The sequence below is a fragment of the Barbus barbus genome (assembly GCF_936440315.1).
Source record: "Barbus barbus genome assembly, chromosome: 44".
In the NCBI taxonomy this organism is placed as follows: Eukaryota; Metazoa; Chordata; class Actinopteri; order Cypriniformes; family Cyprinidae; genus Barbus; species Barbus barbus.
In genome coordinates, this window is record NC_136722.1 from 9798773 (window position 1) to 10370650 (window position 571878).

General features: G+C 37.4%; 16 protein-coding genes and 1 long non-coding RNA gene across 36 annotated transcripts in view; 6 read left to right on the forward strand and 11 right to left on the reverse strand.

The window, feature by feature from the left end:
• Positions 1 to 36885, reverse strand: part of LOC306863575 (POU domain, class 6, transcription factor 2-like) — a 94477-nt gene extending 57592 nt beyond the window's left edge. The window contains exons 1-3 of the mRNA XM_079406996.1: positions 36572 to 36885; positions 17268 to 17365; positions 11853 to 12075 (exon numbers count right to left, since the gene is read on the reverse strand). Coding sequence (XP_079263122.1) covers positions 11853 to 12075; positions 17268 to 17365; positions 36572 to 36731 — 481 coding nt within the window. The 5' untranslated portion in view covers positions 36732 to 36885. The remainder of the gene's footprint in view (positions 1 to 11852; positions 12076 to 17267; positions 17366 to 36571) is intronic.
• Positions 36886 to 68523: 31638 nt separating this feature from the next.
• LOC306863630 (vacuolar protein sorting-associated protein 41 homolog) lies at positions 68524 to 90331 on the forward strand. The gene is made up of 29 exons (XM_079407103.1): positions 68524 to 68724; positions 69270 to 69308; positions 72046 to 72153; positions 74661 to 74738; positions 74842 to 74916; positions 77200 to 77262; positions 77724 to 77789; positions 80900 to 81019; positions 81108 to 81254; positions 81368 to 81434; positions 81585 to 81682; positions 82578 to 82707; positions 82859 to 82974; positions 83066 to 83122; positions 83241 to 83302; positions 83408 to 83489; positions 84286 to 84378; positions 84529 to 84656; positions 85074 to 85218; positions 85381 to 85422; positions 85511 to 85561; positions 85664 to 85801; positions 86632 to 86686; positions 86804 to 86944; positions 87037 to 87173; positions 87311 to 87410; positions 87508 to 87552; positions 89542 to 89621; positions 89985 to 90331. Exons 1-29 carry the CDS (start codon positions 68704 to 68706, stop codon positions 90063 to 90065), a joined length of 2565 nt encoding a protein of 854 aa, XP_079263229.1. The 5' UTR covers positions 68524 to 68703; the 3' UTR covers positions 90066 to 90331.
• LOC306863631 (protein CDV3 homolog) lies at positions 90152 to 97884 on the reverse strand. Of its 4 annotated transcripts, none has more exons than XM_079407105.1 (6): positions 97842 to 97884; positions 97479 to 97701; positions 94555 to 94631; positions 94147 to 94274; positions 93890 to 94055; positions 90163 to 92097 (listed from the first exon to the last, which is right to left on the reverse strand). In XM_079407105.1, exons 2-6 carry the CDS (start codon positions 97671 to 97673, stop codon positions 91971 to 91973), a joined length of 693 nt encoding a protein of 230 aa, XP_079263231.1. In that variant the 5' UTR covers positions 97674 to 97701; positions 97842 to 97884; the 3' UTR covers positions 90163 to 91970. The 4 variants fall into 4 exon arrangements, with proteins under 4 accessions (XP_079263230.1, XP_079263231.1, XP_079263232.1 ...); XM_079407106.1 differs by having other exon boundaries at positions 97479 to 97710; XM_079407104.1 differs by having other exon boundaries at positions 90152 to 92097; positions 97479 to 97884.
• Positions 97885 to 100716: 2832 nt separating this feature from the next.
• LOC306863654 (uncharacterized protein) lies at positions 100717 to 158566 on the reverse strand. Of its 2 annotated transcripts, XM_079407148.1 has the most exons (6): positions 158504 to 158566; positions 157272 to 157347; positions 124386 to 124469; positions 102484 to 103647; positions 102102 to 102253; positions 100717 to 100861 (listed from the first exon to the last, which is right to left on the reverse strand). In XM_079407148.1, the coding sequence occupies exons 3-6, from the start codon at positions 124423 to 124425 to the stop codon at positions 100745 to 100747; spliced, it is 1473 nt and encodes a 490-aa protein (XP_079263274.1). In that variant the 5' UTR covers positions 124426 to 124469; positions 157272 to 157347; positions 158504 to 158566; the 3' UTR covers positions 100717 to 100744. The 2 variants fall into 2 exon arrangements, with proteins under 2 accessions (XP_079263274.1, XP_079263275.1); XM_079407149.1 differs by lacking the exon at positions 158504 to 158566 and having other exon boundaries at positions 157272 to 157411.
• An 872-nt stretch (positions 158567 to 159438) lies between these two features.
• LOC306863124 (DNA topoisomerase 2-binding protein 1-A-like) lies at positions 159439 to 193345 on the reverse strand. 4 transcript variants are annotated; one of them, XM_079406317.1, is made up of 28 exons: positions 192965 to 193345; positions 192613 to 192712; positions 192352 to 192486; positions 190384 to 190527; positions 190043 to 190224; positions 189588 to 189781; positions 189309 to 189500; positions 187828 to 187991; positions 187482 to 187645; positions 180585 to 180835; positions 180202 to 180506; positions 179935 to 180107; positions 177876 to 178087; positions 177369 to 177691; positions 176940 to 177104; positions 176746 to 176861; positions 176503 to 176626; positions 175336 to 175500; positions 175141 to 175234; positions 174820 to 175015; positions 171558 to 171781; positions 171019 to 171158; positions 170508 to 170607; positions 165329 to 165492; positions 165127 to 165252; positions 164964 to 165053; positions 164642 to 164803; positions 159439 to 161489 (listed from the first exon to the last, which is right to left on the reverse strand). In XM_079406317.1, exons 2-28 carry the CDS (start codon positions 192697 to 192699, stop codon positions 161352 to 161354), a joined length of 4530 nt encoding a protein of 1509 aa, XP_079262443.1. In that variant the 5' UTR covers positions 192700 to 192712; positions 192965 to 193345; the 3' UTR covers positions 159439 to 161351. The 4 variants fall into 4 exon arrangements, with proteins under 4 accessions (XP_079262443.1, XP_079262444.1, XP_079262442.1 ...); XM_079406318.1 differs by having other exon boundaries at positions 175141 to 175192; positions 176940 to 177125; positions 192965 to 193341; XM_079406316.1 differs by having other exon boundaries at positions 176940 to 177125; positions 192965 to 193341.
• Positions 193346 to 193890: 545 nt separating this feature from the next.
• Positions 193891 to 203257, forward strand: LOC306863602 (ubiquitin-like modifier-activating enzyme 5). 3 transcript variants are annotated; one of them, XM_079407034.1, is made up of 12 exons: positions 193891 to 194164; positions 194251 to 194296; positions 194377 to 194461; positions 194709 to 194818; positions 195469 to 195555; positions 195649 to 195733; positions 195919 to 196023; positions 196206 to 196333; positions 200481 to 200616; positions 200999 to 201077; positions 201169 to 201275; positions 201891 to 203057. In XM_079407034.1, exons 3-12 carry the CDS (start codon positions 194390 to 194392, stop codon positions 201966 to 201968), a joined length of 987 nt encoding a protein of 328 aa, XP_079263160.1. In that variant the 5' UTR covers positions 193891 to 194164; positions 194251 to 194296; positions 194377 to 194389; the 3' UTR covers positions 201969 to 203057. The 3 variants fall into 3 exon arrangements, with proteins under 3 accessions (XP_079263160.1, XP_079263159.1, XP_079263158.1); XM_079407033.1 differs by having other exon boundaries at positions 193896 to 194164; positions 194377 to 194466; positions 201891 to 203257; XM_079407032.1 differs by having other exon boundaries at positions 193903 to 194164; positions 194359 to 194466; positions 201891 to 203028.
• Positions 202598 to 236149, reverse strand: LOC306863601 (nephrocystin-3-like). Its single transcript, XM_079407031.1, has 28 exons — positions 235874 to 236149; positions 233865 to 234265; positions 232783 to 232908; positions 232466 to 232616; positions 229175 to 229327; positions 228970 to 229103; positions 228727 to 228887; positions 228458 to 228635; positions 227704 to 227778; positions 225714 to 225869; positions 225379 to 225482; positions 225170 to 225284; positions 224027 to 224170; positions 223245 to 223342; positions 223046 to 223148; positions 222884 to 222966; positions 220188 to 220326; positions 219927 to 220091; positions 219645 to 219739; positions 218880 to 219002; positions 218604 to 218793; positions 218284 to 218525; positions 217755 to 217830; positions 217542 to 217669; positions 205705 to 205945; positions 205405 to 205530; positions 205191 to 205306; positions 202598 to 204692 (listed from the first exon to the last, which is right to left on the reverse strand). The coding sequence occupies exons 2-28, from the start codon at positions 234186 to 234188 to the stop codon at positions 204527 to 204529; spliced, it is 3912 nt and encodes a 1303-aa protein (XP_079263157.1). The 5' UTR covers positions 234189 to 234265; positions 235874 to 236149; the 3' UTR covers positions 202598 to 204526.
• A 3701-nt stretch (positions 236150 to 239850) lies between these two features.
• LOC306863007 (uracil nucleotide/cysteinyl leukotriene receptor-like) lies at positions 239851 to 240795 on the reverse strand (the record flags this gene model as incomplete). Its single annotated transcript, XM_079406141.1, has 1 exon — positions 239851 to 240795. One exon carries the CDS (start codon positions 240793 to 240795, stop codon positions 239851 to 239853), a length of 945 nt encoding a protein of 314 aa, XP_079262267.1.
• Positions 240796 to 246334: 5539 nt separating this feature from the next.
• On the reverse strand, positions 246335 to 309018 carry LOC306863030 (sickle tail protein homolog). 4 transcript variants are annotated; one of them, XM_079406182.1, is made up of 20 exons: positions 308776 to 309018; positions 289024 to 289228; positions 280922 to 281120; positions 277108 to 277201; positions 264820 to 265571; positions 262549 to 262653; positions 262194 to 262243; positions 260428 to 260594; positions 259893 to 260068; positions 258679 to 258815; positions 257147 to 257294; positions 255231 to 255663; positions 254929 to 255145; positions 254560 to 254858; positions 253718 to 253870; positions 253036 to 253140; positions 251614 to 251688; positions 251209 to 251307; positions 248982 to 249119; positions 246335 to 247999 (listed from the first exon to the last, which is right to left on the reverse strand). In XM_079406182.1, exons 1-20 carry the CDS (start codon positions 308887 to 308889, stop codon positions 247505 to 247507), a joined length of 4161 nt encoding a protein of 1386 aa, XP_079262308.1. In that variant the 5' UTR covers positions 308890 to 309018; the 3' UTR covers positions 246335 to 247504. The 4 variants fall into 4 exon arrangements, with proteins under 4 accessions (XP_079262308.1, XP_079262305.1, XP_079262307.1 ...); XM_079406179.1 differs by having other exon boundaries at positions 249670 to 251307; XM_079406181.1 differs by having other exon boundaries at positions 254554 to 254858.
• LOC306863031 lies at positions 253603 to 258503 on the forward strand. The gene is made up of 3 exons (XR_013783636.1): positions 253603 to 253665; positions 253762 to 253881; positions 257140 to 258503. It is a non-coding gene; the product is annotated as an uncharacterized lncRNA (long non-coding RNA).
• An 81368-nt stretch (positions 309019 to 390386) lies between the features above and the next one.
• Positions 390387 to 392541, reverse strand: LOC306863484 (uncharacterized protein). The gene has a single exon (XM_079406833.1). It carries the CDS (start codon positions 392202 to 392204, stop codon positions 390918 to 390920), a length of 1287 nt encoding a protein of 428 aa, XP_079262959.1. The 5' UTR covers positions 392205 to 392541; the 3' UTR covers positions 390387 to 390917.
• Positions 392542 to 394039: 1498 nt separating this feature from the next.
• LOC306863377 (homeobox protein TGIF1-like) lies at positions 394040 to 402265 on the forward strand. 2 transcript variants are annotated; one of them, XM_079406679.1, is made up of 3 exons: positions 394040 to 394107; positions 397952 to 398181; positions 400660 to 402264. In XM_079406679.1, exons 2-3 carry the CDS (start codon positions 397963 to 397965, stop codon positions 401233 to 401235), a joined length of 795 nt encoding a protein of 264 aa, XP_079262805.1. In that variant the 5' UTR covers positions 394040 to 394107; positions 397952 to 397962; the 3' UTR covers positions 401236 to 402264. The 2 variants fall into 2 exon arrangements, with proteins under 2 accessions (XP_079262805.1, XP_079262804.1); XM_079406678.1 differs by lacking the exon at positions 394040 to 394107 and adding an exon at positions 395581 to 396016 and having other exon boundaries at positions 400660 to 402265.
• A 5671-nt stretch (positions 402266 to 407936) lies between these two features.
• On the reverse strand, positions 407937 to 456089 carry LOC306862950 (disks large-associated protein 1-like; the record flags this gene model as incomplete). 3 transcript variants are annotated; one of them, XM_079406063.1, is made up of 10 exons in its annotated part: positions 407937 to 408149; positions 409477 to 409629; positions 409791 to 409882; positions 411619 to 412034; positions 417033 to 417115; positions 418021 to 418409; positions 440683 to 440923; positions 444774 to 444954; positions 449695 to 449909; positions 455166 to 456089. In XM_079406063.1, the coding sequence occupies 10 exons, from the start codon at positions 456087 to 456089 to the stop codon at positions 407937 to 407939; spliced, it is 2907 nt and encodes a 968-aa protein (XP_079262189.1). The 3 variants fall into 3 exon arrangements, with proteins under 3 accessions (XP_079262189.1, XP_079262188.1, XP_079262187.1); XM_079406062.1 differs by having other exon boundaries at positions 409483 to 409629; positions 455007 to 456089; XM_079406061.1 differs by having other exon boundaries at positions 455007 to 456089.
• A 62389-nt stretch (positions 456090 to 518478) lies between these two features.
• On the forward strand, positions 518479 to 522901 carry LOC306863032 (uncharacterized protein). The gene is made up of 13 exons (XM_079406183.1): positions 518479 to 518889; positions 519324 to 519349; positions 519676 to 519760; positions 519853 to 519943; positions 520412 to 520500; positions 520601 to 520728; positions 521442 to 521493; positions 521599 to 521696; positions 521793 to 521929; positions 522018 to 522083; positions 522197 to 522243; positions 522320 to 522468; positions 522547 to 522901. Exons 1-13 carry the CDS (start codon positions 518867 to 518869, stop codon positions 522822 to 522824), a joined length of 1269 nt encoding a protein of 422 aa, XP_079262309.1. The 5' UTR covers positions 518479 to 518866; the 3' UTR covers positions 522825 to 522901.
• On the reverse strand, positions 522075 to 528168 carry LOC306863033 (serine/threonine-protein kinase D-like). Of its 2 annotated transcripts, XM_079406185.1 has the most exons (8): positions 526760 to 528168; positions 526640 to 526675; positions 526483 to 526514; positions 524894 to 525037; positions 524570 to 524762; positions 524219 to 524351; positions 523812 to 523919; positions 522075 to 523538 (listed from the first exon to the last, which is right to left on the reverse strand). In XM_079406185.1, the coding sequence occupies exons 1-4, from the start codon at positions 527055 to 527057 to the stop codon at positions 524972 to 524974; spliced, it is 432 nt and encodes a 143-aa protein (XP_079262311.1). In that variant the 5' UTR covers positions 527058 to 528168; the 3' UTR covers positions 522075 to 523538; positions 523812 to 523919; positions 524219 to 524351; positions 524570 to 524762; positions 524894 to 524971. The 2 variants fall into 2 exon arrangements, with proteins under 2 accessions (XP_079262311.1, XP_079262310.1); XM_079406184.1 differs by lacking the exons at positions 526483 to 526514; positions 526640 to 526675; positions 526760 to 528168 and adding an exon at positions 525270 to 525557.
• Positions 528169 to 534769: 6601 nt separating this feature from the next.
• LOC306863036 (programmed cell death protein 6-like) lies at positions 534770 to 555585 on the reverse strand. Of its 3 annotated transcripts, XM_079406191.1 has the most exons (7): positions 555407 to 555579; positions 554633 to 554664; positions 552756 to 552817; positions 541524 to 541568; positions 540752 to 540910; positions 540426 to 540535; positions 535240 to 536224 (listed from the first exon to the last, which is right to left on the reverse strand). In XM_079406191.1, exons 1-7 carry the CDS (start codon positions 555422 to 555424, stop codon positions 536126 to 536128), a joined length of 525 nt encoding a protein of 174 aa, XP_079262317.1. In that variant the 5' UTR covers positions 555425 to 555579; the 3' UTR covers positions 535240 to 536125. The 3 variants fall into 3 exon arrangements, with proteins under 3 accessions (XP_079262316.1, XP_079262317.1, XP_079262318.1); XM_079406190.1 differs by lacking the exon at positions 554633 to 554664 and having other exon boundaries at positions 534770 to 536224; positions 555407 to 555585; XM_079406192.1 differs by lacking the exons at positions 552756 to 552817; positions 554633 to 554664 and having other exon boundaries at positions 535246 to 536224; positions 555407 to 555577.
• LOC306863035 (meiotic recombination protein REC8 homolog) lies at positions 551102 to 567494 on the forward strand. Of its 2 annotated transcripts, none has more exons than XM_079406189.1 (18): positions 551102 to 551227; positions 556708 to 556776; positions 556920 to 557062; positions 559049 to 559124; positions 559284 to 559404; positions 559627 to 559681; positions 559771 to 559838; positions 560149 to 560230; positions 561098 to 561179; positions 562054 to 562210; positions 562404 to 562544; positions 563700 to 563772; positions 564106 to 564263; positions 566011 to 566059; positions 566261 to 566336; positions 566509 to 566625; positions 566732 to 566838; positions 566927 to 567494. In XM_079406189.1, the coding sequence occupies exons 3-18, from the start codon at positions 556942 to 556944 to the stop codon at positions 567001 to 567003; spliced, it is 1560 nt and encodes a 519-aa protein (XP_079262315.1). In that variant the 5' UTR covers positions 551102 to 551227; positions 556708 to 556776; positions 556920 to 556941; the 3' UTR covers positions 567004 to 567494. The 2 variants fall into 2 exon arrangements, with proteins under 2 accessions (XP_079262315.1, XP_079262314.1); XM_079406188.1 differs by lacking the exon at positions 551102 to 551227 and adding an exon at positions 556171 to 556388.
• The last annotated feature ends 4384 nt before the right edge of the window (positions 567495 to 571878 follow it).

The following is a 571878-nucleotide window of genomic DNA, read 5'->3' on the forward strand; positions in this document are numbered from 1 at the left end:
TCATGGCAGTGACTTTCACACAGAAACACATCTTAATCCAAATCTATAAATCTAGTTTTGACAACTTCTTTGGATTATGAAACATTCACAATAATCTTTTTTTTCTTACAATTTCTCATTCCATTATTTCCAAAACCTACCTCCTCCACTTCCTTCCATCATTACTTTTATAGCTTTTTTTTTAAATCCCATGTCTAGTGTGTCCTGAGCAGTTTGCAGGATGTATGTATATCCCTTACTCCAACAGCCTCCTACCCTTTCATTACATATCTGAGTGAGCATGGGCGCAGGGCTGGACTCTGCCAGCACAAACATGTGGCTTTGGTTCAGATGTTCTACCTCCAGAGAGCTGTAGTCTCAGCGGTTTGGGGGGGAGGGGGGGGGGGGGGAGGGGGGGTTAGGAGGATGCGCGGTGAACGCGCTCTAAACGATAGCTTTAATTTAATGCCAGTTTGAGAGGCTTAAGTTATTTCAGGCCTCCGTGCACCAGTTCTTCATCGGGAGAGAAAACTGCCAGTTTACTTTAAAAAACATTACTGGCACTTCCCAATTATTTGTAGACTGATGCAATTACCATAAAATATGTATCGAACATGGATGAGTGGAGGGAGGCTAAATCCCAGCAGAATCACAGAGGCATACTGTATATGTGGGCCGCTCTGCATCCCGGGTCTCGGCTTGTGTGTCTCTTTCGGTTTTACCACAGGAGGGCCGAAGCAATGTGGCCTCCTCAATCGAAACGGACAAAGCCATATCCGATTACCATTATTATTGTCTTTTCCAATCTTCCTTCACACCCCCCTCCATTTCTCTTCCTCGCTCTCTTTCTGTGAGGATGGGGATTTTTCCTCTTTTCTCAGGTTAAACAGAGTGACAATGCCACCAGTCATGCAGGACACAACAGTATGTGGCAGGACAGGCAGCTGGTGAAGCCATTTCAAGATGACAAACGCTACCAATATGTCAAACATTAACAGCTCGATTTTACTTGACAACCAAAGGACACTCCGTGCCCTTAACGTTTCACACGCACAACTGACGCAGTTAAGTCTTATTTTGTTTTGTAGGACTAAAGTTAATAATTGTATTCAGTGTGACGGACAACAAAATGTTGATAACATTCAAAAATCAGCTGATTAAAACATAGTAAAATCTTCCGTTTGGATGGCTAAATGTGAAGAAACATGATGTGCCACTTATATATATATTATTTTAAATATTAAAATAATACAATCCTGGTTTCTTTTAGGATAAAGGTCATTGCACACCGAGTGCAATTTTCATCCGATATTTTCTCACGATAAAAAATAAATAAGACCTCACGTAGTGTCAATCACGTTTACACACTGCCTCTGAAACTTTCGTCCATCATAAAAGAAATTGTATCAGGTTCAATTTTCTGCGTTTTCGCATCCGTAGCAAGCTTTTGAAAGGAAAGGATGACGAATACGAAAAAACGACTGAGTGTGCAATGACCTTAACTCTCTTCATTCACTCAAATGGGAATGCAACGACTAACATGACTCACACAATTTTCATATAAAAATTTTTTTTCTTCTAACATTCATAGATTTCATAAATACTTAAAAACTAAATAACTAAATGTGTACATACAGTATATACACTGTATATACTGTATGTACACCAAGCCTCTGTGACTCTCTGTGGTCATTAAAAATCCCAGGATGTCCTTCGAAAAAGAGTAGGGGTGTAACCCCGGCATCCTGGCCAAATTTCCCCATTGGCCTCTGACCGTCATGGCCTCCTAATCATCCCCATACACTAATTGGCTTCATCTCCCTGTCTCCTCTCCACCAATAAGCTGGTGTGTGGTGGGGCGTTCTGGCGCAATATGGCTGCCGTCGCATCATCCAGGTGGATGCTGCACATTGGCGGTGGTTGAGGAGATTCCCCCCTTCTATGTAAAGCACTTTGAGTACCCAGAAAAGCGCTATACAAATGTAACAAATTGTTAATTATTAAGCCAAGGTTGCATTTATTTGATCAAAAATACAGTAAAATAGCAATAATATTACAATTCAAAACAACTGTTTTCGATTTGAACATTTTAAACTGTAATATATTCCTGTGATGGCAAAGCTGAATTTTTAGTAGTCATTAAATTATTTATTCAGTGTCACAGATTTCTAAAGGATCATATCTAAAATGCTGATTTGGTGTTCAAAATGTTTCTTCTTATCATTAATGTTGATAACAGTTGTGCTGCTTAACTATGATACTTATTTTTTTTTTTTTGATGAGAAAGTTTAAATAAAGTGCTAAATGACATGTTTTATGTGCATCATTCTGGCAGAAAAAAGAACCTGCAAAAGCACACGCTGTAACACGATAACACTTCTAGTGTGTGCACATGCTTCATTTGAGTGTGATGTGGTAAAATGTATTTGTACTTTGTGCAATGATGTCTAACGTTTGTGACGTGAGGTGCTTTCTGTTTGAGCGCTTGGATGTGTGTGGGCCAACCTCACTGCGTATGTGTACATTACGATTTGTGTTATTTTTGTGGCTAAGCCACTGTCATATGCAGTCGCCTGGCATCACACTCAGTGGGAAAGAAAACTGAAAAATATCCAAAGCGAGCAGCAGATGAGAATCTTTGTCTCTTCCTGGAGAACATGTGGTGTAACCCCCCTAAAACACACACACACACACTCACACCACCACCTCTCACTCTCAATTATTTGGCTGCTGTCACAACAAATCAATCAAATTACCACAGCAAGTCTGTGTGCAGGTGCTGCTAGTGCATTGCTAGTCACATTAGCTTTGAAATGTATGAGGGCGCCAGCAATTTTATCACTCTTCTTTATTTAATGACTTTCTCCGTATGAATCGTCTTACAACTGCCTCAAACTTGAAGCATTAAAGGACAATGTGGAAGGCATGCTGGGAATACAGCACTTTAAGTTAAACCAAGAGAAAGAGAAAGAGAAAGAAAGAAATGTCCATTTTTATAACAAAGGGTTTAAAACAAGTTAAGCACCATGGACAGCATCAGTGGCATGCTTTTGATTACCACAGACAATCATTTTGACTTGATTTTTGCTTGTTTTACAGACTGAAGAATGTTTACAGCAATGCACTTATAATGGGGCAGGATATTCAAGAGGATCTAAAAGCAAAAATGTGCAGCTCATATATTTGTTAAAAAGTTCATCATACGAAAATGTTATTTGAGATGTAACGATGTAAATAGTCTTTTAGTGGCTGGATTACTGTTCTAAATAGATGAACGTGCTATGCTATGGATGTATCTGTCTCTGTATAAACAGCTACACTAATGTAAGTTTGGGGTCAATATGTTTTTTTGTTGTTTTTTTAAGAAATTAATACTTTACTTAAGGATGGATGTATTAAATTGATGAAAAGTGACAGTGAAGTTTTTTATAATGTTAGAAAATATTTCAGTTTCAAATAAATCCTGTTAAACTTTCTATTCATCAAAACCCGGAAAAGAATGCATGTTTAACACTGATAAAAATAATAAATAAATGTTCCTTGAACATCAAAACAGCATATTGGAAGGATTTCTGAAGGATAATGAGCAGTTAAGACTAGAGTAATGGCTGCAGAAAAATCAGCTTTTCCATCACAGCTTTCACATTTTGAAATATATTAAAACAGGAAACATTATTTTAGATTGTAATCATATTTCACAACATTACAGTTTTTACTGTAATTTTTTGATCAAATAAATGTAGCCTTGGTGAGCATAAACAAAAAAAAAAAAACGTTACAAATTTTACCAACCGCAAACTTTTTAATTAGTAATGGCAGAACATTAAAACACAAATATAGGTTACACGAACCCTCTTTCTTTGTTTGTTTTCATTTCTATCTAAAGAATACCCCTGAAGTTCAGCACCACGGACAGTTCACTCAACAAGCAGTTAATAGAGCTACTGTCTTGAAGTGTCCTCAAGGGTCATAAAACAACAACTTTTGAAATGTTAACTAACAGATATACGTTACACTTAAAAGTTTTAAAAATGTAATTTAATTTCTCTAGTTGAAGCAAAGTTTTTATCATCTTGTCAGAGTTGTAAACCCACATTCTCTAGAGGGGTATCATTTGCTGTAGCAGATAACTTTCCTTCAGCAAGTATTGACTCGACATCTAAACAAAAGTCTTCAAATTAACTTTCACCTGCAGTATTTTTTTTAATACAACAAGACTAACAGTTCTTGTTACTTTAGTTACAAACACATCGCAAGCAAATTATGAGCTTTCTATTGTCTTTTTCCCGTGTGCAACTTTATCACCCTTAAGGCTTCGAGTTTGCCTTTGACTTGGCTACTTTTAGTTAAACTAAGTGAGTTAGCAGCTTCAAGTTCCCCATCTGTGTCAGTACTCAGTCTAAAGCGATGCCCCGGTCTGACAGGAGAGGGATTCCTATGAGACTACAACTGCTCTTTCATTGAGACAGAGGAGCAGTATTGTGATTAGAGCCAACATGGTTCCTCATTAGCCTACGAGTGCGGAGAGACTCAGGCAATTACTCCTCATCCCTGAGTGCCGTTTTATGTTTCCTGCAAAGGGAACGCGCACTCTTGCGCACTATTCCTTCCCCCGTACACGCGACTCTGCAGGTTCTGATGTGCTCCGATCAGGCAGCTTACAATATGAATATGAAAGAGGCCGAGTATACATTTGTTCTGCATTAACTCAAAGTAGGCTGACAATGTAGCACTGATCTTTCATTTGCCTTACATCTCTTTAGGGAAAATATGGCGTATTAAAAGGATGTTTCCAAAAAGCCTTTTCATAGGTCATGAAAAGACAGTTATTTCATGATCTGAAGGTTACCCTTATGTTTTTTGCGAGGGGCCTGTTTTGAGGCTTTCTGAGAGGATGAGCAACAACGTAGATGTTATTTTCGTTCTTCAGCTTATTGAAAGATGCTTTGATGTAAGGAGAAGCACATTCTGTCATTTGGTTTGTTATGAGACAGAATATGGTAGGAACGTACAACAGAGGGATTTGTAATTTTCAAAGCAGCGAAATCATATCATTAAGTCTCATATCAAGTCAAATGAAATCAAACAATGTTATTTGTGGCATAAAGAAATGTCACAGTGTCAAGGAAACACTTTCATATTGCTATGTTTTTTTGAAACACCACCTTATCTCATATATATTCATATTATAATTTACAAACCAATCTTTTTCCTAAATATACACCATTTCTAAATATATATATATGATTAATTCCACTCCTAACACCATGTTTACAGTCTGATGGACAAACAAACATGAGGCTGATTCTTATTCTATTCAAGTTACAGCTGGAATCGTACACATAGTGTTCAAGAGGGAATTCACTTTCTTTACTTGACATGTCCAGACATTAATCTTCCTGACAAAATAACAAGCTACAGCGGCGCCAGGGTTTAAAATGAGCGTGGAGTAACGCAAGCGCAGGCTTTTATTTAGACGACCGTGCCGAACTTCATGAAGCTGCCCCATCGCTGTGACGACCATTCATCAGTGCAGAGACGCAGTGGCGGGTTTGCACACGCACCACTTAGCCTTCTGCTCGGCACACTCACGTGGACGGTCTCAGCGAGGCAGACGTCTCCTAATTTGGAAAAGGTGAGCTATGATGTTATAAAGGGCTCTAGCAGCAATATAAGTACTTTTGTTTTAAAAGTGATGTAATTCTTTTTCATATTAAAGGGTTGGTTCACCCAAAAATGAAAATTCTGGCATAATTTACACTCATGTCATTCAAAACCTGTATGACTTCTGCAGAACACACAAAAAAAGATGACTTCCACTGTATAGATAAAAAAATACGAGGCATTTTTCAAAATATCTTATTTTACGTTGCACATAAATCACACATGTTTGTAGATTCTGCTATAATAAATATTTGGCAACTAAAAAATAAATTATTCATATATTAATACCAACAAAAAGTGGGCAGAGCTGTAGGTTCGCCTGACCGATGGCAGACTGGAAGAGTGTTCAAGATGTCAATAGGTTTGCAACAGAAATGAGATCTTATTCAGAACATATTCGTGTTTTTTTCTTTTTTTTTTTTTTAAACCGTAACAAATGCCCCTAATGAGTTCTCTTTAATGACTTGAAAGCACATTTTTGTTACACATTTATGCATTTGGCAGACATTTTATCACTTCTTGCTTTCCCTGGGAATCAAACCCATGACCTTGGCGTTGCTAGTGATACAGGAAGGATCAACTAGTGTAGTCTGACTAGTGTAGTGTACATATAAAGACAACTAGTGTAGTCAGACTAGTGTAGTGTACATATAAAGACAACTAGTGTAGTCTGACTAGTGTAGTGTACATATAAAGACAACTAGTGTAGTCCGAATCATGAATAAATAACTCTGAGTTGGTTCTTTCAGTGAATCAAAAACACTGTAATTCTAAAGTAGTATTTTATCAAATTGAACAAATATGTTCAGTATTATTATTTGATTAGTTAAGGCCAATTATTATCACCTCTCAAAAGTGTGTTTTTGCAATAATTGTTTAAATTGGAATGTATGTGTGTATATATAAAAAAATATTATTGTACGAATATCAATAGTTGCTTTAGAAGAACTTTTCATTGTCAGTTCATCTTAACTCGTGTAGTTAATTAATGTTGACAAACAGAACCTTATGTTACAATTCTTTACAACTCCCATCCATATTCAGGAATATATAACTGCATGCGTATTCATCAGGACTCTATTGTCTTTGTTTAATTTATGCAATAATACCCAAATAATTGATATCTTACTCTGATAGTGGGTCAAGAGGTGGAATGGAATAACACAATACATTCACAAGACTATGATGTAATAAATGACTTTTTGTTTTTTACTTCACATATTTTAATTGAATTCTCACCGACACAAGCTATAATATCTTATTTGTTCCTCATTAGTGTGGCTTCTCTATTAAAACTTATGAAAGTGGCCCGTCGCCTTCACTTTCCTTGAACAGAGAAGTGTTTGATCTGGAGTTAATTAGAGCATGCTACACGAACACACTGATCTGTGTGTCTTTTTTGGTGCTTGAGGTGGAGATTTCTGCAGGTTGTGATTAATCAGGCCTGCGGGGCTGAGCTCACCGCTCACCTAAGACTGTGTGGCAGAAGTGCTGTGCCAGCAGCTCACCATCAATGGGGGGATGATGGGATAGGATTGGGGGGATTGTGGGACTGTGGGGAGAGCAGACACAGTCAAATCATTTAATGTCACATGGCACCCATGACACTACACCCTTAGAGAATCGCAGGTTCTGAGTCTAAAACTGAGAGGCCTAGTGAGAATAGGTCACACTAGTTTATCACTGGGGTATTTTTTTTTTAGGACAAGCACTTTTCTGTTTGTATTTGCACCAGAGATAAACACAATGTCAATGTTCACAATTTGAGTGCAAGAAGAAAATAAAGAGACAGTTCACCCAAAAATTAACTCACTGTCATGTCGTTCCAAACCCGTATTACTTTAAAAGAAGAATGCTGAGATCCAAACAACATTGGACCCTAATGACTTTACCTGCATGGTGGTAAAAATTAAAAATAATAAAACGCTGAAACTTTTTTCAAAATGTTTCACCGAAGAAAGTCATAGAAGTTTGGAACAACATGAATCATTTGTTGGTGAATTATTCCTTTAAAAGCTCAGGACAGAGTGGTTGAAATGTCATTTTATTTTATTTTATTTTACTTTTTTATGTTAACGACAAATTGACAATGTCAGAATGTCCTAGTATTCGGTTTGTCCTCCTTTTGTGCAAAATTATAAATATTCAATTTTAGTAAACAATCATTTTTATTAATATTATTTTGTCATTGCATTTTTTTAAATTATTTTTTTTACATGTATTTTATAGCAATGCAACGTGACAAAATAAAAATGTAAAGAACTTTTTTTTTTTTTTTGTAAAACATACTAATACCAGGTTTAAATTAGATTCGTAATCCAAGATTTTCTATATAGTCTCAAAAAAACTAATTCAGATGAAAAAAAGACTGTTGCCAGACAAGCATAAAAGTAAATGTCCAGCTAAACCCCTAAAAGTTTAAGACAGACAATTAATGGAGCATTCAAACTTACTTCAATGTAGAACGTCTAGGCTCTAGGGTACATTTTAGAGAGTCTTCTAAATGTGAGGCCGGGCCCACAGGCACATTATCGTGACTGAGGGAATTCTGGGAATTTTTAGATATTTATTTAGCCCATGTGAGTGTTTATTAAAAGCCTAGACGTGCTTTGACGCGTGTTGTTATTTATGCATGTTTGTGTCCATTAGAGACTTCTTCTCCATCCCACTATTTTAGCCATCCATCCATCCATCTCTTCGGGACAACCTGTTTCCTGCCGTGCATTATTTTAATCTTCGGCCTCCTCAGACGAAAAAGGAAAACTTGCTATTTTACATGCACTCAAATTTATAACCTATCATTTTTTAGTCAGGCATTAGAGAAGGCACCTCATCTAAGATTTATGACTGACGGTTTCCCCCTTCCACCCCTCAATCTAATGGTATAAAAGAGACAATGTTTTAAACATTAAAATGAAAACCATTTACAACTATGATCAAAAGAGAACATTCGTGCATTAAAGTTTAAAAGGCGAGGAGAAGTATGGACGCGCGGACGGAAGGAAAGAGGAGGGGGAGAGATAGAGGTAAAGAGGAGAAGACACAAGCATGCTAGTGAATACTCCTACTGAAAGAAGAAAGAGCCTTAAAGTGCTTTTGCGCTTCGTTGCAAAACGCTGACCTGTAATGAATGTGAACTACTTTCCCCACCTCTATCGCTCTGATCCTCCTGTACTTGGCCTTCCTGAGCACTTTCTTAAACGCATGCTGTTTGGATGGGGTGATGTCACCATTTTTATGAGTCTCAAAAACACAAACTTAAAGACTGAATGTTGTAAAATAAAGTATGCTTTGAGGATATCTCCTTGTTGAATTTGACTTTACAGGTTCTGATGGTGCTTTGAACACAATTATATAACAACTTTATTATGAGCATTGATTTAGTTTTAATTTTAGTTTGAGCATTGATTTAGTTGTTATTTAGTTTTAGCATTATTTCATATAGATCTCATAAAAAACAATGATAGTAATGTGTACATACTGTACAATGTGATCCAAGATTCAAACTATGGACAGAAATTTAAGTTAAAGTAAGGAGACCAAAGACAAGCCCATATCAATATTATTTATAGAATTGTTTTTTTGTTGTTAACAACTGTTTATTGAATTTTAACTGTTTTTTAAAAATGTATCATATCTAACATGAGGGGGCCTAAATCTGACCAAAAAGTAGTATACAATTTGATTGGAATGCCATCTATGCCTGAGTTCGGACCTAAACCACCATGATTTTACTGAGTGTATTGTCTGAGAAACAACGCTGATTATCTCTAAGGAGGAAAGAGGCATTTGAAATTGATTTATTCCTTATAAACCCTTTAACTGCATTCCAAAGTGTTCGAGGATCATCCACTGAACCTTGGTTAATTTCAATAAACTCAGCAAATTTATTTCTGAATTGACTGCAAAAGTTTTTATCCTGTAACAATTTAGGGTTAAATCGCCATCTAGTGGCACGAGATGGCCGAGAGATCAAAGATAATCTGCACAAGTTTCCATCATGATCTGACCGAGATAAGGAACAGATATCGGCATCACGAACAGCTGAAATGAAAATATAATCAATTCGCGAATAGGATTTATGAGTAGCAGAAAAGAAAGTGAAAGGGTTTAATAAACGCCGACTGTCCACCAACGAGGATGAGGTTTGCCGAAGTTTGTCAGAACACAAAGCTTGAGAGCGTGATTCATTTGGTCCAGAGCTATCTAGGATATGCGACATTACAGAATTCATATCTGCACCCAATACAATTTCAAAATCTGAAAACTTCAAGAGATAGGCTGACAAAACAGAGAAAAAAGTAGGGTCAGGAGTACAAGGGGCATAAACTGAGAGAAATACAATATTCCTATTCTCCACTATTGTTTTTATATGTGTTATTCTACCATCTGTATCACAACCTTTATCTAAAATAGTAATATTTAAAGTCCTCCACACCAATATAAAGACACCCTTGGTTTTAGTATCCAAAGATGAGTGAGATACCACTTCATAAAACTTATTATTACACCTGCTTTTATCCTCCTCTTTCAAATGGGATTCTTGAACTAACACTATATCAATCTTTCTTCTTCACAAAAAATCCAGAAAACCTGTACGTTTGTGAGGGCCATTTAGACCATTAATATTACAACTCAGAATATTAAGGTCAGTCATAGGTATCAAATAGAATTACTGCATAATAAGACAAAAAACAAGTTTGAAAATAAAACCAGTTGAATCTACCATTAAACACCCCCACCTCCCACCCTCCCTCTCTCCGTTACCATTCAAAAAAACATAAACACATTCACATGAACTATGGCAGATCAAACCAAGAACAAACCTTGATCTGCCAGCACCCCTTAATATGGTCCGTGGCGTCAACAAAAACCTGCACATTACTGTAGCACCAACATTTGGCCCATAGTCACATATTGACTAAGTAGTATTTAAAAAAGAAAAGAAAATAGAGATAAAGAATACAACTAAAACAAATAAAATATCATAATCAGTAAGCGATACTGTATGCACAATGAACTATGAATTCAGAAGTGAACATTAAAGTGAACAGTGAAAGACACAGTCACCTAACCATTTAGAGCATCTCTTCTCCGATTAGACAGCAAATGACCAGCTGGAGTTCACTGAGAGTTGGTGGATGAATGGAATCTGAGAAAAACTCTTGCTTCTTCTGGGGAGTATAGCATTTTAGGTTCATCTTGATTGAGAATGACCTTCAACATTGCAGGATAAAGGAGAAAATTCTGGATGCCAGCGTCTCTCATCTCCTTCCTAATTGGCGCAAATGCACTTATTTTTTTGCGGTGACTGGAGAAAAATCTGGAAAGACCGCACTACTCGCCTATCATGATCTGCGACAACTTTCTTTTGTTCTCTCATCTCCCCTGTAAGAAGATCCAGTTTAGAGCATAGCTACTGAACAACTGACATGAGAAGCGAACTCATTCCGCATCGCCGTCAACTCGGTTCTTAGAATGTCCTCGAAGTGTGTAACAGTGTTCGCCATCATGTCCATCATATCGCTCGCAGTCGGTGGCTTGGATTTCGTCTTAATTGGAGAAGCCGATGGAGACAACTCCTGCTGTTTACGACTGTATGCCATCAGGTAAAGCACCACCAATGAATAAAACTTAAAACAAAACAAAAAAATCAGCAAAAAAAGGCCAAACGTACGGAGCTCTACTCGAGTGCGACTAGGTTCATGAGCACGTCACGTGACTCACTATTTATAGAAATCTCAAAATCAAATTATAAATAGGGTGACCATACATCCTTTTTTTTTTTTCCTGGACCTGTCCTGGATGGGATTTCTAAATTGCCTATAATGTCCAGGTCTTGGCTTTGTCTTCATTATATTCACGCATATTTACATTGCTTTGATGAGAAGTCAGAAGTCAGAATTAGAAAAAGACCATAACCTAGACAAGACCATGTAAACATACTTAATACATCTTGCTGATCTTTTGATGAAAAAAAACACACCCATAAATAAATGTACAGAGTAAATTAGTATTTACGTTCTCTAAAATACCTTTCAGAAACTTGATACTGACACAATGCACTGCAAATTTAATTGTAAGTGATACAAAGATTACTGAAGTGTGTTTTACAAGAAAATACTATTTCAATTTTGTTTTTTACATCAAAATTTGTTAAAATTGCTTCTACACCAATTCTTTTTAATTGGATCAGTATGGAGTCATACCTTGCAGATTCTGTAGGGGGAGCGTCATGATGCCACCAGCAGCAGCGGCTGCCACCAAGCCCTGTATGTTGGCAGCAGTGGGCAGAGACAGAACCAGGCCCTGCTGCCCACCGAGATGCCCGCCAGCGTTAAAGGGGATCAGAATGGGCTGATTGAGACCCGGTGCTCCACCGGACATCACTCCACTAACCGCTGATGCCAGCTGCTGAGCGACCAACAGAGACTGAAAGAGAGAACAAACAGGAAGTTAATGAAGTCTTTTAAGTATGATGCAAAGCATCACAGTGGTGTTCTTTTTTTTATAATTTTATGTTTTATTTAAAATTGTTTTCCATATTTATATGTATATAATGAATTTGTATCTTCCAGTTTGAAATGCAAATAAAAATCACCTTTGCAATCTTCAAATTTAACACAAAATATGTAAAAACACTGATGCCAAAACACTTATGGTTGAGAATTGGACAATATTTGCTAAAAGTGCTGTGTGCAAGCAGAACCCACTGCTGTGTCTGACAAATCAAATGCTTTTCCTGCAGGAGACCAGAGAACTTTTCTTTTCAGCTCACCCAAGCACTGTTTTACACCTCTATACTGTACAAAAAGCCTGTCTGTGATTCAGCTTACAGCCACAAAGCCTGCTCCTTCCTACGAGTCAGCAATTTCTCACTCTCTCTCTCACTTATAAACACAGGCTACGTTATCATCAGCCCCATTAGCATTTATCACTGCTTCTTTGCCTTAATTTTGTGTTTCTTCAATGATGAATTTGTACACTGTCAATAGTGTGAAGCAGTGTCTCTAGCTCTTTAGTTGTATAGAAAAGACTCAAGAGCAACATGTGGTTGAGGTTGGGACCTTTAATGTTAAGCAGAATAAAACATTCTTGGTTGAAGCGGTTTCATAATTTCTGGCATGCTGCACTGTTGCTAATTTATGAAAGGAGAGAAAAAATGCATGGAATTGAATGACAAAATATATAAAGTGCAATTATTCAAGCAGTATTTATAATTTTTTTTCAGAATGGGAAATTCTAGAGAAAACTTTCAGACTGTAAGTGGTTCACTGGTGCATTTGATTTCTGTATGATAAGACAAAGCTTTACTCATTGCTTTAACATTTCATTTACAACAAACATTTGGAATCAAATGATAATCAGCATAAAATAACACTATTAAATATTCTTTCTTCATCTAAATGGAAAAACCAACAGACAAAAGGAATTAGTCAAAAAGACCAAAACCCTTCTTATAGAACATACCGAGAGCTGTCATTTGTCATTTCTTTCACTTTAAACACTGACATTAAAAGAATGCAAAAACAAAATAAAAAATCAATTAACCACTCAAAGGATGACAACAAAGACTCTTCTGACAAAGCTGTGTGACATATGCTTAATCTTGCTGTTTTAAGTGTGTGTTTGTGATGTCGGTTACTTGAGGCACAAAATCAAAGACTGTCTGCCAGCTTCTCATCTCAATCTCAAAGTGAATGCCATTGCCTGGTTTGCATCTGTGTTTTAAGTGTTTGTAATATACTGTACGGGTCAAAAGTTTGGGGTGAGTATGAATGCATTTTTGGTTGAAAAATACAATAAAACTTAACATTAAATAATATAAAATTATTGTTAAATATTGTTCAAATTAAAATAACTATTTTCTTTCTATTTGAATCTGTTTTAAAATATAATTTATTATATATAACCATATTACTTGTGGAAACTATTTGTTTATTCTTTTATGAATAGAATGTTCGAAAGAAGAGCATTTATTTGAAATAAAAATTTAATGCAATATTATAAGTGTCTTTACTCTCACTAATCAGTAATAAAATTAGTCATATTTACATTTTAGCTCACAGAAAAAAAGCAGGCTGTGTGAATACCACAAAACATAAATTTAGAGAATATGGGGGGGGGGGGGGGGGGCACAAGACTGCACCCAATGATCAGATTAATAGCTCCTTGATATAAATCTTTTATTATTTTATCCAATATTAATTAATTTGAACAGATTTTATTCAATTATTACATTTTAAAAAGTCAGATCACAGTAAAATGATAAGATACTGTTTAAATTGTATTTGAAGACTTTCTGGTCATCAAACGTTAAGGGGAAACATTAGTTGTGAATCACACCTGTGGTTACTACTCAGACACCTGTGAGAACTGGCATCCACAATGCATCCACAAAAACACCTATATACAAGGAATCTAACTGTGATAAAATACAACTTCAATTGTCATCATTTTCATGGGCTTTTTCCAGGAAGTACAAACTACTATGCTGTGTCCAGCAGAATGTCAGGAATCATGGGAGGACCATATACTCCTTGACTCAGCATGAAAACCCGTTCTTTTCTCTTTCTTTTTTCATGTTAGATTCACTAATAGCTCACACCGTTTTCCCATCAGCCCTCTCTCTAAGTGACAAGGCAACTGACAAACTGATCTGAACCCCAGCGTGTCTGTGAAATGGGATCCCCCAGGATCATAACACACTTTAAAATGGCTGAACAACTCCTCACTCAAAATACCCTTGGGATGTTTAAGTCACGTTACCACCTCACTGTTCCTAAATGTCCATTTACATACACCAGTTTTCAAAGATATTGTGGCATATTTGTCATAAATACACTAATAGTTTTCAAGACTGTTTTTTAAATATATATACACTCAAATTCGCAAACAGCTTTTTATATGGAGAAAAAGGTAAAAAATGAAAAAAAAAAATGATCATGACTTCAATATGATAACATTGAAATATAAAATCATACAGAATGATGACTGTATGGTGCTTCAATACAATACCATGGAAAAACTTGGAAAAATAGTCTGTGAAATGCAATTATTTTTAATTATTATTATATATAAAGTTTTTTAAATTATAAAATTACCATTTTAAAGGCATTTAGGGCCAGTAAAATGAACTGTGTCCATGCCTTTTCACTTTTCAGTGCTAATTCTTCACTGCGCATCTTTAGTGTATCCCAACAGTACAATTTTAATGCCAAAAGACGGTTTGCGCTGGCGCAAGCTATTAGTAAATCTGACCCCTAAAATGGTATTATGGTATTAAACTAGGTTTTAATTCAGAAAATGGGACTTGATCTTATCAGGGTTAAACTGAATCATGAAATATGGCTCAAAAAGAAAAATCATTTCAGAGGTAGAGCAAGTCAGTTTTTGAATTTTGCGCAACAAGACAAACGTGTTAATAGTCAAGCATCTAAGGCATGATTGAAAGAGACAAATCATTAAAAAAATATATTTTTATCAGAATCAATACTGAACATATTTGTCCCCAAGACCCTTTGGCCCATAAGCAACACTATACCTTCTTGATCTGGCTTTTGGGATTAAATTACGCTTTTCTTTTCCTAACCCAGCCCCTATCCCATTCTTCTTTCTAATAAGAAGAACGGAGGGAGCGGCCCAGTGGAGGAAACACTGAAAGATTACTCGTAATCAGACTGATGGCAGTGTGCGCGAATGAAGCCAAAGGCACAGGAAAGAGTTGGACCCATGTAGGGTTAACTGCCCTCTTACTGATCCAGTTCCGTAATGGCAGTGCACACAATATCCGTCTCTAGAGTGAGAATCCATCAAAACATATTGATCCAGAAACAAGGGAATTGGCCGTGGCACAAGGAGAGAGCAGTGTGGCTGAAAAGTGTTTGTTTCTGTGGGACTGTCCTGACAGGGTTCATCTATTAAGGCAGCGCTCAGGGGAACGAGAAGACAAGGGCTTGGACATCGCTGCGGCATGTTGAGCTGGATATGGCAACAGACAATGATCATTCTCCATCTCTTGAAAGAGCTTGTTTGCTCTACACATCCTAAAAAAAGACCACAGTTGATTTTCTAAAAGTATGTGCATTGGTTAGGTGTTGAGTTGGATGGTATGCTCCTTAAAGTCATCGCAAAGTCATCAAAATTGATCTTTTATTACTTTTTGAAAAAGAACAGTTGAACCCGCATGTAGAACTTTATTCTGTATACAGTTTTTCCTATAGAGTTTTCCTTAATGGGAATGAGATGTTCAAGTATTTTCAAGACTCATGCACCATACAGTTTATGTTCATGTTTTTAGAAGCCGTAGATATGCACAAGAAGCTAACTAAAAGTTAAGATGTTATATATTGAACACTACTTAGCATGTTCATCAGAAAAAGATTAACGTCTGATTTGTGAACAAATCATTCCTTTTAATGAATTGATTGGATTCTGATTCATAAATCTGCCATTTGTCTTTCTATTACTAGAAAGGCAAATGCTACTTTTTCACTCAATGCTTACTGTCTTTAAGTGTTCTGCATAATAATTTATTACTCAAAGACAGTAAACTAATGAAAACAGAGAATGGGAGCTCTTGTGCGTCTGTGCTCAGGCACTGCAATGCGTTCTTGGTACTGTCAAAATAAAAGTTCAGTTTAGCCAAAACTGAAGTCCAACTTTTGACTTATCGAGCAGAGCGATAAATAAAAAATGACAAATATTAGCCGATATATTGGCTTTGGTGGTATATATCGGTCGAGCCATTCATTTCAGGTTGTCACATTACTTATGCTACCTTTCGTCTGTCTACTTTTTCTGCATTTTTTTTATTGCTGTACAGCATTTTAATTTATTCTGTATTTTGCATTCTGCATTTTGTTTATTCTTTATCTTTTCTATATCTGCTCTCTTTATTAGCAGTGTTATATTTTACTTTATTACCTTAATTTTGATGTACGCCTGCACTGTGTCTGTACTTTTTCTACAAGCTCCTGTTACCAGGACAAATTCCTTGCTTTGTGTAAACAAAGTTGGAAATAAAGTTATTTCTGATTTCAGATTTTGTCAAAAGTACACTGTAACTACACTAGCTTTTATTCTGAAAATAGCTGAGCTACTGTTACTCAACTGAAAAAAACATTTAAGTAGCAATGCTAGTTATAGTCTGTTGGGCAGGTAGGTGTTGGAGAGTAAAGGTCATTGCACACACCATGCGTTTTTCCATTTTTTCCTCATCCTTTCCTATCAAAATGCATGCTACGGATGCGAAAACGCATAAAATCAAACCTGATCCCAAATATTTTTTATGACAGACGAAAGTTTCGGAGGCAGTGTGTAAACGGGATTGACACAACGTGAGGTCATATTTATTTTTTAACGTGTGAAAATTTCGGACTCAGTGTGACCTTAACTCTTGGGTAATGTTAGACAAATTTTGCCAACTTACACTCAGTCTGATTCCATTCTAGTATGTAATACTCACGTTTTATGATCCTATCAGTTACTACTTGATAAAATCAAGCCCTACACTAATTTTTCACTCAGAAATATGTCACATTTCAAATGTAAAATGGGTTGTGCATGACATTTCATGTTCACGTTAATGAAATTGTGTAAGGGGAAAAGATGTGCGTTCTCACCTGTGGTCCAACAGGGTACGTGGGGTGAGATTGACCCATATGACCATGTTCTGTAGGACTGCTGCTGGCATCAGACTGAACTGAACCAACTCGACCACCTGAGAGAGAGAGAGAGAGAGAGAGAGAGAGAGAAAGAGCGAGCAGAAGATAGATTTATTTTGTCCATTCTTAAAGAATAAAAAATCCTTTTTAATAAATTCTTCCATTTCCCCTTCACATAACCACATACACAAACACTCAGAGACGGTGTCATGCTGTGACGGAAGTGAGCCCTCAGTAGGGTGCTCTGTAACTACTGTAGTAAAAAGTTTTCCCAATAAAAGAGTCTGCACATGTATTCTCTGCTAAACACAAATCAGCACTGTTACATGCACGTCACAGCATCTCCATAATTCAGCAACTCAAACCACACATCAGTTTACATGCCGGAGTTCTCCACTGATCTGTCAACATACACACATTTAAATTTAAAGACACACACAAACATGTACACAGAGCTGACATGAGATACTGCGCTTCAACACAAATACACACCTTCCCAGCACACACAGTATACACTGAACTAGAAGAGCCAGACATAAAAAGGAAACCTTCATTTTTTTGATACTTTAATTTAGAAAGGATAAATAAAATAAATGGAGTTGTTTTGAACTTTCTATTCATCAAATAATCCTGAAAAAAAATCATGAATAAAAGAATAAAGTACATGTACTTTAATGTATTAAAATAGAAAACATTTTAATTGCATAAAAATAGTACATTAAAGCACATATTAGCAATATATGAAATATTATTGATTAATTTGAAACCAGAGTATCAGGTCTCATTCGTTAACCATGATATAACCCAGAATATTGGGTCTCATTCACTAACCATGATATATATATATATATATATGTGTGTGTGTGTGTGTGCGTGTGCGTGTGTGTGTGTGTGTGTGTGTGTGTGTGTGTGTATACACACATATACACATACAGTATATTTCCAGTGGCTTTAGAAAAAAAGTAATTTGTTAAGCTATTTATTTTAAACATTTATTGTTAGAAATGGAATAAATAGGCTCTACACAAGTATTTTTGTAAATTATTAATTTCTCTAATTGTGAGTTGTCAAGACCTATAAGAGTTTAAATTAGTTTTGAGAATGGCGTACTTTTCTTTACATGCTCTGGACTATAAGTTCATCACTATCACTTTATTTTTTTCTAAAGAAAGTATTTCATCTTTTTATTTATTTATTTATTTACATACAAAACTCATAAAAATCGAGCTAGTTGATCCTCTTTAAGCGATGTAAAAGAGTTGACATTAGGCTGGCATCAGAGTTGGAAGTTCATCACTTGAATACAGCATCATTCAAATCTGTTATTGCATATAATTAACTCATAACAGCTCATTCCATTAATAGCTATTTAACCAGTCAGAAAAGGATCAGGCAAGGTCTCAGCTGGTTAATGATGCTTTGAAAGGCATGTCTACTATAGCTAGTCATCTGTTTTTGTGGCGTACTGCCTTTGGTTCATGGTCACGGACAGATTCTACTCAAATCCAACCAACTGCTTTTTCCGCTCATATACAGTACTTTTTCCCCCTTTCTTTCCTTCTATCATCAACTGCATTACGAAACACTCGATAGATTAAAACATAACTAGCTTGCAGTACTGAGTCTGTTCCGCATTGTTTCCACACTTCCACACAGTTCTTGTACATTTAAAAACTAGGAACAGGAAGGCAGTGAAGGCGAAAGAGAAACAAAGCAACTGATTTTAAATAGTTCTTCACACTGACAGAGGCTTCTCTGAGAATCACCATGGTAACATATCCTCATTATTCCAGAGATCACTGGAGGGTAAAGACCTGTCTCCCTGGCCCTAATCTTCCACACACACACTGATCAAACCTAATAAAAGAGTTTGTAATCAAGCTCCCCAGCACACTTACGAGGAACATCTGCTGATGGCCGCTCACCTGAGGAACTGTTGTTTGGTTAGCGGTCAGCTGTTCTGATGTGTGTTTTTAAACACCACAAGCTTATGATTAGTAAGTTCTGGTTTCCTCCGAATGCCTGCACAAACATAAATCTTGCCCGAGAGGAAAATTGAGCCAGAGAAGTAAAGTCAATAAGAAATGTGTCATAACTCAAAAATGAAATAATGTAGTTTGGACAATTTCTGAGAGAGTAACAGTGTTGTATAATGAGTGAGACTGAGAGTTATGACTTTAAATGTTAAGCTGCATAAATAAATATTAAAATAAAAAATACAGAAAAATTTAATTATATTAAATTAGCTATATTACTTAAAATAAATGTAAAATATTTTTAAATAAAATTAATAAATACATTTTATTTAAAAAAATTATAATTTAATTAAATTCATTAAATACATTTTATTTAAAATAAAATGTATTTAATTAAATTCATTTTTAATTAAAAATCAGAAAATACATGAACTTGTTTAATAATGTCTCTATGGTTCATATTTGATTTCATGCTATCATGCTTTCATACTAATTCATACGTACACGGTCTTAAGAAAAATACAGTGTGAAAAGTCTGTGTGAATTAATAATTACAATTTAAAATAAATGTACTCTATTTTAATATATTTTAAATGATAATTTACTCCTGTGCTGGCAAAGCTGAATCTTCAACAGCCATTATTTCAGTCTTCAGTGTCACATGATCCTTCAGAAATCATTCTAATATGCCGAATTGGTGCGCCATAAACATTTATTATTATTATTCGTGTTGAAAACAGATATTTCAAATAATAAATTATTATTATTTAATAATAATAATAATAATAATAATAATGTTATTATTTAATAATAATAATAATACTATTAAACTAAATTAAATTAAATGTTTATTTTAATAAATAAATAAATCGTACTCACCTTTAAGCCCTGTGCACAATAATATCAGATTTATACATAATAATCATACCTGAATTTGGAGGTATTGCATTGTCTAGTCTGCGTAATGGCCATCAAATCAGAGATTAATAAGGCAAAAAGGTGACACAAGCAAAGTTTTGTATTATCACCAGTGTTTTTGTAATTGTGGGATGATCACATATTATCACAGGGCTCTTTTGTCCCGTTTTGATGTTCCAGATGAGCGACAGCACTAATGATGCTGCGACGAAGTGTTCGTCTCAAACTTTGGCAAATGACAAACATCAGAGGAAAATCTCCCGTGTCAGACTCCATTATCATATGTTCACGAGGCTCAATATCAAAAATGAAAAACAAAGCCGATCCCACGTCTAATCAAAGGAGTCGCTGCGCTGTATAATTGATGAGGAGCATCACATTGACAGAGCACATGACAATATCATATATAAATAATGCTTCCGTTATGCATTGATGCTTCTGGTGTAACTTGGAAAGTTGTGAATAATATATCACGTCTATAAGTAAAGCAGCAAAGCGTTGTCTATCGAACCGGCGTCTTTCATTGGTTGAGTGGGGAACGCTTGATCCCTTTGCAAATAATAGTAAAGTTAACACATTTTAGTTGAACGGGTGGCGAAAAAGTGGAATCAATAATGAATAAACGTACAGGCCCCTCGTCTCAAGAGGGTTTCACTGTGTTTTTTTCCCTCCATGCAACAAAATTAAAAAGCCGAAGTGAGGGGCTGTCTGGGGATTATCAACAGCGATTCACTCCCATTACCCAATCCCATTGTTCTTATGACCTGTTTATTAAAACAGCCAGGGCTTTAAGTGGATTACCCTTCGAACGCTGCAGATATCATACGTCTAAAGTACTGATGCACATTCAACCCAAGGAGAATTTTTCCTGGGATGCATTGCATTTGCTCAACCTAACTAAATGCCATGTACTAGCAGCCGAACTGCTAGTACTAGTTACTGCTTGGGTTTAAAAGCCTGAGGGTGTTTCGATAAACTCGCAGACAACGAGTCCAAAAGAATACGTATGCACGCTTCTCAAGGTTGACAGACTTGCAGGACACAGCATCCCAAAGAAACCACTTATCAAACCGCCGAGGTCCATTATGGATACTCAGTCTCACTCGCTAATTTATAAAGGTATTGATAATTGAGCATATTTTGAAACATTGGTCCATCCCCCCGCACAGCAGGTGGCGGACGCTAACAGCCCGTGTTTCTCTGCACTGGTCAGACAGTGTCTCATTTGTAATCTCCTCATTGTGGCCCCTATCTATAGTAGGTTAAACACAACAGAGACCCAGACTGATAGCAAGAGGGAGAGAACCTCACATACTGAGTCTGGATGTGCCCACTCTGATAAAGTGGCTAAGACACAAAGAGGTCAGAGTTCAACTTTTTGCACGTTGAAAAATAAATACGAGCTCACGTTGTGTCAATCACGTTTACACGCTGCCTCCAAAACTTTCGTCCGTCATAAAAAAATTAGTATCAGGTTCGATTTACATAGATTACTTTTTTCAAGTAACTAATAAAGTAACGCAATACTTTTTTATTTCAAATAAGTAACGCCAATTACTATTTTCCCCATTTATTGACTGACAGCTCTTCTGTCCCCATGTTGAGAGAAATCTGGAGTAAGATCTTAATGTAGTTCAAGAATAAATGTGAACATGCATAATTAATCTCACTCGCATTCAGTATTCCTCAAAATTAATCAAATCAGCGAAATGCAACTCAGAATGTGATCCAAGCATGCAATAATTAAATGTTAAATAACACAAATATCCTTTATGTATTTAATCCCATTTTATTAAGCAATGTCTTTGCTGCTGACCTCTGATGATCCAATTCAACCATACTAATAAGCAAAAATTACTCTAGATAAACATTTGTGCTTCTTTTTTATTGCTGAAGTGTGTTGAACTTTCTTCTTCTGTGTTCTATTGTACAGATGTACGTTTTTACTTTCTCTTCAGCCTTAGGTGTATTCATTTCACTTTTAGTGTGAAAGGGCTTTTACGTTTGCCAAAAAAATAGAACCTTTTTTATATTAAAAACAAGCAAGCAAGCCCTGCCCAGATTGAAAAAGTAACGCAACGCATTACTTTCCATAAAAAGTAACTAAGTAACGCAATTAGTTACTTTTTTAGGCCGTTAACGCAATATTGTAATGCATTACTTTTAAAAGGTAACTTTCCCCAACACCGCTGACGACAAGCATCAGGTCTAAGCAAATACTCAAATAATAATAGAAAATAATAATATTGATCACAAATAGAGCTAAAAGCAGCAATATTGCTGAATATTATTACAATTGAAAATAATTGTTTTCTATTGTAATACATTTTAAATAGCAAAAGCTGGCAAAGCTGATTTGTTTTTTTGGGGGGGGGGGGGGGTCAGTCATTACTTCAGTCTTCAGTGTCACATGATCCTTCGGAAATCATGCTAATATCTTGAGTTAATGCTCAAGAAATACAGAAATATAGAAATCTTTTTTTTTTTTGGTGTCAGTAACAATTCTTACTGACACCAAACTTTTAAACAGTAGCATAAATATGAAAGTTATAATAAACATAGCATACAAACAATTCAATCAATGAAACACCTTCAGTTCCATTGATCACTTGAGTGGTAAATATGTACCAATTGAGTGGTAAATAGCACGATGGGTCTGCCAGGCCCTGAATTGGCATTAATTGATCTCATGTATGTTGCATTTCAATGCCAATTGTCCCCCCTCCATCTGCAAAATTACCCAGACCAATGTTTTTGTTGTCATCTCGTTTAGTGCTGAATTGCTCGCAGATGGAAACACTAAATCGACACGGCTGAATTAAACAGTCATTGTCAAGGGCTCAGTTAGAGGTTGGCATTCGCCCCCGCAGACATTTATAATCAATTTTTCGTTCCATAAAAGAGTGGCTTTAACACTTTCAAAAGGAAATACATTATGCCATAACATCAGTGATGGTGAGAGATGCTCTTTCAGGCTATTCAGAATCGACAGACCCCCAAACCTGATCTTAAACAACCCCGCACGTGTGTGTCCGCTTTGTGAGCTTTCATCTATCTATCATCTCATTCACTACCATGCAGTTCATCCAATTTGAATTACAAAGAACACGGTAAGTGTGCCATTTGCTTTTGTGCCATCTAAAAGCCAAGATGAACTGAAACGGGCCATAATGTGTTGAGTTATAACAAAATAGAGTACATGATTTTATCTGCATCATCCATTGATCCAACCAATCCAACTGAAAGGCGTGTTTAGTGGTGTATTGATCTTTCCCATTCTGATCTAAAAAAGACTTAGATTGAAGCCACTGTAAATATAAATCATTAAGCCTGATGCAGTGACCTCTTTGAAACACATTTAACTGTATTGGCACAGAGCGTATGATTTGATTCATAATTTTGCTTAGGGCACATAACACACTTTTCATTTTTAAGTACCGCAGATGTATTGTTGACAACAGGATCAATCAAAGTTAAAGCCCATGGATGACAGTAGATTGCATTGGTGCTACAGAGAGTTTAAAGTTTAAAGTCCTGACCGCATGACTGACAGGTCACATTTAACACAATCCTAAATCCTGTCAGTAATCAATTAATTGTATTCGAATTGTTGGGTTATTGGTTTTGTTAATATGGCAGTTGAACCCAGGGAAACAGACACAGGCAATGTTTGGAATGGAATACTAATCTAATGCTTACTGCATATTGCAAGGTAATACATTTAAATCATGTAAATAAGTATTATGCAATTAAATATTTCAAACAGTAGCCTGCATGGCTTGAATTTACTGAGTGAGTGGAATATATATGGAGTGGAATATATACAGTAGGCTATATATAAAAATCAGGGATGCACCAACTCGGTAATAAAGGCTGATATTATGTAGTTGTATCAGCCACTGTATCATATTTAATTGCATATGCTCAGATCCCCTATTTTTACATTAAAATTACATTTACCATGATATTCACTTAAAGTTAATCTTTAAAAAGCAATTATTTTAATTTAATAATTTATTTGAAAAAATGTAACCGTTCAAGATAATCTCACAATGAATATCAATTTCTTAAACTGTGTACATTCTAACGCTTCGGAGCCTAAATTGACTTGTCTTGTAGCATTTTGAAATAATTTATTTCAGTGTTTTATTTTTCATTTCTATAGATAAAATTTGATTATCAGCCATTTATTGGTTATCGGCCACTTCATGACAATAATTATTAGCTTATCTGTATTGGTCATAACTGTAATTTCCAAGCATCCCTTTAAAAAAAAACACACACACACACACACACACACACACGGAGGATCAACTCAAGTGCACTGCATTTGGGATACATTATAGTACACTAATATTACATGTATTATTTACTGCAAAAATAATGCAATTAGGTATTTAGACACATTAATTGTGATGCATTTGACAGCTGACATTCGAAGATATAATGAGATTAACATAAAAGCATTGTCGTTATCTTCCAGTTGCAAGGAAATCCTAATGTGTTTCTATAAGATATAAATAGATCCGGTGTCAATAACTAGTACTAAAAATTGGGTTCATGTAAAGCCATATAAATCTGTACGACACAGCTTCTTATTTTAAACCTCCCATGTGAACAAAGACTTTAAAAGATGCTAAACTCTTAATGAAGCAGGAAGGTGCTCTTTCACCAAAAGCTCAATAAAAACAAGCTTTGGAATCCCAGCAGCAGAGAAGTTCGTTCAGAATCAAATCAAATATAAAATATACACACATTGGGATGGATCAATGTAGCTGAGAACGCTAGAGGGGGGAGAAACCAAGGTGAAGACAAAAAGTAGAGAAAAGGGAGAAAAGAAGAAAACAGAATTAAAGCAGGGGGCAGAGGAAAGGGCATTTATGTTATTAAAAGACTGATAGAAACTAAAAGGACGGATAAAAAAGGCAAAGGAAAGGACTGAAAAAAAGGACAGGGTGTTGATTTTGCTTGATCTGAACATTAACACACAAACGGACACATCTGTTGAAGAAGCCTTTCCTCTCTCTCATCCTCAGGCAATGTCAACTCGATTACCGCAGGGTTGAAAGAGACAAAGATCCATCCACATGACTCCTCATCCTTTTAGGCCCATCTGCAAAGCCAGGATCTGAGGCCAACCCTGCCTGAAGAAAATCAAACCCTTTTAGAGCGAAGACAGAAAAATGCCAGGGTTGCCATGCTTTTCACTGACGCCGAGCTCTTCCTAAATTACCTTAAGCATATTTGTGGCAAATAGGATTCCGCCTCCTGACCTCCAACATTGTCTGTCTTCAGCGAAAGGTCTCTCCTTATTTTGCCGTTTTTGTGAGGCGTCTCTCTGAGTGTACCCCGGTTTCTTTTTCTATACGTGTTCTGTTCGGCTCTCATGTGGTGATTTAACAAGCGCTCTCTGACTTTTTGTGAATAAGAATATTAACAGCTATTTGCTCACAATCAGGGCAAGAAAATGAGGGACATATTTTTCATTATGTTTAACTTGCCACAGTAAAATCCTTCACGCTGTAAAGCTGTAAAAGTCTTTGTACTTGGAAGTAAAAGCTTATTCATCTTGTAATCTTGAGTGTAGTCTGTATTCTTACAGCATGTTCGCCTTTCTCTATAGTGCAAAAGTCACAGCTTGCGGACTAGCAAAGCAGAAGCAAAAAACGGCTACTACTGTATAATAAAAAATGTATATTTGCTTCATCTTGTTTGGTTTTCTAAAATAAAAAGGTAGCAAAAATATTCTACTTCTCATTACAGTCCGAATCTATTTTTCCACACTGTTCCTTTTAAAAATGCATAATTATGCATGCAACCTCAAAATGTCTGCATCCCCATACTCCTTAGGTCAGTGCAAATATTAGTTTTCCATGTTTGTCGTTTCTTGCACATGAAAACGTGTCATTTCTGTCAGTGTTTATAACGTGTGTAGAAATGCAAGTTTAGACGACCCTGTGGGGTGACAGCAAGAGCTCTGTGGATGGTGTTAGCAACACGCCAGATGCCCACATGCCATGGCCAGAACATCGCCCACTGACCCTAAGGCCGTACAGCCACACTTGTGTGTCTATCCCTCCCCCTAACGCAGACGTCCCTCACTGCACAAATACGACACATTTATGTAAAAAAGAATATGTGACATGTCATACAGATTTACAATAAAGACGTTACCAAAAGATATCTATTTCAAATAATATTCTGTTCTTTTGGACTTATAGAATAAATAATCCTCATAGAATCCTGAAAAACATCCATCCCTTTTTCCACAAAAATAATAAAATTGTTTTAAACATCGATAATAAGAAGAAATGTTTATTTTAAAAACCAAATCAGCATGTTATGATTTCTGAAAGCTGAAGTAATGGCTGATGAAAGTTCAGTTTTGCCATAACAGGAATAAAAAATAAATAAATAAATAGTTTAAAATTGTAATAATAATATTTCACAATTTTACTGTTTTTACTGTATTTTGATCAAACTGAAGTTGACACGATTAATTTGCCTGAAAATGGGTAATTTCAGCCCGATCTCATGGCAATTCGTACTTATTTTACGAGGTGGCTAATTCATACGAATTCATACGACCTCACTCGTACAAATTAATACGTTTTTTGCTAAATCGTATGTATTTTACGAGTTGCCAATTCTTATGAACTTGTATGAATGACCTACATTTAACCCCGCCCTTAAACCTATCCGTCACTGGGGTTTAGACAAATCGTACAAAATCGTAAGAGTGACAAATTCGTATGAATTAGCCACCTCGTACAATACGTACAAATTGGTTGTGAGGTACCGTTGGTAATGTACTCAATCCCATGTCATTGCAAAATTTGTTGAATAACACTTGAAAACATTTTTGGTTACCACTGACTTTCACTGTATGGACAAAAAACACAGGCATTTCTCAAAATATCTTCTTTTTTTTTGTCTTCTACGGACAAACGAAAGAATGACACGAGGGTGAGTAAATAACAATGGAATTTTCATTTTTGGGTGAACCGTCTCTTAAAATCACTATACCTTGAAAATCTTGCTCACAATTTACTGGAAAAGAGCAGCATGAACACCCTTCTAAACATATCCTTTGGTGTCCTACAGAGGAAAGTAAGTCATGCAGGTTTCGAAAGACATGAAAGTGAGTAATTTTCCTTTCTGGTTGAACTAATCCTGTAAAATACACAAGAGAGTGAGGCGGTGAATTTCTTTATCTGAATGGAACATCGAAATAAATATAAATTTTCAATAAGATTATGAAAAAAATATATATATTGTAAACCTCAATTGCCTTTTACAATCTCGAACTTCCTCCCCTCACGTTTATTTCGGAGTCTCTCATCTCGTTCCTCATCTCATCCTAAGCAGTCATCTCATTCTCTCCCAGGTCACTCGGCAGCATCAATAGACATCATCATAAACACAAGCAATCAGAGCGAGAGCGTGGCGAATCTCTCCAACTCCCCCATACGCAAGGTCATCCTCCAACCTGTCTTCGCACAAAATGAAGGTTGCGGGGAAAGTCTGAAGCTTTGAAGCTCTAGAACTCCATTCTGTTAGAAGAGCAACACCCTGAGTTGCTGTTCCACATCTTTAAATATAACAGGAAGGATGTCTTGGAAAAAAAAAAAAAATCACATTATAACTTCTGTGGATTGCCGGACGCAAACACTCGCATTCCTCAACCCCCTCGTATACACACACATTATGTTCTGGCTCTCATCTCCTCAATCTTTGGTTTCAAAGGGATGGTATAAGGCAGAAGGACAGGGGGTTATGCATTAGTACTGGTCAGTGCTCAAAGAGACTCCATCATAAATAATAAAGGGTCTGTGAAGGACATCCAGACTCTAGTTACCGGCTACGCACTGCGCCTCGCACCAGACAAACACAAGATTGTCATTTTTCATCCAGCGATGACCACCGTCTCTACCCGTATGATTAGTTGACGGCTTCAATTACCCCACGTGATGGAAGCAACATGCAGAGTGACTGTGGAGAATTTGTTTCGCGAATGTTTGTGAGCGAACATTCATCCATTTCTCAGTGGAGAACAGGTCTTGTTCTACTGTTTGTAAATACTGCATTCTTTTTCAGAATAATAAAGGAAATGGTATTTTCTATGAATAATGTATTTTTCCTGGTTGTTTTGGTCAAGAAGCAATGGTAAATGTTAGAGCACAAACACAATTTTGATGAAATATGAATTTACACTCAGTTTGGGGTCTGTAAGGTTTTTTAAGAAATTCACACTTTTATTAGAGCATGAATTAAATTGATCAAAATTGACAATAAAGATAAACATGGTAACACACGACACTTAAATAATGCAATAAACATTCATTAAACAACAGAAGATGTAACATAAAAACCAAATGTGCATAACTGTGCATAACTAAGAAACATAATTAATTGTGTTTTAACATAGTTAAAACACAATACTTTTGGAGTGTGACACAGGGAATTCTGGGTGTATCAGTTTTTAATGTAAATTATACGTTGATTTGGTTGGTTGACCAAAGGAGGATTGGTTATGCTACTTGTACCATCATCTTACACTGGAGACCAACATCCAATCTCTGACGTAAATCATTTCTAAATAGCATGTGCATTTTCACAAAACATGATCGAAGGGGATAATTTCAGCTTTAAGTGACAAAGTTTAGCATTATAAGGTTAGGGTTAGGATCAGAAACTGTCTTTATAAGATGCTGCAAAGCAGTTTGGAGATTAACTCGTAACGACAAGAAACATTCACTTCAATCAGAGAATACTTGTGGAACAACCCAAAATATCTTCAATAACACCCTTCTGTCCTATTGAGCAGAAAATACCTTCCTCCATCCATTACAAACTTGAGATGGAAGTGCCAATTCATTTCCCCTGTCCTCGCTGACCCTACCAGCAGCATGTTTCTAAAACAAAAGCGGACCCAGGACCGCTCCTGCCCAAACCCTGCAACCTCCCCTTCCCTGCTTGAATAGCATCTTATCTGTAGCCGCTGGCGGTACAGACGCATTAGCGAGTGGATTACACATGCTTGGTAGGCATGCATTAGGGAGATGGGTGCAGATCCCAGCTCAAAGCAGCCAACTAAAGGCCTGAGCCTGCCCTATAATGAGATCTAACTCCTGAGGAGAGGCACTCGGGGCTAGTGCGCTCTATTTAAAGAGGGCCAGCCTCATTTAAAAGACTGTGTCTGTGTCATTTTATTACTTAACCTGAGTGAGGCACATCAAGGCCCTTTTGCATTAGCACCGAACCCCCTCCTCCCTATTTTCAGCTAAGCTGATTACACAAACATAAAGTATGTGTGTTTTTGTATTTGGGGGGCCTTAGAGGGAGCAAAAGAAGCTAATGTGTATGCGTGCGCGCACAAACGAGGCCGAAAAAGGACCAGAACAAGCAACTAATGGGTTTTGCTTGTGGCTAGCCATTAAAACACTATTGTCTTCTGGAGAGATGCCTTATAGCTGAATCAAATTTGTTTCATAATTGATGAATTTTGCAACTTCTACACTGTTATTGAACTGAATTGAATCAACGCTGAACTGACTAGAGCTGAATAATGACACTATTGCATTCTGTAGAGCTGCTTACAGCTGAATTGAGCTCGTTTCATAATTGAATACCTTTACACAGTTATTGAACTGAACTGAATTAACACTGAACTAACTAGAGCTGAATAATTTGGTTTTGTATCTTTGATTTTCCTGTTTATTTCTGTAAAGCTGCTTTGAAAAATCGGTTTTGTATAAAGCTCTAGAAATAAAGGTGACTTAAAACACACTAATTCAGGGTTGATTTTTAGATGCTCTACATTACTTTGAATGACAATTGGTGCATCTTCTCAGCTCAAAATACAATTTCCAGACTCAAAAAGTTGCACGTTCCACTTGAACGGTACGTTCTCCTCTTAAAGAACAGTGCATTGAGTCATAAACCTTCTCCCTCTTCTCTTGTCTACAACAGATACATTTTCCTCTCAAACTCCCCCTCAATTACACAAATCAATACACATTTCTTTTATCTTTTCGTGCCTTTTTTCCCCTCGCGTTCTCTTGGCTGAAGGTGACCCCTGGGCTGGAACGTGTCCTCCATTTCGGCAGAATCGGTATAAGTGCTGGCCATTTGGCGTGGACGTTAAGTGTATGAAATGAGTGGCCCTGTCTCTCTCTGGTCCTCTCCTCCTGACAGGCTGATGATAGAAGCATCACATCCTGGGCCCGAATAAAATGCAAACTGACAAAAGACGAGGCTTTGGTGGCTGAATATAATGCCGGATTGTGCCGCCGAGTGCCTTATTATCTTGTCTTGGGATGCTGGAGAGGAGGCGGGTCTCTTAGAAAAGAGTAGACAGCCACTGTAAACACACACACAAGCCATCTCCTATTTTGCGAGTAAGAGTGAAAAAACAGGAGTTTGGCCTCCTAACCACTGCTTTTGCAGCTAATGTACCTGACAATAAATAGGCACGTTGTTGGGGATGTTTGCGTGGGATAGCTGGAGTGAAACCTGGAGAAATTAGCTTTTTAAGAGGCGGGAGAAAAACATCGGGAGTTGAAAGTGAGAGGAAGATGAAGGAGAAAGATGTTATTCTGAAGTGGACGGACTTAAATTTAGTCATAATCTTGTTCCGAATGACACAAAAAAGGTTTAAAGCAGACAGTATAAAAACGTGGTTGTAAACTAATCAGCCTTTTTTATCACAAACACCACCCGAGCAGGCCTGATGAATCGGTCAAGGATGTTTTAGTGCTTTTTGAATAAAAGCAGCTAGGTCTTAAACATTTTCTAACCATTTAAAACGCATTTTACTTTTTTATACATTGAGTGAGTAGACAATGTTTCAATGTAAAACAAAATATGAGATTTGGATTACTAAAACAATTTTCTTTTATCAGCACCCTTTAAAAGTTTAAAACAAAGTGTACTTTCGAGGAAATTGAGTGGCATTCAGTTCAAATCTAGTTCACCACATTACAAAAAAAAGTTCAATCATCTTTATATTTCACTCTCTCTATTGTCCTCGCAACAAACTCTCATCATGCTTTCTTTGGGAGCTTCGACGGAGAGTTAACATCTTTCCCTAAAGATTGACAAAATCCACAAAATGTTCTATCCATGTCGCACAAAGAGAGGCCCATCATATTCTCCATCTTCTCTCTCTGTGGCCCTTCATACTCCTGTAGAATCCCCCCCGCCCCCCTTCAACTTTTGAAAGCAAATGTCAAGGCCGGTCTTTTGTCTGCTCTTACACGTATGCATTTGTGCGGAAATTAGAATGCACATTTGTCCATACATGCACAAGTGATGTGGCCTTTTATGCAGAATTTTCCATTGAAAAACATTTAGGTGACGTTCTTGTTATCATCCCCTACACTCAATCAGTGTTGAAAATCAACCTAGGAAAGAGATGAAAAGAAGTCTTTTAATTTCCTAATTCTCTTGGTCAGATCTTTTCAAACAGAGGATGCAAAAGCTCACTCAATGCCGCGTATCAATTTGTCGAGCATCAATTAACTCGCTAGACATATGTATTGCACTTCTGTGACCTTTAAACGTACAGAACCTCCTTTGAGCGCAGCAGAAGATGATTTAATCAAGCAATGTCTAGCCGTAGAAAAGAAATCACTTTAGTATAAATCCTCTTATGCAGCTGATGGGAAATGTTCAATATGAAGCTTTAAATTCAGATTATAAGCATTTAGAATATAGACGCAGATCATATAAATCCACCAAGTTTAAACTAAATGGTCCAAGTAAATGTATCAAGTTTAGTGCATTTTAACTTACACAATATTGTTCAGATTAATTCTACTTATCTGATTTATTTTTAAATTGTTTATTTATTTCAAATGTGGTTTCTTTGTTTTCATAATATATATTAAAATAATGGCATTTGATGTCAAAAAAAGTGTTGCATTTTTCACAAATAATTGATTCTAATAATTAATTATTTTAATGTACATGTACATTACAATGTACACATACATATTTTACATATTTAACAAATTAAGCATATACATACATACATGCATACATACATATATACACACACACATATATACATACATATATATATATATATATATATATACACACACACACATACATATATATATATATGTGTGTGTGTGTGTGTGTGTGTGTGTGTGTGTGTGTGTGTGTGTGTGTGTGTGTGTGTGTGTGACCCTGGGCCACAAAACCAGTCTTAAGTGTCAATTTTTTTTAAATTGAGATTTATACATCATCTGAAAGCTCCATTGATGTATGGTTTGTTAGGATCGGACAATATTTGGCTGAGATACAACTATTTAAAAATCTGGAATCCGAGGGTGCAATAAAATCAAAATATTGAGAAAATTGCCTTTAAAGTTGTCTAAATGAAGCTCTTATCAATGCATATTACCAATCAAAAATTAAGTTTTGATCTATTTACAGTAAGACATTTACAAAATATCTTCATGGAACATGATCTTTACTTAATATCCTAATGATTTTTGGCATAAAAGAAAAATCTATCATTTTGACCCATACAATGTATTTTTGGCTATTGCTACAAATATACCCCAGCGACTTAAGACTGGTTTTGTGGTCCAGGGTCACACATATATATATATATATATATATATATACATACATACATACATACATACATACATATGGCAATATTTAACAAGAAACATTTAACAAATCAAAAAGTTAAATAAGTAAAACAATAAAAAAAAAAATATCATAACCTGCACTTCTTTTTCCTATTATTTCACATCTTTTTTTCCTATTATTTCACATCTTTTTTTTCCTGTTATTTCACATCTTTCAATCTCTATTCTTTCTGTAGCCAAAGTACAGTGACCTTTCAGACATTTCTCTGATAGGCAACAGTGCCCAAGGACAGATTCAGCCGTGCCCATTTGCCCTGAGCAGCCCCTTGGCACTGCCCATGGCCCGTACCTGGTGTATCTCTCATAGGGCAAGAAAAGAGCAGGGATGCTCCATTTGGTGGCCTTAAAGGCCAATCTTTTTAATAATGTTAAACCTAGTCTGACCACATGCAAAAAAATTAGAAATGTATTGATTCAACAAAAAAAAGGTCTGAAAAGAATGCGCCTACATCAAAACTGTGTGTGCGCGCGGATATGTGTTTGTGTAAGCGTGCAAAAAAAGTGAGATTTTACAAAAAGAATAGATTGACAGATAGACAATGAGCTGTAAAGCTGAGAGTAAAGAGAAAAAGCAACAAGCAAACAAAAGCAGGTTTGATGCTTATTAAAGAAAATTGTAACACTGGCATTATAAAACAGTAACTGGGCTTTTCTTGCCTTGGGATATTCTAAAAAATTCATCAGACTGACAGCGGGAACCACAAGACTGATCAGGGCCTGACAGAGAGGTTCGGACGGGGATCAGACACAAACCCCCCCAACCCAACTCCCAAAATCAAATCAGTAAAAAGACCCGACGTGGTGACACACCATCACCGTGGTGACAGCCTACACTGCGCCCGCCCGCAGTCCCGCTCCCAAATCCATTCTCTCCAAAAATTCAGTCTACCGCATTCTAAACTATGCGCCCCTCGCATACACACACATACACTCTTGTTATGTGCGTTTGCTGCACATAAGGGGGTAGCTGATGTTTGATGTATAATTCATCTCAAAACACCAAGCAATACACTTTATTCTATTCTTTTAATGTCTAATGTAAGCCGGACTGTAATGAGGACTGAGTACCTGAGTCAGTTCATCAAAAGCAAGGTTATTATAAAACAATGTGAATTCAGCAATAATGCTTCATAATTCATCATTATGACCTCAAAAAAATTAATAATTTAAACCTCTTAATTATTTTTTAAACCAATAATGAAACGAAAAGTAAAATTAGATACTTCTGTATTAATATACACAGAGGAGATTTTCTAAAACGTGGTGAATAAAAGCATGTATATTTCATACGTTTCTAAAAAATTAATTGTTCGGGTTTTATTGTAAATATAAAAAGTCCTCTGACAGCATTAAATGTTTATTATGATCAGGTAAGTGGCAGGGGATCAGAATCTATTATCATTAATGTAATGCTGTTAGTTCTAACATAGAGAGCAATAGAAAAGCTCCCTACGGGCATCAGTCAGTCTAACTATGAACACAGACAAGAGGAAGATGCAGTCACAGCTACTGAATATCAAACCTGAAGCACAGAATCCAGTCTGACTTTACACCGTATGAACTGAAATAATAAGCCTTAGAAATATTTATGAGATAAATTGCTTGTAATTACAGGAATGAATGCAAATAGCAGCAGACACGTTCGAGGCAGAGTGCAAACACTTCTAAAGCATTTAAGTGTTCTGAGGAGGTTCTGGATTCTTCACTCCTTTTTATGCATGTGCTCTTTTAAATTTATTTGAGATATTGTACTGCATCTCTGAGAGCATGCTGGCTCTCTTTTATTAATGTAATTTTCTAATAAAAAGCATATTACAAATTTGTCAGAGGTGGTGTGTTGTGTGCATGTGCTTCTTTGTTCTGTCATAAAACTGAATTCCTCAATAAGAATAAATTGTTCTGAATTCAGTATTATGCACATAAAATTAAATATATAAGCAAAACAGCAAGTAAGATTTTTTTTGTAAGGTAGAAGATTATAAAGCAGAAAATGACATGCGAGAAAAACAAAAAGTTATAAAAATCCTATGTGCTGTGTGACACTATAGAACATAAATCACAGGTGAAAAATAAATGTAAAAGTGATGTTTGGAGTCTATAAACTCAATAGCAGGAATTTGAGCTGAGAAAATTGCAGGTTGATTCTGAAACATGGCTTATGTGTTTCTGACTTCTATTCAAATTGAAAAATGAAATTCTGTCAAAGAAGCCAGCGACAAAGTTTCACAAGTCTTAAAGTATATCATTAATGTTGCAAATTTAACAACCACAGCAAACAGTCCGTCAATGTATACTGAATCCAAATGGTTTGAAACTTGTCTTTTCACACACTACTGTATATCACTGCTGAGCAGTTTAAAGATGTCTAGGCTTTTTTCCATTAAACAAGATCAGAGCAATCATTCTGACTGCAAGGGACATCACATTTGAACATAACACAGAAGAACACACTATTTTAGGATGTTAATTAAATCCAACATATTAAGATTTTTAAATATATTTTGTCAGTGCTCATAAAATATGCCAAAAGTCGATAAAGTATGCTCTGTACTCACAAAGATAAAGCATAATTAAAGAGCCTGTTTAATGATCAAAATAATTTTTAAATATTTTTAAATTAAACTTCATCTAGCATTCTGGAATATTAACAATATTAAACTTGAAATCTCTGATAGTGCTACACTGAAACAGAACTTTTTATAATTATAATAATCAACATTAATATAAAATTCTCTCTCTCTCTCGAATATATATATATATATATATATATATATATACACACACACACAATATAACTTTTAAAAGTGCTGTTATTTTAGAAAGTAAAAAAATGATATTAATTAGAAATTAGAATAGAAATAAAGAATAATAGAAATAAATAATGATAATAATAATATTGACTGTTGTTTTATTATTACAACAACAACATCAAGTGTCTTTTAAAGTGATTCAGGGTATATGCTGCTCCTCATCAAGAATATACAATTCAGTCTGCTTAGATCTGAACTCCTCATGAGGCCGTGGAGCCACAACAATCACATTTCTCTCCCTCAGGCCTCTTCACTTTCTCTCATTTTATCTTCAGCCTAAGCCGAGGAGATCTCAAATGTGAAGAAATGTCACCCTGTATGACAGATGAGTGTGTGTGCGAGTGTGTGTGTGCGTGTACATTATATGTCTCCTGTTGCCTATTTGCCCCAGATTCTGTCACATTTTTCTGCTTTATGAACACCAACAAAAAAAACTGGTCCCCACATACCGCATGGCTGCACCCCACCAAGCGTCACAGGAAAAGGACACTTCCTCCACAAGCTTTCCACAGTGGAAATTTGATAGATTAGCAGCAAAAATGCATTTTGAAATGCGCAGGGTAAACTTAGAGAAGAACTTTTACAGTCTATAAAAAGCCAACTTAAATCTAAGGAATATATATGAATATATAGCATTCACAAAGACATAATTTGAGCTCACTCAGCATTTAAAACTAGTAAGAGAAACAAATATATCAACCATCTCCAATCTTATGACCTCAGATCCACCTACAACGGAACCACAACTTTTACCTGCTCTGCTCCAGCACTTTCTACCACAGCATCTCGCAAACACAAACAAACAAACACACTCTCACCGGTGTTAAGTTCCCCCGCGCATGACCCCAGGTGGCATGCACAATAACGAGGAGGATGAAGGCTGGACTTACCATACATCTTCTCCTCCGAGTCTGTGTCAGCTGACAGCAGCAAGGGCTCCTCGTTGAGCTCACTGTCCGGGCTGGCCGCTTTGTCGTCATCCCGCAGCTCGCAGGCGTCCATATCGGCACGCAGAGGGAGCAGCGGTTTGCTCAGCTGCCCTGTGATCATCGGATCCTTGAGGCGAGCGGAGGAAGGACCAGGTCGAGAGGACAATGAGGTCGGGGGGGCAAAAGAAGTGATGTTAGCTTTGGTGCACACTGGTTCACTCACAGTGGGTCTCAAGAGCACACATGCCTGCTCATTTCCTCGCTTTCTCTCGCTCTCTCTCTTTGCTTTCTGAAACTCACCACCTCTTCTAACACTCTCTATGGTAGCGCTTGCTCTCTCTCTCTCTCTCTCTCTCTCTCTCTGTCTCTCTCTTTTCTGATGGCTGTTGCTGCTGGTTGTAGTGCTGAAGAGCTCTTGTGGATGGCAGAAATTTGAAAAGATTTTGGTTAAAAATGCTCCACTTGTCAAATGACTCATTTTCATGAGTATCACCAAGGGCCATCAGCACTAAAATAAAACACTTAAATTACATATAAAAGTGTCACATTTGTCAAGCAAAAACTGTTTTGTTTTAATTAAAAACAAGTTTTTGCATTTAACAGTAAGAATGCAAATGAGAATTAAAATGTTGGTTTTTCAACCCTGGTTGTCAAGATGATATATATATGTATTAATACTTTAAATACTGGCCTTTGGGTCATCACATCTGATTGGATGAGAACGTACAGTGTGAGTATTGAGAGAAAATGTAAATCAAAGTTGAATGAAGTGGGCCATTACATTCTCAATGAAGTGCAGCTGATACTTTCTCTCTCTATATATATACTCTAGAATGAATGCTTTAAATAAAATGATAAGAGACAGAATCAGCAGCATGATAACAATTAGCATGATTGTTTTATTTTAAAGTATTAATTTTAGAGTTCTTCTGAAGAATTATTACATATACACTTTCTATATGATTTAAATACAATAAAGCAAACTAAATTAGTAAACAAATGAAGAAATTAGTTCAATAAATAAATAAGAACAAATAGTTTTTTAAATAAATTCAATAACATAAACGGAAGCAAGAAAAAGTTATATAACAAGAAACTTACCAGAAGTGTGCTTCCAGATTAAAGAGAAAAATGTCTGAATTTTTATGCTCCAAAAATCTAACTTTGCTAAAATCCACAAGCAGTTAGAGCATGCCAGAGAGTTATGTGAGATCAGTCAGTGCATGCTTGTCGCAAAGCCCAAAAACCAGTGTGGATAACGCAGATACATCAAGTGAGCACTGCTGGTGCGAGCCTGGGATTGCCTCTGGAGACTTGCTCGAGATGTCACCTCCACTCTCTCTCTCTCTCTCTCTCTTTCTCTCGAGCACTTCAGAAGTACCTCCCCCACCCCTTCTGATGGTGAGACACACAAACAAATGTGTAGAGATAGGGAGGGCAAAAAAGCTGCTTTTCTCTTTTTATGCTCTCTTATTTATAGAGTTGTTTCTGCCCAAATGAGTTTGAGATGGGGGCCAGGTGATCCGTTTGGATCAAGCGCCGTCACGAGGCATCTGCCCCCCTTGATTCCGCCCCACCTCTCCTGATCCTCGTGGTGGTCGATGAACGGCAGCCCATGGGGCCTCTGTTAATGTGCTCATCAGATTGAGTGCATGCGAGTTTGATATGACACATGATAATCTATGAAAATGTTAATCAATAGGAATAGTTTAAGCTGTCATTCGCGGTGCGGCCCGCTTGGTCAATACTCTACGCTTTGCAACAATGTCTCTTGTCATCGCTTCACTGGAGTTTTTCTCAATGCACTTATGCACAAGCGACTCACTGATGCACCCCTCTATTTCAGAATGGCGCTGAACGAGGGAGCTTCTAACGCTGCATTCATTTAAGGCACAACATCCATCCATCCCTCCTCCCGTTCCTTCTCTCCCCTTTGAGCTGCCTGATAGGTCCAGTGGAGGGCAAAATTAATACCTAATTGAATTGTGAAGTCATCAAAATAATCAATACTTTTTTATTATTTATTCTTTACAGTCTGTTGACTGAACGAGAGCTGTGAGAGGCCGAGGGAGAGTGAGAGAGAGCGAGAGAGAGAGAGAGAAAGAGGGGGGACAGGCCTAAGAGGATGCAATACAATGTAATTTTCACCACGGGCTGCTGGAGAAGAGAGGGCACAATAAAACAGAAGGAAAAATTACAAGAAAATGAATGAGGGAAGAGAGAATGGGAATTTTTCCACAAGTTATAACCAGATTTAGACATTTTCTGAAGAAAGCGTTTGTTTTCACCACAAATCTACTGGTGGATGCCAGGGTGTTGCTATTTAGCTGTATGTAAGGTCTGAAAGGTTGGTAGTTGCTAAGTTGTTGCTCATTTTTTAATTTTCTAATAATTTCAAAAACACACTACCGTTCAAAAGAAAGATTCCTTAAAAGAAATTATTACTTTTATTTAGCAAGGACACACAAATTGTTCCTGTGAACTTTGTATTCATGAAAGTATTAAGCAGTACAACTGTTTTCAACATTGATAATAATACGAAATGCTTCTTTTAAAAACCAAATCAGCATATTAGAATGATTTCTGAAGGACCATGGGACACTGGAGCCTGCAGTAAATGCTTTACCATCACAGAATTTTTAAATATATTAAAATACAAAACCGTTATTTGGAATAGTATTTCACAATTTAACAGTTTTTACTTTATTTTTGAAATAAATAAAGCCATGGTGAGCAAACGAGACTTATTTCAAAAACAATAAAAAAATCTTACCAAACTTTTGATTTTAGATTTAATCTTTTACTTTTATATTTTTATTTTGAACATTTGTTATTGTTTTTGTCCACATTTGCTGGTGCCAGTACAAATCAATTAAACAGTGATACTCTTTAGTTATTTTTTTCTCAAAAAGAAAATAATATCATAATAGAAGCCACGTAAAGTCCCACCTTCTCTCGCTCTCTCTTTTCTCCTCACTCTCTCACAGTTAATTACACTAATGAAACAGGGACTCCCAGGGCAGTTCTTCATGCCAAAGAGCATATGTGAAGGGACCTGGGGAGTGTGTGCGCGTGTCAATGTGTGTGTACCGTATGCATGTGTGTCTGGGATCGCCTTACTCCCTCTTGGCCACACAGGAGGAGAAACAAGAAAAAGCACTCGAGCCCCTCTCCCTCCCTTTCTCCTTTTGCCTACTCTGTGGGTCATTTCTGAACCTTTTTCCTCATAAGATATCCATGCTAATTGCTAATGGCCTTAGCTGCCATGGTCTCTGTGGTCCCCTGGGGCCACAAAAAGGGTCTCAGAATGGTCCATAGTCTTCTGATCACACATCCCAATTTTGCCATATATACAGTGCCCTCCATAAGTATTGGAACAGTAATGACAAAATTGCTCTGTTGGCTGTGGAATCAAGACATTTGCAAATATGATTAAAAGATTAATATGAGATAAAACTACAGAATGTCACATTTTATTATTAGCCATTTTAACACATATATGTTTTACCAAATAAAAAGAACAACACTTTTAAAGTTCATCCCCCTCATTGATGTGAGCATAAGTATTGGGACAATTGAACATAAGGCAGATATAAAAGATTAAAAGCTATTATTTTGTTGCAGATCCCTTGCGCACAATCGCAGCAGTGAGTCTGTGACCCATAGACATCACCAGACTCTTGGTCTCATCCTTTGAAATGCTTTTCCCAGCCTTTAATGCAGCCAATTCCAATTGTTGCTTGTTTTGGAGAGTTTCTGCCTTTACTCTCCTCTTCAGCTGGTGAAATTCATGTTCAATCGGATTTAAATCTGGAGATTGGCAATCTAAGACTTTCCATTTCTTTGCCCTTATAAATTCCTTGACTGAACTGGCAGGGTGTTTTGGGTCATTGTCCTGATGCAATATGAAGCACTTCCCAATGAATCTGGTGGCATTTTCTTGAATATTGGTAGGCAAGATGGTTCTGTACCCTTCCAAATTCATTCTGCTACTGTCATCATACATTAAGTCATCAGTAAAGTTGAGAGGGCCTGTTCCAGAGGCAGCTATGCATGCCCATGCCATGACACCACCTCCACCATGCTTTACAGATGAGGCTGTATGCTTGGGATCATTGCAGTTCCCTTTTTTTCTCCACCTTTTTGCTTTCCCATCACTTAGATAAAGGTTCATCTTTGTCTCATTGGTCCATAAACACAGTTCCAAAACTCTTCTGGCTCACCTTTGTGCTTTTTTGCAAACTCTAATCTTGCCTTTCTATTTTTGGTGCTGGTCAGAGGTTTGTATCTTGCTGTGTAGCATCTGTAATTCTGTGTCAAAGTCTCCTGAGGACAGTAAATTGTCAGAGCATCACCCCAGCTTTCTGGAAGTTGTTGGTGATTTTACAGACACGTCTGTTAGGATTCATTTTCACAGCTTTTATGATTTGTCTGTCATCAACTACTGTTGTTTTCTCAGCCGATCAGGTCGTTGTTGGTTGCTGGTGTTGCTGGTGGTTTCCAAATTCTTGATTTCTCCATGCCCTTTGTTTTTGCTATAGCTCTAACTGACTTCCTCTTTTCTTTTACATCCAAATTGCTTGCTTTTCTCTCAAAGTCAGCTCCCTCGTCTTCACCTGGTTTGTGTGTGTCATCATCGAATGCAAGATTCAGAATGCAGAAGTAATGGATATAACGGATACGACACATCCCCTGCTTTTAATATCTGAAGAATGAATGCAACAGGACACAGCTGATCACTTAGAAAGACCTGTGAGGCAACTGTTCCAATACTTATGCTCACATCAGATAGAGGGATGAAACTCTAAAAGTGCTGAACTTCTTAGCTGGTAAAACATCTGTGTTGAATCACCCAATAATAAAATGTGACATTCTGTAGTTTTGTCTCATATTCATCTTTTAATCATATTTGTAAATGTCTTGACTCCACAGCCAACAGAGCGATTTTGTCTTTACTGTTCCAATACTTTTGGAGGGCACTGTATAATATATATATATATACAATATATGACATCAAAAGATGAATATGAGAATCTCCTCAGGAAGAAAGAAACCACTGGTGTACTAAGTAACACACCTCAAACGGGTAGATCAAGGAAAGCATCTGCAGTTGATGACAGAGACATTGTGACAGCTGTAAAGAAAGACCATAAAACAACTGTTAGTGACATCAGCAACAACCTCCAGAGGACAGGAGTGAAGGTATCACAATCTACTGTTCGCAGAAGACTTCATGAACAAAAATACAGATGCTACACCAGAAGATGCAAACCACTAGAAGAATAGGAGACGAGCCTCAAAAATTCTGGGACAAGGTTTTATGGACTGATTTTATGGACCAAAGTGATGGAAAGGCTAAAGTTTGGAGAAAGAAAGGATCTGCTCATGATCCCAAACATACAAGCTCATCTGAAACACAGTGTACACAGGTGTACATTATAGTACACATTACACAAGTAATGTAATGGCTTGGGCTTTCATCGCTTCTTCTGGGACAGGCTCATTAATCTTCATTAATGATGTAACACATGATGGCAGCAGCAAAATTAACTCAGAAGTCTACAGAAATATTTTGTCTGACAATTTACAGAAAGATGCTACCAAACTGATTGGGAGATCCTTCATCATGCAGCAAGATAATGACCCAAAACATAGTGCCAAAACAACAAAGGAGTTCATCAGGGGCAAGAAGTGGAAGGTTTTAGACTGGCCAAGTTAATCTCCACACTTAAACCCTGTAGAGTATGCATTTTACCTGCTAAAGAAGAGATTGAAGGGAGTAACCCCCCAAAACTGAAAGAGGCTGCGGTGAAAGCCTGGAAAAGCATCACAAAAGAAGAATGCAAACGTTTGGTGATGTCAATGGGTCACAGGCTTGATGCAGTTATTGAAAGCAAAGGATTTGTAACAATATATTAAGTTTTTTTCACTTTAATCTATGTTAATTCTATCTGTATATACAGCGCCCTACAAAAGTATTGGAACAGTCAGGCCAATTCCTTTATTTTTGCTGTAGACTGAAAATATTTGGGTTTGATATCAAAATATGATTATGAGATGAGAGATTAACATTTCAGCTTTTATTTCTGGATCTGTGATTAATTGCAATTAATCGTTAGACAACACCTATATATATATATATATATATATATAATAATCAGCAATAATCACCATAAAAATCATGTCTAACTATTAAATTCAATTTGATACATGAGCCATGTACGACTTATGACAGATTTTTGTTTAGAGTGAGTTTAAGAGGAATCTGTGTAAGCAGCTGTAAATCCTCTGAGTGACATTTGAGTTCTGTTTAAACTCAGAGCAGTTTCCTTCAGAACCGGCTCTTGCTTTTGAGTTAAAGCTCTGTCTCCCCCATAGGGCTAGAAAAATATCACCTCTGCCTGGAAGCTAAAAGGATCCTTCAGGGACAGTCTCAAGGAGTCTAAAATCTTTTTCTCAAATATAGCCAACATTATACATACACAGTTGCATTGCTTAATCATTACTCTAAAAGTACACAAGGTGTTTTCAGATTTTTTTTTTAAATATATGTTTCCCATAAAACAGTAATTATGTACAGTATGATTACCTTAGGGCTGCAACAACTAACTGATAAAATTATTAATAATTAATAATGGAAATAATCAACACACAATTTTGATTAATGATTAATCGTGTCTATTAATCGACTGATCACACACTATATGCACAGAAAACATTTGCCAGTCACATCACATTACAGCAGTGAATAAAGCATTTCTATAGACCAAACGCATTTGGAAAACAGCAGAGTGAGCTGCTCTGTGCCAGATCTAAGCTGTCCTAAACACAAAAATGCTTAATATCAAGCGTTTAAAAAAAAAGCATGTATTGTAGTTAAAAGTGACTTTCCATTTGCTTTAACAGATAAGAGTGCTCTTTAATGCATTTGAGACACATTTTCATCAGGGTATAACACCAACCCGTGCATGTGCGTCATACAGATGGAGTACAGTAATTCTGTCTACAATACACATTTGTTGTGTTAGACATTTAATCTATGTTTAAAATTCTACATGTAATAAATATTAGTATTTTTATGAGAGCAGAATGAATTATAAATGTAATGTAATTACATTTAGATGAGTGAATGTTTCTGTTGTTTCCTTGTACGAGTTAACATTTAGTGTTTTTAAAAAAAAATCTGTTAATTACAATTTTTAATTTAGTGATTTTAAATGTTTTAAATGGTAAGCAAACTGCTGTTTTTTGGTTTAGAATGTTTATGTTTTAAACTATTTTTGCATAATGCATAGCACAGCTTACTGTACACAGATTTATTCAATATAGCTTTCAAATTACACATATTGGAAAAACAACATGTTGAATAGTTAAAAAAAAAAAGGTTTACAATTAACTGATTTTATTAAAATCATAAATTTCTAATAATAATAATAATAATACGTAATTTATTTCCATTCAATTAATCAAAGAAATAATCAACGGATTCATTTATTATTATTATCTTCATTTGCAGCCATAGATTAATATTAAATCATTAATTTATAATAAAGTTACTTTCCTGATTTTAACAATACAAATTGGCACATTTTAATAATCTACATCATTATTATTTTCGTTACTTCCATACCAGTTAAGGATGAATTATAGAGCTTTTCAAGTAAGAGACGGATATGCATAATGGAAAAGATGATTAAGTCCTTGTATTCCCCAATCTATACTTTACATAATATTTAAAATCAATTAATTTGCATAAGTGCACTCAATCTCATTATGTCCGTACAATTGAAATATTTATGTAGAATGATCCCTAATTGATTTTTATTTCCAGGAAAATTGATGCATGGCTGAATTCATGGTGCATTTGTCAAAGCAACAGCCGGTCTCTCTGTGATGCTGCTCAGATGAATCTACTTAATTGACTGGGATCAGAGAACAGTGAGAAAATGTGTCATAACCTATCAAAGATGAGTGCTGGAGAAAGCTGTGATGCTTCAGACACTATCAGGACCCCCTCAGATAAATATAAAGAGCCATTGATTGTTCAGGAGAGTGAGTTTGTGTGCATGTTTTTTTTTTTTTTTTTGCTACATCGATCTCAGAGCTGACCTTATGGTGCATCAAAGCCTTCAGGAGCTAATCTGGCCTCTGTATTATGACCTGAGCACAGAAAGATAGCGTTCAAGACAGAAGGGGGTGAAAGAGACAGAAAATACAGAGAAACCTGCGAGAGGAAGTGGTATTCACATGTGTTCGCAAGAGAGATTAAAAAGAGGAAGTCCAAATACTCACATAAGAAGTATGTACTCAAAGGTCTTCATCAGCATGCTTCCATGATCAGTAACTGACTGAAACATTATCTGGACTCTCATTGGCTGCTAGGCAGTGCAGGTCTCAGAGCCTGTCTGTTGTCTGACACTGACAAATAGTTTTTAATACCTTGAATTTCCAGCATCTTCTGCCTAGCATATATAGTGGACAACAGATATCAGAGTGTATGAGTAGACTACACACAGTTGCACATACAAACATTATCAATTAAAGTCTGCTGTCTTGGTAACTATGCAAAGGTCAGAAAGCAACACTAATTATTCATTAGGGCTGAGTTTTGCCACAGACTTCACAAATCATTTAAAATGTTTCATTACTGTTGATTCGTTTGGATATCTCATAACTAAATCCTATATGTAAACTATTCAGTGAACCCTGTAAGTTTATTTGTTTATTTTGTTGCTATTTATTTTTATATATATAAACTGAGTTGTATAAAAACATTTAAATTGCGCATAATGCAGTTTAATAGCAATGATATAATCATGTGTCTACTCCAATTCGTTGTTTAAATATATAAACTGTGGCTGTCACACAAACATGTTTTCACAGATTTATTGAAATATGTAGGCTAATGAGATATCACTAACAGGCTACCCTAAAATATAATATAATGAATATGTAGTGCATATATTTAGCAAAATGTTCCTCTGTATGTTTTCTAACTAACTAACGAGCTAGTAAGAGATTTAATGCGTTTCCTGAGGAAAACATAACGTAAGTGACATTGTTTACAGGCTTATTGTTTATTGACGTCTTTACGGGGTTAAAACAGCTTTCAGATACATGAGATGTCATATATTTCGGTAAGCTGTACTGTTTCTTTCAACATACCTTTCTGATGTTCATTCATGCTTATTTTATGTAAAGAAGAAGAGATGATCAGTTTGCATGTGAGACTGAGGCGGCTACATCGGTCTGTCACATGATGTGATAGTAAAGCATGTCAAAATCATAGGTATTTATGGTCAAAACCACGGATCTATAATAGACGATTTTTACAACTCATAAACTCATAACGTCTCGGGTTACGTATGTAACCCTGGTTCCCTGAAGGGAACGAGACGCTGCGTCGAACGCTACGGGGAACGCCCTCAGCGTGACCGCGCTCTGAACCAGAGTGTAAAATGTCCAATGAAAGGGCGAGACGTCATAGGCGGTGACGTCACTGACCGGAAAGCATATAAGCACGTGCGGTGGAGCCGGCGTTTGCTTCCAGGAATGAAGCAACCGCTCGCAGGGATACAGGAAGTATGGCCTAGAGACGCAGCGTCTCGTTCCCTTCAGGGAACCAGGGTTACATACGTAACCCGAGACGTTCCCTTCCAGGAACTCGAGCTGCGTCGAACGCTACGGGGAACGAGATGCCAACGCCACCAGACTTCCAAATACCTGCCCTGTGTGTATCACTGGGAGCACAGCGAGGGCGAGAAGAAGAGCCGGGAGTGGCCATACGATCAAGGTGATAGAACCGAACAAAGGTGAGGGGCGTGGACCAACCCGCAGCATTGCAGATATCCTGCATAGAAACCCCTGCCAGAAAGGCCTTGGAGGCCGCCATACTCCTAGTTGAATGGGCCTTAAGCCCCAGAGGCGAAGGGATGCCTGAAGATTCATAGGCCAAGGAAATAGTATCCACAATCCACCTGCTAAGGGTCTGCCTAGAAGCAGGCAGACCCCGCTTAGGAGGACCGAAGCAAACTAGCAATTGGTCCGTCCTTCTCCACAGGGCAGCTCTGTGGACGTATGCGTCCAGTGCTCGCACTGGACACACACAGTTATGCTTTCGCTGGTCAGGCTCCCGAAAGGGAGGAGGACTGAGGGCCTGCAGCACGACAGGCCGTGGTATAGAAGAGGGGATCTAGGAAATAACCCGCTCGAGGGTAGAAAAACGTTTGGCCAGACCAGGGGCAAAGACGAGATAAGAAGGGGCCATGAAAGGCCTACAAATCCCCACTCTCTTAAGAGACCACAGCAAGGTCCCCGTAGGGACACGTCGTACAGGAGGCCTCAGCCTCAGCGCACCGTGGAGGAAACCTGTAACCAGGGGGTGTCGACCCACTGTAAGGCCACCGAGAAGGGCATGGTAGGCCGATAAAGCCGCCACGTAAACCTTCAGGGTGGAGTGAGTTACCCCTGCGGAGAAACGGGCCTGCAGGACCTGCAGCACTGTACCAAACGGGCAGTTAACTGGGTCAAGGTGGCGGTCTCCGCACCAAGAAGTGAAATATTTTCACTTCAGGGCATACAGTTTCCTTGTAGAGGGAGCTCTGGATTGGAAGATGGTCTCAGCAACCTCGGTTGAGAGACCGGAAGCTATGAGCTGCGCCCCCTCAGAGGCCAGAACTTCCACACGTAATGCGCGCGTCGCCTCGGCAACGTGCGCTGCAACAGCGAGCACTCACTCAGAGGGGGAAGAACCGCACACGCGGGCTTCCACGAACGAGAGCGCTAGATCTGGGGAATGCAGGAGGAGATAGGGCGAACCCGTCTCCAACCTGTTCACCAGATCCCTGTTGCCATCCAGAACTCCCGGGAGCAGAGCGATCGGGGAAAAACCGTACAGACGAAGCCTCGGCCAGGTCTGTACCAAGCGTCCAGTCCAAAGGAGCTGGAGGAACTAGAGGGGCATAGCGCTGACTCTCGAGTCGCACAGCCAAAAACCTCCATATCTGCTTCACCACCTCGGGGTGAAGCATCCATTCCCCGGGCCTCAGCCCCTGCCTCGACAGGATGTCTGCTCCCACATTGAGATACCCAGGGATATCGATGGCTCTGAGCGAGCGAAGTTTGCCCTGGGACCACACAAGGATCTGGTGCGCCAGCTTGTACAAGGGGCGCGAACGCAGACCTCCCTGGTGGTTGATGTAAGAGACCACCGCTGTGCTGTCGGTGCGCACCAACACATGGTGATCTCTTAGGTCCGGGAGAAAGTGCTTGAGTGCACGAAACACGGCCAACATTTCCAAACAATTGATATGCCACGTTAGATGGCGACCGCTCCACAGACCGCGGGCAGGGTGGCCACTCATGACCGCTCCCCAACCGGTGAGGGATGCGTCCGTCACTAGCATTACGCGGCGACAAGAGGCTCCCAGCACCGGGCCCTGAGACAAGAACCAAGCTTGGCTCCACATGTCTAAGGCACGTAGGCATCGCCGCGTGACCTTGATCATGCGAAGCGGGTTTCCCCTCGGGGAGAACCCCTTGGTCTTGAGCCACCCCTGTAGGGGTCTCATGTACAGCAGGCCAAAAGTAATCACGTTGGACGCAGCTGCCATGAGCCCCAGCAGTTTCTGAAACTGCCTGACAGTGAGTGACTGGCCCTCTTTCACTCTCTTGACTGAGGTGAGGATCGACTCGCTCCGAGCAGGAGACATACGTGCCTGCATCGTGGTCGAATCCCACACCACGCCTAGATAAGTGGTTCTCGTTACTGGAGAAAATCACACTTTCTTGACGTTCAGTCTCAACCCCTTCATGTGCGCGAGATCGACATCTCGATGCCGAGTCGCCACCTGCTCTGATCGAGCCAGAATCAACCAATCGTTGATGTAAAATGCGGGGTACGAGTGCAGGGCCAACGAGAAGAACCCAATATCGGTAAGCTTTGCCCCTAAAAGCAAACCTGAGGGACTTCCCGTGAGAGGGAAGGATGGAGACGTGAAATATGCGTCCTTAGATCCATCGTGACAAACCAGTCCTCGGACTTGGTCTGAGACACGACTGATGAGTGTAAGCACCCTGAACTTCAGTGACATGACTGAGCGGTTCAACTGACGCAGATCTACCATCCTTCCTTGGAACAATGAAGTACCAGCTGTAGAACCCAGACTCTCTTCCGTGAGGAGGGACCACCTCGATGGCCTCCTTCCCCAAGAGAGTGTCTACTTCCTGTTCCATGATCAGAGCCTGCTGGGGGACCACGCACGTGGGAATCACCCCATTGAAAGGCGGTGGCGGAGCGCCGAACTGAATACAAAAGGCCTTTCTCTACAGTACGCAGGACCCAATGAGATCCAATTGGCAGTAGTTTCCACGCTGCCTAAATGGTCTACTAAGGGAACCAGTCTCTCGAGACTGGCCTCTGATGTACCCAGAGCTGCTGGCACGGTGCCCTGAAGCGGAGGACCGGCAGGGGACGGCCGAACCAGGAGCTCTAGGGACCCCCGCAGGGGTGGCGAGCTTCTCAGCTCCGCTACACTTCGGGGCGGAAGAAACTGAGAACACCGCTCGCTGGAGCCAGCTGCGCCCTGGAACTCTGGCAGGGTTGGCAGACTGCTCTCCCGAGGGCACTGGGGGAGACGGACACCCGATCTGCCCCAGAGGGGTCTGCCCTCGTAAGTCCTAGGCACAGCACCAGGACTGCCTCAGCCTCAGCCCCCTAATGAATGACGGTCCTCAGACCCGCGTCATTCCTAGGAAGACCAAGCTGAAGAACCAGACCCTGCAAGGCAGGACCCAAAGAGACACATCGGCAGTAGTTCCCACGCTGCCTGATGGTCTCCTAAGGGAACCAGTCTCTCGAGACTGGCCTCTGGCGTGCCTAGAGCTGCTGGCTCGGTGCCCTGAAGCGGAGGACCGGCAGGAGACGGCCGAACCAGGAGCTCTAGGGACCCCCGCAGGGGTGGCGAGCTTCCCAGCTCCGCTACACTTCGGGGCGGAAGAACTGAGAACATTGCTCGCTGGAGCCAGCTGCGCCCTGGAACTCTGGCAGGGTTGGCAGACTGATCTCCCACGCCCGTAGGCTTCTTGGCCGAGAACCCCCTTAGACTTAAGAACGGTCCGCAGATCCGGCTTAGCCTTAGAGGTCCCCGACCCAGAGCGTTAGCTGCCACGGCCCCACCTCGGTGGGGTGTGAGTAGCCACGCTCTGTTTTGCGCCTCTCTAAAGAGGGGCTGGCACGCGGCGAGGGCTGCTCCCGCCTAGCAGCCCCCTGAGCTGGAGAAAGGCGAGGGAGAAACCGCTGAAACGCTGCCGCTTGTCTACGAGCCTCCTGGTACCTGTCGACGACGTAATTGACGTAGTCGCCGAACAGGCCAGAAGGCGCAAGCGGGGCGTCCATGAGGAAAACCCTATCTTCTCCTTCATGTCAGATAGGGTCGACCACAGACAGCGTTTCTAGGGAGCTCAGAGACCAACTTATAATTCAATCAAGTTGAGCCCAATCCCTCATCCAGCTCTCTAAGCAGGTACGTCAGCTTGGTGCACCTGCAACACTCTCTCTTTTTTTTTTTTTTCGGTGTGCAGACACGCACCAGCCTGACCTGCAGCCGCGAGCCTTCAGAGACAACGCCACGCAAGGGGACAGATAGCTCGCGAGCGTCTGTTCCACCCGGGGCATCGCTCTGATATGAATGAGAATAACGCACGCGTCGCCTCGGCAACGCGCGCTGCGATCCCCGCACTCACACTCGCCGCCGTGCCTCAGCAGCGGCGGGAATGTGAGATGTACAGCGGAGAGAAACACAACCAGCCCCCCCTTTTTTTTTTTTTTTTAGAGCTGACTGCGCGCCGTTCTCATTCATAATATGCTTGTGCAAGCACTGTTTCATTGACGCGTCCACCTCCTCGGAGGAAGACAGGTCTAGGAAAGGAAGAAGACACGGGCTCGCCCGTCTTCATTCAAGGCTAGTGAAACTCACTCCTCTCTTTTTCTTTTTCAAAGAGAGCCTTCAGAGAGCAGGCGTAAGAAATGAAAAAGCTCACAAACGGGCAGTCAGCTCCCTCGAGAGCTGAATATGCGCGCTCTGCTCTGAAGCAGACCACACACAGACTGCGTGCATCCCAAGCAGTGATATAATGTTGTGTAGGGAGGAACACACAGCCCAGAATGCGATCTGCTATCGCCCCAGTGCTTGCACATATTGCTGGAGCCTACTTAAGTGATTGTGCAGGACAAACAACACTAAATAAGACTCACAACATGCAAAGACAATACACACAGACAGAGAAGCGGTTGCTGAATGACAAAAAGCAAACGCCGGCTCCACCGCACGTGCTTATATGCTTTCCGGTCAGTGACGTCACCGCCTATGACGTCTCGCCCTTTCATTGGACATTTTACACTCTGGTTCAGAGCGCGGTCACGCTGAGGGCGTTCCCCGTAGCGTTCGACGCAGCTCGAGTTCCTGGAAGGGAACCATAGTCACCCACCCACACCATAAAAGGTCCAAAATTTAATTTTTTTTTTTTTTTTTTAAACTAACACAACATGCACAGAAGAAAATATACCGTGATAAAAAGGCAGTTACCTGTCGATACTCCTCCACTCATACTGCGTCTTGTTAAAGACCCTATGGGAAAAAGCCTTTTTTCTCCTGAACTGAAGTCTTATTCAATCACCAGTGAAACTGCACAACTATTGGTTCGTGCAGTGTATAAAAACAAACCAATGGGTCGGCAGCAGAGCTGCACGAGCCTATGGCGACGGAGCCCGCCAGATCCAGCCAGAATGGGCTGGGCTATCTGACTATATAAGCGGCCTTTCACCATAGGATCCTCAGATTTCTTCTCCCTCAGCGACGACGACTTCGTCTTCGCTGATCCCAGAAGCCTGCTAGCCGTCGACACACCTCGCAGCTGTTACTCAAGCCACATTACTCACGCTTTTTAAAAGAGCAAATCAGACGTTGTTTCAAATGCCTCGCCGTTATTGCGGTTCGTGCAGGTCTCCCCTGCACGGCAATGACGGCCACAGTGAGTGCGTTTCCTGCTTGGGGAAATCCCATGCGGATGCCGCGCTCGCTGGCTCTGATTGTTCTCACTGTGAGAACATCAGTCTCGCCTCTCTGCGCTCGCGGATCTCTTTCTTTTTAGAGAGCGACTCCGCCCCTCGCACCATCCCGTTTTCTTCCTCCCAGGGACCTGTGAGGAAAAAGCGAGCTCACGTCGGCTCAGATCCCTTGTGCCTCGCTCTCGCCACAAAGAGAGGTTTCTCCCGTACTTTTTTCCCAACCTGACCAGCGTCCCTCTGCAAGCGCGAGCGATCTGGTCTCGTTCGGGGGAAGTGACAAAGAGCTGGCCGATGACAGCATATCATTGGCAGCTTTGGACGCTGAGGAGCTGTCGGGCTCAGTTGCTGACTCCACACCCCCGCATCCGTCCGCGCCCAGCGCCGCCAAACCCGGGACAGGCGGCTTCGGCCCTTCATTCTATGGCAGTTTTACAGGTCTATCAGGCCACACCTATCAGGCCACACTCCTCTCTGCCATGGACGAGTCTGAACCTGATCCTGCGACTCTCAGGGACCTGAGAAGTGCAACAGACCTGGCTCTGCGCGCTACCAAGACCACCGCCCAGGCGATAGGAAGGTCCATGGCCAGCCTAGTGGTGCTTGAGCGCCTCCTGTGGCTCACGCTGACGGAAATCAAGGATGCAGACAAGGTCCCCTTCCTTGATGCTCCAATTTCCCCCAACGGTCTCTTTGGACCTGCGGTGGAAGAATTCGCTGAGCGCTTCACAGAGGCGCAGAAGGTGTCGCAGGCCATGCGACACTACCTGCCCAAGCGCTCAAGCTCCGCTGCTGCTACTAGTCGCCCTAAACCTGCGCTGACTCAGCAGCCTGCGGAGCCTACACCTACCGTTTCCGCTCCTCAACCTGCCAAGACTCATCAGACGCGAGGATGCTCGGACCCGCTCGAACCCTGTGACTCCAGCGTCTTCCTGATCTGCAGGACAGGAAGAGGAGAGGGCCAAGTCCCGCCACGGCCAGACCGCCCACCAAACAGCCTCTCTTAAGCCTCTTCTCACCCCGTTCATTGACGGGTGCAGAGGAAATTGTGTCTTTTGCAAATACAGGGCCCGTACAAGCGCCCAAGCAACCATCCGCTGTGATAGTGGAAAAAATAAAAGACAAACATTCTCAAAAACAGAGCAGATTTCCTCTTCCTTCCCTCACGAGCGCCCTGCCTCCGTGCAGTCGGTCACTCGAGTTTATCCAACCCCTTGCCACACGGGCCAAGGCCTGGCAGGCCATCCCAGGAGTGTCAGAATGGGTTATGGGGATAATAAAACGAGGTTATTCACTCCAATTCGCTCAAAGACCCCCGCGTTTCAGCGGTGTGGTCTCCACCTCTGTGCAGGGTGAGAACGCTTGCGTTCTACGCTCAGAGGTCATGACGCTGTTGGAAAAAGGAGCTTTAGAAAGGGTTCCTCCAGCTCAGAGCGAGTCAGGCTTTTACAGCCATTACTTCCTCGTTCCCAAAAAGGAGGGCGGCCTCCGGCCCATCCTCGATCTCAGACGCCTGAATCACGCCCTCATGAGGAGGCCGTTCAGAACAGGGGACTGGTTCTGTTCTCTGGACCTGAAAGACGCATACTTTCACATTCAGATAGCCTCCCATCACAGATGATTCTTGAGATTCGCCTTCGAGGGAGTGGCTTATCAGTATACGGTCCTTCCCTTTGGACTGTCTCTGGCCCCCCGCACTTTTACGAAGTGCATGGACGCAGCTCTTTCCCCTCTAAGGCAGATGGGAATCCGCATTCTCAACTACCTCGATGACTGGCTCATTCTGGCCCAGTCAGAGGTGCAGCTACTTTCACACAGGACCCTCCTCCTCAGCCACTTAGAGCGCCTGGGGCTCAGGGTCAATTTTGCCAAGAGTGTACTGTCCCCCAGCCAACGGGTATTGTGTTGTCATGTGTGACATTGGTGTAAATGGTGCTGGCTCCTTTAAGAGTTATGATGATGTCATGGATGGGGGCAGCCTGTTATTGTGGTTCATTTCATCTTAAGTCTACTCTGCTACATTTCTTGTCTTTCGGAAGTATCGTTGGTATGTAAGTTTATGTTAAAGAGTAATTCAACTATATTTGATAGTATTTTCTGTTAAGTGCAACTTTCATGTGAATCTTTATACAGGTGTGTGTCACCATGTGTTATTTGTGTTATACTCAGATGTGTAGCCTATGTAGCAGTTACATATCATGAATAATTTACTTTGGTGCAATATGATGCAATTCATTCAGTATACAGTTTGGAATGTAGAAGATTTCAGGTGTTACAGTACTTTATTTCATATACATGAATGCAAACTTATGCACTGTTATTTCATACGTGCTTATGTTACACTAGTGATGCATATGTAAAATATTCCTTTTCAATGTACTTACATTTAATTTGTTCTTTTCAGTTTTACCCTACTTCCAGTCATCCATTAAACGAAGTGAACTGAGTATCTGCTTCAGCGTGGTGATTGGTAGAGGAGCTATCTGTCTGTCAACGTATGCAAGGCGCATTAGGGTGGCAGAACAGGTATCGTTTCTGGGAACGTTCTGGACTCAGCTCAGATGAGAGCTGTGGTAGCGCCAGAACGCACTCTGGCCATTCAGAAGCTCGCGGCCTCCTTCGAGAGTGGCACCGCTCGCCCCCTCAGAGCGTTTCAGAGAATGCTGGGCCTCATGGCTGCAGCATCACCAGTGCTACAGCTGGGCCTGCTTCGCATGCGGCCCCTTCAGCGCTGGTTGAAACCACGGGTTCCACCCCACGCATGGCGGCACAGACACCAGCATATCAGGGTAAGCCAGGCCTGTGTGACAGCCCTGGCCCCCTGGAATAACCCACAATGGATGGAGAAGGGGCGTGGCCATGGGAATGGTCTGCAACAGGAAAGTTGTCATGACAGATGCCTCCAACATGGGTTGGGGGGCACTTTGCGAAGGCAAACCGAACTTTGGCCTTTGGTTGAAGGCGGAGAAAGACTTCCACATCAACTGCTTGGAGATGCTAGCAGTATGTCGAGCCTGCCAGTTTTTCCTGCCAGAGCTAATAGGATGCTATGTGCTGATTCGCTCAGACAACATGTCCGTGGTGTCCTATATAAATCACCAGGGAGGTCTCTCCTCGAAGCGCCTCTTCATTCTGGTAGAGTGGGCTCAGCTCAACCTTCGCTCGCTGAGAGCAGCACACTTGCCAGGCAGATTGAGCAAAGGAGCGGATATGTTATCTCGGAGCAATGTCCCCTCGGAGGAGTGGATGCTCCATCCGCAGACGATTCGGATGATTTGGAAGATCTTTGGCAAGGCCGAATTAGACCTTTTCGCCTCCAAAGACAACTCTCACTGCCCAACTTATTATTCAAAGGTCAGGGACGCGTTGGCCCACGACTGGCCCAACCTCCTCCTTTATGCATTCCCTCCGATCGCCCTGATTCCACAGGTCATCAGGCAAATCAGGGAACAAGGACACAAGGTTTTATTGGTGGCCCCCTTGTGGGAAAACCAACCTTGGTTGTCAGAGCTGACTCAGCTGCTGACTGCAGCCCCCTGGCCTGTGCCCCTGAGATGAGATGTACTCTCTCAGTCAAACAGAACAATATGGCACCCCCGTCCCACCCTTCATCTTTGGCCGCTCGACGGGAGCCTACCAGCCTCCCAGCGCAAGTGCTAAACACCATTTCTGAGGCTAGAGCCCCGTCTACGAGACGCCTATATGCCCTTAAGTGGTCGGTTTTCTCCGCTTGGTGCCTAGACTCTGAGGAGGACCGGGAGTTATCCTTGTTATGCCCTGTCAGAGCTTTGAGGATCTACTTTGAGCGTTCCGCCTCCTTTAACAGCTCTTTGTTAGCTTCGGTAACCGCGCCAAAGGGCATCCGGTCACGAAACAGAGACTCTCTAAGTGGATTGTGGATGCTGTTATGCTGGCGTACTCTTCCTTGGGCCTACAATGCCCCATTGGAGTACGAGCCCATTCTACTAGAGGCATCGCCTCGTCATGTGTCCATTACAGAGATTTTGTGCGGCAGCCGGACGGGCCTCGCCGTACAAATTTGCTAGGTTTTATAACCTGGACGTACCGGCCTTACAGGCCAGGGTCCTCTCTGCTTAGATGAGCGTAAATTTATACATTGTGGGAACAATCCTGACAGAGAATTCTTGACCGCGAGGCGCTCAAGCTCGGAATATAATATTGCACTTCCCTATGAGCCTTAAATGCTTATGGAGGTATATTAGGCAGTCGTTCCTCTACCTTAGCATGGCGTGATTGAATTGTGTTCCCATAGCGTCTTTAACAAGACGCAGTACGAGTGGAGTATCGACAGGGAACGTTCTCGGTTACTATCTTAACCTCGGTTCCCTGAGATACGGAACGAGTACTGCGTACTTTGCCGTGCCAGGTAGCTGCACGACTCAGTCGAAGTAACCTGAGGATCCTATGGCGAAACGGCCACTTATATAGCCAGATAGCCCAGCCCATTTCACATTCTCAGGGACCTTTTTTGCACACTGCACGAACCAATAGTCGTGCAGTTTCACTGCGTGATTGAATAAGACTTCAGTTCAGGAGAAAAAAGGCTTTTTCCCATAGCAGTACTCGTTCCGTATCTCAGGGAACCGAGGTTACGACAGTAAACGAGAACGTTTTTACATTTAGAATAACATATGACATAAGCAAAATGACACCAAGAAAGTTCCTTTCCTCCCCTGAAAACCAGTATGATTGCAAACTTGACATTCTTTTTATGCAAGAGTTCAAACAGTATATTAAGTGCTCTTCACAATATTGGCAATGGTGACCATTTTTTGCTTGATTTGGTTTACAAAAAATAGTTCCAAACACAGATCATAGCAGTCCCGCCTCTCAGAGCAACACAGGTTACTGAATGAACAGGTTTTGAATGAACTGGGTGAGTAAATTCTTCAATAACCCATTCATAAGGACAGGCTTGCTTCAGTCTTGAATGAATTAGCCAACTGAATAAATCCTTTGAATGAATGACTCAATGACTCACTCATAAAGACAGTCACTTGCTGCCACCTACTGGCAGTAAGTTTACTTTCATATTTAAAATTAGCTTATTGTTTCATAAGCTATTAAATGTCATATTGGTATTTAAAAAAACATTTTAAAGCACATAACATTGTTTATGCGGTTGTAATTTTGAAGTGTAAATGCATTCATGCAACACTTAAGTGTCATTAAACTGTCTGTGTAAGTGCATCTAAATGCCATTGACTTCTGCTGCTTCCATTTCTTCTGCAGTGGAAAGATCAATTTTTGTTGATGCTTATTTCATTTGATTCGTAAGAGCCCTGTAGTGTATTATTATATTACCTGAAATGATTAATAAAATGTACGAATTTGATATGAAATATACGTTGATGACACATAGGTTAATAAGGTTAAGAAAAACTGCCCTTTATATGCAAACCTCACCTGGAAATCAATTTAAGTAAATTTTAGTATGTACCAACTTTAATCATATAAATTTAATTTCCCAGCAACAAAGTTGTGCCCAGTGAAAAGTTATGTGTGTGTAATATTTTCGGTGCATTAAAAAGTGTGCTCATTAAGATACCAGCAGACATACAAAATACAAAATGGGGGTGGGGGGGGGGGCTGCAAAAAGGTCCACTTTTTGGAAAAAAAGACATTATACAGACATTATAGCTTAAGTCATGTGGTACAGTATGTGTGATACTTTTGTGAGCAATAGCTTTATCATTATCTATCTGCTTCTTATAATCACCTTATGGTTTATTAAGAACAGAAAAGCACACATACAGTGCCCTCCAAAAGTATTGGAACAGTAAGGCCAATTCCATTATTTTTGCTGTAGACTGTAAACATTTTGGTTTGACATCAAAATATGAATATGAGATGAGAGATTAACATTTCAGCTTTTATTTACAGGTATTTACATCTGGATCTGATACACAACTTAGAAGATAGCACCTTTTGTTTGAACCCACCCATTTTCCATGTTACCAAAAGTATTGGAACATGTGAGTGACAGGTGTGTTTTGTTGCCCTGGTGTGTCCTATTAATTGATTATTCAAATTCAATAAATAGCACTGAATGCCTGCACTCAGTTTCAGAGCCGTGCAGACTGCATTTATAGTTAGTTAGACGTGTAACCAACATGAAAACCAGAGAGGTGTCTATGGGTGAAAAACGAGCAATTGTGAAGCTGAGAGAAGATGAAACATCAATGAAACATTGCACAAACACTGGCAATAGCAAGTACAACCATTTGGAATCTCCTGAGGAAGAAAGAAACCACTGATGTACTAAGTAACACATCTCAAACGGGTAGATCAAGGAAAACATCTGCAGTTGATGACAGAAACATTGTGACAGCTGTAAAGAAAGACCCTAAAACAACTGTTAGTTACATCAGCAACAACCTCCAGAGGGCAGGAGTGAAGGTATCACAATCTACTGCTCGTAGAAGACTTCATGAACAAAAGTACAGAGACCACACCAGAAGATGCAAACCACTCATTAGCTAGAAGAATAGGAGACGAGCCTCAAAAATTCTGGGACAAGGTTTTATGGACTGATTTTATGGACCAAAGTGATGGAAAGGCTAAAGTTTGGAGAAAGAAAGGATCTGCTCATGATCCCAAACATACAAGCTCATCTGAAACACAGTGTACACAGGTGTACATTATAGTACACATTACACAAGTAATGTAATGGCTTGGGCTTTCAGCGCTTCTTCTGGGATAGGCTCATTAATCTTCATTAATGATGTAACACATGATGGCAGCAGCAAAATTAACTCAGAAGTCTACAGAAATATTTTGTCTGACAATTTACAGAAAGATGCAACCAAACTGATTAGGAGATCCTTCATAATGCAGCAAGATAATGACCCAAAACATAGTGCCAAAACAACAAAGGAGTTAATCAGGGGCAAGAAGTGGAAGGTTTTAAACTGGCCAAGTTAATCTCCACACTTAAACCCTGAAGGGAGTAACCCCCCAAAACTGAAAGAGGCTGTGGTGAAAGCCTGGAAAAGCATCACAAAAGAAGAATGCAAAAGTTTGGTGATGTCAATGGGTCACAGGCTTGATGCAGTTATTGAAAGCAAAGGATTTGCAACTAAATATTAAGTCTTTTTCACTTTAATCTATGTTAATTCTAGTTGTTCCAATATTTTTGGTAACATGAAAAATGGGTGGGTTCAAACAAAAGGTGCTATCTTCTAAGTTGTGTATCAGATCCAGATGAAAATACCTCTAAATAAAAGCTGAAATGTTAATCTCTCATATTCATCTTTTGATGTCAAACCAAAATGTTTTCAGTCTACAGCAAAAATAAAGGAATTGGCCTTACTGTTCCAATACTTTTGGAGGGCACTGTAGTTAAGAGGGGCATAAGTCTTACCTAGACTCCAGAGTATCATGATCTGGGTTAGTAGCAACCACCCTAAGAGCAGTAACTAAAACGCATTCAGAAAACTGTAGCAACTATGGCCACCTATAGCATCATCTATTGGGTTGTGGGGGGGGGGCATCGATTCGCAAAGCCAATTTCAGTTTGTATCTACAAACTCCTGTTGAGCGATCCTGCCATGATGCAAACTTTGCAGATGAATCCATGCCTGCATACCAACCTGAGAAACATTTCCTCAACAATATTCAGCAATCCTCTCACATGCACATTTGTTTGTTTTTGAATGAATGAGTCTTTTGAATCTGTCCTTTTTAATTTGTCAAGTTTATTTCACTCTGTAAAACAGAAAAAGAGTACAAAAAGATCACTAGATTATGCAAACATTTACCTACAAACAACTGAAACAACATTTAAAAGTGTCCTTGTCAGGGTTGGGTGCAGGGATAGAACGAGGACTCAAATGCAGGAGGAAAAATAGGGCTTTAATAATTATAAACCAAAATAAACAAACAAAACTTCCCCGTAGGGGAAAACAGGCTGGCTAGGCAGGGACAGGACAGGACAGGACAGGACAGGACAGGACAGGACAGGACAGGACAGGACAGGACAGGACAGGACAGGACAGGACAGGACAGGACAGGACAGGACAGGACAGGACAGGACAGGACAGGACAGGACAGGACAGGACTTCACACCGGGTAAAATTGACAACGAACTGGCGCAGGACTGCAAACACAAGGAGATTATAAAGGGAGCAAATGAGGAGGGTAACGAGTAAACACAGGTGGGGCAAATTAACCAATAATTAGGAAACAAGGTGGGTGGGGTGAAGACAATTGACATGAGCACATGGCACATAGAACCAAACAAGACAAGCCATGTGCTCACACAAAACAAAAACACAAGCACATGGCCAGCAAAACAAATCACTAGCCATGTGCAAGACAGGACACGAACACGCAGCTAACGAGGAGACTCATAAGCTGCATGTTCACAAAACATGACAAACATGAAAGCACAGATCAAAACAAAACAAGAAAAAGCGAAACCGAACCGCGTGCCGAACAAAACACACACACACAGACAGAGGACAGAGGAGCACACGACCAGAGCAAACTCGAAATCGCACGCTCCCCAGGAAGAACAAACCTGGAGCGTGAGTGTCCGAACCCCGACACGAAACCAGAACAGAGTCTGAACAAGACAGGAGTGCCGGGATCCGAACACCACGCCCCAACATGGAACAGAGCACGCAGACAAGAGAGAAAACAAGACAAGAAGGGAGAAAACAAGACAAGAAGGGAGTGTCAGGGCTCCGTCACAAAACCATGAATAAACTAGACCGAAGTGACAGAACCCTGACAGTCCTAGTGATAATTGCATTTAAAATTCAGCTGCCAGTTATTAACATTAAGCAATCAGAAAAATACACTGGATGTATTGTGTTTTATGCTGTATTTCTTCCAAATATACGTGACCCTGGACCACATAAGAGTCATAAGAGTCAAATTTTTCATTGATGTATGGTTTGTTATGATAGGACAATATGTGAAAGAAAGTGACGTGACATACGGCCAAGTATGGTGACCCATACTCGGAATTTGTGCTCTGCATTTAACCCATCCAAAGTGGATACACACAGCAGTGAACACACACACACCGTGAACACACACCCAGAGCAGTGGGCAGCCATTTATGCTGCGGCGCCTGGGGAGCAGTTGGGGGTTTGGTGCCTTGCTCAAGGGCACCTCAGTCGTGGTATTAAGGATGGAGAAAGCACTGTACATTCACTCCCCCCACCTACAATCCCTGCCGGACCTTTGGGTTACGAGTCCGACTCTCTAACCATTAGGCCACGACTTCCCCATAAACTGAATATTTGGCTGAGATACAACTATTTGAAAATCTGGAATCTGAGGGAGCAAAAAAAAATCTAAATATTGAGAAAATCGTCTGTCCAAATTAAGTTCTTAGCAATGCATATTACTGATCAAAAATTAAGTTTTGATATATTTACAGTAGGGAATTTACAAAATATCTTCATGGATATAATTCATCTTTACTTAATGTCCTAATGATAATTTTGACCCATACAATGTATTTTTGGCTATTGCTACAAATATACCCCAGCGACTTAAGACTGGTTTTGTGGTCCAGGGTCACATATAGTAAATTCAGACAATCAAGTAATTTAGTGTAAAAAAAAAAATGCAGTATTATATTGATAAATTGTTTAAAAAATTGTATTTACCTCTATCTACAGTAATTATATAACTAATTATCATACAGTAACTGGCTGGCAACCCTGCTGCCAGCATTTTACTGTAAACTTACTGTTTTTTTTCTGTTTTTTTTTCTTGCAATGTACTTTCATTATAAGATTGTTTTTTAAAGATGTTCCTGAGCAAAGTCTTTGGTTGTAGCCTATTGCACTGTAACAGGTAACTTTAATATAAATACTGCTCAATAGTACTAAATAAAATTGTAAAATGTTGATAAATTGTGCAGGACTGGCTCTCAACCAAAAGCACCCAGTGAATTTCTATTCACAAAGTCAACCCCCATCCAGGTTCACACACACAAGAGGTGAGAAAATGTGATTTTCCAAAAGGCCTGCTAATTCAGTATGAAGGAAGAGGCCACAATCAATAAATCATTGCTAAGTAGATTGTAAAGAAAAAAAAAATATCCTAAGCTTGGTGACAGTGCATTAGTGAATCACAGGAAAAAAGACAGAGAAGGGTTCAATTTCAATAAATGAAAACCCCTTCACCACCTTTGACTAATTACAGGCAACTCATTTGTACAATTTTATGTCAATTTGTTTGCATTTGCCTGTTTAGAAAGCAATAAAAAAGGAAAAGAAAAAGAATGTGTTTGTTATTACAGTAAAAGTGATAGGGACGATGAGAAAAATAAAGTGGGATTGTTAATATTAGCCCATTTGATTAGATTTTTTTCTTTGTGCATTCATGAGATGCTTGGACATTAATTCAGTCGTGACACAGGTAGGGCACTTTGGCAAATAGCTACTCCCCGACATTTAGCAGCAAGCCACTGAGTGCCGCTGACAGCTCTAAATTTACCACTTCACTGAGTTTTACATGTCATGGTCATTAACTGTGTAATAAATACTAATTGCCACTGAGGGCATTGGGCCAGCTCTGATGCAGGGGTGCATCCTAATTATAGGGAATTGCTCTGTAAGTGAAATAAGACATTGTCTTTCTCCGTTGGGAGATAATTATGCGGTTCAGGCCCAATTCCCACATTAAATGAGAATTATGTACCATATTAGTCCTCTTTTTGTGGAAAATTAGTATCCCTTTGGTGCCACAGATGTAACGAAGAGGCTTGTTTGTGATTTATGCTTTGGTCATGAATATAAAATAGCTTGCTTAATCAAAAAGTAAGCATGCAATTTAACATGAGGCATAAGATAAAGGGTGTTCATTACTTAGAGGCAAGCACTTTGTAAACTTGATTAAGGAATAAATATAGTATGTCCAATTAATAGGAAAATATGAGTTTGAACTAAATAGGCCAAATGATATATGATATCAGAATGAAATGGACTAACAAACAATTCTGGGTACAGAATAAAAAATGCTGAGGTGTTTAGGGAAACTCTGTTCCACAAATGTACTTGAATCTATAAGATTCAAGTGGGTCAGCGACAAATTAGAGTGCCCCAAAAAAAAACATTTTATGTGGTTTTGAAAAACTTGTATGCACTTTTAAAAAAAAATCTTTCAATTTTGATGACTTAAATATTTAAATGAAAATATTGTATAAAATAATGTATTTTCCTTACAACTTTATACACATCTTTATGCAGCTTAATCATTATTTTCAAGAAAGTCTTTCAATGTATTTTCCAAGATATTTTAATTGTTTTTTTTAAATACTGTGAATTTGTATTAACTATTCATAATTTTTTTTTCGTGACAATTAACTTTGCCTTTTCATTATAAAAATAATTTATTTTAAGAGACTTGTTGAGTTATTCTGTGATATAATAATTTGAAGAGTTCATTTGCAAAAATAGAAACGGAGACGTCACGTTGGTGACCGACGAATTGGGATCTCGTTTAGAGAGACCAATCCACTTTGAGTGTAATTAAACGAGCCAATGCACATTGGCATGCGATTATTGCCTCCGAATTGGAGCCGAGCAGGTGACCCGGCCGCTCAGCGGTGGTACAGCAGCCGTGGCGACAGGACGTGACGTCTCTGTTCCTCCTTCAGGGAACGAGGGTTACATACGTAACCGAGATGTACCAGTCATGTCGGTGACCGACGAATTGGGATCCCTACCAAAGGGCCACGGATACTGCCCCTTCCAGTGTCCTGTGGAAGCCTCCTGCTCCCCTACTTTTTGGCGCAGGGCAGGGCTTACCACAAGAAGTCCAGTTACTATTGCTATGGCACTACCCACTCAGTAAGACTGGATAACACTGGGAAACGTACCCGTTCACATGGACCCGGAAACGCTGCAGAAGCCCACCCTTCCCGAAGGAGGTTCAGAAGCACTTACGCATATGAACAACCGTTTAGGTGCATATGTAAGATCAGAGGTGATTGTAGCCTCTTGGATAATGGCAGAATGTCTGCCGGGGAAATACGGGCTCTGAGGCTATACCATGGACTTTACACATATGGGATCCAATTAGGGGAGTAGTGGGAGCCTTGGGTACATAGCCAGGACGGGGCCTCAGGATTACCTGGGAGTCAACCGGCCCAAACTCTAGGCACGAATCGTCGACCGAAAATGCATGCAGGTCCCTTACCATCACTGACTACAAGCCCCCGCCACAGGCCTGTGATGATGACACATCCCTCCCCGATGCACTCAACCACTTTTATTCACGGTTTGAAATGCAGAATGACACACATGCACAAAAACTGCTCACACCTCCCAACGACCAGGCGCTCTGTCTGTCTCCAGCCAACGTAAGGAAGGCCCTATCTAGGATTAACCCACGCAAGGCTGCGGGTCCTGACAACATATCTGGCCGTGTTCTGAGAGACTGTGCTGCACAGCTGACAGATGTGCTTACAGATATCTTCAACACCTCGCTGAGCCAGGCAGTTGTCCCCCATGTCTCAAATCCACAACAATCATACCGGTACCAAAGAAATCACCTGTGTCCTGTCTAAATGACTACCGTCCCATAGCACTGACTCCAATCATGATGAAGTGCTTTGAGAGGCTAGTCATGCACAACATCAAAACCAGCCTCCCCAACACACTCGACCCGGTCCAGTTTGCATACCGTCCAAACCGCTCTACGGACGATGCAATTTCCTCCACCTGGCTCTTACCCACCTAGAAAATAAAGACTCCTATGTTAGAATGCTGTTCATTGACTTCAGCTCGGCATTCAACACAATAATCCCACAACAGCTCATAAATAAACTAAACCTGCTGGACCTTAACAATTCAGTTTGTAATTGGATCCTGGACTTTCTAACCGGAAGACCTCAGTCAGTCCGTGTCGGCCACAACACCTCGAGCACTACCACACTGAGCACTTGCCCCACAAGGCTGTGTGCTCAGCCTGCTGCTCTTCACACTGCTGACCCACGACTGCACTGCCAGGTTCAGCTCCAACCACATCATCAAGTTTGCTGATGACACAACAGTGGTAGGTCTCATCAGCAACAACGATGAAACGCACTACAGAGAGGAAGTGGCACAGCTGGCTGAATGGTGTGGCACTAACAATCTGTCCCTCAATGTGGAGAAGACAAAGGAGGTAGTGATGGACTTCAGGAGAAACTCCATTGACCACCCCCCACTGACCATCGACAGCTCGACTGTGGAGAGAGTCAGCAGCACTAAATTCCTGGGGGTGCACATCACAGAGGATCTCACCTGGACCACCAACACCATGTCACTCTCCAAAAAAGGCACAACAGCGCCTACACTTTCTCCGCCGGCTGAAAAGAGCAAGTCTCCCTCCACCCATCCTCACCACATTCTACAGAGGCACCATTGAGAGTGTGCTGACCAGCTGCATCACTGTCTGGTACTGGAACTGCAGTGCTGCTGACCGCAAGACCCTCCAGCGGACAGTGAACACAGCAGCAAAGATCATTGGTGCCCCTCTCCCCTCCATCCTGGACATTTTCCTTACACGATGCTCCAGCAAAACCAACAGCATCGTGAAGGACTCCACCCATCCCTCCCACAGTCTCTTCCAGCTCCTACCATCAGGAAGATGGTACCGGAGCATCAGAGCCCGCTCCGCCAGACTGCTCAATAGCTTTTTCCCCCAGGCTGTGAGAGCCCTGAACTCAAATCACCCCGCCCCCCTCTGAAACCCCATGCAAACCCCTACCTCCTGAAACATGGACTTTTGTAGGCCAAACCCTTGAAATGGTTAGCATTTTAGGCTAACCATTTTTGAGTTTTCTCAACTTGTTGTTTTAAGTTTATACAACAAAAAGTTCAGAGAACTCAAAAATCTGCTGAAGCTGGTTGCTTTAAAATTTGGCTCAACTTTTTTTCTTTTTTTTTTTTACAGTGTGGTTCCATCATCCTGAATTCATTGGGTTTTTGGTCGAAAAACAAGGGTTTTGGTTCATTAAGAACAAAACATTGTTTTGTAAAGATCCATTTGCCAGTAGGAAAATCCTACTGTGTTTTTGTCGAGGGAACCAGGGAGATGCTAATTTACAGGCCTACAAAACATGTAATAAACACAGTACTCTATATGCATCAATTGCATGGTAATTGCAGTAAATTCTACAAGTATCTTGATTCTCAGATAACTACAACAACAACAACAACAACAAAAAAATCATGGATTATGGAGTCAGTTGAATTGGCTAAGATCTAAGGTAGAATGTGTTGATTGTATTCCCAGTAGGGCTTTCTTCTCCGGCCTCAGTGGGGGATAGAGTGGGTGATGTGGGTGAGAGGAAGGGCCAGCACTCCCCACTCACCCCCCTTCCCACGTCAGACTGCACCAGCATGCCAAGATCGATCTGGGGGGAGAGAAGAGGAGATGGGGGGCAGGTTAGATATTGTGTAGAGACTGAGAGACTTTAAGAAAGAAAGAGAGAGGGGGAAGTGGTTTACAGAGGGCAAGACAAGATAGAGTGAGAGAGACAGGCCTACACTTGTCCCGTTGAGATCGCTTTCTCACCTCATGTCCCCTCGCTGACCATGGCAAAGGTCTGGAGAAAGTGAATCACAATCTCACAGTCCGTGGAAAACGTGGCAGAATCAAAGCCGGAAGGAGACCTTTACCCGTCAATCTTTGTGCAGTAGAATCACTTCAAACAAAAACCATACAGTATAATGACTTGCCTCTCATTGTAAACTTTTACTGGAAAACAATGGAAAAATTATCTATTGTAAACTTTTACTGGGAAACAATGGAAAAATTCTCTATTGCAAACTTTTACTGGGAAACAACAGGCAACATGTGACTTCTTTATTTGCTTCTCAAAAGACAATGTAACATATGTTTGTGCCATAGAACATTAGAAGAAACCAAAGCATTCAGAAGACAGGTCAAAATCAGGCATACAACAACAGAGATATTAATAAATAATGTGCTGTGATGGCATTGTGTCGAAAGCAGGTTCAGGAGGCTGAAAGACTCAAGCCGGGGGTGAGGGGCTGAGATAGGTGTGTGTGAGTGAGTGCGTGTGGATCTGAGTGTGTCAGATGAGACACCACAATGACCTCCGCACCAAATGGAACTTAAAGGTCACTCTTCCTAGGAGAACGGCTCTCACTTTCAACTTGAGGAAGATAATTTTTTTGCTCAGGAAGGATGAGTGCAGTAATATAAGAGGAGATGGGCCGCACATTGTGTTATTAGGACACATATTGAAGAAGTGTGATGTACAGAGTGTATATATATATATATATATATATATATATATATATATATATATATATATATATATATATATATAAAATATTATATAAAAGAAATAAATATTAAAGATTTTATTATATTATTATTTTTAATTATTATTTTATTTTATTTTATTTTTGTTCCCCAAAAATATTTAATAAATATGTACTATTGATTTAATAAAATAAAAAAAAAAATTTTTTTTTGTTTGTACAATTTCTTTTACCCAAAAATATTTATTAAATATGTGCTATTTTATTTTATTTTTAAATTTCAGTTTATTCTGTACAATTTCTGACCTCAAAAATAATTAGGCCTACTATGATGTACAGTATGCTATTTTCATTTTCGTTTTTTTTTTTTTTTTTTTTCATTTTATTTTATTTTATTTTTTGTTCATAGGCATGGTAAATAATTATGTTTTTATATTATGATAAATATTTTTTTTAAAGCTAGAACTAAATAATTTCCAACAATTAAGAATGTAACTGTTTTAACGTTTAATTAAGAATGTAACTATTTTGTTAAAGAGAGAGAGAGAGAGGAAAAAAAACAATTCTCTTCAATATGACCTGTTAATAGAGAGAATGAGCAAACAACAGCCAAAGCACTGCAAATCATAAGATGTGTAAAAAGCATGTAGTAAAAAAAAAAAATGGATAGGACATTATCAGTGAATAATTTAAAAACAGCCTGAAGCATTATAAGGCTTGAGCCAATAAAGCAATAAGCAGAGGCGCAGTGGGTCATTTCTCATAAATTATTAGAACGTGAACCTACACATGTGGCAGAGATGCAATGACCCCAGCTGTTCAACTATTTAAAGAGCTTTTACCCACTGCAGAGGGCATTAGAGATAAATTGTGCAATGAAATTAGATCATATTTAACTTATGCTTTGATGTTTAGGAGGTGAAAAAGATTTCACTGCTGCAAGCTATGCTAAATATCTTTTCCACTTTTTCTCATTAAGTCCTCATTATTGATGCAGTGTTGGTTTTGATCTAATTGTATATGACCAACATTTATTATGCAAACATTAAAATACTGTTCTATGGATATTTGATGTGCATAGGCTAATTTGCATATTTTTGCCCAACAAATTTTAATAATTGCTGAATAAGCTCCAAACGTAAGTGAATGGAGCTGATATCCCTACTCATTACCTGCATATAGTAAGAACAAAGCTCGTCCTCCAGCCATATCAGCATAAACATATGAGACACATTGACAGCCTGTCTCAGATGATCCTGTCCTATAGTTACAAATCTACCAATGTCAAATTACATCTCATCACACGTCCTCTTCTTGACTGACGTATTAGAACAAGCAAACAGATTAAGGTAGATAACCGTGGTTCTGTAGGGTCAGCTGATTTATATGCTATAGATAAAATATATTTGCACGTGCCATTCAAATCTGTTGCCCCATGCAGATGTTGAATTATTATTGGATTTAATAAAATATGAGGGTCGACGAAAATGCGTTTGCTACTATAACGAAAGTAAATTAAAACACAAAAAGAAAAATTATTTCCCTTGCACTTAAACTACAACTCCCATGATGCTCTAGTAGTGTTTCCTGTTTTTGTCATGTGACCAAGTGCCCATAAAAATGAAGATCGCATGACTAGCTGCGCTGGTTCATATTGTGCAAAATAACTGATTTAAGGGTACATAAATATTATTGACGTTATTGATAGACCCTAAATTAGTAGACTACGACTAAATCTGCCTTATCCCACATTTGGAGCCTCTATCATGGCGGAAGTGGAGGAGCAGGTAGGTTTCTAAATCAGAAGCCTGTGATTATGCATATAATATTTCTGTATGTTTCATTTTTAATGCGTGTTGGCTATTCGAGGTTGCAGTTGTCGTGTTATTGAAGCTATCAGACTCGCTCGATAGTTTAGCACTTGCCAATATCACTACTTAACACTGCCAATGTTATTATTCTTAATAAAAAGAAATAAATTAAAAGCTTAAACTCGTTTCCTGGTTTTAGCTGCTCTCCCATACTGGTCTGTTTACTGGCTTTTGGACATTTGTCAGCTGGGCAGGCTGGGAGACCATCTTAAACCAGACTATTTTAGACCTTATACCAGCTTATTCGGCAGGGATGACAGCAAGTATTCTGGCAAAATGAAAAACTATAAATATATGACTTCTGTATAATTACATATTATTGGGTGTAGAACAGTGCTTTGTCATTGCATGTATATTTGAAGGGAGTTTAAGAAATAATAAGCCTTGTTCATAGTTTGTTGTTGTTTTCATCATTAATGCATTGCTTTTGCTTTTTTAAAACATCTTTTTTTTCTTTCTAGGGAAGAAAACTAAGTGAAGAATCCACAGATGAGTCAGAGGTAAAACAGAACTGTTTAATTTCCTAATTTACAGTAATTTAAGCAGAATCCATTGTGATTTGAAAATAATGCATTTGGTAAAAAAAATATTTACTGTAAGTGACATTTATTTGAAAGAATGAGTGCACAAGCTTACTTTTAAAGCAAAAAAGTTGTGTGTGACAGGACAGTGCTACTGTAAGTTTTTATGATCCCACTTATTTTGTTGAAATTATTATCTTGCAATCTGCAAGGGGTATGTAAACTTATGAGCAGAGCTGTATAACCTGGCTGTAACATATTCTGTGTACAGTGCCACTGTAAAAGGTCATATTACATTGTGTCCATTTTCATGAGTGCTGTTTCAAGAAGAGACTTTTGAAAAAAGGATAGTTTGTCTTTAAGTGATGCAGTGAATGAAATGTCAAGTAGACATTCTAGTCCTCAATTCAAAATGAAAACAGAAAGAAGGAAACAACAGCCTTGCCCTCCTCGTAAATGAAATCTCAGTCCGTGGAGCAATCTCTCCTATCTCCTGTCCACTCCTGTCTTCTGTATGCACCCAGGCACCGTGGAGAGCATGATTGTATTTTCCTTTAGATTCACTGTGAACCACAGTTTGTTTTGTTCATAATTGTAGAGCTCTGACTTATGGAAGCTTATTTCCGCCGTGGAAAAGAAAGAAAGAAAGAAAAATTATTAAAAAAGGTAACGTGACTTTTTATCTCTTGCAATTCTGAGCTCACAATTCTTCTTTTTCTTTTTTTTTTTAGAATCTTGAGATACAAACTTCAAATTTTGAAATATATCCTTACAATTCTGAGAAAAATCTACTTCTCAACTGTGCGATATAAACCTGCATTTCTGATAAGAAAAGTCCGAATTGTGAGATTGAGGTATAGTCTATACTCAGAATTGCAAGAAAGTTTCAATTACCTTTTTCTTTTTTATGTCATGCTGAAAATAATCTTCCATACAGTCTCTATCCCCTCGTCTATCTCTCCCTAACACTTCCTGATGTGACCATGGATGTGTTGAAGGCTGTGTGGAAATGTGCTCTCAGATGGACCACACCTTCCGAGACCTCTGAGCTCATACTGTATAACATTTTTGGAGCTTGACAGCATTCATGACACCCCATGTAAAGCCCTTCTATCCTCATGAAAGAAGAATGCACATCTCATGGCTTAAAGAAAACATGCCACAGCCTCTAAACATGATGTCACGCAGTGAGAGGAAATGAGAAAAGATGCTGGTGGGGTTTGACATTAATCTGTGGTTTTGAGGCCCAATGCTTCACTATAGCATTCCAGTAAAGTTTGCAACTAGAAAGACAGAGACAGAATGAGGGATGAGTGAAAGAGGAGAGTGGATGGTCACACCACTCCAGAAAAGGGGCAATTAAAGACCGACTTCCCTTCATCCTCTGCTCCCCAAGGCACCAATTAGGAGCGGCAGGGAATGAGGCACAACACTCATCCACCACATCGGCGTGGCGATGGCAAACACTAACAAGAGGAAGAAATTATGGGATATGAAACAGGAGAGATATTATCCACCCCTCCCCACTGTAGAAAGTTTGTCAGGTTTTTTTCCTGCCTCTCTCTGTCTCTCCGTCCCTGTCTGTAATGGCTTTGTAGACCATGACAAATGCTCAGGCATTAGAAATTTCACATCTGGACACAACAGGAAATGGACAATGGAGGTGTTGGTGATGAGAAGAAAAAAAATGTTTGATAAAATGAAACACTACCCAAACCGCCAGTCTGCCTGTGATCTTATCTTATTTGTAGTTCTGCTAGCTACTTGTTTGCATTGGAGTGCCTGGAATTTTTGGCCCAAAATACGCTTCTACTATTCAAAGGTTTGGGGGTTAGATTATTTAATGCTTTTGAAAGAAGTCTTTTAAGCTTCCTGCATTTATTTGATCTAAAATATAGTTACAAAAGTGTGTATGGCTATAATTTAAAATAACTGTTTTCTATTTAAATATATGTTAAAATGTAATTTATTTCTGTGATGACAGCCATTACTCCAGATTTCTTCTGAAATCATTCTAATATGCCGATTTGGTTCTCGGGAAACATTTCTTATTATTAAAAATGTTGATGACTTGTGCTTTTTGTAGAAACCGAGCTTCTTTTTTTAAGATTCTTTTGTAGCATTAAAACATCTTCACGGTGACTTTTGATTAATTTAATGCATTCTAACTTAAATTTGTAATGTATTAAATCAAAACTTAATAAATTTAATTAATATTGTACTGCACACGTGTTATTACATTTGGTCAGATTTGAAATGCAACACTCAAATTTGGTACATACTATAGCAGGAGTTGGAAAATTAATGATTAATGAAATCATTAAAATTTAAATATATAGTTATAAAAACTAACAAAATAGAGCACTTACTAATAAAATATATTTTGAAATATTTTATTTGTCTACCTGCATGTGACCATTAACCAAAATTAGAGAACCGTGAATGTTGTCAAATTATTGAAATATTCTCTGAATAAATCTCAAGGGATACCCTTCCCTAATGTTACTGTAGCATGAAACATTGCTATATCATGCTTAATTATTACAGGATATCACTATTCTTTCAAGACTAAGGAATTACACCATAATAAAAGTAACAGAATAAAATGCTAAATTGATTTTTATTAACATATACACTAATTATTATATGTGATAATTATTATATTCTGGTGCCTAATGAACTAATGAAGAATGGGTGTGTTTGGGTTTTTGTACAGGAGGAGGACACAGAGGAGGAGCCTAAACTGAAGTACGAGAGGCTGACCAATGGTGTGACAGAGATCTTGCAGAAGGATGCGGCCAGCTGCATGACAGTGCATGACAAGGTGTTTAAAAGCTATTTAGCATGTTTTTAAGAAAAAAAAGTGTAGGACATGATGTGCATATACAGTACGGGGTTTTATTTTTATGTATTCATTATTGTACAGAAATGTAAATGATTTAAATAGAAGCTGTTTTTTAATTGTAAAATTCTAAAATCATGTATTTTTAAAATTCTTAAATGCAGATATTTCTGGGAGCAGTTGATTATTATTATTATTAGACTCTTGTATAGTACTGAATATAATATTTTTGACTTGTCTCCTCCACACCAAACATTTCTTAGAGAATTGCTTACGCACAAACGCTCACAGGCCACCAGTCTTTCGCTGATTTCCTGTTTATTTCCTCTACGTTTAGATTTCTATATCTTTTTTGCCTGTCTTCTTTCCATTTTTTCCCGGGCTTGATATTTTTGTTGGTGGAACATTCTACGCGGGCTGGTTAATTGTCATGGCAGCCGGTTCACTCATGCACGGACGCTGTGGAGGAATCGTCATACCTAGTTATGTCTCCTCACCTGATGTTTTATTAACCGATATTGATTTTTATTCTTTTTCCCCCCTCTTTTCCTGCTTTTCCCTGGGGACTTCTTCCCCCCTCCCTCGTCTTCCATCTCTCCAAAAAAGGCAAGCTTGCAAGAAGGGGAGATGTTGAAAAGCTGAATTTCCAATGAGAGTCCCCCCTTTTTTCGTTCTTTCACCTTCTCTCGTTTTGTCTATCTCTATCTTTCCCTCTTTCTGTCTCTTTCCCGTTAGTCTTTTATGCATGCGCTCCGATGTGCATTCCACCACCTAGACACACAAGAACACGCTCGCACCAGTGACCCACCTGCCTAATGTTGCCTCATATTTTAAGTGCCAGGAATCCGAATTTCATTTCAGCAATTCCATTTTGATAAATCCCTTTAAGAGCCACTGAGGCTGGTGAGGCCACCACTTTTATTTATTTATTTTGGCTGATTTTATTTGGGGAGATTGCGGGGGGTTCTGTTGGACATGCTCGACTGTGCCTGTAAATATAAGCATTTCATTATAGACTGCAGTGAAGCATGGGTTTGCTGCGACAGGGAAAGGTCTGTGCACGTGTAAGCAGGTGTGTGTGTGTGTATATGTGTTTAGATGCAGGGTAACCTCAGTTTCAGAGCTGGACTCATTCTGTGTGTGTGTGTTTTATAGTGTGTCTGGATGCTTTTGTAAAGCTGGGTCCAATTTGCAGATGGCAGAGCAATAGACCCTAATTTGCCGGGGTGTCAAACTAATTTTAGGTTGGCGGTCAGACTGGACTGAATGTGGCCTGATTTCATTTTATTTGTTTAACCTTTTAGTGACACAATGCAGAGTGCATGCACAACAGATGCTCTAATAAAATCCAAAATCAACTTTATGCTTCTTTTTATAACTAATATTTATGTAATAAAAAGGAGCACATGGAATTGACTAATTTCATTCACCAGGCCCCTATGGAATTGGTCAAATAATAAAAATAGTATTGATGAGAAAAAGAGAGCCTGCTGCTCTTGGTTGGAAAACTTAATTACTTAACTATAATAATGCAAATTAGTGAACAGTAACACAAAGTAAGGCCTAAAATTAACATTTATTAGAATTAATGTTATGATAAAGTGAAAATAAAGTGTTTCCATGTTCTGCCATTTGAAGATGTAGTTAATATTCAGAGCACTACAACTGAGTGAGTTTTTGAAATAAACATTAAAAATGTATCATATTTCTTAGAACACATTCCCACTCTCATTATATCATTATATTATCTCATTTATCAGCACGTGTTATTCCAAAGGGGAAAAATGGTTTGCAATCTTTAATGAAAGTACAATACTGTAACTTGCTCTGACTCTGAAACAACTTTTCTTTTCTGCTGACATCACCTAGACCTCTTTATAAGCCCCTCCCCTCCAGCCACCTTTCATAGAACTCTTTGGGTAACACTTTATTTTAAAGTGTTACAATACAGAGTAATTACAAAATTAAGTACTTAGTAGTAGCCATGGTACTCCTAGACTGTTAAAACTGAAAAAATAGAAAAGTAAACTTAAGTTTAATTTATCTAATTAATTTAGTTTTTTAATGAAATAAATTTTGAATTGATTGGTGGCAATTCACATGAGATAATAGCTTACGTTTTCGTCCGTTAAACTCTGAAATGTAATTGCATTAGTCTGACAGGCAGAGTGTTTGTGTGGAGGGCAGAGATGTGTGACCTGTGGCGCATATATTATGTTGAAGCATTTTGATACGTCGGGGAAAAAAACGCTATTTCACACTGGGCCGCTCTGATAAATAGGCTTTCCTGTCCTCCAGCAATTTCACACTTTTTGCCCTCGAAGGGTCCAGCCGAAACCACACACACTCTCACATACACGCACAAACACTGAGGCCTCACAAACTCATTTTTAATACCTCCTCCACAGCTTTGAACTCTGTATAAGTGTAGGATGTCCCGTGGTTTTGACTTGTGTGTCTGACATGTTTGTGTCTCCTGTTGCTTTCAGTTCCTGGCTCTCGGGACACACTTTGGAAAGGTTTACCTTCTGGATATTCAAGGAAATGTTACACAGAAGTTTGAAATTGTAAGTCTGAAATGTGATATGTCCATGTTTGAGCTAGGTTATGTCTGATTATAACATGGTTATGTTACATTTCTCCTTCATCTTTTTTCTTCTATGCTCATAGAGTCTAGTGAAAATAAACCAGATCAGTTTGGATGAGAGCGGTGATCATGTTGGCATCTGCTCTGAAGATGGAAAGGTGAGAATTCCCTTCATTCACTTCAGCTCCCATCCGAACCCTCAATTTATTCCTAAAATCTGAGAGCAATGATTTATCAATTAGTACAATTCCTGTCCCTTCTTCTAAAATCCAAGGCAAAAAAATATTTATCCAGAAACAAGTCCTACTTCTATAAATCATGTTAAGCATCAGTCTGGTCTAAGAGATTTCTCAGAAATAAACTGCTCTATTAGGATTTTGACCAACAACTAGTTTTTAAACCAACTTTTTATAAAATAATAGGCTAGTTCAAATTTTTTGAACTGGTTTTGAAATCAGAATCAATAATTAACATATAATAATTATAATAATTAACAATTTTATTTATATTTATCTGTATTTAGATTTCACAGAGAATGGTAATTCAAAGTGCTTTAAATAAATAGAAATAGTACTCATAAAAAATAAATAAATAAATGCATAAGAAATAAAAATAATACAAACAATTGAAGAAATTAATGAATTCATTAAAATGATAAAAGGTATAATTAAACGGACCATACATAAAAAAAAACTAGTGAACTATTGACAATTTAAAGAGCATATTCAGGTGTCTGTTTCACAATGGAGTGATTTTATACAGTTCCAGCAAAGTATGTAAGGTTGCTGTAGTCTGCTGCGTCTTCCACAGCCCAGCACTCATAACTGGCCTGCAAAATATGGATTTGCATCATGCAAAACACATTCAGCACTAATTCTAATTATGCCATTACGTGATGTGCAGGTTTATTTAGTGAATCGGTTGCAAAATCCACAGCATGCGCAAATAAACAACGCCATCAGCATTGCATAATTCATTCTTAGTGAATTTCCCCATGAGAGTCTAAGGAGTTGTTTACTTGAGTTTTCATATCTTTCTCTGTTTGCAAGATATGATGCAGTGCCTGTCTTCCCACTCAATACCGGCTCTGTCAACTCTGACACCTGCAGAAACAGCATGTGCGCATTTGGTCCATTTTAAAACATGTTTAAGAAAAGAACTCCTGTCCTACTCGCTGCTTCTGTGATTTCTATCGCTCCTCTCCATCTATCTGCTCATTGATCATGAGCTGGCTGTTATCAGTCCATGGAAGCTAATCATCAGCACTGTGTGGCTTTCTCAGGCTGATCTGTGGTATGATAGACCATGTCTATCCCTGTTACTATGGCAGAGGTGAGAACTTGTCGCACCTACACCAATTAAAATCGATTTAGAGGCCATTGTTCGCTCCTCTGCACCGTTAATCTCAATTTACAGAATGCGTTGCTACCGTTGTTTGGCAAAATGTGACGTACAATTTTTTTGAAGGGTTATTTTTTCATTATTAGGTTTTTCGAAAAAGTAGAAACTGTACTTTATACATTACATAAACAATAAACTATTTAAAATCAGTAGTTACCAAGATAAGACATTTCATAATGTCTTTAGTCAATAAATGCAATATTTAGGATTAGGTAGCCTTCAGCAAACTTGTGATAAATTGGTGTGCTTCATAATTAATAAATATTTATTTAATATATTTTTTTTGCTCCTAGACTGTCTAAACTGTATCACTAGAAAAGTATACTTGAGTTTATTTAAATTACATAAATGTTGAATTGGTTGATTGTGATATTGACAATTCATAAGTAATAATAGCAAACTTTTACGTATGTTAAACTGTTAAATGATCAAACTATTATTAATTATTAAATGTTAAACTATTTGATTAAAATCAATATGGAGACCTTTGTTTACTGTTAATCTCAACACATACCAGCTGCTTTGCTATTGATGTTATATAATATATGACACAGGAAGGGCCCCCCCCCCAAAAAAAAGTAGAAACCTGCACTTTAAAATAGACTATTTTCAAAATAGCTAAGCTTGTTGCCTGACCAGAAAAACATGAACAATTTGAAGTCAGTAGTTTCCCTCCCCCACCATCATCTTAAATGCAAGAGGATGTTTTACTTTTCAATGGAGTTGTGCTTTTTTTGAGACCTCGCACTCATTTTTTCTTCTTGTTTTATACAGACAGGTGTAGGTGAATGTTGTGTTAACGCTTGTTTGTAGCCATCGGGGACTGCAGCACCGCTAGTGATTAAGTCAGTAGCATAAAGGCGTGCGAGGGCAGAAAGAGTTGACCTCTCCACTAATTGGGAGTCTGGCAGATGGTTAACTAGCCCACTGGATGGTCTGATGCTTCGCCCAAGTCAACTGTTATCGTCTCTGGACCACAGTGATTTTACCTTAAAAAGACATCTCTGTGTCTCTTCATTTCTCGCTCTCATCTTTTCCAGGTGCAAGTGTTCGGGCTGTACACTAGGGAGGGCTTCCATGAAAACTTTGACTGTCCCATCAAGGTAACTTATTGCCGTTAATGCAAGTCGTCAGTCCCCCGGCAATGTTTTTGCTGCCTGATGGGAAATAGCCCTTTGACTTCGATTTCCCGTCACAGCAAACATTGATAATTCTGGAAAACAATGTAATTTCAGCTTGCTACTAGTCTTAATTGATTTCTCTGGGGCATTTCATATCATGCATGAGCCGCCTGTTTGTTGAGCATGAGTGATGTCACCTATGGCACACATTAAAGAGAGCCGGTGCTGTCATCTTCTTGTATTGATACTTTTGTTTATTGGACTGTGAGGATAAATCCTTCAACTTTTCCTGGGTTAAAAAGCATTTTATTGAACATGTTTCAGACTGGCTGTAGTCTTAACCCCCTCTGAGGCACTATATGGCTTTAGAAATACTGGCGTGGACATTGATATTAACTCAGGTGTTGCCGTAAACTGAACTGAAGTCTCTTGTTCAATTCCAGGTCGTGGCGCTACACCCTCAGTTCAGCAAATCCAACAATAAACAGTTTGTGACTGGAGGAAATAAAGTAAGTACAGTTTCACAATCACCTGGGACTCAAAACTCACACTGTGAGTGTTAAAGGCGCAGTTTCAAAACTTGTCTAGAGATCTGTTATCTCATTGCACTCATTGTCCAATTAGTTCCTCTCTACTTTTAACAAAAAAATGCATTTGTTTGGCAACTCTCATATTTTGAGAGGAGTAAGGTCACTCAGAAGATGCTAAAAGCTGGTATCAGGTCTGCATTGGGTCCCAATCCCATGTTTAGTGGTTAGAACAAGTGCTCTAGAAATGTTGAGCCTTGATGCTCACGTGGGAGATGCAGGTTCAAATCCAGTTAGAATCATGGTCTGATTACATTTTTTCTCTCCTTCTTCACAAAAATGTCCTGTCTCCTCTTTTACTGCCATTATTTACTAGCACAAAAGTCATTTTTTTTTTTTTAGAAAGACAAATACTTTTATTCAGCAAGGATGCATTAAATTGATCAAAAGTAACAGTAAAGGCATTTATAATGTTACAAAAGATTTCTTTTTCAAATAAGTGCTGTTATTTAGAATTTATCAAACAATCCTTGAAAAAATCATCATGGTTTCTGCAGCAATATAAAGCAGCACAACAGTTTTCAATTCAACATTAATAATAATTCAAATTCTTTTTTGAACATCAAATCAGCTTATGGTGATTTCTCATCATGTGACAAGACTACTACTGAAAATTAAGCTTTGCCATCACTAGTATAGATTGCATTTTAAAAAATACTGTATTTTGATCAAATAAATGCGGCCTTGGTGAGATTTCTCTTAAAAACATAAAATCTTAACAGCCCTTTCAGATTGGTTGCAGGCTTTTTGCAAAAATATAACAATTGTTTATTGAAAAAAAAATAAAAAAACACCTTCATCAACCACTGAATTTAAAAAAAGAAGTATCTCTGTTAATGTGTTTCGAATGCCTTAAAATAAAAACAAAAGCCACATTCATACCTGAAGTCTAAACATATATTATGTGGTCTCTATCACTTGATGCTCTTGAGGTTTCGACACTGAGGGTTAAGTTAAATTATTAGAATGGAATCATTTTTTGTCACGTTGAGTGCCGTGTATTATGGTTACTCAAACTGAAGCTGTTTGGCATGAAACGCTCTTACCGTCTTGGCCTTAGACTCAGGTCAACATCAGGGAGAGAGAGAGAGAGAGTGGTCCATTTTCTCCAAAGTGTTGTTCACTAGAGAGATGTTGTCTCTTCTTGCGCAATAAATAACTGTCATTACATAGAGTGCCATAGTGTTTGCAACATGTAGAACACTCTTTGGCTTATGGACTAAACAAATACGCTCATTTTTCAAAGGACACAATGCTACCAACTGAAGATGCCACAGTCCGATACAGTCCAGACTCCTTACATCTATAGAAATGAAAACAGGGTTTGTGTCTGTCGTAAAAGCACTCAGAAGAAGTTGATCTGTTTGCATGCACTGATCAGAAATCTTGTGGCTGGAAAAAAAAAAACTTCAATTGTGAAGTGAATTTGAATAAATGCCACTGGTTCTTTGTAAAGTGGACTGGTCGAGATTTTGTTGAGACATACAAATCTTGAACCACTCAAATAGATTCTTCTCAATTTCTGTAAATCCTAGATTTTTATACTCTGTGCCACAATTGATTCTCATAAAATGGCTTCACACTGTAACTGCATTGTGCTTATAAGAAGCAATTAATGGCGTCCATTGTGTGCCATGGTGGCCAAGTCCTCTGCATTTTCCTCCCGCTTCTGCTTGTTTCCTTCTCTCTCCCTGGCTTAAGGTCCTCATAATGCAGCCCTGCCATGAAAATCAATACGGCTTCCACTGAAGGCGCATCTTGTCAAAGGCAATTCAATTCTGTCTGCTCGGCTCTTGGAGTGTCATCTCCTATTGCTGCGCTGTGATCTGTTAACATAGCCAAAAGTGTAGAACTGAAGCGACATTGAACCGTCTTTCCTTTCAGTCACTTTCTCTGCAGTCAGGTCAGGTTGGCTGTGTGGTGATTGTGTGTGGCATTTTTGACACTTTCGATTCAAGGTTATCCACCAAGTGCGTTGCCGCTTTCTGTGCGTGATTATTATCGTACGAACCCCTCAGAAAATGTAGATTTTCACCAGATAATATCCGACTTACCAGAGTAAACCAAAGCATTAAATACCTTTTCAAAGAAATTCTGTTGTATGAGTCTCTTCATGAGATGTCAATACAGTATCTTCTTCTCTAATGTGATTTTCAATTGTGTTGTACTGCGTATACCTGCGTAAGTGACTTTATAAATGTCCCATTATCTAAAGGTTGAACCAAATGTTGCCTTTTTCTAAAATGGATTTTGATATTGTTGGTAAAATGATTTTTATTGAATTTCCACCTGAATGTGACCGAAACACCATGACAAGGCCAATAAATCTTCCTAACACACTGATCCAATCCAATATTTAGTGCAATATTAGCAACAACAAAAAAAGTACCATATTAGACAAAAAAAAAAAAAAGCCACTGGGGCAACCAAACAAACTGGGGCTTTGTACTGAATTTAACCCTAAAGGGTGGTGCATATTAGTAGGTTTAGGGCCAGTAGGATTCTTTCTTTCTTTCTTTCTTTCTTTTAAGAAATTAATAGTTTTATTCAGCAAAGGTGCATTAAATTCATCAAAAGTGGCAGAAAAAACATATATGATGTTACAGAAAACTTCTATTTCAAATAAACAATGCAAAAAATCAGTTTCCACATAAATATTAAGCACCACAGCTGTTTTCAACATTTCTGATTATTATCAAACATTTCTTGAACGCCACATCAGCATTCTGAAAAAATTAAATTGTCATAATTTTAATGGTTTTTACCCAAAAAAATACAGCTGTGGTGAAGAGACATTACATTTTGTAAAAAAAAGTTTGAGCGGTTGTATATATTATAACTTTTAAAAGGGTACCACTCCAGTGACAGTTGTTCTATTTATTTATTTTTTGTTGTGTTGTACCTATTTCTGCTCTGTGTTCTACTGCCCTCTGGTGTTGTAATGCAAACACTGTGGCCTATTCTGTTTTGTGTTGGTGAATATCTGTCAGCAAATGCTCACTAATGTTAAATTAATGAAATATGTCCTACAGCTTTCGCTTTATGAGAGGAACTGGCTGAACCGTTGGAAGACCTCTGTTCTGCATGAAGGAGAGGGAAACATCACCAGTGTGAAATGGAGAGCCAACCTCATTGCCTGGGCAAACAATCTGGTACAATCAGATTTAGACACACTGGACATGTTAATTAAGATGCCTTACTAATAATGATTTTATCTAAACTGTAGCTGATGTATTTTAGGGTGTGAAAATTTATGACATCAGCAGTAAACAACGCATCACTAACGTGTTGCGGGACAACACCAATCTTAGGCCGGATATGTACCCCTGCACTCTGTGCTGGAAAGACAACACCACGCTGATCATCGGCTGGGGCTCTTCTGTTAAGGTGTGTGTTCAGTACAACTGCAAATCAAGTGTTGTAATAACTAGGAAAGCTCATTTCTAAAAAAAAATATGTATTCTCATTTTAGTAACGTTTGGTTCATTTGTTTTCCTCAGATTTGTGTTGTTAAAGAGCGTGACCCAACAGAAATGAGAGATCTACCCTGTCGCTACGTTGAGATTGGTACTGAACCAATTACAGTCAGACACATAATGAGAGCATTACATAATTCAATTTAAATGGACAGTTCACCCAAAAATGAAAACCTTATCTTTTATTATCTCTTAAGATGTACAAAGCATAACTTTTTTGGGATTTGCTCATTTCTTTCAGTGTCAGCATTTGAGACCGAGTTCTTTATTAGTGGACTGGCACCTTTGGCAGATCAGCTGGTGACTTTGTACTATGTCAAGGACAACTCTGAGCACATGGTAGTGGTACACACTCTCACCAGAGCTAATATCAGGGGCCTCATGAAATACATTCAAATGAGACAAAGCAAACTTTAAAATCAAGATACACGCTGACAACATGTTAATTTGAATTCATTTCCTCACAACTGGCAGTTTAAGAACCAGGATTCTCATGGTCTTGGAAAACCTGGATATATAACAGAAAAATAATCAAATCTTAAAAAGTAATAGAAAATTCAAGTCATGGAAATCTTTTATAGTGTGTATAAATGTACGTATACACAACTTTTTTAGAAATGTAATTATTTGTTATAAAGGTATGTCAAATATTTTATTGGGTAGAAATTAGTGTTTGTGAATACAAAATCCCAGTGATCACAAACTTCTATAAAAGTCACATAAGTATATGGAATTATTGGGTAACACTTTACTTAAAACCTTTATGCATAATGCATTATAAAAGTACTTTTAATGCATTAATTATGCCTTGTAATGCACCTTAAAATGCATTGTAAAATCTCATGAATAATTGTAACCACAGTTAATACATTATAACTCTTATCAATCATTGTTACACTATGCATTTTCAATTCGGTTGTATTTATTTACAACAAGATATAATGTATTGCAATGCACATTATGAATAATTATAATGCATTATAATCCCTTTAATAACCCTTTATAATGCAATATACATAAAGGCTTTAAGTGTTACGAATTATTGAATTCGATTTTATTTTATGATTTATAAATATTTTAATGTAAAAAAAGTTTGAAAAAAAAAAAATCAGCTGTCACTGCATCAGAAGTACCTGATATATCAAAAAAGTCTTTGGCAAAAGAGAGCCTCAGAGACTAAAATGTTGAGAATCGCAAAAACAAAGTATCTTATTAGAAACTCTGTTTGCCACAGGAGGAGGAGTTCAGAACACGGCCTCGTTTAGACATCATCCAGCCGTTACCTGAGGGCTGTGAGGAGATCTCATCAGACGCTCTCACTGTACGCAACTTCCAGGAGAACCAGTGCAGGGACTACAGGCTCGGTATGATGAAGACAGAATGAATGAATGAACAGCTGGAATACCATAATAAAAAAAGAGGGATACAAATCACACAAAATCCTCAGTTTAATCAGTTAAATTCCTATTTTGATGATACTATTAAATCTTTGAATCATCTTTGTTGTCATTCCAGAACACTCTGAGGGAGAGTCTCTATTCTACATCATCAGCCCTAAAGACATTGTAGTGGCTAAAGAAAGAGACCAGGATGACCACATCGATTGGCTTCTGGAGAAGAAGAAATATGAAGTAAGTGTTTAGCAGTGCATGGACGCGTTTATATCATACCATTTAAAAATTGGAGCTGTACTTAATGATTTGATTTGGATGTTTGTCACAGGAAGCACTGATGGCTGCAGAGATCAGCTTCAAAAACATTAAACGGCATGATGTACAGGTGAAAACAAATGAATGATGTGATTTGATGATGTGCAGAAAGCTAGTCTTAGTTATAACGCTCTCAGATAATAACCTGGAATCACAGTGTGACTGCTTCCTGTGTGCTCTGTGAATAGAAAATTGGAATGGCGTACATCAATCATCTGGTGGAGAGAAGAGATTATGATGCAGCTGCCAGGTACAGGACATCAACCTTCTGATTTATTGAACTGTTAACCGTTTAAAATATGAATGGATGCCTTAATAGATGTCCCATTTTTCGCTCTGTATTCCTTATTGACAGAAAGTGTCAAAAAGTGCTTGGAAAGAACATGGATCTCTGGGAGAATGAAGTGTACAGATTCAAAACCATTGGACAGTTGAAAGTGAGTCTGCACAATTTGTATTTTTTTGTAATAATTATTTGCCACCCTTCAGGACCTGTACAGTAAATAATATTATAGTAATAGTATAATATTAATGAGGATACTTGTTATTATTATTATTATTAAGAATAATTGTTATTAATAATAAATGTATATATATTAGTGCTGTCAAAAGATTAATCGCATCCAAAATAAAAGTTTTTGTTTACATAATGTGTCTGTACTGTGTATATTTATTCCATATGTATAAATAGACACACATGCATGTATATATTTAAGAAAAATGTCATGTTTATATATTAAATAATTTATAAATAATATAAATTATATTACTATAAATATATACATGTAAATACATGTAAATATTTTCTAAATATATACTGAATTTGTGTGTATTTATATATGCATAATAAGTATGCACAGTACGCACACACATATTATGTAAAAATTATAATAAAAATCATAAAATGATTTTATTAGCAAAATATGTTTATATGAAATATATGAATAATATATTAAAACAGAACTTTAAAAATACTATGTAAATTTTGAACTTTTTGTCAAGAATTTTAGTGTGGTATTTATTATGATTATGTTGTAATATGTAATAATAATGTTTATAATATCAAGCTATTATTGTTAATTATCACTTTTTACAGTTTTTTTTTTTTTTTAAATACTAATATTTTAAAGAAATAAAAATGCATAAAAAATATCTGTTTAACCTAAAATCTTTCATTTTAGCATTGTACAAATGCTATTTGTTAACTAGCCACTCCATTCCACTTCCTCCCAGGCCATCAGTCAGTACTTACCAAGAGGAGACCTTCGTCTTCGACCAGCAATTTATGAGATGATACTTCATGAGTTCCTCAAGACTGACTATGAGGTATATGTTTTCCATTAAACAGTTTTTTCAATTGCATGAACAAGATGGTAACCTGTTATAAAGACATAATATTAAGGTTTCAAAATGTGAATGAATCACAACGACATCCTTTACAGAAGAAGGCAATTCCTTCTGTTGTTCTTCGCACAGGGTTTTGCCACACTGATTCGTGAGTGGCCAGGAGAGCTGTACAACAACATGGCTATAGTTCAAGCAGTAAATGAACACCTGAAGAAGGACCCCACCAACAGCATGCTTCTCACCACACTGGCCGAACTGTGAGTGAATGCTGCCAAATAAATGAAAAGCATGTAACATAATTTTAAAAGCGGCTCTGCACAAGTTAGACTGATCTTATATGTGGGGAAGTCGTGGCCTAATGGTTAGAGAGTCGGACTCGTAATCCAAAGGTTGCGAGTCTCAGGTCCGGAAGGGATTGTAGGTGGGGGGAGTGAATGTCCAGCGCTCTCTCCACCCTCAATACCACGACTGAGGTGCCCTTGAGCAATGCACCGAACCCACAACTGCTCCCCGGGCGCCGCAGCATAAATGACTGCCCACTGCTCCGGGTGTGTGTTCACGGTGTGTGTGTGCACTTTGAATGGGTTAAATGCAGAGCACGAATTCTGAGTATGGGTCACCATACTTGGCCGTATGTCACTTCACTTCACTTCACTTCATATGTGTGTATGCAGCTACACATATGATCAGCGTTATGATCGTGCTCTGGAGATCTACCTGAAACTGAGACACAAAGATGTTTACCAACTCATTCACAAACACAACCTATTCTCCGCCATCAAGGACAAGATTGTCCTGCTCATGGATTTCGACAAAGAGGTAGACCTTTGTTTTAGAATTTAATTCAAGAAACTTGTCAAGTGCATAAGTTCAGGAAGTTATGTTTTTTTTTTTGCTGATGATAGATATTATAGATGACTTTGGAACAATGTGATTTATAGTGAGAGAAATGTGTCTGCCTCTTTGTTCTCTTTTTTTTAGAAAGCTGTTGACATGCTGCTGGATAATGATGATAAAATATCGGTGAGTTCAGTGCAGTGGCCTCAGTCTTCTGATTAAGCCCTTCCACACTCTCTGTACAGATGAACATCTGTGTGTTTCTCTCCCTCAGATGGACAAAGTGGTGGAGGAATTAAAAGACAGACCTGAGCTGTTACATGTGGTGTGTTGAATATGAGCTGTTTAAATCATGCAGATGTGTCTGAGGGATCCATCTGTAGTTAACATTGGATGTGCTACTTAAATGTTGCCTGTTTCTCTTCAGTATTTGCATAAGCTGTTTAAGCGGGACCATCATAAGGGGCAGAAGTACCATGAGAGGCAGATCAGCTTGTATGCTGAGTATGACCGACCCAACCTCTTGCCCTTCCTCAGAGAGAGCATGCACTGCCCACTAGAGAAGGTTTGTATAAAATGTGTCACTAAACAGGAAATAACACATTAATGGGGTACAATTTTTAAGTTGACTTAATCATCATACATTACTGATCTAAAGTTTGGGCTCAGTAAGAATTAAAATAAATAATTAAGAAATGAAGGTGCATTAAATTGATCAAAAGTGACAGTAAATACATAATGTTACATTCAATTTCTATTTCAAATAAATGTTGTTCTTTTGAGCATTCTATCATTACATAATCCTGAGAAAATATGGTTTCCACAAAAATTGAGAATAAGAAATGTTAAGCAAATCAGCATATTAGAATGATTTCTGAAGGATCATGTGACACTAAAGACTGGAGTAATGATGCTGAACATTCAGGTTTGCCGTCACAGGAATAAATTACATTTTAAAATATAATAAATTATAAAACAGTTATTTTAATTTGGAATAATATTTCACAATATTACAGTTTTTACTGTATTTTGATCAAATAAATGCCGCCTAGTGAGCATAAGAGAAATAATTTTAAAAAATATAATTATCCCAAACTTTGGTTTTGCTAAACTGTTATACAATATGAGCATTTTTATCAGGACCCTATGTTTATGTTCAGTTATTTCACTTAAATGGTAATGAAAAGAACCTATTCAGGTGAGATAGATAGATAGATAGATAGATAGATAGATAGATAGATAGATAGATCATCGAATTAAACAATTTTATGTATTAAAGGCATTGTATTTGATTTTATTTAAATAAATTAACAAGAGCATCATTGCCGCTGCCCTGAATACATTTGTTTTGGTGAAGTCTTTACAGTTTTTGAACAGTTGCTTTGTGTCTTTCAGGCTCTGGAAATCTGTCAGCAGAGGCACTTTGTAGAAGAGACAGTCTTCCTGCTCAGTGAGTTCTGAATCATTGATCTGTGCATTTCTGTCATCAAAACTGAATGCATGTTCAAATTTGCAACTGGCTGTAGCCTCTAGTGCTTCTGATGTATGTTTTTTTTTTTCCTGTCAGGTCGTATGGGAAACTGCAGACGTGCCTTGCAAATGATCATGGAGGAGCTGGTGGATGTGGACAAGGCCATTGAGTTTGCTAAAGAGCAGGATGACAGAGAACTCTGGGACGATCTCATCTCTTATTCTATAGACAAACCACGTATGAGACCTGACTCTACAGCAGCTCTTTCTGCTAAAACAAATGTAAATTACACTATTAGTAATGCTTCTCGTTTGTTTTCTTCACTCTAGCGTTTATCACAGGCCTCTTGAATAACATTGGAACCCATGTGGACCCCATCCTGCTCATTCACCGCATTAAAGAAGGGATGGAGATTCCTAACCTTAGAGACTCGCTGGTTAAGATCCTACAGGACTACAATCTACAGGTGTGATCACTGCCGGTTAAACCAGCATTACATTCAGGCTAGAGTACTAATATAATTAGATGCTTGTAAAGATACATTTGCTTGATCATTTTGTGCTCATGGAAAGTGTTCAGAACATCTTGATGTTTGTGCTGTAGATCTTACTGAGAGAGGGCTGTAAGAAGATCCTGGTGGCAGATTCACTGTCTCTTCTACAGAGGATGCACAGGACACAGAAGAGAGGAGTGTGGGTGGATGGTAAACAAATGTTTAGGACAAAATTACTCAAATATTAGGGCAGCTGTTTTGTTCTCTAGAAATGCTACGAAAATTCTCTTGCTTTTATTTCTCATAGAAGAAAACATCTGTGAATCCTGCCACACTCCTATTCTACCATCAGGTACAGCTTGATTAGTTTTAATGTTTGTTTGTATACATGAACACACACCCACACATAAAATATATGGAGAAATATAAAGAAATAAAAAAAAAATACAATATAGGAAAAAGGTCTAAAACTGTCTTAAAACTGTTAAAAACATTTTTGAAAACGAATACACATTATTTTACAGGTTGTGTGCGTGTGTGTATATATACAATGCTGATTTAAAGTTTGTGAACCCTTTAGAATTTTCTGTTCCTGCAAAAATATGACCCAAAACGTCATAAGATTTTCTCACAAGTCCTGGAAGTAGACAAACAGAACCCATTTAAACAAATTCAATTCAGTTCAATTCAAGTGTATTTGTATGGTGCTTTTCACGATGCAAATTGTTGCAAAGCAGCTTTACAGAAATGGAAGTTTCTACATTATATTTGGTAATAGACCAATTTCATGTAAGTGTTACAGTTACGTCACTCGCAGCTGCATAGTGGTGGCAGAAACACACGGTAACAAGCGGAGTGAAACGGGAAAAATCCACTCAATTTCTCTTGTGAATCAGTTCTCGGACAGATGTCCTGACATTTTCCTTTAGAATGTGCAGTAACGCTTTATTTTGATGGTCCCTTTTGAGCATTCTTTTGACAATAAGTTTCTTATTAAAGCAGGGATAGGCAAATTCGGTCCTGGAGGGCCGATGTCCTGCAGAGTTTATCTCCAACCCTAATCAAACACACCTGCCTGTAACTTTCTAGTGATCTTGAAGACATTGATTAGCTTCTTCAGGTGTGTTTGATTAGGGTTGGAGATAAACTTTGCAGGCCCTCCAGGAGCAAAGTTGCCAATCCCTGTATTAAAGTGTTAGTAGACTGTCTGCTTCATATTGACTAACTCTTTATTGTGATGGTCTCCCAACAGATATTCTACAGACTATAAGTAACTTTGCAAGTAATTTACTCTAACCCTAATCCTACCAGTCTACTAATACTCTACTAACACTCTTGTGAGATTTAGTAGATAATGTAGGTGCAGTGTTTCTTAAAGTCAACAGAATGTGTTAAAAGGACCATCAAAATAAAGTGAAACTGAATTTGCTGGTATAATTCAGAATATTTTTTTCCTGGCCCAGATGCAACAAAACAGGCCCAAACCAAGACACTACCACCATGTTTCACATATGGTATGCAGTTCTTATGCTGGAATGCAGTATGTTTTTTTTAAACATAACGCTTCTCATTTAAACCAAAAAGTTCTATTTTGGTCTCATCCATCCATTAAACATTTCTCCAATATCCCTCTGGATTGTTCACATGATCTTTAGCAAGCTGTAAACAGGCAGCAATTTTCAATTTGGAGAGCAGTGGCTTTCTTCTTGCAACTCTGCCATGCATCCCATGGTTGCTTCATGTACTCCTGATGGTGGATTCATGAATATTAGCATTAGCCAATGTGAGAAAGGCCTTTAGTTGCTTAGAAGTTACTCTATAGGGTCATGTCCTGCTTTGTTGGTCGACCACTTCTCGGGAAAGTAAGTGGTCTTGAATTTCCTCCATTTGTACACAATCTGTTGATTTGTGGAGTCCAAACTCTTTAGAGATGGTTTTTGTAACCTTTTCTAGCATGATGAGCAACATAAAACTCGTCCGTAATCTCGTGCCATGATTCACTTCCACAAACATGACTTTGATAGATCTCTGTTCTTTGAATAAAGCAGGGCATGTACTGACACCTGATAGTCATTGCACTGATTGAAAACACCTCTGAACAGATGGACTCTAATTTCACCTTCAAATCAACTGTTACTTCTAGAGATTCACATACTTTTGCCACTCACAGATATGAAATATTGGATCATTTTCCTGAATAAATAAATGACAAAGAAAAATTCTCTCGTTTGTTTAATTGGGTTTCTTGTGTGAAAATCGATTATGTTTTGGGTTATATTTATGCATTTTCTACATACAATATCTTGTAATTCTTAATTTTTCACTTAATTCAAACTCTAAGACACGGCTCAAGCATTCGGTGTGGTGGTGTTTCACTGCAGACACATGTTCCACAAGGAGTGTCTGCCGTCCCCTGGGAACGTAAGTCTTCTGTAATCATTATATATATATATATATATATATATATATATATATATATATATATATCTGCTTTTTCTTTAAAGGTGAAGTATTTTTTGTAATCCAACTTAATATGCAGAAGCAATTAGAACATGTTTGTATTTTGTATTTCTAAGACAAGTTGCATTATTCGGACATTGTGCTAGCATTCTGACCAGTGATAACGGCTCAACCAATGGCATTTATAGATGCAGAAATGACACGCTTCACATTTGAACCAGCCTGCTGCATTCAAACTTTGACCTTTTATTTTAGAAAAGGATAAATGTTTATTTTGAGAAATGTTTATATTATTAACGTTTTGCATTTGATGTCCTTTGACAGGGCCCAGGAATACAGTATTGCAACATCTGCAGTGCAAAGCGGAGAGGACCAGGCAGTGGCATACTGGAGATGAAGAAATAATCATTCTTACTAGTATAATAACAGTTATACAATTACCACTCACTCATTAGAACTTATTACAAATGAAATGATCATAAAATAATTTTCCTTTAATAACAGTATTTATTAATGCAAGCTTGTGATTGCTAGATTGTTTCATAAAAGCACTCATATAATCTGTTGAAGTCTGTTACTACAATGTTCCAAACAAAATGTAGAATGCAGTGCATTGTCACTTTTTTTCCTCAAATCTTTCTTTTCATTAAAGAAATTGATTACTAATTGTTATATTTTTGAAAGGTTTGTATGAACAGACACCATCTGGAAAATGTTTCAGTGTCATTCAGGTGAATGCAAAATGTATATCAGTTTTTGTAAGGCTAAACTTAACTGAGAAGTCATATTCTGCAATCATACGGCAAAATTCAGCTAAACGTATTTCCACAAAACCATAGTTTAGTACACCACCCTCAACTGCTCGAAGAAGACCATAAACAAACAGCCCAGCAGTTTTTGTTCAGTCAAAAAAAAAACAGTGAGTCTTGAGTTTTATAGTACAAACAGAATAGCTAGATTGTTATTTGCTAACTAAATGTGTAAAGTTTAACATTGTAAACAAAATCTCATCTACATAAGCTGGAACTCATTGGCCATGGCCAACTATTCAAAATGACTGCAGCACCTTCTACAGGCCGCAGCTACAAAAATACACATCAAACCACAAACATGATATGAGATTAGAAAGGTTAAGCTTTAATAATGGTTTGTCAATTATGGAATCAAATAAAATGAGAGGAACATGGATGAAAGGGTTAAAGGGACATTGTTAGAGAAAATCCATTATTCGCAATATGTTGACAAACTAGCGCAGAACTACATTCTCACAGAGGGTTACAGAGGTGGTTTTTACTCCTCAGAGTGGTAAGAATCTAATCAAGCAGGCTTTACCTGCAAAACGACCAGGAAGTGCCTTCCAGAATGCTATTTTAACACTTTCTCTAAATATATATTTCTCTCCCATCACTTTCATATTTTTTTCCCCACAGTAAGGCCACTTTAAAATAAATTTGAAGACTTAATGCCTCTGTTGACAGATCTTGCAAAATGGGGAGGGAAGAAAATAGAATTTTCAAGTTTACATTTAAAATGTTGAGCTGCTCCTCTTTGGCCGGACTAGTGTTAATTCCTGCAGCCAATCAGAGCCCAGGACCTGGTCGACATTGTAACCACAGATATGTAACTGAGGTAGTCTCCACTCTCTAGTGCCCAAACCAAAAACTCCCAGCTTTCTGTCATCACGATGTAAGGAAAAAAAAATCCAATGGTTTGGGAGCTATATTGATGTAGCAAAGAAAAAAAAAAAACCCTCAGCAGTGTTTTTTTTTTTTTTTTTTTTTTTTTTTTAATTCTCACCCAATGTCTTGAACTCCATTCTCAAAGTGGCTTTTCTCATTTTCTCAGGGTTGGCCGATGTCCAGTGGCTCTGCCGGCCAACCAACCCCATGAGGAAATCCACCGTAATAAACATTTGGCGCCTTGTTCGTTTGATGCAGTGCCATTCATCTTGGTGAACGGTGTCGTATAAAGCAGAATTTGAAATTTCAGTCAGTTCCTGTTGCTGCAGCCCGTTTGAATGCAGTTGATAAGGGAGGGCCTTTACCAGCCGTGTCCGTGTGTGTATATGAGAGGATTTTGATGGCTAAATGTGTCAAAATATGTTCAATTCTGGGTGTTGCTTGACAGGGGTCTAATGGGATGTTTGCGTATCATTGTGTGCAAGAGTGAGTGTGTGTGTGTGTGTGTGTGTAAATGGGCACAGACATCTCCAGCTCGGTCAGGACTGCATCAGACAGCTGCAGGACATTTTCCCCCTACATGTCTTACTGTACCATTGGCGGTAGGCTTGGGGGGGAGGGGGGATGGCTTTTATTTGTCCCCCAGGATGGCATACTGATTATCTAACTGAAGTTGCTGCATAGAGCCCGGGCCTTCCCCTTCTCTGACCCGGCTCTTGTGCTTGACCACCTCGAAGGTCTTCTCCATCTCTCTGTCCCTACAACAAAAAATGCACCGGTATGCAGGATTGGTTAAACTCAAAATGGAATACTAGCAACTGTATAGTATGTATATATTTTAAACCAGGGGTCTTCAATTAAAATTGCATGAGGTCCAGTAATGAACCCTCCTCACCAGCTGAGGTCTGGACAATTATATACCTAAAAACATGAATTGATGGTTTTTACCAGACCAGGGTATCGGCAGGATATTAAATCTTAGATTTAAGACTTTAAGACCTTTTTTAATACCTGCACAAATAAAATAAAAATGACTGCAAAAAGCATGATTAAGAGTTCAGATACAAGATTTCACAAAAACAAAGTTCTATAAAATGATAAACTTTACATTTCAGTCTTTAAACCATTTTTTAAGAGTCAAACGTATTATTTCTATTAAATTCATATAATTCTTTGATAATTGTTTAAATAACAAATATATCTTACGGTCTTAATTGTTTAAATTTTTATAATGCATTATCTTCTTGACGATCCACTAGCTCACATTTACAACTCACATTGGTTGATTTTCACATTGGTCGGTCTGAACAAAAACAGCAGGGCTTAATGAAAATGTAAATTCAAACACTGCCAGCAGGTGGCGCTTTTGGAACGGCAGAAATATAGAGTTTTCCCCGGTAAGGACAGTATACAAAGCAGAAGCTAAATTTGAAACGTGTAGCGTTCATATATTATTCAATGAAATAATAGCCATTTGAAGTTTAATCGTTACATTCAGTCCCCAAATTGAGGACCTCCTGAAATCATAACTAAGAATATCTTGTACCATTTAAGATTTTAAGGACCCGTAAACTTCACTAATTTTTGAGAATCCAATTGTTTTTCATTGAGCGTGCAGCTCTCTGCTCTCTTCACTGCACGCACAACTGCACCTAAACGGCTCTACTGAGCTGACCTTGATGTGCTTGATATAAATTTGATTTTATTAGAAATTAGCATTTGACATTTATTTCATTATGTCAAAACCTTCACGGTCTGCATGGATGCATCTTAAACAAGTATTTCAAATAGAATGCAAAAATAAGTGTTTCAAATGGTAGGTTACTCGCAGACAATGTGTGAATAAATTTGGAATTAGTTTCTCTGCTTCGTGTTATCTTCCTTATGAAAACTAGATAAACTTTTATTCATTTTATTAATTACAATTAAATCTAACATAACTGGGGAAACTAAAACTACACCAACATACATTTTTTACTAAATACACATTTTAAAGACTCAAAATCTAAATATAATTTTACATTTTGAAAAATGGCATATTAAACAATATTTTACTTTTTTCACTCCTGTATTAAACGCATAACACTAAAATGGCTCATCCAATCAGAAATTTCAGAACTATCAATTTTATAATGCACATTTTGGCAGTTTGGTTATTTAGTATTATGTGTGTACTATTATAGTACTTATTATTTTGAATCAGCTTTTTTGTTTAGGTTTTAATAATTTTGTCATTTATATTAGGTTTTTTATGTTTTTATTTCAGTTAGCTGTCAAGGCAACATTTTTACATTACATTTAAGTTTTTCTCCTTTCATATTTACGCTTAATTTCTATTCACAAAATTCATTTTTAATTATTTTAGTAAACAAAACACTATTCCATGCACAGAGACAATCTGCACAGTTAAACTACTGCGGAAATCGCAGCACATCCGTATGGCATTTCTAACATACTCTGTGTATGAGGAAAAACGAGGAAGGAAGCTAAAGGTACATCTGATTAAGCAATGAACAGAATACAGACTTTTAGAAGAGCTCAGTCACTTACTTGCGAGTCTCCACGTGTCTGGCGGTGGAGAGGAGAGAGGGGAACTGGGTGTCGTTGAAGATTTCTGGAGGCCCTTGAGTTGGGCCTTTCTTAGTAGAGGTTAACCGGGCCCCTGGGGGACGATACACGCCAGGTGCTTTGGGCTCAGGAACCTCAACTTCCTCTACTAACAGGAAATGAGGCAGATTAGTGTTTAAAAACTAATCTCAACTAATACTACCATTAGTTGGCTATTTATACTAACACTGCCGACTCACCCGGAGCAGCTGAAGGGGGGGCGCTTGATTTATTCCAGGGTCCAGAGACTTTATCACCAGTGACCAGGATAATCTCACCATCCTCACCCACTTCCTCCTTCTCGTACTCTTCCTCCTCCTTCTCATCACTGTCAGACAAACATAAAATTGAGTACTTCAAGAGATGCGCTGTAACGTGCATGAAAACAAATACATTTAAAGTGCTATGACAAGCCAGTTAAATGGCATAAAAGTTCTAATATGAATAAAATTTGTAACCCTTTTAAGACAGCAGCTTCGAAAAACCTAACAATCCTGGATAATGTCAAATCGTTAACAATAAAATCCAGTTAACTGGGTAATCCACGTACGAAAAACAGACCCCAGTAGCATCAAATTCATTAGACGCCAACTGTTTGTGTTTCACACCTCATCTGCATGGCCTGGAGTCGGAGTCCGGTGTAGTCCACCTCCTTCTGCTCAAAGTCCTTCCATTCCTCATCCTCCTGGAGTGACAGTTTAAGAACAGAGGTGACGCTTATATAGAGTTCAATTAACTAATTTTTAGAGAATTTCAGACAGTACAAGAAGCAAGTTAATGTCTATACTATATATTAACTACATATTTCTGGAACTACAGTGGAGTCAGTCACAGCATTTGGTTCCTAAGCGTAGATTATAAATGTAATTTATAAAAGAACTTGTGTAATGCAAGATGTAAAAGAAACCTCCATAATGTACAGCAGGGGAGGTTAAAAGCATTTTACTTTCTGGGGGAAAAAAAGACTAAATATGAAAGGACAAAACTAACAAATAAAAAAATCACTAGGACTCATTTCTCAATATTTAGGTCTTTTTTTTTTTACATTTCACACAGTAACCAACTTTCAGAAACAGCACAGCAGTTAGTTTCACATCTAAAACAAACACTTAATACATGTCTCAAATCAAGTCTTTTTCCCCTTTTGTGAACAAGAACAACAGAACAACAACTGCGTAGGTTTTCAGCTCCATCTAAATATTTTCATAGAACTTCATTTTCTAGATTAGTTAGGAATACATTTCAACATTGTATTACTATAGAAATCTAACTTGCTAACTAATACAGTTTTGTATTGTTTTTTTGTACAAGTTTAATCATATTGAAAACAGTAGGTAAATGTCTGTAAATTGGCCTGTAGGCACATAATTTTAGTGGAGGCTGTGTCTCAAGTAATGAATTAAATCACATCTGAATATATAAGAGTGTGCATTAAGCTACATGAAGGAACATATTGTTGTTTATTACATTTTATGTATGTTGAAGCCATGATTCAGTTCTTAAAAACATGTTAATGTTAAATGTTAAACAACACTAATATTTTTAACATTTACCATTCTGTTTATCTTTCCCTCCATAAGCCACATCTTATGTAAACTCAAATGCTCTCAAATCAGCTCATTCAACAGTCCTGTTTGTGAGCTGGTTTGTGTAAAATAACACAGTGCCGTGTTTCACTCTGAAGCATGCAGTGAATTGAATTAAACAACAGCATTTGTGATTCAATAACTGCAATAAGCCATATTGTGATTTTGGTTTTATTTCGATTAATTGTCTAACCATCATTTCTGGTGCAGATCAATGCTAACATTGTCTATAACCCATTGTGCTTTAGAGCAGGATTTAGTTCAGAATTAATTTAGCTACAGAATTATAAAAAAAAAAAAAAGGTGGATATGTGAGACCGACAGTTAAGTAGAGATGTTTAGAGTGATTAATGATCAATATCGATGAATATATTTGATGAAAAATATTTATATAATACAAATACTTTTATAAAGACATATTTGGACATTAATGCATCATTATGCAAAAACATTAGCGCATGAAAACCCATTACTGATCAGCAGCTTTTTTCTTTCCAATATGGTACAAAATATTAAGTTGCTTAAAGTAAATAAACTGAAATGTGTAGTGTGTGTATGAGGATGTTAAAGGTGCAGTAAAAGATTTCTGAGAAACACTGTTTATATATGAAATCAGCGAAACAAAACCTAGCCCTATCTTGATAGCTCCGCCCCTAAATTCATAAACATGCTATGCAACATAGGCACCGCCCACATCAGGAGTGGACACGCCCCTTAATAGTGATAGGCTTTTTTGCACCTTATCTGTAACAATATGATTAATGCGCTATTTTAAGGTTACAGGATGCATGTAATTAAGCGACCATGCAGTTTGTTAAAGTCGCAAAAAAGTATTCCTGAATGAAACGTTATCAAAGAAAACATGTAGGGCTTAGTTCTGTCGATCAGTTGCTGATTTCATTTGGAGGCAGATGAACATGAGCTTGCAGGGACACGGTGTCCTATAAAAGGACTAGGCCTAAATGACTGGCGAAGTCTTGCATACTTTATCATATAAGTCTGGGGCCAGTTGCATAACCATAACCACTGCTATGTTAAACCGGTCTCTAAAAAACTAGTTTGACCAAACTAGCGGTTTGCCAAAAGATAATCTGATTCAAATTAGACTAATCTATCTTTGTAACTGACTTTTCAGACAAGTCTAAGCATTATATGCAATTCGGCTCCTTTTTATCGGTGCATCCAAAACACTGAGGTTTTTTTTTTCAGCATAATTAGGCGAACTGATTCAACGAGCAGGACCTGATGTGACTGTAAAAGTACATTCATCATACAAAACTTGCATTCATTAGCACATTACGACTGTACTGTCTGTCTCACAAGAGAAACAAGCATATGGTGGAGGTGCAGGACACAGTTATAAAACCCCTGCTGGAAGTAAGGAATGCCAGTATGATGTCCCATCACCCAACATGTGTCACGACCAAATGCTACTTCTATTTAATGCATGGTTCACACAAAAATTACAATTCTGTCATCGTTTACACACACTTATGTTGCTCCATTGCCATATGAAATGCAAAATTCACTGCTCACTTTAAGTGTATGGGGGGGGGGATACAAGTAAACAAAGACATAGGTCTGTCAATATCTAATGTTCTGCCAATTTTCAATGATTTTCTAGAGGAAAGAAAGTCAGGCAGGGCGAGTAACGTTAACGTTACATTATGACCATTTGATTTTAAAAATACCTATCAATTTAAGTAACGTAGCAGCTGTCAGAAACAAACAGATGATTGCTACATCACAATATATTTATGAAGATAATTTAACCTTTTATTAGTGTTGTTATTTGCTTGTATCACAAAACCGAGTGAACTGCCTGCTTAGACCACGTTGCGCATTTAGAACGTCCACGCGCCCTTGGCGCCTACAAACGCTGTCTAGATAGTCAGCTCGCTAGGTTTTGTGACACAGCCCGAGTGCGTTGTTTGACTGTGCATTACCTTTTCCATCTGCGCGTCCTGATTCTCACTCTTCGTCGACTTCTCCTTCTCCCTTTTCGTCTTTTTCACTACCATTGCGGCTCCTCCGGTCACCTGCTCCTTTCCCTTTCCCTTCTCCTTCTTTTTCTTCTTGTCGCGCTTCGCGAAGAAGTCATCCAGACTCTTCTCCACGCCGGCCGGAGCCACATCCGCCATCTTATCCACAAATTTCCTCCACTAAACACTAAAAAAACTTAGAAATGATCAGATCAGTGTATGAGGCGACAGCAAACGAGCTCTTGCGTGCGTGTCTGACAAGTAACCCGTATGTTTCATGTGTATCCGCAGGTTAAAGGTGTGCTGAGAGCAGCATGACAGACTCACCAGCTGAAAGTGTGACACACACTCGCCCAATGCACCGGATAGTGTTGCTTCCGATCTGACCCGGATGCTAAAGCGACTTTGTGATTGACAGTTCTGCTATCCAATCGCTGAGCGACAATGTTAGTTTTCGACCAATCGCTGAGCGACAATGTTAGTTTTCGACCAATCGCTGAGCGACAATGTTAGTTTTCGACCAATCGCTGAGCGATAATGTTAGTTTTCGACCAATCGCTGAGCGACAATGTTAGTTTTCGACCAATCCCATCGCAGGGTGTGGATTCTGCAGAGTGATTTTGCCAGATTGTGCAATTTTGTTCTGCAATTCGTTGTTAGTAGTTATACCACACGTGTGGAGTTATTTAGCCAACAAATGAAAGAAAACTTATTTCTACTGATAAATTTAGATATGCAGCTGTGCTGAAAACCGCAAAGAGGCAGAGTTGCAGGAATAATGTTAATAATTATTGTTTTAAACGACATTTTACATATAGAAACAATAGAAATATAAATAAAAACATGATATAAAGTACTTGTCTGGTCATTAACACAAAATAGCAAATATTGTATGTAATATTTTATATAATTTTTCAAGAATCTGCCATTAAATAACTCAATATTAAGGGTAGTAGTAGGCCCCTCAGTGCCCTGATTAGGGCCCTTTATAAGAAAAAGGGACTGAAAAGGATGTTGTTAAGATGAAATACAATTGGAAAGATAATGTTTTGCTGTGTAGCATAGGATTTAATTTTAATTTAATTTTTTTATTTTTAAGGTGGAGCACACACAGACAGCATAACATTTTATAGGCCTAAAATTGTATTATAGTATTGTTTTAGTAGGCCTATCTCTCAAATAACTCACACTATAAACAAACACTAGAACACCTAACTGCATATAGCATGCAGCAATGTGATTGAGAGGGTTTATAAAAAGACCACAAACATCTGTTGCCTTTTGAGAGGTGGTGAATGAATGAACGTCCCAGTTGTGTGTCACATCGAACAGCTTTTGAATAGAAAAGCTTCATTCAGCATACAGAGCAAACAGGGAAGATTCCAGAAACCTTTGACCCATTTAAATCAGGGGGAAACATTGGCATTTGTGCTCCACTTTGCTTTTTTTTTAACAGGCTTTGCTTTAAATATTGACAAAAATCAACTACAGACTGAAGAAGTCTTCAAAGCGGTTTTATTTGTATTGCTCAGCAGTAAAAAGTACAGTTTATGTGCTACAAAAGATCAGACATGATTCATAATATGCAAGAGTGATGTTTTTTTCTGTCAGCTGAGCAATTACCTCCCTCTCCTTACCTATCTAAAACTCATGCCAGCACAAAATAAATGGACGGAAACATTGAAAAAAGAATAAAAGGAAAACATCAATCTACAAATTCATTTAAAACAATATTTATACAAAATCTGCTAAGCATACTGGGAAAAAAAAATGATGATATGGTCTTAAAATGTTACCAACCTCAGTGACGTGTTCAAAGAAAGTATAAAATAAAATAGGTTCTCTGTATGTATTTATATCTAACAATTACACTCTATTACATCCAGTGATATCATTGACATCCATCTAAAAAACTGTACAATACAGCAGTAAGCACTGAGAATCAAAGAGAAATTAATTTTGGTCTCATTTATTCTCGTCAATGTTCACACAAGGGACAGAGATAGACATACAAGCACATTCATTCACCCTTCACTAAGAAAAACATGTCTTCTAACCAAAAAAAATAAAAATAATAATAATATATATAGATAGATCTAGCCAATCTGTTAAGCAATAATAGTGCCATTTTCATCAGAGCATGTCATAGCGAATAAACAAATATAGAGGTTTAATAAAAAAACAACTTAAAAAAACAGAATGCATTTCCACTATACAGTATAATGCTTAGCCCTGCTTATGGAAGTTGAACACAAACACGTACAACATGAACAGATATGAAGTGAAATGTGGAGCACAGTAACATTACCATACAAAGGGCTTTGTATGAGGCATTTCATTGGCATTTAAGCATTTTTCTACTTGCTTGTGCAACTGTGTCAACGCAAATGGAATTTTAGGGTGTTTTTAACAACGAAATCTTGATAGAAACCAAATCCTGTTTGGCATCTAGTCTACAGACACACATACACCTCAAATCAGAAAAGATGCATGCAACAAGACATATACGCACATGAAAACATCTCGAACATCTAAGGAATGGGACAATTGTCGTTTTGTCTTTTGGCTGGTGACTCAACTGGGGACAAACCATCTCAGAAAGTCATGATTCATCCTCCATCAAATGCAAACAGGCAATCAACTCAAGTTCCTCCACGAGGGAAGCGAGGGTTGCTGCAGTACCCACTGGACCCATTCCAGAAGCGTTCCAGAATCAATGCCCTTTACCCCTGCATCCCCTTACATACAGAATTCAAGTGCGGCAGGCTTTTTTAAGTAATCATATTAAGTGTTTTGGGTAACGTCACACAAGCATCCTTACACCACGCGCCATGTTTCTCAGCACTCTGCATCACCAAAGCCACTGGAACATAAGAGCAACCACACGTATTGTTTTTATTCAAAAAAGACATAAAAACCCTTATCACAATGAAGCGTCTGTAGAAAATCCACATCAGAAAAATATGCAGGGGCTCCCCCTCATAGTAAATATCATTTGTTCTGTTTTGTAATATTCTTTCAGCTCCTTGAAACCAGTTTCATATATAAACCGCAGTCTCTGAAGGTTCACCACATATATGTATATATATTTATATATATATATATATATATATATATATATATATATATATATATATATATATATATATATATATATTCTTAAAAAATGCGAGCAAATAAGAGGGACTGGAAAATCCTCAAAGATTTTGTCTCCTTTTAATATAGTGTGTTTAGATATCAGAAGCCTTGTCTCTGTTGATAAAGAGAGTCTCTTGGCAAAAGGGGTTAACCAGAACCACCCCACTGTCACTGTAGTCACCATTAGGGGGCAGACACGTCTCTTGTTCCTGAAACGCAAAGAAACATAAGAACATTAGCACATTTACTTGCTTTCATACTAACTAAAGGCTAATCACTTAAGGGTGTCAGATCCTACAAAACTAAATACAGTTAAGGTGAAAGGAACAGGTATTCTTCTCAGGATCTATGTTCTTATAGAACAAATGTGCATTTCTGTGGTGTAGTGATTGAGCTCCATCACCATGGAGACTGGTGTATGAAATGAATGGGAGGAAATGAAGGAAGAAGCAGGGTAAATTGCACCTGTGCAGGAAGACAACTAATTATAAGGCTCTAGATTCTAAAAGATGTTTTGTGTTTGGTAACACATATTAAATGGGAATTCTTGTTCAGACATCAAAATGAATCCATCTGTCCGACTTTCCAGACATCTATCTATCTAAAAACTTGTACACTACAAAAAAAAGAAAGTGTTAGCAAGAGAAAATAGTCAACTGAAAACAATTACAAGGATGAAAACTGAGGATAAATAAAGGAAGGGAATGTGTTGTCTCTCTTGCTTCTCTAAAAGGGTGATTTGAAGACCTGTGGGTCACCGGCATCCCAAACATGATTCCTCTTCTTCGTCATCGTCATCATCATCATAATCACACTCCTGTCAGAAATGGTCAGCAAGAAAGAAGAAAAATGTGGGAAAAAGAAGCATGCAGAGGTTGAAATGGAAAATGTCAATGAATGGTTGATGTTAACTGAAAAGACTAGAAGACTAGTGAGAAAGAGAGAAGTATGGTCTCTGAGCACCGGGTGGCGATATATAATGTGAATGGTACCATTAAGTGATTTTTGTCAAGCACATTGTCTTAATTGCAACAATTACTGTTCATTTCATAATGATACCCCAGCAATGAAAAAGCTATGTATATCTATATTTGTGCCATTCGGCCAGATATCTTATTCAGTTAACGATTCGTAGAGTAAATCATATGAACAGCAAAGCCTTTTCTGTTCATAAAAGCATCAAAGTAGTTAATTACTATGAATTGTGAAGAATATAACTCAAAACTGCTAAAAAAAATCTCTAACAAACATTTTTCAGCTATTGTTGTCCTTCTCTGCACATTTAAAGGGTAGAATGGTGGAGAAAAGAGGGAGAATCAAGGATCAAAAAATGTTACGAGCTGGCTTCGAACTAATTTCAACCACTTGAAGCAACATGGCTCAGCAGGTTGGAGCACACAGAAATGTAGGAAACATTATGGAGAGTGGCTTCCAGGTCTCTGACAATACCTCAGTCTCCAGTGATTGTATCTCGCGTGGGAGCTCCACAGCATAGCGGGTGAAGTAATCCATGGTGATGGCATCATTCCAGTAGCTCAAGTTGTTCTCCTGAGTTGCAGACTTCTTCTTTTTCCTCATACAGCATACGGTAAGCAGCACGGCTGAAGAAAAGAAGACATATTAATATTCTATATCTAACTCTTCTTCATTTTAGCCTTAAGACCACATTCATCTGAATTTTGTATGATGAATTTCAGAAAGTTGTAAGCAAAAGCCACTAAGCCACAAAGGGAATATTATGTTATCTTGTGTCTTTGGAAAAGTTCCTGTCAGTGCTGATGACAAAGTACAAGTTTCGAAAGCTGGAGGAAGTGTGATATTGGTTACTCACAGCATGAGGAGACAGGCACGCTAATGGCAAGAACCAACCACACAATGTCCATTTTGTCCAGGCAGATGGTGTTTTTTTCGTGAGGAGGACCCAGTGCAGGACCCGACTGGTTCCCAGACCGCCATGGGCCTTGCGTGGTGGCTGGGACCTGCCTGTTCATGAAGCTCCCACTAGCTGTGGAGGGTGCCTCTGAGATGTTTGAATCATTCGCTGCAGGCCATGAGGCGTCAGTGCTGTTGATAACATCTGTGGCATTATTTAAAGAGACAAGAGAATCATTGGTCATATTGGTTGTTCCACCACCTTGGATTTCCATAAAGGTTCCGCTCTCTGCTAAAGAAGTGGGATTGGATGTTGTAACATGGTTAGAAGGCAGGGCTAGAGCTGGGGGAGGAGACTGGATGCCAGTTTGTGCCGAAGCTCTTCCCACCGTTTCCAGTGGGAGAGTGGGTTTCTCCATTGAAGACACGTCGCGCAATGTAATGGTGTGGTGTGACGCCTCCTTATCCGTGCTCTGCCCTTTGTGAGTTTTGAAGTTTGAAGACAATGAAGGTGATGGTGGATGTTGAATGGGCTCCTTCCCTTTCATCTCTCCAGTGTCTGTGGTCCCCGAAAGGTCCTTGGCACCAGGGGCCACATCACTTTCAGTCCCTGAGAGAAAAGAATGACCCGAGCCAGAATTTGTGGCTTGGTTCACTGGCTTTCTACTGATTGTACTCGGCTTGTCGGTATTAGTACTAAAGTTCTGGTCTTGTGTTTTAGTGGTGAAGAACCCAGAGTTTGTTCTATTGACCATACTTCTAGAGGTCAGTTGGGATGCTTCTGCTTCTGGAAGAGGGACTCTAGGTAGTGCCCGATCCCTGGAACCAAAAGGATGCACCCCTACTGTTGTTGTTTGAATTATGGCAGATAGTACAGTGTTCTTCGGTGTCTGGAATGAGTGGACAGTAGTGGGTCTACTGATGGCTTCTAGAGAGGCCAGTGACTGGATGTGCAGATCCCCAGTCCTGGAACCCTCCTGCCAGCTCAAGGGCCCCGGTGAGAGGGTGGTGAGAGTGCTGCTGCTCGTTGACATCGAGACAAAATCCCGAGGGGTTTGGCTGGGTTGAAGCTCCTCTGTGGAGAACACCAGCCCAACTGGCACAGACAGAATCAGCAGAACACCTGAGAATGAAAAACAGGCCATGAGAAGAATGCAGACATAATGCATTTATTTAAAATGTCTCACCGCACATACAGCACCAAGGAAACTTTTACTTCAAGCTTTATTTAGTCTATAATGAGTTTCTTACAGAACCATTCAGAGATCTGTCAAGTAACAAGCTTGATTGGAGTCTGATGAGATTTAATGAATGCTGGTAATGTTACTACTGCATCTTAATGACATCAAATGTGGACGGGCCCTGTCTTATGGTTCAAAATGGTGCACCACTTAATACACAAAAAACATACAACTACCTTCTAAGACACCTGATGATCAGAGTGAGGTCATTGTTTCATATGCATGCCATTTTAGTTGCTATAGAAACCAAGATTCAGCTCTTAGAAGGCGAAAGGCGGTGAGAGATGAGAGAACATCATCACAAACAGTATCAAGACATGGAGAGATCTGAGTCAGTTCTGTAGGCTACCAGCTACTGAGCAATTATCATTGTTGTAGCTGTTCAAAATTTGACAATGGTTATGTGAAATTTTTCACGCTTTATGCACTGAACCTTAATGTTTTATCCAGTAATACGAATTTAAATGAGATCAACACTAATCACTCTGAAGCCACACTGAAAGAAAAACGACACCACTGCTGTACATTTACAGTGCACAACTGTGCATTTGTTGCTGCCGTAAAGCCCTTTTTTACCGCCAATTTTGCAGAATTTCGTACCTGCTAAACTGCCATGTGCATGTGCAGAAACGTCACGCCCCTCACCTCACAATGCGCTCCAGTGTTGTATTGTAAACAATGGCGTTATCAATATTGCTTATCAGTTTGATCCTGATTGAGACCCAGAGAATATTAGTGAAAAGGATCGTGCAGAACCTGTGCCAGCACAGCTCTTACAGGACGTTTCAGAATGGTATGTTTTGTTTGTTGTCTCATACATTTAGATATGCTGTTATTTGTAAATGCTACTGCTTAGCTTCTAATATACAGTTGTATCCTGATTAAGGCTTTAATACAGCATAATACATGATTGCATTGTAGCAAAGTAATTGTTTACTTTGTAACAGTAAGAAGTGTTTGGCAGAAATTATTGCGCGCTACCACGGAAACCGTGGTAGAACATTGATTCTGAAACTTGTGAATCCATTAGAATCCTTAGAAGACAGAATCGCGATTCATATATGAACAGATTTTTCGTGCACCCCTAGTTTTGACAGCATGGCAATAACTCTTCCTCTTCTCTAAAGCAGCAAATATGGCCTTGCCCCCTTTTGTTGCTGTATTCAATGAACGTATGGACGTATCGTTACGAAACTCGGTATGCATCTTCAACACCATGCCCTGATGGTCCTCAAAACCTTTGGGGCAGCACCACCTTGTGGTCAAAATGTATAATGACATTTCTAAAAACTTTTGTTTACATTAGCCTATTGTAATGAGACTTGTGTTGCTATTTTCCTTGGACCATGCCAAGAACATAGATACCAATTATGCCATAATTGGATGAACTTCCTGTCCGCCATTTTGATTTATGTTGAAAACCTACTTTTTCGAACTCCTACTAGACCGTTGGTCCGATTTTCACCAAATTTGACTCAGATCTTCAGAATATGCTGACCAAAAGTTATGGATATACGGAACGGTTTTCGTTTTAACGCATCAACGAATTTGCTTGCAAGGTGCCAAACTGCATCTCTGCAAAACTTTGACAAAATGACACCAAACCTTGTGTGTGCCTTGTTGATAATAGCGCCACCTGTTGGTCAAAAGTGATAAGTCAGTTAATCAAATTACTAGTGGTTGTATTTATGATTTTTCAGCCATTATGACTTAAATTATCTTAAAATGTTTTAATTACACATTGCTGTAGGTGGTCTGATGCTTGCTTCTTTAGTGCTTGTCCCCGTAATTACTACTTGCAGCTATATTTATTATTATTATTATTACTATTCTGCTACTACTAATATTAGTAGTATTTTTTGTAATATTAATACAAAAAAATCTATATACAGTATATCACACACAAGGTGTACAGCACCTTCTAGCAGGGGCTTACTTGACAATGCTAACTAGCAAAATGAAAATTTTGCATATACTTATGAGCAAAAGGCTATACAATGAGTTTAACAATTGAAACAAACTTCTCTTATACAATTTCCCTGCTGCATTGATCAACAAGAAGACAGCACATTTTTTGAGTAAATGTTTAGTGAATGATAAGTTTCCTACCTATCAAAAGTTGCCCATGCTGAGTAAGCAGTGAAGAGAGATAAACAGTGCTTCATTCAAGTGCTAATGCTAATTCCAGATTACCATATCAAATACGAATATGCCCATGCTAGAAATCTACATGGCTAAGATGACAATATGACCATGCTGATTTCAACATTCACTACTGCAGTCCATAAGCGTTGACAGTATTTGCCGTGTCCTGTTTTTATTGGAATCAAAAGGAATTACATCTAACATCCGGCCTCACCAATCCAACACAGCATTAATAAATCACCACCCTGTAAATAAAACATGAATCGTTGCTTATTTCACAACAAAGTGCCGCGTTTAGATCAGACACAGGCTCTTAGCTCTCTCCCCTCAGCACACATCCTCAACAGACTCCCAGAGCGTTTAACAAGCCATGGATCTGAAGGTTCACACAGCCACTGAATTCGTCTGAACATGAGCGCCCTGTTCCAATGTAAACACACTGCTGTCCTATTAGCACAGTCATGTTTTAGAATTTATCATATCAAAAATATTAAAAGTGTGGAAATGGCTTTTATGTCCCATCAGGAAACATCCCCTAGTAATTTGTATTGAGTTTTTGGTGTCTTGGTATTTTAATGTCTCCCTCTGGTTTTGTACTATGTTAATGAATTAATTATTTAGATGATGACTACCCTGTTGATAACGCAGCATATGCCGGTAAGGTATGTTATGAAGCATGGCAGCTTGTTTGAGCTGGTTTAAGCTAGTTGTGTGCTGGTCCTAAGCAACTAGTTCCATCTTAAACCAGCTCATGACCAACTAAGGACCAGCTTAAACCAGCTCCCATGCTTCAAAACATACCTTACCAGCATATGATGTTTTTAGTAGAATATAGCATAAGCCTATGTAGCATATTAGCATTCTACTCTTATTATTTCTGTGTATACTATGGAATAGTATAACATAACATCATGAATACGGTGTTGCATACTACTCTCACTATTTCTACTATATGGAATAGTATAGCATATACATATAGCAAAACATAGCATATGTACTACCATATGCAGCATACAAGCATGCTAATTTTACTATTTCTGCCATATGGAATATCATTCTAGCATAGCATATATCATACTACAATGCTATTCTTTCTATTTCTGCAACATGGAATTGCATAGGCTACTAGCATACTAGCCTGTATTTCATAGGATTATACAGAATTTCTATCTATCCAAAAGTAATAATTATTTGACTGATAACCATTTGACTGATATAAATATAAATGTTTGCTCTATACCTTCAAAGATTTGGTAGACTACTACTAAGGCAGTCTTTTTAAGTACACAGACTCCCATAAATGGAGTTACAACATCCAGTCAGACTGTACAATTTCAGGCTGTTCTTGCATTTTTTGTTGGCAATATACATCAGGCCTTCAGTGAACAGCCTGTGGGTGGTCTGTGGGTGTTCTGTCTGAGTCTTAGATTAGGACTATTGTTAAGTACAAAACCAAAAAAGGATGATCCAGGAACATGTCCAACTTGAGTAAATCACGTTAATCCACGAGTGACGTACAGTATGTGTGTGGTTGTACGTGTGTTTGAATGGAAGTGAGAAAGAAAGACAAAGAATTTGTCATACTACTATTTTTTATTTTTTTTGCTTTGAAAAACACTGGCCTTACCAAGGTTACCTCCAATCTATCAGTGAATGACTCACTCTCTAGTGACATTTATGCTAGCACACAAAGACAGACTCACACTCCTGTGACTCACAGTAAATAGTGAGGGGGAGGCAGAGGAGAACAGCACATAATACATCACAGCACTGGGTGAAAACACACAATGGATACTTTGCAAGTTGAGCACTGGACCATAAGGGGCATGTGGGTGTTACTTCAACTACAGGCACTTCTGTCTCAGAGGTTGATTTTTATTCAAACTATATTAACTATTGCCATTACTCCAGTCTTTAGTTTCACATGATCCTGCAGAAATCATTATATGCTGATTTGTTAAGACACATTTCTTATTATATCAATGTTGAAAATGGCTGTGCTGCTTTTTCATGATATACAGTTCAGAAGTACAGTATTAATTTATTTAAAAAATGTATAGACCCAAAACATTTGAATAGTGTAAATATGTTACTTTTTAACTTTGTCCTAGATTTTCAATCTTAAACTATCAAAAATCATCATAAAATAAAAATCCATATATAGCATTTTGAAAACTATAATAATCTGAACAAACACTCAAATGTTCGTAAACCATTTAAATATTTATTGCAAAAATTATTTTATATTATAAATGTTGACATAAAATACAACTGTCCTTCAGGTGCCATTTGTGTCATTTACAATAAATAACAAAATTGTGTTGACAAAATTTAGTTAATTTTTTCAACAATTATTATTATTATAATGTATTTATTTTTAGAGATTATTTACAATCACAACGTAATTTAGTAGAAAAGTAGAAAAAATATTTGATTGTGTGTATTTAGGATGCACAGATGAAACTAGTTAAAATTGATGAACTAATGCTGCCTTCACGTGCTATCGGAAATGTCTTATTTCCCACTTATGAAGTCGTGATTACAAGCTTGCCATATTCAAGTGATTTAATGTGGAAAGAATAAAATGTAGCATCCCATTGGTTGACAATCATAAACATTCACCGCGCTATACATGCAGTTTGCTGACAATTCTGGAATTTCGGTCAAATACATGCTTATTTCGCTGCATATAAAACATACAATATGCTTCGAATGATCGTTTATATCTATCCTATAAATACACTACTTTAGCGACAAGACAAAGCAATGTAGTTGTTGTGAGAACAGCATTGACAACAGCAATGGTTGTCCCCTCCACCGTGTTTAAAGTTTATGAGAGTGACAGGGACACAAGGACTGCATAAAAAGACTGAGAACATGAATAAACGAAGAATGTAAAATGGAAAAGGCATATGCAAAAGTTCTTTGCTATTCTGCAGCAGATAAATTAGTTTGACAAGCTAGGGCTTGCACATGGAATGATTAACCTTGCAATAATTGCTTCCTCTGTTTCAGTGCTAAAAAATGACTTTCATTACAAAATTACATGCGCTGCCATCTGCTGATTTAAAACATAACATTCAGAGATGGATGGCTGGTGGAGTTCTTCTTTGACACAGAAGTACATAGTTTTTGTTTGGGTTCTTTCATATTTTGGAACATTTTATAAAGTGAAAAAAATAAAAAATATATAAAACATTATATATATATATATATATATATATATATATATATATATATATATATATATATATATATATATATATATATACACAGTGCCCTCCACTAATATTGGCACCCTTGATAAATATGAGCAAAGGTGGCTGTGAAAATAAATCTGCATTGTTTATCCTTTTTATCTTTCACTCAAAAAATTCACAAAATTCTAACCTATCATTGAAGGAAAACAATTAAAAAGTGGGGAGAAAATCTCATTATGAAATAAATGTTTTTCTCCAATGAATGTTGGCCACAATTATTTGCACCCCTAGAAATTCTTATGAGTAAAATATCTCTGAAGTATATTCCCATTCATATTTACAATTTTGAGCACTCCAGGGGGATGATGAACATGAAATTATCCAGCCATAGGAGGGAAAACAAAGTGCAAATTCCCTTAATCATCCATCACAATGAGAAAAACCAAATAATTTATTTCTGATGTGCAGAATTTCCAATCAACAGAAAATGTTATGAATCTGCATGGAAGAGGACATGTGTCTATATCGTCCTAATGCACGGTGAGGAGGAGAATTTGAGTGGCCAAAGACTCTTCAAGGACCACAGCTGGAGAATTGTAGAGAAAGGTTGAGTTTTGGGGTCAGAAAACCTTTAAAAAAATTGTCAAACAGCCCCTATATCAACACCTATTGTTAGGGAGGGCTTAAAGAATAATTCTCCTCACTCATCCAAAAACAATCTCCTGCATATTCAGTTGTCAGACACTACATTTATGGTAAGATGAAAAAAAAAAAAAAACTTTTTAGCAGCAAACACTCAAGATGGGTTTGGTGGACACAGGGATAAAAAAGTACCCCATGTGTACAATGAAATATACTGCTGTATTTTTTATGTTGTGGGCCTTTATTTCTTCTGGAGGTCCTGGACATCTTGTTTAGACACATGGCATCATAGATTCTATCAAATACCAACAGAAAAAAAAAATCTACAAGTGACTGACTCTGTTAGAAGTCTTAATGGACCATGTTTGGATCTTCCAACCGGACAATAATCCAAACACAAACCTCAAAAGCAACACAAAAATGGGTCACTGGGCACAAAACCAAGCTTCTGCTATGCCCATTCCAGTCCTCTGACCTGAACCCTGTAGAAAATGAGTGAGGTGAACTGAAGAGAAGAAGCACCGTCATGGAGCTGGGAATCTGAAGGATCTGGAGAGATTCTGGATGAAGGAATGGTCTCTGATCTCTTGTCAGGTGTTCTCTAACCTCATCAGGCATTATAGGAGAAAATTTAGAGCTGTTAAACTGACAAATGGAGGATTCAAAAAGTATTGAATAAAAGGGTGCCGTTAATTGTGGCCAATGTGTATTAGATAAAAACATTTCTTTCATAATGATATTTCCCCCCATTTTAAATTATTATTATCCAATGAAAGGTTAGATTTTTGTGAATTTGTTAAATAAAAGATCAAAAGGGATAACAATGCAGATTGATTTTCACAGCCTTCTTTGATCATATTTACCAAGGGTGCCAATAATTCTGACCACAACTGTATTTAAAGCGGAGCAAGGTGAAAAGTATGTGTAGGGCAGGACTGGGGAAAAGTTGTAGGGGTTGCTAGGTATTAGGATGTATTATCACTCTTAAATTACTTTATGATTTATGATGAAGCTGACCTCTATTCATTAGCTCATTGAGAAATTGATGGTGGAAGTGGAATTTATGCGGTAAACATTCTAAATTAAAAGTCATTGGAATGTTTAAGCAGCCTACATAGCTGTGACACTAATAAATCACAAGGAAAGATCCATCCTGCCCACTGTGATCCTTGAACTGCCTGCAAGTCTCTCACATTAGAGCTGCAGATACTGAGATCTCAAATGGCCTCGACAGATTGCATGGGTTTACAGCTTATCTTCCCATCCATCATTCAATATTACAAATAACCTCACCTCTGGAGACAACGAGCCAAGATGGCATCTGCAGTTTGAGGCTGCAATAGTGTCGACTGCCACAAGTGAAACAAATTGGAGAAGATGCTATAGTTTCGTAGCTGATCCCATCCCAATGCACCAAGTTTTAACATGTGCAAATGACACAAAGCTAATCTACGACTTGCATTATAGTGCTCAACATTTATATTACACAAGTCATATGAACTACTTTGTACATTTATGTTGCTTTTTGTTCTTTATGAAGCTTAACAGGCCAAGACAGCCTGAACATTCTGCAAATCATCTCTCAATTTGCTTTTATTTATAATAGGGATAATATAAATCGTATTGGGTTATTACTTAACACTGACAGGACTGAAAAGAATGTCATTTTTTTGTATATATATATATATATATATATATATTTGTGTGTGTCTCATTTTGAATCTTTGTATAAAGTATATTTCTATACATTTATATTGTTACATGTTGCCCTTTATTAGTTACTAGGCCAGGTTAATAAGGAAAAAAGAAAACACCTTGGAAGATAATCATGGGGAAACAATCATAAAACTACAAATGACCACAAAACTAATACAGGAAAAAAAAAATAAACAAGAATTTCAACATAAAAGTCCCAACAAAACAGGAAACATGTAACGTATTTAATATTGTCCATCAATCCTCCACATCAGTTAACCTCTGTAAGGTTAAAATACTCTGTAAAAGTATATTAAATTATATAAAATATTATAAATGTGTGTTTTAGTGTATTTGTTTATAAAACTTTTCTCAACTAAGCATTCAAGTCGGCATTCAAGTCGGTGCCGATAGCCTTGTGGGCAGCGTGCCAACATATAGCACTGTTGCACTTCAGGCGCCCCCTCTCTATCCCACCTGGCTTCCTGTCTACCAACTATCCTATTGAAATAAAAGCAAAAACGGCAAAAAATAAATAAAAATAAGCATCCAAAAAGTCCTAATAAATCAAACCAGGATGTCTCTTGGTGGAGCACAGATTTGTGGATGTTTTTCAGGATGGCAAAAGTAATCAATCCTACAAAAACACTCTATTACTTGCTGGTTTTGGCCATCTAATCTTTTGTGGTGCTTTAAACAGCCATATGACGCTCTACAGTACAGAGAAGAATGGAAATCTGCATGTGTGGCAGAAGCTTTAAATGAGTTCCAGTTCACTACTGCACACAAGGCCCATTCCAATCTAAGGAACATCCGAAAATAGGACACAACAGCAGACATCAGCATTAATGCTTTGCTGGGTACACACATGCAGCAGAGCAGAGACATGTCCATTCAACATGAGGAGCACCCAGTGGAAAATTGAACAAGCTTCCCTAGCGAGAACCACATACTAAACACTGGTTCACGGTGATAAACTAGGCACTGAGTCAAGCAGAAAATGCAGAAGGAAGGTGCAGGGAAAGGGGCTATTCTGGGTGTTTAGCCAAAGCATTGATTAGCACAGTGCTTTGCTGAGATACTCAATAACTGGCAAGTCTGGCGGTTTCCCAAAAGAACAGATGTAAACACTGTTCTTTTGGTAATGAACCTTTAAATCCTCCCTTGACCCCTCAGTCTTCCATAAATGGTGTTTAATCTCTGTCACATTAATTGGTAACCCCAGCTAAAATTAGTATTCTCAACGCCTTTTAGCCTTGAGACAAGATGCAGAAACCTTCTGAGGCAAGTTTACACTTGCCGTTGACATCCGTATAAGGGAAGAGTAAAAACTTTAAATACAAAAAAAAAAAGTTTATTCAGCAAGGAGGCATTAAATTGATTTAAAAATAAAGTAAATACATTTATAATGCTACAAAAGATTTCAATTTCGAATAGATGCGGTTCTTTTGAACTTTATATTTATCAAACAATTCTAAAAATAAAATCAAACAATACTATTAACAATAGTTTTCAACACTGAAAAGCTTCCTGAGCACCAAATCAACATATTAGAATGATTTCTGGAGCATGTAGCAGTGAAGACCGGAGTAATGGCTGAGGAAAATTCAACTTTGCCATTACAGGAATAAATTACATTTTAAAATATATTAAGAATAGCAATAATATTTCAGAATATAATTTTTACTGTACTTTTTATTAAATAATTGCAGCCTTGGTGAGCATCAGAGACTTCAAAACATTCATTTTGTGAACGGTAGTGATTTGTTTAAAGTACTCTTTAACAAATAACATGCATTATTTTTTCAGAAATACCATTAAACTTTAGGGTTTATTTTAAGGTGTCCTTGTTACATTGCATTATACATTTAAGTAATGAGTAATATTAATTAACTACATGTACTTATTATAGGGTAAGCGCCTAAGCGGTCAAGGAACGAATGTTCCAACTATAGACCAATTACACTATAGACCCTTTTTCTGTTAGTAAACATTGTGATGCTTTTCTGTGGGCGGAGCTTAGGTGGAGGCAGAAAGATTCCACTGACGCTAGCAATGAAGTTTGTTAGCTTGTTTTTTTAACAATTAGTGGAGAAAATTTTACCTGCATATGTAAGATCACTCACTGTGCAGGACCATGATTGTCATTTAAATAAGTTAACTTTAACGGACGAAACCAGATTGGCCGACCTGTACTCACTCCAAGGATGGACGATCTGACAGGATTAATGTTACCTCCGGTTGAGTGACTCACATCTATAGAGAAACCTAACGTGTAGTAAAGAGAAATTCACCTATGTCTATCTAGTCATGAAGATATTTCAATTTCAGCAGGCAACTATTTTTACAAATACATGAGAGTGAACTGGGCCAAAATACAAAAAGTATGTTAAACATTCAATGTGATGATATATTATTTTAAGATGTATGTATCATGTAATGGCCAAATAGTTATTTTAAAGTACATCCTGTAAATGATGCAAGTTAAGTATACGGTGACATTACAGTACCTTTACAATACTTTACATACAGTACATTTAAAGTAAATTAATATTTTCAAGAAATAAAAATTCCAGAAACTAATTTTGAACGTTGATTATTCTTTCTTACCAAGTTCTTAGAAATTCCAGCCACTATCAATCACAACAATGTATATTACATAATTGTCATTTTTACAAACAAAATCGTTGTTTTACACACAGACATTTCATACACGACATAGTCGTGAGATGCATAAGAAATTTTTAGACACAAACCATAATCCATAACAAGAAAAGACAATACTTTATTTAACCTTTCCTGATAAGAAGAGTGCGATGCAAACGCGAGCATTTTTGGCGATCGTTTCTGTCCAGTCTGCTCATTTTATTGCGTTTAACCACAGCTGTCATCGGTTTTTTTGTCAGGCAGTGACAGCAGGTATGCGATAAAATTTAAAATTGGAGCCTGTACTACGTCGATTCTGGCACCCAACATCACAAAAAGATGATATTTTAAACTCTTTATGTAGCCAAATCTGTGCTGGTTTGAATGGGCCGCCTCCAGTTTTCCCTTTGTTTTGCCTCCAGCTAGCGCTGTGACGTAATCAAGACGTCGGCACAAAAAGGGTCTATTGTCAGATCCAGGAAAGGTATTTGCTCACGTTTTGTTAGCAAGGATTCAACCCCTCCTTGTGTTTCGACGGCGTCCTCAACAATCAGTTTTCACCCCAGGCAGATCTACAACAGATGCCATTCTCGCACTTAGGCTTTTATCAGAAATACATTGTGAGTTTAATCGTCCACTCATAGTAGCCTATGTCGATCTTTAGGCAACGTTTGACTCTGTGGATCGTCAAGCACTGTGGAGTGCACTGCAGGGCATTGGTATACAAAATCTCCTGCTAAATCTCATTAAGGACCTTCATTCAGGTACTACCGCCAAAGTGAGGGTTAACGGGTCACTCTCTGAGGTGCTTACAACTACCTCCGGAGTTAGACAGGGCTGTGTTCTGGCCCCAGCACTTTTCTGCAGAGCCATGGATTGGATCATCGAGCGAATAGCATCACAGAATGGCGTTAAACTGCCAGAACATGATTTCACTGACCTAGACTATGCAGGTGATGTTGTGTTGCTAGATGAACCTGCATCATCTCTTGTAACACCTGGTAACATCTCTTGAGCATTTTAAGCGAGAGGCTTCCCACCTGGGCCTACACGTATCATGGCAAAAAAACTAATTGCAGAGTATGGGCGGTGGATCCAATATCAGGAATATTACTGTCATGGGTCAGGAGGTGGAAAATGTCACATAGTTCACACATCTGGTGAGTGTACAAAACTCAGATGGAAGGTGCACGGCTGATATTGCACGCCGAATTGTTCTGGCTGCTTCAGCAATGAGGTCCTTTCAGAACCTTTGGCGTCAACAGAGGACCCAGCTTAGCACACAACTCCGGTTCTATTCCTCCAGCGTGTTGCCAATCCTTCTGTACGGTTCCGAGACCTGGACTCTTCAATCGCAAACAAACGCCTAATAACAAACGCGGCCATCAACCTACGCACTGGTCTGTCAACAATCACAGACATAATTACTCATCGGCGCACGTCTTTGTTCGGACATGTGGCCCGGCTTGCAAGTCATACTCCTGCCTATGATGCCTTAGCCTGCGCCGTTGCCCGCCGCTCTGAAAGACATGCTCCCACCGCAGTGGCGTAACTTTGCTTTGAAAAGTGGTGGGGACACCGCACAAAACGTTTTGCTATTTGTTTATTTAATAACCGAATTTACTTGGGGACTGAGTTCAGAGTTGGAAATGCACTTAATTTCCACACATGCATCACATTCACAAATATGTCTATAAAAATCCAAATAAGAAAAACGTAACATTCACAATGTGGAACAACTTGCTAAAAGGACAACTTGCTAAAAGTAGGTGATCAATGCACGCGCTGAACGAAGAATCAACATTACCTCAAGAGTCAAGACAAGCCCACAAAATGTTTCCTCATCCAATCAAATAATTTAACCAATCCTGAACTACGCAAAACCTTGTGTAAAACATGAATGAGAGTTAATTTGTGTTTGAAATAGTTAAACTACCTTTATTAATTAAATAAATGAAATTGTTTTGACGAATCTTTTTTTTATGACGTTTTTATAAAAGCTCTATTTTTTCCTCCCCCACCCCACATGTAAAGGCTAGTTAACGGTAAATGTTGCTACCTATAGCATACATGTTAAAACATTAACAAAATGTCCAAAAGAAAGCGTGGAAGTGATACAAGAAGCTTTTTAGTGAAGCAGCCACGCACAGTAAAGGCCATTGCACACTGAGTCCGAATTTTTCGTCCGAAATTTTCGCACGTTGAAAAATAAATACGACCTCACGTTGTCAATCACGTTTGCACACTGCCTCCGAAATTGTCGTCCGTCAAAAAAAATCGGATCGGGTTCGATTTTTTTGCGTTTCTCGCATCCGTATAAAGCATTTTGAGATGCTTTGAGAAGGTGTTTTGACCATTCAGAGCCACCGTACAAGCGAAAGCCAAAATCCAAAATGGTGTCAGACAAATTAATACACTTCGTCTTGCAGCACAGAGCACTTTATGACAAACAAATTGCGGAATACAAAGATACAGAATATAAAGAACTGCTGTTGCCTATTTTTTATGCCTGGCGCGCACCTTTCCGATGCCGCAGTTCGGGGTATGTGTGTGTGTGTGTGTGTGTGTGTCTGTGGGTGTATCCATACCTCAGACAGTCTCTGTTCAGGATAAATTGGTTCACGGAAATTGGTGGTCTTCTTTTTAATATGTGGATTCAGTATCGCTAGCAAAGTATCAAACTGAGGCACTGACATCCTGAAATAAACTTTGAATCTCTCGGGATAATCCCGCAGCTCTTTGATAAGGAGGTGGAACTCTCCTTCCTCTCTGCGCAATCTAAGGATTGGATGGACCCAATATTTCCTTTTTCTTTTTTTAAAAAGAGAGAGGCCAACAAAATCATCCTCACTGCTTGAAGACATTTTGTATAGTTTTGCGAATTCTTTCGCAACGGATTAATTAAAACGCATTGGACTCAGTGACAATACTTGACGTACTTGACAATACGTCACGATTTACTTACAGTGTGCAAGGTCTCTGTGCGTGACGAATTTTTAAGATTGCGAATGCGAAAAAACGCATGCGAAAATTTCGGACTCAGTGTGCAGAGACCTTAAGACTAAAATACAGTATTAACATTGTAGACTACAAATAAATTTTAAAAGAGGTACAGGATCTGTAGACTAATTAATTATAGGGAAAGGAAACTACATATCCCATGACGCATATCGTATTGAAAAACTTCTGACCGGCGGAAAAATTTGTTAAATGAATGAATTAGATTATGAAGAGTGCCGATTTGTAGATGGTGCTTTTCCTTTAATACATACCTTACGCAATCTATTTTTCAGTTACTTTTTAAAAGTGGTGGGGACAATATCGAGCCTGGTAAAAAGTGGTGGGGACATGTCCCACCCGTCCCACCCGTAAATTACGCCTATGTCCCACCGGCTGGATTGGGGATGGCTCCATCTCTTCCCTCCTCCATGAATGGAACCTTGCCATCGGCCGCGGCCATTCACTCCGCATGACGAGATTGGCGCTACGAGCCACTGCAGCTCAGGCGACTTGATGATGATGATGACTTATTACAGGGTTAGGATTAGGGTTTTTCTTAGGGTTACTTGCATGTAATTATGTATAATGTATTGTTATTATAACAGTAAGTACGTTACATGTGTAACAAGGACACCTTAAAATAAAGTGTTACCCCATTATGCATATCAATATGAATAAATATGACATTTTACAAACTGAACAAACTGTGCCTTGCGAAATGAACTGATATTTTACGAGATGTACTGATTTTGACACACATGAGTGTCTGCTGGGGACCTCTCTATGATGTCACTTCCTGTTTCAAAACAAACATAAACTGCTTCACTGCATTTTTCCTAGTAAATAATGATAAAAGATGTTTTTAAAAAAATCTCCCCAGAATTGTAGCCTTTTAATGAGGTTTTGATATTATAATATTAGAATCTGTACTAAGCTGATATATTGACAGAACACATTTGAGACGCATGTAAATACCAGGTGTACTGTAAATGGCAATCTTCCTCTGTTGACCACTTGTGATCCGATCAGGTTTAACTGGAATACCCGGTTTAAACAGAGACAAAATGATCTAAAACTACAAAATCTCTCAGACTAAGAAAAAAAAAATCTGCCAAAGTCTCCTCTGTTTTTCAAACTATAGCTGTTGACATGCAAACAGTGTGAGACGCTAAATAAAATCTCTCTTTGACAGTCACACAAAGGATTATTTTAAGCTTTAAATGTGAACAAAACTAAAACAATGAATCCAACCAATGAACAAATTCCACTGGTTTCTCTTTGGGAGCCGCGGTCTTTAAAGTTAGGGATCGTTGCGCCCAGAGGATTGTGGGCCGCTTTGGGCACTTCCTGTGTTGAGGGAGGGGCAGGGTGGTGCAGATGTGAGCTCATAGATAAGGCGGGAACCATAACACCCTCTGATAATGGCTTCCTGTTTGTGTGATTTAGGTTGCGTTGGTCCTCTGTAATGCCTCTGAACTTTCACATGTTTATCCAATCAGAAGGGCAGACGAGCGAGATGCACTTGGCACTGAAGGAATCAATTTGTTTACTGAATACATCAAGTCTGTCATTTACTGGGGCACTAACCAATTATTTTTGTTGCACAGGAAGTAAACACTTTAAACAGGAAATTCTTAGCACATAAGTAATGTCACTGGGCTACGGCTGCTCAAAATAGTTGTGACAATGAAATAGTAGCCGTTGCAGTGAAACATTCTTCCTTTGGGACTCTTGAAGGAGCATTCCTTTTGAATTCCAATTTAGGATGTTATTTGGCAAAAGCCATTTTATTCAAATAGCCTCACAATGCCATCTGCACTTCAGGGAGAGCAGCAATCACACCATAACTGCATGAGAAAGCCATCAGCTAAATTTAGTTTACTTTAAACAAATGGTGCCATCCCAACAGATGAGCTGATGAACAGATACACAAAAGACACAAACAAACTGACAGTGAAACAAAGAAAATTGCTCTTGTTATCAGTACTAGTATTTAGTTCCAAAACTAACTATGACTCATAACGCCTCGTTGCACACTTCGTGGGCAAAAGCAAGTGGACATCCCCTACTAATTGGCAGGATTGGCAAGGTCCTTATTCATTTCTGTGGCAAGTTGCTTTGGTAGAAAACTGCCAACTTAAATGCAATGTGTATAAGGGGTTAAAGTAGCTTGTAACTAAAACTGCATATATAAACCCCACACATGCTGATTTTTGAACTATCATGCATTGTGCCCTCGATCAAAGCACTTAACCTCAGGCCACGCCAGAAGGTAAACAGAATACAAATTGCATTTAATTATGATATTTTTGGGGTAGCAGCCGAACTAATTGCACAACAAAATTCAGAAGAATGTTTAAGTTTACAAAATATTATCAACCTACCAGTAAAACTTTGGCATTCCAGCCTGATCTAATTAGTTTTCATGCGTATTTATATGTAACATTTATACAGTGAAAAAAAAAAATATTTGATCCCCTGCTGATTTTGTACGTTTGCCCACTGACAAAGAAATGATCAGTCTATAATTTTAATGGTAGGTTTATTTGAACAGTGAGAGACAGAATAACAAAAAAAAAAAATCCAGAAAAACGCATTTCAAAAAAGTTATAAATGGATTAGCATTTTAATGAGTGAAATAAGTATTTGACCCCTTCGCAAAACATGACTTAGTACTTGGTGGCAAAACCCTTGTTGGCAATCACAGAGGTCAGACGTTTCTTGTAGTTAGCCACCAGGTTTGTACACATCTCAGGAGGGATTTTGTCCCACTACTCTTTGCAGATCCTCTCCAAGTCATTAAGGTTACGAGGCTGACCTTTGGCAACTCGAACCTTCAGCTCCCTCCACAGATTCTCTATGGGATTAAGGTCTGGAGACTGGCTAGGCTACTCCAGGACCTTAATGTGCTTCTTGAGCCATTCATTTGTTGCCTTGGCCGTGTGTTTTGGGTCATTGTCATGCTGGAATACCCATCCACGACCCATTTTCAATGACCTGGCAGGCTTCAATGCCCTGGCCCTGACGGTACATGGCCCTGTCCATAATCGCTTTGCAGAGGTGTAAAAAGTATTCAAAAATTTTACTCAAGTGAAAGTAAAGATACTCAGTGACAATTTTACTCAATTAAAAGTACAAGTATCTGGCCAAAAACATACTTAAGTAAAAAAGTACAACTTTAAATTGTACTCAAGTATTAAAAAAGTAGAAGTACTTTTTTTCTGACAGACATACAGAAGTTTTGTTAAAGGGAGAAAAATACAGGTTTTTCAATTCAAATTTATTTGTATAGCGCTTTTCACGATACAAATCGTTGCAGAGCAGCTTTACAGAAAATTTAAGTTTCTACATTATATTTAGGAGTATGTTATTGGTGGTACAGTAAAAATCATGCAGTTAGTTAAATTATATATATATATATATATATATATATATATATGACTTTCATTTATCAGATGAACACAAACTAAGATCTAAATCATCTAAACTAAATCATCTTTTTTCATATAACAAGTATGGGACGTCCAAAAATGACACTTCAAAAACTACACAAAGTGAATATGACAGTAACTCATACAACCCCTGTTAACAAATCAGTGTCTTCTTAAGTGAAACGATGAAAATTACAAATACTAATATTTTAAACTTGACCGTCATGTTCACTTTGTGTGGTTTCTGAAGTGGTTCTGTCCCCTTGCATTATCTGGACTAAAAGTCTTTGCTTGTGTTCATCTGAAGAAAGTAAGTCCTAAACATCTGGGATGGCATGAGAATCTTAATTTTTGGGTGAAATATCACTTTTAATAACAATGTGATGCAGAGGTTAGAAACATATTCCAGACAGAATGCAAGAATGGGTTGAATTAACGAGGAGAGTCATAGAATTAAAACATACAACGTTGACGTTTTGAAAGGCCACTTTTCTAAAAGGCTCACTGGTCTAAAAGGATCATTCATCTTTTAATTGTTTATTTGGGGCATTTTTTGTGGGTGCTTTTTCTCAACATATATTGCTACATAATTATTTGCGACTAATTATACGAATTAATGGGCAAATCATGTAATTATTAAGATTATTAAGAAAAATATTAATCGAGAGTCCAAATTCCTACTCAACGCGTCATATAATGACATATTATTAATACAACTTATCCACTACCTGGTAAGAACATCACTAAACATGAATTAAAATTAAGTAAATATACAATGTTCATTTAAACACTTTTTTGGAGATTTGTAACATTTAATTAAAAAAATAATAACTCCCACAAAAATATTAAAATTTTTATCACTGATTTTATTTGCACTCAATCGTGTGCATTCAGCCAATATATTACACAGCTAATGGCTCTATTAAAACAAAGAATAATGAATAAACTTTTTTGGTTTTTGGGGGGAAAACTTAATTTTGCTACCTCAACATGCTTCCTCAGATTTGATGGTGAACTTTTGAACCCAGACATTTACCTAATGAAAGTCATAACTGAAGTAGAAATGTGTGAAAACAATGATCATTGGTTCTCACAGTAGGCACGCACGTTTGAGCCTCCATTTACCATATTTAATGTGTATAAGATCAAATAAAAATGTAATGTACTTTTTAAGTTGAAATAAAATTGTAAGGAGTAAAAAGTACAGTTTTTTCTTCAGAAATGTAATCAAGTAAAAGTACAAGTAGTCAGTTTAAATTGTACTTGAATAAAGTGAAAATCCCCCAAAATAATACTTAAGTCAAGTAATCAAGTAAAATTACTCAAGTATTTTACACCTCTGTCGCTTTGATGCGGTGCAGTTGTCCTGTCCCCTAAGCAGAAAAACACCCCCAAAGCATAATGTTTCTACCTCCACGTTTGACGATGGGGATGGTGTTCTTGGGGTCATAGGCAGCATTCCTCCTCCTCAAAACACGGCGAGTTGAGTTGATGCCAAATAGTTCGATTTTGGTCTCATCTGACCACAACACTTTCACCCAGTTCTCCTCTGAATCACTGGCAAACTTCAGACGTGCTTTCTTGAGCAGGGGGACCTTGCGGGCGCTGCAGGATTTCAGTGCTTCACGGTATAGTGTGCTACCAATTGTTTTCTTGGTGACTATGGTCCCAGCTACCTTGAGATCATTGACAAGATCCTCCTGTGTAGTTCTGTGCTGATTCCTCACCGTTCTCATGATCACTGAAACTCCACGAGGTGAGATCTTGCATGGAAACCCAGACCGAGGGAGACTGACAGTTATTTTGTGTTTCTTCCATTTGTGAATAATCGCACCAACTGTTGTCACCTTCTCACCAAGCTGCTTGGCGATGGTCTTGTAGCCCATTCCAGCCTTGTGTAGGTCTATAATCTTGTCCCTGACATCCTTGGACAGCTCTTTGGTCTTGGCCATGGTGGAGAGTTTGGAATCTGATTGATTGATTGCTTCTGTGGACAGGTGTCTATTCTACAGGTAACAAATTGAGATTAGGAGCACTCCCTTTAAGAAAGTGCTCCTAATCTCAGCTCCTTACCTGTATAAAAGACACCTGGGAGCTAGAAATCTTGCGGATTGATAGGGGATCAAATACTTATTTCACTCATTAAAATGCAAATCAATTTATAACTTTTTTTAAATGCATTTTTATAGATGTTTTTGTTGTTATTCTGTCTCTCAGAATGATAAATTCCTTTGTCAGTGGGCAAACATACAAAATTAGCAGGGATCAAATAATTTATTTCCCCACTGTACATTTATGCTGAAACGTACAATTTGAATGTATATTTACATATGAACAGCTTTAAAACAAACTTTATATTTTAAAATGTAATTTATTCCTGTGATAGCAAAGCTGAATGTTCCTAGCCATTACTCTTCAGTAACACATGATTCTTCATAAATCATTCTAATATGCTGTGCTCAAGAAACAGGCTTATGTTTTAGATGCTGTCAATGCATATTTCGGTGCCTGTGCAGATGTACCATAATGTACGTACAGGTATTTACAATTTACATTCTTTTACATCTTACAATTACTAAACACTTCACATACAGTATATGGACTTATTTTAAAGCCACCTACAGAGACACCAGAACCACAGTGTCCTTACAGCACAGGGCTCAGCTGGGAAACACTCTGAACATTCACATAGAAAAATGCCCTGAATCTTTCCAAGAACTGAAAACACTATTTTTCCTAGACAATTTTTTTCTCCATTGACATCAGTTTGAACGAATGGCTAAAATATATCTGAGCCTGAAAAATATAGTTCACTGAAACTTTTTGACTGAGGTTTTGTTAACACTCGTGTTGGATTTTTCTGAGCATGACATCTAACAGAATATGCTGTGATGAAATCTCTTTTTAAAGTTGTTCTACAATGGAGGAAGCCTTCTCCATCCGACCTCATGTTCCTGATACATTTCACACTTTAATGTTGGATCTCAGCCAGACTGATATCAAGAGTGTGTCGCCAATACTAATATTCTGCAAGTGTTCTGAGTAAAGAGCCAAAATAAAAGACCAAGCCAGCATAGCTGGGATGGGCAGAAGGTGTGCTTGTGTCCCAACAAGGGTTTTAAACTGGTCTAATTAGCAAGATTTTCTTGGTTAATCAACTTAACCGAAAACCATGCTGACCGACCCACAGAGGCTACAACGGCTGTTATGTACAGTATGCTTTTTTAATACTGTGTAAGAAAAAGAAGTAATGTTAGCTGTATACTGTAAGTCTAAAAACAAACCAGTCACTTCAGTGAAAATGTGTTAAATCTTTGTTTCCACAATAAATGTGAGTCTTTATAATGCAGAATGTCTCTATAATATTGCAACTAAAACTAAAACCGTAAACACATTTTTTACTTGAAAATGTTAACTTAAAATTAAATATAAAAACTTACATTTAGTTTTATTTCAGCCATGCAGCTGCCAAGGTATCATTTCTCATTTTCATTTAATTTAACTTAAAGTACTAAAATAACTCAAACTAAATCTAATTAATACAAATTTATAAAAACTATCCATACATAAAATAAAATTGACAAAAATACATCACAAAATAATCAAAAGTTCAATTTAAATTCAAGTAAAAAAAAAAATAATAATATAATAAAACATAATATTCTAATAATAGTAAATCAATGATACTAAAATAACACTGGTTAACATGTTAACTTTTACAGCCCTAAAATGTTTTCTAATTATATTATTAATATCACATGGGTCAGTAGGGTCGGAGGGTCCTTTGTCAACCACCATGACTTTAAATAACACTATAAATGGCTTATCGGTATTAAAAGGCTTTATTAACGTAAGACTTACTCAGCAGCTGGTGGGGCAGGACCTGCAGGCTTCTCTTCATGGTATCATGTGGTCCGGCTCCTCCTCCACAGTGCTCATGGTTCTCTACAGGACAAAGGATAGTCGGAGGTTAATCATAATCTGATTATCATGCTATTACATTCCTGAACTTTTAATGAACTTTAATAACATAATGAACTTGGGTATTTTTAATTAAATAGGGTCATGATTTTTACATGTGAGGGAACCGGCCCAACACAGCAACATTAGCTCAGCCATTTCTGTTGAATGTCTGTTTTCCCAACCAATAAAAGTCCATTTCTGAACACAAAATGAAAATGAATCACTCAGAATCACCCCGAATCAGCTCTGAAAATAATATATCACACAGGCTGAAATTTACATGACCTGTCATTAAAATTCCAGTGTTATTCCCCTGTGTTCGGGCATCTGACATGAGCCGACACTTTCACAGTCTCAGGAAACTGTCACACTACTAAATGCAAATGGACACGGACACATTTCTCTCAAGAGATAAGTGTCTATGAATGTGTGTGTGCTTTTCTGTGTGTGATTGTCAAGGAGTCAAAATTGTCACTCTCTCATCTTGTCCTTGGGGTACTGTGATGGAACCCCATCCCACCGCACAAAACATATTGAGTCGATAAAGTATGTGAAATGAGATTTGTGCCCCCTTGGGTGAGGGGAAGTCTGAATCACATGCTAATCTAAGTCTCGCCAACACAACCACATTGGCCGTGATACACTGAGCAGCATTGATCCCTTTCCATAATCTTTTCATTAAGAGCTGACTGTCTTTCATATAAGCACCGGATCAAATCCAGCCGTTTCTCAAGTAGAAACCAAACCACATCAAAATAGCTTTTGATCAATGCTTTTTAACTTGTCAGTACTGTAGGCTGCAGGAATAGGTCTAAGCAAATATTATATCTAGATTTATATGACAAGCTGCTAAGTAAAAAAAAAAAAACAGCACTGAGTACCCACGGGAAAAATTTGAGATATTCTCCATTCACCATTGTATCTGGTGAAGAAGTTCCGGCAAGCAATATCCAGTGAATATTTGTGATTGCGCTCTGGAGAACAACAAAAGGTTTCTATTTACATTGTGTTTTTGCAGAGTTGAGCAATGTAGCCAATAACAGACATATCTGTTGATTTCTTGAATGCAATTGCAAATCAGAGGTGTTTAAGCTAGAATCCACTCACCTCTCAAAACACCGGAGTTTTTGTCCATAATAAACTAAGAGACAGCTTTTTACGGATTATAAAGGGAGTGCTCTTTGTGTACTTTCTAGGCTATATATAATCAATTCAGAATTTGTAGAAATTTTTTGTTTTATACAATAAAACTGTGTTTGAGCTGTGTTTCATTATCAGTATCTCATATTTAGGCGATCGCACAGCACTTTGAAAGATGGCTCTAAAATAAAAATAAAAAAGATATTGGCAAAAGGGCAAATTCACTAAACACCTTTTTGCTTACACCATAGCAACCCTAAAATAGTTTTTTAAAAATTGTACTTTTTGATACTTAGAATGGAAATATACTTCAAAAAATATTGCGAACTGAATGTAAAGTTTTGAAACACTTAACTGCATGTTAATTGCAATGAAATTAAAATATAGTTTAAATCTGCATTAAAGTGGTCTGTATTATGTTTTTTTTTTTAATTTTTGAATTTTAGTCAGTGTAGTGTGTATGTTTGGGCATAAAAAGTCCACTCCAAAGGGAGATATTTCGTTTTCACCAGAAACACACGCTATCTATAATGCTTACAAGAATAGGCTACATCCTAAATTATAATTAGAAGTACAATTAGCATCAAGCTACACTTGAAAACGTATGTAATTATTAATGTATTTGCTTACCCACCATCATCGAGTGATGGTAATGACTTCCAATTGTGATTTATAGTTGATTTTGATTCTATAATAAGCAGACACATGCACTCTTTGTATGTTTAATAACGCTACACTGCTAATATTAGTCATAAACATCCTTTATTTCTATAAAAAAATAAAATGAGCTGCATACAAAACACATACAGATGATATATCGTCATAATCATGTCTATTTGCTTTCATATTTCATGTGTAGAAAAATGTTTCACTCAATTTTTTATTTTATTTCTTTATTTTAATATGGAAGATCTAGACTAACACGTGGAAGAAAACGGACGGTGCTCTATATCACATGATTCAGTGGATAATTATTAGAAATGTTATTCTGTATGAAGAACATGTGAGAATAAATCTGTTCTGAAATACCAACGATAACAAGAGCTCAGTATCCACTCTCTTATCTAAGATACTCTTCTTCTGTGTTTGTTTACACTGGTTTTCGAAACAGCGCCACCATTCTCACCCTTTTGTGCAACAGCAGCTGCTCCGGTCACGTGATCCTTGCTCAAATCTTATTGGACACTTTACGAAACTGAAAAGATTCGTCGGACTGGACGAAAAAAAAAAGTTAGCATTTTCAATGGGCGAATGTTCGCGATCTATGTGGAAGCATCCATAGGAAGCTGTTGTTTTATTCCAACGTGTCATCGCGTCCGGAATTCGTTTCGCTTTTTCGCTTTCCACACTGAGCGCGATGCGAAAAAGCGAGGCGAATCGCCCGCGAACGTTGCTTTCACACCGAGCGCGAAACGAATGTTCGCCTTCTGCTAATTCACGCCAGCACGCTAGGGAGCGCCGACCACCAATGCACTTTTTCTTCATGTAGCGTATGTGTCTCGTGTGGTTTACATCGTCCGCAAATTTACAGGGATTTTTTGACTGACTTAAGTGGGACGCAAGAACATCTCATGTAATTCATAATTACTTCTATTGAAATATAATAGTGCTGTCAAACGATTAATCGCATCCAAAATAAACGTTTTTGTTTACATAATATATGTATGTGTACTGTGTTTATTTATTATGTATATATAAATACACACTCATACAGTATATATTTTGAAAATATTTACAAGTATATACATTTATATATTTATATTTTATATAAATATATTTAATATATAAACATAACATTTTTTCTTAAATATATACATGCATGTGTTTGTATTTATATATACATAAATATACACAGTCAGTGTTGGGGAAAGTTACTTTAAAAGTAATGCATTACAATATTGCGTTACTCCCTAAAAAAGTAACTAATTACGTTACTTTTTAAATATGAGCAGGGCTTGATTGTTTGCTTTTAATATAAGAAGTTCTATTTATAGCAAATGTAAAAGCCCTTTCACACCAAAAAGTGTAATGAATAAACCTCAGGCTGAAGGAAGAGTAAATTCACGTCTGTAAAGTAGAACGCAGGAGAAGAAGGTTCAACACTCTTCAGCAATAAAAAACAATGAAGCACAATTGTTATCAAAGATCATCAAAGGTCAACAGTAAAGACATTGGTTAATAAAATGGGTTTAGATACATTTGTGTTGTTTAACGTATTTAATTATTGCAGGTTTTGAGTTTGCATTTCATGGTTTTAATTCATTTTGATGAATACTAAATCAGTTTTTTTGCGACTGAGATGAATTAATGCACATTCACATTAGAACTAACATCATGTTTACACAGCGCACACAAAGTCTTTGTACTTCCAATTTCTCCCAACATGGGGACAGGAGACTTGTGTCAATAAATGGGAAAACAAAGTAACTGGAGTTACTTTTTTGAAAAATTAAAAAGTAATGCGTTACTTTACTAGTTACTTGAAAAAAAGTAATCTGATTACGTAACTTGTAATGCGTTACCCCCAAAACTGTACACAGTACACACTCATATATTATGTAAACAAAAATGTTTATTTTGGATGCGATTAATCGTTTGACAGCACTAAAATATAGTTAACGTGTATTTCCGAATGTGCAGAGAAACATTTATGCTAAATCATTTATGGTAAATGTAATATCAAATAACACACTATAGTGTGTTTTACTTTAAAGTATGACAAAAGATAGAACAGTAATTCAAAATGTAAAATTTTATTTTTGGTTATTATTAGAGTGCACTGGTTGTCAGTCAAGAAATTTTAATCTTTTTAAGTATACTTACAGTAAATGGCATTTTACTTCATTAGGGGGGTAGTCGTGGCCTAATGGATAGAGTCGGACTTGTAACCCGAAGGTCGCAAGTTCGAGTCTCAGGTCCAGCAGGGATTGTAGGTGGGGGGAGTGAATGTACAGCGCTCTCTCCACCCGCAATACCACGACTGAGGTGAGACCCTTGAGCAAGGCACCGAACCCACAACTGCTCCCTGGGCGCCACTCACTGCTGTGTGTGTACACACCCACTTGGATGGGTTAAGTTGGGTCACTTGGCCACACATCACTTCACTCACTCACTAATATGACCTTATCTGCAAGTACATTTTGAAGTAGTGCACATTCAGTATAATCATTATTATTTGATAAATTTCTCCTATCAAACTGCATCACTTCTGAATGCAATTCACAACCGGGGGAAATTATTATCCATCTATTATATCAGCCTGTACAATACACGAGAGGTTACAAACCTGTTTCTCATTATGTTCATCTCATTACTGTTCAACACAGCCAGCCGAAAAAATTCAACCGCTGAGCTTCCGGACTTCTCAATCAATACAGATCATGACGTCTCAATCAATAGACCCAAACAGCTTTTTGTGCTTTAGTGTGAGTAGCACCTGTGAGAATTTCTGTGATTCAAGACACGCTTTTCCAGTAAATGTAACTGTATGTGTGAGTTTGTGTAGGAAGAAAGTCCATTTGTGAGTCATGCCCACCTGTGCCAGGAGGACAAGAGATGCAAGGCCTTTTTTAACAACAGAGATGAGGTCAGTAGAGTAAAAACTACAAGCACAAGACAAATCGAGAGGCCATGAAATGAACGTGTGGGCCAAACGAGTAAATCCTGAAAACAGGAGGCAAACTGACCGAGATGCAGCTCTGTGTAAATTTTAGATGCATGCAGTGGCGTTTGTACTTCTTTTCTAACAAACCACTGCATGGCAACTGGCACACGCAGAGACCCTGCTTCAGTCACCATAGCAACCCTAACAGAAAATTATATTCAAATCTCGTCACAACTGTGAGAACAATAGAGAGAAAATCAAACTTGATGGGGAAATATTAGCCACGTGTGCTTTGAGCCCTTGAGCCAATAGACTGAGAAAACAGCCCCTCCTTTCCCAAGCCGATGTTTGGTTTACATAATGATGACGGTTTGCTGACGTCCCGGGTCAGTTTTGAGACAGCACCTCTAAATTGTCTAACAAGGGCTTTGAGATGAGCCAAGGTCGGCTGAGATGGTGTAGTGAAATAAAGCTGTCAAAGGATCCTCTCAGGCCACCGCCGACAGGAATAAGAACGCTTCTACCTTTATGTTTGTCTCTGTTTTACAGTTAGACTCCCAAAGCTGGAGGCGGACAAATTGGCACGTCATCAATTCTGAAGCTTAAATAAAGGTTTGACCAAAATACACCTGACGAAGAAGTTACATATTCACTTTCCAGGGAATGCATGGAGTGATAAAATGTATGCCTTCAATGCAATTTTAGTCGCGTTGATTTAAGCATCTGCATAAATGTAAATTTTCCAGGTAATAAGGTCTTTACAGGCAACATGAACATAATTTGCTACAAATGAAGTCAAATGAAGCATTCGTTACAGATTTCACTTATTATCCAGGAGGAAATTAAATAAATCATCCTTATCATTGTATATTTAATTGGATCTGGAAAATTAGATTTTGAATTTGGAAGTTAATATTATATTTCCTTGCCTACACATCAGTACAAAAGTGGTTTCCGTGGTGGGAAAGTTATATTTCCAAGAAATATTATGAAAAATATATTTTGTTCTTAATAACATGCACTAGTGACGAGCATAATGACATAATTGAGAAAATAAGAGGGTCAAGTTTGATTAACAGTTAATTAAACTGTACAGCACAGTACATGAAGTCATGAGAGCATTTGCAAACTCGATTACTGTACACGTGCTTGTTCTCTGTGAGGTCAGAGCGACTCTCTCATGATATCTTGTTCACTATAGTCAAGTTGATTGACTGGGAATATTGACTGCACTCACTCACTAATTCGTTTACAAGGACTCATTAATCCAATTAAACCTGGACCACTCTCACATTCACCATGTATTGACATCATTTCCTCTGGGCTTCTGCAGAAGCTAACAAGGTCCTGTGTCTCTAAGATAAGACTGTTCAACATGCGTTGCTACTTTAAGAAAAGACACAGGAGCAATTCACAGATTTGCATTTTATCTGAGCTCCTAAACATGCTGTTTGGAAATACTGGAAATAAAACAATTACAGGCATAATTCATAGCTGGTGTTCATTTTTTTCTGTTAAAGAAAATATTAATAGCCTGTTTGAAATCACTATTATAATTCAAATTGAGTGAATAAAGGCTAAATATGCCAGTTTAGCCCAAAACACAGGTTACCTTACACAAGTACTGTATGTAACGCTAATTCTTCAAGCTATAAATAATCAAACAGAGCAAATTCATCTTGAAAACATTGTTATAAATAAACTAACTTAACTTCAAGTATCCCAGGAAAGGTTAAAAAGATGCCTGATGAGGGAGATTTAGTCCTTTGGTTTGTAGTTTTGATGATTGTTTCCGTGTGTGTTTGAGAAGCCCATCATGGCAGCAATCAAGCATGTGGAAATACCACACAAGCTCCAGTATCTCCGATAACCCGGCAGTGACCTCTCAGAACATATTCAAACAGATGTTTGGCATTTCATGCTGCCATCATGTCATATCCGAGCTCTAACGCCATGAGAAAAGGCCATGAGAAATGACTGAATTACCTTCCTAATGCAAGAGAATCTATTACCAATAACAAGGAGGCAAAATACTTCTGAAATAATTTATCATATTCTTCAGTAAAAACCAATAATGTGAAATATATAACAATTTAAAAGTTTTTTCTTTTTCTTTATTTTAAAATGTAATATATTCCTGTGCCAACTCCAGTTGAGAAATCCTTGAGAAATCGTTCTAATGTGAGTTGGTGCTCAAGAATTTTTTTTCTTATCAAATATTGAATACAATTTTGCTGCTTGATATTTTTGTGGAAGTTGTAATATTTGTTTTACTGAGTTTTTGAGAAAGTTCAAAAACGCAGTAACAAAAACATGAAAAAAAGTATATTGTAACATTATACATGTCTTTACTGTCCCTTTTAATCAACTGAATGCATCCTTGCTGAATAAAAGTACTGACCTCAAACTTTTGAATGGCAATGTGTTTATATTCACGTTACAATAATATTATGACCTCATAATTCACATCTGATCATGTCTCCATGTCATAAGGACGTGCAGTTTGATGAGCATTAGGTATGAAACAATGAGTAAAGCTACATATGACCACATAATACTCTTCTGCAACATCAGTATTCAGTGTCTTTGCTGACCCGATTCAATAAAAGCGTCATGTTCCTATCCATGTCCTGAGATTAAAAATTAATATATGTAAAAATGAATCATCAGCAGGCTAGACAATAACACCTCCCCTACGAGCAGCACTGTGTGGATACCAGTGCGGTGTTCTGCTGAATCACGACTGTTCTCCAGCGGATGAATTGCAGCTGCTGCGTCACTCTCCCCGGCCCCCGGGAGACATGTAATCAATCAGAGCCGCAGCTACATGGGCCGTCACAGCTGCAGGGCTCTGCACCAGGCCATTAAAAGTGTATTACCTTCCCAGCATGCCTTTCACGTCTCCCACGAGGAAGGCGGCAAAACCCGTCACCACTTCCTCTGGTTCAGAGTCAGAGTCTCTAACAGCACACAAAGCCAAAGGGCCTCTTAAAATGATGTCCCTTCATAAAACACAGCACAACAGCACATTTAGCTCAGTGATTAAGCGCTAAATGAATCGTAAAAAAAAGATGCTTTATGTCAGTTCACTTTTGAAAAATAAACTTTAAGTCAAGCTGATCAGCTTAGGGTAAGACTGAGCACTCACTTATATCACAAAAAAATTAAATACAACAATGTAACAGTTATTTTTGACTGAAATTTAACAGATAACATTATTGTTGTTTGAAAAACTTTAAAAAGAAAACAAATATATATATTTGTTTTTTAAATGCTCATGAAGGTCTTTGATCAATGTGTGGGTCTTTATCAAAATAAAAGTATTTTAATGTGTTTTATTATATTATATATTATGATATATATCAAATGAATGTAGAAACAACAAAGACAGTATATTTGTAATATTGGTTTGAGGACATCTTTTTTATGACTGAAGGCGAGTATCATTGACACCAAAATACTGATGTCCCTAGGAAATTGTTCTTTCTTTCCTAATATTTAAACATTGACTATAGCCGTTCAACACTACAGTATAACTGAGAGCTATCCATTTTTACATTAGACTTTAAAAAATGACAACTTCTGAGTGAACAAATCAATCTTAACACAAACCCAAATATTTTTAACACCGTTAAATTTGAAAAATGAATTGCTTACATTAACGCACTAATTTTGACAGCACTAATATTGTTAGTTTGGCCAATATTAGTTATTGGAAAATATATTTTTTCATATTATTTTTTTTTTTTTTTAATTGGTAAAGACCCAATATTGTTAATTTAATTGTATGTCAAAGTTCATCTTTAAAAACAAAAATTTATAATACTGTTAAATGTCTTTAGCAAATCTCAAAATAAATATCCATTTTAATACTGTACAGTATGATGTTGCTTAGGTTATTTCTTCTTATTTTTTTTTGACAGAATTCTATAGAATTGCAATATCGTCCAAAACATGAAAATAAATGGTTTATCGGTATCAGCCAAAATATAAATATTGGTGCATCTCTAAAACTAATATTACAGATAGTTCAGATTCTACATTCTTTGAATAAGCAACAGACACACAGCTGTGATCAGACATCAGCAGAATTCTGTTGCTCAACACAAACAACTACCACCTAGTCTAGGTGGGGAACATTGAATCAGCTTTTAATAGCAAGTGGAGAGCTCTTGGGCAAATAATTTGCATCTAAAATTTAAGGCCTTAGAAATGGAAGGTTTGAGCAGTGTGTGTGTCACGAAGCATGGCACATAAAAAGGTACATGTGTAGGTGTATGAATGAGTGTGGGTTCTTTTCTCTATGAGTATGAGTGTAGATGATGGATGTGCCATCAGAGACTAACACAAAAGTCATTCTGGAGGATCAGAGAACTCGTGGGTTTGATACTGTGTGGATGAAACAGCTCAGATGCTTCACTAAGAGAGAAATGGGTCGAATAAGTCTCCAATGGCTGATCCATTCACTCAAAATATAATAAACTTGTATAAAAAAAATAGGGTGAATTAAAATAGATTTAATAGAAAATTCCTTGTTTTTTTGAAAACAGGCAGAGATTTCAGCCAATCATAACATCAGCTATTTGAATGCTAGAAATATATGACCAGTGGTCGACTTATAAAATGCTATAATACTTTACTCTGCATTGAACTCTTTTAACTCTTTTAATATCTAATAATATTTAATATCACACAGGCTTGCTTACACAGATCTTATTGTGAAAAATTCGTCCATGTATGACTCCTTTTTATTCATTTATTTTATTCAAAAAGTCATAACTGGATCTTTTGGTGAAACAACAGACTTCTCTGCCGTGATGTATGCCAGACCAATCATTTAGCACAAACCTCACCCCTCCACAGTCGAGTATAATTGAGTGCAATGCCCACATCTCAAATTCCAATCAACAACTGATGGACTGAACATTTATCCTTTGCAATAATCTCTGTCACTTGAATATACTTCACAGTATGGAAGAAAATATACCTGGATACTTCCATTATGTTGCAACTTTAAGGTAAACTACATGTGCCACCCATGTGTCCTACACAGACACACATTGAACATTTAAAGTCATTTCAGTTTTAGCATGATGCTGCTAGGCTACCTAGCTCCACAAGTACCCTTGCACAACTATCTGTAGCTGTAGGAAAGAAACCACACAATTCAATTAACTATCCCAATACTAACAAGGGACTTCAGGGAAAATAAAATAAAATAAAATCTGGTGAATGACGTCGCTGTTCGGCTCATGTGCTTCACATCCATCATGCACAGACACATACGACATCTAAACTTATTCTAGTTAGCAAATGTTTGGAATGACTTCATGGATCTTGGGTCTTGCCACAAATGTTTTAGCCTTGCTGTAACTGTAGGAAAGAAAATCTAAAGTCATACTGTCGATTTTGAAAATCATTTGAAACAAATACTGCATAAATAAGTGTTTATTCAAGTGTTATGAAGCTACTAGAATACCTTTTGTGTACGAAGAAAACAAAAATAATGATTTTATTAAACAATTTCATGTCAGTCTTTCCCACGCATTCACAAGCAGGTGCACCAATATGTTTTCTAGGCCCCCTGAACATCATATTGACTTAGGGGTTGGGGGTTTTTGCACACAAAAATATTCTTGTAGCTTCATAACATTACGGTTGAACCACTGATGTCACATGGACTATTTTAATGATGTCCTTACTACTTTTCTGGACCTTGAACGTAGTAGTTGCGTTGCTCTCTATGCAGAGACAGAAAGGTCTCGGATTTCATCAAAAATATCTTAATTTGTGTTCTGAAGATGAACAAAGGTCTTACGGGTTTGGTACATGATGTGAGTAATCAATGACAGAATTTTCAATTTTGGGTGAACTATCCCTTTAATGGCTAAATGTGTGGTCACATTTATCATTGCTCAGAGAATTCCAGTAATTTTAATAGGAATCCATGCAATCGAGTCCATGCAAATGTTGGTTTAAAATGGACTTCTGCATGAGCGGTGCTTTAAACATCGCTACACTGACAATAAACAATAGACCGTTTTTTACCAAAATTTCACTAATGTGACCTTATCTTAGTTAGGAAAGAAAAATACAAAATGTAGTAGTCATCAAGTCAAGTCAAGTCACCTTTATTTATATAGTGCTTTTAACAATGCAAATTGTGTCAAAGCAACTGCACAATATGAAAGTAAGAAAATAGTGTCAATAATGTAAAATGACAAGATTAAACACTCAATTTTCAGTTAAAGGCAGATCAACGATATCGCTGGAAATGAAGTGTCCCCAACTAAGCAAGCCAGAGGCGACAGCGGTAAGGAACTAAAACTCCATCGGTCACAGAATGGAGAAACCAGGCTCAGTCGGGGGACCAGTTCTCCTCTTGCCAAACGAACCAAAATCACATTGTAAGGGCTCAACTGGTTCATCAGAATGTATTGCACTTCCAAAAGGTTTTGCACCAAGTTTTTTTATATAGACTTAAAAACCAATTAGTATAAAAGTACCACCACCAAATACGGAAAGTCCCTTTGGATCACATGAGGGACTTCTTCTAAATCTACAGTGTGGCTAACAGTGGTGTTATTCATGATCCACTTTAATCACAGATGGGATTGCTTATAGAAGATGGCCTCTAAAGAGCCCACAGGCACATTAAAAATAAACAAGTGCAATAAAGGAAGATAAGATAAAGGGACGCTTTGGAAAGATGAACCAACCACCCCAAGAGGGATGGAGGCGGATCCTTTACAATGCAGAGTAGTTTTTCAGTCCTCTGTGTCCAAACTTGCAGAATATAATTCAAACACCCAAGATGCAACCATTCAAAGATTTAATAATTATGCATTCTGAAAAGAATAAGCACCCAAAGGAAAAAAAAACATCACAAATGAGCTTTAATATTTCAGTTTCTACTAAACAATAAAATTGAGACTTTTTGTCAACATCTCCTGTTTCTCATGTCTCATCTAGAGTTTCTGGTTTACTGTGCTTAGATTTGTCAATATATCAAAGTCTGCAATCACAAGACAATGACATTTCTTATCAAATTTCAGGTCATCGGTGTTATGCTGTATTATTTATATAGTTCTATAAAGCCTTATTTACCTCTATAACATATATGAGCAACCACTGAGCAATAACATCTGGGTATAAGGTTAGGAACAGAATGTTTAAAAGATCAAGACACAAACTAAGAAATCCATAAAGCGGTGCAATCTTGTTTATCTCTACTGCGATTGATCTGTGGTCAGTGTTTTGGGCACAGAGACCTCAACAGATCAATTCCTATTTGTGGGGTGTTTATGACTACATTTAAACAGAACAAATGTATCCCACATCCAAAAGCTACCTTTCAAACCTTAATAAAGAAGTCAGCCAGCGTCCTATCAATATTTTACATGAATAAGGGGTTCAACATATGATGTATTATGTAATTGTTTTATAAATTATATAAATATTATATAAATTATAAATAACCCATTATCACTGGTAGTTTTTCTTACATATTTATAAGAAATACGTAACATTCTTACGATAGTTCTGGCCCTAAATGCAATGCTTAACCAGTGCAAAACATTGATTATTGAAGATTGTCCTCTGATAACACTAATAAGGGTTATATATATACCTATTTTGGGCTTTATAGGATTTTTTTGGGCACCAATAGGAGCACAAATGTTGTTCTTTGGCGTGATGCCTGAGGTGTATTTTGTTATATTTGCTGATTTAAGCATCCATAAATCGCCTCAAAAAACTACATATTTCAAAGGGACTTTATGTGCACTCTTCAAAGCTTCTCAAAACATAGTTTCTAAAAACTTCTCACATCCAACTTGATTTTGTAGCTTATGTAGCGTTTGCCTATACCACACCTTCTTGAATCGCTGTTGTCCTTTATCAAAACACTTCATATCCTCTTTCATCATCACTTGAGAAGGCTGTCACACTTTGCCCACTTTTTTCTCTGTCTATCACAGGATCCCTAAGAGAATTAGGGTATGTTCCACACATTCAGTATGTGTGTGTGTCTGTCTACTGACTGAATGACTGTATTAAAAAACATCTTTCATAGCTCTTTGGTTTTAACGATCACAATTAATTAATTGCACAATCACAATTAATTGCATATATGTGACCATGGACCACAAAACCAGTCATAAGTGTAAATTTTTCAAAATTTAGATTTATACATCATCTGAATAAATAAGCTTTCCATTGATGTATGGTTTGTTAGGATCGGACAATATTATAAAAAAATCTAAATACTGAGAAAAATCGCCTTCAAAGTTGTCCAAATTAAGTTCTTAGCAATGCATATTACTAATCAAAAATTAAGTTTTAATATATTTACGGTAGGGAATTTACAAAATATCTTCATGGAACATAATCTTTACTTAATATCCTAATGATTTTTGGCATAAAAGAAAAATGGATACTTTTGACCCATACAATGTATTTTTGGCTATTGCTACAAATATACCCCAGCGACTTAAGACTGGTTTTGTGGTCCAGGGTCACATATGAATATTTGGATAACACTTTACAATAAAGATCCATTAGTTAACACTAACGATGAACACCACATTTGTTACATAATTTATTAATCCTTGTTTTTAATGCAAGTTAATAAAAATACAACTGCTCATTGTTCACAATTCTTGTTAGCACAGGCCCATAATATTAATAGATACTACGGTCACACTTTAGAATAGGTAACACTTGTTAACTATTAACTACGACTTTTCCCTCAATAAATTCTTAATTTGCTACTTATTAATAGTAAGGTAGTTGTTAAGTTTAGGTATTGGGTAGGATTAGGGATGTAGAATAAGGCATTAATATGTGCTTAATTAGCACTAATACATGGCTAATATTCTAGTAATATGCATGCTTATAAGCAACTAATAGATGTAACCGTAAAATAAAGTGTTACCGATACTACTTAGCATCACCGGATGTATATAAGGAGTGGAAAATCAAGAGTTAATTTTGGTCAATCTATTTTGGTAGAGGCAGTATTAAAGAATTGGAGGTCTTTCTATTATAAACAAAAACTCATGCTGTGCTTAAGCCAGTGTTTGTGCTGTATGGATATATTTTACAATTACAGTCTAATTGAGCTGAGCAAACCTAGAACTAAATCCAAATCAGCTCCACCGTCCCTAGAAGCGTGAGACATTCCAGCAAGGAGGCAATATTTCATCCAATAATAGTTCAGCATCTGGCCTGAGCTCTGTTGCAATTGGCTGCTGGACCAAAGCAGATGTACTCGTAGCTCCAGATACACACAGTAGCTAGGTTCTATGGCATTCTGGGTAAATGGAGATAAACAGTGTGGTGATGTCTGGTGTGGCGGCCTGACACAGCACTGTGAAGCTAACAGCAGGGGAGCTGTCAACATATTATTCCTCCCACATCCCAGCAAGAGACACACCAACACAGAGAAACATCCCTCTGAGCGCATTTCTACCTGCCAGACAGTCAAATACAGAAACACTGTCACACAACATTTTTGTGTGTGTGTGTGGGGGGGGGTTGTTATTGCAATTTACTGTTTAATAAGCAGTGTGTCTGCTAAGGTAAACCTCCTTCATAATATTGCTTAGTGGGTTTTTCAAATCCCTAACTCTAAATATGAAACTTTGCCACATGAATTGTCCTGCAATGTTTGTGCTACGAATATGACTTATATCTCAAATTGTGCAACCTAATGAGTAGAGGTGTTCATTTACTTAATTTACTGTGAAAACAAACTAATGAGTCTTACTTGAAAGATCATAAAATATGTGGGGAAAAAAACCTACAGTATGGATTTGCCATATGGAGGATTCCAAGCCATGTCAAATGTAAGACACCACCTAGCAACAACCCAGAACAGCCTAGAAACCACATAGAAACTACAGAGAACATCTTAGTAACCACCCAGAAGACCCCAGCAACCACCTAGAAACCAAAGAGAACACCCAATCAACTACAAGAACACCCAGCAACCACAGAAAACCACCCAGAATAACCTAGCAACCATCCTAGCAAACACACAAAACACACCAGCTACCACCTAGAAGCCACTTAGAAAACAACGGCAACTACCCAGAAACCCCCAGAACACTAAGCAACCACCTAGTGACAACACAGAAGACCCTAGCAACCACCCAGAATACCATAGCAATCACCAAAAAACAAACATCCAGGACACCCTAGCAACCACCCAGATTACCCCAGCAACAACATAGAAACCAAACAGAACACCCAGTCAACTATCTAGAATCCAAGAACACCAAGCAACCACCTAAAAAACACCCACAATAACCTAGCAACCAGCTAGCAACCAACCAGAACACCCTAGCAACCAAAGAGAACACCCAATCAGCTACCTAGAAACCAAGAACACCAAGCAACCAACTACAAACCACCCAGAACACCCTAGCAACTATGTGATAACATGCAAAGAACTATACAGAACACCTTAGCAACCGCATAACTGCAATAAATTCCAATCTGAACTAAAACAGTCACACATTCATTTTCAAAACGATACATTGAGATATTGCTATTAGCACTATGGTCTTTAATTAAATCCACTCATTTTTCATACAGATTTTTTAAATGAAATACATCGATTTTAAGTCTTTTGGAAACCCTGAAGTAAGCATTTCAACATTTGGCTGAACATACTGTTTACTAGACAAACGTCTCGCCATCGATGTCTCGAGGGAAAACAAGCGTCTGGATCTGCTGTCCTGTGTCAAAGGGTTAACTGGTCCTGCAAAATGCAATAAACCCTTAACGACCTGTTGGCGTTCACAAGCTCACCCCCATAACAGACATTAAAAGGGTTCAATTCCCAAGGGTGAATCTGATTATGCGAGTTTACCACCTCTTATGAATGATTAATATTTTATGATAATAAGCCGAAAGCATTTGGTGTTGCACTCAGGCCATATAAATATATGCAGCAGATTATCAGTGATATCTTGTCCCCTGTGGGCTGAAATATGCCAGTCCAGGAGGCGATTTCGGACTGTAAAAGAAAAAATGTCTGTTTCTGGATGAGAATGATTAAGAAAGAATCATTTGAACACTGGCAGCTACATTTCTATGGCTTTTAACCCAGTGGGAGATATTATTTTCTTTCCTGAAATTAGCAGTGTTTTATTATTAGATTCTTCTACTAATGATTTACATAATCTATTTATAATTATATCTAATATGTATTTACGTAATCTGTTTAGCCATGGAACAACATAACAGAATATCAAATGAAACAATTATGTGCAAGACTAAATAAAAATGGCTCACTTGATACTGTAAAAACATTAATCCATGAAAAGTTGATTAATAACTACAATCAGCTAGCACTATGCAAACAAGAGACAGCAACTAATAATGAATGCATCTCAACTTGTCAGACTTATCGTAATTATGAGAAGACAACACAGAAAATCTACTCTGAGCTGTTTAAATTCTCATCATTTTCTATGGCTATATTCATAATGCCATAATTGATCCATGTGATGTTTTTTTGTTGTTGTTGTTGATAAAGGGGAAAATGTCATTGCTACATTAATTCACCTTAAAGGTCTTTTAAAATATTTAAGAAAGAGTCAGTAAATATATCATCTATAAAAATACAATTAAAATATATAAAAATACAGAAAGATTAGCTATAATAAAACTACATCTTAAGGTATTTTACTACATTGGTGAGGCTGGTGCCATTTGTTCTTTTTAGGTCATGTCATGATAGTCATGACCAATCGTGAGATAACACATGGCAAGAAAGAATGTGAAAAATGTGGAAAGAATGTGAAAAATGTGGAAAGAATGTGAAAAATGTGGAAAGAATGTAAAAAATGTGGAAAAAAAACACATACTGATCCAAGTAAGTTGCTGACTGTTTTTTATAATTTATGAACAATATGGACACAAAAAAAATATGGATAGTTTACCGAAAAAGAAAAATTTTGCAATCATTTACTCTCTCTCTCGTCATTCCAAACCTGATGTTCTTTCTTCTCTAGAATATAAAAGAAGATTTTTTTAGGGACCAAAGATGTCCAGGCTCAGAACAAACACAAAAGCACCTTAAAAATATTATAAAACTGGTCCATGGTACTTGTAATTCCCATTTGTGACCAAGTCACCTTTATTTATATAGCGCTTTTAACAATACAAATTGTGTCAAAGCAACTGCACAATATCAAAATAGGAAAATAGTTAAAAATATTTTCCGGTTAAATTATATTTTTAGGTTTAACTGTTAGTGTAATTACACAAATAAATACTGAGCAATAATTTACAAAATGTACTTAAAGGGTTAGGGCTTTCAATGCATAATCTGGTGACACTATTTTAAGGTATCCTTCTTACACGTTACATGCTGCTACTATTATAATTAAGTAACCCTAAGCCTAACCCTAATCCTAACCATATAGTAAGTATATTTAGTTAATTAATATTACTCAGAACTTAAATGTATAATTACACTGTAACAAGGACACCTTAAAATAAAGTGCAACCCATAATTTACTATATACAGTATCTCACAGTATCAAAAATGTGAGGGGTGTACTCACTTCTGAGATACTGTAGAAAATACATGTAACATGAATAAACAAGGGCACTAAAATAAAGTGTTATCAATTTTCCAACAAGCACTTGCACTTACTGAATCTTCAGAGCAACAGCATCACTCAAGAGCAGACGCAGAAGGTACAAGCGAGTATATCGCAGGAAAGGTCACTCATTACAGCTTGCTAATTTTACCTCATGACGCACATTCTTGACATGCTGACAATAGCAGGAACGGAGGCTGCCGAAGGAAGGATGTGTTGTGGTGTATTTTGTGCATTGTGAGGGGCTTCCTAACGCTTTACGTTAAGAAGCCGAAGGACGCAGCTGCAGAAATAAGAGTGTGTGTGCTGAAAAAGACGAGGGCACTGAGGAATAACCACAAAAGATAAATTAAACAAATCGGAAAGAGAAAGAAAAAAGTAGTGTTAAGGGTAACACTTTATTTTACGGTTACATCTATTAGTTGCTTATAAGCATGCATATTACTAGAATATTAGCCATGTATTAGTGTTAATTAAGCACATATTAATGCCTTATTCTACATCCCTAATCCTACCCAATACCTAAACTTAACAACTACCTTACTATTAATAAGCAGCAAATTAAGAATTTATTGAGGGAAAAGTCGTAGTTAATAGTTAACAAGTGTTACCTATTCTAAAGTGTGACCGTGTTAAGTACTGTAGAGGAGAAAACGGTTTAAAGTTTACAAAACCAATAGAATTTTGCTGTGCCATCTATTATGATACTCTATCCTCCAGTAACCCAAAGCTAATGCAATACTGTAAAACATCACAATATATGTGTGCATGTCACTGTCCCTGCTGCCAATCGTGACCTTTCCCTGTACAAACAGTGGTAGATACATTATGGCCATGACATTTCAATGTAGAGCATACTGGGCAACTTTATTAGATAAGAGCACTGGACTCTACAGCCACGGCAGCTGCTGAATCAGGTCCTCAGGGGATGGGGTAAAATTTACCCCTGCTAGACATAATAAAAGGTCACATGTGATTCATATCGATGCTTATTACTGTGTGTGTGTGTGTGTAGAGAGAGACAGGTAACTGCTTGTGTCATTGAGGAGTTTATGAATTGTTGTTATTTAGAGTGATGATTAAAGCTATAGGGCCGGATCCGTGGGGAGTTTCAGCTTTGTGACTGATCTTAAGTGTTATTTAGTCAGCTATAACAGAGCATTTAGAGAGGGGATTTATTTATTTATTTATTTTTAAAGTGAGACATAAATAAACAAAGCTTGTGATCAAGCTGGATGTGCAATTTCTCTGTCAGTCATATACCCCCCCCCCCCTCCATTAAAACATAACTGTGGCTTATCACACCTGAGTTCAGTTTCTCTAGCCACACCCAGGCCTGATTAATGCCACACCTGTTCGCAATCAAGAAATCACTTAAATAGGACTTAAGCGAATTAAACCAAAAGATCCTCAAAAGCTACACATCATGTTGAGATCCAAAGAAATTCAGGAACAAACGAGAAAGAAAGTAACTGCGATCTATCAGTCTGGAAAAGGTTATAAAGCCATTTCTAAAGCTTTGGGACTCCAGTGAACCACAGTGAGAGACATTATTCACAAATGGTGAAAACATGGAAGAGTGGTGAACCTTCCCAGGAGTGGCTGGCCGACCAAAATTACCCCAAGAGCACAGCGATGACTCATCCAAGAGATCACAAAAGACCCCACAACAACATCTAAAGGCCTCATTTGCCTCAGTTAAGGTCAGTGTTCATGACTCCACCATAAGAAAGAGACTAGGCAAAAATGTTCCAAGATGAAAACCGCTGCTGAGCAAAAAGAACACAAAGGCTCGTCTCAGTTTTGCCAGAAAACATCTTGATGATCCCCAAGACTTTTGGGAAAATACTCTGTGGACTGACGAGACAAACGTTGAACTTTTTAGAAGGTGTGTGTCCCATTACATCTGGCGTAAATGTAACACAGCATTTCAGAAAAGAACATCATACCAACAGTAAAATATGGTGGTGGTAGTGTGATGGTCTGGGGCTGTTTTGCTGCTTCAGGACCTGGAAGACTTGTGATAAATGGATCCATGAATTCACGTACAATTCTGTCTACCAAAAAATCCTGAAGGACAATGTTCGGCCATCTGTTCGTGACCTCAAGCTGAAGCGAACTTGGGTTCTGCAGCAGGACAATGATCCAAAACACACCTGCAAATCCACCTCTGAATGGCTGAAGAAAAACAAAATGAAGACTTTGGAGTGGCCTAGTCAAAGTCCTGACCTGAATCCTATTGAGATGCTGTGGCATGACCTTAAAAAGGCGGTTCATGCTCGAAAACCCTCCAATGTGGCTGAATTACAACAATTCCGCCAAGATGAGTGGGCCAAAATTCCTCCACAGCGCTGTAACAGACTCATTGCAAGTTATCGTAAACACTTGATTGTAGTTGTTGCTGCTAAGGGTGGCCCAACCAGTTATTAGGTTTAGGGGGCAAGCACTTTTTCACACAGGGCCATGTGGGTTTGGATTTTGTTTTCCCTTCATAATAAAAAACTTCATTCAAAAACTGCATGTTGTGTTTACTTGTGTTACCTTTGATTAATATTTAAATTTGTTTGATGATCTGAAACATTAAAGTGTGACAATCATGCAAAAAAAATTAATCAGGAAAGGGGCCAACACTTTTTCACACCACTGTATGTGTGTGTGTGTACATATATCTATATTATTTTTAAAAGACATCTCTTAGTTAGCTAGCTACCTTGTATGCTGACAAAGGCTTCATTTATTTGATCAAAAATGCAGTAAAAATAGCAATATTATGAAATATTATTAGAATGTAAACACTGTATATGTTTTTACTGTCACTTTTGATCAGTTTAATGCAACCTTGTGAATAATAAAGTACTAATTTAAAAAAAAATAAAAGTACTTACCCCAAGCTTTTTAATGGTTTATTGAGACTAACTAAACTGTGATGTCCAAAGGCCAAACCCAACACTTGTCTGTCAGAAAGTCCATGACTTTTGCCAGCAAATATTATTTTCTGCAAATGATTAACATGAATGTGATTATTTTAACAATAGCCAGAAGAAATGGACTGTGATTGACAGAAAAAAAAAAAGTAGGACATTTCCTAACTAAATTAAACAGAAGACACTATTGAACGCAAAACAAATGAGTTAACTTCAAAATGAAATAAAATTAAAGTGAATTAAAAATAGATTCCGTAATTAACTGAAACTTCCTTAGAGCTTCAGCTCTGGGATTCCAATTAACAGATCAGGTTCAGTCAGTGCGCTCATTTCAGAAGAACAACTTTCTGTATTGTTTGTAGCAAGACTTGCTGGTTAACTCACATTAACCCCAGCATAACTCTCAAATTCCCATCCTCAACAAAACATAAATCATGAGCAGTGTCTGTACTGCCTTAAAATCCCAAAGCAAACCGTTAATGATCAGTTAATTCTTTGTTATTTGGCTAAATGATGAAAGAAAGAAAATCACAACCCAGGACTTGAGGGTCCACACCCTCATTATGACATCATCACGTCTGGGTCCTAAAACAAAGCAACACTTTAAAGACCCTGACCCTGTGTAAAGGCCCTGATTTGTGTCTTCTATCCTGACTGCTGTTATTAAACAGCTTTAGCATGGATTAATGTCAAATCCACAACATCAATCTGACACCTCCGCCAGATGCTTATCTCGCGAATAATGATGCAATCAACACGACCACTCAGCCCGTTAATTATCCGATGCTAGCCTGGTCACTGGGGATGCTCTATAGCCAAAATGTATGGTGGGGGAGGGGGTATGTTTATGTGTTTTCATGTGTATGCGTACAGGCTTCAGTGAAGACAGATGTTTAATTACACAAAAGGCGGAGGGCTCTGGCAAGCCCCCATCAGTCACAAATGAATTAATGAATAGGTAAACAGTGACAGAACATGGAGTGGCACGCTACGCTAACGTAGCTTTAGCTCATGCGTGATCACACCATAGAATCACTGTTTATAAATGGGATTGAACTAACCAAAGATACTAACAGTGTGGAAGCCACAGGGATTATAATATCAACAATGTAGCATCAGGCTAAATACACTTAATAGCCCCAAGAGATAGAGGTCTTTAACTGTTTTTAATTGCCTGAAATATTTGCTATGTAAAAATGTAACATTTTTAGAATATAATGTTTGAATGTTCCATTACTGTATACAGTTTATTAGCCATAAGGCAAAATAATTGCTTCTTGTATGTTTTGTGGCACTTTCAAAGGGAAATGCTCCAAAATGGTGTTTAATGTTATCCAAAACAGGTGAATGTGAATTGCTGTAAGACGAGAATGCGGCAATTCTGAAACTAATGCACCACCTACATTAAACCCTAAACCTCACCAATAGTGTTAACAATAGTCAATTAAAGCACATTTGCTGATGCAACCATGCCATTTTAGCTCGTATCTACAAGCTTTTAAGCTATTGTGACTCATGATTTGTGTTTCATAAGATTTGTAATTCTCAAGTGCAGTGCTGTACCAGGTGAGCTACCAAGCAAGTTTACTATTTCAGAATAGCAATACAAATGAAACGGATGCAAAAAATAAAAAATGTATCAGTTGCAAAAATGTTTTAAAGTTACGACATAATATTGTGCAAGGACCAAGTGAAATTAAGTCTTTAAAGAACTGATACTCTGCTAATCAAAATTTGTGAATTTAAAAAAAGAATTTGGTGCCACTAGTGTTTATTTCACCCAGAAACTGCCGTAAATAATACAGTATGTATTATTTTTGTTTTAATGGTTTAATATCAACTTTACACAGCTGCAACTTTAACAATTAGAATAGTTTCACCAAAACAAATCTTCGCTTATGACTTTTGCTGGGAAATTTCTAAAGTGAATTACAGCCTGTTACATAGAGGAAGAATGTGTTGTCCGATATGACAGATTTCAGCAGAGTGGGGCGAGCAGAGCAAAATCAGCCAGAGAAAAACTCTGCCAGACAGAATGAATGTCAATGGCTTCGTCTGCTCTGTTTATGGCTGGTCTAGTTAAATGTCAAAAGCTTTACCCAAGAGAGCCTGACCTCTCTCCAGACTGATACTGAATTTGTAGGCACCTCACTTTCTCCTCTCTCTGTCTCGGTTTTATAACCGATGTTTCACATCCCATCCAATTTCTGAGCTTCTCAGTATACATCTACCCTGTGCTATTATTTCTTAAGTCTTAAGTACTTTAGTTTCAAATAAGCTCCCAACAGTTCTCTTCATGGTCAACCATATTCAGCTATTATACATTCATTTCTCAGTCTCATATACATTTTTCTTTTTCAGGGTACTTGCATGGTTACGGGAATTAAATGTATATGATATTTTAGTTCTTTCAAATTTAATACAAATAATCCAGTTTTAAAATTTCTTCTATAAGATGAAGAACAGGAGTTTTTTAGGTATAGTTTACATTTATTAGACTAGCTAAAGTTGAGCTTACAGAAATGGCTTTGAAAGATCCATACAAGCACAGAGCTCAATAACTAAATGTTTTAAAAATGTCTTGACAGTCAAATTCAGCACATTAGCAACAAATGACTCAATTCCACCTAAAATATACATCGATTCAGCCGTTTGTGGCCCTTATTGATGGTCCCTTATCTGCAGTGTGTTGGCACTGACAAAGCAAATTCCGCAAACACTTTAAGCGGTTTTATGACTCTTCCCAAACCAAAAGGAAATGCTAAGTCATCTCTTTTCTTTTGAGGGAGTCACCATTCAAGAGAGCAGAGGTGTTAGCATAGGCTGAGCTCCAAAATTAATGAACCGAGGGAAACGTAACAAGGGAAATGTATCCTAAACTCATATTTATAATTCATGTAGCAGAAAGATCCTGAGGTACTCCAAACAGGATCTTTGAACATGGATCCCAAGGCTCAATGAAATCATTAGTTGCATACTTGTGTAAGGTCGTGAAACATTGAAAAACATATGGGCGCCAATCATAAATCAGTGTGAATCAGTGTGTGTCTCATTACATTTACATTTATTCATTTAGCTGACGCTTTTATCCAAAGCGACTTACAATTGCTATATATGTCAGAGGTCGCATGCCTCTGGAGCAACTAGGGGTTAAGTGTCTTGCTCAGGGACACATTGGTGTCTCACAGTGGATTCGAACTCGGGTCTCTCACACCAAAGGCAAGTGTCTTATCCACTGCGCCATCACCACCCCAACCAAAGCCTTACACTGTCACCTGCACCTCTCGATTTGAATAGCACTATGAAATAATACATATGTGTACTAATTCAAAACAGCTGTGATTCAAACCATTGAAAATCCAGCATGCTTTAAAGCTCATCATAAGTGCTTCACTGTATCCATGGTGATGCAGTTAGTACAGACAGATCTGCTCACACAGGAACGTACACAGTTTCTCATTGCCGGTGTGGAAGTGTTATTTATTATAGTCAGCAGCTCTGCATATGGAAATTCATTTTCTCGCCTGACGTTCCTCTCTCTATCTTATTCAATATTAATGTCATCTCACATTACCAGCCAGGTTTACCTTATCCGATAATGAGAAAGCTTTCTTAGGTGCATACTCCCATAATCATGCAGCTGCATACTCACAAACAGAATGAAGTGTGAAGGATGAGAAGAGAGAAAGAGAGAACAAGCAAACGGGAACAAAAGAAAAAATTTAGAACAGATTTTAGAGGAAAATAGTGTAGCCTAGCAGTTAAAGATTTGGGCTGGTTACTTAAAAATTGTAGGTTTAAATCCTTGTTTTGTGGATGGTTGCCAGATTGATAAGTGGGTTGTGGTTTTAAGCATGTAAAATAAAATAAAATGCAATAAAAAAATAAAAGCATAACATAAGATAACATAACACAACACGAAGTAAAATAAAATAAAAGAGTAACACACCAAAGTTTAATATTGAGGAGTTTTGAGTTTTTTCAAATTGCTAAACAATAGTATAGTGTAATACTAATAGTAATAATATAGTGATAATGATGTCTTATAAAGCACCACTAATAAGAAGAATAGAATAATAATAGGGGATGAGCACACAAAACAGAATTACAATTTCATAAACCTTTACCTCTTTAGGTCTCACACATTAACAACAGAACACATGCTTTTGGTATAACTCAAAAATAAGCCCCGACTCAAGAGAGGTTGTATGAATTGATTAGATCTTCTCTTTGCACAAGCTGCAAAAACAGCAGCACACTGACATAAAACAAAGCTTTTATCTTAAGCAAGCTCTCATTTACAGCAGAGTCAGATATGGAATAAATCACAGTTTGCAGTGAGATTGCACTAAAAGAGATTTGGGATGCAAATCCAAAGGTGTCAAAACTAAATCCCAAGACAAAAATATCTGCACTGAGACAAAACCACAGATTTATTGTAGGCTGCTTACACCTCGCATTTACTAAACTGAAGGTGTCTGGATATGAGTTCAAATAAAATAACGAAAATTTTAATAAAAAACGTGCACAACCAGCACAAAAAAATATATAAATAAAAAAATAATAGCTTTAGTTATGGTATTCAACAAAGGTCAAAATATGACCTTTCATATGAGGCTTTGTTGATTACTGACTACCTAGGAAAGTGTGACAAAAGAGAAATAAAAAACAAAGACAGGAAGACAGCTTGAAAGGGGACCTGTGATGACCTGTAATTTGAACCTAGTGTTCGGACTAGTTTACCCGACACCAATGTAAACGGCTCTCTCTCTTTTCCTTACTTGCGTTTTCCTTTCTTATCTGTTAGCTAAAATAAACATTTAAGATCAAAATGTTCAAAACCATGCCCAACATGAATTCATTTTTTTGCTTTTGCTACATAACAGCTAGATTGAAGACTAGGGTCAGTCTCAGGTGAGTTTACTAACCAGATACATAATGTGCACAAAAAAGGCTGAAATCACCAGCTCCAATCTGATTGGCTGGCTTCGAGGCAGTTATTAGCAAGTATGCTGGATGCACACAAATATCATGTGGTATCGTGGATTTCCAATTTAACTGCCCTTAAATATCACGTACAAACAATCGTGTGGTTGGTGTTGACATGTTTACATGTTCTAGACCAGAATGCAAACATCTGGCTCTTCCAGAATAATTCAAAATTGACATAATAAAACAAGACCATATTAAGCCAGTTTTATGAAAACAGATTTCTGAAAGCTTAAGCCACAAATTACAGTAGTGGAGTATTTCTGTACAAGCAAAACCCCCACTGCTGAGGTACATCAGGACTATTAGCTTTTCTGTCTTTGACATTAAACTCTAGATCTAACAAGACAAAATGATCAAAAAGTCTAATGTGTTCAATGATGCTCGTTATTAGGATGAAGCAGAATTTGCAAAGATGGAGGACAGGGAGAACAATGTTTGTTTTTTCTTAAAGTACTTAATGTGAGCGTCCAATTTAATGGTGTCTTAATAGGCTTAAGTTAGTGATCAAGTTGGTGTTGATACTTGAAATAAAGTCTTAATACAAAGCCCTTAAGAGCGTATTAGGATCTGTTTTAAGAATTTAAAGAAGCCTCCAAACTAATTTTCTTTAGTAGAAATTAATACATTTTTGTTTTTCAGCAAGGGTGCATCAAATTGATCTAAAGTCACAATAAAAACATTCATAATGTTACAAAAAACTTTCTATTAACAGTCCTGAAAAAGTCACGGTTCCCACATAATAGTAAGCAGCTCAATTATTTTCAACACTAGTAAGAGGAAATGTTTCTTAAGCACCAAACCAGCATATTCAAATGATTTCTGAAGCATCACTGTGCCACACTATTACCACAGTACAGATTATGACCTCTTAAAATACATTTTTCACCAAGAAAAAGCGATCTCATTCTTTCGGTCACTACCCACAGCTCGTGACCATAGGTTCTTCAGTCTGGATACAGATTTTTTTTTAAAAAGGAAAGAAAGAATGGGTTTATGTAATCCCGTTTTATGGAACTAAACAAAACTGGTGTTCAAGAATAAATCAAATGGTTGTGTTATATTACCAGAACATCATTGTTCTAAATCAATTTATGGATCGCATGAGCATAAAGCTTATAAATCTTGTCAAGCAACATTCATTACAAAATCAAAAGATGCATCATAATGCAAATAAACATTTATATCATGGCAACATTTTATCTAGTGAATTTAATTTATGCTAATAATAATAATAATACTAAAAATAATAATATAGAGAGAGAGAATTGTGTTTTTTGTAAATGTATATTTTTTGAGAATTTGTACTTAATTTTCAAGAACGCCAGCACAATTTTATTTACAAAATTTACTTTATTTTATTTAATCTTGTTTACTTCTATTTATTTCTTATTTACAATTTGGGATGAAACATGACTAACATTTTGTGAGATTCAACCATGAAGAAAAACATTTGAGTGAAAACCACTGATGTAATTCACTAGAAATCTTCAAATCAGCCATTACAAATAACCAAAATCAGCAAACCAAACCATTTCTTTAGTCATTTTTATTTAATTGTTTTATTTACAACTAAAATGAAAGATAATTGGTATGGAAACATGCTAGCTGACATCACTGAGGTATTGTCAAGCCTAATAGCACCTTCACCAACATTTCAGTAGCAATTTCTAAGGTAGATTGTTAGCGAGGGGTCTGACCTGTTTATAATTAAGTCATGTATAATCCTGTAGCTTGGGTGGACCTTGCTGGGTTTGGTCACTTCTAAAGGTCTAATCAGTGCTAGACACCTGCCAGAATCATGTGACTGCTCTGGGTGGGCTACTGAGCAACAGGAGGTAAAGGCGGGATGTCCTCCACCTTCCCAAACTCCCTCGCCCCCTTTCCAGTCAGAATAAATCCTATTAGCCTTGTTCATCTAGCCCACATAACTACAATGCTAAAGAATCCTCCTGGGTACAAACTTGTATGTTTCTCTCTGATCATCTGTATTTTTTACTATTCTCTTTAAGATTCAAAAATCAATCCACTTTTCTGGTTTCATTTGCTGCTAATATGAGGCACTTTGCATTCGATTTTAATGAGTCTTATGAAGTTTAATGTTTCAGTCTGAGTACTTCAGCACTTTGAAGGAACATTTGTTGTATGATATATTACAGGAGACTCTGCAAAGGAGGTTTCATAAGTGATTTGAACTCTCCTTCAGAGCATAAAATCTCCTTTAGAGGGATTTTAAAATCTTAAATTAGGTAAGGGAGTAAGAAAATTAAGCAGAGCCAAACCTGGGGATCAAGACTTAAGAAAAATTTCAGGGTGGATTTTGTCAAGTAACCTATGCTGAACAAACCTCAAGATTGGAATATCATAGCCAGGTAATTAAAAATGCATGTTTAAAAAAATGCCAAAAAGCATACCGAAAATGTTCCAGACACTGTTCCTAATGACTACATTTATTAATTAATTCATTTGAATTAGACATTGGAAATGATCATTTTGCATCTGTCTTTAGTGGCTCTAAATATTTAAGCATTTTGGGCAGCCAAGTCACACTTAAAAATTAATGATGTTGTTGCAACAAAAATATATAATGATACAGAATATTAGCCAAACCAAATGGCAAATAGCATTCAAGCTTATCTCAGAACTAACTTCTGAGTCATTTTTTTGCAATAACCATCTGGTGTCAAAGTGATTTCTAGCAGAATAGTATGTCAACTCACACTCCTCTGACAGATATGGACAAACAGCAACGGACATGTTCGTTGGGTTTTGTCGGATCAGTGTGTTACCCTGTCATTTGATCAGCACTTGTTTTCACCAAATGAACATGTTGAATCACCATTTGTTGGGTCTTGGAATGTCTAAGAAGTGACATACAGTAATCTTAAGACTGTTGGTGTTGTTTTGCATCTGTCAGTTCATTGTGAACTGGCTTCATGAAATCAGATCCCCTCAAGTTTACACAGTGTTCATCACCTTGGGAACATCTGACAACTAGAAAGTGTTCATTTTAGTCTTAACCAAACACTTTATTTTAAGGTGACGTTATTACAGTCTAAGTACACAAATAAGCAGTGAGTAAGATGTATTTAATATAGGACTAAATTTGGGTTTAAGGTTTGGTTTACTGTTATTACTATAGTAAGTGCATGCAATGTGTAATTACGTCAACTTAAAACAACCAAAAAAAAATTTACCTTGAAAAGTGTGGTTGTGGTATATTTCTTGAAAATAAATGCCTCTTGATTATTATTATTAAAAAATATATATTTTGTTCTACAATGCAAATATACAGTACATTTTGTACAGTATGTGCCCAAGCACTTTTCTGAGCAACTACAAGCATTATTGCATTGGGTACATTTCATACTGATGAATAGAACTACCATGCCCATTATTGCATTATTAAATCCTTGTTTGAAGTGGCTGTTCAGTCTGGAATAAGCAGTGCCAAATAAAGCCGAGGACCTTTGATCAGAGGCAAGCCAAGCAACTCACTCTGACAGCCTGAAGCCATCAATTGATAAAGCCCTTGCTGTAAAGCCAAACAGAAGCTACATGACTTTAAAAAAGGGACAGTCCAGAACATTCTTTTGCGTTAGCGTCCTAGTATAATTGGAAACATGAAAATATCTAAGTGTGTGTCCAAAGGTGCGGCGTATCAGCATCAGGAAACAGCATCCAAAGCGGAGTGGCGGCAGTCATGGAATTCCAGGAATTCCCCCTACACACTTCATGCTCCATCAGTCCTCGCCTCCTCCCACTCCCCCTTTCCCTCTTATCTTCCTCATCCATCCCTAGCTCACTCTCTAATCGCCGTAATGGCTGTATCCACGGCTGTCCTGTCCCCCGCTGCCCTTCCTGGCAACAGGGACACAGGAAGACCTGTTGTTGCTTTCAGCACAGCCCTGTGGGTAATTTAAGACACCTGCTATGTCAGTACATCGAGAAATCCAAGTAGGCAGGCGCTACTTTGTGCATTCTAAACAGTGTGTTCAATATTTCAGAGTATCAAATTCGCTTGAGATACTAGAGTTGCAAAGCAGTTCAAAACACTATCAAGTCAGGTCAAGTCAAGTCAATAATATTTATATAGCGCTTTTAACAATGCAAATTGTGTCAAAGCAGCTTTACATCAGCTTGATATAAAGCTGGGTGGCTTTGGATTGATCTGATTGGCTATTTCACAGTGTGGCTCACAAAGCAGGAAGGAAACATAGGGAAAATATATATTTCAATACTTTCTTGCGCAGTTATATCGTTGGGTAATTATACTGTAAATAAAATGCAGGCATTAGGGAGCTGCTATTAATATGCTGGGCATTGAAACTGCTTTCGAATGCACGATCGCTTTTTACTTTCACTTTCGAGATTCACGATCACACTTACTCTGTTTATACTATGGAGCGGCAGTACTTACCACACATTTTACAAGATCAAATGCTTGTCAGTGGTGCTCAGGATGTGTAAATCATTCGCCATCATCCTCAGTCATCTCTCCTTACTCTGTTTATGTGGTAAGAGAAATCTTATGTACAGTAATGTAACAGACTACTGGTAGCAAGGAGCTAATCATGTCCTTTTAGTGGCTCGCGTTATTTGTTTTCCGTGCCTTTCTGAATACAGACACCAACCCATCCCTGCACAGCCTGGAACATTACATTTATTTCCATGATCTGCCATTTTCGCTGTTGTGCTCACTTGGTTCTTCACAATACCTGCAGAACCTTGAACATGGGCGGGTAAATGCAAATGCTTGGGGCGTAACTATTAGTGATCCAGACGGTAACATCACAGTCGGTGTTATGTTCTGACTCGCCTATTTTTCAGTGGTCTTTTGCATTCACAAGATTTACATAAGGAGGAAACAATGGTGTGCTCACTGTATTGTCATTTCCATGTACAGAACTGTTTTTATTCAACTATGCCAAGGTAAATACAGTTTTCCATTCTATGGCACCTTTAAGCACATAAATATGTAAATGTAACTGTAGTATACTTAGCATAAAATAAATGTATTTCAAATATATTTATTTTTCACTAGGGTACTAAAGTGTGTCGTTTTGCAGAAAAGAATGAACAGAATTTTATATTCTGGGTAAACTATCCCTTTAAAAACTGAATTGAGTTAGGAGAACTTTACCGTCTCCTTCCATTTGCTATTCCTGTTAATGTTCAGCTCGACTAACCGAAACTGAACCTCTCAGGCTGATAGAATCATCAGTGTCTTACAGGAAATGGGAGGAAATGTCCAACATCAGACAGTGACGAATATCTCAACTACCCCTTTATAACCTCTGTTCTGTTCTGGCTTCGAAGAAACACATTTCTGAAGCCGCTAATGTAATGTGGCATTTGTAGGAGAGCATGCCACTCTCCAGGAAAAGAACACTGGTTGTTTTCCTTCCGTTGCGCCTGTGTGTCGGGGTTTTCCTGTCTACTGGGTTCTATGAGCATGGAAGTGCTGAGTTCATTCACAACACCTACTGTTCTCGAGTACTTAGACATGAGACACATTCCATATCACACTGTGCCATTCTCCCATGGGTCATATGGGACTGTAACTGAGACTGGGAATGGTTAAAAGAGGAAGCGAGAGAATAGAGAATGGAAACATTGTCCTTTCTTTCTGGATACTCTCTGATAAGATTGTAAGGCTTCAAGCTTGACCTTGAATTTTTTCCAGATGTTGATTGTTTTTAATTGGGATGGTGTTTTCCTTTTTTACGTAACTCTATAAGATTTCAGGAAGCCTGGTGGCAGATTGCTATGACGATAAGTGTTCCATTGACACATGAGTGATGTTTGGTGTGGCCAGAGGTGACACCACAGGACAGTTGATACGTTGTTGTCCTCGTCTGGTTAATGTCACTCTGAAATGACCCCGATTCAAGACGATAATGGAGGATCATCCATAATCACCCCCCGCAAACAAGAGATTAAAATGGCTTCTTTGAAAATTTAATACAAATATAATATTTAAATCTAGTTAAACAAACAATCTATGTAAATTATATAAACTACCATTGAAATGTTTGGGGTCACAATTATTATTATTTTTTTTATATTTTGACAAAAGTCTCTTATTCATCAATTATACATTCTTTTGATCACAAATATAGTAAAAACAGTAATATTAGTTTAATATAATAGTTTTATATTTTAATATATTTTAAAGTATTTTTCAGTGTCGCATAATCTTTCAGAAATAATCATTTCTTTCAACGTGGAAAACAGTTGTGCTGGTTAATATATTTTTGTGGATTTTTTCAGGATTCTTTGATGAACTGAAAGTTATATATATTAAATGAATTAAATATATTTAATATAAAGAAAGAATATATAAATAATGCAATATAATTCAATTTCTATAAGCAAAATTCAAGAAGGTTTGGTGATTTTCTTAACACAAAAGAAGAAAAAATGGCTTTTTACCCTTGTCTGTAACCACCGAAATCCCATGCAAACTAAACAAAAATAAACAAGGCTGTCTTTTTTCACAGACACTTGGGTAATTTTTAAAGAATGCCATGTTTAGAGAAAGACAAACACAGATAAAGATACTGCCCTGCAGCAAGTTAACCAATGGATGGTAAAAGGTGATGCCCTTTGCCCCCAATGAATCAAAGGTCCTCCTCTACTTTTCACAAGACACTCACTGCTTGGCAGCCCCATCCCAGGTGACCCTTTCTGGACAACTTGTCAGCTACATATGTCTGTGTCTCACCACTTGACCCGAGACCCTGCTCCCTCCCTCTCCCTCCCCATTGGACAAACCAGTGGGGAATTGTCCTGTAGAACAAAGCCTATAGTTGGGGGTGCTCTATTAAGGACTTTGACTAACATTCCATTCACAATGCTCTCTAGCGACCAACTTTTAATGACCCTGCACTTCTAAACATTTACTGTTTTGTGGGTCCGCCAACACGCACAAAAGGAGGAACGTTCAGCACTCACAAATGGAGCATCTTTATGGAGAGAACCCCTTCTAACGGCCTCAAGCTTTAAGAGAGTTGCCTCATTATTTAGAACTGAATATTAATGAATGAGACCCAGCGTAAAGTAAACAATCACTCTATGTAGCCTTTCTACAGGTGTTCCACATGGTCAATGCCGAGGTCATAGGTTGGATTCCCAGGGAAAACACGTCACATACAGTAGACCTATCGATAAGATTTATGCACTAGCTTGAATTCAAATAATTTAGAATTAATTTAAATAGTTATGATGATCAAATGAATGTAATGTAAGCTATGTTCCTAGACCACTGAGGTACCTGAGAATACAGAATGGACTTTTTGCATTTAGGATTCTGAAATGAGGGTGTTTGAAATCAACCATTAGTGTTTAACAAAAATAATATTTATCTCTAGTTTATCAGCTCAATGTGTGAAACTAAATCAAAATGTACCATCCTACCATGTCTTTCCCCAAAATCACAGTCTGTGTGCAGGTGCAGCCATGTGAGTTACCAAGGCAAATATTCCAGAGAAGCTCTGATGTCTCTTACCTTATAATATGATGGAAAACGATCAAAGACGCCTGTAGCATAACATGATGTTTATCTGCGTTATATCCTCAGAATCCTGACAACGAAAAACACACAATCAATGATCTTTCACGGCTGGTAATAGCGTTAAGCGTCCCCAACTCTCCTTCAGAGGCAGCTCACATTAAATAAAGGCTGATAGCCCGAGAGAGAGTATGTGTGTGAACAGAGAGAGAGAGAGAGAGAGAGTGTATGAACAGAGAGAGAGAGATAGAGAGAGAGAGAGAGAGAGAGTGTATGTGTGTGAACAGAGAGAGAGAGAGAGAGAGAGAGAATTTGGACTGATGAGCTATTGAAATGTTAGTTTATGAGTGAGACATTATACTCTATAACAGCGGCTGAATGAATCTTGTGAATACGTATTTTTAGTGTATTAAAATAAATGCATTACTAATTAATAATCTGTGTAGTGCGAGTCTCATGATTCAGCGAATGACTCATGATCTTTCACTGAATTAATGACATTTATGAATCAGTCGGAGCGATTACTGAATTAATACCGCAAGTTATTATTTCCCTTCCTGTGTTAAAATGCAGGCTACTTAGGACTTAAACCAATGTCAGGCTGCTGACTAGTTATGACAACGGGTATAGTTGTAGGCAACACATTTTGAGTTTTGTTTTCATAAAATCATCAAATTATGAATGAAATATGCTACCACATTTTGTTTAGTAGTTTAATTATTATATCATGATGCGTTTTTAAAGAAGTGCATAAAAATGGCATTTTCTTAGGTTTCTGTGAACATTTTGAAATGTTACAAATTGTAGAAAATTAATTTGTGATAGTTTTTACGGAATCTAAAAATGTCCCATCCTTTGAGACAAAATAAAATACGAATCCCATTTTCTCTAAATATTTCTCTGTCAACATTACTAAAGAATCGTTCATGGAACCCGAATCGATTCCGTATGATTCGCATCCCTGTCCATGATTCTGTAGAACATCGAGACGCGGAACAGTCCGATTACAGCATCTTTCATGGGAGTGTAATGCCGGCTGGGGAAAGCCCAAAAATCATTCCAAAATAATGCCATATTCACAAAAGGTTTTAAGAGACTTGTGTCATCGGAGCTCCAAAATCGTGTAAGTTACAGTACCAGTGCGTAATAACCGATGTCACATGTACGCAAGACAATAACCTACAGAGACAAGCAGTAAATAACCTGGAGAAGGTGGTGTTTAGGTTTACCTATATGGGGATTAGTCCGAAACCTCTTCCTTCCAGCAGAACCGGCTCAGCAAAGCCGCCGCGTCACCGGTCCAAGTGAAACGCGCAAAGTGCACATGCTTCCCGCACAGTATCAGACTCACATGAGCGGTCAGTTCAACCCTCCCCTGAATCCAGTCCAACACCGCCCCAGCTCCCCAAACACACGGGATAGCCTGTTTAGATCATTGACTGGTCATCTGAAGGCAACGAGAGCAGGTGGAGGTCGAGTTATATCACAGTTAATGATGGTGCGTGTCGGTCACCCCGGCTCTTTAAGACTGGATACGGCTTCAGAATAATAATGAGCACATATTGCTGCAACAGCGAGCGAGCATTTGGGGATCTGGGCTGAGTGTCTCCTGTGTTTTAAGTTGAATTATCCTGCAATAGGATGACAGGTTCGCCCCGCAGGACCACAACAACAAACAGAAACATAGATCAGGGACTAGAAATAGGAATGAAATTAGAAACGTTTTTATAATAGAAACGTATAAGGAATAGACACTTTTCATTTTTAAAATCAAATAGGTGAACTGCTGTGCGCCACATGAAAAATTAGGCATAAAATAACCTCACAGATGTCAGTGAAATATTAAAAATGACAACTACCCCGATTATCTCAATGACAGCTTTATGTTATTTTATATTATAGATCTATAATAAGATTATGTAAGATGTTTAGGAATATTTTTAATCAACAATTTCAATGGGATATTCACGACTCACTAGAGATTTAAGTTATTAACATTTTTAATAATAAAAATAAAAATGCAACAAACACTAATTTGTGAATCAAGATACAAGATGTAAAACAGAATCATTGACTCTGGTTTTGAACTTGCTCATTAAAATGGACTGTCCAAATGAATAGATTAACAGAAACCTGAAAAAAGAAAATTTAACGGCCTCTGATTACCAATTTGCCATTTTATTGAACGAGTAAAGGAGCAGCTTTTAAACATTGTCTTGAGCAACAATAGACTGTCCTGATTTTAGACCGGAACAAAGGGACATTCTGTTCAACTTCTATACAATTGCTGTGGCATAACCCCTATTCATACATTACAGAAATATGGAAATGTTCCACGGCCTGCATTGGTCCTAACCCTCACAAGATGCTACCTCTCCTCTTATTACCACAGCAGCACCATGGCATTTCTATCAGATTAGGGTCCTGGTGGGGTGGCTTATTCTCATTAGGTTGTACTTGTCCCAGTATCAGTCTTGCAGACAAGTGAGGAGCAAAGAGGCCTTATCTGCACCAGTAGTTACAGTGCTGTATAGCTTAGGCAAAAAAAGTTGTAAATTTACTGCATTTAATTACTCATTCAGGACCGAAGCAAAGAAACAGAAAGGCAGAAACAGAGTGCCGTGACATCAAAGGTGATGTGAGATTTGTGTTCGGAACATTCAGAACAGCCCTTTTCCCTTCCCCCTACACTATCACCTCCCTCCCTCTGTGACAAATGGGGGATCCAACTTTGTAATCCGGAGGCTTTGAGACTGTGGTTTAACCCCCCCACTCTCAGTAGTCGGCTGGTGGCAGGCTTAGCCATGACCAGGGTAAATCACTTACATGCCCATATAGGCCACCAGACTTCTCAGGCAAATCCAGTTACGGCACAAAGTGAATGGGTGCGACAGGCATCAAGGGATTCTATGCATACTTCAATCTAAAAAATGTAGTAACCTGTTATTTAGAGTGAAAAAAGGGGGACAAAGACTAGCAGAGGGCAGCGAGTTTAAACACTAAAAATGACCAATTAAAATGAGCTTAATTGTGTAGGAAGAGATGGCACTTCAAAAAAAAAAAGGTTGGTTAAAAAATTGTTTATAATGTTACTATAGGAAGAGTACTGAAGGAGTTTAATCAAGTGATGTGTATTTGACCAAGTAATAACAATAAGAATTGGTTCTATGACATATACCAGACAGCAGCAGCATTAAAAAACAATCTGTGCACTTGTTGCCATTAGTAAGGGAACGGTTGCTGTCGACACATACACTCTTAAATATAAAGGTGCTTCACGATGCCATAGAAGAACCTTTGTCTAAATGGTTCCATAAAGAACCTTTAACATCTGAAGAACCTTACGGTTTCACAAAAGGTTCTTTGTGGTGAAAGAAGGTTTTTCAGATTATAAAAATGTAAGGAAGAGATGGTTCTTTAAAGAACCTTTGACTGAATGGTTCTTTGTGGTACCAAAAATAGTTCTTCTATGGCATCGCTTGAAGAACCTTTTGAAGCACCTTTATTTTTAAGAGTGTATGATTCTGATGTCTTTCGTAAAGAGACTTTACACCGGGGGTCAAACAGGAAATGTTTAATTTGTGTCCCGAAGATGAATGAAGGTCTTGCAGGTTTGGAACGACATGAAGGTGAGTAATTCAATTCATTTTTGGGTGAACTATCCCTTTAAGCCTCTTTCTAATTATATTTCTATAAAAACGTGTCCATCCATTTGAGAGCAGTTTGGAGGATAAAAATAAATACAACTTTTTTTGTATGTAATAGTAATGCATAGTCATTTCCAGTAAGTCTGTCCACCCTTCTATTATGTGAAAAACACTCCCTCTGCAGGGCACAAAGTGGTAGCACAGAGTCTAGAGATGTAACAAATGCAAGCTTGTGTAATTCTGGCTTTTGTAATTCATGTTGAAGAATGCACCTTTTTTTTATTTTTTATGTTCAATAGGTTTCTTGGGCTGTGCTTCACATTATGAATTAATTTTTTATTGACAAGACAGACAAATATTATATCTACAATGTAATAACTGAATAAAAGCACTTAAATACATATTACATTAGCATTTGAAATTGGATGTTTCATCTCACACGACTCTTCTTCAATGTGGACATTTCCCCAGAGGCTTTCCGTTTGCGTGAAGATGTATCTTGAACTTTTTCTAGATCATCCGTAGCTGCACCAGGAAGATAGTAAGCGTTCATTGAAGGTGAAGGCTCCTGAAAAAAAATGAAGATATTTATATATCTATTAAATCATACTTGTTGCTTCAACAACCATTTCAGATCTGAACAGAACAAGCCATTACGGTGATGGATTTTCCACATTATTGCTTTAACGTACTTTAATGTGAGGTGTAGGGCTGCACGATTAATCAACATCAAACTGAAATCACTCACGACTTCGCAAACATATTGCATGTTTCAGGGTAAAGTGTGGCACTGTTCTTTTACATGTAAGAAGCTCATCCAAATGTTTTCTCTGAGATTGGGTTGCTTACAAAGTACATTTGGGAAAGCAACATATGCGAACCTTCATAAACCATTCATTCATTGTAATAAGAATAAATCATTCATTGTAATAAGAAGCGCTTTTCAACAAAAAGAGCATGTCAGCAAAAGAAAAGCTTGATGGTGTAACTTTTGAAAATGAAGACAGTTGTACTGTAAAAAATTATATTTTTCTTCATATTTTATTACAAAATATTTTTACAGATTAATTTTTTTCAGTGAAATGTTACAACAGCCATATTTTTCATTTTGTTAAATATTTTAATTTAGTAATATCAATAAAATTGTATTATAACTTTTTATATTATGATTATTTTTCTGAAATACTTTCTAGTACAGCCGTTTTTCCAGATTTAATTTAGTGAAATATAACAACAGTAATATTTAGGGGTCTAAGAACAATGATTTTCTTATTGTTTTCTGCACTAAAACTGTCTGGGCATCAGAGACTGTAAGTCGTAGAAAAGTTCCAAATTTGGTGGGATGGTATTTCTAAATACCAAAAAACACAGTGCTTAATTTGTAAATTTCGAGGTCCCGGAACAAAGCGGGGTGATGGATCCGGCATGTGATTAGAGGAGGGAGAGGTAACAGAGCATTCAGCTGATCACATTGGTGGACAAGTTTAAGTGATTAACAGCGTGCATCAGTTGATTTTATTAGGGTTTAGCACATGAAAAACCAGAAAAAGCCATGAAATTTTGAAACAGCAATTTCCTATATAGGCTACTAAAAAATAATGGAATTTCACAAATCTCTGTAACAGAGTTATAATTAATCCTGTCTAGAATTTCGTGGGGGATTGTGTGTATATCAGTTTTACTCATCCCCGCAGCTTTCAAGTTTATAATGAGGGAAATTCCTGCAAACATATATTCAATATAGCAAGTATGGCAGGGCTCTAGACTGCGACCATTTTTTGAGAATGTGCGAGCTAAAATTTTACGGTCGCACTTGCACGAGTGCATGGTCTGCGCTGCTCCAAAGCGTCTGCTTCATACAACGTGCGCTGCAGAGCCAAGGCGCATTGTAGGAATCAGATTTCACTGATCACATGAAGAGGGGCGCTTTCAGCACGAGCGCTCCAGGTATAGAGCCTGCAAAGGTGCGCGCAGCGGACTGAGCGCAATGGAGAATTTGGTTTTCAAACTAAAGTAAAAGACCGCTTCTTAAACCAGAGAAGGTTAACATGTTGATATTCTTGTAGAGAAAAAAAAAACATGTAAGTCCGGTCAGTGACAGCCAGTTTAGTTTTACTTTTCTTTTCGTTTTGAAAAGCTTGTTATCTTTGCTGTTTACCTCACATTATGCTATAGAGGCTTTCCTTATTCCTTTTTGTTAATAAATGTTATGTAAGCTAGTTTGTCATTGTAACCTACTGTTCTATTGTTGTTGTGCTTTTTAATTAAGAATAACAATGAATCCATCTTTTGTTTTAGTCTTAAAAAGTGAAAGGTGTATAGATACAAGCAAAACAGACAATTATCTTTTCTTGTAAAACGTGACATCAAGATCGCGAATTTGAAAGTGAAACTGAAAGCGCATGAAAAAAGGAATTCCTGTTCACAAAATTTAAATCACAAATAATATAGGATACTGATGAAAAAGAAAGGGTTGAATGTTGAACACTTTCGTTACCATATAACTATAATATAAACTATGATAAAAGTTCATCAGCATGCATTGATTAATCAAATGATTAAACAAAAAAACAAACTGAGAAAGTTAGTCGCAAAAGTGCGACCAGTGGGAAGAATGAGTCTAAAGACCTGTATGGGTAAATAAATCCACACAAACTAGTAAATTAAATAAAACATTTGAAAACAGCGTGAGTGATTCAGCTGGAGCGCGTCTTCTCTCTTTCACTCTCTCAAAGCGGCTTCACATCAGCGCATCTCGTCTGCAATACGAGCTGCTGCACGCTGTCGCTGATCCAAGACTTGCACTCACATTTCAGGACAGATGTCAAAATTGGGTTACACTTTATTTCGATAGTCCACTTTAGACATTCTACTAACTATAAGTAACTTTGTAACTATATGTCAACAACATGTCAACTAATTCTCATTAATTTGTAACTACATGTCTACTAACTCTCAGTAGGGTAGGTTTAGGGTTAGTAGAGTAAGTTGACATATACTTGCAAAGTTTCTTATAGTCAGTATGTTGTATGTTGTGGACCCATCAAAATAAAGTGTTAGAAGATATTAAGCAGACCGTCTACTAATACTCTAATGACTGCTAGTTGACATGTAGTTGCAAAGTTACCTACTGTTAGTAGAATGTCTAAAGTGGACTATCGAAATAAAGTGTTACCCAAAATTGTCACTTGCTTAATAGGGTCATTGTTGCATCGTCACAAAAATGTGTAATTTGCACGCTCCAGAGGCTGTTTCAAGGCTGAGCGCTCACAGTCACATCCAAAGCCGCCTAGCGAGTATCATATTGAGTTATTTTTCGTAGTTTGTTGTTGAGTTTAAGTGACCAAATACACACAAAATTACGCAAAAATGGCCGTCCTGGCCAGTATCCAGGTTTTTTCTCAAGTAAATGTGAACAGCTGAGAAAGAAAACGCATACGTATAGGCTATGGATCCTGCATTATCTTGTGAGAGCAGAGCAGTTCACATGTCGCGTGTTTTGCATGCTCAGGTTCTTTATTTCAAATGTAGATGTGCTGCAAGAGCGGTCATTATAGATGATTTTTCATATTATGCACATTATAGGTCAGCACAAACGTCTTTCATTGGCGCGTGAGGGGGATCCGACAAAATGAGGTGCCGGATCGGATTTCGGAGGTGCCGGATCCGGCTTGTTCCGGTACAAATTAAGCCCTGAAAAAACATGCTATCATCTCTCACCTGCATGAGGTAATCAGCAATGTACTCTGGTTTTAGACATCTGACCCCCTGAGCTGTGGCCTCACTGACATCCACTCTAACGTCACCTGGTTTTAACCGACTAAAATCCACAAACAGGTGAGAGGTCTCTTTAAACAGCGAAGGAGAAAGGTCTGGCAACACCTATACAGGAGGAGAGATGGTTAATACAAGATAATACAAGTAACAAAGTAACCAGAGGAGGGGGAAACGGAAATCACTGCCTGTAAGGTCACAGGAATCCAATGATATTTATGGATTCAGTGTGGAATCAAAAGAGAAGAGAAGATCAAAGACAACAGACCTTGGCTCCCCCAGACTGCAGCAGCCGTCTGAATCCAGCCTCTCTGGCCTGGTCAATATTCAGCATCACAGTCCAGCCGCCAAATGCACCCTGCATGTCAACAGGATTAGGTGCTGCCCCATATCCTTGCATGCTCATCCAAGCAAAACATATATGTGTGTACCTCCTTGTTTGAGCTGCCTTGTTTTTTCCTCCATCGCATGGCTGCCAGTGCCAGTCTCTTCTGCTGAGAGTTGATGGATGGCAGAGCGTCCAGGATAGAGCTGCTGCCCCACTCGTACTGCTCCTCCTAATAGACATACAGGATATGAACAACATCATCTTTTATCACTGAAAGACACTAATCACAAATGCAGACAACATACCTCTATGAAGTGTCCTTCTGCACGACAGGCCTCCAGATACGAGCGGTGAAGAATCCACTTGCCCGCTGCCATAGCGGCCAGATACTTCTCATTCCTCAGAGGATAACCAACAATCACATGAGTGCAGCTGGGATCAAAACTCTGCTTCTCCAGCACAACACCACCTGCACATGTACACATTCATGACGCATCAAATAGAGAACAATTAGGTATGGAATACAACAACTGAATATAGTAAAAATATGGATTAAGTCCCGGTTTACACTATTACGTTTTCGTTTTAAGACGGCGTTTTAAAATTAAAATGATCCTCGTCTACACTGGCGTTTTCACCGCGTTTCAGAAACTATCTCCGCCCACACTACACAACCGAAAAAGCACGTCACATTATCATTCATGCAGGTACAACCATAGATATGTATACTGCCCTACAAAGGCAAAAAAACTAAACTCGCTTGAGTGCGAAAATGAGAAAAATGACAGCCAAATTAATTATAAGGTAGGACACTGGAAATTTGGCAATTAGATGTTTTAGTAATGAAAATGATCTACATTGAAAAATTGTGAGCTCAAACTCGATTTTTACCCCTATTTTGAAGTTAATGTACTCTGCCCTTGCAATGTCTGCAAAAAGTGAGAAGTCACACCAAAGGCAAAAGACAGTAACTTCCACATTATCAATATTTTGTAGCAGATCACCATTTACAAAATCGTTATAGTAACACCTGTATAAAATCTAGTGATCATGGGCTAGCTCATATAGGCTATTGCATATAGTAATGTGACAGTATTAATTTATTTTTATTTTTTTTGGACCGTAACAAGCAGTTAAAAAGTTAAACATGTGAGTGGATACCGTTTTGCAACCAATTTATTTGCTATGCTTAGTAACGTAAAAGAATAGACATAACATAATTGCTTATATTGACTTGAATGAAATGGCCTAACCTAAAAGAACGACTTGTGGATTTATGTGAACGCCAGTAAGCAGACATGCTCAAAAATGCATGTGGATTAAACATCTCCGACGACGTTCAGCGCCATGGATTGATTTTATCAGGTTACAAGAAAAGGTAGGATATGGATTTAATTGCAAACTGTTAGGTTACTGATTTTATGATTGATCATGCTACAGGCTACGGCATTCAAGTAGCCTACACAAGCATCCAACTAGAAGTGACAGCCTGGTGAATGATCTGCATTACAAAAAAAAGTAAAAAAAAAAAAATTTAAAGCAAGGTTATTCACGATTATGTATTGCTGCCAAGGTGTCTAGTCTTTACAGTGCTTTGTTATATGGAGCTGTTTGGTAGATCGCGATCTAATTTGTTTGTCTACACCGTAATTAAAATGCGGCAGACTTGAGTAGACAGTAAAAAAAGGCAGAACACCGTATAACTCCAAGCCGGCACCGTAACTTCATTTTGACGCGCAGTTAAACAAAGGCAGAACAACAAGGCGTAACTCAATTTGAGCGTTCCAAACAAAGCGAAAGAGCCGTTACTGGTGTTATACGGTGTTCTGCCTTGGTTTCTCTGGAGCTTTTTGAAGTTACGGTTGAGACCACCTATTATTTTCTTGGAAAAACAACAAAATTGACTCAAGATACTTATGTACATGATAAAGGATGTCTTGAATGTCCCAAAAATATCAATAACTCATTTTCGACAAAAATCGAAGTTACGGTCTTTTGCCTTTGCACGGCAGTATAGGTAGATGCTCTATTTATAACTACTTTACTTCCAAGATCGATACTATCAGAGATAAAATTGTAATCATGCAGTAGTCAGCTACAGTATCGCATCAGATGCACTATAGATCCCCTGAGGAACAATTCCACTCATTCTCTATTATAGGAGAGGAAGAATTGTATAAACTTGTTAAATTACCTAAACCAACAACATGTATATTAGACCCTATTCCATCTAAACTACTAAAAGGGCTGCTTCCAGAAGTCATAGATCCTCTTTTGGCTATTATTAATTCATCACTGTCATTAGGATATGTCCCCAAAACCTTCAAATTGGCTGTAATTAAGCCTCTCATTAAAAAAACACAACTTGACCCCAAAGATCTAGTTAATTACAGACCGATCTCAAATCTCCCTTTTCTGTCAAAGATACTAGAAAAGGTACTGGTAGTATCCTCACAATTATATTCCTTCTTAGAGAAAAATGGTATCTGTGAGGAATTCCAGTCAGGATTTAGATTATCATAGTACTGAGACTGCTCTCATTAGAGTTACAAATGACCTGCTTCTATCATCTGATCGTGGTTTTATCTCTTTATTAGTTCTACTGGATCTTAGCGCTGCATTCGACACTATCGACCACAACATTCTTTTGAATAGACTAGAACACTTCGTTGGCATTAGTGGAAGTACCTTAGCATGGTTCAAATCGTACTCATCTGACCGCCATCAATTCGTAGCAGTGAATGAAGAGGTATCATATCGGTCACAAGTGCAGTATGGAGTACCTCAAGGCACAGTACTAGGGCCGTTACTTTTCACGCTTTACATGTTACTCTTGGGAGATATTATCAGGAGACATGGTGTTAGCTTTCACTGTTATGCTGATGATACTCAGCTCTATATTTCTTTGCGGCCCGGTGAAACACACCAAATTGAGAAACTAACGGAATGCATAGTCGATATAAAAAAAATAAAAATTTGACCAGTAACTTCTTACTGCTAAATTCTGAAAAAACAGAGGTGTTAATTATCGGACCTAAAAACCCCACATGTAATAACCTAGAGAACTATCTAACACTTGACGGCTGCTCTGTCATTTCTTCTTCATCAGTTAGGAACCTAGGTGTGCTGTTTGATAGCAATCTTTCATTTGAAAGCCATGTTTCTAGCATTTGTAAAACTGCATTTTTCCATCTTAAAAATATATCTAAATTGCGACCTATGGTCTCAACGTCAAATGCAGAAATGCTAATTTATGCGTTTATGACCTCAAGGTTAGACTATTGTAATGTTTTATTGGGTGGTTGTTCTGCACGCTTGATCAACAAACTACAGCTGGTCCAAAATGCAGCAGCTAGAGTTCTTACTAGAACCAGGAAGTATGACCATATTAGCCCAGTTCTGTCAACACTGCACTGGTTCCCTTTCAAACATCGCATAGATTTTAAAATATTGTTAACTACTTATAAAGCCCTGAATGGCTTAGCTCCTCAGTACCTGAGCGAGCTCTTAAAACTCTGGCCATTTGATAATCCTTTTCAGCACCCAAACTCTGGAACAATCTACCTAACACTGTTCGGGAGGCAGACACACTCTGTCAGTTTAAATCTAGAATAAAGACCCATCTCTTTAACCTGGCTTACACATAACACACTAATATGCTTCTATTATTCAAATCCATTAAAGAATTGTTAGGTTGCATTAATTAGATCAACCGGAACCGGGAACACTCCCCATAATACACGATGTACTCTTAACATCGTAAGAAGAATGGCATCTACGCTAATATTTGCATGTTTCTTTCTTATTCTGTTTCTCAGTCTGTGTCCGGATCAGATGGTGGATCGGCGCCAGGAGATGATGTGACACTGAAGACTGAAGTAATGATGCTGAAAATTCAGCTTTGATCACAGAAATAAATTATATTTTAAAACAGAAAACTGTTATTTTAAATTGCAATAATATTTCACAAAATAATTATTTTTCTATATTTTTGATCAAATAGATACAGCCTTGATGAGCAGAAGAAACTTCTTTAAAAAAACGTACTGATTAAAAAATCTTACTGATCCCAAACTTTTGAGCGGCACTGTATATTATTGATTGTGTATGTGACATGTATACGTGAAGATGATGTTGTTTAAGTCAGTCTCTTCTAGTTGTGCGTAAGTGTGTGTGTGTTAGGTTGAGATTAGGACAGGGGTACCCCTTTCTGTGAATTTGTTCTTTAAATGCTTTCTTGGAAACCAAAGCACATTAAGGTCTTCAGATGTGTATTTATTTTTGATCCAGACACTGTCTAGCATGTCTGGGGTCTATAAAACGGTGTTAAACCCACAAAGCTTTTGTATGCTTTGCAGTGTATTAGAGATGTGCAGGATTACTAATGTCTTTATAATACCCTATGCATGGCTAAACATGACTAAGCATAAGTGCAGGGGGGCTTATCCTCCGCTTATCTGATCACTGAAAGGTATAAGAATGTATGGACTTCCTGACTTTTCCTATACTTTCACACTTCTCTTCCATTCTACTTATCTTTCTCCTTTTCTTCTCTCGCATTAACTATTAGCAGCCTATCTATCCTATTGATTGTTTGTATTTCAAAGGTAGACTTATATTACTCAAATTTGGTAACTCAGATTGGTAAATCTATAGATTGATAGTTAAGTCAAGATGTAATGAAACTTTTCTTCATTACATCTGACTCGGATCTGATTTGCATCACAGTAATACTATAAATTATTACAACAATTTAAAATAATTGTTTTATATTTTAATATATTTTCAAATGTAATTTATTCCTCTGACAGCAAAACTTAATTTTTTTCCATTACTCCAGCCAAATTTTTATCCATTACTCCAGTCTTGTAATGCTTCTGAAATCATTCTAATATGCTGATCTGCTACATTACTTATTATTCAATTTTGAAAAAAATGTTGATTAGTAAATTTGCAAAAACTTATTTTTTTTGTCAGGTTTCTTTGATGAACAAAGTTCAAAGTTCTTCATTTTAAACTTTTAGCACAGAGCTTTAATTAGCAAGCTAATGAGGGCTTTCACGGTAAGATGGTGAGAAATAATTTAAATTTAAGATGACTGTCTTTGACCATTGTGCTGTTTTGTGCAGTTTTTTAGGCTTCCTCAAAAGCTAACTTTTAAAAACGGTCAATCTTTTAATCTCAGGACCCATGCATTTTGTTTTATTCCATTATATTCTGCTATTTGCTATTGCTCTATACTATTATGCTATGTAGCTCTTTTTGAACAAGCATTATGTGAAAGCTCAAAACAACATGTCTAACTGGAATCTGACAACATGCCTAACTTTATAAATGGTCCATGAGACCAATTAGCTAATTAGTTGATTTTGAAAATATGTACTTTTACACATCCCTAAATTAAATTCAGTGCAATCAGATATACTGACGGATACCATAAAAAGTACAAGAAATGGGAGGCACTAGGTTGCTTTGTGTACTAACCTAGCTCTTCTATGAGATGACTGTAGTCAATGCGTTCCTGTGGGTTCAATGAAGACAGCAAGAATCGTGGAGGATCCTTGACCTCCTCCTTTTCTTCAATCTGTTTAGGATGGATCCAGTTAGATCAAATTTGAATAAAATGAATTATAACTGCTGTTGATGTAAAGTTCAATTAATTGCAACACTTTGTTTCGTTCGTGAATGAATTAGCATTTTTAACATTAGTTGAATGAATGGTTTAATGGCTCATAAAGGTAGCCACTTGCATAATGTAACTTGCATTAACTAACAGCCTGTTTACAACATGAAGAGACCCAGTGCTGATACTGGTGAAATATAAGCACTCTTGGAAAGCCACATGTCCAGTCAGATTTTAGAATCGGAGTTATATGTATCAATAAAACCACACAAGCTTAATTATATAGCAAAAAATATATGGTTATCATAATCACAATATTGAGCCACTCAAAATCAGCCAATCCTTCAGCGAGAGAGCCCTAGGTATGTGTACCTGTGGAAGGGAAGGAACTGCAGGTTTAGAGGTGGGGAAAGCAAGAGTAGGTGCTTCAGGTGTTTCAGGGTTCTGTAGCGTGTCGGCTGGAGGTGGGGTCACCTTTGGTTTCAGCTGTGCATCGATGACTTCAAATGCAGCTGGGAAGGGTCAGAAGGGTTGAATCAGAACATTTATAATGCAATTTCACTTCTTTACACAAGGGTTCAAAAGTTTGAGGTCAGTCTTTTTTAATTAATACTGTTATTCAGAAAGAATGCATTTAGGGATGAAACGATGTATGATAAACCATGATAAAAAAAGTTCCGATGGTTAGTATTACCATTTCATATTTAATTATCATTAAAACAATTTTTTATGTTTTAATATTTATGAAAACAAAAAGTGCACAGTACTGCTAATTTTATTTGTCATATATTGGAAAAATCAGCTTTACCCTTACAACTATAAATTACATTTGAAACTATTTTTAAGTTGAATAGAAGTGTATCTGCAAAACTATGACAATTTTCTAAAAATGTAAAGCATTTTTCTCATACCCATTTCCACAAGTTCTGAGTCAGTCATAGAGTCCCTGGCTGTGTGGTCAGAGAGGGGCGGTGGGACGATGGCGAGGGTTTCAGAGTGCTGGGAGGGGCTACCAGGCCACTGCAGGTTATCAGCAAGTTTAGCTCTCTCCTCTCGTGCTGTGGGGTCATCCCACACGATCTGCTCACTCTGAGACGGCTCTGTGTTCAGGTCCACAGCTACTTGACGTGACATTCTGCCAAAATGATCACGCAATCTTAAAAACGCAACTTTCTTAATGGGAAAAAGTTATGCAAGAGGGTTAGTTCACCCAAAAATGAAAATTCTTTCATTAATTACTCACCCTCATGTCTTTCCAAACCCATAAGACCTTTGTTAATTTTCGCAACACAAATTAAGATATTTTTTATGAAATCTGAGAGCTCTCTGACCCGCCATAGACAGCGATGTAATTGCAATTTTCCCAGGTACAGAAACATAGCAAGGACATCAGTAAAATAGTCAGGGGTTCAACCGTAATTTTACGAAAGCTATGAGAATACCTTTTGTGCGCAAAGAAAACAAAATAATTTAACAATTCTTCTCTCAGAGTTACCGTCTTCTGTCATTTTGGTGAGTACCCCAGAACGTAATCAGCGTTGTTTACATTCAGCATGTGCGCGCTTCACCCTGAACGTAAACAACGCTGATTACGTTATGGGGTACTCTCCAAAATGACAGAAGACGGTAACTCGGGTAGAAGAATGGTCACATGGACTATTTTACCGATGTCCTTGCTATGTTTCTGGATCTGAGAACATTGCAGTCTATGGAGGGTCAGAGAGTTCTCAGATTTCATCAAACATATCTTAATTTGTGTTCCGAAAATGAACAAAGGTCTTATGGGTTTGGAACGACATGAGGGTGAGTAATTAATAGGGATGCACCGATACCAATTTTTCCAGTACTCGCCCGATATTGATACTTTTATTTTTGATACTTGCCGATACCAAGTACCGATACTGATATTTTCATTGCATTTGTACATTTTTTTAAATATTGGGTACAGAAACCAAAAGAGTATGTATAATGTTAATTGGTTAACTTCATTTATCAAATAAATACAGTCAAAACCAAAATTTATTCAAACACCTTTAAAATTTCTCACATTATCACAGTTTATTAGCTATAGTTTAGAATATGGTAATAAAATATGACAAGAATTCAGAGTAAAACTGCCTGAACAAATTCAGCTTGATAATGTCAGATAACTTTGATAGAAAGGTACATAATGGATTACAATCAACCAAAAATTATTCAGACAGCTGTTAGCATGACAATATTTACACAACTATCAATACTCTGTCGGGCCACCCTTAGCCTTAATGACAGCCTGTAGTCTCCTGGGCATGCTGTAAACCAGGTTCATGCAAACCTGAACTTCAGTTTTTTCCCCAGACTCGGTCTCAATTTTTTGTCCCAAACTTGTATCAATTTTACTGGTAGTCCACTGTATGAAGAATTTTTGGTTATAATGTGTCACAGTTTACTTTATTTTGATTTGACTGTATAATATCTTCGGTTATTTTCACACTTAATTATGCCCATTAAAATTAAAATTTTATAAGTTTTTGTTACTTTCACTGTTCATTTTTTTGCTCTATGGTACATCATCTTTAATTTAATAGCATTAAAGCTGCTCCATTGCAGCGGTTCAGTACTGTAATTACGCGTTTTGCTGTAATAATGCAGGGAACCACTGGTTATAGTGTGCTACACACAGGTGAGTGCACTAGACACTTTACACACACTGCTGCGTGTACACAATCCCACAAAATATTTAGCAATATATGTATGTTTACATGCTCATGCACTACAAATCATCCTGCACTGTTCCCCAACCAGCTGCTTGACTCAAAATGTTTCTCTTTGCACATGTACAGTATTTATGTGAAGCATTCGTATAGTTTGTATTTTTTCATCTTTTATTTTTTTAGTTTGTATAGGGTAAATATTTATATATAGTATACTTATAGTTAAAATCTGTCAGTAGGTTAGTTGTGTATAGGTTTATAGTGTTTTTTTACTTCATTGTTGTATGTCTGTATTTATGTAGCACCGTGGTCCTGCGAGGCATGACATTTCGTTCCACTGTATATCCCCACATGTAGCGGAATGACAATAAAGCACAACTTGACTTGACCTTATAAATCTCCTAACTGTGATATTTTCAGAAATAAAAGTAGCTTTTTTTCATCTGAAACGTGCTGCAATTTATATTCCAAAGCCACTCATGTAATGCATAATCAATCATGAAGCAAGCAAAACACGCGCAACGTGCGCGCGTATTTGTACTGGTGCAGAATGAGGGGGACAAATACAGAACATAGCGCATAGGCTGTTAGTTTCACTTTCGCCAGAATGTCGTGTATGCTTAAGGTTGAAAATAAATAATGTCGTGTATGCTTAAGGTTGAAAATAAATAATGTCGTGTATGCTTAAGGTTGAAAATAAATAATGTTTTATAGTGAACACCCCTATAATCTTATATTTACAATTTAGTTTTAAGCCAAATGATGCGTGTGCCAAGTGAGCGAACATCAATAAAGATCACACAACAGAAGCGCGCGCACGCACGCTCTCTCTCTCCCTCCCTCCCTACCGTTAAGTAACTCGTGTATTGTTTTACTTACTTGTTTTTGACATATCCGACCGAACTACAAACTATCCAGTGATGTCTGTGAGAAAGGGATATTCACTCGACCAGCTCGCGCATCTGCGCCACCGCGCGCTCAATCCACTCAGCGTGCTTTGCTTAGCCCATCAGCTCGCGCACATCAGCTATACAGGCGTCAATACTGAATGTTTAACATTAATTTCATTGCATGCATATACTTCGTAGACATCCTTAATCTCTAATAACTCCATTCTGCTGTCTGTTGTTCTGTTGTCTGAATATGGCACTTATCACATGCTGTGTGGTATCGGCGTTTGGTATCGGGGCATTTTAACGAGTACGAGTACAGGAGCTCAGTATCGGGCCCGATACCAGTATCGGTGCATCCCTAGTAATTAATCAAAAAATTTTAATTTTTGGGTGAACTAACCCTTTAAAATGTTAACCAGTGTATGATGCACATGAGTAAGACGCATCAGAAAAAGCAGCAAGAACACATGCTGTGTCTACATTCCCTAGTAAACAACTATAAAATGTGCTGTATTCTCTCAAATCCTACAAGCTTTGAGAGAGTGATGGGGTCAGAGAGAGTACTCTAGCTAGTCTTGTTTTTATACCGTAGGGCCTCCAAAGTACGGCTGCGTCTTCCCATTCGCCCCAGGCTATCCGGGGTGTGGGGTGAGTCTAGTCCCCCTGAGCCTGTTCTGGCCAACCGCGAGGAGCCTCGACGACCGCTGGTCAGTTTAGTAGCAGACATGATCTCCTGAAGTTGCCTTTGAAGACTCTCTCTCATCTCAAGTGTTTCTGTGAGATCTGAGGGAGGGAGAAGATAAGAAAAAGGAATGAAGAGAGAAAATGAGATGGAAAATTAGATCAGTTAGAGACAAATATAGAGATTTAATACATGAATCAAAGACACATGTTTAAAGATGACTCACTTCTTTCAGTGTTGACAGTCTGATCTTTCTCAGGCTCTCCCACACTGACACGCTGAGGGGTTGAGATGTCTGTGATGCTGTCAACAGGACTAAGCTTTTTTTTTTTTTTTAATTAAGTTACAGCATATAAAAAAAAGCTCAATATGCTAGGAATAAAGTGTATGGGTAGTGCAGTGCAAGGTATAAATCTCTCACCATGGTTTCCTCATTCTCTGTAAATGCCCTGAGTCTGGTTCGGGGGGTGGGAGGAGGAGGTGACCTCTGAGTGCTATCTGCCACCTGACTCATGGTGAGGCTCATTTTGGGGTTGAATGTAAAAGGGTAGAGTGACTCGGACACATGCTTCTGCTCATCTGCACACTGAAAATAGAATGTACAAATGGAATTTAAACCCCCAATTTTTTACTATGCTTTGAGATAATTATGTACTAATAAAACAGTTCACATCTTTGTTGCATGTTCAGATAATAAATATAATATGAACTACAATTTATTTTTTTAAACTTGATTGATTAAAAGTAGCTGTGATTCTATTACAGAAATGACAGCATTTGCATTAACCGATGTTATGCGACTAAAACTTAATCTTTTTTTTCCTTTCACGATAAGTCATGGTGACTGATTTTGTTAGGTTTATGTACAGTATATTGCATCCACTGTAGCTTTCCTGAGCTGATAAAATGTAAATGTAAATGTAACTTGAATGCAATGTAAGTCCCTTTGGATAAAAGCGTCTGCTAAATGCATAAATGTCATAAATGTCAAATGTCACTGCACTAGCCATTATATCTAATAGAAGCCGCTTCTGGGATGCTTCTGAAACGTGCCGTGGCTGATATAAACACAAGCATCGACTAGAGTGGCCGCGATCAGCTCTGGCATCGTGTTGGAGCCGTAACGCGCTGTAGATGTGTGCAGCGTAAATTGTATTGCCATTAATTGTCTAAGCATTAATGGCAAGGTAAGCCCCTAGAGCGGCCACGTATGAAGTGTTTCTTGGAGGTTATAGTCCATTGAAGAATGATCATATGACTTTAAGTACGCCGTGTGACCAGTAAATGAGAAAAAGAAAAGAAAAAAAGTTTCCTATTCCTTTTTCGAACTGCTTGCAAAACCACCTTATGCAAGCATAAAAAAGCAATATATGGGCATTTTTGCGAAATTGTCGCATTTCCATTAAGCGTATTTACAATTCGCAGTTTTAATTTGCGCAATTTGAAAAGTAAAGGAAACTCAGCTAGTGATAGTAAAGACATTGTTACAAAAGATTTGTTTTTCAAATAAATGCGTATTAATCAAAGAATCCTGAATAACTGCATGACAGAATCCTCATGTGAGACAAATATTTAGATGTGTACATACAGCCTGTAGCCAGTGTTGTGACACTATATGCAGTCCTCTCTCTTTGACAGCTTTGTATTCTTTACTGTTGTCTCCCACTTTACCCTGGTAGATGTAGTGAGTGACAGAGTCATCACACGACCACCTATAAGAGAGAAAATGCATTAAACTCCACCACTTTGGCTAAAAACAAATCTGTACATCTCAGATGGCATTATTACTTTTAGGCTGACTCACTGAAAATGAGAGCGATTTGGCATTTACCTGAAGTCTGCGCCTAGTGAGGCGGCCACTGCATTGAGTTCACTCTGTTTCTTGCTTAATTTCTTGCTTACACACACCACCACCCCACTAAGAGGAACTGCAGCCTTCTGCTCCACCTGCAAGACACAGACACACCTTTATATATCTTTATACACATAGAGGTTGTGTGTGTATGAGTGTGTGCGTGTTTGTACCTCAGGTTCAGGCTCTTTTCCCAGTTGTGGACTGGCAGTCATGGCTGTGAGGCTTGTGACATGACTGCGGTTGCTGTTGGCAACTGCAGCTTTAAGGTTCCTCTCAATGACCTCTGACAGAGGAGTCTCAGCCCCCTGACCTTGCTGAGGATTATTACCAGGAGTCTGCAAATGGTCAAACACATCCTACAACACATACATACCACCATATTACAAAACTTGATGTAGTTTTATCTTAATCATTGTGCACTTCTCTCTGACCATTAGAGGAAATATAATACTGAACAGACAATGATTTGTAAATGGGATAATGCTTCTGACAATGTCAATGTCTTCTACAATCAGTCTATTTACTAACTTTTTAACCCTAAACAAAGCAAAATATTTTTTCTGAACTTATAATTACATTTCTTCCCATGTCAAGCTCACCTTTGTGTTAAAGGAGGGTCCGAAGAGTTTGTCTCTGCTCAGGAACCGAGAGGGAGTGTCTAGTTGGAGGGAAGAGTCTTTCTGCAGTGATCCTTTGGCCTCCTCCTGTCCTGGGGTGGTAACATCCGCCTGCTCCTCCTCTCCCTGTCTCAACTTACTGACTGCTGAGCGGACAGTGCGGCTCTGAAAGCGAGACGTGTCCAGAGGGGTGATGGCAGCACTATTTTGTGGGCCTAGTAGTGGTAGCTCTGGAGACCGCTGAAGGAGGCGCAGTGGTAGCGGGTCTTTCTGAGATGCTCCAACAAAACTGTCCTCAGTTCTCTCTATGTAAAATCACAAAGAAAGAGTGGTATTTGGTGTCCAAGTGGTATATTATACTGGTTTATGACCGTTCTTAAATTGTATTAAGTCAGTCAATATTGAACTTCAGGCTTAAAATCAGAACTCCATCATGGCAGGTTGTTATTAGTCACAAACAAATTCGTTATAATTCTACTTCTGACTGACCTGGAGAAAGAGGCAGGTCAACCAGGTATCGTCCCTCATCAGCACGCTTCCCTGTTCTGGCAGACTCTAAAACCCAGCGGATTGTGACTGCAGGTAGACCCCATTTCTGAGCCGCCTGGTACTTTGTGCCCTCAGGAGTCTGGAGTACCAAATGAGTGCTGGCCAGCATTCCCTTTCTCTGATTAGCAGTCCGCACAAAGTAATCCTGAACACTGCAGACAGATGTGTAGGGGGAGAGAAATAAGAAAACGGATTAACTCTGAGAAAAGGTAATGGTTATTAAAAAAAAATTAGAAATGCTTACAATTCTTAATAGTAAAATTGCAGTTGTGCTTTAAAATGCTATTAAAAAACTCTTTGGTTTAATGTAAGGCAGGGATTCTGCAAATTCAATTTCAAGACTTTAAGACAAAGTAAAGAAAATCTATAAATGGAAAGGGACACACAGAAATCCATCAGAATGAAATTAATTTAACAAATCTCTGCCAGTGGGGTTAGAAAAATTACATTTTCAAAGGAAAAACAAGCGTATTTTTCTGATCATACTGGCTAATATTCGTTCTTGTTTTAAAGAGGTCATGAACTGCCTTTTTTATTATTTTATACTGTTCTCTTAGGTCCCCTTATAATGTTATAAAAACTTTTACATCAAAAATAACAATTTAGAAGTAATAGGCTATTTTCTGTCCTGTTTTTCGATATAACCGGCACAGCATTGCCTTTAGTTTTAATCTTTCTGAAAATCCCGCATTGAATTGTTCCTTGTTTGTTAATGAATCCATGGTAAAATGAAGTGAACAAAGGACCAAGTTCTTACTGCCGCAGTCTGGCAATTCATTAAAAATAAAGTTCATCCACTCTTTCCTAACGTTGGGATCAGAAGGATGGCAATGCAAAGACTGTGTTTTTCCACAACTTGGCACTGCACAGTGTCTTGTATTCTGAGTGATATTTATCGTTTGGTTTCACATAGACCTGTGTTTGCCTCTCGTTATTTACACTGTGAATGAATCGGTGGGTGGGGCTAAACAGGCAGTGATGTAGAAGTAAGTGTTGATATTCTTCTGCAGAGGAGTTTAGCCACACTACTACGTCATAAAGTGGCACATTCCACCAGGGCTTGAAAACGTAAAAAAAAAGTCAATCGGTTCACGCCGAGCAGAATTCGATATTTTAACGTTTCCGTTCCTGCGTTCCTCTGTATTATTACCGTTCCGAAACCGGTTTGAGTAGAAAAAATAACGTAAATTTTATTTTAATAATAAAATTGTCTTTGCCTATATTATTAATAATAATAACAATAAAGTATAGTGTTTTCTTTACACACAAAAAAAGAAAAAAATACAGAAAGAGATGGTATAGTCACAGCGCTTAGTCACAGCCAATACAGCATCATCTTTTTTAGATTTTAACATTTCTAAAATGTAGACTACTAAACTAAAGAAAATTATTGAGAAATTATGTAGGCTAAAATGCCGGTAAATCAAAAATGTTTACAAACATTATAAACACAGTTATTAGTTTATCTCCACAACAAATCCTCTAAACTTAAGGATATAGCCTATAGGCTATAAAAACGCCATTCCAAAAACAAATTAAAGGTGAAACTGATGCCTACCTCTCTCACTCGGCACGAATCCAAATGTTTCCATATTCTCGATGTATACTAAAATATTATTTATTGGCTTTTACTTTCATTGACGTAAAACATCATCTTTCACATCAGCAATAACAGCACAGTGAGGCGGTGGTCACGCTGAACGCAACAGATTGGACAACGGAGCACGGTAACTTTTTACACGTTCCTTTAACTGTATTTTATTTTGATAATAAACTGGCTGCAATGTAGCAAAAATATGCGTCTTTGCGCACGTGAGGCGCCAGCGCGATATGGCCATACAGATGCAAGACATCATTCAAAACTGTCAAGTTATTGCAAAACAAATAAAACTGTAAAGCTTTTGCAAAATAAAGAAAACTACTTTCTGTCGTCTCGTTTTCCTTTCCGAGAACGTTGGAATGCGTCACAATGAACCATAGGCCTTAAAGGCCCTTTTACCTCGCTCCCAGGTGTTTGGCAAGCTGAATGAGAGACTCTCTCTCAGCTCCAGTGAACTGACTGACGGACAGCACACAGTCTTTCAGAGGAGAGAAGCCGTCTCTCACTGCTAATGGAGTGAACAGAGGATGAGAGGGTAGTGGCAAAACACACTGCTGCTCCACACACATGGCCTGAACAAATACACACAAACACAGTCCATTAGCAATAAATAAACAACACAAAGAGTGTCTTTCCTGCACATAGACTCAAACATATCTTTCTTACCAGCCAGGTATCTGTCGCGACCTCATCTACTGTGGCCTCCACATCACAGCCCAGCAATGGCACGATGGCATAATGCGCCACAGCTCTTGAGCGGCCTACCAAGATCTTCCCAGAGTTTTCCATGACTAGCTCTGAGAGCTGCGCTTCAGCCTCAGCTCCAAAACCAACCAAGATAAAACGCTTCCCTGCAAAAAGGCCACCCTCTGAGGTTTCAACCAATGTGGAGTCCTTCACTGCAGGTGGAGGTTCTGGAAGCAAAATGCTCTGCCTGCTGCTGGTACTATTAGTGGCCCGAGGCAGCTCCACTACGGGAAAGAGGCAGGGAAGAATAAGGGAGACAGACAGGTGTAGACAGAGGAGGGTTTAAATATTTATCAACTCACCCACAGTCTGATCATTCTCCATGTACTGTGATAGCAGGTCTTCCTCTGCTCTGACTTGTCGGCCTGGACTAGGGGCAGGAGGGGGAGCTACAGAGGGTCTGGAGGCACGGGGGGCAGCTTTATGAGGAGCAGGCATATCAACAGCGGCTGGGGCAGGGGGCAGAAAGGAGGGGTGAAAGTAGCCATCCTCTAGGAGCAAGGAACCACGGGAGAAACTGTCCAGCAACCACTGCACGGTCACTATATGGGGTCTGAGGAGAAGAATAAATGTCTTAGAAGCACATTTGAATAGTATAAACTGCACCTTATTCTGGCCAAGGAAGCCAAATTAGATAGGAAGGGTCCACCTGAATGACGTATACCATGAACCTTGCGCAAGGGGTGTACGATATTGACAAAAAATATAATCTCAATATTTTCTGGGATTTTATTAATAATGATAATTAGACAATATTTTGTCTGTTTTTGTGCTGGTATCTTTAACTCCTAAAGTTATTGATATCACAAAGTTATTGATATCTTCATATTCTGTGTGGTGGTCAGTTCATACTGATAGAAATGAATATTTTTTCAATAAGTTTAAATTGATTTTTACCTTTTATGGGCATTTTTACCTTTATAAAGCCTTTTGCTTCTAAAAGTGTGCATTGTTTTTTGTTTGTAAAATTCTTACATTTAATCAGTGAATTAGAATAAGACGACATTTGGGGTGTTACCAAGCAAATGAAATTTGTATCAACAAACAATTAGTCTGCAACAATTAGTCAACATTATCGACAATAAAAAAATGGTCGACAAATATTTTTGTGGTCGAGAAGTGGTTTGATCTCATGCGACCTAATGTAAGAGCCTGCAATACTGCGGTTTGACCAGTCTGTAGAGCAAAACTAATTCAGTCCTCCTGGATGCGATTCAAGAGAAGACACACACAGGGCTTCAGAGAAAATGCATCCGAACCTGAGCGGCGTTTGGATGAATATGTAAATATATATTGCACGCTTTCAGTAACGAAATAAACACAACAAAAACTGACAGCAGCAGTGTGAAAGCAGCAGTTAAAAATGCATCTGATCACAACGATGTGGTTGTTTGCATGAGCTCTGCAGTTCAGTAACGTAACGTTACTCCAGTAAAGTCCGGTCACATCATGTTTATTTATATAACGTTAGTTTTTATGCAATAGACAAACTTAATTTAAGCAGCTTTACGGTATTAAACATGAAAAAGCAGAGTCAGTGTCGCTTTCAGTTAGAATTACAACTTGATTTTCTGTTATAAAGCAGTTCTCCAGTGTGGAGCTAGCTAATGATAAAATATTTTTATTAGGGGGAAAAAATAATTTCATTAAAGTGACAGTTTGGTTTACAGATATCAAAGCTTGATCTAGCTAAGGACTGTTTTGGTTATCATAAACCTATAAGGTATTTTACGACATTATGTTGTGAATAAAATAGTTTATCCAAAGTGTCTTGTCACTTACCTTTATTTTGTTTCTCATCTATATGACTTACAAAAGGAGATGTTAGGCAGAATGTGCAAGATGTGTCATTCACTTTCTTTTTCATGTAGCTAATTAAATCGTGAGAGAGTGTCTCTGCCTGTCATCTCATTTTGTGTGCCAAATACATCTATTTGTATAATGAATTGGTAACACTTTACAGTAAGGTATCATTTGTTAACAGTAGTTAATGCAGCGGTTCTCAATTCCAGTCCTCACGCCCCCTCCCGCTCTGCATATTTCGTTCCCATTGACATGATCCCAATTAAGTGAGTGTGCTCACTTGTGTGTGCGCGTATGTTTGTGTATGTGTGTGTGTGTGTGTGTGCGCACATGCGTATCGGGGCGGAACTCCGCTGTGCGCGATACAGAGAGCGTGACTATGTAACGTAGACACCGAAATGACATGCCATCATGGAAATAAGATAAAATAACGTTTGTTTAATACAAGAACAAGGTATTGACCTGTTCTATAGGATATGTAACTTTAAATGACTTCTGTTGTGATCTGGCGCTGTACAGAAAATAAAGTTAAAGAAAATTAACTTGGCTTTCAAGGCGGACGGGGGGTGCCATTGGGGGGGCGGGCTGCCCCCCCTAAGATAATGGTAGAGGAAACACTGGTGAATTCTTTTGGCCACAATAACCGTGGTGTGAAAAATCTAATATCATGACAGCCCTAAATCAGTATATATAAAATGATTTAATTTAAATGTCATGTTTGTGAATTTAAAAAAAATAAATTTTGTTCATGCAAGCTATAGACCCTTTAGGGCCGACGTCACAATTACGTCACAGCGCTAGCTGGAGGCAAAACAAAGCGAGAACTGGAGGCGGCCCATTCAAACCAGCGCAGATTTGACTACATAAGGAGCTTAAAATATCATCATCTTGTGATGTTGGGTGCCAGAATCGATGTAGTAGAGGCTTCAATTTGAAATTTTAACATACCCGATGCCACTGCCAGACAAAAAAGCAACGACAGCTGTGGTGAAACGAGATAAAACGAGCAGACTGGACAGAAAAGATAGTCAAAAATGCTCGCGTTTGCAGCGCACTCTTCTTATCAGAAAAGGTTAAATAAAGTATTGTCTTTTGTTGTTATGGGCACGTCTAAAGATTTATTATGCATCTCACCATGCTGTGTATGAAATAATATCTGTGTGCATGTGTGTAAAACAACAAACTGACGATTTATATGCTTAATCCTCTGTAATTGTGTATACATTGTATATTGTTGTGATTAATTGTGGCTGGAATATAATGTTGCTGTAAAAATAGTTACCTGCTGACATTGAAATATATATGTACATCTTCATGACTAGACAGACATGGTGAGTTTGTCTTAACTATAATTATTAGATGTGAGTCACTCAACCGGAGGGAATCCTGTCAGACAGACCATCCTTTGAGTAAAAGCGTCTGCGGGTCGGCCAATCTAGTTTCGTCCATTAAAGTTAACTTTTTCAAATAACAATCGCGGTCCCGGACAGTGAGTGACCTTAGATATGCAGGTAAAATTCTCTAGTTATTGTTAAAAAAAAAAAAAACAATCTAACAAACTTCATAGCTAGCGTTAGTGAAGCGGTCAGTGGAATCTTTCTGCCTCCACCTATGCTCCGCCCACAGAAAAACGTCACAATGTTTACTAACAGAAAAAGGGTCTACAGCTTCTGACCTTTAAATAAAAACACACTCATGATTTTATGGCATCAATTATTGCTTTACTTAATCAGAAAAACAGTCTAAATATTATGTGTGTATTTTGCTTTCATTTTATTAGAAGTAGCCCAACAGCGCCCCCTACGGAATTAATACTCCTTACTGAGCTGGTGTTAGGACCCGGGAGAGGCTGCCGCTGCCCGTGCTATTACTGTTTCCTCTATCATACACCGAACGCTTCATTCTGTATGTGCATTCTCAGTTTAAATGCAGCAATCCAAAACAGTCAATCCAATCACCATTCAGGCAAAACTTTGCTTCAAGAACGAGCTACAATGCTGACGTGATCTAAACCCCTATCTGAAAGTGCACTGTGTATAAAAGTTATTCTCTCTCAAAAAACCCCCCAAAAAAACAGTCGACTCTGAATCATTGAAACAAGTCATTTTTAAGACTAATCCCAAGCAGTTTCATGCTGACGTCAACATGAAGAAAATGCAAATTCATTCTTTGCCACTAGATAAGTTTCCCCTGTAACACTGTACACTAGTGTTGACAAAAATATCGATATTTCGATAAATATCGATACTGAAATATCTGAAAGGTACCAATATTCATTTCGAGAAGTATCGATACACCGATACTAGCCGAGCTGTCACTTTCACTTCTCTCCAAAGGCGCGTGGACAAGCACCACACCTGACCGCACTCGTCTCCTTCGCTCTGGTTAAATAGCAAAAGTGAAGTGAATAGAAAGATGACTGCTCTGGTTGTTAAAGAACACAGAAGGAGCGCTATCTGTAGGATCTATGATCTCCGCGATGCAGAGAACGCGCACGGAATCCAGTCATAAACACGGAATTTACAGTTTAACGCGGAATGTCACGGAATTTGTCAAAGTTTGGATGAATTAATCAAAAGTAGGTCATTACACTTAAATCAAATCGCGATATGGACTAGTATCTGTAAATATTAAGCTGCAAAAGTCGATTTAAATATGAATCCTGCATGTTCTGCGCGCCTCTGTGTGAATGTGCTGCACGTGTGGTTTTGTTTACTAATGTGGCGCTCGCGGTGATTTCAGCGTCCGCCGTCTCAATGAGGACATAAATACATCAACAATATCTCCAGAACTGATCTGAAAGGCCCTTTACGAGCATTTTACCATTTAATTTGAGTAAAACTAGCATCATATCATACACACACAGAACTTTAAAAGTATTCACGGCAACCCGTCAAAATAAATGTTCCGTTTAACTTAGCCTATTAAAGACCGTGTGCCAGAAATAGGCTATATTACTATTATTTAGTAGAATGTACATAATACTACTACTGTTAATTTTTTTTAAAGAAATAATCACAAAATATTTTAATTTTAATAGTAAATCCCCTTCATTTGCCAAAAATTTTAATGTTTAATTTTCATTAATTCAAATATAAATTAATTAAAATTGTTTTATGCCTTCATCTGATATCCAGTAAAATTTAAATACACAACACAGAATGTCTGAGGGGGAAAACACATTTCATAAGGCTACTGTAAGAATAAATAAAAATTGTTTGTATGCATTCAAATTATAGACATGCTAAAACACAGAATTTGGTAACAATAAACATAAGGTGAGAAAAAAATAAAACATTTCATACCACCCTAAATGTGTCATTTTTGTTACACTTATAATAATTTAATAATAAATTAAATCTTAAATTGTATAATTTTCATGATTTTAATGAATTAGACATGCTTTTAGATTAATAGCATTTAATTTGACCATTAAAAAAAAAAGTCCAGAAAAATTAAAACGGAGAAAAACGGAGAAAAACGGAATCCAGAAAAATAAAAAATTGAATGTAGAAAAAAATAAAACGGAATTTGGGGAAAAATAAAACTGATTTCATAGGGCCCTATATCTGGAAATATTTTGGTTATGAAGCAAATGAGAATATCAACAAATAGAACTTTGGATTTTAATTAGTACATGTATTAGTAAATGTTAGTTTCAATTAACATTTAACTAAGATTAATAAATAAAGCAACAAATGCAGTACCTCAAGACATTTTTTTGTTATCTTTTAATAACAAAATTGTTATTAAAGTTGTATCTTTAAATCGTGACAACACTACTGTACACAAAGCAGCACTGCGCTCACGAACGCTGCTTTATCAGGCATTAAAGGCATGATGAAATAAAAATGAGGTGGGACCAATCACTGCAGATTAGTGTCAGGCAAAAGGGTTTGGAAAAATGAATCGTTGAGCGACTCGTTTGGGATTCGTTGAGCAAGTTAGGTAAAAATAAATGCATATTATAAGACAATGAAAGTGTTTTATGACCTTGCATGCATTTCAACGTGTTGTTGGGGACTCCCAAAACCAAAATATGAACCTTTCATAACCCATAATAGGGGCACTTTAATAGGTAATTGTGTATATTTACTTCAACCAGTAATACAGTTTTTATGAGCACTGTAAAATATGGTCTATTTAGGTAATTTACTATTTTTAGTCCTGCTCCCGCCCACTCCCGCAAGGTTATAGCCGCATCCAGCCACTCCAGCTATATATGCACTCTTTGTTCACCCGCTGTCCACTTAGAATAATTTTCTTCCCGACCTGACCGTTCCCGCTAAATTTAGATCTACCTGTTCTGTCTGAGGGTCGCATATTTACCACCGGAAGGCTACAGCATGCTCTGAGCATCGTTATGCACATGCTGCAGCTGCGCACAAACCTCACAAATAAAATAAGTGATGCAGAAAGCACTGGTTCATGCGTGCAGCGCATGCATAACAGTCCTGAGTGCAGGCTGTACCGGTGGTCATTAAGAATGTCACGGAGATATGCTGTTCTGAAAGGACTTCGGGAACAGGATATTTTTAGACTGCTCGCTCCCATTCAAATTACACCAGTTACCGACCGCTACCGCATTTTATTCAGGAATTTAATCCCACGTCGCAAGAAATCTGGTCGGGTCCCACGGTTTCTGTGGGAATGCAGACCTCTACCTGCCCCTGATATACACACTGTTCAGTGTAGGACGTGAATGCATTTAACCTGCAGTTACAAATGCATAAATAATATTTTGATCTATTAAACAAAACGTTGAATACTGATATTTGAAATTATTGAAATAATAAAAAGATTCTTTAAATGTGAAATTAAAACCGCCAGTAGGTGGCAGCAAGTCACTGTAAATAAGTGAGTCATTGTGATTGAATCCAATCATTCAAATGGATGATTCATTCATGAAACAAAATGCCATCAATTGCGCAGACATGCAAAACAGTGCTGTGGCTGCGAAATAGAGGAAAAACAGACAATATGGTGTCTAAAACGTAAGTCTCTTAATTAACTTCTTGTTTATTGAACTATTGTAAAAAATTATTAATTTTTTTTTTTAAATCAATATCACATTTGTAATTATGGTAAATTTTGAAAAAAAAAAAAACAGCACTCTTGGTATACACATATATATTTTCTGCCCCCATATCTTGAATTTGTGATCATCATTCTAAAAGTATTTTAGTAGACTGAATGCGCACATGCACTAGTCTAGACTTCACGTAATGTATGCGTGCACTCTGTAGGAGTGTTTTGAATGGTTTTTCAAAATATTGATAAAGTCAAATCGCACATCGTTAAAACAACAATTACGCTATTATTGCAGAAGATATACATCACACACCCCTACATTGCACATTCTGCAACTAGATACCCTGACATGGATTTAGACTGACCTGTGAGTGGCTTTGTCAAGGAATACTTTGACCCCCTGGTCTGGTTCACCCATCACTATGTGTGTCAGCTCTTGGCTTGGCTGGTTGAAGCGCAGCCCTCCAGCAGAGTTCACCATCCGCCGCAGTTTCTCCAGTTTCTTTCCTGATAAGCCACATAGATATAACTGCAAGACAAAAAGAAAGTGAAAAAGGGTCAATGATTACATTTTTTTTCCTTCAAGATGGAACGTTTAAATTCACACGAATGCAAAAGGATATCACTTAGGATTAATCCTTAGAATATCACTAAACAATGTCCCAAATGCATCACTTAAAAATGTTCAGGAAATGTTTAAGACAAACTAACCTTACAGCCATCCAACAGGTCATCAACTCGACAAACAGTGATGTCAAATGACTCAACTGGATCAGGAGTCTCTATGTGGCTGATTCCTGCTGTGGTGAGGGCTGTTTCATTGACATTCATAGTGATATTGGAAATATGGCTCAATCCCAGAAGTGAGGAACCTTCTGCACAAACAAATGACAAAGAAATATACACCTGTAAACTTAATAAGTCAGACACTGGAATTGGTCATAATTAATTATTCAAGTGATGTGTTTTATGAAAAATATAAAAATTATAACTAACTTGTATACAGTCAATATACACACTAGCTTTCTAAAGTTTGGGGTTGGGTAAGATTAAAAAAAAAATCTTTGAAATGTGTCTCTTATGATCTACAAGGTTGCATTTATTTGATAAAAAAAAAAAAAAAAAAAAAAAAAACAGTAAAATTGTGAAATATTTTTACGATTAAAAAAAATATTTAATTCCTATGATAGAAAAAAAATAAATTTTAGCAGTCATTACTCCTTCAGTGTCACACGATCCTACACAAAACATTTCTCATTATTATCATTTATATTGATATATAAATAATAATAAATAAGTTGTATATTTATGTTTAAAAAATCATTGTGCTGCTTAATATTTTAGTGGAAATTCCAATTATTTTTTAAGATTCCTTTAATAAAAGTGAAAAAAAACAACAACATTTGTAACAATATTTATTAACAATATATCAATTTAATGCATCCTTGTGTTAATTTCTTTCAAAAAAAAGTTTTGTGTCAGTACGACGTAAAACAGGGGTCTCCAACCGTTTTTACACCACGGATTGGGGGTGGGGGGTAATATACGGTGATTAGGTGCATAATATTTTCGGATAAGCAAGAAACAAGAGAAGAAATATAAGACAATGCTGTGAAGGGTTTTTGTTATAATTTTATGTTTATGTCTCTTAAATGCAGGGAGACGTGAAAGAAGAATTATTCGCACACTGTCTGAAACACGTCTCTATGCTTGTGCGTGCTTTGCGTGTGTGCAAGAACAGCGAGTGAGAAACAAAGTTCTTTTTTGTTTCGTTTAGTTTCTTGTGGTTTAAAATTACTTGAACGTGTAAATTGGCAAATTAATCTGCGAATCAGATGCGTGCCGAATGGTTGGGTCTGGTCTGCAATAATCATGCATCAACTGTGCTCTGTTTAACCACTAATAGCCTATATGACAGATCAAAATCTTTCATTTACTAATTTAACATGAAATCGTCAAATTGCTACTCCATATCAATCGCATACAACGAAAATACATAATAATTAGAACAATCATTAAAGTACAATAAATAATATAGTGTCCTATCTATACACATTTTCCCAAAACGTTCTTGCAACCCGGTAGCAATTCTTCCACAGCCCGGTAGTGGGTCACGGCCCAGTGGTTGGGGACCTCTGATGTACAACACTAATGGTGCCTCAAGCTGAACAATAAAACAGTGGTTTACTCACCCTCTTTGCTCCTGTTGGGTCCTGTAGGAGTGGAGGTGTTGGGTCTGCCTGGCTTCTCCTCCGCTCTCTTCTTTCCACGCTCCACAGCATACCTGCTCTCATCCTGACAGAAGCCCTTCTCGATGCTGTCAAACAGCCAGTGCATGGACACACAATATACGTTCCATTTACGGGCAAACTCATATTTCTGACCTGAAATGCAACACATAAATTGAAGTGAAGAACGTGCTAGAACTGTGTTCCAAAACATACTGATGAGGTCAGAGATTATGGGGTCACCTGTTGGTTCACTGACAATAAGGTGAGTACACTCATTCATCTTGAGCTGCCCCGTGTAGGTGCCTCCATTCTGCTCACACAACCTCTGAACCTCTTTACGCTCCACAGTAGAGAGTCCAGTCACACACACCATACAGCCTTTCAGGACTGGACACTGATAGTCCTCCGTATTCAGTTCAGAGTGATGGAAAACACTGTGGGGGAAAAAAAAATATTGTAAAGGGTTTTTTAGTCCCACCCTCATGCTGGTGCACAAGTCATCAGAGAAGAGATGTTGAGAAAGGAAGGGAAGATAATTTGTTTAAAGATTACGAGGGCATGTGAATTTGTAAAAAATTATGTGCATGGATAAACTGTTTATAACAATGCTGCAATACTCCATAAAAAAATAAGAGTTGTCCATTTTGATTTCACAGTGACTTATAGGATGGTGACTTTAACCATGTAGACGTTACCTATCCTGAGACTTTTCCCAGCATGCTTTCACCCAGCTGGGCAAAAGAATGGGCTTCCCAAGGCTTGCAGCCACCAGGTATTTCTTACTCCCCACTTCACCTGCCACCAGGTGAGTAACAGACACATTGAGATCACGGTAGACCCGTCCACCCATCAGCTGGACAAGATCCATCACTTCACTCTACAAGAACAACAAAACGGCTGCTTATTAGTCATGTACATCTACACATACAGATGTAATTATTTCACTACTTCAATTCCACTTTATACACTCTGTAAGCAAAGATGGAGAAAATAAACAACTATTTATTACACTTAATCATAACTGTTTTTTCCTTACCCGTGCCTCTTTATCAAGGTTGGTGCAGGAGACAGTGACATCAGCCATGGCCATGTTGTACACGGGCTGCTCTGCTTTGGGCACACATCTTTGCTTCTGCAGACAAAACAGCACTACCAGAGGACTCACGATTCTGCATCCCAGCTACAAATATGACAAACATATAGTTTTGTAAGATTATTAACATTGAAAGATTATTGACAGTAACATTTATAATGTTTCAAAAGATTTTTTAATCTTTTAATGTATAAACTAAAGTCAAAAAACAAGAGTACAGGTATTAAAACTTAAGTTATACATCACTCTCAGTTTTTTTTTTGGTAAATGACGAAGAAATTAGTGATGTACCAAAATTTCAGCAACCAAGAATATCCTGAAAAAAACTTTTGGAAGGCCAAACATGATAAAGATACACTACAAGTTCAAAGTTTTTGGACAGCGAGATTTTTTATGTTTTTTTTATAATTCTCTTCTGCTCACAAAGCCTGCATTTTTTTAATCCAAAATACAGCAAAAGCAGTAATATTGTGAAATAGTTTTACTATTTAAAATAACTGCTTTCTATTTGAATACATTTTAAAATGCAATTCATTCCTGTGATCATCAAAGCTAAATTTTCAGCATCATTACTCCAGTCTTCAGTGTCATATGATCCTTCAGAACTGTTTTTCAATATTTAAAACACTTGAGTAATTTTATTTATCAGCATTCTTTGATGAATAGAAAGATCCAAAGATCAGCATTTATCTGAAATAAAAAGATTATAAAGTAACATTATACTCTATACCATTCAAAAGCTTGGAGTCAGTATATTTAAATCACTATATATTTATGAATAAATTATAGAAATTAATCCTTTTATTTAGCAAGTATGCATTAAATTGATCAAAAGTGATGATAAAGACATTAATAAGGTTACAAAATATTTCTATTTCAGATAAATGCTGTTCTGAACTTTCAATTCATCAAAGAAACCTAAATAAAATTCTACTCAGCTTATTTCAACATAATAACAGTAATAAATGTTTTTGAGCAGCAAATCAGAATATTAGAATGATTTCTAAAGGATCTGGAGTAATGATGCTAAATTCCAGCTTTTGGAATATCACAGGAATAAATTACATTTTAAAAATAAATAAATTACATTTTTCAAATCACAGGAATAAATTACATTAATATTATATTTTTATAATTATAATTGTTATTAATATTATATATTTTGTTATTAATATTAATAATATATCCAAATAGAAAGCTCTTATTTTAAATAGTAAAAATTTTCACAATATTACCGATTTTGCTGCATTTTGGATCAAATAAATGCAGTCAGAAGCAGAAGAGAATTCTTTAAAAAACATGAAAAATCTTACTGTCCAAAAACTTTTGACTGGTAGTATAAGCTACAACATTAAACATGTCAGCAATTCACCTCGACCAAAAATAACTCTAAAGTAGCAATATATAAAATTTGTTCAGCAGAATTATCAAGGCAGCATGTTTGCTGAAGAACTACGACTGGTTTATCACCTGAGAACACGACTCTTTGAACAATAAGTATAGAGTTAAATTACCAGAATGTAATTAGAGAGACTTTCTCTGTTTCCTGCTAAATTAACTTTAAATTTGGTTTTGGTGTCTCTGTGATAACTTAAATTATTTTAAGTCAAAAAATGTACTTCAAACGTTCACCACTAACTGCTAAATGACTAAAAGTAAAAAGTAAAGATTGTAAAGACCATCGACTCTACCGTGCGACTCCACCAGACAGGGACACCGGCAAAGGATATAAGTATCGCTTTTTATTTTTCCTCTTTCCTACAACTTGTTTCACTTCTGTTTCCGTTTTTTTTATAACCATTTCTTACTATGTGTAAGTTGTTGTTGTTTTAAACGTGTGCTCTGGATGGAATGGAATTAAAGTAGCCAACTGCTTATCACTGTAAAAAGTGAAACGTCACACAAACGCACCCTCCTGCAGTTCTCAAAGGCATTGCTGGTGAAGTCACTGAAAACAAACAGGGACTTGTCATTGTGGTCCAGCTCTAGCGCGGCTTCCTCATCCAGCGTCTGCACATATTTCTCTGACTGCAGTTCCACTATTGCCTGAAGACGAGCATATGATTATATGAACAAAACACGTCAAGTAGTACTATTAAATTTCAAAGGATACTATAAGATATAAGAAACATTTAATGACAGATGTTAAAAAGAATGACACATTATGATCACCTTATTGGCCTGGAGAGCCAGATCACTCTTCTGTCCATTGCGTTCAATAAATTTCACAATGTATGCCTCCTTATTGCCTTTTGACATGGTGGCATATAATCTACATCATGTGGAAACAAACGAGCAAGGATGTAATATCATCATTAAACAACATAAACATCTGCTAATCATTAGCATCCCGTTATCTCAGTGTTATTCTGTAATGTAATAATATCCTGTATATTATTTTATTTATTTATATATATATATATATATATATATATATATATATATATATATATATATATTATATATTAGGTTTAACAAAGTAAATGTAATACAAAAATCGAACAAAAACTGGATGCTAACTTACTTAGGATTAGGTTGTTTTGATTATTATCTCATAAACAAGGCCAACAAGTCATCAACGAGTGTCAGACTGTTGCACAGCTCTAAAACCAAGTTATCTATCGCGTGTCTTTTTTAAATTATTAAAATAAAACAACCTAAGCAAACGCTCATAATAACAAACGAAGACTTGCCGCGAGACAGAATCTCGTGCGGTGATTTCGAGGATTAAAACTAATTACTAAAAGAGTTTGATCTCATTTCAAATTAGTTTTGATCACTTCTGCACAGACACACATAGAAACATCTCTTATAAAAGACAGCAGGATAATTCTGTCGGAAAATCTCTGACTGTGAAGCCGTCGTCATTCGCGCCATCAGCTCTGAAAAAACCTCCTGTGTGTTTTTTGGTCAAATGTGAGAAAGGATGAAAATATATGACCGCCACCCATCGGACTGGAGGAGTGTAGTGTCAGAAATAATATAAATAGTTAATTTCAGCTATTATTTTTACTCTATGTATTTTTGGAAGTGAGAGGAAAACATGTAATTATTTTCCAAATACTAACAGCGTTTTTTAAGCTGTTACCATAGTTACATATTCATTCTAGCGGCGCGCGATTCGTAAATAAGTTGTTCTTCTGAATCTTTTCGATTATTTAATTTAACTGATTTGTTCACATGCAAAAATACTTAGTATTGTAATTAAATTGTAGTATTGTTTATATTTAAATTATATTTAGCCTGTAAACGGCGACGAGTCATGGCTCTAACTTGGAAAAACTGTAGTAAACAGTATTATGTTTATACATGTGGTGTAGTGATAGATATTTTTTTTATATTTTTTTTTAAACCAGTTTATTTAAAAGAACGAGCAGATATGCGGGAATCATTAATTAGGGGAACTTTCGTTCCTGTGTGCTTTGTGTTTCTCTCCGGGCTCAATATCTAGACACACAGCTGATTTCCAACAGTGCGGACGATACATTCATTTTCATCTGTGGAGTGCTTTATTTTTCCCATTGGAAAATCATATCAACTCTTGTTTATTACAATATAGGACTTTCAAAGTAAAAATGGCCACCGTTGAGGAACTGAAGCTGCGAATCCGTGAGTTAGAAAATGAACTAATTAAGTCCAAACAGAAGCAAAGTGATGCTGAACATCATCTCAGACCAAAGATTGATCAAATGAGTGCTGAAGTCGTAGACTCAAATCCATACAGGTGAGCAATTTGACGCTGCTGTGTTTATTTATCATCACATTGAACGATAAACCGGTCACTTTAATTGTATATTTAATCTCTCTCAGTCGTCTGATGGCACTCAAAAGGATGGGCATAGTTCAAGACTACGAGGTAAACGTGCATTTATTATTTTATGAGACTTATATTAATGATAACTGCTTGCTCGTGTTCAGATGAGCTCTCATTCTCAGAAAATCCGCTCGTATGCTGTGGCAGTGCTGGGAGTTGGAGGAGTGGGGAGTGTCACTGCAGAAATGCTCACCAGATGTGGCATTGGTAAGGTAATGCACCTTTATCCTCAATGCATAGATCTAATATATAGGACAAATTAATCAAATATAAAGATGCACTGATTGGCCGGTCTATGGCGTGCACTGTTAATGTGTTTTAGTTAAAATTGGTGCATTCTTGTAGAGTGCAGGAGGGATAACCCCTAGAGCATAACCCCTAGAGACATGCCTCGGCTCCGCAGTAACAGACTGTCATGCCTCTTTTTGCTGTGTCTGTGATTTCTTCCCCGCAGCTGCTGCTGTTTGACTATGATAAGGTGGAGTTGGCCAACATGAACCGGCTCTTCTTCCAGCCACATCAGGCAGGGCTCAGTAAAGTTGAGGCTGCAGAACACACTCTTAGGTAAGGGGGATGGTTAATAATCATCTTAACATATATAGCAAGGATGATCAGAAGTGATAGTCAAGACATTTATAGTGTTACAAAAATTCAAATAAATGTTGCTGGTTTTTTACTTTCTGTTACTTTACTTTCTGCTGTTCATCAAAGACTCCTGAAAAAGTATTAAGCAGCACAAGCGTTTTCAACATGAATAATAATAAGAAATGTTTCTTGAGCATCAAATCAGCATGAGATGTTTCTTGTCAAGTCTAAAATAAATAAAAGCATGAATCATTATATCATTTTCAAAAAATGTTTTGTTGTTGTGGAAATCCACCTCATCTTTCTCTGTTTATATTTTATTTTAACAAACTGTAATGTGGATTCAAAATGAGAAATTAAAAGATTATTTTACAGCATATTTCCCATTTTAATTCTGTTTTCCTGCAAACTTACTTAAAGAGCTTAGTATAATTTTAAAAGTTTAAAAAAAGTTGTATAATATTTATCATATGTTCATGTAAAACATTTTTTTGTAATATAACTTGTTTGTTTGCTTTTTTGGTTTTTATTGTATAATTTTTTACTTAATTGTTTTTGGCATGCAAATAGCCTAAAATGCTGACATGGCATTAAATAAAAATATACTACTACTCTGTTTTCCTGCATAGGAACATTAATCCAGATGTTGCTTTTGAGATCCACAATTACAACATCACCACAATGGACAACTTCACGCATTTCATGAACCGTATTAGGTGATCACTTTTTTTAATGTCACAGTATGCTCAAAGTTTTCCTTCTCATTTTCAATTTGGCTGTAATAAACAATCTTGCTTTTGTGTTTTCAGTCACGGAGGACTTGAGGAGGGAAAGCCTGTGGATTTGGTCCTCAGTTGTGTTGATAACTTTGAGGCTCGGATGGCCATTAATACTGTGAGTTTTTGGCATTAAACTGTAAGAACAATTCTTTTTTTTTTCTTTTTTCATTTGAATATATACAAATGTTTTATTTTATTTTTTTGCTATTTTGAAAATATTTAACTTTTATTCACCCCCCCCCACACACACACAGTCACTGCAGTTTAGCAATTACTTACATGTTTGTTTCTCTCTTATAGGCATGTAATGAGTTGGGTCAGATCTGGATGGAGTCGGGCGTCAGTGAGAATGCCGTTTCTGGACACATCCAGCTCATCATCCCTGGAGAAACTGCTTGTTTTGCTGTATGAGAGACACACTCACTCACACTCCCAAAACACATACTGTGTGTCTTGAATGTGAATTATGATCTTAAAAACCATACCCTCTTCTATACTGTCTAGTTTCTGTGTCATAAACCAGAAAACACTGGTTATTTCTGCCAAATGTCAGTGATCTGATCCAGTTGTGTTTGTGTGTGTTTCAGTGTGCACCTCCCCTCGTAGTGGCTGCAAATATCGACGAGAAGACGTTGAAGAGGGACGGGGTTTGTGCTGCCAGTCTGCCCACCACAATGGGAGTGGTCGCCGGGCTCCTTGTGCAGAATGTCCTGAAGTAAGACCTCATCACAATCTTGATGATTCAGCACAGACCTGACCATGCTGTTTTTAATCTCTATAAAGCACACTGTATCATATTTGATATGCAAATTTCCAAGGTCTCTAACTCAGCATGACCAACTTGTTGAACAGTCTACTACATGATTGATAGGTTATAATTTTTAGCAATTAAAAGGCCTTTTAGTATAATTCTAAAAACATCCCCCTTCAGGTTGTGGTACATGTCTTTTTGCTGCAAACTCTTAGTATACATAAGAATAACCTTTAAGTTGTTAGTAATATTTCAAAACAGACACTTAATTGACTGAAGCTACTTGGGTGTACTTGACTGATCCATACGTAATTTAAGAAACAAAAATCATACGTTTCATATTGAATAGGTAGGGCGCCACATCCAACAATTTTAGCATACATCCCAGTATGATTTATTCCAGTATAACAAAAGGAAAAATATTAAGACTTAACATTTTAAATAAAGATAATTGTTTTAGTAAGTTCAAGAATAAGTTTGAGGATGATTCTCAGATCAATTAAAGCTGCAGTCCGTAACTGTTTTTGGTTAAAAATGATCCAAAATCAATATTTGAGAAATGACCTAACCAGCCAGTTTTCAAAACTATCACCTTACTTTAGCCCGATTCACAACGGTTAGCTTATAATAGGGGTGTAACGATATCACAAACCGAACCGAAAGATCGCGATACACCACCCACGATACGAATCGCGGAACTCTCGTGGCGTACCGCGGTACTCTCACGCCCCCTGCTGCCCATTGTTGAGGTTAATGGCACTTATCTCTAACTAACTATTAATTTAAACTATTTTTTCTTTGCTTACATTTGATTCAATTGCATTAGTAACAACTAATAAGAGCTTTTTAAATTTGGTTCTAAATATTATATTCTAAAGTTACTGTTTTCCAAGTGCATGTCATTTCATGTGACTTGGGAGTGAGCGTCACACTCGGTTGCTAGTAAATGCAGGATGGCTGCTTCGCATAGTACTGAAATTGCAGATCCCCGGACACATTTAAGTCTCCTGTGTGGGAACATTTTGGTTTTCCAGTGTTTCACAAAACTCTTATACGACAGGAAACACGTCTAATATGCAAATGCATCTCCGGAGACGTCACCCCAACATTGATATAAGCGGCACACGTAAGAAGCCCCAAAAACAGGAAACTTTTCCCACTGCCTTTAGAATGAAGCTACAAGCTAACTCCGACCGTGCTCAAACAATTACAAAGGCAATAGGTGTTTTCATGGTGCTAGATATGCAGCCTTTTTCCATTGTTGAGAACGACGGATTCACACATTTGCTGAGTGTGTTGGAGCCAAGATACCAATTACCGAGCCGACCGCATTTCACTCAGAATGTGCTGCCTCACCTTTACAGCGAAGTAAGAGCCAAACTAGTGGAGGACCTGAGCAATGCTAAATTCATTGCTTTAACTACGGACGGATGGACCTCCCGTGCAACTCAGTCTTTCATGACGATCACGGACAACTGGGTGATTAAAAATCCGGTTCTGCAGACACGCGCTGACTACTACCTACATTGGAGTTATTTCATTTTTGTTTACTCTGGTATGCTGACTGCACTAAAAATGTGAAGCCAAAGTTAATAAAGAAAAAGTTAAGTCAAGTTATTGTTGTTCTTATTATTGAGTTAAGTGAATCTATTGTTCCTTAGCATTGCTGGTAAGATGACATCAACCCTACCCCCACAGCGAACCGAACCGAACCGTGGCTCCAAAACCGTGAACCGAACCGTGCCACTGGTGTATCGTTACACCCCTAGCTTATAATAATGTTTTCTAATTTGAGTGGTACGGGTATGTTCCCGTGGGAAATTCGAGCATGACACTGCATCATTACGTCACGTCTGTAGAAGAAGTTTTCCCTGTTAGTAGGCTATCGCACGCGAGGATCCTGCAGGTGCCGGATCATTTATAGCCTTATCTCACAGCAGCTAGAATAATTAAATTGATCATTTTGATGGCAGATTGTAATCCAGAAAGGATTATGTGTTTATGAAACGCATGTGAATGAAATGAAATTATATTCCAGTTTTAAATGTGCTTCTGATTACAGATAGCCAACGTGGAATTACACAAGTTTTTGTATTTTAAATAGAACCAGTTTGAAGGAAGATTAATTTGCTTTTTGATTAAAAGAATTTCAATTATTTCTTAATATGAAATTTGAATGGTATGACAATTAGATATTAGCCTGTACAAAAATTGAAATCTACATGCTAATACTGTACTCATAATCACGCAATGCTGATGTTGTTAATATTAATAATTTGAGAACAAAGTATAACAATGATAATACTTTGCACAGTTAGATGTGATATGAGCTAACTGATTTTTAGATTGAATCACCATTGGTAGTGCGATTTATTGTAATGCTTTTTCCTCAGTTGGGCAGAACAAACGTGGCAGACTTGTTACTTAATTGTTCACATGATAATATACGGTGAAAATTCTGATTTGGGTCATATATTCCAAGACATAGGCTAGAATCTGTGATTGTGAAGTACAGTAAACATCCACACCGGTGCAGTGACTGACAGATACACATTCACCTCAAAACATTAGATTCATCTGCGCTGGAGCCGTGCCGGAACACCGGATCACAACCCCGCGCACGAAAGATAATTCCGCTAGAAACTGCAATTCCAGGTTTTCAAACATAGAGGGCGACAGAGGTAAACGTTACGGACTGCAGCTTTTAATAAATAAAATTTAAGAAATTAACTTTTTTTTTTCATTTTCTAAATTCACAATTTATGTATACAGCGCAACAGCAAAAACTGTGAGGAAAAAATAAATGCCTATGATATGCATATGATTTGTTTAGATCATTTTCTATAACAAGTCAAGCTGCAATACCAAACAGGACCACACGGATATGCCAGACCACTATGCCTGAACCTGGCTGTAAATAAATACATACAGATTCATTGAGAATTATTAAAGAGTAAAACACAAATTAAAAAAGTAAATAAATTGTTGAATGTGGCAATCTGAAAGCAGCTCATCATGACCAGAAATCAGCTCCTCTGTCAGATATGTATATAAACACCACTAACCATTGTAAACTCCTATTAAAACGTGCTTCTTCAGCAAGTGTCCATCATAAAACACTTGCCAGACATGCGACCATACTGAAATGTGCTCGTGCAAAGAGCTATCAGAGAGTGTGGTAATAATGTATGACTTCTGTACGTCACTGTAATCCTCTTTACTTCTATTACAATTGTCATCCAACAAAACTTTACTGGTGAGATACTGGTTTGCTTTATTCAGCCCATACAGACTGGTCCTGACTTCATATTTCTTATTAACAAAGGTATGTTTGAAAGCTAGCGTAACACTGTGGTTGAAAGTTACAAGGTGTTTTGTTTTTTTTTGTAACTTTCAACCACAGTGTTACGCTAGCTGTGTTTTGGTGGCCCTAATGAAGAAACCGCCCCTGCTCACTATATCATACTACACTGTTCCAAATAATAGGTTAAGTAATAGGATTTCAGTAAGACAAAATTTATTTGATTTCTGTCAAACAAAAATAACTAAATCAAAAGGGCAGAGGAACAACCTCTTTAAGTTGGTTTTCCGTCTGAGATTGATACCTAAAATGATATGAAATGTAAAACAAAAAAAAAACGTTCTTCGAAAACTAAAATCTGAATGTTTATTTTACTGAAATTCCACTGGTATGTGCATATTAATTTGGAAAACAGTATATATGAGCGATAAAAGCCTGACATTTGATACTCAAAAAACTATTTATAATTAGAATATTTTGTCTAAAGGTTAAAAAAAACGGTTCCATTTAAAAGAAAAATAATATTTTTTACATCTTACTGTTATTTCAGGCTTTACAGGGTTAAGGTTACGCAATAACCACATGTATCCTATTTCAGTTTAGTTATATTGATCACTTTGTGTAGTGGATAGTAAATGCTGTAGTATCATCCAAATGCCATTAGATGGCAAAATAAAGCCATTTTGGTCACTTAACCAAATTGAACCATTCTAACCCATGGTCATTTCAAATTCTCAGAGGCCTTGCCCTGTCAATACTTCCAAAGGACTTCAGAACACAGAGCCTGGAATGAAATTGTCTTTGTTATAGGTATCTGTTGGGGTTTGGGACAGTGAGTTATTACCTGGGCTATAATGCTATGCAGGATTTCTTCCCGAGCATGACAATGAAGGCCAACCCACAGTGTGACGACAGACACTGCAGACGACAACAGGACGAGTACAAGGTGACGCTCCTACAAATTACAAATGCAAACATAAACACTCATTTTTGTATCACTGCTACACCTTGACAGTTTAGTCAAAGGGAGATTTATTGATTAATAAAATATATAATAAAATATTATTTTAAATTTATAATTTCTTTTAATTTAATATTAAATTTTAGTTAATGTTGTAATTCATTTTTTGTAACTGCATGTCTTTTAAGTAGTTTCAGATTTGCAGAACATCACTTTTTATTTTTTTGTAATAGTTTACAAAAATATTAACAACTGTTTCTAGGCAAGTTATTTAATCATGGATGTAAAAAAACAAAAAAAGGCATACTGTGACAGCCAGTTAGTATTAATACTAACAGTATATGATGTTATTCCTTCCTTGCTCCAGAAAAAAGCAGCAGACCGGCCAAAGCAGGAAGTGGTACAGGAAGAAGAAGAAGAAGTGGTGCATGAGGACAATGAATGGGGTTGGCATCCCACACACAGCACATTCCTCATTCATAAAACAGAAATCTTTAAATGTTATGTAAGCTTGAACGTGATGTTGTTTCCTGCCAGGCATTGAGCTGGTGTCAGAGGTGTCAGAGGCAGAGCTTCAGGAAGCATCAGGACCGGTACCAGATCTGCCGGAGGGCATTACTGTAGCCTACACCATACCTGAGAAAGTACGACCCACTGAATTATAACACAACACTTTGGTTATTCAGGAGTTTATGCTTTAAAAAAAAAAATTGACACGCAGTGAAGTTACATTTTATAATATTTGATGCGATTTTTGGTTTGGGTTAGATGCTTATATGATCAATAATAACTCTACTAAATAATTAACACTAATATTCAAATTTTGGGGACAAAATAGAATCTTTTATTCAGCAAGTGTGCTTTAAATTGATCAAAATTGACTATATTTGTTGCAAAGGATTTTTATTTCAAATAAATGCTGTTGTTTTGAACTTATCAAAGAATGTTAAGCAGCACACCTGTTCTCAACATTGATAATAAGAAATGTTTCTTGAGCAGCAATTCCACATATTAGAATGACTTCTGAACGATCATGTGACGCTGAAGACTGGAGTAATGAAGCTGAAAATTCAGCTCCTCACAGGAATAAAAACCATTTTAAAATATATTCAAATAGAAGTTATTTTAAAATGTAATTAATATTTGACAATATTAGTGTTTTTCGAATATTTTTGATATTAAATGCAGCCTTGGTAATCGTTACCGTCTCTTGACTACCATGTATTTGTAATGCTCCATGTGTTCTTTCTTTTTGCCAGGATGGAGCATCAGGAGAGACGGTAGAGGAAACGGATCAGAGTTTAGAAGAGCTGATGGCTCAGATGAGAAAGATGTAAGGGAACAACGAGCAAGAGGAAAATGACATCTTTGAACTCAGAAAAAAACTCTCCCACATACACTAAAGACAAACTCATTATTTTGTACTTGCATCCATGTAACATCTGAGGTCTCATACTAAATGAGTTTGGATTTAGGTGTTTTTATTCTGTTTTTGCAATCAGCCTGTAACAATCAAGATGTTTACAGGTTTACTTCAACTGAAAGTCTTAATACTGCTGATCTTTTATTTTCACAGTGTTAATGTTTCAAAGCATGTAATGGTTAATAGAACCAATCTGAAAGATAGTTTTTTAAATAGCTGTTGTTCACAGCTGTGTGACGGAAATGGATACGACTTCAGTCACACATCTAAATATATTATTGTCATGTCTAATACCCAGTGTGCTTGTAGACACCCAGCCAGGTGTTATAAAGATCATCACACATTTCATAATCGGCCTGACTCTGACTGCTGTATTGAGTGGTATAACATTGTAAAAATGCAAATGAAAAAAATAAATGTTACATTCCATTTTGCTTTTCCTGCATTTAAACTAGTAGAACAATCTAAAGAAGACTTGGCAATAGTTGTGAAATCTGTTTTCCTCTGCACTGAGTGAGTAAAAACCTCTACAACAGTTTTTTTATGCATTTATTGGTAAATAATACACCATATTTTGTGCATGGATCACGTGCTTTAGAAGAATTTGGGTATAAAATACACCTCTTTTGGCAGTGTATAAAAGTCCTGGCACAAATTGTATGACAACAATGGAAGTTTAGAGTAAATTAGTAAATATTTAGCATGTTCTCCCTGAATCTAACAGTTCAAATATGCTTTTTTTCTACAAAAATTAGGCACATTACACCGATTCTGCTTTAGCACCTTTCCAAATAGTTTTAAACATCCATAAATATTTGCAGACATTCAGAAATGAGATTTTGGCATTTCCACTATTTTGCATCCATTTAGTATTTTATATTCCTTTCATTATACATGTCTCTTCTAGGTAAACAGGTAACCATCAGAACTTGACACGTGTTATATGGCAAGGGATTTCACATTCACAATTCCACAAAAAAAAAAAACCAGCAGTACCATTTCCAAATACTAAAATATGGGTCATAATATCATGGATCTATCTTTTCAGATAAACCGTTATTGTATAAACTAAACTACATATATTGACACTCATTATGCATTACAAGAAGCATAATTATTGCACATGTTGTGTTCTGTGGTGTTGAACCATTTAACTGATTATTCTCAAAAACGTGAGAACTAGACAAATAAAATACTGAATACAATAAAATCAGACTTATTTTATTCATTGCCTGTATCTTGATATGTTATAGTGTTTTGTATGGCTATGTATGACAGCTGTCCTTTAGTAATGCTGTGCAATTTACAACAGTTCTGCATTTAATGGTGATAAGGTTACTTTGCATGACAAGAAGCATTATAGACCAAAGGAAGGAGCTGAGACGCTGGACCGCATATTTTACATGTTTACAAGAAGGTATTTAGTCATTGTATTGCAATTCTAAAATGACGCGAACTTCCATTACGATTGACTTTGTGTTTGTATATGCTGAATGCAGCAGTGATAGAAACCTGAAAAAATGTGCTGAAATTGGTCACACGTCAGCTTTTCCAAAAAGTTTTTGTACCATGCGAGTGAAAAGTGCTTTGGAAGAAATTAATACTGACATTGTATAAAATCCCAAGGTAATTATATTTCTTCAACCAACATTTTGAACTTAACCAAGTCGTACTAAAAACAAAAAAGTTTTTACTTGATAGAAAATTCAAGTTATTTTCCTACAATTAACTAGAATTTTCTATCAAGTAAATATATAGAGACAATTTAAGTAATATTTTGCATTGCAGGAACAATCATGCTTCATTACTATAAATCCGAGAGAGGAAAAAAGATCATTGCACCACTATTTCTTGCAGTTGCAACTTCACACTTCGTAACTGTGGCTTCATACCTTGATATGCAATTTTTTTTTCCTGTAAAAAATTCACATTACAATGTTATTTCTCCAAATTACTTCATATCTCAAGTAAGATATGAAGTAATTTTATTGCAACATTATTTATTGCAATTGTGACTTCTTGTATCGTAATTGAAACTGCACATCTCTCAGTTTCTCCTAATTGCTACTCTATATATTGTAACTGCAACTTCATATCTTTGCGACTTCATATTTCATGACTTTAGTGTTTTTTCACATAATTTCAACCTTATTTTTTGTAATTTAGACTTTATTTCTAGAAAATGTGACCTATGTGAGGTATAAAACACTTTCTCAGATTTAGCCTTTTTAAGAGTCAGAGAGCACCTTTTATAAACCCAGTGGCAATGAATGATACATTAAAACACTTATGATTCACACTGTAAATTACAGTGGGAATGAGAACCATGTTGGATTCTAATGTTTTCTTACCATGCATATTTGATTGCTCCATGTAGACTTCAAGCACATGCTTGAACACATCAAGTGTGGCCAATATGGCTTCATTAATAGAGGTAAGAGTTCACCTTGGTAAGTGTTGAGGCATCAGGTGTCACCTTGAGGTGTGAGGCAGGGTGGGGCTTCGCAGGCTAAAGGTATCGCCGCTAGATGAGTGACGTGAGGGGGCCTTACCGCACACCAGAGATGGTTCTGCCTCTTTTATTTCCATTGCTCGTTTGTACAGTTCAGCAGCCTTCTCAAAATCTCCCTCTTCATAGCTGAGAAAGTAAGAGAGTGGTTGCCATGCTATGAGGTTTCTAGGGTGTGCTGGATGGTTGCTACGTGGTTATTACTGGTCCAAGGTATACAATTCTGGTTTCTAGATATAGTTAATTACTTCCCTCTATTATTTACATATTTATTCAAATACAATATTTACAAAATGTACTAAAATGTGCCCAAGGGGCAGCATGTATAATCAAAACATCAGGGGGCCTAATACAGATCCTTGAGGCACTCCATATTTGACTGCTGTAAATATTTGTCTTTTTGAAAAGATTTCAGATGACGACAACATTTGTAAAGACTCCAAATGATGCCGACCTTAGTTTAACATACAAAACTGTCAAATGTTATCCTTACAATGTGATTTTTATCCTTACATCATAATCATTATGAGCACAAGTTCTTAATGGCTGCCTAACACGTTTGTTGAATGAGCCGAGAATTTAATCTTAATCTAACTGGTACAGCTGAGTTAAGAAAATATGGCTAACCTGAGTAAAGCCAGGTTTTTCAGAGTCTCTCCAACACGAGGGTGCAGTCGGCCGAGACTGTCCTCATATACCTTTAGAGCACGCTCGTACAAAGGCAATGCATCACTGTGCTGCTTCTGCAACACAAACACACATCACATGAGCCACATCATCAGAGAGCGGACTTGATAGTTTTACAGTACAGCAGGTGGGAGAAGTCAGAGATGTTTCTCACCAGCTGGCAATAAAGCACTGCAAGGTTAACCAAAGCGGTGGCAACACTGGGGTGTTTAGGCCCGAAGCTCTTCTCTCTGATTTCAAGAGCCAGTTCATATAGAGGAACTGCCTTTTCCAGCTTCCCCTATCATACACACAGACAGACAATTTAAAAAGGGTTTCAGATTCATTAATAATATTAAAAAGACAAAAGCACACAAAGACAAACATTGCAGAATGAATGTATGCATAATCGCCACTTGATTGCTACATGTTCTGCAGAGCTAGTGAGTTGTGGCTTTTTCCTGTGGTTTCTCACCCTGCGTTTGTAAAGCATGGCCAAGTGTTTGAGGGTATAGGCGAGAGAAGGATGATCTGGGGCGAGTGCTTGTTTACGGATGTCAAGTGCTCTTTCGTACAGCTCCTCTGCACTTTCATACTCTTTCCTTTCGCTGTGAAGCGCAGCTAGGTTGTTCAGAGACTGGGCGCAGTCGGGGTGATCTGGCCCCAGCACACGCTGGCGCATCTCCAGGGAACGGGTCAAGAACATTTTTGCAGCACTAGGTTATAAACACCAACATGTTAAAATGCATATTACATAACAGCAAATAAAAAATGTGTATTATAATAAAGTACTGAAGTATAAGAATAGTTTACAAGTTGTCCATACAAAGTAAGTCTTTTCAGAAATGATGGACAATCCTGTCAGAGTTCCATATTTGTAATAAATGAGGTCATATTTGTAATAAATGTGGTCAAAGTCATTTAAACTATTTGCAAGACAAGGGATGAAATTATTATATATGATTGGTTTAAACAAAAACAGCAAGACAGGCTGAATGAAAATGCAAATGTACTCTCTGACAGTAGGTGGTGATTATTGAAAAAAAATAAAATAAAAAATACTGGTTGCCCCAGCTACCCCTGTGCACAAAGCAGTGCAGAGCTCGTAAACACCACCTTATTAGGCATTTGCATGAATCGCATGACTGGCCTATCCATCCATCTATCTATCTATACACACACACACGTATATGTATTATTTACATCTTGGTATACATACATACATACATATATATATATATATATATATATATATATATATATATATATATATATATATATATATATATATATATATATATATATATATATATATATATATATATATATATATACACACCTGTTCAATTGCTTGGTAACACAAATTGCTACTCAGCCAAGCACATGGCAGCAACTCAATGCATTTAGGCATCTAGATGTGGTGAAGACGAATTGCTGAAGTTCAAACCGAGCATCAGAATGGGGAAGAAAGGGGATTTAAGTGACTTTGAACGTGGAATGGTTGTTGGTGCCAGACGGGCTGGTCTGAGTATTTCAAAAACTGCTGATCTACAGGGATTTTCACGCACAACCATCTCTAGGGTTTACAGAGAATGGTCCGAAAAAGAGAAAATATACAGTGAGCGGCAGTTGTGTGGACGAAAATGCCTTGTTGATGTCAGAGGTCAGAGGAGAATGGCCAGACTGGTTAGAGATGATAGAAAGACTACAGTAACTCAAATAATCACTTGTTACAACCAAGATATGCACAATACCATTTCTGAACGCACAACAAGTCGAACCCTGAAGCAGATGGGCTACAGCAGCAGCAGACCACACCGGGTGCCGCTCCTGTCAGCTAAGAACAGGAAACTGAGGCTACAATTCGCACAGGCTCACCAAAATTGGACAATAGAAGATTGGAAAAATGTTGCCTGGTCTGATGAGTCTCGATTTCTGCTGCGACATTCAGATGGTAGGGTCAGAATTTGGCGTAAAGAACATGAAAGCATGGATCCATCCTGCCTTGTCTCAACGGTTCAGGCAGGTGGTGGTGGTGTAATGGTGTGGGGGATATTTTCTTGGCACACTTTGGGCCCCTTAGTACCAATTGAGCATCGTTTAAACGCCACAGCCTACCTGAGTATTGTTGCTGACCATGTTGTTACCCGTCTAATGACGTATTAATTTTAGTTTTTATTATTTATATAAAGTGTTATGGGTGTTTGTGTTGTTGTTCTCTTTCTCTCCCTTCCACTCTTTCTCTTTTCTAGTGTGTTTGTGCCTAATAGGTTAAATTATGATAATCTGCGCTCATCCACCTGTGTGCGCTGTCCACGCCCTAATTGATGCGTGTTCGCTGGTTTCCAGTATAAGAATGGCAGCGAGAGCGTGGGGAAGGAGAGAGACATTGCGGCGTTTGAGGTTGTTCCGCTCACCAAGCCCATAAGCGCTTATCGCGCTTGTTGCATTTTTTTGATGAGTTACTTTAATGTTTCCTTGAATTGATGATTTCTTTAATTATTTGTTAAGAGTTCTTTTGGGGTAATGTAGGGTGGAGGATACCCATTCGTTTTCTCCTGTTTAACGGTTAGTTATCCCTTTATGACTACAGTGTACCCATCTTCTGATGACTACTTCCAGCAGGATAATGCACCATGTCACAAAGCTCAAATCATCTCAGACTGGTTTCTTGAACATGGCAATGAGTTCACTTTACTCAAATGGCCTCCACAGTCACCAGATCTCAATCCAATAGAGCACCTTTGTGCTCTAAACTCCATTGGTGTTCAACAAATCATACTGTAGATTTAAAACTGTCATATGGAATTGATGTCAGTGGCGTTGAAATATTGCAGCAGAGCGATGATATCTCAGATCATTATCTAGTTTTGTGTATATTCCATATAGATAAAGCTGTTAAGCCAACTCCTTGTTACAAATATGGTAGAACCATCACTTCTACCACAAAAGACTACTTTATAAATAATCTTCCTGACTTATCTCAATTCCTCAGCATATCCAATAGCTCAGAACAACTTGATGATGTAACAGAAACTATTGACTCTCACTTTTCTAGCACTTTAGATACGGTTGCTCCTTTACACTTAAGGAAGATTAAGGAAAAGAGTCCAACATAGTGGTATAATAAGCACACTCGGGCCCTAAAGAGAGCAGCCCAGAAAATGGAGCGCAGCTGGAGAAAAACTAAATTAGAGGTATTTCATATTGCTTGGCGGGAAAGTACCCTACAGAAAAGCATTAAAAACTGCAAGATCTGCTTACTTCACTTTTAGAAGAAAACAAACACAACCCCAAGTATTTATTTAATACAGTGGCTAAATTGGTGGTGGACGAGGAGACACCACCCCTCACAATGTAGAGCGCTTTGAGTGCTTAGAAAAGCAGAAACGCGCTATTTAAATGTAATGAATTATTATTATTATTATTATTATTAAATTAACAAAAAATATAACATCAGCAGGTGCAGACATTACCCAGCACCACAGTAGTAATGACTTTATGAACTACTTTACGTCCAAGATTGAAACTATTAGAGATAAAATTGCAACCATGCAGCTGTCAGCCACAGTATGGCATCAGATAGTGCACTATAGATCCCCTGAGGAACAATTCCACTCATTCTCTTCTATTGGAAATGAAGAATTGTATAAACTTGTTAAATCATCTAAACCAGCAACCTGTATTTTAGACCCTGTTCCATCTAAGCTCCCATCTAAGCTTTTGCTTCCAGAAGTAATAGATCCTCTTCTGAATATTATTAACTCATCATTGTCATTAGGATATGTCCCAAAAACCTTCAAACTGGCTGTTATTAAGCCTCTCATAAAAAAAACACAACTTGACCCCAAAGAATTAATTAATTACAGACCAATCTCGAATCTCCCTTTTTTGTCAAAGATATTAGAAAAGGTAGTATCATCACAACTATGTTCCTTCTTAGAGAAAAATATATGTGAGTATTTCCAGTCAGGTTTTAGACTGCTCTCATTACTGGGCTCGCAAAATCGCTAGCCCGACGTCCCGGGGCTATTGTGCTTTCTGCCTTAAATACAGGGCTACCACGCAATGCTTAGGGATGGGCGGATCGATCCTAAAGTATCGATACTCTCAATACTGGTGTTGTATCGAAACGATCGATCCTCACATAAAAATATTGATTCTAAAGTGCATTTTTTTTAAACCACTAATTTTATTTATCAAGAAACTCGGTGCATAAAATAAGCTTCTAAATGGAAAAATAGACTATATTAGCGAACAACAGTGTTGGATAGAGCTATTTCTCCTGCTCACTGGAATGCACGCAAATGCTGAAAGACAGAACCAATCAATCACAGACAGCGTTCGCTGACGCATGGCTCAGTCAAAGTGTTTGTTCAAATAAAGCTGCATTTCCCAAAAGCATCAGAAGCATATAGATCCTAAGAAACCATTGCCACATTATTACATTACATTACATATCATTATTACTATATATAAAATTAATTCTGAAAAATGCATCACGATTTATACACAAATATGAAGCAGCAATAATAATCAGAAATGTTTCCATAATCACATAATCCAAATGATATTAGATTTATTTCTGAAGGATTATGTGACACCGAAGACTGGAATAATGATGCTGAAAATTCAGCTTTGATCACAGATGCATTTTAAATTACATTTTTAAAATAGGCCTACATTAAAATAGAAAATATTTATTTTAATGGTTATATTTCAGAATATTGCTGTTTTTACTGTATTTTTGTTCAAATAAGTGCAGCGTTGGTGAGCATGAGACTTATTTAAAAAATATATTACAAAATCTTACTAACCCCAAACTTGTGTACATGTAATATTTATTTTAAATAGGCTAGTTTGTGTAAGAAAATTTAAACTGTTGTTAAAAGTTCAAAAGATAAAAGATTCTGTTATGTTCTGTATTTGCTGTTAATAAATATGTCAGAAAAAAATATGCTAAAATTTCACTTTTAGGAGTACAGCATTCTGGCAGCCTTTTAAAAAAATTAACCATTGTTTTATTACAGTAACCACAGTTTACCATGGTAATAATAATAATAATACATTTTAGTACTTACTATATGTAACACCATGTTTATTTTTCATGAGGTGCCCTCAAAGGTACTGAGGTTACTGCACCAGTAAAGGGCTAAAATACAATTTTAGTATATCTCATTTCAAAAGGCCTGTGAAATGTAAAAAAACCAAAACAAAAACATGGCTTTAAAATCTAATATTTAGTGAGTATAATTACTGATTATATTCGTTTAATAATTTAAAAGATCATTTTAGTTTACAGGTATCGATATCGACGATACTGGGCTTGAAAATATCGGTATCGGATCGAAAATAAAATAAGAGGTATCGCCCATCCCTAGCAATGCTCCCTCTAAGCTGAGCGTGCGCAGAAGAAATAATGTGCCTCGAGCACACAAAAATGAGTTGGGAAGCCATTTGATTGAATGCCGCCAGTAAAAGGGAAAAAATAGCAATGCTTGGGCAAACCGCTATAGAGCTGATGTCACTACAGAGTTAGAGCCGGTGAATGCGGTTTACAGGTTTCATAGAAAGAGAACGATATGCACCAAATGAGTCACTGTAGAAACTGAATACTTCAATGGTTGCGAACACGAGAGACAACGCAAACGCAATGACATGTGAAATAAAACGTCCTCATGTATTAAACAAGAGTGGCTTGTTTAAGTGCTGGAAATAGCGGAAGATGGGCAAAGAACGTAACAAAACTTTATTATCAGTGTTGAAACTGTTGTGCTGCTTAATACTTTTTTCTTTGATTCTTTGATGAATAAAAAGTTTAAAAGAACAGCATTTATTCAAAACAGAAATATTTTTGTATTTGTATTGTACAGTAAAAATGTTTTCTCAGGTAACCTAAAATGTACATCATTTAGTTACATCAAGGGTCAAATCAAATATAAATAGCACATTAAAGTTAAAAGTTACACACTTTTTTGTGTGCGTGCTGTACAGGTCTGGTATAAAGAATGCTTTTGCTCAGGTACCAGAAATGTCCGCCCAATAGAGAAAAGTTTTGCTCAGCAAGAAAAACAATTTGAGGGAACATTGCTCCCACAGGTCCTCAAATTTGATACAACTAAATTGAAAAGTTTTTAAGGTTTTTAAATATGTTAAATGGCATAAGAAATAATTTTTCAAATTGCCTCGGAAGATACCTTGTACTTAGAAAAATAAAACTTTCCTTTACTCCTTGATATTTGTGTATTGAAAATGTTTTTGCTTGACATTTATGGTCTTTATTTTATTTGAGCTAGTTAAATTCATTTTCGGGCTACCAAAATCTGAAGAGTACCTGCCCGAAGGGCTACCAGGGATTTAGAAATTTTGCAAGCCCTGCATTAGAGTTACAAACGACCTGCTTTTATCATCTGATCGTGGTTGTGTCTCTCTATTAGTGCTACTGGATCTTAGCGCCACGGTTGACACTATCAACCACAACATTCTTTTAAATAGACTAGAACATTATGTTGGCATTAGAGGAAGTGCACTTGCATGGTTCAAATCGTACTTATCTGACTGCCATCAATTTGTGGCAGTAAATGAAGAGGTATCATACCAATCACAAGTGCAGTATGGAGAACCTCAAAGCTCAGTACTTGGCCCCTTACTTTTCACGCTTTACATGTTACCCTTGGGAGATATCATTAGGAAACATGGTGTTAGCTTTCACTGTTATGCTGATGATACTCAGCTCTATATTTCTTTGTGACCTTATGAAACTTACCAATTTGCAAAACTAACGGAATGTATAGTTGATATCAAAAACTGGATGACTAGCAATTTCTTACTACTAAATTCAGAAAAAAAACAGGGGTGTTAATTATTGGACCAAAAACTTTTGCATGTAATAACCTAGATCACTGTCTAATACTTGATGGCTGCCCTGTAAATTCTTCGTCATCAGTTAGGAACCTAGACGTACTTTTTGATAGCAATCTTTCCTCCGAAAAACATGTTTCTAGCATTTGTAAAACTGCATTTTTCCATCTTAAAAATATATCTAAATTAAGACCTATGCTCTCAATGTCAAATGCAGATACATTAATTCATGCATTCATGACCTCGAGGCTAGATTATTGTAATGCTTTATTGGGTGGTTGCTCTGCACGTTTAATAAACAAACTCCAGCTGGTTCAAAATGCAGCAGCTAGAGATCTAAGTTGTTGGTTTTTTGGGCTAAATCACGTTTTAGATGGGATGTCAACAACAGCTTAAAAATAACTGCATTGACTATGTACAGATAAGTGCAACAGTAATATGTTTGTTCGTTATAACATGAATTGCACTAAAACTGTTATACAGTGGAATTTATATATACCATAGTCCCACAGACTTACACTATTTGTGGCCGCATATATATGCAAATTAATTATCTGCCAGTGGGAGGCGCTGTTGGAGCGGGAAAGAGCGAGGGTTCCCCGGTAAGGCTGTACACAAAACATTTCATTACATTTATTACATTTATTCATTTAGCTGACGCTTTTATCCAAAGCGACTTACAATTGCTAGGTCGCATGCCTCTGGAGCAACTAGGGGTTAAGTGTCTTGCTCAGGGACACATTGGTGTCTCACAGTGGATTCGAACCCGGGTCTCTCACACCAAAGGCATGTGTCTTATCCACTGCGCCATCACCACCCCAAAAAAAAAAGAGCTCTGCTCACAAATGCTGCTTTATCAGACATTATATGCAAGATTAAATGAAAATGACATCCAAAATGTTCTGAAAACAGTTGGTTTCCATCAGAAATACAGTGATATAAAAACACCCGCACTGGGTTTCGATTTTGAAACGTGCAGTGCTCAACCAAGAGTTCTCCTCAACCATTAAAATTTCTGTAGGCGGGATTTACAATCTGTGATGTCATAAATACAGGAAAACAACTTTGTAGTCCAAACGAGCCGTTTGCTTTAGTTCTTGAAAAGGGATTTTTAAAAAACGAAATATCTCCCTTTGGAGTGGACTTTGAGATTTGTAACTTTGTAGATCGTTTTATGCCCAAACATACACACTACACACTGACTAAAATTCAAAAAGTGAAAAGGCATAATAGGACCCCTTTAAATTGGGTGCTATCGCTCTCACTCTCTCATACTGGTCACTGGAAGTTCAACATGGCACCTCGTGCCAAACTCTCAGAGGATCTGAAAAAAAGAATTGTTGCTCTACATAAAGATGGTGTAGGCTATAAGAAGATTGCCAAGACCCTGAAACTGAGCTGCAGCACAGTGGCTAAGACCATACAGCGGTTTAACAGGACAGGTTCCACTCAGAACAGGCCTCGCCATGGTCGACCAAAGAAGTTGACTGCAAGTGCTCAGCGTCATATCAAGAGGTTGTATTTGGGAAATAGACGTATGAGTCAGTGTTAATTTTGGCAGGCATTTTTGATTTAGTCTTAGTCTATCTTGAGACGAAAAAATAGACTTAGTCACATTTTAGTCATTTGAGTCTATCATAGTTTTAGTCGACGAAAAGTCATTGCATTTTTGTCAACTTTTAGTCAAACTGCAGTTACCAACATTTATTTTGGAAGCTATTTTATACGTAGTATTCTAACAAAAACAGTCATCAATTCTTCTCTCTTTAGACCAAATCAATTAAGCTTAAGCCTGGCTCACACTGTGCGATTTTGGCCACGATTTGTTCGTCTGAGACAAATTTAGAAAATCCTAAAAGATTCCTATAATCCTAGGCTAAATTCGGTTGTCTAGATCGCTGGTTTGACATGTTCACCGACAGCCAATTAATGGCCGTTGCGATCAATTTTTTCCTCCGATTAAATTCTGGCAGTGTCAGAAGATTTCAGACACTTTCCTGCAGTGTGACATCTCCTACGACGACCGTCAAACCAAGAACCGATAGGAGCACTGAACTTGATGACGCAATTAGCGCGACAACTTCAAACTTCAACTTCGTTATTTGTAAAAACAATATGTACAAAGTAAAGTTTACTTAAAGTTTATTTATTAAGGGGCAGGATGTTTAAACTCGAATAACAAAATTACCTCAAGTTCGCTCTGTAGAACTGGTAGTCCATAAAGTCCTCTTTTGCCCAGCCATGACTTGCTCCACACACGTCGTCTTTTTCGGGGTTTTTTTTAACATCAAGGCATGTAATTAATAAAACTAACGCTACACGTTGCTGTTGTTTGCTAGCTACCATTATAGCGAGAGAACGCGGGTCACGTATTGATGACGTAAAACTCCGGACAAGTCTTCTTGAGTACGTCCGTTTTTGTCGCGTCTTGACTGTCGTACAGTCTGACATTAAGACAACTGAGATCCTACAGTCTGACATGGGGATCATGTTCGTACAGTGTGACAAGCAACAATCGCAAAAGACTATTAAAAATCGCACAGTGTGAGCCCGGCTTAAGTTATGAGAAATTTGAATCAAGGATTGAATTTGGAAAAACTGGAATAAATTTTCATTTTTTGGTAGAAATATAAATTAAACTCATTTTTCAGATACAGTAGGTTTACTTAACAAGTATACATTTATTTAACATCTTTTGTTGGTTAACATTTATGACAGATAATTAGGAATGCTGTCCATTTAAGACGGAAGGTATGTATGTAATAGCCTACTGACATACATTCAGTTTTCACCCACCTGTTTAAGCTCACTTAAACCATAACGGACTGTATTTCCGTGAGATACTCTACATGAGAGACATTTGGACTGCTGTGTGTGTATTTGAGCACTGAGAACCGATCGCGCGCTGTATGAGAACTGAAGAAGTGGAGCGTGTGCGAGAGAGAGCACTTCTATCAGCGCGTTTCCGCCTATCGCACCTTCACTGACTTTAAGTTAATCGACAATGAATTGTGACTCCCGGGAAAAACGGGACGTCTGGTCACCCACTCCCTAACCCTTCGGTTGCTGAGGCCATTGTTTCAGATCGCTAGTTCGCGTTTTGGTAGGCTATCAATCCTACAGTCAAGCATGATGGTGGGAGTGTCATGGTCTGGGGCTGCATGAGTGCTGCCAGCACTGGGGAGCTACAATTCATTGAGGGAACCATGAATGCCAACATGTACTGTGACATACTGAAGCAGAGACTGGGCCGCAGGGCAGTATTCCAACATGATAACGACCCCAAACACACCTCCAAGACGACTACTGCCTTGCTAAAGAAGCTGAGGGTAAAGGTGATGGACTGGCCAAGCATGTCTCCAGACCTAAACCGTATTGAGCATCTGTGGGGCATCCTCAAACAGAAGGTGGAGGAGCGCAAGGTCTCTAACATCCACAAGCTCCGTGATGTCGTCATGGAGGAGTGGAAGAGGACTCCAGTGGCAACCTGTGAAGCTCTGGTGAACTCCATGCCCAAGAGGGTTAAGGCACTGCTAGGAAATAATGGTGACCACACAAAATATTGACAATTTGGGCCCAATTTGGACATTTTCACTTAGGGGTGTACTCACTTTTGTGGCCAGCGGTTTAGACATTAATGGCTGTATGTTGAGTTATTTTGAGGGGACAGCAAATTTACACTGTTATACAAGCTGTACACTCACTACTTTACATTGTAGCAAAGTGTAATTTCTTCAGTTTTGTCACATGAAAATATATAAAATATTTACAAAAATCTGAAGGGTGTTTGAGATGGTGTCATATATATCAAACCTGTCACTGTGCCTTGCTAGGACTTTATAGTCATGTTTTTGGATTTGATGTGACACACACATACAGTCATGGCCAAAATATCGGCACCCTTGGTAATATATGATCAAAGAAGGCTGTGAAAATTAATCTGCATTGTTAATCCTTTTGATCTTTTATTTAATAAATTCACTAAAATCTAGCCTTTCATTGGATAATAATAATTTAAAATGGGGGGAAATATCATTATGAAATAAATGTTTTTCTCTAATACACATTGGCCACAATTAACGGCACCCTTTTATTCAATACTTTTTGAAACCTCCATTTGCCAGTTTAACAGCTCTAAATTTTCTCCTATAATGCCTGATGAGGTTAGAGAACACCTGACAAGAGATCAGAGACCATTCCTTCATTCAGAATCTCTCCAAATCCTTCAGATTCCCAGCTCCATGTTAGTGCTTCTTCTCTTCAGTTCACCTCATTCATTTTCTACAGGGTTCAGGTCAGAGGACTGGAATGGGCATAGCAGAAGCTTGGTTTTGTGCCCAGTGACCCATTTTTGTGTTGTTTTTGAGGTTTGTGTTTGGATTCTTGTATGGTTGGAAGATCCAAACATGGCCCATTATAGGATTTCTAACAGAGTCAGTCACTTATTGATTTTTTATCTGTTGGTATTTGATAGAATCCATGATGCCATGTGTCTAAACAAGATGTCCAGAACCTCCAGAAGAAATAAAGGCCCACAACATTAAAAATACAGCAGTATATTTCATTGCACACGTTACAATATTTTTGGCCATGACTGTGTGTATGTATGTATGTATGTATATATATATATATATATATATATATATATATATATATATATATATATATATATATATATATATATATATATAAAATAAAACATGACTATTAAAGTCCTAGCAAGGCACAGTGACAGGTTTGATATATATAACACCATCTCAAACTTTGAGGAAGCCCTGCCTTGCAGAGAGGTCTGCAAGAGGAAATGCAAACCCTAAGAAAAGCAGAGCAGCTCTGATCTATTGAGGTCATTGATTGTGAGTAATCTGCACCCTGATGTGACCAAACAGGAGCTGTGTGCTCCCATTTGGCTCCATCTGTATACTGAAACTGTGCAAAGACAGAAGAACCAACCTGTCTCTCGGGTGTGGTTATGTTACCTTTGAACATCACCATGATGAAGAAAATGCCCCAGAAAAGCTCATTGGAAAACCAATATACATTGTGGGGCCAAGAGATGACTGTTAAGGTGCTACTAAGTGGCAAAGAAGGCAACACCCATGGCAGGCATGTAGAAGAAATAGACCCAGCTGAACCCAGTCACGGGGAAGAAGGGAATACTGTGCAAATACTATGAAAAGTTTTGGGATTTTTTTCACAACAGCTTTGAGCAGTCTGGAAATAGGTCCAAATTATTCAGTAAAAATTCATTCATCAATACTCAAAACGAATGTGAAATTTTGTCATTTGTATCAAGAATGGTTGTATTTGTAATATCTACTAAAACTGTTAGTGATCAAAAATATTTTACAGGACATTTAGGGGTTTTTCTTATTTTCCAAGACTGAAAATCTGCATTGCACAATTCCAAAATTTCCCGAATGTGTGGTATGTATGAAATGATTTACTCACTCCAGGTTGTTCTGCAGGTAATAAAGCACTCCAAGCTCATTTAGAGTCTTGGCACAATCTGCTGAGTCTTTGCCAAGAGTAAGTTCCTCTAACTGCAGAGCCCGCCGCTTCAAGAGAGCAAAACCATACTAAAAAGAACACAAGCACATACAGTATAAGAGATACCAAATTAGACACAAATGTGGCTACAATTATTGTTAGCCCTTTCCTTACCATGTGGCCTTTCTGTCGTGCTGTCTTCTGTGTGATCTTGACTGATCTCTTTCTCAACTTCTCGGCCTGCTCATATCTACATAAAACAAAACAAAAAACAGAATTAGCCCAGCCCTAACTCTAAATTAATAACATAATAAAACATAAACTAAAGGTATTTTTTCCAAATCCTAGAAAGCTGCCTAGGATTTGTTTCATAAAACGAAGGATGTCAGGCTGTAAAATTATACTGCCATTTTGACTAAAACCGAAAGTAGCATCATGTGTGAAATCTAAGGCAATCCCAGAATACACTGCAATTACAAAAAATGGGGGTTAGTACGTTTTTTTCAATATATCTGCATATATATATTTGACTGTCAAAATTTCCGGATATTTCCATGTTACTAGTTTGCTGCATTATGTAGAGGGATTTAGTTTAGTTCTTTGGGATGGGTTCTTCCTCAGAAGGCAGCTCATTAGGATTTGGAACAAAGCCTCTGCAATATCTGCATAGTGGAGTATGAATTTTAAGAAAAATGTGCTATACTTGTTTTGTTTCTGGTAGAGGAACGAGAGTGAGTCTAGTTCTCTAGCGACAGTGCTGTGTTCAGGGCCGTAAGCATTTTCACAGATCTCCATAGCTTGTTTGTACAACTGCTCTGCGTTTCCAAATTTCCTCCAATGAACGTAAACCCCCGCCAGCTGGTGCAGGGACTGAGCCACACTTGGGTGGTCCGGATCCAGAGCCGTCTCACGGATCTCTAAGGAGCGCTGCAAGGGGGCCACCGCCTTAAATACAACACATTCACGTCATTTCCACACACTTTAAAATGGAATACAGGTCATCAGTCTTTCCGTCTGTATCACCTGGCTAAGAAGTCCCAGGTCTTTGAGGAAGCGGCCTAGTGTCTCGTACAGGTTGGCCAGTTGGCTCATGCTTTGCTCACTCTCACAGGTCTTCTCAAACTCCTTCAATGAGTCGAAATACTCTGTCGCCATTGAGCTCTTATCCTTACCAACAAACTGCCAGTATGTCAGCAGCTCAGAGAAATGACCCCTGAGAACACACATCAGCAGCAAGACGTTATTTCAGACACATATTCACACATAAATCAGAGATACAGCAGGAATGTAAGAATGTACCTCTTGTAAAGGTTCTGAGACACAAATAAGTTAAGCAAACTCATCTGGAGTTTACTTCGATCTTCCTGCTGCTGCAGTAACCACGGCAATTCATCAGCCACCCTCCACGTCACTCTGTCTTGCCTGAACCAACAAAAATGACAAAACAATCCAACATGGCAGCTTTTTGTCGATAAATGCTTTGATCTTAGAGAATATCAGACATGTGATCAGCTAAGGAAAAAATTACAATACAACAACAATAATAATAATAATCATAATTATTATTATTTAATTTATTTAAATTGTAAAATAAATACAAAATTACAATTACAATAATACCATTGTACTGCAATAAAAATAAAATATTATTTATTATTATTTTATTTGATACAAAATAAATTTTAAAATATTACTACTACAATAATACCATTGAATGCAATAAAAACAAATAAGACAAAATAAAGTAAATGGAATTTGTGTGTAGCAGCATTTACTGTGAACTGAGATACTGAAAACACCAGATAATGAGCTGCTCTGGTGAAAATGAACAGTATCACTTCATTCTGAAACATTTAACAGCCAGAGAGTATCACCATTTCATCTACTCGCCAACAACAATTTGGCGCTTGGTGAGTGTTAATTTTCACAGAGATGCTAAGTGTGTTCTGCCCATAGCCTTGAAATCACAGTAATTTTTTCCCGCCTCAGATTTACACAATTCTCTTCTCAGGTCAGAAAAAACTAAAATACATTCCTGCAATATGCTCAATAAGTTATTCTTACTTCAGCTGTTCACTGAAGAACCGAATGATTTTCTCTCTGTAGGATCCACGACATGTGCCCCCATCTAGAAACTCTTGGTTGACTGCTTCACATGCCTGGAAATGATACACGGTTGCACAAACCAGTTTCACTTTAATTTACCTCTGTTAATTCTCTGTCAGTGAGATGTGAAAGTGAAATCTTCACCCAACAAAGATCACAGATCATCATATTTAGTTTCATCAAAAAACATTAAGGGACATTTTGCCAAATATAACTTCAAAGGTACAAAGACATACACACCTGTGGGTGCCGAAAGCGAATGAGGCCACAGGCGTAGGTAATGATGAGGAGTCGCTCCAGATTGTGGAGCAGTGAGGTGAGAGCGGGAAAACTCAGGTCTGGGAACAACTCCAAAGCCTCTGATTCACTGATGCCGTTGTGACTGGCACATACCAGGCACAATAACTACACAAGAAGAAATACAAATAAATAAAGTTAAACTGTGTAGTTTAGTGTTTTTAGTGATACTCTTCTTCGAACAGGTGACTTTGGACAGGTGACCTCATTCATGATGTGTTTTTCCTGATCCGTGCTGAGTGAGTCTAGCGCCACCTTTAGGCCAAGTCTGTATAACGATACTGAATCTTGACACAACGCACGCTGCTGTAGAGTCCTCTCCAACGTCCAGGAGGATCTAGAGCTGACAGATTAAACATAAAAATCTTATTTTCCCATACAAACAGACAAAGTGTGTGCTAAAGAGAGACAGAATAATTGGACTGAAATTTGGCTGTTTTAAGATTACTGTAGGCCAAAAACCATCCTTGTCACTTAAAACGATGAAAATTGTTATATTTTTAAAAATGAAAATTTGATGTTTATCTGCTTACCCCCAGGGCATCCAAGATGTAGGTGACTTTGTTTCTTCAGTAGAACACAAACAAATGTTTTTAACTCAAACCGTTGCAGTCTGTCAGTCATATAATGTCAGTCAATGGGACTCACGGCTTTGAGAGAAAAAAAACCATACACAGATAAAACCAAATTAAGCCCTGTGGCTCGTGACGATACATTATATGACTGACAGACTGCAACGGTTTGAGTTAAAAATCGTTGTTTATGTTCTACTGAAGAAACAAAGGCACCTACATCTTGGATGTCCTTGGGGTAAGCAGATAAACATCAAATTTTCATTTTTGGGTGAACTATCCCTTTAACAGAATTGTTACAAAATAATTTTTTTGTTATATGATATTATATATTTGCATTATTTTATATATAATATACATACAGTGCCTTGCAAAAGTTCAAACCCCTTCATTTTTTCCACGTTTTGTTATGTTGCAGGCTTCTGTTAAAGTGCTTTAAATTCATTTTTATTCCACATCAATCTACACTACATACACCATATTGGCAAAGCAAAAACAGAACTGTCACAACTTTGTAAATTTATAAAAAAAAAAAAAAAAAAAAAAAAACTGAAATAAGTACATTGCATAAGTATTCAAACCCTTAACTCAGTACCTAGCTAAAGCACCTTTACAGCCTCCTTACAGCCACTTTTACCCAAGTATTTTTGGGTATGACGCGACAAGCTTTGAACATCAGCATTTGGCAATTATCTGCCATTCTTCACCTCACCTCTTCAACTCTCAAGCTTTGTCAGGTTGGATGGGGGCAAACGCACATTTTCAGGTTTCTCCAGAAATATTTGATTGGGTTCAAGCTCAGGCTCTGGCTGGGCCACTCAAAGACATTCACAGCGTTGTGTATAAGCCACTCTTGCAGTGTGCTTAGGGTCATTGTCCTGTTGGAAGGTGAACCTTCTGCCCAGTCTGAGGTTCTGAATGCTCTGGACTGGGTTTTCATTTAGGCTATCTCTATATTTTGGTGCATTGAGCTTTTCTTCTACTCTGACGAGTCCCTCAGTCCCTAACTCTGAAAAACAGCCCCACAGCATGAGGCTGCTACCAGCAGACTTTACTTTTGGGATGGTGCTCTGCAGATGATGAGCAACGCCTGGTTTCCTTCAAACAAGATGCTTGTAATTGAGCTTCATCAGACCAGAGAATCTTGTTTCTCCATAAAGCCCAGATCGGTGGAGTTTCGAAGTGATGTGTGTCCTTCTGTAGGTTTCTCCTATCTCCACGTATGATCATGGAGCTCAACTAGAGTGACCATCAGGTTCTTGGTCACCACACTAACCAAAGCCCTTCTCCATCAATTGTTCAGTTTGGCCAGGAGGACAGCTCTGGTTGTTTTAAACTTCTTCCATTAAGGGTAACAGAGACTACATGCTTCTGTGAACCTTAAATGCAGCAGAATTGTTTCTGAACCTTTCCCCGGGTGTGTGGTTTGAGTCTATCCTGTCTCTGAGCTCTACAGGCAGTTTATTAAATTTTTTACCTCAGGGCTTGGTCTTTGCTCTAATATGCATTTTCAGCTGTTAGATCTCTTATTAAGACGTGTGCCTTTCCAAATCATACCGATTCAAATGAATTTGCCACAGGTTAACTTCACTCAAGATGTTAAAAACCTGTTATTTGCTTTGTTATTTTGGTGTATGGAGTGTAGATTGATGTGGGGGAAAAGTAATTTAAAGCAGTTTAACATAAGGCTGCAACATAACGTGAAAAAAATGAATGGGTTTGAATACTTTTGCAAGACACTGTATATTACATATATTTTTTTGTAAATATTGTACATTAAATGTTTCAATTTAATTAAACCAAGCCTGTCTTGTCGCTTACCAGAAATGTGTCCAATTCAAAATTAACTGGTATCTTTGTCACTTTGGAAAATGAACATTCTACAATACAGTGGTGGCCAAAATTGACAGACACCTGACAGATATGAAAATATTGACCTTTTTTGCCTCCAAAACATGATTTCATTTCATAATGTTCATGAAACACGCAGATGGTTGCTCTGAGTACAACAAATATCAGATGAAGTGAGTCGTACTGTTTTTATCCACTTTTAACTTTCATATTTGGTATGTCCACCTTTTGCAGCATTTACAGCAGTACATGTCTCTGGCATAGTGTCAATATATTTCCTGAGAACTTAAACACTAACGTTATCCCATGCCTTCTGCTACTCAAGCCAAAGGCTTTCCTTTGAATGTACAATAGGTCTGTCCAGTTTATTTTCCAACTGGCACCAGAACTATACATACAAACTAGGAATATAAATAGACACAGACCCACAAACACTACAAATTCACAATCTACTCACTCACTCACACATCTACTTACTGTGTAATAAGTCTTGCCAGTAGTGAGATATAGAGCGCATTGCAAGTTGCAGCTGAACGGCAATGTCTCTCCAACTTCTTTTCCTGTTTGCAAGCAATACAGATGATACTCATACTCAAACTACATAAACAAATATGAACACAGACGGACAAAGATGTTTACCTGATCTTTGGTGAGTTTGATATCGCTGTTCACACACTCTGTGCTGATGACACTCTTCACCTCTCTGGGATTGAGTGGGTCCAGGTGCAGCGTGGGCCACAATCTAAACAGCATAATATGCTTTGTGTCTACCTGTGTATAATATTACATGCATGCATAATATCAAATGAGTTTTTATGTGTGTTTGTGCATCACAAACCTCCATGCCTGTGGGCAGGTCTCCACATTAACTGACACCAGCACTCTCACATTAGCAGGAAGAGGATCAATCAGCCACTTCAAGTGCCGCTCAGAATTCTGGGGAATACAAAAGTAACAAACTGATCATGCTGAAGAATATATAATGATATCCATAATGAATAATGGAAAGCTGATATTTATTTTATACTATAGTTAAAAACTGACTAATGGCTGATAAATATTAATATGTTATACTATTTTTATATAAATTTGTGAAATTCAATTTTTGTTTTTTTTTAAATAAATCATTTTAAATGCTAAAGTGAATTTAGGCATCTCAACATTATAATGTACATTATGACGAATGGATATTTATTTTGAGATCATTTGAGGTCATTTAAAACTACATTTAACTGTGTGTGTGTGTGTGCGCGCGCGCGCATGTGTGTGCACACAAACAAATATCTAGTCACTAACAAATATCTAATAAAACTAAATCTCTTATTTTTTTCCTAATGAAAGATACATAAATTCACTTTACAAAGAAAAAGGCTGAATTTTTTTTTAGTATTATGTTATGTAAACAGTTGATGGCAAAATGTAAAATTAATTACTATTAACATTTTAAACATTAAGATAACATTAACATATTTATACTATTTAAAAAAAAAAAAAAAAAAAAAAAAATCCCACAACTAAATGTGGGTGTTTAGTTGTGTTTTCACCAGCATAGATTGTTAAACATGACAACAGACAAACATACCACAGCTCGATGAGGAAGATTATTTGAGGAAGTGTTACCTGTATTTGGTCAATGGAGTCAATGATGATTATGATGTTGCCGTGGTGACGCGCAGACAGCCGCTCTAGCCAGCGTGGGAACTCTTCGAGGATCTTTGAAGGGTCCATCGAGAGGCCGGAAATAGACCAGAAATGCTGGAGCAGCTACAAGGATGATTGGGAAAGAGAACTTGTTCAGAGGAAAGATTGAATTGCTTGAATTGTCTCTATAAAACCCTTATATGTAACCGTTATGTAACCTTCTTATTACCGATAAGATACTATTCACACATCAGTACCAAAATACCGGTAAACACTGTAATATCAGTCATCGGAAATTAGGGTCTGTAGGGTCTTGAGCACAGACATTTGTCTGGCACGTGTTCACATAGAAAAAGCAGTGGTGTTTACTGTAAACAGTATGATTTATGATTGGCCTAAAGCAGATTTCTTACATGCATTAATATGTGCTTCATACCGGTAATCCTGTTCTTTGTTCACACATAGCATGATACTGGTAATTTACTGGTGATGTTGCAATTTCTCATACCAGAAAATTTACCAATAAAGACTATGTGTGAAGGACCTTATGACTTGTAGGGGCAACAGTTCATCTAGAGCTCAGGAAGTCTAGATCTAGTGCCTGTGATGCCGATGTTATAGCAACCACGACAGGTCACATCTGTAGTATAAGGGTGACAACATTTGTGATAAAAGGTTACCAAGTACTGCTTTATAGTTAAAAGATCACTGTAAAAATTAACGGATGTATGTGTAGAAGACCTTGTGAATCTATATAACTATACAAGTTCTGTCACAGTTTTGGGTTTTTTACATAACAGTTAAATAAGAACTTTTTAACCGTGGATTAAGGCTTCTTAAACTTAGAGTTAAACCATCAGTTTTCAAGCTTGGGTCCAGAGACCCCAATGGGGATGCAAGTGTTTTCTAGGGAGGCTAGGTTTTTCTAGAGATCTAGGGTGTTTTCTATGTACAATTTGAGGAAGAAATTTTGTTTTTATTTTAATTATTAGATTTTTTAGGGCTGTTAAGATTATCTAAAACCACACTGAACTCATATTTATTGTTAAAAATGCTACACAAATAAATCTGAATTTAACTTATACATCTAAGATTACTTGTGTGTGTGTATCTGTGTCTGACCTTCACTGTTAGGCGCTTAATGATGAGCACTGGATCTGTGCTGGTAGAGAGAGGATGTCCCGTGAAGTGATACAGGATGAGGGTGTTGGGAGAGTTTTTCTGCTGTAACTCTATCCTGCAGAGAAATGACATATTGTTTAGAGTGTGAAAATTGTCGTACATTATTATTGTGCAAAAATACCTAATATTTAGAGTTAAGATGAAACAACCATTTAGCAAGCAGAAGTGATTTGCCCGATCCAGGTGCACCAGATACCAGCAGTGGTGGGGTGGGTGGAGGGGCGGCTACCATGTCATTGAGTTGGTCGACATACTGAGAAAAGAACCAATACAGCATTGAATACAGCTCTGTGAATTTGCACATTTCCTGCCATTCGTATACCTTTTATTCAATATTTGTTTAATTTTAGCAAATTGTATGTGTAGTACTTTCAGCTATTGTAAAATACACAGAATTACAAAGATTTCTTGTGGACCTAAATCATTAATTAAAATGCTTGGTCCATAAAGAACAATACAGAAAATTCTAACAGAGCCATCATGCCTTCTGGAAGCTGAATCTGGAAGCGTTGCTGCAAGCCTGCTGGAATGCCTCAATCTGCTCTTGCTCATCATGAAGATCCCACAGCACATCACCAGAGTCTTCCTCTTCTCTCTCCTCCACTGCTCCACTCTCTTCTAACTCCAAACCCAACAACTCCTGAAAAAGGGGTGTCCCGTGTATCATCAGCCTTTCTGTTTAACATCATGCATCTCAAGAAAATATGTTCCTCTTTCAGAACCTTAAATAGTGAACCACACTCTAAACAATGCTTTTATTTGTACACAAACACTGGGTTATTTTCAAAGTGTCAGGCAGTTTTTTTTAACTTCAGTGGCTGGATCAGTTTTACCAATAGTAGAAACAATATGCAATCTCAAAGTTACCCACTTCTGTTTTTTTCTGTTCCAAACTAGACTGTCAACAGTCATTTTCACTTGACAATCCATCGAGTCTGCTCCTACTGTATTTTTGCATAACCTATTTAATTTGACTGTAAATCTATTACATATGTTATTTTTGTTGTAAATATTTAAAAATAGTAAGTATTTATACAGTAAAATAAACCCAGCATACAGAGGTGGGTAGTAACGAGTTACATTTACTTGAGTACGTTTTTGGGTAACTAATACTTTTAGAGTATATTTAAAGATGGGTACTTTTATTCTTACTCAAGTACATTTTTAGGGGAAAAAAACAGTACTTTTACTTCGTTACTGTGGGCGACGCTGCTCTCCTAACTTTATCTTAATGCAATACAAGTTAAAATGCTTCAATTTATTCCAAACGCATGGGCAATGAGCGATGCCCATTCGCGAATGTTTCATTCTTTTGAGTCAATTCTGTTCAAAGGCTTGATCAAACCAGTTGGCAAACCAGTGAATTGTTTCGCGAATCAGTTTGAATGATTCGTTCAGCACTCAGAGTTGTAACATCAAGAGCGTGACTTTGTATCTAGTGTCAATTGAAAGCAAATCTGCAAAGGCTATTGTTTGCTAGCAATGAAGATCTTTATTAGATGAACGCCGCGTATGCTGTCTACGGTTCCACGGGTATCAGATAGGCTACATTCGAATACAGTACACGACACCACTATATAAATTATACATTAAATACAATGTATAATTTATACATTAAATAAGCTGTCACAGAGTATGAAATGAACACCTGCCAAACCTGCATCAACTCTGCGCAGCGGCGGCACGCGACCTGTTCCAGGAGGAATGCCTATTTTCACGATATACATTTGTTTACATTTTGCAGACGGAAGATCCGTCAGTGTGCATTTGTTTCGTTATGTTCAGATGTTCGGTAGCGGTCATATGAGGAGTTTTCACTCTTCTCCGTGTCAGAGGTTATATATACATAATACATAATTAATATACTTTAAAAATAATTTAATTCAGTGATGCAAATCAGAATTTTCATCAGCTGTTACTCCAGTTTTCAGAGTCATATGACAGTTTTGCTGCTTGATATTTTTTGGAACCTGTGACATTTTGTTCAGGATTCTTTGATGAATAGAAAGCTAAAAAAGAAGCATTGATAATAAATCAACATATTGGAATGATTTCTGTAAAGGTTGATGAAAATTCTGTTTTGCATCACTGAAATAAATTACATTAAAAAACACACACACACGCACACACTTTATCTATATAGCTAAATAAAAATAGACTATAGATATACAGTATATGATCCGAAGTAACTAGTAACTAACTACTTGTTTTTTATCCAATACTTTTTTACTCTTACTCAATTAACTATTCAGACTATTACTTTTACTTGAGTAAATATTTCTATAAGTACTTTTACCTTTACTTGAGTACAGTTTTTGGGTACTCCACCCACCTCTGCCAGCATATTGGCTGGCAATGATAAGCAACCCTATTTGCATTGTTAGTTTAACATAAGTGCATTACTGCGAGAACACCAAGTACCAGAATGTTATTAACCACAACACCCGCATGTGTTTTCCTGTGTGTGTGTGTACCTGTTTGATAACTCTCTCAAGTTGAGAGAAGATAAGAGCAGCTCCTTCCTCTACAGACCCTGCATGATCCACTACCTGCAGAAAACAAGCAGCAAAGAATAATTGACCAAAAATAAAGTGTGAAAGTGAACTACACACCACAATATTATTTCTAAGTTTCTTGGTCATTTTTTTTTTTTAATGGTTTCCTTAATCTGAGTGGTTCAAAACACGGTGACTTTTTAGATATTCAGTCTAAACAAACAAAAACAACATGACTTCATTCGATGAGTCTTAGTCATCATAAAAAACACACACTGACTGTTTGCATTCAAAACTGACACCATGTGGAATAAATGTAGTGAAGTGCCAAAGGTTTGCCTTTGCATGTGAAACAGACATTTTCAAACAAATAAGATCTAAATAAGACCTAAATTACCTAAAATCTCAAAAGAAGTGCATAATGTTATTGTTACTACGTCAGGGAAATTAGTGTTAGAACATTTCCTTAAAAACACCTTACGAGTCATTCAAAAATGACTGTGTACAGTCAAGGTGTAATCCTTTTTGTGGTGCTATATCTGAAACTTAAAAGTTCTATATATGAATCTTAGAAGAAACTTAAAAGAAGAATTCTTAAAAGAAACTTTATCACCGATAGAACGTTTAGAAAACCTTTGAAACCCTTATGATATTCCAAAAAAAATGGATCTTGAGAAGAACCTTCAGGAATTTCAATAGAATTTTTAAACCCATATGAATCATTTGAAATTACCTTAAGTTTGGCACTCTTGTCAGCTTTGTTAACTCTCTCCAGCAAGTCTCTAGTGGATGGGCTGAGGGTGAAGACCTCTTCCTTTTCTCCTTTTCTGTCACCAGTTCGCAAATACAGCAAGAGAGGCCTAGAGTCTGGGGTTTTCACAAATGCTTCCTCCACATCCTCTATAACACAACTAAAACAGCAAAATAGATTCATACAGATTCATTCAATAGAGACATGTGATTGATATCAACAATAACATGATAAAAAGTAAGAAAGACCACCTGGACACTGAGGACTTGAGTAGCAGCACACACACTGAGCTCCTCTCGATCTCCTGCCTGCGTTCAGCAGCATACAGAGCAGCTTTCTCCTCAGGAAATGACACATTCAGGTAGAAATGACCCAAACCCTCACAAAAGCTCTGCAGCCTCAAAGAATGAGTCTGAAAGAGAGAGACAAATGGATGAAGATTGCTAAAATGTAAGAATGTGTGTATTTAAGATGTGTTATCCAAGCATGTGTACTTGTATAAAGGCCTGCAGCTCCGCTCTGGTCTCCTGTGTGTATATGAGGTAGCAGCGCACTGTGTTACTCCACAGAGCCTGAGAGACGTGAGGAGAAACTTGCAGCAGACTGGCTACGGCCGCATCCCAGTCATCTGAAACGATACACACAAACATCAGCATACATACATGTACACCTACAACACACACACAGGTGCAAACTCACCTCTGCTGACATTAGCAAACGGCCCCTCCACGTCAATGAGACTGTGAGCAAATTCTGGACCCCTGTGTGTCTGTTGTAACTGCATCATACTGCCCATGGACGGCTCGCTGCCCAATATGCCACCACTCCAGTACTCACATTGAGTTCCCGCAGCTGCACACAGAGTACAAGGATGCATTGGAATAGAAATGTTGACTTTACAATAATTTCCAATCTAGAATTTGGTAGATACTACAGCTGTACACAGTAGGAAAAAATACTCTTTATAACTGTTTAATACTTATGTGACCTGGTGTGGACAATAATCATATTTAAATAAAGAAAATCAATACATAAACAAACAGATCAATAGTGCTGGGCAACGATTAACTGTGATTAATCTCATCCAAAATAAACGTTTTTGTGTAAATAATGTATGTGTGTGTACTTATGTATATTAAAGACACACACATACAGTATATATTTAGAAAATATTTAAATGTATATATTATTCATATAATTTTTCTTAAATATATAACATGCATGTGTGTGTGTATTAATATATACATAAAAAATATACACAATACACACACATACATTATGTACACAAAAATGTTTATTTTGGATGCGATTAATCGCGATTAATCATTGCCCAGCACTACAGATCAATAAATTAATAAAGAAATATAAATGGACGGACAGACGGACAGACGGACAGACGGACAGACGGACAGACGGACAGACGGATAGACGGATAGACGGATAGACGGATAGACGGATAGACGGATAGACGGATAGACGGATAGACAGATAGATAGATAGATAGATAGATAGATAGATAGATAGATAGATAGATAGATAGACAGACAGATAGCAAAGTGCTTAAGTCAAAGTTTCTAAAGTAACTGAAACTTGTGTGTTGGTCTGTTATAATTCTGTTAAAATTCTAAAGTAATTGAATCAGCCCGACGTAGTGTGGTAGCAGAACTGTATTAGACCTATTGTTTCTAAAGTAACTGAAACTGACTGTGAAGCTATGATAGTTCTGATGAAATTCTTAAGTAACTGAATTGATCCCACACAGTGTGGTCACAGAATTATTTCATAACTGTTGTGTGTTATAGTGTTGATTTGCCTGATATACTGTGGCTAAGTAAACTGTTTTAAAAATATAATATAAACCCGAAGTAGTGTGGTTGTCCGACATACTGTGACAGTGTTGCATTTTTAACAGTTTAGTGTAGTGAAGTTTAAGGCCCGACGGAGTGTGGCTGTTTTATTCATTTGCATCCAAAGCACAGGAGCGGTGAATAATTAGACTAACAGGTCTATAAAAGTAACTAGATAATGTTCAGTCAGTGGAGGAAAAGAAACCTATTGAATGGCTGAAGACAATTTTTTTAAGATTGTGAAAATGGAAGAACTTATAGCTAAATACATCGCAAAGCACAGCTCAGTGGGAATGTTTGATGGGATAGAGAAAGCAGATGACCTCTACGAGTGGGCTCAAGACTATCTCAATTCAAAAATTATCCCAAAATGCCTAAAAACAAAGAGGGAAAAGTTGCAAATGCACTTCAAGATCTTTTTGCCTCATACAAGGTAACTAAGAAAAGATTAGAAGAAATGAAAGCTGCAGAATCTAGACAACTAGTTGCTGCCTTTGGCAGGAGAGGATGTTCTAGATTATCTAATGGTTTCCATCAGACACCATGGAGATTCGAAAGATTAAATTCAGAAGGTGTTACTCTCTGTTATGCATGTGGAAAGGATGGTCACATAGCAAGGCATTGTTTGTAGAAAAGTAGGAAAGATCAGGAAGTGTTTTGTTTTGCTTGTGGAAGGATGGGACACATGGCAAGACAGTGTCATTTTTCACACAAAAGAAGGATGGGCTACCGTGATTTGTTTAAGAAGATATGCGGTTTAGAAACTCAGTTGCCACTGTTGAAAGGAAATAAGGAAGAAGCCATTCACACCTTACCAGACACAGCACTGCATGAACAACATGACTGTAGTTCAGTCACAAGCAGATGCTGATGTGAACTGGAGAAATGGTTTTATGATAGTATTATATTTTAGAAAAATATGTTCCTTCTTCTAGAAGGACTTTTTCAAAGTGAAAAGAATAAAAAATGGAAAAGAGAAACAAGGAGAGATCAAACCATTTCAGAGACTATGGACAGCAGTCGTTCCACCAAGATGGAAAACGAGTGGGCAAAGGACATACCCACACAAAGAAATGCACAAAGACACAGACTCACTGCACATGACACTAGAAAGACACACATGTATGCATACTCAAATACAGGATTGTCTATTGAATACACACATGTGGACAAAGGATGTTCACACACACGTTGCCTGTTGATTGATGTTTTTGCTCCTTTGGCTTTTGGCTATGTTTGTACTGTCATAATGTTTAGTACATTTAGAAATTCCTTTAGCTGTTGTGGTTCTCAAGTGCTCCTCTCCCAAACCCCAAAAAAATGTTTGTATGTAATTTTGCCAAATTTGAGAAAAGTCTCTATGATAAACTTTGCCTGATTGGATGGAATGATAACCAGTGTGCATGAGGTGATGACCCAATGACGGGTAAGATTTTCCTTTGGCCAGAGGGGGACAACCTAAGACAGGGCTTCACCGCCACTGGGCACCTATACCCAGGAAGGGAGGTGTAATCTGTGTAAGGGAGTGGATGTGGTGCTTCTTTTGGGCCAAGAGCATCAAAGAGGGGACTGTAAGAATCTATAGTCTGCCTCGACCCAGCTTCCACTCCACAATATGTTTGATCATGCTCATTTCCCAAAATGGCTTATTATAGAGAATAGGGAGATCGGCAGTTGTGTTGCTTGTAGACCATTTGGGAAGATCACATCCTGAGGAAATGGAGACCAATAGTAGAGATAGATAGATAGATAGATAGATAGATAGATAGATAGATAGATAGATAGATAGATAGATAGATAGATAGATAGATAGATAGATAGATAGATAGATAGATAGATAGATAGATAGATAGATAGATAGATAGATAGATAGATAGATAGATAGATAGATAGATAGATAGATAGATAGATAGATAGATAGATATTATTGGCAGAGCACACTTACTTTTAAAGTGAAATGCACCAATCGAAACATGACTAAAAAATTAAATGAATAGAGAGAGAACCAAAAAGCTACTTGCTCTTCCAAAGAAAGGTGAGTGTGACAAATCTAGATCATGCATCTTGACATGCGGATGCTCAATTTCATCAGAAAGTGTAAAAATCTAGTTTCCCTTGAGAAATGTATCTGCCACATTCTTACTGGTGACAGCAGTGCGGTTGTCGTCTGAGTCAGAGTCTGCTGGATCATAAATCTGAATGCCTTGAGCCTGCAGCTGTTGAAGTTTTGACTCCAGATCTCGTTTTGCCCGCAGCAAATCCTGAATTTCCTTTTCTTTAGTCTCCCGGAATATCTGCCGGGTGATTTAGGACAGAAATAGAGATGAAGGAAACACACCGGTGAATGCATTGAAAACTAGAACAGCTACCGGCTAAAGAGGCATAATCTAAAAACAAAAGGAAGGTAAGAATTAATGTGAGTCAGTTACTGTGAGAGAGAGAAGAGAATAAGATTCACACCTTAAACTGCCGTTTGACCTTGTCTCTGTCATGTTCAAATGTGGCAGCTCTCTCCATGGCTTGATACTTTGCTTCCAGGGCACTTTCCTTCTCTCGAAGAATCTTCTGGTAAGTCTTCTGAAGAGCCTGGCAACCAGAGAAACACAGAATCAGCAAAACATAAGTAGTTTCATATAAAAGTTGAGAAAAGTAACATTTATTTCAAAATGTCTTTGTTTTTGGTACATGGGTCTATGACATCTACTGATCTATTGATTCAAAATCTATTCAAAAATTAATTACAATGCAGTTCATACACTACATGCAATGCATTGTATACACTTCTATGATAATACAAGTTTTTAATAACTAAATAAAAAAAAATCATTTTGATATTTTTAGGGGGCATAAAGTCAAAAAGTGTTATATCTTACTGAACTGTCCTGATATTAAAATGAAGGCAAACATAATTAAAAGAATGGCATTTTTGGTGTAATCTATCATAATAATTTATTAGAAAAAAGAGACTAAACCCTTTCAGTCATGTGGTGGAGCCAAAATTCATTAAAAACTTCATTTCATCAAAGAAAATCATAGAAAGGCCCTCATCATGACTGTGCAGCAAGGTCAATAAGCCTCTTATGATTTCAGATAATTTGACCTTTTTATGACAAAGATTAGGTTAGATCAGGCTGAAATATATCATGTGATATGACTTCACAAAAACAGATTTATAAATTAATAATTAATTATATTTGCGAAATAAAGAAATAAATATTTTTATATATAAATTTTACCTTGAAAATTCTATTGAAAAATGGATTAGGATCATGTGTACATTCATATTTGTAATAAATGACATTTTCAGCCATTACACGTAATTTTTCTTGAAAATAGCATAAAAGCTTTGGAAAACCACACAGAACCAAGATTAATATAAACATTACATTTCTAAAAACTTGGCACGTGTTTCAAGCTAGATTCTTTTTTAAATCATTTGTCTTTGTTTTCCTTATTTTCTCTTTTTTTTCTTTATTTCTGTCCAGCACTCTTATGTCACTAACCCACATGAAAAGCTCAGATTTTCTTATTGTCTCTCAAACCTGCAGCTCAGCACGCAGTCTCTTGTTCTCCTCATCCAGCTTGGCTTCTTTCTTCTGCATAGAAGCGATCTCATTGTTCTTGCTGACCCGAAAGATCTCATAATCTTTCCTGAGGCGCTCATACTCAGCCGCATACTCCAGTTCCACCGATCCGGTAGATTTGAAGCTGGCGCCGATGACACGAGGCCCGCGGCGGAAGGAGCTCCGCAGCAGACGTGCCTTTGGCTTCACCTCCACCGGTATCTCACACGCCTCCCCTCCCTCACCCCCATACGCATCCTCAATCACCTCACCGGGGCTCACCATAGAGGATGCTGTACCCATAACAACTGATGAGAGGTGCCACAAAGACACCCGTCAGCTAGATCACTCACACTCTTCTAGATTGAACATTGATGGTCCTGTTGGAAACAGGAAACACAAGCAGTGTGCATCAGTTCTGATACATTTAACCATGGATTTTAAGTATAATTTGAACTTGTACATCAAAAGAGTAGAGCAGTAGGACTAAACGGTTTTGCTGTATTTGAGAACTAGATATGTAAGCCCCAGAGTTTAGTGCCTTTAAAACGTGTATGCCATTGCAATCATTGCAAAAATCCATTAAAAAATGCATAATTATGTGAGTAAATTTAATGTATTGGAAATATACTCTATGTACAGTGGCACTTAAGCCACACTTAAAAAATGCCAAGATGTTGATATTTTTTTAGTTAAGTTTTAAACGAAAAAAAAAAAGAGAAAATAATAGTTAGATTGTTTATAATTAAAACGATATGAATTTGTACAGTTTCTGGTTGTGATATTTGGTAAAAGATGTCCATCATTTATTTGATGCATTATATGGTATATTTAAATGCTTTTAAGATTTCTAAAGAAAAGTTTGTTAAGAATCCAAATCTAAAAGGATATTATTATATCTTTATTCATTCTTGAGTTACAAGCATGCAAACTCTGGGTAAAAAAATAAACTGTCAACATTGGCATATAATGCAAGAAGGATTGCTTTCGTCAAATGATTTTACAAATAGACCAACCAAAAACTTAATTTTTGATTAGTAATATGCATTGCTAAGGACTCATTTTGGACAAATTTAAATGCAATTTTCTTAATATTTCGATTTTTTGCACCCTCGGATTCCAGATTTTCAGATACTAGTTGTATCTTGGCCAAATATTATCCTATCCTAACAAACCATACATCAATGGAGAGCGTATTTATTCAGCTTTCAGATGATGCATAAATCTCAATTTCAAAAAAATTGACCCTTGTGACTGGTTTTGTGGTCCAGGGTCACAAATTATGATTGCTGTGTTGCTAAAGTTAGTTTCCTCCTTCTGTAATTTGGTTTACAATACAATGGATTAGCAAGAGAAAGTGTCCAAATAAATGTAAATGCACTAAGTAAATATTCATGGATGCCATTTAACACACTGGGGTCTGGGGTGATTTTGGGGCCCTTGAGATGTTTTGACATGCCCTGACATTTGTGCTTATTTCAGCTACTTATAACATACTATTGGCCAACATGTATTTTGTGTGTGTGTGTGTGTGTTCAGCACAAACTGTGCTACAATAAGACTGATGTATATGTTTACATTTTTGAATGCATTATTTTAGCTTTCATCAATGCATATTCGTCTTTCTTCAGAAAACGTAAAGCCAATCAGTTTCTCAAATGTGGTTGATTTGACACGGAATGGCTTTAAGGGGGATTTTAGCACCTTTCTTTTAAAAAAAAAAAAGTGTTAATCAAATGTGTTTATATTTTGAATGCGTGTTTATGTACATTATATTGTGTTTGCACTTGCAGGGTCAGTTACACAATATAAATTATAATAAGAAGAAAACATTTATGAGAAGTTGAGATGAAGTATGATCTGAAGATCCTGTTTATTTGGTTTAATTTGACGTGTTGTTGGGTTAGCATGCCTTTGGCTTCACCTCCACCATCAAATCAAACACATGGAGGACGTGGATATCTGCATATTTAATGCTTAAACCTCACCTTAAATTGTGGTCTTGAACCCTGCGGTCATCCTGGAGACGATGTGAAGAAAAATACTCCACCCAACCGAGAGGACTGAGGAGATCCAGGACGATGAACTTAGACAGAACTGATGTCTTAAGACCCCAAATATATATCGATAATCAACGTGTTCATAAACACGGCTGGCATATCAGTTAATAAGTAAACAAATCATGCTGATGCACACGTTTTCTCCCCAATGTCTTCCTGACAACCGCGTTACTAGGCATGCCTTCTTCTACGGGTCCACAGTGTGACCAAAAAGTGCGTAAGCCTCAGTTTGTTGGCAATGGGATGCCTGTGTGATAGCAGTTTATAACTTAATAAGGTCTGTGGTTAACATTAATCTTAATTCATGTTTTGTTTTTTTTAAGTCTGCCTTATCAGAACAGCTTGTGCAGTTTAATAAATAAATAAATAAAAAACTAACTTTAGTGCTATTTACTATATAGCCTCTTCAAAAATGATGTTGTCCATATGCAGTTAATTTGGACGGTTGATTTTCCTTAAATTTTCTAAATTGATTTTTCTAAATGTATGCATTAGATAAGGTACTATCAGTGGTGGAAATGGCCGAAATTCACCGGGGGGAGGGGGAGGGGGGTGGTTAAATGGTAATTTTAAATTACCTTTCGGATGTATTTAATCATAAAACCATTTATAATCTATAAAAGCATTTATTAACAATTTATGTCATATTTTCTCTAAACCTTCTTGTACATTAAGACAGGCATCTGCAATTCTGCCCAAATTAAAGATACATTGTGTTTGAATTTGTACATTTTATAATATAATTATTATTAATGACCTCTTGTGTTTAAAGTAACGAATTACATTTACTCGCGTTACTGTAATTGAGTAGTTTTTTTATGTACTTCTACTTTTTAAAGTAATTTTTAATATCTGTAATTTTACTTTTACTTAAGTATATTTTACTTAAGTATTGTACTTCGCTACATTTTAAAACACATTTATTACTGAGTAAAAAAAAAAAAAAAAAAAAGATAAAATCGCTCCCTGGAAACTAAGTTACTACAGTAAATAATGGGCAGGAGAACAAACTGGCGCTAAAATCAGAAGAAAGATGCAGACCCAGCTGAAAACCAAACCCTGTCGTTTTCTGCTGAAGTTGAACTCGAAGTAAATGAAGTGAACTCCTGGCCATGTTTATGCTCTATTATGCAATGTAAGCTGTGTTTGCCGAGGGAGACCAAACTAGCAGCAAATCTCGACATCACCCCTTCGCAAGCATGTAAAGGTAAGGTAAATACTTGCATCATTGCATTGGTGGTTAAAATGAAGCTTTGGCAGTTTAGCAAAAGGTTTTGCACAAATTAGCCAAAAAGACAGTGGTGCAGTAATTGTTGTTTTAACGATGTGCGATTTGACATCAGTATGTAGCCAAAAAGCAAACAAAACACTCCTACAGAGTGCCGTCTATTAGATTAGACTAGTGCACGCGCATTTATAGTGCATTCTTTCACTGCGTGATTGTTAAAAAGCATTTAAAATGATCACAAAATTGAAGAGAGGTGCAGAAAATGTATATTTATATAATTTCATATAGTAAATCAATATCACACAAAGAGTGCCGTTTTTCTCCAAAAATCAGCATGATTACAAATAGATTTTTTACAACTCAATAAACAAGAAATTAATTAAGAGACTTGCGTTTTAGACACCATATTGCCTGTTTTTGCTCTATTTCGACAACAAAAATAATCCCAAACACAGCCACAGCACTGTTTTGCGTCTCTGAGCAACATGACAGTGTTTTGTTCCTGAATGAATCAACTGTTTAAACGATTCGGTTCAATCGCAATGACTCACTTATTAACTGTGACTTGGTGACACCTACTGGCGGTTTGAATTTCGCATTTAAAGTATCTTTTTTATTTTTTTTAAAGATAATTTCAAATGAGTATTCAACATTGTATGTCTTATATATCAAAACATTATTTCTGCATTTGTAACTGCAGGTTAAATGCATTCATGTCCTGCATTAAACAGTGTGTAAATACATCTATGCCACTTCAGATGAAGCTTCTGTGTTTCCTCTGCATTGCAAAGATACATTTTGTTGATACTGATTTAATTTGGCTGGTACCAGCCCAAATGTCTCATTATTCTAAATAACTGATTCATTTAATTAAAAACAACTAGTTTGAGGTTTATAGGCCTATCCCAGGGGTGTCAAACTCAGTTCCTGGAGAGCTGCAGCCCAGCAGAGTTTAGTTCCAACCCTGCTCCAAAACATACCATGTAGTTTTCAAATAAGCCTAAATAATTAGATTAGTATAGATATAACCCTAATTAAACACATCTGGTCCAGCTATAGCTTTTTATAGCTATTTAATTAGGGTTATATCTATACTGTTGTAGGGCTGTGGCCGTCCAGGATCTGAGTTTGGCACCCTTGGTCTATCCCATTGTTTCTTCCCTCCCACTGTTACAAAATAACTAAGTAATTTTTACTCTGAGTAAATTTTAAATGAGCTACTTTTCACTTTTACTTGAGTAGATTATTAGACTGGCACTTTTACTTGTACTTAAGTAAATTTTCATTAAGGTAATGGTACTTTTACTTGAGTAAAATATTTCCGTACTCTTTCCACCTCTGTGTTTAATATATATATATATATATATATATATATATATATATAAAACATTGATTAGTGAAATGAACGAATGATTTCATAAAATATTAGAATGATTGTCTCTCATTGGCCTGATTAGCTAAGTGTCTTATTTAGCGGTACAGTATTGCATGATTTGTAGATTATATTTAATAGTTTACACTTTGCAAAAACGTTTTCAATTAGTTTTAAAAGCTAACATTACATTCTTAAGGACTCTACACTTACGTTTCTTTTCAGGAGCACTAGTGCTTCTACTTAAAAATAAATAAATAAATAAATGATGAACACCTGATCAATGACAGAAATTAACCTTACTATTATAAGGTGATTTTTTTAACCTTTGTAATACCATTTTTAACCTTATTAAATGTATGTCATATGTTGTGCCAAAAATAGATTTATTAACTTTTTGTAAAAAAAAAAAAAAAAAATTAATTAATAAATTAATTTAAAATAATAAGATACAATCACGAAGACCTGAAATCAGCATCATCAATTAATCTTTGCACGGAACAGAAGAGCACAAATGTGGAATATTTACAGACTTTTTAACAAGACTCAGAGGTGGCATTAATACATTTAATAAAAACAATGTTATGAGATTGAATTGATTATGATGTTTGCACTGCAGAAGTGGCACGGAAGTTGTATCTGAAGTGGCATTTTAAAAATAAAAAAAATTAAATTCACAGAAACTTTCACAAATGCTCACTCTTAAAATTACATTTTCCAAAAGGTGATCAGTTCTTAAAAGAACCTTTTTTTTTTCTTACTTTGCAGAACACATATTTATTTAGTTTTCAAAAATCCTTTTGTGAAATGGGAAGCTTCCATAAGGTTGTTCGTGGAACCATCAATGGCATTCCAATAAAGAACTTCTATTTTTAAGAGTTCTGGTGTGTAAAATGTGTTAGTGGAGACCTTAAAAGATATAACATTTTGAAAGAATATTTTATTTGTTATTATTTTGAACAACTGAAAGTATTTACTATATATATATATATATATATATATATATATATATATATATATATATATATATATATATATATATATATATATATATATATACATATACATATGGTAAATTACTTGATAAATGATCAATTTTGACAGAATAAAAAAGTAAAACAAGCACTAGTCATGCATACATGTTTCAGAAGGAATCAGACTGCATGTCATGGTTCAACAAGTTTCTGAATGAATCGGTATGAATTCAGCCATACCTTTCCCACTTCTACCTTGTTTTACACATACTGAGTTTCAGTACGTCTGGTAGTTAACAGCTGAAAAGATGTCGTCTCATTTCTTGTCCGATCATGTGGTGGATTGCTCATCTTTAGGGTTTCTACCACAAAGCTGCAACAGGGTCTCTTGGTAATTTCTAGCCAGAAAGAAGTACATGACAGGATCCAACACGCCACTTACGCATGTTAAAGCTGAGGTGATGCGATTTCCTAAATGCAACATTCGTCTTTCGGATTCTGACCTTGACATGTCGTCATGCCATAGGATAAATACAAATCGGTGGATATGGTAGGGCACAAATGCAATCAAAAAGTTAACCACAGTTAGAACAATCATTCTCATTGCCTTATGCTGAGTAGGCGTCCTTTCGTTAAAAGTCATCTGTTTTACTTTGGCAAATATGAGAATGTAAGAAATGCTCAGGGTGACCAGAGGTATCAGAAATGCGATAGCAGTGGACACCAACGCACCGGTGCGATTGGAGGAATTCTCTATGTACAACTTTTCGCACACTGTCACATTCTGCATTTGTCTAGTCACGTCTGTTTTAGAGAATAGGACAGGCAACATGGAAATAGTCGTCATGACCCACAGCACTGCAGAGACCACTTTGGCATTCTTGGTCTTTCTCAGATTGTGAGTTTTGTGTGGTACAACACAAGCCAACAGACGGTCTACACTGATACAAGTCATTAAGTACATGCTGCAGTAGAGGTTGACGAAGAACAGGAAACCAACCACGCGACAGGCCCCTTCACCAAGAGGCCAGTGACTGTTTGACATGTGGTAGATCACTCGCATGGGGAGCACCAAGACGTAGGACATGTCCGCTATAGCCAGGTGCTTCAGAAACTCTTTGGAAGGGGTGTTGTTGGTGTTGCGGTGGCAGAACACCCAAAGTGCCAGGGCATTACTCGGGACTGAGAGGATGAAGATGACAATGTAGAAGGTTGCGAGCAGGATGTTCTCTAAGTGAGAGCTGAGGTAAATCCCCTCCATGGAGTGATTCGACATAGCGCAGGTCTTTAATATGAGACTGAGCTTCTGTTTGGAGAATGGCAAGAGTCAGAATAAGTATCAGATATTAAATCTAGCTTATCTATAATAGATTTTTTTTTAAAAAGGTTTAGAAATGACTATTCTGTGTTATTATTATGTAACAGTAAAGTCATTGGAGCTATAAATTCACAAATTGAAGTGTGGACATTTTCCAAAAATGTTTAACAAATCAAAATTTTAGTTTTATATTCTTTAGTAGCTACCATTTGCCTACAGTTCTGCACACTATATATTCAGTAAAGTGTGTCCAACTTTTGACCGGTTTTAGCAAAATTATTTTCTCCAGAACTGCAGTAATTGTTGAATTGCTTTTTTCTAAGAACTTGTCCAGCAATTATACTATATGTCTTTGAACTTAAAAGGTCTATTTATATGATAATACTGCTTTATTATTATTATTATTATAAAGTCCCAGTCCCAGACTGTCAAATGTAAGTCTGAGCTATTTCAATTGAAAGAAACTTGTACTGACTGATCTTAAAATATATCAATGCCTTTGTTTTGTCTCAAGATGGACACCAGTAATGTTTTTTTTCTAAGACACGTTTATTAAAATTACTTAAATGTCCTAATTGAACTATGGCCTAACCCTGGCTTAGTCTAAGCCCTGTCTGTGAAACCAGGCCTAAGTCAAACAACATTCAGTTTACCAAGGTAAATGGTAAAATCACTGTTAAAAAAGCAACATGTTTTAAGTCACTAAGAACGCATTTTTCCTTTTAAAAAACAGGTCAACAATCTTAATATCATTATTAGTATTGCTCTTATTTTTCCGTACTTACAAGAAGGTTATAGTCTTCCCCAGCAGCCAGCACATTGACTTAATTATAAATGCCTCCTTTAGCTATAGACCAAATGAATGTTTGCTCATCTGTTTCCTCTTTCAGTCATATGCTTTGACTTCATGTAGGAGGTATCACAAAAAAATGAATCAGCCCTTCTACAACACACCACCCTCTACTGGTCTCTTTACCTGCATGCTATGATCACATCATCATAACAATTCTTCATAAAACAAACCTGGCATAGTTCAAATATACAGTAACGTTGAAGCTATTTGTGCGCAAATCCACTTAGGCTAGGGTTTATTAAGTTATAAAATAACAGCAAGAAAGCTGGTCATTTATGCAGTAGTTTGGACATGTGGAGATCAAAATTAGAGAACAACCTACAATTTCCTAAATTATTTGAAGTTATCCTAACAGGAGTAATAATAACAGGAGTTTTTAGCATATTTTATGAGTTAAATATATTCCGAAGCACAGTATAAAAAACTTAAATGAGATATTTGAAAAAGAACACTGATCAAAATTAGAGAACACTTTCAGATACCTCCCAGTTATTGGTGTTAATCTGGTACCTGGTGCTAATTTCCTTAATTAGATGACAAACCCTATTTAACTGGCAGCCCAACTTTCCAGTTTTCACCGACTTTGCAAGATGGTGAGCCGTTCTAAAGTGACTGAAAAACATTCCTATAGCAGGTTGTCCAGATGAAGCCCAAGAGAAAGCTATAGCAAGAGAAGATGGTCGTTCCAAAGCTGTAATTTCTAGAATATTGCATCTTTACAATGTCACTCATTCAAGTCCCCCAAAAAGGCTAGTCGTCCACAAAAGACAAATGCACAAGAGGACAGAATAATGCAGAGAATCTCAATGGGCAATCGGTGCTCGCCGTGCTGAACAGGGTAAGGATTTGTCTCGGCATATGTGTCTCGATGTTTAAGAGAATTTGCACTGAAAGTGCACTCTGCAGTGACCAAACCTCTCATCAGCAGAAAGACTCAAAAGGCTATGCTCACCTTTGTTGAGGAGCATGTTGTGTGGACAAAGGAGAACTGGTTCAAAGTTCACTTCAGTGATGAAAGCAAGTTCAATTTAATTGGGTCCGATGGGAAACATTATATTCATCGTTAAACAGGGTGAACCCCGAGTGCGTAAAGAAGTCAGTGAAAGGTGGCGGAGGAAATGTCATGATGGTTTGAGATGTTTGGCCTCTTATACAGCTACATGGCAGATGTGAATGCAAATGTTTATCAGAACCTCCTGTGGCAACATGTTCCTTCCCTGCGTTCATCGCCCAATAAGCCAGCATTTTTCATGCAGGACAATGCCCCCCATCACACTGAAAAACGGGTAAAGCTGAAAACATTGAAATAATTGTCCTGATCTAAACCCGATTGAAAATCTTTGATGAAAAAACTATGGCTAGTCACCGAACTGTGGAAGAGACTGGAAGTCATTCAAAGCAAAGGCCTGTACACTTACTAGTAATTTCTGACTGCTGTAACCTTCAGAAATTTTAATTATAATCTTTCTGCTGTGAGCAGCAAATGCAGCAGCTAGAGTTCTTACTAGAACCAAGAAGTATGACCATATTAGCCCGGTTCTGTCAACACGTCACTGGCTCCCCATTAAACATTGTATACATGTTCAAATCTAGCTAATTACCTATAAAGCCCTGAATGGTTTGGCACCTCAGTATTTAAGTGAGCTCTTATCACATTATAATCCTTCACGCCCGCTATGATCTCAAAACTCTGGCCATTTGACAATACCTAGAATATCAAAATCAACTGCGGGCGGGAGATCCTTTTCCTATTTAGTGTCTAAACTCTGGAACAATCTACCAAACGCTGTTTGGGAGGCAGACACACTCTGAGGGCCGGTTTCCCGTACGGGGATTAAGCCTAGTCGTAGACTAAATGTCATTTTAAACCTGGATTTATTGAAGTAGCTTTCTCACACATGGATTACAATAGTCTCAGACTTGCACTAGTCTTGACTTAAACAATTGGATTTCTAGAAGTAGGATTAGACCTAATCCAGATCTAAATTAAGTCTTAAATTAAACCTGGTCAGAAGCAACTTATCTCCATCCAGTCAGACCAGAGCAACAGCGCTATAACCAAGCTCACATTCTCACCAGAGGGCTAATAGAGCGCATGTTTGGTGTATGGAAGAATCGTTTCCAGTGTCTCCGAAATACACTGCGGTTTGAACCTAGGAGGTGCTGCATTGTGCTTCATAATTTTCTTAAACAGTGTGGCTGCCCAGACCCTGATATTGAAGATGATGATGACCAACATGTCCCCATCCCTGAGCTAGCCAATGACAGAAATGGACTTGCTTACAGAGATGCTTTTGCTTTGCAGCACTTCTCATAAATGTGCCTTGAGTGATACATAAATGATTGGCATAGACAGGTAAAAAATTTCAGGACATTTTTTTTATTTAACTGAGGTTTGGTTCCAAAGACAATTGACACTGCTGCTGCTTCATCTCTCTCTCTTTCATAGACAACTCAAGATGAAGAATTTTCATTTTGACTTCATGTTCTTCTTTTAAATATTTTAATTTACATTCATGGAACTCTATGGCCTAGAGCTCTTGACCTGCTGCCTGGATTAGAGACTGCTGGATGCTGACTAATGCTACCGCAGGAGACTGGATGCTGCTGCATGTTGATGCTGGCTGCTGATGGATTCATTTGAGCCTCTTGACTGTTCCCTGCGCCCCCCAAGTCCTGGGTGAAGATCAGGTCATCTTTGTATGGAAGAAAAAATCTAGTATTACATTTGACTTCAACAATAAAGGTCATTACGTCATTTTTGTTACAAGACATGACTTGCATTTAATTACTGTATGTTGGATGGGATAACACGTTACTGTAAATGAGACGTGTCCTATCAAATGAGTCTTTGAAAGATTCCTCACCTGAACTGTCAAAATGGTCATCATCTGGAATACCTTCCAGGGGTTGCTGACTTTCAATAATCCCAGCCAACAAGTCCCCCAACTCCTCTGTGTCTGGTGGAACTGGAAGTCCCCCACCTGTCTTGAAACGCTCTTGACGCGTAGCAGCAGTTGTTTTTTTCAGGTTTATTTTTATGTTTTTCCACAGGACCTTTACAAGATAATATACACTCTGAAGTTGGAGTTCTACATAATATTGTTTTCTTTTTACATTTCATTAATGAAAACATCTATAATTTACTGATTTGTAAGAATGGGGCAACAATAAATCATACCTGAACTTGTTGGAGTGTCCGTTTGGTTACTTTTTCATTTGAGTTGAATTCATTCAATATGGAAATCCATGCTTTCTTCTTCTTGTTTTCTGTACCTGAATCATGCTGTTTGTTTTCAATTACAGGATAGTTTGATACAATTTGTTTAAAAAGGGTCTTCTCAAATTCACTGAAGTTTTTTGAGTGTTTTCTTTTGTCTTTATCCATTTTTTGTTAAGTGTAGTGACTCCTGTTCCACACACTCCTTAAGACTAATGAATTACAAGTATTCCATACCAGGTTTTTAGCAACCTCTCCTTAGCCACATGTGCATGCCATTAATCTATTCGGGTTTCCAAAAGATGATCTCACTTGTCCTTAATTACCTTAATCTGAGACTCTGTAGTCTAGAACTAGTTAATCCAAATTTAAGCAACATCTCAGAAAGTCAGTTGTTTAGTGTGGATTAATTTAAGTAGAATTAACCTAGTCCTGGTTTATTTTAAGCCCTTAACGGGAAACTGGGCCTGAAAGTTTAAATCTAGATTAAAAACCCATCTCTTTAACGTGGCTTACACATAATACACTATCACATTTCTATAATTCAAATCTGTTAGGATTGTGAGGCTGCATTAATTAGGTCAACCGGAACCAGGAACACTTCCCATAACACTCGACGTACGCATCTACACTAATATTAGTCTGTTTCTTTCTTATTCTGAGGTCACCGTAGCCACCCAGATCCAGTCCGTATCTAGACCAGATGGTGGATCAGCACCCAGAAATGACCTCTACAGCACTAAGTGTCAGCGGAGACCTGGACAAGATGAGCCCCGGAGACAGATCCCCTCCGAAGATATCATCACCTAGATGACCATCAGGACAAGACCTCTGCACAATCTGACTCTGCTGCAGCCTAGAATTAAACTTCTGGTTTTGTCTGGCCAGAGGAGAACGACACACTATTTCCCTGTTTAATATTGTAAAGACACAATTTGCATTCTAAAAAGCGCTATATAAATAATGGTGACTTGACTTGCTGCTCTCTAATTTTGATCACTGTGTTTTCCACCAAATAAAACCCTTTATTTTGTGCATGGTACAGCCACAACTAAAATTACTTAAAATTTTGAACGAGGAAGATTAAATTATAAAAAAAAAATCAAGTGTTCATAAATTGTTCTTTAATTTTGATCTTCACTGTATATGTATTCGGTATTATTACTACAAATTTTAGTATAATATTAATGTCACTGAAAGTATACATTAACACAAATGGAAGCATGGGAAATTCCCCAATATTTTAAACAAACCAAATCAAAACAATCTGCAAACTTTGTTTCAGATTCCTCAATGTAAAAACCTTTTGACTACAGCACACATTACAAGTTTTTGACGAGTACAATAGAGTTCACATGTGTACTGAATGTCATTACTATGCAAGTGTAAAAGAAAATATATAGGATAAAAAACACAAGTCAGCTGAACTATATGCCAAAATGTTTAATAGAAGGACTTGCAGTGTTGCAGTGAAGAAACCATAGCCGAGAGACCATGTGAACAACAAGCATGCACAACTTTACTACTTTAATACCTACACTCTTTTGCACAGATTGCTTCTGCAATTAAAGCTATACAAAACCAAAGAAAACATATTTATTTACAAAATCTGTCTGTGCAAGCATGATTTTTTCTATTACATTCTCTCTTTCTACAATTTTGTATAGGCATGCATAGAAATAAACTTTGGTACAATATGTTAACAAAACTAAAGACAGTATGTACATCTGAAGTAGAGAGCAATTGTATCAATCACTGCAATTTTAGTTTACATTTAGACATCAATACTCATTAATTTAAGAGATATAAACTGCATGAGTAAATCAAGGAACTGTGACATAGGTAGGTTAAGCCAGGTATAACCTATCCTAAATGTACAAAGTGTCTAACACAGTATATATAGTCAGCTGTAAAGATGTAAAATACAAACTTTGGCAAATAGGCACAACTACTGAAAAGACAGACAACTGTTCATTGCAAAACTGTTGTCAGTTTATAATGATAAATCTTAAAGACATTGGCAGTGCATGAGAAAGAAAAAAAAACAGACACAATGTTTGTCAAATTGTATTAATGATTAATAAACTTACAGTACTTTTTAAATTTTTTTTACTTATTACGGCAACATGCAATGTCTGTCAACTTAAAAAAAGGAAAAAACATCTACAATCATTTAGAGGATACTAATAACCAAAACATTGTTTACATACTTTTACTACTGACTTGAACATTTTTTAGTCTCTCAACTTGTATGAAAAATAAATAATCTTTTCAAATGAAGTGCTCTGTAAAATCCTTGATCAAGAGCCTGCTCTGCAATTAAGTTTTTAAAATAAAACAGTTTATCTTTTTATGTTCATGATTTGCAGAGATTCAAGTTTAAAACACTGATTATGGATGATGGCCTTTCACTTTAACAGAGAAAATAATAACACGCAATAACCAAAGTCATGCCAAAACAAAGTTCACTCTGATAGAACAATATTAACTGTTCAAACAAATAAAATCTTAACTTAAAAATGAATCAAAGTAAAATCAGGAGTGACTCCACCTCATTAAGAGATACATAAATGGTTGCGAAGCAGCGAAGCATTCTATGCAGCATCCTTAGCGAGAGTTACCGCGGGAATAGCTGATTTACCAGCATTTCCGTTGTGTGGCCGATTGTAGCTGGTGAAGCTGGGTGTGTGAATGGTACGGATACTCTTCGCACTCTGACTCAACATAGTCGGGGACAAAGGGGAGTGGGAACAGGGAGAAGAAGAAGAGGAGGAAGGTCGACCGTTTTGTGTCTGCATGGGAATAGAGAGGCCTTTAGTGCTGTGAGTGGGAGGGGCAAATTTTAAAGGACCATTAGAAAGGGAGGGGATATGAGAGGAAGGGGTGGAACTGGACCGAGGAGGAGGGATAGAAGATTTGCTAGTGGGAAGGGAGGAAGATAAAGGAGAAGAAGAATTAACAATATTAGTGGAATCAGACTGGGACAAGCCTTTTCCCGTACTAGAGGAAAAAGCAGGAATTTTAGAAGCAGGCACTGTAGGAGAAGTGGATTTGGGATCTCCTCCAGATCTCTTAGCACTTCCATTAGCCTGCAAACAAAGATGCCAAAACACACTGATTGTCAACATAGGGAATTTATTATTAAAATACGCACAATTTTTAAGCATTTTTCAAATCATACTACTGGGATCTACAGTTAATCATGATAGATTATCAAAGACACAGAAATTACATATATAGGTGAAAATGCTAAAGGCACACACACAAAAAAACTATCTGTCTTGAGGGTGAGAATATATAAAAATATCACTTTAAATAGACTGTAAGAAGGAAAGGAGAGTGAAAGTGAGGGATGGTAGGATTATAAGTTTTAGAGTGAGTATTGAGCATAGTGAGTGCAACCAACCAGTACTCATAAACAAAGGAGGCTCCAGGAGGAATAGAGGAGGTACAATTTGGGAAGGCATCCACAGGATAATGGGGACTTAGTGGATTTGTGGACCCTGGGCATTGAGGCCAGGGTTTGCAGATTCCTCCGAGAGGTAAACAGGGAAAGGGTCCAAACGTGGATTAAACAGAAGCATCCTGACTTACAAGGGAAGTTGAAGTGTCACAGGCATTGGAGTGTGTAGGGGTTAGATGTCAGTGGTATTTTAGTTAAAGAGACCCTAGTCTAAGCATCCAGTTATGTTAGGTAAGCAGTGGCTGTGGTATTTATATTTCTTTCTTTCACTTTTGTAAATTAGTTTGTCTTTCACAGCACCAAAGCCACAAGCAAAGCAAACATGCAGAAGCATTTGATGCTATTATGAAATAACAGTCAGTTGCCTTCGGTCACAGCCATTAAAAAAAAAAAATGTAGCAGGAAAAAATGTCAACAGTTCAAAGACAGCTTTCGGCACTAGGCCTTCAACCAAAGAACAGTTTGTTCGGTCTCATCAGGTTTTTTGTTAGTTCTTTTTCCCCTCTCAATACAAGCCCTGCAAGAACTGACTTTTCTCTCGAGCATTCAGTCTATGTCTAGGTGTGTGTGTCTTTCTGACTAGACAAGTAGTCCTATGATAAGACTACCTGGCGGAACTGCCTCTGAGAGTCCTGTAGCTTTTGCGGTTTTGTTGCCCTCTCTTTCTCTGAGGTGCCCGGTTGCTGCCGCGCCTTGGCAGAAACAGGCACTGGCATCCGACTAGTAGGTGAGACCACGCTGGCATTCTGCAAAAAGGATTTAAACCAAACAGAAGAGAAAAGGAATAAAAAGAAAGAATCAAAAAGAGAGCCATATTTGAGGTGGTTTGTAAGCTAAATCACAGCAAGACAAAGCTTGCACAACACATCTGTGTGGTATCACCATGACATTGTAGAGTTTGAATACCAGAAAGAGAAGTAAGGAAGCATGCAAACCAGCCCAGAATACCAACAAATTTCTTTAAGGACTGCCTTAGAACCCACAAAAAGGATCCAGAAACAGTGTGAGACTGTGGTTCTAAGACGGTGAAAGTTGTTGGCTGCCTTAACCCAAGATCAGAGCACCATCAGTGAACACACAAAGGTCTATCTATGACACACCACTCCAGAACTAAACACACCATATTTATTAAAATATGTGAAGGTGTTAAAAAGTTCAGATCCCAGAGTTGGTAGCCTCCACTGCAGGACAGGCTAAGGATCTTCAGAAGTCACTGGATAGGGTGGAACTGTTGTGAGCAAGAGGAGAGGGACAGACCCATATTCTTTGCTAAGGTAGTAGGAGCTAGAGAGAAACCTGTTGGGTGGGAACTGGTGTAACCGAGACCCCGCTAGTTGGTATGATGGCAGGCCGAGGAAGGAGCTGTGGTTTTGTCTTCTTTCGTAGACCAGGACCTTTACTGGCAGAAGTCGACCTAGGGACCAAGGTTTTGTGAGAAAGTCCTTTCTCTGAGTGCCCTGGGCTCTCTACAGTCTTATTGTCCTGAGTTCCAGGGTTAACCAATATTTCAGGCTCTTCCGAAGTCTTCGGTCCCATTTCGCAAATTGTATTCTCTAGCTGCTTTATGGTTTGCTCTAGACTGTCAAGGGTTTTGTAGGTGTTCTTACGAATCTCGTCAGTTCGTCCAATAGGCTCCTGCTGATTTGATTTTGAAGACTCTGTTTTGGAGCAAGCAATTTCAAACCTCTTGGTCTCTTTGTGTTGTTTGACAGTCCCATCTGACTCTTCCTCATCCTCATAGACGACAACCTGCAAAGTCTTTTTGCCCATTTTACTTCCAGCTCGAATGGCTTGTGTCAATGCTGCTAGCTGTTTCTTAGGGAACTTCAACTTGAACTTCTTCTTTCCATCTTGCTTTGCATCACCAGTAACATCTACTAATGCCCCTCCGTCAGATAAAGATGAGGAAGAAGAGAAGTTTCTGACTTGACCGTCTGTAATATCTGCAGGAGAATTTGAACCATTACTTTTTCCAGAATCCCTACCATCTCCATTCTGTTTGACCTGCACTCCCTTAGTCCATTCTTCTTCCTCAGTTTCCTCACTCTCCTCATCTATTCTTTCTTCTGCAAGCATCCGCTCTAGCTCCTCCTCACATTCAAAGACAGTAGAGAGGCGTTTATAAGCTGAGCGGATATCCATTGGCTCGTCAAAGATGATGATGACTGGCTTTTTACTGGCATTGTCAGCACCAGTGGGACCATTAGTACTGGCATCACCTCCTGATGCCGTGCCACTTTCAGAAGCACTTGGTCGTTTGCTGCCAAAAGTTACTGTCTGCACACTACCTTTCTTGGCATTGACTAGCTGATGGTACTCTCCAGTGGAAAGGGCTTGTACCTTGGTGTTAGTGATCATAAAGGCAAAGTTATCAGGAGGAGGTGGAGGTGGCTCTTCTCCTGACAGATCGGGACTGAGAGAGGCCTCATTATTTTCTTCCATATCCTCAAATTTCTTTTCTTTCACCTTGGATGAACCAAATATAAGTTTCTGATTTGCTAAATCTGTCCCAACAGGGACTGCTTTAGAAAGAATCGGTGCAGTGTTTTCAAAAGAGACCGGTGAGCAAATTGCTGTTGGAGACTCTACCCTCTCCTCTATGCTAACCTGCACTTGAGGAGCTTTGACCACATGAACTTTCCCTTTGGTTGGGCTAGCTGGAACTTCTTCCAGTGGAGAGGGTGGATTTGACTTCAACGAGGCTGAACGAGACAGCTGATTTTGTTGTAGAGTGATAGAAGAGCTGGCTGGGCCGCTACTTTTGAGGGCACCAAATTTGTTAGTGGATACCTGCAGCTGGCTTTGGCATTGGTCAGAAGCATTGACATGTGACACCTGTGATGGGGGAGACTGTGAGGCGTCTCTATGTTCTGTTGTTTCCTCTGAGGCTGATGGAGTTCCCTTGGAGATCTGAGCTGTGACATAGTAGATGACCTTAAAAGGTCAAAGGTCAGAGAAGAAAAAATGAAATTTCAATTAGATATATTTCATGAGCCAATTATAAATCTGTTTGTAATCCTACCTGGTATTAATCATATTCTACAATTGACTTGGCCATTACTGGGTCTTTATGAGGATTCACAGAATACTATTGCATAACTATTTGAGTAACAGGGATCTAACTATTAAATGAGTCGCTAGGACTGAGGTTTTTTTTTAAAACAGAGCTCAAACTATCATACCATAATTACTTTTCTTTTAGGGGTTTATAATAAGTTTATAATAAACACTGCAGCTCACCCCAGGACTCTGACGAATTGTATTGTTGCCATTCTCATCTGTGTCAGGGTTCTTGTCGTCTTGGTTTTCAGTATTCTGTGGTTTGTGGGGAACAACATCACTTCACAAAGAAACAATCGCAGTCTATAAGCTACTCTAAGACCACTGAAAACATTTAGGCTGCTTTTGACGCAAAACATTCTTGGATCATATATTCTCTACCATATATATCAAAATATTTTTTAATATTAAGAATTGTCATGAAACATGTTTCTAACCTTAATGATGCCCATAATATGTTACAGCTGTACATATAGACTATTTCTCTTCTCTACAGTAATAATCATATTTTAAAATATGCAATGAATGGGATTAATAATAATAAATAAAAAAAACTTAATGTGAATAAAACCATAATCTGGAGCTAGACCTAAGGCATTTGTGAACTAATCTGAAAAAACAGCTCAAAATTATACACACAAAAATTTGAAAAGAACAATGAAATGCCATTTAAAATTTATATTGCATGTACCAACAGTTTCCAACTTTTTCCATTTTGAATACAATTTTGAGCATAACAAGGTCCTTATTGGTTATATTTCACCTGTAAATTATATATTACACTGCACAATTTTGACAGTGAGAAAATACTGTGAAAATGAAGGTAAAGAGAGAAAGTGAGACTGAAAACCCATTAAATAAGTAAGGAGGCTTATACAGTAGCAGGCATGCATCAAAGTGAGAAGATCAAAGAACAAATTCTGAACTCCAGACTGCTAGCTGAAAGTGTCCTCTAAAACCCTCAATAACAATCCAATTCTAAGTTGCATTCTACTGATACATATGATTTAGACATTGACCCTTTTTGAAGAAAAACTAGAGGCGCAAATTAAAGTAGGTCCTGATAATTTCTCGCAAGTCTGCAAAATTGCTAACATTTTGCCCAGGACAATTTGATTATGCTACGCCCAGTTAGATAACTCAACCTGTAAATGTTCATTGCAAAGCATAAATGTAACCTCAGGTAAGCTTCGGAAATTAAATGGTCTCCAATTGGGATCACACTTTTTTTAATTAAAATGCTAAATGTAAAAAAGAAAACACACAACACCCTTTGACAGCAGTGTCGAAAATCTAGTTTATTGACTGCATGACTCAGAGCACACAAACCCAATCTCATATGTTTCCCCTTTTGGCTCACACTACATCACTACAATCAGCACATGTCATGAGTTCAGCAGAAATAAAAGGAAAGGAACAGAATTTAAACTTAAAGAACAGTGAGAACATTTTTGGTGTCAGATACCCATCACAAGAGTGTACAGAGGAAGTTAGCAAAGGGTAAGAAAGCCATACAAGCATCGCAAAGAACAGCCATCAGGGACAAGCGGCTGGCACAGGCAGGCAGTTGGAGGGTCTACTAAAGGACATCATATCCTTTACCTTCTTATCTTTAAGGGGCAGTAAGAGCCCAGGTCTTAGCTCTCTGATCTGTGGCACTACCAAACCCTTGAGCCCTACCTCCTTAAAAGAGCACTTCTGGAAAACCTGAAGAGAAGAATTTGTGAGGAAGGGGGTAAAAGATTAGAATTTGCCCAAAGAAAATTGGGCAAACCTGTTCAAGATTACTGTACAATGTAATCGAAATGATCTGCAATTAGTTTAATCAAATCAGATTAAACTAGATTAAATAGATTATCTGTCTATCAATCAGTATTATAATTTGTATTTATATGCAATTCTTTTTACATATGTTTTTATTACATTACACGTTCTGTCCTATTAAGCATGTATGCGTATGTGCATTATTTTAAAAGGCTGTTTTGTTTTGTTTTTAAATAATTTATGAGCACTATGTTGTGAATTTGTAGAATTGTGAGAAAAGAAGCTAATCTACTGCAAGGGAAATGAAACCGAATGAGCCAGAGGGCACACCCAAAGCATCTTAGCACCCACACCAAAGCAATTTCACACCCAATACATTTAAACATCAAAACACCTATAGTTAGTGAAAGTAAGTGAGCGTGTGCATGTATAAACATGTATACCCATTAGGAACATGAAGTTATGCTGGTAACAAATCTGTATTAGTGTGCATGTGTATGAGTTTATGTGTGTATCTCACCTGTAGCTCTGCCATAATCTTGTCTCCCTCATCCTCTTCCTCAGTGATAGCCGAGGCAGCGATAGGTGGCGGAGTAATGGGTTTGGGCTTCACCTCTGGAGAAGATTTGGGTTCAGGCTGAGATGCTGTACTGTTGGACTCCTCTTCACCCTCCTACGAAGCAGGTTATATTAATAATTATTAAAAACATAAATATAATCAAATAAACATTTATATTAATTTTATATAAATGCTTTTTTTTTTATTAATTTGGTAACACTTTACAATAAGGTTCCATTTATTAACATTAGTTAACCACATTCGTTAACATGAACTAATAATGAAAAATACTTGTAAAGTATTTATTAATATCAGTTCAATTTAACTGCAACATTTACTAATACATTATTAAAATCCTGTTACATTATCTATTAATATTAATTAATGAACCTGAGCTAACATGATCTAACAATGAACAGTTGTGCTTTTATTAATTAATGTTAACAAAGATGAATAAATAATGTAACAAATGTATTGCTCTTTGTTAGTTAATATTAGTTAATGCATTAATTAGCATTAACTAATGAATATAGTAGAGTGTTCCAACAAATTTTATTTAATTGTATTATTAAATTTTATAATAAATATTATTTGAAAATACAATTAAAATTTTATGAATATTTAAAGATTATTTTATTATATTACTTAATTTATATGAATAATTCTTAAAATATAATTAAAAGTTAATGTAATTATATATATATATATATATATATATATATATATATATATATTACTAATATAAATTTATATTTGAACTTCAGACAAAGCAAAAAAAATCTGTCCTACAGACACACTTGTACCATAACGGACTCCTTCCTGCTGGTGTAAATGACCTCCCCAGATCGGGTGGTGGTCATCCCAGTGTTGGTGGTGTAGTTTCGTCGAGGAGGGGGTGGAGGAGGAGACTTGTTGGCTTTCTCTGTGGTCTGAAGCTTAACAACTTTTTCCTGAGTCTTACTTTGTCTCTCCAGGCTGGATTTGATGGACAGGTTGGGTTTAAAAGGTCTCTCCAAAGCTGACTTAACTGGTTTCTCCAGAGGTTTGGGAGGTTTCTCTGGAGCAGTCTTAGTAGGTTTCTCAGAATTTGTCTGATTGTCATCTGCAGAAACAAAATTAAGTATGAACATCGCCAAACAGTAGTCTCAAGAGCTCTGATGTGTCTTTCTTACCCTGTTCTGCTGGTGCTGCTGTGGGCTCATTTTTTTCTACCACCTCCTCCAGAGAGGCAGGAAACACTGCAGGAGAGCCCTCAGGTTCGCTGGGCACCTCAAGGTTTGGTATTCCTCTCAGCATGTTGGCTTCTGCTTCCTGGAGCATCCGTTCGAACTCCTGCCCATCATAATGACCCATGTTCTGCCTCTTCTCCTCCCATTCTTTCTCTGCAGCCTGAAGATACCAATCAAAGGAGTAACTAAACAATGGAACGCACAATTTAATCTCACTCATTTGGTTTAACATGCACAATACTCACCTCTATTGACACAGCTCTGTTCTTGTTCTTGCTGCGGCTTGCATGAATCTCCTCAATGAACTTTGGGGAAGGACCTTTGGCATGAATTCCATTAGCAGAGACTCCATTACTGCTGTTATTTGGTATTAGTGTCTGCTCGAGTGAGGGTTTTTTGAGCTGTTTGGTGGGTGAAGGGGTAGACTCTCGTCTTTGTGTGGCAGGGGTAATGGGTGAGGGTGCTGTTGATTGCTGAGATTGTTGTGAAGCTACCAGAGAAGCCTGGGCATGGTGGATCACCACAGGGTTTGACATCATAACCTCTGACCTCACTGTGGAGCTCTGAGGTGCAACCGAGGCAGTCTCGAGGGATTCAACCATGGCTGATTCTGGTTTTTCAGAGGCAGGTGTCGAGGAAACAGGGTTAGAGGGCTTCAGCAGGCTATCTGTGGCAGACCTAAAGAATAAATGATAAATCAATGAGGAAAACATTCACAATACAGTAAAATCAAACCAAATTTTCAACCATGAGCTTATTTTTATCGTCTCTATAATATTTTTTAAGGAGTAAAGGCTGCAGTGTGTAATTTTTTTAAAGTATTAAATAGTTCTATCACAGCTGAGTTTCTCCGGTGGCTCTGTGGAGCCTTCAGAACATATCTTTGAACAAACAATGAAAGACAGAGTATTTGAGATTTATTTGTATTGCACATAATTATGTTATGAACAAACCCATATCTGAACGTTTGTGCTACCAACATGAATACTATGAACCCTAGAAAAATGCTTGTGTTTGAAATTAATAAATTATACTGAACAAAATTATAAATGCTACCCGTTTGTTTTTGCCCCCATTTTTCATGAGCTGAACTCAAAGATCTAAGAATTTTTCTATGTACACAAAAGGCCTATTTCTCTCAAATATTGTTCACAAATCTGTCTAAATCTGTGTTAGTGAGCACTTCTCCTTTGCCGAGATAATCCATCCACCTCACAGGTGTGGCATATCAAGATGCTGATTAGACAGCATGATTATTGCACAGGTGTGCCTTAGGCTGGCCACAATAAAAGGCCACTCTAAAATGTGCAGGATGTCAATGTAATTTAATTTAAATAAAATTTATAAAATAAAAAAATAAAAAATTTGCAAGTAAAATATGATGTAAAATAAAATCTAAAATACAGTCGAATTAAATTTGATTACATTAAATTCATGACAGTAAATTATTTATATAATGTAATTAAATTTAAATAAAAAATATAAATAAAACAGAAAAAGAGAGGAAACAAGTCAGTATAATTTAATTTTAACTCAGGTTTTCGCCTGATTGGCAGATAACAAAATGGACATTACAATCCTATTAACTAGCACAGAAACTTGAGCCATATCTAGACTTGGGGGAGAAAACGTTTGACTTAGGGTCAATGAGTAATCAATTAGAAACCACCCGAAACACACTAGCAACCACCTATTTCACACACATTTACTTCAGAATGTGTAAAAATCTAGTTTTGCAATTACATTTGGTGCCGCTAGCGGAGCAGAAACACGCAGCAGCTTTAGAAACAAAACACTATATTTCAGAGTGCTGGTAATATTCATTCCATTCACACATTCACAGAGAACGGCAACCGGCTTGACTCTGATCAAGTCTGACACGGAGAAGAAAGGAAGTGACTAGTAGCAGATGCTCCAGATCTCTCATCTGTCTAGACCTATACAGAGTCTCTGCTCACACATGATTACAATCAGAATGAAAGATGGAGAACAGAAACTGCATATTCATTTCCATAGCGCTCTGGCTGCTCGGAATGCGTGGCTGGAATCCGAAGATGTACAGATCCATAAAGTTTGCCATAGAGTATTTTATTAACCACAATCTTATTATATTCACAACTGAAACGTCTGTCTCAATCTCTTTTTCTCTCTCAGTTTGTACCTGCGAAGGTTGCTGAGTGTGTCCGTGAGGGTTCGGACTCTCTTCAGCATGCTGTCAAGCTTGTGCGGCTCTTCTTTGAGGAACTTTACAGCCTCCACCTCCACCCTGAGCACCGCCCGCATATGGGATTGAAGAGCTGGAAACTCCCCTGCAAGAAAAAAAACAATGTTTTGCAACTAAACTGAGTGTCATTATCATCTGGAAACCGTCTGACACCTGGTCATCATGAAACATACAACTGAGAGTTAAGTAGGAGGATTTTCCTTGAAGGTATAACATTTTTTATTCTATATAAAGATGCCATTATAGCACTGTAAGCAAGTAACAAGCAGCGTCATCAGCCACAAGCCACATCAAGCAGTGTTTTGTATCTGTTACCTACAAAGTTGTGATAAAATATTTACAGCAATTCACACCTCCAGGAACACAGCTGGCCCACAGCTAGTTCATGCATTCATGACCTCTAGACTGGACTATTGTAATGCACTGCTAGCTGGTTGTCCTGCATCTTCAATAAACAAGCTACAGATAGTCCAAAATGCAGCGGCTAGAGTTCTTACCAGGTCAAGAAAATATGATCATATTACTCCAATTTTAAAGTCTCTGCACTGGCTACCTGTTCAGTTCTGTATCATTTACAAAATATTATTACTTGCCTATAAGGCCCTAAATGGTTTAGCTCCTGCGTACCTAACTTGTCTTCTACCACGCTACAATCCAACCCGCTCCCTAAGGTCGCAAAACTCTGGACTTTTGGTAGTACCTAGGATAGCAAAGTCCACTAAAGGAGGTAGAGCTTTTTCACATTTGGCTCCCAAACTCTGGAATAGCCTTCCTGATAACATTCTGTGTTCAGATACACTTTCTCTGATTAAATCTAGATTAAACACACATCTCTTTAGCCAAGCATTCACATAATGCATCTTATAATCTTGTACTGCAGTTATATCTGATCAAATGTACGTTTATTATTATTCTTTAGCTTGGGTTGAACAAATAATTTTTGTTTAGATGGAACAGCAGCTACGCTAATTATGTCTCTATTTGTTTCTCTGTTTCTGCCACGTGATTAACATCCGGTGGTAACTAGGAATGACAACCTTCAGTCTGGATCCAACCCTTAAATGATCTGAGATGACCGAACACCTGAGAAAAGATAATGCCAACCCCTCAGAGGACCTCAGAGGATGCCAACGCTCAGACAACATACAGAATTACCAAATTTTGCCATCAGTTAAATATATTAAGGTTCTGCAATATATACCTATATTGTGGAAACTTAATTTCCTGTAGAGCTGCTTTGCAAAAATTTGTATCGTAAAAAGCACTATACAAATAAACTTGAACTTGAACAGTTTCTTTAAGTTATATAATATTAACACGTGTGGGCAGGTCTAATAACGGAGAATACTCAACTTCCTGTAGCTAAGGAAGCCACTGTTACATTTTGAATAACAAGAAAGCAAAGTCCAGTTGCTTACAATCAATTATTATATAAAATAGTTTGTCTGAGGTAATTTATGTTGTTGTACCTTTCAGTCCAGCCAGGTTCTCGCCCACCTTCCTCAGACTGACAGCTCCCTCCTCTACCTCCTTCAGCGTCACAGATCTCTGAGACACAACAGGGCTGGAGTCAGTTCTCAGTGTCTCCACATACTGCTCCAGATCTCTACACACAAACACACGTGACACTTATGACACAAATAGCAATGCAAATGAGCCAATCCATCCATATAAACTTGTGTTTTTGTCATCAATATTGAAATTACACTGTTGTGGCACCAGAGGGCAGTGTAGATTTCACATTATGCTCTTGACATTTTTGCCACCAAGTGTCTATGTGGTCTTGGCTGCTAGAATTCTGGTTGAAGAAATCTATCCAGTGCTTGCAGGATTTAGTGAGAGTTTAGAGAGAATTATTGCATTATGGCCACGATGATTTGCTTATGTTACACCATGCTTGTTTATATCAGTGATCTATCTATCTATCTATCTATCTATCTATCTATCTATCTATCTATCTATCTATCTATCTATCTATCTATCTATCTATCTATCTATCTATCTATCTATCTATCTATCTATCTATCTATCTATCATTTTTAAACAACAGATTTTATGATGCATTCTTGTACACTCATCTTAGCTTCCAAAAAAAGAAAAAATGCATAACAAAAAAATTTATGCTGAAACTAAATTAAGTTCTACATCACATTAAATACATTATTATATAAATTATGTGTAATTCGGTATATAAGATGAGGCAGTTTGCTAATGTTCCACGTTTCACATCTCCTTTCACAAAGAGGAGAAAACTGCTGTTTTGATGCTACATTCCTAAGTTGCCACACATGTAAAAGTCAAACTGTCCTTGTTGGCTCAACGATTCACTGCTCACAGGCACCCAGAGACCTTTGCTGACTGGGCACTGGCGTAAAACCAAGCAAAACAGAGTGTTAATGCTGCTCCTGATCTCTGCCTAGTGTTTATTCCCACTGAGTTCAGTTGTGCATGTTTAAAGCTGTCTGGAGATCACGCTTGTTAACCAATTAAATTAAAGTGGGATTAAATTATGGTTTACACACAGCAGGATGGACAGGGCTATGAGTTAAAAAAGGGGCTGTAATGGATCGTACGAGAAATGATTAAGAAAAAGGCATTTAAGTGAATTTCAGATTCCATGGAGTGTGTGTGTGTGTGTGTGTGTGTGTGTGTGTGTGTGTGTGTGTGTGTGTGTGAGTCGTACCCCAGCTGGGCGAGAACTCTTTCCTGCATGCTGAGATATCGGTGTCTCTCTTCCTCCACCAGTGTCCTCTGTTTCTGTGTCGGATCTTCCTGTCGTCTCAGCATTTCAGCCAGCTTCACACTGATCTCTTGCTCTGCACGCTTTATCTGAGCACGCACACAATCCTGATTCTGAAGCTGAAAACACACACATTTACTTCATTTTATAAAATTATATATATACTGTATATATAATTATATATATGTGTCTTTGCTGTGACGTTTAATCAATTTAATGCGTCTTTGCTAAATAAAGGTAAAAATATTTCTTGCTGATACTGTAGTGTGTTATAATGATTTTAATGTAAAACTGAATTTTTCCCTGAATATTATTTTACTGAATGTAAATCTGTCACGTTACTCTAGATAAATGAGTTATGAATGTTGTTTCATGTTGTCTTTAAAATAACAATGAGCATTAAGACACCTGTTGAACAAATATGGGGCAAAATGCATATAACAGCAGATTTCTCATGATATTAACTGACTTTCATTACCTGTAGTTGTCTCATATGTTGCAGTTGGAGGCGGAGCTCAGAGACATTCTTCCTGAACAGGTGTAGGTTAACATGCAAGGGAGCGGGGCCTAGTGGTGGTGTAGGGGCGGGGGTGCTGCGCTCAGGAGGTGCTGCAGCAACTTTTGGTGCTAACACAGGAGAACCTCCTGAATAAAATACAAAAACACACAAAAAACATGACCTATAATAACAAACAAAGGTATTTCAAGATAAGACGTCAGACTGGGCCCTCAAATGTATGTGTGACATAGTTATTTGACACAGATATAGATGGATTGCTAAAAAATAATGTGATGATCCAAGTTTTTTTTTTTTTAAGAGAAATTATAATCTTTTTACAAATACATATTCACATACAGTATATATATATATATATATATATATATATATATATATATATATATATATATATATATATATATATATATATATATATATATATATATATATATATATATTGGCCCTAAGCTTAAGGATATTTGTTGTTGTACCCATATTTGACCATAACATTTGGCAAGATTACATTTCAAACTCCACTGAGCATAACTGAAAATACAGCATTTCAGGTCAGTTCTTGCAAAAGCACATATTTATGTAAGTGTACAAGACAGCGTGTAGACATGTTTGTTCTTTCGTGGCTTATGCTGTTTGAGTGACTTGCTCTCTGTGTTCGCGTCAGTGTGTATGTGTGGAAACAGTGGGAAACATGTGGCAGGCTGCAATTCTGAGTGACAGATTTTTGGGATGCACAATAGCCACTGCATTACAATCTGTTGCTGCAAGAGCCACTATACACATACACACACACACACACACACACACACACACACACACACACAAATAGTGGTCAACCAATGTTGTTTTTTATGGCCAATGCCAATATCTTAGAGAGCAGGCTGACCAATATAAAGCCAATGTATATATCACGCTATTCAATTTAAATATAGTAAAAACACATGCAAAACAATTGCTTTATTTGAAATTATATGAAAATAACACAAAAACATCTTCACTTGAAATAAACCGATTTATACTTTAGATGGCAACTTATTGATTCTGTAATCCTATTAGTATTTTTTTTTACAAATAAAAAATATTAATAAAAAGAAAGCAAACAAAAAATGTAAACACTAAGGGCAGTCAGTAATCTGGCTAGCCTGTGAGCACTAGGAATCTTTTTTTTTTTTAACAACACTGTAAAAGAAAAAGTTCAGCCAACTTCAAATTTTAAGGCAACCAGCTTCAGCAGATTTTTGAGTTTTCTCAACTTATTGTTTTAAGTTTATATAACAAAACGTTGAGAATCTCCTACAAAAATAAGTTGAGAGAACTCAAAAATCCTTAAAATTTTAAGTTCGCTCAACTTTTTCTTTTTTTTACAGTGAATTTGCTAATTTTGCTTACATTACACGATGAATATGACATGAATATGACAGCGGCCATCTGAATATAATGCAGTATAATTTGAAACCAAGAACTTAAAGTTTGATTGTACAAATATTTTTTATGAAGTCTACAAATGCACACTTCAGAAGATCGCACTGCAAGTTCGCAAGGTTTGTGAAACTATTTTTTTTTATGAGATATTCAAAGACTTGTTTAAATGATATAAATTTGCTGAATGTTGATGGTAGATGAGAGAGTATTACAGAATTTGCCTTATATTACTAATAATAGATAAGAATATATGTTGACCACTAGAAACACCAGATGAGGTCTAGAAGCAATGGTAAGGAGGAATTTACCTGTGCTAGATGTGCTGTGAGCCGGTGATCCGGATTTTACTGGTTTCTCGCTGGAAAAATGCAAGAGATATAAAATGACTGAATGCACATATGCACATGCATACACACACAGACAAAATCACTCTACAAACACTTGCATTTAGTCTGTGTCGTAAAGGCACCAGTTACTGTGAGAATGAGTTAATTTAGTTCATGCACAGTTAGTAGTCAAATAACCCACCAAGTCTTTTTCAAACACCCAGTGTCTGATTACCACCACCTTTATTCCACCATATTCCTGCTTTTTCTTATCTTATCTGATTTGGGAAACGATGTGATATTCTGGGAACTACATTACCCAGCCTGCCCTGCTTACCTGGGGTGTTCCTTGTTGCTGTTAGTGCTGTGGCTCTTTAAGAGAGCATGCTGCACAAGACCAGTCAGACTGGCTATTTGCTCCTCCATGGCCTTCATTCTCTCTCTGCAGAGAGATAGAGCATATTGCATGCTTACTACTGATGGGGCATGTGTGGAGACGGGCGAGGGGGGAAAATTTAAACATTAAAATGTTGTAAGGTCTAAATTCACTTGTAGCCTTTAACAATTGATTTTAGTGTTTAGTTTTAATGTATTTACACAAAAAATGGCCATTTATTGGTTATTGACTATAACATGAAAATAATGATCAGTTCACTGGTATCAGCCTAAATTTGACTATATTTACAATAAAGCACAGTCTCTTGTACTTTAATGCTCGAAAAGAAATTTGAAATAAAATTTACCAAGTGCAATACTTGCTTTATCACTTGCAGTGTTGTTATCACTTACAATGTTGATTCAGCAAGATTACATTAAACTGATTAAAAGTGACAGTAAATACATTTATAATATTATAAGATTTCTATTTAAAATAAATTCTGTTCTTTCTATTCATCAAAAAATTCTGATACAACAACAACAAAAAAGTTTCCACAAAAGTATTCAGCAGCACAATAGTTTAGAGAATTGATAATATTAAGAAACGTTTCTAAAGCAACAAATCAGCAAATTGGACTGATTTCTGAAAGATCATGTGACACTGAAGACTGGATTAATGACTGCTAAAAAATTCAGCTTCATCATCAAAGAAATAAATAGAAATCAGTATTTTTAAATTGTAATAATATTTTACAATGTTACTGTTTTTACAGTATATTTGTTGAGCATAAGACTTTTCAAAAACATTAAAAAATCTTACCAACCCCAAATTTTTAAACGCATGCTGTATTCATAAATTGAGATTTTTATGTGAGGTAAAAAAAAAAATCTCTTGGCAACATATTAACCACATTTAAATTATAATTTAAGGTCAATCCTATCTACAAAAAGCATTAAGTGAAAGGGAGTAAGATCTGGACTCCTGCCTATGATCTTTGTAGCATATACAAAAAAAACACAATAAATCAAAAACATGAACTTTTCAAATGATGATTAACTAAAGTCTTTTTTTTTTTAAATGCTAAACTGCCCATTTGCCCTTTCTGTGCCAACACACACACCGAACCACTATTTCTTAGCTCTACAGGATAATGTTAGAAACGTCTGGCCTGCAAGTGCTCTACCCTTTAAAAACAGTTTAGCATGTTGACTGTGTATTGACTGTTCTCAGCCAACGAGTACATCGCCAAGCACAATAAATCTGACTTACAAGGCATAGACAAACATAAAGGGTACGATTAAGTCCACTTAACCAACACAGTAAAACAAAGCTGACTGAATTACAGTTCAAAGTCTTTTTCTGAGTTACACAAAGCTGTATTTTTTAAAACCCAGCTAAACAGAGTAACAACCCTACATTTTTTTACGTGAACATAACTAGGGATATAGTCGACTAATTGATAATGCTGCAGCTACTTGACATTGCAAATAGGCTAATTGTTTAAATTGTTTGCACATTTATGTTTTGCTTTATATAGCTACTGTCATCCTAATCTTACATTTTAAAAATGAATATATTAATGTTAAAAGTATCGGGAGTGGAAAACAAAATCCTTTAATTTGACCTCAGACCTTATACGTGTTTGTTTTCTCTATGTTTCTCGCTCGGAGAAATGTCCACTTAGAAAGTGAAGAAGTCTTTTGACTTACTAGTACTGCACTGCCTATTGATTCAGTTACTATAAATATACAGTATATGTCTATATTTGCTAATGTTGATTAAGTGAACACTTGTGTTTATTTACAATGATCATAATCCAAGACAAGCACATTGCATATACAGTATATGACCTACTTCTCAGCAGCATTCAGTATGAAGTTTCACTGTTGGATAGAATAACTAGGCTATTTCAGATGGGTCATTTACTATATACAAACTATTTTTTTGACTCTCTTTTGGATGTTTGTTAGAGTAATCGACTAGTTGGTTACAAATTTCCATATAAACGTTAACACGCACATCCAATAATAGCTGCTAGTACTTAGACAAGACATTGTTTATGTGTTTTGGATGCAGTTAGGGAATGCCATGATGCAGTGGAAGACACTAAACTGATGCCGAGTTAGAATATGAACATATCACAGATGCTGATGTATACTGGGATGTTGTAGATGTAAAGTTAGTTATTTTCATGCTTCAATATTCTCGTTTACTTTAATGATGACTTACCGTGTCTGAGGGTCTGTTGGGGGGGCAAGAGGATTGTGAACCTGAAGATCAGGGGTGGCTGGGGATCCCATGCCACCCCTTGCCTTTACCATGGTATCCATAGCAAGAGGAGCCTCCTTCCTAAATGATTGTCTGATAGGTGATGCCCTTTCGAGAGTCATGGAACTCTGCGGTTGGACTGTGTGAATGTCCATCACTCGCATCTCGGCCATCCGGTGTGGGGAAGGGGGTGGGGTTTTGGAGCCTAGCATGGGTACCTGGCTATCTGTATACTTCCTGCTTTTCTGTCGGAAGAGCGAAGGATGGTCTGTGGGCTCTATGGGAACGCCGGGGTTACTGTAAGAGCGCATGGTGGCACGGTGGTAGGCGTGGTCTACTGTGTCAGGGGGTGGGGCATGGTGATGTAACATATAGGGGTCAGCATAATGACTTTCGGCTCGGGTGGGCAGCGACATGCTCTTTGCAGCTACGTCCTCATCAGGTTTGACGTCACGCCGCTCGAGGATGGCGCTCGGGCAGGGGGAGGATGCGCGAGCGGGGGCGGGGAGTGTGTGTCCTGCTCGTTCACGTGGCATCGTGGCAACCCCACCGCCTGAGGTGCGTGGGCCGAAGGGGATACGGGATGGGGAGGGGGGCATCGCATGAGGTGTGGTAGGGGACATGGAGCCCTGCATATGGGGTGGAGGAGGACCCATTGGGGGCTGCCGGAGAGGATGACCACTCGGTCCAACATACATCATCTCCCTGTGAACCTAAATGAGAGAAAATGACATAAGATTTCACATTAAAAGAGAGAAAACATTTCAAACATAAGAAATGCAGCTGAATTAAAACCAGCTTATAAACCAGCCTAAACTGGTTTGTTGGTCATAGTTGGTCTTTTAGTCAGCTTAAGCCTGGTTTAAGATTTAAAAAATGAATTACACATAACGTATTCAAATATGTGATGCGAACAGAAAAAGTTAATTGTATTTGGTAACATGGCCTGTATTTGGTAAGTGGCTTATGCAGCAAAATTAAATTAAATTAAAATTAAATAATAAATAATAAAATAAAATGATCCATTGAAATCTCAAAAAATACTTGCTGATATCACATTAAAATTATATTTCTTAATATATTTCTACATTTAGAACCATAATGTAATGTAATAATGTAATCTCTAAAAAAATAAAATTAGAGAATAAAACTCACTAAAACTTACTAAATTCTCCAAAATTACACTTTGAATGTTAAACATAAATACCATTGTTACTTTAGTATTATTTATATGCTATTATAGTATTTATTAATATTTTGAATTAATAAGATTTTATGATGATTTTATTTTAAAAAGTTCAGTTTTCATTTTCATTTTGTTATGTGCTTTTGTCTTTTTTATTTCTATTTAGCTTACATTTATTGTACTTCAGTTGTGATTTTGGTAATTTCAGTACTTCAACTTTTCTAATTTCGGAAAGTTGACAGGGCAACATTTCTCATTTTCATTTAAGCTTTTCTGTTTTTCATCTGATATTTAGATTTTTTTTAATCTTTATTTTAATAATCCAAAAAATATTTTCTAACAGTTTTAGTTTTTCAATTAACAATAGCAACACTGATGAATACACACAAAAAGAAGGTCCATGTGATGTTCAATGCTCTAGTTTAGTCTAGAAAGGCTATTCTGTTCATTCATCACAGTGAGAAAGAAGTGTTACATTTCCATCTCACATGTGAAATGAAAGGGCTGAAAGGAGTCAAAGAAAGAAACACTGACTGATCATGGTATTCATGGTTAAAAGCCCCATCTGCTTGGATCAAATAATATGTCATTGTGTTCCATCTAAATTCAGAGCACCTGTAATCTATGCTGGTTTTTAAACAGGCAGCACACATGGGCAGCCTGATCTGACCTGACCACCCAAGAAGGTCTCCCAGAGTAGACTAATCACACTAATACGCTTCAGATGGAAGCTCATATTTTGGAAAAACTGTGCAAGTATGTGTGTGTGTGTGCACTAAGACATAGGTGGTCATGGTTCATATGCATCCCACAATGTAATTAAAAGGCATAAGTGGATATAGTATTGCTTTAAACAGAGTCTGCATCCATAAAGCAATGTTACCGGTTTACCACAATCTGCTAAATACAAATGATGAAAAGATAAGCTGCTGATAAACTGCCATTTCATTCAGAAATAACAAGCAGTAAACATAACAGATGGAGACAGGAAAAAAACACCAACATACGACCATTAAGACCACTTAAAAAGTATCTTCATCTGATAAGTAACTGCATGCAACAAAAAAATAAAAGAATAAGCCACTGAGATTTCAGATATGACCTGAGCGGATGAAAGATATCCGATCAGTGCACTTCAGAATGCAGAACTTCACGCCTGAGGATACTAGACAGACAAACTCAGATGTATCCGGCTCCAAACTCAGCAATGAGGAGCAACAGGAAAAACCATATGACTTGACAGATGAACAGAATTCAGAGAAAAACTGGTTTAGAGTGAAACTAAATGTGTTCTTTTTTCGGTACGTAAAATTGACAGGAAAACAAAACAGTCATTCAGACTTTTCCATCACCTCAGGCCCAATTTCATTTAGCAAAAAGCCTTTTTAAAACCAGTAACTCATTTAAAGCAATAGTACCAAATCAAATTAGGTTCCATTTGAACTAGAATACACCTTAGAAGGCAGTACACAGCAAAGCATTTATTTTCTGAATATGTCTGCATCATCCGAAAATAGAAACCAAACAAAGCAGAGACATAGAGAAGAAACAGACAAGAGCGTGCCTTTAAGCCAAAGAGCTTTGTAAAATAATAGAAAGACGACAGAATTATGTTCCTTGGTTCGAAACATTGCCCTGCTTCTCTGAATCTCAAACAATGAGAGCATTGTGCTGGGGCGAGCCAGCGTTCAGACTACACCCAGAACAGGTGAGACTTCCAAGTCTTTATGTGCCTCAGGACACCAGCATGCATGCAGCATCATATCACCATGGTGGTGAATCCTATGAATAAATATGCAATTCACTAACCACTTTACCACTTCAAACATGTAAAGACAAAAAAATATTCAATCTCATTTTTCGCCAGAACTTGTGGACATGTCCAACATTTCCTGCCACCTCTAGTATTATGTTTACCAACACTGCCATTATCTGAGCAAAAATACATTATAAACATTAATATTATGAAATACAACAATTTAAAATAACCGTTATCTGTACATATTTTAAAATGTCATGTATTAATTGTAATTTTCTCTGCAGTTATACGTCTCTCCAGTTTTAAAGGGATAGTTCACCCAAAAATGAAAATTCTGTCATCATTTACTCACCCTCAAGTAGTTTCAAACCTGTATGAATGTCTTTGTTCTGTGGAACACAAAGGAAGATATTCTGAAGAAAGTGGGAAATAGAGCAGTTCTGAGGCACCATTGACTTCCATAGTATTATTTTTTTTGGAAGTCAATGGTGCCCCAAAACAGCCTGGTTACAAAAGAATGTTTGTTTGTATGAACAAAGAAATTCATACAGGTTTGGAACTACTTGAGGGTGAGTAAATGATGACAGAATTTACATTTTGGGTGAACTATCCCTTTAAGTGTCATATGAGCCTTCAGAAACCATTCCAATGCTGATTTTGGTGGTCAGTGTTGAAAACAGTTGTGCTGCTTAATATTTTTGTAAAACCTATATACATGCAGAGTACTGTGCAAAAGTCATTTAAGGGTTGGATCCAGACTGAAGTTTCGGTAATTCCTAGTTACCACCGATGTTAATCCCGTGGCAGAAACAGAGACAAATAGAGACATAATTAGCGTAGCTGCTGTTCCATCTAAGCAAAAATGATTTGTTCAACCCAAGCTAAAGAATAATAATAAATGTACATTTGATCAGATATAACTGCAGTACAAGTTTATAAAATGCATTATGTGAATGCTTGGCTAAAGTGATGTGTCTTTAATCTAGATTTAGAGAGTGTGTCTGAACCCCGAACGTTATCCTAGGCTTTTCCATGCTGATGGCCTGCACCCCAGCAGAGTCGGAGAGGAACTCCTGTCGGACAACATCTCCAGGACGCTACGCTCCATCTGACTAGTAAGCCAATTCTCAAATAACTACTATGATGACTTTTGTTCTACCCACTTAAAAGATAGAAGTACTTGCGTTATCCAATCTATACAGGCTGTGTCTGTTCCCCAAATAGCGAGGTCAAAATATAAATTAAATGCAGGATCTAGAAAAAATCTGATCGTGATTAAACCAGAAAAACGCAAAATAAATTAACAAAAACTATTTTTAAAGCTTGGGCTCCTAAACATTAGATCACTCGCACCCAAAGCAGTTATTGTAAATGAAATGATCACAGATAATAATTTTGATGTACTCTGCCTGACTGAAACCTGGCTTAAACCCAATGAATATTTTGGTCTAAATGAGTCTACTCCACCAAGCTACTGTTATAAACATGAGCCCCGTCAGACTGGTCGTGGTGGAGGTGTGGCAACAATATATAGTGATATTCTCAATGTTACTCAGAAAACAGGATACAGGAGGTTTAACTCATTCGAAATACTTCTGCTTAATGTTACACTGTTAGATATGCAAAAGAAATCTCTCCTATCTCTTGCTCTGGCTACTGTGTATAGACCGCCAGGGCCATATACAGATTTCCTAAAAGAATTAGCAGATTTCCTCTTAGATCTATTGGTCAATGTTGATAAACTGCTAATTGTCGGAGATTTTAACATTCACGTTGATAATACAAATGATGCGTTAGGACTTGCGTTTACTGACCTAATAAACTCTTTTGGAGTCAAGCAAAACGTCACCGGGCCCACTCATCGTTTTAATCATAGGCTAGATTTAATTATATCGCATGGAATTGATCTTACTGATATAGATATCGTACCTCAAAGTGATGATGTTACTGATCATTTCCTTGTATCGTGCATGCTGCGTATTACTGATATTAATTATATGGCTCCGCGTTATCGTCTGGGCAGAACTATTGTTCTAGCCACCAAAGACAGATTCACAAATAACCTGCCTGATTTATCTCAACTGCTCTGTGTACCCATAAATACACATGAACTAGACGAAATGACTAGCAACATGGGCACTATCTTCTCTAATACATTAGAAGATGTTGCCCCCATCAAATTGAAAAAGGTTAGAGAAAAACGTACTGCGCCATGGTACAACAGTTATACCCATTTTCTCAAGAAAGAAACTCGTAATCTTCAAATGGAGAAAAACTAACTTAGAAGTTTTTAGAATTGCGTGGAAAAACAGTATGACCAGCTATAGACAGGCTCTAAAAGCTGCCAGGGCAGAGCATATCCGCAAACATAGATAATAACCAAAACAATCCAAGGTTCTTATTTAGCACAGTGGCTAGACTAACAAATAAACACACGCCACCCGATCTAAATATTCCCTCACAGTTTAATAGTAATGACTTTATGAATTTCTTTACTGATAAAATAGATAACATCAGAAACACAATAACAAATGTAGATTCTACTGCGTCTAGAATTTCAGCTTCATTTATCGCACCCAAAGAAAAACTGCAGTGCTTTACAACTATAGGACAGGAAGAGCTTAATAAACTTATCAGTGTATCTAAACCAACAACATGTTTATTAGATCCTGTACCCACTAAACTACAGAAAGAGTTGTTACCTGTAGCAGAAGAACCGCTTCTCAATATTATTAACTCATCGTTATATTTAGGTCACGTCCCAAAACCATTCAAGCTGGCGGTTATTAAGCCTCTTATTAAGAAACCACAACTAGATTCTAATGAACTGGCAAATTACAGACCCATTTCAAATCTTCCGTTTATGTCTAAAATTTTAGAAAAAGTTGTGTCTGCTCAATTGTGTTCCTACTTGCAAAAAATGATCTCTATGAAGAATTTCAGTCAGGTTTCAGGCCTCACCATAGCACAGAAACTGCACTTGTTAAAATTACAAAAGACTTGCTTCTTGCTTCAGACAAAGGCTGCATCTCATTGCTAGTATTACTTGATCTTAGTGCTGCGTTCGACACTATAGACCATGACACACTCATAGATCGATTACAAAACTATACTGGTATTCAAGGGCAGGCTTTAAGATGGTTTAGATCCTACCTGTCCGATCGCTACCACTTTGTTCATTTAAATGGGGAGTCATCTCAGTTACCACCAGTAAAGTATGGAGTACCACAAGGATCTGTCCTAGGTCCTCTGCTATTTTCAATATACATGTTGCCCCTTGGTAATATTATTAGAAAATACGGGATTAGTTTTCATTGTTATGCTGATGATACTCAACTATATATCTCAACAAGACCAGATGAAACTTCTCAACTATCTAAGCTAATAGATTGTGTAAAAAATTTAAAAGATTGGATGACCAATAATTTCCTCCTATTAAATTCAGATAAGACAGAGATATTACTTATTGGACCAAAAAACTGTACACAGAATCTCTTGGATTACAATTTACAACTAGACTGATATACTGTTATGTCCTCTAAAGTCAAAAATCTGGGTGTTATATTAGACAGCAACTTGTCCTTTGAAAATCATGTCCCATGTTACAAAAACAGCATTATTCCATCTTAGAAACATTGCCAAGCTTTGAAACATGCTACCTGTTTCTGATGCAGAAAAGCTAGTTCATGCATTCATAACCTATAGACTGGACTATTGTAATGCACTGCTAGGTGGTTGTCCTGCATCTTCAATAAACAAGCTACAGATAGTCCAAAATGCTGCGGTAGAGTTCTTACCAGGTCAAGAAAATATGATCATATTATCCCAATTTTACAGTTATAACCCAGTGAGATTTTTGTATGCACATATCAGACAACAGATTGCTCCACAGTGCTCCATTTCCAAGATGCTTCAAGAGACCTACCTACAAAGCTACAGTACTGTGAAATATATATATATATATATACATATATATATATATGTATTTTCTGCAGATTTGTTGGAGTTTGATAGCATAACGAGCTTGAAGGCATAATGATCACCTCCAGATGTTACCTGCAACACTGTCTGAATAACATGAAAGTTCTTGCCTGTCTCAACCTCTCCAGGTTCTCATCTCTTCGTTTTCTCAGGGCATTACCTTAAAAGGTAGAGAATTTGCTGGAGGAAGGCTGACATGAAACATTAAACCGGTGATAAATAAAGAAATCAAAAGATGACGGAATGAGAACATTTGGTTTGAATTTGGCCCAAGAGGGATTAAAGACAAATTCTGATGCCCCCTTTTTCCTCTCATTTTCTGCTCCTCTTGCTTTCTCTTTCTTAGATAAATGGCCACAAGACCTTGTTAAAACCTACAACCAGAAAGTTTGAGTGTAGGAAAAAGATGCCATTATTCTTGACACACACCTGTGAGATGATCGATTTTCGATTTGCCCAAAAACATCTTGGATACCAAAATTCAAAACTTCAGGCAGTTTTTGGTCAGAATGATCTGCAAATTGGACCAAACTTCACGCAGACAGTCAAAAAAGACTAGTCTGACCATACGTGCATGCAGAATTTAGCAGACTGCATTGGTTTTTATGGGTCTGTTTCAAATTAACAGTCGTCTGTAAACTGGTCAGTCACGCTGCACAATAATCCGCTTGCTGTTTTAACAGACTGGCACTGAGACACACACAGCTGCATGCATATGAGCTTAGAAGTGTGTGTGCGTGTAGGTACGGATACAGAGATTCAGATCTGGATATGTGCACAACTGTTAAAAAAATCTCATTAAATCACTTTAATTAAATTAACGGCTGGATTTTCAACACACAGACACTTGTGTTACATAAAAATACAAATTCAAATGATCTTTGAATTTGAATGGTAAAAGACTACAAAACTGTTGCGGTGAGAAATTGATTAATGGTAAGTTCGCTATATGGTGAAAAGCTATAATATATCTAATGTGACATTTCATGTAGTTCTTCAGTAAAATACTGTTAAATTTACCATGGCATCTTATAATTAACAGTGGAAAACCATAAACTGAAAAATTTTGACCCAGAATTCTCTGTGTAAAGGTCCTTGCACACGGAGTCCAAAATTTTCATCCAACATTTTCGCATGTTAAAAAATAAATATGACCTCGTGTTGTGTCAGTCACGTTTACACACTGTCTCCGAAACCTTTGTCCGTCATTAAAAAAATTCGGATCAGGTTTGATTTTCTGCGTTTTCGCATCCGTAGCATGCATTTTGATAGGAAAAGATGAGGAATACGAAAAACTTGAAAAACGCACGTAAAACTTTCGTACTCAGTGTGCAATGACCTTAACACTTCACATTTGAAGAGCACTTATGTACATTTGGGTTTTAATGTTTATTGCATTATCTCAGTGTCATTTGTGTTCCCATGATGCCGTTTTGTATTTGAGTGAATTAAATTTGACATGTTTTATATATATATATATATATATATATATATATATATATATATATACTGTATATATATATATATATATATATATATATATATATATATATATATATATATATATATATATATATATATATATATTAGTATTTATCTCAACTTTTGGAAAAGCTACCTGTGATGAACTTTGATTTATCATGTGACTTTTTCTTTTATTCAGTATATTATGAAGGTAAACAACAGATTTCAGTAATTTGGTATTTTAACATAATTTCAGTGAATGAAATACATTTTCACTCTGCTGCAGTCCATTCACTGTATGTTTTTGGCCTAAAGTTTCAACAGAAAGTTACGACAATGATCAAGACTCGTTCTTCCTCTCTATCTGACACAGACACACACAGAAATAGTGTGTTTGAACAGGTGCAGGGCTTATTTCATTAGTCTGTTAAATCTGTCTGAGTGCTTGAACTGAGAAGGCCTGATCATGTGTTTCTGTGTATGTGTGTTTACTCATTCACATGTGTGTGTATGTGTACTTCAATTTAAGCTTTGGATGAAAGCATAATGGATCTCTTGTCACCTGACAATTACAATAGCAACAACTGTGGTCAAAACATCAGCGTGTGTGTTTGAGCATGGTCTTCATCATATGTGTGTTCTGGCTACAAATCAAGCTTGAATTATTTGAATTACTAAACCAAACACAATTAGATTAGGAGATTTGCAGGCAATCCTCCCAACTGGATTTATTTCCATATTTATACAGTATGCCATTTAGCCTGTCATGCCTGACAAAGATGAATCAATAAACCATTAACCACGTGTCTTATTTAACAAATAATTATGTCCTAAATTTTCATTGGCATATTGATTTACGCTCAGGTTTCATGCACACAAGGACCATTGTTTATGAACATCCACTGCTGTGTGTTGATATGAAATGGTTCCTTTTTTCATAGCGGGGAAGATAGAAGGAGCAGAAAGACTCTCATGTGACATGAAAGTGCTCCGTTTAGGATTTCCTGGTTTTTAATTGGATGACGTGAGATTAAAGTCATATGCTCTATCAAGTTTCAAGATATTCGGATCATATCACTCAGATACATTTACAGACCAGCATATACGTACAAACAAATAATTCCATAAATATAGTAAACTTTGGTGTCACATTACAGCATTAGAGGAACAAAATACAATGCTTTAAAATGTTTTAAGAGCTATTATTTAACTGCTATCTACATTGTCTGAAAAGTATAGTCTTTAATGCATTAATCACATGCTTCAGTCTTGACCTTAATAATTCTGATAATTGAAATCACACAAAAGTGTAATTTTTCTTCACATACTCTACTGAAATAATATTCTGATGAATTTGGCAAAAACAGCAGTCTCCATAATGGTTCATTATTTTCTGACAGTTAAACACCTTATTCCACTAATATTTTTTTGCAAATATACATATATTAAATTCTTCAGGTCTTATTTTACGTCCTTTTCGTGCAAAGTGCCTGCTGTGTTTTTACAGATACACAATATGAGCTGGGCGTCAAACCTATGATCCGTGTCGATCACATGGTAAAGCATGTGAGAACTTGCACAAAACTTGAAGCCTTGATAGCTGTTATGCAATAACCTCTTGAAGCTGTTCACAAAAACACAACTCTGGTGTAAAGTCTGTTACAGTTTCTTGCTGATTTTACTTTTCTTGACTTGTTACATGTGTTTCTATTGATCAAATTTTTACCTAAACTAGAGGACAACCCAACACCAAACACTTGCACAGTCACACATTTGTGTGACTAACATACAAAGCTTATAGTAATAAAAAGTGCTGTACTTTTAATGTATCTTGACTTCTCTGTAAACTGCCACAATGACAAACGCTGACACTGTTTCTGTGAACTTGTTCTCGCTTTCTTGCCAGAGAACAGATAATAGTTTCTATCTTTTGTATTCCTTCTCGCTCTCTCGTGTGTACGTATACAACTGTAAGTCATCACACAACATACTTTAATCCACTTAGACACAGACATATGACACAAACAATAGCCTTTCAACTTCTAACTTTGCACGCATGCTCTTGAAAGCGACACAAAATGTTATTAAGAGCCTTAAAACAAAAATCAAACAAAATACAGTAAGTAAAGTCCTTCACTTCCTGGAACTTCTACAACTTCCCTTAAGGGCTCTTATGGCAGTGTCTAAAGCTCTAATCAAATGCATATTAGCTGTGTGAGTTGGTCAAAGCCAGACCGGGGATTACCACAGACAAAAGTCTGGGGCTACCTTGTTAAATTTGGGGAAACACACAGAGAAAATGAAAGCCTTGCGATCTAATTTCCATTACATCACTGCCAAACAAACAGAGATTAGAGGGGATTATGGGAGGAAAAGGAACGAGGAAAAAGACTTTGCTTTCTATTCAGCGCTTCCACCAATTATGCTTCAATCCTGATCCAATCCCCCTGAAATTAGGCCTGGGGGACAAAGACAGACATGAAAGGATTGGAATGGGGTGACCGGGGTGGGGGTGACTCTAACTGTGAAGAGCACAGGGACCCCTGGAGACGGCCGAACAGAAGACTGGAGGCCGAGAAGGGACCTGTTATTTAAATAATGCCCTCAGTTCGTTCTTTCTTCTGAGCATGCCAAAAAATAAAAAATGGCAACATGTGGGGATTACAGAGGATTATAATACATATTACATATACATATACATATTTTCAAAATCAAGTAGTTAGTGGGCTGTTTGAACAAGTAGGGAGGCACTCTATACTTATGCTTGTTTAGGGTCGTGTGTTGTTAAGTATGATATATATCGGAATCACATCGGTTACTGGCCGATATTAGGGATTTTCATTTATTGGTATGAATTGATACTGGATATTTCTAAGTTGATATTGTACATATAATTGCTCATGCTCATTTCTCCTATTTTTAAGTTTAGGTTAATCTTTAAAACATCAATAATTTAACAACACTGTTAAATCTTTAGCAAACCTAAAAATGAATATCCAGATTTTAAATGATATATTATCGGCACATATTTGGTGCCTAAATTTACTTATAGGATTAATATGCTATATATATATATATATATATATATATATATATATATATATATATATATATATATAATGTTTGATTTTAAAATTTGTTTACATTAATAATAAATATATTTTTTTACATAAATTAATACTTTTATTCAGCAAGGATGCATTACATTGATCGAAAGTTACAGTAAGAACATTTATGTTACAAATTATTTATTTCAAATAAATGCTGTTCTTTTACACTTTCTATTCATCCAAGAATCTTGACAAAATGTATAATGGTTTCCATAAAAATATTAAGCAGCACAACAGTTTCATCAACAGGGATCATGTGACACTGAAGCAATGGTTGCTTAAAAATAAAAGCTTTGCTATCACAGGAAGAAATTACATTTTAAAATACATTTAAACAGAAAACAAAAATAATACTGTTTCATTAATCAAATAAATCCAGCCTTGGTGAGCATAAAATACTTCTTTCAAAACATTTAAAAATCTTACTAAACCCCAAACGTTTGAACAGTAGCATAGCTAGACTAGTGAACCTCACAAGTCAGTTTTTTTTATCCAGACCCATGCTTAACAAAACCAAGCTAACCAGAGCTCTTAGCTGCACCAAACTCCAAATATTATTACATATTCTCTTTTATTTACTGCTCTGCTTGAGTAATATGTATCTGTTCTGACTCACAACATGGAAGTCTGAAGTATTTAGATCACAATTATACATTTCACAATATGAGCACCAAATCCAGTTTTAGGAGAAGATTTCTCCATTAAGCCTTCTTTCTTAACAAAAATGTCCACACTAGGTTGGCACTCACCCTTGCGTCTCCATTGCTTGGCCGGGCTCCATGACTGAAGGCGTGCGCTGGATCTTTGTGGTACACTTTTAGGCAGGAGTGATCTGTGATGCTCCTGTGTTGGGAAAAATCCACATCGGTTACATATACAGACCAAATGTCACCATCTGAACGAGGTCGGCCATGGTGCCTTGAAGGTCGGCCCCGCAGCTCTGCCACAACGGGGTGCACTAGGGCTGACGAGATGTCAACACGTGAGAGCGGAGAGTGACAGCGAGAAAAGTCAAAGGAATCGCGAGAATGAAGCGATTCACTGAGAGACACAGGCGAACTGGAGCGAGAAACTGGAGATGGAGGTGAGAAGGTACGACTCTCCGAGACAATATCCATGTCTGAGATTTCCGTTAATGTCCAGACTTCAATTCTCTGTAGGTCCAAGAATGATTTACTAATACAGCATCGAGTGAAAACATTAAGTGTCTACTAAGTAACCAAGCTTGTCTATATATGTTTTTAAGTCTCTGTCTACCAGGATCGCTCATAATGTGTTTGCGTATGAAACCTAGCTGTGTAAAGCGACGTGAGCATTTTTCTTATGAAGTCTGATATGTGGTCATGTGGCTGTAATTCAGATTTACAGCCTTGATAGAAAAGGAGTCGTATCAAAGTGCAAGTTACATCACCATGGAAATGTAAAGAGACGGACTGCTTCTCTGTCTACACAGGACAATATGATTATGAGTCACTTGATAATTTCATCAGATCTGAGGAAACAAAGTCAATGATTAAATTTGGCTTTGATTGGTTGGTTCTTTAAAGACACCATGAAATCGTTTGATGGTCAAATGATTCTTTCCTCTACTGACGTATTTACTGAGCTGAAACTGTATGTTTTGGTGGGAGGAACTGAAGGGCTGATATGCTTTTAATATTTTACTTAGCAAGGATGCATTAAATTAATGGTAAGTGACAAAAAATAACAGTAAAGATATTTATAATATTAAAAAAGATTTATATTTAAATAAATGCTAAACTGGAAAATTAAAACCACTTTTTCAACATTGATGATAATATAAAATAGTTTAATGAACAAATCAGCATATTAGAATGATTTCTGAAAGATCACGTGACGCTGAAAACTGGAGTAATGGCTGCTGAAAATTTTGCTTTGCCATCACAGGAATAAATAGCTTTTTAAAATATATTTGAATGGAAAACAGTTATTTTAAATTGTAATAATATTTCACAAATAAATATTTTTATTGCATTTTGATCAAATAAATGCAGCCTTGGTGAGCAAAAAAGACTTATTTCAAATAAAAAAAAATTTAATTAGCAACTTTTGAACTGTAGTGTATAATTTTGTCAACTTTTAGCTGTATACTAGCACCAGTGTTGGGTGTAACGCGTTACTAAGTAACGCGTTACTGTAATTAAATTACTTATCCACTGAAAAAGTAAAGTAAGGGATTACTGTTCATTTTTAGGTAATTTAATTACAGTTACTTATAAAGTACTTGCGTTACATACAGTAAATAATTTCAACAGTTCTAAAAGCAATATTGAATTTGAAATCTAAATGTACCGTCTAAAGATATTGAATGCAGCGGCTTTAACCCTCCGCGTGCGGGTGCGTTCACTTTCAGATTTTCCTGATTCACAGAGAAACCTTAAATACTCAAATCAGGGCCGGCACCAAGAGGGGGCATTCGCGGGCAGAGTTACGGTGCCCCCACTTTCCATCCTCTCCCCTTCTTGCTGAACGTGATCGTTTCGAAAGCGAAAGTGAAACCGGTAAAACAGTGCACATAAGAAAGCGATTGCACGCTTTAGCGAGCGTCAGAAACTGCACGCAATCACAGATTGCACGCTTCCCATCCCACCCCGAACCCCCACCACCACCACTCGCCACACACAAAACGTGATTTGTGCCCCCCCCCCCCAGAAATTCAAATGCACCTCTGATGGAGGTGCCCTGGCGCCGGCTCTGACTCAGATACATATAAGACTAAAATCAATAGAATCTAAAAATCTTGAAGTGTCTACTTGAACGAATTCAAATTAAAAACTAATGTTTCTGATTATGCAATCCGTATGAAACTAAAGCAAGGTACAGTCTTTCCCGTGTCTGAGCTCATTATATGCAGTCACCTGCGCGCATATGCCCTCACCTAGATACAAAAAAAAAGTAAAATATTAAGAAAAAAAAAAATCATCTAATATTCATCATTTTTGAAAGAAGACCTGCTATGAGAAATTTACCTCATAAGAACAGCGCGATCTGACATTATGCAGCAGAGAAGATCATTTCTGTAATTTATTCTTTCCTACATTAGTTAACGTGTTATTTTGACATAAACCTGTACAGATTTTACTAGTTGGGCTTTTCCTGAACATCTTGCCAAACTGAAATGTATTGTTTAACTTTTAAGCCTTTTTGTTATTCAGATATTTTGCAGAGTATTTCTATTTGTTAACCAAAGGTGGTTACATTTTTTTCATAAAAATGTTTAAGTATTACAGTTGTTTTAAAGCTAAAAGGCTAAACTATTCTATGTTTGACTCGAATTGAAAGAATATAGAGTTTAATTTCTATTAAGGTTTATAGGGATTTTAAGATGTAGCCTAATTAGCGATTTGAATAATTAAGTTACTTATTGAGTAACTAAGTTACTTTTCAGATAGAGTAATTAGTAAAGTAATTTAAATACAATATTGATGAAGTAATTAGTAACTGTAATTAATTACTTTTTGAAAGTAACTTACCCAACACTGACTAGCACATAGACATGGACTAAAAGTCACAAAACTCCAGTTCTCATTACATGTGGCCTTTGAAATGTGAATGTGTTGTGGTTTACTCATAATTCTGTAAATAGGTAGAGCGATACGGTAGGGAAAGGAATGTACACATAAGTGTTTGTAGACTGAGGGTGGAGGGAAAGACGAAAGACCAGAGAATGAGAGCAAAAGATATGTGGGAGTGTTTGTTTGAAGTGTGACATAACTGTTATGTTAACATTAGCTGTGCTGGTGGGTAATGTGTGACAGACAGTCGGGTTTATTGGTTTAAAGTCAGAGAAACAAATGCTGTGAGGTATGAGACAGTAATTTGGTTCAAATGAAATCCAAATATAATGTTCTATTCTTGTGTATGTGTATGTGAGCAAGGGTGGCTTATTTACAGTCTAGACTGTTTCAAATAAATATTACTAAAGATTTTCACAGCTATAGTTCCATATAAGATAATAAATCTCCCACAAAATGAAAAGTCTGCCATCATTTATTCACTGTCATGCTGTACAACCCCATATGAAGTCTTAGTATCACAAATAAGATTTGAAAGCCATGGCAGACAGCATTTTCAGCAAATGAAGCTTAAATTTCAATGTGTTCCTCACATAAAGCTATCATATGACAGAAGATTTGGAATATAATGCAGTTGTATGGACTACATTCATGACACATTTAGGCTTCTTTTGTTGTTTTGTCTTTTAATTTGGAAAAAAGCAGCATGACCATTCTGCTAAACATCTCATTTTATATTCCACAAGCAGAACATAAGATTGAGTAAATGATGACAGAACATTCATTTTCAACACTTTAACAACTGCACATTTCCTGTAAAACTAATACATGTGAGATTCAATTACTGAGTTGGTTCTCAAGGAAAAAGCAATTGAAAAGGAAATAGAGGTGCATTTGTACCTTGAAGGTCACTTCCTATGTCAAGTGATGTCATAGAACTAGAGGAAGCAGGCCATGTGGAATGAGGAAGGAAGTTAGTAAGCTGTTGAAACTTTAAGGAGGCTGAAGCTCATGCACACACACTCACCTGACATCAGTGAGCTCATAGTACATGTTCCTGGTCTCGTCTTTCACATAAATGGCGGTGCTGGGCGACTCCAGCATCTTCATGTTGAGCTGATGAGGAAAGGCACTAACGAACAGAGCTCTGATTGTATCTACACTTGTTATCTCATTAGGCATGCGTATCTGCTTTGTGTCATCTCCATACTGCAGATACAACACCCCTGAAAAAAAAAAAACAGAGAGAAGAAACAGGGTGAGAAAAGTTCAAGACGTTATTCGAGCATTCGAGCAGCTACTTGCAACTATGCAACTGAAATTGTGTAGACTTTTGTCCTAATAAAAATGAAAAACCACACTTAAAATTACTTTGACTTTAGGCATAATGTACAGTAAGAACAATGCTAAAATGATATTTAACAGTGTTATTAAGATAATTAAACAACTGTAATATCAGATGATATTTGATATGGCACTGATGCATCATGTATTTGTACATATCGATTAGCCAATTATCTCTTCCTGCATGATACTCTATGAGGGATCCACCCAGTTGTATGTGTGGGTGTGTATTGTGTAAAATCTGGTGGGAAGAGCATGTGACTGAGCGAGAGCAGTAGGGTGTGGTAGAATGTTCTGGGACGGATGGAGGGAGTTTTATGTTTTGTCACTTGTTCACAAGGGACTATATGAATGCATATAAGTGAAATGTGTAAAACATTATAATTTGACAGACAGACCGACATGGATGGATGGATGGATGGATGGATTGATAGATAGTGATTTTGAACAAAAGATAGATAGTGTTTTTGACAAAAATCACTCAAAAAGAAGTGAAGTGAAGTGAAGTGAAGTGACATTCAGCCAAGTATGGTGACCCATACTCGGAATTCGTGCTCTGCATTTAACCCATCCAACGTGCACACACACAGCAGTGAACACACACACACCGTGAACACACACCCGGAGCAGTGGGCAGCCATTTATGCTGCGGCGCCCGGGGAGCAGCTGAGGGTTCGGTGCCTTGCTCAAGGGCACCTCAGTCGTGGTATTGAGGGTGGAGAGAGCGCTGGACATTCACTCCCCCCACCTACAATTCCTGCCGGCCGGGGACTCGAACCCGCAACCTTCGGATTACAAGGCCGACTCTCTAACCATTAGGCCACGACTTCCAAGAAGAGAGATCACAACAAATAAGTGGAGAAAATTGACTCCACCAAACTCCCACATAATTGCATCAACTCCTGAATAAATGAGAATGTGAGCATTTGCTGTACACTGTTAAACATTTATGTAATTTATACAGTTATTTACTGTGTATCACCCAGTATAATACTGCAAATTCCCTTTACAGTAAATAACTGTAATGCCCTTTGCATCATGGGAATTTTCGTTAGACCCCACATACAGAGACTTACTGTATTTTCTAAAATTGTTGTATACTACTGTATTTGTATACTCTTTGGCGCATTCTACTGAGGTGTTTTATTTTCCTTATTTCTTACATTTAGATTGACACGGGTTTTGCCCAGGAATGAACCCGCGAGAGTGGAAGAGTTCCGGAGAACATCTGCACTGTGTGTCGATGCACCTAGAATAAGACCAGCAAGCAAGGTAAAAATACATGTAGGCCTACGTTTGTCTGTGTGTTTGTGTCAGATTTTTGCACACCAGTTTAACCTACCTAGTAACATTTACTCGTCAACATGGCGGTAACAAACTTTATTATGGTAAACTGCACTGTCGTTTCAAACGACTGTCAGCTTATTGAATTAAGTTACCGAATTAAAATGATTTTTAACGAGCAACGCTTATCTTATATAACTAATGTGAAATTATTATATTAACCAATATGAAATTTTGTTCTGTTGTTAGTAGTTAATGTTTGCCAGTAGCCTATTGAGAAAATAAAATAGTATGTTAGTTAGGTTAAACAGTTTTTATAACAAGTTTTATAGCTAGCTGCCTTTCTAGTTTTATAATTAGTTTGTTATAGTTTTTAATGGAATTTAAAATTGACTGCCTTTTTTTGTATTTGTGTTTTAAAAGCAACTGCAATGAAGCAAGATTCAAGATTCAAGATTCAAGAGTTTTATTCGTCACATACACAATTATACAGAGTATAACCAGCAGTGAAATGTAGGTCAGGTCCGCTCCAAGGACAGTGCAATTATAAAGTATACAAATATTAAGAGAAGAAAAGTAGAAAAAAATAAAATAAAATAAAAAGAATAAAATAAAAAGATAGATAAAAAATATAAATATAAATGTGCAGGTCAGTATGTTGTTGACTTAAATAGTACTAAGAGGAATGTGCAAAATAATGTGCAAAAAAGTTGTACAGGGTATATAATAGCAGCAATATGAGGTAGAGAAAATTATGAATAGCTTATTGATATAGTGATATTTACATGGAGTCAAGTGATGTTATGACACAGAGTTAGAGTTTAGGAGCCTGATGGCCTGGGGGAAGAAGCTCCTCCTAAGTCTCTCAGTTTTTGCCATCAGGCTACGGAAGCGCTTACCAGATGGAAGCAAAGTGAATAGCTGGTTACCAGGGTGATTTGAGTCCTTGATGATTTTAACAGCTCTATTTTTGCAGCGTTTGAGGTAGATGTCCTGCAGAGAGGGGAGAGCAGACCCTGAGATGCGCTCAGCTAAGCGCACAACTCTCTGTAGTGCTTTGCAGTCCTGATTGGAGCTGTTTCCATACCACACTGAGATGCACTGAGTCAATACACTTTCTATGGTCCCTGAATAGAAAGTTTTCAGGATTGCTGGTGAGACCCTGAATTTCCTCAGCTGTCGCAGATGGTACAGTCTTTGCCTGGCTTTCTTTACCTGAGTTTGGATGTGTGTAGTCCAAGTCAGGTTCTCGGAGATGTTTACACCGAGGTACTTGAAGCTACTCACCCTCTCCACAGGGGTCCCACTGATCATAAGAGGTGTGTAGGGCTGCTGCTGTCTCTTCCTGAAGTCCATGATCAGCTCTTTAGTTTTGCTCACATTCAGAGAGAGACAGTTGTCCTGGCACCATGATGTGAGTCTCTCTACCTCGTCCAAGTATGCGGTCTCATCGTTGTTGGAGATGAGGCCCAGAACCACAGTATCATCAGCGAATTTGACAATAGATGTGGAGCTGTGAGAGGACACGCAGTCATGCGTGTAGAGAGAGTAGAGCAGGGGACTCAGGACACAGCCCTGTGGGGCTCCTATGTTCAGAGTGATGGAGTTTGAGGTGAACTGGCCAACTTTCACCACTTGAGGTCTGCCGGTGAGGAAGTCTTGAATCCAGTCACAGAGTGAGGAGTTTAGGCCGAGGTCTGTGAGTTTAGATGCCAGTTTGATGGGGACTATAGTGTTGAAAGCTGAGCTATAGTCAATGAATAGCAGCCTTACATAATTTCCATTGTTGCTATCCAAGTGTGTGAGGGAAGAGTGGAGAACGTGAGAAATGGCATCGTCCGTGGATCTGTTTGGGCGATAGGCAAACTGAAGAGGGTCCAGGGTATCAGGGATGGAGGAGCAAATGTGGCTCTTTACAAGTCTCTCAAAAACCTTCATGACTATAGATGTGAGGGCAACTGGGCGATAGTCATTCAGGCAAGAGGGTTTATTGTTCTTTGGCACAGGGATAATGATGGATTTTTTGAATGAGGTGGGAACCACGGCGGTAGCAAGGGACTCATTAAAGATAGAAGTGAACAAACCAGCGAGCTGATCGGCGCAGGACCTCAGAACACGGCCGGTTATCCCATCAGGTCCGGCTGTTTTCCTGACGTTCACTTTCTTTAGCGCCCTCCGAACCTCATCCTCCGACACGGTGATTACAGGATCATCGCTGCTCTGCCTGCTGCTTCCAGACGCGCTGGTCGGCAGAAACGCGCCACCGCCGTTGCCATCGAAGCGGCCGTAGAAGATGTTTAACTCGTCGGCCAGCAACGGATCTGCTCTCACCTCCGCGGAGGATTTGTTTCCGAAGTCACAGATGGTCCTCAGTCCCTGCCACATCCGTCGAGAGTCGTTGAGCTGGAAATGAGACTCAATTCTCTCTCTGTATCTGTGTTTGGCGGCTCTTACTGCGCGTCGGAGAGCATAGCACGATGCTTTGTACTCGCTCGTATTCCCAGACAGAAGAGCCTCATTGTAAGCGGCGGTGCGTGTGTTAACCGCGGCACGGATTGTTCTGTCCACCCACGGTTTCTGATTGGAGAATGTCCTTATCGTTATTGTTTCTGTAGCTTGCTCGGTTAGCGTGTTTACGAAGCTTACGAAGCTTAAAGCATCAAGAAAGACATGAGCATGCCAGCCACCTTTAGACTGATAATTCACGGTAAGAGAACAACTATGGTTTGTGTATTCTAAATGAGGTTTTCCTTTTAAAAGTGTGCCATTTCTACTTATTGTTTTTCAGAAAAGACATTTCTATCACTAACAAAGTGGATGGTGATCAAAGGTGGTGGCCATATTTTGGAACAGCACCTGGGTTTTGCAGATGGCTATGTATTTTTTTCCCCATTACCGTATTGACCTGAATATAAGACAATGTTTTTTTTTCTTAGAACTACATCTGAAAAAATGCGGTTGTCTTATATTCAGGGTCTAGACTTTGACATGTCAATAATACACCCAGAACAATAGGTGGCGACAAATAGGCGTAAAACGAGTGTGCCATGAAATACGTAATGTAATGTGTTATAATAATGTTAGAAGATCGCAAGTGAAAACAAAACAAAAAGAAAAGCTTACAGCGGCATAACTAGTGACTGTCATGTTAGCCTGACGGGGACAAACTTCCTCTGTAAGTGATTTTAAAATGTAAGACAGTGGCCTACCCAGATTTGAAGGCTACAATAAGATTTAACTTCTACTGTTAATAAATGTTTGCTAGGCTACATTGAGATGGATTGTTATATAATTCAGATAGGCTGCCTGTTATTTTTTATGGTACATCAAAAAGTGTATATTTTAAATGTGATTGTTGGTACATTTTACCAGTATTTACCATACTTTCAAAACAAAAAAAAATAAATAAATAAATAAATGCAATATTATTTGGTCTTCAAATGCCTTTTCCAAAAGGTACATCTTGAAAAAGGGGGGTCGTCTTATAATCAGGGTCAATACGGTATGTTTCTGTTGCCTAAAGGTTCTTTGTGAGGATAAATCCAGAGGATACAACATAATGCACTGCAAAACATCCTAAGACAGGAGAAATGGTGAAGATGCACTGTTCCAGCATCGGAAGACTATATTTTTAAGTGTTATACATGCAATGTTTTAAATAAAGAATTTGATATTTTGTAATTATTGTGTCTGTTTTAATTGAATGCCAGTAGTACCTATGTACAGTAGAGTAAAAATCTAATGAAATCTATATTAAAATGAATAAATTACTGATGTATTGGATTTTTTAAAGTAATTTACTGTAAAACAGTACAGTTTGCAACTGAAAATAAAATACAGTTTGCAACTGTAAATCTGAACTTACAGTATGTTACTGTAAAAACCCTTTGAAATGTCTAACAGTGTACTTGTAAACAGGCCGTGTTGATATCTGGGAAAACCAGCCTGCAAACCTCCAGTGGTTACTACGAAACTGTCAATCAAATAGAAACCAAACACAGAAACGAGACTACAGCTCTCGCTCACTGCATGTATCTAACTTTCACTCCTTCAAATGCTACACTTCTGCTCTGTACAATCATTCATGTAGCCAAACCAGATCTGCATGTTGATTAAAGAAAGCATGTTGGATGTTTAAATCCTAGTAAAGAAAAGCAGATCTATTTTTGTACTTTAAGAATTCTGGCTTAAGCCACATGAAGTGTTGCCTGTATCCTTCATGGAGATGAAAGCAGCTCATTGAAAACATTTGAAAATGGATCAGATGGTGTGCGATAACATCATAATTGTTGTAACTCAGTTTGCAAAGACCAAAAAAAGGAGGATTTTCTATATATCGGAACTGAGAATGAATTGTGACTTCATGAATCACATCAAATTGTGAGATCCCAAATGTTTCCCACTCCTACTTTAAACACACTTTTTTCATTCAGTGCTGTTTTTTCATTCAACTCACTTTGGTTTGGAACAGTTTCTGAAACGCTACCCTACAATTTCACTCTAATGACCAACATTAATAACTAATTACCTAGCATCAAACAATCAACAGCATATAATTCAGATGAGCACCTTGGGCAAAATGTCAAGCCACATCTGAATGACTGCTTTCATCACAGTCACTCTCAGCCAAACTTGAAAACCTTCAGAAGCAAAAGCTTCTAATTGTATGAATTTTAATACAACCACATGAGGCATTTCAATCCTCCATTCATACTGCGGAAAAAAAATAATTAATTCTAATTACAAATGTATTCTTATATCATCCCACTGTCTTATTGTCCAACAGAAGACATAAGTAAGATTTCAGTGACCTCTCACCTTTTGAGAAATTACAGAAAAGTATTTTTTTTGTTCATTTTCTCCATAAGGATCAGTGTTATTTTAGTATTATTTATATACTATTATATTATGTATTAATATTTTTATTTAGCTTTCTTTTTTTCAGATTAAATTTTAGTTACAATTTTTGCATTTTTGTTATGTTCTTTTGCCATTTTTTATATTTCTACTTAGCTTTAGTTTCTTTTTATTTCAGTTATACTAATTTTAGTAGTTCAGCTTAAACTTAAATTTTATTTAAATTTTTATTTAAATTCTCATTTTCATTTGTTTGCATATAGAAATCTAACTTTATATATATTTTTTTGTTTCAGCTTTATTTTAAATATTAAAAAATGACTTTTAATAGTTTTATCTAACAATAAAAAAAGGGTAAATGATAACGATTTTAAAAATTCAGAAAAAAAGAGATCTAAGCCATGAACTAAACCAAACACTTTGATTTGAATCTAAAGTGCATTTGAAAATTTTTAAAAATAATTAATAATTACAAGACTGCACACTTAACATCTTATACAAAGTCATGAACTGCACATCCTAGGATGCACTGTGAATGATGCAAACAAATATAAATGGTACAATATTAAACTACTGGCTAAACATCAACGTGCAACTAAATAAAATATGACATATTTGAAGTTAATTACAAAATATTAAGCAAGCCTTATACGTTTTTTGTTACAAATAAATGGCATCTTTACTTCCAGAACCTATACTTCAAAAGAAGGTCTTAAACAACCCTAAGACGACATCTCTCAACAGCGACTGAAACTAAATACCGCTGAACTAGATGAATGATAACTTACAGCAATCGGGTCAACGCTGAATCTCTTTAATAGATGCACGTCTCCTTGACTTTGTGTTCCTTCCTGATTAAACAACATCTAAGTTCTCTCTGCAGGTCTGTCTATATCTTAGATGAATTTCGAGGGAATAGTTTGAGTGAACACACTTTTTCTCCCCATAACTGTCTTTCCATCTGGTCCTTGTTTAAACCGACCAATCAGAGTTGAGTATGTTGGCAAAAGAGTTCTATTTCCGTATGTTTCTGTGTGTGTCCACAAGCATGAGTCTGTGCCGTAATATACGCCTGTGCGTTGTTAAGTACAGGCTATGAATTTCAGCTGTGGAGCCTCGTATATTTCCATTACATGAAGCGGTAATGACAGAGCCAAATTCGCTGTTATGACATTGAACTTAAATACAAGAGACAGACAGACAAACTTAAGTAAACACACACTTCCATTGACGCTTTAACTCTGCAACTAAATCATTTAGCAGCAGACGGGAAATAAGTAAAGCAGCAGTGCAAGATCACTCATTCGCAGACCCACAAAACTCCACAGAAAGCTCAGCAGATTTCCACAGAAATCGAATACCCATCATTAGCTAAATTTGACATGCCCGCAACCTTTGCAAGTTTGAATTAAATGGGGAAAATATATTGTATGTGTATTGTATAGTTTATATTTAGCTAGTTGTAGGGCTGCACGATTTAGATGAAAAAATGTAATTGCGTTTTTTCTTTCCTAATAAAAAATTGCGACTGTAGTTTAAAATGAATGAATGCAGATTTAATAGATCTAATAGGTCTGCATGGTTGCTATATTTGTAACGTGTGTATTTACACATAATTTAGTATGTGCATATCAATGCGTATACCTAGTGAGCGATCCTTGGTCTGGTTGGTAGAGCGGACCACAGGCAGACTGGCTCGAGACCGGGAGCCTCGGGTGAAGGCGATGGGCATGTCGCACTCAGACATGACCTCCAGAGCATCAAGAGAGACCAGTGAGCCGTGCTCCACCTGATCCACAAACACAGGTACTGGACTCGAACACGCCACACTCTGCTTAGACCCTCGGTTCTGCATAAAAAACAAAATAAAAGTTTAGATAGCATGCTGGATTTGATGACACATCATTAGTGCAGTTCCTCAAAACCATCTTTTGCTTCTCTGGAAAACAGGATACCAACTTCAGATGTTACGGCTGCTTTTAGGACAGTGGTTGGTTCAGTGGTCTACTATAGCACAAACCAGCTTGATAAAGCCATTTTGACAGATCACACCAGCTTAAGATGGTCAGGCTGTTTTTTTAGAACATGTAGCTGGTTTAAAGTGGTCTATATTTATATTTATGCATTTAGCAAAAGCGACTTACATTACATTCAAGTTACAGTTTTTACATTTTATCAGCTCTTCAGCTCTTGCTTTCCCTGGGAATTGAACCCATGACGTTTGCGTTGCTAGCGCCATGCTCTACTATTGATACTCTATACTATTGATACTCTACTGGTGTCTACCAGCACTAACCAGCTTAATAAAGCCATGTTTTCTTAGGACATGGTAGACTGTTTTTGGGATGTAGACTACTCAATGGACACTCTTAAAAAATAAAGGGTTCTTATTGGCATTAATGGTTCCATGAAGAACCTTAACATCCATGGAAACTTACCACTGCGCAAAAGGTTCTTCTATGGATTAACTGCTGAAAACCCTTTATTTTTAACAGTGTAGAACCTTGTAAAACCATCAGAAGCTGGTTTTAGCTATAGATTTCCAGCAGGGTTTTCTTCACTACATGCATGAAACTTAAACCACTCATTGTGACCAAAGCATAATTTGTCTGAATACATTAACATTTTCTGAAACACACATTGCACATTTCATTTAAAGCGACAGGCACCGGTCAACTTTGAAGACTGCAATCAGTCATGCAGATCAGACGGCCTGCATACACCAAAAACCAGATTCAAAATGTATCCATTAAAGACAGTATGGACATGACTGTATATAACAATACAGCCAGTACTGTACAGTCAGTACAAACCGTTTCAGATGAATACGTTTTTCCATGTTAGATGATTTTGTGGGATTGTTAAACACACACATGCAGAACACACACTTTTATTCGTGCTTGTACTGACTCTGCGTGAATGAAAGTTCTGGATTTTCAGCAGATATCTTTGAATATCTATCTCAGAGTGGAGAGTGGACAACATCCCCTGAAATAACTATTAGACAGAGAGAAAGAGATACAGAGTATGAAGGCAAAAAAAACACTGATGAGGAAAGTATGCATAATAGAACAGAAAATGTGGAATTCCGTTTAAAAATCCTCACAAACCCACAGCAGATGATGAGCATCTTCACTCTAAACATTTTATAACCATCAAAACGTGTTTCATAAGTACTTCCTCCAACACAAAGAGGTGCAGAGAAGTTTGTGACAGTCCAAATCCTGCCAAGAACATATGGGCTATTACGAAAGCCAAGAATAGGTCCTGAGATGGTAAATGATGTTAGGGGTCACCAGTGCCGATCCTAGGATTCAGGGGGCCCTACGCAAAACTGGCTTCGCAGAATGGATGAAACCAAAGTCTCTTGAAACGCATAGTCCGTGTTTCTCGAATCGTGCTCGTGGAAAGCGTTCGAGAAACGGCTCGGTACGCTTTCAACATTTTTTTTTTCTTTTTTGTCTCGAGCCTTTGTCAAGAGACTGTACGACATTCATGTTACAAGATTTGACTGATTTTTACGTAGAGAGGGTGACAGCGCACCGCATTAAAAGAAATTATCATTCATGTTTTCATAACCGCTTGCCAAACTCTATAACGAAACTAAAATTAAAACATCTTTGAGAGCAAGGGGGCCCCCTGGTGTTTCGGGGGCCCTATGCAGCTTGCGTATTCTGAGTATAGGGAGGATCGGCTCTGGGGGTCACAAACTGAGCATCAGTGTTGGGTAAGTTACTTTCAAAAAGTAATTAATTACAGTTACTAATTACTTCATCAATATTGTATTTAAATTACTTTACTAATTACTCTATCTGAAAAGTAACTTAGTTACTCAATAAGTAACTTAATTATTCAAATCGCTAATTAGGCTACATCTTAAAATCCCTATAAACCTTAATAGAAATTAAACTCTATATTCTTTCAATTCGAGTCAAACATAGAATAGTTTAGCCTTTTAGCTTTAAAACAACTGTAATACTTAAACATTTTTATGAAAAAAATGTAACCACCTTTGGTTAACAAATAGAAATACTCTGCAAAATATCTGAATAACAAAAAGGCTTAAAAGTTAAACAATACATTTCAGTTTGGCAAGATGTTCAGGAAAAGCCCAACTAGTAAAATCTGTACAGGTTTATGTCAAAATAACACGTTAACTAATGTAGGAAAGAATAAATTACAGAAATGATCTTCTCTGCTGCATAATGTCAGATCGCGCTGTTCTTATGAGGTAAATTTCTCATTTCTCAAAAATGATGAATATTAGATGATTTTTTTTTTTCTTAATATTTTACTTTTTTTTTGTATCTAGGTGAGGGCATATGCGCGCAGGTGACTGCATATAATGAGCTCAGACACGGGAAAGACTGTACCTTGCTTTAGTTTCATACGGATTGCATAATCAGAAACATTAGTTTTTAATTTGAATTCGTTCAAGTGTCAAGTAGACACTTCAAGATTTTTAGATTCTATTGATTTTAGTCTTATATGTATCTGAGTCAGAGCCGGCGCCAGGGCACCTCCATCAGAGGTGCATTTGAATTTCTGGGGGGGGGGGGGGGCACAAATCACGTTTTGTGTGTGGCGAGTGGTGGTGGTGGGGGTTCGGGGTGGGATGGGAAGCGTGCAATCTGTGATTGCGTGCAGTTTCTGACGCTCGCTAAAGCGTGCAATCGCTTTCTTATGTGCACTGTTTTACCGGTTTCACTTTCGCTTTCGAAACGATCACGTTCAGCAAGAAGGGGAGAGGATGGAAAGTGGGGGCACCGTAACTCTGCCCGCGAATGCCCCCTCTTGGTGCCGGCCCTGATTTGAGTATTTAAGGTTTCTCTGTGAATCAGGAAAATCTGAAAGTGAACGCACCCGCACGCGGAGGGTTAAAGCCGCTGCATTCAATATCTTTAGACGGTACATTTAGATTTCAAATTCAATATTGCTTTTAGAACTGTTGAAATTATTTACTGTATGTAACGCAAGTACTTTATAAGTAACTGTAATTAAATTACCTAAAAATGAACAGTAATCCCTTACTTTACTTTTTCAGTGGATAAGTAATTTAATTACAGTAACGCGTTACTTAGTAACGCGTTACACCCAACACTGCTGAGCATACACAATTGAAAACGTTCATTCTTCATTCCTCCCTACAAAAGAAACATGTTATAACATTTAAACAGCTTTTGATTTTGAATTTGTATTCAAACATGCCACATTTGTTTACCACCCATTCAGGAAATACATCAAAGTGAGTAAAATGTGACAAACAATCATTAGCAAACTACTCCTTTATACTCCGGTAACAGGAATCAGTTTCAGTCAAATACATTTTATAATAAGTCATGACATCTGATACAAAGAGCTTTTGATATTTAAATTGGCTGATGCATCGTTAACAGTCAACTGATGTATGAAAGAGCAGATCTCCTGACACTGAAACACCCACACACCTGTGGTTTCTTGTAAGTTAGATGTTTATTCATCTCTTTGATATGAGGTAGCAAACGAGAGAGTTTGAACTAAACCACATGAAACCGGATCAGAACTTTCCAGACCACAGCAAAGTGTCCTGGGGTTCTTTTGAGGGTAGGAGGTGGGAAATTATATCCACAACCACCAACACGATGATAGTCAGTGTGCACGCACAAAACAGAAGCTGTCAACCAACCGATGACAATAAAAGCTCAAGGGTGTGTTTGTGCGTGTGTATGAGTCACCACAGGTTAGCTTCTATTCTCAAACCTTTTCTATAATTAACTGAAGTTCATCACAATTTCAAAAAGTTTTTGAGAGTTTGCGATATTGAGAGAATTGAGAAGTAAGAGTTAAACATCTCAATTCAAGTACCAAAGCCAAGAAATATCAAATAAACATTGTAATGTTGCTTAAAATACTGGACTACACTATTAATTTTAGTTAAACTTTGTAGAATAATAGAAAAACACATATAAATGATATAAAAAACGATATTAGGTTATTACTAGCCAAATTCTAAAAAATATAATAATTTATAATAATTTATTAATAATTTCAAAACAACTATTAAGAAATCATATTTACTGTAAATATTTGTTAAAATTATAGTAAAGTATAAATAATGGTATGTAAAAAATGGTACAATGAAAAACAAAGTATGTTAAAAAAAATAGTATGATAAAAAGTTAAAATGTTATGATAATATAATCATACTTTAAACAAAAAAGTATCAAATAAATCACAGTACCTTAAAAATGGTTCAATAAAATAGTATAAATATAATAATCATAGTATGTTAAAAATAGTATAGCAGTGGTGCCTGGATGGTAATGTCAGACTGTGTCTCGTGTTTCCCCGCCTCTCGTGTCCATATTTGGCCTTCCTGTTCCTGTCCTCGTTCCCTGTAATCATTAGTTCATTAGTCCCTAGCCCTGTGTTTAATTACTCCTCACCTGTTTCTGTTCTTTCTCGTTGATTTCCCAGTGTTCTTAAGCCCTGTGTCTCCCTGTCCCCCATGTCCTGTATTGTTCGTCATTCCCCAAGCTCCTCGTTCCGTGTTTTGGATTCAATAAACCTTGTGATTGGAACTCTCCGTGTCTCCTCGCTCCTTGCTCCCTGTGCAGCGTGACAAAATACAGGACCAAAACAGTAAGCGGCGCTTCTCCTTCCCCATTTTGCTTTCCGTTTTTGAATAGTCTTTGTTTGTTCCTGCTTTTTTCCCCCTCCGCGGCGATGGAGTTCGCCGCCCGCCTCCACGCCCTTATACTGCGTGAATTGCCTCTTGTGGAGTACGCCGAGGAGTTCTGCGGGCTCGCCAGGAGTTCCGAGCTTCATGACGCGGCCATTCTCCATCTGTTCCGGCTCGGGGCCGGTTTCCACTGCTCCATCGACCTCCCAGACACCGCTGGATTGACCTGGAGAGAAGGGATATACCGGTGTCTGGGAGACATCTGGGCCCGAGCCGGAGCAAGCCCGTCCTCGTCCGTGACTCCCCCGAGCCCGCCGCCGTTTGCGGCACCAACGAGCCTGTCTGCCGAAGATAAGGCAAGCCCGCCTCCCAAAAATATGGCAAACCCGCCTGCCGAAGATAAGGCAAGCCAGCCATACGAGAATGTGGTAAACCCGTCTGATATGGACAAGTGTCCTCCGGTGCCTGCGCATCGACAGCGCCCTCCAGTGCCTGCTCCCCGCCAGTGCCCTCCAGTGCCTGCTCCCCGCCAGTGCCCTCCAGTGCCTGCTCCCCGCCAGTGCCCTCCAGTGCCTGCTCCTCGCAGGTGCCCTCCTGCATCTCCACTGGTTCCGTCCAGCTCTCCTGCGTCTCCGCTGGTTCCGTCCCGCTCCGCGCTTCAAGAGCGCCCCCAAGAGTCCGCGCTGCCCGAGCGCCCCCAAGAGTCCGCGCTGCCCGAGCGCCCCCAAGAGTCCGCGCTGCCCGAGCGCCCCCAAGTGCCCGCTCCTCCTCAGTGGCTCCCAGAGGGGAACTTCCCCAAGAATTTTTTTTTGATGGGGGGCTATAGGGTCACGGCCTGTGTGGCCGGGCTGAGGGCCAAGGCCACAGAACCCCTTTACCCATCTTGGCTACCCAAAAAAATAAGGCCGTGGCCTCCCGAGCCTCCAGTCCCGCCGTGGCCTCCCGAGCCTCCAGTCCCGCCGTGGCCTCCCGAGCCTCCAGTCCCGCCATGGCCCCCTGAGTCCCCTGCCCCGCCATGGCCCCCTGTGTTTCCTGCCCCGCCATGGCTCCCGGAACGGGCCCCGCTCTGGAGGCTGGTAGCCCGGCCCTCTGATCCCTAGAGGCCTCCAGAGTGCCCACCCCCCCTCCCCATTGGATGGTGTATGGCGCGTGAACGCACCTTCCAGAGGGGGGCGTAATGTCAGACTGTGTCTCGTGTTTCCCCGCCTCTTGTGTCCATATTTGGCCTTCCTGTTCCTGTCCTCGTTCCCTGTAATCATTAGTTCATTAGTCCCTAGCCCTGTGTTTAATTACTCCGCACCTGTTTCTGTTCTTCCTCGTTGATTTCCCAGTGTTCTTAAGCCCTGTGTCTCCCTGTCTCCCATGTCCTGTATTGTTCGTCATTCCCCAAGCTCCTTGTTCCGTGTTTTGGATTCAATAAACCTTGTGATTGGAAATCTCCGTGTCTCCTCGCTCCTTGCTCCCTGTACAGTATGATAGGTATATTATTGGCATTGCATTTTAAAAATATGCTGCATGCTTTTAAAGCTAATATTACCTATAACAAACATTGACGAAGTCTATAATATCCGGAGACAGCTGTCTGCTAACATTCCCATTCAACTCAATGGCAGTTGCACAGCTGACGCATGTTTGTTAGAAGGTCTGAAATATCGTATATGTGTTCTCCACCCTACAGATCAGATAAAAGTGTCTGCTCATCTGAATACAGTTATATCGCATATACAGATATTGCATGAAATACTGATCTGGAAATGCTTTGGTCAGGTTTGGTTTCTGTGTCTACAAAGGGACATTATCTTTAAACAGCATGATCGTGGTTATGATAACTCACTTATCTTTAATTCACTTATCTTCATGGTTATCTATGTGGAAACTGTGGCTAAGAAAATGGCTAGAAACATTCATATCTGCATCTGTAAGAATATAAAGTTTGTGTGTGTTGGCATGAATGATAACGATGCAAACTGAGATAAGGAGCACTGTACCTGTACCTTGTGTGTACCTGCATATTGCTTTGGCAATACTGCAAAGCTTTTATTGTCAAGCTAATAAGGCTTGTTATGAGAGACGAGAAAGGCAGTAATGAGTCTAAAAAAAATTCAGACCAAAGTTAACAGTCCATGTATTTATTAATGAATGAGAAGGGCTGGACAGAGATGGTTTTAAAGCTGAACTGAACTGACCCTGCCAGTTGTTTTACCCTTTTTTCTGGGCATGATACTTCAGTTAAACTGGGATTCCCCTTGCTAAAAGAGTAATGTGACATCAGCTATACTCATTATGAACAAAAAACACTCACACACAAGATGCCTTGGAGTCTATGATGTCATGCCCTTGTCTGCCCCCACAGACAACAATAAAATAGACGTATTTTACTTTTTCCTTGAAGTTTTTTTTAAAGTTTTAAGTCAGCTTATAATGGGTTCTTGCACCAACAACATTTTCACTCTCTCTTTGGACCTTAGGATCATTTTTGCTACTGTAACCTTAAGAATCTACTATAACCTTAAATACCTTCTATATGCAAATTATTTGCTAACGTTTTGTATTTGAAATGAGTAACAATGCCAAGTTGTTGGGCACTTAAAAGGTGTTGACATGTAAATATGGGCATTCAGTCATATGTTAATGCACTCAATGCTGTTAATGCACATCATTATGGTGACGAAGCCTGAATAGCCCAGGTTTCTGCTTAGTCTCAAAAAAAAATTCTCAGTTAGTAAATTAGAGAATAGCTACATGGTACACTTAACTTATATTTCAAAAGAGTAAAGAAAATCTTGTTTTATATGACATGAACACCTTAAAATAAAAGCAGTGAATAGCAAGAGAGAAAAATAAAATTGTTTCATTCTTTTGTTTAGCTTTTAGTGTGAACAGGCCTAAACACACATCTTCATGCATTACATACACACATTAGTCAATGGTTCCAAGTGATGGTTTAGTCTACTTTAGAAAGAGTAAGATGAACTGACATCAATGCTGCCTTGGCCTCTAAAATATCCAATTGTGGTGTGTTCATAACTATAGACGTGGTTGTACTACCAGTGATTAAATTGCTGGAGTTATTAAAGGGGTGGTTGACAGTTTTTTTTTAGGCTTGATTGTGTTTATGGGGTGCAGTCAAAAGTGTTCATGATTCATTTAAAAAAAAACACATACTTTTTCACATAATTTACCTTTATTCCACACCTCTCTGTCCCTTCTTTGATAAACGCCGCGATTATTCCCTGGTTTTATGAAGCCCCTCCCTCAGAAATACGTGATGGGCTCTGATTGGTTAGCTGGTCCAGTGTGTTGTGATTCGCTAAACCGCCTCTACTGCGCATATGAACGTCCCGCCCCTCAGCTAAGCGGCCTGTGCTCCGGTTGTATAGAAAACAATGGCGTCGTCTATATTGCTTATCAATTTGAGCCCGAATGAGACTCAGAGGATCGCACAGAACCTGTGCAAGCAAGGCTTTTAATGGTATGTTTTTTTTTTTGTTGTTGTTGGATCATACTTTTAGATATGCTGTTATTTGTAAGTGCTACTGCTTCTGTTAGCTTTTAATACACGGTTTTATCCTAATTAAAGCCTTAATACAGCACGGCAACCGCACGCGCGTCCATGTATAACGCTTCTCATAGCTATGTGAAAATAAGTGTATAATTGGAACAGTTTGTTGGAGGTGATCTGACGATCTGAATGAGAGATGAGAGAGAGAGAGATGCAGAGCGTGTGCAGAGCAGGGCGACACGAGGAACAGTATTAAAGGGGTCATCGGATGCCCATTTTACACAAGTTGATATGATTCTTTAGGGTCTTAATGAAAAGTCTATAACATACTTTGGTTAAAATTTCGCAATGGTAGTGTAAAAAACACCTTCTTTACCCTGTAAAAATCAGCTTTGTTTTTAGCATGCTGTTCTAGTTCATGTTGATTTAAATCCTAGTGAGCTCTGCTGACTCCGCCCCTCTCTTCCGTGGAGTGACAAGCAGACCATAGATATGTGTAGATTCCCTATTCGACCGCTCCAGATACGTTGACGTGTCAGGCATCTTGCATTCACCATAATAATCAATGAATATTCAAAGATATGCAAGCGTATAACTTGCTGTTGTAGATGCACACAGTCAATGCACTCAAAGATTCGCAGACCGTTCCAAAAATTCCCGTTAATCCTCTTCGTCTTCAGCGGCTCAGATGTGGGGAGTAAATGATGACTGCTTTATTCATTATTACATCCAACAACAAAAGAGTCCCTCAATCGCTTAAACGGAGACATCTTGTCTTCCCCTGCACTGGAGGCGAACAGCTTTTAGCTCACTCAGGGCGGGTCTAAGGTAAGACGGTCTTGTCAATCAACTATCGTGGGGGGGCTGTACAGAACTATGTCATTCTGACAGGGCTCTCAGAACAGCTTGATTTGAGAAAGGGGATTTTAAAATAGGGATTTAAAAAAAAAAAATCATTATAGGATGTGTACACACTTCCAACACACATTTATGTTCAAACAACTTGAAAAGTGAATTTTGCATCCTTTAAGAACCGCTGCTTTAGAACATTGATTTTGAAACTTGTGAATCCAATAGAATTTAGAAGACAGAATCGCGATTCATATATGAATAGATTTTTACGTGCACCCCTAGTTTTCTTTTCCTCTTCTCTAAAGCAGCGCAGCATGGCCTCGCCCCCTTTGCTGTGTGTTCCCGGGGGCGGGGTTTATCTGGGTCCGTGACGTATCGGACCCGGGAAGTAACTCGTTGTAGTCTCTTACCAGACGTTTTTGTAGGCACTAAATTTTAAAAGACGATATCTCCGTTTGCATTGAACTTTCAGCATCGTAACTTTGCAGATATTGTTTATGCTCAAACAGCAACATTACACACTAACTAACGTTAAAAAAGTGAAATCGCAATCAACCACCCCTTTAAGTTTTAGTCTTGTTTCTTGTTAGCAGGAGTTTCTGCTCAAATGTAGCACCCAACTGCATCAGAAGGCGGATCTCATCAGTTCTGCTGTCTGCATTCCCATTGCATCATGTCATTTGCATAAACTTAAACGGAAACATTTTAGAATACTGTTCCATCATTAATGAATAACTACACAAGAACACACGAGTAACGCATTATTAGCACTCTAGTAACTATTAGTAACTGACAAGAAACTCTGATTAGTAAGTAATAGTGCTTAGTCAAATGTGGTAGTTCACTATTAGCTAATCAGTAACTATTATTTTTTCATACCTCCCTAAGAACTACTAAGAACTACTGTATACAGGTTCATAATTAATTTGAATAATACATAATGTATAATTAATTCTGAACTAAAGGTAATGGTAACCCACTAGTAATGACTCAAGTATTACTAAATTCTTCAGAAGGAATTGCTAATTATTTGGATCAGTATTCTAAAGTGAAGATCATGATAACTCCCAACGACTGAAATCATTGTAAGCTTTTGAGAGTGTTGTGAAGCATTGGCTAGTAATTATTCAGGTGGTACTACATCCTTCTAAAGGAATTACTCATTTTTTGGATCAGTATTCTAAAGTGTAGATCGTGATAACTCCCTAGTAATTACTGAAGTCATTGTAAACTTTTAAGGTTTTTGTAAGGTTTTGGTTAGTAATTCATTTTGCTAGATTTGGTAACACTTAAATCATTACTAGTGGGTTACCGTGATCTTCACTTTAGAATACTGATCCAAATAATTAGTAGTTTCTTGTTAGGTAATAGTAGTTACTACAATGTTAATAGTGCATTAGTGACTTGTTCCTGTTTAGTTATTCATTAAAGGATCAGTATTCTAAAGTGTTACCACTTTTTCATGTTAATCTTACAAATATGGGATAACTGAATCTTTAAAAATTGACATTTAAAAAGTTCACACAATTCATTTTACTGTTCAGACAGCTATCCCATCACGAAAAGAACAAGTGTAAATGGCCTCCAAGATGCATCTGAGATGGACAGCAATCCAATCAATGACCCAAACCACCTCATTTAACAACCAAAATATTTTCTTTGCTAAACCAGACACATAATCTTATCAGTAATGCAAAAACAGACCTACAGTTAGCTCTATATCGCCTGCACACACAGCAGGCCTGCAGATACTGTATCTAAATCCTGTTGAACCAAGAGCATCTGGAAAGTTGTCCATCTGGTCTTGTTTTGGTCTGGTGAAAGGTTTAAAGGCCATTTTCCTCTTTTCCTTTTATGCTGGGTCTTCTCTCTCTCTCTCTGGATAGGGCAGTGCAAGAACATGTGAGGGTGAGTTTACAGTCTGTCTGGGCCAAACAGAACCAGATGGCGGCTCTCTGTTTTTCCACTCACAAAGTCTTGTGACAAGCTTTCACCATGCCAGTGCTTGAGGTCTGGTCCGCACGCAAAGGTGGGACACAGATGTTTGGCAGGAAGGTGTGTGTGTGTGTTGATAAACATCTGAGCGATCCATCACATCAACACTGACACATTGGCAGGAAAATATCACACACACACAGATGGGTTTGGGCATGTTTGCTGACTTTGCAGGTTCATTCTTATTGTAATACAGAGGAATTTCTGCTGGTGGTGTCAGTGTCTCTGTCAGAGATGTTGCAAAAATTGCTATAACAATAACATAATTGCCAAATTGTATATAGTATAAATACAGGAATTTTGTGTCTTATTTTTCAGTAAAAATGTTACTAGAAAATATATTTTTAGAGAATTATTTTGAATTATTCTGAAATATTTAGAATTTTTCTTACCTCACTAACATTTTTTTTGGTTCAAGTATAAACGACATTAATGTTTAAAACACGAAAAACTATATACTTGTTTTAAGAATGATTAGATATTTAGGTAACATTTATTTTAAGGTGTTGTATTTGCTGTTGCAAATGTATTTACTATTGTAAATAACAGTAAAATATGCATAACTACTAGTAACTAACCCTAAACCAAATTCTAACCGTAACCCTATAATAAGTACATTTAGTTAATTAATATTACTCAATACTTGTGTAATTGCAATGTAAGAATGTCACAAAATAAAGTGTAACCAATAATTTTATTGGAAAACACAACAAAACTGATAAGAAAATCAATTTTGCAGGTCAGTATATTCTAATGCACAACTGATTTCTCACATATTGTTGGTTTAAATAAAATATAAAATTGTTGCTGCAAGTTAGATGCATAAAACCAAGAAAGACATGTAATGCAACAGTGACTTTATTCTCTCACTTTTCACATTTTACCACAGAGACTGAGTGCAGAAAATGTAAAAAGTCTCCTTGTCTGTGCCTAAAAAAGCTTTAATATAATAACTTGCTGATTGTATATGAATTGACCCTGCTTGATGATCCTAACCCCCATAACCCTGAACTGTCTCTAGACGTTAGATCCCCATCTGGAGGGTTACATTTCCATTATCCTCCTTTGTCAATCAAAGAGCAAAGGTCACCACCCTGGGAAACTCCCCTTTTTAAAAAGATTTGAAGAGACATTAACAAACACACGTTCACTAATAATAATAGAATGTCACTAGCTATTTTAATAATACTGTTACCGTCTGTGTCAGCCTCATTCAAGGAATATTAAATACTCTAATCATTAGCAATGTGATGGTGTAACTGGAAACTTGGCTGTTTTCCTACTATTTCTGCTAACCTTGGTGGTTTGAACTGTATCAGCAAAAGGAGAGAAAGTGTCTGAATTGAAAAGGAAGGAATGTGCTGACACATCAATATCCTTGAGTGTGGGTGTTGTAGCATAACTGTGAGAAATCCACATTCTGCAGAAAAGGTTAGGTAGCATCTTAGCACTAAAAAATGACAAAATATACATACTAAATTTTATGGTTTGTAAGATTTAAGGAGATTCTTATGCTCACCAACGCTACATTTATTTGAATCAAAAACAGTAGTTTTAAGTCTTACTGACCCCAAACTCACACTTCATTCACAGATCAAACTACAGCTTTAGCCAAACCATGGCTCCACTCAACAAAATGAAGCTCTGGTCCTCATTTTGATCTTTGGTCTGGTACTGGCCCATGAAGAATGGGAGAGGTCAACCTCAACCTCAGTGAGGACAGTCACAGACTCTCCACTCTCGTTACAGGACACTGACCACTGCCACACACTCACATATAAACCACACACAGATACACACAATGATAAAAACACACAGGAAGAAAGAGGAAATTATATCTTTCAGATGAAAGGATAAGAGAAGGTGCGGATGAAAGAGTGGAACAACAGAGAGCAGAATAAAAGAAAGAGGCAACAAATAGTAACAGAATGAGTTACTACACTAATCTATATGCTGAAAGATCACTTTTCAAACCTGTCTAAATCTTTGTTATATTGTAAATGTTGTTACGGTCACTTTTGAGCAGTTTAATTTGTCAAATTAACAAAATTTCAATTTCAAATAATGCTGTTCTTTTAAACTTTCTATACCCTGATAAAAAAAAAATAGTTCCAACAAAAATGTTATTCAGCTCAACTGTTTACAATATTGAGAATAATAAGAAAAGTTTCTTGTGCACCAAATCAGCATATTATATTACTATGTTACTGAAGGATCATGTTACACTGAAGACTGGATTAATAGCTGCTGAAAATAAATATATAAAGTGCGACCATAACAATGAAGAAGATACATCCTTCGTCCAGTAATTTTTGCATGATAAAGGGCACTCTCACACCATAACAATGCATAGCTGGTTGGCTCCTCTGCACATCATGCTTAAATGAGCATCAAATCCCCATTAGAGCAGCTTGCCACAGTATTTGCATGAACCTGTGAAATTGGACCATTCATGGGAATGAAGCAGCCGAACATGCAAAACTGAAACTGCACTGACGCTTTGAACTGACAGCATCTCCAGTGTGAGCTCATGACCCCGGAATGACCCACAACTGAACGGTTTAATATATCAATTCACTCATGTCTGCTCTTGGCAGACAACGGCAATGATGGAGAACTGGGCTGGTGCCAAGCGGTTGATCTGTGACCAGGGTTACTGCACTAAAATAAACTGTGCTGAAGATCATTACGAAGAAGATCAGCATTGTAGTGCATAGGATTGTGTCAACAAGAAAACTGTGCTAATTTTGTGATTCATTTAAATGTTTCTGACACCCAACAATTTAATATTACAGCATAATTAGTGGAAATGATTATCCAGCATAATTAAGAGTGTTAGTGTTTCAAACTGGCATAAACAATGGTGTCTTGCTCAACCACTAATTGGAAGAACGTACGTCTTAATAAAGAATGTAAAATGAATCTTACACTTAAAATCAACTTCCAGTCTGACAGCGAACTCAGTTTCCACCCAGAATGCTCATCCCTTTGTGAGCAATGCTCTTAAAGTCATTGCATTAGCTGTCAAAGTCTGCAACAGGATGGATTCTTATTGTGACTTTCCAAACAGGTCTAAACAGCTTTTTAATACACTCATTTAATTTGAAAGCAAACGCTGACAGCTTCTTTACAACATTATTGATGGTCTATCAGTTTATTAGGCATACAGTATGTTTTGTCAAGTCAAAAATAAATACCAACAAAGGCTCATTGGAAAACCTCCAAAATCTCCATTTTTGCAAAACTCCTAATGAACACTAGTGACAGTAAAACACCAAGAACTTGTATTCCTTTCCACACAAATTAATAATGGTGACAGACAATTAAATAATAAAGACTTATATTTGCATGGTTCCTTCCACAACACAATGCTATAACCTCACGACAATTGTACTGTAGTGCATTATTTGTGATCATATTTCCAGCTTCATATATTTGGCTCTTTTGACATAGTAAACTTGCTTGGTGGCTCACCTGGTATAGCGCTGCACTTGTGACGCAGAACACTGAATTTAACAGGTTTTATTCAAACATATTACATTACGTGTGTGTGTGTGTGGGTGTGTGTGTGTGTCAACCATGGCACTATTATAATTATCCTTTATTTAAATAACCCCATATATCCCTATATTGTCTTAGGTTTGTCAGGAGAAATGATCAACCCTGTTGCTGTGATTTTCTGGTACACAACTGGTTATTAAAAACTGGAACTGTTGAATTATCATAAGAATTAGAATGCTTTATCAATTACTGCCAGCAAATTTTCAAAAAGTATTGTCCTTCTTAGCTAAATACTTTGAAAATAAAAGTACAGTTGTTATGTTTTTATGATTCGTTAGTATCCTTTTTTAATACACTAATCTTGTTATCAATGAAAAGCCATAAAGCCTTGTTGAAACGTTTACATACACAAAAAAATATACGTTTCCATCTTATTTTTGACATCTTTGGTCAAGCTCCGCCCCCTCCCATTATTCGCACCTTGGACCCAGCCAACTGAAGCTTCCTTACAAACTACTATATAAACTTAGCACGCCAACAACAAACCCCAAAAGCCAGGTCTTCACATCTTATATCTTCCCACGCAAACGAGAGCAGGAAAAACGACAAAAAAACATATCTCAAGAAGTCTATCGCTGTCTAAAATCAAAACGGGCATGATGGAACAGTCAGCAAGTTATATTAAACATCCAAACGATGGCTAAAAAGTTTCAAGCCTCCCAGCACTCAAAACACCCCCTGAGCACACCTGGTTAGGAACAGCAGACCCCTGCCTTTGTTGTCCTTCTTATCCGCATCTATTCAGCCATGTCACTGTCCAGAATGAATCGCATATCAGGTTACTTACTGCAACAGTAACGTGCAGAAACGCAAACATGCGCTCGCCTTCTCTAGTTACAGAACGCGCCGTTCAGACGTTTGCGCACAGGACTAGAGACAATCGCATGATCGAGTTTGCAGGCAAAGGATTAAGTTTATATAAATAGATTGCAAGTTTTTTTTAAAAAGTATGAGGAACTGTTACTATACCTTATTTCACAATATGCAGGCACCCTCAAAACAATCGTCCTTAGTTCCGACTCAGTATTCCCATCGTTTGGAGGAAGGCTGAATAGCATGCCATGTCCTAGTCTCCATTCCCGGAGTAAGTACAGTTCGCTCAATTGAAGAGCACGAGCGTGAGAGAGAGTGTGTGTGAGTTGCGCGCCCCTCCTCTCCGCGCTTTGCCCCAGCAGCTCTGCGCGCTCACCTAGTTGTAAACTGAGCCAAGTCTGTGCTTACATCACACATTACTATGGTGACTTCAAATCCCTATAACTCTCTCCACCCAAAATATCCAGCGGATCATCACACAAATAGAAATACGTTTGTGACTTAAAAGTTGAAACGTCAAATGACTCCTAAAATCGAATCAGAGCATGCAACATTTTATTAATTTAAGTTTTCTTAATTCATTTGATTGTCTTTTGTTTATGTTTAAATAATAGAATAATACAACGATCATCATGGCCTATGTTTTATGCATTTGTTTTATATTTGTTGTCCCTAATTTTATCCCTAGTTTTCAAATAAAATATTTAATATTCTCAAAAAAAAAAAAAAAAAAAAAAAAAATTAAAACAGTGCTGACAATTATTTTGAACAAATAAATATTATTACCATAATCAATTTAAAACATCCATGCTTTCCATTCAGTAGTGACTACTGCATTTTTTTGAACGTGACATTAATTTACACTTACAGTAGATTTCTTATACTTTCATTAATATTATATTAACGTTTGAGACAAATCGTACAAACACCACTGAAATGTGACGCAACACTCCCAGATCTCTCATACTTTTGATTTAGTGTGAGGTGAAAGGCAAGTGAAGGCTTACTAAACTAAATGCTAAACTCCTCGTGTTAGGTGTGATTCAGCGCTTTCCTGCTGATAGTGTTCAGACACAGAAACATTCAGAACAGCTCATATGATACACATTATGATACACATTATGCATCATGCCCTGATTAATGCACATTATGATACACATTATGCATCATGCCCTGATTAATGCAGGACTGAACAGTTCTAAGATAGCAAGCACCAGCCCCACCTTTAAAACAATATGCTTTTATATTGTTTGTGCAATTATTTTATAATAATAGGTCTGTGTTAAGTATTGTAAAAGCAAATGATTGACTATACAAATAAGATACAGAGAAAAATGGTTAGTCAAGTGTATGGATGACTGGGCACTAAACCAATTAAAATTCCTTTTCTCTCTCTCTGTCTTTCTCTGTGTGTAAACCCGCCTACTCTGTTATAAACTCTCTCTCTCGCTCTCACACACACACACACACACACACACACTCGCATTCTGCAGCCAAGTACTCTCATTCTTGAGAAGCTGTCAATCACCTCTATTGTTCTGATGTGTAGGTCTTTAAGAGCAGGTGAGAGGCCTTTTGTTTTCAATCAGAGTAAACACACACAACACTCCCTCACTCACCCGCTGTGGGGAGGCGTTTGGCCCCTGCCCCCACCTTTTCTCTTTAATACCCCCTGGGGCAATCCAAATAACATTCCACAGGCCCACTGAGTGGATGAGTATGGGCAAAAACGAGCGAAAAGAGAACGACAGAGCAAAAAAGTGCATTTTACAAAAAGCATGTTGTTCTCACACTCTTAATATCACAATATGATGCATCTAAAAGTGTTTTGTATATTAATATTGTAAATTATCCCGTGTTGTGCTATAAAGAAAACTTTTGTCACATTAAACCAGAAATGTACACACTACCGGTCAAGAGTTTGGGATATATATATATATATATTTTTTTTTTTAATGATTTAGAAACACATCTCTTATGTGCACCAAGACCACATATATTAAGATAGGAAACGGTTTATATTGTGAAAAATGTTTCACTGTATTACAGTTTACTGTATTTTTGATCAAATATTTTATCAAAAATACAGTAAACTGTGAAACTGTGAAATATTATTACAATTTAAAATAACCGTTTTCTATTTTAATATACTTCAAAATGCAATTTAATCCTGTGATGGCACAGCTGACTTTTCAGCAGCTGTTATTCCAGTCTTTAGTGTCACATGTTCCTTCAGAAATCATTCTAATATTTGCTGCTTATCATTATCAATGTTCAAAACAGTTGTGCTTTTTTTGTGGAAGCTGAAATGCTACCATTCAGGAGCTTGGAGCTAGTTTAAAAAAGTGAAATTATATTGATCGAAAGTGAGAGCAAAGCAAGATTTCTATTTCAAATAAATGCTGTTCTTTTAAACTTTCTTTTCATCAAAGAATCCTGAAAAAAATATAATGATTTCCACAAAAATAATAAGCAGCAATATTAACATTGATAATAATAAGAACTAGTATTAATAATTGAGTAGGCAACCAATAAAAAATTAAGCAGCAAATCAGCAAATTGAATGAGTTCTGAGGGATCATGTGACATTCAAGTCTGAAGTAATGACTGCACATACCATCACAGGTATAGATTACATTTCTAAATATATTAAAATAGAAAACATTCATTTCAAATTGTAATAATATTTCACAATATTATAGTTGCTACAATATTTAATCAATTAAAAGCAGCTCTGGTGAGCATAAGAGGCTTCTGTAAAAAATCCTAACTATCCCAAACCTTAAGTTCTGGTCAGTGCTAAACTTTGTCATTTTTCTTAAACATTCTGGCTTGAGTGTGACACCGAACAGAAAAAGGAAATTTTAGGGCATGGCCTGACAACAAAAATGTGTCATTATGATATATGGCACAGACTTCAGTTCTCACCTCAGGCAACAATGGCTGGGCACAAGCACTGAAAATGGATTCTTTCAGCCGAAGGGGAAAAATATAAAACAAACCTCCCCCTGTTCGGACTGAGAGGTCATTCTATTTACAACCTTTTTAAGTACTCTGCGGCTCTAGAGTTTGGTTGGTCATGGGGTCGCAGTGAGAACGAAAACTATCCAGATTTTAAATATAAAAATAATTTAGCATATAATGAATGGAGCTAATATTATGAGTCAGCCGAGAGGTGATCCCTGAAGTCATATAACTGAAGAATGTGCAGCTTAAGGACAGCAGTGCCTCATATTCACACACTAAATACAGTTTCATATTGCAAGATTATCCATTCCCTGCAGAGACTGCTCATTGTTCACTGATGTTTTTTCAGAGCAGATAAAAAGTTTATTTTATTTTCGCTACTTCTTTTCTTCACTGAATGGCCTCTATCTAATATTTATAGCCACCAGATAATATAGTCCTTAAGATCCGGAACAAACAAAACCTGTGGACAACCTTTGGCTGACCCACTGAAGAGCAATAGATAACACATACACACAAGACACTGTTACAACGAGATAAGTTTTAGTGGCTCTTACTATAATTTTGCATGGTTCAGTGCAATCATTGCAACCATTTAATGCCAGATACATAATTTGTTTTAATGTTTCTTTCAGCTACTACCTGCAGGCAATAAAACTGCTGCAGTCTCCTTAAACCATTCAGCCACTGCTTAATGATCATATAAACAATTTTACTTCTTTTCCCTGTATTTCAACATGGCATATATGACACTGGACTACAAACCCAGAGTGGGGTTAGAATGGGCGTTTTTATAAGCCTTCAAGTTTCTGAAGGAAGAAGTGGCTATAATATGAAATGTGATGTCATATTATATAATACGTACTCCACTCTTATAAAGAGATTTAGCTCAGGGCTGTCTTACAGCTTTGTTTATGATGCTAAATACACCCATTTCCACAAATCTGTTTCATATCCCTAGATCAAATACATTAGTGGACAGATTCTGGACTTCTGGAGCCGACATTGGCACAACAGGATAGTATTGACAATGAGTGGTCTTCACCTGTTCTCGGAGTCTCTCCTGATGGCCCATGATGGCGGAGGCGTGGTGAGGGTACTTCTGCTTCAGATGTTCCAAAAAGGCCTCTCGTTTTTTATCCATATCTGAGGGCTGCATGGCCAGGATCTCCTGTGAGCTGCGCGCTCCGCCCACCGTGTGTCTTCGTGGAACCCCTGCGCGGCTGGATTTGGCCTCACAGCGGCTACCAGGGCTGTTAGCAGAAACAACCTGATGTTTACGGGCAAAGTGCTCGGCGTCTTCGCTAGAAGTCACCTTTAGATTTCCCTTCAGAGGTTCTAAGAGAAAAAAAAACAGAGATGCAATGGAATGATTAGAGAAAAGTGGGAAAATATGAGAATGTTTCCTTGTGGACTGCATTTGTATTGGGTATTATGAAAATCAATACATGCACACACACACACACACACACACACACACACACACACAGACTAAATAAAATTTTAAAGATGTCAGACAGATGATTCTCTGATGGAGCTGTCGGGACAAGATCTATTAAATAAAGATATCAGGTTGATCATCCTCAAGTTAAAGTTTCCAAAAGCCAAAAGAAGCAAACATGTCCTAACAAAGCTAGCAGAGCGTTAGCGTTGAATGTTTACTTGTATCAAATTTGACATGCACGCCCACAAGACACGCACATCAAAATATAATTTAAAACGGTAGATACACTTTCTGAGAAGTGAGTAAAATTGAATGTTAAAGTAAGACAAAAACATTGAGTCTTATGTAGTTAGTGTCATGAGCGCTAAAAGAATCGCAAAAGTGCTGGGGAAAAATACTCTGTCAGCAAAACTACTGTTGGGAATGACCTGCCTCTCGGATGTATTGCTCTCCGGTGGGAAGCTGGCACACAGATGTTTGTACCTAACATGGGCATTTTTTCCTCAATTACAAGTTGAGATACGGCCCAATTGGGATTCATTCTTTACTTCATATATGTGACCCTGGACCACAAACCCAGTCTTAAGTCGCTGGGGTATATTTGTAGCAATAGCCAAAAATACATTGTATGGGTCAAAATTATTGATTTTTCTTTTATGTCAGAAATCATTAGGATATTAAGTAAAGTGAATTTCCTACCGTAAATATATCAAAACGTAATTTTTGATCAGTAATATGCATTGCTAAGAACTTCATTTGGACAACCTATAAAGGCAATTTTCTTAATATTTAGATTTTTTTGCACCCTCAGATTCCAGATTTTCAAATAGTTGTATCTTGGCCAAATATGGTCTTATCCTAACAAGCCATACAACAATAGAAAGCTTATTTATTCAGCTGTCAGATTATGTCAAAATCTCAATTTCGAAAAATTTACACTTATGACTGGTTTTGTGGTCCAGGGTCACATATAAGGTGAAAAAAAGCAGGCTAACATTCACTTTCGCACAGTGCTCTGTTGTATACCATAAATGTTCATTAAAAGGTCAATAAATCTCCCAAAGTGTAAGAGTGTAAGGTTGAGAAATCCTGAAACCCATCCTCCTCCCCTGTACGCTTAGTGTCACAGGACAGCAATCTATCAGGTCTATTTATAACTGCACACTTGTACAAAGTAAGTCAACAAGAAAATCAAGAAATCCATTCATTCAGTAAACATTCAACCCTGTCATTGCAACTTTGCTTTATCACGTCTACATCAGCGTCAAAGAGCCCTTACCTTCCCCAGGCAGGTCTGTCCTATTCTCTTCCCCAAGTTCTGCCATGCTCTCCAATACAATGACCCTAGATGCTGGATTTAAGAGTCTGTCTGTAGAGAGCAGCTGTTGGCCAGATTCCACAGCCTCTCACATGAATGAAAGACACTTTAGCAGTTTACTTTAATGGAGTCTGGATTACTCTCAACTCTTGTGATCAACTCTAGAAACTTGCCAATTGAAAACACCCTGCTGCATGCTGAGTTTGCGGGAGTCTGTGTGTGTGTCCTCATTCCCAGACCTAAAAAGGTGACGGTGACGTTAATGTTCCCATGTAAAGTTTAGCGAGGGGCCCTCGCCAACAGGTGCTAGATCCACACTTCCTCTCTCCTTCTCTCCTTCACATTTTTTATCACAATTTCTCACTATATGTTAAGCTCTTTTAAGGTGTTTATTTTTGCTTCATGTATTGGCACTCCAGTGACTCCACAAATGAGGTATAAAATAATGTAAAAAAAAAAAAAAAAGGCAACAAAAGGCCAGTGAAAGGAAGAGCTTAACCCTTTAGGAAATAGTGTTAGGAAGTTAAACTAAATGTTATATGATGTTTTATGCATGTTTTTAAAAACTGTTTTATAGAATTTTTTTTCCTCCAGTAAAACAGCATAACAGTACAATCCACTGAATGTACTGTACTTTAATCCCACACAGCCTCCTTTTCATCACTGTCAAAAAATTGAATATGGCACTAAACTGGCCACTAAAGGTCTGTAGACATTAAATAAATATTAAATAAAACATATTAACAAATCTGTGATTTGCCATTCACTCACTATCAAAGCACCAGTGACCTTCTGCAAGATGTTGATTAAGCTCTTCCTCATCACACATATTCCCCATTGCTTACTTACCCCCAAACCACAAGCCTAAACAGCACAATTCTCATCTACCAAACCACACAATCTTCCTTTTCCGATTAAAAAAAATAATCTCACACTGAACAATGCTAAGGAAGTATAACCACATCCCTCGCTCTTTCCCCTGTAAACACTTTTTATTTCCATTCCAGTCTTCTTCACCTCCTTTAACTTGCAATTCCTGGTCACAGGACACAATGGCCTGACACTGAGCTGTAAACCGAACAGGGCATGTGTCTTTAGTAAAGAGATGTGTGTGTGTGTGTGTGCATTCCGGTTTGGCTGGGGTCAGTGGTGCTCCTCTCTCTAAAAACAATGTACATCTCTCTCTTTCTGGTTGGACAGAGCTCTTTTGTGTGGCAGGGGATATTGTGTTACTGCAAACAGTGACTGACTAAGGGATGATAGTCTCATTTAATAAGATTAGTGAATTTTACACACATAATTTTAAACACACCACACAAAACTGAATTCTCCTACATATGATCATCCTACTATTCATTTGTGTTCAAAAAGTATGTTTAATAAACTAAAACTAAGCTCATTTTGACTTGTAAAGTTGTCAAGTTTTTTGGGAGCGTTCAGGAAACATGTTTGGAAACAATCATTATCTTTGCAGTTCAATTTGGAGGTGCAAATTCCACACACAGACACTCACACACAATTATCTACAGATTGTTTACTTTCTCTACACCTCTAATAAACCCATTTAGAGATCTTTCAAACCCTGAGGCATTCTGGGTGATGGATTCCAACTGTCAATCACTGTCACTTTTAAGGATGAGCTTCAGGGTTTGGGCGGCAAGAAGAACACCTCATCTTCATCATCATCTTTAACTTGAATAATTAACTTTAATCGGATTATGAAAGCATAAAAACATATAAAAACATGATACGGGTGTGACACTATATGTGCCTTTTCCCTTGATCACAATGCTGGGTGGCACGTTCAGCCAATGAGACTGATAAACCCTTAAGACAATAGAAAGACTAGAAGGGGCCTTCAGGCAGAATCTGTTTTTGTCTCCTTCATCAATTTGTAATCCAGATTAAATCTGACTCGCTCTGTTCCAACAAGTTCCCATAGATGATCTCGTTCCCTAAACCATCAGAAAGCCCAAGGCTGAAGACACTGACAAATTCCCAGAGGAAGACAAGGATTTGTCAACAGAAAACACACAAATATTTCAGACAACGTACATTCACAAGCACAGTGTTTAACTATATAAGATGTATTTATTGAATGAACAATTGTATTATATATTGTAACTGCAATCAGTCATTTCAGTTGACCACTAGAGACTACAGACTTTTCTGGAGTAAACGAGAGCAGATGTTTTTCCGTCTTAAAGTTACAATCTCAAGAAATTTACACATACACACACATTTACAGGCGTCTGTAAAACAGGTGTGGCGTATAGAAAGTGTGTTACTAGTTCCCATATGTGCAGGTGAGTGATCTGATTTATTCAAAAAGAGCTTTCTACTGTAAATACAGGACTTTGTGATGCTGTAATGGTTCCACAATGCAGCCTGGTAACATTTTTGCCTCTCTCACAGGAAAAGTTCCGCTTTCAGCCTCCAGTATCTGTTTACAGTGGATGTGATCTTTTGATCTGCAAGCAGTGTCAGAGTTCAGTCTGCTCAACGCTTGCCTTTCATTATCAGATTATGGTCTGATTCATCCACTGTACTGTAGTGCCCTTATTTGTATAAGGCCAAACATCCTGACCTAGTGCTCTAGAAAGTGTCCGAGGAATAGAAAATCTATCTATCTATCTATCTATCTATCTATCTATCTATCTATCTATCTATCTATCTATCTATCTATCTATCTATCTATCTATCTATCTATCTATCTATCTATCTATCTATCTATCTATCTATCTATCTATCTATCTATCTATCTATCTATCTCTGCATGGCTGTTTTGGAAGTGACCACAAGAGGGAACTCTATCAGAAAGTGAAGTGCACCCATTCATTTTCTTGATGAGAAGTGAGAAAAGTGTATTCATACAGTTTTTTAGACTGCTTACACACATTTTCAAAACTTTGCCTCTTTTTTTCACAACTTTAAACACAAATCCAAGAATTGCACACACAAAATGCCTCACATCTAGCAAAATGAAGCACTGCATTCAAAATATCACAAACACATCTCAACGTTGTACGTTGCAAACACCTTTGCCATAATATTATATTTTTGGATAGGCTATATCATATAGACACAGTTATTCAAAACCTACAGCTCTTATTTCATGAGCTCCCATGTACTGAAAGGATTTGTTTAAATTCAGGGCAAACACAAAAGCAAGATTGAAACCAAACTTTTTTTTTTTTTATGTACGCATTTGTGGTTGTGAAAAACTATGTGTATTTGTGTAGATGTGTATTTATTGGCCTATTCTATTATAGATTTTTGCGTGTTATATAAAGAATTGTGTGTTGTGTTTTGCAAAAAGTGCAAAAATTGGAAACTGAGTCATGATGATTCACTGAGAATTAGTGTATGGTTTTGCAGATTTAGTGTGTGGGTCTTGTGTTTGAGTGTCAAGTTTCAGAAATTGTGTGACAAGTAAAGATTTTGTGAGCAGTTGAAAAAAAAAAAACTAATAATTTTTGTTCAAAATTATAATTTCTATTTGTCGTACTGTGTCATTTTAGGGTTTTCTTTGCATATTACATGACCGTTTGAATATGTGAGTTATCGCACAGTTGGCCACGACTGACCCTTCCCCTTAATAAAGTGAATAAAGAAGTTCTCGGCTGTGTGTTTGTCTCTGTGTCAACGGTCGCCCTGCCAACAGAGGGGCTTGCGGCACCCTGAAGAGAGGAGATGAGGGAGCCGCCTGTTAACAGCTGCTCACACACACACATACACACACACCAGCCCTAGCTGTGAGAATTGCATCTTGATTATATTTGGCAGAATGAACTCATGGATCATTCCGCACACAGCTGGAGAAGAGACATCGAAAGGTGTGTGTGTGAGAGGGAGATAGAGAGAAACAGATAAAGAGAAAGATAATGCGGGAAGTGCTACACCATGGTTATATTGTAAAGTACAGCAAGCAGCCAAAGTCATGCTGTCTGTTGAGATTTAACAGGAGTCTGTCCTGGCAGGAATACAGCTGTCTGTCTGACCAGAGATATAGACAATAAGGTAATGAATACAGTCTGTTGAACACAGACACACACACACACACCATTCTTATCTCAGTCCAGATTCTTCGTTCTGTTCTTGGGCTTTGCCAAATTAGAATTTATATTTTAATATAACACTGCTGAAATGGCTTTATTAAAATGTGATTAGAATCCATTCGCGGTTCTAAAGTGAGATAAGCACCTTCAAATGTCAGTGCTCTTATTGAGACATGACTGCACTCCATATCTCACTCCCTTCGTTCTGTCTCTGTCCCATTAAAATTAAACTGGCACTGTCCCGCATGGTCAAATCTTGATCTTTAGGTAAATTCTGGGGGTTTCAGAAGCTGCTTTATGCACTATACACTTTCACTTGACTTGAAGTAAACCATATGTGGTAACAATTTACAATAACAGCACACATAATTATTCATATAAATATTACTTTAATACAAGCTAAGGATGAGTGTACTAATGTAAGAACTAACGAATGTACTAATCAACAACTAACCTTAACTAAGAGTCATATTAAGTTATATGACATGAGTCATATGAATTATTGTGTAAAAACTGACACCAAAGTGTTAATTAATACATTAACCAACAAACATGTAGTCAAAGATAATTCACACATGAATTAATTTCACTCATGTCGTAGATAAGGTTAGGTCTTGATTAGTACATGCCTTAACTAATATTATATACTAGTATACTAATATTGTATACTAATATAAGTATTAGTATACAATTATTCATGTACTGTTATTGTAAAGTGTTACAATAATTATAATAATAATAATAATAAAGGCATTGATTTATAAGAAGTAAAAGGTAATTTATTTATAGTATTTAGGTGTTTGAACATTTTGGATATTTTTCATCCTTTCTGGAGCTTCACAACCCTTGGTGCCTATATAATTTAGTTGTATGTAAAAAAGCAGCGTGAACATTCTTCAGAACATCTACTTTTGTGATCCACAGAAGATAGAAAGTCATACAGGTCATAAATCATGGGGTGAGTAAAAGATGACTGAACTGGCCCATGGCACTGCGCCAGCTGTCACACTTTCATCACACCCCTGGCTCTAAAGTGACCTCTAAAATATGTGTTCTTTCCTAGATAAACAGAAAGAAAAAAGCAAAAGGGGTACAAGATTGTAGAATCTGACAGCTATTGCACCATGACACAATATGGTACAGGGGTAAACCATCAGGGGGCAGAGACACATGAAAAACCCACAAATACTGTTATTCATCTCATAAATCACAAATCAAGATTTTAATATGACATCAACATCTGGGCAAGTGAAAACATCTCAAAGTCTCCATTTCAGTTCCTCGCTGTGTACACAAAGTCTTTCCAGCTTTAATTACTGCAGCCTACAGAAACAGTTTCAGAACACAGAACAGCGCTACAGACGTCCAAGACAGCGGTTAGAAACACTAATACACACTCTGATAGAGAACATACCAGCTTTTAATAGTCATAACTAATGACTGAGTCACTATGAAGAAAGTAAACATGGCTTTATGTGACCAAGGAAACACTAGCTTGTTCGCATAGTGGCCTCCTCAAGCATTTAAATAAATACAAATTCATGGATGTCACACTTAATCTATTGCCTTATAATTTGACAAACCCTTCGATGAGAAAGTGTAGCCTACTATTTTGCTTGAAAATTTGTCACTTGGTTTGATATTTTGCTACATAATGCAGTTTTCCCCCAAAAGTGTGCCCTAAAGGACTACAAAGAAGATCCTGTCATCAAAAAACATCATGTTCCAAACCTTTATGAGTTTCTTATGGAACACTAAAGATGTCAACCATCAGTTTCCGTTCCATTGTATATTGACTTCTATTATATATTTTTGACCTTACAACATTGGGAAAGAAACTGCTTGGTTACCAAAATGCAAAATTTCCATCCCTTAAGTGCTCAAATACTTTTGAGGCTGCTGCAAATCTACATAAATGTTAATTGTATTGATACAGCTCTGCCTCCCTCTAGTGTCTGGTTTACAACATGCACATACATCTGGCAAAGTGATTTCTTTAGCTGTCACATCAGAATGTCTCCAAGCTTTGCACAGACATCCATTAACTATCGAACTACTGTTGGATAGCACAATGGATGAGCAGTTTAAAAACTAAAACTGCATCTATTTAACAGCATTATCAGAGAAAGAGAGAGAGAGAGAGAGAGAGAGAGAGAGAAAGCAAACTGATCATGGAAGAATTAGAGTTATGTTAACCAGGAAAAACTGGTTTAGGGTACAAAACATCACATTACAGAAAAAGGAAGTGAATGATACAAAGTGGAGAAAGCAGTGAGGTTAAAAAGATGGGATGGCAAGAAGGATGGAGGGCAAAGAATGGAAGAATGATGAGGGTGAAGATATACCAAAAAAAAAAGAAGTAATTTCTCTAATGGATGAAGGCTGCAGCAAATTCGCTGTCTATGACATCATCCCTGCTAGGCCGCCTCCCAGTTGGACGATGTCATCAGCACTGAGGCATGTCAGTGCTGTAATGCAGCAGGACCCCAGCTACACACACTCATATACAAGAGCACAGGGCTAAGACACTGTCTGTGTGACACAAAAGCAACACGAATTAAGTCAAATTAGTGTGAAAGAATGGCCAAGCGCTACTGGCTCAAGATCACTGTCCTCAATCCAGATTCCTGTCCTCTTTAACCCTGATCCAGTTTCTCACAATCCAGATTAAGTGTCCCGAAAGTCACAGGCAGAGAGCACTAAAGCAGATGCACATCATCCCTTCATGCCCATGTAATGCAAATCTACTATTAACACAAATGTCAACATCATCACAAGATTAGGAGTTACAAAACACACATTTACTACATTACAAAGCATGATTTTGTTATGACATCAAACAGAAGCTTCGAAGAAAGAGATCTGATCAATTCCAAATACTAGATGTTCTGAATGGTGATTGCAGTTCAAGATTAAAAAATGACACAAATTGAATATTAAAATATCATTTAAAGTAGTATATACAATTAGCAATATTTTCATACAAACAGTCCAAAAACGTTTTTCAGCACTGATAATCCTCCGCAGTTGAACTCGAGAATCAGTTTGACTCATGTATGAATCATTCACAAGAACAGTGTTGTGAATTAGATCTACCAACTGGATTTTTTGCACACCATACTGTTTAGAAATCTGGGTTCAGTATAATTTATGTGTTTACGAATTTGGTCAAAATATAAATAAATAATACAAAATAATAAAAAGCAGTAATATTATGTAATATTTAACTATTTAAAATAACTCTTTCTATTTGAAAATATATTAAAATACAATTTATTCCTGCAATGGCAAAGCTGAGGTTTCGGCAGCCATTAGTCGATACGCTACATATTGCTTCAGAAATCATTCTAATGCTGATTTTCTGCTCAAGAAACATTTCTTATTTATTATCAATGTTGAAAATAGTTGTGCTGCTTGTCATTTTTATGGAAACGGTCAGGATTCTTCGATGATTCAATAGAACAGCATTTATTTGAAACAAAAATCTTTTGTAACATTTTATAGTATTTTACTGTCACTTTTGATCAGTTCAATCATGACAACTCTTGAAAGATTTTAGCATGGTAATGGTTATGACAGTGCTAATGTATTGGTCTTGGTGGAATAGATCTGCTACGCTGTCGCTGTTGGTTATTGCTGTAGTTGTAGATTATTGCTGCTGCTGCTGCAATGCATATGCAATACAGTGCTGTGAGTATTTAAGACATACTGCTGCTGCTCAAACAGCATAAAAAATAACCCGTAGCAGATCTATATAGGTGGAGCTGGGGAAAGTGGAGGGTTTTAGAGGAACTCTGAAAGTGCGCTGCAAAATGCTCAAGTGGACGCTAACCAATCATTTAAATGTAAAGCAGCAAGCTCATTGGCTGCATATGCAACATGAACCAATCAGCTTGTGCCAAGTTGTTTAACACTGTGAATATAATCAGTTACGTTAATACCCATCAGCCTGCGCCATCTAGAGTTTCATGACTGAACTATAAATTTTAATGCATCCTTGCTGAATAAAATTATTAATTACTTTCAAAAAGAAAAAAAAAAAAAACTTTTGAATGGTAGTAGTATTTCATGAATTATCATGAAATACTACTTCCAGAGCTTGTTTTTGGATATGTGTGTCTGTGTTCATGGGTGTGTGCTCCCAAAATTCTGTGATCCACTGGGTGTGTGTAAAGAATGCCATACGCCTGATGTCACTTAATGAAGAACCATCTCAGTCCTGCAAGAAGAACAGTTGGAGTCTAACATCTGTAGTCAAAACACACATGCTTACAATCAAACACACAATGTGTCACCATTCTCTGATATGCGACACTACAAAATATCCCACAATACGTTCATAAAAAACAACCCTGCTTCCATCAATCATTTCAAAACAATAGACATTTCATTACTGTACTACATGAGTGCTTTATGCACTGTGACAGGTCACATTGGTTGTTATTGGAAAATGTGCCAAATTGTTGTTTGTCCACTGCTGAGCTAAAAGGAATTCTGGGTTTGGAAGAGGAAGACGAGAGGTAAACTTCCATTTGAGGAATGGAGACTATTGGTGGAATGCAGGAAAACATCCGAGGAACAGGCAGGGAACGGGGTGGGCTCGCTACGTGTCCCGTTGCTACTTCCATTGTGGACATTTTCCTGAGGCTTTCCCTTTTCCTTCCATTCAAACCACATTCGGAATATTGTGTGACCTTAAGACTGAAATGTCGGAAAACCTGGGGACTCAACCAGACCCTGAAGCAAATTTCACACTGAGCTTTGAATGGTTAATAAATACGCATGTGTGGAAGGTTTTTGTGAATGCATTAATGCATCTATTTTCTAGATAACAAAACAAATGCTGCAAGCACAGTTGTTTTCTCTTTAAAGCATCTGTTTGCTCCTGCTGATCTGCTCCTTCATAAATCTCTAAATCATTTGCTTCCATCCATTTCAAACCACTGAAGAAGAGGAATAACAGACAGGAAGGAGGAGAGGTAAAGATGCATTTCCACTGAGCGCATGCAGCAGCTGCCAGGAAAAGCTCTCAGTGTGAAAAATGACAAGTGCAGCGTGTGTAAAAGAATGGGGTGGACAGGGGAGAGGTGTGGGAAAGATGTTCTGCCTTGTACTGACACTTTTTCCCATCATCCTCCTGTCAGAGTCAAATCACAACACATTATAAAACTTTACCTGACAATTTGAAGAACAACAGATGGAAAAGGAATAAGTGCTTTTAGAGTTAAGACAGAAAATGTGTCTACATTTTTTTCCCTCATATATCATAACCATATTTTTAAATTGATATGCTATGACTAGTACTGATTTTTGATATCAACAATAATTTTTCTGCCTAGTTTTCTCCTCCCACAGCCAACACTCTCTAAAATAAAAGGTTCCAATTACAAATGAAAAGGTTTTTAAAGTCTGAAACAATAGAAAAATAGTTTTGGGATCCACAAAGAACAAAAAACCAATAGATGCTGCAAAGAACAATTGTAAAAGTTTTATTTTTAAGACAAAAGAATAATATACAACACTTAGAACTTGAATTTTTTTTTATAGTTGCCCTGATATATATATTTTTTAGTTTATTTTTATGGTTGGGCCAATAACCAATGCATATTATTATTATTCATATTATTATTATTTATATGATTTATAAAATAAATATTAAATTTAATATATATGCATTTTTATTATATAAAATTCTTAAGCAGCATATATTATTTTCTGGTTTTAAAGTTGTGTAATATAATAAAGTTATATATTAATACATTAAAATAGTTCAATTATACAAAATGTATTAAAATGTGTTTTATTTTTTCAATTATATTACAATTCCATCAATCTTAAAATGTTATACTATTTTGTCTAAATAAATGAGCATGAGCATACAATAATTACACTAAATTAAAAATAATTATTATTATTTATTCAAAAAATTTAAATTGAATATAAACCAATATGGTACAGAAATATCAAGCATCCCTATATTTTCTTGGGAACTCATATTTCCAGAGAAGGAAGTTTTATCACTGGATAAATAAACCCAAAGTGGCTTTCAGCTATTTCTTTTTTTGACTCCATCTAGCTAGACTCACTTATCAGAACATATCAGAGGATCTGGCACAGAAAGAGAGACCAGAGGTCACGAATATAATAAAGATGTTACTTTAAGTGAATTTGGGATCCTTCGCTTCAGCATCTGATTGCTGGCCAGATGCATTAATCTATTCCGGCATGTCAAGTTTTACTTAGTTCATTCAGCCGTCCTGCAAACATTTGCTGAAAACATTTATGGCTCAGACACATTCCAGTCGCATGAAAACGAATAATCATGTAACCACAGCCAAATAGGCCTTATGGAAAATCATATCCTTCCTAGCAGCCAGTAAGCCTTTTCCAGTGAAATTGCCCTCGATGCAGACATCAAAAATTAATCTGTTGAATTAAAACCAATCCGTGCAGCGCAATTTTGTACATTCGTGGTAACAGCTGATTATAAAGCGGAAAAAGATAAGGCGTCATTAGCATATGGTTAGCGCAGATAAATGAGGAAAAAAGAACGAGAGACAGAGACAAAGTGAGATGACAAAAGCGTGAAAAAAGGTCCTGACTGTTAGCAGTTAGAGGGATTTCATCCATTTTTATTAAGATTAGCCAAGTTTAATACCCAAAGACTTACTAAAGACCAAACACAATTAACTACTCAACACTCTCTCTCTCTCTCTCTCTCTCTCTCTCTCTCACACACACACACACACACGCTCGTGTCCAGCTGGGATGAAAAGAGCACATGGCTGATGAATCTGTAATTATAAAATGAATGTAGGGACACTCTAAGGGATTATATGATGTACCATAAACCCTCAGAAATTATGGAATAACTCTTTTTCATTCCGTGTTTCCTTAGAGGAGACAAAGAATGATTTCAATGATTTTCGATTTTTCAATTTCAACTTTTTGCTGGTATTTGTTATGTAGGTACAGTATTTAAATGACCAATATAATATAATATAATATAATAATACGTATCATTCAAAGGTTTGTGGTCTCAAGATTTAATTATTTTTTTAAACAACGTTGAAGAAATATTTCTTGATCACCAAAGTATCATATTAGAATGATTTCTGAAGGATCATGTGATACTGAAGACTGGGGTAATGGATGCTGAAAATTCAGCTTTTTAAAATATATTAAAATAGAAAACACAATTTCACAATTTTACTATTTTTACTGTATTTTTGGTCAAATTAAATGCAGCTTTGTTGTGCATACAAGACTTTAAATATTAAAGAATCTTACTGACCCCAAACATTTGAATGGTAGTTTACTGTAATTTTGGGCTAGATTTTACTGAAGAACATGAGAATTGCTATCTTACGGTGTTGCTAAGTCTGCGGTTTTCACACAAAATTGGGCTACTTTTATACTGCTGCCACAGGTTGTTTTTTACTCTGCAGGTTGAAGCGAAATTCCCCACCCTCCAGGAATGCGATTTTAACCAAAGTGGAACCCTCTGGAAAGAGGTTTGGAGTCCCCCAGAATGGTAATTTGGAGCGATTTTAATAGCCATTTTCCCCCAGAAAGTGATTGGGTTAGTTCTGATTACCAATTGGGCTGGTTTTGTTATGTAGACCTGGCAACCCTTGATGAGCCATGATGTTAGTGTGTTGTGGGTGGCGTGTTAGGTGGTTGCACAAGTCAAAAAGGCCCATCCAGGTGTGATATACTAGCCCGTAGACATGGTTTGGATCACTCCTTTAAAATAAATCTATAGGATTTCTCTGCAATTCCATCATTTGGCAGGCCAAATTCCTGTCCAATAGTATAAAAGTTATATCACACCTCTAACTTAGCAAGACACATGTTTTGAGGCATCATTCATGTCGGTAGCACAAACGGTGCAGGACGAGTTATGTGTCAAAGTTTTTGTCAAATCTGTCTTGGACTGCAGTGATATCAGCCTCCGGTCTTGCGTCAATGAATTATTCGCTGCCTCTCTTTCAGGCTTGGTGCCATTTGTAGGTGATCTGCTGTTGATTGCCTCAGTGGTTCCCATGGCAATGGGGTGCCTATGGGTTACAGGCTAATCTGAGGAAAATAGTACAGGCTTCCACATGCATTACTACCTGTGGGGATGTGATCGGTGCAGAGACGAGGGCACATGGCTGATTCTATGAGTCTCAGAAGACTATGCTTTGAGGAAAATGTTGACTCTATATTTCAGTTTGTTAAGTCAGGGGGTTTAAAACGTTTTAATACATGATATTATAAAGACAGCTTGTTTGACAGCCAAAATAAATGAGTTAAATATTATCTGGAAAGTATTCATTTTGTATCAAGTTAACTTTGTATTAGATTTGATAACTTTGTATATCAGAAATACAAGATGACGCCACTGATGGCAGCTATTGTGCGTTGCTCTCCAGTGTTTGTACTGTTTTTGTTTGTTTTTCCAGTTTTTTGTTTTTCAAATACGATCAGTTTTACCAGGGATGACCTGGTGAACATTTGGCAGAACACACCACAAAATCTTTTTCTTTTTAGATTTTGATTTTTCGAACATTTCATTTTTTGAGTTTTGCTGGACATTGTAGTTGACGGAGCCGTAGCTCTGGTCAAACGCTACAGGAGGCGCAGGCGGGGAAAGAGAACTGGCACGCTTGTGAAGCTCAGACAGCGTGGATTTCGAATGCCGTTGCCTAGCATCCATCTGGCGAATCTCTGCTCTCTACCCAACAAAACGGACGAACGCCTTCTGCTCTCCCGGACAAACAAGGATTTTTCTAAGTCTGCTGCTCTGTGTTTCACGGAAACCTGGCTAAATGTCGACATACCGGACAGCGCGATTCATCTGCCTAATTACCAGCTGATCAGAGCAGATCGCGATGCAGAATCAACGGGGCAATCGCGCGGCGGCGGGATGTGCTTTTACATCAATGAGAGCTAGTGTACAGATGTAACTGTGTTAAAGAAGATGTGCTGTTCAGATCTAGAAACGCTCTTCATTAACTGCAAGCCGTTCTATTCGCTGCGGGAGTTCTGCTCGTTCATTCTCGTGAGTATTTACATTCCACCGCAAGCGCACGTGAGCACAGCTTTATAGAAACTCGCTGATCTGATCACAGAGAGTGAGCAACAACACCCGGACTCTGTTTCAATCATTCTCGGGGACTTTAATAAAGCAAATCTCTCCCGTGAACTTCCAAAATACAGACAGCACATTACATGTCCCACCAGAGACAGTAATATATTGGATCACTGTTACACAACAATAAAGGACGCATATCACTCGGTTCCACAAGCAGCTTTAGGACTCTCTGATCACTGTTTGGTTCATCTTATTCCGACCTACAGGCAGAAACTTAAATCTGCAAAGCCTGTATTAAGATCTGTTAAAAGATGGACTAATGAAACTCTCTCACTGATTGGTCTGTTTCTGAAGCCGCTGCCATCGATCTGGACGAGCTCACAGAGACTGTAACATCTTATATCAGTTTCTGTGAGGATATGTGCATTCCTACCAGGACTCATCTAATCTACAACAATGACAAACCATGGTTCACTGCAAAACTCAGACAGCTCCGTCAGGCCAAAGAAGATGCTTACAGAAAGGGGGATAAAGTCTTGTACAAACAGGCCAAATACACACTGGAAAAGGAGATCAGAGTGGCAAAGAGGAATTATTCTGACAAGCTAAGGAAAAAATTATCTTCCAGTGATCCTGCTTCAGTGTGGAAAGGCATGAAGGATATCACCAGTTACAAGACACCATCCCCCAGCACTCTGGAGAATCAACAACTAGCAGACGACTTGAACAAGTTTTATTGTCATTTTGAAAAAACACCCCACACCCGCCCTGAACACCTCTCCACACAACCATTAACACCACCAGCAACCCTCCTCTCCCCCACACCTACAATTCAAATCAGAGAAGAAGATGTGTGCCAGGTCTTCAGAAAGAACAAATGAAGGTAAGCACCAGGCCCAGACGGTGGGTCACCAGCCTGTCTGAAATCCTGTGCTGACCAGCTGGCCCCCATCTTCACACAGATCTTCAACAGATCACTGGAGCTGTGTGAAGTCCCCTCATGCTTCAAACGCTCCACCATCATCCCCGTCCCAAAGAAACCCAACATTACTGGACTTAATGACTACAGACCTGTGGCTCTAACGTCTGTAGCCATGAAATCATTTGAAAGACTGGTTTTGGCTAATCTGAAGGACATCACTGGTCCCTTACTGGACCCCCTGCAGTTTGCCTACAGAGCAAACAGGTCTGTGGATGATGCAGTCAACATGGGACTGCACTTCATCCTGAAGCATCTGGACAGACCAGGGACTTATGTGAGGATTCTGTTTGTGGACTTCAGCTACGCTTTTAACACCATCATCACGGACACCCTTCAGAATAAACTAACCCAGCTCTCCGTTCCCACCTCTGTCGGTAAGTGGATCAACAGCTTCCTGACAGACAGACAGCAGTTAGTAAAGCTTGGTAAATTCACATCCGGCACTCGTACCATCAGCATTGGAGCTCCTCAGGGCTGTGTTCTCTCCCCACTGCTCTTCTCCCTCTACACCAACGACTGCACATCTAAAGACCCCTCTGTCAAGCTCCTGAAGTTTGCAGACGACACCACACTGATCGGCCTCATCCAGGACGGTGACGAGTCTGCTTACAGACAGGAGGTTAAGGAGCTGGCTGTATGGTGCATTCTTAACAACCTGGAGCTTAATACGCTCAAAACTGTGGAGATGATCATGGACTTCAGGAGAAACCCCGCTGCTCTCCCCCCACTCACCATCATGAACAGCACAGTGACTGCAGTGGAGTCATTCAGATTCCTGGGCACCACCATCTCTCAGGACCTGAAGTGGGACATTCACATAGACTCCATTGTCAGAAAGGCCCAGCAGAGGTTGTACTTCCTTCGCCAGCTGAGGAAGTTCAACCTGCCACAGGAGCTGCTGAAACATTTCTACTCTGCCATCATTGAATCCATCCACTGCACTTCTATAACTGGTTCAGCTCAGCTACCAAATCTGACATCAGAAGACTATGGAGGGTAGTCCAGACTGCTGAGCGAATCATTGGTACAACCCTCCCCACTCTCCAAGAACTGTACTCATCCAGAGTGAGCAAAAGGGCTGGTAAAATCACTCTGGACCCCTCGCATCCAGCACACTCTCTCTTTGAACTGTTGGTCGACTGACTGGTCGACGCTACAGACCTCTGAGCACCAGAACGACCAGACACACAGGAACAGTTTCTTCCCTCAGGCAATCCATCTCATGAACACTCAACAATAAACGTGGAACACACAACTATAATACACTATCCATTCACCACACTCACTTATTTTATTTTTATTTTCTAATTTCTAATTTGCACATACTTGACCTGTACATACATAGTTGTCTATATTATATATTGTGTTTTTGCTGCTTCGTACATTGCCTATTTGAATATGTGTATATTATTCTTTTATTATCGGTGTCCTGTCCTGTTGCTGTCTTTCTGTTGCACTGTGGAGCTTCTGTCACTACAACAAATTCCTTGTATGTGTAAACATACTTGGCCAATAAAGCTCATTCTGATTCTGATATATCAGAATCAGAATGAATCAGAATGAGCTTTATTGGCCAAGTATGTTTACACATACAAGGAATTTGTTATAGTGACAGAAGCTCCACAGTGCAACAGAAAGACAGCAACAGGACAGGACACAGGTAATGAAACAAAATAACAGGAAATAGCCAATAACCAATGTACAAAGCAGCAAAAAATATATATATATTTTATATATATATATATAAAATATATACACAATATATAATATATAATATAGGCGACTATGTATGTAATGTATGTATGTATATCACTTATCATAATAATTTGATCAATAAAGCAACATCAGAAAATAGTGCTAAAAAGGGATAATGCCAGTAAAAAGCCATAGAATATACCATAGAAATTCTATAAAAATTCACACATTTTCAATGTGCAGTTTATTATTTTTATTTTTATTATTATTTTTACTTAAAAAATACTTTTTTAATCTCAGATTTTCCACAACCTTAGTATACTTATTATACCGTTTATACTTATTATACAGCTCCCAGGAACATTGGTCAATCACAGTAATATGTAGTCAGTTATTTTTGTATAATGACTGCCAAACTATATATCTGCCTGCCCATAACAACCAATTTCCAACATAGCTGTGCTAGTTTCATGTCTCTCGTATGACTCCATATTCTCTACTCACATTATAAAATAATAACTCAAATCAATATTTAATATCCATTCACTGCATCATATCGGGATCCAGATCAACCATGTCACATTTATTTTTCCAATAATGATCAGCCATCTGTACATTATTTCCATATGTGTTTTGTATAGAGCGAGCTAACGAGCAACCACAGTAGTTTATATTTATGTAAGCTGTTACACAGAACAAATAAGCAGATACGTAACCACAGTCTCCCAGGATTTGCCTTTAAAATTTTGATATTCCACGTCGCAACAGGGAATTACATTTTACTTCACAGGATAATCAGTCTCACAGCAAGGCATACAGACAAACCGTGGACGGCTGATGTAAGATCACCAGTCTGGGCGCTGCATTCAGATCATAAAAGAGCAAAAACAAAGGCCATGCATTCATCCAACATTCCGTCTTTATATTGCAAACTATAAAAAAAAGGCCTTAAGAACCTCACAGGCCAAGCAAGCCAGCAGGTCAGGCTTATGTAAGTTGTGGGAAGCCTCATTCCTCACCAAGATGTGAGGTAATAGCAGTGGTGAGCTGTCACTTTCCTGCCTTCCTCAAGCAAGAGAAATAGTAAAAGAGAAAGCAGAATTTAAAGCTTAAGTATGATTTTTTTAACATAGGCTCATTGTGAAAAATGCCTCTACTTACATTTTTTTTTTTTTTGCAAAAACCCAAACACAGCCTATCTAAACATACAGTTGACCGCAGTTTCTAGCTAAAATAACCACTAGTGAAAGTAAATGACTACTTTTATTCCTGCTCACATTACAGGGGCAGATTATTGATTAACATGATTTATTTTGTGCACTACCTTGTACAATGCTGCTCATTTCTTAACTTGTTCAATACTTTGATGTTAAACTGCCTACTTAATATACAGAAACAACTGAAAGTTAGTCATTTTTAGGTTGACTCTCCAGAAAAGTGTAAACAGTGGCATAACATTGCTGTTTGTTTGAGAATTCTGACTTGCCCAGCATAGCAACTTGTGGATTTACTGATCACTATTATGAGCCCAGCCTCTTCTAAATACTACAAATTCTGCAAATGCTTCTGTTACCCTTACATGCATTTGTTGAAGTCTAAACACTTGCAGGGTTTTGATCAAAGAGAAAAAGATTTGTCTTTTAACTGCGAGACTAGAAAGAAGTACTTTCCCATTTTGAAAGAGAGCAGGATTAGATAAGTGTCGAGGAATCTTTGAGAAAGTTTGTTAAATGAGGGCGATTCAATTAGCGATTAGTTCCTATCTCTCAGCCAGGCGTGTATAAAAGGGGCATGGGGTCTCAGACAGGATTAATATTTAATGGAGAACTGATGAAGACTCCTCTGGGATGGTGCTACAGGTGTAGTTGTTCAGAGCTCAAGAACAGAGGAAACACGCTGATATCGAGTGCCGAATCGAAGAGCAAAGGCGTAAGGAAAATAAGCTCTCTGCTGAGAGTAAAAGGTTAAGTCCATCTCAATTGAGGCAGCTGTTTCATCTGGCTCTCGCAGATGGTTCAGTGATTTTTGCTATGACATCATTGTCTTGCCTCTTATTTTTTTATTCTCAAAGACTGCTGAATGTTCTGCAGGGAAATTTGGGTGGGAACAAAGTGAGAGGCATTTCTGGAAAGTACTGGACAATGTAGGATAAAATGGCTCTGTCAAAAGCCGACACAACATTTTGTTATTGTGTTTTACTCCAACTAACAGCAGCTAATATGACTACAGTATATTGCAGGTCATATCAACCAATAGTGTTAGTATCACTGCAGCGTGCTATCATGTCATTATTTTAAGTTTCTGACAGCCTGCACAACACAAATTTTACATAAAAGCAAGAGTTGGCAAAATCCATCAGTTCTAATCTGTCTGGTTGGCCACTAGGCAGCTTATTTGAGTCTGGATGCATCATTTTTTATAAGTCCATAAAAGTTTACCAGGCTGCTACAATAGCTCCATTCACATTCAAGTTGTTAATTTAATTTATGTGAAAAATGTGTTCAGGACAACAAAACCAAGGAAATAAATGCAAAATATTTAGTCACACAGCTTTTTTAATGAGCATCTAGGAATTTATTAATGTTTTACAATATAAAACATTCATCCATTTCAAGTGAGCATATATGGTTTTTATGCACATTTTTATCATATGTTGGTGTTATTATTTTGTATTTTCTATGCAATATTCCAAAATTTACATAAAAGTATATGGATTTTTAACACAGCTATTGAGTGCTTCCATGCACAAAGACAGCTGCATCAGGTGTTTGCATATTCAAATGAGCAGTTGCACATCAATCTATTACTGTGGTACTACTTTGATATCAGACCCATAGACATCACATTAAAAGCACTATTATGTGTTGATCAGACGACTAGACGTGCTGCAGTTCTTAGCCAGAATGCAGCATACTGGCTTGTAAGACTCACATGGCACATTCAGTCTTCTGGGCCTCAGGCTCCAGACTCACAACACTATTGAAAACACCAGCTTTTAAAGTCAGCTAGCTAGACCAGCATCATGCACACATAAATCTGCGTGTCTAAAATGGTCTTTTGAGCAGGGAACTTCAAATAAAGGCCTTTGATAGGACAACACAATATTCCCCTAGTGGACCCACTAAAAAAACAACTTGACCCAGATGAATTAAAAAAAAAATTAAAAGGTAGGTAACTTATTTTGGTAGTAAGGGTTAAGAATGCCTATACTGTAAGTTTAACCATAATGATAAGTTCTGTCATGACAGCTCTTGGAGAGTTTAGCATAGTAACATACATGGCAACGTTAATGTGTTTGGTCTTCGTGGAATAGATCTTGCTACTGCCAATACATCCACAGACATGCTGTTGTAAGCATGTAAGAAATACTGCTGCTGCACTTATAACATACATGAAATTACCCCATAGCAGATCTATACAGGTGGAGCTGGGGAAGGTGGAGGGTTTCTGAAGCGTACTGCAACTGCTACAGCAAGAACTAGCCGAGTATTTGAATGTTGAGCAGCAAGCTCATTGACAGCTGATTCAAAAGGAACCCATCAGCTGCACCATGTGAATAATAATCTGATTATATCAGATTGAGTTAGAATCAGCCTGCGCCATCTAGAGTTTCATGACAGAACTTTTATATTTATACCACTTTAGAACAAGATAGCTGGGGTGGAAATACAAAATTAAATGACCTGCTAGTGAAATGAGCATAAGAACTTGAATATTTACTGGTTGAGCGCTTGCTTTAGCAGGCTGTCTGCAAGAACAGAAAAACTCAGAAGTGCCGAATAAGTAACATCCTCTGCCCAACTGTTAAGAGTCTATTACCCTGGCTTCATTCCCTGGCTTCTGAATCCTGAGAACACACACACAAGCTCAAACGCAGGTCCAGAAGCTTCCTCATCATAAAATTGAGGTTCCAGCTATCAGCACAATTGAATCATACTCAAATTTATATCCAGCATCTCTGGACAAACAACCTTCAGAGAAAAGCTTTGATTTTCCTTCCAGACACGCATGGGATGCGGCCCAAGACCTCCAGAAGCATGGAGGGAGAAACTCGGAAAAGTTGTCACTACCCAGAGGAATTCTGCCTGCTGACATACTGTAAGTCTGAAACCGATGAGTTCAGACTTGATTATAAATAAAGTCAATGGCATCCAAGTAATTCGCAACTGACAGGCGTGGAATGGGATCTCATGTGATGGTCGTTAAACATGTTTACAAATCTACGGAAAGAAGAGTAAATAATCAAGAGGGCCAATTATGGGTTACAGTGGAACGCCAATAGGGTGATAAGAGGGAATTCTCAACGGGAATGCATTATCACATATAATATGTTTGTATATTTGTGTGCATGCTGTAAAACCACAGTTCTGTGGTTGCACAATGATAGATGAGTTGTTACTTTCCAAGTAAACACAAAAACCACAATACTGCTATGTTTGGCCAAACTAAACTTTCCTTTCTGAAAGAGAATGGTACAAGATTATTAGGTACAAGAATGTTTTACAAGAAGATTTGACCATGATGACCAACCAATGTGATGCATATCAAATATTTCCAGAAACATTTCAGAGACCCTCACTATGCACAAATGCTTCCATATCCTTCCATTATATACAATAATAAAATATGAGAAGCATTGTAGACTATCAACCGAAATGAATAAATACAGGGGAAAAAGACTATAAACTTGCTGAATTGTAAAAGTAATGGATACGGCACTAAGGACGCAGAGCTTTGGCTGTGGAGTCGTTATTTGTGTTTTAATTACGCTCTAAACATGTCTCAATAAAAGTTATTGGAAAAAAAGGTTTTTAATGTGCTACAGAGGGGAAGTGGAACTGAACGATGATTCTAATATCCCTTTACAGCTCTTTAAGTATAAGGAAAGAGAAATAGAGAGTTTGTGTTACTCACCCTATTTGCCCTGTAAAGGATCATACATCCAAACAACAACCCGAAGCATGAACAAGGGAGCAAGAGAGATTGAGACCCACTCCGCCTGCTGCTGCGGCAGGGAAAGTTTTTTCCTCGCTGTAGGGCTGCTCCTGTTCTCCAAACCCTCCAACTCTCTCTCTCGCTGACAGATCCTGTGCTGTCCCTTTACACCAACTCAAATCACTCCCCCAGACTCAGCCAAGGAGCATTGTTTAGACAGGACGTGTTGTGTGAGCGTGTGTGTGTTTTCGATTGTGTGCCGTGATGAATGCGGTTTTTGTCTCTTGGCACTCCCTCGAGCTTGGATCACCTCATTGCAAGAAGAAAAAGAGGGGAATGGAGAACTTAGAGAAGAAAAGAAAAGGAGATGTGTGACAGAGAGAAAGAAAGAGCCACTGATGAAGAGTGAAGTGAGAGAGAGAGAATCCCTTAAGCTAAAGCAAAACGTGGAGGACTTCCTGCTACGGAGCCCCCTGCGACACAAACTGAAGGGCCGCATGTGTGTGTGTGTGTGTGCATCTGTGAATTTAGAGCTTCCTCTCAAAATCCCTCAGTTTGCTGTTAGAATCAGAGCCAGGTTTCAGTCTTCAGTGAGATCTTAAGTGAGTGCAACAAAACATCTCCAAAACACATAACGGATCTGTGCCAGAACCAAGTGAGCTTTGCATACTGACTACATAGACAGACAGCATCTTAACTGTCTTGGAACATCATAATTGAGCAATTTTGATCGCTTTACATAGGTGGCATGTCCATGTGCAGCATAAAAAGCATGAGACTCAAGATGAAATTGATTTCAATGTTAGCATGTTGCTGAAATACAAGCACAATCATAGCGATGCACTGAAATTTAAATAGCGCAAAAAAACTGAAAACAAATCATGAAATATCTGCCAAAATAGTCATGGAAAGAAACAGTTAACACTTTTTTTTAAACAGTTAGATTTGAACTGTGTCAGCATCTATTTTGTGCATACAACATGGAAAAGTTACAACAGGTAAACATGTCAGCAGTCTGGATGCACTTCACCATCACCAAAAAGATTCTAAAGTAGCCATATAAAATTTGTTGTTCTTTGTTCTTTATGAATTTGAGCTTGTTGCAATGGATTGTGGGATTGTAATGGTGCTTTGGAAAAGAGCCCGTGTCTGGAGTGTTTATGTATGTATGTGCGAGTATGAGGGTGTGTGTGTTCAACTCTAAAAGAGGGGAGGAGTGAAGAGGGAATGAAAGGCGGATGGTAAATAGTGGAAAAGACATAACTGTCCTTGGTTATCTGCAAAACTTAAAACACTCAGCAGACACTGAAACACTCAGCCCTGCCCCCAAACACTCGTGCACATATTAAAACAAACAAACACACACACACACACACACACACACACACTCAGGCCCGGATACAAAGTCATGTGGATGTCAAGAGACGCTTGTATATGTTATGCTCATGTGCTTCTGCAAACACAACACACACAATGAAAAGAGTGTGCTGTCAGCTACAGTAAGGAATAAAATAAAATAGAAAAAGTCCATATTCCATATGCAAGCAAATAATTAAATGAATAAATAATAAAATGTTCATACTTTTAGTGAATAGTATAAATATGCAAACTGGGTTGTGCTAAAGTTTGTTCTTTAAACCAAATCAGTTCTTCCCTGACAAAATGTAACCCACCTGAATACAAACACGCATACACACACACCCACAGCATATACACACTTTATACTTTCCTACAGGTCCTCTCTTTCCAGTAATATAAAACATGCCCGCTAAATCTCATTTATTCTCACTATATAAGATAAATCATGGGGTGTCATGAAAAATGTATATGCTAGGGGGTTTAGAAGTGCAAACTGACAGCAAGAGGGCTTAGTTGAATCAGTATCTGCTGACAAAAACAAACCTGTAAACATACACAGATGACAACAACTATTTTACCTTTTACTCACTCACTCACACACCTTCCTTCACATCAACATTTAAAAAAAAACAAAAAAAAAACACCACACACTACAGAGAACTCGCCTACAAACAATGTAGACCCAGCGAACTTGGAAAAATATTTGCTTTGTAGCTGGAGGGTGTCGCTGTGGTAGTCAAGAACAAGCACAAGAAAAGCTGAGAGCAAACAGGCAGAAGGCTGTCTATTGCGCACAATATGTTTAATTATTTGTATTCTGTTGGAAATCTGACAGCCCTGTGGATCTGTCTGTTTAGGAACACAATATGTGACCCTGGACCACAAAACCAGTGTTAAGTCGCTGGGGTAGCCAAAAATACACTGTATGGGTCAAAATAATAGATTTTTCTTTTATGCCAAAAATCATTAGGACATTAAGTAAAGATCATGTTCCAAGAAGATATTTTGCAAATTTCCTACTGTAAATATATCAAAACTCAAACATTTTTGCTAAGAACTTCATTTTAACTTCATTCTATTTTAAAGGCGATTTTCTCAATATTTAGATTTTTTTGCACCCTCAGATTCCAGGGCCCGTATTCATGAAACATTTTAGTGCTGAGTTGCTCCTAGTAACAAAATTCGAAGAAAATTCTTAGAAATGTGGGTGAAACATGAAGAGAGAGAAGAAATATGTTGCACACAATGCACGGCAATGAGTTAATAAGACGCTACACATTAGCTCGTGCAGGGATCATGTTTGTGACCAATCTTATTAGAGACACGCTAACAACTCCGACACCGCGCTGAAATGCCATAGCGCCAGAAATGGACGTAATCACTACATTAAAATATTTGGCAACTGGAAAAATGCAACTATGCAGCAGTGATGATTTGGGTCTGTTACAGTACTTATTAGGCTATGTCTCTGTTCATTTCCTATAAAATACGGTATGACAGCATGCTAAATAAAAAATAAAGAATATATATACATATATAATGTGTGTGTGTGTGTGTGAGAAAGAGAGAGAGAGCGAGTACGGTAAAACAGGAAAAACTACGCCTGTAAGTGAAGGCTTATAATATACCCTACTCTTAAAAGCGCTCTTTTATTTCCTTCTTGACAACCAACCAATCACAAGTCTTCAAAAGAATGTGTCATAGCTAGCAACGGGGTCAGCACCGCCTTCTCACTAAGATAAAAGTTTGTCTTTTCCTCGCTCAGAGTTGCTCTCAGATTGATCCTGAATCACTTTTAAGCTAAGACTCCTAGTTAGAAATTAATAAGATAAATTAGGAGCTCTCTAAAAGGATTCTTAGAATCTTTAGGAATACGGGCCCAGATTTTCACATAGTTGTATCTCAGCCAAATATTGTCCGATCCTAACAAACCATACATCAATGGAAAGCTTATTTATTCAGCTTATTTAAATCTCAATTTCGAAAAATTGACTCTTATGACTGGTTTTGTGGTCCAGGGTCACATATGTATGCAGATGAATTCTTCTTAACTTACAGTCAAAACTTGTATTGTAGTCTATATATATATAAACTGTTAAATGATAGTGGTTAGTGCTGTAATAAAAAGCTCTAGGTTTAAATCCCTGTTTTAATAATGAAGAAAGAAACTATCGGAGCAATTGTTTTCTGTCTAACTCTAAACTGTGCGATTGAATAAAAGTAAAAAAAAAGCCCAAACATATATATATATATGTTTGGGCTTTTTTTTACTATTTAATAGAGTACTTAATACTATTTAATAAAGTATACATTTTTTATTATTATTTCTGTAATATTTAATATTAATATTAGAAATGTAATTGAGTGAATTATTATTTTTTATGTTTTTAAAAGAAATCTCTTATCAAGACTGCATTTATTTGATAAAAAAACTGTAAAAACAGCAATATTGTGGAAATATAAATTTTTTTTCTATGTTTATAGTTTCAAATGTAATGTATTTCTGTGATGGCAAAGCTAAATTTTTAGCAGCCATTACTCCAGTCTTCAGTTTCACATCCTTCAGAAATCATTTTAAGAAAAAGGAACAATATTTTCTGAAACAGAAATCTTTTGTAATATTTTCAATGTATTTACGGTTACTTTTTATTAACGTGTCCTTGCTGAATAAGATTATTAACTTCTTTATAAAAATCTTAATGAATTTTGAATGGTATGTAGATTACTTTTGTTTGCTTGTCAGTTTGTTTGCTTAATGCATTTTATGCATGGAATAAAAAGAAAAAAATACTGCATACTGTATCTTATTAGCACACATTTCTGTAATAATGACTAAGATAGTTTATTTAGCCTTCTGACCACAACAGAACAGACAAAGTTAATTAGAAGTGCATATCTGTGTGTGTGTGTGTGTGCAAATGAGTGAGTCGGAACACAACATTGTAAAACATGATGAAAGAGAGAGTGATAAAGAAAAAGTGGTGAAGAGAATTAAGTTTCTTTAATATACAGTCATACTCTAAATCAATGAAACTATCCAGACACTCAAGGAAATGGAGGAGAACCAGTCTGTGATGTCAGGAAATGAGCGCTGTTCAAAACTTGCTCTAAACGCCATGTTAAAACACTTACATCTATTCACACGGACACAAATTCAGATGAACTGCAGTGATTATTTCCAGCATTCCCAGCCACTGAGCATGCTTTAAAATATCACTTTACTACAGGCTACAAAAGTTCAAGAGCTGACAGGAAAAGAGAAACAAAAAACACAGACAATGACAGCTTTTCATATGATGAGATCTGATCGGCGGTCCAGGAAGGCCCTCAGATTAACTATAACTCTGCAATTTTGAGTTTTTCCTTTAATTATGCTCAACATTCCATGATCCCCTGTCTCTCCGTGAGCCTGAAGGAATTCAGAGTCAGATGAGACGAGATGATTGGTCTGGCTGTCTGACTGATGATATCATAATGGCATAAACTCATTCTATTTCCTGAGTCTGATTATGGGGATGTTTATCAAATTCTAATATGCAGAGATGCAGTTACTGACTAGTGAAACTAAAATGAGAAACTAACTTCTCTCCACTCTGCACACACACACTAGACAATAGTAGGCATGAAGGAGCTATAATTATGATTTACACAAAAAAAAAAATGCTGTACAATTTACAGTAAAAAAAATGGCAGCTGTGGTTGCCAGAATTTTACTGTAAAAAATACTGTAGCAACATTTTAGATATTAAATTTAGAGATTATTTAAATATTAACATACAGTGCCATTCACACAAACATTAAACGCCAACATGAAACTTAAATAATGCAATAAACATTAATTAAACAAGATTAGGTACGTTTTCATGGCTACTTTTATGGAATACCGCCATGGTTAACTCTGCACATACGATTCCCACAATTATTCTGACCCTGAAATAAGAGTGAAGATGAAGATGGGGGGAAAAAGTAAGAGAAAATATGAGAAGCAGTGAAGAAAGATAGAGATGACACTATCATTCAAAGATTTCATGTTTTCAAAACTAGCTCGGTATATAGCTTCTCCGAAGTGCATTCCAATGCTATACATGCTATAATTTAGAGAAGGTATAATAAGGAGAAGTTTAGATTGGAAGTGACTTTAGCATCTGCTATTAGATGGTCTGCAAAGTGGCAGCTGTGTATATGGTTTCAGTCAAACCTACAGAAGGAATTACCAAATTAATAATTGTTATTAATAAAAAAGAAGAAGCAGAAACAAGTGATCGCATATGCAAAATAACACAATCATCAAACAAGCATAAATCAAAACCGGACAAACTTTGGGGTGTTGATAGAAGCAATCAACTATTTTAATATTTTTTTATTTTTCAATGTATTTTTTTTTTCTTTTACTTACCCACATTTAAGTGTTGATAAATGCATGAAGCTAGGATAAAACTTTTTTTGCTGGTGGGAAAAGAGTTAAAGATAATTTTATTAGGAAGGGAAAGGGACTGAGACACAACAGAGACCAGATTCAAACCTCAATCTCCCAAATGAGCACCAGGGCTCAATATATATGGTGTGTAGCAGCTACATCTTCAACACAAACGGCTTTGTTTCAGGTTAGATTAGCTGCAGTCTAATTCAACAGATATGTTTTGTTAAACTCAAATGAAATTCTAAAACTTTTCCATGGCTGTTGAAATTCACTACATGTATACAGTGCTTTGCCTCTCACCTTTAAAACCTTCCCTTTTTCTCGCTCCATTTCCTTTTGTTTCTATTTCACCGGTCTCTCCGTACCAGGTGCTTGTCTAGCCATTAAATGGTGCGTCAGAATGGAGCAAAGCGAGAAGAAGAAAGAGTGTGTGCACACAACCCAGACTCAGTGCCAACATTTCAGGAAATCCCTTCATCTTTTCATCCTTGCTTAACCACTCTTTTCTTGAAACAAGGAGTCTCTTTAGGAGACAGCGTTCATTAGGTGTGTGTGTGTGTGTCTAACCCTCTTGGCTGACCCTAATAAGCAACCACACACAGCTTGCTGAATAGACTTCAAACAGAGAAGCTACTTTTAATCAGCACTGCGAAAACCAGCTCACAACCTGTTCAGAAAGAAGAGGGCAAGAAAAAGCAAGGGATAGAAGGAAAGAACGAGATAAAAGGAGGTGGAGATAACTAGAGAGACAGACAAACAAGAAAAATGGCAACCTCAAACAAAACAGAGTGAGCGAAAAGGAGAAAGAAAAGGCAAAGACAGAAGAAACAGCAACATAACAAAAAGAAGACGACAAGCACGGGAGGAATTTGAGAAACAGTCCATACACTGCACCAGATTACAATTAAAAGTTACAATTTTCTGTCAGTACTGCATGTGTGGGCCTCAAACCTGTCAGAGCTCATAGTCTCATAAGAGCTCCGTGGAAACTAGGGCAGAGAACACCGGATATCCAATTAAACTGCTGCAAACTCAAGGAGAAGTGACTTTATAACAGATTATTTGATTATTCATAAGAACTTGCTTGGTGACTTGGCTATAATGCATTAGAAGGGAGTGGGCCCATTAAATATTTGGAAAATTAAGATACATTTAAATGAATGTCATTGCATTGGATGCAAATTATCAAACCAAATGACATTTATTATTTCCAAGCAAATCATTTATGCATTTTCAGTGTGGCTTATGTTTCCAAAAACGTTTTTAACAACCAGGCAAAATAGAATAGAATATCTGGCATTTATCAGTTACCAGCCATAACATGAAAATAATCTGGGTCAATTTAACTCGCATTGTAAATAATGATGCTACAGATGAACTTTCACAGGAATTCCACCATTCTGTTACTTTAAATAACACGCTCTAGAGTCACAGCTGGGAGCTAAAGACTGGATTCTCATCCAGGAATAGTCACAATGGAAGGAAGTAACCATTTTAGACTATTCCTGCTACTGCAGATCCAGTGAAAACAAAGATAACTTGTTATTTTAACTTCTGACAAGATGGTCCAGTTTTCTCTAGGATGATCTGGAAATTAACATCTGTTTAATTCTGCAAAGTGCAACTGTTCTTAATCTCTGTTGTGGTGAGACTATAATATTATATAAAGAACAAGAACATATTACAAAAATAACACAGTGAATTATAGTGTTTGAAATAATTAGCCCCCATTAAAAACAGATAAACCAGCCCAATCTCAAGGTAATTCGTACATATTTTACAAGGTGGCTAATTCGTACGAATTCGTACGACCTCACTCGTACAAATGCATAAGATTTTTGAGTAATCGTACGTATTTTACGAGTTGCACAGTTCGTATGAATGAATGAATGATGCATTTATATAGCTCTTTATTGTGTATTGCTGTACACCCAAAGCGCTTTACAATCATGTGGGGGGGTCTCTCCTCAACCACCACAAGTGTGCAGCATCGACTTAGATGATGCGATGGCAGCCACAGTACAACGGCGCCAGTGCGCTCACCACACACCAGCTACAGGTGGAGAGCAGAGAGAGTTTGAGTATGAATTTGTACGAATGGGAGGCACGTGAATGTCCGCGCGGACCGTCCACGCACACCCTCCGATGAGGATTTTTATGTCACGCATACATAGCGGACAAGTATGCGCGGTCAGTAGGCTACAAAAGCAACAACTGCGCATGCGCAGGCTGTGTGAAGAAGCTCGTTGCTACCCGAACCTGTACAATCCGTTGATAAAACAATATAAAGACAGCCAAATGTGCAATAACTCTGGGCAATTGTTTGTTCACATGTTTGTTTACTGTTCAAGCCAATCTACTGTGCATGTATGGAACACGTCCGTGGAGCGGACCACCAGGGTACACTTTCGGTAGTATAAATACAAGTAGCCCGCGTCTGCGCTGTCCTGTCCGGATTGCACACGCGGAAAGTATAACACAGGCTTTAGCCACCTCGTAAAATACGTACAAATTGGTCATGAGATAGCATTGGAGAAACACATAGTGAAGTGTGTCTGGACCGAAAAGAGGGTAAACCACACAATATGTTTATCCAAACTAATTGCTTTTGAAGAAACATGGAAAACGGGTAGAGAGGTTAGTAGTTCATCCAAAATTGAAAATGTTGTCATTTACTCACTCAAATTGTCATTCCAAACCTGTATAACTTTCTTGCTTTTGTGGAATGCAAAAGCAGTTTCATGAATATCCTGTACTTTTTCGTACAATGAAAGTAGTAGATAGGGACTGGAGCTGTCAAGGTCCAAAAAAGACAAAAAAGCAGCATAAAAAATGATATATGAGGAACAGACTGAAATTGTATTACTCTTTCTTCCACAGAAGAAAGATGACAAGAGGGTGAATATATTTGAGGGTGAATGACATGAGGGTGAACTATCCCTTCAACACAACTTTCTTCCTTCTACAGTGTAGTCAAGAGCCCATTTCCCCTGCTGGAATCAACATCTTCAAAAGCTTTATCAACCACTCAGACAAACTCCCACAGGTCTCTTTCTAATGAATGAGAATTTAAACACAGTCGCCCACGTTTTTATTGATTTCTGCTTAGGAAAGTTATCTCTGATGGACACCTTAGGGACACTTGGACATACTCATGAAGAGGCACTTAACAGAATCTGTGACCACAAATCTGTTAGCGTGTATTTCAGCCACGAAGTGCAAAGTTCTGCAGCAACAACCCTCAGCGCATAACGTCTCAGAGGGAGATAAACAGTAACAACAACAAAACCAGGTGTTAAATGGAGGTCTTCTCACATCACCCAGGAGACTTTGTGACATCTAAACCATGTAGAACTACACCATGAATCAACACAAACTAACTCAAGTGTCAATATACTTGTGCAAACACACTCAACTTGTTGGTTCTTGCCTAGTTAGTAACCTAATTCAACGTTTGACAAAGGTGGGCATTGCTGAAAGGGTCTCTAATCCTTTTTCTACCATGATTTTATTGCTCTCAAGTTTTGAGATCAAAGCAAAGCGTAATAATTCAAATTTTTAGAATACAAGCTTCTTGCTTAATTGCTTGACAAATTAGGCTTAGTTCACCAAAAAATGACAATGTTTATATCATATATTCATTCTTCTAAACTTTTTTTCTTTTATGGAACACAAAACAACATGTTTTGAAGAATGTTCATGCTGCTTTTTTCCATGCAAAGCATAAGCAGACATTCTGCCAAACATCTCCTTTTATGTTCCACAGAATAAAGAAAGTCATAAGTTAATGACCTAATTCAAAGTTTGTTAAAGGTGGGCATTGTTGAAAGGGTTCTCCCTTCCTTTTAATTTCAGATTTGAAAGATATCAGGTTCCAGTTAGGGGCGACTTTGTCCTGTAAGCCATTGTTTTGCAGCCGCAGTGGCGATTAAGCAGCCTATGAGCTCAGCAGAAAGGATTCTGCAAAATTCCTGAAGTAAGGAAAAGTATCTAAGTGCTACTCCCTCTCCTGACATTAACTCTCCCTGAATGCTTTAAGAGACTAGAATATCTCACAACGCAGAATGATAAACCTTTCCTTTCATTCTCTCCCTCCCCTTTTCGATCCTTCCTGCCAAACGGTGAACAATTAGCAGATTCCATTTGCCATTAAGTTAAAGCACTCAGGCACTTTTCATTAGCTGAGCTGGTCGGTGACCTGTGGATCAACTTCTGTCCACATGAATTCAGCTTTTCACAAACAGAACTCTCCATCTGTCTGAAGGACTAATGGTCTGCTGGGATTAATGGAGTGGCTTCCAAGCACAAAATACCTAATTTAAAAGAGTAATTTTGTTACAATAAATCTGGGATGAGCAAATAGTGTCCCTGTGTCCCTTTGTGTCTGCTTTCTGTCTTTTGGAGAAAAAAAAGAGAAAAGAAATCCTATTTTAAAAAATTTAAGGCCAGTTCACCCAAAAATGTATTATTATTTTTAAATCATATATTCACCCTAATAAGCAGTGTTGCCAGGTCCGTGTTTTTCCCACGGAATTGAGCTACTTTAACACTCTTTCCGCCCCTGGAATGTGACTTTTATCAGGGGAACCTCGCCAATAAATGTGTATTATACCCCTGGAACACGATTTTTACTGGGGGATCCCCCCTGAAAAGTGATTGGGCTAGTTTTAAGTAGCAATTGGGTGGGTTTTGTTGTGAAAACCTGCTAATAAGGTTTCAAACTTTAATGACTTTTTTTTCTTCAATGGATCGCAAAACAAGACATTTAGAAGAACGTTCATGCTGCTCTTTTCCATGCATAATAATATAGAAAGAAAGCATATTAAGTAAACATTTTTTTCTGTTCAGCATTCAACACAATCATCCCTCAACAGCTCACTCACAAATTGGTCCAGCTGCGGCTCAACACCTCTCTGTGCAACTGGCTGTTGGACTTCCTGACCGGGAGATTTCAGGCAGTACGGGTCAGCATTAACACATCCAGCACCATCACACTGAACACTGGGGCCCCCCAAGGATGTGTGCTGAGCCCCCTCCTCTTCACTCTGCTGACCTTTTCATTAAGTTTGCGGATGACACGACTGTGGTGGGTCTCATTAGCAACAGAGATGAGACAAACTACAGGAGCGAGGTGAGCCGCCTGGCCGGGTGGTGCAGTGACAACAATCTCTCTCTGAATGTGGAGAAGACGAAGGAAATTTTTGTTGACTTCAGGAGAGTACACACTCAGCATGCCCCTCTGACCATCAACGGTGCGACTGTGGAGAGAGTGAGCAGCACCAAGTTTCTGGGTGTGCACATCACAGAGGACCTCTCCTGGCCTAACAACACTGTAGCACTGGCCAAGAAAGCACAGCAGCGTCTCTACTTCCTCCGCAAACTGAGAAGAGCCAGAGCCCCTGCCCCCATCATGTGCACCTTCGAGAGCATCCTAACCAGCTGCATCACTGTGTGGTATGCCGCTTGCAACGCATCCTGCCACAAGTCACTTCAACGCATAGTGAGAGCAGCTGAGAAGATCCTTGGTGTCTCTCTCCCCTCCCTCCAGGACATTTACAGTCTCACCCGCAAAGCCCTCCGCATTGCAGGTGATCCCACCCACCCGACACACAGCTTCTTCAGTCTGCTGCCATCAGGGAGAAGACTGCGGAGTCTCCAGGCGAGGACCAGCAGACTGAAAGACAGCTTCATACATCAGGCTGTCAGGAAGCTGAACTCCCTCCCGTCCTTGCCCCCCCTCCACTCTTTTACCCCATGCAACACTGAATACTGATACTACGACCCCCCCCCCCCCCCCCCCCCCCCCAGCTCCCCACATCCCCAGGACCTTCCACCCTATATATTCACTCATATACACATATATCTGCACAGTTTTGTTTGATTTAACTGGTTTGCACTCTATCTGCCATGTGCCTTATGCCATTTTATCTATATATCTCTTTCTTTATTTTTCTACAATGTCTTCATTTGTATATCTGTATAGTTGTATGTACATATGTTTAAACTGTATTTATCTGTATTTGAACGTCTACTGTCAGTGTTTTAAATGTTAACTGTATGCACCAAGGGTCTGACGTGAAGGTGAGAACATGAAGAGAATTTTCTTTTTTTTTCATTATCCCCTGTAAAAAAAAAAATGCTAAACTGTTATTGATCTGAAAGGCTTTTCAGGAACTTGCTGATACAGTGAGTTCTGCTGTCCTGTCTTCAGTTTGGGCAGTTCTAGATTAAGATGTCTCACTTTTTAATCAGAGAGGATTAAGGGTTAATGAGCAGTGCTCATTAATCTAATCCCACTCGTAATTCTCTTCATAGTGCTTCCACTGGCTTCAGCCTCCATTGCAATGTATTAGATCCTGCTCTTGACAACAAAAACTCATCCCTGTCTGACACTTTCACCAAAAATCTTGGCATTATTAGCTGATGAAAGGAAGTTCATCCCAAAATCAAAATTCTGACATCATTTACTCACTCTCGTGTCTTTTCAAACCCACATGACTGACTTTCTTCTATAGAGCACAAAATATGTTCTATGTAATGAAAACATAATCTAAAGTTCAAATGATTGGGGTCTGTAAGATTTTTTATGTTTTTGAAAGAAGCCACCAATGCTCACCAAGGTTGCATTTTCAGTGTCACATGATCCTTCAGAAATCACTTTAATATGCTGCTCGAGAAACATTTCTTATCAACGATGCTGAAAACAATTGTGCTGCTTAATATTTTTGTGGAAACTGTAATCCATTTCTTTTTTTTCAGGATTATTTTACAACTAGAGATTTCTAAAGAACAGCATTTATTTGAAATGAATTATTTTGTAACATTTTAAACAAATGTTTACTGTCACCTTTTTTTGAATGAGTAACTTATATAGAATCTTTAGAAATCAAAAGATAGCTTTGTGTGAGGAACAAACTGAATTTTAAGTCAATAAATTACTTAGATTTATCATTCTATGAAAAAAAAAGCAGTGAGCATTCTTCGACATGTCTCATTTTGTGTCATGCTGTTTTGAAACAACATGAGCCATTAAATGATGACAGACTAAACATTATAGTGAACACTTTCACTTTCTCTTGATTTAAGTCCTGCAATGTAAAAAAAAGAAGCCAAATTAAATGTCAAACTGCATTATTTTATTGTACTACACTAGCTATTCCATAACCCCCCCGTGAAATGTTTCTCATATCAGCAGATAGCAGACTGATATGTTAAACACATCAATCCGGGTGACCACTCATAGTCTAAGCATGGAAAATCCAAACAGCAGAAGCTTGAGTACAGATCCAACCAGCTTAAGATAAACTTAGTTGAGATGAGGGGACTGTGCCTCCCTCCCTCTCTGTCTGTCCTCTTTCTTTCCCATAACCTCTGTCTGGCTGAACCATGAGTAAGCAAAGCAAGACCACCCAGCCATGAAATTTACTGACTGTGTCTATGATACAGTTCTTTGTCCTGCTACACCTGCGTGTGATAAACTTTCAAAGAGTACTAACAGTAGATTAAAGAAAAGACTGAACCATTTTACCTGCAGATAAACAGAAAACCCCTTTAAGAAAGCCGACTACTGATAAACAAAACTCTTCCTTATCACTCTATCTGCCAGACATAAAACGGTCAGAGAAAAAAAGAGAATGTATTTGTTTTCCTTCCAGATGTTTCTGTGAGGGCACGTTTAGGTAGAAAACATTAGTATCAGATCACAGGTGATTATATTAGACTTTTGTGCTTGGATCTGTGTGGTTCTTCAAAACTTGGTTGTTGTATTTTTCAGTATAACTTACATATCATGTCATCACAAACAAGCAGGCATACTTCTGCCCTTTAGGACACTTCATTGGCAGCCAGATTTCTAAGTTTATTTAGAAAAAGAAATGTTAATTAGAGAAACTCATCATCTCTCCAGTTGGGAATTGTATCAATCTATCTGTCATTCATTTTGTTTTTCAAGAACCATTCATCCAATATGTTATGACCTGTGCTTGAACTCTAAGTCTAGAAAACATTAACTCTTTAAATGGTCCATAACTTTTTAAAGAGCCTATTGGTGTAAACGTCTACAATGTTTATAGTTGGACAGAACTGAGAGACAGTATGCGCCAAAAATATGTTTCTGGTATTATTAACTTTCTCTCATTACCTCTAAATGTAAACTAAGGTTAGCTACTAGAATAATGTCCTATTCTTTTTGTTATAACAAAAGTGAAAGGCTGTATGGCTGTTATGCTTTAACAAAGGCTCATCACACATTACTGAACAAATGAATGACAAATAAGAGTGACACTCATTTCTATGCGTACATGTGTGTGCTTGTCAGAATGAATAACTAAAGGAGGGATGTTAACCTCCAGAAATTCCTGTCTTTAATATTACCACAGTCTAAATCCCCACCTAGGGGTGTTCCATTCCTGAAATTTCACTGAGCAGGCGTTTAATCATTTAACATTGAAGGATGTGACTGACAGGCATCAGAAGGCCGCTGAGGTGACAGGATTTGAGTCTTCATCACCACTATAGAGCAACTTTCAGTTGACACGGTGCTCTTCAACCAAAACCAGCAGGATTAAAACTCACAGGGGCGGAATGTGATAAAGAGGTGCCTAATCACACACACAAACACAAGCACACACACAAACTGGCATTAATCTGCACCCCGCTGTGCTGGAATGGGGAGGCAATGTGATGGTGAGCCCATGTGTGTGTGTATTTTTGTTTGAGGAATGCAGCACAAATCAACCCAGCTGCCGATCTAATCCCACAAAACCCATTGTCATATATTAATAAATATGAAACCTGCACCAAACATTTTTAGGACAATACCATATCCAGTTCACTTACATTCAGATACTCCAAACCAAGCATGCTAATGTACTTAATACCCTAAATGCACATAAAACCTATGCAAACAAAACAGTATGTTCCATTTTTACTCACACCCATACTCAACATGGATATTTCAACATCTCACCAAATGCAATCATAATGACAAATATCAATGTTTACATTTAAAACTAAATATCCACCCAATATTTGTCAGAATATTAAGACTTTTCAACTTATGGCCAAAATCACAAAGAAGACAAACAATGTGTCACTTGTAACGTGTCACACCTCTAGAAGGTCTAAAACCTTGAGTAATAAAAATTTCTTCAGCAATAAGAATAAAAGGAGAGCAAACTGAGAAGTAGTTTGCTTCTGTTTTGTCAAGAGTTTCACAAGAGATCTCAACACAGTCTCAAACATAAGCAAGTCTGCTTTCATAAGCCTGGGTTTTCCCAAGATCAAGATTTGTAGTCATACTGTATGTAAACAACCATGCCAATTGTTTCTATTTTCAAAACGTTTAAGTAGGGCTAAGTATTCGACTAATCTGCTGATTATGTCTTAGATTAATCAATTAATCAGAAAGCCAACTTTTAATTTCTGTATTTTATTTAGAGTTATTCTGCATAAACAATACATTTTGTACAAAAATGCAAAAGTGCAAAAAAAAAAAAAAAAAATTAATGATTTAATCAATTATTTGTTGCGGGCCTACTCAGATTAATTTTATTTTTTTCAAAGAAAAATCAAATAACTTTTTTTTTTAATCTCCTGAGCCAAGATCTCAGCAATAACATTTTCCTCCTAGAATGTATTCATTCAAATAATGAAAACATGAGATGTTTGGTAAACAAAGATCAAAAGTGTCCAAACATCAGAAGTCAAATATGAAAAGCACAGTTTTTGGGTATCCACCTTTGATTATCAATTACTTACTGGGTTGTGTGACTTGTTGCTGGGTTATGGTTGCGGTGGACCCTTTAGGCGGACTGATTCTGCTCCTTAGTTGTCCCATCTCGTCCTCTTCCTTTACCTTAGTGTTTTGCACAATCTGTGAATGTGTCGTTCCATTGACTGGAGGCCTCTGGCCAGGTATATTGCCCTCACTTCCTGTCCGCATCACCTTCTCCCCCATCCCGTGCATTCTGGGTCGGCCAGCAGGTGTATCCCGACGAGGCGAGGGAAGCTTGGAGCCAGGACCCGCCGAGGATGGGCGAGCAAGTCGTGAAGGTTTAGACATAGTGTAGAAATGCTGGTTAAACTCGAGTGAATCCAAGTCAGTTCATCAGTCCCTCACTTGGTATTCCATTTGAGTTGTCCAATCAATTCACACTAGTAGAATATCCAAAACTGTGTTCCACAGGTGTCCAAATACTGCCTGATTTCCACCATATTCCGCAGACAACGAATTGCACCGTCTTGGTCTTACTCTCCCTCCTTCTATCTCATCTCTCTTCCTTCCTGTCCCTCTATGTCTTTACTCACCGAACGAGTCCAGACGAGTGCAGGTAGAAGAACCAGACGGCAGGAGAGACGGAGGAGGAGGAGGTACGAGGGGGAAGGGGTTAATCACCACCTTTCCAAACGGAGCCTCCAGCGTTCCGAAGTGAATGCGTGTGCGCCTCGGGATGACTGACAGGGGGACAAACGGAGATAAGCAGGCTGTTCCCATGTATCAGCGCATTCCAACACACAGTCTCAATCTCTCTCGTTCTGCCCTCCTAAACTCCAACTCTCCTTCTCTCGCTCTACCCACCTTCTTTTTCATCTCGTCTAGATGCTCTCAGCTTGGAAAGGCAGAAAAAGTCTCAATGCTTGGGAGTAAAGAGGAAAAGAATGAAAAGGGAGGAGAAAAGGTCTTCTGTTGCAGTCAAAGCTGTGTATACTGATCCACATGTGACTCTCTCTCTCTCTCTATCCACTGCTCTTTCAGTCTCCAATTTACCAGGCTAGAAGACCATTGCTGTGGTGCGTGCTGTAGAAATTACACACACATATACAGTGGCATGCGAAAGTTTGGGAACCCCTTGCAGAATCTGTGAAAATGTGGATCATTTTACCAAAATAAGAGAGATCATACAAAATGCATGTTATTTTTTATTTAGTACTGTCCTGAGTAAGATATTTTCCATAAAAGATGTTTACATATAGTCCACAAGACAAAAAAATAGCTGAAATTATTAAAACAACCACATTCAAAAGTTTGGGAACCCTTGGTTCTTAATACTGTGTGTGGTTACCTGGATGATCTACGACTGTTTTTTTGTTTTGTGACGGTTGTTCATGAGTCCCTTGTTTGTTCTGAACAGTTAAACTGAGCACTGTTCTTCAGACAAATCCTCCAGGTCCTGCAGGATCTTCAGTTTTCCAACATCTTTTGCATATTTCAACCCTTTCCAGCAGTAACTGTATGATTTTGAGATCCACCTTTTCACGCTGAGGATGATTGAGGGACTCAAACACAACAATTAAAAAAGGTTAAACATTCACTGATGCTCCTGAAGGAAACACGATGCATTAAGAGCCGGGGGGTGAAAACTTTTGAACAGGATGAAGATGTCCAAATTTTTCTTATTTTGTTGAAATATCATATTTTTCCATTTAGTACTGCCCTTCTGACGCGACAGAAGATACTTGCATGTTTCCTGGAAGACAAATGAAGTACAATTTACCTTGATCTTCAAATTCAAAACGTTTTCACCCCCGGCTCAGTTGAACTGTTCAGAACAAACAAGGGACTCATGAACAACCGTCACAAAACAAAAAAACAGTCGTAGATCATCCAGGTAACCACACACAGTATTAAGAACCAAGGGTTCCCAAACTTTTGAATGTGGTTATTTTAATAATTTCAGCTATTTTTTTGTCTTGTGGACTATATGTAAACATCTTTTATGGAAAATATCTTACTCAGGACAGTACTAAATAAAAAATAACATGCATTTTGTATGATCTCTCTTATTTTGGAGAAATTATCCACATTTTCACAGATTCTGCAAGGGGTTCCCAAACTTTCGATCCCCACTGTACACACGCACGTGCCTGGATATTTCTGGAGAATTACAAAGCAGCAGAAAGGAAAACGGGATTACACTAGCATAGCTGGTATTGAGCTCAGCAGTTGGTGTGTGTTTGTGTGTGTATCAAAGCAAGGCATGTTGGAAGCTTTACTTTGGGCTCAAAAGAGTTGGAAATGGAGGAAAAATCCTGTTTGCTGTTGTCAAAACAAGCCCGAATACACTTGAAGAAAGTTTGCACAACTAAATATCAAAAAAGAGAGTGACAGAATAACTTGCATTTGATTTCATTATGACAGTAAAATATGTAAGAGATTTCATTTTTTATGTTTTGTTTTTGTTTTATTGCCCTTTCAGCATTATTGCCATCTCAGAATTATTTGACATTTTGGAAACAACTGCCATTAAAAACACTGAATTATTTTGCTGTTACAGAAATAGTTGAGATGAGGGGACTGTGCTGGGACAGTATATATATATATATATATATATATATATATATATATATATAAACCTAAAAAATAATAATTTAAAAAACTTCAGCAAGTCGTACTACTAACCTACTAACCCGTATATATATATATATATATATATATATATATATATATATATACTGGATGTATTATACTGGATGATATTATTTTATATCATCATTTTATGTTTAAAAAAAATTAATCCTAAAACTTAACTTTTTTTAAGTTTTAATGAATTTAAAGTCCCTGACAGTGTTTTTATTCTCATTATTTAGTCTCATCTAACCACATCTCACGTCATATGCTGATCTTGTAAAAAAAAAAAAAAATCTTTTCATGGCTCGGATTTTCTAGTAGTTTTTACCCAGAATAAATAAAAATCGGATGCATCTCAATTTATCATAAACAATAAATGTAAAAATTTACTATAAAAACACACTATATCTTGAGTATTAGTCAGAAAGTTTTTGAATGTATAACCTACTAACCCAAAAGCCTGTGCCTCTCCCTGCTGCTCCCGTGATTCCATTTCACAGAAAAGCCCGGATCAACCCATCCAGTGGCAGGATATTTACCTTTGGATTTCATACCCAGGGAGTTTGGAGGGGGAAAAAAGTCCCAAAGGAGCAGATTTGGCTGCCACACAATTCATAAAAAACATACATACACATCTAGACAAGAGATTGAAATGTAGAATATTTCACCACTGGATTAAACCCCCAGTGACGTGGCTTCAAACCATTCGGCCATCTGGACAAACCATACATCAATCATTTCAACATGAGGAAGTGATCATATTCGACCATATCTATGTAGCGGGTGTGTTGGGGGAATGAGAACTGACCTATTTCAGAAGCAACAAACAGATATATGAAAAATTATTTTGTTCAAAATTCATCTAATTTCGCCAAAATGGACATTCCTTGCAGTTTTCCCAAGTATTTATGCATATCCATGCAGGGAAAACCATACTAGCATATCATGGCACACTTTTGACCTACATTTCTTCTCTGCTAAAACCTAATGACCTTTGACCATGCTATACACAAAACAGATGGGCCCATTTTACAGATCCAAACCTGCAAAATGCAGATGTTGTGAGCATACATATGTGTGGTATGCATGTGTGCCTCAGTCAGTGAGTGTGCATATGTATTGCATGTGTTTTGGGTAATTTAAAAGCCCTCTAATAATAAGCTATATATTTAGCAGCCTCATGGCTCCACCCTGTAAGGACTCCATTCACTGTTATAGCTCAATGCAAGCTATATTTAACCCTCTAAATAATATACGACCTGAGACTGCTATGAGATTTCTCATTCATCTTACCCTGGCACTTTAAATTTGAAAAATTTCTGCTAATAAGTTCTTAACAATGAGTCTTATTCATGAAACAAGCTAAAAGCAACTGTGTATAAATTATATATAATTTATTATTATTTAGGTTACACTTTATTTTAAGGTGTCCTTATTACAATGTAGTTATACATTTAAGTACTGAGTAATATTAATTCACTAAATATACTTACTATATGGATAGGTTTAGGATTAGGGTTATTTGCATGTAAATATGCATAATTCATTGTTATTATAATAGTAACATGTAACAAGGACACCTTAAAATAAAGTGTTACCATTATTTATTACATATATTTTAATCACATTATATGCTTTATTTCATGTTCATTTATTTTAATATTTAATATTATTCTAAGTTGCATTAAAAACATAAATTAATTAATTTTGTGTAAATCATTCATTAAATTAATTTGTAAGTACACTGCCCCACTGAACTGAATGAAAGGTTTTGCATAGTAAGTGGATCTGAGTAAGTCTAAAAAAATTTGATTCTTAGAAATCGGTGACCCCCATTCAATCTCCTTGTCCTTAGTTACTAAATAATCCAGAGCAAACAAAGATTGTGTATCAAGTAAAAGATCTCAAGAGTTTCCCAGAAGCAAACAGATACATCATTATATCTTGAGTGTCTCATACCTGACTGTAAGCAGAGTGAATCATTACTGTCGCGACATGAAAAGGGTTGGTGTGTGTGTGTGTGTTTTCATGCCCACAGGGGCCAGTTTCTTCAAGCACATTGAGATTTTCATGAGCCAGAACTGATTTCACCACAAGACGTGCACAGCTCCTCAAGTTTTCCATGTAATCACAAACTATCACGGGAGTCTCGCTGTGTCTTTGAAAGGGGTCGGGTGGGTAATAGCACACATTACTGAACCAATAATAATTTTACTTATAACAATTTTATGGATATTTAAATATAATTACCAGTGTTTCCTAAGGCAAACACCACTATTTCTAGAGTTTAACCTAAGTCTATTGTTGTTTTACTGTTTAGTAACGGTAATTCCAGTCAACTTATATTTGCTTTACAATATGTGACCCTAAAATAGACCATTTAACCTTTTTACACTTCCCACCTCCTCAACTCATCACCTCACCTCCTCAGAGACACATACTACATTGTTCTTTCTCCAGATGTCTATAATGACTATTCCTGATTCGCAGCTCTTTCATTAACACCATCTCGGTTTTTGCGACAGGAGGCAAGCTCACCTGGGGTAAAAATGACTCTTCAACATTTATGAAGATTGAAGTGATTCTGGACTATTACTGTACATTTCCCTTGCCACAAGGAATAAAGTTCAGACATGTCTCACTCCTACGATCACCATCACACAGTTCTGCTAACTAGCTTAAGTGAATAAATGTCTGAGATCCTCTGTGATAACTTTCAGGTAGTCAAAAGGCTCATAAAGAGTTTAACCAGCAGACATACAATTATACCTGACATTCCTCAGTAATGAGCTGGAGATTGCACATCAGACCACTATAAAGATATACAGGGACTGAAATTCCGGAGGAGGAAGAGAACAATTAACTGCCTAGAAGCCATATAAAAACTTTAAGATGAAAATAGTCAACCCCTTGGCCAAAAACAACTATGATGACCATCCTTCAATAAAGTAATAAAGACAGATCATGAGAAAATATTTTAAACGGCTGCAAAAAAAAGACATTAATTCACTCAGACAGATGGAAGAATGTACATGACTGAAAGTCTAATAAATTGACATATAATGTACTAAAAAAGGCTGAAAATACAGCCAACCCCTTTGTGCTCTAAACTGTACTCTAAACCATACAAAATGTATTTTTAGGTAACACTTTAGTATAGGAACCAATTCTCACTATTAACTAGTCGCTTATTAGCATGCCTGTTATTAACATATTGACTATTTATTAGTACTTATGGTCACACTTTAAATTATGTGGCCTTAACTACTATGTACTTACATCAAAAAATAAGTACAATGTACTTATTGTGGTCATATTGTATTGCAAAACACTTTTGTTGCTATTGAGGTGGGATACGGGTAAGATTAGGGACAGGTTAGAGTGGTATGGGTAGGTTTAAGGGTGGGTTAAGGGGTAAGGGATGGGGCAATTATAAATGTAATTACAGAAATTAATTACAGATGTAACTACATATAGGTATTTTTAAAAATATAAGTATAATGTAAAAACATGTATGTACACAATAAATACATTGTATCAAATTATTAATTTAAATGTAAGTACATAGTAGTTAAGGCCGCCTAATATAAAGTGGGACCGTACTTATAAAGCACATATTCTGCATGACCATATTCTACATCCCTAATCCTACCCAATACCTTAACAACTACCTTACTAACTATTAATAAGCAGCAAATTAGGAGTTTATTGTGGTCAAAGTCATAGTTAAAAGCGAGAATTGGACCTTAAATAAAGTGTGACCACTTTTTCAATAGATAGATGGAATATCAGAAAACTTTATAAGTGTAATAAACTCATATAGACATGTAATTGAACGTAGTATCATATCTAAACTTTCAAAGGACATTGAAAGAGGGTATTGTAGTGTTGTAATTGAAATAAAAATGTAATTAAATTAAAAATAAAATACGATTAAAATGCTTACAGAAACGAAAAACACAAAAGCCTGCGACAGTGTATGACAGCAAAATGATTTGCTGAGTTTCCTGACCTCTGTGTCTCTGGGGCCCCCATGTGGCCTGACCATTAAACTCCATCTCCATCTGGAATACTGGAGTGAATTGAAGCTAATGAACGTTTGCTCTGGATTTTATCGGCATTTTGAGTCATTTTGGGGTGTTTAGAATTATTTCGCCATTATCAATAAGCATTTCTTTCCACAGGTGTACGTGAAAAACCTCCCTCGCTGAGTTACAAAAAAAACTAGAAACTAGAAATATCTCACGGTCTTGACATCTGTCCAAGACCTAGTTTTACAAGCAGTCAACACATTCCACTGAGCAAATGTGCAATATCTACCTTTTCGTGATTATACTGAACAGTCCACGTTCATTGATTGCATTTTTTAATACTGCTGGGAGAATTACAATTACAAAAGACCCCAATTTGTACATCCAAATGCCTATTCCTTCTGTTCCCCAATAAACCTATTTGCCATTTGTTAACTCCTTGCTTTATTAAGACCAATGCACCACAAGTTAGCAAAGCTAGAAGAGTAATAGTGGAGGAACTCTTGAAGGGGATGTAAATAAGAGACAGTGACAGCTGCCTTATGGGCTTATTGATTTTAGCTCAGTGCTCTGTGCCAGGCTAATACAGGTCTAAGAGATGAGCACAGAACCGTTACAGAGCTGCAAAACAGAACAAGAGAAGCATTCCAGACGGAAGAAAAATCTCAGTTGTGCCATTTTTATATTCATATCAAAATCAATGCTTTTGAAACTAATACTACAGTCGCTTAGACACATTTAAGATTTTGTACCTTGGTGTAGATAAAACACTATGAAATTGGTATTGCATGCAACATTGAGAAAAGGGATAGGAGATTACGTTCTATGTTAGAACCTTCAATAGAAGCGGATTCATTTAAAATGGTGAATGTGATTTTTGAGCATGAAATCAAGCGCTCTTGTGTAAGACTAATTATACTGCGTTTCTAAAGGAGAGACGTAGAGAATCTGTACAGAAATGGCGTTTGAGAAGTAAATGCTGTATTTGCAATAGCTGAAATGTGTATTCAGCTTTTCAGTGGGTGTCTGTTCTGTGAGGTGATTGTCGTCTAGCATAGCTAGACTTTTTAATATATTCATTCTGTCCAAAATCTGCTCATATACTGACTGACATCTATATACTGCCATTCAAAAGTTTTACGTACAGTAAAAAAGTGTCTTATATTATAATGTTTTAAAATGTAATTTATTCCTGTGATGGCGAAGCTGAATTTTCAGCATCATTACTCCAGTCTTCAGTGTCACGTGATCCTTCAGAAATCATTCTAATATGCAGATTTGCTGCTCTAAAAACATTTATTGTCATTATCAATGTTAAAAACTGCTGTGTAATATTTTTGTGGAAACCATGATACATTTTTCAAGATTCTTTGATAAATAAAAAAAATTAAAATGAGAGTATTTGAAATGGAATAAAAAAAAAAAAAAGAAATCTTTTGTAAAATTATACATCTCTTCACTGTCCCTTTTGATCAATGTAATGCATCCTTGCTGAGTAAAACTATTCATTTATTTTGAAAAAATCTTAATGACCACAAACTTATCATAAATTTGTGTAGCATTATAAATATCTCAGTGCACTACTGAGTAAAAATTTATTTCTTCTTACTTTTTCATCAAAGAAATAAATAACTTGAAATGTAGTCATGTAACAACTGTTGAAATAAATAAATAAACAGATAATCTATTCGCTCAAAAATATTTCAATCACATACTTCTGGATAGCCATGTGCCTGCCAAGCAACTGCCATTGAGATGAATGGGAATCATAAAAGATTGTTGCAAAGCCAGCCAAATTGCATCTTGCAATTTGGAGAAAGTTCCAGCCATTGTTGTCAGTTATATCAATCAAATGGTCCCTGAATGACCCACAGCCGTGCCCTCTGGACACCGGACACTCACTTGAATGCCTCTGTTGTTGGTTCTACACTACACTTGTTTGTTCATGTTCATCTTCTCTGTCTCTTTGTCTTTCTCTCTTCTCTTTCCTCTGAAGGAACACAGGCTATTTTTCTTGGCCCTTTCAGCACACAGCTGGGTTATGTTAATGTGCAATTATTTCACCGTCCAAACCGTCAGAATGGATTTTAAAAGGTCAATGCAGTGAGTATGAGAGCTGCTGTAAAAGTCAGGGTCAGTGCTCAATCTGAGGGTGACTAGCATAACCATCAGCAGGAACACTAAGACAATGTAGAGTCAAATAATGAGACTCACCGAGTCCTTATTTTCTACTTTGTCTTCCTTTTTACTGGATGTTAATAAACTGAATTAATACAATTGTGTGATTTCGGGGGTTACGGTGAGTGAGCATGCTGTATCTGATATGTGCTTATTCAGGCTTAACCTGGTCTTAGAACCTAAAGCTGCAAACAATAATGGTTGCAAAATTAAATCTTGAAAATGTGAATGTGAATTAGTAGACCCTGTCTCATTTGAAAACTTAGAATTTAATTTTAACACTGAACTGTTCTATATAAAGGCACAAAGTTAAACCAAGGTCAATATGACTCAATTGTTTTTTTTGTTTTTTACAGCAATACCATTTTTATTTCTGAAGAGACATACGTATAGAATAATGTGAGCATAAAATAAAATAGCATATTTTTACTTATACCATACTTTTAAGAGTACTTGTTAAGGTATTTTAAAAATATATACTTTAGTGAGTGTAATATTTTCAGACACTTAATTGCATGTTAATTATGATTAAATGAAAATGTGTTATTGTTTTTATATTAAATCACAATAGCTGAAGATTAGAGTGACCCACTTAATAGCACTCAAAAATCTGTATATGTAATTACATAATTACTTACTGTCTCTGAAATATGATTATAGGGAAAGTGTACTGCTGAATGTATTGACAAGCATTTCTATTTAACTTGTAAGTCATCTATTTAAATGCATTTGTAATTGCACATTTGAAATGAAGTTGCAATTTAGTAGGCTACATTTTAAAATACATGAAGCATACAACATTTTAATGTAATATCACATTACAGTTAAAATTATAATCAGGTACTTTGTGCTTTAGTAAGTTGTGATGATACTGTACTTCTTTAAAGCATGTGAAAAGATTATTAGAATGTAATGATTTAAAAGTACTTTAAAAAAACCTTTGTGTCACGAATCCGGTTCATGGTCTTCCGTCCGACTGCCACAAGAGGTCGCCTCTCCATCATATTGACTCTCACACCACACATCACACTGGACTTAATTTGCCATCATCCATTGCACTGATGACACACACACAGCTGATTGCACTGATTGCACACACACAGCTGAATGCATTGAGCACGCAATCACACACCCTACATAAACCATGGACTTCCTTTCACAGATCGCCGAGTATTGTCTAGCGTTTAGCACTCTCTTAGTGTTAGCTACGTACCAAGCCTTTCCGTGTTTGTTTTGTGTTCAGTTTCCTGTATTGTGCTGCGTTTATCACTCTCCGAGTGGTAGCTGCTTTACGGAGCCATTCCTAGTTTCCGTTACTTATTTTACTTTAAGTCTAGTCTTTTCGTGTTGCCTTGTTGTCTGGTTCCTGATCTTCTGCCTTGTTTCTTGGATTAACCTTAGCCTTCCATTTGGACTCTGTTTGCCCCTGCCTGCACTATTGCTCGTGTAACTGGATTACCTCTCTTGTCAAGCCCTCTGGATATTGCTCACTGATCGAAGACCACGCCCGTTTACTTGAGTACTCATCTGTCTTGCCCTCAATATACCTGTTTGCCATTTGTTCGACCCTGCCTGTGTTTTTGACCATGTCTATTAATAAAAGCTTGCACATGGATCCACACACCTCGCGTCTCGTTCGCCATGTTACAGTTTGGTAACACTTTATTTTAAGGTCCAACTCTCACTATTAACTACGACTTTTGCCTCAAACTTCTAATTTGCTGCTTATTAATAGTTAGTAAGGTAGTTGTTAAATTTAGGTATTGGGTGGGATTAGGAATGTATATGGTCATGCAGAATATGTGCTTTATAAGTACTAATAATCAACCAATAGGCATGCTAATAAGCAACTAGTTAATAGTGAGACTTGGTCCCTATACTAAAGTTTTACCAAACTTTTAAATTGCCATTATCAGAAAACTGTACTTAAATCTGTTAAGAAACAGTCATAAATGTGTACTCTTTAAGCAAGCTTAAGTGGCCTTTTATTTAATTATGTGCAAGTGTAATTTTCTTAATGTACATTTAAGATTTGAAGTTCAATACAAGTAAGCACACTTCACAAGGACATCATATCTCATATTTTAAGTTAAAATAAACAGTTATTATATGGCATGTTGTCATGCTGTTTTGCAATCTTTTATCCTATGAGGTTATTCTCCAAAAAGGCAAGGTAATTTGTGTTAAACATGCTCAAACTACCCTTACAGCCACACGTCTATTGCTGTATTACTAAAAGGAAGAATAAAAAACATCCTGAGGCCACGGTATTAACAGCAGATACAGACAGGTACACTGGTGACGCCCATACCTCAGCTGACAGAGCAAAGCAACAGTCACTCCATGATTAAGTTAAGGTGATGAATCCAAGTGACTTTGTTAAAAATTCGATTGTTTCATGCTGAAATTGAACACGTTATCTAGTTCAACAGCTGTGGACTGTTAGATCAAAACCTGACACAAAACAAACTGAAATAGCTTATGACACTCCCATGATCCTCTACTTTAGCAAATTCTCACTGAAAAACAGAAAAGGGTGACGTTTCACATCGTGGTGCTAATGGAATACCAAATTAATTAATGATCGCTAGAGCATACACTGTCTTGCTCTCAGTCAGCCCGGCTCTCAAAATAGCTTCATTAGTCACTGGTAATTAGGCGAGCATGTTGAATGTCTCGCTGTGTTATAATGCAGAAGGGATGAAGCGGCTATATCCTCATTATATAACAACCAGTCAGGCAGTGGTGATGAGCCTTCATCCAATCTGCAAGGCCAGAGCTTGAATATGCATGAGTATGCAAATGTATATATTAGGGATTTGTGATAATGGAGTGCAAGGAGCAGGCAGACAGACAGAACCAAAGACAGGCTGATACAATTATTCTAGTTACCGTCATCAGTGAAGAGACTATCAGATGCTACAAATGTTGTTTATTGTTACAATCGAAAGATATGTCAATGTGAAGACATCATAAAAGATAAAGAAACAAAAATTAATTTTAAAGGAATATTGGACCTCATGTACATACACAGCAGCTAGAAATCAATTAATCAATCAATAAAGGTGCATACTGTTATTTTTTATTTAAATGAAAGGTAAAACTATGAAAAATACTTCTGTTAATTTAAAAAATATATAAATGTTCGTATAAATGTTTTTTTTTTCCAATTTAGATTTACTTGTAAATCTCAAATTAAGTAGAATACACAAATACACTACTAAATATCATTAATACTGATAGTTCTTTAAAAATGCATATTTATTAATAACTATAACACATTAATTCTGAAAGCCCCATAATGTGTTTTGTAAATTTGCTGTCTTATTACTAAAATTATCCATGGACAGGGGTTAGACAATGCTGGGGCGCTGATCAGAGTTTGAAAAGCCCTGCCACATCCATCATGCTTTGGACTCAACTGTCAGATAACTAGTTTATCATCATGAATCATCTTGAATCTTAAGCATTCTTTGTTCATTATAAAAGAAATCAGACATGTTTCCGATTGGACCTGTGCTTTAGTTTTGGGTTAAAGGGTCACAAAGCTCAGCCCACTTGTCTCTCAACCCAAGACTGGATGGCATGTAATGTGTACACACGTGTTTCTGCCTTCGCTCTGACATAAACACAGCCTGCCTTGGACATGTGTGTCAGCCAAACTCTACTAGAGATGTTCCTGTGCCATATTCACACAAACATTCCTTGTGGAACCCATGAAAAGCTACTAGGAACGATTATACATCTGGCCATATAGGACCTAAATGAACTGCTGAAATCTCACAGAAGGGAAAACGAGAGAGGGAGAGAGGGAGAGAGAGAAAGTGTGTTAAAGAAAATAAAGAGATGGAGGACAGGGGGAAAAGAAAGAGAGAGTGAAGGAGGCAGCAGGTGAAAGACATTGTTGGCCTCTTTCCCGAACTGAAGCATTGAATTAACCATCACTTCATTAGATCCTCATCCAATTCCTCATTTCGACATCAAAGACTTCCCTCGTTCTCCACCACATCACATCCACAATCCTCAGGACAATGAACTGCCCAAATCTGAGCAAAGAGGTCCTGAGAAATAGTCATAAAAATCAATGGAGGGTCTTGGAATGTATTAGAATTTCTCTCAAAGTCATGAAGAAGTTCTGGAAAGAAACTTTCTGCCAATGGGGAGATTAAAGTGGCCACCATCATTTTTACAGATTTTAAATGGGTTATAGACTGCTACATGTCTTCCTCAAGTATAACATTGGTGACAAACCATAAGAATGTCCTTCATCCCAAAAATAAACACATCTCTTACTTATTTAAACTATAGACCATTTCAACGGATATATTCGGTGGTATAAGGAAGTGATGTCTTTGTTCCCTGGACGTTTCCGGTTAGTGTTTGAGCCCATCCAAAATAATGGCAGCAGGTGCTTGATGCACAGTGGGATTGCGATTCATTTATTTAATCCTGCTGTTTAAAATGTCAAAATTAATATTAGATCCTTATTGCTCGGTGGTCGGGCGCAACCTCTGGGCTGGAACTAACATTAATTTATAAATAATCGGAAACTAAAGGGTTTAGATTTCCGAGAAACAAGCCTGGATTGTAGCAGTGAAGGGAGAAGAAGAATTGATCAAAAATACAGACAAAATCAGTAATATTGTGAAATATTACCATTTAAAATAATGGTTTTCTGTTTTAATATTCTTTGTATTTATTTCTGTGATGCAAAGCTGAGTTTTCATCAGCCTTTACTGCAGTCTTAAGTGTCACATGATCCTTCAGAGATCATTCTAATGTGCTGATTTGATATTTAGTTATTGTCAGTGTTGGAAACAATTGTGCTGCTTAATATTTTTTCTGGAACCTGTGATACTTTATACAGGATTGATTGAATCCTGGCAGGGATTTTCAAAATATAGAAATCTTTCCTAACAGTATATATTTACTATCACTTAAAAAAAAATCAATTTAACATCCTTGCTGAATAAATGTATTCATATTCTTTAAAAAAATAAATAAATCAATAAAATACTGACCCCAAACTTTTGAACAGTAGTGCATGTTGTTACAAAACATTTATAGTATAAATAAATGCTGTTCTTTTATTCAAAGAATACTAAAATTATCTCAGTTTATAAAGAAATATTAAGCAGCACACCTTTTTCCAACACTGATAATAAATCAGCATATTAGAATGATTTCTGAAGGATCACGTGACACTGAAGACTGGAGTAGTTATGTTGAAAATTCAGATTTGATCACAAAAATAAATTATATTTTAAAGCATATTAAAATAGAAAACCATTATTTTAAATTGTCTGTATTTTTGACCAATTAAATGTAGGCTTGATGAGCATAAGAGACTTGTTTCAAAAACATTAAAAAATAGTAATAGTGCCCACACTTTTGATCTGTATGTGTGTTACATTGCATTAAAAACATACATACCCACATATATATGTCTGCATTTATTAATCTGCATGTAGGTTATACTTTTATCATAAAAACTAACAGGTTTATGCAAAACACGGTAGCCAGCATTAAACTGCATTAATCTTGTTTATTTGTGACCACATGATGGCTCAGATAGAGCATTCAAATGCTTTCTAGCACTGTTCCACAGCAACAAACTTGACCAAACTAAGCACACATTATAAAACGAATGAAATCAGTAATAATGGCATGAAGTGATTAGCTTACTAGCGTTGTAATAAACATGCATGTTCTGTAAAGCTGCAGTGAAACGATATGTATTGTGAAAAGCACTGTACAAATAAATATGAATATTTGCGTAGACATACAGACTGTGACCCAGCAATGCAAGTGAAATGTCCATTAAAACCTCCCCGGACATCTTAGCACAAAACATGATAAGTTCTTAAGTAACACTGTTTGTCTTGCTTCAGTTTAACAGAACATAAGCAAGTAGGGCTCGCTGCAGTCCACAAGATCCAGGGGGCATGGATCAACATCTAGGGGGTGGAGATTGGTAGGTTTAGGGGTGGAGATGGGGTGGGTTTAGGGATCAGGGGGTGGAGATTGGTAGGTTTAGGGGTGGAGATGGGGTGGGTTTAGGGATCAGGGGGTGGAGATGGGTAGGTTTAGGTATATGTAAGGTGGGAGGAGTTGGATCTAGATCCAACCACACCCCCTGGATCTTGTGGGCTGCAGCGAGACGCTCCTCAACATAAGACTTATGTCATCCATTGTACAAACAAATGATCCCAAACCTCTCCGCTAAGGAGTTAATTGTAAGCATCCAGACTACGATACGTGTTTACCGCCATCTCTCGAGTACACGCATGGAGCCGTGCGGAAGACTACTTTTAATGTTCTTTGTAATTTTGCACTTCAGTCATATTTAAAGGGTAAGTCTATTTTATTTTATAAATACCTAACTTGCGTTTTCGCTAGACTTAAAAAGTATGCACTGTAGGTTTTGATAGATCTGAGATTCAAAAATGGCGCTACCGGAAATGCTTCAGGACCAGACATGCGCAGTAGCGTTCCAACGCCTTTGTTATTGTTTACGTCCTTGAAATGGTCTATATTATACAATATAACTGCCAATTAGAACCAAGTTAATGAGACAAATGTTAAAGAGATAATTCACCTAAAAATGAATATCTGCACCTTCATGTCGTTTCAGAACTGTATGACCTTCTTTCTTCTGATGTGGAATATAAAAGAAAATTGTTTGAGAAATGTCTTACATTGACATGGACTTCCATTTGTACTATTAATATTTAGTTTTATTTTGCAAATTTTGCAGCTTTAACAATACTAATAATGTTATTTTTATGTCATGTGATTAAAGTAAACTACATTGACACTGAGCTGAAATAAAAAAGGGCCAGATTTACTAAACAGAACAAATTTGTGTGAAAGCACAATCCCAAACACCATGTAACATGTCTGGTTTTCTGTTTTCCCCTGTGACCTAGTTTTCCCCATTCAGTTTAATTAGTCATTCAGTTCACCTGTGTTTGCAATTATCTCATTAGTCTCCTATGTTTGGTCCATCCTTTATAAGTCTTCAGTTCTCCCTGTGTATTCGTCCGTTCTCGTCTATGTAAGCTTGATTTATTGTCTACCTTTTGATATTCTGATTAAAATACCTTTTGTTTGCATCACCGTCGTCTGCCTGCAGTTGTGCCTCATCAGCCCGTGACAGAAGAACGGACCAATACATTTTTTTTTTTTGCGGCATTTTTTGTTCCCCTATTTTTTCCTCCCCCTTTCCCATGGATAATCCCAACATTGCCCTGCTATGCCTGGAGCAGAGGGACCGCTCCCTAGAAGATTACACCAGGGATTTTGTGGAATTGGCGTGCCTAACGCACTATCCTGACCGCTCGCTTTGTGTATTTTACATCGCCAGCCTTAGCGAGCGGTCTAAGGCACGCCTCCACGGGAGCGGTCCTCGGAACAACTTTGCCGCATGTGTGGAGTGGGTGCTGGAGAACAATGGACTATTCTTCTCCGTCTGCCCCGCTGATGAGGACTTCTCCAGCCTCACTCCCAAACCAGTGACCAGCCAGCCTTTCTCCTACTGCACGGAGATTTCGCCGGAGCCCACTCCAGATGGAGAGCCTGTGCCTGCCGTGACACGTGAGCCAGATCCGAGACCCGTGATCGAGCCTATCGTCACCCCGGAGCCTGAGCCCCAGGAGTGGTCTGACCAAGTGCGTGAGCCGGCAACATCGTCCGTCCCCGAGGGAATCCTAGTGGAGATCGAGGGCTTGGAGGGAAGCCCCGCCCAAGCTGAGGGTGAGCTGCAACTGGCCACTGGCAATTATTCCGAAGAACTTAAGGACATCTTCATGTGGGATCTTATTGACTGGTTTGGGGAGGCATTACCCAGCCCTGTATCTCCTGTGTCTCCGCTGGTTCCGTCCAGCCCTGAATCTCCTGTGCCTCCGCTGGTTCCGTCCAGCCCTGAATCTCCTGTGCCTCCGCTGGTTCCGTCCAGCTCGAATCCTCTTGTGTTCCCTCCCAGCCTCCCTCTCCCGCCTCCTCTCAAGCCAGTCAGTTCCTCTACCCTAGTCCCGCTGGTGCCTGTCAGCCCCTCAGCTCACCCTCAGTCTGCGCCAGCTGGGCGCCCTGAGCCATCGCCTCGGGACTTTCACCTGCCAGCTCTGCCAAGGTGTGAGGATTCCCTGTCTCCACCTTCAGCCTCCGAACCCCGGACTCCATCTCGGCCCTCCGAACCATCGGCTCCACCTTGGCTCATAGCTCCATCACCTCCACCGGGGCCCGTCCTCCCACCTGCTCCACCGGGCTCCCTCGTCCCTCTGGCTCCGCCTTGGTCAGTCGTCGACCATCCGCCGCCTTGGGGCTCCATTCCTGCGGCTACACCTAGTCACTCCTCCCCTTCGGCGCTGTCAGGCTCCTCCTTCCCGTCAGCGTCACCTTCATCCTCCGTCACTCTGGCTCCGCCGCGGCATTCCGGTTGCCCGCCTCCACCTCAGTCGCCTGAGCCTCGGACTCCGCCTTGGCCCTCCGGATCCTTAATGTCACCCTGGCTCTCCATCTGCTCGGTTCCATCCTGGGCTCCCCTTCCATCGGCTCCATCTCCGTCAGTCGTCCCCAGGGTTTCGTCAAGGCCTTCTCCACCCTGGCTCCTCCCTCCCTCGACTCCGCCCTGGGGCCTCTTCCTGGCTGGTCTCTGGATTTTCATCGGACTCCTCCTGCTCCTGGCTTCCCCTTGGCTCCTCCCACCCTCCACTCCCCCATGGACTTCTTTTTTGGACTCTCTCTTGTTTTTTTTCTGCCACCCTCCTGCTCCACATCCTCCTCCAGAGCCCCCACCCTCCCTCCTCAGTTATTATATGACGGCGTGGGGTCACGCCTTGCCGGGAGGGGGCGAACTGTAACATGTCTGGTTTTCTGTTTTCCCCTGTGACCTAGTTTTCCCCATTCAGTTTAATTAGTCATTCAGTTCACCTGTGTTTGCAATTATCTCATTAGTCTCCTATGTTTGGTCCATCCTTTATAAGTCTTCAGTTCTCCCTGTGTATTCGTCCGTTCTCGTCTATGTAAGCTTGATTTATTGTCTACCTTTTGATATTCTGATTAAAATACCTTTTGTTTGCATCACCGTCGTCTGCCTGCAGTTGTGCCTCATCAGCCCGTGACACACCAATGGGAGTGGAAAGTTCTGCAGGTGATCTACTGCCAATGTGCAAATAAAAAAAACACAGATGCAGCCAGCTAATTTCCGTGAGCAATGCAATCTACCAAGAGCACAGGATTGCAAACAAGCAGAGCTGATGATAAAATGGGTTAAGACATGCTTAAGTAAACTGACTGCCGCAAACTTTAGTAAATTACCTTGCTTATTTAAATACTCTCCTCACAAAAACTGACCATCTGACTGAAACTCTTATAAATGCACATGCAATAAGATCAGCTGCAAAAATAACTGTACACTCCTTTTCATTGTTAATGTTTCACTGCATGTCTTTAGACAGTAGTGTTCTAACACCAAAAGAGGGCACAAGCTTTTAGTAAATATGGCCCTAAAACAGATATCTAAAAGAGTTAAAGCCAGATTCACCCAAGCAGACTGACACAATTTGGTGTATGTTTTAAGAAATGTTATGCATATATTGTACTTTATAAATGATAGTTTTGGCATAACTGCAGATGGGACAAACACCCCATAGAATCCCATGAATATCTGGACCACTGAAAAAAAAAAAGACAATGCACATTTGGGGGAAAAAAGCAGGCCCTAAATAGAAAGTAGAAAATATCTCTTCGTCATATTTTATTTTGTATGACTTGTTGTTTCTATCATTGCTGGCACTCTGATTTTCATTTTTTTATTTAACGGCTTTGGCAATATTGTGTGTAAAATAAGCATGCCAATAAAAATCCAATTGAATAAGAGAGAACTGAATAAGACTGAATAAGAGAGGGAGGATGAGAAGGTGAAAAGAGGCTTCCCATGTGAAACAGAGTCAAAAAGAGAAACAGATACTGTACAGCAAGAGACAGTCAATAAGAGTGATGGAAGAAGAATAAACATACTAATGCTGATCTATAGAGAAGGTCAAGAGACACGCCGAGTGCAAGAGGCACGGAGAAAAGAGCAACAGAAGAATAGCAGTCATGAATTATAAAGAGAGACAGAAAGAAAGAGTAACACCAGTGTAATGGCTTCACAGCTGGACGGGGCACTTTGAGGCCATGCCTTCCTGTTCAGACGAGACCCTATAACAGGACCCAGATAAACTTAACACTAAACACCATCTGTTTCTCCTGAGCCCAGCTTTCTGCCAACTGTTTAGAATTAATTTGCTTTCCTTCATGTCCCTAGAAAAGATTAAACACACAACACTCCGAACTGTGGCAAGAGTTTCTGTTAAATTAATTACCGCATTCACAATCGTGTTGTTAGAAAGTGTATTAATAGTTTTCTTTTGCAATTAGGCAAAGCAATGAGATGATTTTGTCAATATTATATCCCATTTAGCTTAATCTATTTCACTCTATTTATAGCAAAAACAATTAATGAGAGTCATCTTATATTGGAAAGGGTCCTTCCTATAAGTTTGAACTGTTAATCGCTGTTCATCGTGTTAACCGTTTCTGTTTGAATACATCTAAATGCATGATTTTTCCTCTCGTAGAATTGTACATTTCTGACATTTGGACATCATCTTGACCACTGATAAACTACTTCTAAATGTAATGTAGAAACTTTCATTTTCTGTGAAGCTGCTTTGCAACGATGTGCATCATGAAAAGCACAATAAAAAATAAATGTGAATTGAACTGAATTAAAGAACACTTTTGGGCTCCCCAAAGAACCTTTCGGCACACAGCAAGGATGAACGAGGAACATGAAACGAGGGTGTAAACTCAAATCACAGTCTTTAATGACTCCAAACAAGGCAGGGCAAGACAAGGCAAGGTAGACACGGACAGGAACACCGGGGAGTAACGAGTAGACCAGAGGAAAACTAACTCAACAGACAGGACTATAAATACACAGGATAATCATAGACAATTAGACAAACACAACTGGACAAGAATTAACTAATCATCACACTTAACAAGGACAGGAAACAAACCAAATATGGAAACATGAGGCGGGAACACAAGACACACACGACAGAACTGACAATGGAACCATCAATGCCAATGAAGGACTTTTATTTTTTAAGATAGATAGATAGATAGATAGATAGATAGATAGATAGATAGATAGATAGATAGATAGATAGATAGATAGATAGATAGATATTTTACCCAGCGCTGGGTTGTTTTTGATCCAGCATTTTTTTTTTGGAGTGTAGGAATTGAATGAAGGGACCTGAATTAAATCAAACAGAATCAGAACTGAATGGACAACTTGAATTAGAATCAAATTGAATCTGGAAATCTGAACAGATGTATTGTACTAGAGGTCAAAATAAATGCTTTCTTTTTCAATTTAAAAGAAGAATGAGGGAATAAGATCGGGAAATGACAGAAGCAAGATTCCTCAGGTAAGCATCACTGCGCAGCAGGTCCAAACATGTGCACTAACCACCAGGCCACATCTCTGAAAGAACAAAATATATTCATAGATTATCACTTCTGTAACACAAATTCAATTTCATTTCCATGTCATTTATTCTATATTAATAGAATATTCTGCCCTCCCCCAAACACCCCGCAGGGCTGACTGTCCTTACATTCACACGGGTGTAAGTGAGACAAATATTAGAACCAAAACAAGCCCCTCTTTTGACGCCTCATGAAATAACACTGAACCCTGTGCCAAGATACTCAGAGTCTTGAAGGGTCCTGACTCCTGAGAAATGGTTTTAATAAATCTCCTCATTGACTTGCTGAATTTGTTTTGGTCTGTTTGTGTGAGTGTACATGCATGCACTTGATTGTGTTGTGAAGAAGGCATCAAAGCAATACTCTCATTACTGTCTTATGGATACAGTTTAGTGTTTCCTCATCAAGAATGCTGACACCCTCTAATTTAATGTCTTATTGTGGGCGAAATGGAATTAGAACGCCTGACAATGCTGGCACACATACACACACACACACACAAACAAATAAAGGCTCTAAATCTCAAGGATTTGCATATCTTAATGCAAGGTTCAGTTCACCTTCCTGTGTGCTGAGCTGATCCGCTTTAAAAGGAATAGTTCAGTCCAAAAATGAAAGTCTGTCATTATTTACTCACCCTCATGTATTTCCATACCCATGCCTTGAATTGTTGAAGAATATTCTGCCTCTCATTTCAATATAATGAAAATAAAAGAAGACTGGGGCTCTCAAGCTTCAAAAGGACACAAAAGCACCAATGAAGTATCATAAAAGTAGCTCATATGACTCTACATGTCTTCAGAAATTAAATGTCAAATCAAGTGTTATAATTATGGAGTGCCAAATTAGAGCAAATTAAGTCATCACTTTTTGAAGTGATTGAAGTTTATTGATGATCTTTCTCCTTCAGCAAGCTGTTATCTACGGTGGCCCAGTAATGCACAACAAAACGAAATCTCCAAAACGCAACAGACACAAGCCACAACACAACCTTTTTTTTTTTTTTTTTTTTTGCTGCTTGTACATTGGTCATTGGCTATTTCCTGTTATTTTGTTTCATTACCTGTGTCCTGTCCTGTTACTGTCCTTCTGTTGCACTGTGGAGCTTCTGTCACTACAACAAATTCCTTGTATGTGTAAACATACTTGGCCAATAAAGCTCATTCTGATTCTGATTCTGATTCTGAAACAAGTTGTGACACAACGAAAACAAGCCACAACAACAAAATTAGCACAACACAATGTTAACAAGCCACAACACAATGTAAACAAGTTGCAACGCAACGGAAACAAGCCACAACACAACGAAATTAGCACAACACAACAGAAACAAATCGCAACGCAACGGAAACAAGCCACAACACAACGAAATTAGCACAACACAACAGTAACAAATCGCAACGCAACGGAAACAAGCCACAACACAACGAAATTAGCACAACACAACAGAAACAAATCGCAACGCAACGGAAACAAGACACAACACAACGAAATTAGCACAACACAACAGAAACAAATCGCAACGCAACGGAAACAAGACACAACACAACGAAATTAGCACAACACAACAGAAACAAATCGCAACGCAACGGAAACAAGACACAACACAACGAAATTAGCACAACACAACAGAAACAAATTGCAACACAATGGAAACAAGCCACAACAAAACGAAATCAGCACAACACAATGGAAACAAGCCACGACACAACGAAATTAGCACAACACAACGGAAACAAGCTGCAACACAAAAAATCAGCACAACACAACAAAATTAGTCCTATGCGTTGTGTTGTGGAGATTTCGTTGTGTTGTGCACTACTGGGCCACCATAGTTAACCCCCTGCGACCAGATCAGTGAGTTGAACTTCAGAACCAAATCAGTACAAATCTGAATGAATCATTTAGGCTAGTTTTGTGAAACATTTTTTTAAAATTCTGTGAAATGATGGGAATGCTTCATTCATGAATTGATTTCCCAATTTCCAATTCAACTTTGGAATGACATGAGGGTGGGTTTTTGGATGAGCTACCCCTTTAAATCATGACAGATATGAAGTATTTATAATTATTAAACATAAGTATTAAAATCCGATCACAAGTGGTCAAGCAAGATCATCGTTTACCCATAACATTACCACTTATGATTGGATTTCAAGGGGTGGGTCATGATTGCATACATCCGTCACTGTTACTGGTGTTGAAAATAGAACAATAAAAACAATCTGAATATCTGCTAAACATTTGGGTGAATTTAATGAATATTAAAAATATATTTTAAAACATGGGTGAATAGATAGATAGACAGACAGACAGACAGACAGATAGATATAATATTTTTGCCATGAGGGTCTATGGATGATATCATTTGATTCACAGGCACTAAATAATTCAGAGCTGAAAATAATTTCTAATGTAGTCCAACGATTGAAATTGAAAAAACTCATTATTTTAATATATTACCATCTAAAGTCAAGAGGTTGTCTATGCACTAGCCTGAGTATTGGAGTTTGGAGATTTGTAGGATAGAAAAGAGAATAAGTACAATAAATACAAAAGTTAAATAGTTGCAACTGAATAATTTGTGAGCATGAGTGTTTTAGCTGAGTTGGGACTGTGTAGATGAAATCAATCATATAAGGTCATTCAGAAACAGAAAAGACATTGCCTCAATAATAAACTACATACTCCAGCAGAAAAAGATGCTTGTCCGTCGTTGAAACATTACAAATTGACAAATTAGACTTTCCAAAAAGCTGACTGACCATTTATTTATACTAATTCATTTCCTCTCAGTGTGAGAAAGATGTGCTTTCATACACAAGCTGCCATGTAGTCTGAAACTCTCTGTCAGTATCAATGGAAAAACTGGGCATGGGACAGGGTTTACAGATTTTTGTGAAGACTTTTCTCATGCCATTTTCTGAATAAAATTCAAACTGACTGAGTGTAACTTCCTTGTAAAGTGGATTTAGGGTATAAAATTGTGCTGAATTAAACTAATAAATCTAGCGGTTAGGCCTCTGCAGCTAGTTTTGGTTCCCCAGAGAAATGTGTAAAAATCCGACCCACCCAGCTGGCTGCCTTCCTCCATATATTTAACAGCTCAGTGTCTGTGCATCTAAATGTCTGCAAGACAGAAACAACAAGAGCTTTCTATCAGTCTGAGAAGCCCAAAGTGCTCTCTAAGAGTTACTGATAAACCTGAGTTTTATTTTTTAATCAAATCCTCCCCCACACTTTGCGTGTGTGTTCACAGGGCCCTTATGTAGTATTCACTGCTTCCTGAGCATGGGTTATCTGTAGAATAGTGTGCACTTCAAAAAGTCATCAGACACAGATAACACTGGAGTTGTGGGGGTAAGAATGATAATGACATAATATACTTAAATAATTACAATACAGTTTGGGTTTGGGGAATACTATTTGTGTGCAAAGAAAACAAATATAACAACTTAATTTAACAATTTATTCGGTTCCGTGTCAGTCTTCGACAATGCTGTTGATGCAGGAGTCGGCATTCTGATGTAGAATCAGGATGCACTGTGCCTTGTTTACAAGCAAAAGAAATGCACGCTGTACATAAAACGGTCTTCATAAACATGTCTAAAGATTTCGACAGACAGAATGACTTGCAATTTTTGCTTATTTGAACCAGAATATACAGACGATGAACTAATAGAGATAGATGTTCTACGTCAGAACGCCGGCTCCAGCGTCAGCAGCATCACACGCATGCGTCATGAACGTGTGTCGAAGACTGACACGGGAGAGCAGAAATTCTTGAATAAAGTCATTATTTTTGTTTTCTTTGCACACAAAAAGTATTCTCGTAGTTTCATAAAATTACAGTTAAACCACTGATTTCACATGGACTATTTTAACAATGTCTTTACTACCTTTCTGGGTCTTGAACGTGTCAGCTGCATTGCTGTCTATGTGGGTTCAGAAAGCTATAGGATTTCATTAAGAATATCTTAGGCCCCGGTGTAGACGGTAAAAAAAAAATTTGTAATGTATTGGCGTTTCGTCCAGACGGATCCGGCATTTTGGGAGCGTGAAACCGCTATTTTTTGAATCCGGGTCCCAGAGTGGATAAATCTGAAAACGACACCTTTGTGTTTTCGTGTGTATACTACCACCAATCCGTATATTTTGTTAAACGATGATGTCATCACCCCACGTCTCGCCCCTAGTCAGAACCGCTACGTCACATAACAGAAACAACAACATGAACAAACACTGAATGATTGTCTTTTTATTAACTAACATTAACACAGATTAATAAATGTATTGTTCCATGTTTGTTTGTATACAGCGTGCAAGGTTTATGCACATAGTCCAAGTTTTCTTCTCCATTTTTAGTGTATCTCTGTGGCAGAATTACAGTGCCACATACTAGTCTGGCATGTATACTACATCGTTTTGTGTTGGTTTCGTGGTTTCGTGTGAACGCAGACATTTCTTGAGATGAGGAAAAAAAAAGATCGGATAGGGAAAGCTCTGGATTCGTGTGTATGTGGCCTTAGTTTATTGGCGCCAATAGCCTCGTGATTAGTGCGCCGACATATAGTGCACCTGTGCTCACGGTGACCTGAGTTCGAATTCTGTCTCGTGGTCTTTTTCCGATCCCACTTCCCTCTCTCTCCACCCACTGCTTTCTTGTCAACTCTATACTGTCCTGTCCAAATAAAGGCATAAAAAGCCCATAAATATATATTTAAAAAAAAATCGTAATTTGTGTTCCAAATATTAACGAAAGTCTTAAGTGTTTGGAACGACATAAGGGTGAGTAATTAATGACAGAATTTTCATTTTTGGTGAGCTATCCCTTTAGACCAAAATCTCTGAGGAATGTTTTCAGCACCTTGATGAATCTATGTCATGAATAATTAAGGCAGTTCTGAAACCAAAAGGGGTTCCAAGCCAGCACTAACAAGGTGTACCTAATAAAGTGGCCGGTGAATGTTAATTTCTGTCAGTCCTTGCATCCAACCAATGACCCTTGCATTGCTAGCATCCTGCAGGTTGAGCTTCAGGACTGACGGGATTTTGTTGATATAATTAATGTGTAAATAATAAATAACAAAATTTAGGTCACAGAATTATATCTGCATCAGAGACTTACATTTTGAAACAGAATGTAAGTCTGAAAAAAAAAATATTTCTCTTCCCAAGCCATTATTTTTACCTGTCATTTCATGTTCTCAGCTTTCAGAACAGTCAGGGCGGCTGCAGTGACCTGACATCTTACAAAGAAGAGAAATACTGATGGGTACGGAGTGACATATTCATGCAGGCTTGAAAACACGATGTGTATGATTGTGTGTGTGCCTGCTTTCATCTCACAAGTGGCTTGTGTTGAGAGAAATAGGTACCATCTGCTACACTAAGCAGTCTGGAGTCTCCTGTTAAAGGTACCCTCTGAATAATACATGCTACACTGGTACATGGGAACCTTTCTGCCACATTCTTGTATGCCACACGCAGTTTGTGGGTGTAAATGTGTATAGGGTTAAGCCCTTGTTCAGTTAGATCATGGAAGATTAAGACTAGATTAAAACTACAGCTAATGCAAATCGTACTACGGCCAAGTGCGTGTTTAGACCATTAGCGGCTGCTAAAGATTTATTTATTAATGGTGCTCGCTAAAGCAACTTATCACTGTTACTATTGCTCATACTCAGGGTTAGAGGTTAAGCCCTAACTATTAAACAATTTTCCCATGGCAAATTATAAAATGGAGAAAAAAAGGGAAGGAGGAAGGTGAAACCTATAGAAGCCTATTTAATTTATATCTTTCCGTGTGACTTTGTCTCACAAAGTGACTTTATATGTCTTTGTTTCTTGTAAAATGAGACGTTCTATATCACAATGTGGCTTTATATCTTGCAGTTGAAAACTTGTAACTCACAACATAACAATTTTGTAATTGCGACTTTGTATCTCACAAGGTGACACTTTATATTTCACAATTGTTTCTCATAATTGACATATTTCACAATATCTTGAAATAACAATCTTTCCTAATTGTGACTTTTTTCTTCTCATAATTGCAACTTAATATTTCACAGTGTGACTTTGCATCAAAACGTTTATCTTACAATGTGATGTACAATTTTGTAATCATGCCTGTTTGTGTCGAACAGTGTGAATTTATATTTCGCAATTGCAACTTTTTTTCTTATAATTGCACCACAATTCACAAAGTGACTTTATATCTTGAATATACACTTTTATCTTAACTAATTGTGACTTTATATCTTACAATGTGACTATTTCATAATTCTGACTTTGTATCAAACAATGTCAATTTATATTTTGCAATTGCAACTTTGTTTCTCATAATTGTGATTTTATATGTCAATTTGACACACCTTGAAAACGCAACTTTATTTCTGAGTTGTGCCTTTTTTCTTCTCATAATTGCTACTTTATATCTAGCAATGACAACTTTTGTCACAATGTGACAATATTTCGTAATTGTAACTTTGTTTATTATAATTGTGCCATTATATTTTACAATGTGACTTCATATTTTGCTAAATAAAAGATTTATTTTTGTAATTTTGCCTTTTTTCCTCCTCATTACCCTTTATATCTTGCAATTTATATTATTTATATATCACAATGTGATTTTGATTCTTATTTATTTGTATTTTTTTCAAGAAATAAAAAAGAAATGGGCTTTTCCACATTTCTCCTTACATTACAAGCAGGGGTTTTCAGTTGGTGGTCTATGAAGGTAATTTATTTTTGTTATTTAATTTATTTTATAGTTATTGTATTGAAATAAACCCCATTATTCTGCTACAATATTGGGTAACACTTTATTTTAGGGTCTCTTAACTAGTTGCTAATTAGCATGTATAGAATATTAGCCATGTATTAGTAGTAATTAAGCACATGTTAATGCCTTATTCTGCATGACCTTATTCTACATCCCTAATCCTACCTAATACCTAAACTTAACAACTACCTTACTAACTATTCATAAACTATTAATCATTTTTTAATAATTAATACGTGTTCCCTATTCTAAAGTGTTACCCAAAAAGTCATATTGGATTCATTTGAAAAAAGTAATACCATTTTCAAGAAAAAACACTTATAATAATTATAAATTAAAAAATGAGAAATAATTTGAAGTAAAGAAAAACAACAATCTAGCTGAAAAACGCATGTGCAAAGCCATACAATTGCTTGTGTTCATATTGGTTTATTTTGAAGAACCTTTATACAATTTTCAAGAAAAATAAATATTAAAAAGGATTAAAAAATAAAATACTAAAATAAAATAAAGTAAAAATTTAAATTTTTAATTTTTTAACATTTAAATTTAAACCCAGGACAGAAATCTGAGACTAGATTAAACAAATGGTTCACTATAAATAATATTAAATAATAAAAATAAAAAAAACTGTTTAAATATATTTTAAAACACATGCAATTAAGTTATGAAAATGCTTTGTTTATATTGGTTTCATTTGGAAAAATGTATACAATTTTCAAGAAAAAATTTATTATAAAAAAGTATAAAATACAATAAAATATTCATAAAAGTGGAAAGTTACTTTAATACACTTGACATTCACCATCTAAAAGTAAATAAACAATGATTGACAAAGACTTTGATTGGCAAAAACAGTATAACAGGGCCTGGAAATAAAATGATAGAGGAATGTGTGTTTATACAAGTGTGTTGGAGGTGATAAACCCGTCTGAGAGTGGTGTCTGATTGGCTCTTACAGTGTGGGATCATGCCGTGTTAGAAACACTTTCACAGCACGGGCACCAACATTATCCACTTATTCATGGAGATAAGCCTCCAGTGTGTGTGTTTGGAGGACACTATGTTCTCTTTGAGAATTCAGACACTTATGTCAATATCACCCCCAGCAGGGGATAAACCGACCCACAGACCGAATCTAACCTTTAACCTTTCACACGTGGCCTACACCTATCACACGAAACCAGATCTCCAAAATAACAGCCACAAAAAACCTTACAGCTATTCACAATTATCTTTTTTTCGTGAATCTTGTTTTCCATGAATGTTTGTTTCTAGCAGTTTTTTAGCCCCCTCGGAAGCCTCTAAATTATGTAGAGTGGCTATATTTTATGAAGTGTGTTTTTGCTTTGATAAGTTGCTGAGATTGTCCCTGTATATCATGTTGGTGTTAATGAGATGGAGGGAAGAGGAGGACAGATGTGAAGAGCTGAAAATTCAGGAAGAAACATGAAAAGAGGAGGGAAAGGACAAGCAAAAAAGGGAAGAAAAGGGAGGAGAAGAAATTTGAAAAGAAGTCTATTACAGTGCCGTGAAAAGGTTTTTGCCCCTTCCTGTATTTATTTTATTTATTTTTTGCATATTTGTCACACTTAAAAGATTCAGATCATCAAACTAATTTTAATATTATGCAAAGATAATGCAAGTAAAAACAAAATGCAGTTTTAAAATGATGATTTCATTTATCAAAGGAAAAAAGCTGTCCAAACCTACCTGGCCCTACATGAAAAATTAATTGCCCCCTCCTGTTAAATCATGAAAGAACTGTGATTACCACATTATTTTAGAAAGCCAAGCTAAATTTCACAAGCCAAACCTAAGCCTGACCTGTCAGACCTTTTGAACCAAGAAATCTCTTAAATAGAACCTGTCTGACAAAGTAAAGCATGCTTAAAGAGCAACACATCATGCCGCGATCTAAAGAAATACAAGAACAGATGAGAAACAAAATAGTTGATATGTGTCAGTCTGGAAAGGGTTATAAAGCCATTTCTAAAACTTGTAACAGTGGTGAACCTTCCCAGGAGTGGCCGGCCTACAAAAATTACTCCAAGAGCACAATGACGACTCATCCAGGAGGTCATAAAAGAACCCAGAACAACATCTAACATAGAACTGCAGACCTCACTTGCCTCAATTAAGGTCAGTGTTCATGATTCAACAATAAGAAAGAGACTGGGCAAAAATGCCATCCATGGGAGAGTTCCAAGGCAAAATCCACTGCTGACCAAAAAGAACACAAAGGCTCGACTCACATTTGCCAAAAAATATCTTGATCATCCCTAAGACTTTTGGGCAAATATTCTGTGGACTGATAAGACAAAAGTTTAACTTTTTGGAAGGTGCGTATCCTGTTACATTTGGTATAAAACCAACACAGCATTTCATAAAAAGAACATCATACCAACAATCAAGCATGGTGGTGGTAGTGTGATGGTCTGGGGCTGCTTTGCAGCTTCAGGACCTGGAAGATTTGCCATAATTGATGGAACCATGAATTCTGCACTCTATCAGAAAATCCTGAAGGAGAATGTCCGGCCATTAATTTGTGACCTCAAGCTCAAGCGCACTTGGGTTATGCAGCAGGAAAATGATCCCAAACACACCAGCAAGTCTCTGAATGGCTCAAGAGAAACAAAATTGGTCTTAATTTATTCACCTCTGCACGACTATATTTCATCTGTGGAAAACAAAATAAGATGTTTTGAAGAATGTTCATGCTGCTCATTTTCATACAACAAAAGAATAAGTGACAAAAGGCTGTCACAGAAAAAAAAAATTCTATACGAAAAAATTTCTATACGATTATAATATTTATTCATATTTTGAGTTAGTTTTTATTTTTATATTTTCAGTTTTCTTTTGAATTTTAGCTTAACGTTTTGTAATTTTGGTAAGTGTTTTTGTCATTTTTATTATATTGTTTTTTTTCTATTTAGCTTTGAATTATATCTCAGTTTTAGGTTTAGTGATTTTAGTTAGCTTTTTATCCTTTTAACAGCCCCTGGTCACCATACATGTTTTTATAGTAAACTGGATCAGAGCAGCATGAACATTGTTCAAAATATCTGTTTTTGTGCAGAAAAAAGAAAGTCATTTGGGTTTGGAGCAAGATGACGTTGAGTAAACAATGACAGAATTGTTCCTTTAAGACAAGAGCCCAGAAAAGCTTTGGATAAGATACTTGTTGTTTTATACGTGAAGAACAGAAGGATTTCCTCAGTGTGAAATAACTGTATTCCCCAGACAACACTAGCAGCTGTTTTTGAGCGGATTTACTGCTCTGCTTGCAAGACACCTTAAGTTCCCCCATCTTAAATAACACCAGCACAGCAGCCTTTACCTTGATGCAAATATTGAGCATTGTCTCAGGATTTTAGGCAGTTCATTTCTGTTTCTCTCTTCTCATCCCTCTGGTCAGGAAGGTATGAATCACACTTTAAGTGAAGAGGTGAATGAGGAGGTTTCTATTTTTCCCTCCTTTTTTGCTGACATGCTGAGACTGTTCTCACGGTGAGACGTTTAGTTTTACTTCCCAGACCACAGAAATGTCCTTCCAATTCTACAGCATTAACGACAGACTAAACATTCTTATAAAACCAAGGCTTGCGGGGAGTGTAAATACGCATATGTTGGCTCACACACACATTTACACACACACACACACACACACACACACATTGAGACCCATGTGCTGAACAAATGCACAAATCAGTGTAGCTGCGTACAGATTACGTTGCAAACACACACTGTCACTGTCAATTTTATATTCTGGCTTATATGACAAGGGACTCTATAGAAGTTTTATTACTTTTGGGTTGCCATCTGTAATATACTGCAACAACTTGTGCAAAGTCCCCAGCGTGGGCAAAACTATAAAGTGAGGAAACTTGTTAAAAAGAATAATGCTGCTGTCTACACCCTTTACTCTGTGATTGCTGGGACTATTTGAACGCCCCCTACCCAAAGTTTTATAGTGAACTATATGTGATATATTAGCTTTTCTCGGGTGAAGACAGTGATAGAGAGGGAGGATGAGAAGGAGGGGTGTTTAGACAGTGGAACTGGGATAGCAGGTTTGGAGTTCTCTCCTCTCTTCCACTAGGAGAAACCTGATACCATCCAGTACTGTAGCTTCATCAGCATCTAAATATGGGTGGCATCCCACAGCTTAACCCTGGAGATTCAGTTTAACAGTTGTGCATAAGTCCGGGACTTTCTAAATTGGTGTCATGCCAACACTAGTCTCGCATAGCCAGACCTTCAGACTGACGGCTGAAGGTCTGGAATAGATGACCACTTTCATTGGCCAAGGCCCGCCCATGAGGCCGTTTTCTACAAAGCCCCTCCTTCCGACAAGTGCAGTCTGCTCTGATTGGCCAACTGACTGCATTGTTATTGACCGAACACCACGTGTCGGAAATAATCGCGAGCTTCAGCTTTCAAAATAAATGTAAAGACAGTTAATAATGTCCTTAGTTTTGCCATCAGTTCAAGCCCGAGAGGGGAACAGAGTCGCATGACAGACACAGTGATGATGCTCGTATGTGTTTGCACACAAGCCGCGATTAAGACAGCTGACTCCACTGTGATGTGACCCTGTCTCTCTCCCTCTCTCTCTCACACACACACGAGCGCGCACACACACACACACACACTCACACACGACATGCAAAACTCCGCATTCGAACAGTCAATAGCAAACACTTAGACTAACAAAACATACTTACAGTCGCTGATTCAGAAGCGCCAGATTGTCATGAGACTTTAGTCTTTGCAACTTCAGGGATCTTATCTATGCACAATCAGCTTGTAACACTCCAAAGAGAAAGGCAAACTTGAAATCGCATCATATGACCCCTTTAAGGGGCATGGAAATGTCCCCACAATAACAGACCGGTGTGTAAAACTCTTGGATATACTTTAAATATTCCAACCTGGTCTCATAAAAATATGTACCTCTGTGCACTTTTTGTGCGACACCGTTTTTACGTACCTTACTGCTCGATTCGCCGCAGTTTCAAAGAGAAATGTCCATTGAGTGGTGCTAAAACACGGGTTCAATACGTAAACCCTGGCACGTTTTTATTATGTTGATATAGGTACATATTGCTGTGTTTTTATTACGTTGCTTCAGGAACGCATTGCAGCAGTTCAGAATTCAAATATCCGGGGACCGTCGCTAAAAAGTAATGCTCTATCGTGTTGGAAATATGCCCTACACCAAACCCAACCCTAAACCTACCCGATAGTGTTGACAAATGTCTCATGATATAAATGATGAAGCGCTATATGCACAGGATATTTAAAACATGCAAAAGTATATTGGCTACAACTAGATGGCAAATGCTTAGACTCTTCTCCTGTCTTCAAACACACAAAAAACATTAGCATTTACAGACATAGTGTTTGAGTAAAGAAAACGCTGTACTTATTCAAACATTAGTTATTTATTCACCCTTGCATTGCGAACAAGCGGAGATCTGTCTCCAGGCTGTGCGTGGCGCGTCAAACTGAATGGAGGCCGGGTGAAATTACAACCCCAATTCCAGAAAAGTTGGGATGTTTTGTGAAATGCCATAAAATCAAGAATATGTTATCTGTTCATTCTCTTTAACTTTTATTTAACTGACTAAAGTACAAAAAAAAACTTTCCAAAGTTTTCACTGGCCAACTTAATTTTATTTTGTAAATACAGACACATTTTGACAGCTGCAACACACTCCAAAAAAGTTGGGACAGAGGCACGTTTAACACTGTGTCACATCAACTTTACTTTTAATTACAATGTTTCATTGTTTGGGAATTGAGAGGATACTAATTGTTAGAGTTTCGTGAGCAAAATTGTTGTCCAATCTCGCTTGATACAAGACTTCAGATGATCAGCAGTCTGTGATTGTCGTTGCCTGATTCTCCTTTTCATGACTGGTCATACATTTTCAATAGGAGACAGATCTGGACTGCAGTCATGCCTTTCTAGCACATTCACTCGGTGTCTACGAAACCACGCTGTTGTAGCACATGCAGAATGAGAGCTGGCATTGTCTTGATCTAATAACCATGGACTTTCCATGAAAGACATCATCTTGATGGCAGTATATATATCTCTGTACAATCCCAATATATGCCTCCATGTCTATAGTACCATCGCACATATGCTAGTCAGTCACCCATGCTGTTTGCTCTGCTGCACCCCCATACCATGACAGACGTTTGCTTTTGCTTCTGCTAATGAAAGTCTGGATGATCCCTTTGGTCTTTGGGACTAAGAACTCGAAATCCATTTTTCCCGGAAACAAGTTGAAATGTGGAATCATCTGAGTACAGCACACATTGTCTTTTTGACTATCTGAGATGAGCTCTGGCCCAGAGAACCCAGCATCATCCCTGCATATAATTGATGTATAGCTTTCTCCTAGAGTAACAGATATTCAAGTTGCATTTCTTGATGCAGCAGTAGACTGTGGTAAATGACAATGGTTTTCTGAAGTACTCCTGAGCCAATGCGGCTATATTTAACACCACAGCATGACGGTTTCTTATGCAATGCCATTTGAGGGCTCAAAGGTCAAGCACATTCAACTGAGGTTTCCTGCCTTGCCCTACATGTACTGTGATTTCTCTGGATTCCCTGAATCTTTTCACAGTATTATGTATGGTACTTGGTGAAAGACCTAAATTCTTTGCAATTTTGCATTGCGAAATGTGATTTTTGATTTGTTTGACACTTCTCTCGTGAAATTTGGCACAAAGTGATGAGCCATGATCCAGCTTTGCTTGCAAAGACTGAGATGCTCCTTTTATTCCCAAGCATGATACCTTGACCTATTACCAATTCACCTGCTTACTGTGAACTGTTTCAAAACAGTCTAACGTGGATATTCTATAACCTTTTCACTTTTATTTTGCCTCTGTACCAACTTTTTTGGAATGTGTTGCAGCAGTCAAATACAAAATTTGTTCATATTTACAAAACACATTTACGTTGGTCAGTGAAAATTTTTGAAATCTTTTCTTTGTACTTTTGTCAAATAAAAGTTAAAGAGAATTAACAAATCACAGATTCTTGATTTTATTGCATTTTACAAAACGCCCCAACTTTTCTGGATTTGGGGTTGTAATAGAGATATGAAGTTTGGATATTTTTCCACGGCACACCTGACTGGGTGGCGACTGCCATACTCTGTACTAAGAAAACGCCACCCCTGGTTTAGTTGATCAAGCAGTCATCGTCACAGTTGTAAATGTGACGGCTTTCCTCTTCCATCAGGGGGTTTGGCATCACGGCATCTTTGTTTCCAGGTGAAATGTTAAAGAATGCGACACACATCTCCCGGAAATCCTATATAATTTAACTAATCCGGTAACGTCTTCGAAACTCCTGAAGTGTTTCCAATTTTGTGTGCGATATGTATCAGACGTTAAGCCAACTGTCTGTGGGCAAGACGTCTGAGGCAGAGACTACCGAAAACCCAGCAGGGTCCCCATGCTAACTGCACGCCTTCGCCAAAAACACATGAAATGGGCGCAAGATAATCAAGATTGGACCATGGATGAATGGAAGAAAGTGGCCAAGACTCCTGGTGCATCACATCGATAGCCAATCACAGATACGCCGATTACCAACAGAGGCTGTGGCACCTGAATGCACTGTGAGGTGGACACAGGCCATCTGCGGTGATGTTATGCTGTGGGTGTTGTTTACTTGGGACACTTTAGGCATCATTATCCCAATAACACAGTTCCTGACAGCTATCAGGTATCTGAAGATCGTTGCGTGCCAAGTACCATGCCAACTGTGTTCCCTGCCGTGGTGGGGACAAACAGGATAATGCCACACTGCCAAAAATGGTCAAGGAGTGATTCAAGGAACATGATGGTGAATTTCTTTTAATGCCTTGGCCTCCAAATTCACCTGACATAAAATCAATCGAAAAGTGGGTTCGTGCTACATCACCACGACCCCACAATGTACGGGAACTGGAGGACCTGCTGTTAACATTATGGTACCAGATACCCCAGGAGAGCGATCGCAAACTCATCGAATCAATGCCTTGCTGCATGGCTGCTGTTTGGTGGGCTTAAAGGAGGTCCTACAGGTTATTATATCAGTATATACATTTTTAAATATCACTTCAGATTCAGATTCATGTGAGATTAGTGGAGGTAAATCTAAAAACAAGACTGAAGCAAATGTCCCCATTTACTTCCCATTTATTGCTGTCTACTAGAAACAACTGAGACACTAAAGAGGTCTTACTGGGATTTTTTCTATCTGCACTATTCTACAGTTCTGAATGTTGCCTTATCCCGCTACCTCATGATATTTCTGTTCCTTTTTCTGCCTTTCATCTCTTTCAGTGCCTCATTCTGTCCTAATCAGCACTTGTGTTTCACATGCATTGACTATAGCAAAGAACGCACACACACACACACACACACACACACACACATACATACTAACAAGTGCTGAGCTAATGCCACTCGGAGGGATTTGTCAGGTCTGGCAGTTCTCCACTGTGTCGGCTCTCACGTGGTATGTCAATTGCCCTGTCACCATGGAGATTCAGCATTTTCTGCCCTGTCATCCAGGGATGTGTGTCTGTACATGAGCTTGCATTTCTATCCTTCACACACATACACATGCAACCATGCATTCCTCTACGACCTCTCTTTCTCTGTGTATTGGGTTTAACCGATGAGCCAGAAAATTAAACCCAGTCCTCGAGTATTTTGAGTCCAGAGTCACTTCAAAGCCTCGCTGAGGAGAGCATCATATGGCCATGCGTGACATCTGCATCCAATTAGAGCTTTACATGAACAGGATCCTCAAACCCTGTAGTGCATCTGTCACGACCAATCAGCCAATCACGAACCGCCTCCTTAAAATAGATTTAGCAGCCATTTGGAAAAATTCAAAAGCATGGTGAACTGTCTTTGATGAGTTGATTGACGTCAGCTGTCTTTGATTTCTTATTAATCGTGCTTTTCTAGCTTATTAAAGATGATATGAATGATGCATCTTCTTTAGCCAATCACCATGTGTGTTAAAAGACTTGGTAAAGTGATATATTATTGGAATAACAGCGAATAAATCTAACATACTCTTCCTTTCACACCCTCTCATTGATCGCAGGAGAAGAGACACAACAACTCTCAGAAAAAGGAGTGAGACCAAGGACAGTTTTGTGTTAGACATCCCAGCCCATTTCCAGACAGCTAAATCCTCAAACATTTTCCAGATTAAGCAATACTCTTTGAGTCTGCATAACCAGCCATGACAAGTAGAAACCTGAGTAAGACACAATGTTGATAACTTATCGCAGTTGCTTCTCAAAGTTATAAGCTTTGGCTTTAGTATACTTAACCAAACATGGTATTACTGGCAAAAATAGTTCGTTTTTTGCTTTTTGAGCTCAATAAGGCTATATAAAGAGAAAAAGTCTGTCCCATTTCATACAATTCTGCACTGTTTTGCAGTATAAGTAGTGTGTGCAATATGTTCACACTGATAAATGCTATATGTGTGAGTGCAATTTTTTTGCAATTAAAAACAAATTTTTTCTTGTGTATTTTGATGTACATTCAGGTGAAATGAAAATGTAGGGTTGGGACTTGGTTCTCTGCATTAGTTATTGACTTGATGGTGGCAGATCTGAAATTCTGCGTGAACCGGAAGTTTGCGACCGTTTTTACTTCCGTATTGTGACATACTTCCAAGAGAAACAGAATATTGAATGAGGAAATAGAGGGCATGGTTTGTTTTTTCTACTGAAAATTGATTGGATGTAGTAAAGCAGGCATTTCATTCAGAAATGAACACTGACAGTTGGAGGGCCGTGCTTAAGGATGTCATGCTCATGCCCAAGCCGTCAAACTGATGTCATCAGAGAAGGCCCATCATTTTAGAGGGGAGGAGCATTTTCAGATTTGGATTAAAGATTATGAAGGCAAACAATTTTTTTTTTGTGGATTGATTTGCATGGATGAATTGTTCACCACAAAAATAGCAATGTGCACTAACAAAATAAATATAGTAAATTTTGATTTCACGCGGACTTGAATGCAATATTGAGGTTGATTGTTAGGGGGCAAGGTTTAAGCGGACTTTAATTGGAGAAATGTGGTACACATTCGGCGGAAGATTGAAATTACACTTTGATGAACAATTATACGCAAAAATTTGCAAAAAAAATTACAATTAAAATAAATGTGCTCAAATTAATTGCTCACAATAAGATCAATAACATGTCTTTGGAAAATAGATAAAGTGAAAATTTTACTCCATACCAACTTTTTTGATCACTGTTTTCCCAACATTTTGGAAGGAAGGGGATTTTAGGCCAAAAAAATAGCAAAGTAGTGGACGTTACAAATACTAAAACTATAAACTGGGTTGAGTTAGATGCTTTACCATCAGCAAACATTGTGCTTTGTCTGGTGGAATCATTGAAATTAAGGTAGGTAGGTCATAATAGTGCAGGGGTGCTTTTCCTGAACAACAAAATAATTATCCGCTTAACAATTGTAGTATGTTGGACAAACTAGCTAGCTAGCCATGACTCTTTCCCAAAAACAAGAACTTTGTCATACACACACATCATTGGAACGCCATTGGATAGAACTGTCATTAAAGTGCCCCTATTATGGATTTTTGAAAATTACCTTTCATGCAGTAACACAGCTCTAAGTGAATGAAAACATCCTGCAAAGTTTTAAATCTGAAAGTGTACCGTATATAAAGTTATTGTCTCTCAAAAGAAAGAGTTGACTCTGAATCATTGAAACCAGTCGTTTTTAAAATGAATCCTAAGCTGTTTGATGTTGAAGTCAACATGAAACATTAGCATATTACCCACCCAATTTTTGCGTTGGTCTGAATGAAAATGCAAATTTGTTCTTTGCCACTACATGCCGCTTTTGCGCTCACAAACGCTGCTTTACAGGCATTACAGGCATGATGAAATGAAAATGAGACCAAATCGTACAAATCACCGAAGATTAGCTTAACGCAAAGGAAGGGTTTGGAAAAATTAATCGTTGAGCGAAGCGTTTGAGAGTCGCTGAGCAAATACGGTAAAAATAAATTTATATAATAAGACAATGAAAGCATGTCAACCTGCCAACCCAAAACCAAAATATGAACCTTTCATTACCCATAATAGGGGCACTTTAATGACGTTAAGCAAGTGGTGGAGTGATAACTTCTGCTAATCAAATATTCTGAAATCAGTTAATGTCAGATTATTGCTGTAAACTTTTGTATGCTGTTTGCGAATATTCATTGGAACTGTGGATTCGGGAAACACCAAATTGTTGAACTATGTTGGTAATGGTGAAACTTGTTAACCACAGATGGAGAACTATGTTTTTGGGAAACGCACCCCAGGTTAGCGACCATGCTAAAGCTAGCAGCAACAACAAACTTTCCCTTGAATACAAAAAAAAAAAAGCAATGTTTTAGCAATGTTAGCATTCCACTTGAGCCAATACAAACATTTTACATTTCATATATGAGATGGTCAAGCACATAGTATATAGTAGGCTACTTTTTAAGACGGTTGAGTACACAGTGTTTAATACATCATTTAAGACACAACTTAAAGCTAAAGTTCTCTTCAGCGTCTAAAATGCTCAAAACCTTCAATGACCCACTTCACTCTCTTGATGTGTGTTTTCTTCTATCTGAGCAGCACTGCAACCCTGACAAACACTTCCCGTCCTTAAGATTGTGTATCAGTGGAAGCGATCCAAACAGAGAAATCTTACGACACTCTAGATTTCACTAAGAGGAGCTTGCAGTCCTCCAGTAGTCTTGAATAGTCTGCTACTTCTCAGATGGGTGGGTACGGGGATTATTTTCTCTGGTTTACACTCAGAGAGAAAGTCAAAGAGAGAGAATGAGCAAGAACTTTTTAATATTACAGCTCTCAGACTGTTATACTGCTCTTTTTATATATTTCTCCACTACCTCCAGTCTCTCGTCAAGTCCAGGAGGCATTCAGTTGTAGTATATAGGACTCATCAAAACCATTCAAAGTCATTTCACATGTTCTGATTAGAAATAGCCATGAAGCAAATAACAGATGGGGCACCGTGAAAGAGTTTTTCCGAGATTCTTCAGGTCACTAAGGGATAGTTTGAATTTATGCAATGCCCTCGATTCCTGACATTTTTACACACAAGATCATAAATTAGATGTCTAAATCAAAATTTCTATCTAGTAACTTTTCAAAGGAATGTTTGAAAGGAATGTTCTCAAAATCCTAAAGGAATGAACAGGATTTCTAATGAAATCTCTATCATAATTTGGAACCAGTTTAAAGGGATCAAATAGGAATCTGCTTAAGACTCAAATAAGAACTGAACTTAAGGTCTATCAAATTAACCAAATAAATTATCTTATTTGATACTTTGAGGATATTTAATTGGTTCCAAATTATAAAAGGAATCCCATTTGTTTGACTAGTACTACTTTAGTCATCATGATATTTAACCGAGAATATCATTTCATGCACAGCAAGGTTATTTCTCTCCGCTATAATGTCATAGACAAATGTCTTGCATAAGAGCTGAAATTACAAAAGCCGAAAATGTAGCAACACAAGCAAGAATGACTTAAATGTTCACTCAGGGTTTTAAAGGTTATGAGACCATGATGAGATATGAAACAGCTGTTCTCATTCAAGTTTTCTAATAAGCTTCATTCAGCAGAAAGCCACTGCTGTCACTGGAAGCGTACATCAGCAAAGATCAAAATCAGTAATGAATAGTGGAGTAAGATGTGTCAGTGGGAAATTGTGTCGCCCCCAGTCAACAGTCAAAATTGTGTCGCCCCCCTTAATTTAGCAAGCAACAAACAAGCCAAACACTGCAAAAATAGCATGCATTTTTAAAATAGTTTTAGTTATTGGTGGAGTAACGTGTGTCAAATGCTTCACGGTAAGCTGTGCTATTATTTCAGCTAATAGACAGTAATACTAAACATTGCCTCCAAATAGCCTATACAGGAAGTTAAAAAAAAGTTTACTACATTTAAATATGAATATTAAAGTTATCTGGGCTGATTTATGAAAATGAAAAAAATGGCAAAGATATGGTAAAATAAGACTTTGGAATGGGACTTTCGCATGTTCATAATTCATAATATTTTAAATCATTTAGGCGACATAATTCCCCAGTGTTTCCCTTGACATGACAGCTTACCCCTGATGTGGGGCAAGTTGTACCACTGCGCCTCTTTAAAAAAATAAAATCATTATTTTATTGCATAACACAACATTCTAAAACTAAAAATATTTATTTTTGCCTCGAGACCAACTTAAGTAAAAGTGGCACAGCTTACCCCACTCTCCTGTCTCCTCTAAACTTCAAACTCTTAGGCTGTGCGTCAAAACCAAGTATGTTGCCTGCCTAGACAGCCTTTTTGGACATCATATGAGTGTTTAGAGTGTTTGTATATTCGCTCAGCGCCACCGATACCCAAAAACACTAAGTTAACTAGGTAGGCAGCACACTTGGTTTTGAGGCACCGCCGGAGGAACCAGAAACTCCGAAATCTTACTGTTAATTTTCGGGCTGGCTTTGCGCTCGCTGGTAGAAGGAAGATCCGCGAACTGGACCCGGTGTCCGGACATCTTCTGCACCTCTCCAGACTGCTCGACCCTGGCCAGAAATCCGCAAAACTTTCGCTTATTTCCCGCTTCCGTCTGGCTGAACGCACATGGAGCTCTATGCGCTATGGATGTATGACCAGAGGACACAAACTCCTTCACGAGAGAGGAGAGAGGCAGAGGGAGGGTGAGAAAGCGAGGGGGTTTCAGCCTAAAAAGTAAATAAATAAATAAGAAAGGAACTTAAAGTCCACATGACTGCAGAATTACGTCATTCCAATTTAAAGCAAATTGTTCAGTAAGAGAGATTTGGCCGTGTAAGTTATTTATGCATATTTTGCCACATATTAAACAATGTGGTTTCATCAACATAATCAATAAGCTATATAATCTTATATAAGCAATAATCATGGACGTTTAGCTAACTGAAAAAAATATCATAGTGCTTGACCTTTTGCCGTATGGATGCAGAATGCACAAATTGACCAATTGTTTAGCTAATGTTTATTAGACCCCTAAACGACATAAAAACTATAAAAAATAGTGGGTTGATTAGTTGGACTTACTGGTAACTATCATATGATGAAGACACGCTCCATCTCACACATACACAGTGTCATGTGTCATAGATTTGAGGTTTGTTCATGTGTCCTGTCGCATGATCCAAACGATGCGCTATGATCTGCATAAAAAGCCCAGGCACTACTCTATCATAAAGCGCACTGGCTTATACTGCCATCTAGTGTCTGAAACAGAAACCATCAAAATCTCTTAATATAGATAGATATATATCAGAAATTGCTTATTAGGGATGCGATTCTTTTCAAGTCTGTACTCGCACCTTTTGTGGACAACAGGGTTATAGTAGTTGACTGAAGCTAAAATCATTAAACAAAAAAATAAACAACATTTCGTTTATAAAATAAAATATTTTGTTACTAATAGGCTTCTTATATTGTTACAATAATAAAATATTTTAAAATGATGTTTTATTTCAGATAGTTTCCAAAGCAACAATTATCATTTTAATTTAGGCCTACTTCAACATGATGTATATAAAAGATAATTACAATGGAAAAACTAATAACACTAATACATATATACTGTGTATATAAAAACTATATATATATATGTATATATAAGATAGTAGCATCTCAGTGATACTAATATACTAAATTGAAACTAATAACACTAGTGGATAAGTGGTTAATACATCTGAAATTGTCTTTAAAAAAATCCTATATAAAAATAAAGTCTATATAAAAGAACATGGTAAGATTTTTACAGATTATTGCACATACCACAAAACAAGGAGGGCATCTTGTTCTAAATAAACCTCCTGGATATATATATATAGTAAAATAACTAAATGTACTAAAAAGTCACTGCATATTACAGTAATATTTGGGCTTGACCAGTTATTTTGTGAAGTGCAGGCCACATGAGGCAATATTATGATGTGAACTCAATCATTTTATAATAGTGCCTCTGTGTTGCATATTGCCAAAACGTCATATGAATAGCTAAGCTTCATCTGTTGTATTACCAGATTGTGCCGCCCCATATACAAGTAAAGAGTGATTCTTCTATTCAAGGAAAGAACTTCGAAGACCCCCATCTCCCCCTTAGAGGAGCCACTTTAAATAGAGATAACCACACTGAGGTCAGTCCTCAGAGCAGTCTATGAGAACATGCGCTCACAAGACTTACTGGCATGAGATCACTCTCTCCTCTCATTCCTAGATGTGTATGTCATATTTTTTTTCACAGGGTGCCGTGTCTGTAAAGGTTAACATTTGTGTAAAAGCCATGTTCTGGGAATAAAGAAAACTTCTTAAAGACTTTTACAGATGTTACAAGCGGATGCCCAACCTTGTCCTTGTTGGTAATAAACTCTACAGTATATATTGAGATACAACTGGGTGTTTAAATCTTTATGTTGTTGTTAAAGGTTAATAAAAAAAAATAAAAATCTATCATTTACTTACCCTCATGTTACTAGCCTGTATGACATTTGTGTACATTCTGTGTACACTCTTAAAAATAAAGGTGCTTCACGATGCCATAGAAGAACCTTTTTTGACTAAATGGTTCCATAAAGAGCCTTCATCATCTGAAGAACCTTTCTGTTTCAAAAAAGGTTATTTGTGGCAATCAAAGGTTCTTCAGATTATAAAAAGGTAAGAAAGAGATGGTTCTTTGTGGAATCGAAAATGGTTCTTCTATGGCATCGGAACTTTTAAGCACCTTTAACACAATAGAAGATATTTAGAAAAATGTGCTGTTGTTTTTGGTGTACATATTATGGTCAAAGAGGTCCAAAACAACACTGACCCGACTTTCAATGTATAGACAGAAATGTTCTTCAAAATATCTTTCTTTTTTTCACAGAAGAATTATAGTCATACAAAGTGATGTCCGAGTCCAACTTGTCAAATCCAAGTCGATTAAAAAGTCTGGAACGTATCTGACTCCGAGTTCAAGTCTCAAGTGTCTTAAATCTACAGGTTTAGAACAGGAGGGTGAGTAAATGATGACATCATTTTATTTTATTTCATTTCTTGAAACAAATGATACATTAACTCAAATATATATATATATATATATATATATATATATATATATATATATATAATATTTCAGCTAGTTGCTCATGCAATATTTAGTTAAAATTTTTAAATATTGTAGTTATTTTAGTACTTAAATTTTAAACAAAATATTTATTTATAAAAAATATTTATATTTTAAAATAAAACTTAAATTTAATGCAAAAAAACTAATAAAAATTAAAACAAAAACAGAAAATCAATTCAAAATATTAACAACCACTTTAATAGTGTATATCAATGATACTAAAGTAAAACTGTTTCAAAAGAATTTATTCAAAAATACATATTTGCAAAATAGATTTCAGGCACTTGAACATGACAGAACCATCAGTTTAGTATATAACACAACAGTGCAGGTAATGGACTAAAAAGAAAAAAAAAACACATTCACACATAAACAGTAACAAGAACTGCTGGAAATGTTTGTATAAGTGCGACATATTCCATTCAGGTGGATGAACAGTTCTGCACAACAGATTACAAAATTATATACAGGAAAAAAACATATACATACAAGACTTAAACTTCTGTAGACAAACATGCAATCCAAAAGACTAAAAAACATTCACTCAGACCCAGTCCTTATTTTGCATTTCGCACCACAAATCATCTTGTGCACTGCACTTCAACACATTTATGAAAAAAATTAAGACACACAAGGATAGAAATGTAATAAATTAAGGCAATATTTAATCACTTGAGGAATCAAAGTGCAATCCATTTGGAAACATCAGAATGAGTTACAATATTCCCAGGTACATTCTCCAATTGAGTCCATCGCTTTCAATGCAGGCCATTCTGCTCAATGTACATTTTGGAAAGGGACGCCGCCATGGACTTGGCCAATTCCTCGTCCCTTTTGCGCTGCACCTGGGTGTGACGGCACCAGTCATCATACTCCGGGTTGGGCTGGCAGCTGTCCAGCAGCACATCATAATGACCGTTACTGAGCCAGCTTAACCATATTGCCGGATTAGACAAGTCCTCTTCACCCAAGTAGTGCACCATGGTTGATACCGTTGGGCTTTCCACGCTACCTCCAGTGGTCAAGTAGATATTCACATTTAGCATCTGACTCATGGCCAACAGCTCCGGATAGCCAGCCCATGCGCCGTCCTGCGCCGCATTGATCAGAAACTCCCCGACGTCGCCTTCGATTATGGGGTTGAACTCCTCCAGGTGGTCGGCGATGTGGTGCATGGTTTGCTCTCTCAGCTCCTTGTGCATTGACTGGTCTCCATAAGATGCCTTTGAAACGGCCCGGTACAGGCAGTTCCCATCAGGGATGATGTGAAAACGGTATTTCTGTCTGTCGTGGAGGTATTTGTTCTGTTTCTCCACTTCGGCCAGGTAACGGGTAACCTTGTTGTCGACATTGCTTTTGTTGGGTGTCGCACTGGGTTCCTGAAGGATGTGCAGCTCGAAGACTGGATTATCATCTTCAACACTTTCCTGCCTTTCTAGGCCTTTAAGACTTTCATATGAATCAGATGAGGGTTTTTGCACAGTTCTGGAGGGTGTGGCATCACTTTGCAAACATGGCTGGAGTCTCCTCTCACAAACTCTGTAACTGTCATTATCAAAAAACCTATCGTAGTTAATTGAATTTTTCTCACTTATCTCATCCCCAAAAACGTCTCTTCTGGGGTCTAAATCTAAGACAGAGTCAGAGTGGTGATGATCATCTCCGTTGACTGCGTAAGAAACTCGGTTGTAGTGCGTCTCCAGAGGTCTACGGTTTGTTCGCGGCTCCTTCGCGATGTGAACGGGCACAGATCTCTCCACGCCGTCCGGTCGCGTGATGATAATCTCCGCAGTAGAAGTGTAGAAAACCGGCCTCATCGAGGTGGCTTCATAACATGAAAAAGCAGGCATGTTCGCGTCAGTCTGTCCCCCTCGAGACAAATATTCCGTGTGTGTTTCTGTGGCGCTTCCGTTAACGGCGTTTCCGACCACCTCCAAAGAGCTGGAACTTGTCGCTGGTGCGTTATTGGCGACGCTGGTGAGAGTTACGGAAACTTTTCGAGAGGAGCCGGGGTAGTGTGTTAACGCGCTGCTGTACAAGTGCATTTTAACGTCCTCCCTTTATACAACACGTCTTTGGCCTCGTTGTTACCGAATGATTACAACACAGTCCAAAAATACTCTCTGTCATCAACAGCAGTGAATGTGTAGGGCGCGTTTCCATGGATCCTTGTTCCCCGCTGCAACAGAGTTTTCTTGCGTCAGCCCCAAAGCAACCCTAATTTTAGCCCGAGCACTGGTGGTAACCGGACCCCCGGTCTCTGACACACCGCCCGAGCCGAAGAGACGACCCGCAGCTCGCGGGAATGCGAAAGATGTGATGTGTCACTGGGACTCTCGGCGCTTCTCTCGCTTCTGTCCGTGTTTACGCTAGAGCGCGCGTCAGGGCGGCGTCGCCAGATTGGAATGCGTGCAGCTTGCCAAGAGGCCGCGGGTTCCCATACAGCTCTGCAGACCACACTGCCTCTCAAAAGCGAGGAAGTCCCGCCTCACACAAAACTTCATTGGTCCTACTTTATCAAGAAGAGTTGGCTGGGAATCGCCTTAAGCATATTAAAGACTTTTCTGAGAAATGTACGTCATCAATTTTATTTTTTCAATACAGACACGCAAATACTTTTCTCGTTGTAGCTTTCATCTCATGTTTTCCTTATATGGTTTTAAACTTCCATTAGACACTTTGAGTTCCAGAATTGTGAACATTTTGCTACACACACACACACACACCTAATCCACTAATCCCAGAGTTCCCGAACATTCTGACTCAAAACCTCATCCCTCATGACATCATATTCTGCAAGGAGAGTCTCAACACTATTACTGCACCTGTTCTGAGAGTTAGTCATTCATTTTTAAATGGTTCATCTATCTATCTATCTATCTATCTATCTATCTATCTATCTATCTATCTATCTATCTATCTATCTATCTATCTATCTATCTATCTATCTATCTATCTGTCTGTCTGTCTGTCTGTCTGTCTGTCTAAAAATTATTAGTATGAGGAAATGATGTCACTAGGCAGATCACGGTTAAATTGAAGGTCAGTCGAAACGGCATGAGTTTTAAATAGCTTCCACATAACTCTCATGCATAGTTCCACTGTGTTCTCAGTTCCTCTGTGCTGACATAGCCTGTCTCCATAAACTGAACTGGAAGTGGATATGGCCCTTTATGCTTGTGTTACTGAAGGGGAATATATCTAATGTATTTCAAATATCTTCTGCACCTTCCAAAAGATATCACTTAATACACTGCCTATTTTATTTAATGCAGAGCGTATGTGCACAGAATAATACGGGTTACGCAACATATTTATTTGGAATTCTTTACTTCTCTTGAAATCAAAATATTTTGATTTTTTTTTTTATCTTATTTTATCTGAAAAATGAAGCCATGAGTTTTTAGGTTTTTACCAATAGGGGGCAGACAAATGCTTCTGCGACACTTTTGTTCAAAGCGTCTGCTGTTGCGCGATGTAACGCCAGGGGGAGCTACTGGTCTCTCTTAATCGGATATAAGCAACCCGCCTTTTTGACTTCGATGAGTGTTACACAATCTAAAGTGAGCTGTCTCAGGCTTATGAGAAATCGTGAATCATCACGTTTTCTCAGATCTATTGCAGAGACAACCAACATAAAGACATTACCTCACCGAGTTTAAATTATTTCCTTTAACAAGGACGATGCAATGATATGATTTTTGTTATAATATCCGATTGCTGCAGACATGGGCTATTGTTTACGCGTGTGTGTAGTCAGAAAACCTGTGCTCTTATCATCAGCAGTAAATTGAGAATTAAGGCCAGCCAAACGCATGACGCATGCACGCCTCGCATGGAAAAGTCAACGACCTGACCTATATCCACTGACTCCAAACACAGCTCTCTAAAGCCTTTACCATCATGCGCTTCGGTGTTTTGACAAGCAGATCACGCTTGGTTTTGAAGGTCTGTGTCTGAATCATATGTTTTGGCACATATCTAATAATGTGAGTAATGCATGTGAGCACGATTTGACGCAAAAATCTGAACTGTTTTGGTTTATGCATCAAACTGGAACAACAACAGATGGACGTAGGGCTCCATACGCAAGAGAGATAATCAGCGTTAAGAATTCTGAGACTGCTGTGATTTGAATTAGGGACGCGTCACCAGGACAGCTGAAGAAACAAGCGATTCTTGCTTTACAACCATTTAATCCCAAAGGTCAACTGGGTATCACGCAGGGCTGCGCCAACAGGAAGCATCGCGCACTGTTTACAAATGGAACCGAGAACTAATGCTTATTCAGAACCGGTTCCATTTAGTAAATTTGTTCATGGCGTTCGAATTATTTAAAGGTTCTAGAACACTCGGAACGCACATTTTATGACAGTGTTCTATGTTCTTGCGCTACTAATCAGCAGCGCACAACAGCGACTAAATCTAAAGAGCCAGTGTAGTCCCGAATCCCGGACAAATGACTCTTTCGAGTCGGTTCTTTTTAATTAATAATAAAAAAAACATGTACAGCGCCACCAGTGAAGTCCGGTTTTCGAACCATTGACTCGAATGAGTCGGCTCTTTTTACTGATTCACACATTTAACGTCCTAGGTCAAATGAATCTTTATAGTGAATCAAAACACTTTATTGAATAAATCTGACTCGCTCACTTTACAGCAAGTTATTACTTTCGTAACGCAAAAACGAAAAAAAGAGTCTGTTATTTGTAGGCTTACTCAAACTCGCGAGATTAAATAAAAAATGCACATAGTAGCATATGTTTTGTAGTCATCAGTGGTATCATATAACAAATAAAGCTTTGTTTATTTCGTATTTTTATTTAATATTAATACGGCCAACTGTTGGGTTGCATATTTGATCCCTTTTTTAAAAATCTGTAGGAGGTAAGATAAACTAAAAGGTAAACATGTTTTGCAAGAATTGTAGTAAACTGGTTTTTGATGTGTTGCTGTTCTGTTAGCCTAAATTTGACATAATTGACTAATAAGAGCCACATTTTCCTAAAGTATTCACCAAACATTAATCGAACCATGATTGTTAAGAAAAATGGGAAGCAAATTTATTGCATTCAAATTCCATCCCTACTGGCATTCTTGCAACAGCATCATGGACATCTGTCACAAATAAATGCCGCATTGCACCTGATAACACATCAACACTAGTAACACAATTTTTGCCATATGAACACGAGTAACATCCAAACAGTGACAGAAAAACAAAGCGCCATTAAACATATTGTTTTGGAATAGGGCGCCTAACAGAAGTATGCTGATGAAAGCAGTCCCAAATATATCCCTGCCATGTGTCTGCCTCTTGGTAATGTTAACCTACATTCATAATAAACCCGCTTCCTGTCTCTCTGCCGCAGTCATTAAAGGGAAACGTGCAGGAACTAGATCCAATTCAATGTCCTAAACACGTCTCCACAAACACATTCCGCGCGCTGGATCTTTCTCGACACGCGTTTTAGATTCGGATCGGTTGGTCAAAAGCCCTTTTTCTGTCTCTTTTTATGCTTTTTTGTATGTCTGATGTCAGATTTTTCCCTCTTGCCCTCGGAGGGGGAGGATCTAACCGCGTTGAGTCACGCAGCTGTCAAAGATAGCTGTCACCCAGTTTCCACATCAAACACTGAATGAGACGCGCAGCCTGTCCCAGGTACCCGACAATGTGTTGCGTCTCCGACAAATGAAAAACGCGCTCCGCGGCGATTCCTCGATAAAAAGAAATATTTCGCTCGATACTTTGTAACAATCTGGAATAATACAGTTGTGTGATTAAAGCGAGGAAGAATCGACCTCCTTGTTGCCAACGTGAAAAGGGGAATTTTGACGGACATGAAGACCAAAAAGGGTATGTATCTTCTCGATATGGGTGATAGCGGCGATATATGATAGATTTTTATCGGTGATTGTAACGACTGGATAGAACTTGTCGATGATGGTTGAACAGAAAATGTCTGGCATACTGCTATTGTTTTCCGCTGCAGACAAAACAGCCTTTTTCTCACCATGTGCTGTCACGAGCTCGCGTTATTAACACGCGTGTTTTTATTCACTTTAATTTTGTACAAACATGCGTATGTAATAGTGTATTTATTTTAGATGTTTTAAAGTGTTGTTTCACGAAATCTACTTCAAATAGTCTCAAATGTAACTCTTCTAAGGTTAGGTATAAAATGCCTTCGTTTAATAGCCTTTGGCTTGGAAAAAAATGTTCACGCGCTCTGAGTTTCTCATAACACTGACTCAAGTTTTGTTATAGGAATATGAAGGGAACTTTTTAAGTGTCGTTTTTAATTTGACGACTGCTCTTTTTTTTGCTTTCATCGCATTTGGACATTGTGTAGTGGTTTCAAATGTGCAACAATAATTGCTGACCTCCTTTTGTGAAGTTTGTGTATTTCGCGCTGCTTCCTCGAGGCGACGCTTTCACATTCCCTCCGACCTCGTGTTTCTCACAGCACACAATAGAGCCCGAGTTATTCTCTGTTATTAAGTTAATGTTTCTCAAATATTATGGCGTCTAACCGCATGGAGAGTCGTGTCAGCCTTTCATCTGTCACCTGACGTGATTTCATGAGTTTTCATCTTGTGAAAAGTAAAAAAAACTGAGTTTGAAATGTCCTACAAGCGACATTCTTTTGTTCGGTCTTGAGATTTGCAACAGGTTCCCCTCCCCCTCCTCCTCATGTTGGCCGACGATAAAATTACTCTTCATCTTCAAAAGTTCAGTCGTTTTCTCACACAACATTAAAGATAGATATGTACGTGATTTCACTTGTTTCGTTTTTAGACCATGAAGCGTCCCACGCGCTCGAGCTGAAGTTGGGGAAAGTTTTGTTTCACTTAAGAGTGCACATGAACTAAAAGTCCCCCTCAGCACTCTCAGTGAAGTGTGTTATTGACAAACTAACCGGTTTATGATAAGTTGGAACAAGTAATGATATTCAAGTCATAATTATAAGCAGGAAAAAGTTGTCAGATTTTCATTTAAAGGGATAGTTTGTCCAAAATCAAAACTCACCCTCATGTTATTCCAAACCTGCATGACTTTCTGTCTTACACAAAAGGGGATGGTAGGTATTAGTTACAGACTCAATCATGATTCACCGTTTTCATACTTTTAAAGTGAATTATGCTATCTTTCTGTTTAACATCACCTTTTGTGTTTAATAGAAAAAAATATAGAAAAAAAGTCATGCAGGTTTGAGTGTGTGAAAATAGGATTAACTGGCCCTTTAAGTGAGTTTTAAAGCAAAACAGTGTCTTTAACCATAGTTTGTTCCAGTTTTTGTGAGCTTACATACAGTATTTACAAAGGCACAATGAAACATTGACACCGTTTAGTCTTTGTGACACCTCTGCTCCAACCATGAATCACATGGCTTTGCTTGACAGCAGGGATGTGACACATCAGCTGCCACACACACACACAGACGCACGCTTATACATGCATACAGACGGCCAGGCGCTGTTGTGTAGCATTCAGCGGTTGGCATTTTGGAGGGAGAGACAGTGAGTGTAGGATAGGGGGAGGAGGAGTGTCCTCAGCAGGGGTTGGGGGGTTGATGTTTGACTGGGTGTCTTTTGTCCTCCTCCACACACATGGGTACACACTGATTCCCAGCTTACTCATTCAACAGACTATTACAAACACATTGCTATTACATAAACCTAACTTCATACTTTTTCTGGTTCTCAGAGCCTTCATGTGCACATATAAAAGGAATAATGTTGTAAAATTCATAGTTTTTAAATGGTAATATTTCACGTCTCATGACTACAGGTGTGTTGGCGATGTCCGGAAGTGAGACAGAGGACGAGGACAGTTTGGATGTGCCTCTTGACCTCTCTTCAAATGGAGGAGTGTCAGGCAAGAGGAAGAGGAGAGGAAACTTGCCCAAAGAGTCAGTACAGATACTCCGGGACTGGCTCTACCAACACCGCTACAATGCCTATCCATCAGAGCAGGAAAAAGCCCTGCTGTCCAAGCAAACTCATCTCTCCACACTACAGGTACAGAACATTTTCAGAAAGTGCTTGTATGTGGCCTAGTACAGTCCAAGGAAACTAAAAAATACTACAAATAAACAAAAGAAAAACTGCATGTCACCCAGCCAATCAGAATATACAAAGTTCCCATGATTATGGAAAACTTAGATTATCAGGGAGTGTTAAAACTTTCAGGCGCTTATTTTTTTATGATTTATATACTCTTTATTTCAATTAAAATAAATATATAAATACGATTTTTAATAGTTTCAGTTAACAACAACACTGTTTCAAGGTCTATAAAAATCTAAAAACAGAAAAAAAATTCTGTGGTGAGGATTTCTCTAGTGTCAGTTTTTTTCTGAAGTATTTTAATGTCTAGAAATTGCATTTGTGAATGGCATATCTAAAACACTGTATATACAAATAAATTAAAATATGTAATATTAAAAAATGGATTGAAAGTCATGGAAAATCTTTGGCCAAAAGGTTTGGGAACTCTGAATAAAAAGGGTTTGAATGACCCAAAGCAGTTTCTGAAGTTATGCTTCAGAGAAGGTCTGAAGTTTCTCATGAGTGCTTGTTTCCGTCAAGAATGTGAAGGGGAATTTTTCAGTTTTCTGCTTTGTTGATCAGTAATCTATTTATGCTTCAGTTAGCTGTCATCAATGTCTAGTTCAACTGACGTGTGAAGGAAACCAAAAGGTTCAATGTCATAAGCAGAGAGCCAAAAAAATTATGCGTCAGAAGAAAGAAAGAGTCAACTGTTTTTGCTAGCGCTACTGCGCTTAAGATCACACGTTCTGTTCCCGCTGAGTTTTAGCCTCATATAAACAACACTTCCTGTGATTGCAGTCAATGGAGAGAATTCCTGTGGACAGATGAGTGAATAACTGTTTTGAGTCATCTGAGATGTGGCCACATAGAGAGAGAGAGAGAGAGAGCGAGGGAGAGAGAGAGAAAGAGAGAGAGACTTGCTTAGACACTGGGCCAGGAATTTCCCCTGCGCTCAGCCAGCTGTCTCACTAACAATAGGGAGACACAATACACACACATTAACATAGTGAAGACTACCAGGCTCAGGCGGACCGTTGGATACACAATACAGCCCCATTACCCAGAGAGCCAAAGAGGCTTCTCTTCTGAAGAGACTCGCTGGAAGACAATACAGGAACATTACCATACTGAGGACTGAGTCTTTAAAACAGGCTCTTCAGATACTGAGAAAGAAAAGTTATAACTCAAGTTATTTCATTATAGCATTGTGTCAAGTCTGTGTATTAGGAATATATGCCAGAATAGAATTGTGAAAGGCAAAACAGCTTTGCTTATTTTGTAGCATGTGTACTAAGTTTAAATGTATCAAGCTGAAAATGTAATGTTTGAGAAATAATTTACAGTATTGGCTGGGTGTGTACAAGTACGTTTATTATCAAAATAGACAAATAAAATCAAATCAAATTCAACATTACGAATTAATTACACATGTATGAAGAATTTTTATATTATTATTTGATGGTTCGTAGATGAATAGAGTTTATTTTCCATGCATTTTTACTAAAACTTTCATGTAAATTATCAGTTGCCTGTGGTGCGCAGTCTGCATTGAATAAAAAGGCCAACAGAGTTCAATTGTTGATATAAACTAGGTGTTGACAGTCGGCTGTTACCTCACGGTAGTAATTGACCTTTGTGGAGATCCACACTGAAGTCAAGCATTCACATGTGTTTTCTGTAGTCTGAAATGTTGGATTTGCATTAGAGTAGATCTCAACGCCCCCTCAGGTGAGACTCACCAGAGCCGTGAAAGATACAGCGCTATTAGCATGATTAAGGCCTAAAGCCCTTAGGCCCAACAAAGAGCCCAATTTGAGGGATAAAGGTGAACGGTTACTTATGTGATTGAGAGAAATCCTCACCGTCGAGAGCTTCCTGATTTCAACTGCCAGCTCAGCTTTTTAAAAGAGGAAAAACAAAAATAGAGTCAGAGAACCGTCACATGTTAACTCAATACAGCTTCATGAATTTCCATTTTAAACTCAAGCAAGACAGTGTGCAAACAAAATTAAAGTGTTTTTAGGACTATAGGCTTTGAACTTTAAAAGTTAAGAAGTGGTAAAATGTAGAGATAGAATGTGAGGTTATTCTTCTTTAGCAATATTTTTTATTATTATTTATATTTGTTTATTTTAAAATAATGTTGTAAGCTTTTACCTATTTAATGTATCATAATATTTTTTTTTTAATTAAGAATAATTAAATGAAAAAAATAATTAAAACATTTCTTTTTATTTTCTGATTCACTGTTTTAAACAACAAAACTACTATTTCCAGATTAGTACAGCTTGTTTAACTTTAGATCTGCTTATACATTATTGGATTTTAGGACATAATGTATATTATGGATGTAAATAAGGGAGAAAAAAATGATGACAAACATTGTCTTGTGATACCAATATATTATTGTATGTGATGTATCATAATCTGTTCTTCCCACTACAGGTGTGCAACTGGTTTATAAACGCCCGGCGACGACTCCTTCCCGAGATGCTCCGGAAAGACGGCAAGGACCCCAACCAGTTCACCATCTCGCGACGGGGCAGCAAGGGCGGCGAGATGCTCAGCGACAACTCCCAGTCCCCAAAACACGGTATGCTCGCTAACGGAGAGGACCGCAGCAGCTACGACCCCGGCTCACCTCACCCGACCAGCAACACACCCACCTCTAACAGTTACTCCAAAAAGGCCCTGTCCCCCAAAACACCCCCCTCACCCGGACCTGTTTTACCCAGACCCTCTGTCATCTGCCACACCACCATCACCGCAGCCACACAAGGCATCGGCACGTCGACGCGTCTCGGGGTGGAGGGGGCCACGGAGCTGCCGCTCACAGACGTGGCCAGCCTCTTTGGGTGTCGCGGGGAGGGGAACGTCAGCCCCCAGAGCGGCCTGTTCAACACCCCGCCGCCCACCCCGCCCGACCTCACCCAGGACTTCAGCGGCTTCCAGTTGCTGGTTGACGTGGCGCTGAAGAGGGCTGCAGAAATGGAGCTGCAGGCCAAAAAGCTCCTCGCCTGAAGACATGGATGGATGAATGAAAAAGCTTCATCGATGTTTGTTTCTTGCCCCCCAAAGCCGAACTCCACCGGGAGTTCAAAAAACTTGACTGAGCAACAGAAAGCAAACAAGCATGGCCTGATCATTTCTATTTTTGGTAAATGTAAATCAAATTGATGAGGATTCCTTTATGTAAAGCATTTCAAGGTGCCTTGGCAAGTCAGTTCTTTCTTTTGTATTCCATTTATATGTAAATAAATATGTATCTTTTCGTTTTGTACACAGGGGACCAAAACCAAACACAGTAATATGACTTCATGTCTTTCCTTATTTTTACAAGAAGACAAGCTCTTCTCTCATTCCTCATGAGTCTTTTTTTCTCGTTTTCAGAGATTCGGCTCAATGATTGTGGATTTTGCCTCATTTTTAGAGAACACGTCTGATATTCTGCCTCGTTTTTTTTGCACAAAATGGCAGGTCATCTCAGTATCTTATCAACTCTAGCTTTCTCTCCGACAGACTCTAATCACTACTGCACCGGGTCATTCTGTGTCTCATAGATGTTCAGTTTTTTTGTATTGTTTTTTTGTTGTAAAGTTTCTGATGCTGTTAGTACGTTTCTTTTTTCCTTTCATTACTCTTGAGGGATATTCAGATGTAGCAGAACTATAGTCTGAGATTTCCTCTGAATACTCAGTGTAGAAACGGCCAGTGAATGTGCCCACATACTCCCCACCCCAGCCCTAAACACACACACACACACACACCTTAGACAAATGAGCTGGAAGAATGAACACTACATGATTAAGTTTTTTTAGTTTGTTTCTCTTTTTTTTGGTTTATCAAGTTGAGACCACTTTCAGAGGTTTAAAGGAAAGAATGGTTTTATGTCACCAAATATGTTGATTTCAAGGTTTTGGGACCTTAGACCAGTGCATTTACAGTAGCCAATGTGACATGATGCCCAATGATGTGACTTCTCCTCCTTACTGTGCAATGTATGTGGCAAACAGGGGTCACACGGTGTTTAAATAAAGTTTTGTTTTCTACAAAATGGGTGTTCATCTTCTTTCTTCAGCTTATCTTTAACTGCATTGTTCGATAAGTATGTTCATAGTAAGGTTCTTGCATTCAAGGCTGTTTTTTAATCTCTAAACAAAGAGTAGCATGGGAAAGCTTAGCCTTAAGATGACAGTTCTTTCCAGTAGTGTTTGAAAAATGAAATAGCATGTAAGGCCTGACAGGATAGGTGGATTGATTTCATAAAGTGGAAGGCAGCATGAGCAGGTACATCCAAATGAGGTGATTTATACTAATTCACCGCTGCCCTTCCTTGACATCTCGCACATATTAAAGGCATGTTCCTACAGGCTATTGCTAAATCATACTGACATTCTTCTGTGTGTAAGCTTCACAAGAACGCCAATTAGCATAATCCTGCATTTAATTAGCAGTAGCTAAAACCAGACGTCAACGATGGATTGCCAATGGCGTCTGTGAGAGTGTGTATGTCTGTGTATCTGAGCACAGACAATAAAGACGGATTAGCAGGGACACGTCTGTCCTGGATATCCAATCACACTCGGTTAGACAGCTGTTCTTTACTTTAGACTTCTCACTGGGCCGAGATCCAAACAAACAACTCAAAGGGTCATTGGTCTGGCTGGGAACTAGTGATCAAAGTGATTAGCAGCTCAAAGCAGTTAATTAACCGAACACCTATATTTAAAAAGACATTGCATTCTATACTGAAGACTTTTGGATGGAATGGATGTCTTTCACACATTAGATGTTGTCTAGGTTCATCTGTGGGGATGCCTGAAGGTGTCTACTAATAAGAGTCAAGGAAGATCTGTTCTCCTACTCAGGCCTCAGGCAGTGATTTAAAACTATGAAGCCTAGTTAATAGTAGGAAAGTATGTAAAAGGAAGTAATAGGAAGTTTAAAATCATCAAGGTTGTGAGATATAAAGTAAAATCTGTGAGAAATAAAGAAATGCAAGTCACCAGGACGTATCACAGTTACGAGACAAAAACAAAAAAAAGTTTAAAATTGTGATAGTCAACTTGTTGCAATTGCAAGAAATAAGAAAATGTGAGCTATGCATCTATTACAAGAAATAAAATCACAGCTGTGATGTATGATATTATTATTGTGAGATGTCACAACGGTGGAAAATAAAGTTGCAATAACAAAAAAAATCTAAATGTAGCTATAATAAATTTTATAAAAATTATAAAAATAATAAATTGTGAGATATAAAGTCAAAACTGTGATTTCGCTACGAGAAATAAAATCACAGCTGTGATATATAAAGTTGTACTTGTGAGATGAGATGTCACATAAGTGAAAAATTTGCAGTCATATGAAAGTCCTAATTTTGAGACAGTCATAATTTTAAGAAATGTTGCAACACTTACAACAAGTTTTGAGAAATATAAACAGTTGTGAGACATAAAGAAATAAAGTCGCAGTTATGAGAAATAAAGACAATTATGACAAACAAAGTTACAAAATAAATGTCTCTATGAGAGGTTAAACTGCAATTGTGGGACTTTCATAATTGCGAGATTTCGCAACAATGGCAATTAAAGTCACAAATAATTAATTCATTCATACATTTATATGGAAATGAATCACTCCATGGCTGTGAGCATCTGTAATGTTTTAATGATCAAAATTTCATACACGTGCCATAACATCAACAGTGTTGTTACAATAAATACAAAATGTAAGTAGTAAGATATCCTTAGATGTAGGTTACATTTACAATGAAGAACATTCATGTATTTACACAGTCATTTTGATAAAGTTTATGCTTTTACGAGAACAGTAAATACATAATATCCTGCCTTCATTTCCCAAAACATCGTGGTGGGTGCACAGTCCACATTTTGGCAACAATACACAGTCTAATCTTCTATTTTGGGAGATAAAACCCTAAAAAGTCAGGACTTATCACGTTGCCAGATATAAACTGATATTTTCACATCAGTGAATGACAACAGTTAAGAAAATGAGATTGTGATCACTTTCAGCAAAAACAAGTGCTATATTGTCTCACAAAATATCTCTCTATCTCTCATAAATATATCTTTAAATACTAAAAATGAAATGTAATCAATTCATATTTCAATAAACATTTCAGTATCATTTTTTACTAATAAAATGACATGGATTTTCTTTGTGTTAATCACTGATTGTCCAAAACAGAAAATATTCCTAATTTTGGTGTAAATTTGGACTGTAAATGCCATGAAATACTACTGAACACATTGATACAGAAATATCAATATGAATGGGTATTTTGTCATCAATATTGAATGCTTTAATTGGTACGGTAACATCTCCAGTATAAGACATCTTCATGATATACACGTACACAAACATACACACTCACACACATTCACACACACGTTATATAGTCTCCCCTGAGGCTATTGTGCATGACTATCATATATTCATAAATTAAGGCCGAGCGATTATACATCGATAATATTTCAAACAAACATTAACCACAGTAGAAGGGCTCTAGTGCATAATAACTGGAACTAAGAGTTTAGTTAATAAGATAAACACTAACAGGATCAAACTAAAGCCAATGCAACTGAACTGTCTATGAAAATAGAGAATGGCTGCACATTGGCTGCTGGGAAATTAATATCAATATATATATTTATAGTGATGTGTCTATCCACAGTGAAATATTCTGAGAAAGAAAAAAGAAATAGCTCTGTTTATTTAACATATTTAACAAGTGCAAATTAGTATTATCAGTTATTGAAACATATGAGAGAGTGCAGTTAGGTTTTGACTAGTATTGAGTAACCTGTCAGTGCAACTAAGATGCAGCGCTGTTTACAAATCAATTACATGAGCAGCACAAGAGTGTGATTCAGTGGTTAAAGTAGGTTTCCTTAAATAGGAAAATAATAAACTGATGTTATGTGCTCTGCATTGATACATGTGTTTACTTGCACTGTCTCCGCAGGGTTGCTGAAAGTATATACATCTTTGTATAAATGAAAACAAAGGAAATTAGCTTATCTATATTACAAAGTATCAACTGTGCTACATATCGGTTGAAAAAAGAGATGCCTTCAGGTAAATTAGGAAGCACTTGGGTACATGCACTTGATGTGGAAAAAAAACAACACACACACACACACTTGACTGACTTGGCCGAGGTTAAAGATTATCATGCTAACTTGTGATTATAAATATAATGAATAAATTACTCATCAAAATTTGAGTTTTTAACTAAAATGTGTATTACATTTATCGAGCTGTGACATTGCAGTTGTATTACTTAAAATGGTACTTTAAGCATTATTGAAAGTCAAAAGCAATGCTAAAGAGGGAAATGATGGTCTGCGAGTTTAATTGGGTCTTAAATATCTCTACAATTCCATTATAAAATACTGATATTTTACTTTATATTCATTTATACAAACATTTAGACAAATATAGTGAGGAGCTATATTAGTAAGCAGTAAGGAAAGAGTTTTATACTTCATCATTTATATATTTACAAAATATGCTAAATAATGTGCTTTTTTTTTTAAAGAATCTTATGCCAAGTTCAACAAAATGTCCATAACAGGGCACGATGTGATGAGTTTACTGCCAAGATAATTTGCCCATACTGAAAGAGAAACTGTTGAGTGACGTGACATGATCACAGCCAATCAGATGTTTAATGTTTAGTTATGAAGAGCGATTTCACAGTGGGCGGAGCTATTTAATGCCATAGAATTAGAAAATGTCATGTGTTGTTGTGGCCGTTCACACTGACAGCGATTTTATTGCTAGAGGAGTCGCTGTCGCTAAGATATAGTTACAATGTGAGAAATAAAGTTGACATTTTTGCAATTACGTTCAGCCATAGTTACGAGAAATAAAAACTCTCTGATATATAGGGTCACGACTGTGATATATTTATTATGAGAGTAAAAGTAATAAAATCACAATTATGATATAAACTCAAAATTATTACTTAAAATTGGAAAAAGATTGAGTAAAGTCACAATTACGAGAAAAAATCTCTTGCAATATAGCCTACAGAATCACAACTGAGGTATACTAATAATATGACTTATATAAAAGATATAAAAATGTAATTGCAAAAAATAAAGTCACAATTACGATATAAAAATCACAATTATCACCTAAACGTAATTAAAAATTATCGCTTCAATTATATGAAGTAAAGTCTCAATGAAGAAATCTAAAATATCTTGTGATATATGGTCACAATTGTAATATATGCGAGAAACAGTCACGATTATGTTATTACAATTAACATCTAAAACCACAATTACATTACGTTAAATCACAATTATGAGAAATAAAATCTCTTGTGATATACTGTTAGAATGTTAAATGCAATTGTGAGAAATAGTTATAATTACGATATAAAGTCGCAATTAACATAAAATTATAATTACGTTAAGTCACAACAATCACAATAATGAAATAAAAATTCACAATCCATAAAGCGTCAGTTGTGGGTCACAATTGTGGCTTTATAGATTGTGAATATTTATTTCATAATTGCGACTATTGTGACTTAATCGCAACCAAAAGAAATAAAGTAGTAATTCATTGATATAGCCACATTGCACCACCTTGTCATCTTTGAAAAATAAAGACTTCGCATCGCTTCATTGCTGTCAGTGTGAACGGGGTTTAATGCTGAATGAAATCCCTGACTGCCTGTATGTAACGTTTCATAACGTGACACATTGCTAATTTATGAATGGCTAATGAATCAGAGCCGTGAAGAGTGGCGTGTTCTGACAGCGCTTCTGTCAATGACGTGAACACGTTAAGCGGTGACAGATAAATGTGTCACATTTGACAGATACAACGGACATCTATGTCAGTCAAACAGGTGAGTGGCGCTGCTGAGGGGAGATGATAGTGAGCAGACAGGAAAGGAGATAGGATGGTTTGAGAGGACGGGAGAGGATGACCGAGTGGGAGGTTGAAAAATATGAGAAGAAAGAAGAGAAGAGGTGGTTTTTCCATTCTATCCCCTGATACTGAAAACAGAACAACCTCGCCCTGTCTCAGAGGTGCAGGGTGACACGTGAGAGAGTGTAATACATGTACTAAAAGCCTGACACACACATTTACATACATACACTGAAAATGTGGCTACATTGGTGTTAAAATCTTCAGAAGTGATCGGTATGTTGCCCTTTTAGAAGTTATGTCCTCTTTGAGAACAAAAGACGTATGGCTCTTACACGGTATAACTGCAAAAAACGACAAATTAAATAATAAAATTCAGTAGTGTGCATTATTTGGGCAGTAATATCAACAGACATAATAATATTTTGTATTTTAGGCATGAATATATATATATATATATATATATATATATATATATATATATATATATATATATATATATATATATATTATTGGTTATTTTAACAATTAAGTATAGAGTGTCTAATAGAAATATATTAAAAGTCTTTGGGAGTTTAATAAGGGAGCTACATCGCAAATGGCAGGACGTAGGAAGAGAGTAAAATTAAGTTGTAAATACATACAGTAGAAGCCCACAGTGAAGAAACTCTCTTTTACACAAAAAAAGAGGAGTGATTATGTTACAGCTACCCTGCCTTTGTCATTCAATGCTATTGTGTTATGGTTGAAGATGTGTGTGTGTGTGTGTGTCTATTTAGGCTTCTGAGCACCCCGGAGTTCAGTGTTTATAATCGTGTTTGGGCCTCTGGGATGTATATTTCGATGCTGTCGGCGCAATCTGTAGCAGAGCTCTGGCGCTGAGAGGCAGCAGCGCGTTTAGCCGCTAACAGCCGCTTACGGGCCTCCAACCGCTGGGAGCCCTCCAAAGACCGGTCTCTCACTAGCAGCATGGGACCTTTCCCCGGCTTCCTGGGTACCGGAGGGGGCACGCGCCTCTCCTGGACAGCAACGACAAACTGGTTAGTGCCACTCCTCGACGTAACACAACACTGGTAATGCATGCAATTGTGGGGTCATCTGTTGGGTCATCGGCAATATTTAGTTGTATTTGAGTGCCAGGCATCAGCCAAATATATGAGATCTTAGCTATTTTTGCCAGCTAAGAGTTGAAATCATTTGGTATGAGATGAACGGGACCACTGGATGTAAACCACATGCATCGTGCAATTTGGGAGCACGCCTCAAAACCAGATCACTGTCAAACACAGAACAAATAAAACAATAAGAAAATGAGCAAAACAAATCATATCAAAGCATAACACATGCAGCATTCATTAATAAAACATTAAAATAAAATATTAAATAATGAAGCAATAGACCTTAGAGTCAGAGTACATGCCATATTTAATCGAATGCAAATACAGAAAACTGTCCGTTCAATACATTAGTGCTGAAAGTTTGAATAAAGAACTGGTTGTTCTTTTCCATACAACTCCGATAAAAAGGAACTGGATCTGTGGAGCTTCTAAAAGGACACAAAAGCACCTTAAAAGCATTGTTAAAGTACTCCATGTGACTTGACATCTGCCCTAGCACTCTTGGCTTGTTCATAAGAATTTATGAGAGAAGTAGTTACGTCTGAATAACAAACAAATCATTATGTAATCAGTATCACTTTGATTCCTTTGAATGATTATTTGGTTCCGCTTACAAATTTTTAAAACATAAACCAGTTCACAACAAATTGGACTGATTCGATTCACAACTTAATGACTCTGACTTTCTGATGGCAGCAATTAATAGCTCATGTGACTCTAATTTAGATTTTTACATCACGAAAACCTATCGTATGACTTCAGAAGACCAGGAATATAATGCACAAGTCATATGGACTACTTTTATAATGCTTACATGCTGTGTTTGTGCCCTTCTTTCAGCTTGAAGGCCTCAGACTTCATTCATATGTGATAAAAGATCAAACTGTAGAATTAGTCAAAACAGTCAATTTTGTGGAAAAATATACCAGTTTGGAACAAGTAAATAATGGCAGAATTTCAATTTGGGGGAACTGTTCAATACAGAATGGCTTATTGAACAGAATACTCTTCCACCCCTCACAGTCTTGTTTTTGTTTGCATTAAATAATACAACATCTACTCTGACATATATCGAACAGTTACAATACACCAATCATTTATCTTAAGCACGCCAACGAAATGGCACTGCACTGTATTTACACTGTGTCGCAAATTAATATGTGTCAACTAAAAAAGCCATTTTTAGAGAGTGTGTAATGCATCTGGATTTGTGATGTAAAATCTGTACCTTTCTCTCAGGAGGCTCCAGTGCTTTCCAGTTGTTAGCTTTCAGCTGGTGTAGCTCATCAAACTTCAGGCTGATGTTCTCAATGGACAGCTGCAGCATGTCCCAGAATCCTGCCAGATCTTGAGACACAGGCCGTGGGTGGGCATTGGGATTCTGACAGCCAGAGAACAGATTATACACAAAACATGTTAATTAAAAAAAAAAAAGACATAATATCTAATTGGGTAATACTGATTTAACGCTGCTAAGGCTAACATGGACATTCAAGTGCAGCTCTGCTCTGATTGGCTGATGGATGTGCGCTCCATACATACCAAGTTTTCATCACAGAGCTGCCGGAACTGCTGAAATTTCTGCGACATCAGCAACTGAGCACTACCCACCGCACTACGAATCTTGCCGAGAACTAAGCACAGACAAAAACAAAAAAAATAGGGAATCAGCTGTGGAAAACCAGTTTAGTAAAAGAAAACTGAGTTGATGAGAGCACAGTATGAGAGATTCTACGCAGTAACACAGTAGTATATATGTTTGTCGCAAAGGCTTAGACACTTGGTTAATGTTTAAATCCTGTCTCTTTGAAGTGAGAAAGGGTCATAAATATCTAAGGCTTGAGAACCCAAATGCAGGAACCAGAGGAGCAGGGGGAGTGTTTACCATGCACACCAAACAAACACCCGCCAAAGCCAACGAGCCAAGACACTCACACACACACAGATCAAGAATGTGATGTAAAAAGATAGATTAAGAGTGAAGAAGAGCAAACAGCATACCAAACAGGGGCGAATTCTCTTAAAGGAAGCTAATGTTTGCCATGCGGGGGTCATATAAAGGCTTTTGCTGTGGCCTGAGGAGTGACTGCAGCATGTCTCTGTGGATTGGAGGCACGAGGCAGTTTAAACAGAGATCCAACGAAATGAACTCGCTCTGTTTAACACATGCAGCAGCAAGAGACCATATGGCAAACAATGTGCTGTCATCGGACAGATTAGCATATTTTATGTATTCAGGGAAAGAGAGAAGGGTTAGAGAAGAGAGAGAGTGGAAGGAGACAGATATAGAAACAGTGAGAGGAAAAAGAAAATATACAGAGAAAGAGGGAGCGAAAGAAACGAGGGAGACGGGTGGCTCCCTGCTGGTAGAAATGTCTGGTATGTGAGAGGGAGACAGTCAGGAGATAGATGAACAAGCAGGCTTTGTGACTGACACGAAGATGGTCACTGCGCCGTTTGTGTGGGTGTGTGTGTTCGAGCAGGGAAAAGGCGGGAAGTGGGATTAAAAGAAAGAGTCCGGCCGGAGGTAACCAGACTGTGAAATGACCTTGTGCACTGGTAGTTTTGTTAAAGTGGCTGATTATTCTCCAAATGACTTAGACACAGTCTGTACAAATGTCACGCTAGTTTTGCAACAAAAGGACTACTTGACTTTAAAATAACATGGTGGAATTGGAAATTCAATGATTTAGCTACAAAAGCCATTTTGCTAAAATTACTTTCCTGTGTAGTGTAGAATAACTCAGAAAATTGTGAGCTGCCCACCTTGGAAGGATTTATCAAAGATGCATTTGGAATATTAAAACCGAACATGCAAATCTCCTAAAAAAGTGATATTGAATTATTAATTCCAGAAATTAAATTGAAATTTCTAAATGAGTCTTCAATGACAAAATGCTGTTGAAACGAATTATCAAAATGATTCTACAATGACCCAAAATGCAGTTGAATCGAACAATCTAATGCCCAAAAATAGTTAAATCAAATATTCTGAATGAGTCTTCAATTACCCTAAATGCAGTTCAATATAACATTTGAAATGACCAAATGTTGTTTAAATACCCAAAATGTTGTTGAATTGAACATTCAAAATGAGTCTTCGATGAACCAAAATGCTGTTGAACCGAACATTCAAAATACTTTTACAGTGACCCAAAATACAGTTGAATCACATTCTAATGCCCAAAAATGCAGTTAAACCAAATATTATAAATGAGTCTTTAATGACCCAAATGCAGTCGAATCGAACATTGTGAATGAGTCTATAACACCGAAAAACCCATCGAAACTTCCACAACATCTATAATGAATGCTGTCTAGATTGGCAGCCTACTACTTTTTTGAAAGTCATTATCTCAGAGTCACTCACTGTCTTCTGGAAGCTCATTCTCTCTCTCATCCTGCTCCATCTGTTTGCACCACCCATCCATCCTCTCCACCTCTGCTTGCAGCAGTTTCAGAAACCAGCGTCCGTCCTGCGGACACACGGACCCTGACACCCCACTCGCATATTCCTCATCCATGGCTCCATCCATCCAGGGGTCTGGAGGGGGCAGAATGGAGGGATCAAAGCCCACGTCAGTGAAGTCATCTTGGACACAGGCATGGTAGTGGTTCCCAGAGCCCTGGATGCTGACAGTAGAAGTGGCTGCATCTCGGGACGGCTGGCGGACAATGGGCCCCTGGTGGGTCTGTGTAAACTGGTCGTCACCAAGACCCTCCAGAAGGTCAAGATCAGCCTGAACGGCAGTGGTGACGCTGTTGGAGCGTGTAACTCTGCGGTAGCTGGAAAAGAAAGATGAACCATGTTGTATAGTTTGTGTTCAAACTGTTGACCAAAATATGGTGAGAAAAAAATAATAAGGTTTTTATGGACAATTTCATTAAGTCTCTTAGGTTCACCAAGGCTGCATTTATTTGACTAAATATGCAGTAGAAACAGTAAAATTGTCAGATGTTATTATAATTGAAAATAATTATCAATTAAATTTTTTTTAAATGTAATTTATTCCTGTGATGGCAAAACTGAATTTTCAGCCATAAGTCCAGTGCATAGTCTATTAGTTAAAAAATTTTTTTACCCCAAATTTCTTTCATTAATAGAAAGTTAATTTAAAGAATACCATTTATTTGAAATATAAATATTTTGCAACTATGTTTTAGTGTCACTTTCAATAATGTAATGGGTCCTTAGTGAATAAAAGTATTAATTTCTTAAAAAAAAAAAAAAAAAAATCATGCTAGCCCCAAACGTTAGAATGGTAGAGTTTATTTTTCAGAATGTTATTTTAAAAAGAAAAAAAGTTATAATGTAAAATGTGGTTAATATGCTATTCTAAAAAATTCTAGAAAAATTTAAAATGAATGGAATGTCTATTTACACTAATTGCAAATAGCCCGCCTTGTTAACAGAGGCTATTTACACCAACTACGCCTACCAACGTGTGGTTGGGCTACACAGCATTTACAAAAGATGCCTGTCAAGCAACAGCAGCAGTAAGTAAAGTGCATGGCGGTAACTTTTGACGTGACCGCAATCGGCCAAATTTCGAATCTACCTTTTGCCGAACTCATTCTTCTCCCATTTCCCATCACATATCAGATTGGAAAAGCATTTATTTTCAATAAAAATAATGGGAATATTCAAAAAGTGGAAATAAAGTGCCTTACGGGTATTCAATTATAAAATGTAAATAGTGTAGGTTTCAGGCGTAGGTATATTGAGGGCTTTATTGTCCCAATAATGTGGCATCTATTTAATAATTTTATTAAAAAGAATTAGAATTCACACTCAATATGTTATTATAAAAAATAGAGCTATTTTCACTTTGTGTAAATAGAATCCATTGCTATTTCCACTTAGTGTAAATAGCATCTATGGCATTTAGTGCAAATAGCCACTGCCAAAAATTAAATCATTAAGAAATGTAATAAAAATCTAAAACATACTGTAGCCAAAAATTCCATTAAAATGAAGTATAAACATGCCTATGGTGCTTAAAAATGCTGTGAAATGAAATGTTACCAATGCTCCATAATGTTGAAAATGCTGTAAAAACAAACACTTCAAATACTTAAGATTAAAAAAAAATAAGTACATAAATAAATACAGTAACTGGCTTGTAATTTTCTGTTAAAACTTCCTTATAGGTAACTGTAGACCATGATATCAAATACAAGTGTAACAAACACACAGACACACACCTGTAGGAATAGAGAGGGATAGCATATCAAAGCGATCTGGCTAAGATCAGCTACTCTGTGTTTGCCTGGTGTGTGTGTGTGTATTGGAGATGTAGGACACCTGCTCTATTCAGGTGCACTGAAGCACACTGACATCTCTCACCATACCCTGAGTGTGTGTCTGTGCATCTGAGCGTTTGAATTTTGGCTTATTAGAAGGCGCAACACAAAGAATGATAGCACATACAGACCATAAATTGTGAGTATTTCTTTCATTTTTTCACGAACTGGAACGATCATTATTTTCACCCATCCTTCCAATAATCTGTGCCTGTTCTCCTTCACAACATACTGAGCTCTGATATCTTTTGTAACCATTTGTTTCCTATTAAAGACCATTTTAGATGTTGGTGTGCGTGTGTGTGTGTGTCAGAGAGGCCTGTTTCATATCAGTTAACTACTTCCTGTAGAGAGGAAGAGAGACAAATAAAGGGCACAAGAGAAAGAGAGAGAGAAGAGAGAGTATTCATTTCTTGTTCCGCTCACATGGTAGTAATCATTGCCTCCTGTAAATCATATCATAAGAGAGCGTGTGTGTGTGGTTCTCATGTTCATAGTTAAATGTAACTATGGCAGACTGCTTTACAACAGATTCTTTTTACATTTGAACCTAAAATACATAAAGTGGCCCCCAAAATATCTGGACACTTAAGCCACAAATAAAAAAGGAACACATTTCATTGTATTAGATGACAAAATATTAAACCAAATGGCAATGGCAAGAAATATAAATGACAAAACAATATGCCTAAATGAGTTAACTATTTCATTATTGTCCATGATGATGATCAAAACCTGACTTCATACATCCACTCAAAATCCCACTGATATCAGTTTACCATGGTACCATGACTGGAAAATGTGTCATAGCCAGCCAATCAGGTTGAATCTGGATTTTCCATTTATGTATTAGATGGTCTGTTTGAGGCTGAAACTAACCTATGGTGGACTCAAAGCTTTACATATTACCCAAAGCTATCAATAGACACGAGAACACCCACACACATTAATTTTTTCAAGATGCTTCTCCTAGAAAGGGAGGGCCACATGTTAAAGCCACTAAGACCACCACAGCACAGCTCTGAAGGGTGTGACATGGAAGACACCAGTGTCAGAAGTTCGCTTTTTTTCATTATTTAGCAGAATTACATTCAATGGCATATTTTCCTTTATTATTTTGTTTATCTTACATATCAAAATACACATCTATCTATCTATCTATCTATCTATCTATCTATCTATCTATCTATCTAGACATGAATTGGAGCTCAACAGTTTGTCAGTACCACATATGTCTTTGTATCTGCTATAGTGCACCTCCCCAGAGCAAAAGAAGCCAGACGTGATTGGTTTGGGGCTCATTCCTTAATTTCCTTCGTTCCTACCGCACTAAGGAGGAGGAAAAGAGTGTATGACGTGCTAAAGGACTCTCTACGTACAGTTCAAAGGCTCTGACTTCAGCAAGAAACAAGAGCAGACCTGTGCTAGGAGAGCCGTGTGTGTGTGTGCCAGTGTTTTACAGCTGTATTCCCTCTCAGTTACAAAGGCATGCTTCAGCAAAGTCCAAATACCGGCGACCTGTGAGGGTGTGTGTGTGTTATGTGTGTCCCTCTCTCACCGTCTAGGAATCTGCTGCCCTCAACTCCTCAATGCTGGCAGCTACCAGCCCAAACCTCATATACATGTGTACACATACACATATTGGTTACATTTCAAAGCCTAGTAAGCTCCTATATAGGCAGCTCCCTACTAAGACAGCATCTTAAACACAATCTGTAACAATCTACATTATAGCAGAGACTGATGTTAGCATGTTGCTATCAACACGATACTCTAATATGATAGTAAATAGTCCAGTTTTAAACTGAACTATTTTAATACTTACCCTTATTGAATAAAGTAATCCTGATAATACACGTACATCAAGGAGCCATCTATTCTGCAAGATGTTTTTTTAGTTTGTGCATCTTCAATATGTCAAGATGTTTTCTAGCAGATGTCAAATAGACGTTTGAGATTTAGAATGTATAAAACAACTGACATCTGAAAGACATTTATCAGATGTTTGTACACAGCAGATGCCTTTCAGATGAAGTGATCTTTAACAGACATATTGCAGATGTATGTGTGCTATCTGGGAACATTATAACCAACATTTTTATGTTAGCATATTGCTAAGTTAAAAACACAAATAGTCTAATAAGCCAAAAAATACATAGTATATATAGATACTGTGTAAAATAGTATGTTAAATACTCTATTTTTATTCATTTCAGTATTGAATGAATTATATTTACAGTGTTTCAGCTTTGGCATATTGCTAAGCCAATCACACAATACTCTAAACACTCTATAAAGCATAAAAATGCATAGCACACATAAATATTGGGTATAGTCTATTTTAAACAAAATTTTTATACATTTCAGTACTTAATGAAACATATTTATAACTAATAGTGTGATGTTAGCATGTTGCTAATCTAAGTACATTCACATAACACATAACATATTCAAGTAGCATATTCTTGGCAATTTTCAAAGTATAATAATAAAAAATAGTATATTTTTAAAATTCCTTTTTGTATTGAATATAATAAATTCATAAACAACACCAATTTTTTTTCAATAAATAATGCATTAGTTATGGATTCTGTTGGATATGAAGGATATTTGTGATATTGTTTTAAATCTGGTTGAGACGAGGTGTCTGTGATGGAAGCATGTCTTAAAATACTGTCTCCATAGACAGTTCACTTGGGTTTGGAACAGGACAGCTGACTCTAAACATATCCAACCTTCTGTAAAACAACTGTTTATACACAGTATATGTGTGTGAGTGTAACATATTTGCTCTGGCATTTGATCTGTACTCTTGAGCAGCACTTTGGCTAAAAGACGGTGATTTTACGATGCTTCGGCTGGACCTATAGCAGAGCTTTAAGGGAAACACACAGAGACTGAACATCTAGCGGCCTCTACCTCCTCCTGTCGTTATGTCCCTCCCTCTCACAGGGTGCTAAAACAGGGACATCTGAGGGTGTGCGAGTCAGAGAAAGCAAAAGAAAGCAGGAGAGAGAGAAGTGAGACAGGGGGTCGATACTTGACCATGTCTGTGACCCAGCAGTCTGCCTGCTTCATAATGGGCACAGCAACAGATGGCCGTGCACGCACACACAGACACACCCGCATACACACACAGAGCAGCTGTCTCTCTGCCTCCCACTCCTTTACCCTTTCAGGAGGCCCCAATGTCCAAACCACCATGATAGGGACAGCTGCGTGTGTGAAATAGAGACAGAGAATGGGAGGGTCTTTGTCAAAGGAGCATGTGCTTGAAATGACAACTCTCTCTTTCACTTTCTTTTCTCTCTCCTATTACACCTTCCATTCTTCAACTTTTATAGTCTCTATTCTCATATCTGTAATGTTTTAAGTGACTTTATCTTATTTGAATGAGCACATGTTGGGAGTAAAAGGATGGAGATGTAATGGAATATGCAGTGTGTGTGAGAGAGAGTGAGTGGGTGTAGATAAACTTACCATCTCTCCTCCTCTACTTGAATGCCGACCGACTGAAACTTGCAGTGCACTTCTGATTGGTTGGTTTCCTCAGGACCGTCCACCTAAACACAGACACACACACATTCAATATGGGTGTCAGAAGTAAATTTTGAATTATTCTTGTCAGATTTGCTGCTGCAAATGTGCTTATCTTGGCCTATCTAATTTGTCAGTAAATATTTTAGTATTAAATGTAGATGTAAAATGTGCAAGTTGTACGCTACATTGATGCATACTTAATAATCAGAGAATATACTGCAGATAATGTTAGGGGCTGTGCTCCTAAAAACCTAGTATGCTACCTATCTAGACAGCATCACAGTGTATACTATATAGATGCTCAAAACTCAATGTGCTGACTACTTAGAAAGCATTTCTGGGCATCATAGCATGTAATGTATTGAACCACACACAAAAATCAGAGAATATACAACAGATAATGGCTGTGTTCTAAAACCCAATATGTTGTCTACCTAGATGATAGCATATTTGGCCATCATAGAGCATACTACATGTATGCCTACTTAATAATCAGAGAATATACCATTAATAATGGCTGTGTCTCAAAACTTGACAGCAGTTTTGGGCAAAGTGTACACAATCTTAGAGTATACCTAATAATCACTGTAGGCCTATATTCTATATAAAAAAAAAATGCCCAGCTGAATTTGGAATAGCATACTAGCATACTAATGTTACTATTTTTGCCATATCTTTATATTGCAGAAATAGTAAGAGTAGTATACTAGTATGCTGTTCTGACGGTTCTGAGAAACAGTCTATTTTGACACAAATATGAGTAGAAGAAAGCTGTTTACTTATTTTTTTGTAAATTGACTGCTGTAGTGAAGTTCACATATAATTCTCTGTTTCTTGTTTTCTTTGGTATTGCTTATAAAATCTGTAACCCTTTAGGAAACACAGATGTGAGTGCATGTGAGTGTGTGTGTGTGTGTGTGTGGCCAACCTGTATCCCTATGGACAGGCACTTCCTGAGGGCATCTCTCTTAGCTTCCTGTGAGATGTGTGTTACGCTAGTGGTGGCGGAGGCTGTGGTGATGGTGATGGTGCTGTTGGTCACATGCTGGCTGGCTGGGCCGTGGACTTGAGCGTTCGCTGCCTCGATGGCTGCTGTCAGGGCCTTCATGCTATCGATGCTCTCTGTGGAGTTGCTGAGGCCTGATTGGACCGCTGCTAAGGCCCGGTTAGCAGGACCAGCACCGGTGAGCTCATTGTAGGCATCTTGTGCAGATTCTGTGCTGCTCTGGGCTGTTATAGAGATGTATGGTCTGGTGGGTGTTGACCTGGGCGGGACTGGGGGTGGGGTTTTCTTGTAGGTGGTTATGCATGATGATACTGTGGAGTAGGAGGAAGTGAAAGGTTACTCAGTGAAATTTTGCACAACTAATTAGCACATTCATCAACTGACCAATTAGTGGCAAAATTAATTTAAGAGTCAAAATATAACAAGACAAGGTTAGAGAGTCGGACTCGTAACCCAAATGTTGCGAGTTCGAGTCTCAGGTCCGGCAGGAATTATAGGTGGGGGGAGTGAATGTACAGCGCTCTCCTTCCACCTTCAATAACATGACTGAGGTGCCCTTGAGCAAGGCACAGAACCCTCAACTGTTCTCCGGGCACCGCAGTATAAATGGCTGCCCACTGCTCTGTGTGTGTTCACGTTGTGTGTGTGTGTTCACTGCTGTGTGTGTGCACTTAGGATGGGGTAAATTCCGAGTATGGGTAACCATACATGGCCACATGTCACGTCACTTTCACTTTTTTCACTTTCAATAACTGTAGGTGCATGATGTGAAAAGGGATAAAATTGAAGAAAGTAAAGCTCGAGTATCATGGAACTATTTAAAGTACCATATAGAGAACAACACAACAGAAATACAATATATTAGAATAGATTAGAACAGGTTAGAACAGAGTTGAGTAAAATACAGTAGAGTAGAGTGGACTTCAGAGGAGTAGAAAAAAGTTGTATAGAGCAGAAAAGAGTAGAACAAAGTTGAGTAAAACAGAATGAAGTACAGCTGAGCACAGCAGAATATAACAGAGTAGAATAAACTATATAATTGAGTTGAGTTGAATAGAAAATGGTATAAATAGAGTAAAATAATTTAAAGTTGGCATTTAAAACTATAGAGTTAGAACAATTCAATAAAGTAGAAGGGAATAAAGTTAGAATAAGTACAGATGAAAGTACTAGAATATATAATATAACAGAGCAGAAAGGAATAAAGTATAATTCAGTAAAGTGAAGTAGAGTGGAAATAATATAAAAGGTAATAATAAAATACAACGGAGTGGAGTAGAATTCAGTAAACTTGAAGATAATTGTTGTTTAGAACTGTATAGAAAAGTAGAATAAAGAGTATATAAAGTCAACTAAAATAGAATTGAGTAGAGTTTAGTAGAAAATGGAAGAAACAGTGTATGATAATATACATTTCAGTAGTGTAGAATAGACTGGTATAATTGCATAGAATTATACAATAGAAAAGATTTGAGTAGAACTGAAAAAGTAGCAGACTTGACTAGAGTAAACTTAAATTGAATAGAGTGGAACAGAAAAGGATAGAAGAAAAATAAAAGTTGAGTACAGTAGACTGGAAAAGAATACATTTGATTAGAGTAGAATAAAACTAATGGAGAAGAAAAGTTTTAAATAAAGCAGAATAGAATAGAATAGAATAGAATAGAATAGAATAGAATAGAATAGAATAGAATAGAATAGGGAAAAACTAGAATATAATACAGTTGAGTAGAGTAGAATAGTAAAAAAAAAAGTTTAGTACAGAAACAAATAAAAAAAACAATATTATGAAATAGAATTGAGTAGAGCGGAAACAAGTAGAAGAGGGTTAGGTAGGCACTGTAATGTCAGAGTACTGCAGAGCAAAACTGCAACAGGAGTTTGGCATTACTGTCTCAATATCATCCATCTATTTCTGCTCTCTGTGTTCTTCCTGCCTGTGTTGCTTAGAATAGCACAGCTGCTGGAGAAGACTAAACACTGTGTATGTGTGCGTGTGTGTGTGTTCAGAGACTAAACAGTGGCAGTCCATTTTCTTACAGCTCCCTCATTTCCTGCTTTTGGCAGGAGCAGGTTAGTGCAAGCCCAGACACACGCACAAACACACACACACACACACACACACACACACACATTACTCCTGAACACATGAAGGGAACGGATTAGATCGGAAGATCTCTCTTTTGCTTTATGACATCTGAGGGTACGAGAGTGTGTGTGCCAAAGCGCATCTGTTTTAGATTACAGAACTATAAGAAGATCATGCGCTGTCTTTTAACAGCTCTCTCACACACAGAAGGGATGTGGAACAGGTTTGTGACTCCGCTCCGTACGTCTGAGTCTGTGTAAACTGGGTCACGGTGCATGCGGAAAGTAGGCCAGGCTTTCTCTTTAAACTATTACGGCACTCGAGTCGGGCACTGTGTGTGCTTGTTCTCACCTGTGTGTATGAGCTTGTGTCATGTTTCAAGTGTGTATGTGTGTGTTCTCTGACCCACCCAGTCCTGCAGTTTATTTCTAAAGCCTTTCCTCTCTCTCTCTCTCTCTCTCTCTCTGTGACAAATGGCAAACCACAGGTCAAATACCCCAAAACATCCACCCACCTGGAGCCCTTTAAACTACAGTCAGATGTGATTTTCCAAGCTGGAACAATCTGGAATTTATAATCTTATCACACACTACTGTAAAAGCATTGAGATTCTCATGGTCAAATATAAATGTTCATCCTGTCTACTTTTAAATAAATTAGAATTTGAAACAACTTTTAATACATTTTAAAATGTGATTTATTTATTTGATGGAAAAGCTGAATTTTCAACAGCTATTACTCCAGTCTTCAGTGTCACATTATCTTTTTAGAAAAAAATTCTAATATGCTTATTTGGTGCTCAAGAAACATTTAGGATTATTGTGGTTTAAAACTGTTTAAACTGTTGCACTGTCTAATATCTTTGTGGAAAATTAGATTTTTTCCCCATTTTTTTGCATTTATCTGATATATAATTTTTTTTAACATTATAAATGTCCTCACTGTCACTTTTGATCAATTTAATTTTAATTTTAATCTATTTCCTGAATAGAAGTATTAATATATTTCCAAAAAGAAAAAAACAAAAGCAAAAAAAAAAGTATTGTAAATATAATTAAAGATAAAAATAAGTGCATTTTAGCTCATACAGTAGATATATTTATTTAACCTTCTAATAAAAAACGTAAGCTAACAGAAACACACAGATGCCCCATCCACACAAAGGCATGCCAGTGAGGTCAACGGGTTGTCTGGACTCCACAAAGTGAAGAGGAAGTCAGTTGCCAGAGAGCTGTCAAAGTCTTTTTAGAGGCTGAAACGTCTCAAAAATAGTGTTTTTACAACATGGGCCACCGCAACATGATATATTCTCTAAGACCAGATGTGTAGGACGCACACATCCCAAATAACTTTATTTTCACCTACACGCAAGCACACACAAAAAAAGGCACGGAATAAAAACAAGTCATGCCATGTCAGCGGCATTACGGACTACCTCACAGTTTCCACGGATACACTTTGATGTTTGGATCATGGAAGCGTCACGCCTCCAAAACCACACACACTCGCTCTCAAGGCCATCGTGTTTATCCAACAGTTGGGAAGTGGAGTGTGATACAGAATTCCTGAACTCCAGCAGGCAGGAACGGAGAAAGAAAAACTCCCAGAAATATTTTCGTCCAACTTTCTCTCAACAAAACGGTCTTAACATCTGCCGCTCGTCTAACACAATCCGAACGCTACTGCAAACAAACTAATTCTGAGGATTGTAGTTCACCTTTAGATCGAATCTGAGGGAGGTACATTTTTACAAAGAAACAGCAAGTAACACACATAATTGATGTAGAAAGACTGAAATAATATTTTCTTTATAAAACAAACTCCAATAATCTTTTACACCTTCACCAAATCATTTTTACAGTGTAGTTTTGTAGCCATTCGGCCTGTTGGTTGAACATTAATTGGCTGCGTTCTTGGCCGATAAAGCATTTCTCATTTCAAAAGAGCGAAAGAATGAGTGAGAGGTTAAAGAGGAGGAGGAGAGGGACTCTGTGAATGACAAAACCCCTTTTGGCCCCCGGCCCACAAACTCCTCTTTGTAAAGGCGCTTCAAACGAGCGACCGACAGAGAAGTGTGAATGGTGAATCTCCTGGCTAAAAAACACAGGCTACCCCCTGGCTACCCCCCGCCCAGGCCAGCGCTGTATCAAAGACGGCCCCTGCTCAACCCCCTTCTCTCCACTCCTTCACTGCCCCCCTCTATCATCCATTCATCCCTTCTTTTCGGCCCCTGCCTGGAGAAACTCCCCTTTCGGCCTCATGCATCATTAGGAGGGGAGATTGAACGCACCTCTGGGCATGTGGATGGCAGGACGCGGAGGAAACCAATGGGAGTGTGTGAGGGCTTGTGTGTTAGAAGTGACAAAAACGATAAAACTCATTCAAACAGGTTAGTTGGGCTCCCTCTAGTAGATGCCAAGGGAATTATCGGAAAGACACTAAACAACACAAAGCACTATAAAGCCAGAGGAGGGGCCGCAGAGTGTTTGTGTGTGTGTGTGTGTGTGTGTGTGTAAGCAGGCCAGGGTGCAGAATGACAGTTCGGTCCAGCTGCCGTGTGCTTAGAAAAGGGCTGGTCACTGTTCATCTTTCACTCCATCCCTTGCTCTCTTTCTGCAGCCAGCTGGAGTCTTATGTGATAGTGTAGCTGTGGAAACAGGGAGGAACATGAAATATGTGGCCTTTCTATGAAACAGTATGTGTGTGTATATGTGTAAAAAAAAATAAAAAAAGAAGGAAATAAAAAGACCACCAGGCCAGTCACTGTTGCACTAAAAAGAGTAGAACAAATGTTCAGCATTTTTTAGAAAATGCAGATTGTCCTGGTTGTGACTACTAAATGTAAACTGTGGGAGTGGATGTGTTTACTAACAGTGTGCGTGACCTACTTTTGCTTGTCCTAAGTTCATACACATGGCCAGTTTCCTCACTGTCAATCTGTGACAAACACACCCATGCATGCTTACAAACACACACACATGCGCATGCGCCAACACTCGGCCAACAGGTGACAAATGAAGTGTCATAATCACAGTGCAAAGTAGAAATAAATCTCAGACCAGACAGGTTATGGCAGTTCATTAAGGTAAGTGTGAGATTATTATGAATGTGGTTTAGAAAAAAGAAATGAAATAAAAAGAAATTCAAAGAAAATTCAAAAAGAAAAAAAAGAAAAGAAAACAAAATAATTGAGATTTTGAATGTGGCTTAAAAATGAAAAAAGAGAGAAAGAAAATAAAGTGAAAAATTAGAAAATATATTTTTTTAATATATACAATTATACAATATATGTAATTATTAATAAAATTATTTAAACAATAATGGAACATTTTAAGTTTGTTTAGAAAATAAAATAAACAAAATAATATATTTTTAATTATATAATATATTATTAAACTAAATAAATAAATATAAATATTACGAAAAGAAAGAGACGTTTATTCAAGTATGCTATTAGTATACTTCTTTTAAACTAAAAATAGGAAAGTATACTTTCATATATATATATATATATATATATATATATATATAATTTTTTTTGATTAAACAAAATAAAAAAACAGCACAAATAAAATAAAATGAATAAAAAGAATAAGAAATAGAAAAAAAGAAAAAATATATTTTTCTCCCCCAAAAGCAAAGGTAATGAGCCTTGAAACTATAACTTCATCTTCAAAGTAGTGGGAGTAGGTCTCTGCAGGGGTGCAGGGTCTTAACATAGGTGATGAATATCTTTTTCTATAGTCTGTAAAGACAGACATGCCCTGGAGGAGGACAAGAGAGGCAGGGATGAATGTGGAGAAAGAGAGAGAGAGAGAGAGAGAGAGAGAGTGAGAGAGGGAGAGAGAGTGAGAGAGGGAGAGAGAGAGAGAGAGAGAGAGAGAGGGAGAGGCAGTAAAAGAGGATGAGATTAGTTTTAGTGGCCCATTTGCTTTAGTTCCTGTCAGAGCATTCCTGACACCAGTCAAAGTGGAAACACACACACACACAAACACCAAAACAAAACCATCCCAAACTAGGATACACAAAGACATAATAAAACCACAAGGCACAATAAACTTGAAAGAAGTCTAAAATTATAATTTAATACACACGCAAACTCCTGACTCACAAATGATATCCCTTCAAAGCTCAGTTCTGCCCTTACACTCCCTGTGTTTGAATGAGACGTCTACATACCTGTCTGATTACACATCTGCCGGGTCACCGAGTGTGAGTGTTTGTGTATTTGCATAAGGATAGATGCATCCTGCATTGCTCTCTTCCAGGAATTAAACACAACTGACAGGATGAAACACATATCCATATTTACTTGATAAATGAGAACATAATGTTACTAATTTTAATTAGCTTTATCCGCACTATTAACTAACTGTTAACTTTGACTTTTGCCTCGATAAACTCCAAATTTGCTTAAGTTAAGTAGTTAAGTTTAGGTATGGGATTGGATCAAGGGATCTAAAATATGGTCATGAAGACTAAGGAATTAATATGTGCTTTATAAATGCTAATAAACAGCCAATATGCTAGTAATATGCATGCTAATAAACTAAAATGTTACCATATTTATTTAAAATATAAATATATATAAAATAAAATTTACTAAAATTATATATTTGCTTTTAAATATAGGCCTATATACACTTATATACATTAGGGATACACTGAATATTCGGCAACCGAAATTGTTCGGCCAAAAATAGCAATAAGCGAAAAGACCAATGATGTGACACGATCAAATAGAGGCGCGCACTATTGCAGCAAACACGTCTGCAGTGTGAAAGTATTTAAAACTGTCATAGAAAGACAAGCACGAAACACCGACAGCAAGAGACTTGTTGCTGCCCTTACAAAAGAGAAGTTTATTCAAGTGTGCTATTAGTATACTTCTTTTAAACTAAAAATAGGAAAGTATACTTTCAGTCTACTTTTTATGTACTTCTCAGATATACTTAAAATGACATTTAAGTGTACCTGACGTATACTAAATTTATTTGAGCTATACTTGTGCTCCTAGAATGTTCATTGTTATACGGTATGGGGCGCCAATACAAATCTTCTGTACAGAATTTCCAAAACATGGAAACAGCCAGCGAAGAAGAAACCGAAAAACAACAGATGCTTCCACACATAATATGATCATCAGACATAAAACAGCATCAAAACTGTGTAACATTATAGAATAACATGTCGACCAGTGAAGAGGTAATAATGACTGTCAAGCTTTGGGGTGTTGATCGACTCCATCTACGTTTTGATTATCATTCTGAATCCAATTCATAGACTTTTTTCAACTTTTTGTTTAAAATGTTGTTTATTTTTTTATTTATGAAACTTACCCACATTCAAGTGTTTAAAAAAATAATGCATGAAGCTAGAATAAAATGTTTTTGTTTACAAGCAGATACTTTCTTTTGATGTTTTGTAGGTTCAGATAATCATAAATCATAACAAAATATATACATTAATGACTAGGGATATATATACTTAAAGTATGATGTAAAGTTCACTTAAAGAAAGCTACTGTTATACTTAAAGTATACTTAAAAGTATACTTTTATGTACTTGAAAGTGGGCCAATTTAGCCCCAAGGAGTACTGAAATAGTACACTTACAAGTATACTACTAGTACACTGATATTTGTATACTTACTACATAAAATATAGCCAACATAAAATTATACTTAAGTATACTTAATAAAATAAACTTGAAGTATACTTCTTTTTGGTAAGGGCGGTTACTGTATGATGATTGAAATCGCAAAATGGGCTCAAACGATTTGTAAATAAACTGCAGAATGTTGTGTTTTCAAATACACGCACAGATTACATGTATTCAAAAAGTGCTGCACGAGCTCGTGGTGCCAACGTCCAAAGCACGAGAAAAATCTGTGCTAAAACACTAACTCGTCATTTGCTCAGTAACATTTTGATATATTTTTTTAAGGATATGTGACAATGTGATACGTGCGACAAACATCTTCACAAATTCGCAATGAGAATCATTTAAATAACTGCATGCTGTTGTCAACAAAAAGAAGCACTAAGATCTTCCTGTGGGTTTCTGCCAAAATAAAATCTAAGAAAAAAAAACAACTCCATCAACATTCATAAATGTTAGTACCGTAATAATAATTACCCTACAACAGCTCTATACATTTATTATAACATTCACACATAGTGTTCAAATTGGGATCTGTAATATATTCTAATGTTTTAAAAGAAGTCTCTTCTGCTCAGTCAGGCTGCATTTATTTGTACAGTAAAAAAAATACATGCCTGATACAAGAAGGGGGTCTCAAAAATAACCAAAAAATATTAATTCAGTAACTAGTTAATTTCAAGTTAAATTGTGCTTTGTTGGTATAATGTCTGATAGAACGTTAAAAAATGTTCAGTATTAAGTAAATATTTTAAAATTTTTGTTTTGTAATAATTTTTTTTTTATTTGAAAAGCAGGACATAACAGTAAAAGCACATTTTGGCTAATTAATTTATGCAATGGTGGAAAAAAAAGGCCTACATGGGGGAATTTTTTTTTGAAAAACCGTGTTCGTGTCCCAGTGTTTCAATTTGTTCGGCTTCGGCCAAAAATGTTCATTTCAGTGCATCCCTAATATACATTATATATAATATACACACACACACACACGCACGCATGCACACACAAACAACAACAACAACAAAATGTGCTGGTCTCTCACATAGACTGACAAGGGAGTATACTTTAAAGGCTTGCGCACTCAACTGTTTGCGAAATGGAGCTTTATGCTCATGTATCCTCTCTCATTCGTCAAAAATCCAAATATTCCATAATATTTCCATATTTGCGATGTAACGTATCTGAATGCTAAACTATTATTTATTATGTAAATTATAGGCTTTGTACTTCAGTCGTGTTCCAACGGTGACACAGAGGCAGGCACGTTGTATTTTATTTTGATAAAGTACCAACTGCGCTGTCAATACATATATATATATATTAGTGCTGTCAAATCATTAATCGCGATTAATCGCTTCAAAAATAAAAGTTTTGGTTTACATAATATATGTATGTGTACTGTGTATATTTATGATGTATATATAAATACACACACACATGCATGTATATATTTCAGAATATATTATGTTTATATATTAAATATATTTATTTATAATATAAATTATATGAATATAAATATAGACATGTAAATACATGTAAATATTTTCAAAATATAAACTGTATGCGTGTGTATTTATATGCATAATAAATATACACAAAACACATATTATGCAAACAAAAACTTTTATTTTGGATGCGATTAATCGCGATTAAATATCTGACAGCACTAATATATATATTAATATATATTTTATATATAACTTATATATTAAAAGTTAAATTCACCTGTAGCTATGAATAGTATGAACTTTTATGTGTTTGTGTTTATCTGAAGGTCTTGAGGGTTGAGATCTTGTACATCAGAGGTTAGAGGCCTGACAATCATGCATTTACATCTAAATACAAAGGAATGTGGTCAAAAGTTCACACCCCGACTTATATATGCAGCACACCCAACATGCAACTCATGAGACGAGCCAAGAACAAATCGAAATAAATGTACTGTCATCTGAGCACCAGTACTGATTTGAATCTAACCAACTTTCCAGCTGACTAACCACCCTAATAATTACCCGTAACTCACCTATCTCTCTCTCCTTCTCTTTTTTCCTCCTCTCCCCATCTTTCCCTCCACGGTTTGTTCTCTTTATGCTTTGTGTCTCCAGGTTTGACCTCTGACCCCTTGTATCCTGTGAGAGGGGGTTGGGGAAAACCCAGTTGTGTGGTGGAGAAATGTGTGTGTAGTTTTTGTGAAGTGTGTGTTGGTGCAGGTTTTGGGTTATTCCATGAGTGAAGTGATCTTTAGGAGACTTAAGAGACCCCCGACACTCTGACACGCACACACACAGGGGGTTGGGGGTGAGTGGGCAAGAATGCGAGGAACAAACGAGGAGCCCGGCAGGAGTGCAGGAATGCAATGCATTGTGTTACAAAGACTTCCTAAACTACTAAACTAAGTAGAACCTCTCTCACACACACACACACACACACACACACACACACACCTCTTCCCATAAACTCATATAGAGTCAATATAAATGGTATGTTGTAATTTTTGGCTTTTTATAAATGCATGTTTTGAGACTTCAGTGCCGAAGTGATATATAGCCATTAAAGGACCCTCCCAAAACATTTAGGGGCAAAAAACACACACGCACAGACACAGAGGACCCTTTCTGGAAGAGAAGAGATGGTCTGTAATTAAGGTTTGCCCCACCCTCGCAGTGAAAACCTAAACCATCCAACGTACTCGCGCACACACACACACACACATAGGAGAGGAGAGGAGTAGAAAAGAGTTTCCTTTGGCAGGCAGTGTGACAGGATCATGTCAACGACCGTACTTCCTTTCTGTGTGGCCTGAATCAAAGCATAGCGATTCTCAAAGAGAGGCCGTTAAGTTGTAATTACGTAAAGTGCACGGTCATCAAACAGTCAAAGAGAACTCAGAATCACTCTCTAAAAACAGACTCTGATACTATAGTTTCTGAAAAAAGTCTTCTGACAGTCAGTGTTTTCTTACATCTTAAATTAGATAATTATCTTTTAATTGACAATGTAACAAGCAATGTTAGATGTTACAGTCTACAATGACAGACCAAATTCCACTAGATTTTGTGAGGGAACAGACTTTAAGATCTAGCATGTGTCAGAATGTTTCATTGTGTACCTATCGCCACCTACAGGATGAAAATACAATTGTTTCTTCGCAACACTGAAATACACACCAGACAACAATAGCTGATATCACTTTTTTTCCCAGTACATTTTCTTGAATGAATATATATATATATATATATATATATATATATATATATATATATATATATATATATATATATATATATATATATATATATATAAAAGACTAAAAAAAATGTTTTTAATAAAGTCTCTGATGCTCACACAGGCTGCATTTTTTAAATTTCAAAAATAGTCAAAACTGTAATGTTATTATATTATTAAAATAACTGTTTTATATTTTAATATATTTTAAAATGTAATTTATTCCTGCAAGGTTTATTATCACCAGCCATTACTGCAGTCTCTGGTGTCATATGATCCTTCTGAAATCATTCTAATATACTGATTAAGTTAACTTGCTAAATTAAAACAAATGTGTTGCTTAATATTTTTGTGGAAACAGTAATAATTTATTTCAGGATTAATAAGAAAAGAACAACATTTATTTGAACATCATAATTTAAATTAATTTACTGTCTTTTGATCAACTTAATGCATCCTTGCTGAACAAAACTGTTCATTAAAAATCTTGCTGACCCCAAATTAATTTTTAATTAGTTATAATACTTTTTATAACAATTCATTCTGATTACTTTCATTTGAGTCTTATTTAAAGACTGATAACCATTATGGTCCTGATATGTAGTGCATTATATGCTGTATATTTTAACAGTAATAATGTGCATATATATATTTACATGATAGCATCACGCAGTTGCTGCAGATTTGTCGGCTGCACATCCATGATGCAAATCTCCCGTTCCACCACATCCCAAAGGTGCTCTATTGGATTGAGATCTGGTGACTGTGGAGGCCATTTGAGTAAAGTGAACTCATTGTCATGTTCAAGAAACCAGTCTGAGATGATTTGAGCTTTGTGACATGGTGCATTATCCTGCTGGCAGTAGCCATCAGAAGACGGGTACACTGTAATCATAAAGGGATGGACATGGTCAGCAACAATACTCAGGTAGGCTGTGGCATTTAAACGATGCTCAATTGGTACTAAGGGACCTAAAGTGTGCCAAGAAAATATCCCCCACACCATTACACCACCACCACCAGCCTGAACCGTTGAGACAAGGCAGGATGGATCCATGCTTTCGTGTTCTTTACGCCAAATTCTGACCCTACCATCTGAATGTTGCAGCAGAAATCGAGACTCATCAGACCAGGCAACGTTTTTCCAATCTTCTATTGTCCAATTTTGGTGAGCCTGTGCGAATTGTAGCCTCCGTTTCCTGTTCTTAGCTGACAGAAGCAGCACCCGGTGTGGTCTTCTGCTGCTGTAGCCCATCTGCTTCAGGGTTTGATGTGTTGTGCGTTCAGAGATGGTATTCTGTATACCTTGGTTGTAACGAGTGGTTATTTGAGTTATTGTAGTCTTTCTATCATCTCTAACCAGTCTGCCCATTCTCCTCTGACCTCTGACATCAACAAGGCATTTTCGTCCACACAACTGCCGCTCACTGTATATTTTTTCTTTTTCGGACCATTCTCTGTAAACCCTAGAGATGGTTGTGCGTGAAAATCCCAGTAGATCAGCAGTTTTTGAAATACTCAGACCAGTCCGTCTGGCACCAACAACCATTCCACGTTCAAAGTCACTTAAATCCCCTTTCTTCCCCATTCTGATGCTCGGTTTGAACTTCAGCAATTCGTCTTCACCACATCTAGATGCCTAAATGCATTGAGTTGCTGCCATGTGCTTGGCTGAGTAGCAATTTGTGTCACCAAGCAATTGAACAGGTGTACCTAATAAAGTGGCCATTGAGTATATATATATATATAAATAATAGTAGTAATACAGTTTTTTTCAACTGCTTACACACATTTTCAAATTCACATTTTGTCTCTTTTTTTCAAAACTTTACACACAAATCCAAGAATTGCACACACAACATGCAAAATGCATCTCTTGCGAAATCTCACAAACACGTATCAAAAGCAAACATTTGCAAACACCTTTGCCATAATATTAATTCCTGTTAGATTTGGTGTGTTACATAGAGAATTGTGTGTTGTGTTTTGCAAAAAGTATTTTATGAAATTGAAAACTGAGTCAAAGGCCAAGAATTAGTGTATGGTTTTGCAGATTTGGTGTGTGGTTCTGGCATTTGAGTGTCAGGTTTCAGTGTGACAAGTAGCCTAAAGATTTTGTGTGTAAGCAGTTGAAAAAACTGTAATAATAATAAACAAATATTTTTACAACCCCTAAATGATGAAATAATAGGTACCCTTACATATTTAATCAAGACCTCAATGTCTGTTTCGGTAAGTTTGAAGGGTGTGTGTGTGTGTAAAACTGAACCAGAAATGCATTAGATCACCTCCTCTGTAATGTCTATTAAAAGGTAAGCTTCAGGTCATAGGTTTAGAGGAGGGATTCACATGAAAGCTTGGAGATTATGTGTGTTTGTGTAATTTTCTGCATGCCCACACTAGTTGAGCATGTCAGACAGCATGTTCATTCTGTTGCTCTCTCACTGACACCCTTTCATGTCTCTTTCTCTCACATACACATATATACTTACACAGGCTGATTAACTACGGGGAGGAAGAGGAAATCATATAAATCTTAGAGCTTCGAGACACCATTTTTAAGTATAAATCAGCACAGCACCTTTCATGGTGAGTGAGGGGAGTGCCTGAAAGGAAATGATTATCTGTGAGGCTGAGAGAGAGAGAGGCAGTGACTGAGGAAGGGAGGGCGAGAGCGAGAGGAAGAAAAGTTACAAGACTGTTTAACTGAAATGTCTCACTGAGTGATTTGTGAAGTCTGGAGAGATGGGCTGTCCTATAACCACACACACATAAACTCATTTTCTCAAAGCAAAACTAGCACCCCAAACTATTTACGTTATAAAGCAGTGCACATCAAAATTTGACTATTCACTATGCACTTTTACACAACTTTTAAAAATAAAAATAAGGAATGTCCTATTCAATTAGATTTTTTATTAAATAAACTAAAGTTGAAATGATATTAAATGCAAATAGATGACAATTGCACTTAAAACTTAATTTACAATAATTAAAATAAGAAAAAAAAAAACAAAAAAAAAAAACAATTTGAATGTTGAAAATGACAAATGTGCCTTGGAAAATAACTGAACTAGACTTTTTAGCTGAAGCAGGCATACTAAAAATACTAAAAATGAAATAAAAATAGGCTATTACAGATACGTAGACAGCATGTTATTTCAAGCACGTGCTTTCGCCACTTTTTGTACCACATCGCCCTCTAGTGCTCAAAACCTGCAGTTTTCATTAACAACACGATATGTATTGTCAACGGGTTTAATTGCATTACAATTACATTAAATGTATGACGATGACAGTCTTTTGTACTTTGCAAAAATTCAACTTGGAGTTCAAAAATATTGATTTGTCTCTTATTACAGCAAAGGACTTTTATTATTTTTGAATCAATATTAAAGTCACCTGATTCAGAGTAATGAGAGTATAATCGATAATGTTGACATCATATCTAAGTGAGTGTCTGCATCGATCGACTTCACTGGAGGGCTTGTTTATGATTTCTGCCATCTTTGGCATTCTGAGTCAAGCCCATTCACAGGTTCATTACACATCTCTGCCTTTAGACAGGATGACATTGAGATGAGCTCAAGCGCCTATTCTGGTGTAAGACTACATCAACACAATTCAAAACAACAAAACATGAGAGAAATCAAGATATATATATATATAAATCTAAATATTAGACTACAATGACATCATCATCCTCATCATATATATCTTCTGTTACCCAGGACAACAGTTTAAATGAATTAGTTGCCGTGGTAACAGCAGCATCCTCTGCCTGGAATAAAGAGCTAAATTAATGTTTTGCTCATTTGTTCTATTACACTGCAGACATCTTGACCCTTAATATCAACAACACAGTGTCAAACAATATTTTTTTTTCTACAAAAGCACTAGGCAATGACTCCAGGAAGATGTTAAACACAGAAACACAAACTCAGGCAACAAGCTGTTATTTATAGAGACCTATCATAGATAGACTGTTTGAAATGAATGGGATCTCTCATCCTCATGTAAAAACTACACCCATGCTGACCCAGTTTTCTGTCCAGGTTATGCTAAAACACTTTTGGGAGAACCACACCACAACTTTTGGGATCCTGTCCAAACACAGAAAAGAAGGCAAAAACAAAAAACAGGCAAATAGTCTCACCTCTCATGTGTGTGTGTGTGTGTGCGCGCATGTTTATGTGGTTTATGAGGACACAAATTTGTATAATGACATGGGTATGACAGAGGTATTACAATATGAAGGTGGTTTATGAGGACACTGCCTATGTCCCCGTAATTCAAAAGGCTTAAAAAAAAAACATACTAAATGGTGTTTTTTTGAAAATCTAAAAATGCACAAAGTCTCCTGTGAGGGCTACGTTTAGGTGTAGGGTTGGTGTAGGGCAATAGCACACACAGTTTGTTCAGTATAAAAACCATTACGCCTATGGAGAGTCCCCATAAACCACAAAAACCAACATGTGTGTGTGTGTGTGTGTGTGTGTGTGTGTGTGTGTGTGTGTGTGTGTGTGTGTGTGAGTGTCTTTTTGAGCTCTGCTGACACCTGCTCCCTAATATCACATATGACATACCAAAATAGACTGATGCTGGACAGAGTTCAGAATCTCTCCCTCCCTTTCTTCCTCTCTCAAACATACACAACAAAGCCATCATGACATTTTTATTTTATTTTTTCATAAAAAAGCAAAACGTATAGGCTATTACTAATAATTTTAATAAATATCTCATATGTGACCCTGGACCACAAAACCAGTCTTAAGTCGCTGAGGTATATTTGTAGCAATAGCCAAAAATACATTGTATGGGTCAAAATTATCCATTTTTCTTATATGCCAAAAATCATTAGGATATTAAGTAAAGATCATGTTCCATGAAGATATTTAGTGAATTTCCTACCGTAAATATATTAAAAATTAATTTTTGACCAGTAATATCCATAACTAAGAGCTTAATTTAGACAAATTTAAAGATGAGTTTCTCAGTATTTAGTTTTTTTTTGCACCCTCAGATTCCAGATATTCATATAGTAATATCTCGGCCAAATATTGTCATATCCTAACAAACCATACATCGATGGAAAGCTTATTTATTCAGCTTTTATGATGTAGAAACCTCAATTTAGAAAAATTGACACTTATGACTGGTTTTGTGGTGCAGGGTCACATATTATTAATATAATTAGAATAAAATTATTTTATGTCACTATTATAGTTGTATATTATTCATAGCTATTACATTATTTGTATTACTAATTAATTTAAACTTAGAATATTTTCTATTAATGTTTCATTTTGAAGTAAAAGACCCGTAGGCTCAATCAACTTATAAACTGCATGGATGTTGACTTGCATCAGACCATTGCAGTATGAGTAAGCAAAATAAGCTATGATGGTCTCCTCCATCACCTCCGTTAATACTATCAAGCACAAACAAACAATTGATAAGAGAAAGAGAGCGAGAGAGAGAGAGAGAGAGAGAGAGAGAGAGAGAGAGAGAGAGAGAGAGAAGGGGGCGCGTGTATACTTACAGAGGCGGCGGATCCAGCAGTCGCACATACCCTGTAATTTTCGGTAAGCGGTAACCGGAGAGAGAACGAGAGACAAAAGCGACTGAATGAATCTGCGGGATCTAGTGATAAACTCCAGCTTGGCTCTGAATGGGAGCTAATGGCTCCGCACTCAGTTAAAGCTCGGGTGCCGGATCGAGCTGCTAGTTCATTCACGGGCGGTAACGGGACCGGCCCACACCGTCACATCCGTTAAATACACAGATTCCCGTACCGGCCAAACATGAGCATGCGGGACTTCCCACCCCACTGAACCGACTAACCCTGCATAAATCGTAATGTAATGACGAAAAATAAAGTAATGAAATATTCGTTAAATAAAAATAAAAAGGAGAAATAATAATAATAATAATAATAATAATAATAACGTAGCCTATAGTCTAAAGGCCAATGTAAAATGACCAATGTCTCTGTTCAATGTAGTTAGATTTTAAATATAGCTGCCCATAATTACAAAAAAAATTGTATTTTAGGTCCTAAGAGTGTTTTTTTCTTCTTTTTCTTTTTTAAATCAATATTTACAAAAATACTAGGCTACATTTTCACTTGATGAAGCCATTAAAAAAGATTGCTTAATAATTTAAGGAATGAGTAAAATGGTGTTCAAAATTAATTTCAATCCACAGGACGTGTAAACATTTCAAAATTAGTCCTATCTCAGCAATTTATACTTTACATATTTAATTAAAGTCACGCTTTACTATTTACTATTTAAAAAATAGTTTTATGGGGAATTTTTGTTTTTTTTAACTGCACTGTGACTACAGCTTATAGGGCCTATTTATTATACATTATTTTATTTAAACCTGTATTAAGGCCAAACTAACTTGACTAAAGACATAACTAGCTCCTGTAGAAACGCACACCTGTAGTTTTATATAACAGGGTTTTAATGTGCAATAATGAGTTTCTGCTCTAAAGCAGATTCTAAGCATGCCCTTCAGTGACGCCTCTAGCAACATAAAACATGCTTTTTCTGGCGCATTAAACACCAATCAGTGTTTGTGCTCAAGCCCGACCTCACGTGGTGGTAAAACAACAGTAACACAACTCCCTTCTGTTTCATCTCTCACCCTCTCTGTAATCCTTTATAAACTTCTTCCCACAGTAATTCCATGCATTTTGAAAAAAAAACTTATACTAGAAGCTATATAAGATGATCTTTCATAGGCACAACAATTTATATTATTCATTTAGAGAGAAACTTTAGAAACATGATTTGCCAGATTTTAGGATTTACAGTAGTGAAGTCAACTTCGAATGTCTACAGAAGCTGTTTTTTTGATAAGTTTCACTCTATTATGTAAAATAATTCAACTTTCTAATCATCAAAAAAATCCAGATTTTTGGATAAAATTTTTGACAAAATATGCTTTGAGCCATAAATGAAAATAAATAAATAAATACAATGTTTCCTGAGCCACAAATCAGCATAATGATATGATAATCACAAGGATCATGTGACACCGATTTAGAAATTATTGTTGAAAATTCATATATTTTATAACATATTTAAACCAAAAAAATGCTATTTTAAATTGTAAAGATATTTCACAATATCACCGTTTCAAATAAAAGCAGCATTGAGCTCTGAGACACTGTTTATGTCAGTGATGAATGAAATCAAGAACGGTGACATCTATCTCTCTGGACCTCAGAGCACTCACTAGTGCTGATCTGGGACTGGCGTTTCCTTGTAAGCTAGAGGCATGAAAGCATTATATCCCATTACCCTCGAGAAAGAAGCAGACAGAGAAGGAGAGAGATGGACCGAAAAGCAGATAATGCACACAAAAAGAGAAATTCTCAGACAGACGAGAAGTTCTAATCCTTTAATGCTGTGGAAATTACATTTAGATCAAAGCTGCTAAAAGGGCAAATGCGATACACACATTTGTGCGCATCTGTGAGTGTGTGTCTATGCGTGTAACTTGGGATATGGGACAGCTGCATGGGACAACTCTGTCTGATCATTGCTGGAGCTTATAAAACAGTTATAGCTCTCATCCTCAAATCTAATTGGCCGAGCGACTTTCCAGAAATGCTGATATACAGACCAACAGCATCTATTAATGTTAGTTAATGGACCTGAGCTAACATGAACTACCAATGAACAGTTGTATTCTAATTAACAGCCGTTAACAAAGATGAATTAATACTGTGACAAATGAATTGGTGATTGTTGATGTTAGTTAATGCATTAAACAGTAGACAAATGGAACCTTATTGTAAAGTGTCACCAAACTGTTTGTGTTTACAGTGCTCCAGATACTCTGCGATATGGCCAAGAATATTATCAAAAGCTATTATATTTAAATATTTTTTCCATATATAATATTGATATTTATAACAACATTAATTATACCATTCATGGGGTGGGAAATGTATTCTACATGTCTGTTAGACCTCAAGAATGAATGTTTGTTTACAAGTAAACTTCAGAGATCAAGCTCTTTTAAATCCTTTTTTTTTTCAAAATTTTGTTTTATAAATTAATATAAAATTATAATAAAAAATGGTGTTCGATAAAGTTAATTAATAAACTTCAACAATTTAATCATCCTTTTAAAATGTAATGATATGAAAATATAATTAATTTAAAACAAAAGATTGCATAAATGAAAAAATATCACGTTTGTGTTTATTTCTTGTTAATAATAATAATAATAATAATAATAATAATAACTAATGTAATATTTGCTAAACATAATAGCCATAAAATAATACAAATAATAATAAAATAATTATTATCTTTAATGTAGTGTTTCAATAAATTTTATTTTTAGCAAAACAACTCTGATCATCAAAATGTAGACTTAATATAAAAAATGCATCAAAAGTTAATTTTCTCTCAGAAATAACGTTACAAAAGATGTCACTGGGACAGTCCCTTTTCAAAAGGAACATGTTTGTATCTAAAGAGTCCATTTTGGCACCTTAAAGGCACATATTTGTACTTAAAGAACCTAATAGGTACAAAAGTGTACTTTTGAAAAGGTCCTGCCCCAGTGACAACTTTTGTACCTTTATTTCTGAGAGTGTATCGATTTAGTGCCCAGCCGTAGATCCAGACTGATTTTTCACTCCGGAGGTGATTTCTCTTACCAATTGAATTGAATATTTTCAACTAACTGTCCAGATTTAATCAAAAAAGTAGATGATTCAATATCAACTTCTTGTTTTTGTGAGTATAAAAGCAATATCACACTCGTGACTATTTCCACACACTTCCCATCCCACTCACTCTTGTGACCAAAGGGAAATGAACCAAGCTATAACATCCACATATTCACAATATAAACATATTTCAACCTGGAAATGTATGCTCTCAGCCAAGACTGGAGGTTTTTGTTTGTTTGTTTGTTTTTGAGCTTTTAGCTCCCATATGATCAATTTCTTCTGCGACAATAAGTCAATAATGTGTATTTGTTGTGTGTTTGTGCAGTCATAAAGCCTGAGGAAAAACATCAGGTGTGCTTGTGTTTCATTTAGTGTACATCTATATAAAGCATATTGGTTGTTTGTTTTCATTTTGCCTTCAGGTCATGTGTACTGCCAGTGACTCATGAAGGCCGTTCATATTGACAGTGATTTAACCTCTGGAGGTTGGCAAGCTACTGTACTTTTTGTTCCTTGTCAGAAATCCAGTACAACTCCTGTAACCAACCGGATCATGTGAGCACAACTGTTTAAACTCTCACATCACACCAGGATTCATTTGCATCAACCCAAAGTGTTGCATAGAAGTTACTTAACGTTTCGTCACCAGTGGTGTCATTCTGCCTTAAATCGCCAACTCTCATTGAAAATGAATGAATTCTCGTATTCTCTCTCCACTCTTCACCCTACAGGAGGAGAATTTGACTTCTCTCACATAATAAATCTAACTGCCAAGCTAAACCCTTCTACACAGTTTGTTTGGGTTAACTGATTAAGTCAATCTAATTGGTTCACTCCATGCCTGTTACATAACTCACACAACAAGAGCCCTCCTTAGCACAGGCTAAATACCCTTTCAGATAATGGCCACCAGTAATGGTCAAACACGGTCATGAATAGGCCTGAATGGATCAAACAGGTGCAATAAAATGGACTAAAACAGTTTTAACAACTCAAACAGAACCACTTTCATATAAATGGAAAGGAAATGGAGATGGGAGATGGAAAATATTCAGCTCAGTCAAATTACAGACACTTCCATGTCTGCAATATACTATATGTTTTGAGTCATTGTTGACTTATGATCTAAAAAAATAATACAGGGACTTTTGGTACTTTTAATATTAACACAACCACTTTTAGTAACCAATAAGAAACTGTGTGCATTCAAGGAAACAAAATGTGTATAAAGGAAAAGAGTGCTAAAATTATATTTAAAAGAAATGTACAAATTTTAAGATGTTATATTGTACATAGTACAAAAGTTTGGGGTCAGTAAGTAAAAAAAAAAAAAAAAGTTTTCTTCAAAAAAAAAAAAAGTGTCATATTTCTTGAGCTTCAATGATCTCTGAAGGATCATGTGACACTGAAGACTGAAGTAATGATGCTGAAAATTCAGCTTTGCCATCGAAGGAATAAATAATATTTTAAAATTGCTATAATTGTTCACAATATCACCATTTTCCACTGTATTTTCGATCAAATATATGCAGCAGTTGTGAGCAAAAATTCTAATTTCTGAACGGTAATGTGTGTGTGTGTGTGTGTGTATGTGTATATATATATATATATATATATATATATATATATATATATATATATATATATATATATATATATATATATATATATATGGTGTGTTATAAACATTAAAAATATTATAGTACTGATTGGTTGTCAGTAGTCCCAACTCCCATGCGTAACATACATGACTTTAACTCAGAAACTGCATGATATAAACTGCAAACTCCCAAACCCAGAGAGCAGACTTTACTCCCTCATTTCAAAAGTCCACTGCATGACTGAGATTTTTATTTAATTGATTAACAATCTTGTTTAAGTGAATAATGGCCTGCAAAAGCAATGATGACTAATCCTGATTGACTTTTTTTATCAGCGATTTAAGCTTGTGAATAAGAGTTCACAAAAAAAGCACACACATGGGACACAGTCGATAATGGAGCTTTTTTTTCATGCAGAAGTCATTCCCCAAATCCCAAAATCTCGTCTCCATTTATTATGTTCCTGTCTGTTTCCTTTCCCTCATTCTAATTTGTCTCAACAGTTCTTTGTCTTTCTCTCCAGCCTCCCATCGTCCCACTTGTCTGTAAATGTTTTTAATTAGCTGACTACGACCCTGATGACAGTGTGACGAGGAGAAAGAATGAGACTCTCTAATCGCTGTAATTAAACAACACGCCACACAAGAGAGAAGGAGGGAAGAGACCTTGGCTCTCTCTATTCATAAAGATGAAGTGACAGAGAGAGTGAAGGATGGAAGGAGGAGAAAAATACTGTTGAGAGGGAAAGTAGGAAGATTGTACATTTTTCAACGGTACTCTTAAAAATAAATGAAGGGTTTTCACAGCAATGCCATTGAAGAACCATTTTTGGGTTCCCTAATGTACCTTTGAGTGAGTAGTTCTTAAAATAAACATTTTTCTTAATATGAAGAACTTATTCATAATTTGAAGAAGCACTTTCCACTACAAAGACCCTTTTGTGAGATGGAAAGGTTTCATGGATGTTAAAGGTAATTCATGAAACCATCAATGCCAACAAAGAATGTCAGCTATTTCAAATTTTAGAATTATATCATTATATACAACAGCTACAGTTGTCTATACCAACGTATATATTTATTTATATTCTTTATAAAAAGTCATGTTGGGTCAATGACAAAATTGATTTTTAAAATGAGGAATGATGTGAAAAAAATCTTTAAATATCTAGTTTAAAAGTTCTAGAAAATGCAATCTGCATTCTTTATGAGAATTTATTTAACTTTTTTTTTTTTGAGTTTTTTTCAAACCTGTTATTAAAACTTCAGTATTAGCAGTTGTTTTATCAGGTTTTAAAGCTCTTGTACCTGTACTGCTCTGGATGGTTCTAACAGTAGTTCGAGGTGGTGAGATGGCCTGGCGCGCCGCTCTCTCCTCTTCTTCCTCCTGCGAGCAGCCCTTTTCGATGGCCCGCACGTAACTGTGGCTCCTCATGCGGAAGCATCCGGACCCCGGCAAATCCAGAGCATCCACGGCCTTAGACTCCATCTCACTGAACACACTCTCACACACAGCCTCAATCTGCCCATTTACTTCCACCTCGCTCACCTGCAGGGGGAGACAACGCGTCACCACATGCTGTCATATTACCCCTTCACCCTTCTGTCATGGGATAGTAGCATTTAAACAATCCTGACTGAATGAGCAGGTTTCAAGATGTTAGCTCAAGGCTTTCTAATGTAAAATGACTTTAAATTATTGTAAGAAGGCAGAGGAACCTAGTGAGATCATATGAAGTTGTTAATTACTGCCTTACTAAAAATCTATTAAAACACTATTTGACTTTTCATGCTAAAATTAACCCCAACTTAAGGTGAATTTTAACCCTAGGTAACATTTCATATATTTCTAAAGATGTTTAGCATGACTTTTAGTCCTGAGTTATGAAACCTGTTCAAGAATTGCAGTATACTAAAGGTTTGGAGAGGGATGAACAGTGTCAAATATGGCATAAGATAACCAAATATTAAATTAACCAAGGGTTGAAAATGAACAATTCATTCATATTCATATACTATAGTCTTATTATACTTATTATAAACAACGGATTCACTTTTAAAATGCAAAAATTATTTGAACATATGTAGCCTATGAATAAATCATAAAATCTATATTGTGTTAATATAGTTCAACTATATTAATAGAATTATGATATAATTTTATATAACACAATTATAATATTAATATACTGTATTATTTAAAATTATAATAAAAAAAATAAAAAACATAAATAAATAAAAATACTACACTGTGGATACATGCATTCACAATCCAGGGTGCATTGGAAAATTTCTTTTATTTTCCGAAATGTTTTTAACATCATACAAAAGCTTTACAAAATACAAAAGCAAGAAAAAAAAAAAAAAAAAAAAACCCCCAAAAAAACAAGCGTATTAGTGTGTTTAAGAAAAAAGTAATTTGACTTTAATATAGAATTTACTTGTAATCAACTTAATGACATCTTTCAGCTTAAAATGTCATGACACCCATAAATAGTAAAATGAGTAAACATCACGGTTGGAATTAGTAATAGGTTAAATATTGATGTAAGATCAATTGTCAGGGGAAAATGTGCAAATTGTGAATCTTGAACTGTCATTTGTTATGTAGGCTCAATTTAACCCTCTAACAGCCAAGATGCATCTTCAACATAAGGGTTAAACACACTAATACAGATAACAGAACAGAAAAAAAAAGAGTGCAGAGGGGAGGAAATCTCTACAAGTGAAAGCAAAATCAGGAATGGCTGCATCACTAGTGCTAATTCTATAATACAGCAGTGTAAGAAGTGTGACTGGATTTAGACAGGAACTTATGAGAGGAAGGGGTGTCATGATAAGGTTGGAAAGAAAGTGGAAACAGGTTGTTTGGAGAATTCTGTGACTGGAGGACTAATAGTGAGTTGTGACTGGAGGAATAGAAAGCAGAGTGTTTGTCACTGGCTAAAGGAAGAAAGACAGGCATCAAGATTTGCTAATCATCTAGTAGCAATAAAACCCCCAAAACCCTCAGAGAAACACACCTACACCAACACGTGTATGCCTGTACACACATATAGCGCAAACACATGCCCTAAACATTCACTATACTCATGAGGGACCAATAAATAATGTTTTTTTTTTTGGTGAGCAGACAGCTTTTTGTTACTGAAATGATTGATATATCCTCAGGGAGCAGAAAAGACTCTTTAAAAGGTTAGGGCTGTTGTCAGTCTGAGTGAGCTGTCAGGCTCTGAACACTCACCTTAAAATTGTCTTGTTTGCAAACGCTGCCCATTACCTTATCCCAGGGCGACAGAAGCTAATCTTGAAAACTCACCTTGAAATCCCATGGCAACAGACACTAATCCTGAAAACTCACCTTGAAAATCCCTTAGCTACACATGCTAACAAGGAAGAACACCACTTAAAATTACTTAAAAGGCTTTACTGACACCAACTCACCTTTTAAGCCTTAAAAACTCACCTTAAAATTACTGTCAAGCATTAAAACTAACAGTAAACATGAGAACTCATCTCCACACACTTAATATTTTGTTACTAGCATATACTCCTCCAGTTAGCTACAACAGCCCATTCGGACAGAGTAGACATTTGAAGTCTTTACTAGTATGTAATTGTTGGTAATGGGGAAAATGCATTGAGTAGACTAGTAAGTCTATTATAGGAGTATTGGACCTAAATATCACATCGTAAAACTGCATCTTGACACCACATATCCTTTTGTTGCACACCGATTAACTATGTCTGAAATTGCATAGTGAGTACTTTTACTACATACTACATTTGATGAAGTATGCACTTTTTGACTGTTAAAAAAGTATGTTCCGCATAGTATGACTGTGTGTAGTGTGAATGAAATGAATGTGTCATGTGACTTACGGAGTACCGATTATTAATCATAATCTCTCTATCTGCCATGTTTGTAGTTTTTTTACTTTTTTATTTCTGTTTGAAGTTCTAAGCAAATCTGCGTCTAACGTACAATGGGTTGTGGACAGTTTTAGCCGTTAGAGTGTGCATGGATCTGTAATCTGAAATTTCACTTGAAATAGAAAAAAAAAAAACATCTGGGTACTTCTGAGAGATAGTCATTTCAACATACTCCAATTTGGGGACACACTCATTTTCATTTCTCATTACTAAATAGAGTGGATTGTATGTGAATTGGGATGCAGAAAGGGACTATGTTTGAATATTTCTGTAAGCATCTAGCCAACTCTTGCGCTGTCTTTTATGGTGATCATCATGGACTGTACTGACATCTAGGTGTGTGGAGGCAGCACTACACAGAAAATGCTAGTTTTAGTTATAGATGCCATTGTAGAAATGCTCGTTGAAATAGTCTGTTTGCAATTAATTTTTTTTGAGTAAAAGTGAGCAATAACAAAGAGGGTAACAGAAATAAGTAGTATTCAGTTAGTCATGTGATCTCAATATGGCAGCCCCTATGAGGCGGCTCGCTCCCATGTAAACAGCTGTAAATAGGCTACTGATATGGCTAAAGTCTTCATTTCATGTGAGTAAACAGTTTTTGGGGGGTATATTTTTTTAACGAGGAAAATGTGTAAAAGTGAACTTTTATGTTTATACATTTAAAACAGCTGTGGCAGCTAAAAGCCTAAAGTATAGTGTGATAAGGTACGACAAGGTATGCGTCATAAAAACTACTTTAATTAATAAAATTAATAGAATCAGAATAACAGTTGCAAACAGCACTAATGTGTTCAGCTGTTAGCATTCACTAATATTTGTGTCAAAACTGAAGTATTTGGGGCTTTAGCCTTAAGGTCTTTGCACACTTTTTTTTACAAATTTTTACACATTAAAAAATAAATTTAGTGTCAATCACGTTTACACACTGCCTCTGAAAATTTCATCAGTAATAAAAAAAGAAACAATGGATCAGGTTTGATTTTCTGTGTTTTCGCATCCGTAGCAAGCATTTTGATAGGAAAGGATGACGAATACGAAAAAAATAAAAAAACGCATACAATTTCTGACTCAGTGTGCAAGGACCTTAATTGTCAAGAAGTACACTAACTAGGCAACGTTAAACACAGTATTCACAAAAATACTATTTGTGATGCTAATCCTAATCTCCTGTGCCATACTGTTAGTACGCAAATTAGGATTCTGAATAATGCATGGATGAAGAGATGATAAAGGATTCCATGAGATGATCAATAGGATTGAGCAAAAATTAAGCAAAAATATAACTTATTTTCGTTTGAATGCTTTCCTCCCCTTTGCAAACCTTCTTGAAGGCTTATGTTGAGGAAGGCTCTGGTTGGAAATCACCCTTAGGATCTGATCTAAGCCCAGTTGTTGTTTCCCAGTGGTGTAAGATCAGTCTCAAAGGTGATTTCCACCAGAGAATGAAGGGGGCGATGACCAACCTGGCTTATGGTGCTCATGGCCCTCATGTAACTCTCATTTCGGGAGCGAAATTTGGGTGAGGCCAGCAGACCGGCCGGGTCCAGACTGTCCAAACTGCGGTTGATTGAAACCTCACTCACCGCTCTCAGGTAACTGTGACTCCGAATCTGCAGCTTGGGGGAATGGGACTCCGTACTGATCCTGCAAACAGAGAGAGAGCGAGAACAGGTGTACAAGTATTTAATGAGGGGTGAGATTACTCTTGTAACTCACACTCATTCATCATGTTCCTGTGGTTTTCCTCCAACAGAGATCTCATATTCATTACTGTTGACCTAAAAACAGCTCGACCTGGTTATGTGTGTGTTAGTGTATTCTTCATATATCTGACACCAATGTAAACATGAACTCCTCACAATAAGTACTAGCATGTGACTGTTTGTGTTTACATGTAGATGGGCAATCAGGTCTTTGAAATATGAGCACAGAAAAACATTAAAACACGAACGCACACAAACACACATTCTATCCCTTCAGGTCGAATCAATCTTAATTATGGATGTGGCTCTTAAAATAGTATGCAGTTACAGCAAGAAAAAACACACATTAGTCATTCTTCACTGGAGTGAGGAATGTAGAAAGAGGGAGTAAAAGAGAAACAAAGAGGGAAGAATGCAGGAAAAGTACAATAATAGATTTAGAGGAAGAGATGACAGTGGATAAAATCAATTAAAGCAGAAAATGATGGAAAACAACAAAATATTAGACGTTTGCTGAAGTGTACTATGAGAAGGAAAGCATACACAATTAGACCTTGCATAACAAAATAGGACAATGCTCATGTTTTCTCATTATGTGGTGTTATTTCAGGAGCTCAGTTTTTTACAAAGACAGTTTTTCACATGTTATATTTCAGTTTCAGTTTCAAATTTATTCCAGGAATACATGGCCTCTCGGCCCATATTTCCACAAAATCATAATAACATGGCAGATAATCTTTTCTTTATTCCATGAGATATACAGTGCCCTCCATAAGTATTGGAACAGTACAGACAAAATTGCTCTGTTGGCAGTGGAGTCAAGACATTTGCAAATATGATTAAAAGATGAATATGAGACAAAACTACAGAATGTCACATTTTATTATTAGCCATTTCAACACATACATGTTTTACCAGCTAAGAAGTTCAGCACTTTTAGAGTTCATCCCACTCATTGATGTGCGCATAAGTATTAGGACAGTTGAACATAAGGCAGATATAAAAGATTCAAAGCTATTATTTAGTTGCAGATCCCTTGCGCACAATCACAGCAGTGAGTCTGTGACCCATAGACATCACCAGACTCTTGGTCTCATCCTTTGAAATGCTTTTCCCAGCCTTTAATGCAGCCAATTCCAATTGTTGCTTGTTTTTGGGAGTTTCTGCCTTTACTCTCCTCTCCAGCTGGTGAAATTCATCTTCAATCGGATTTAAATCTGGAGAATGACTTGGGCAATCTAAGACTTTCCATTTCTTTGCCCTTATAAATTCCTTGACTGAACTGGCAGGGTCATTGGGTCATTGTTCTGATGCAATATGAAGCACTTCCCAATGAATCTGGTGGCATTTTCTTGAATATTGGTAGGCAAGATGGTTTTGTACCCTTCCAAATTCATTCTGCTACTGTCATCATACATTAAGTCATCAGTAAAGTTGAGAGGGCCTGTTCCAGAGACAGCTATGCATGCCCATGCCATGACACCACCTCCACCATGCTTTACAGATGAGGCTGTATGCTTGGGATCATTGCAGTTCCTTTTTTTCTCCACATTTTTGCTTTCCCATCACTTAGATAAAGGTTCATCTTTGTCTCATCGGTCCATAAACAAAGTTCCAAGACTCTTCTGGCTCACCTTTGTGCTTTTTTGCAAACTCTAATCTTGCCTTTCTATTTTTGGTGCTGGCCAGAGGTTTGCATCTTGCTGTGTAGCATCTGTAATTCTGTGTCAAAGTCTCCTGAGGACAGTAGATTGTCAGAGCATCACCCCAGCTTTCTGGAAGTTGTTGGTGATTTTACAGACACGTCTTTTAGGGTTAATGTTCACAGTCTGTCATCAACTACTGTTGTTTTCTCAGCCGATCAGGTAGTTGTTGGTTGCTGGTGGTTTCCAAACTCTTGATTTCTCCATGCCCTTTGTTTTTGCTAGAGCTCTAACTGACTTCCTCTTTTCTTTTACATCCAAATTGCTTACTTTTTTTTTCTCAAAGTCAGGTCCCTCATCTTCATCCTGGTGTGTGTGTTATCATCGAATGCAAGATTCAGAATACAGAAGTAATGGATATAACTGATACGACACATTCCCTGCTTTTAATATCTGAAGAATTAATGCAACAGGACACAGCTGATCACTTAGAAAGACCTGTGAGGCAACTGTTCCAATACTTATTCTCACATCAGATAGAGGGATGAAACTCTAAAAGTGCTGAACTTCTTAGCTGGTAAAACATCTGTGTGTTGAATCACCCAATAATAAAATGTGACATTCTGTAGTTTTGTCTCATATTCATCTTTTAATCATATTTGTAAATGTTTTGACTCCACAGCCAACAGAGCAATTTTGTCTTTACTGTTCCATTACTTTTGGAGGGCTCTGTATATACAATGCCAATCTCCATGCATACCGCGAATCACAAACACTTGACACATCAATGTTATATGTTGTAGATAAATCATTGATATATTTAAAATGTTTAAATTATTTAAACATGGTTCAAATATTTAAACAAAACATTATAGTTCATTTTAATATATGTGTAAATAATGGCATTGGCCTATTAAAGAATGACACATTATCATCAACTAAAATGTAATTTTTGTCTAATTTTATAACTAATCATATAAAATAAATTAACATTGAATATTTACTATGTGTGTTTTGGCATAATTTGACTAAAACCTGTTTAATAAAAAAAAGTCCTACAAATTGTACATAAAAAAATAGATACTGTATGACTCAGGTCCCACATATGTGGAATTGTTTTGCAGAAATAAAGGAAATATCTGTCTATAATGAGCACAGGCCTCAGGGGACTGCATATTTATTATATAACGCAACATTTTTTTTCTCTAATATACATGCGGTTGTTTAAACACACTTGAGTGTGTATGTCTACTGTATTACTGCGTTTCTGAACAGAAAGTGCGTTTCTGGTTCATAGGTTTAGAAATTTCCTTTTTTATCATGCATTATTTATCACCCCAGTTTCATGTACGTGTGTGTACGGGAGTATGTATATGCATGTTTGAATGTGTGTGTCCATATTTGAGTTCAAGGCACAATGCTCTGATTATAAATATTCAATGCTGCGGCACTTAATGTCAAGCAGAAAAAGATAAAGAGCACATGACAGGGACCCTACTCAGTGTTTGCCGTTCCCTACACACTGAGAAAGGAGTATCTGAAGAGTTCAAAATGCATTCATTTGGAACATTGATGACATCATATGCTTGAGTAAATTAAATATACAATTTGAATTGTCATGCTTATACATAGAAATTATTATAACATGCATTTATTCAATCAAAAATACAGCAAAATCAGTTTATTTTATAATAATTTAAAATGTAATTTATTCCTGCGATGGTAAAGCTGAAATTATTATCAATCATTTCTTCAGGCTTCAGTGTCACCTGATCCTTCAGAAATCAGTCTAGTATGCTGACTTGATGCTGCTTAATATTTTTGTAGAAACTACAATACATTTTTTTTTTTCACAAAACTTTGATGACTACGAAAGTTTTAAAGAACATTGTTTATTAAACATATTTTTTACTTTATCAATTTAATGCATTCTTGATGAAGAAAAGCATTAATTTGATAACACTTTAGGTTACGGACCAAGTCTCACTATTAACCAGTTCATTATTAGCATGTCTATTAATAACATATTAGCTGTTTATTAGTACTTAATCTGCATGACCATATTCTAAATCCCTAATCCTACCCAATACCTAAACTTAACAACTACTTAACTATTAATAAGCAGCAAATTAGTAATTTATTGAGGCAAAAGTCATAGTTAATGGTTTGTTAATTGCGAGAATCGGACCTTAAAATCAAATGTGACGATTCATTTCTTTAAAAAAAGAGCACTTACATTTTTACACTGCTCTGATGGGCACATGCTGTTGTCACAGCAATGATGCCCACAATATATGAATGCTTTCTTTGCATAGTTTACACACATAAGCGCACATTCACACACACAGAACTAAAAGCGTGTGTTGATTCTCTTTATAATGCAAATCAGTTTGCTCTCATGAATAAGTCTGTGGAATTCTAAAAGTGACTCACTTCATTGTAAATATTCTAAGTAGGATATGTTGTCACTGTATAGTAGCTACACGACTACAATAGCAATATGCATGTGAGGTTTTAACATAAATACTGAAGCCAAGATCAGTTCCTGGATTAAAAAAGACCCACTTTCAGACGATATAACGGTGTGCAACTGAAAAATTAAAGGACTTGGAAGGAACTTTAAAGGCGCAGGAAAATTCCCTTTGAAATGACTTTGTTCTATTGAATTTTTAATAAAGGGGAGAGTGAAAGGATTTCACTGTAGTGGTAAGAGTCTCGGGACATGAAGGGATTTTATATGAAATTTCACCAAGTAAGTGTGTATGCATCTATGTGTGAACAGAGATGGATTTAAGGACAGGACTACTCTGTCTCCAGAGACCCATCCCAACAGCACTTAGAGATGCGAAGCGGGTGAAACGCCTGTAAAATACCGTGTTTAAAATGACCCCAGAGAAGATGACGGTTCATTGAAATTTCAGACGGATCGGCAGGTCCATGCACCTGCATACCAGACGTACACATACAGCACATGTATTTAATTTCCCATGTGATTTCACGGCAACAAAATGCACAAGCTAATACATTTCCAGACTCACTTGAGTGTGGTCATCTCGGTGAGGGAGGGCTGAGTGGCTTTCAGGTAGCTGGCTCTCCTGGCCTGGACTTTGGGTGAGGGTTTAGGGCTGCAGTCTGAGTCTCCAATCTCCTCCTCTGCCATAGCCTTGATGTAGCTGCCGCTCCTCATCCTCCTGCACGGGATCTCGCCATCCTGACCCACAGACGAGAAGCCACCCCACTCATCCTGAGGAACCTGCAGAGAGCGAGTGATAGTTAGCGTCTCATAAAAACCTCATCTGCCTGTAAGACTGAATTATAATGACAAGCAATAAAGCAGTGCATGATGTAGACAGACAATAGAGAATTAATTAGGCAATAAATGAAATCAACTAAACAATTAGATAATAAAGAATAAATATAAATTCATATGATCATTCCAACATACATTAATGAACAAATTAATTTATAAACTGTTGCAAATTGCAATTATTAATATGTTTATAAATAAATATGGTGACAGTGTTTAAGTATTATTTATGTATAATTATAGTATTAAAGGAGTCTTGACATGACAAACCAAATTTCCCTTGATCTTTTTACTCAAGAGGTCTTTGTATGCTTAATACATTCTGCAAGTTTTTCATAACTTAAAATGTCCTCATCATCAATAAAAAAAAGTAAGTAATTAAAAAAGTAATTCTAATTAATATGTTTAAGTGGTGAAGTAATAAGAAATAAAAAATAACCTGTAGCTATTTTTTATATATATATTTTTATGTTGCAATTGTATACTAAACAAACATAAAATCTGAAAACTATTAAAACTGGGGGGGGGAAAATAATAGAGTTCAGTTGAAATATTATAGAAAAATACTGTAAAAATGTAATGGATGGAAACCTGAAGACATGTAACCTAATTATTCATATATGTTTTTATGTGTACAAATATATATATATATATATATATATATATATAGTAAATCTAATAAGCCATTTAAAACTCATTTGCCACTGATATATTTAAGTTATGTGTCCCAAACCATCAGGAGTAATGCATTGCAACATAAAAAATGCTACATGCTTACAAAAAATGCTACATACAAAACTGACTACATGCTTACTGTGTCCTTATTCTAATGTATTAACCAGAACCCCTCCCTGCTGAACTACAGATGACGCAGCTATGACTATGACTTCTCAATCTTTTCCCACATTATCTCTATAACACAAAACCTCTTTGATACATCAGATAATACAGCACTTAAAAAGCTAAAAGCGCATCCTGGCATAACGCACACAGCCTTATGCAACCTGTACCCACACACTAACACCTGCTTCTCCCACTACAAAAAGCAATATTGACTTCTGCATAACCAACATCATTACCTGAAAATGATCTTGAAAACATTTTACACCCACTTGCAGTATTCATGTACGACGCACGTAATGTGTACCTCTCAAACCCTCACCTCAAAAGTCTCTCACCTCTCTGAGATGAATAACAATCATTTCATATTATCCAGGCACGGCTCGGATTCTTTTCAAATCTTTCACCATTTTTAGTGGTCAGTGAAGGACAACTAGAGCCCGGCTTCAGGCTCGCTCCATGATGTGCATCGCATGCTAAAGCAATTCTTTCACACGTTACCCTCTTTTTCACACGCTCTACTAGGGGACGAAGCCAACAACCTATCCTCCGTCACCGAAAACAGTAGAGAAAGGGGCACAAAGGGAGATATTGTTCAGACCAGCGGAAAGGATCCACTCTCTATGGAGTGCTAAGGTTTTTTTTTTTTTTTTTTTTTTTTTTAAAGAGGATGGAAATGAGGAAAAAGTGCAGAGAGAGAGGCAGAACGGAAACAAAGTACCTCAATGCTCCCTCTGCTTGAAAACTATGGTTGCTATGAGGATGACCGTGACTTTAGCTGCATTACTGGCAACTAAGACATCTGGAGTTATTCACAGCAAGTCAGTGTACTTATAGTCAAGATAACTCTATTAGCAGACAGACTCTCATTACTGCAGATGGGGGCTCAGATACTGGCACTTTGGCAGTTCTCCTAAGAGTTCTGCCTTTTTATTTAGTTCCTCTATCTCTCCTGACTCCATTATCTGCAACGTCTTCTCCTTTTACCCTTCTTCTCTCTTTCGTTCCCTGACTTTCTCTCTCTCACACACACTTTACTAGTCCCTTGTACTTGGCATTGAAAAAAAGGCTTTTCATCCCCTTGTAAAAAAAAAACCTATTCCATGACTTATTTAAAATACAGTTATTTCATACCAAGTATGTTTCAAATCCATTATTCATTGACATATTCTTAAGACTTACTGATATAAAATTATAATTAAACTTTATTTGGAGTATTTCGTTATTGCACAATGTACATTTCTTAATATTATGCCTAAAACGTGTTTTAATATCACTATTATTAAGGATTGTATTGTCTCTGTATAATATCAGTCTTTAAATGCTAGATATTTAAAGTGTACCTGAAGTATACTTGCAATATTTCCACTTTAGCACAATCAAATATACTTCAGTATATCTTTAGTTGTACCTCAGCACTACTTCTGCACAATTAAAGTGCATTGAGCATAAAATTAGTTGTTCCAATTTACCAGTCTTTAAGTATACTACTTTAGTATACAATTGTAGGGTATTTGTATTAAGTACATAAATATTTAAATGTATTTGTAGTATACTTAAAGGGTTACTCCACCCCAAAATGTCATTAATCACTTACCCCCATGTCGTTCCAAACCCGTAAAACTAGAAAGGCCTAGGTCAAGGCCTAGAAAAGTATAAAAAACATCATCAGAATAGTCCATCTGCCATCAGTGGTTCAACTGTAACATTATGAAGCTATACGAGAATACTTTTTGTACACAAAGAAACAAAAATAACGACTTTATTCAACAATTCGTCTCCTCCGCGTCTCCTCCGAGTCACCGTGCGGCTGACACAGACCAGCGTACGCAGTTTGCATCCAGCGGATATTCTCCAAAATGGCGCGACACTGATGCAGAGGAGACGAATTGTTGAATAAAGTTGTTATTGTTTCTTTGCGTACAAAAATCTAAAATTATTCTTGTAGCTTCATAACATTACAGTTGAACCACTGATGACAGATGGACTACGTCTTTCATACTTTTCTGGGCCTTGACAGTGTACTTGTCAGTCAATGGGACAGTCACAAGCCTCCATCCAAGACTCCATTTGTTCATCCAAAATATCTTAAATTGTGTTCCGAAGAAGAACTGAGCTTTTACGGGTTTGGAACGACATGGGGGTAAGTGATTTTTCATTTTGGGGTGGAGTAACCCTTTAAATGCACAGGGGTCACAAGGGTCTTTTTTTAACATTTAACATTTAAATAAGATTAAAAAAAAAAAAAAATTCAAATAAGATTACAATACAGGTTTTTCATGTAAACTTTGCACCACTTTGATTTAAACATTTAAAACAGCATTTAAACAAGTTTTCTACTGAAGTTTAAGCTGTAATCTGTTTTATTTCTTACTTTGTAACAATAAATGTTTTTTTCCTTCTATAAAAATATATTAATATCACAACAACAGTATGTTATTATTATTATTATAAAAGAAAGAAAGAAATTAAAAAGGTTAGAAAGATTAAACCTAAACAAAAAACTAAAATTTAATTGCTGCTCTAAATGTGTAAATCAAAATGGTGCAAAGTTCACATTTAACAACAACAACAACATTAATAATAATAGCAATAAATAATTAAATAAAGGAACAAATATTTCATTTGTTTGTTTATGGTTACTTTCTTTCCTAATCATCACAAAGCCCATATTTAACTTCTCTTCTGTTCTTTTCTCTCAATTCTCCATTCTACATGCACCTCACTCTTTTCCTGTGCTCTACTCCCTCGCTTCTGCTTTCTCCATCACTCTCTTTTTTTCTAAGACTCAATAACTGTGTCACATAGGGAACATAAGAGACAGAGAGATAGCAAAAGGACAAACAAAATCCATTTTTTTCCTCTTAATCTTCACACAAACAGTCGCTGATCTCTAGGGCTGCAGGCTGAAATTTTTCTCACTTATCCTTCTCTTATTTGTTTATGATCTCTCCATCACACAGCATTAGTCCACAACAAAGAAATCAAAACACAAGCCATGGTCTCTGAGTTCATTTTAATCTGTAACATACAGGATGTGTTTTTACGTTAAAAAACAGCTAGACCGAGGCCCAGTGGAATGAAAAAAAGAGCATGATGCATTTTAGTCATTAAATCTGTCGGTAACACTTTAGTTTAGGGACCAATTCTCACTATTAATTAGTCGCTTATTAGCATGCATATTGCAAGCATATTGGCTGTTTATTATTACTTACAGAACCTTTTTCTGCAACATATTTTAGATCCCTTAACCCATTCCCATACATAAACTTAAAGGGATAGTTCACCCAAAAATGAAAATTCTGTCATTAATTACTCACTCTCATGTCTCCCCAAACCTGTAATTCATCTTCAGAACACTTGTCTATGCAGGGTCAGAAAGCTTTCGGATTGCATCAAAAATATGTTAATTTTTGTTCCAAAGATGAACGAAGGTCTTACAGGTTTGGAACAACATGAGGGTGAGTAATTAATGAACAAATTTTATTTTTTGGATGAATCCTTTCAACAACTACCTTACTAACTATTAATAAGCAGAAAATGAGGAATTTACTGAGGCATCACAATGAGGCATCAATCATCATGATTTCATAGAAAAACTATATAAAAATTTGTCAAAACCTGGCACAATGGTCACAGATGTCCATTTAGCACTTTTCATACGAAATGATTATAAAACCAGGAATACACGTCAAATGGCCAAAGACATCCCTATAGCATGATGTCATACAAAAACAATTTTAAAACAGTGAGTTTCATAATCGAGTTGCAGGTTTGTAACCTGCAGTCTAACTTATTTTCATAGAAACATTTAAAACCCAGCAAGATGGTTTAAAATGTTCAACGTCATTCTAGTATGTTATCAAAGACAAAAATTACAAAATGGACAGATTCAAAAATGCATCCTGTGTGAACAGCACCTATAACATGCTCGGACACAGACATGCACATGCATGCAATATGTATACTCTCCACAAACATGCAAACACGGCAGGAAGATCATGCACTGAAAGATGGAAAACGTGGAGAGAGATGGAGCACAAGACAAACAAAGATGGAGAGATGCCACACCTTCCACACCAAGAAGCCAAATGACTCCTCAGCAGAAACGAATGAGGTGTGGAAGCTGACCTGATGACACAGATGAAATGACAAAGGTGATGATGGTCGTGCTTATGAAGAGAGGAGAAATCTCTCTCCTACCTGTAAAAACTGGCAGGTTCGTCCCTGCTGGCAGGTCTGTGCTTTGACTAGAGCTTTATCAATATTGACAGTGGCCTTCTGGTACACCTCTCGGGCCCTGCTCACCGTTAGCGTGCTTGACCAGGAACTCTTCTTGACGAGCGGCCCAGCCTGGTCCACTGACGTTGGGCCTCTGAAAGTCAGAGCGCCTCTTGTGGGGTTGAAGCAAGTGGAGCAACTTCCAACGTCATTGTTGCTTCGTGAGGTCTTCAGGGACGAGTGTCCCCCTCCTAGTGTGTTGTAGCTCTGTCCCAAGAAGTAGTGGGACTGGGATTTGTCCGGATGCCGGCCCATGGTCATGACTCCAGAGGGTTGATGCTGGTGGTAAAGGCAGATCTCCCTGTCTAGAGTGTCGTCGGAGCTCCAGTAACCTGACCCGGGTGTCCGTGCACGAGGTTTGGGCTCGGAGCGACTGCGTTCCTTGTTTTTCCCCCGCTTGTTGCTGGACGACTTGTGTAGGGAGCCTACAGTTGTGGTGGAAACGTTCGGATGGGATATAGCCGTAGCCATTGCATCGGGTGGGATGGCGGGGTCATTTCCGTTGAGGCTGCGTTGACTGGGGCCTTCCAGGGAATGTGACTTGGTGAACAGTTTTTGGACGGAGTGTACGAGGTGGCGTATACGCCCAGGACTGTCACTGCGCTGGTGCTCCAGCGCCGCAGTCCGTTTGTATTGTAACGTGTGATACCCATCCTTTCTCAGTGGTTGCTGCTGGTCAAACTTCTCCAGCAGGGATGATGGGATGGCAGCCGAGCTGCATGGGCCGCACCCGCCCCCAGTTCCTCCCGCTATGCCCCCCGGTCCCACATAGGGCACTATGGCACATTCATCCTTAAGCTCGTGATGTGAGCCGTGATGGCGGCGTGGGAATGTGCTGCTGGCCAGATCGGACTGGCACCCATAGAAGCTGTGGTCAGTCGGGTGGCCCTGGTTGAGGACATAAGGCCGTCGGTCGTGGCGGAGGGTCAAAGAATCGTAGGATGGGTCGCAGTGTGTGAGTGTGTGGTGGTGGCTGCGGCTGGAGGACAAGCCTTTCATCGTCATCCTGACACACTCACCCTCTCACAGCCTCATCCACACACACTGAGTCTACTGCAGAAAGACAGATGGACAAAGAGACAAGAGGGCCAGAAAGTAATGTAGAGGACAAACAAATTAGGTGAAACAACGAAAAAAGAGGAACAGAAGGAGAGAGAAACAAATAAAGAGAGGGAGAGAAAGTAACAATATGGATTAAAGATTGTCACATTTAGTTCATATTTCAAACCCAATAGTGTCCACTATAGTGTACTGTCCTTAAAAACATTTTAACCATTCACAACTATGGGTCCGACTCCTACCAAAGAGGTACTAAACTAAATACTTTCAAAATCAACTAGTTAGTTGGTTGCCTAAACGAATAGTGGACATCTTTCTCAACTGGACATCTTGTATAAGTAGACTGGTGTTGGAGTCACCTGACCCCAAGCATTTACATAAGAAGTGTCTTGTTTTTAAAAACAGCTAGACGGAGCGCACTGGACTGGAACAGAACACTGGAGTCTCATGACACAATTTAAAAAATTGGGTTATTTTTAACTTGACATGCTGTCTTAATGCAACACTTGGTGCAACGCTCAAGAAACAATGTGAGATTTGACAGAATGGACAAATTTGTCTGTCTGAGTGTGTATGACTTTAGCGGCAGTGATTTTAGGGGATATATTTAAAGACCAAGCAGAGCAAACGGTTGGCATGCTAATTACAGCATAGACATTTAAAAAATAAATTTAGGAAAAAAAATCAGAATAATTGATGAGCAAGTTGACGACTAGTTACTCATAATTCTGCACTACTTTTCAAAAGTTTGGGGTCAGTAAGGATGATGATTATTATTATTATTATTATTATTATTATCATCATTAGTCAATGCCGATAGCCTTGTGGGCAGCGTGCCGACATATGGCACAGTTGCGCTTTGGGTGTCCAGAGATCAAATCCCATCTCTCTCCCACTCATTTCCTGTCATATCTCTACTGTCCTGTCAAGGAAAAATGCAAAAAAAAAAAAATCTTATTTTTATTCAGCAAAGATTCATGAAATTGATCAAAAGTGACAATAAAAGACAAAATCATCATAGTAGAAGGATTTCTGAAGAATCATGTAACACCGAAGACTAGTAATAGCTGCTAAAAATTTGCTTAGACATCACAGGAATAAAATACATTTTAAAATAGGCTATATTAAAACAGAAAACTGTTATTTTAAATTGTAAAAATATTTCACATTATCAATGATTTTACTGTATTTATTAATAAATAAAGACTGCCTCATAAGAGGCTTCTTTTAAAAAAAGCTTTTAAACATACTTGACTGCCCTCATATGAAAACAAAACTTTAAATTCCAGAATCAATGCTCATTCAGAATGCTTGACTTTCAGTCACTCTGTCGATGCGAATTGTCATGAGTGTTAACGCCCCTTTAAAACAGAACAGTAAATGCAATAGTGATGTTAGCACACCAACATTAGCATGTGAAAAACCTCTCCAGGCATGCCTCGCCAAATCTGAAGAAAGACAGCGATGAGAGGAGCAAAAGATAAAGCCAAAGACAGATTAAGACTGAAAGAAAGGAATTGACGCATTTTGCTGTTTATTCAGCTATATCCTGTTTACTGTGTCAAAATGAGAAATAAGCCCTTCATGCTTGAAGTCATTTGTAAGACTGTGAATTCATTAAGAGCATTTACCAAAAGATCAATGACTGTACTGAGATCAATGCCATCCAGTGAGATGGACGCTTATACAGTGCATGAGCATTCAGTATGCGCTATTTTAACTAGCATACGGCAAAAAAAATATTTATGATCAGTAAGATTTTAAATTAATACTTTAATTTTAAAAATTAAAACTTTCAATCAGCAAAAATACATTAAACAGATTAAAAGTCACAGAAAATACATTGATGTACTGTATGTATTTATGCATGTATGTATTTTTATAACAATGTTATAAAATATTTCTATTTACATTTATTTATTTGCTCTTTTGAACATTCTATTTTTCCAAAAATTACTAGTAATGTAGGGAATACCAAGTACACACACACACACACACACACACTGAAATGATATGCATTATAAGAAACATATACACAAAGACTATTAAACCAGTTAACTTCTAATGGATCTCATTTTCACACTCGCTTCACTTCCTTATGCTGTGTGGTGACTCCAGCCTGACATATCTATGTGTGTAAGAAACTGTAGATGGTGCAGAGTAAATCTCTTTCCTTATTATTACATTCTCTCTGGCTCTGTAAGAACACTGAAGATGTGGAAACAGAATAATTAATCGTTTCATCCTCCCTGTCCCTTTCTTTGGTAACAGATGAAGTCAAACTACTATTCTACCAAGGTAAAATAGCACACACACATCCAAATACACTAATTTCCAAGCAACTTTTGTTTTGTTGAAATATGCAAATCAATGAGCATGTAAGTTCAACCAGTTGACGGGAGAGCTGAAAATAATGTAAAGCATATGATTATTTCATGAGACTGATAAATAAACAAAATAGCGTCAGTGATTCTGATGAAATCTTCATAGCTGATGTCATGGCATGCATTATATTAATGCATGAGCTGCTAGTGAGTGTGTTGTTCAAATGTTGTAGTCTTGGCTGAAAAATAGCTTGATGTGCTTATTGTTCCCCAAAGGAGATTGCTTTCTTTTTCTTAGTGAGGCACATATACTTCTGAAAATAAAAGAAAAATGAAAATGTGTCTCTCAGTTGGAATCCTTGGTACTCTGTACATCCTGACTTTTTTCTCAGTATTGTGAGATATAGACTCGCAGTTGTGTATTATAAGTATTGCGTGATATAAACTTGCAATTGTGAGAAAAAACTCAGAATTGCGAGATATAACCTCACAATTCTGACTTCTTCTCTCAGAATTAGAATTCAAGTTTTTTCTCGCAAATGCAAGTTCATATCCCACTATTCTAAATTTAGAACTCGCAACTGTTAGTTGATATCATACACTTCTGAGAAAAAAGTAAATTGCAATTCTGACTTTACAGCTCGCAATTGCGTGTATCTCACAATTCTGAGAAAAAACAATTGCAAGAGGTAAACTCGCAAATATGAGAAAAAAATTCTGAATTGTGAGAAAGCTTGAAATTAACGTTTTAATTTTTTTATTTAGTGGCGGAAATGGGCTTCCACACTATAAAGCTCCAAAAAGAAATCCACCACTACATTTCAAGTCTTCTGAAGTCATTTGCTGAAGTCTTTTTTAAGAAATGGACTGAAATGTATAATGTAGTCCACTGAAAAACTACTGCTAGAGAACAAATCATTGACGTCAAACCTAATGCAACATGTCTCAAGGGGCCAGATTTGAATGCATGCAATGATAAATTCGATTTATTGAATAAAGACCACCAAATGTTTAATTTCACCCAGCAAAAAACAGCATTTCTGTGCAGTGTGTGTAAAAGCATGTGTGCTTGACATCTCCACATAATGGCTCATATATGAGTTGTTGTGTAAGGCTGAGCTCATTCATTGCCCCCTGAAGCCTTTCAGATGTATCCTAGTGGAACTTGCTCTAAATTAGACCGAGTGGAAATCCATAAATAAAGATGCTCATCTTGTACTTTCTTCTGCAGCCCGACTCTCACTAGAGCATCACAATTCTTGCTCACTTCCTCATCTTAGACATTCTTCTTCTCCTCTCTCTTTTTAATTACATTCATTGTCCATGCTCCAGTTGATTGGTGGTGTTTTTTAAGGAGAAGTCAAACTTAGGGTTAGGAAAAAAACATGAACATTAAGTATTAAAGTACTCACCCTGCAGTACTCTCGACATGAATGATGATTCAAATCATGTGGTTTATTAAAAAAGAGGTATCCCATTACATTTATGAGCCATTAGAATTAGAATCTTCACCTGCTGTATGATAAAAATAACAACAACGCTCTAGTAAACACTCAGAACACTCTAGCAATGACATAGCAAACACCTTAGTAACTACCAAGAACATCTTGTTTCAGTTAAACCTTTGCTTCTTGAAATGACTTTATTTTCACAGCTCTCTCAGTTTCGTTCTTAAGCTGACCCTTCGTTCCTCCATCTCATCTTCCTCTTTCTCTTATGCTTTGATTGAATTGTGCTTTGAAACACAATCAAATCGAGCTGACAGATGACACGACAGCCGAGAGTTTCTCTCTCTGGGCCAAACTAATTACTGTCTGTCATTAATGAGAGCATCACCACGTCACTCTTTGATTACACACACCCTGACACACAATCTATGAACAATTTCTTCCTGCAGATCTGTTTGATCAAAGAAAACAAGCACAAGAAGAAGAGAGAGAGAGAGTGAGTGAGTGATAAAGATAGAGAGAGGGGTTGTGTCCAAAGAAATGCTCAGTAATCACAATGTCAGATTTTAGCACAGCTAAATGATTTCAAGGTAAACACATGTAGCCCTTTCAGTACAAAATAACAACAGAAACTAAACCTGAGCAACAAAAACAGACAAAAGCAAGCTATTTAGGACATTAACACCCCTCCTTCTTGCATTTATTGACTGTTTATTTAATATTTCATCTTCCACTCACTTACTTCATTAAATATTTAAGCTAATTTCATAAAACCTTTGAATACTTACAGTATACAAGTGTAATGCTCTCATGTACTACAAGTCTAGTGCTCTCAGCTACATTTAACACATTTTGTCAAGATTATCTGCAAACAAGTGACCATTTAGCATAAAGGTAAACCGAATGTAAACAGTACAATGACTTTTAAAGTGAACTGAGAAATCGAAATTGATATATAAGAGGCCATTGTGCTATGAAAACATTGTGTAAGTTTCAGAACTCAAAATTTTCTCGTTAGTCTAAAAACAGTTTATATTGAACCCAATCTGCCAAAACGACAGGTTGTGGAATGTGCCGCTTTATGACGTAATAATGTGGCTAAATACCACCTTCACAGAAGAAGATCAATGCCTGCTTCTACATCACTGCCTGTTTAGCCCCGCCCACCGATTAATGAAGTACCTAACCACGTCAGGAAGAACTTGGTCCTTTGTTCACTTAATTTTATAAGGGATTCATTTACAAACAAGGCACAATTTGACGCAGGATTTTCAGAAAGAATGAAACTAAAAGACGATCCTGTGCCGACAATATTGGATCCGATGTCGCACCACACAATTGTGAGTAACTGTTTTCATCGCCTGTTGACTATTGCTTTGTCTGTTATTTCATTGTTTGATATGTACTCAATATTTATGCATTTTTAACCTTAAACACAGCAGCGTCCTTCTGTGAAGGATGTAGTCTGTCAAACATAAACAACTGTTAGCCAATCATAGCGGAGCGTTCTGATAAGGGTGGTCAAAACAGGACAGAAAATAGCCTATTACTACTAATATATAATGTTTTTGATGTAAAAATACTGATAACATTATAAATGTACCTCAGAAAACAGAACAAAATAATAAAAAGGCAGTTCATGACCCCTTTAATGTGAAATGCTACAATGTGTTTCTTATGCTCAGTATAAATTTCCAGGATCATGCTGTGTGCCAACTATACAAAAAATAAATAAAATAAAATACAATACTGTTCATAAGTCGTAAGTAAGGGGTCAGTGATTTTTTATTTTATTTATTTTTTTATAGATCAAATGTGACAGTTAAGACATGTATAATGCTATAAACATTTCTATAATAAATTATATAAAAATCATATTCTATCTCAAAATGCTGTTTTTTTTTACTTTATATTTATTAAAGGAAAAACTTAACACAGTTTCCACAAAAAAACTATTAAACAGCACAATTGTTTTCAACATTGATAACAATAAGAAATGTTTTTTGAACAGATAACCAGCATATTACGGTTATTTACAAACATTGTGTCACCAATTTCAGAACCTTGATGTCACTTTTCAAAATTCTACACACAAAACTCAAAACATTCTTTGTAACACAGGCTGTCTAATGTTCAAAAATTTGCATATTGCATTCATATCTTTAAAGTAGCCTTGCATTTGCAGAATCATTGGTTCAAATAACTAATTTATCATGAAATATCATATGAACATTACATTAGTTGATAGTACAATCGTTAAATATAGTTTAATATAGGTTTCATTATGGTAATACACATTCATACGTCATTGTAACAGACAAGACAGAAAAGCTTCACCCTCTAAAAAGACATTTACTGTAGGAAAAACAAACATAAAAAATGACACAGAATTTTTTTTTTGGCTCCCAACAACAGGCATCTTGAAATTGATCATATAATATACTCAGTCCTCAGTTGCTTCACTTTTATAATCTAAATGTGTAATATTGATCAACATTTTCCATAAAGATTATGCAATGCAACAGTTACTTAGCATTTTGAGCAGTTGTATCAGTTAATAGTTAGATCATTGTAAAGAAACAAATAGACACAACTCAGATGTAACGTGAGAGTTGCCTTTTGAAATAGTAATACTTTGATGTCAAGTTGTGTCATTTTGAACTGGTGATTTTAGTTGAACAAATGATTTTAAGTTTATGTGGATTGTATCCATCAAACATTTGACAAAATGTGCATTTTGATCATTGGTTGTGAGTTTTGAAAAATGACATGAAGGTTTTGATATTAGTGCAAAAATTATTGTAGAAAAAAAAAAACCTGTAAAATGATTTCTGAAGAATCACATGAAGACTGAAGTTACAGCTGCAGAACATTCAGCTTTGTATCACAGGAATAAATACATTTTAACATATGTTATTAAACTAGAAAATGGATATTTTAAAATGTAATAATATTTTTGATCAAATAAAAGCATAAGAACCTTAACCACAATCTTCCAATCTAAATGGTAGTGTATGTTTTATTTAAAAAGCTATTTTCCCATGTTTTCATATACTGTATCTTATTTTTACATTTGCTATTTCTTAATGCGCCTATCAAAATAATGAACATTGATGCTAATCTAAAAATTGCATTTTGTGTCTAGATAAACATTATGCTACTCACAGTCATTATGCTCAAAGAGATTTGTCAACATCCTGGTGACCTGGTGAAACTTGCATGTTCTGATCAGATCAAAGGTGATAGTCGAACTAAAAAGTGTATGAATCACAGAACTAAATCATTTTACTCAACTCTAAATGACAGATAATTATGTGACAGTCCATGCTGAACTCAAAAGCATAATCCTTGCCCAGCCACAACCAACAAACCTGAAAACTGCCTGCACAAAACCAAGCGTGGATGTGTAAACCACATTAAGCCAGAGCAAGAAAGTGGGCTGCTCCCTAATTGGTGCTGTGACTAAATAAATTTTGAATCCTGTGACCTCTTATCCGTTTGTACCATAACAACATATTGTTTCGAACAGCGAGCAATTTTCTCTCCCTATCTTTTTTACCTCCTTTCAATAAAGCCCAATAAAGACAACTATAAATAATCTCACTGGGGAAATTGAACGTGGTCGTTTTTTCTCATCTCCATGGCAACAAGTCTTTTCCCCATCGCCTCACCCAACAGAGAGTGTATTGCTCGTGAACTCATGAGGAGTTGGTGAGAAATTGATTCTTGGTGTGAAAATACAAGTTGCCATTTCAGTAACAGGGTTAAGAGTGAATAGCAGGAGTCGTGTGTGGAAAAGGAGGAACGATGAGGAAAGATGGGTTTGATTCAGACCACTATGAATTATAAATGAGGACGTTCGGTCGTAGTTTTGGATGTGTGTGTGTGTGTGTGTCCGCGTGTGTTTGTGAGATCTCTGTTTGCATGTCGGGGTGCGTGTGTGTTAGAAATGTCTTGTGGGTGATATGTACAGTTGGCTGAGAGTGCAATAACAGGCTGCTGATGGGGCTGACGGAAACCATCAGGATCAAACTGACTAGTGAAGCAGAGATACAGCCGAGGGGACCGACACAACACAAACTTCACCCAACAGAATATACACAACAGGCTAAACACTGCATACGGCATGTAAAACCTGCTACAGACTACACATTTCACACCATGAACTACACATTATTTTGAAAAACACACTGTGACAACCCAGTTTTACTCAGATGAACGCTAATGAACATAATGCACGGCATAACCTTTAGCCAATCAGGATGCACCTCAATAAAGACCTAACCAAGAAAAACAAGATGAAAAAATCTAATGAAAATTGACTTCTGGTATTAAAGGGTTGGGAGAGTTCAAAAGAAGGTCCATCATACATGTCTTATAAATAAATTATAAGAAAAGAAAAAAAGTGACCAGATTTCCAGTTCAGTGGTCAATATATTGCTGACATTTCCAGTGTTATTAATTATAAATGAATAAAGCTTTTGTGTGTTTTGATCATGGTATCCCTATAGTGAAATATAAATATACTAAAACATATTTGAAATACATTTATTTCATGATGAGTATACTACATGATTATGTACTAAATAAAAATACCCTGCAATTGTACTTTTAGTATACTAAACTTGTATAGGCTACTTAAAGTCTGCTAAATTGGAAAAACTAATTTTGTACTTAATACACTTTAATTGTGCAGAAGTAGTGCCGAAGTCCAACTCAAGATGAACTTGAAGTATATTTGAGTATAGTTCAAGTATACTTTAGGTACACTTTAGATATCTTGCTTTTAAAGACCGATAGATCATACAATCCTCATCAATAGTGATGTTAAACACATTTTAGGCTTAATATTAAGAATTGTGCACAAGAAGTTCTCCAAATAAAGTTATAATGATATTTTTTTTAAATACTTTTTATATCATTAAGTCTCAAGTGACATGTCAGTAAATGTTAAAGGGATAGTTCACCCAAAAATGAAAATTCTGTCATTAATTACTCACCCTCATGTCGTTCCAAACCCGTAAGACCTTCGTTCATCTTCGGAACACATATTAAGATATTTTTGATGCATCCCGTGAGCTCTCTGACCCTCCCATAGACAGCAAGGATCCTTACAAGATCAAGGCTCATAAACGTAGCAAGGAGATCAGCTCACAGGATGCATCATATATATCTTAATTTGTGTTCAGAAGATGAACGAAGGTCTTATGGGTTTGGAACGACATGAGGGTGAGTAATTAATGACAGAATTTTCATTTTTGGGTGAACTATCCCTATAATAGATTTGAACTATACTATACTATAATGTATTTTAAATATATTACTTTTTTACTGGGGAAATCATGCTCTGTCATTCTACATAATAATATTTAATCATCATTGGACATTTATGAACAGTAAACACTGTTACTAATGGTTGGATGTTGCTTTAACCAAAAGTTTTATGTGTTACGTTTTACATGTTAAAAACATTGACAGATAACTTAAAATGTATATTACTATTTAAAAGTCAGTAAGATGGGGTCAGTATATAATGTTATAAAGGATATTTAATTCAAATAAATACTGTTTTATTTTACTTTCTATTCATCAACAAATAAAAAAAAAAAACTTATCAGTTTAAAAAAACATTAAGCAGCACAACTGTTTTTAAGATTGGTAATGACCTATTTTTCCCCATCTTTGACCAAATTTTAAGAACATAAATAGATCATTAATGTTTTTTTAATTAATTTTAACGTAAAAAAAATAAAAATACAGCAATTTTCATCAGCAGCTGTAGTGGGACATAGAGTGAGATTGTGCATAATCCTATCTAAATGTGAACGTGTGTGTGTGTGCTCTTGCTCACCGCCTCACACTCTCAGCCAAATGAAACTTTTAGTGCCTAAGTAACTAAAGCATGATTTTTTTCATACAAAATAAAACCAAAACGGTTAAGTAGTAATAACTAAGAGATCTTTTTACAATAGGCTATATATCATGTTCTGTCCTTTCGCATCTGATAGATAGCTAACAGCCTCAATGATCTTCAGACAGGGAAATAAACAGTCTTCTGCTCAGTACTCATCTTCATATATTCTTCATTTAGATCATTGTAGCCGACACATAACATCGTCCTCACAGGGGAACATCTAACATGTGTTAGCCTGAATTAATGTGAAATTGCATAACCAGTTGAGCTCCTAATTCTCAGGAAAACTAAAACACCAATTATAAAAATGGAAACAGAAAAACTACTAGGAAGTGGAAACAAAATGGGTAAAGAACAAAGCAATATAAAACCACAATCCACTCACTGCAAATCCAATTGTGTGGATTTAGCATTAGCAGAAGCTTAGCATGTTCAGGTCAAAAGGTGAATAATCTGATGAGACGGACACAAGTCTTGCTCTCTCTGTGTCTTTCTTCTAATACCACACCATCTCCTCTCTCTCTGATGTGCAGGTCAGTTTAACTTTTAATACCTCACAGTTTAATAGATGAGGTCTCTGTGCTCTTTTAACAGGAGGAGGGCAGATGTGTCTGGAAATAGTCTACCTCTAGCAGAAGATTAATAAGGGCAAAAGGTTTGTGTGTGTGTGTGTGTGTGTGTTAAACAGCAGACTCTGATGACTGCTTTTGAATATCAAGCTGAGTTTAAATACATAAGTGTGTGATGAGTGAGGCATCATATAGCAAACAGAAGATAAGATTTCAAGGGACAGTTCACCCATTAAATGAAATTGCTCAAACTCATATTGTTTCAAACCCTCATGATTTTCCTTTTTCCGTGGAATACAAGGGGGTGTTTAGTAGTTTTGTCAATGTAGCTTTTTTCCATACTAAAAAAGTGAATGGGGCAATGGGCTGTCAAAAAAAGATTCACTGAAAAACGTCCATATATTCCATTTATTCATATTTAGCGATATATACACACTATGGTTTGGGGTAAGATATTTTCATGTTTTTGAAAGAAGTCTTTTATGTTCAACAAGGCAGCATTTATTTAATCAAAAATACAGTAAAATAGTAATTTGTGAAATATTATTACAATTTAAATGTTTTCTATTTCAATATATTTTAAAATGTATTTTAATCCTTTGATGGCAAAGCTGAATATAGAAATATTATGTAACACTACAAATGTCTTTACTGTAACCTCTGATCAATTTACTTTGCAGTTGCATAAAATTATTCATTTCTTTCTAAAAACAAAACCTTACTGGCAAACATGGTTTGAAAATGGACAAACAGAAATGAGACAGTGACAAATCCGTCGGTTCCTCAAACAAAGTTATCATATATATATATATATATATATATATATATATATATATATATATATATATATATATATATATATATATATATATATATATATATATATATATATATATATATATACAGCATGAGTCATATGGCCGTTTTTATGGTTTATATTTTGTCACTTTTGATATATGGAAATTACAAGATTGCCCGTTCTGTTTTTGAATTACATTAAAGAATTTAAATCATACAGCTTTGGAACACACGACCACAAACACATAACAGAATTTTCATATTTTGAGTGATGCATTCTCTAATTCCCACAATCTGGCTTTAAAAAAATCCCTCTGCTTTTCTGCTGATTTAGTGGTGTGATTAAACAGAAGCCAAATGCGAAACACCAATCGAGTAAACAGCTGCTCTAGAATTCATGTGTGAGTGCAATCAGATCTGCAAAATAGGAACAAACACACACAATTCTCCAAAAGGCTTTCACACTCACACATTCTCTCATTACTTTCATAGTAGAACACATTTTGGTAATGTATTTTGTCATCAGAGTTCCTGAAGCAAAACCCATTGAGAAGGACTGTTAAAAAGGAGGATATGTTTTCTATTAGGTCCCTGTGTTGCAGAGATATTACCAGAGCTCTTGGTCTCTGTTTGGTCTCTGCAGGAGGAGCTTGAGTGGCAGCACTGTTAACGTGTTATGACACTTCGGAAAGCCGCTGTGCCCTGCGTATGATGACTACAGACACAAGCCTCTCTGCAGAGAAAGGACGAGTGAGAGAGAAAATAAGGAGAAAGGGATGAGATATAGGAGAGGTAAGAGATGGAGGGATGAGTCAGTAGATAAAGGAAGAGAGGAGGGTGTAATAGTCTTTTGTTTCCCGTGGCTGTTGGGTTTCAAAGCAGCTCTCCTGACATCATTACCCAGTTCATACTGTACACCTCTCAGTCTGTCCCCGCGGCTATAGCTTTCATCATGGCATCCAAATGCCCCATAAAACCCAAGGACACAAACTGACAGAATTACACACACACGCTTTCTCGCACTCTCGTTCTTTAACACGCACACATATATGCAGAGTGAGAGAAGAATAAATAGGGAGGGTTAGAAAGTCCGAGCTTTTTCGAAGGCTGTAAATGTTTAAAAATGCAAATGCATTTCAATTCTCATGATTAGGTCTGCCATAGCGAAGAACAAATCCTGAGAAGAAATGCAGTTAAAATGCCAAATGTGGAATTGTTCTAATACAAAGCCTCTGCACATGAAAAGCTCTTTGTAGGTTCTCCACTGAAAATCAGAATTCAGGAATAATGTGAGAGAAGTGTTTGGTAAGAATGCTACAGTGTGTGTTATTTATGATTCTCTCAGATGGTGAGAACATATTACCATAACAAAAAACTTATATCAAGAGACTTGATACATAACTCTCGGCTTGCATGCCTACAATGCTCTAGCTCTTATTTTGTGTTCCATTCAAAGTCGGATGTGGGATACTTGATATCTCTGTCTTCCAACCATTTAGAGTTTTGTCGTTGGATATTCACAAGGTGAATATACGCAAAGCATTTGCTAATATTTGTTTTTTAAGTGTATATTTCCATCATACAAAAGCAAAAAACACAGTTACAACAAAACTAGGAAAATGGCTTTAAGGTTTTCAATTTTATTTTGATTTGATGTGATATGATATGAATTTTCACACACTGTTTTCTCTAAATCTTAACATAGTTATAGAACAGATCATAGTCTAAGAGATCCAATATTAGACAACGATTTTGAGATCCCAGTGTGACATGGCTTATAGCTGGAATTTGTACAGTCTGAAAAGCAACAATTGTAAAGGAGTATTATAAATCACAGTGTGCACCCATCTTAACTTAGGCTTAACTTATCTTAACAAAGTGGGTGTTTTTCAAATGTGCATCTTGGAAACAAAATAAATATGTTAACTTGTCCAGTAGTCTAGAGCATTTCAGCCTGTTTGCTATGTTTCAACATCTGCTGAGTAGTTTAGCCAAGATGGCGAACGCTGGGGATCATTTTATTGTACAGGTTTGACTGGAGTACTGAAATTTAATTAAGAGCCCCATGTAGGGAAATTGATCAAACAGATCTGACAACAAGTGCAAACAGCTGTGACAGCTGTGAAGGTCTATGTAATTACATCAAATTTATATTGAACACAACATGACTTGCTTCTATTAAGAGCCTTCAAATGAAAAATATGGTACACTGTTTCTGCAAAACTGAAAACCTATAATCCATGAAACATGAATGACTTCATAAAAAATAAACAAAACTCAATCATTTATAGCATAAAGGGCTAGTCTTTCACCAAATATGTATTTATTTCCTTATACACTCTTAATGAACCACATGCAATTGATAATTGATGTCAATTCTGCACCTCATCTTCCCAGGTTGCATTGTAGATTGAAGAGAGTATCAGGAAGCACCACAATGCTTTTATCACTGAATAGCGATTTAGCATAATGAGCTTTACAAGTCTCGCCAATGAGGTGTGAAATCAAGAGTTTATTAAAAAAATTAAAAAAAAATGGTAAATGAGTTTTTAATTTCATTGTTGCAAACACGGCAGAGAGCTGCGTTTGTAATTGCCAGACAACTCGAAACAGCCGATTAGGAGAGACACGCTGACTTTGATGAGTTTAACTTGTTTGCATTGACTCCTGAAAGTTTTTGTGCATCACAAGTGCCACCATTGCAGAGAAAATAATAATTTCATAACCTAGATAACACCCTGAAACATGGGGAGAAAAGAAGCGACTAATCATTTTTTGCAAATGAGGTAATTATTTTGGGTTAATGGACTGAAATGCTTAAAGCCAAGATGCCTTGCTGTCTAAAACACTGCCACATTTTCTTGGATTATTATGACTCATTTATAATTTAACCATGAAAACAACTCATTAACATTAATTTGGATAATGCATAGTTCCAAGTGGTACATATGATACAATATCGGCTAATTTTAATTATTAAGCAAGCATTTAAATGGCCTGTTACATTCAGATCCAATGGAAAGTGACATTTAATTTGGGCTTAATGGCAATATTTTATTTAGTTAACTTATTTTAATGACAGCTCTACAGATGCCGTCAATGCGTAAATCATTCACTCTTCCGTTTTTCTCATTCTACGATCCTGACACGTCCATACCAAACAAAACATAGCTAATATGAAGCACGTACATGCATGCAAAATAATAGTCTACCTAAATTACCATGTCTTCATCCCTCTCATTCACTCCCATTGACTCGATATCCGTGGAGACACTGTTGAACCGATGCTCTTTGAAGTCTTCCTTCAGGCTCCTTTTCAAATATCACCCATTTTGTGGAAGCAATTGAATTTTCCTTGGCAGTGGTGTGTTAAACATTAACCCTGCCAGACCCATTGATATTCCGAACGCGACGCTCCGAGTTACTGTTCCTTTCTTCCCAAACTCCAGCCCCAGTTCCCAGAGCACAGTCAGCGCATTGGATGGGCTTTAGAGTATGTTTCTCACTGTGCTGGATTCAGTGCATATCACAGCTCTTTTAAAAGGACTTCAGTTAGAGCTGAGCGATGATACTTTTAACATCAAAAAGCTGGAGCGCTAAATCCGGTTTTCTGGCAGGACGGACAGCGTGTGGCCTTTAGAGATCCGACTACAGAAAAACACTCTGCATAATGGTGTGAGCTGCAAAGTGTTTAATACCCACAGGTTAGTTTTCAGGTCCTGTGATGATTCCATGTCTTTGGTTACATTGGATTGCATTTGACTGGTCCACATGAACCAATGGGCAAAATGACAGCTCAATACTAGATTTCTGAACAATGTTACAATTCTTATCACTCAACATCTGTGAATGCATGTATCAATTCGCACGGGACTACAGAGGGTTTCTAGATGTGGGCTTTACATGTGATGTGGTGGCGTGCATCATGTATGATGTATCTTTTAATGATCTTTTAAGATCAGCAATCAAAGACATCTGCATTATATTTCTTAGAGGACCATTGAGTTTGCAGAAAACAGTAGGCAATTTGCTCTGGAATTTTTACAGAGTGTGTGAGAAAAACACAGATTTGGCAGACTCAGATGGCATTAATATCACAAAGTCTGTCCAGAAAACACAAATTTCTCTAACGCCCTATGGGAAAACTAGTCCCATCTGGATAGGGCTTATGATGGGGTTGCAGATACTAATCAAGTAGGGAGAAAAAGCAACGTATTAATTATTAATCTGTGGTATTTTAGTATTATTTATATAGTATTATAGTATTATATATAGTATTATTTTAGTATTTGTTTTATTTATATTTTCTAATTTTTTTTTACTTTCAGTGTATTTTTATTTGAAGTTTTGGTAATTTTAATGTATTTAATTTTAATATTTATATTACATATATATTACACACACACACACATTACAGTTTACTTAAATGTTAATATATCATACACAATATACACTTATATACCAATGTACATACTATTTAAAGACAAATAATCAAAAAAGTATGTGACATATTCAATTATGAAATAGTTGAAGCCTCACATTGTGATGAGAATTCATGCACAAATCATAAACCTGACAGAGAAGCAGCTCATAAGGAGCATCACCAGAGAAGCATTCCCTAAGCTTCACTCTGACAGAGGTCCTTGGGTTCATGCAGCTATTGTTGGAGCTGTGTGCATCAAAAAGCCACTGATTCTTTTGCTACAACTCACAAAACAGCATCCCTTGCTGCAGTTAGGCCGGCTGCCATAGTGACTGTAAAAGCAAAGACCCGGCATCACAAAGGTTAGTCTGATCCCTCTCAGACAATGAAGTGAAGCTGACTTCACAGTGTATGTGTCCGACATGGATTGTCTCCTGTATCCTCTAATCCTGTTCTCTGAGCTTCCTACCTGCCAGCTTGAGTCTCCAGTTCTATTAGACACAGACAGCAGACAGGCTGATGGGAGCTGTTAGCATGAGACGTCCTCAGAACTACTGCAGCGAACAGACAAAATCGGAAAATAATCCTCTGTGCCTGCTGTCTCAAAGCAGCTTTTTCTCTACTGTTATATACTTATATTTTTAACTAGTATGTATGTGTGTATGTTGTGTGTGTGTGTGATTTGACACACACAAATCACAGTTGATTTAAAACATTTATTGACTTTGTTATAAGCGTAATAATATTTATAATTAGCTTAATAATTATAATAAAAATGCACATAAACATATATATCATCTTCTGGACTGTTGACAAAAAGCACCCGCTTATCCTCAATGTAAGGCTCGGAGGGGCCAGGACAATTTTTAATAAAACTACGCTTGGATTCATCTGAAAGAAGAAAGTCATACACACCTAGCATACTTTGAGGGCGAGTATAACACAGGCTAATTTTCATTTTTGGGTGAATTAACCCTTTAAGGATTCATTAGTTTGAATATACATTGAACTAAAAACTATCAAAACATCTTAGTTGATAACTCCGTATACTTTATTTTTGCCAAAATATCCCATGTTTCGGTAGTGACAGCACATTTTCGGTAGTGACATTAATGCTTTGGACAACCACATCATATTACAGAATTTTAACTTGCATACTAAATCTCTAAAATATACTGAAATACAAAAAAATTGCATAAATGTACTAAAATTTTGTTCTATTCCCACAAATATGAGGATTGTGTTCCCTTTTGTCACTACCGAAACAATGATGACATGTTTCGGTAGTGACAATTTTATGGGATAACACATTGGTAGTGAATGTTTCAGTAGTGACAATTTAGATACTTTTGAACCTAGCTCAAAGATGCCAATCAGCACATAGCTAGCACTTTTCTGAACAGTGGTACACATGAAAAAAATAATTGTTATGGAATAACTATATATATATATATATATATATATATATATATATATATATATTTTTTTTTTTTTTTCTTCAGTAAAGCTTCTCAAACAAAGGCATATAGGGAACGGAAGGTGCTGGAATGCTGTAATGGAACATTCTGGGTCAATTTAACCCTCAGGTAGGTGTGTATGTGTGTGTGTGTGTGTGTGTGTGTGTGTGTGTGTGTGTGTGTGTGTATTTTGGTTGGCAGTTAATTAAAAATCAGTGTGCTTCAGCTTACATCAGGTAGATGTGAAATGTTCTTTCTCTCTCAAGACTGTGGGTGTGGGAGCCTGTGGAGGTTCAGCACATTTAGGTCTGCAGTCGCCTGATCAAATCCTTTGGCACAACAACAGCTGCTCTGCCACCAAATTTCAGACTTTCAAAGGCAGTTATAAAACTACGAGAGTGTGTGTGCACCCAGATGGGAAACAAATAAAAAAAATGTCATGCTGTACTACATTAAAGGTTCCAAATTAAGGACTTATCCACACTTCCCAATTTCTAGAAAATCAGTAATTACCGATACAGAAACATCTGCTTTTCGACCCTCATTGCTGTGCAACACATTTTTAACTGATAATATTCAAATATCACTTTTGATGCAAAACTGTGCTTGTGTGATGTCAAATACGAGTGGATGAGCACATACTACCATCTGGAATCTATAGTGAGTGCTAGAAGTGAACATAATATTAATTTTAATTTTACTAGGGTTCAGGTTCATCACCTTTCTGTTATCTTACTCTCTCTTTCTCTAACAAAGATAGAAACTGTATATATGTTGAAAAATATATATATTAATACAGCTACCAGTGTCTGGCTACCACTTTGTCTGGTTTTTAAAATCAACAGTATCACTCTATAACTTGCCTTTATGAAATTCATTCTGAAATATGCATAACATCATATATTAATAACTACAAAAAGGTGCATACATAAATAAAGAAAAACAAAAAAAGGAGAGGTATTTGTAATCTGCCAACTCTAATATTTAACTTTAATTAAAAGTCATTATAATAGTTAGTTATAGTTTCCCTTTTATGAATATCAGGAATGAAAGATTAAAAACACAATTGGTTTGAAGAGGGAGACTTAAGCAGACCTGGCGACACATATAGTACATGGATATAGTGCATATAGTCTGGCTCTGACAAAGCATTCTGGGAATATTCAGGGAGCAAACATTTCAATTTTGACAATGGAAAAAATGGATTCGCTGGGAAATGCACTTTTCAAAGGAGATGGAAACAACTCACCTGATTTATTCTCTCTTTTTACTCATCCTTGTCCTCGCTGTGTTTAATTCTTTCCTCATTTCCTCCATGCAGGACATCTGTTTAACTGAAATACGAAAAAAAGCATGAGACCAAATGAATGTTAAAAAAAAGAAATTGCCTGTCAATTTGATAAACCTAAAATTTATCCTCTGCACATTTTTATCAGGTAAATTGTACATGCTGTTTTTTCAGCTATAGCTGAAAGATTTTTACAGTGCAGTGGATGTCAAAATAAGGATATAATTCTGTAAATTAATGTTTTGTGTTGTTTTTTCCTCATTTAAGATTGAGAAATGGATTATGAATATAGTATACTTCTCAATATACACTACCATTCAAAAGTTTGGGGTTCAGTACATTCAAAAGTTTGGGGTTCAGTACATTTTTTCCCTTTCTTTTTTGAAAGAAATTAATATTTTTATTCAGCAAGGACACATTAAGGTGACAGTAAAGAGAGGCATGATGTTGCAGAATATTTCTGTTTCAATTAAATTCTGTTCTTTTGAACTTTATATTTATCAAAGAACCTTTTGCTATCACAGGAATAAATTACATTTTAATGTTGTTTACTAATATATTAAAATAGTAACAGTTAACTGGAATAATATTTCACAATACTAGTATTTCACTGTAATTTTTGATATAATAAAAGCAGCCTTGGTGAGCATAAGAGAATACTTTCACAAAGAAAAAAAAAATAAAAATCTTATTGGCCCCAAACTTTTGAATAGTAATGTATAGTAGTATTATTTTATAGAATAATTAACAAACAACTTTTATGATAACTATAATCTATAATCTTTACTCTACAGCCTACTATATAAATCTATACTCTGACTAAATCAGTATTCTTCGTCTAAAACAATAAAAGTCATGACAATAAAAGTAGGGTACAAATAAGATAACAATTAAGCCATAAGCGAGTTTTGGTACATATTGTATCCCCTTCCCTTCTGAGACGTTTGCTACACCCCTGCACACAAACCATTACAATGATGTATATAACAATTTAATGATTTATGAGGCTCTCTGTGGGTACTAAGGACCTTATTATAAATATGTGTGACTGTATGCGCTTGTGCATGCTTACACTTTTACTAGTATAACACAAAAATGAAATGTTTGGATTAATATTATGATGTTTACATTTTCACATGCTCTGCTATCAGGCTTCGAAGCAAAGCCGTTTTACATTGACCTAAAGCTGTTCACACGGCTGAGTCAACCATGAATATATTCATGTAGCTTTGAACATTTGAGCAATTTCAGTAGTTTGGTGCTCTATTTATTCATGTAGTATTCATGCGTGTGTGTTTGTGAGTACAGCAGAAGGCTGTCTGTGGGCTAGACTTGCACAGTGAGAAAATCAAAGCAACAAACTGACAGTTCAGCTTCCAAATGCTCTCGCCAGGGACAGAATTGAGGGGTAAAAAACATGAAAGCAATAGGCAGACAGAAAGAGAAAGCACACACCATCCAGAAAAGAACTAGTGTGAGCTTTTCATTTTATGCCTATCTGAGTCCCTTGAAAGACACTGTTCTTGAGTTCAAGCTCTAGACGGAGCATACGTGTAGCTTAAGTTCCTGGTACCACCTGCACCTGGGATATTATATAAGTTATTTCCGGTCCTCTAATTGGCTTAATATTTCCAGAGTTTGTGAACAGGGTGGAAGTGGAGTGAGGCATCATGAAAGCATCAGTATATTACTCTACTATACAAAATAAAAATGATTGCTATAGCAAAGATTACTGGAGTATGTTTTACAAGAAAATACCATTTCAGTCTTTCTACTTAAAAAAAAAATTAAATGTCACATTTAATTCAATGTGTTACTTTCAATGTGTGCCATTTCTTTGTAATAATTAGAGAAATTTATTGAAATTGCATTTCTGAATAAAAATAGTTTCAGAGTAAATCCTACACCGCATTTTTTTTCCAGTGTAAGAGTTTGCTCTAATTTCTTTATAGGTTTCACCAATGAAGTGTGAAATGGAAAACCCGGAGTGGTGCTAAGGCGGAGCAGAACACTCTGTCACTTCATTCCACTCACACTGTTTTAGACCGTCTGTCACTTTGTGCACTGATGCTTTGGCTTCTTTAGCAATTAACTATATTGTGAAAAAAACAAAAAAAACTATAAAATCAACTGCAGTTCTTAATATTCTAGCTGGGATTATCTGCACATTGTTCATGCTATACACTGATCAGCCACAGCATTAACCCACTGACAGGTGAAGTCAATAACATTAATTATATCGTTACAACAGAAGACAGTGCATTGCAGTTTACTGCGTATGGGGCTGCATAACTGCAGACCAGTCTCAGAGTGCTCATGATGAAGCCTGTCCACCACAAAAAGCACCTACATTGGCGTTGTGAGCGTCAGAACCGGACCATGAAACAATGGAAGAAGGTTGCCTGATCTGATAAATCACACTTTCTTTTAGATCAGGTGGATGGTCGGATTTGTGTACGATATTTAACTGGGGAAGAGATAGCAGTAGGATGTACTATGGGAAGAAGGTAAGGAGGTGGTATGCTCTGGGCAATGTTTTGCTGGGAATCCTTGGGTCCTGGCATTCATATGGATGTCACTTTAACACATACCACCTACCTAGATTGTTGCAGACTATTTACACCCCTTCATGGCAATGGTGTTTCCTGATGGCAGTGGCCTACTTCAGCAGGATAATGCACCCTGACACACTGCAAAAATGTTCAGGAATGGTTTGAGGAACATGACAGAATTCAAGAAGAATTCAAGGTGTTGCTTTAGTCTCCAAATTATGAACACTATATGAACGCTTCATAAATATGTAACAAATGAATGACAACATCTGCGGATAGTGGATGTTTGGGGGTTTCTAAAGTGAGATGGAGGATGAGCTAAACAGATGGTGGTTTAAGTTAGGAAGACGTATTGGCAGCACTTGTAGATGATTGTGGATATAGTAGTTGTTGGACTGAGCGAATATGGAGGCAACCAGCTTTTTTTCCTCTGCATGGCTAATTTTATGAAGGAACTACAGAATCTGTCCAATTTACCACATGGTTGTTTGATTAAAGGTATAATTCAGCCAAAAATGAAAATTCTGTTATTAATTATTCACTCTCATGTCCTTCCAAACCAGTAAGACAGTCGTTCATCTTTGGAAAACAAATTAAGATATTTTTTATGAAATCCGAGAGCTTTCTGATCACAGACACAGAACAACAACACCCGGACTCTGTTTTAATCATTCTTGGGGACTTTAATAAAACAAATCTCTCCCGCGAACTGCCAAAATACAGACAGCATGTTACATGTCCCACCAGAGACAGTAATATATTGGATCACTGTTACACAGCGATAAAGGACGCATATCACTCTGTTCCACGAGCAGCTTTAGGACTCTCTGATCACTGTTTGGTTAATCTTATTCCAACCTACAGGCAGAAACTTAAATCTGTTAAACCTGTATTAAGGACTGTAAAGAGATGGACTAACGAGACAGAGCGGGTTTTACAAGCCTGTCTCGACCTTACTGATTGGAGTGTTTTTGAAGCTGCTGATGATCTGGACGAGCTCACAGAGACTGTAATATCATATATCAGTTTCTGTGAGGATGTGCATTCCTACCAGGACTCATCTAACTTATAACAACGACAAACCGTGGTTCACTGCAAAACTCAGACAGCTCCGTCAGGCCAAAGAAGATGCTTACAGGAATGGGGACAGAGTCTTGTATAAACAGGCCAAATACACACTGGAAAAGGAGATCAGAGTGGCAAAGAGGAATTATTCCGATAAGTTAAGGATCTAATTCTCTTCCAGTGACACTGCTTCATTGTGGAAACGTCTGAAAGATATCACCAATTACAAGGCACCATCCCCCAGCACTGTGGAGAATCAACAACTGGTAGACGATCTTAATGAGTTCTATTGAATGTTTGAAAAAACATTGCATTAAAAATGCATTACACAAATGCATTACACACTGCAACACCTAGACAGACCAGGGACTTATATGAGGATCCTGTTTGTGGACTTCAGCTCGGCCTTTAACACTATCATTCCAGACCTCCTCCTGCCCAAACTAACTCAGCTCTCCGTCCCCACCTCTGTCTGTCAGTGGATCAACAGCTTGCTGACAGACATGCAGCAGCTAGTGAGGCTGGGAAAATACACATCCAGCACCCGCACCATCAGCACTGGAGCTCCTCAGGGCTGCGTTCTCTCCCCACTGCTCTTCTCCCTCTACACCAACGACTGCACATCTAAAGATCCCTCTGTCAAGCTCCTGAAGTTTGTAGACGACACCACACTGATCGGCCTCATTCAGGACGGTGATGAGTCTGCTTACAGACAGGAGGTTAAGGAGCTGGCTGTATGGTGCATTCTTAACAACCTGGAGCTTAATACGCTCAAAACTGTGGAGATGATCGTGGACTTCAGGAGAAACCCCCTGCTCTCCCCCCACTCACCATCATGAACAGCACTGTGACTGCAGTGGAGTCATTCAGGTTCCTGGGCAGCACAATTTCTCAGGACCTGAAGTGAGACATTCACATTGGCTGCGTCCGAAATCGCATACTACTGGTGTAGGTACTAAATTTGAATTCAAACGTACTTCTCGACCATTAAAAAAGTATGTTCTATATAGTATGAATGAGGGTAGTATGAATGGAATTCGGACGTACTACATCCGCCATGTTCATGAAGTCATCTCATCGATTTACAACGTTTAAACTTTAATATGTCAGCCGTTTACTTTGATTATTTTAAACAAGTGCAATTTAACCACAATAAACAACGTTTTTCCCTGAGGTACTTGCACTTGAAAACAACCGCGTCGCCGCTTTCCACCATTTTTCTAATATGACGCCTCCTCTCCCGTGGCCTCATGGGATAGTAAAGTGTCCATCGTATGCCTACTACAGAATTCAGGCGGAAGTAGTAGATCATCCGGGTAATTCTCGCCAACTGTTTTTCGAATACTATGATTTCGGACATACTACTCGCCTCGCATACTGTTTTTCGCATACTATATAGTAGGGAAGTATGCGATTTCGGATGCAGCCATTGACTATTGTGAAAAAGGCCCAGCAGAGGTTGTACTTCCTTCACCAGCCGAGGAAGTTCAACCTGCCATTCTATCATTGAATCCATCCTCTGCACTTCAATAACTGTCTGGTTCAGCTCAGCTACCAAATCTGACCTCAGAAGACTACAGAGGGTAGTCCGGACTGCTGAGCGAATCATTGGTACAACCCTCCCCACTCTCCAAGAACTGTACTTATCCAGAGTGAGCAAAAGGGCTGGCAAAATCACTCTGGACCCCTCACACCCAGCACACTCCCTCTTTGAACTGTTACCGTCTGGTCGATGCTACAGAGCTCTGAGCACCAGAACGACCAGACACAGGAACAGTTTCTTCCCTCAGGCAATCCATCTCATGAACACTTGAACTCTTAACAATAAACATGAACCATGAAACACACAACACTATCATACTTTTTATTTTTATTTTACACACATACTTATTACATTTCTAATTTGCACCTAACATACCTGTACATACTGAATTGTCTATTTTGTATATTGTGTTTGTGCTATTTGGCACATTGTCAATTTTTGTATATTTGTACATTATTTATTTTATTTTTATTTTTTATTTTTATTTTTTTTACTATCTGTGTCCTGTCTTGTTGCTGTCATTCTGTCACACTGTGGAGCTACTGTCACTAAAACAAATTCCTCGTATGTGCAAACATACCTGGCAATAAAGCTATTTCTGATTCTGATTCTGAATAAATTGTTGAATAAAGTTATTTTTGTGTTCTTTGCACACAAAAGTATTCCCATAGCTTCATCAAATTATGGTTGAAGCACTAATATCACATGGAATATTTTAACGATGTCCTTGCTACCTTTCTGGGCCTTGAATGCTGTAGTTGTGTTTCTTTCTGCAGGGCCAGAAAGCTCTGGGATTTCATCAAAAATAACTTAATACGTGTTCTGAAGATGAACGAAGGTCTTGCAGGTTTGGAACAACATGAGAGTGAGTAATTAATGCCAGAATTTTCCAAATGAGAAACGTTCCAAATGATTGGAACAAGCTGATAATCACTTTTATTGATTAATAGTCATCTATCTATCTATCTATCTATCTATCTATATCTATATCTATATATCTATCTATCTATCTATGTCTCCCTTTGTCTTTCTTTCTCACTCTCTTTTTGCCCCTGCTGTTGGGAGCGATATCAATTTAACGCTCAGCTGGGACACATCATCAACTCCAGCTTCACACCTCCCCGTCAGCATGCTGTGGGCTCCCACCAACAAGTTCAATCAACATCAACAACACATGGTATGCATGGAAAGATGAACACTTATTTATATGCATATGGCTATTATACACACTAGGTGGCTGATGGTGTCTCACAAATGTGGTTATAGATGAACGCATGACAGCCTAAATAGAACTTAAGTCTTACAAATATCTTGAAGGTCAGGCTACACCTGAAGCCTGGGAAAATATGTTGAGAACCTATGAAAATGCAGAAATGCAGAAAATCTGAATAACGAGAGGAAGTAATTGTTAAAGGAGAGATACATAGTATATAAACAGGCAGTATGTGACATTAGGATTAGTATGCCCCATCATACAAATAGTATGGCCCAGATGGCTTCCAATTTTCTGTGGATTTTCAAATTGTACATCCGTGCATGATTTTAGGCTAATATCTTCCATAAACCCTTGCACTATATATAAACACTTTTCTCTCAATGACAATACACTTACATAAAGGGAGAACGGGACTAGTTATTACACCTGAACTTCAGTGAATATACTTTTCAGTGTATATTCATATTGGAAAATACATTTTTGAATAGACATACTCTAAAGTCAACATGGAGCATGTTGTCGCACATCAATCTCTCTGCCCCACATCCATTTCTTTCCACTTAAACTCTCACCCTGGCCCCAGAGGAGAATGGAAAACTGATACACTCTCAATGTGCATTTAATGAGGATTGCGAATGAACTTTAGCATTGCCCTCAGACTAAAGAGAAGATTGAGTTTCAGTAGGCATGTTTGGAGACAGTCAAGTCTGAAGAGGTGTCCGTTGCATTAGTGACCCTTATGACTTCAATAAAAACAAATTCACTCTTATGCCATGACACTGCCACGCTCATTCATATTCACAAGCTCACCATGAATTATGCATCATTATGCAAAAATACGGATTAAAAAGATTGGAGAAATTGGCTGTGACCTATGCAAAATATACAAAAAGAGAGAGTGCTGGGAGGATAGGGTGACAGGAAATAAAAAGACGCCTTCTCTGAAATCTACAGTGCTGTGGTGTTATCTTCACGATCGAGTTGAATGCTTGAGTTGTCCACTTTAACATGCATCAGCATACTCAACCTCTGCAGTTCAACAGAAACAAGAAACCAAGACGCTGAGCTACAGTTTATTCTAATGTAGTTCTACCAGAACAACTTGGTGGAGTTAGAAAATGAGCAAGAAGGTTATTGAAGATGCAATCAGGTGTTTTCAACTTTTGTGTCCTAGGGGTTGATTTTTATTAAAACTATGGATTTTCATTTTGTTATATGAAGAAACTATCTTAGAAACTTTTTACCATTCCTTCATCAGCTACATTAACATAAATGTTTTTTTATATTCCCTTGTTTCAGAACTAGACTTTTGATCTTGAAATAGGAAAATATATCATAAAAACATGAACTGCTACATTCTAAAAACTATTATGATCTAAACAAAATGAGATAAACAATTTCAATATTTAATGTGAAAATTATTTGTAAATTGTTCAAACTGACAAAGTTTCATACATTTCCACCAAACAAATCAATTTTCAAGTGTTTTCAATAGTTGCCTTGGTTAACAGAGTCAACAGTGTCTTTGAAAGTGAAAGTGAAGTGACATGCGGCCAAGAATGGTGACCAATACTCAGAATTCTGCATTAAAACCATTCAAAGTACACACACACACACACACAGAGCAGTGGGCAGCCATTTATGCTGCGGCAGGGGAGCAGTTGGGGGTTCAGTGCCTTGCTCAAGGGCACCTCAGTCGTGGTATTGAGGGTGGAGAGAGCGCTGGACATTCACTCCCCCCACCTACAATTCCTGCCGGCCCGAGACTCGAACTTGCAACCTTTGGTCCGACTCTCTAACCATTAGGCCACAACTTCCCCTTTGAAGAGCGCGATATGAAATATGACTTGATTTAAATATCACTTCTGAACAGAATGTTTAACTATACAATGCCCAGTGAAGCTATAGCCTATTTGTAATTTTAATAATATTATTCATTGTGTGTATCTGGGATACATACAAGTCTATGAAATTAGCTTTAGCAAGAGAAAGGGGTTATCCATTCTAATATTTAAAATGTTATTTTTTACTACATTCTGGTAAAAATGCATGTATTGTCTACTAAATTAAAACTTCAGAAAATGTAAAAAGGGGTTTTAGAGTTTATTTATAGACCAAAATTGTTAACAAAAACACTATAATCTACATAATAGCATTGTTGTCTTAAACCTACAATGTGATGTGTGCCCTTTTGCTTCCTGTCTTTCTCACCTAATTTTTCTCTTCGACTGCAACAAACTGACCCATATCTAGAACAGTCAGCATCTATGAGGATTATGGGTGATAACCGTGTACACACACAGAGAGACACAAATGAACACGCACATACACATGCACAATCAAGTTTTGCTGATTGTCTATGCCGTGCCCTTCAAAAGAGGATTATAGTGGCCGTGAAAAGGCTGTGAATTATTGACAAAAAAAGGGACTGGATTTAGATTTCAGGCCAGCCGGGGCTAAACAGGAAAGAAAGGGAGAGAAAAAGGTCATCCAAGACCAGTAAGCAGTTAGAGGCACTACGTATATTTGGTTTTCCTCGGGTTTTTGCGAGCTCTCCAAGTAATGAGCTCAATTACAGCACCCATGGATTCCTTCCTGATGGATCAGCAGCTGTCAGTGATTCAGGTGAACACCAACAATCGTGGCAGCTCAGGAGGAGTACAATCCAATATCCATCAGGTCTCTGGGGACAAAAGCTTTTCAGATGCCATTGGTTTTTTTCCTCATAATTGTAGTCTTCTGGGTAGAATCGCTGCTGGGCAGCTGTGCGCTCATGTGGAAGATAGAGCAGCTATCCCACAATGCACTTTGAGCCTTCATTCTGACACCTGAGTTCGAGAAATTACAAGATTTAAGCTATTTTAAAGGTGACTATGTGGATCAAAAAGCTTCAGGAGAACCTGGTATGCTGGGAAAGGCTTAGCTCACTGTTGAGAAAGCAAAAAGTGGCCTCAGGAGAAATTTGCAAGTGAAATTTTCTCAGCCCTCCAGTGTGGATTTGTTTAGCAGGCACCAAGCTGGGCAACTTAAGAGCCCAGTGTCATATTGATCAAACTTTAGCAGACTTATGATTTTAACTTGGTTAAATAATAATTAAAAAATATTTAATTTATTCCTGTGATTTCAAAGCTGAATTTTTAGCATCATTACTCCATTCACATGATCCTTGAGAAATCATTCTAATATTCTGATTTGCTGCTCAAACACATTTATTATTAGTATCATATTGAAAACAGCTTTTTCAGGTTTTTCTTCATTTATCTCAAATAAAAGTATTTTGTAACATTATAAATGTCTTTATCATCACATTTGATCAATTTAAAGCTAAATAATAGTATTAATTTCTATAATTTCTTTCTAATATATATACTGTATATACTGATTCCATATTTCTATTCATCAAAGAATCCTGAAAAAAATGTCCTCAGCTGTTTTAAATATTGATGATAATAATAATAATAATAATAATAATAATAAATGTTTCTTGAGCAGCAAATCAGCATATTAGAATGATTTCTGAATGATCATGTGACACTGAAGACTGGAGTAGCTGGAGATGCTGAAAATTCAGCTTTGATCACAGAAATAAATACATTTTCAAATATATTCAAATAGAAATCAAATCAGTTATTTGAAATAGTAAAAAGTTTTCAAAATGTTACTGTTTTTGCTGTACTTTGGAGCAAATAAATGCAGGCTTGGTGAGCAGAAGAGACTTCTTTAAAAAACAGAAAATCTTACTGTTCAAAAACTTTTGACTGGTAGTGTATATTTGTAACAACTGGATAATTTGTATTAACAAGCACCCACCCCCTTAGTGCCCCTTTTTTTTGGTTTGGGCCACTGCCCCTCAAAATGTCTGTGCACAGCCCTGCAACCCAGGATGTGCTATAGGACTGCAAGTTTTGGGGGTGTTAATGGAAGCAATCTACTCTATGTTTCGATCATTGTTTCATTGTTTTAATCAGCATGATTTTCTTAGTTTTCTTTTTTAAAATGTTGCTTTTTATGAAACTCTATCAACACTTCAATGTGGGCAAAAGAAGAATGCATAAAGCTTGAGTAAAAGTTTTTTCTTTAAAGCAGAGGCTCTGTTCTTTCTTTTGAAATATTGCATGTTCAGATATTCATACAACAAAACAAAAATCTAACTAAAAAACTAAACAATTTTCTAAGGGCCATACATTTTTTGGTGAAAATGAATAAAAACGCTGACGGTGGTTGGCAACATTTAAAAAAAATGCTGATGGGGAAAGCATTAATATTACCCAATAATAGTAAACAATTTATGTGTTTATTTATTATAGACACATTCAAACAAATAAAAACACACATACTGTTCCCTACCATTTCAAAGAGAGGCATCTGTCGGGCCAGAGGCCTTACTGCAAAAAAAAATAAATAATAAAAAACATGAGTCGCAGAGCCAAAAAAACACACACAGATGCTTACGCACAAACAAATACATGCATTCAAACAAACAGATCACAGCAGTTCTGCATCAACGCTAATTGTATTCTGTTCATATGCAGCATAATATACAGACATTAACATTCAGAATACACACCCCACTGTTCATGATCCACTGCCTCGCATTCTCTAAACACATGCACGCGCATACACACTGTCATCACTCATATATGGCTTCTCTGGTGTGCATGGGCAAACACAGACCCACATCTACACACACACAGACACACAAGGGTACACCACTGTTGTTTAGGAACTTTAGGGCTGAAGCACTCTAATGTAAATCAGACCACATCAGCATGACGTTTGCACATCCACAGCATGAAAATGAGATGTGGCTGCACGCACACACGCGCAAACACACACACACATACACGCACACACACACACACACACACACACACACACACAGGATGCAAATTCTGTGTGCATCATGTAATAATAAATGAGTGAGTAGATGACAAGAGGGATAAAAATAATTCAGATAAAAAACAAACAAAATCAACACAGTATATTTGCACTGTAGATAGTATAGAATCAGAATAGCAGAAGAAAGGTACAATCGTATAGGTACAAAGAGGTAAATGTTGCAAGCTGGATTCAAACTCATATCATCCACATGGGTTCCAGAGGTCAGTGTTTAGGAGTATGTGTGCTAACTGCCTTTCTTAGTTTTAAATATATTGCTACATACGTATGTTGTTAATAGCATACAACAAATACATTAATAATTATCAATGTAATTATTAATATTTATTATTAAATATTCATATTAACTATTTAAAACATTAATTTAATTTAAATACTGAAATACTATTATAGTTTTGTTTGTTTGTTTTTAATTAGGTTTTATATTTACTACCAATTACACAAATTATATTGGTACGCCAGTAGGTGGCGACAAGTAATTGTTTTTATGATTGAGTCACTGATTCATTTATTCAAACAAATACACTTTTTTTCATTCAGGAACAAAACAAATGACATTCAAAAAAGGATCAAATGATTCCGAAAGTTCAACAAAGTTCAGCGAAAAGTGTGAAAAATCGCAAATACATAGAACCACATACACTTGCTTCAAATAACAAACTTGTGGTAATGCGTTATTAAACCACTCTTAGAGATCAATATAAGACCTCTAATTACATAAGATATCCATTACATCCGATATGTCTTTTATAGAGATCATTCCGGTCAACAAGATCAATGCACACAGACGAGCTGAAGACTTGTGAACTCTCTCACTTAAAAATGAAGAGCGAAGGATGTTGGTGTCTTAGGAGTGTGCTTAAAGGGGAAAAAAAGGATAACTAAAATACCACGAGGCAGGAGAATGCCAAGTTAATTAAGGTTTAATTTTAGTCGATTAGCCTGAGAGAAGATACACCCTGAGCCTGAACCATTGTAAAAAAAAAAAAAAAGATGGAGAACGAGTGATGGAAGACGCTCAGCTAGAGGGAGAATGGAAAGTAGCACAAGGACAATACACATGCAAGTAAATTTAGGCATTTAGGCCTAAATTTATTCAGTTTTGTCAGATTGTGAAGATGGCGAGTGGCACAGATCATTCCAAGTGAAATAATGTTGAATTTCCGTTACAAAACAGAGATAGTCACTGGTCATACTTTAATCTGAATTACTTACTTATGTCATTTAGCAGATGCTTTTGTCCAAAGCGACTTACAAATAAGAAAAAGTAACTAAAACTAAAAGTTACAACTCTATAAATACTATATACCCACATATGTAAGAAAATAAAGAAATTAAATAAAATTGACACATGCATATAACAACTTTTCAATAATAAACCTATAAATGAAAAAACTCAAATAAAAAGCGATACTTCTATCCCTTGCCGGTGTCCCTGCCCGGTGGAGTCGCACGGTAGAGTCGATGGTCTTTACACTCTTTACTTTTTACTTTTGTAATTTAGCAGACTATTATTAATAGTGGAATTATTTGCATCTATTTGATTTTATTTAAATTCAACATGAAACAAGCTATTTATTTGGTTAAAATTTATGAGACTGAAACACCTGTGCATTTTAAACAGTCAGTTTATAAATAAAGTGAAAATAAAAATAAATAAAATGATTAGCACTATATGATGTTTTATTAACAAAGTTCGGGAGGAGCACGTTCAGATAATTAACACAAGTGGAGAGCACTCAGCAATCAATGGTAAGAGGTGTATATACACTCAGCAGTCTCACCTCATTCCATTGACAGTTTTGCAGCATCCCTCCACCACACCTTCTCCACGCTTCTAGTCCTAAGCACTTACATGGGGGGGGGGGGGGGGGTTACTCTGGGTTCGGGCCGAACTCCGAGCTCGGAGCCCTCCCCCCGGACAGCATGCCAAATACGCATTAAACTTTACCCCTTTAAATTATATGTAAGTGTGAACTCGTGAAAACAGTAATGTTATCATTTACAGACTGAAAAATATCCACCACATTAAGTTTATTAGTTTTCTTATGTTAAAAATTGATGCAAATTTTATATGATATTCAAATAGATAAATCTTTTTTGAATGTATGCATACATCCACAGTAAGCTGCAGTGTGCTTATGTGTGGTTTAAACGTTATACATCACACATACCATAAAAACACACAAACCAGATCTACAGCTGCTGGATTAAATCTGTAAAATGATCACACACATATACACTTTCAAATTTCACTGGGTTATGAGTAAATGGGTAAACACACTGATACGCTCGCTTGTGAAAAGGGTTAATGAGAGTAGAAACCATGAGCCTCTTACAGCTAAATCATTTAGCATGATCAAATGAGTGGTGTGTGTATCTGAACATGCGTGTATGTAAATGTGCTTACAGCCTGTATACTAGTATATTAGCACAGAACTATCAATCAGAACGGGTCAGTAATGGTATTTCTCATACACTGGTGGTCTCTAAACCCAAATCCCAGTGGGCAGCTAGTCTGTGTAACATTCTAATGAGGATAAGCCATCCAGATTTATTAAGTAATTGCCATATCTCATCATGATGACAGGTTTGCAGCAGTGACAGCGGCCTTGACTCGTGATGGATGATTGCCCCATTAAATATTCTTCATCAGATGATTGCTGATATTTGTATGCGAGAATTGTTTTGATGAATCTTCAAATGATTTTAAAGTAGCTGTATATATTGCTGATAAACATTTCACCACATTTCATGCGATTCTTCAGAAGTGTGTATGAAGCTGGAAGAGACGTCAGTGTGACCTTTAATCTGACCTTAAGCATGCTGATTACTAAAGATCACGAGGGGAAAGGTTAGAGACTGTGTGTGTGCTCTTATGATTAAGTATGCAACATTTATGAGTCACCTGGCATCCTGTTTTATTAAATAACTATGTATTTAGCAATCAGCACCGCATAACATTCATTTGGAGTGATTTTTCTGACATATATATAAACTTTTCATCTAATGTTTATATTTTTTCTGTTTATTCCATTTAACAAAAACAAATTTTAGTAGTTTTAGTAATAACACTGGTTCATTTAATGAAAAACATGGAAAACATGCTTTGATTTTTTAAACTAGATTTATTTATTTATTTATTTAATGAATGCCATGTATATATGTTTATTTGTGCTTATATTTTCTCAAGAATGCTGCATATTCAGACATCCTACTCATTTGACTGCGTTTTGCCTACTATACACAGACGTTTTCAGTTCAGTTTCAGTTTTCAATTCAGTTGCAGGGAGTGTCTTTATTAGCACACTGCAGATTTATTGAAATTTACTTGATTGACTGAACAATTATCCATCTGTAAGGCTATGAGAAGTAAAGAAATCATACACAAGGAGGAGATGGCACTATAAAAATGAAATTTACTGGAATTTAATAGAAATAAAAAAAATGATGAAGGAATATAAAACAGAAAATCAGAGACAGGATATTAAAACCTGAATGAGCGCCAGAGCTTCCCATTTAGCTGGTCCCCACATACTGAGGATTCTGGGTAAAGCGGCAATGCAGGCGCGAACATTAAACACAGAAAGAGTCACTTATCAGCAGAAGACGCTGACCTGAAAATGTCTCCTGTTGGTTTACAGCTCAGCGTGCTGCAGTCATCCCTTCTTTATACACAAGATTACAAAATGGATTAACTTCTGTTCGTTAATCCATTCCAAGTGTGTCAATCGTGCTGGGACACTTGTGCTGAAACCTCGCTTTCGAGCACTGTAGGCCGGTAAAGGGTGCTTCTAGGCAACAACCACACTCTCTTGAGCCTACAACCTGCTGCTATAGGTATAGCCTACATCATATTACTTTTAGCGTTTTATCTACTCCCTCTCTCTCTAATTGAATCATTGATGTTGGATCGAATTTTGCAGAGAGGAAATGTAAGGAGACTGATGCGATTATCTCTTTAACACTTGCTGTGTGGAAGGCTCATATGTTTTTCATAGCTGCTGACAGAGACGCATTGTTGCCCGAGGAGCAACTTTTCTCTGAAAGTAAACAAGTAAATAATAACAGATGAAAAGAGGAGGGAAAAAAGTGCACTCAGAGGTACTGAGTCATCGCTGCATAACTGTCACTCAAAGCTACAGTCAGTTTGTCAGCAGCCGGAGAGAAACTGCCAGTAGTCTGCACTCTGGCCTGCATCTTTCGGCTTTGCACATGCCTTGATGTTTCATTTGTTACTTCAAGGAACCATAGTAATCTAATCTCATTTGCCTTTTTGGTGTGTGTGTGTGTGTGTCTGTTTGTGAAATTCCAAGAAGATAATATATTGAAACAAAATAAATAAATAAAAAACAGCTTCTTCGGTATTTCCATATCTGTCCGATGAACGATGCTCTGACTATTGCTGTAAAATTCTATATTTGTGATTAATCTTACACATTTAAATAGTAAATAATAAATGTGATACTGAAGACTGGAGTAGTGGCTGCTGAAATAAATTACATTTTAAAATAAATTAAAATGCCAAACAAATTGTAACAAAACTGCACAATTTTACTGTTTTTACTGTAAATCTGATCAAATAAATGCAGGCTGGATGAGCATAAGAGTCTTCTTTCAAAAACGCTTAATTATTCCAAACTTTTGTATTGAGTAGTATATAAGTAAATAATTTATGTAAATATGTTATTGTGTATACTCATATGTGTGTGTGTGTGTGTGTGTGTAGACACACAATAATCAAAATGTGCATTACATTTATCATTTTGTAAAAACGATTAAAAAAATTAAAACGTACGCAACAAACTATTACTATTATTATTATTGTTATTTTAAATTAATGTATGTTGAAGACTAAAAATGAGTCAAAAGAAAATGGACTAATATTTTATCTGGACTTCAGGGGGACAAAAAAATTTATTAATATGATATTTATGAACATTAAAATCATATATATTTTCAGATAAAACAACAGGAGAATATAAATAAGATTAATAGATGTGAGGATGCAATAAACAGAGAGAGAGACAAATGGTGTACGCAGTGACTTCACTCGCAGAAATTTGCATGTGATTTGCATGTGATATGAATATGACCCTCCACACACACAGTCAGCTGCTGTGTGCATACACAAATGTTTTGTCATCTACACAGCCAACAAAAGCTCTACCTGAATCATCGTAGCCAACATCTGCATTGAGTTTGTGCATAACCTAGATCCATTCGTAATGCAGTCCACACTACAATCGCTTCAAAAAGAAAAACACCCAATAGCTTGATCTTATCTTGTCTCTGATGTATACATACACAAAAGCAGTCAGTGAGGACAGTGGGATGACAGCCACGTCCGATCTGTCAACTCTCAGTCTCTGACGATGTTCTGCGAGTGTGTGTGTGATCAGATCATGATCCTCCGGCACTGAATCTTGTCAATGCCAGTTAATCACTCAAAAGATGCCTCACATACAGCGGGGTGCAAAAAAAAAATACCACACTGAAAAAATTATTTAAACATGGAAATAAGCTACATTTTAAAACAAAGAAATGTTACAATGTTTAATAAAATTATACATATTTATTATTCTGCACTATTTTTAGGTCTCTGCTACAGTACGCACATTTTTCACAGTAGCCATGTAAACTCATTTAAGAAGGTTTCTAACAGCATCTAGTACAAATCATGCTGAATTTCATGCTTTCACACAAACTAATGAAGTTCATGCAGCTCTAATGTTGTTGTTGTTATTTAAACAGAAGGGCGTGAACAAAATACCAAATTAGACATTCTGAAATTCACGTTCAATTTTAAATTGAACAATTTTCACTCAAAAGGTTATGCGGATACAACTGCAGTACAATTTGTTATGAATTTTCTATTTTTAGTAAACTATAAAATGTCAAATAGAAGCATTGGTAGTATTACATTTTTGGACCCCATTGTAAAATATATGGTTTGCCGCTGTCCATGGTACTGATTGAAAGTATACACAGATGTACATGCAATGTTGGAAGTTAATCAGGATTTGGGGCAAAATTCCACCAAAATAAACAAAAATACCCCCCAAATTCAACATAATGGGGCAAAAAATGCCGCTGCACATTTAAGCTAGATCTATTACGGCTGTCATGATTGAAATGAAATTTAGCACATATTTACACTGAGCATTGAGCATTATAAATCTATCACACACATTTCTGTTGAGCTTATGAATGTGATGTCCAACCAGAAATGTTTGGACCAGAAGTGCTCACTGACTGAATTCTATCATCGTCATCATTTCAACAAAGTGCAGAAAAGAGTACGTAAGAGATTTATTTCAGAAATTTGTAAAGGTAAAAAATGTCCCCGGAAATCAATTCCAGTGAGCAATTATTGCTCCTTAATAGAAAAGGGATGCGTGTATATCCTGATGTAATCATATGTTTGTTTTTCCTCTGCAATATGCTTTCTACATTTAAACTGAATTAATAATTCAAATATTTAATCATTAATTTGCTTGAATTCTCATGAAAACAAACACATCAACACAAATAGCATCAAATATTTTCAGAGCAAATGTAACAAGGATTTGTGGGAAGAAAAAAAAAAAAACTGTAAAAAAAATTTTTTTTTTTCATCCTCTATCTTCCTTCCATTCAAGATCTGAATGAGCGATTAAATCTGACAATGAGGTTTAACATTTACCAGCCATAAGTACACTCACCTAAAGGATTATTAGGAACACCTGTTCAATTTCTCATTAATGCAATTATCTAATCAACCAATCACATGGCAGTTGCTTCAATGCATTTAGGGGTGTGGTCCTGGTCAAGACAATCTCCTGAACTCCAAACTGAATGTCAGAATGGGAAAGAAATGTGATTTAAGCAATTTTGAGCGTGGCATGGTTTTTGGTGCCAGATGGGCCGGTCTGAGTATTTCACAATCTGCTCAGTTACTGGGATTTTCACGCACAACCATTTCTAGGGTTTACAAAGAATGGTGTGAAAAGGGAAAAACATCCAGTATGCGGCAGTCCTGTGGGCGAAAATGCCTTGTTGATGCTAGAGGTCAGAGGAGAATGGGCCGACTGATTCAAGCTGATAGAAGAGCAACTTTGACTGAAATAACCACTCGTTACAACCAAGGTATGCAGCAAAGCATTTGTGAAGCCACAGCACGCGCAACCTTGAGGCGGATGGGCTACAACAGCAGAAGACCCCACCGGGTACCACTCATCTCCACTACAAATAGGAAAAAGAGGCTACAATTTGCACGAGCTCACCAAAATTGGATGGTTGAAGACTGGAAAAATGTTGCCTGGTCTGATGAGTCTCGATTTCTGTTGAGACATTCAGATGGTAGAGTCAGAATTTGGCGTAAACAGAATGAGAACATGGATCCATCATGCCTTGTTACTACTGTGCAGGCTGGTGGTGGTGGTGTAATGGTGTGGGGGATGTTTTCTTGGCACACTTTAGGCCCCTTAGTGCCAATTGGGCATCGTTTAAATGCCACGGCCTACCTGAGCATTGTTTCTGACCATGTCCATCCCTTTATGACCACCATGTACCCATCCTCTGATGGCTACTTCCAGCAGGATAATGCACCATGTCACAATGCTCAAATCATTTCAAATTGGTTTCTTGAACATGACAATGAGTTCACTGTACTAAAATGGCCCCCACAGTCACCAGATCTCAACCCAATAGAGCATCTTTGGGATGTGGTGGAACAGGAGCTTCGTGCCCTGGATGTGCATCCCACAAATCTCCATCAACTGCAGGATGCTATCCTATCAATATGGGCCAACATTTCTAAAGAATGCTTTCAGCACCTTGTTGAATCAATGCCACGTAGAATTAAGGCAGTTCTGAAGGCGAAAGGGGGTCAAACACAGTATTAGTATGGTGTTCCTAATAATCCTTTAGGTGAGTGTATATACAGTATATATTTACTTTCCATGATACAATATGTGACCCTGGACCACAAAACCAGTCTTAAGGTGTCACATCATCTGAAAGCCGAATAAATAAGATTTCCATTGATGTGTGGTTTGTTAGGATCAGACGATATTTGGCTGAGATACAACTATTTGAAAACCTGGAATCTGAGGGTGCAAAAAAATCTAAATATTGAGAAAATCGCCTTTAAAGTTGTCCAAATGAAGCTCTTAGCAATGCATATTACTAATCAAAAATTAAGTTTTGATATATTTAAAGGAATAAATTTACAAAATATCTTCATGGAACATGATCTTTACTTAATATCCTAATGATTTCTGACATAAAAGAAAAATCTATCATTTTGACCCATACAATGTATTTTTGGCTATTGCTACAAATATACTCCAGTGACTTAAGACTGGTTTTGTGGTCCAGGGTCACATATTATTTTCTTGAAAATGTACAATAATCTAGATAACATATTCTCTTTAAAAAAGAAAAAACGAAAATGGTAATCCACATGGCCTCATTAAACAAATGACAGATTGGATAACGCACAAATTAATGCCAACTGTTGATGATTTCATTTCTCCTAATGTTTGGAAATTTAATTTCACTCTTTAGCAGCTCATTTGATAAGTGATGTTTGGAGTTGGCGTCCAGGGGATTGTGGGTTATTAGTTATCCATGTCAGTGTGTCAGAGACAGATCTGTAGAAGGGAAATGTCATCTGGCGGGAGTGAGTGTGTGTATTTGTGTATGCTGAGAGAAAGACAAATATGGCTGACACATAACAGCAAACAAGCAGCAAATTCTCCAGATTTTCTTGAAAATGTACAAACGAATGTTAGTACAAAAAAAAAACAACAACAAATAAACATTTTATACTCAATTACTTTCCCCAGTAACTTCCAGTGATTCTCCTTTATCTGCCTCATTATAAAATAATAAATAGTTCAGCAGTGAAGTAGTTCCCTAAATATAGATAAGCAGAAGTCTGACTCATTTTAGTTAAAAAAAAACAGATCACTCAGAAGTGTTCCTGGACATCCCTGAGCAGAACTTTGTGTTCTTTCTGTAATTAAATAAATATCTGGCTATCAATATAAAATCCCACAGACTGACATTGAAGGGGGATATCAAAAGACTCAGGGGTGGACACTTTTGAGCCAATAACCGACCACAACAACCTAGCGATGGAAATGACCTATAACCACCCTACTCACTCTAGCAACCATTTAGCAACATGCTAAAACCACTAAAAATACCTGACTGGAACATTTTAGCAACTGCAAAGCAAAGTACTAAAAATCACAACAGGCAAGTAACCAAAAACCATAACATCATAGTGACAAGTTTAAAGGTCTGATGACACCAAGTTATGTAAAACTACGACTATGTCAGAAAATCTAATTGTATTTTCTTTCAGTCTGTCAGTCTGAACATTCGTGTTGGTGTTGTTGGCCTTTACACAGGTAAAATGTTGTATTATTATTAATATTAACACTACAAAACATACAGAGAATTTTTTCTCTGTATGTTAAATGAAACTACAATTTTGCATACAGAGTTGAACCACATTTTCAAAAGATTAACTGGTTTGTCACCTGATGGGGTTTGAGTTCCTTGTCACTGTCGTCATTGGCTAGCTTAGTTGGGGTTTAAAAAACACGTGATATTCAGTAATATTATCTATTTGACTGCACTGACACCTTCGGATGGCAACAAAACTTGAACTAAATTGAGCTGGATAATAACACTACTCTTCGGTAGAGCTGCTTTATAGCTGAATCAAATTTGTTTTATAATTGATGAACAACATCAACACTGTTACTGAACTGAACAGAATCAACTTCGAACTGACTTGAGCTGAATAGCAACATATGCCTTCTGTAGAGCCGTTTATAGCTGAATCAAACTAATAAGTAATAAACTACACAGTTATTGAACCGAATCAACACTAAACTTGAGGTAAATAATGACACTGTTGTCTTCATAGAGCTGCTATGCAGCAGAATTTAAATTTCAATCCTATATTCGAAGACGTTTACATCACTGATTCTGTTATTTTCCTGTTTATTACTGTGAAGCTATTTTGAATAAATCTACATATTGTATAAAGCTCTATATTAAGATTATTTGACTTTTAACTTGACATGGCATCTTGAACAAATCTCAACATTCCAAGAAGTCCATCTAGCACATTTTTACGTATAAAACGATTACACAACGAACGCGTCTTGTGAAAATGGCCTTTTACTCTATGACTCACAAATGGTCACAACTGTGTTGTAGTCCAGCGTGACTTCACTTTCCGACTTCATTTCATTGTATATTTGCCATCGAGGGGCCTGTTGACTGGCTAGTGTGTGTGGAGGGCAGAGGCACTGACCTGCTGGGATGTGTGGAGTGCAGGGTGGTCAACGGCTGCTCTGAAAAACACTGTGATATAGCCTTTACACATGGACCTCCTTGCATTTCTGGATGTTGAGCCAACACACACACACACAAGACATACACACATTTACACGCACATCCACTACTTATGACTGAAAGATACAGTGTAAACACATATGCTTGTGTAAATACAAACAAATAAAAATATGCTCGCATACACAGATAAAGCTGCGACATTCATCCCGTGACACATGCAAAGTGTGAACATGTATGCGCACACACACACACACACAACACAGCCATCTGTCAGACTCAGACCCCTGTGCTCTGGCTGTCGTAGATATAATACAGTCTGCTGATTGGCTAAATCTGTTACCACCTTATTATAAGACACAGAGGCCCATGATGAAACGCACACAAAAGCATAATAAATAACTTTCTTTTTTCATAGTAAGTAGAGAAACTAGAACACTTGAGGAGGACGGGAGAGATGACATTCAGGGAGAAGGACATGACAGACATTCACATTAAACTTTCAAACCTCTATAAACCCGTTTTTCACCTGAGTGCCATTTCAATCTCTCTCTATTTCTCTGCGTCATCTCCTTCCATCTGTTTCTAATCTTTCATCTTCATCTAGCGTCCCAATCATTTTCCAGTTTGTGCGTTTCCTCCAGAGTGCTGTTCAATAAGCTCTGAAATTTGACCTCTTACATCGCGTTGGCACACAGGCACTCATAGACAGGGACTGGGTCCCTAATGCCCTGTTTTTTAATTAACACATTATTGCTTTGTAATAATAGAGTCAGAGAGAGCGGGACGTTCAAGAGTCAGACTAGGTCAATGCCGGCAAGTGTGGTAGAAAATAAAAATCTACAAAAGATGTCAGCATAATATTTGCATAACGAATTGTGATTGGTCTTCTATTCTATATTACCCTTTTAAAATTTTGGGGTCGGGGAAATTCTTAAAAACTCTTTACAAGAAGCCTCTTATACTCACCAAGGCTGCATTTATTTGATCAAAAATACAATAAAAGACAAATATAGTGAAATATTAGCGCATATTAGTGTTGTCACGTTCCCTCTCGGGACACAAGGAGCGAGTAGACGTAGGAGTACCAATAAGCCGTTTATTGCACACACAAGGAAACGAGGAGCATGGGGAGAGACGAACATCACTGACGATTAGACTGGACACAGGGGCTAGGAAACACAGGGCTTATAAACACAGGGAAATAAGGAACAGGTGTGGACTAATCAAAACACAGGGCTAGGGACTAATTAAACTAATGAAGACAAACGAGGACAGGAACAGGAAGGCCAAATATGGGCACAGGAGGAGGGGAAACACAAGACAAGGACTGACATTACGCCCCCCTCCGGAAGGCGTGTCCTCACGCCTAACACCATCCAATGGGGAGGGGGGGTGGGCGCTCTGGAGGCCTCCAGGGCGGTGCCCGTTCCAGGGGCCATGGCGGGTCAGGGGACTCGGGAGGCCATGGCGGGTCAGGAGACTCGGGAGGCCATGGCGGATCTGGAGACTCGGGAGGCCATGGCGGGTCAGGAGACTCGGGAGGCCATGGCGGATCTGGAGACTCGGGAGGCCAGGGCGGGTCAGGGGACTCGGGAGGCCAGGGCGGGTCAGGGGACTCGGGAGGCCAGGGCGGGTCAGGGGACTCGGGAGGCCAGGGCGGGTCAGGGGACTCGGGAGGCCAGGGCGGGTCAGGGGACTCGGGAAGCCACGGCCTATTTTTTTCGGGTCGTGTGGCCTTGGCCCTTGGCCCGGCCACACAGGCTGTGACCCTCTTACCCCCCCCCAAAATTTTCTTGGGGAAGCTCCCCCCTGGGAGCCACAGAGGAGCGGACTCCGTCGGGCGCTCTTGCAGCGCGGACTCCGTCGGGCGCTCTTGCAGCGCGGACTCCGTCGGGCGCTCTTGCAGCGCGGACTCCGTCGGGCGCTCTTGCAGCGCGGACTCCGTCGGGCGCTCTTGCAGCGCGGGGCTGGACAGAACCAGCGGGAACGTGCGTGGAGCCGGCACGGGAGGGCACGTGCGAGGAGCCGGCACGGGAGGGCACGTGCGAGGAGCCGGCACTGGAGGGCACGTGCGAGGAGCCGGCACTGGAGGGCGCTCGGGAAGCGCGGACACCTGGGGGCGCTCTTGCAGCGCGGAAACTTGGGGACGCTCTTGAAGCGCAGCCACTTGGGGACGCTCTTGACGAGCTGGGCTGGACGGAACCAGCGGGAACTCAGGAGGGCACGGGCGTGGAGCCGGCACTGGAGGGCACGTGCGTGGAGCCGGCACTGGAGGGCACGTGCGTGGAGCCGGCACTGGAGGGCACGTGCGTGGAGCCGGCACTGGGGGGCGCTCGGGAAGCGCGGACACTTGGGGGCGCTCGGGAGGCGCGGACACTTGGGGGCGCTCGGGAGGCGCGGACACTTGGGGGCGCTCGGGAGGCACGGACACTTGGGGGCGCTCGGGAGGCGCGGACACTTGGGGGCGCTCGGGAGGCGCGGACACTTGGGGGCGCTCGGGAGGCGCGGACACTTGGGGGCGCTCGGGAGGCGCGGACACTTGGGGGCGCTCGGGAGGCGCGGGGCTGGATGGAACCAGCGGAGACGAAGGAGAGCCGGACGGAACCAGCGGGAACTCAGGAGGGCTGGACGGAACCAGCGGGAACTCAGGAGGGCTGGACGGAACCAGCGGGAACTCAGGAGGGCTGGACGGAACCAGCGGGAACTCAGGAGGGCTGGACGGAACCAGCGGGAACTCAGGAGGGCTGGACGGAACCAGCGGGAACTCAGGAGGGCTGGACGGAACCAGCGGGAACTCAGGAGGGCGCTCTTGAAGCGCGGGGTTGCGGGGGTGCTCTGGGCTGAGGACAGCAGCAGTGCTGGGAAGAGTTGGGTGGCCGGAACATTTGGCAGGGTATGTGGAGGGTCCTGGCGAGCGGTGAGCTGGTGAGGCCGGGTTGTTCTCGGGTTGGGTTGGACGAAGATCGGTTTGACATTCTTCGACTTCGAAATCAATGCCATGTACATTGAGGACATAGTTTATCAGCCCGATAAGGGAAAAACTGGACGTGGGGATATCGCAGCTGATGACATCTTTGTCCAACCCAAACCGAAAACACACACCGAGCGAGGCGTCAATCCAGCTCACCTCGTTGGAAACCTCAAGAAACTCCTCTACATACTCTACCAACTCCCGACCATCCTGCCGCAGACACCAAAGCCTGTCTTCAGCCATAGTGTTGTTGTAGGTCCAGTCTTCTGTCACGTTCCCTCTCGGGACACAAGGAGCGAGTAGACGTAGGAGTACCAATAAGCCGTTTATTGCACACACAAGGAAACGAGGAGCATGGGGCGAGACGAACATCACTGACGATTAGACTGGACACAGGGGCTAGGAAACACAGGGCTTATAAACACAGGGAAATAAGGAACAGGTGTGGACTAATCAAAACACAGGGCTAGGGACTAATTAAACTAATGAAGACAAACGAGGACAGGAACAGGAAGGCCAAATATGGGCACAGGAGGAGGGGAAACACAAGACAAGGACTGACAAGTGTTTTCCATTTGAATAGGCTATATTTTAAAATTAAATAAAATGTAAATGTAAATGGCTATATGTAAAATTCCTGTGATTGCAAACTTGAATTTTCAGCAGCTGTCATTCCAGTGTTCAGCGTCACATGATCCTTCAGAAATCACTCTAAGATGCTGATTTTCTGCTTGAGAAACTTTAATAATCATTATTATCAATGTTGAAAACAGTTTCTCCTGCTTAACATTTTTGTGGAAACCGTGATGAATAGAAAGCTCACAAGAACAGCATTTATTTGAAATAGAAATCTATTGTAATTTTATAAATGTCTATACTTGTCTTTTTGATCAATTCAACGCATCCACAGCAACTTTAGAATGATAGTGTATATTAATTTACATTCTCAATCGTGGCCTTTTTGTTTCTTTACACAGAACCTAAGTCTAAAACTATACCTAAAAATTGAACACTGCTCTTTTGCTGCCTTGCAAGTTCTGGTATTTCCTTCAGGAAAAGCAGATCTTCTTTGGGACTTAACCAAATGCGTGTCGCCAGACAGTTCTGACTTTTTCAAGACTTCGGCTTTTATTTTTCTCCCACACAAGTCGGAAATAGGCTGCCAAATTAAACAGATTTAAGTCATTTAGTGTTTGGCACCACGAGAAGTTGTGTTTACACATTCCCATGCCATATGTTAACACTCTTTTTTGAGGGTGGAAACATTTGGTAGCCAAAACATAAAACAGAAACTAAACCCCACTGGTGTGAGAGTTAGTTTGATGGTGTGTGAGTGTGTATGTGTGTGAGAGAGGGAGAGTGACAGAGCCACTGCTAAATTGACAGTGCTGCAGGTAATCCTCAGCAAACAGGAAGTAAGTAAATGTCAGCACAATTACACACACCTACACATTCACAAAATCAACAAACACCCAATGGGGGTTTTCAAACTGGCCTCCAGGGCCACCAGGGGTCCACAAGAAATTTCAACCGGAAAAAGTGAGGGGGAGAAAAAAATAGAACTGTAAAGATTCAAATGAGTTCAATTTATGTATTTTTTAAATTCTATTAATAACCAAATTAACCAAACAGTAGGAATTAAGAAAGAAATTAGTTTTAAACTAAACTATTAGTAGATGTTCATCTCTGCTTTACAACACACATTTATAAACACCTCATGAAGTTGAACCAATTTTTCACAGAGAGTGAAAATGAGAATGGAAAATGATAATTTTCGCAAATATTGGTCCATTATTGGTGCAAAACACTTCATAAACTAACCTTGAGAAACAAACATGATATTAAAAACTGAAACTGCATTTCATGGCCCCTTTAACAGCACTGACAAAATTGCAATACTGTGATTTTTATGAAAATAAGAACAGCACAGGCTTCTTTGAAGTGCATTGGAGCATATACAAAATACTTTTTACAGTTTTTACAGACTGATACCATCACTGCACTGTTACCACCACCGTAATTTTTCTTTTGTAAGGGTGGCTCATTATAAATCCAAGAGAACCAGTTCATACAGGTTCTTGTAGTTGATATAGCTGCTGTTCTCTTTCTTTCTCTGGTAATCCTAGAGTTAGCTGGTTTCATGGGGATGCTGGGACTACTCATGCTAGAAAAGTCCATGTAAATGTCAGAATGTTCACAGTTTGCGTGCATCTATGTGTGTGTACGCATGCACATTTATGCATGTTCTGCAGGCTGTGAAATTAAATTTGTCAGACTCTTACGACCCCAGCATGTTGGAGAGCCACAAGTATATAGTGTGTTACATCTACATCAGCACTTCTCATCCACCCCTCCATAACATTTTTATTACACACTATTCCATCCACATGAAATGCTTCTTAAACAAATGCAGTCTATAACCAGCACTCTCTCTTCACTTTACTCTGACTGTGGCGTGAGTAACAGAAATGTTTAACATTTATATTCATTGTCTGTGTCAGACGGATGGATAGACCTTTTAAAATATCGGTTCTAAACGCCGCTTGTCCTGCTATCCACCGCTAGAGAATGAATGGCAGCATTAGAGCTTCATCTGTGTGGGATTGAAAATCAAACTGGTTCTGAATGCCTGTAGCCACAAAAACACAAAGCCCTACAGATGAGTTAGATGAGTAATACTGTATACTACTATACTGTATAGTTACTGTACACATTCAAGTCTAAAAGGAATAGTTCATCCAAAATTCTGTTGTCAGTTAATAACCCTCATGTCGTTCCAAACCTGTAAGATTTTCTCTTGTGGAACACAAAAAGAGAAGATTTAGCAGAATGCTGCCCTTTTCTATATAATGAAAGTGGATGGGGACTATAAAATATAAGGCACAAACATTTAAAATGTGTCTGACACGGATAAGCCAATAATTATTTTTATATTCAATAACCAATATATTCTTAATTATTTTGTTTAAATAAAATAAACTCTAAAAATCACAGCATTACAAGGTACAGTATGAAATATTAATTTTGACATTTGCTAAAGATTCAACTACATGGTGTTAACAGTGTTATCTATTTTTTTAAAGAATAGATGACAGCAAAGGTAATCTACATGTAAAAATGTAGAAGGAGAAATGAGCATGAACAAATAAATATTCGGTATCATCCAATATACAGTAGTTAATATAAAAAGTAATACAAAAGCAGACTAAAATAGAATGAAGTCTCTTTTAAGGGAAAAACTATAAACAGCTTTACATGTACCCATTTAGACACTATATAAATAACTCTTTCACAGAAGAAAGCCATACAGGTTTCTTAGTACATGACAGAGAATAAATAATGACAGAAATTTATTTTTTTGGGTAAGCTATCCATTTAAGTCTGCTCTATGCTTACTGTTTTTCTCTCTTCGTCTTTCTTTTTTTTTCTTCACTGACTGTCCCTCTTTCACTCTCTTTCTCTCGGACCAACAGGCCAAGTCTATCAGTAACAAGGTATGAAATCAATTTTGTTTCTTCTCAAGGGAATTCTGAGAAAAATAGAGGATAGAGAAATGGATGGAAAGGTAGAGCAGGGGGAGACAGGGTCCTTATAAAAATCACAACATGAAGTAAACCTCTTTTATCAGTTTTCATTATTAGCAGACTTTGCTGCAGGTCAAGCATTTGTGCACATATCATATACTGTATTTTGATCTGATCTGTCCTAATCAGCTTGTAATTATTTACAGTGCATGTGTGCATGTAAATTTTTTGTGTGGGAAATGTGTGTGTGTTAAGCTGGGACAGATCTGTCACACACACACACACACACACACACACACACTTCCCCTCATCTTACAGCTTGTCTAGTGCAGATTATCCTTGCTCATGACCGCTTACACAAATCTCTGCACTGTAGGAGTTTGTGTGTGTGTGTGTGTGTGTGTGTGTGTGTTTTGGGGGGTGAAAATGAGTGCTCCACAAATAATCACAACACAAAACATAGGATGTCAGGAAAGTGAGATGACACAGACCTCATCAAGCCATGTTATGTTGTTGCTAGGTGGTACATACTGGAACACTTTAAAAAGAGACTACTTCCATATTTTGCCTTGTTGAGAATGAATTCAAAATGAAAAACAAATCTTTGATGTTCTGCACCAAATGGCACTGTTTTCCAGCAAATATGCATTTAAATGAATTTACAGTCTTTCTTTTTACATTTCATGAAAATATAATACATGTTTCCTCACAAGAAAACACACAAAAAAGCCCCTGTTGCGGTTTGCAAAAACTTCAAGTCAAGGACCTTCCTAAGGGTGTTTTCTTTTTTTTCTTTTTAAATGAAAGAAAGAACAACAGACAATAAAACGGTAAACATTACAATTTCCTTCTTTCTATTTTTGCTCTAACATCCCCAAGTTAGCATGTGGGGATTTCTTCTAAAGTTTTCTTTAAGATTTTTCTAAGGCCTGCAGAAAGTCATTGACTCAAAGGTTTTTGGAATTCAGTTGTGGAGGGGCCAGATTCATGAAAATCTTAAAGGAACACGTTAAGAAATTCTTATTCTGAGTTCTTCAATTTTCAAATTCTACATTTGTATGAACATTCTTAAGTGCAAATCTTGGAAAAACTTAAGTTCTCAATAGATGTTTTGGGGAATACTAAATATTCTTAAAGGAGTCATCGGATGCAAAATTCACTTTTCAAGTTGTTTGAACAAATGTGTGTTGGAAGTGTGTGTACACCTATAATGATAAAAATCCACCGTGTTTTTTTAATTCCTATTTTAAAATCCTCTCTCTCAAATCAGCCTGTTCTGAGGTTCCTGTCAAAATGACGTAGTTCTGTACAGCACCCCCCTCCTCCTCCTCCAATTAAGCGATTGAGGGGTTTAGTTGTTGGATGTGATAATGAATATAGCAGTCATCATTTATTCCCGACATCTGAGCCGATGAAGACGCAGAAGATTAACGTTACTTTCACTTTGAAGTGAACCTGATCTGCCTAAATGCGTCTATGTTCGCGCAAATCATTCGTGATCCAGGTTTATCTACAGGAGAAGTGAGTATAAAGGTTTTTATGAATCTTTGCAAATCTCCTTTCCTAATAATGTGCTAGTTAGCCAGTTTCGCGGCTGAAGTTTAGTGTGCTCCATAGATATATATACACCTAGATGCCTCATTATCGACTGTTTCTATGGGCCGCTAGACGTAAGCCATTTGCCATTTTTGGAACGGTCTGCGAATCTTTGAGCGCATTGACTGTGTGCATCTAAAACAGCAAGTTATACGCTTGTATATCTTTGAATATTCATTGATTATTATGGTGAATGCGAGATGGCTGACACGTCAACGTATCTGGAGCGGTTGAATAGGGAATCTACACATATCTATGGTCTGCTCGTCACTCCACGGAAGAGAGGGGCGGAGTCAGCAGAGCTCACGAGCATTTAAAGAAACATGGACTAGAACAGTGTGCTGAAAACAGAGCTGATTTTGACAGGGTAAAGAAGGTGTTTTTTACACTACCATTGAGAAATTTTAACCAAAGTATATTATAAACTTTTCATTAAGACCATATACAATCAAATCAACTTGTGTAAAATGGGCATCCGATGACCCCTTTAAATTTATTCTTAAATTAGAAAAAGGGGGTAATTTTTAAGTTTCTTGAATCTGGCCCCAGGTACTTTCTACACACCTCCAATAAATTTAAAAACATTTAAGAACATTTCCTCATAAAAATTCTTAAAAACAGGTAAATGCAGGAGAGCTGAACAAGAGTTACATCAAATTTAAAATACGTTGCTTTTGAGCTGTATCTTTTGTTTCTGCACTGCTTCACACATAACACGCAACCTGTTGTCATGTTCTTCTCTAAGAGTTAAATGCTTTAAGTGCCTGCGGTTCTACCAGGGCTACAGAAGAACAAGTCAGGGAAGAGCACGTCCACTTCATCAATTATTCAATGTTCCTTTTTCATAAATCTCACATGAACTGTACCTTCCCACTTACAGAGAAAAACACCTTAAGAGATTCTGGGAATTAGTAGGACATCAACCCACAAAGCAACAGAGCGGCACCACTTTTTAAAGATGCAAATGAACATCAGTGCACAACTTGACAATACTCTCTCTCTCTCTCGTTCTCATACACACAAAAGAGTTGAGGAGAGCAGACACTGCTGACTGTTCAGCTGGACTGAAATATATTTTCAGCTCATCAGCATCTGTATGTCATATTTAATATGCTGTCACTTCCTTCTTTCCTCTGATTGAATAATACTGCCTATGCAGCCTTTTTGTATGGGAGATGCCTGGTTTTCTAACACACTCCTAGTCATACTTTTTTGGGTGCTTTGTGGCAAGCTTTGTGTGTGTGTTTGAGTGCAGAATAGGCTATATTAAAGATAAAGGGCTTAAATAAATGACTATTAGTCGACTAGAAAAATGGCCCTAACAGGTACTACATGCAAACTCAAACAGTAGGCCCAAGTAATTATATTGATGTTCATTCAGTGAAGGATTCATCAAGACTGACTTTAATTTACAGGTTTGTGAGTCTTTTTGAACGATTAAAAAGAACTGGCGCATACGAGTATTTTGTTATATCTTCGATTAACTAAAACAACCTGCTCATAAGAATGATTTGTTTGTGAATCAAACACTGGTCATGTAGTATGTATGTTTTTGCATGCAGCCCACAAGGCCAACTCAATATGTGGTGTCTTGTCATTATTCAGCAGCACATTGAATTTTTATTTTTCCCCATCTCAATACATTTAATAAAGTAAAATCAGATTCAAAACCAAAGTAAAACATGGTTTCTTTTGCACACTGCTGCTGAAGATCTAATATAAAGATTTATGTTTTTAAGAATTAATGACTTTAAACTATTCCTCAAACAAATCTTTGAATGGTATGATTTCAAAATAATGATTTCAAAATATCTGTTGTATGTCAAATTATTTAAGTCATATGGACTAGCACTTGACAACTCCCTGAGCTTTGTCATTTCATGGAATAGGAATAGAAAAGTGTACGTATGCTCATGTCTATGAACTTTCTATTAGCTATTCCTTTAAATGATTAACGGCTAAGTAAGGAAAAATTTAGAGACAATATGCGGTAGCATAAAAATCTACTGTTCTTCAGAAAGACTCTGGGCAACAGACTGAATCTCATAGATTAATACATTTATTTCAAACAAAACCCTGAAACTTAATAATCATGCCTTTCTTTTTCGGTCTTTCTCTTTCCTTCTCATTTTTAACTTGCAAACTTTACATCATTCCCTGTCATTTTATTATTTTTAAAGTCACTCTCTCTTGCTGTGTTTGATTGTATATGTGTTACGGTAGTGACAGATCAGGGCTGTGAGTCTGACAGTGCCGAGTCATGCCAGAGAATTTCAAAGAAGGCTGCCTTGTAATCACGTGTCTGTGCGTAAAATCACATTCATTACCACCCAGTGAGTCCACTGAAATGAACTGATGGCAGTGCATGTCTGTCTTCTCCAAGTTCTTACTGTCTGTTTACATTCCCTTACACACTACGCTCTACACACACATCATAAATATAACCACTGGCTTGCTTAAAGGATGCAGTGCATGCTCAGTGATGCTGACAATTGAAGATGAATAAAACACACACAAACAGCTTTTATGTTCTAGACACAATGTTCAAAAGCTCAGCAATTAACATTAGCCTTGTTTATCATAGTGACAATGCAGACAATTAATATTGTAAAAGTAAAAGATAATCATATTGTCATAAACCTACCATTGCAAATATATGCTTCACTGCTCTCTGACATTCAATGTCCCTACAAATGTATACCATGCACACAAATCTGGGTCGCTCACATCACCACATGTTCTATACTCTCCAGGCCACATCTCCAACAAAAACAATCCTATGTTTAAGTTTAGTAATGTCGTTTTGTCAGTCACTTGGCTTCTATTTCTGTTTCTATTTCTTCTAAAATTCTGCTCCAGCTGCATGTTAAATATTATGTTCTTGTTGTGTTATGTCATTCAGCATTTTCACCCTTATTTTACATAATATTCTTGCTGGTATGCTTGTATGTCAGGTGTGTTCAAAATCAGTCCTGGAGGATCACTGTTCTGAGTTTAGCTCCAACTATCCATTTTTTTTTTTTTTTTTTTTTTCCCTAATCTAAAGTGTTACCCAAACCTCATTTCCATTCATACAGATTGATTTCACGTTGCATTGTTTTCATTGTTTTATGTAAACATAAAATTGCAGTAAATTCTTTTAAGGTGCCATGTTAAGTTAAAAGACATTAAACTTTTAAAATAAAGTTTTAGCTATTTAGTTAGTTGAAAAATATTTGCCTATACAAGCATTGTTCTTTTATTATCATTTTAACATTTGTTAACACTTTTTTAAGGTGTTCTTGTTATGCATGTACTTACTATTATAATAACAATAAATTATGCATAATTACATGCAAGTACACCTAAGCCAAATCCTAATCCTAACCGTATAGTAAGTACATGTAGTTAATTAATATTACTCAGTACTTAAATGTATAGTTACACTGTAACAAGAACACCTTAAAATAAAGTGTAACCTAACATTTTTATAATTAAATATTTACACAGAGAGGCAAAATGTAGAAAATACTAAATTCATTAACATTAAAATACATAGAAATATAAAAACATATAGCTGTAATATTAAATCAGGTGGTCATATGAACAAATATTTGTCATTTTACTTTTATTATTTGAAGATGAAGATCCACACTGTCTGTCCCATTTCTTCCTGCCCAGCACTTAAGCACGTTTAAACATTTCCATCGAAAAAAACTTTTAAACACTAGTGAAAAATTTCACTAATTAAATTATGTCAATGCATTTTTTCTTCTATAAAATTAAAACAAACTCCCGTATTTAATTTTTTAGTTCTTAAGGGGTTCTGGAACCACCCGACCACCCCTCAATACGAACACTTCTACATCACATACACGCTGATTTTGTTCCTCCTCTTTCTCCTAAATCATTTCCCATCACCTTTCACTTTCCTGTCTAATAAAAGTACGAAAAGGGTGATTCTAATTCACATCAGTGAGTTCTTGGCTTCAGCATTAAAAGCCTCACTTGTCCTTTATTCCACCTTTTCCAAATTCTCCTCCATCAGTCTGAAATAAGAGACTGATGGCTTCTCAGATGGCCTCCCTTGGGCAGCAGAAGAGAACATGGAAGGAAAAATGGATCTGGGAAGGGTGAGAGAGGTTCCCGACTGCCAGTGTCATCATGGCTCCGGAGCTCAGCTGCAGGGCCCATCGGGACTGAATTGTATTTCTCAACTGCGATAAAGGGCTCTAAACTTCTGATTTGAAACTGTGCTGAAAAGGATGATTAGTGCATGAATTTACCACCCCCATAGGCATGAAGTACACACTTCTGATAAAGGGCTTGACATCTGATTTAAAGTGCACACTACAGCGTAAAGGAGCTCGTATGAGATCTGCCCTAAGGCAGGGGCCACGCAGAGACTGAAGTACAGCAAGGGCTATGAGTGTAGCCGCAGGCTCTGTGAAGATGAAGAACAATCACAAGGCACAGGACTACACACACAGTTACGTTTCTTTTTGACATTAGCACACAAACACAGTTCTGCAAATAAAAGACAATTTATGATGTTCATAGACATTTCATTTTCATTTAACACGAGGTTTTCAGGTTTTCTGAAACCATGTTGGCTGTAGTTATTATAGACATTATTTACTACTCTCGTTTCTGTTACACAAAGACGTTGACACACTGATTTGAAAATGCACAAAAGGTAGAAAAACAAATCTCTTGCAAGTTTGGTTTATTATTCAGAGAGTCTCATTACTGCCATGTGCCACAGAGATGCACCAATAAGAAAAAGCATTCATTATTGATGATCATGCCTGCAGGCAGCCAGCTGAACTCTCACAATAGATAGATAAGATGGATAAGATAGGGGAGAAATAGAGGTGCAGAGCTCTTAAGTTAAAAATAAAATATTTTAAATATGAAACACCTTTAGTTCTCAGAGAACATATTTGGTCCATTTGAATCCCCTGCAGCATAGAGCCCAGAAGCGCCATGTGTGCCATGCATGAGTGTGCACGTGTGTGTGTGTGTGTGTGTGTGCGTGCGTGCGTGCGCGTGCGTGTGCACATAATAAACACACAACCCCCCACATGCACATTAATAAAAACAATTTAAAAAAAATATTTCCTCAAAGATTGAGTGCAGATGGCCATTCATGGGGTGCATTACAAATAATAAACAAATGAAATATTTAAGCATTTTTTTTATAGGAAGTATACTGTAAGTCCTAGAGCGTTCTATAGAGCTGAACTGGCCACCTATTACCACTCATACTGAATGAGAGTGGAAATATTTGATTAATGCTCAATGTGTTTTGGCTGACAGATAAAGTGATGAGGAGAAAGAATGTGACGGTCTGCCTGGCAGCAACAGATATGCAAGCAGCCTAATAATGAAGAATTTGCAGCAGTGTGGTCTGTGGAGGTAGAAGTTCTCTCCCATACACAAATACACACACAGCTCTATGATTTGAATAAAATGACTGTTGATTGTAAATGGGAACCTAATGTAAGGGAGCAGCCAACAGTCCCCATTAGGAAAATGACTAAATGTCTTAGTAAAAATGTAAAAAAATAAAATTTAAATAAAAATGCAAAATGGTTTGTGTGAGGGTTATGTTTAGGGTTAGGACATTAAAAAGTATTATGGAAACATTGAAACGTTGCTTGTGTTGCATTTGTGTCAACCGGTCACATAGTTTATTAATTTACTTCATTCTTTCACTTCCATTTTCTATTACAAAGCAGAATCTACTATATTAAATTGCTTAAAGAACCAACCGGATAGGTCTACACATAGTAACAGGAAATGTGACCCAATGAAATCTTAAACATAAAAAGCTACTTATAAATCCACACATTTCCAGAGTACTTCATTCATACGGTGTGTGTGTATATATATATATATATATATATATATACACATGAATAAATTCGTGAGAGTTTTAGAATTTTAGTCACACGGAGGTCAAACCTAATTTCAAAAGTATGCATTTTGTATCGTTAATATTGACTTGTTGAATATAAATGTTCCCTTAAATTATAAAGGTCATTCATACATTACAAAAAAAACAAACAAACAAAAAAAAAAAACCAGGAAAATGTCATACATTGTTATACATAGCCTTCATGTTTGTTTGTTTTTTCATATATGGTAAATGTATACTATAAGATTTTTAGCTATTAATTTTCCTATAGTTACAAACATTGTTTTACAGTGAGTGTTAGTCTAAAATGTGTGTCAATATAAAATGAAAGAGTTACAGAACACAAGCAGTTCAATGTACTTCATGGAAACCTCTCCGCGCGCCTGCAGTTGCAGTTACGCACTAGAACGCAATACTACATGACGTCATAATTGCCTGAATCTGATACAGTTAATGTTACAGAAACAGATCGATTTATTTATTACGACGGGTTTTCCCTGTGTACTTGCATTTGATGCGTGCGTAATAACTTCTACCTTCCCACGTCCCTATCTTCAATCTCCAAAAGCGTAGACGTATAAAACACTTTAAAGTCAATCTGTGTAACACATTACACCCATAATGTTCTCTCGTTCTACGTACAAAATTCAACGATGAGACTAAAACAGTCTCACAATCAACAGTTCACTGACGCTCCTTATGGTCACTTGAGTGCGGTCCAAATTCCCCGCAGCCGTAGGATCGATTGCAGTGACATGTTGAGAATTAAACCGCTTCTCACCAGATAAAACACTGAGAGATGATGAGACAATAACACATAATGACACCACATATGCTTTAATCTGCGTACTGGAAATCATCCTTGCAGTAGCCTACGTCCAAACCAGTGCGGGAGCCAAGCAAAGCACACACAGCGTCCAACAATTGAATGAAACTAAGCTATCAATTACGTACACGCTCCTTACCTCGAGAGTTTCACGGCGTAGATAAACACAGTACTTTCTGGAAAACAGCCTGCTAAAAACATTAAATCCGTAACGGTGCAGGTTGTGTGGATCTCAGCGGTGGACTCTGATGGGGTCTCGCAGTGTGAACGGAATTAAAGACCGGGTTGCGGTGGATAGGAGGTCCCCCTACTGCCGAGTCCTCTCACTACCGTGCGCGCTTCACCGTCTGCATACACAGTACTGCTGCAGCATCCGCTACGCTGAGAAAAGAGCAGGACAGCTATAAACTACGGAATGGATTACGGTCTCAAACTACAGCGGAGCTTCAGTGGGTCCTGCACTCAGATAGTAATCACATATAGAGGTCTATGTCACTACAGAGTTTAGTTCCGTCCCTAACACACCTGCCAGTAATTTTCAGGCAATCCTGTAAATTTGGGGTAGAGTTTTCAGGTGGGTTTGATTAGGGATGGAGCTAAACTCTGCTGGACAGCGGCCAGAGTTGCTTATCCCTGTATTGGAGATAGATAGATAGATAGATAGATAGATAGATAGATAGATAGATAGATAGATAGATAGATAGATAGATAGATAGATAGATAGATAGATAGATAGATAGATAGATAGATAGATAGATAGATAGATAGATGGGGTTGGGTGGGTGCATGCACTAATGATTTCTGAGGTGGCACGTGGGGGGGGGTCATGCTTTTCATGTGACATACAGCAGCCACAATAGCACTGTATACAGTGGTGTGAAAAAGTGTTGGCCCCCTCCTGATTTTTTTGCATCTTTGTTACACTATAATGTTTCAGATCATCAAACTAATTTAAATATTAATCAAAGATAACACAAGTGAACACAACATGCAGTTTTTAAATGAGGGGGGGGGGGGGGTTATGAAGGGAAAACAAAATCCAAACCCACATGGTCCTGTGTGAAAAAAGTGTTTGCTTTTTGGAAGGTGTGTGTCCCATTACATCTGGCGTAAAAGTAACACAGCATTTCAGAAAAAGAACATCATACCAGCAGTAAAATATGGTGGTGATAGTGTGATGGTCTGGGGCTGTTTTGCTGCTTCAGGACCTGGAAGACTTGCTGTGATAAATGGATCCATGAATTCAGCTGTCTACCAAAAAATCCTGAAGGACAATGTCTGGCCATCTGTTTGTGACCTCAAGCTGAAGCGAACTTGGGTTCTGCAGCAGGACAATGATCCAAAACACACCAGCAAATCCACCTCTGAATGGCTGAAGAAAAACAAAATGAAGACTTTGGAGTGGCCTAGTCAAAGTCCTGACCTGAATCCTATTGAGATGCTGTGGCATGACCTTAAAAAGGTGGTTCATGCTCGAAAACCCTCCAATGTGGCTGAATTACAACAATTCTGCCAAGAACTCTCATTAAAATCACTGAAGCTGTTTACACTGTGAAATTAATATCTTGCTTACATTGTTTCTGATGAGAGAATTCACCAGATAATTCAATCAGCAAGCAAGTGAACAAAACACAGCTTTTCAGCGATGACTCATCTGAACGCCTCTGATTGGCCATTGCATTCATAAGCTCAACAGAATCGTGTGTGTGATTGGTTATAATGCAGCGTTGTACAAACGCGTCTGTCTCTGGCTGAGCTCCAGCCAAAGCACGAATGCAAATTTGAATTTAGCAGCTGATACTGTGCTGCACTGGACAATCTAATCCAGGGCTCTCCAAACTCAGTCCTGGAGGGCCAGTGTCCTACAGAGTTTAGCTCCAACTTGCCTTAACACACCTGCTAGGAAATTTCTAGTATGCCTAGTAAGAGCTTGATTAGCTGGTTCAGGTGTGTATTATTGGGGTTGGATCTAAACTCTGCAGGACACCGGCCCTCTAGGACCAAGTTTGGGTACCCCTGGCTTAGGCCTTAGGGGATGTTTGTGAGTGTGTGCCTAAAAGTGAAGTGGAACACAGCTTAAGAAGCTGGTAAATTGAATCAGGTGTGTTTGATTAGGGAATCATACGCTTATACATGATTTTTTCACTTACCGCATTTTGCAAAGGGAAGCTCCGCTATCTTAAACCTTATAACCACACAGCAGATCTGCTGAAATTTGTGGTTTTGTATCACTTTAATTTGCTAATCAAACAGAGTAGCATTTAAGCTTGAAAGATTAAAAAAAAAAAAACGAGCACACCTGCAGGATATGCCTGCTGTTGGCCCTGATTATTGATAGAAAGGTGTAAAATTTATTGCACACACATGCACAAGGGTTTCAAAAAATCTAATAATAGCCATTAAAATGTATGAAATATAACAGCATTCAGTCATGTGTGCCCAGACATTTGGCTGCTACTGTATGTATTTGGCCCTTTCACATTCTCTATTGGACTTTCTTTTGCACACACATACACACACACACACACAGAAATGTGTGAGGCCACTTCATCATCATTACGAGTGTGTCAAGCTGGCTGGACAGGGTGGGTGTAGTGGTGGCCAGGCTGATTTAAGGGGCAACTGGGGACACAAGAAACATCTTTCCTGGGGGAGATGATAAATGAGCTTGCCTCATTTTAGAAAAAGGACAGAAAAGCCCAAAATTCACCCTGTCAAGCACACCAAAAGATTTACTAAAAGTATTGTAATTTATCACAACTCTTATATACTTGTTTTGATATCATTGACCATTTAGGTCAAATATTTTTACATCTACATTTTTCATTTTAGTAATTTAGAAGACGCTTGTATTCAAAGCGACTTACAAATGAGGACAATGGAAGCAATCAAAATCAGCAAAAGAGCAATGATATGCACGTGCTATAACAAGTCTCGGTTAGCTTAACGCAGTCCACATAAGAAAGTTTTTTTTTTATTATTATATAACATATAATTAGAAAACAGATAGAATAGAAAAAGAATACAGCAGGCCAGTGTTAGAGGCCTTTTTTGCTTTTGTTAATTAAGAAATAAAAAGAAAACAAATAGATAGAATAGAAAAAGATTAGAAAAGCTAGTTTAAAAAGAATAGAATTAGAATAGAGAGTGCTAGAGTTATAGGGTCAAATAAAGATGGAAGCCGATTCTTGAAGATGGCTAAGGACTCAGCTGCTCGGATTGAGTTGGGCAGGTCATTCCACCGGGAAGGAACATTTAATTTAAAATTAAATCATTTTAAATTATTAAAAATAATAATTAATTAAATTATTAAATTATTAAATTAAATTAATTTAACTTAAATTATTTTTGCTGCGCAAAAAGAAAAAAAAATGAGAGGAACACTTGAATCACACATTGGCACTTGATGAATGAAATATTCATGTTGAAAATCTCTACCTACACATTGTGTAAATCATTGAGAACAAATAATCTTACTATGGTCAAAGGAAACCAAAATCATCAACCCACTGAAAGTTGGATTCAAAATCACACCAAAAATCAAAGTAATTACAGGCTAATCCAACTTGCATGAATTTTATCAAATCAACTCATAATGTAAAAGTCAACAATAACATACTGTTTATGCCCCCCATATGCCTGTACAATGTCTAGGCATGTTCCTAATGAGATGTACCGGGGGATCTCCTGTCATATCTGGATCAGGGCATCACTGAGCTTCACTAAGCCTGGATAGTCTGTGGAGCTACTTGTTGGCTTCGGATGCTCTGTTACATAATGTCCCAAAGGTTCTCAATTGGATTTAGGTCTGGAGGATGTGAGGGCCAGTCAATGCATCAATGCCTTCATACTCTATAAACTGCCTACAAACTCTGGCTACATGAGGCCAGGTATTGCCATGCACCAAGAGGAACAAAGGGCCCCCTGCACCAGTGTTAAGGTCTGACATTGGGTTGGAGGATCACAAAAAAGGTACCGTTTTTATGTATATAGAAGTAAAGAGCATGTGAAGGTCTGTGAGACTCTCCAAGAATATTCCTCCCAGTACCATCATTGACCCAACGCCAAACTGGTCATGCTGGATGATGTTGCAGGCATTATAACATTCCCTACGGCAGTTCCAGACACTTTCACATCTGTCACATGTGCTCACTGTGAACCTGCTCTCATCCGTGAAGAGAATGGGGCACCAATGGCAGACCTGCCAATTCTTGCATTCTCTGGCAAATGCCAATCGAGCTGCATGGTGCTGGACTGTGAGGACAGGTCCCAGTACAGGATGTTGGGCCCTCTTGCCACCCTCACGGAGTCTGTTTCTGACAATTTGACAGATACCGGTCCTGCTGCTGGGTTGTTGCCCTTCTACGGCCCTGTCCAGCTCTCCTTGTATAATGGCACGTCTCCTGGTATCTCCTCCATGCTCTTGAAAGTGTGCCTGGAGAACTAGTGAGAAGTACCCTGAACTGAGAAGGAGTGAGAATGACCCTAACACAACAAAATCTAGAGACAAATCAGTCAGGAAAGATAAGTAGAGAGCTGTGGCATTTTCTTTTTGGGGGTTGTCTTGTCTCTCTACTACAAGTTTTGTCGCTTTCATTTGCACCTAAACAAGTTAAACTGATTCACAATCACTTATGTTTCCTAAATGGACAGATTAATATCCCTGAATTTTAACTGACTTGGTGTTATACTGTGATGATCAAGTGTTCCCTAAATTTTTGTGTGCAGTGTATTTTAGGTATGTTACTATGCTGCAAAAACCATTTGAAATTGGTGCAATATCTCTCTCATTTACATTCCAATTGAGGCCTGTATAGTGATAAATTTAGTATCTTCTCTGAAAGAAATTGTTCACCTCAAAATTTACTCACTCTCAGGCCACTCAAGATGTAGATGAGTTTGTTTCTTCATCTAAACAGATTTGGAGAAATTTAGCATTACATCACGTGTTCACCAGTGCATAATGTACAGTGAATGGGTGCCATCAGAATGAGAGTCCAAACACCTGATAAAAACATCACAATAATCCACAAGTAATCCACATGACTCCAGTCCATCAATTAGCATCTTGTGAAGTAAAAAGCTGCATGTTTGTAATAAACAAATTTATCATTAAGACATATGAATTGATCAACTGGAGTTGTGTGGATTACTTGTGGATTATTGCGATGTATAAACTGTTTAAACTCTCATTCTGATGGCACCCATTCACTACAGAAGATCCATTTTTGAGCAAGTGATGTAATACTAAATTTCTCTAGATCTGTTTTGATGAAGAAACTCATCTACATTTTGAATAGCCTGCGGGTGAGTAAATGTTCAGCAAATTTAAATTTTTAGGTGAACTATTCCTATGTCAGCCCTTTGGCACAATGATTTGAAACAATGATTTAATTTCTCTAATAACTACACTGAAAACAACAAATATGAAGCTTATAAATCCTGGCAGTGATGTATTGCAAAAATCTGTTGTTTTTTTTTTTGTTTTTTTAAATGCTAATTCAATTTTTCTTTTTTTTCAAGCAAAAAAAAAAGTCTTTAAATATGCTTTTAATTGTGTAATCGAAGATGAAGGCAAGAGTAATGTCCTTGAGCAATGCAGTAAACAGAAAAATTAAGAGGGACCGTATAATATGTAATAGCACCGATTGGACATGGTGCATTTTAAATATTAGGACTGACAGTTGATTGGCCATCCTGCTAATGAGAGGCAGCAGCTCATTCACAGATCTTCTTCTTGGTCTGTTCTCCACAGAGACAACCATTGTGTCATTGGTGAATGTATGTGTGCACTGTGCAATATATCCTCCTCGTTGTGTCTGTAATCGCTTTAACGGTGTGACCAACAGATGATGAATCAATTCATCTGCCTGTCCACTTGAGGTCATTTTAATCTGGCATTCTGCCACTTGTCAATCACCAGTAGCTTTTTTTTTTTATGGGGGATGCTAAAGCTTCCAACTTAAACATTTTCAAGAACATTGTCTGCTCCATTGAGCCATTATTATTTTCAAATTTGTTTGGCATTTACTGTATGAGTGACATGAGGTATCACACAAGAAAATTGGGTTGAAAAAAATTCAGTTGAGTGATGCTGTCTTACTGAATATTGTCCAGTGAGAATAAAAGAATGATGAACTCAATAGTATCTGTTAATGACAATTAATGTCTTTACTTTGTCTTTTCGGATATATAAAAAAAATATAATTTTTTACTCAAAATAACATCAGCAAATAGACAGACAGTAACAGTCACTACTGCATTCTCCTCAGCTATCACTAACAGTCATTACTAACCCTGTAAACAGTGAACAGTTTAATATTAATATTTAAATATTAGTTTGTATATGTGTTTTTGTTGAGTATCATATTTGATACTCAACCAGTGGAGGTAGTGTTGTGCTCTGGGCAATGTTCTGCTGGGAAACCTTGAGTCCTGACATTCACGAGGATGTTATATTGACACCACCTACCTAAAGATTGCTGCAGACCGCGTACACCCCTTTATGGCAATGGTGTTTCCTTATGGAATTGGCTTTTTTCAGCAGGATAGCAGGGTTCCCCACTCCCCAGATCTCAATCTGACTGAGCATATGGGATGGCCTGATCCATGGATGCCCCACCTCACAACTTGAGGACTTAAAGGATCTGCTGCTAATGTCTTGGCGCCAGATACCACAGGACATTCAGAGCTCTTGTGGAGTCCATTGTGTTTTACAGCAATGCTTTGAACATGTTGGTAATTTAGGGATACTAGGAATCAAATACGATACAGTAGGCTTTAGAGAATCAAATCATTAATTCATCATTTAAATAAATTAGTTAACACTTTACTTTTTTATCTTTATAGACAGTATGTTGGCAATATGAGTCCACTTGCTTTTCATTCATATAGGCTAAGTACAAGACAATAGCGTTTCCACTGTCGGGCCAAAAGCGGGCGTGGTAGTGCGTGCCAGGGCCAGTCGCTTTCAACAATGAGGAACTGTTATGTCTGACATTAGAGGGCGCTGTTATATTTGTTATGGGGTCCTCTGAATTTAATAGATTTTGGGCCCTATCATAAACCCGGTGCAAGGCGCCGCGCAAGTGTTTTTGCTAGTTTCAGCCCGACGCAGTTCTCATATTCCCGTCCTGCTCCGCGTTGTTTAAATAGCAAATGCATTTGCGCGCATGGGAGTGCTGGTCTAAAAAAAGAGGTGTGTACAGGCACATTGTTGGCACATTGCTATTTTGAGGAACTGAAAATAGACTGCGCCATAGACCAACTCAAACCTGGTCTAAGTCTAAAGTCGATGGCGCTATATATTTTTCTGTTTTATTTAAAGAGCGCGTTAGTAGAAAATGCGCCTCTGGGCGGGTCCAGGATTACAGTGTAAAATAATATTATTGCGTATTCTACATGTATCAGAATTAGCCCACCTATTTGCTCGCGCATGAGCAGATCCGTTTGCTCTCTGGAGCGCGTTCAGTCTGTGCGCCTTAAAATTCCACCATTTAAATAGCGAATCCGCCATGGCGCGAGGGCAACTCGCTCTTAAAGGGAATGGGAGATGAGACTCTGATTGGTTTATTGAACGTTACGCCCCAAAAACACCCATTACTCATTAAGCGAATAGGTGAAACCCTTTTAGACCATGCGCCCGGGCGCGCCGACCGTTTTCCAGTCTTAAACTAGCAAAATTCGGACATGCCCCGAGTGCACTTGCGCTGTGCACTCGGGGTAAACTATTCCTTTAAAACAATCCATAAGTACGGTGTACATTTTAGGACATCCTCAGACCTCATTTTAGGACATCCTCAGACCTCAGCCATAAAATTTAACGGTGTCGTGCCTCAGACTGAAAGGCTTCAGGTCTCAGGAAAAACGACATCAGGTCTCGTACAATTAGGCATCAGGCAAAACGGACTCAGATTAAAAGGCATCAGGCGAAACGGACTCAGATTAAAAGGCATCAGGCGAAACGGACTCAGGACAGGTAGAGTGTGACGTATCGCGCTGCCCCGCCCCATGTGACGTCACACGCACGCGGTTCAAAACAAGTGGTGTGGAATGGTTGAGGATGGCGGAAGGAGGTAAGCCGCTCCTGATATATTCTAACAGTTTCATTTAAATGCTAAACTAATTAAACTGTATACAGAGGAGAACATGCATTTCACAAGTATTGTGTGCACGTTTAAAACGTTTGTAATATTGCAACTAGCTAGCTTGTATGTTGGCAAACATTAGTAAAGTTATCCTTACGAAAAATAACCATGGTTTTACATTTCTTTATATTTATATTTATTCATTTAGCAGACGCTTTTATCCAAAGTGACTTACAGTTGAGGAATACAATAAGCGATTCATTATAAAGAGGCAAATAGACATAGGAAGGCCATAGGCGGCCCTCTAGGAATTGAGTTTGACACCCCTAGTCTAACACTATCAGTTGTTGAATTAAATGATTTTGCAAAAATAATGGTTCTGTCTTATAACTAATATGTATTTTTTTATTTGTTTGTTTCAGTCAATCAAGAATGGATACGGAGATAAGTATCCTGCATTAAAGATGGCTTATATCAGTGGTTTTTAAACCTCTCCATGAAGTACCCCCAGCACTGCACATTTTGTATGTCTCCCTGTATCTGACACACCCACTTCAGGCCTTGCAGTCTCCACTATTGAGCTGATGAGTTTAATCAGGTGTGATAGATGAAAGAGACATACAAAATGTGCAGGGCAGGGGGTACTCCAGGACAGGCTTGAGAGCCACTGGCTTATATTATAAATGTATTGTTATATAGCTGTAGTACTATAACATTCTGTTTGCTATCCTACTGAATGAATGTTGAAACTTTATACAGCCTTAACTTATTTAGATGAAATGATAAAGTTGTTATTTGACAATGGCTTCAAACAAAGAGAAATGTGCTCTTTTCTTGACGCTTCTGGATACAAAATCAGGTAATCATTAAGCTTTACTGATGTTAAATGTACAATATATCCAGATACAAATGAAAAAAATGTTCACGGTATCTTATGCTTTAATCTTGCAGTGAAAGGCACCTAAGAAGATTGCTAAAATCACTTGGTTTGAAACGGAGAAGTTTTGACAGACCCCACAATGAAATTCGCCAAGCTGTTATGGTACAGTATGTCATAAAGCAGTGCTCTGGATTGCTGCTCCTGGAAAGCCACTAACCTTCTGATTTCAGTTACAGTCATTTTCCAAAATGCTTGCAGTCAGCTGCAACAAACTGCCTTAAGTTATCGCTTATATATTAGGGTAAAACCCCTGATAATAGTTTAAGATATTATCAATAAGGCTTTTCTTAAGTGAAAGTGACATGACGTGGCCAAGTATGGTGTCCCATACTCAGAATTTGTGCCTTTGGATTTAACCCATCCAAGTGCACACACAGCAGTGAATAGTGAACACACACCCAGAACAGTGGGCAGCCATTTTTTTCTTGCACCTCAGTCATGGGTATTGAGAGTGGAAGAGAGCACTGTTCATTCACTTTCCCCACTGACAATTCCTGTCCAATCCTGCTCCTGTTGGGTGTGTGTGTAAAATACTTATTGTGGTAATAATCCAAAATAATGTTTATTTAGAGTGAGCTGATGCATTGGTCACCTTGGCAAGGAATCCGTGCAATGCACAAACGGGTCCGTGATGTCAGAGGAATCCAGCCTTGCTACAGGTACCTATACTAACCGTATTTTTAAAGATGTGGTCTAGCTTTTTTTTTGTTTTTTTCCCCATATACAGTACTAAATATGTTCTGTCTGTTATTTTTCTAGGAATGATGTGGCTGTGATAATGAAAGAAATTGATGCCAGTGGTCTTCTTGGAAGATGTCCCGGGAAAAAAAGAATTGAACGTAGAAACTACTTCAGCCGTGGACCAAATAACACTTGGCATATTGATGGTAAATATTATTAAATATTAAGTAAATATGAATAATGTTATTAAAGGGATGATTAACTCAAACTCTTTTCCCCATGTTATTTCAAAATCATATGAAGAAAATCAACAGAGACATTTGTTAGGGTTAAGGGAAGCCTTACAGCAGGGGAGCCCAGACTCCGTCCTGGAGGGCCGATATCTTCCAGAGTTTAGCTCCAACCCCAGTTGGACACATCTGAACCAGCTAATCAAGCTCTTACTAGGTATACTCCATTAGAAACTTCCCAGCAGGTGTGTTGAGGCAAGTTGGAAGTACACTCTGCAGAACACTGGCCTTCCAGGACCGAGTTTGGGCACCCCTCCCTTACAATTTGAACATAATGCTATTGATGAATTTAAACTACAGGATAAGCTGATGTTTTTGCAAATTGAGGGTGTTGAAATTGAGACAGGATTGGACAGCATGGGCTTTGATGGACCCAGCTAAGATCATTGAGGTGAGGGTTGTAGTCTAACCGACAGGTAGAGATAGCACATTGTAGAGATTTACACCACTGTTCACCTTTCTTATTTAAAAAAATTATGTGTATAGTCTGAGGCATGACGCCTTTTCATTTTATATTTGTCATATAGGTATCAAAAACAGAGTTTATAGTAAAGCATTAACTAGTTTTCTGACTGATGTTTTGATTAAATAAAATACATTTGTGATGCATATTTTATAATTTGTTGTAGGAAATGACAAATTGAAATTCTTTGGAATCTGGGTACATCTTGGCATTGATGGGTATACAACCTGTACATTTAATGAAGTTCATTGCCTCGTAAATTTAGTCTCTGAGATGTAATCTAACCTTTATTTTTTTAAACCTACTTGAAATTATCTTAATAGATTTTCTCGGAAAATTATTTGGCTTAAGGCTGGCACCTCTAACCGACAGCAAACCTTTGTTGCAAGGTACTACTTTGATGCCATTCAGGAACACAGTGGTACGTATATTTGATGTCTTACAAAAGACATGATAGGAGAGACCTTCTCATATCTGTACACAAGTACTATTATTAAAAATATTGTTTTTATTTTAGGTTGCCCACGATTCATAAGAGCAGACAGAGGAAAGGAAAATCTTCTCATTAGACAGATGCAAGTGGCATTTCACTTTCGGGAGTCTGGTGATCAAGGACGAGACTCCTTCAGAGTGGGCACATCAGTACATAATCAGGCATGTGAGCATAATGTTATTATATATTATAATGCATGCAAAATATATATTTTTATAACAAGAAATAACATTTATTTTGTTTTATTAGCGAGCTGAATGCTTCAATAGTATGCTGAAGAAAACATGGATCAAAAAATGGCAGCTGACATTTGAGGTGAATTTTATTTTATTTTTTAAATCAGTTTGAATGTATGGCACATGCTTATTGATGATAAATTAAAGATAATTTTTTTTTTCACTTTTCTAAAAAAAAAAAAATGTTTTTAGGCCATGATGGAATCTGGCATGCTCGATTTGGACAATCCTGTACAGATGTAAGTTAACTTGTCAGCCCTCATGTATCTGTTTACATTTCATAAAAAATAACAAACAATACATGTTAACCTACAGAAATTGCCTACAATATACACACCTTCCCCTTCTTGAGAGAGAGCTGAAAATAGAGCAAAGACTGTGGAACACTCACGACATTCGGAAGCAAAGGAATGTTCCAGGTCCATTTGGGAAACCAGACCTTCTCTTTACTTCCCCACCCGAAGGTATCGGTTTCATCTTAACTAAAATGGTTCAGAAAAGCAGTAGCCAATGTGACAAAATGAATTTTTATTTTCCTGCAGGCTTCGCTGATATGCTCTGCAAAGTGGACGAAGACCTCCTGACATATGCAGAACAGCTTGTCTGTGGAGTAGATGAGCCTCTTTTGGTGGCAAATGAAGTATTCCGAACAATATCAGAGACTATTCTACAAAACACGAACTTCCCATCATCACCAGAAGGGTCTTTGGCAGCTTACCTCATGTTGGTGGAGAAATTCACCACAGTCCTTCAAACAAGAGGCATCTCCATTCCATCCACATTTGCAGAGGCTAATGAAATATCAGCTACTGGCCAGTGAGCCAGGGCCTTTGTAACTGCTTATCCAAAAAAAATGCAAATAAAGAGTCCAAATTATTCAATAAATTGCTACAAATGAAGATGCTGAACATGTTTATTGATGTCAACATGAATTGTAACGAATAGTAATACAAACCAGCAGTCTTAGGCAGAGAGAGAATGGCTGTGAATATAATGTTGTTTTACCAAACTGAAACTGGCAAAAAACTAATTACACTGTCCATGTAACTGAGGTAAAGTCTAACAGATGTTCGGTATTCACATTCCTTACATTTACCATTCATAACCATAACGGCTCTTTAAATCTGGCCCCTCCACTGTTTTTAGGGACAGGACCACAGAGGAAGCGTCAGGTCTTGATGCTGCATCATAGTGCAACATTGTAGCAATAAACGTGTACTTGTCGCTGAGATGTTGTAAAGCATTTGGTGGCACCTTTTTGGCCATTAGACTGGCCAACTCTCTGGTTTTTTACTGTCCATGGGACTGATTTCGTGAAAATCTCCAGGTATGTTGCTCCAAGAGACCAGATGTCAGAACTCATGGAAGCCTGTTCAAATTCAGTTAGACACTCTGGGGCCATGTAAAGAAAGGTTCCACCCATTGGCCCTATGCCTCCACCAATAAATCTGCTTCCTTGTCGTAGTACAACGGTGTCCCTGATATTGGCAAGGCCCCAATCTGTCAGTACAGCCTTTTTGGATAACTGCTCGATCTGTTTTGAGTAACAAAATAGGATTTAAAACATTACATTTATTCAGCGGTGTCTGTAGTATTTTCAGCAGCTAAAAAATGGTTTTAAGTCAGTTATTTCTGTCTTTTGCTGCAGAGATGTTGCCACAGTTCTTTTGGATTCTTCTACAGCAAAAGATAGAAATAACTGATTTAAAAACATATTTAGCTGATAAAAATACTAGTGTTCTAATAATTTTGGCCACCACTGTATGTTATCTACATGTACTTACTAGTTAAATAGAAAATGTCTTACCAAAACATTGGCTGGCTTTAAATCTTGATGGATGACATTTTTTGAATGAATGTACTCAATGGCCATTGAGATGTCAAGGGCAACAAAATAACTGTCATCTCCTTCAAGCTGACAAAAAAATACAATGCAAATTTGAAACAGTCTTATAAAAGAGTTTGAAAGTGACATTTCACTGAAGAGAGAAATACACAAAACTTCATAACCTTCACCACATACACAGTCTGAGACAATTTAAAGGTTATGTTGTCTGCTTTGCATTGCTTTGGATCTCCCTCAATGTATTCTTGTTATATTTTGATTTGGCATTTAAGTATTAAATGCACCCCCCTTAAATATTATGACAATTTTCATACATGAAAATTTCATACATGTTACATGAAAAATGTGACCTTTTTTTTTTTTTTTACCTTAACACAAGAATTGTCATTGTGTAGTGCATCATCCAGGGCTGTGCCATGTATATACTCATTGGCCAGCAGGAAGGCATTGTCAGTGCGGGCTGCAGCCATGAGTCGAACAATATTGGGATGGCTCAGTCGCCTATAAGTTACAATGAAATGTGACAGACATTTAGCAAATTGTCAAAACCCTATCCACAGCAAAACTGTTAAAAAATGACAACAATAAAACTAGCACACAGTAGAAATGCACTATATTGTTATTGCCAACTGTTCCATTCTTCCCAGCTGTTAATATAAGATCAAATAAAAAAGTATGTTTAATTAGAAGACAGAATTAATGATGAAAATTAATCTTACAGTGAGACAAGAATCTCATGCTGGATGTCTAGGTCTGGTAGTCCTGCGGTACCATACAGAATCTTTTTTATGGCAGCAGGTGTGCCCTGGAAGTAACCTCTATATACTTTTCCAAATGCACCTTCACCCAGCAGGTTCTCTTCATTGTAATGGATCAGGGACTCATCCACATATGGTAGGCGCGGAACATATACTATATGTAATAAAATTGAAATGTAAAAAAAAATGCTATCATTTCATGCATTTAAAAAATATATTATCCACTTTAATCTTAATTTACAAAAAATACTGCAAACTTGTGTCTTGGTTGGCAATATTACTTACATGATGGTAATATGGTGACAACATTGGACGACACATAAAACACTTGATTTTGTGGACATCCACCTTTGTCTTCACATCCTATGCCTTCTTGGATGGGTTTCTCTGCAACAAGTTGTGGAGGCGTGTATCCACTTGGACTTTGTTCTGAAATCAGTCAAAGCCCCTTAAAATTAATGTTCTGCCATGATTTACTCACCCTCATGCTGTGGCATATCGTATTAATTTTCCACTTAAAACACAAAAGGGAAAAAGTAACAATTGTGGCAATGCGGAAAATCCGTGCCACAGAAATCATTTTACTTTCACTTTGTGTGACTGGGGTGGAGTGTTTCAATTAACAGCGGAAGGAAGTAGGATATAAGGAAGCGTGTCATACCTGAGAAAAAAGTGCGTCATCAGTAAGGTTGCAGTAGTAAGAGCGAGTGGACGGCATACAAAGTAGAAAGACTGACGCTTGTCGAACTGTTGCTTCCTGTGAGCGATGTCTGGTGCGTCGTGAAGTTCACGTGACTTCTAGCGTTGCACAGCACGATCATCTGCTTTTAGTAAAACTGTTCGGAAGACAAGTGAGGGCTGTTTATCCACCTGTCCTGGTTTCTACAAAACCTGCAACACTCTCCAGTTGCCTTTATGACTGCAAACTTGCGTGACGCAATTTCTGCACGGATTTCAGAGTGAACATGGATGTCACAGAATAAATCTTCCCCTTGTGAACAGAGTTTTTTCTTGGACTTTGTTTTGTTGGTGTTGTAAATTAGTATTGTAACAGGTGGGCTGTGTTTTTTTGCTATCCTGAGTTAATTTAAATTTTGTCAGGGTTAATCCTGGCTGGCGCCCGAACATTTCTTTTTAGAGCTTATCTAAGCTAGGGCGGCCACCACCGTTACACAATGTTTATACAATTTTCTACACATAGACAGTTCATTGCGACAACAGAAGTCAAGAAGGACCTATTTTGTTTGCACTACTACATTTTATGCATTGATAAACATTCATGTTTTTCACCATTACACAAATTACTGGTAAAAAAAAATTAAGCCCACATATATAAAATTATGGAAGTTTTTGACCAGGAGTAACAGTTACAATACAACAGCAGACTGATTAAGTTAATTAAATCATGAGCATTTTTTTTTTATCTCAGACCGCAATCCTCTCCAAATTATGATGTTGCACTTTACATTATTTAAAATAATCCAATTTTAATTTGGGGTGAACTACTCCTTCAAGGATTTATCAGCACTAGTGGATTTCACTGCAACTGGTTCTGAATTTGGATCAGCACTTATTGTTTGTCTGAATAAATGAATGAATGAATTAATGTATTTATGCATGTATGTAGGTATGTAACGTGATCTTTCTGAACCTGGAACTGGATCAGCGCTTTCTGATCTCCCAGCACGCAGACCTGAACCTAAGCCCCTCGCTACACTTTGGTCAGTATATATTCCTAAAAATCTGGATCTCTTTGGCTGGAAATCCTATAAACAACCATCAAGATCATTTGTCTTATTTAAACATCCAAATATTCAACAGTAATAATTTAGTAAGACTTTATTTACAAATCAAAATTACTAAACTGAAGTTACCATAGATGAGTCCACTTCACTTTCACCAGTTCCTTGGAAAAGAAGGGAGTGAAACATAAATAAATGGAACACATACTAAACAATATAATTAATGAGCAACTTTTATGTATCATAAAACAGACATTTAAAATGTGTCATCAAAACTTATGGTACATACCTGATATTGAACTGCTTTCATCAAGGCAAATGACATCTGTAGATACAACATGCAATTTGTACTGTATTAAGACAAGAACAAGTATATTACGCACGACATGTAATTTAAACATTACAATACCCGTTTCTCTACGTCCAACGTAAAACATTCGCTTCCAGATGGATGGGATCTCTGCCACAGATTCAAATTCCTGATCGAACTGTTCCTTCGTCCACCTCGTCCCATCTGCTTGGCAGAGAGTAAACACACTCCCCTCTCTCTCATTGTCTGACCAAAATGTCTCCTGGCCAAGTTTTAGGAGCTCATCATACCCCTCAGTGCCTGTGACAATTATCCGTGGCGGAGCCTCTTCGAGGATGATTTTTTGATATCTGCCTGGTTTTTTTGCAGTTCTTGGTTTCCACTCCATGGGAGCCATTTTTATCTTGTATCAAGAGAAATAATAGGCTACCTTTAATTTACCTTCAAATAGCTTTAATTTTCCCACAAACATGTTAAATACAAATCACAATGGCACAATTAAATTGTAAATAAACTAGACAGTAAAGTTTGACAAAAACTTGATAAAACTTAAGTCAGTTTAGTGTTAGTTTAGTAATTATTAAAGCTTTTATAATATAATTTTGGATAGACAGACCGTTAGATTAGATAGATAGGTCTGACCCAAGTTTGGTGTTTCTAGCTTGAAATCCCTAGGACTAGTTAGAGTCAGAAATTGTAGTCTCAGCTAAAGAATAATAATCCTTTTAATTAGCATTTCAGCAATTTGGCTTGAGATAGCTAACGAATAGCAATAAAAAGCCAAAGCAGTAGATCAGTCAGTTGGTGTTTTTTTAAGCCGAATTAATAATTACCACAGCTAACCTTTAAAAGAGGTTTTCCCTTTTGACGGAGGGGAAACTGGCATTTCTTCACTTGTGGTTTTATTAATTGCTTTGCCTTGGTAAAAATTTGTGCTGCATCTGTAATACAGACAGATTTCCATTAAACAGTCACTTTGAAATTAAAGAACTGGCAATAAAGCAAACAAAACAACTCTTTTATAATGACGGCTGAACAGACTTTCAACTGATTTTTTCTACATTAGCAAACCATGGTATGGGAAAATGTGTGTTTATCCTCTTGGTCTTTTATTCAAAATAATCACCCAAGACATATCTATTAATCATATGAAAAAAAAGAAAAAAAAAGAAAAAACATTTACTATTAACTACCAATTATTTGTTCCTCAATTATATTTGTGTCTTTAATACTTTAATCCCCATTATTCCCACCAAAAAATCTGAGATTATTCCTCCATTCTTCAGATTCAGAGGTCTACGCTACTGGGCTCTCCTCATCAGGTCATCCCACAGATTTTAGATATGTTTAAATCAGAATGATGAAAAGGCATGCCATGACCTCTTTAAAAGTTAAAGACTAAGCCCACTTTGCTCATATTTACCAAAAGTGACAACATTTCTGAAGGACACTGTACATTTTTATCATCTTACCCATGAATGCCTTCTGGTTTTTTGTTTTGCTCGACTCTAGAATGTTAACAAGAAAAACATAGTATATAAAAGAAAATTAATTAAATGAATATATGTCTTGGTAATCTGTAAAGATAAAAAAACAGGATACCTGATGTTCCTTCTGCACCATGTTCAAGCAATAAATCCTTTACTCTGGCATCAAAGCCCTTTTGAGTAAGCTCGTCTGCAAATCAGGCAAAGCAGAAGTGAATAAAACTAGCAGAAGTTTCCAATCCATGTACATGTAGATACACTCTATGTAATATAATTGTATTATTACAGCATAAAGCCCATTACATACGATTATCCAGCTGTTGTCTGAGATTTTCGTACACCTTCAACTTTTCCATATTTCTGTTCTCCTCTGTATACAGTTTAATTAGTTTAGCATTTAAATGAAACTGTTAGAATATATCAGGAGCGGCTTACCTCCTTCCGCCATCCTCAACCATTCCACACCACTTGTTTTGAACCGCGTGCGTGTGACGTCACATGGGGCGGGGCAGCGCGATACGTCACACTCTACCTGTCCTGAGTCCGTTTCGCCTGATGCCTTTTAATCTGAGTCCGTTTCGCCTGATGCCTTTTAATCTGATGCCTTTTAATCTGAGTCCGTTTCGCCTGTAGTCCTATAGTTCATCATACTGGGATATAGGCTGTGTCCAAATTCAGGGTCTGCATCCTCCTTTGGATCCTTCCTACCCGGTTGAAGGAGGAGGGATCCTCCGAAGTCCGCAAAACCCGAGAGGGGTCTGGCTGCATACCGTGGGCGAGTGGAGCTCCACTCGCTAACAGGAAATACGTCACCTCCACACATAAATAATTCAAAATGGCGTCGCTGTGAGTTCTTCAAACTTTAACTCAGGTAATTTTATCTTATCATTGCTACAATGGTGAACTGACGCTGTCGTAACGTTCAGTGCAAGCAGAACGCACAGGGTTTGGATGAAATTACGCACAAATGGATGAATGAACACGATGGAATTAGACATTTCTAGCGAGCAATGTTGAACTAATGCCTATTAACTGGGAGCAGTTTAGTGTTGGGGATAGGTGAATGGTACTCTCAGATCAAATGCAGTGGCATTAATTAATATTAGCATCAATAAGTCTAAGTGTTTCATTTTCCTTGTAGATGTTGGCCCTTCATACCATTGTGGGCAGCATTGTGCAACACTTACTGCCATCAGCAATCTATATTTTAGTGGGACCTATGTGAGTTCTGTGTAGTACAATGAAGAAAGTAAGTCAGCTGTCTTTCTGTAGGGGAAAAATATCTTTATTATGGACCTCCACATCCCCCCAACATGGCTCCCACCCTTGAATTGTGACCCTTTAGACAGTCTTCCTGTAAGGACCTACCCATAAATAAACTGATTTGAATTGGCAACATAATATGCTTTCTTTAAGGTCGACTCCACAGAGAAAGATGCACTTATATTCCCACTGTGGACACAAGGGCATTTTTTGCTATGTGTAAGTGATGCATGCATTCTAAGAAAGTTTGTCAAGCTACACCGTTGATGTTAAAAAGAAGCATACGAAGATTCCTTTTTGCAACACTTATTGGAATATTCCACTTGACAAGTTATCTCATTGCCAAGACTATTCTCATAGGTGATGCTGCCACTCAAAAGAGGAATACTGTTCCTCGATTCACTGTATGCACAGCGGGAACAAGGCTTTGGCCACAAGCCCTACCGAGACATCTTGAGGTTACAACAGGATGATCTATTTTGGCAGTCATGTTCCCCTGACTTGCCCACATTAATGCAACTACTTTTGGCAGTGACGTTCCCCTGACTTTTCAATGCTGCTTAGGAAAACTGCACAGATATAGAACCTCCTCACGTTCAGAGGATGTAAGCATTGTTGGCATTTCTTGTTCAACCAAACACTGAATGTTCTGCATTGTTTGTGTTCCCCAGCTGAATCATACTCTGTGTATTTAAATTGTAAATATTCCTCGTAACGCTGTCTTGATTTTTATCAGGGCTGTTACACAACAGCTCATTCCTGGGCCATGGGAAGAACAGTCAGGCTTGGATGTTGAGGTAATATTCATTTACAGTACAATGAAAATGTACAAGAACAACATGTATAAGGTTGACCATCATTGTAAATTCTTCAAAATGGGTGTTCTTTCTTCAAACAGGGACTACCCCTACAACATTTTGGGATTGACTGTGGAGTATTCATGGTTATGGTGAGTTGCCAAGCTCATTTTCAGGATGTTTATTGATGTCCACACAACATCCATTGTGTCCACACCATGTCCATTATGCCCATTAACGCTATTACTGAGCACCTCATTTTTATTAATCTTTGTGAATTTTTGCTCATACACAGACATGGCAAAATATCAGCCTTTATGCTTTTATATTATGTCTGGTACATAACTATGGAGGCAGCATTTGATTTCACCATTGTAAGTGAAGTCTTAGTGTTAACATAAAAATGTTTAATGTTAATTGTTTTGAATTACCTTACAACTGTTCTTATGTTCAGGATGACATGCCATATCAGATGGCTGCTCTGCAATCCTCAGGCAGATTTGACATGCCAGAGATTTAACAACATTGTCAGCCAGGAGCATTTTCAACAGGAGGCACACTTCAGCTGGCTTGATAGTGAGTTCAAGAAGTGTGGTTGCCCCCTCTTGTTTTTTGTGGGTAATCTTACTCTCTTCCATTTCCAACATGAAACTTTTGACAGTTAAAGATGTTCATTTATTGTCTGAATTGTGACTTAATGTTCTGTCATAACTGTGTTTTGATTCTGAACAGGTGTAGTGAATTGGAAAATATATTCAAAGAGACATAATGAAATGTACAGAAAGCCGTACACCATCTCTAGGTGCAGTCGCCTACAGTGCAGCCAGCTTTACAAAGACTGTGGGGATGGCTACCAGGGAAATGGACAACGGGGAGTGCTTTTGGGGTTTTACTCCTCAGATGACCACCTTGACTACTGTAGCTGGGATTGCTTTACAGACGATGGAGGTCTTGGAACAGGCAAAGAGTGAAAGAGTGTGTATATGCGCGCACACAGTGTGTCTTTACTGTAACAATTTTGGTTACTTGCAATTCATGTTTTCAATATAGTGTAAGATGTTGTTTTTTTTGTTTTTTTTACTCCATTAAAATTGTTAAATTGTGGAAATTAGTCATTATTTTACTATTTGATTTGTTCAAGTTAATTTCATTTGTATAGCACATATACAACAGGCTGACCAACATGCTTTACAGATTATACCACATACACCGAAAAACAGACCAGACAAAATTTAATATAACAAAAAAAAAAAAATGTATATATATTTAAAAAAAAGAAGGTATATGTTGTTATTTAGCTTAAAATACAAATGTTTCATTTAATGTTCACTGCTAAATATCACACTGTGTTTACTTTCTAAAATGTATGGAATGTTACATTGGTAGTTGAAATATGTATAGTTAAAAAATAAACATGAACAAAAGGCAGAGGACCTCAAAATGTGTATTTTAAACCTACTTCTATGGTTTTATGTCTGTAGTGCAAATTGCTGGGGCAAAAAAATAATAAAGAGAGCGCTGTCGTGTCATAAACCGTAAAAGCTTAGTTTATTATTATTAATGCCAAGATAAAAGTACAGAAAATATCAACATTATGTACAAAGAGGTGACATTATATGCAAAGCACCATTTATACATGTGTATATAACAATTAATAAATAGCGAGTGGAGGTGACGTATTTCCGCTCTTGAGTGGAGCTCCACTCGCCTACCGGACCAACATGGCGGACACGTCGCGAGTGGAGGTGACGTATTTCCGCTCTTGAGTGGAGCTCCGCTCTTGAGTGGAGCTCCACTCACCTTTGCCCGGACCAACATGGCGGACGCGTCGCGAGTGGAGGTGACGTATTTCCGCTCTTGAGTGGAGCTCCACTCGCCCTATGTCTGCAGCTAGACCCTATTGCAAAACCCGGAAGTCGGTGTTTGTGAATTTGGACAACCTACCCTTCTTTCAGTTCCCTCCCTTACCCGTTGCTCATATCCTGTCGCCTAGCAACCGTGACAGCACCAAGCAAGAAGCGGGAAAATGGACAAACAAAGAGTTATTATAAAGTTATTCTCCTCATTTGAATTATTTTGGAAGAAATAAAGCAATTAAATACTTTCTTTGCTCGTTGTCGGAGAGTTTTTTATATCAGACTACAAGACAGTCACATCCAGGTAAGCCATTATAGCCTATTTTTATTTGTTTTTAAGTATTCTACTAATTTCTCCTACAAATTCATTGAGCCGAAGCATAAACTTTAGCTTGTTTTGTCAGAGAAACTACTCTCCCACTCCGCTACCGCTCGCTTCGTCCGCCATTACGCTCTGCCGAAAAGAATTATGGGATAGGTAGGACGGGAAAGGATCCACCACACCCATCCTTCCAATTCGGGGAAAAGGAGGACGTATTTGTGGGCCGCATTTGAAGGATCCTACGAATTTGGACAGCCTTCGTCGCGGCGCTGTGACGTAACATCCTTCAAATGAGTACTCCGAAGGATGCAGACCCTGAATTTGGACACAGCCATACACTCACAGGCCACTTTATTAGGTACACCTGTTCAATTGCTTGGTGACACAAATTGCTAATCAGCCAATCATATGGCAGCAACTCAATGCATTTAGGCATCTAGATGTGGTGAAGACAAAGTGCTGAAGTTCAAACCGAGCATCAGAATGGGGAAGAAAGGGGATTTAAGTGACTTTGAACGTGGAATGGTTGTTGGTGCCAGACGGGCTGGTCTGAGTATTTCAAAAACTGCTGATCTACTGGGATTTTTACGCACAACCATCTCTAGGGTTTACAGAGAATGGTCCGAAAAAGAAAAAATATACAGTGAGCGGCAGTTGTGTGGACGAAAATGCTTTGTTGATGTCAGAGGTCAGAGGAGAATGGGCAGACTGGTTAGAGATGATAGAAAGGCAACAGTAACTCAAATAACCACTCGTTACAACCAAGGTATACAGAATACCATCTCTGAACGCACAACACATCAAACCCTGAAGCAGATGGGCTACAGCATCAGAAGACCACACCGGGTGCCGCTCCTGTCAGCTAAGAACAGGAAACGGAGGCTACAATTCGCACAGGATCACCAAAATTGGACAATAGAAGACTGGAAAAACGTTGCCTGGTCTGATGAGTCTCGATTTCTGCTGCGACATTCAGATGGTAGGGTCAGAATTTGGTGTAAAGAACATGAAAGCACGGATCCATCCTGCCTTGTCTCAACGGTTCAGGCTGGTAGTGGTGTAATGGTGTGGGGAATATTTTCGCCACAGCCTACCTGAGCCTACCTATTGTTGCTGACCATGTCCATCCCTTTATGACTACAGTGTACCCATCTTCTGATGGCTACTTCCAGCAGGATAATGCACCATGTCACAAAGCTCAAATCATCTCAGACTGGTTTCTTGAACATAACAATGAGTTCACTTTACTCAAATGGTCTCCACAGTCACCAGATCTCAATCCAATAGAGCACCTTTGGGATGTGGTGGAACGGGAGATTTGCATCATGGATGTGCAGCCGATAAATCTGCAGCAACTGCGTGATGCTATCATGTTAATATGGACCAAAATCTCTGAGGAATGTTTCCAACACCTTGTTGAATCTATGCCACGAAGAATTAAGGCAGTTCTGAAGGCAAAAGGGGGTCCAACCCGGTACTAGCAAGGTGTACCTAATAAAGTGGCCAGTGAGTGTAATAGGAAATATGAATTATATACAGGGGTTGGACAATGAAACAGAAACACTAGCCAATATAGTGTTGCAGGTTTCATATGCATGGCCTGGTGCCCATTCCCTAATTTCACAAACCAAGAGTGGTTTGATGAACATGAAAGTTGAGCATCTCTCATGGCTTGCACAGTCACCCAAACTGAATATTATCAGGAAACGTTTTCCTCCTATTTTTAGATTTTTAAAACACGTTTCAGGCTAAATATAAACAACCTAAAAGATAAGTTAACTTCACTGTTCACATTTTCTCAACTGATGTTATCAGAGAGAGAGAGAGATTTATTCAGATGTTTAATCCTCAACCAAATACTTGTCATCAAACAAGTTGGATGTCTCTGCATTTCATTTTTATTTATATCTAGTATACTTTCAGATGCTGGTAAACTATAACTTAAATAAAAACAGCAAGGGTTATGACTATACTATTGAAACACTGCGCATTTCAACATTTACGTTATTGCAAGTGCCTCACAGTAAGCTATTTTTTGTCTGCTTGTACTTCTCATTTTGCAAATGTGAGAAACATCCTAATACTCAATATACCATATACATCATCCTATTACTCATACTTAAAAATTTACATATTTTATTCATACAGATGTGCATTTAACTGTAATCAGAGTACATTGTAAAAATAAAAAGTTGAGCCAACTTAAAATTTTAAGGCAGCTAGCGTCAGCAGATTTTTTTGTTTTCTCAACTTCTTGTTTTAAGTTTATATAACAAAAAAGTTGAGAATCTCCTACAAAAATAAGTTGAGAGAACTCAAAAATCTGCTGAAGCTGGTTGCCTTAAAATTTTAAGTTGGCTCAACTTTTTTTCTTTTTTTTTTTAGTGTATTACAGAAGTTGCAGAATATGTATATCAGTTTCCCTCTTGATTACAACGGAACAATGAAAAACAATCTTATATATGTTAATGATCATAACTCAGCAGCAGAATGTCATAGAAACCATTTTTGTTCTTGGTGATAACCAGAAAAGAAACATGATTCAGCAAAATTCATGTGATTTGTGTTTGCACTTGCGTAGAATGTTAAAAACTATAATAACGCTTTATTCAAAGATATAGGTTTAATCCTTAATTTTCTCTTAAATATGTCAGTCTAACCAGCTTCTTGATGGACTATTATTGAATCTTATTCAAAATATTTAGTAGTAGTTCTAGTTCTAAAGTAAAAGTAATCCTGGTGATATCTTTTACATTTAGCAAATTATCAAAATGTTTTTCTCACAACTTAACGAACCATTATTGCTGAAATATTACAACAACAAAAAAAGAAAAGAAAAAAAGATTTCATTTTTAAATGCATTGGTAGGGCAGATATGTATTTAACATGTCCAATCATGTATTACACAAAATCATACACTAGGGGGTAGAATTTTGCTATATATATAGACAAATATAATGTTTGCATAAACATTCAATCCAACCTTTAAAAATACATATCTGTTGATCACATTTGACAGTAATGGCACTCATTTATCTTATGTGTGCTGTTAGGTTATTGGTAGGTGTCCTTGCCCTTAATAAAATAATAAATAAATGAACAAATAAATAATTAAAAGCATTCCCTAAAAGTTGCAAATACAAATTAAAGACTCATTTTGAAATGTTCCAGTTTTTAATAAAACAGTTATCTTTTTTTTTTTTTTAACAGTTGTAAGGCATCATGCATGAAAAAGGCATACAAAAGCATATGTACCTCCTTCCTAAATAAAAGGTTGAATTACGTTGTGCAGATTAAAAATATAATTCTTTACAAATATATGGAAGAGCTGACAGTCAATCCAAATAAAAGGATCTTATGGCGAAACACAACCTGCTCTCACAGTATTTCATTGTAAACATGAATTTAGCCAAAAAAAAGAAACATTAGTTCATGCTTTGACATTAAGGAGGTTTATCAGAAAGCATGCAACCGAGTCGTAATATGATTTACACAATGTCAACATTCCTTAAACACACAGAGAGTGAAATTCCATAATTCTTTCAATAATAATGGTTAAGATCATAAAGAAATATGATATGACTACTAACAGACAAACTGACAGACGGAATGAAGAGTCATGAAGATCCCGTCCCAGTGTCGTCCTGTAGAGGGTAGTGTTGACTAGTCTCTGCTACAGACCGGATGGCGAGGGACATTTGGAGTTTGGCACAGGAGAGTGCAGGCGTGCTTGTGTTGTGCTATACCACGTTGAAGACCATTGAGAGATACTGCTCGTATGACACCTGAATCCAGCCGTCCTGATCTGTGTCATACCGCCGGAACACGTCAGTTAACCTCTGTTCAAAAGAGAATATACACAATCAGTATTGGCTGTAAATCACTTCATAATGATGAACCGTTCCAAACCTATTGACTTTTGTTCTTCAGTTGAACACTATTCGGGTCACGCATTTACATTTAATTACAATGAATGGGAACTGAAGATTTGAAACTTCAAAAAAAGACTAAACCCCATGAAAGTATAAATAAAAATGGTCTATATGAGCCAAGAGCAATATATTACAAATCTTCTGAAGTCCAATGGTAGCTTTATATTAGGAACAAGCTAAAATGTAGGTTTATTCACTGAAAATCTTTGCCTCCACTCCAGTAAACTGAACCACTGTAACTGGATCACTAAATCAGTGAGCTGGATTCAAGAGCTGATTCATGAACAAATGACCAAAGTTAATTTTACCCAAAAACACTTTTTGAGTTATGCACAAAAGTTATTTCAGTATGCAGTAAAAACATAGTAAGAAACAGTAACTATGTGTTTCTGGGTACAAGTGACTGAAAATGATGGAGCAGGTAACAAATCATTTAAAAAAACAAAACTATTAATTCACAAATCATACATTGCTACATCTATCATAGGCCCTATTAAGATCACAAGTTGACACGTTAAATACAGCTGTAAATGGGGTCTACAAGACTAGATGCTCATGTGGTCAAACGTGTTCGAACAGCCACAAAAGCCTGCCTACCCACCGCCCTCCTGTCTCACACGTGAGCATGTTTTGATAAAGTGCACTGAAACAATCAATTCCATCTTTGCCATGTTGCGGCAAAAAAAAAAAAAAAAAGATTAGAAATTGCACCGGTGAAAGTGATGTAGAGTATGAAAAAACAAAAGGGGAGGGTCTAGATCAGTGATTCCTAACCCTTCTCCTGGAGATCTACCGTCCTGCAAACTTCAGTTCCAATCCTGCTCCAACACACCTGCCGGTAAATATCAAGTAACCCTGAACATAGGGTTCCCACTCTAAGTCAAATCTCAAATTCCCTGACTTTTCTCTGACTTTCACTGACTAAAAAGCTGAATTTCCATGACCTATAATGAATGGAAAAACAGGCCGCTGTTGTGCTGAGCCTTTTTTTTTGTTGTTGTTGCTTTTTTACCATTAAATGCTCTTTGATATTTTTTACACTTTTTTTTTTTAAACTCAGTCTTTGAAGAGGTCATTTTGTAGCCAAAGCTTCAGTGGCCGAGAAAGCTCAACGCGCTGCAACTTCAGAAAACACATGCAAATAGAAAAAGCACCAGCAAATCAAGAAAACATCTTCATCAGTTTGACAGCAGGTGGTGCAAATGCTCACAACACAAACAAATAAAGAAACACTGCAAATGCTCACAATACAACCAAATAAATTTTATATGCAGTGCGTTTCTTTGTTTGATTGTGTTGTGAGCATTTGCAGCGTGTGTGTTGTCAAATTGAGGAAGTTGTTTTCTTAATTTGCAGGTGTTTTTTTTCTATTTGCAGTGTGTTTCTTTCTTTTCTTTTTTTGGGTTGTGTTGTGAGCATTTGCAGCGTGTGCGTTGTAAAATTGAGGAAGTTGTTTTCTTAATTTGCAGGTGTTTTTTCTATTTGCAATGCGTTGAGATCTCTCGGTCACCGTACAAAGCTCCCAAAAATGTTCATTTTCTGGCATATTTGCCTTTGTTAACCGGTACAGCCTGGTGGCCTGGTGACTGCGTTTGACAGTGATAGCCAGTTGACGAGCGGGAAGGGAATAAGATGGCGCTGAAAAAATAGCCCAGAGCTCAATGCTAAGGATTTTTTCAGTGGTTAAAATTATTACTTGCCCTGTTAATATTTTCACTAGCCTTGCCACAAAAAATAAATAAATAAAATAAAATAGTTGCTGTTATCAACTTTGATTTTTGTATTCTAATAAATAAACTTATGACACCAATATTTTAGATACCAATTTTTTTTTACAAATCTCGATTTCAATGTTAATACCACAGTAAAAAAAAAAAAAAAAAGAAAAAAGTATATATATATATATATATATAAGTTCAGTATCTAATATAAAGTTCAAACATCATTAAAGATAAATAAGAACAAATGAACAAATTGCAAATAATAGCTAAATTAAATATATAGCACAAAGATAGAAATGAAATTTTGCTTAAGTTTTTATGTTTGTAGGTGTTCAGGTACAGAAATTGAATAATTACTTAAAAAATAACACTTGCATATTCTTCACTCTGTGTTGCAACTTTGCATTGCCATTTGAAATTAGTGGCAAGGCAACCACTGCATTTTAATCATGAATCAATCCAAAAAAAAAAAAAAAAAAGCAATGTTTTTAATTTATTTTAGACTGCATAATTTCAAAATCTGAAGAAACAGAATGGTGTGACTTTAGCTTTGTGAAATTATGCTACGTGAAACAGAAACAGCAGACGGGCTGAATGAGACAATTTCACTCTTTGACAGCAGGTGGCGCTTATGGAACAGTGATAAAGCATTTCCTTGGTTACCACTTAAACACAGCTGTGCTGCGCGTATTAACACTCATTTAAATGCATTATACAGAGGCAAGATGAAAAGAAAGCGCTGTGTAAACTTTTCTGAAAACAACCAGTTCCCCTCAGAAACACATTCAAATAAAATTCAATGTTTAGGATTCCTATATTTCGCACATTTTGAATCTTGTTCTGCCTGATATGGTATTTTCTCCTCTTTGCGTCCGTCTTCAGCATCTCTGGCCTCTGTTAATGGCCGTTTACAGACTAATAAAATATAGATTAATCATTGTTAAAGCTACAAAGTTACTTGCCAAGACGGGCATTTTTATACTTTTGTCCATTCAGGCGCAAGAAAGATGCTGTGAGAAACTCAATTCTGTACACGCTGTTTACACAGGTCACAGCGCGCGAGTACTGAATGGAGTTGACGAACAAAAATCCCTGATATTCCATGACTTGGACAAAAAATATATAAAATTCCCTGACTTTCAATGTCTGGAATAGACCTTTTAAAATTCCATGACCCGTGGGAACCCTGTGAACAGCTTGATTAACTGGTTCAGGTGTGTTTGATGGTGTTTGGAGCTGAAATCTGCAGGACGGTAGCTCTCCAGGAGCAAGGTTGGAGATCCCTGGTATAGATGAAATCCGAACACAAGTGGACACAAGAGATGCATTTAAAATGCATGTTCACGTGTATTCGGTAAAGCGTCTCACCTGACCATCTATGATTGGATCTTTGAAAACGCATGCTATTTTGTGCTATCGGAAACTTCCTACTTCTGAAGTTGTAATTATGAGTTTGTCATGTTCAAGTGTTTTGTTGTCGGTAAGAACAGAAATCATGGAGGACAGCCTATTCATTCTTGCCTGTTTCCTGGGGACATTTTATTAAAGCCAAAAGGTGTAGATTAGAAGATACTCAGCCAATATCCAACAGGTTTTAAATATTATGTAGCATTTATTTGTAGCCATATAAACATTCACATCGCTATCTAGATATTCAGCTGGCTGACGATTCCTAAATTTATGTCAAATAAATGCGATTTTTGCTGTGTTCAATACATATGATATTCATTAAAGGTGCACTAAGCAATATTTGAAAAACGCTTTTGACCAGTGTCGGACCGAGTCCCAAAACACACTTGTAACCAATCAGCAGTAAGGGACGTGTCTTGTAATGATAGAGAGAAGAAGAGAGCACTCCGTTTGAGTGCACAGGATGGATATTAGCAGTTCGACTATTGATAGAGAGAGATGGCAGATTAAAAAAAAAAAAAGAGGAAAATGTGGGAGGAACAAAACATTAAAAAGAAGGGTTACGATCAAATATCGGAGCAGCTTGCCAGCGGTGGACAGAACTCAAGGAGTTTGAAGGGCTCGAAATCGGACGCCGAGGTTTCATTTTGATAGGTGAGTAATGTTGATTTTGCTTTGTTTCACACTATCCATCCATCTTCGCTTGTTTCCGTGATCGTCGTTATGCCAGGGTTGCGCACGTACGTGTGGGTTGGCGATATCAAAATAGGGGCAAGGTCCTTTTGGGGTATGGGCGTGTTTGTTTTAGTGCTTTCAAATATCAACATCGCCAGGACATTCTTCGAAAATTCTCCTTTTGTGTTCCACAGAAGAAAGAAAATCATGGGATTGGAACAACCCCATAAATACAGACCGATTTCTGGGTGAAATGTCCCTCTAAAGAAATTGCAAATGTTGCATATAACACAGATCATTACCTGTAGTACAATACAGCACTGAATGAAGTCATCAAAAGCCACTTGGGTCCTCTTCTGACGGTCAAATTTCTCTATCAGTGTGTTGTAGAACTGATCTGAAAGACGATAACCTGTGCGAAGAGAGAAGCGTTTGAAGTTCAGTGTTTTCCTCAAGGGTGACATTAATAATTTTCCATCAGTTTATTTGTCCTTCCTCTTATTGGTTTTGTGCATCAGTGCCCCTGCCTCTCATTCCTACAGGACTTTCTTTAAACACCTCACCAAATGCATCTATCACCTCCGGCTTTCCATTTATAACAGTCGATAAGCAAGCATTACAAACTCACCAAAGCCGGTGAGAGCCTGTTTGAGCTCGTTCTTGTCGATAAACCCTGAGTTGTCCCTGTCGTAGGTGCGGAAGATGTTCTGCCAGTCTGTGATGTACTTCCAAACGCCAGCAAATTCATTGAAGTTAACTCCGCCTTTGTTTTCCCGATCAAACATAGCTGAAAAGAAAGAATTGGGCGGATTTTTGGTTACATTTAATCCTCAGATTCTCACTTTGTTGACACTTTATTGATGCTTGGATTTATTGTATTACTTAGTATTATTAAGTGACTGGTCTATCAAAAACATATTATGTTTACAAAGCACCATGCATTCATAACATTTTGCCCTCAATTTGAAAAGACTGAGTACAAGATAGAATCCCAAAAACTGTTTGAGATGGTCAAAATATTGTGAAAATATATGCAACATAGATTACAATTGAACTGTTATTGTGGTCACGTCAATCCACTTGAAATGAGCCGAAAGTGATCACCTTATACTGGAGTTAGGAATCATTACACACAGTCAATTATTATTGACTAACTTTCTCAAGAAAATCTCTGATTTCTGACAAAAACCTTCCACTTTCTGAGCTACTTCCAAGGCAGATGACAGCTACATTTTTCCAGTTTGAGCTGAAACAACTGAACCTTTCTTTGCTAAGTGTGCTAATAGGAAACATTGCAGGTTGTCATGGAGCTCACAAACAAACAGAGGATTATGGGACAAAAGAGAAAAAGACACAGCATGTCTATGCTTTTGTGAATGCAAGAAAATAACAATACTTACATATAATTGATCTGACAGTCACAGGGTTGAATGGTGTCCATGTACCTGGGGATGAAACAAAAACAGATAACAATCAGTTTCCATATAAAACTAAATTATTAAAACAAGCAGAAGCTTGACTCCATATGCAATCACTCCTGCAAGCAAAATATTGATAAATGTATGTCATGTTCCAGGTAAAAACCAACATGAAAATATAGCTGCGAGCAGCGATGACGGGCCCAAGCCGTCAGCATACGCCACCCCGGTGGCATCGATAAAACGGTGCCCAGCGAGCACAAGCATCACAGTAACCCTCTGGCAGTTTGATTTTAAGGGATACGGCAATTAAAGGGTTAATCCAAACCATCAACTCTGTGAAACACACACACACAGAACAACATATAAAACTTTAAATTCTGTGAAAATATATTTTTCATTGGTAGTTGATGTTAGTTAATGCATTTACTAATGCTAACAAATGAGAAATTATTATAGTTACCAAAGGTTTTAATGATTTATAAGCATTTTTTAATGATTTATTTTTCCATTAACTAACATGAATAATTTTTTCTAACACAAATGAATAAAGTAAAAAATATATTGTTAATATTTAATGTTATTTGTGAATTAACCAATGTTAAAAAACAACATTATTTAACTGTTGTTAGTTAACATCATTAATAAATATATACCATTTAATGTTGATCAAAATCAATTCCAAAATGTGTTAATATATTATTACATTTTAAAGTTTTATCTTTTGAACATGACTATTTTTCTAATATTAAAAATATTTTGTTCATTGTTAGTTCATTGTAAGTTCATACTAATCAATGAAGAATTAACATGCTGTAAAAAATATATTTTTCATTGTTAGTTCACGTTAATTAATGCATTTCCTAATGTTAAGAATTGAGACCTTATTATAAAGTGTTATCAAAATCTTTAATGATTTATAAGCATTTTTTAAAGATTTTAAAAAACAGACCCTCTCTCTCTCTTTCTCTCTCTCACCCACTGGCTCAATCCACACAGTCACTCACACAGTCACTCACACCCCACCCCCACCCCCACCCCTCACTCAGCTGCAGGCTGACAGGGATCTCTCACTCAGAAGCAGTCTAAGTCTAACTCTCTGATAGTTTTCAAATTTTCTCCTCTGCATAGTGTATTGTAAATTCATGAAATTAATCACATATCCTCAGACTGTATTGTTCTGTGTATGTAATTTTTTATGAAGTGTTTGGAAGCTGCTCTTAAAAGAAAAAAAAAAAAAAAATGATCTTTTTTACTGTAACTTTAATAAATTGCCATTAAATCATCGTTCAAGATATCCTAAATCCGTCCGCAATTTAGCATCTTCAGTATTTTGGCATCATGATAAAAAATGTTTGGTGTGATTTCCGTGTTTCTGCTTGGAGGAGTATTAATTTGTTTACAGCCCGTTTTTAAAAAAAACCCACATTAAAATAAATATAGCCGACTTCCTGTTGGTCGTAGCTAATGACTGTAAATTAGAAAGTTGTCCGGATTAATTAGAACAATTTATGTACCGAGTTTGGGGTCTGTAGCTAAAACTAACCCCCTCATTTTTGACAAAAGGTGGCGCTATAGAGTGCCTCTTCCACGCCCGTTTATGAGCTTTTTCCAGTGTCTAACTATCATTAATACTCATATGTGTGTTGAGTTTCATGACATTCTAAACATGTTATCTGCCTCAAAATCACCAGAAACGAATTTTCAACTTTGACACGTTGCCATGGCAACATAATTTTAGATATCAATATTCCCTTCACAGTTTTACATCGGCCGTGTTTTGACATTATTCTGGTGAAGTTTGAAGCAAATCGAGTAAAAATAAGATGCTGAATTCAAAGCATTTTGAAAACGACACACTTCCTGCAGCCAGTTGGTGGCGCTATAACTTTCAGTCATAATAGTCACATCTATCCGATCGGCATCATACAACGAACAAATCACTGAAGTTTGATCTACATCATACAATGTGTGTGGACGTTATTAGGCATTTCCTGGGTCTCATTTTTCGCCATAACTTCATCGCCTCGCCACGGGCAAACCGTTCGACATATCAAAAATATCTTCGCAATTTAGCGTCCCCAATGTCCTGAGATCATGTTCACCGAGTTTGGTGGCAATCGTATGGAAATCCTCAGAGGAGTATATCAAATTCCAGAGCATGCGCTTTTTAAACAGCCCTGAATAGCCGACTTCCTGTTGGGCGGAGCCTAAGACATGCTGCGTGAAAGTTGTTCGGCTCAATGAGTTCTATATGTGTACCGAGTTTCATATGAATACGTGCAAGTATGTGTGAGCTATACATCAAGTTTTCTGACAATTTTCCAGGGGGCGCCGTAGAGCCCCTGTGCCACGCCCGGGTCCCAGCCTCAGCGGCGTCCTAATGGCCGCAGGTTCCAATGTGCGTGCCAATTTTCGAGAGTTTTCGGGCACGTTAAGGCCCCCAAAAGTGCCCGGATGATTGAAATAAAAAATAAAAAAAAAAAAAAAAATAATAATCCTTAGAAGAACAATAGGGCCCTGCGCCTTACTGGCTTGGGCCCTAATGATATCCGCAAAGCATTTAATTTCTGCAGTGTGACATATCTAAGCAAAATAGAATTTCAATGAAATAATGAAGAGCAGAAATTACATAAAATACATATAAAATCTTTATTTTAAAGTAAATATGAAGCTAATATTTCATTTATTAGGTAAATGTTTGCCAGTGCTTGATTATTTTTTGGAATGCTGTTAAAACGGACTTTTTCCTCTGTCGTTGACATCAGATGCCAATGGAGCTTTGGATTGCTTATTTTTTACGTATTATAAACAGTTTTATTAATTTACAATATATTAATTTATAAATATTATATAATATATTATATATGAATGAATATAATAGTGATTTACATCAGCAGGCAAAAAACACTGGTCAAACTTTAATGGGTCTTTGTTACACAAATAAGAATTTAGTTACACTTTATTTAAGATGTTACAGTGTATTTAAGTAATTAACAGCATGCACTTACTATAGTTAGTTGGGTTAGTTGTCTTAGTGTTACATTTATTACTATATTAAGTACATGAAACGTGTAACAAGGACACTGAAAAATACACAATGCAAAAAAGTGTTACCGAGTAATATTAATTAACAACATGTACTTACTATGGTTTAAAGCTAGAGTTCAGTTTGGCGTTAGTTATTACTTACTTAATTACTACTAATATTACTATTTTAGATACATGGAACAAGTGTTACCAAAAGGTTCTGCGCCTTTTGAAAGCACATGACATTTTAATAAAAAATTATGAACAAACTCTTAAAATTAATACGCATTGAGTAATCATACACAGTAAAACCAGGTAAACTGATTCAATAGAGTCGGTTTAAATTTCATATTTTTAATAGCCAGAGGTAACACAGCTGTATAGTTTCTATTTTTCCCTCTATATAACATGTTCACTTGCAATCTCCCCTGATAGAATCCCTAAGGAGTGGCATTACAGTCATAACATGAGGTAGTAAGAAACACATTTCAATACGCTTCAATAGACACCCTTCACTGACCTTGAGGAACACACTTTATAGTCTATATAGGTCATTCTCTTATTCCAGCTCAGTGAACCCTCCCTTTCTGCTTTGGCTGAAATAACACTATCATTTGTTTGAGCGTGCTTATCTTAGCACACCTACAACACACACTGGGCACGCTGGGGGAAACAACACCAGAAGACACAGGACTGAAACATACAGCTGTGAAATAAAGCTATTCTTCTCTAGGCAATGCTGAGTCACGGCCTGACACACACTCACAGAGCCGCTATGAGAGAGAGGAAGGACTTGCACTGGTGATGAACAATCAGACAATCAGGGAATAATCACGATGCTCCTCTAGTTGGTGGGACAGGGATAGTTGTAAACAGAGCAGGAAACAGGAAGAAAAGAATGGAAAAAAATAACGTGTGTAATGTTTTTTAAAAAGGAGTGTGTTCCTGCCAAACAAGACCACCAAGGTCACCCTGACCATATTTGGGAAGGCTATTGGAAATAGTGTGAATAACATGGTGCCATCTCAGAGAGAGAATGGCTGCTAGTGGCAAAGACTGGAGAGGAGGCGGGTCTGAATTCAGGCACAAAGACGCCCCTATGTGCTACACACTGGCTCCAGTCACGGCACTGCCTACTCCGGGAGGAATCATGGAAAAATGGCAACATTCACATCACTCCACTAGACAAGTACACAGCAGTCTGCCGCATACAACAACACTGCATATGTTAACACAAGGACTTCTTTTCATATCATCTTCGAGAGTCAAAAGCAGCTGATAAAACAGCATTTTATGTTATGAGATTAAGCTTGAAAAAGATACTATATTATACTAAATCCAAATTTTTGCTACACCTGAAAGCATTGAGTGAATTATTAAAAAAAATCAAAATACTGGATGTAAATATTTCTTACAAGACTGTATTTTGTATAAGTACCTTTTTTTTATTAATACTTATTTAAAATTAATACTTTAATTCAGCAAGGGCACATTAGATTGATCAAAAGAGACATTTATGTGATATTTGTGACATTTATAACATTTATAAAAGAATCTTAATTTAAAAAAAAAAAAGATCTGTTTCCACAATTTTAATCAGGACAATTGTTTTACATTTACATTAATTCATTTAGCTGACGCTTTTATCCAAAGCGACTTACAATTGCTATATATGTCAGAGGTCGCACGCCTCTGGAGCAACTAGGGGTTAAGTGTCTTGCTCAGGTACACATTGGTGCCTCACAGTGGATTCGAACCCGGGTCTCTCACACCAAAGGCATGTGTCTTATCCACTGCGCCATCACCACCCCATTATAAATGTTTTCAACATTTATAATAACAAAAAATGTTTACTGAGCAGCAAATCAGCATATTAGAATGATTTCTGAAGGATCATGTGACACTGAAGACTAGAGTAATGGTTGCTGAAAATTCAGCTTTTCCAGCACTGAAATAAATAAATAACATTTTAAAATATATTCCAATAGAAATTTTTAATGATAATAATATTTCACAATATTACAGTTTTTACTGTAATTTTTTTTTTAATTAAATAAACATCTTGCTGAACTTCATTTCTTTCATAACAGTTTCCATCTCTTCATGAAATTAAAAGGGCAAGACATTGTTTTTATATTTTCATTTTGGCAGCTTAATGTGAGGAATTCTTTTCCTAAATGTCACCGTGTCACCACATGGAGATCTGAAAAAGAATAAACTTCAGGGTTCACGCTTAAAAATAAAGGTGCTTCACGATGCCATATAAGAAACTTTTTGGTCTAAATGGTTCCATAAAGAAACTTTAACATCTGAAGAGGTTTTGTGGCGAAAGAAGGTTCTTCAGATTATAAAAAAGGTAAGAAAGAGGTGGTTCTTCAAAGAACCTTTAACTGAACGGTTCTTCTATGGCATCGCTGTGAAGAACCTTTTAAGGACCTATAACCTTTCTACAAGGTCAAAATTGTTAGTTGTTAGAATCAGAGTCGTATTTAGAAAGTTTGATTTGAATCATTAATGTTGCTTACATCAGTCAGGGTCAGACTATAATTTTTACAATTCAAAGCACGTGAAGTTGCATTAAAATAACAGCTAACTGTCTTTTTTAGGTGACCACTGATAAGTCTTAATTTAGGACTAGTACGCTCAAAACACCCTATTCAAGCCTGATTATATGTAAAAGTTTAACATCTTTAACAATCTGAACTCTGATGCCATTAAAGGGGTCATATGATACTACTTTAAAGATCATTATTTTGTGTGTTTGGTGTAACAGAATATTATCAGAGTCCTTTAACGATATTGTAATAAATGGCTATAACTTGCCATTTATTACAATATCGTAATGTTATATGTAGACAAAATTACATTTTGAAGTGTAAAACACACGGACACAATTTTTAAAGAAAAAATCCAAACTTCAGGAGTTTCTGTTTGAGTATGACAGACACAGCGTGACAGACACAGTGATGATGCTCCTATGTATTTACAGTACACAAGCCACAGTTAAGACTATTTCTGACGAGCTGTACACTCCGATGTGATGTAACCCTGTTTCTTTGGCCTGTTTATACAAGACTTTGTTCCCACTCCTGTGAGCATCCTCTTTGGCCTGGCGAAGCTGTTTGAGTTTTGTACTGAACCAAGGTTTGTCGTTGTTAAATGTTAAGTAAGTCCTGGTGGGTACACACATGTCCTCACAGAAACCAATGTCGGTGAGCTCATCCAGATCAGTAGCTGCAGCCTCAAAAACACTCCAATCAGTAAGTTCGAAGCAGGCCTGTAAACACTCCATCTCTTTACAGTTTTTACTACAGGCTTAGCAGATTTAAGTTTCTGCTTGTAGGCTGGTAGAAGATGAACCAAACAGTGATCAGAGAGTTCCAGTGCTGCACGGGGGACAGAGTGACACGCATCCTTTAAAACAGTGTAGCAATGGTCCAGTTTATTGCTGTCCCTGGTGGGGCACGTGATGTGTTGTCTGTATTTAGGTAGTTTGCGGGTGAGATTAGCTTTATTAAAATCACCGAGAATGATAATGAAAGAGTCCGGGTAACGCTGCTCTGTGTGTGTGATTTGGTCGGCCAACAATCGTGACGTAGACATGTGGGGGCGTGTTTTAATAAGGCGTTTTAACCCGGTCTGGATCAGCCTTCTCTTTTAGATACAATAAATCCTTTTGTGGGAGACTTTGAGCTTTGTAACTCTGCAGATCGTATACATGCACAAACAGCTACATAACACAGTAAAGAAAAAGAAAACAAGAAATCGCATCATATGACCCCTTTAACACCACAAGCAACCCTGCAAACTACCCTAAAACAGGCAGCAGTCCACATCTGAGCGAAATAAGTGAGCCAGGCCGTGTATTCCTATAAAACACAGTCAACCGAGGCTAAACATGCATAACCTTTCCCAGCCCTGACAGCGAGTTTGAATGCTTTCATTTCCATTTATGCTTTTTGAGTAAAATTCATTATGCCCTGGTCACAGGAGTGAAAATATAATGCATAATGGCTGGAGTCAGTGAATTGAATGGTTGTGACATAGTAAATCAAAGCTGCCTACTGCCACTGCTTCAGTTACAGCAATGACCTCTGATATAAATCTATATGAACAGCATTACTCCAGCAAACGCCTAGAGCAGCACGGAGAAAATCAAGAGTGCTTAAATATGCTGAGGTAGCTAAACGACAGAGCTGAGAAGAGAGCACTTTTACTGTAAGACAATCAAATAAAATCAGACACCCTGAACAACAATAATTAGAGAGCAAGAGAGAGAGAACAAAGAAATGTTTTTTTCCATAACAGTACCAACTTGGAGAATTAACAGAAGTGTTAGTTCACCATAACGATAATGATTAAGTAATTTTCATAATCTATGGTCACTGTTGTCAATAGATAATACATATAAAATAACAATAAAACATTTAATAGGATAGTAAAACTTCAATATTTTAATTCGTAAATATTTGAGTAAATACTGCATAAAACTTATTTATCAATTCATGTTTCGTTTGTCGTCACGAAGTTGCTTATTATGTATATCAGCATCTGTCATCCTGCTCTGTAGATATAGTTTTTGGGGAATTTATTTTATTACTTTTTCAAGTATAAGAGCTTAAACATCAAAACATCAAAGCAAAACTCTGATTCAAGAAATTGTTTACGTTCTCACTGAAAATATATTCCCAGAAGTATTTGCATTGGTTTTTCATGTATTAAAAATGTTAGACTACATTGGTGTATATATAAGCATATATAAATATATATAAGTTTCTTTGAAAAAACAATTAAGCTATTTCAGAACAAATACATTAATATGGAGATATAAGGTTGAAAATTATTGAACGATACATATACTGCAGACATATAGAGACATATTCAGCACATTAATGTCAAGGTCAGATGCCTGGGGCAACTGCTGAGGTGCATTCAGAGACTCAGAACAGGGTAATGGACTTTACCACTGAACCACTAATCTAAGAACAGGACTGCACCAGCCATACACTACATAACATGCGATATCTGTTTTCAAACCTTTACAATACTAATATCTTCAGAATATCACAGGGTTACAATGTTACACAGTTCTATACTTCACAATGCAGTGCTGCTGAGAGTGACAAGGGTCTGTGTGCTATAACACAGCATTGCACTGCAGCAGTGTTGACAGGAACATGCATTGGGATCATCAAACTCACACAGCCTGCTCTCAAGAATGATAACAGAGTTTCCTGCTAATTCTGCACCTCATTGAGACGAGCACTACATCAACCTTACTGCTCGGAGCAGATAACAGCTTCTGGCAGGAGTGGAAGAACTCCGACCCACTTTGGCAGCAAGGCCATATGCTCATGAAGGTGGTATTTGAATAAGGCACATTCCATAAGCATTAGGTACACTATGACGTCCCATTACTTTTTTTAGAGAACTACTAGACATGTTTGATAAACTATTATCTAACATAAAGTTAGCTTAACATGAAAATAGCTAGTTTAGTGTTTAGGCTGCATTTACACTGCATGGTTCAAGTGACCCAATTCTGATTTTTTTCCTCCCATGTGGCACAAATCAGATATGGCCCATGACCGTGTAAGCAGGAAAGAAAAAAAAATTCGTTTATGTTAAATAGAAGGCGATCTGATGCTGAAATGTGTTGCTTTTGAAATCACGCTGAGTGCTCGTTGCTGCTGTTGTCAGTGATGACGGCTCGTGCACAGACGAGCGCTTCAGTCCCATTCGTTCCATTGAAACCACAAAATAAATGCACACAAACATGTCCCTGCCTTTGATATACAATCACTGATGAGCGTATTTGGTTTTAATTACTAAAAAAACAGAAGATGTGACATGCTTAACAATATTTACCACCTGAGTATTATTCCATTCGCAAGCTTTCAGCGGAGCTGCGTACATCACTGTCCTGAAGAATTATTTTGATGTATAGATGTAACTATTGCATTAAAAACGTTTCTATATGAATTCCATGTCAATAAATTAAACTCAATGTACTATTCAAATTGCTTTGTGATGTCATATATGCTATTTTTGACTTGCTTCACCAAGTGCAGTGTAAAATGCACACATCGGATACGGGTCACTTTTAAAAGAAATGGAAGCACGTCGTCCAAAAAAAATCGGATTTATTCACAAAATCGGAATTGGTCATCAAGACCCGCAGTGTAAATGCAGTTAGTCTGTTTTACCAAAGCGGCAATTACATTAAACATTTTTTCACTTTACAAACAAACTTAACATTCCTCAAAATCGCGACTTAAGAAATAACATCATGGAGGAGACGTACACTAAAAGGTTAAGGTGACTAAGACTTTTTTATTTTAGTTTTTTATTATACTTTTTATTCAGCAAGGATGTGGTGCAGCTGACACAGAATAGCGTACGCAGTTTATTGGTATACTCTCCAAAATGGTGCTACACTGACGCAGAAGAGACGAATTGTTGAATAATTTGTTTTCTTTGTATACAAAAAGTATTCTCGCATTCTGACGATGTCTTTCATACCTTTCTAGGCCTTGACAGTGTTATTTAGTTGGCAGTCAATGGGACAGTCACAAGCCTCCCGGTTTTCATCCAAAATATCTTAAATTGTGTTCCGAAGACGAACGAAGCTTTTACGGGTTTGGAACGACATGGGGGTAAGTGATTAATGACAAAATTTTCATTTTGGGGTGGAGTAACCCTTGAAATAACAAACATGTTCATTGGGTTTTGTCAGATCAGTGTGTCAGCATCTGTTGGTGTTGCTTATTTTTGCTGATTTTTTTTTTGCTGACATTTGTTGGGTTTTGGAATATCTGAAAAGTGACATACTGTAATTGGTTGGCCGTCGACATTGGTCTGCATGCTCTGGTCTAAATTGGCATTTACAATGTAAATGCTGTTCATTTGAACTTTCTATTCATCAAAGAACACTGAAAAAATGTATCTCAATTTTCGCGCACACACAAAAAAAAACTACAAGGCACAATTGTTTTCATCATTCATAATAATAATAAATGTTTCTTGAGCACCAAGTCAGCATATAAGAATGATTTCTGAATGATCATGTGACACTAAAGACTGGAGTAATGGCTCAAATAAATGCAGCCTTGGTGAACATAAGAGACGTGTTTTATAAAAAAAAACATTTAAACATCTTGTCCTGAATGGTAGTGTATTGTCTCATTCCAATTTCTCAGTTTTTACACAAATTGATTTTTGACTGCACTCATGAAGATAATCCTTAAATGTTAAACATTATTCTTTGATTTGTGATTATCAATAGCAACAGACCGACATTTGTTCCCAAACTAGCCAGTCCCTATCGTTTTATTTCGGATAAATATCACCCGTTCTTGCGTAGTTTATTTGTTTGTTTGTTTATTTGATGAATAATTCTAGAAAATAGCAATCACTCCCATTTAAACTGTATTTATAAAAAAAATTGGTAACAGGGTTGCATAAAAGGCAAACAAATCTTTTTGAAAATTAGTGGAAAATAACAAAATAATATTTAGTTTTACATTTTCAAGTACTTCCTTTCACTGATCATCAGTTGAAAAAAAAAAAGTAATGTTTAACAGTGTCAGGCCATATTTTGTACACTATACATGGACACACTATACACAGTGAAATTATCTGAAATTTCCAATAGTTATCTATAAAATAGTATTAATGCTGGTTATTGCTTGGTATTTCATGAACAAGAACATTTAGCAATAATAGTCAATGTGGGCATTTTTCATTTAGCCAGAATACTGTGAACATCTTTATATACATGGGGAACAATCTTTAAAGATCATCATCATAAAAAAACAAAACAAAGGAATGATCTTTTTAGTGAAACAAAATTAAAGTATATTTTCATATGGAAATATCAGCGTGACACAAGTAAATTGTGCTACATCATATTGCCAAAACAATAGTGTGGACAAGATGACAGTTACAGGAAAACACTTATTGTTTGTACAAGAAACATATTTTCTGATGCAAGAAAACCTGGTTCCTTTAATTAATAGTCTGATATACCAAAATTAAAGTTGTTCAATGGAAACCCCACACAATAATTATACTTGAGGGCCTTTGCTGAACATTTATCTTTCAACTCCAGTTGGAATTTGTTTATTAGTGACAAAAAAAGTAAGAAAAAAAGGAAAATAAATTCAAAAAATAAATAAAACATACCATTTGATAATGCCTGCTGAAGCTCTGTGTCTGATATTGCCCCGCTCCTGTCTTTATCTACCCTGGAGGAAACAGAAAAATTATGAATTATTTGCTAACCAAAATAATGTAATTCATGTTTAAAAAAAAAAAAACTTTTGTTTTATAGTGAATGACTTAAAGACCTCAGGATGTGGGCCTGATCAAATGAAACTGAAAGTAAAAGCTTATATAGAGAACGATTCAGAGCCCTCGTGTTTCAAATGTAACACTGACAAAGGCCCATTCATTTACATCTAAAGAGTTTTCTTTTCCTTTGAGTTTACATATGGTGCCTTTTAGAAAAGTGTCTTGCCTGTTGATTTGTTCTTTTATATCCTCACATATTCATTCATTAATTCATTGACGTTGTGAAGGCGCGGCTGATATTTTTATGATTCATTTCAGTCAAGACATGTCAGCAACGACTTTAAAAGAGGGGAAGTTTGTCTCACGCAGAGTGGGTTGGCAATTTCTGCTGTTGGGAGTGTCTTTTCCATTACACGTATGCCATAAATCATAAAAAGGACGCGTTTCCATTACAGGCCTTCTGAGCTGAATTTAAGGGAATGTCGTTCCATGTGGAAATTACATGTATTATTTGGTCTGTTTTGTAATGAAGAGATTATGGTAGAAAGGGATTGAGTTTTACGATATCCTGAGTTACATTATTATGAAACAAGCATGAAGCAATATGCCTTAGCACACCAACAAAACCCCTGTGTTTCACGGCAGCTGCTGAAAAAAACATAGAAAAACTGAATTTATGGGCTAGAGAGAGGCCTCCTCAATAATTTGGACACCTAAAACCTTGAAAGAGAGTCTAGTCTGGGCCATAACCACAGTAAACTGTGAAAGCAATGTCTTGTTGGCTTGTTTATCTAACAAGACCCTGCCCAACCAGGCAATACTTGAACTCGTGACTCTTATTCACACAAGGAATTCTGAAACAACCATCAACTTCAATCAGGCTATATGTAGTGAAATATGATAAGACATGGTTTGAGAATCATTTGAACTAATTTACTAGCTGGACTGACTAAACCACAACTTCCATTCAAGGAAAGTATGATCAGGAACATCTGGGGTGCGTTTTCCTAAAAGGAAAGTGGGGAAAACACAAATTACGTCTATATTTATCCCGCCTTCTCTGCGTTTAGAGAGAAGACTGCCTTTGGTTTTCCCAGGGTTTCAGTAACTGTAGGCTCTAAGATTGAGCTTTTTCCCCTCAATCCCCTATTATATCACAGCGATCAGGCAGAATAACAATCATACCACTGTAAGTTTATGGGGTTTCAAACTGGGGTCCAGGGACCCTCAGGATGCCGCAAGAGAATACTAGGAAATGTCTAGAGTAAAACATAAAAAAGTAAATATAAATTAATTAATTAATTAATTAAATTATAATAAATTACAAGCAAACAAATAAATAAATAATACATATATTACAACAGTACTATAGAATTAAAAAGAAATGGAATAAATGTAATGGAATAGAAACAAAATATATTTTCCAAATAATACTTTACATATATATTTATAATATTTTTTAAGCATAAACTGTGTCTTTATACATATATGTGTGTGTGTGTGTGTGTGTGTGTGTGTGTGTGTGTATATATATATATATATATGTATATGTGGCTGTCATTAACATATAGTTAAATCCTCACAGGAGGATTATCATATTTGGGGGGCTCGGTTTTCTAAAAGATTGAAAGACACATTATTATAATAGTAAGCAACCACTTACAGGTCATACACTAAAAGTAATCATAATCCAGTCATAATACGACAAAGTTCACCTTGCATTTCAATATTGTCATGGAAACTCTTAAGTAATAAACAAACATACTCACAGATGACTCATGTGTAATGTACAGATCAACACCTTTAGTCACATGAGCAAGAGACAATCATTAGAGATTGAGAGCATTAGAATAAAACAGGAATGTTGCTGGGTTACATCTATTTCTGTGTTTGACGACAATGTAATGCTGTAAGGGGCGTTTAAACGAGTTAAAAACGAAAGTTTAACTACTTTTAACTTGGCAAGGCATCTTAAAAACGTAACGCTTGTAGACACTGACAACACAGCGACGCGACGTCAGTACGTTATGTGTACATAAACCAATAATGAAATATATATATATATATATATATATATATATATATATATATATATATATATATATATATACATATATAGTGCAACCGTGTGAACGTCCCTTAAGATTCAATCCTCTGCAGTATTACATAATTCATTACTATAGAGACGAGCAACTTAGTTAAACCAAACCAGCTCACTCATATGCGTAAAAATAAGATTGTGTGGCATTAAAAACTGCTGAAAACCACGCATATCCGTAACGTTATTCGAGCTCATCTCAAATGCTCAGTTGTTGAATGGAGTAATAATGAAAGTCAGGCGAGAAGAGTCTGCTATCAGCTGAAAACGGCGGAAGTAACTAAATATTACAGACATTTGCTTTTGCGAGCGATACAATCCTCTACTAAAGTTTCCCAATGCATTTCGTGTCTACTTGTACGTGACGTGCAAGAACAAGCTCTTTCCTGCTGCGCTTGTCAAACAGACGGGCGTTCAAATGCGGAATCGGTCGTGTTTCACTCACCTCTGAAATATATTCCATAAAAAGCCCTGATCCGGCGGCGCGTTGTTATAATGAGGTGGTCTATGCTGATTATGGTAGGCCATGTCCTCTGCTTGTCCCGTTAAACGATAAAATGCGCTCTATGAGCAGCGAAATTCAACTTGCTTAAATCTGACTCAAAAAATTCTTCACGCAGAGGCGTGGCGTGAAACTCCCCACTTCTCATTAAAAATTAGCGGACGTCACTCGAGACCGCCCCCTTGGGGACTTTCCGCCGTTTTGATTGGCTCGTCTAATGCAAGCGCGGACTGTTTGCGCTAAATGGGCGGGGCCAACAGTCTGACTAATGGAAAATGTGAACTGTTCTTAAACGAAATATTTCTGTTTGACAGATTTCGACAGGATTTATATATTTTTTCCCGCAAATACCAAGGGTATTCAAGGCCAATGTAATGGCGTTTGTAGGGTAGCATAATTTATTAGATATTCTGACTGTCACACAAATAAATAATTTGTCAATGTGTCACTTTAAACCATAAAACATACGTTTATAAAATCTAAAATGGGTTTTTGATCTGAGCGTTATTCATTTTTTTATGTCATTATATGTAGAAAAATATTTACAAATGTTAAAATTATCTACAGTCCCTCAGACCATCGGATGTGTGTCAAAACATACTACGCTGCCTACCTAGACAGCATTGTAAAGCCTCAAAACGCGCCAAAATGCTGTCTATGTAGGCGGCTCACTAAACTTTGAGACGCAGCCTCGTCACCTGTCAATCAATCCTCACAGAAATAACCGACAGAAAGACATCACCGTATTGATTTAGCGCTTATCTGAGGAAATTCACATTATCTCCTCAGAAGTAAAGTGTGACTGTATCAGATTAGATTTTAAATTAGATATCGATTGGGTTGAGATTTGTGTAAAACTCTGAGGTAAAATGTTTTATTATCCAAACGTGCTTCAGCGTCACACTGGCTGTTTCTCTACTATCTGGTATGTAACGTTACTGTAGTATAAAACAATGATGATGAATTTAACTAAATACTGGCCGTTTATTAAAAAAATAAATAAATAACGGATCGGTTTTTTATTTATTTTCTATGCTACTAGCCACGCTGAGGTAAAGTTTTTAGACAACTCACTAACTTCATCACTTAGTCAAATTTAACTCTATAAAATATGGAAAGTTAAACTCCATAGAAGATGTACAGTTACAGTTACACACTATTATGTCAACAGGACATTTAAGAACAGTGGAGTATGTCAAAACATGGAATGAATTGTTTGTTGAACTTTGTTTGTTTGTTTTCAGGTTGGCAGCTACTAAAGGCATCAGGATTTCCAGAAGAGACTGTCTCAAGGTCAACATCAGGCGAACATGGTCAGAGAAATCTTTGTTTCTCATTCAAAATATTGCCATTTCAAAGTGGATGATAATGTGTGGTATTCTGTCTTTCTGGTGTTTCTTGTTCTTTTTGTCATCATTTTACAATATTAATCAGTAGGTTGTGTTTGTATATTTAGTGAGGACATTGTGGATTATGTGATGGTCCAGGTTCCTCCAGTCCATCCCAGTCTTCCCCGGCCCCGCTTCTCTCTTTACCTGTCCTCTCAGCTTCAGTATGGCGTAGTCATCGTCTACCATCGCCAGTGTGCTTTTCTGCTGGGTGAGATAGTCATCATGACTGGAGAAGCATTGACTAGTGTAAATAGTACTGCTTTGCTTCACATTTATGAACATTTCTACAACACGCCACTTATTTCAGTCCAACCAAAACTGAGCAAAGTAACATAACTTACACAAAAAATAATATCCCTTTGTGGGGAAGTCGTGGCCTAATGGTTAGAGAGTCGGACTCGTAATCCAAAGGTTGCGGGTTCGAGTCTCGGGCCGGCAGGGATTGTAGGTGGGGGAGTGAATGTACAGCGCTCTCTCTGAGGTGCCCTTGAGGAAGGCACTAAACCCCCAACTGCTCCCCGGGCGCCGCAGCATAAAAATGGCTGCCCACTGCTCCGGGTGTATGTTCACGGTGTGTGTGTGTTCACTGCTGTGTGTGTGCACGTTGGATGGGTTAAATGCAGAGCACGAATTCTGAGTATGGGTCACCATACTTGGCAGTATGTCACTTCACTTCACTCACTTCACTTCACTAAAAGTGAAGTACACTTATTATAATACTTATTATGAAAATAAAAGAATATACTTAAGTGCAAACTCAATGTAATATTTTGGACACTTAACTGCTGTTATTTGCAATTAAATGAAAATATATTATAATTTGAATTTATGTTATATACAATTAGCTGAACATTTTTGACCCACTCAAGTAGGACTTACAGGAATAATTCAACATTAAAAATGAAAATTCTATCATTTACTCACCTTCACATTGTTCCAAACCTGTATGACTTGCAGTTGAATACAAAGGAGGGTATTTTGAAGAAAAATTGTTTTTCCCATCCTATATATTATTTTTTTTGACCATACAAGGGAAGTCAATTGGAACTGGAACTGTTTGGTTACTAACATTATTAAAACTTCTTTAAAGCATGACAAAATATTAAAATATAATGATTCAAAAGGTATTTTACTGTAAAACTTTTAATTTGACATTATTACAAACTGCTTGTTTTTAAAGTGTACTTAAGCATGTGAAGAAACTTAGTTATGAAAGAGTACTCTAAGTACATTTAAGTGGCCTTTTATTTTATAAATATTGTATTCTATGCAAGATCAAAACATACCCCCCCCCCCCCCCCCCCCCCCCTTAATTACTCACCCTCATGTCATTCCAAACCTGTAAGACCTTCGTACATCTTCGGAACACATATTAAGATATTTTTGATGTTATCTGAGAGCTCTCTGATCCTCTGTAGACAGCAAGCATCCTTACACGATCAAGGCTCAGAAACGTAGCAAGGACATTGTTTAAATAAATCATGTGACATCAGTGGTTCAACTGTAATTTTACGAAGAATACTTTGTTTACGTATGTGGTACACTCCAAAACGACACTATGCGGAGGAGACAAATTGTTGAATAAAGCCGTTATTTTTGTTTTCTATGCGCACAAAAAGTATTCTAGTAGCTTCGAAAAATTACGGTTGAAGCACTGATGTCACTTATTTTAACGATGTCCTTGCTATGTTTCTGAGCTTTGATGGTGGTAGGATCCTTGCTGTCTATAGAGGATCAGAGAGCTCTTGGAATTCATCAAAAATATCTTAATTTGTGTTCCAAAACTGAACGAAGGCTTTACAGGTTTGGAACGACATGAAGGTGAGTAATTAATGACAGAATTACATTTTTTTTTTTACAGCAGTAAAAATAGCTTGTTCTATTTGTATTTTTTGTATTAATTTGTTTTATCTTTTATTTAATTTATTTAAGGATTAGAGAGATTATACATTTTTATATAGGATTGAATTACTAAATTAAAAACTAGATAAAAATGTTGGCGCAAGAATCTTTGACTTACATTATAAACAGACTCAGAATAAATAAATAAAAATCCACAAAATGGAGAATATTGTGAATGATTTTTCCTTTTCTACCAAATTAATACAGTCTTAATATTCCATTACATTGTGTGCAAATGGGCTTTTACTATATTGAAATAAACTGAACATTTTTCTGTTTCATTTTCCCACAGAGGAGGTCCAGCAGACCATTGAGCGTTTGCTTCGCTCAAAGAGACACTTGAACATTGACATGCCGGACACTGATAGGTCAGATTCAGGGTCGTCACTGTCATGTCGTGTCACTAATGTAATTCATTCTGACACAGACCTTCATATTGTTCCTATAAACCCGTGACAGCTGTTTATATGACTTCTGTTGCTATGATTCCCCCTGAGAAGCTGTTCTGGGATCTTGTTTCCTTCTAGGTTGGTGCTGAATGTCCCAGACACTCTGGTCCAGCTGGAGGAGGCAGAATGGGCACTGGAGCCGTTTTTTGGAGTGATGGGGGTTGACTATGAGCCGCCTAGTCCTTACTTGCCATCTCAGGTGATGAACTGCGGCATATACATACAGTTTGCATGAATTATTCATTGGAATCATATCGAGAGACCAGAATATCTCGGTTCCACTAAGCATCTGCATAGAAACTGATAAAAACCTCAGACTTTAGAGTTCATAATAGTGAATTTAACTAACACATCACATTAATCTCATCCTGACCCTTTTTGAGCCATTAAGCCATGAATTTATTGTTTATCATCAAAGCAGTTTATAGAGGGCTCATCTCCTCTGGTGGCCAGAAAGGAAATTACATCACCTAAAGGTGAGATTTTGAAATATTGCAGCTGATGTGGGTCAAAGAGTTGCTCTTGATGATTTTCATCCAATCTCTCCCTGTCTTTCCCTTTCAAGGTCTCATTGCTTCTTCTGAATCAATCACTATCAAAGACGCAGAGTCGGTGCCTGTGCTAGCAGCGGAGGTGATTTTCACTCTACATGCCTCTCACTCCTCCATACTGGCAATAAAAAACGGACAGAGATCTATATTTGAGTCTGTGTCCGCAGCCTTTGCTAACACCAAACACATGACGCTACTTCTGTACCATTTGCCTCCACAAAATTCATACAGCTCTTTATGAAGTTTTAGATGAAAACAGATCATCTGCCCACATGAAGCTTAGTCACGGACAACACCAGATGATATTATTCATTCCTTTTAATCTGTGTTTCTTGTACCACACAATTCATATGCTGTTTCCCAATGTCTTCATGTTCATGATTATATTCCAGTTTGGTGGTGCAGAGTTACCTGAAGCCACTGCTCAGGAGATCGACATGCTCATGGAACAGCAAGATCAGTTCCACCTTGGTGGTGAGATTGATAGAAACTGATAGATAGACACTTAAATGAATATTGATCTCAATTAAGAAAGTTAATGTGTCATTATTAGCCATTCACTGGCCCACACAGAATTTTTGTCTGCAGAATGCTTTGCAGATTTCCGCTGAATGGGAATGAACTAACACATCCCCCGCACCTTCTGTGTTCGTTTATTAAATATTTTGGCTAATTTGATGAATGCATTAAGTGTAACTCTCAGCTCCATTTAATACATTTTACCATTTCCATCCCTTGAAATATGGCAAATATATATATTTTCAGATAAATACACATAAAATATTACTAATATGCATTGCTACATATATTTACAATATTTTTATATATGATCAAAAATACAGTAAAAACTGTAATATTGTGAAATATTATTACTATTTAAAATAACTGTTTTAATATATTTAAAATGTAATTTATTCCTATATATTCAGCAGCCATTACTCCTATAATTCTTCAAAACTCATTCTAATGTGCTGATTTGGTGCTCAAAATGTTTTAATTTTTTTAATTTTATTTTTTTATTATTATCAATGTTGAAAATGAAAATTGTATTATCATCATTGTTGTGCTGCTTTATTATTTTTGTGAAAACTGTGACATGTTTTTTTTTTTTTTTTCTCCTGAATTCTTTAATTAATAGTTTATGGAATCAAATAAATCATTTCTGAAAAAAAAAAAAAAAAAAACGTTTTTGCAGATATCCCCTAAAACCCAGCACAGAAAATGCCAAAAATATACTGCCTGCACTCATTCGTAACCTGATCACTTAGAGTCTAACTGCCTGCTACAAATAGCATTTTCTAAAGATATGAGTCTATAAGTCTTTTCTGTATGCTCTCTCAGATGAGGAAGATAAGGAGAGAGAGAGGGCGACAGAAGTGGAGAAATCAGGAGATCTGGATCCTGCTATGGTCTCTATAGAACAGTGAGTAACACTGAGGGAAATAGAGATAAGAAGGTTAAGGAGGAAGTACAAGATTCAGATTTGGTTAGTCACACTGCACCCAATTCCGATTTGTTTGTCAAATTCTTTTTTGACTGACTGTCTGCACTGCAATTTCGCAAGACCTGCTTGTTCAGACAGTGTAGTCAATAACTGGTATATCTCCTTAATGGTAATGACTTAAGCTTCAGCACAACGTCGGTGGTTTTTACAAGAACTGAGTGTCATTGTGGAAATTATGCATTTCTTCATGCCTATCATGGCATCTTGCTGCAGTGCTGAACTCATGGAGTGCAACATAAGATTGAAAGCATTAATGTAGTTTAATAAATTGTGCACTCATTCACTACATAGCAGATGCCACACTTCAGGAGTGAGCAAACATGGGAGAATTTGAACATTGCTGAGCATTTTCAATAATATTACATACATGTTGAACCTTGTGGCTAAAACTACTTTAAATCCAGACCAAATCTTTTTCAGGTTAAAGTATATTTCATTTCATTTCATTCATAAATTAATAAATAACATTTTGATCAGATTTTAAACCACGTTAATGTGGTTTTGTTTGCACTTCATGGAAAATTATTTTTAACGTTTTTTTAATGGATTTTCATGCTTTTTGCTTTGTTTTGTTTTGAAAATTGAGACTCTTGGTTTAGTTGAGACCCAAGAAAAGATAAGTTTAGATAGACAATGACAGCTGTTGGGCCAAATGTCCTTGACCTAACATATCTGAAATAAAGAATCTGCTTGACTGCACAGTTTAATGGAGCCTGTAATGTTGGCCTGAACTGGCTTCTTGTGTTGACCGGGTTCTCCTGGTTTTTAACCATCACTGAATACATGTTTGCAGACTGAAGAACAGCGAGTGGATCGTGGATGAGGGGAATGCACGTCCTACGGAGGTCACCTTAGATAGGGTGGCTATGGAGATGACCCCTCCTCCCATCACCATGCCAACAACCACAGAAGCCAGTGAGAGAGACGTGGAGATGGAGCGCTCCAGTGAGGTTTGTGTGTGTAGCCATGTCCACATTACCTTGCCCATTTTGCTCTAGTGTTATATAATCCATATGTGTTTTGAAGCGTGAACGCCTTTGTAGCAAAGGCAGTTACATTAGCCTGAATCCACAACAGTGTGCTCAGGGTCTTAATAACCTCTCACTCTTTCATTCTTTCTCTTGTTTTGTCCCTTATTCTCAGACACTCCTAGTGGAGCAGTCTGTGCCTCCAAAGAGACGGGGTCGCAAACGGCAACTGATCTTCGCTGACCAAAACACACAGATTTCCCAGGATGCAATGCGGCAACAAATCAACAACCCTCTGATTGAAACTCAATCTCTGGTGGGAGCTCTGTGATAGATAACTAATCTAATCAGTAGTGCTGGAAATCTTTAGACACCTCATGATTTGTGTGATTACAAAAACAATTCTTGATGCATCTTAATTTTCCAGCAGAGTGTCTCTCTTATGAAAGCTTTCTAAAATATGCTAAAAAAAAAAAAGTACATATTGAAATAGATATTAAATTATATTCAATGAATTATCTGAAAACACTGTAAAGGATATTTTAGGGTATGACAGAATTCAAATATATTTTGCTGTTGCTTGATTGTATTGACCTTTAGAGAAATATGTCTATAATCATTTGAGAAAAAATGCCAGGAAATAAATAGGCATAAATATTAAAAGAAGTATTTATGTTTAACTCTAATTCAGTAATTTCCAAAATAATAAATAATTTTAATAAATAAAATAATTTAATACATATTTTTATTTACACATACACATATTTATTTTTTAATACATACTGTTCAAAAGTTTTTGGTCGATAAGATTGTTTTGATGTGGTTTGAAAGAAGTCTTTTGTGCTCATCAATGCACTTAATTGATCAAAAATACAATAAAACTGTATTATAGTGAAATATTATTACAATTTAAAATAACTGTTTTCTATTATAATATATTTAATTTAATATTATAAAATGTAATTTATTCCTGTGATAGCAAAGCTGAATTTTCAGCATCATTACTCCAGTCTTCAGTGTCACGTGATCCTTCACAAATCATTCTAATATGCTGATTTGCTGCTTAAGAAACATTTATTATTGTTAATGATGAAAACAGTTGTGCTGCTTAATATTTTGTTTATGGAAACTGTGATACATTCTATTTATTCATAGATAAATATAAAGTTAAAAAGAACAACATTTACTGAAACATAAATCTTTTAAACATTATAAAAGTTTAATGTGTCCCTACTGAATAAAAGTATTAATAAGTGTTAAATATTAAAAATAAACTTACCCCAAACGTTTCAACTGTAGTTCAGTGTAGAGTAGTATGTATTGCAGTATGATAATGTATGTACATTTAATATTTAAAATATAATATTTTCTGGTCAATCTTTTATTTTTCTCTAACCCTATTAAATTATTTGCTTATGTGATAAATATGTGATTGTCTTTCTCTGTTTCCATCTATCTCTTTTTTCCCCAGTCTGACACTCTCTTAAGTATTCCTGCCTCTCGGAAGTCACCAGCAGCAGTTCTGCTCAGCACACCGTGTAACTGTACGTTGTGACACACTGTGGCCCAGCACCACTCATAAATGCTTGCTCGTATATAAAAAAAATTTAATATCATTGGACACAAAGTCATCAACAGCCCTACAGAATGTATCTTTTTTTAATTTGATCACGTATACAGCACAAATATTTATCAACAAACTGGGAAACTACTGCATCAGCTCCTTTAATTTGCACTGAACAGTTTAGCAGATCTTAATAATGAAACCACTGGACCATCAAAAGGCTCAGCAGTTTTATAAGAAGTCAGGAAGCACCCTTACCCTAGCACACTCCACTCTCATAACCACTGACATGCCTCTGCTTCTTGCATTGTAGTGCTCATCCACCCTGACCTCCAGGCGCTATGGAAATGCTGCAGCGCTTCTTCCGCGCTTCCCCGTCCCTCCAGGAAACGGCAGGTGCAGGACGAGAGTGAGCTGTGGGAGATGGAGAAAGAAAGAGGAACGGAGAGGAGCCGAGAGTCTAGCAGAGAGGTGAAGAAGTCTTAAGTTGCTCATCTGTTTATATCAGACTCAAGAGCCCTGATCTTTCAGAGTTCAAGGTCATAACCTGTGGATGCAACTAACATGTACACTATTGGCATTTAAAGGGTTGGTTCACCCAAAAATGAAAATCTCATTATCATTTACTCATGTGATAAATTATAATGTACTCATCCACATGACATGAGGAGTCTGTAAATGATAACAGAATATTAATTTATGGGAGAATTATCCTTTTAAAGCCCTTTTGAAAAAGAAGTGCACTTCACTGTATTTAACATGCACTGGTGGTGTACTTCAAATCTTATAAGAGTAATAAAAAAAACTGCAGGCATTATAATTTTAATGAAATAAAACTGAAACAAAAATGAAAATTACCCCATGATTTACTCACCCTCAAGCCATCCTAGGTGTATATGACTTTCTTATTTCAGACGAATACAATTGGAGTTATGTTAAAAAAAAAAATGCCATGGCTCTTCTAAGCTTTATTATGGCAGTGAATGGGTGTTGAGATTTCGAAGTCCAATAAAGTGCATCCATCCATCATAAAAAGTGCTCCACACGGATTTGTGGGTTAATGTGTAATGTAATTACAACCAGGCGGTGTAATTCAAACTCCGGTGAGAAGTGATGAATGTGGAAACGCATTGGAGAGAGCAAAACAGAACACCAGTCACAAAGTAGAAGTACAAAATGAGGATTTCGATATAAGCCAAGAGGAGACCGGTTTTCCTTTGCTGTAAACAAAACTTGGTTCTCGCGAGACTAGCATATTCTCATCTGAGTTTACACTACGCCTACGTCCTACATCATCCGCTGGAACACCACCCTCTCGTGAACGCGTGTACGAAAGTTAGTAGAAACTAGAAATTACGGTTTACAAAGTTTTAAATATGGATAATTTTCTTACACAATCACTCCACATTAGAAGACCTTTATTAATCCCCCAGAGCCATGTGGGGTGCTTTTTATGATGGATGGATGCACTTTATAGGACTTCTAAATCTTGACACCCATTCACTGCCATTAAAGAGCTTGGCAGAGCCAGGACATTATTTATATACCTCCGATTGTATTCATCTGAAAGAATAAAGTCATATACACCTAGGATGACTTGAGGGTGAGTATGTAAATCATGGGGTAATTTGCATTTTTGGGTGAACTATCCCTTTAAGTACACTTTTAAAAGTGCATTGTTTAATAATTTCAAATAAAAACTTTTACTTTAAAGTACATTTTAAATGATTGTTTTGATAAGCTGTTTTCGTGCTTTAAACTTTTTTGAAAACAATAAAAAACCTCTCAATTAACAGGCACTAGAACAGTGACAGGAACTTGCTTACAATACGTTTTACATGCAATACATGTGTGTGTGTGTGTGTGTGTGTGTGTGTGTTTTCTGGCTGTTGATGATATTTTCTGACTTATTGAATAAGAAGACATATCCAAAATCACCTCTGTAAAAACCATTAATATGTCAACAAAATTAAACAAGAATTTCAATCCTGGCTTTATCCAGCATTCAGATTTCTGTTTAGGAAATTAGAGAATATTTAAATAGATAGTGCCTCATTTGTGTATTTAAGTGTCTGGAAACATTACATTCCGTTCACGTATTCTTTTAAAGTATCTTATTGGTAGCAAGTACTCTTAATAAAAGTATGCTGTAGTGTACTTTTTTTCTCAAGAGAGTCCTTAACCCACTTCCCTTTCTGTGTGTTTTGTGGATGTTTAGGTGGTCAGGGAATCTGGTGCAGCTGCTCTGGCTCTGTCTGAGCTCTCAGGTGAAAACTAAATCCTCTTTTTCATTATAAAATCAATGAGATTTCAGTGTGTTTTTCTGTGATTGATATAACACACCGTGTCCAAGCACTTCATGCTTTACGTTAGCCTCTTTGCTCAAAATGTCAATCAAACTAAAGACTGTAGGCCCATCAGGGATGAATAAATGGCTGATATGGCTGTGTGTGTGTGTGTTTGTCCAGTTGGTTCAGACGTGCCGCTGGATGTGTCTAAAGGAGACAAGTCTCAGAGTGACCTCGTCACTCCCACCAGCCGATGGTGAGACATTAAAAGAAAAACACAAAATGCATTTAAAAAAGAAGCCATTACTAAACACTGAATGTCAGAACATGTGTCATACTCAGGACTGCAGTTTTACGTCATACAATCTTACTGGCACAAGGCATTCAAGTCAGCATGAAATCCTGTAAAATAAACTTTATTCAAATAGGACTCCTATAGAAGAGGCTCCTGTTTCCATGGATGTGATATTAGAGGAGCATGTAGAACTGCCACAGGGAGAGACAGAGCCTGAGATGGATGTCATCACCACTGCCGAACTTCTCCGGTTCGTTGAGAAACTTAGTATCTGAACATGTTTTTGTGTGCGTAACTGTCTGGTGTGATCCAGACATCCATCAGATCTTTTTTCACTCATTCTTTCTATCATACAGGCTGATCAACAGCTTCATCAAGCGCTTTGGAAAGGTTTGCTTTCACTCACTGATGCCCCCAGAGGCCGAACGCAGCACTGCAGCTCATCTATTCTACAAAATACTAGGTAATCTAGTGTACACTGAGTAGATGTTTGTTTTTACTGTTTCACAGTATATATGTGACGTGATCTGTGACTGATGTTTGTTCTACAGAGCTGCTCTGCAGTCTGAAGTTAAGTGCACGTCAGACTGAAGCGTTTGGTGTCATCACCATTACCATGAACCGCTGAACACACACACCTAAGTGCAAACATACGTGCTCTCAAACACATTGAAGCTGTTAGATTGTTTTAAACTTTTGCTGAGTGCACACACACTGTTATGATAAGGCAGTTCAGAAGTCAGTTTAAATACACAGTTTGTAGTCTTGTATTCATAACAAACAAATATAGAAATGGTTATAATATTTGTGATTATGAATTATCAGTTACTGTGATTATTATGTTAACATAAATTATTTCACATAGCAGTTGCATGGTTTTATATGTAGAGTGAATTGAAGTTTATATTACAATAACAATGTTTTATGTTTTAAACTTTTTATGATGGTTAATGTGTTCATTTTTAACTTTTTATATTTTTGTATTATATTTTTAACTTTTTATATTTAAGTTAATTAACTGTGCTCAAGTTGTGGAATCCACATGCTGAATGAATTTTACAGAATTTGTCTCAATGCCAATTGCAATATAATACATACATTAAAATTGAATACAATTACTGTTTGTGTATATTTTCTGTGGGGGAAAAAAAATATTTCTTCTCAACTGTCAAATTGTTCTACATACATTGATGTCACTTCATACAAATTACTGTTCTTATAGACCTGTTGTTACTATATTACAGGCCTGCCTAGTATTTACACTTTGTGTACATAGTAGTGTACATTTTAAACAACTTTACCACATCTGAGGTAAAGATAAATCCTTAAAGTTACAATGTAACAAAAGTAGAGACAGATTTTGTGCTTGATTCTGTCCGTCAGTTATTGATTGGAAGGAAGCAGATCAGGGGTGTTACCAATAGAGTTCAATGGAACTTACGACCATAGTTAGCTAATGATGCTTTTGGGAAACGCACCCCTGAATGTGAACTTGCAGTCGATTGTAAGAAATGTGCTGGGTTTAAGCGGACTAAATGATTGGAGAAGTCCCGCATACACCCCCAGACAGAAATCTGTTGTTTCACCAGATCAAGTTATGATGTTTTAATGAGTTCAAAGTGTAGGAGAAGAGAAATTACCCCCATCAGTTTTAGTCTATAGGGGGCAGCGTAGAACCACTGTAGCAATTACCCTCCCCAGCAGAAATCCCTTTGTTGTGCCTTGTTGACAGTGATCTCATACAGGTCATGATCTCATGCCTGACTTACCTCACGCTGTTAAACTAGAGCCGTGAAGCAGTTATCACAAATGTAACACCAGCCGGCAACAACAACAGAGGACCAGAGCAGACCACCGAACACAATAAAACCCATGCCAACCTTTCTGCTGTGCCGATTACAAAATGTGAGGAGTGACGTATTCAAAACAGACATATATGGCTAAGCAATAGCTAGCATACAGATGAGGAGTCATGGTAAAACTATGAACGGTCAACAACAGCTTCACACCGTCCCCAGACAACCACCATCCCACCCCATAGCACAGATGCTGGGAATTTCAGATGATCTGTGAGAAATCGTTCAATATTTGGCTTTCTCGTGGTAAAGGGAATCCCAATAAGATGTTTATATTACCTATCAAATGTGGCTACATATTGATACTAAGAATTTCATTTCAGTTATGCAAATCAGAATGTGTAGGGAATGTGTAATTAATCATTGGCAAGAGCACAAAATGTAAATTTAGGGCAATATTTACTACTGTAGCACTTGTGAGCACAGCATACTGGAATGTTGCATTTCCTGAACAGCTTGCATTACTGGAAAAAGAGGACAGAGTTTCAGAGGTCACACTGAGACTCGTGCCGCACGGCCATGAACATGCAGAGTTATGAGGTGACATGTTTTCTGAAGGCATTCAAATGTGGCACTTTACTGTAAGCACACAGTAAATCGCTCATTTCAACTAATCGCCTGTCAGATGGGAAAAAAAAACATGCTCAGAGTGTAGTTGGGTTAGGATCACTTGAGTTAAATCTCTACCAGACACACCAAGCTGAAAATTCTTGACCTTCAAATGTATAGATTGATTCAATACTTTTTGTAACTTGAGTCCAGCACTTACCTGTTTGGTGTGAAAAGATCTGTAAGAACATTGGTATCTTTACATGGAAATATCTGTGACATTTAACAAACCTCCTGAACTAGTGACTAGTTTGGTTGGATAGTTAGTTTTAAGTTGACTGGTTGGTTAGTCAGGTATAGTCTTACAACCCGAATTCCAGAAATGTTGGGACGTTTTTTAAATTTGAATATAATTAAAACTAAACTAAAATCACATGAGCCAATATTTAATTCCCGATAGAACATAGATAACATAATAAATGTTTAAACGGAGAAATTTTACACTTTTATCCACTAAATGAGCTCATTTCAGATTTGATGCCTGCTATAGGTCTCAAAAAAGTTGGCACGGGGGCAACAAAAGGCTCAAAAAGCAAGACATTTTGAAAAGATTCAGCAACTAATTAACCCTCTGGTTGTGTTTGGGTCAAATTGACCCAGAAAAGATTTAATTTTTCCCGAAAATAACGTTAACGTTATCGTATTCTCATTCATTTTTTTGTGGGTTTTATTTGACCTAGTCACACTTGTCGTGTTCCCGGTCAAAAATGACCGGACTCCAAACAACTGCTTATAAATCTCTCATTTTGGTATATTGTCACTAAATACTGGATTCATTTTTTGTCAACTTGTTTTCTTTCATTTAGGACTGTTTTTTTGTTTCTATTTGCATCTGATTAATCGTAAGCTTCATTTATCTGAGAGTAGGCGCCTCGTTTTTTGAGTGAATTTTTTTTTTTTTATGAATAATTTTCACAATATTAACCAAAAAATTATAAACATTTGTACTGTTTCTCACACTAGTGTGCTTTAATGTTTAATCAGGAAGTTTGCTTTTAAATGCTTTTATTTTGTACAAAATTGCAAAAAGTCACACTTGTGGTGTTCCCGGTCAAAAATGTCAACATGTTATAAGCAATTGACTCCGTTCAATTGCTTATAAATCTCTCATTTTGCTATATTATCACCAAATATTGGAGTCAATCTTTTTGTCAACTTGTTTTCTTTCATTTAGGACTGGTTTGTGTTTCTATTTGCATCTGATTAATCGTAGGCCTCATTTATCTGAATGTAGGCACCTCAGTTTTTGACTGAAAAAAGCATTTTTTTGTTTTTATGAATAATTTTCACAATATGAGATAAAAAATCATAAAAATGTTCACTGTTTCTCACACTAGTGTACTTTAATGTTTAATCAGGAAGTTTGCTTTTAAATGCATTTTTGACAAGTTACACTTGTCAAAAATGGCCGGCCATTGAAAGTGAATGGGGAAGAATGAAAGTAAGAGAAACAACTAGTGTTCAGGAGCATGTTGTGCTTGCAAACATAAAGGCCTTGGACCATGTATACTCACGCTATTTCACACACACAAGGCCGAAGACCTTTATTGGATGCCCATGGTCTTCGGGCCCTCAGATGACACTACATCACTCTTCAGCATGATTCGGTCATTGACATTACTAAATGGGCCCAGGAATACTTCCAGAAACCACTGTCGGTAAAAACAATCCACTGTGCCATCTGGAGATGCCAACTAAAACTCTATCATGCAAAAAGGAAGTCATATGTGAACATTGTCCAGAAGCGCCATCGTGTCCTGTGGGCCAAGGCTCATTTAAAATGGACTGTTTCAAAATGGAAAAGTGTTCTATGGTCAGACGAGTCCAAATTTGACATTTATGTTGGAAATCACAGACGCCGTGTCCTCTGGGCTAAAGAGGAGGGAGACCTTCCAGCGTGTTATCAGCGTTCAGTTCAAAAGCCAGCATCTTCGATGGTATGGGGGTGCATAAGTGCATACGGTATGGGGAGCTTGCATGTTTTGGAAGGCACTATGAATGCTGAAAGGTATATAAAGGTTTTAGAGCAACATAAGCTCCCCACCAGACGACGTCTATTTCAGGAGGACAATGCAAAACCATACTGCAGCTATTACAACAGCATGACTGCATAGTAGAAGAGTCCGGGTGCTGAATTGGCCTGCCTGCAGTCCTGATCTTTCACCTATAGAGAAGATTTGGCGCATCATTAAAAGAAAAATACGTCAAAGATGACTAAGAACTCTTCAGCAGCTGGAAACCTATTTCAGGCAAGAATGGGACCAAATTCCAACACCAAAACTTCAGAAACTCATAACCTCAATGCCCAGACGTCTTCAAACTGTTTTGAAACCATGGTAAACATGCCTCCGTCCCAACTATTTTGAGACCTGTAGCAGGCATCAAATATGAAATGAGCTCATTTTGTGCATAAAATTGTAAAATTTCTCAGTTTAAACATTTGTTATGTTATCTAATGTTAAGCACAACATGCTCCTGCACACTAGTTGTTTCTCTTACTTAATGCTGGGGTAGTTTGGTTGGATAGTCAGTTTTAGAGTCTAGTCTTAATTCTCAGAAAGCAAAGGCTCCTTGAGTTAGGTAGTTCGTCGGTTGGTTGGTTAGTTAGTTAGATAGCTATTAGTTAGCTATTTGAAAAAAACAAAAAAAAACAAAGCCCCACTGATCCACTGTTAACTGGCTTGTGCAAATATGAAGCTCCAGTGTGTTAGTTAACATCATTAATATCAATATAGTGTTTAGTTTTTTGTTTTTTAATATTGGGTGCAACATTTGTGGGGAAACACAGATTTAGTTAGCTGTTCTGTGCATTTTTTAATAATTGAAGCCTTAACTAACCTTAACATTTATATCAATGTTGTTCAGATACAATAACATTTATATAAACATTTCATGAGGGGAAACCCCACAAATTTAGTTTGGTTTGTGCTAATGTTTTATAAAGTGAGGCTCCTTTGTGTTAGTTAGTTAGTTAGTCAATATCATTAACATCAACATAATTTGTTATTAATATCTGGTCGAAAATTTCATGAAGGAAA

Excerpts from the sequence above, each read along its gene's own strand:
- LOC306863630 (XM_079407103.1), top strand. The coding sequence starts at position 68,704 with ATGGCGGAAGTGGAGGAGCAG. Across the intron at positions 81,683-82,577 it reads AGGACAACTCTGAGCACATG|GAGGAGGAGTTCAGAACACG; the intron begins GTAGTGGTACAC and ends TGTTTGCCACAG. Across the intron at positions 83,123-83,240 it reads TTAAACGGCATGATGTACAG|AAAATTGGAATGGCGTACAT; the intron begins GTGAAAACAAAT and ends CTCTGTGAATAG.
- LOC306863631 (XM_079407104.1), bottom strand. The coding sequence starts at position 97,673 with ATGGCGGATGTGGCTCCGGCCGGCGTGGAGAAGAGTCTGGATGACTTC. Across the intron at positions 94,056-94,146 it reads CCCCCCTTCAGCTGCTCCGG|TAGAGGAAGTTGAGGTTCCT; the intron begins GTGAGTCGGCAG and ends ATTTCCTGTTAG. Across the intron at positions 92,098-93,889 it reads AGACACGTGGAGACTCGCAA|GGACAGAGAGATGGAGAAGA; the intron begins GTAAGTGACTGA and ends TTTTTGTTGTAG.
- LOC306863654 (XM_079407148.1), bottom strand. The coding sequence starts at position 124,425 with ATGAAGAGAAGCCTGCAGGTCCTGCCCCACCAGCTGCTGA. Across the intron at positions 103,648-124,385 it reads CCTGCCCCACCAGCTGCTGA|GTGTTCTGCTGATTCTGTCT; the intron begins GTAAGTCTTACG and ends TTTCATTCTCAG. Across the intron at positions 102,254-102,483 it reads CGTGCCTGTCTCCTCATGCT|CCGTGCTGCTTACCGTATGC; the intron begins GTGAGTAACCAA and ends TCTTTTCTTCAG.
- LOC306863124 (XM_079406316.1), bottom strand. The coding sequence starts at position 192,699 with ATGTCAAAAGGCAATAAGGAGGCATACATTGTGAAATTTATTGAACGC. Across the intron at positions 178,088-179,934 it reads GCCAAACACCTGGGAGCGAG|TGTTCAGGATTACTTTGTGC; the intron begins GTAAAAGGGCCT and ends ATCTGTCTGCAG. Across the intron at positions 177,692-177,875 it reads TGACCTGCCTCTTTCTCCAG|AGAGAACTGAGGACAGTTTT; the intron begins GTCAGTCAGAAG and ends GATTTTACATAG.
- LOC306863602 (XM_079407032.1), top strand. The coding sequence starts at position 194,016 with ATGGCCACCGTTGAGGAACTGAAGCTGCGAATCCGTGAGTTAGAAAAT. Across the intron at positions 194,467-194,708 it reads CCAGATGTGGCATTGGTAAG|CTGCTGCTGTTTGACTATGA; the intron begins GTAATGCACCTT and ends TCTTCCCCGCAG. Across the intron at positions 201,276-201,890 it reads CCTACACCATACCTGAGAAA|GATGGAGCATCAGGAGAGAC; the intron begins GTACGACCCACT and ends TCTTTTTGCCAG.
- LOC306863601 (XM_079407031.1), bottom strand. The coding sequence starts at position 234,188 with ATGGGTACAGCATCCTCTATGGTGAGCCCCGGTGAGGTGATTGAGGAT. Across the intron at positions 218,794-218,879 it reads TCTCAGAACCTTTACAAGAG|GGGTCATTTCTCTGAGCTGC; the intron begins GTACATTCTTAC and ends GTGTGTTCTCAG. Across the intron at positions 218,526-218,603 it reads ACCTGGGACTTCTTAGCCAG|GCGGTGGCCCCCTTGCAGCG; the intron begins GTGATACAGACG and ends GTTGTATTTAAG.
- LOC306863030 (XM_079406179.1), bottom strand. The coding sequence starts at position 308,889 with ATGCAGCCCTCAGATATGGATAAAAAACGAGAGGCCTTTTTGGAACAT. Across the intron at positions 255,664-257,146 it reads ACACTCAGCAACCTTCGCAG|GTCTGCCACAGATAGCCTGC; the intron begins GTACAAACTGAG and ends TTTATTCTTTAG. Across the intron at positions 251,308-251,613 it reads CAATTCGTCAGAGTCCTGGG|GTCATCTACTATGTCACAGC; the intron begins GTGAGCTGCAGT and ends TGACCTTTTAAG.
- LOC306863484 (XM_079406833.1), bottom strand. The coding sequence starts at position 392,204 with ATGCACTTGTACAGCAGCGCGTTAACACACTACCCCGGCTCCTCTCGA.
- LOC306863377 (XM_079406678.1), top strand. Across the intron at positions 398,182-400,659 it reads CTCATCTCTCCACACTACAG|GTGTGCAACTGGTTTATAAA; the intron begins GTACAGAACATT and ends TTCCCACTACAG.
- LOC306863032 (XM_079406183.1), top strand. The coding sequence starts at position 518,867 with ATGGTTGAGGATGGCGGAAGGAG. Across the intron at positions 521,494-521,598 it reads GTACATCTTGGCATTGATGG|ATTTTCTCGGAAAATTATTT; the intron begins GTATACAACCTG and ends TTATCTTAATAG. Across the intron at positions 522,084-522,196 it reads AATGGCAGCTGACATTTGAG|GCCATGATGGAATCTGGCAT; the intron begins GTGAATTTTATT and ends AAATGTTTTTAG.
- LOC306863033 (XM_079406184.1), bottom strand. The coding sequence starts at position 524,320 with ATGGCTGCAGCCCGCACTGACAATGCCTTCCTGCTGGCCAATGAGTAT. Across the intron at positions 523,920-524,218 it reads ATGACAATTCTTGTGTTAAG|CTTGAAGGAGATGACAGTTA; the intron begins GTAAAAAAAAAA and ends TTTTTTTGTCAG. Across the intron at positions 523,539-523,811 it reads TAAAGCCAGCCAATGTTTTG|ATCGAGCAGTTATCCAAAAA; the intron begins GTAAGACATTTT and ends TACTCAAAACAG.
- LOC306863036 (XM_079406190.1), bottom strand. The coding sequence starts at position 555,489 with ATGGCCTACCATAATCAGCATAGACCACCTCATTATAACAACGCGCCG. Across the intron at positions 541,569-552,755 it reads TCAGCAGGCATTATCAAATG|GTACATGGACACCATTCAAC; the intron begins GTATGTTTTATT and ends TTTCATCCCCAG. Across the intron at positions 540,911-541,523 it reads GACTGTCAGATCAATTATAT|CTATGTTTGATCGGGAAAAC; the intron begins GTAAGTATTGTT and ends CTTTCTTTTCAG.
- LOC306863035 (XM_079406188.1), top strand. The coding sequence starts at position 556,333 with ATGTTTTATTATCCAAACGTGCTTCAGCGTCACACTGGCTGTTTCTCT. Across the intron at positions 560,231-561,097 it reads AGATCAGTTCCACCTTGGTG|ATGAGGAAGATAAGGAGAGA; the intron begins GTGAGATTGATA and ends ATGCTCTCTCAG. Across the intron at positions 563,773-564,105 it reads GCTCAGCACACCGTGTAACT|TGCTCATCCACCCTGACCTC; the intron begins GTACGTTGTGAC and ends CTTGCATTGTAG.